The sequence below is a fragment of the Mesoplodon densirostris genome, chromosome 8, assembly GCF_025265405.1.
Source record: "Mesoplodon densirostris isolate mMesDen1 chromosome 8, mMesDen1 primary haplotype, whole genome shotgun sequence".
Taxonomy (NCBI): domain Eukaryota; kingdom Metazoa; phylum Chordata; class Mammalia; order Artiodactyla; family Ziphiidae; genus Mesoplodon; species Mesoplodon densirostris.
This window is the reverse complement of record NC_082668.1, coordinates 109,139,747-109,690,798: the sequence shown is the minus strand read 5'-3', so window position 1 is coordinate 109,690,798 and position 551,052 is coordinate 109,139,747. Positions and strand designations below refer to the sequence as shown.

General features: G+C 46.9%; 5 protein-coding genes, 2 non-coding genes and 1 pseudogene across 12 annotated transcripts; 5 read left to right on the top strand and 3 right to left on the bottom strand.

Moving 5' to 3' along the window:
• The first annotated feature begins 75,504 nt into the window (after positions 1-75,504).
• Positions 75,505-76,297, top strand: LOC132495306 (ubiquitin-conjugating enzyme E2 N-like; annotated as a pseudogene).
• A 35,774-nt stretch (positions 76,298-112,071) lies between these two features.
• Positions 112,072-169,989, bottom strand: TFCP2L1 (transcription factor CP2 like 1). The gene is made up of 15 exons (XM_060106641.1): positions 169,928-169,989; positions 166,253-166,404; positions 135,400-135,476; positions 134,815-134,920; positions 134,020-134,126; positions 132,745-132,897; positions 129,085-129,195; positions 126,117-126,208; positions 124,254-124,302; positions 124,079-124,172; positions 121,798-121,888; positions 120,884-120,987; positions 117,916-118,058; positions 113,375-113,426; positions 112,072-112,118 (listed from the first exon to the last, which is right to left on the bottom strand). The coding sequence occupies exons 1-15, from the start codon at positions 169,987-169,989 to the stop codon at positions 112,072-112,074; spliced, it is 1,440 nt and encodes a 479-aa protein (XP_059962624.1).
• A 7,142-nt stretch (positions 169,990-177,131) lies between these two features.
• Positions 177,132-177,204, top strand: TRNAE-UUC (transfer RNA glutamic acid (anticodon UUC)). Its single transcript has one exon. It is a non-coding gene; the product is annotated as a tRNA-Glu (tRNA).
• A 29,873-nt stretch (positions 177,205-207,077) lies between these two features.
• On the bottom strand, positions 207,078-476,645 carry CLASP1 (cytoplasmic linker associated protein 1). Of its 5 annotated transcripts, XM_060106468.1 has the most exons (39): positions 476,030-476,340; positions 469,161-469,262; positions 450,710-450,748; positions 440,021-440,500; positions 386,406-386,484; positions 384,874-384,977; positions 384,031-384,122; positions 381,751-381,826; positions 374,077-374,174; positions 358,474-358,541; positions 323,159-323,311; positions 319,542-319,615; positions 317,888-317,980; positions 316,515-316,660; positions 315,496-315,631; positions 314,384-314,454; positions 310,258-310,317; positions 308,502-308,579; positions 306,815-306,982; positions 306,178-306,227; positions 305,413-305,583; positions 295,693-295,800; positions 291,481-291,648; positions 277,654-277,757; positions 275,647-275,670; positions 274,193-274,437; positions 272,336-272,399; positions 269,563-269,726; positions 265,006-265,084; positions 263,875-264,018; positions 253,107-253,250; positions 252,696-252,802; positions 243,969-244,119; positions 238,486-238,732; positions 235,994-236,184; positions 233,842-233,970; positions 223,454-223,660; positions 222,041-222,157; positions 207,078-209,910 (listed from the first exon to the last, which is right to left on the bottom strand). In XM_060106468.1, exons 4-39 carry the CDS (start codon positions 440,213-440,215, stop codon positions 209,824-209,826), a joined length of 4,392 nt encoding a protein of 1,463 aa, XP_059962451.1. In that variant the 5' UTR covers positions 440,216-440,500; positions 450,710-450,748; positions 469,161-469,262; positions 476,030-476,340; the 3' UTR covers positions 207,078-209,823. The 5 variants fall into 5 exon arrangements, with proteins under 5 accessions (XP_059962451.1, XP_059962449.1, XP_059962452.1 ...); XM_060106466.1 differs by lacking the exon at positions 469,161-469,262; XM_060106469.1 differs by lacking the exons at positions 450,710-450,748; positions 469,161-469,262; positions 476,030-476,340 and adding an exon at positions 476,592-476,645.
• Positions 387,038-387,163, top strand: LOC132495542 (U4atac minor spliceosomal RNA). Its single transcript, XR_009533274.1, has one exon. It is a non-coding gene; the product is annotated as a U4atac minor spliceosomal RNA (small nuclear RNA).
• Positions 391,940-392,708, top strand: LOC132495204 (intraflagellar transport protein 20 homolog). The gene is given in 2 exon segments (XM_060106910.1): positions 391,940-392,312; positions 392,314-392,708. Coding segments are annotated over 2 exon segments (414 nt in total). The 5' UTR covers positions 391,940-392,084; the 3' UTR covers positions 392,500-392,708.
• Positions 476,646-508,346: 31,701 nt separating the features above from the next.
• NIFK (nucleolar protein interacting with the FHA domain of MKI67) lies at positions 508,347-520,707 on the bottom strand. The gene is made up of 7 exons (XM_060107099.1): positions 520,548-520,707; positions 518,808-518,945; positions 515,187-515,295; positions 513,157-513,368; positions 509,864-509,926; positions 509,674-509,745; positions 508,347-509,294 (listed from the first exon to the last, which is right to left on the bottom strand). Exons 1-7 carry the CDS (start codon positions 520,650-520,652, stop codon positions 509,106-509,108), a joined length of 888 nt encoding a protein of 295 aa, XP_059963082.1. The 5' UTR covers positions 520,653-520,707; the 3' UTR covers positions 508,347-509,105.
• A 7,878-nt stretch (positions 520,708-528,585) lies between these two features.
• On the top strand, positions 528,586-536,757 carry TSN (translin). 2 transcript variants are annotated; one of them, XM_060106875.1, is made up of 6 exons: positions 528,587-528,809; positions 529,982-530,075; positions 531,221-531,317; positions 532,971-533,086; positions 534,064-534,143; positions 534,785-536,757. In XM_060106875.1, exons 1-6 carry the CDS (start codon positions 528,744-528,746, stop codon positions 535,016-535,018), a joined length of 687 nt encoding a protein of 228 aa, XP_059962858.1. In that variant the 5' UTR covers positions 528,587-528,743; the 3' UTR covers positions 535,019-536,757. The 2 variants fall into 2 exon arrangements, with proteins under 2 accessions (XP_059962859.1, XP_059962858.1); XM_060106876.1 differs by lacking the exon at positions 534,064-534,143 and having other exon boundaries at positions 528,586-528,809.
• Positions 536,758-551,052: the final 14,295 nt, after the last annotated feature.

Here is a 551,052-nt window from a genome sequence, read left to right as displayed (position 1 = left end):
AGACAGATAACCCAATGGAAAAATGAATAAAAGACTTGAACCTCTCAAGGAGGCTATCCAAGTAGCCAAAAAACACATGAAAATGCTCAGCCTCACTAGTCATCAGGGAAATGTAAAACCATGATGTGAGGCAAGTACACAGCCATCAGAATGGCAAAAATGAGAAAGAAAAAAAAATGTCAAGAGTTGGCAAGGATGTAGAGCATCCAGAACTCTCATACACTGCTGATGTCTCATCAGCACAAATATTTCAGCTCAAATATGTTTTTTTACAGCTGTGTGGCAATACCGACTAAAGCTAAACATGCATATACCCTATGTCCCAGTAATTCAATTCCTGGGTATACGCACAAGTGAAATGCATACACGTGTTCACAAAAAGACTTGTACAAAAATGTTCATAACAACACTAGTCACAATAGCCAAAACCTGGAAACAACCCAAATGCCCATCAACAGAATAGATAAATAATGTTCACACAGGGGCATAATAAATGGACAAACTACAGCCTCATGCAACAATATGGACAAATCTCATAATATTACAGTGAGAGAAAAAAAGACAAAAGGTAGCATAGATATTAAAACGCTTAACAAAATATTAGCAAATCAAATCCAGTGATATATAAAAAAGGATAAAGTGAGATTTATTTCAGCAATACAAGTTCGACCTAACATTCAGAAACTAATTGCTTTAATTCATACCAAAAGATGAAAGAAACAAAATATGATTACTTCAAAAGATGGAGGAAAAGCACTTGACAAACGTCATCTCCCCATTCATGATAAAAACTCTCAACAAACTAAGATCACAAGGAACCTTTTTCAACTTGATGAAGCATATAAACAATACAACTACAGCTAACATCATACCTAATGGTGAAAGACTGAATGCTTTCCCTCTAAGATTAGGGACAAGGTACAAATGACCACTCTCACTTCTATTCAACTGTGTACTGGAGGGTCTAACAAGGTACTGTGGTAAGAAAACGAAATATCTAGGTTGGAAAGAAAGAAGTAAAACTATCTTTATTCAGAGATAATATGATTACATCGAAAGAAAAACTCAAGGAATCTACCAAAAAGCTACAACTAATAACAGAGTTTAGCAATATCATAGGATGCAAGAGCTACTCTTTTACTAACTTTCCATTTATCAGATAAGTGTTTTGAAAATATTTTCCGCCAGTTTGTGGCTTGTCTTTTCATTCTCTTCACAGTGTCTCTCACAAAGCAGAAGTTTTAAATTTTCTTTCGTGGATCATGCTTTTGGTATTTTATCTAAAAAGTCATCACCAAATCTAAGATCTCCTAGATTTTGTCTTATGTTATCTTCTAGGAGTTTTATAATTTTATATTTTACATTTAAGTCTATGACCCATTTTGAGTTAATTTTTGTGAAACATGTAAGGTTAATGTCTAGAATAATTTTTTATTACAAGTGGATATGCAGTAGTTCCAACACCATTTGTTGAAAAGATTACCCTTTGCTCCTTTGTCAAAGATCAATTGACTGTTTTCTGTTCCATTATTCTCCTTGTCTATTCTAGTACCTAATACCACACTGTCTTGATGACTGTAGCTTTATTAGTCAATTGATTTTTGACAATGGTCCCAAAATGATTCAGTGGGGAATGGGATAGACTTTTTGACAAATGGAGCTAAAACAACTGTAATCCATACGGAAAAAAACTAAAGCTGTCCCTTTTTTCATACCATATATAAAAAATTAACTCAAAATGGATCATAGATCTAAATATAAAAGGTAAAACTATAAAACTACTAGAGGAAAACATAAGAAAATATTTGAAACCTTGGAGTAAGCAAAGATTTCTTAGATAGGACACAAAAAACACAAAGCACAAACCATAAAGAAAAAAATTGATAAATTGCATTTCATCATAATTAAAACCTTTACTCTTCAAAGATGTAATTAAGAAAATGAAAATGAAAGGGCAAGGCTAAACTGGGGGAAAGATATTAACAATACATTTACCTGACAAAGAAATTATATCTAGAATATATAAAGAGTTCTTACAACTCAATAATAAAAAGAAGATAAAGAATCCAATTTCTAAAAGTTGGCAAGAGATTCTGAGTCACTTCACAAAAGAAGATATACAAAGGGTAGTAAGCCCAAGTGAAGATACTTAGCATCATTAGTCATCAGGGAGATGCAAGTTAAAACCACAGTGAGGTACCATTACATATACACTAAAATGTCTCAGATTAAAAAGACTGACACTGCTAAGTGTTGAAGAAGATGTGGAGCAACTATATATTGCTAATGGGAATGTAAAATGGTGTGACCACTTCCAAGTTTGGCAGTTTCTTATAAAGTTAAACAGACTTTTACCCTATGACGTATCAATTCCCCTCTTTAGTGTTGACTAAAGACAAATGAAAACATATGTCCACTCAAAACCTAATACCCAAATGTTCATAGCAACTTTCATAGCAACATAGCCAAGAAACAATTCCAATATCCATACAGGAGAATGGAAAAGAAAATTGTTGTGTACTCATACAACGGAATTACTACTCAGCAGTAACATGGAACTACTGAGACACGAATGGATATCCAAAACATTAGCCTGAGTGAAAGAAGTCAGACACAAGAGTACATATTTTATATTTCACTTACATGAAATTCTAGAAAAGACAAATCTAATCTACAGTGTCAGAAACCAGATCAGTGATTGCCTGGGGCCAAAATGGAAGTGCAGAATTGTTTGAGAAGGAATACAAGGGAATTCTTTTGAGTGATATAAATGTCTTCTATCTTGATTGTGGTGGTCTACATGAATATATAAATGTATCAAAACTCATCAAAATGTATATTTAAAATGAGTGCATTTTATTGTATTAAATTATACCTCAATAAAATTAATGTTTTTTAAAGTAACAAAAACAAAAAAGCACTATTAGAGACACAAATTCATTTGTATTTTAATTACACCTTACATTTTAAGTCAATAAAATTTGGATACACTTCCAGTCTTGCCAAAGAAAGAAAGGCTTTTCACATATGTGAAAACTATACTAGAAAAAAGTACTACAGAAGAGAGATGTCTCGGGAAAACAATGATAATTAAGTGAGTGTTCTAGCAATGAAAATAATAGGTAATTCAAAGGCAGAGGTCCTGGCGTGCCAGGAAGTTATCCTGGAGAAGGCAGAATTTGAGGCAGACATCACAGGCAGTAGAATTTGTGTGAGAGGCAGAAGGCATTGCAGGTGGAGAAACCCCAAGTCTAAAGCTGTGCCGGTAACAGTGGCCATGAAATATCTGTGTAGGAGAAGACTGGGCTGTCACATGTAGACCTGACAGCCCAGGGCCCTGGGAGGAGGCTGGGGAACCTACCCACTATTGTGCAGGAAGACAGAACAGGGCTGGAGACAGTCCAGAGAGAGCTAGCTATGGTTCTCAGACGGACATGCAGAGACGGCATAATTGCTCCCTGGATGGAGTGGGCCCAGGTCTAGAAGAAGGAAGGCCTGAGGGCCTGATAAGCAGAGTGTGAAGCCCCCAGGGAGTCAGCCCTAGGACAGGGTGCTTAAAGTATGGGACTCACTTCAGTGCCAGCAGGCCTGGATTCAAATCCTGACTCTGCCCCTTATTGCTAACTTCTCTGAGACGCCATGTACTCATCTGGAAGGGGTGTTGCTATGAGGACTGAATGAAATCAAATGTATTCAGATGCATAAAGTGCCTGGCACCCAGCATCTACTCAGTAAGTACAGCAATTTTTATCGTGAGGAGGGAACAAAGACTTAGTGTACAAATTCCAGAAGATGAGGTCAAGGAGTCCCAACCTATTATATACGTATAGCCAACCCCTTCACTGAGTTCCTACGATATGCTACAAGTATGTCTCTTGGCAGGCTGATCCCATGCACGGAATTTAAATGATCTGCTAATGTGTCTGTGGTCCTCACCGCCTACTAGACCATGGAATTGGAGCTGTACTGGATACACAGTAGACATTCAGGGCCTACTGAGACACTGAACCTTTGTAGGAAGCACGAGCTCTCCCTCTGGAAGCCAAGGGAAGAACTCTGACGGTGCCAACCGACCCTGTAGGGGTCCCAACAGGTCCTGTTGCCTAGCTCACTGTACAGCCTCTTCTTGTGGCGGCTGGAAAGAGCACTGTCAGAGCAGACTTCTGCTGAATCCTGAGCTTTTTATGCAGAGCTCACTCCTGGACCCCACTGCCTGCCTCTTGCCATCTGCCTGGTGGGACCTGAGGGGTGTCTGCTTCTCTGGCTTACCTCCTGGTACTTCTCCCCTCCCCCCAACAACTACAGATCCAGTTGACCTCAGGCTGTGGCACCTTTGTACGTTCTTGAAAGAAGCTGCTCCCTCCTTTCCCCCAACTGGTAACTCCTTCCTCTATCCCACCCAGGCCCATGGATACAATTCTACCCTGGGACTCTGGGTGCTGTATTACAATTATTTGTTAACACAGCTACCTGCTACCTCCTGGTGAGCTCCTTGAAGACAGGGAATGTGTCTTCTCCGTCTCTATATCCTCAGAGCTTAGCCACATAAATCCTCAATAAATATTTGTTACATGGTTGGATGGCTGGATGTCAAAATTCCATCTACTTCTTGCCGTACTCTACCTTACTCCCTTCAAAGATATTTCACAATAAATTATATTAATAAATCTTCATTGCAATCCACGATCACCATAATTACAATAATGTTTTTTGCTATAACAGCTACGCCAAAAATCGCAGAGACTCTTACAATAGAATTTAATTGTTCACGCATGGGAAGCCCGAAATCGATTTCCCACTCAGGGTTTGGCTCTTTCCAGGGCCCTGGCTCTGCCTTCCCCTACAGCCTTGGAGGTCTCTGTATTCAGCCTGCAGACTGGGAAAGAAAGTGGAGGTTTTTACCGGCCAGGTCTGGAACTGACATGTATCACTTGTGCTGATAGTCCACTGGCTAGGATTCAGTCATACGGCACCCAGACTGTAAGGGAACCAGAAAATGTTGTCCGGCTGTGTGTGCCCGAGAGAAGAGGAAATGGATTTGCTTGGTAGCCGGCCAGTCTCTGTCACACATGAATGGATGGGAATTCATTATCTTACCAATTGAAAAATGAGGGAGTTTAGATTCAGCTCTGCCCTTTACGTGGGTAGACTATTTTAATATCAGAAGGGCTTTTATGATTAGAGAGGAAAAATTCTTACAACCTGTACGGAAATGAATGCAGCCTTTATTAAACACAACACAATTTTAATAAACTACATTTAGAGAACAGTTTTTCATAAACATTTGAACACTGATTACAGACTTAATTCAATAAATTTCCTCAACAATTTAAACTAAAATTAGAGTCTTATCATGGCTGATTACTTGAAGCTTCACATACTCTCGTTCAAGAGTCAGCAAATTATCGTTCACCGTCTGCTTTTGTAAATAAAGTTTTATCAGCCCCCAGCCGTGCCCTTCATTCAGAGGTTGTCTATGGCTGCTTTTGCACTACAACAGCAGAGCTGAGTAGCTGCAGAAGTGTCCACATGGCCTGCAAAGCCTAAAATATTAAGTATCTGGCCCTTTAAGAAAAAGATCTAGGGCTTCCCTGGTGGCGCAGTGGTTGAGAGCCCGCCTGCCGATGCAGGGGACATGGGTTCGTGCCCCGGTCCGGGAAGATCCCACATGCCGCGGAGCGGCTGGGCCCGTGAGCCATGGCCACTGAGCCTGCGTGTCCGGAGCCTGTGTTCCGCAACGGGAGAGGCCACAACAGTGAGAGGCCCGCGTACCGCCAAAAAAAAAAAAAAAAAGAAAAGAAAAAAAGAAAAAGATCTAGACTGAAAGAAAATATCCACAAATACACCATGGGATACATCTTATAATCATCACCCTTTTAGTTGTTTACCTTTGTGGGATTACGGTGGGGTTTATTCTGATAACTTCTAGGAATACAGTAAAAAGACCTGAAAAGGAAGGAGAAAGGAAGGAAGGGGAGGGAGAGGAGGAAGCACATGCTTGCTTTATGGGGACTCATTTTTAATTAACTAGGACAACTAGAGGTTTTATCTCCCAGAACTCAGGAAATGCCGTCTAGGCAGTTCTCTTCTTCTAGAGTCTTGCCTAATCCGTCATCTTGCAGCGCACTCTCGGGCTCTTTCTACTTTGTGACTTTGTGTGGCCATCAATGCTGCTAGGTCCTTGCTACTCTGTCCCTGCTCATCTCTCCCTTGTTCACATCGCCTGTACTCACTTGTTTCCACTTGCAAACATAGAGAATATGTTGGACGGATGCAGTTTTATAACCAGAGCCTCAAGAAATAAGAGATCCATACATTATCAACACTGTCCGTATTACTGAAGCTTATTTAAAATATTATCTTTTTGTACACATGACATAAAGTTTTCCCTTTCTAGGTAGCATTATAGTCTCATGTCTTTTTACACTAAAATTGCTCTTAACAACTACAACTATCCTGCTGTTTGAGGCCAACAGCAGGATACTCCAGGCCCCTCCTCACCTTTTGCTACTCCCTGGACATGGAATCAGTTACCTTCTAGCGGAGTCCTGACTCCCTTTAATGTAGAATTATATTAGAATACAAAACCTGGGTACTTAGAATTAGGCAAAATAATAGTAATCTTCTGCTGCCATTTTTGAAGTTATAGACCTGGAAAAGAAATGTCTTTTGAACGTGTCATTGCTCACCTTTCAAAATGATTCTTTTTTTAATCCTAGGAAGACAGCAATCTTGAAAACTTGACTTCACAGAGACAGAAAAGTTTTTGTGATTTCCAAAAGCTTCCCACTACTTATCAAAAGCAAAGCTTGTGGGGCTGAGAACAGACTGTTGATTAACTACAATATAAAGAGGATGCAGAATTTCACCTGAGGGGTGTTTTCACTCCAGGAGAGGGAGAGAAGGACAGGAGGTGACCCTGGAGGGTCTCCTCTTACCCCTCCCTCCTCTAGCTGAATAGGGAGGGAGGGGACCAAGTCCCATAAGAGTAAACTACCCCGGTGACTGAGGGTGGAAGAAGATCAGACAGGCAGCCCCCTCTCCTTCCTGGCAGGCAGCTGCATCTTGGGAAGGATTAGAGGCTTCTGGCAAGGAGAACAGTGCACCAGTGCTGAGGGCCACACCTGGGGCAGCACCAGGACCCAGAGGAGCCCAAGTTCCAGGAAGATGCCCGAGATGCGGACTCCTTTGGCAAGGTACAGAGGGGCTCTGAGGGACAGGGACGCAGGCAGGCCAGAGCCTTAAAGTGAGCTGTAACCATGCCTCAAGGACGGCAGGGCCAGCGAGCACGAGGTGAAGGCAAGCAAGCATGGGCATGGGGACCGCTGAGCTTCCGGAGGCATACGCAGGTCCTGAGTTCCTGAAGCCACCAGGAACTTTGAAGCACATCACGAAGCACATGAAGCACATCCATCACGGATCCAGTGGTGACCCAGACACAGCCCCAGGCCATAGACCGCTCCCTTGCCTCTGACCTCTTGGGAAGGAGGGGTACAGAGGAGACTCTTTCTGAGAGGAGGCCTGATGGGGAAGTCTTAAATCTGAAGTATTTGCAAAAGTCTCTTTTAAACCAGAAGAGACCTTTAATTGGCAAGTTACTACCCCCTATTACTCAGTTCCTACCCTCAGCGGACCGGAGGCAGAACAAGAAGAGGCACACGCACATCTGGAGAAACCACTGCCCCGCCCGCCCAGTGCTTTTTCTTGTAGCCTCCCTGCTGAACTGGCCCTTTGCGAGGCTGGCGGCTCCGCTAGGGGCGGGGCAGGGGGAGGGCGTGGGGCGAGCTCGCGCTGTACCTTGGATCCTTGGCCTCTAGAGGGCGCGCTGAAGCCTCGACTAGCCAGCCTCACTGAAACCCGTGAACCGCGTCCCCGCCTCAGAAGCATATTCCTCCTCCTTAAAAGCTCATGTCAGTTTCACCAAAGTTTTGTGTCAGGCCTTACTTTTGTAGGCTGTGCTGCAATGAGGTAGGGTTTTTCCCCTCTTCTAAAAGTGAGTTATTATAATTTGAATGTGGTTTCTAAATACGTTCCATTCCACCCTGGAGATTTTCATATCCCTACACACAAAGACGTGTGAGCGCCCCTGCCTTTGAAAGTGACTCTGGAAGGTCTGTCCCCCGACGTGGCCATATTTTGGGACATCCTGGGACAGCACCATTCATTTCAAAAGCGAAATCTGCTCAGAGCCTCTCACCTGTGAGCTTCTCCCCCGAGGATGGGAGCAGAACCTGCCTTTGCAGACACCCCCTCCTGTCTCTATTTTCTGGATTTACCCCCTTCCTTTCAGCCCCTCTCCAGAAATACTTAGGTTTAATGTTATCTAGGAATATTTGCCTTTCGAAAGGAGAAATGGGGAACAAGGCAGTGCTCACTCCCAAAAGATGACTCCCTCCTGCATCCTCAGGCATCAGAAAGCCAGGGAAGCTGTGTCTGGGCGATGCCATCTTCCCAGGGGCCCTCCTGTCTCCCCACCCACTGCCATCTGCACTGCCTGAGGGGCCTCAGCACTCACCTGGGTGTCCAGGCAGATGGAATAGCTGGTCGTGAGAAGAACCACTAACATTGAGAAGCATTTAAGAGCTGTGTACCAGGAAGGCTATTCTAAGCCCTTACATGGAGTAGGTACTATTATCCCCACTTGATAGATTAAGAAATAGAGGGCTTCCCTGGTGGTGCAGTGTTTGAGAGTCTGCCTGCCGATGCAGGGGACACAGGTTCGTGCCCCGGTCCGGGAAGATCCCACATGCTGCGGAGCGGCTGGGCCCGTGAGCCATGGCCGCTGAGCCTGCGCGTCCAGAGCCTGTGCTCCGCAACGGGAGAGGCCACAGCAGTGAGAGGCCCGCGTTCCACAAAAAAAAAAAAAAAAAAAAAATAGAGACTCAGAAAGGTTGAGTAAGTTGCAGGTGCATGGTAAGGGAGAGAGCTGGCATCCGGCCCCAGAGCTTTCACTTTAACTCTCCACCTCACCTCCTCTCGGGCTTTTTACCAAGAGAAAAACAGGGACTCCACACTGCCTCCTGCCCCCTCCCCTGCCCATCCCAGGGATGGAGCACCAGATTGACTGGGAGCGAGGATTCCAGTCGCCCTCACCAGATGATGGGTGCCGGGGCCTAAAGCAAAGGGAGGCTAGGTTCTTACCTTGTGAGAGGCAGCTGCTGAGACCCCTCTTCTCTGGTCACAAAGGATTATACAGGCTCCACCACACGTAAATAAAACATGTCCCTGAGAATCATGCAAATGGAACTACTCCTCCCCCGCTGGACCTTCTTGCAAATAATCTGACCTCAATCTGATCAAGACTCCGGATCTAACTATCAACCACAGGAAATACTGGAGACAGATTAGGAACATGTTACACTGCCCCACAGGGTTTCAACCAGCAAACTCCAGATGGTACACACACTACAAAGCAAAAATCAAGCTTTGTGCCCTGAAAGTGCATCGTAGGGAGGGATAAAGAGGGAGGGAGACACCCTGAGAGACAAGTCAGCCAAGTACAATGTATGGACTGTGTTTGGGTCCTGATTTGAACAAAATAACTCAAAAAAAAAAGTGATGAGATAATTAGAAAATTTGAATATGGATGGGACATTTGATGATTAAGGAATTACTGTTTTGTGATAATGATATTGGATTAGGTTTTTTAAAAAGAATTCTTATATCTACATCTTAGAGATACATACAGAAGTATTTACGGGTGAAATATTTGCTTAAAAAACATCCAGGCAGAAGTCAGGGTGGCAGGGGAGTAGGTAGTGGCATATAGATAAAAAAAGGTTAGTCCTCAGTTGAGAACTGTTGAAGGTTAAGTGGGCGTTTATCTCTGCTTTTGTAAAGAATATTTAGTAATGAACGTGTAAAATAGAATTCTAAGGGCAGAGGCATGTAAGTAACCCATGACTCTTTTTGCAGCCCAGTCCTCAAGCTTGAGTCTCCATATATGAATCCAGCCTCTCCCACCATCAGGAGCTGTACAGGAGCTAAATTCCTATAGCTCCTGGGGAAGCCAGGGAGTTTCTACATTACCTAACACCTGGGCTGGCTCCCTGACACGCTGAGAAGCTGGAATCCTAAAAGTAACTGTGTCATTCCTTAACTACACAAAACAGTGATGATGCTTGAGCATCGTGGAGGCCAAACGCACACTCTGCCCACCAGTTACTAGCAGTGAGTGCTGGCTGAGCGTCCCCCATCCACCTGGCTCTGTGTTCATTTAATGCTCATGGTGATTCAGCAGATGAGTACCTCAAGGCTTGGAGGACATAGGTAGCCTGCGTAGGGTGACCCATTCGTCTAACTTGCTCAGGACTGTCCTGATGTTAGCGCCAAAAGCCCTGCATCCTAGAAAACCACTCCACCTCCAGCAAACCTGGAGGGTTGCTCACCCTGAGATTACACCCAAGGGGTCCATGTTCCCTGCACCATGAAACATGATTTTTCCAAACTGATGAATAGAATATTCTCAATTTTAAGTGCTTTTCCTATAAATTTTCCTTAGTAGCAACAGATTTTTTAATGGAAAATTTAATATAAATAGAAAATAAAGACGATTATTAGTTCGATGGCCTATTTTTCTATGTGGGATTCACAGGCTGTGGCTCCCCCATATGTCCATCTATATATTTATCTCATGGAGCCAGATTTTCTACTCTAAGTTCTTCCTCCCTATTTCACATAAGACAATTCAGTGTATCAGTGTTTCATGATGCTTCACAGAGAACATCATGGTTTTGGGGGGCATTCCTTCCTGGACCAGTTTTTCAATCCCTGGAGCCAACCAAGCACTCCTTCCTGTTTTCTGCGCACCCTCTACCTGTCATGGTAATTGGCTTCCCTTTACATAGAAGTGAAACTGTGTGGCTCAGCTTACGTCTGATTGTTAGCAGTAGAAGGGCCTGTGATCTCCACACCCAAGGAGAGCAAACAGGCTTCAACCTAAGTGCTGAGTCAGTCGATTGGTAGTAGCTGCCTGAAGTATTGTGTTGAAAAAGATTCTGAAGCCATATCCAGGACCTGGCAAGAAAGCTCCAATTAATTTGTGATGCCTGCCCTGGGAGAATTTATAGAGGTTTGCACATGATAGATACCTACTACCCCAAGCTTCCTATCCCATCCTTATTCTACAGGTAATAATTGCTAATATTTATTGAGCACTTACTATGTGCCAGCCCTTGTGCCAATTGCTTTATACATATTTCCACACTTGACTCTCACAATGACTCTAAGTTAGGGATTTATTATCATTATTTCACAGATGAGAAAACTGAGGCAGAAAGAGGATAGGTGGTGGGGGTGGAACTTCCAGCTGCAAGAGTAATAAGGTAGTGCTTTCCTGAGCTCCAAAGGCTGTGACATGCCTGAGGTCCAGAGAGCACCCACAGTGCAGGGCAGTGGTTTCTGTTTTCTGTTCCCTCCAGCTACACTCCACTCTGTACAGGGGCCTTAAGGGAACTTCTGCTCAGCATTGGAAATACAGACACAAACAGAAACACAGTCTAAAGTCACTTTAGGTGGTTTTTCCCTCCTTCCAAGCATTGTTCCGTACTCCATTTATACATCGATTCACTCATCAAGCATTTGCTGACAGAGCTGTGTGTCTCCCACTGAGCCCCGAGAGTTCAGCTGCTTTGACTACAAGTTGGTAAATAAAAGCTTCCTCCGTTCCCCCAGTGGCACCCTGACCACAGAGGGTTAAGGCCAGCTTGGTAAGGAGCCTCCAGGGCCCTGCTCCATGATGTCTGTTCAGTGCAGTTGTCCCGGTTGTTGGATGTGAGGTGTCAGTGGGAAGAATGAACGAGCAAATAGCCGTCACAGTGCAGGGCATGGCCAGCCCAGAACTTGAGAGCCCAGGGTTCTAGATGCTGTGGCTTGTCCCCAGAAGGAAGAACAAGCAAGGTGGACCAACACTTATAAAATGGTTTATAATGTGTCACTGGTCCCTTCCATGCCCCAAGGAGTCCTCACATCAGCCATGAATGATAATCCTTTTCCCCATGAAGACACAGGACGGCTGAAGGTCTTGTTCAAGATCCCTCAGCTGGGAGTGAGATTCCAGCCCATCTGATGCCATCACCGGGATGCCCCATCATTCTGGGCTTTCTCTGCAGGGAGTGTACACTGGGTCTTTGCCTCCATGATATCCTGAGGAGCTTCTTCAGCATGAGGAACCTGGGGTGGAAAGGAAGAGCCTTGCTTTGCCCCTCATCAAACTCCATTTCCTCATCCATAAAATGAGGAAGTAAGAAAGACCAGGTCGGGCTTCCCTGGTGGCGCAGTGGTTGAGAGTCCACCTGCCGATGCAGGGGACACAGGTTCATGCCCCGGTCCGCGAAGATCCCACATACCACGGAGCGGCTGGGCCCGTGAGCCATGGCCGCTGAGCCTGCGCGTCCGGAGCCTGTGCTCCGCAGCGGGAGAGGCCACAGCAGTGAGACGCCCGCGTACAAAAAAAAAAAAAAGAAAGAAAGACCATGTCCCCATCCTCCCCAGCTCCACACTCCCGGCTCTGGTCATGCTCTGCCATCATATCTGTACCTCCTGCACAAGCAGGACCAGCTGTACTGTGGAGCCCAGAGCAAAATGAAAACACAGATCCCCTTGTTCAAAACTACTATGAATTTCAAGATGGTGACTGCAGAGCATTGTTCCAAGCGCCCTCCTGAGCCTGGAGCCATTTGTGACTCTGTGGGTCGCATGCCCACGAAGCTGGCCCTGCTTCCGTGGAATCTGACAGAAGTTGGCTGCCCTGGTGAAGAGTCAGGTGTCACCCACTGAGTGTCCTCAGTGTGGGGCTCCTGTACCTCATGCTCTAAGGGGTGCCTAGGAGACAGGAAGCTCTGCGCATAAGGCCTGTGGCTGATGTAGTGAGGCTAAGTCAAGACCATTCCTTGTTCTATGCTTGCTGGTGGGTGCCCAGGCCCAGGCAAAGATTCACAATTGGCCTAAGATAATCATGGGACTCCCATCTCTGCCCCCCTGAGCTAGAGGACGTACTGTGCTCTACTGGGCTTTATGGGAGAGATTTCACCTTCCCTGAGCCTTATAACCCCTCTTTATACTGCTGTGGGCTTCTTTGGTGCCTTTTGCTTTGCCCCATGTGTGGACCTGAGGTAGCCCTTCCCTTCTCCAAACCGACACGGGGCTTGAGCGGGCAACAGACTACCATCTGAAGGCATTTATCGTGGAGGAAAAGGCAAATTTAAAAGTGATGTTAGAGGGTTTCCCTGGTGGCGCAGTGGTTGAGAGTCTGCCTGCCGATGCAGGGGACACGGGTTCGTGCCCCGGTCCGGGAAGATCCCACATGCCGCGGAGCGGCTGGGCCCGTGAGCCATGGCCACTGAGCCTGCGCGTCCGGAGCCTGTGCACCGCAATGGGAGGTGCACCGCAATGGGAGAGGCCACAACAGTGAGAGGCCCGCGTACTGCAAAAAAAAAAAAAAAAAAAAGTTATTATTTTTTCTTAATTCTTGAATGGTTATTCAGAATCACCAGATTTGGGGCTCTAATCATGATGACCTGGAGATCACTAGCGTTGTGTGAGCGATGAGTGATCACCAAAGTCTTTCTTTTCTTTATGACACTGAGAATGTTTAATGTAGTGAGAATCCTCACATGTCCTACAAGCGTCTTTGTGTGCTTAATAGACTTCCAGTGTATAGGTGATTGAATTGCTTCTCCATTAGAAGTTGTTTGGTGTAAGCTAAGAGTTTTCTCCTCCAAGTAATCTGTTCTCCCCACTTTCCTGCTTTAAGTATTATGTCTATTTATAGTCTTCTTTGACACACTGGGGCTGGTGCTTGGCTGAAGGCTCATCCAGAGGGATTACAGACCTGTGGTTTCTTGACAAGGAGAATGTGTTCTTGTTGAAGGGTTACACTGACGCCTTTCCATGGTGATTGCAAACAGTTTCTCCTCTGTGCCCTCTTAGGTTTAAATAAAGGTTAGCTTTCTGGCTACTGGTTTTCTTACATCTGTTACATTCATATGGTTTCTCTACAGAGGGCTGCATTTGGGTATTTCCCTTCCTTCAGGTCAGTTATGTGTAAAAAAACCCAGTTGTTGAGTGTTTAGTAAAATAGTTTCTCTTGAGGGCAGGCCTCAGGAAGAAGAACAGAATGTTCTGGCCTGTTTCAGAATTGGTACTCCACCCCTACCACCCGGCTTCTGCTGAAAGTGGAGCACATTTTCTCTAATTTTCAGTGTGAAAACCTGGTAGGGATGAATTCTGTAGATTAGACGCACAAAAGTCGGGGACCCCTCCTATGAGTGAGTACCCGCTCCAAGTTTTTAACTCTCAGACTTGCCCACAATGAACCTCTAGCAACTTGCAGATTGCAGTTTCAATTTTCCTACCCTGGTTCCTGTGGAGGTTTCTCCTTGTGAGTTTCTGCTCTGTAAATGAGATTCTTTGTATCCACCTGTCTGTCTCTCCCATTTTGAGGGCAGCAGTTTGCCCTGTGACCTCAGTTCTCTTATGGATCTAAGAAGAGTTATTTTCAGCTTGTTCCGTTTTTTATTGTTATATGGAGTGACAGCTTCTATACTTTTCACATGCTGAACCAGAAATCAAAAGTCTGCATGTGTTCTTTTTTATTTCTTTATTTCCCTGTAAAATTTTGCTTTTTCCGATTAATATTGATACAATAATCTTTCTTCATTTTGTTAATTCCTCATTATTTCTTTAAACTTTTATTAATATCTACTTTATTTGAAGTGATTTGAACCTTCTAATTCACTTCGGTTTATGTTTCACTCCTTTTAGCTTAGAAAGTTGAACATTTAATTCATTTATTTTTACACAATTTTGTTTTCTACTAAGTTTTTAAAACCTACTACTTTGGTCTCATATAATTTTATCACTTACATTTTTCTTGATGATAATGACAATAATTATTAATGCCATTTTGTTTTCGCTTTACCCTAGTTGTTACATATTTATATATAGCTTTTGCTTTAATCACATTCTAAATGATTAAACTCTTTCTTATACTTTAGTATTATTATTACTATCTGACTACTTTTATTTTGATTCTTTTGTGATAGGAAACTGCGGTCTCTTCGATAAATAAATTTTACAACTACCTGAGATTTTTCCATGGCCAACTACAGATATTTGAAAGATGTTTCATAGGTGTGTTGAAGTGGAATAATAAGTCTTTGCTTTAAGAAGTTCCCGTGACAGATGTAATGAAGTTCCACATGTGTTACGGTGTCTGAGACCAAAAAACAAAAATTCAGGAGGCTTAATACATAAAAGGCTTATTATTATCTCTCAGTTGCTCTGGGTGGTTGACCCTCTAGGTGTGTTGACTACCACGGGTTACTCAGGAATGCAGTTACTCCCATCCCACAACTGGGACTCTCTGATCATGATTGCAAAGGAAGAGAGAGAAAGCAGGTCACACATTGGCTCTAACATGATTGGCCCAGAAGTGAGGCATCAATTCTACTCTTACCCTATTAGGCAGAATTTTTCACGTGTACTTGCCTTGATGAAAGGGGCCTGGGAGATGAGGGGAAAACACATGATTATATAAGGTACAGCTAAAAAACATCAGAGAAGACTGTTATTCTAATATGGAGTGATCTCCACTTTATGTGGAAAATATGATATAGCCTGTTTCTGGTGTAAAAATGGGAAATAAAATCAAAAAGAATACAAGGGCTTCCCTGGTGGCGCAGTGGTTGAGAGTCTGCCTGCTAATGCAGGGGACACGGGTTCGAGCCCTGGTCCGGGAAGATCCCACATGCCGCGGAGCAACTGGGCCCCTGAGCCACAACTACTGAGCCTGTGCGTCTGGAGCCTGTGCTCCACAACAAGAGAGGCCACGATAGTGAGAGGCCCGCACACCACAATGAAGGGTGGCCCCAGCTTGCCACAACTAGAGAAAGCCCTCACACAGAAACGAAGACCCAACACAGCCAAAATAAATAAATTAATTAATAAACTCCTACCCCCAACATCTTAAAAAAAAAAAAATACAAGTGTCTACTTACCGGCTGCAGGGAAGAGATAAGGCAGAATTGTAGAAACTCTGAATGTATATTTTAATATAATTTTGACTGCTGAGATTCACAAATATTTTATATGTGCATAATTAAATAAAATGAGAACACTGAAAAACTGAACCAATCACCTTATTTGTTGAATATATAATATGAAATAAAGATAGAATTATTTCAAGTGGTTTACAGCAAAACATGACATTAGATATAATAATTTTAAAATATATAATCAGTTCAACATATCTAGTATCAATATAGAGAAGCTTTTGAAGTCCATTTGCTTTTTTGGAAAAGTTTAATTGAGGTGTCTTATGTCCTAAAGTCATTGAGCCATTATAGTGATAGTTACATTATAATCTGTTATTAAAATACCATTGGATATTTCACAACTACAATCCTTTTCATAAAACTGCCTCTTAACTGTAGGATGGTGTTGACTGAAGAATGCCTCAATAGTGATTTCCTCTTCTTCCTTACTTGGAATAGAATCTGAATAGTATCTATAGTAAAGCTTTGAAAATGTTTTAGTTTGCGTAATTTGGTTAGAGTTCTAAAGTAATACATATGTAAATTAGGAAACATTAAAATTGTGTAAATGGTGATTTTATTTCTTTACATGGGGTACCTAGTAGACTGGACGTGGGATGCTTGGAATATTAGATACTCAGGATAAAGAACAAAGTCTTTATAAAATCCTTGATATAATCTGTCTCTTCCCATGAATATCCTGGATTACCAAGCATAAAAGCAACTGAGTTTCTCTATTGCCATCCTAATCCTGAGTCATTCCTGTGTTTATTAAACTTTTCATGAGGTAGTTTCCTGTAGCGTCATACTGCAATCTATGCCTCTACATTTTATTAGGACCTCTAAAGCTTTACTCATAATCATTATTGGCCTACAAGATAACTGTTTACACATAAATGGAGAATTGCCACAACTCAAAACTTATAATACCTCAATATAAAATAAAATGACTAGGTATAAAAATAAATCTAATTATAGATGTGGATTATTTGAAGCACACAGGTAACTAGATGTGTTAGTACAGCATAGTAGTTAACTGCACTGCCTTTATTACCAGCCCAGCCCACCAGAACAGTTGGGTTCAAGTCCCCACAGTTCTCCTAACCAGAGGGTGAAATTTAGACAAGCCTAAATTTTCTTTGTGTTTACTATGCAATAAATAGCAGTGCCTGAGTCACAGATTTGTGAAGAACAAGGAAATTAACACCCGTGATTGCCGTCATAGCACTGATTATACATTGTATGGCTCTTTACAGATTATGCATTCAAACTGAGACAGGCCTGGGACCTGGGACCCTTTGCTGCCCTGCTGCAAAGCTTGCACCTGGACACACCTCTCCTGGAGGTACAAGATACAAAGAAACTATATGGGACTAAAAATAACTGTGTGCATGCCCAGTGGGGGCAAATTCTGGACCCAAAAGATACAAAAGGCAAAAAAAAAGGGCTTCCCTGGTGGCGCAGTGGTTGAGAGTCCGCCTGCCGATGCAGGGGACACGGGTTCGTGCCCCGGTCCGGGAGGATCCCACATGCCGCGGAGCAGCTGGGCCCGTGAGCTATGGCCGCTGAGCCTGCGCGTCCGGAGCCTGTGCTCCGCAACGGGAGAGGCCGCGGCAGTGAGAGGCCCGCGTACCGCAAAAAGGAAGGAAAAAGAAAAAAAAAAAAAAAGGCAAAAAAAAAAAACAAACCCAACTGCCATTTCTGCAGAGCCTGGAGCAAAAACTTGGTGTTGGGAGCAATAGCCCCATACTGCGCATGCCCCCCAGCATCCTCACTCAACACCACAAAGGGGTGGGCAAACTACCTAAGCCACCTCCAGCCCAACCCCTGACACACCCCTACCCTCACCTCCTATAAGGAACCAGCTCGTGGGACCCCCCCACCCAGAGCGAGTGAGCAAGGGAACCTGTCACTTGTTCTCGCTCCCTCCTGCAGCCACTTCAGGGGCCCCAGTGAAGTCTTGCCTGAAATTCTTGTCTGGCCTCTAGTCAGTTTCTATTGGCTGGGGAAAGCCAAGAACCCTGGTCGGTATCAAAACTCTTCAAAGATTCTTAGAAAAAAACTTAAAATATTTCAACATGTCACACAATGGTAATTGGGGAATTTTCTATCAGTTCACATGATAAATGTAGCTCAAGCATGTCTCCATGAAGGATCATCTGACTTGGAACTTGAATACCAATCTCTGGGAATGACAAAATGCCCTTCAGAAACTAAAAACAGGAATGTCTTATCACAGAGCACAGTTGGAATCCTGGAGAATTTCACTGTTCTTTACTATTGTATACTCTTTTATTTTACTGGGTGCACACTGAGGCCCACAGATTCGATTCTCAGGCATTTGACTTTAGACAACTCCTTGTTCCTCCTCCCTAAAGGAATCCTCTAGTAAGGCACAAATGTGGGGTTAAAACATTTTTTCCCTGATTTCTGGATGCAAACTTGATTTCTGTGACCACAGAGTAGGCAGAGGTTGTATCTATTTGTACATCCTGCCTCTTAAGTATTTCCAGGCTCTCTCAATCAGCTCCAGGATCTCCAAGTGGACAGAGCTTAAGGCAAAAGATTTCTTAACATTATTTTCCTATGTCTGTGCCTGGAAAATGAAGCAACAAAAACATCAGACAGAAAAAGGATTTGGGGTCTCACATAGAGGTTTGTAAGGGTAGCTGGATCTCTTGTAAAAACCCATGTCAGTGTCATCCTCTGACAGAGTCCAAACCCACCTAAAATGGAACGACCTTCACCCACAGTAGAGACCGGGGAACTCTGGAGAGTCAGACAGTCCTTGGCCTAATCTTAGAGAAAAAATGGCCTGAGGCATGGACTGTACACTTGCAGGGGGAGTCACATCAAGGAGCAGCTCTGGACCCAGAGAGCCCAGAGATGAGCATTTCTGGGACTACAGGACTCCTTGCTACTGGAGCAAAGGCAGTGATGAGTGTCCCAACCTGAAGCCAACAACCTACCTCTGAGGAACAGAAATGTCTGATCGTAGACAAGAGGGTCACAGGAAGATACAGCCACCCCAAGAAAAGTGTGAAATTCAAGGATCCTCGTGTGTAGCAGGCACCCCCTTCCATCCCCTGCAGGACTTCCGTCAGCCCAGCCGTATCCTGGTGCCGAGGACCCTGGTGCTCCGTCTTTCTTCAGCCCTGTTCTGGTTTTGTCTTTGGGTGTGTGGGGTGTGTGCCTCTTGACATGAGTCAGAAAGGTTTTCTACTTTTTCTCGGAGAAAAATTTCTCACAAGGAAAAGTTTCTGTGTAGGCAGTAATAAAAGAAATTTTTTCATATTACGATATAAGGAAGTCATTCTGGCTTATACATGAGTTTACTTGACTTTTACGCTAACTAAAAGAGCCTCTTTGTGGCCTATCAAACATACATTGTAAAATATGCTTTAATTATTAAAGAAAAGGGCACATTGACCAGAAATAATGTCCATGTTAAAAATAAAGATTAAATGCCTCTCTTTCTGGGAAGCCAATGCTGGTACTTCTTTAACAATAAGACTCCCTTCCCAGGTGCCAAGGCCATATTGATTCACTGTGTACATGCTGGTCTGTTTTTTTTTTTTTTTACTTTGAAGAAATGTATCCCTGACTTGTTAAGGTTCTTTGTTCTGACAAGATCTAAAACTGTGCTGGAAACCATGCTTCTCTGGAGCAACTTCTCAGAGCAATCTGGAAGCTGGCTTCTGGGCTAGTCCTCAGTTTAGCTCAAATAAAACTCTTTTCTATTCTTATCATTGATTGTTTATTGATTATTTTCCTCAACAGCAGTTTTTATGCTATAGCATACGCTCTGAAGAAGGTGGTCTATTTCTCATAATCAAGGTTGCTTCTTATATCTATATGTTTTTGTTCTTTTAAAGAGTTGGTGTCTTCTGCTTGTGCTGTTTTGTGTGTGCCTCCTGACATTATCCATAAAGTTATGTATTTTAATTTATATTAAATTTCCGTATACATTTACTTTTCTTTTGAATTTTGTATTCCATTAGTCTCTCACTCTATCCATGAATCAACACAAAACTATTTTAATTTCCGGTTCTTTTTTTAAAAATAAATTTATCTATCTATTTATTTATTTTTGGCTGTGTTGGGCACGTGGGCTTTCTTTTAGTTGTAGCGAGTGGGGGCTACTCTTCATTGCGGTGCACGGGTTTCTCGTTGCAGTGGCTTCTCTTATTGGGAGCACGGGCTTCAGTAGTTGTGGCACACAGGCTCAGTAGCTGTGGCGCACGGGCTTAGTTGCTCCGCGGCATGTGGGATCCTCCTGGACCAGGGCTCAAAACCGTGTCCCCTGCATTGGCAGGCGGATTCTTAATCACTGCGCCACCAGGGAAGCCCCATCCAGTTCTTTATAATATATGTTAGGGGACATCACTCTCTTTTTTCCTTCAGATTTTTCACAAATATTATTTGTTTATTCTTCTTGTCAATAAAATTTCTACCTGCACAACACAATCAAATGGTATCAATATAGAAGTCAAACTCAATTTATAAATTGATTAAAGGCTCGTTGGTTTCTTGATATTCTTAAATCTTCCTACCTAAACTAGCAATGTTATTTTTGATTTGTACAGATCTTTTTTGATAGTTTTCAGAAATATCTCACCCCAACTCCATTTGATTGGATTTTTAAAGTATAATTTTCTCTAGAATTCTGTCAATCTCTTTTTTACATCTCTGAACATAATCACATGGCATTTTCATTATTTCTATTTATGTGATTAATTGTATTAATTAATGGATCTCTCCTGGTAGTTAATACCCATGTAATTAATTTTATTGATACTGAAACACACTTTCCCACTCACTGCCTAAGGCGCTTGATCACGATATAATGTTTTAACATATTGATGTAATTATTTCTAATATTTAATATTTTTACTTTCATATTCACATATCTTATTTGTCTGCAGTATTTTCTATGACTCAATCTAGGCAAAATTCTGGTATCACACATATTTACCATCCTAAAAATTATTCAGAAGATTGACTATAACTCTTGAATAGTTTAGGTAACATTGGTTTATCAATTAGTTCTTCACTGGTAGAATTTCTCTCGACTATAAAAAATTGGTGCCTTTATGTGTGTGAGGGAACTCTTCACAAATGTCTGTTTCTTTTATAGATATTGTTTAGAATCCCTATCTTCATGAGGATAAATAGTGATAAAATATGCATTCCTGGGCCTCCCTGGTGGCGCAAGTGGTTGAGAGTCCGCCTGCCGATGCAGGGGATACGGGTTCGTGCTCCGGTCTGGGAGGATCCCATATGCCGCGGAGCGGCTGGGCCCGTGAGCCATGGCCGCTGAGCCTGCGTGTCCGGAGCCTGCGCGTCCGGAGCCTGTGCTCCGCAACGGGGGAGGCCACAACAGTGAGAGGCTCACATACCGCAAAAAAAAAAAAAAAAAAAAAAAAATACATTCCTAGGATATATATCATGTGCATTTGTACATTAATTTGCATTGAGTTGTATACATTTCTCTTTATATTCTAATATCAATATTTGACTTCCAGTTCTTCCTGTGCTCTAACCAAGTTTTTTGTGTGATTCCATTTCTCTATTCATAATTAAATGATAGCTCAGTTCAGGAATCTGTCGATTAACAGGAAATTAGATTTCAGCAGAACATCATGTCAGGGAAGCACGGAATCCAGTAAGGTGCCCGTGCTTTGCTGTCAGTCCTCATGTCTTAGACCTCAGCATTCTCTGCTGTGTCCCTTTGAGCCCTTTTTTGCTTCCAGGAACTATGGAAAAGAAAAGCCTTTTCCAAATACTCTAATCAGTGTCTCTGGAGATGCTCACTAGAAAATTGTTGTTGTTTGTGCTAACTGGTAGCTGAGACAAAGTTTTTGAAAGATGTTCTCAACTTCCCAAATCTCTACTGTCATTGACACTACAGGGGAACAGATAATGGCAGTTTTGTGGGGACATGAGAACCCTCATGGGCTGTCATAACCATCACATTGAGCCCATGCCAGAAGGAAGGTGTTTGGTCTTATGTCCATTTTGGTTAAGATGAAAAGAGTCTCCTCTTTTAATTCCAGCTTGGAAACACTCGTGAATTCAATAAATTTCATTTAGTCTTATATGGTTATTCTTTTAGGATTGTACTAATATCAGGGTATCCATATTCTACCTGGATCTCTGAATAATTATAGGTGATATTTTCCTGTAGAATAAATAATTAGATCTAAATTTAAAATTCCTATAATCACAATTTTTCAAAAATGTACAACCATCTATAAAAAAATGACAAGATACACATAAATCCTAGGACTATATGCAGGTCTTTAGACAAACATAACTGTGCCCAAAGTTGAGAAGGCATAGTGGTGAATTAAGCACATTGTCAACTCCTGACTCTGCCCCGTACAGAGAGATGTCATTTAGGCTTCCTGGGCCTCAGATCCCATCACCTCTAAAGTGGGAATAACAAAATGCTTCATAGAATTCTGAAAGTTATATGTAAAAAAACTAATAATAAAAACTCTCACACTAGGGATATACAGGTTATTTCTTTTCATAGCAAAAAATCTAGAAAATAAAAAATGAGTTTTAAAAGGAATGTGTGTGTGTCAGAAACAATGGTAAGTAGAAACTAGTGGATTTCAGTTACCACAATAAAACAGGCCTTATGTTTCCTCCAGAATCTTCTATCTCTGAATGGGAATATCAGTCAGTGATAAATGATACAGGGCCTCCACAAATTTGCGGATAGGAATCATCTTCGTATCTCAGGCCGTAGTTGCATTTCCAGTGAATTTCTTTCTTTATCATTATAGCTTCCTTTATTTTGCCAGATGCACATCAAGGTCAGATTAGATACTCCAGCATCTGACTGTAGCCAACTCCTTGGTCATCCAGACATTCCTTCTAGGAGGGACCTGTTTACTGCGCCTCCAGAAAGTTTTGATGTCTCTGTCACACAGACCCCCCAACTTCCCATTGGGATGACCAGCGCTCACCTGCCAAGTCTGTATAGAGCAAGACACTAGATGATAGCATTTCAGACTGCATGCACAGAGAGAAGACGCTTAGGTCAACTCTGGGCTGGGTCCATGGTACCCGGTCTCCAGGATAGCATGGAAATCATTTCCAGGTACCCGTGTTGTGAAAGCCGAATCAATGCCCATGCTCTCGGTCCTGTGTACCTGTGTGGAGGAAAGAATGCAAAGTAGCTCAAAAGAAACTCTAGCCTTCCAAACCAGTGGAACAAAACACTACCTGCTTCTGCCACGCACAGTTTATCACTTTGCCCTGCAGAAAGAAAATCCTTAGAAAACGCTTGTGCTTGTTACTCAGTCAAGACTTGTTCTGTTCAGTACGGGAAACTTTCCCTTGTAGGCGGGTTCCAAAGACCTTTGCTTACGTTCACACTTACGCGAGGGTTTTTTGAGCAAAGTTACCAACTAGTTTTTAGCAACGTGTAGCATCAGGCTCAGCCACCTGGGTTCAGGTCCCTGGCCCTGAAAGAACACAGTGCATCAAAGTTTCCTCCGCCAGCTAGCGGGAAACAACACAGTCTTCCTCTAGGGGAAGCAAGCCTTTCCACAGCATGGGACTGCCCTGCGCTCTTGGTTGCTTTAGAGCACAGAGTTTGTGCAGCCTCCATGTACCTCTTGAAAGCAATACGCTACGGCTCTATTAATGAAACAACTTGCAGCACGTATCACCCTTCGGTTGTATCTGCCACTCAGCAGGAGAAAATAGGGGGTGCAGTCTATCACTTTTATGGCAAGAGACAAAGCGGCGCATTCCTTATATGAGAGACGTGGTAATTGTAGCCGCCTGAAAGCCCTCTGCCTCCAATTGCAATGAACCCACTCACTCTAGCTCAGTAACACAGAGGAACTAGGCCAGTTAGATCAAAAGTTCACGGGACAAATTACTAACTGTGTTCCACTGCATTTATAACTTACTTTACACAAGGACAGCTGTTAAGAAACAATTCTGCTTCTAGGTAGTTCACTTTAAGACAGACCAACAGACAAAACTGTGTGTTTCTACCTCAAGCAGAAACTTGACTTCAGATCCAGCCTGAAAAAAAAGTTCAGTTTTAACATTGCTAGGGTTTTGGAAGATCCAACTTCACCTACGCCTAGTTAGCACATTAAACCAGTTAGGAAATTCTCCACATGAAGAACTCCCTGTATACAAAAGTGTATTCATGGGAGGGCCAGGTATGTCTCATGCGTCCCTTTTCACTTGTCAGAAACTGCAGATACATGTGCTGTGATTCAACTTTGAAACTGGGAACTGATGGGAAAAGCTGTTTTTTCCCATCTTGAAAGCTGGATACTTGCAGCCTTGAAGGTGTTTCAGAAACACTGAAGTTGCTCGGCTTCTATTCACTGCAGGCACGCCTCTGGGAGGAAAAGGGGATTTTCGCCAAAGAAACAGCGTGCTTGCAATTCTTGGGTAGGAGCTCATCTCTCAGGCCTCGGTAGTTCTGGGAAACTGCAAGGTGACCACTAGCCTCAGTGTAAGGTCCAATTTTTCCATCAGGGAGGCTGGCGTGCAGCATTGTGCATGAGGCCTTCGTCGTTGTTCTGCTTTAATGGAACGCGAGTATGCCTTTCAGGACTCCAAGGTCTCTGGCGTCTGCACCGTTTTCCATGCAACTACACTGAGTACCCCAAGTCTCCTCTCTCCTTGCTGAGCAAAAAGCAGCCTTGTACGTCCTTCTTTGCATGCAGAGTCCAGGGCAACACACTGCTCTCCTCCTTGGATATCCAGGTTGACACAGCTTGCAAACAGCTCGGGAACACAGTCCTAGCTGGTCTAATATGCTGGGCAACTTTGACTCAGTGCAGAAAAGTGACCTGTACTTTTCAGGTGTACAGCAAAGTGATTCAGTTATACATGTACATATATCTATTCTTTTTCAGATTCTTTTCCCTTATAGGTTATTACAAAATATTGAGTATAGTCCCCTGTGCTATACAGTAGGTCCTTATTGGTTATCTATTTTATATACAATAGTGTGTCATATACTTTTGCTCATACTAGCTGAGTTGTATGCTTGTCAATATTTAGTTGTGTCAGGTTCCAAACATGTCTGTGCCAGTTATATTTATTGTTGTAAGTATATAATTTAATTGAATAGTCTATACATCTGTGAAATAAGAGTGTGAAAAGAAAGTGTTATTTCTATAAAACTTAGATTAAATGCCTTGGAAGGACCCAATAAATGCAAGTCACTAAAAACAACCGCTATTAAATTGAATACGGGCAAGGGAGGTGTATAGCGTCAGATTGGGGTCATTGTACAAATGTAGAGTAGTTTTGCATTCCGAGAGCTTGGTAAACAACTTTAAGGATCACACTAAGGAAACTGAAACTGGAAATGATACGCAATGTCCTATAGTTGTGGTTTATGTATGAAGGATGACCCACATTGAAGGAGGGGTCTTAGCCCTACATGAAAATATTGGAAAATAAAGGTGTGTCTGTGTTTTGAAAGCAAAACAACAGGTTTAAGGAATACACACATGCCCGTAGTTTTTCTTTTTTTCTTTCTTTTTTTTTTTTTTCTTTTTAGCTGCCCGGCGTGGCTTGCGGGATCTTAGTTCCCCGACCAGGGATTAATCCTGGGCCCCTGGCAGTGGAAGTGCAGAGTCCTAACCACTGGACCACCAGGGAATTCCCTGCCCATGGTTTTTCAAACATGTTTTATGAGTTTCTACTTGAACCAATCTTTTCAAAATGATCCAATTACTAATCCCAATTGTGTCAGATGTGAGGGCTTGTTCTATAATAGAAAGCCCATCCTCAAATCGCTTTTTAAGAAGGAGGCTTCCCTTCATATCATTCTGGTCTTCTGTCTGCCCTTTTCTTCCCATCCCAGCAAGGAGACGTCTGCACCCGAGGAAGCAGAGCGGGGAGGGAGGGGTGCCTTGGGACATTGGCATTGGTGGCCCCCAGGCTCCAGGGCTCGGTACAGAGGTGGCAGGTCGTGGAGGTGGCTGGAGTGGCCAGAAGATTAGTTACACTGAGAAAACAGTTAATTTTTTTTTTTTTTTCGGTACGCGGGCCTCTCACTGTTGTGGCCTCTCCCGTTGCGGAGCACAGGCTCCGGACACGCAGGCTCAGCGGCCATGGCTCACGGGCCCAGCTGCTCCGCGGCATGTGGGATCTTCCCAGACTGGGGCACGAACTCGTGTCCCCTGCATGGGCAGGCAGACTCTCAACCACTGCACCACCAGGGAAGCCCAGAAAACAGTTAATTGATTGAGCAAATAAGTAAACACCATGAGGTTAAAGGGGACCCGTTTTCTCACTATAAGAAGAGGGAATTAGAAACATGGGAATAGGGAAGGCCGTGAAAAGACATGGAGGAACGTTAAATACACATGACTAAGTGAAAGAAGCCCACCTGAAATGGCTGCAGACTGCATGGCTCCAACTATACGACATTCTGGAAAAGGCACAACTGTGTCAACAGCAAAAAGGACAGTGATTGCCAGGGGTTAGGCGGAAGGGAGGGCTGAGTGCATAGAGCACAGAGAGCACAGAAAATATGCCGTGTGAGACTATAGTGGTGGATACGGGTCCTTCTATGCTTGTCCAAACCCATAGAATGCACAACATCAAGAGTGAACCCTCATGTAAATGGTGGACTCTGGGGGATAATGATGTGTCCTTGCGGCTTTATCCTTGGTAACGAGTGTACCATTGGTGACTGACATTGATAATAGGGGAAGCTGTGCATATGGGGGTGAGGGTATAAACAGGGTATCTGTACTTTCCCCTCAGTTTTGCTGTGGCTTAAAACTGTTCTAAAAAACAAACTCTAGGGACTTCCCTGGTGGTCCAGTGGTTAGGAATCCACCTTCCAATGCAGGCGACACGGGTTCGATCCCTGGTCAGGGAACTAAGATCCCACACGCCGAGGGGCAATTAAGCCTGCATGCCACACCTAGAGTGAAGCCTGCGCGCTGCAACTAAGACCCGACGCAGCCAAGTAAATAAATAACTAATTTAAAAAACCCCAAACTTGGGCTTCCCTGGTGGCGCAGTGGTTGAGAGTCTGCCTGCTAATGCAGGGGACACAGGTTCAAGCCCTGGGCTGGGAGGATCCCACATGCTGCGGAGCAACTAGGCCCGTGAGCCACAACTACTGAGCCTGCGCGTCTGGAGCCTGTGCTCCACAACAGGAGAGGCCACGATAGTGAGAAGCCCGCGCACTGCGATGAAGAGTGGACCCCGCTTGCCACGACTAGAGAGAGCCCTTGCACAGAGACGGAGACCCAACACGGCAAAAATAAATTAATTAATTAAATCTCCTAGTCTTTAAAATGGGATATTAATTTTTAAAAAAACCCAAACTCTATTAATATAGATATAAAACCAAAAAACAATTGAAAAGATAATCAAAGATCTATACTTCAAAAGATAGCAGGCCCAGGCAGTCTTGCAGAAAAGTTGTGCCAGACTTTCAAGGAAGATGCAATCCCTGTGGAAGCCAGACTGTTCCATAGCTTAACCAAGGTAAGGATCTTCCGCCTCTTTTTATAATCCTGACATGCATAGTTCTTTTTGTAAAATTTATTTCACTGAAGTATAGTTGATTTACAATGTTGTGTTAGTTTCTGCTGTACAGCAAAGTGATTCAGTTATATGTATATATATATGAATATATATTGATATATATACATTCTATTTCATATTCTTTTCCATTACAGTTTAGCCCAGGAGATTGGATATAGTTCCCTGTGCTCTATAGTAGGACCTTGTTGTTTATCCATCCTATATATAATAGTTTGCATCTGCTAATCCCAAACTCCCAGTCCTTCCCTCCCCCACCCTCCTCCCCCTTGGCAACCACAAGTCTGTTCTCTATGTCTGTGAGTCTGTTTCTGTTTCATTGATAATTTCATTTGTGTCATATTTTAGATTCTACACATAAGTGATATCATATGGTATTTGTCTTTCTCTTTCTGACTTACTTCACTTAGTAGGATAATCTCTAGGTCCAGCCACGTTGCTGCAATTGGCATTAGTTCATCCTTTTTATGGCTGAGTAGTATTCCATTGTATATATGTACCACATCTTCTTGATTTATTCATTTGTCAACGGACATTTAGGTTGTTTCCACTGACATGTGTATGTCTTAAATATTAGCATAGTGAATTCACTACTGAATTAAAAGAAAAAAATGCATCTTGACCAATAGAGTGTTTCTCAGAAATACAAGAAATGTGCAAGATTGATATAAAGAAAACTCTAAAACTAGATTGAAGAATGTAAAAGACCTGAATAAGTGGAGAAATTCTAATGTTCTGGGGCAGGAAGACGTCCTTAGGTAAAGATGTTCTTTCCTCCCAAATCAATCTCTAAGTCTATAAATTTTAACTCCAGTTAAAGCACCAACAGGATTTTTAGTGAGACTTGACTAGGTGGCTCTTTTAAGGTTCATCTGAATTAGAAACGCATGAGGATAACAAAGTCAATCTTGAAAAAGCATAATAATCAGGAGGTATAAGGAATTACTATTTATCAAAACATACTTTAAAGTTAAGTAACTAAAAGACTGAAGTTTTGGTACAAGAATAGTCAAATCATTTGACAAAACAGAATAAAGTACAGAAATAAACCAGATAATTAAAATATTCTTTCAACCAACAAATATTTCTTGAATACCTCTTATATGTCAGCACTGTTCTCTGTGCAGGTGGTGAGAATAAATGAAACCGGTAATATCCTCACCCACTTGGAAAGTATATTCTAGTGGGGGAGACAGACGATGAATGAATGAATGAATGAATGAATGAGTCCTTTCATAATACGGCAGACAGTGACAGATGCCTCTCGGACCAGGGTGGCGGCAGTGAAGGTGGTGAGGAGTGGTCAGATTCTGCATATACTTTGAAGGTAGAGCCATTAGGATTTGCTCATTGATGTTGATGGATGACACGCAGAGACAAGGATCAAGAATGAGGCCAAGGTCATCGGCTGAGATGGGGCAGATACGGGGTGGGGGACCTCATGAGTTTGCCTCTGGTGCCTCGGGTAGAGATGCTCACCAGACATCCAAGACGGGGCGGGGGGGGGCGGTGTCCATTAGGCAGTTGGGTGTATGGGTGTGGAATCTGGTGAAAGTATTGGGGTAGAGATATTCATTTGGATGTCAGTCAGCATATAAATGGATTGAAGCCTGGAAACCAGATGAGATCACCCAGAGGGTGTGGACATACCTGAGAAGGACAGAGCCCGGGGCCTCCAGAAGCAGCAGTTGGGAAGATGAGGGTTAACGAGTGAAGGAGCCTGGGAAGGAGCAGGGGGTGAAGTGGGAGGAAAGCCGGACGGGGGTGAGGTGTCCCGGGAACCAGGGAAGGATGTCAGGAGGAGGGTGCAGCCCACTCTGCCGGGCACAAGACCGTGGGATTCAGTGTTCGTGGTCTGAACTCAAGCCGGCTCTGAGCGGCCCATGGCAACTGCAGGATAGTGGGAGAGAGAGGAGAACCGCAGGAGGGGGTTAGCTTTACGCATCACATTCCATTTGTTTCATTAACTAAAAAAGAGGTGAAAGCAAGTACAGTTAAAATTGTATTTACGGGCTTCCCTGGTGGCGCAGTGGTTGAGAGTCCGCCTGCCGATGCAGGGGACACGGGTTCGTGCCCCGGTCCAGGAGGATCCCACATGCCGCGGAGCGGCTGGGCCCGTGAGCCATGGCCGCTGGGCCTGCGCGTCCAGAGCCTGTGCTCCGCAGCGGGAGAGGCCACAACAATGAGAGGCCACCGTACCGCAAAAAAAAAAACCAAAAAAAAAAAAAAATTGTATTTACTTACCATTTACTCTTGGGTATTGGAGTCGTGAGTGTTTATTATTTCCTTTATTTTCCTATATTTAAAACATTGCATAAAAAAGAAGAAAAACCATTTACAAGTAAATATTTAAAACGTATCTGCCTGCTGTACACCTGAAACTAACAGAACATTGTACATCAACTATAGTCCAATATAAAATAAAAAAAAATTTTTAAGTCCTCTTAAAGGGGAGAAAAAAATCATGAACTTTCTCTCCATGTTATTTAAGGATATAATAAAATAAATATTTTCAAATAAAAAAATATATCTGCATAAAATATTTTTAGAATGATGCCCAGGAAACTGGTAAATGGCTATCACCAGTAGGCAGACCTCCCTTAAATGATTCTGCCTCCCTTAAAAATTATTTTAAATTATGCTTTATCATTGCCTTGGTATAAAGACAGGTATGATCCAGGCTCGACTCATTATTAGATGTTTATTTTTTTTTCTTCTGATTGTAAAAGAAATTACAATGAAAACATTTCCGGGTTTCGAACCCTCAAAAAGCCTGGAGGCCATATATGCCCTGCCCCTGGGCCCCATGGAGATGCAGCCCTGGACTCTGGGCAGGGGTCTGAGCATCAGGGTGGGAGGGAGACTTCCTTTTCCTGCTATATCTTTTGTTTTATTTGAATCTTTAAAATCAGGTACATGTATCCCTTTTTGAAAAGGAAGCAAAACCTGCACATGAATAGGTAAAAGATAACTAACCTAATAGGAGATTGCAGAAGGATGGTAAGAGAGAACTCACAGCTGAGTCAATGCGAGCGGCCAGTAGCCAGGAAAAGATGCTCAGCTGAACAGTCATCAGGGAAATGCAACTCACACAATAAAAAGTTTCTAACTGATGAAAATGAAAAGTCCTGATGCTATGGAGTGTGGCCATGGGCTGGGGAAATGAGCGTTCTCACAATGAGACGAGGGTGGTAATCGGTTTAGTCTTTCAGGAGAGCAATTTATTGGTGTTTACCCACATATAACATGCAAATACCCTTTGGCATGTTTATTCCAAGATATGGAACATACAGAAAAACTCACGTACCAAAAAAGAAGGCATGCGTGGGTATATGCATTGCAGCACTGTTTTAGTGGAAAGTTGGAAATAACCTAAATGTCCACTAATAGGGGAATTGATAAAATACATACTACAACAAAAATGTTAATAGTCATTAAAATAATGACAGATTGACATGCAGCAACCCAGAATGTCTATTGTATCATTATATGAAAGAAGCCAGTTACAGAATGAGCCTATCTATCTGCAGCTGTGTGTGTGTGTGTGTGTGTGTGTGTGTGTGTGTGTGTGTGTGTGTGTAAACAGGAGCCATCTGGAGGATCCACGCTCAACTTTGGACAATGCTTGTCTCTGGAGGTGAGGAAGAAGAGGGGGATTTTTACTCTATATTTTGTATACTTCCAGAGCGTTCCATTTGATTATAAACAGAACATGTTTATATAATACTTATGCAATTTTTAAAACATTTGAAAAATGTCAGCTAGCTAATTCAAATTTACAAATAAATTAGTTAAAATGTAAGGTAGAATGTGGCCTGTCAGGACCCAGCTCCTGGCACAGAAGCCAGGGGGGGGCGCCCCAGGCAGGTCACCCTCCCAGCAGCATCCTTGTCCCTGCATCAGGTGGCAGGTGGAGAGGAGCCCACGCAGGTGTGGGTATGAACAGAGACCCTTAAGCGTGACTCTGGTGGGTCCTCCTGTTTGGTACAGGTTTACACCAGGGAGCAAGGACCTCGGGGACCCTCCTCTGAGGCTCCTAATCTTGCCTGTCAGAGAACAGGGCCAAGGTCACCCAGGAAGGTGAAATCGCAAGCCCACAGGTCTTTCCTGCAGGGACTCCAGCCTCTGGCGACCTCAGCTGGTCTATTTTCTGGCCTCTGTTAAACTCTAATCTTGAGCTGACTTAATGGCCGAGCCGAGGCCCTGGGGCAGAGTCTAGGGTTCCCTCTCTCTCTCTCTCTCTCTCTCTCTCTCTCTCTCTCTCTCCAAGAGAAATTGAGAGAAGCTGCTTGGGAAATGATTGTAGGTCTCCACACAAAACGAGAAGCACAAATACTTTTAACTAACTGGGAAGATTCCCGCCAAATACATAGAGCCCCAAACTGGCAAACCATGGATGGTGCTCTGGTTGTTCGCATGTCTGGATGAACTGCTGCGTGTTTTTCCCCCAGAGGCCTCCCCCAGGCCTGCCCTACATCTGGGGGTGGTCACAGGGTGGTTGTCCCCTTGTCCAACTGTCCCTGGCGTGACAAGTGCATGGCGCTCCTACCACCGACTTGGATCTGACCCCCACGTTCCCGCTCTCTCTGCTGCCTGCCCTGCTGTTTCCTTCCTCCAGGCAATCCCCACCCACGTCTTCTCGGGGCTCTAATACCCCCTTTCACAGGGGAGGAAAAGGGGCTCAGAGAGTGTAGTGGGTTGAATAATGTCCCCGCCCAAAATATGTCCAAGTCCTACCCCCCAGTACCTGCGAGTGTGACTTTCTTTGAAAATCGGCCTTTGCGGGTGTAATTAACACAAAGATCTTGAGCTGAGGGGTCATCCTGAATTTAGGGTAGGTCTTATGTTTATGAGAAAGGAGGGGAGACTTGAGCCACAGACACAGAGGAGCGACACAGACGGAAGAAGGCCACGCAAGACAGAGGCACGGGTCGGAGTTATACAGCCCCAAGCTGAGGGTCGAGGGGTTGCCGGCTGCCCCCAGAAGCTGGGAGAGAGGGCTGGATTCTCCCTCTGAGCCTCCAGAAGGAAGCAACACCTTGATTCTGGACTCTGGCTTCCAGATCTATGAGAATCAAAGTCTGTCGTTTGAAGCCACCTGCTTCGTGGTCCTTTGTAGAGCAGCCTTAGGAAGCTGATGTGGAGAGTTAGCCACATGGTGGCCCAGGGTCACTCAGCTCAAAGGGTCAGGACGTGGATGGAGGGCTGTCCAAGGCTGCTGGTGAGAGACAGGCCCTGGAAAGCTAGTCTTCGCTTGGCGGCATTCTAGAAGGATGTTTTGAGTATGTGTCACGGGGATGTGTGTGTGTGTGTGTGTGTGTAGGAAGAAGCCTGGCCTTTTCTGTCCAGGGCTATGACAGCCAAGAAGGGAAGGGTCACCGCTGGGTGGGCTGAGCTATCTCGGCATCTTCCTCCCTCTGGGGGTCTGCCGGGCCTGGCCAGAGACCCATAACCCTCCCCCCTCAGCCTGGACCGCAGTGTGGAGCCCAGCAGAGGAGGCCCTGGCCGCCGTGGGTGGTAATCCTCTCTAAGCCAGCGGGGGTCTCTGGAGGGGCTCGGCAGGGTCCCCATGGTGGGCCAGGGTCTCTCCCCAAGAGCCAGTTTTCACCAGCTCATCAAGAACCACCCCAAGCTGGATGGGGGTGATCAAGGTCAAGGCTGGTTGCAAATACCTGTTTGGGTTCCATGAGGTCAGGGATAGCCTGAAGATCATCCTTCCCTCAGCGCCAGGCCCAGAGGTGGGGAGGCCCTTTAAGCCTCTGGGGAATCCCTCCCTCCTGCTGTGAGCCCTGGAGTCTTCTATGAGCTTCCAGAAGGCGGGGCTGGGGAGCGCTCACTCCGTTTGCCTCCCTGGTGCCCAGAGTAGGGTTTGCAGGCGGGACCCACGACAGTGGCGCCGGGCCAGCTGGGAAGTGTGAGGTCCCCCAACTTCCCCTAGAAAGTGGGACTGACTGCCGCCCATCTTCCCACATGGACACGGGGAGACACACCCCTCAGCCTCCTCAAGGCCCGCTCCGCCAGCCCGTGTAACTGAACCCAGGGCCGCGTCCCACAGCCTTCACACAGCCCGGGGTGAGACGCCCACCCGGGCTGCTCTGCGAGGCCAGGTGGAAGCCACGCATCAGTTCTGAGCTCGGGTCCGCGGTCCTTCAGCCTCCACCACAAATCCTTGTCACGTGTGTGTGTTCCTCCCCGTCGTCAACCCTCCAGGCTGGGGACTTGCGGAGAACGAGGGCTGTGGGCTTGCATCTCTCCCCGTCGCTGCAGGCAAGCGTGGTACCCAGGACACGGTGGGTGCTCGGCACATGCCGTCCAGTGACCCCAGGGCGCTGGCGATGGAGGGCCCACCTCGGGCTCGCCTCCTGTAAGGTGGAAATGCCGTCACTTCTCAGGATGGAGGCCGTGAGGGCATGGACGGTCCCAGGGTGTGCAGGACAGGAGCGTGGCCGAGACGGAGGGGGAGGGCCCGAGCTCACCTCCTCCCAGGGTGAGCTGCTTACAGAGCAACCACTGACGAGAAAGGCCTGCAGACGAGCAGAAAAGATCTTCTACAACTAAAAGTATAAAGAAGAAACCACAAGACGTGTAGGAGGGGCACGGGGCCAGTACAGTCAAGACCCACCAGCCCGGGTGGGTGTCCCACAGACGGGAGGATGATTACACTGGCAAAGCAAGGGGTCTGAGCCTCACAGTGGGCTCCCCACCCCAGGGGTCCTGCGTCAGAAAGACAAGCCCCAAAGATTTGGCTCTGAGAGCCAGTGGGGCTTCCTTGCAGGAGTCTCAGAGGACAGGCAGAAATAGAGACTCCACTCTCTTTTTCCTTTTAAATTGAAGTCTAGTTGATTTACAGTGTAGTGCCAGTCTCTGCTGTACAGCAAAGTGACTCAGTTATACACATCTAGACATTCTTAGTTATTTGTATGTTTGTTTTGGCTGTGCCGGGTCTTAGTTGTGGCACACGGGATCTTCGCTGCGGCGTGCGGCCTCCTTAGTTGTGGCAGGCGGCATCTAGTTCCCTGACCAGGGATCGAACACTGGGAGCGTGGCATCTTAACCTCTGGACCGCCAGGGAAGTTCCCATTCTTTTCTTTTTTTTTTTAATACAGTAGGACCTTGCTGTTTATCCATTCTAAAAGTAATAGTTTGCGTCTACCGACCCCAAACTCCCAATCCATCCCTCTCCCTCCCCGCTCCCCCTTGGCAACCACAAGTCTGTTCTCTATGTCTGTGTAGACTCCACTCCTAAAAGGCACACACGGATCTTACACACTCTGGGACCCTGGACAGAAGCAGTCATTTGAAAGGAGCCCGGGTTGATGCCACCTGCTGATCTTGGAGAAGCTCCAGAGGAACTGGAGGTAACGGGGTCTCACCCTGGGGACATGGATGTCAGCAGCAGCCCTTCTGGGGAGCTTGTTCTACCACAAGGACGCTGGCGCTGGCCAGCGCATCATGGAAGCCTCCCTCCAGCTCATAGTGCCGGGACGTGGACCCTCCGAACAGCCTGTTGGCACCAGCACTTGGATGTCTCAGACCAAGCAGCTTCCCAGTCAAGGACACAGCCCCCCACCAGCAGGCTGGTTGCCTTGAGACCCCTGAGCTCACAGCTGCCCTGGGACCCGGTCCCCCACGCCAGTGCACTGGCCATAGCCTTGGCACCCCCAGAGCCCTGCAACCAGCCGCCCCGCCCACCAGCAGGCCTACACCAACTCTGGGACCCCCGGGGTCTGCAGTCAGAGACCCCAGGACCTGGCTCCGCTCGCCAGTGGGCGCCTTCCTGGGCTGGTTTCCTCCACTTGCCCCCAGGCAGGCTCTGTCCCCGGCTCTTTGCTCTGGGAAGCGGAACAGGCTGACCGCTGGGGGCTGCAGCCACTGTCCCCGTGCCCTTGGCTCCTAGGCGGACTTGCCAATGGGGGTGCCCACAGGACTGTGGAGGACGAGGAGAGAGAGATGGGTGTCGACTTCCCTGGCTCCTCCAGCCAGCCCTGGGGCTAGACAGAGGCTGGGGTCCTACATGGCCACGTGGTCCTGGCAACTCCTGCCCTTGCTGGCATCTTAACCCTGCCCTCAGTCCCACCAGAGACTCTCTGCAGTCAACCCTTGGAAGGTCCTCTGTTTCAGCCAGCCCCTAGCAGACCCACCTCCATGCCTCTGGATAATATCCGGGTACACTTGGTCTGATTTAAGGCCCCTCCTTGTCCCCAGTCTGGCCGCATCTCCCATGACCAAACCTAGTACTTAAAATGTAGAGACACCAAAAGGTAGCTGTTTAAAAGGCTGATGCTCCCTGGACCTGTTACCAATTAGTGCAGCAGAAAAAGTCAAACAGATCTGAATTTGAATACTGTGTGACTTTGGGCAAGTCACTTAACCTCTCTGAGTATCTGTTTTCTCCTTTGTAAAATGAGGATACTAATACGACCTTCTTGAATTGTTGTGAAGATTTAATGGATTAGCAACGTGCCTGGTACATGGCAGAACTCTGGGGAGTTTTGCATCCCACTGACCCCTCATGACCCCCACTCTGGGGGAAGGCAGACACCATCGTCCCCATTTTACAGAGAAAACGGGTCTAGAGCATGTTCCTGCAGCAGTGAAGAACCAAATTAAGGACTCGAACTCAGGTATCCCAACACCCAGGCCAGGAACCCCTTGGATACAGCACAAGCCTTCTTTGTGCTGAGCCTTTACAATGCTTTTTTGATTTGTATGGGTGAAAAGACAGGCTATCTGGGGTTGACTTTAAAATAGTCCAACAAAAACCAAAAAAGCTGGGGGGAAGCAGAATAGATAAAATAAGCAGACTGTTCGTAAATGTCGTAGCTGATGGCAGATACATGGGCTCCTTACGTGATTTTCTCCACCTTTAGGTACATTTGAAGTTTTCCATAATAAAGCATTGACATACTTTTGAACCGTCTTTAATAACTGATGAAAATCCTCACAATAAAATAATCAGCAAGAAAGCAAGATACAGAATTGTATAAGCATTGCAGTCCCAACTGTGTGTGCATGTGTGTGTGTGTGTGTGTGTGTCTACCCACACAGGTGTGAAAAGGTCAGGAATGGATGACACTGTTCATTTAACATGTTTGTCTCTGTGTGATGAACTCATTATTTTTCCTGTCTATATTTTCTAAGGTTTCTAAAATGAGCATGTATTACTTGCATAATCAGAAAAACAATCGATATGAAATGCTTAAAACATAATTTTGCTTATATAAAACCAAGCAGTTGGGGCAGGAGATGCTGGGGCCATTGAGCTGGTTGGGGACAGAGAGGCTGGGGGTCCCCGCGGCTGCTTGGCCCCCGCCCTCGGAGAGGAGGGGTGCAGGACAGGCACCTCCGGTCTTGGTTCCTCTCCCACGAGTGGGTGCCAGTCCCAGGAGGCCCAGCCCGCTGCAGGCTGGTTGGCACGACCCTGCCTCAAGGACCAGGTACCAGGGGAGGCGAGCCAGATGTCAGAGTCACAGCCTGCGTCTGGGAGGGCGGTGGAGAGGCACATCGCCCAGCCCTCTGGGCCGGGATCTGGTTTCATCACCTGACCCCAGCACAGAGGGCTCCAGGGCCGGAGGGTGTGGCACCGTGCCTTCGTCCTGGTTGGACAAGGCAGACACAGTGGCTGCATCCGTACTGAGGACCTACCATGTGCTGGGTTCAGCCCGCAACCTGGAGAAGCAGCAATTGCTGTGTCCACTGTACAGATGAGGGAGTCGAGGCCAAGAACTCCACCCACTTGGATAAAATCCTCCCGTGCTTCCCCATTGCCCTCAGAGTGGACCAGAGCCCCTGCCCCTGGGTCCTGCTGCTACCCACCCCACACGTGTGTTTGCCATGGAAATACTCACAGCCTCTCTACCCACTGGGCACACACATCTCCAACCCTATGCTTATGATTTCCGCTCACTGTGTCAGCTTTCCTCTTATTTCCACGTCATCTTGTCTTGTGGCAATGCCACCTCCTCCAAGAAGCCTCCCCTGATAGGCTCGGACTACTGGGGCAACTCCCTTGAAGGCAGTGTTCCTCTTTGCAGAGCCCTGGTTGTGCTGGGTTTCAAGCATACTTGCACATCATCAGCCCCTACTGCCCCTGACCATGGACTTCCTGAGGTCAGGGAAGGGACCAGGGCCACCGCACAGAATCTTTCCCCCAGGAGGAAGCAGCCCCATGCTACCACGGGGTGAGGCTTGGTGTCCTGGGGCAGGACGCAACCTGCACAACTGTACACAGCGTCCCTGGCCTGGGTCTTGCTCGTCTGTGGGCCTGGCACAGAGGCTTGGGTGAATGAACGAGCCAATGAATGCATGAATGAGTGGGTGGGTGGGTGAATGAGAAAGTTGTCCAGGGTCTTCCAGCGGTAATGGCACAGCCAGGGTTCGATCCCTGGCTCAAGGGACTCCAGATCTCATGCTTGGCACGCCCGCTGGGGATGTGGGAAGCTTGGGGGCACATCCAGATGCTGAGCCAAAGCTGCTCCAGAGGCCTGAGCCCTGCCCAGGCCCGACTGCGGTGGCCTCGGGGCCTCCCAGAGGATGAGGTGCTGCTGGACAAGGGGTCAGGGCTGGCTAAGGCTGATGACCGCATGGCAGGGAGCACCAGGCCAGGCCAGGCTCCAGGCAGCCCAGGTCCCGGCCCCTGAGGGCGCATGGAAGCTGAACACTTGAGATCAACTGTGTCCTTGGGGCACCTTGGGAATCCTCAATGCGGAGGTGGCTTGGACCTCAGCATGGGGTCTCCCAGAAAGGCTGCCTCATGGAAGAGACAAAACAGAGAAAGGAGTCCAACACAAAACTATTGAAGACCATTCCGTGTGGGGTACAGTGCGGTGTGCCCTCTGCCTTCCCTTGGGCTGCACACAGCCTATAGGGGATGTGCGGGGTGGTTTCTCCCCTTCCCCGGGATGGGGGTGGCTCTAGATTTTAGGGAGCAAGGTCCCGATTCTCCCACAGAAGATGTAGAGACAGAAAGGGCAGAGCAGGAAGTGGGGGTGCAGGGGGTGGACCCAGACCAGCGGCTAGCACTTACTCTGCAGAAACCGGGCTTGCTCCAAGGCGCTTCTTACAGGCAGGGATGTAACAGAAAGAAAGAGTGAGTGGCTTTGGGGGTCACACAGAGCTGGGCTCATATCCTGGCTCCACCACTACAGGGCTGTGTGACATTTGCAGTTTACCCGGCTCGTGAGGGTCTATGAAATGGGAGTGAAGTTAAGACCCACTGGGGCAAGTTACAGCAGGCCTGCATCTCCCATATGCCCCTTGAAGAAGCCAGGCCCCGGAGAGCATAGACTATGTGATGATTCCATTCATATTCAGGTCTCGAAAATGCAAACCAACCTACAGGGAGAGAAAGCTGATCCATGGGGCTGGGGCTTGGGAGGGAAGGGATTACAAAAGGCCTTCACAAGCAAACTTTGGAAGATGACAGACATGTTCATGACCTTGAATGTGATAATGGTCTCAAGAGTGTGTACATAGGTGAAAATTTGTTGTACACTTTAAATCTGTGCAGTTTGTTGTATGTCAATTATGCCTCAATAAAGCTGTTAAAAAAAAAAAAAAAAGAAATCCCCCAACCTCAAAATTTTTTAAAAGTCTCAGTGACTTCTTCCTGGGGAGCAAGTTACAGGGTGTAAGTGACTTTCGCAGATGCCTTGTTTCTGTCTGGGTTAGTTCCCTCCCCATCTTTACTTCATCAAGACAATTATTCCCTGACTCATTTGTTGAATGCACATCTATTGAGTTCCAACAAGGCTCCAGGCCAACAGGATGAGACAGAACTCCAAAGGAGGCCAAACTGGTGGGGTTCCTGTCTGGAGGGGAGCCCAGGGCAGCCCCTAACTTGGCCTGGGGGCCCAGAAACCAAGGTGGGGATGCCCAGTTGGCTCAGTTTGGAGCCCTTGTCTGGCGGTCCCCCTGGCTAGCAGGAGGAAGGGCGTGTTTCAGAGCTCACTGCTCCAGACTCTGCGTATGTTGATGAGTTCGGTGCACCTTGGGCTTTTTAACCTCTCGTGCACCTGTGAGCAAGCATCCTTGTCAGTTTTAATTTTTTTCAATGTAAATTTTGTATTGAAGGACTTCCCTGGTGGCTCAATGGTCAAGAATCTGCCTGCCAATACTGGGCACCCAGGTTCGATCCCCGGGAAGATCCCACATGCCGCGGAGCAAATAAGCCCGTGCGCCACAACTACTGAGCCTGCATGCCATAACTACTGAAGCCCACGCGCCTAGAGCCCGTGCTCCTCAACAAGATAAGTCACGGCAACGAAGAGTAGCCCCCACTCGCTGCAACTAGAGAAAGCCCACGCGCAGCAATGAAGATCCAACGCAGCCAAAATTAATTAATTAATTAATTAAAATTTTGTGTTGACGTTGATTTACAATGTTGTGTTAGTTTCAGGTGTACAGCACAGTGATTCAGTTATACTTGTGTGTATGTGTATATATATACATATATATATATAGATATAGTTTTTCAGGTTCTTTTCCCTTTTAGCTTATTAAAAAATATTGAATATAGTTCCCTGTGCTACACAGTAGGTCCTTGTTGGTTGCCTATTCCTTGTCAGATTTAGATGACTATTTTTCTTTTTCATTCTGGTTCATTTTTAGTCGATTATTCCTATTCTGACCTGTCATTGTAAAAAGTTCAAACAAAAATGTTCAGCAATATGGATTTTGTTGAAGGAATTAGACTGAGTTTAGATCATCGTAGGATATTTGCGGGGAGGGGTGGGGTGACGTGTGTGCGCATTCACGGGCCACAAGCTGTGAACAATTATTTCTCGGGGCAACTGCAGCTTTGGCTGTCCTTCAGAACCTTCTTGCTAGTTGATATTTTCTGTTCTTAGAAATGATCATGTACCACTCCAGTATTAAGAGAAAAATCATGAAAGAAACCAGCACTGAAGGAAGCGTATAGAACCACGTCTGTCCAGCCATCCTCTCTGCCCTGACCTGAGACTGTCCCCCACATCCACATGGGCTCCAGGCTGGCTCCCTCCTCTCTGTTCTGCACCCTGAGTGACCTTTACAAGATGCAAATCTGATTATGTCTTTCTTCTGCTTGCAGAACAAAGTCTGATCCCCGCTGAGTGAAAGACAAAGCCTTTTACTGACCATTCCTTCCCACCTTGCAAGCTCAAGGCTCTGGAGGGAACATTCCAGACTCTTTCTGCCCCCGGGCCCTTTGTACCTGGGGCTCCATGTGCAGGAGCCGCTGTCTTGCCCTGGCACTCACACTCTGTCTGCCCCCCAGCAATCAGCTCCTGACCCAGCAGGTCTCGGCCAAGGCCTTCCTCTGTGTAGCCGCCCTGGCCCTAGGTGCTCCGCAGCTGTTACAGCCCATCCATCCGGGCGTGTGCACCCCGACCCCTGCCCCTGTTTCTTGTCTGGCCAGGGAGGGCTCCGCCCATCCGCCCTCATGTGGCCATTCCCCACGCCCAGCTCGAGACTTAACAGTGGAGAAGATGCTCATCAAAGTATTAGTGAATGAATAACGAATCCCGAGGATGCGTTAGCCTGAACCCTGCCCACATCAAGTCCGTCCACCTTTACAGAGGTTTTCCCAGCTCCATTGGCCCCTGGTGATCTCACCCTATTCTGAACTTTCATGAAATCCACTGAAAAATTTGGTGATTTGACCCTTGTCCTACATTACCTGGAACTCTTTGTTTATTCTTCAATATTTGTTTGTATTCATATATATATAATTAATATCCAGAACAGGTGAAGAACTCCTACAAATCAACAACAATAATAGAAGACCAAGAACCCAATAAAAATTGAAAAAGGATTTGAACCACACTTAGCAAAATAGAAAATCCACATGGACCATAAACATTTGACAAGAGACTTGTCCTCACTAACAATCAGGGAAATGTAAGCAAACACCGCAACGCAATACTATTTCTCTTGCATGAGTTGGGCAGAAGTTAGAAAGTTCAAGGACCTCAGGAATGAAGAGGATATGGAAATGGACGTTCTCATGCCCTGATGTGGGGCGTGTAAATAGATGTAACCACGTTGGAAGGCAATTTGGCTATGTGAATTTCAAACTTCAAATCTCGTATACAGTGACCTGACTATTCCATTTCTTGGTATGTACCCATAAGAAACACTTGTACACACATGCAAAGAGGCATATACAGACTTGTTGACCGCAGCCTTCTCTAAAAGAGCAAAAACAAGAGATACGACCTAAACGTCACAGATGGGGACAGGCCTAAGAAACTGTGATATGACCATACAATGAAATAACAATAACATGCTGCGTTACAAATAATGAGGTTGTTCCTCTGACTTGACCAGGACAGGGCTCCAAGTCATGCTGTTGTTAGAATAAAAAAGAAAGTCACAGAGTGATACCACCAGTACCACGCCACGTGTGGAATCATGCATACAACAATGCAACGTGCTTTCTCAGACACAGGTATGTGTCAATGCAGGGCTTGCCCCCAGGTAGGAGAGTGGGATTAGCCTGTGATCAAAGAGGACCAAAGAGGTGATTTTTCTCGTACTGATCCAATTTTTTTCAAGTAGCATATATTTGTATATTTTAAAATATGACAACATTGTAAATCAACTATACTTCAATTAAAAATAAATTTTTTTAAAAAGGCGTAAAAATTTAGTCCCAGAAAAGTTAAGATTTAATTCTGTTCTGGAAAAAGTTCAGGAAACCCAAATTATTGTTACAGATTTTTTTATAGACATCTGGGTGAATACAGTGACCTCAAACTAGGAAAAAATAAAATATGAATTAGACACAGGGAACTGTATTCAATATTCTATGATAAACCATAATGGAAAAGAATATACATGGACTTCCCTGGTGGCACAGTGGTTAAGAATCTGCCTGCCAATGCAAGGGACATGGGTCTGAGCCCTGGTCGGGGAAGATCCCACATGCCGTGGAGCAACTAAGCCCGTGCGCCACAACTACTGAGCCTGTGCTCTAGAGCCCGCGAGCCACAACTACTGGAGCCCACGAGCCACAACTCCTGAGGCCCGCGTGCCTAGAGCCCGTGCTCCGCAACAAGAGAAGCCACTGCAGTGAGAAGCTCACGCACCGCAATGAAGACCCAACGCAGCCAAAAATAAATAAATTTATTTAAAAAAGAGAATATACATATCTATACATTTATATGTGACTCACTTTGCTGTACAGCAGAAATTAATACAACATTGTAAATCAACTGTACTTCAATAAAATAAATTTAAAACATGTGAGCTAGAAAAAGAAATCAAAACCAGGAAAATATAAATAAGGGTAGGAAATCAGGGCTATAGGAGGAAGAAATGGAAACATCAAAATCCAGGTGCCGATGATCTAAGAGCTGGTCGTAGTTGACGTTCATACTTAGTTCTGAGCTTCCTGGCAGCCCAGGGGAAAGTGCAGATGTGACATAATCGATCCCTGATTGTCATAAAGGGGAAACCTGCCTGGCATCGTTAGACATTTTCTCATAGGGTAGATTTTAGCTTTCTAACCATGACCAAGGACCACAAGTTCAACCTCTTGGTACCTGCAGGGCCATGGAGGGGCTGAGCAACCACTGGTGTGCCCTGCATACTTGTCAAGGATTACGACCACCCTGGTAAGTGTGGGATCCTTACAAGGGGGGAGCAAAGCTACAAAAGGCCCTGTGGGATGAAGCAAAACTCCAAAAATTCTGTGACCTGCTATTGGCTAAAGTTTGGTTACACCACTAGAGTCATAACTCTGACCCTGTGGTCCAACCCATACCCCAAGGTCAAGCCTGGGTAAGCCAGCCTGTAGTTTGTGTCTCCTTCCAGCCCTCCCATACCATCAGTGGTTTATAGAAATCTGATGGAAGCTGTTTAAATGGGGTTTGGGATCATGTCTGCACCCCCATACCAGTGATACGAAGGTCAGAGAGGTGAAGCTACTTCCCCCATATCACACAGTTGGCTGGCACCAGAGTGAAGAGTATAAACCCAGTGTCCTGACTCTTTCGACTGCCCAACCCACCCTGCATGCCAGATTCAACTGTAAACTAAGCGTGTGACGTGTCAGCAAAATCCTAAGAAATCCTACACCCAAGCATGTGTTTTCCTTCCCACTCATCACCTGGCAGGCAAAACACTTGTTCCAGGTTGAGATTTTCAGGTTGAGAGTAGAACTGATTTTGGAAATGACCAAAAGCATCCAAAGCCTGGTCTGGGAGATGACGTGGACCATCAGTCATAGCTTGCTATTTATTTTTACCCTGCTCTCTCTGAAATGGATTTGAGTTGATTTTTAAAGGGTGTGTGAACAAGAAAATCTAAAGTAAATAAATGATGAAAGGGGAAAATGAACATTTAAGTCGAAACAGAGCAAAGTCGGTATGTAAAAGGCATGAACCATAGTGCTAGAAGTGGGCTACAAATGTGATCCCAAGCTTCCTAGTGGCCAAATCAAAGAGGGAAAATGGTCAACTTCAAGGTGCTCATATTCTACAATTTATAAACAAGTTGACTGTCAGATGCACAGGCTTTCCTGAACGTGAGCTCTGAAGCCAATGTCTTTTGTGGTTCCCAATAAAATTGGTCTCATGGGATGAGGGGACAATGTCCTGACCACACCCCTACAACAGTGAGTAGGGAGTCTGGAGAACCTTTTTAAAACAGCATCTTCGAAACACTCAGCTGGCATGGCGCGGGAATGTAATTCAGTAAAGTCACCCGTCTGGGGCGGGGTGGGGGTCAGTCTGGGCAATACTGGTTTGTCACGAACAAGTTATGGACAAAGGAACAGGCTCATAGATGCATGCGGAAATTAATTCCCAAAGCAGACCCAGGCAGCAGCTGGCAGTGACTGGGACAGACATCACTGGAGGCACGGTCGTCCTGCTCCTGTGGGAGAGGCCTAGGGAGGAGGGGCAGGGTGCCCTTGCATAAGAAGGTTCTATTGTGTTTCTTTAAAAACAGAAAGGTGGGGGGGGGGCTTCCCTGGTGGCTCAGTGATTAAGAATCCGCCTGCCAATGCAGGGGACACGGGTTCAAGCCCTGGTCCGGGAAGATCCCACATGCCATGGAGCAACTAAGCCCGTGTGCCACAACTACTGAGCCTGCGCTCTAGAGCCCGTGAGCCACAACTACTGAAGCCCGCGCACCTAGAAACTGTGCTCCGCAACAAGAGAAGCCACTGCAATGAGAAGAACGTGCACCGCAACGGAGAGTAGCCCCCGCTCGCCGCAACTAGAGAAAGCCCGTGTGCAGCAACGAAGACCCAATGCAGCCAAAAATAAAATAAATTAATAAAAAGAAAAAAAAGTTCTTAGTTTATGAGACTGCGTCTTGTGTCTGGAAAATACCCATCACGGTCCCTAGCCTTGTTGGCTTCAGGCTGTGTTGACCAGACAGCGGAAGTGCTGAAAACCTCCTGTGTGAAGGGTTGTGAACCCCAGCACCTGTGGCTTGGGCAAGTTACTTTGTCGCTTTGAATGTGAGTCTCTTCCTCAGCCATGCAGGTCGGCTGGGAGGCCTGGAGAGAGAGCAGGGGACATGCTGGTCCCTTGCAGGCGCTGGACAGATGCTACGTCTTTCTGTCATGAAAGAACGGAGGGTGTCAACGTGGATCTGGTGGAGGACCCTGGCCCGTTCCCCGGCCTGGATGCAGGATGCTCCCCCGAACCAGGATCTTCAGCTCAAGCCCCAGGATCCATCAGGTCCTCCGGGGCCCCACGCAGGAACTGGCTCTTTTAGACCCACAGGCTTCTGAGCAGGTCAGGAGCCTGCCTGCCCGGACGGACAAGCCTTGGAAGGAATTTTAATGGAAGTTCATTAACATTTTTCTCCCACTTCTGGAGGATTTGCTTTGAGAGTTGGGAGGAATATTATCTCTGATAAGATGGAAGTAGGGCCCCCCCGGATGAATCAAGCCCCCTTGCTCCGAGGGATCCTGTTCGATGCTAAGTTTGCACACACATACCTGGCAAGCCCCTGCACCCCTCTTCCAGGCCCAAGACATTGGGGCCACTGGCTTAGTTTCCCCAAGAGCTGTCCCCTTGGTGCCTTGGTGAGCTGGAGAGGTGAGAAATCCCAGCGCCTGTGTCCATCTGCAGGGCCCATGGCCAGGTAGCCACACGTCCGTTCAACTTTGATACACCTGTTCCCAGGGGCTGGCCTGGGCGCTCACAGTGACTGCTATGGGGGCTCCTGGGGGATGCACTTACGTGGCCAAGGGTGGGTCACAGCCATTGAACAGAGGAGCTGCCACTCAAGCCCCACTCTGCATCATCCCAGAACTCAGGCCCCCTGCCCCTCCCTGCTGGACCATCCAATGTGGAAGCCGCGACCTTACATGGCTATTTATATTTAAACTTAATTCAATCAAATAAAAATCCAGTTCCTTAGTGGCACCAGCTTCATTTCCAGTGCTTGGCTACCCTATTGGACAGAGCAGGTGGAGAACATTTCCATCACCGTAGGAAGTTATGATGGATAGTGTGGCCAGGGCGTTAGGCCTTTCCACTTGCTGGGGAAGGCTGGTGTGCTCCGAGACCGAGATACTGGGGGTGGCTGGTGACATGCACCTCCAGATGCATCCGTGGGTGTTGAACCCTGGGTGCATCTGGGCCTCCCTAGGCTGCCTCTGTCCTGAGCCAGGCTCACCCCCTAAGCCCTGTGCTTGCTCCCCTGCCCTCAGAGAGGTCACAGTGGAGAAACTGGTCCCAGCAACCCAAGGTCAGCAGTTTCCAGCCAAGCAGGTCTGGGCTGGGCCTCGTGTTTGCAGAGCTCAGCGACTCCTGGGGCCCCGTGGCCGCCTGGGCCTCCACCCTCTAGAGGCAGCCAGATACCCCAGGCCACTGCCTTGACTCCATCTGCCCATCTGGGACCCTCCTCCTGCCACCCAGCCGGAGACGGGCAGCTGAGAACAAGGCAGTAGCCCTCCCTACCCCACCCTGAGAGCACCCACGTCTGCCCGCGTGAGAGCCTGGCAGAGCCTCCGCTTCTGTAAAGGCCTTTGCCTCCCCATGTGTGCCTGTATGTATGTGCAGATGTGGACCTATGTGCACGTGTGTGTGTGCGTGTGTCATGCGGGGCTGAGGCTTTGGGGACCGAGGGCATCCTTCCCTTCCTCCACAACGTATGCTGATGGCAGGAGGAACAGTTGCATCCCAGTCTTGCCCAGCAAGGCAAGGGCTGGTCCTGGGGTTTGACAGAGTTCATGGAATAATCTCCAGCATGTGAAAGATGCTAATCCTGGGCTTGAGTCCAGCTTAGCTCAGTTTTCTCTTCTGTAAAATGGGGACAGGAAAGACAGCTACCGTATAGCACCGGGGTGGAGATGAAGTGTGAAAGCTCTCAGCACGGTGCCTGGCATGTGGCATGTGTTCAGTAACTCTTAGCTGCTGCTGCCTTTTAAGATAATAAATACAGGGACTTCCCTGCTGGTCCAGTGGCTGAGTCTCCACGCTCCGAATGCAGGGGGCCTGGGTTCGATCCCTGGACAGGGAACTAGATCCCGCATGCAACTAAGACCCTGTGCAGCCAAATAAATAAGTAAAAAAAATTTTTAAGATAATAAATACAGAGGAACCCCTTCCTTTATTAAACTCCTATTACAAATTGGAGCTCTACTGAGCAATTTTTTATCTTATTTTCTTTTATTTGTTGTAGTATAGTTGATTTACAATATCGTGTTAGTTTCAGGTGTACAGCACAGCAATTCAGTTACATGTACATACACTTCTTCAAATTCTTTTCCCATTTAGGTTATTACAAAATATTGAGTAGAGTTCCCTGTGCTCTACAGTTGGTCCTTGTTGTTTATCTATTTTATATATGGTAGTGTGTACATGTTAATCCCAAACTCCTAATTTATCCCTCCCCCCACCCCCCTCTCCTTTGTTAACCATACATTTGTTTTCTGTGTCTGTGGGTCTCTTTCTATATACAATGGAATATTACTCAGCCATTAAAAAGAAAGAAATAATGCCATTTTCAGCAACATGGCTGGACCTAGAGATTGTCATACTAGGTGAAGTAAACCAGACAGAGAAAGATAAATATCATATGATATCGCTTATACGTGGACTCAAAAAAAAAAGATGCACTTGATGACATTATCTCCTTGAACGCTCCCCACGCCTGTAAGACATGCTAATGGAGAGCAGGGGGTCAGAGACGTTAAATGAACGGCCCGTGGCCACGGGCTGTGGGATTCCCCGTCCTCAGCATGGCCTCTCCTGCTGCCCTAGAAGCATCAGAGCCCACGTGGGAAGGGAGAGGCCTACGAGCAAAGAAACAACCTAAGTGATTGCCACGGGTGCAGACTGCAGGAGAGGGTGCTCAGGTGTCCCCTGCTCAGTTCTGTGACCCCCATGGAGCGTCCCCTGGGTACCAGGCTCCCTGGGCTACCTGCAGGGCTGGAAGAAGGAGGAAGATGCCTGGAGAAGCCCCAGAGAGGTCACTGCTGAGTAGAGAAAGCAGCGGTAGTCGAGCAGGCCAGCCCTGCGGTCAAGGGCTTCTCTGCGCAGGCCACGGAGGCCTAGAGTAAGGCTGCCTGCCCGGTCTGCCATGGAAGAGGCGCGAGAGGACCAGGGCCCGGCAGAGGGCGTGCACTTACGTGACATGAGGCCTCCACACACCCTTCCTCTGTAACAGAATTCCCCTTGCAGCTGCTACCCAAATGCCACTGCTTAAGAAGCATCCACACCTTAAGACTGGGAAAGTCTGTGCCTCTAAAAGGCAAACTGTCTTACAGGGTTGGAACCACACACAACCAGCAGTGTCTTGGGGAGAGCTGTCCCATACTCTTAGCAGAGGAATGGACCCAAGTGAGACCCTGGGTGGAGAAGTTTCGATGAGACGCAGGAGGGAAAATCGTGGCAGTGCCAGAGTGGGAGGGTGCTGATCTGGGGGTGGGACCCCAGCCAGATGGGCCACAAGGCCCGGCCAGACAGCTGCCTCACCAGACACCCTCAGGACTCATCAGGCACGTTGACAGGGCTACACCTGAGCACACTGACTTCATTTTCAGCTTATTATTATTTAAACATGGAAACAAAAACGAGGAAAGACAAAAGAAGTTTGTTTTGGCAACTCGACTTGCAGCCTCAGGAAAGTCGAGGCCTAGGGTGTTTTCCCCCAGCATTTGTTCCCCTGGGTCTCGGGTGCAGGGAGAGGGGGGCAGGAACAGGTGGGACTGGGTGCAAAGGCAAGGGTGACATCCAGGGCCACTTGTTTTGCCTACAAGACCACATGACTGGGGTGGCTGATTCTTTTTTTTTTTTTTTTGGCAGTACGCGGACCTCTCACTGTTGTGGCCTCTCCCGTTGCGGAGCACAGGCTCCAGACACGCAGGCTCAGCAGCCATGGCTCACGGGCCCAGCGGCTCCACGGCATGTGGGATCTTCCCGGACCGGGGCACGAACCCATGTCCCCTGGATCGGCAGGTGGACTCTCAACCACTTCACCACCAGGGAAGCCCATGATTCTTTCTTTTTTTAACTGCAGGACCTGGTAGACTAAAATACTGCTTTGGGTTTTTTTTCTCTGTTTTGGTTTCTGTTTAGTGTGTTGTGATTCCTGGCTAAGCATACTGTTTCTGGCCCTGACTCTGCCAGTGCGGTGCCCTGTGGCCTCACACAAGGAGATGCCCCCTCTGGGCCTCATCTCATAGCACACATACGGTGAGGACTGTCACTGCAGGAGCCTGGGATCTTTGTGTGGTGCCTGCCCAGGCTCCACCCACCTCCACACCTTTGATTCAGATAAACCCATTTCCAAGGCTTCACCCCAGCGCCCCGTCCTCCGAGAGTCGGCCTGGACCCTCTGGCCGTTCACCATGCCTGTATCTCTTGTGCTTGGCTTCACATTTTGCAAACAGCAGAGGAGAGGGTTGGAACCCTGGCTCTTCCCTGTTGTCGGCACCCGGGCAAGTCACTTGCTCTCCTGGCACCTGTTTCTTCATCTCAGGACTGGGGAGCTGTCATCACCATGAAATGGATGTGAGGACATTGCACGCTGGTCTTGTCCAGCCCCGGCACGCCATCAACCTGTCAATTTCAGGGCCGTGAGCATTGTCTCCCATTTGCCTCTCACGGCCTGGATGGGCCTGTTCTGTCTGACGCTCAGGTGGAAACTTCCAGGGCAGCGACCGTGTCCCCTCACGGCCCTGGATCAGTGAGAACCCTGGATGAGGTCCAGTGTCTTCTCCCAAGGCTGTAGGAGCATCTGGGTCCAGGGTGTGGGGCAAACCAGGGGCCTGGGGACAACGCTGAGGGAGGCGCCCACTCCCAGGTGGTAAATGCAGTGTCGGCCTCTCTTGACGGCCAGAACGAGAAGATGCCGCCATCAGCCATGGAGGAATACGGGCTTCCCCTGGGAAATGGGGGTGCCAGGGCCGCCATTCTCCCTCTGCTCGTTTACCTGTCACCTGGACTGGTGGCCCTTTGAGAGCAGGGGCTGTGTAGTCTTGCTCTGCACTGCACGGGTGGTGCCTAGAGCACAGGCTGCATGCAGTAGGTGCTCAGTAGACAGAGGCTGAACACATGCATTGCAGAACACACACTCAACTGGTCGGTCTTGTGTAAATCTGTCCGTCCGTCCGTCCATCCACACAGAAAACACGGCTTTAAAGCCTTATTGTGTGCCGAGCACCGTGCTGAGAGCTGGAACCCACAGCATCTCTCACAGTGAATGTGAGTGAGTGTGTGTGTGTGTGTGTGTGTGTGTGTGTCTCTGTGTGTATCTTGGCTCCCCTCCCTGACTGCCCTGCAGAAAGGTGACCTGACAGCCAGGGGCCCTGCCACTGGCGTATTCAGCAGGTGCCTGCAGGGAACGAGGCAAGGTCACACCCCAGATGGTGGAATTTCTCCATAAATCAGGAGTACCCGCTGGCAGTGGGGCCTGAACAGAGCCGGTTCTTTATCTGTCCCAAGCATCTGTGAGGAAGGCCTTTATGAGAATTGACAGTCTTCAGCCTCCCAGAACTAAAGGTCTGGGGTGGGGAGTCACAGCTGGTCCCCATGGGTCAGGCAGAGCTGTGATGGACTTGATCCTGGCCTGGCCTCCAGCCAGGCTTCACCATCGTGAGCTCAGTCTCAGCAAAGTCACACAGAGGCTCACTGTAGGGTGGAGGCCTGCCTCAGCCTGAACTGGGCTGCACATCCACCCTTGGAATCCCCTGCAGTGATGAAGCAGATGATTGGCATGGCCAGCACGGAGTTTTGTAATAATAATAACAATTTATAGCACCAGCTCCTATGTGGTAGGCACTGTCTGAGTTCTGCCTGTATCTTACCTCATTTAATCCAATAATAACAATAAAGCAGCTAGTATTCTCACCTCCATTTTATAGATGAAGAGACTGAGGTTCAGAGTAGTCCTCACCTTCTCCAAGTCTCAGTTTCCTCACCTGGGAAGAGAGGATACAATACCTTGGAGGAGGAGCTAATGCAACAGCTGGGGAGGATCGCCGGGCACTTTAAAATGCATTTAGCCCAGCAGAACTGCCACAGAGCCAGAGGAAGTCAGGGGATCACCATGTAGCCAGTGCCCCTTTCACTATGACACTATGAATTAGGTCCTGCTATGACCCCAAGTTCCAGAGGAGGAACTGAGGCTCAGATGCACCGAAAAACTTCACCAGGTCACAGGACTAGCAAGTGAACAGCCAGGATTCAGACCCACAGTCAGTTCTGCAACCCTGAGTACTATTCACGGTTCGAGTGACAGTGTGGGGTGCAGCGTGCAGCATTTGGAATCAGGTGGCTCTCGAGTTCAAGCCCCAACTCTAGCACTTACTACCTGTAGGATTTCCAGGCGGGGGAAACCTCTCCAAGCCTCAGTTTCCTCATCTGTCAAACGGGGCTCAGATGCGACCCTTGCAGGAGGGTTGTGAGGACTGAGTGACGTAACGCAGCAGGGTGCCCAGCCCAGGACCTGGAACATTCGGATGGCACACGGAGTCTGTTAGCACTGAGTCCCGCTGGGTACAGCAAGAACCCAACTGGGGGCTTAACTGAGTGGGCTTTGCTTTTCCTCGAGTATCAAGAAATCCAGGGATGGGCAATCAGGGCCAGCACAGTGATCCCACGCACCAGGGCGAGGTACACTCGGGCTTTTCCTCTACCATCCTTAGCACGTGGCCTCCTCCCTCCTGCCCCTAAGACGGCTGTTCCTCCTCCGGTGTGGCATCCGGCTCCATACGAGGTAAGTACCCCTACATGTCACCGGTCAGACCTAGGTCACATAGTCACTGCTCTCTGCCAGGGAGTCTGGGAAGGGGAGACTGCCCCCAACTAAGCCTGGGTTCTCAGGGCAAGGTTCTGATGGGTGTGGGGACTTCCGGCAGTCCTGACCACCTGATGCCCAGGGGGTGTGGTCCCTCTCCCTCCCCTGTTGGCTGCTTTTCTCCTGCTTTCACCTGCTCCCCACACCGTCCCACCAATTTCTCCTCCAGCAGGACCCTGGTTACTCTCAATAGCCAGACCTGGCCACCTGGGTTGGTCTTGATTTCCATTCAGAAAATGCCTCCCTTCCCAAAACCCAAACATGTGGGAAGCCCAAATGGACAGGACACATTTCCTATCACGAGGATATTCTGGAAAGTTGACTTTCCAGAACTGTCGAGGACACGCCCCCAGGAGCAGGAAGCCCGGATGTGCCTTCATCTCCTGACATTAGGTCCACAGTGAAGCCTTTTGGACCCAAGGACTCGCAAAAGCCTGAGGAGCCTTCTGAAGAACCCAGAAAGCCGCGATCAAGATTATCATAATGTCAGATGGATGCTCTAACCGGGCTCCTTGGCTCCGCACAGAGCCCTTTCCTGGTCCCAGTCTGGAGCCCTGGGGGTCTGAGTGGTGCAGGAACAGGGCTCTGGCTTCAGATGCACCAGGCTGGACTCGGGGCACTTCATCCCTTCCCAAGAGTGTTGTTTTGAAGAAACTGAGGGTCAGAGAGGCAGACACACTTTGCCACAACTATTTTGTTGGAGAATATTGGAGCCAGGATTCACACCCAGTTCGGACAACATAACGCCTCTCTTCCCTCTGCCCAAAAAAGGCCCTGAGTGTCTGAATCCACCCTCCCATTGGACATATGGAGAAACAGAGGCCCGAGGTGGGGAGGTGTGTGTTGCAGGGGCGGGGAATTGGCCAGACACAATGTCTGCTTGACAGAAGTTTCTGGGCAGAGGAATCTGATAGGGGTCTCTTGACTAGAATAATCTCAGTTGATTTTTTAGAAGAAAGGAGAAGAAGAAGGAAGGGGTGAGAAGATAAGTCTGGATCCTGTGTAATGTTGTTCCATGGAAAGAAACCACTGCTTTTCTTCTGTCTGGACTGTCCTTCTCCCAAACCTCCACACATTCATCTCTTCACATCCTCGGTCGCTGTTCAAATGCCACCTCCTAGCATTTGCCGCCTGAAACGGCTGCCCACTCAAGTCATTTTCTATTTATTTTCTTCCCAGCACCTGTAACTAAAATGTTTATGCTAAATATTTATGTGCTTATATGCTTATTGCTTTCTTTCATACTAGGATGTGAGCTCCACAAGGGAAGAGATGCGTCTCATTTTCTGCTGTATTCCCAGTGCCAAGAACAGTGCTGGGAGCCGACCCTCAACAGATATTTGTCAAGTGAAAGAATGGAATTTTGTCCACCCATTGAAAATCCTATGCCTTTAACTGGAATAAAATCCTGGTGACCATCACAGAGGTGTCTGCAGTTCAATTAATTTTCCTGTACTGGCCATTGTCTCTAAAGTTGTGAGAAATTGCATCAAATATCTCCAAACTTGCAAAATTGACTTCCAAGTTACTTCGCTGAAAATATATGGATGCAATTCAACTGTTTTGATACAATTTTTCATTTTTATCTTTTTTTTTTTTTTTTGTCCACTCCGCACAGCTTGCGGGATCTTAGTTCCCCAACTAGGGGTTGAACCCGCGCCTTCGGCAGTGAAAACGCAGATTCTTAACCACTGGACGGCCAGGGAATTCCCTCTATCATTTTAAATTAAATTTCTGCACTTTGAACATTCTTCTGAGAATTGAGAGGATGAACAATGTAAACTCTTCTCTCTACATCAAGGGTGACTTGACAAAGTCTGGAGACAGTTTGGTTGTCACAACTGGGGAGGGGTACTCCTGGTATCTAGCTGGTAGAGAACAGGGATGTTTCTAAACCTCCTCCAATGCACAGGGCAGTTCCCACAACAAAGAAGGATCTGGTCCTAAATGTCAATAATACAGCAATTAAGAAACCCTCTTGGGGGGTGGGGAGAAATAAATTAGGAGTTTGGGATTAACATATACTCACTACTATATATAAAATAGATAAACAACAAGGATCTACTGTATAGCACAGGGAACTATATTCAGTATCTTGCAATAACCTATAAGGGAAAAGGATTTGAAAAAGAATATATATATGTGTATATACATAACTGAACATACATATACACTGTATGTACATACATACATAACTGAATCACTGTGCTGTACACTTAAAACTAACACAACATTGTAAATTAACTATACTTCAATAAAAAAAAGAAACCCTGTTCTATATCAACTTAACGACAGTCTTACTGAATCTTTGGTGATAACAGACTGACTCAGACATATTCATGAATGAAAGTGTGGAAGTTTGACCCTGACTCTGTGCCAGGAATTGTGCCCGGTATTGAGGAAGGTATGCAAAAAAAAAAAAAAAAAGAAAGCACACGAGCCTTATGCTTGAGAAGTTCATCAACTCCCTCTCTGGCCAGAAATCTGAAGTCAAATCTTCCTGCTTCTGCCTTAGCTTTCTGTCTGGGTGGGAAAGTGGTATTTTGCTTTTTGGATGAAGAAGCTCCAATATTTTTCATTAAAAAGCTTTGCACAGGGCTTCCCTGGTGGCGCAGTGGTTGAGAGTCCGCCTGCCAATGCAGGGGACACGGGTTCGTGCCCCGGTCCGGGAAGATCCCACATACCGCAGAGCGGCTGGGCCCGTGAGCCACGGCCGCTGAGCTTGTGCGTCCGGAGCCTGTGCTCCGCAACAGGAGAGGCCACAACAATGAGAGGCCCGCGTACTGAGCAAAAAAAAAAAAAAAAAAAAAAAAAAAAAAAAAAAAAAGCTTTGCACATACATTATTCATGAGCTCTATCCCATATTCAACATCATGTCACCGCCATCTTGGAAAATGGCAGAGACGATGGTAATTCCCCAGGGTAGCTGTAGTGTATGGTAACACTGTTCTCAATTTTTTCACATCCTCCTGATTGGCATGTGGTTCCCATTACAGAAAGGATATATTTCCCCACCCCACTGTTGTTGGATTTGGCCAAGTGCTTTGGCCAATGGCACGTGAGCATATGGGGGAGGCTTTAGTGCATGTTAGCGTGCAAGCAGAGGCTTTCAAGGTGTTTGTGAAATTGGGTCACTGCTGGTCCAAGCATGATGGGACACATGAGGAAAAGACCTAAATTCAACCCTCAGCTTAGAGCCAAGTCCAGCCAGCCTACAGCTCGGGGTACAGCTACAGCCAAGCTCAGCTAAGTCAGCCGAGCCTCAGCTGATTGCAGAACCGTGGCCAGGAGAATCAGTGCTTATTGTTGTAAGCCACTAAACTTTGTGTTTCTGTTGTTGGCTCGGACGAAACAGAAGTTTATTTTTCTCAGAAAAAAAATCTAGGGCTGGGCAGTCCAGGGTTAATAGGATGGTTTCATGATGCCATCAGGGCACCAGGCACCTCTGTTTTGTCCTCAGCCCTTGGTTTATAATTCTCAGATCACTTGGTGGTCCTAAAAGGCTGCTAGAGGTACAACCGACAAGCCTGCATCCCAGACAGAAGGAGGAAGAGAAAAAGTTATGCTTCATTCCTGTTTAGGAAGACTTTACAGAAGTCCCACGTGACGCTTGAGCTTACATCTTCATTGGCCACAACTTACTCATGTCTATATCTGCCGGCTAGGGAGATGGGGAAATGTGGTCTTTTAACTGGGCCTCAATGTCTTCATCTATAAAATGGGCATGAGGACACCCACTTTGATGCTTGTTGGGGTACTAGAGATCAGGAATGTTATATTCTAGTGATGACTGTGGCTTCATATTGAGAAAGCTAAGCCACTGTCCTATATTGTAACACTTAAGTCCTTTGAGAACCCCATTTGAATTCCATTTTTTTTCTATAAGAAAGCTGAAAAATTAGACAGTTAGTAAATAATCAAGTTAGGATTCAAACCCAGCTGGTTTGATTCCAGTGCCCTGTTTCCCACCCACATTTCAATACTGCCTGCAAAAACTGGGAACTGATGATTGGCAGATAAAAAACAACTTGACGGTACACACCTATTAGAATGGCTAAAGTTAAAAAGCAAAAACGGGACAAAACCAGGTGCTGGCAAAGACGCCGAGAAACTGGGACTCTTCAACGTTACTGGTGGGAATGCAAAGTGGTACAGCCACCATGGAAATCAGTTGGTCGGTTTCTTAAGTCAGATATACATTTGCCATATGACCCAGTAGTCAGAATCCTGGGCATTTTACTCTAGAGAAATGAAAACTATATTCACCCCAAAACCTGTACAAGAATGTTTACGGCAGCTCTATTTATAGTCACCAAATTCTGGAAACAACCAACGTCCTTCAATAGGTGGATGACAAACTGTGACATAGCCACACGACAGAATACTACTCAACAATGAAAAAGATGCAGAAACCAGAATGAATCTTCAATGCATTTTGCTAGAAAGATGAAAGAAACCAGACTCAGAAGGCTACCTATTGGATGACATACCTATTTATATGACATTCTGGAAAAAGCAAAATGACAGGGTCGGAAATCAGATGGGTTGTTTGGGTCTGGGGTGGGGGAAAGGTTTGACTACTGAGGGGCACAAGGAAACTTTTTGGGGGTGATGAAAATACTCTATATCTCGACTGAGGTGGTGATGGTTACATAAAGCTTATGAAACTGCACACAAAATAGAGCAAATTTTACTATATGTGAATTATGTCTCAATTTAAAAAATTAAAACATATAGTCTCATTCAAATACCCCAGGGAATGGAGGCTAACACAACATTGTAAAGCAACCACACTCCAATAAAAATTAATTAAAAAAACAAAAAAACGAAGACCCCAGGGACCTTGTGAGTCAGATACTGTATTGTTTCAATTCAACAGGTAAGGGAACAGAAGGTCAGAGGCATATGAGGATCACTCGCTGGCTGTGGGTTCTGGCTGTGCCCCTCACTGGGCCTCAGTAAGCGGCAGCAGCCATTGCCGAGGCCAGCAGAAGATGCCCAGGTCTGCAGAGCAGGCCCCAGCCTCAGGGAGAGCTCCCACCAGACCCTACCCGTACCCCCAGGCTGCATCTGACCTGCCCACTCAGACCTGGTCCAGGAGATGGGCCGACCACCTCACTAGAGCCCCAGATGAGGAACCTGGGACCTCCTGGTCACCCAGCCATCCTCTGTGATTGGTGAGAAGGGAGTGCCCATCCGTGTGTCTGTCCTTGGCTGTCTGGACACTAGGACAGGCTTGTTCTGTGCGCTAAAAGCAGCATTCCTAAGCCCGAGGGAGGGGGCAGCTCCTTTAAATATGTTGTTTAGTGGCAACAGGGGACCAACACAAGCAAAGCAAATTCTTCATTCCTCCGCCCCAGAGAGGAGGGCCCCCGATGTCAGGCCCGGGCAGCAGAACGAAGGAACGAAAACAGAGGGAGCTCCAGGTCTGAAACTAAATACAGCAGTCATCTGAAACGTCACCAGCAAAAACAGTTTGGAGTTGCTATACCAGTAAGCAAATGCTTTAAAGAGCAGGTGACAACAGAGCGAGCCCCAGGTGTGTCGGGGGGGAGGGTGGCGGCATAGGTTTGGGGACCTCAGGAGTGATGGCTTCCCAGCACATCCCTCAGAGCCGGTCTGTGTGCGTGGCTCAGAGTGGGCCACGGGCACACGTGAGGTGTTCGGCCAAGATTCACCTATTGGGCTTCCCTGGTGGGACAGTGGTTAGGAGTCTGCCTGCCAATGCAGGGGACACTGGTTCGGGCCCTGGTCTGGGAAGATCCCACATGCCGTGGAGCAGCTGAGCCTGTGCGCCACAGCTGCTGAGCCTGTGCTCTAGAGCCCGTGAGCCACAACTACTGAAGCCCGCGTGCCTGGAGCCCGTGCTCCGCAACAAGAGAAGCCACCGTCAATTAAGACCCAATGCAGCCAAAAAATAAAAATTAATTAATTTAAAAAATAATAATAAAAATAAAATAAAAAAATAAAAAAAAAAGATTCACCTATTAACAGGTATTTATTGAGAGCCCACTATGTCCCAGGTACTCATCTAGGGGTGTGGATACATTAGTGAACAAAACACACAGGGGTTACGTTGTAACGGGGAGAATGAGTCCATGAAAAATCAATCAAATAAATGTCAGATGGAGACAGATGCCCGGAGGGTAAGGGGAGGAAGGGCTGGGAAGTGGTGTCTTAGACAGGTGGTCCGGGAAGGCTTTCCCTAGAGGATGACAGTAAAGCAGGGCCGTGGATGCAGCGGCGAAGCCTAGCACATGACCCTCTGGGCAAGCACAGAGTTTGGGGTGTGCTTGGTGTGTTTGGGGGCCAGCAGACCGGACAGTGAAGCTGGAGCAGAGAAGTGGGAGAGGTGAGGTCAGAGGTGTCAGTGGGCCTTATAGGTCATTTGTAGGTCATGGCTTTGATGCCAAGAGAGCTGGGAAGACACTGAAGGGTTTTGAGCATAGGAGTGACCCTCTGGCAGCTGCACTAGACACTAACCGGGGTGTCTCAACCTCTACACTGTGACATCTCAGGTAAGGGGAATTCCCTGGCGGTCCAGTGGTTAGGACTTGGCGCTTTCACTGTGGTGGCCTGGGTTTCATCCTGGAGAACTAAGATCCCACAGGCTGCATGGCATGGCCAAAACAAAAACCTCTAAATGACATCTCGGGCTTGATGAGTCTTTGTGCTGGGGTTCTAAATGGCGGGGGTGTGGTGCAGTGCGTTGTACAATATTTCAAAGCATCCCAGGCATCTACCCACTAGATGCTAGTAGCACCCCTTCCACCCGACCAAAAACGTCTTCAGACCTTACCCCGTGTCCCCTGCTGGGCAAAGCGCCTGGCTGAGAAGCACTGCCACAGAGGGCCACAGGGGAAGCAGGATTAGATGTGATGCTCCCAGCAGGAGATGGTCAGCTTGCACTAGGATGGGAGGGGGCTGGCGAGGGTGCAGGGGGAGGTCGGTTGGAGGTAAGAAGTGGTAGACGTCTAGGGGTTTGATGCCAGACAGGAGGACCCAGTTCATCACTTTAACCATTCTCAGTTGTATCTAAACACAGTTTGAGGCGCGAGAATTGGGGGTATTCTGCAATTCTGCAAAACGGGAGTTGTGTGCTTATACGTGCATAAAAAATTTAAAAGGAAACACAAGAAATTGTTAACAAAGTTTGCACCTGGAGGAAGGACCTGAGGCCTGGGATGAGAAGGGAACTGAGTATGGCCTTCAGTTCTATTTAAATGTTTTACTTTATATATATATATAACACATATATATTTATGTTAGGTAAAAAAAATCAAGAGGTATGTACTAGGACTCCCCTGGCAGTCCAGCAGTTAAGACTTCACGCTTCCACTGCAGGGAGTGCAGGTTCGATCCCTGGTTAGGGAGCTAAGATCCTGTATGCTGTGGGGTACAGCCAAAAAAAAAAAAAAAGTTATGTACTGTATGATTCTGTTTATATAAAATTTTCCAAATGGCAAGATTACGGTGAAGGAGAGCAGATTAGTCGTTGCCAGAGTTGCAGAGGGCTAGGAGGGGACACAGCTAGTGTGTGACTCTGGAGTGATGGACTGGTTCTGGAGCTTGATGGTTACATGAACCTATATTTGTGATTAAAATGTATAGATACACACAGTCACACGTGCGCATGCACACATGATACGTAAAAATGATGCAAACTGAAGAGATCGGTAAAGTGGTACCCATGTCGATTTCCTGGTTTTGAGAACATGTTACGTAAGGCGATGCCATTGGGGGAAGCTGGGTGAAGGGTACACAGATGTCTCTGCACTATTTTTGCAGCTTCCTGTGAGTCTATGATTATTTCAAAATGAAAAGTAGTTTTAAAGGGCAGTGGGAAGTGTCTCTGAAGACAGAGGTCTTGTCTCATCGACCTGAGTGTGAGCTCCGGAGGACACAACCTCACAGTAAGGTCCGACTCCCCAAACCTCGCCTCGCCCCGGCTACCCCGCAGAAACTGCTGAGTCCTTAGGAAGAGGGTGGCTGAGTCCAGGGCAGAGCAACACGCAGATGCCCTCAGCAAACGTAGGAATGGGACACAATGGTGGGGAGAGAGAGATAGGTGAGATGAAAAATATGGGTCCAAATACCTCTGAAACATGCGTATAATGCTGCGCGTGTTTCTGCTCCAACAGCCAAGGGCGTTTTTTGGCGATAGGCCCTCAGTTCTGGCCTGAAAAGCGCTGGTGAGTGAATGGGGTTGGGATACAAAGCAGTGATAAAAGAAGACAATGGCCAGCACGTCCTACAGGGGCTAAGGGTCGTGCAGCTGTGAAGGTCATGGGAGCAGCTGAAACTGCCTGACAGTGAGCCAGAGGGGCTAGTGGAAGGCGGGGCCCCCTGTGTGTGGTCATCCGTTGCTGGGCCCAGGACACGCCCTCCACGCTTCCCCAAGCTCAGGAAGGAAAGTGCAGTAGGCTTGTGATGAGTCAGAGAGAGGAGGGGGCTGGGAGTCGGGGTGACCTTGGCTGACCCCTCAGGGCTGGGCTAAGCGTACCCTCTCCCAAGGTGGCCAGCAAGGCAGGAGCGGAGGCACACTACACTGAGGGGAGGAGAGTGGAGTTGTAGGACCCCGCCACACTTTGGGATGCAGAGGGGCCCCCAGCTCCTTTGCGTGGGAAACAGCAGAGGGTATGGTCAGCCGTGCAGTCGGGAAGAGCCTGAATGGGCAGTCGTCTACCCCAGACCACGGCCAAGACCTTAAGACGCCTCCTGACCCCAAAGGGAGGCTGGATTTTCAGTGAGCTCGAGGCAAGGAGGGAAGTGTGCTGGGCTGTGCAGAGAGGGCTGCGGTAACCACTGCCCCTGACAGCCTCACCCAAGGCTGCTCCCCTCCTGAGCCCATTACCCCCGAGACCAGCTCCATCTGGGCTCGGCCATCCTCCCTGTGTGCACCTCAGGGTCTCCATGCAAGGTGGCCTCTGGGGAGCAGGGGCCCAGTGGCTCTGTGAGCTCCGTCTCCTCCCTGGCCTGTGGAAATACTGCTAGTACCCACGGCGTTTATTGCACATGGACCCTGTGCCAGGCTGCATCCGAGTCAGGGCACCAGGCTGTCACTGATTCTCATGCCGTCCTTGTGAAGCAGGCACCGTTGTTTGCCCGAGGTACCCACAAGGATGCTACATGATCTTCCTGCGGCCCTAGGACATGGCCAGGATTCCAGCCAGGCCTGTCTGATTCCAGCATCTAGGCTTTAACTAGCCCTACCTCCTGCCCCCCGAGATTGCTCTGAGGGGGACTGTGATAAGACCAGCATTCCAAAAAATCAGAAGCTCACGCCTGCACCTCCAAACCACGGTCACATGGCACCTGTGCTGGGAATGGTTCCCGGGCTTTCACACTCAAGCAGAAGGAAGGCTTTTCCATCTTTCCAGGTCAGGTTCAATCTCACCTCCTCCAGGAAGCCTTCCCTGACTCTTCTAGTTCAGGGGATCTCACCCTTCTCTCAATGCCTCCAGAACGTCTCCTGGTCTGATCCCTTCACCTAATGCTTTATCCTCCCCACACCCCCATCACCAAGGCAGGACAGAGTGGGGGTAAGGGCTATCCCCAGAGCCAGCCTACCTGCCTTCAAATAGGATAATGGCTGAGATGGCTAAGTACAGTGCCTGGCAGAGGGAGGGCTCAATAAACACCAGGCATTAGGCATCATAAGATAGATAGATAGATGGATAGAAAGATGAGAGATAGATGATAGATAGAAGACAGATAGATGATAGATAGATAGATAGATAGATGAGAGATAGATAGAAGATGATAGATAGATAGATAACAGACAGATGATAGATAGATATTAGACAGATGAAAGATAGATAATAGATGATAGATAGATTGATAGATAATAGATATATGATAGACAGATGATAGATAGATGATAGATAGATAGATAGATAGATAGATACAGATAGATAGATAGATGATAGATAGGTAGATATATGATAGATAGATAATAGACAGCTGATAGATAATAGATAGATAGATGATTGATAGCTAGATAGCTAGATAGCTAGATAGATGAGAGATAGATGATAGAAGATAGATGATAGATAGATAGATGAAAGACTGATAGATGATAGATATAGATAGATGATAGATAGATAATATGATAGATAGATAATAGATAGATGATATATAGATAGATATTAGACAGATGAAAGATAGATAATAGATAGATGAAAGACTGATGATAGATAGATGATAGATATAGATAGATGAGAGATAGATGATCGAAGATGATAGATAGATAGATAATAGATAGATGATAGATAATAGATAGATGATATATAGATAGATATTAGATAGACAGATGAAAGATAGATAATAGATGATAGATTGATAGATAATAGATAGATAAATGATAGACAGATAGATGATAGATAGATAGATACAGATAGATAGATAGATGATAGGTAGATATTTGATAGATAGATAAGAGACAGATAGATAATAGATAGATGATTGATAGCTAGCTAGCTAGCTAGATAGATAGATGAGAGATAGAAGATAGATAAAAGATAGATAGATGATAGATAGATGAAAGACTGATGATAGATAGATGATAGATATAGATAGATAGATAATAGATGATAGATAATAGACAGATGAAAGATGATAATAGATAGATAATAGATAGATAGATGATAGTTAAATAGATATAGATATTTATACTGTATATTAACAAGAAAGTAGGCATTACCTTAGAAAATAACTTTATGCGGGGTTATGTGTAATTTCTTCAAACTTCTCTGTATTTTCTAGGTTATTAAACCAAAAAATGTTACTTTGATGTCTTGGGGGGGGAAAATGAAGTAAAGAAGCGTTAAAAAATTAAAGCAATGTAATCTTTGAAGCAAACAAGTGCTTCCATAAGAAATGCAGGTGATTTCACTGAGCACCTGCCATGTGCCCCTGGGAGGTGCCGGGGACCCAGAAATGAATAGGACTCAGCCTTGACCCAGGGAGCCTGGATGTGGGGCAGTGCCTTGCCTGACGGATCTCAGAGTAACTAGTCCCAGAGGTACCAGCAAGGTGTTCTCACAGCCCCGGTGGGTGTAAATGTTCGTACAATGCAGCCCTTGCCCTGAACAAACACGCAATTGAATCGCATCTTAAAACTGCTATGCCAGTCCTCAGACTAGCTCAGAAGCCCCACCGGGAAACAGACACGCATCAGCCACTCTGTCTTCAGCTCCCCGGCTCACAGCAGCCCTTGCCTCTCACTACTTAAACCTTTATTAGGCACCTACATTAGCCAAATATGCTGTTAAGCCATTTATGTCCTCGCCTCCGACCTTCTAAAACAGCATTTTCTCCCTTTTACAGATGGCAACAGAGGTAGAGACGGCAGAGCTGGGACTGCATGGCATGGGGCTGTCGCCTGGACAGTCCAGCAGTCCCTTCAGCCAAAAAGATGTAGGCCGAGCCCCCTGACCAGGTGACCCCACCCCCGGCCCTCCTGCTCCCCTAATAAAAGCCAAGTGGAACAGAGAGGCAGCCCCATCCTTTGCCCTCTCTCCTCTCCATAAACATGTTTTCTTTCCCTCTGGGAATGGAGTGAAGCTACCCGCTCGCTTTACCGTTTCTTAAGCTTTTTTTACAAGGATTCTCAAGTTAATTAACAGCCCCAACTTGGCTATGCCAGGAAAGTAGAAGGATTTTTTTTAAAAGACCAAAGAGACAAGGAACAAAGTGTAAGTGGTTTTAGAGTCCAAGGCAAGGTTCTAGAAAGCCCCTCTGGAACAAGGAAACCTGGACCACTTCTGTTCTCTTGGTCCACGAAAACAGGAAGCGGAGGGAGAGACCCAGGAGAAAACGTTGACGTTGCCACAGCCTGTCCTATTGCTCAGGAACCAGCCGTGGCTCCCAGTTACCTGGTTATGAAAGATAAGTCAGCCTGGCATTTGTTTCTTCTACCCACTGCCCCCCGTTCTACTGTCCATCTCCCTGAGAGAGTCCCTTGGCAGGTGCAGAGACACACCAGGTGGCCTGTGTGTTATCACCACATGCCAGAAATCCCCAACAAGGTCAGTGACACAGCAGTCCTCCCTGCTTGGACAGACCAACCCACCGCCCTGCCCCCTTGCTATTGGCCATTGCCTGAAGCCGTCCCTTTATTTAAACACACGCCCCTGAAAAGCACTGCCTTGGGTCCTTCCCCGACCACTCAGAATTCTTTAGAGCTGTTTCCCAAACTGTGGTCCGTGGACCATCTGCATCAGAATCCACTGGGGAGGGATCAAATGCAAATTCCTGGGCCCTAGCCTAGACCTGCTAAGTCAGGCTTTCTGAGGGCAATCTAATGAATTAATGGATCCAGGCAATGATCACCAACCGTTGCCAACATGACAAAAAGAAAGCTACCCAGGTATCATGTACCTCCGAATAACCAGGAAGGAGGTTTGGCCAAAATCCGAACCAAGCCTATTCTAATCAAGCCGCTAGTTTTCACTCCCAGTTTAAAGCAAGTAAAGGAGACAGAGGAAGATGTTAAACAATACCACAGGGATGAAATGGAAGGAACGGGTTGTAGGAAATTATAGTACAAACTCTGCTGTTTCTTCAAAAAAATATTACAAGACAATAAAAGACGAAGGAAAACACTTGTAAATCAAGAGACAATCCCTCTGTCATGGGGTTCAGTAGGTTGTCTTGGGGAGAGAGACATACCCTGTGAACCCAGCTTCATTACAGCCATATCCATAGAGCTGCTTTTTTTTTTTTTTTAAGCATCCTTTGCTTAATTCCTCAAGGTTCACAGCATGGACTCTCAGCTAGGAAAGTCTCAGGCAGAAGTCAATTATATGGTGAAATTCAAGTGTGAAAAAGAAAACCCTTCTCCACAGTGTCCCCAGCCAGACCGCTCTACAGAGCCCCATAAGGGGATTCTAGGGTCCCCGCTTTCAGATGGGGAAAGTGGGGCTCAGAGAGGGGCAGCGGCTTGTCAGGGCGACACACCAGGGAAAGAGCCACAGGCATGGTCCTGAGCCCACTTCTCCCGGATGTCAGATGCTTGAGCTTCATCACTGCTGACCAGCTGAGAAACCACAGGCAGGGCTCCACACCCCGCCATGTCGCCCTCCCGTGGCAAATGACAAGGTGGCATCGGCCCTTTCCCCACATCCCTCAACTCCTAAAGCAAAACCAATCAGCACACACAGCCATCCTGGTGCAGAGGACACGTCTGCGCAGGGGTCTGATGGGTGCTGTGCTGCCATGTAGGGCTGAGTGACCTCTCTGAGCCTGTTTCCTCAACCACTAAAAGGGGCAATGAGACCAATTTTGTAGGACTGTCCTGGTGATTGGACACAATATTATACGTGAAATAGCTAGCACAGCGCCTGACAGACAGTAAATTGTGACCTTAAGATTAACCATTATTATTATTCATGTATTTATTCTTACTATTGCAGGAGGCGTATGGGCAAGGTCAAAGACAGGAACTGAAAACTCTTATGAACATTTTTCCTCCAAATCCACTTTTAGCACTGCCCCCTCCCCAGGGTCCCTCCCCAGCTGGCTGGGTCCCCCCATCATTTTTTCCAAAGATAGGGTTTGAGGGCTAATTCTGAGACTCATTTGAGAATAAAGTAGCTGGTTTTCCCAAAGAAATATTGCCCTTTGTTGTTCAAATAAAGCTGGTTTGGTGATGGACAGAAGGGAGGGGCGGGGAGCAGAGAACGAAAATGCGAGAAGGAGAGGAAGCGACAAAGAACAGGCTGCAGAGAGACAGAAAAGGTCTTTTCGCTCCAGAAAAAGACCTCCCAGAGGGAGGGGTGGGAGCAGCCAGCGGGCGGGTCCGCCTGGCCGGGGCCAGTTTGGTCCAGCCAGGCCCCGCGGCATCGGAGCCGTCAATCTATGGCCAGGTGAGCTGAGGGCAAATGAGCCTTGAACACACTATTCTGGGTAGGAAGAAACACCCTTTCCAGGCAGCCTGTTCTCTGAGGGCGGCACGGGGAGGGGCGGGGCTCCAGGGGGGCTCTGCCGACCCGGAATGGTCCCTGCGAGGAGGGCTGCGTCCCCAGCCAGGTCTAGAGCGCAGGGGTGACCCTGTCATCAAAGCTGCAGAGGCTCAGGCCCAGGGTGAGGCCAGAAATGTGGCCTGGGCAATGGTTCAGGACCAGGCGGAGGGCGAGGCCACAACATTCCCAGTCCCAGTGCCCGACGGTGCGCCTCGGGGCCTTTAGCCCATTGCACTGACCCCAGAATGGGACCTTTTGCCTTCTTTCGCTTGAACGGTTGGGCCAGGGTCGTGTCTGTACAGAATCACCAAAACAAGCAAACAAGCAAACAAAAAACCCTCACATTTTAGTCGAAAAGAAACATGGGCGCTTCTCTCCTGAGCAGCAACTGAAGACACTTTGACTAATAGCCTCATAACCCCCTTTCTCTGTTCTATGGCTTTCAAGGAGTCCCCCAAGGTTTCTGCGAATTTCTTGAAGGATTACCCCGAGTTCAGGCTCAGCCCACCACAAACCAGATGGGAGACAGCTCCCTCCCTCCCTCCTTCTCTCTCTCTCTCTCTCTCTCTCTCTCTCTCTCTCTTTCCCTCCCTTTCGGCTACTTGTACTAAAGATTCTGTAAGTACAGAGGAGGGGTGAACACACAGAGCATCAGGCTTCGTCCTGTTCTTAAGAGCCTCCCAGGGCTTCTCTGGTGGCGCAGTGGTTAAGAGTCCGCCTGCCAATGCCGGGGACACGGGTTCGAGCCCTGGTCCAGGAAGATCCCACATGCTGCAGAGCAACTAAGCCTGAGCGCCACAACTACTGAGCCTGTGCTCTAGAGCCCATGAGCCACAACTACTGAGCCCACGTGCCACAACTACTGAAGCCTGTGTGCCTAGAGCCCATGCTCTGCAGCAAGAGAGGCCACTGCAATGAGAAACCTGTGCACAGCAAGGAAGAGAAGCCCCCGCTCACCTCAGCTAGGGAAAGCCTGCGTGCAGCAAGGAACACCCAACACAGCCATAAATAAATAAATAAATAAATAAATAAATTTATTAAAAAACAAACCAAAAAAAAGAGCCTCCCAGCCCCTTCTCCACATGGAGTATTCCCCTGCCCTTTCATCCCAGGCCACCCGGCCCCTCTCATCCCAGCCTCTTTCCTCCGAGACTCTCCCATCTCCCGGAAATCCTAGTTTTTCTTTGTGTCTCAGGAGGGGTGTCTGCTCCCCTGAGTGTCTCTCTCAGCCCCCTTCCAGCCCCTGCTGTGGTCTCAGCCCAGCAACAGACTTTCCTTTAACCCCACCCATCCCTCTTGGAAAGAAGCTGGGGTTTAAAATAGCAAAAAACCTCCTTCCACACAGAATCCCGAATAGGGCTGGGTCTGCAGACCTGACTCCAAATTAGGGCCAGTTATACCTCCCTAAGAACCTGCTAAGGCCCCAGCATGCCCCCCACGTGGATCCCTCACCCGTTCTCCTGCCTGGTCCCCCCAGAATCTCCCCCCTTCATCCCAAATGTCTCAGGTGGCAACGTGCAGTGACCCCAAGCCTGGACCTGAAAGTCCTAGAGGGACTCACAGAATCTTACAGGGTTATTATTTCATTTCTAAAAATCAAGAAGTTGGAACCACGTATAGCACAGGGAACTCCACTCAATATTCTGTAAGAACCTATATGGGAAAAGAATCTGAAAAAGAATGGATATATGTATATGTATAACTGAACCACTCTGCTGTACACCTGAAACTAACACAACACTGTAAATCAACTATAATATAAAATAAAAATCAAATTAAAAAAAAGTTGGAACCACACGTTTTACATAATTCTTTTCTCCAGAATTTTATTTTCTCTGTATTTTCTTTTATGTTTTGGGAGTCTGCACGGGGTTGGAAGTGCAGATCTTGCAGGTTTTGTACGTCTGAAAAAATCCTCTATTTCACCTTAATTTAAAAAGACTTTTTCCAGGGTATAGACTTCTAAATTATTGTTGTTGTTGCTACTGTTTCTTCACAAAATTTTAAATATTTCGCTCTACCCTTTGCCTTTTTTTCTGAAGAGAAATTTATTGCAAAGTCTGATTCCTTTTCATATGTAGCATATCTTCTTTCCCTGGCTGCTTTTTACATTTTCTCTTTATTAGTGGTTGTGATCAATTTGATTATAATCTGCTGTGGTGTGGTTTTATTTGTGTTTCTTGTGCTGGGGTTCATTGATATTCTTGGTTTTGTGAGTTTATAGTCATAGTCCAACTTGAAAAATCTCTGGCCATTGTTTCTTCAAATATACCTTTCATTCTCTTTCTCTCCTTTGAAAATTGCAATTACACTAATGTTAGACTCCAGCTGGTCCCCAACTGACCATGGTTCAACTTACGGTCTTTTGACTTGAGGATAGGACAAAAGTGATACGCATTCAGTAGAAACCGTACTTGGAATTTTGAGGGTTTTTTTTTTTTTTTGTAGACATATTTTATTAAAAAATTTTTTTAATTGAAGTACAGTTGATTTACAATGTTGTTAGTTTCCGGTGTACAGCAAAGTGATTCAGTTATATATATATATATATATTCTTGTTCAGATTCTTTTCAGGTTATTACAAGATATTGACTATAGCTCCCTGTGCTATGCAGTAGGCCCTTCTTGTTAATGAACATACATTTTCATTTCTCTTGCCTAAATACCTTTGGAATTGCTGGGTTATATGCTAAGTGTATACTTAACTTTATTGGAATTTTGAGTTTTGATCTTCTCCCAGGCTGGCAGTATGCAGTACGGTACTCTCTCATAATGCTGGGCAGTGGCAGTGAGCTGTCCAATGGGAGCTTCTCCAAGACCAGCAGGTGGGTCTGACCCAGGCTCCTTTCAAATTACTTGCTTCTGCCCAGGGTCCTAGAGTGTGAGATTTTGTGCGTGCCCTTTAGGAGTGGAGACTGTGTTTCCCATAGCCCTCTGAGTGCTGGCTTTCAGAGCCAAACATTCTCGGGTCTCTTCCTCCCAGTAGAGGACCCCAAAGCTGGGGAACCTAGTGTGGAACTCAGACCCCTGCTCCTTGGGGAGAGCCTCTGGAATTGGAATTACTCTCCCGGTCGCCCACCCCGGGGATATGGGTCTTGACTATGCTGTGTTTCGGCCCCTCCTAACCATCTCATCATGGTTTCTTCTTTATATATTTTAGTTGTAGAAGATCTTTTCTGCTAGTCTTCAGGACTTTCTCATCAATATTGCTCTGTAAATAGTTGTAATGTTGGTGTGCCCATGGAAGGAGGTGATCTCAGGATCTTTCTGCTCCGCCATCTTGGCCACACCCCTCTTGTTGATGGTCTTAATGGGGGTTTCCCCTACGTAACAAGATTGGAATCTCCAAGGCTCCAGACCTGAGGGGGGTTGTGCCCTGGGGTTTGCAGCCCAGTGTTCTTTAGTCATGTCTGCAATGGGAGTGCTGGGAACTGAAACGGGGATTAGCCACTCCTAGCTTTACCCTCCATGGTGGGGTCAGAAGTAAGAGGTGGGTGAGAAAGAGGGAGAGCTGCCATCTCTCCCCTGAGGGTCAGGAAGACTCTGCCCAGCTGCTGCCTAAACCCCCACCACCCCTGGATTGTTCAGCTGCTCCCCTAGCCCTGCCCGTTCATGCATCGGGAAAACCACACACTTGGTTTGGGTGCCTTGGCTAAGGGCCTATTCTCCCCTTGCTTGGTTCGACCAGACTGTCACTGAACACCTGGGGAGCTGTCAGCGTGCATCACACTTGATACTTGGACACTTCCTGTGGAAATTCCCGACCCCTGGTCCAGGAGGTCAAGGGCCAAGGATGGACTGAACCCAGGCCCTGAAAACCATTCACAGAATGAAAATTCATAGATTGAAAACCATTCATAGAGCCCTTCCCAGACCTGGAGCCTCTGGGGCAATGGGACACACAGCAAGGCCACAGGGCGTGGCGGTGGGGAGAGGGGTTTGGGGTCTGACACCATCCTCACTGTGTTGAGATGGATGGATCCCTTAACCGCTCTGAATCCCAATTCCCTTACCTGTAAAATGGATAAAATAAGATACCTACTTTAGAACACTAAGGAGTTTCCTTAAAAAACTAAAAACAGAGCTACCATCTGATCCTGCAATCCCACTCCTGAGCATACATCTGGAGAAAAACATGATTCGAAAAGATACATGCACCCCAGTGTTCATAACAGCAGTAGTCACAATAGCCAGGACACTGAAGCAACCTAAATGTCCATTGACAGAAGAATGGATAAAGAAGATGTGGTACATAGATACAACGGAATATTACTCAGCCATAAAAAAGAATGAAATCATGCCATTTGCAGCAACATGGATGGACCTAGAGATGATCCTACTAAGTGAAGTAAGTCAGAAAGAGAAAGACAAATACCATATGATATCACGTATGTGTAGAATCTAAAATATGATACAAATGAACTTATTTACAAAACAGAAATAGAGTCACAGATATAGAAAACAGATTTATGGTTAACAAAGGGGAAAGGGGGAGGGATAGATGAGGAGTTTGGGAGTAACATGTACACACCACTATATAAAAAATAGATAAACAACAAGGACCTACTGCCTAGCACAGGGAACTCTACTCAACACTCTCTAAAGACCTATATGGGAATAGAATCTGAAAAAGGGTGGATATAGGTATGTGTATAACTGATTCACTTTGCTGGACACCTGAAACTAACACAACATTGTAAATCAACTCCACTCCAATAAAAATGTTTTTAAAAAAGAAAAAAATAAAATAAAAATGCAAAAGTTCCTGGGAAGGCTTACAGATGGAGCCGCTCAGCTTGAGTGTGAAAGCCTTCGTCATTATTTGTTTCGTCACCGTAAGTGCAGTGAAAGTGGAGAGGAACGAGAGGGGCCTCAGGGTGGGGTCAGGGAGGGAAAGACCCGGAGTGAGAGGGGGTGGGGTGCAGAAGCCCAGCTGGGCCCACCTCGCAGGTGGTGCGCAGGTGTGGGTTGAGGACCTGGGGTAGTGTCTCCCTGGGGGTGGTCTGGAAGGGATTCACGGGGGAGGAGACGCCACCTCAGAGTCTGGAAGCAGATGGCGTGAAGCTCCGTGTAAACCGTGAGCTGCTCTCTCAGTTCCCTGAAGTCCTGTGATGGGGCAGCCGCAGGGTGGCCGCAGAGCACACACCTGCTCCCAGGAGGACAGAGACGGCTGGAGAGATGCGGATTAGATGGGCCCCAGTGAACTCCCTCAGAGGACGGCTGGGCCCATGCCCTCCACACCAGCTTCCATGGGCCCTTCGGACCAGGGCACCTGTTCCCCACTCAGAGCCTTCACACGGGCTCTTGTGTCCTGCTCACTAGATCCTTCTAGATCTTTCCTGGACTTCTCAGCTCAAATGTCACCCCCTCAGGGAGAACTTTCTGGCTCCTCCACATCTGAAACAAGCTGTCTCTCCACTCAAAGTGCCCTCTCCTCTCCTTCATGGCTCTGATATAATTTGCAGTTAGAGATTCATTTGCTTGTGGGGACGATTGTACTTATGGGATATTCATCAAGGCCCAGTGAAGGGGAGGTCTCAGGGAGAGGGCCAGATGCCCTGCTTTGGGGCCAGAACTTGAAAAAGCACAAGGCCAAGGAAGGGGCTCTGAGCGAGCCCCAGGACAGCAGCTGGACCTGCCGGACAGTGGGCTCCACTCAGGGACCCTGCAGTATAAGTTGTTCATGGAGCTACACAAGCCTTTTCTGCACCCAGAGGCAACCCTAGAAAAAGAAAGGGAACCCCAAACTAACGATGATCCATCAAGGATGTACTCTCCCAATGAAATGAAGTTTCAAAATAGAAATGAATAGGAATTAAAGAAAACTAACGTTACGTTTCTTGCACACCAGAATTGAGAGAATGAAATTCACGCCTGTCTCCTCTCCTGATTTGGCTATGGTCTGGTTCCTGCACTCGGCCACAAGTCCCATCACGGCGGATGACGGAACCTTCGTAACCACTGTATTTTCAGAGCAAGCCCTGCACCTGCCGCATGGTCTGCCCCCAGTATATATTTTGCGGGGTGCCTGCGTGGGATGGGTGCGTGGCCCAGGGCACCTCCTCCCCCACGAGCCCACCACCCCAGAGTAAGTCTCCTTGCTCTTGGGACCAATGTCCTGTCCCTCAGAACATGGGCCAGCATGTGTGAAGCCCCCTGCAGACCTGTTTTTTGGGGATCTGCCTCAGGGGCTTGGCCCAGCCATGGTGCCTGAGGCTTCTGAGAGGCAGGTGACAGACCAGGCTGAGCTGGGAAGGAAGGGACCAAGTTACCACTGAGAAGTTGGGCCTGCCAGGACAGGGGCTCAGGCCAAGTCAGGGAATGTGTCACCAGAGATCGGGGGCGTGGTGGGGAGCACAGAGCGCGCTCCAGGGCTCCTAGGACCCAAGCTCCAAGGCCGCATGTCAGGCTGTGCTTCCCATGGAGGCCAGAGCTCTGGCCAAGGGCAGAGAAGTGCCAGAAGGAGGCTAGGTTGGCCCCTGGGCCGTAGGAAATGAACAAAGTGGGCATAATGTAGCCAGTGGTGCAGAAGGTTGGGTAGTAGAGTGGAGTGGGAGGGGTTCACCAGCCCTGAGCCCTGAAGCACTTTTCTGAGCCTCCGTTTCCTGCCACTCTTCTCTCCCGTGCCTTGTGATGCTGAGGCTGGGATGCTGAAACCACATTTCTGCGTCGCCAGCTGGCACCACTTTAGGCTCAGCCCCTAAGGGGCACTGGAGAGAGGAGCGCAGGGCCGGCGGAGGAGGACAAGGACTTGCTCCCCCGCCCACCACGTCTGCTTTCCATCACTCCAGCCACACTGCTTCACCCCATGGCAGGAGTTCCTTCCCATAGCAGCAGCGGGATCCAGTCTGCAGTTTCCCAGGCTCTGTAGAACCTAGCCCCTTAGTGCTGCATCTCAGAGACTTAGCCCCAAACTAGCGGCATCTCCTACACTCCAGAGATCTGAGCATCAGCACCACAGGCCCTCTCCTCCAATTACAATTTAATTAATTACGTAAAATTATTAAGTTTTTTTGTTTGTTTTGTTTTGTTTTTTGCGGTACGCGGGCCTCTCACTGTTGTGGCCTCTCCCGTTGCGGAGCACAGGCTCCGGACGCGCAGGCTCAGCGGCCATGGCTCACGGGCCCAGCCGCTCCACGGCATGTGGGATCTTCCCGGACCGGGGCACGAACCCGTGTCCCCTGCATCGGCAGGCGGACTCTCAACCACTGCGCCACCAGGGAAGTCCCAAAATTATTAAGTTTTAATAATTCTAATGTCTTCCATCCCTTTGCCAGCCCCAGGGTACTAGATGCTTCCAGCAGTTACTACCTTGGCAATAACTTAGTTTCCTTCTTACTTTTTCAATTACCTAATTAACAACATTATACCTGGTTAACCCTTTTTTTTTTTTTTTTTTGGTTCCATTGCACCACCAAGGAAGTCCCCCTGGTTAACACTTTTTGAATGAATTTCTCGTTGTATAAATATGATTTCTATCTCCTGGCAGGGTCCTGACTGATCCTTTAGGGTACTGAAACATGCTTCTTACTGTTTGTTTGGTTGTTTGTTTGTGTTTTTGTTTTTGTTTTTTTCTTTTTACGGTATGCGGGCCTCTCACTGTTGTGGCCTCTCCCGTTGCGGAGCACAGGCTCCGGATGCGCAGGCCCAGCGGCCATGGCTCACGGGCCCAGCCGCTCCGTGGCATGTGGGATCCTCCCGGACCGGGGCACGAACCCGTATCCCCTGCATCGGCAGGCGGACTCTTAACCACTGCGCCACCAGGGAGGCCCCTTGTTTGTGTTTTTGACAATGAAGTTAGACAGCTTTTACACAGTGACCGGCATGTAAAAAGCCATCAATTCACGTTCGTTCTGGCCTTCCTTTTGGAACATTCTCAGAGTCATATGGTGCCAAATTGTTTTCAAAAATCTTAATTTTTTCCTTACTGAAATGTCTAAAAGTACAGGTTTGGAAACAAATAGATTTGTGCTTTGCTGCTTACTCTTTTACTTTGGACAACTTTCTTCATGTCTTGAAGCCTCATCTATCAAGTGGAAATGACAAGAATAGCACTTATGGAGTGGCCGTAAAGATTCTATCAGTAATGTTTGTTGACTGTGCCTGGCATAGAGCAGCAGTCGGAAAATTATACCAGTTATGGTTGTTCCCTCAACAATTACTTTTGTAGCCTACTTTCAAACTGCATCTCCTTCCTAAACACACTTTCCAGATGAGTGTCTGTTAAAACTCTGGTGCACAGAGCAGCATGCAATGCTGCACCCAAGGGGCTGACCAGAGTGGCGGGGGGGGGGGCAGGTCATCACTTCTTATGGCCGAAATGTTCTGCTCTCTTTAATGGGAACTGAAATCACAGCCTGTGACCACTTTACTTGGAAGCCATGTTCCCACTTCTTGTGCATCTCCCGTATGGTAATACTTTTGTATCAGTCTTGGTTCTTATTTGGGATCAACAGAAAACATTAAGAGCAGAACTATGCAAACGAAAAAAAATAGTCAACACCCACCAGAATTCTTAGAAGACGGTGGTGGTATTTTTAAATCTTCCCAAATTGTCCCACAGAGCAAGGAAGATAGCAAAACTAAAGACCCACGGACAACATCTGCAACAAAACTAGGTGGTAAGATCTCCCCAGTATTCTCCTGATACGAGGGGGTGGGAACAACCCACTGGTAGCTAAGCTACAAGGACTGCATGGTGCATAGGACGACAACTGGGCTCCTAAGGCTCCTAAGACAGAAGAAGCCCCAAGTCACTAGGATGAACTAACTGGAAAGTGCTGTGGGCCAGTCTGAGAACTAGAAAGGTTTTGAAGGATCCAACCAGGAGGCAAGTGCAATGGGTCCATATGACAGAGCTGATAGTACTGGAGCAGTCTGGGCCCTTGGACTCATGAAATGTAACAAATCAGGGACTTCCCTGGCAGTCCAGTGGTTAAGACTTCGCCTTCCAAGGCAGGGGACGTGGGTTCAATCCCTGGTCGGGGAGCTAAGATCCCACATGCTTAGGGGCCAAAAAACCAAAAAACATAAAACAGAAGCAATGTTGTAACAAATTCAATAAAGACTTTAAAAATGGTCCACATCAAAAAAAAATCTTTAAAACAAACAAACAAATCAAAGCTCTTTTCCAAAGCAGAGATCCAGACTGAGAAGAAACAGATAGAAGCAGAATCCAAATTGAGCAGGATAAGGAGAGTAGAAGCAAAGGAAAGAAAGGTCCAGATAAAAGCAGAGGGGGGTTTTCCCTGGTGGCACAGTGGTTAAGAATCTGCCTGCCAATGCAAGGGACAGGGGTTCGAGACCTGGTCCAGGAAGATCCCACATGCCGCAGAGCAGCTAAGCCCGTGCGCCACAACTACTGAGCCCGTGTGTCACAACTATTGAAGCCTGCACACCTAGAGCCCGTGCTCCGCAACAAGAGAAGCCACCACAATGAGAAGCTTGCACACCACAACCAAGAGTAGCCCCCGCTCACCACAACTAGAGAAAGCCTGCACACAGCAACTAAGACCCAACAGAGCCAAAAATAAATAAATAAAACTTTTTATTTAAAAAAAAATTTTTTTAATGCAGAAGAGGGGAAGAGAGTAGTCAGATCTCTAAGAGTGTGAGGCCATGCTTTTAATCATTTTGTGAGAACAACATAAGAGGGAGCTATAGGGAGAAGAGACCAGAGGCCCATCTTGGGATCTGACAAGATGGCTAGGCTGCCCCATGGGATTATCAAGGAAACCCAGCATTTGCTGGTTGGACCAGTTCCCAGCATCAAAGCAGAACCAGATGAGAGCAACACCCATTATTTTCATGTGGTCCTTGCTGGCCCCCAGGGTTCCCCCTTTGAGGTGGGGACTTTTTTAAAATTAATTTATTTATTTATGGCTGTATTGGGTCTTCGTTTCTGTGCGAGGGCTTTCTCCAGTTGCGGCGAGCGGGGGCCACTCTTCATTGCGGTGTGCAGGCCTCTCACTATCACGGCCTCTCTTGTTGCGGAGCACAGGCTCCAGACACACAAGCTCAGTAGTTGTGGCTCACGGGCCCAGTTGCTCTGCGGCATGTGGGATCCTCCCAGACCAGGGCTCAAACCCGTGTCCCCTGCATTGGCAGGCAGACTCTCAACCACTGCACCACCAGGGAAGCCTGAGGTGGGGACTTTTAAACTTGAACTCTTCCTTCCAGGTGAATGCCCAGTGGCAGCCCCTAAAGTATGTTTCATGACCAGAATTTGTCATCCTAATGTAGACAAGTTGGGAAGAATATGTTTAGATATTTTGAGTGGTCCCCAGCACTGCAGATCCACACAGTTCTGCTATCAATCAAGCCTTTGTTAAGTGCTCCCAATCCAGATGATCCATTAGCAAATGATGTGTCGGAGCAGTGGAAGACCAACAAAGCCCAAGCCATAGAAACAGCTAGAGCATGGACTAGGCTATATGCCACGAATAATATTTAAATCGATCTGATCATCAGGTGTGCATCACTTCTCCTGTTCTGCCAAGACTTCTTCCTTTTTTGTTTCTATTTAATGTACATAGTCTTAGAAACACTGCAGAATAAAAGCCATTAGCATTTATTACATTAGCAAATCTAGGTGTCGTCCTGATTCACTGCTGTAAAACACGAGCAGAGGCTAGAAGTATCATCTGGATTGCTGCGAAACATTTAGAAACAGTGGCCCCTCTCTGCTTTTATTCGTTTCCCCCATCAAGGGTTAAGTATAAAGCACTGTGAATGAAGAGAGTTGTCAGGGTTAGCTGCAGGGATGTGGGTGTTTTTCTTTATTATTTTTTGGGGGGGAGGTAATTTTATGTTTATTTTATGGGCTCCTTTCCCTCTTTTTATGTTGATCTAATTGCACTGGTTAAAAGCAGCTAACCAGTTCTTTAGAATATGCTCTCTATTTATTCAGATGCTGTAGATGGACAAGCTTCATTGTTTGAACCAACACGGGAGCATTAAACAAACATCACAGCCCTCACTAATAACATTGTGACTTTGCTGTCAGGTGTAGAATCCTCCCTTCAAGTAAAAGCTTATGACCATTTTGTATGGCTTGTCTGGAAACTTCTGTAAATCTTATGTTTCAGTAAAATATTTTTTGTTATTCTAAAAAAAAAAACCAGGGAACTCTACAGGGATCAAGCCAAAAAAGCTATTCTAACACACATTTACATGCTAAAAGCAAGAAAAATGCATTGCAGATAGAAAGTTAGCAACAGAAAAAAAAACAATAAAATCCCATAAGAAGATAATTCTGAGGAAACAGGAGAATGGGGAGTATTATATGTATATATAATAATATAGAAGAACCAGAGAATAAATATCCCCCCCAGACAATAAAACACACCAGAAAGACATGTATACAAGAGAGAGAAGTTATAATCCAATATTAAAAAGCAAGCTAAAATGTATTATGAAAATGATAAAAATTATTAAAGAAAAGTATAAATTAAAATTAGAAAATCTTATACATGAGGTGAGTAGAGAATAGGAAGCTTTGAAAAGAGAAGTGACAGAACTTGGGACATTACTAGAAAAAAGAAAAAATATTTTTAAAATGAAGACTAAAATAGAAGGAACACAAGAAAGAACAAACACAATAATGCCTTAAGATAAAGGCAAGATGGAAAGGAAGACTTTTTTTTTTTTTTTTTTTCGGTACGCGGGCCTCTCACTGCTGTGGCCTCTCCCATTGTGGAGCACAGGCTCTGGACGCGCAGGCTCAGCGGCCATGGCTCACGGGCCCAGCCGCTCTGCGGCATATGGGATCCTCCCGGACCGGGGCACGAACCCGTGTCCCCTGCATTGGCAGGCGGACTCTCAACCACTGCGCCACCAGGGAAGCCCAGGAAGACATATTTTTAAAACTATCTTAAAAGAGATAAAAAGGACTGAAAGAAAAATGATGGATATAAAAGATAAGGCAGGGCTTCCCTGGTGGCGCAGTGGTTGAGAGTCCGCCTGCCGATGCAGGGGACATGGGTTCGTGCCCCGGTCCAGGAAGATCCCGCATGCCGCGGAGCGGCTGGGCCCGTGAGCCATGGCCGCTGAGCCTGTGCGTCTGGAACCTGTGCTCTGCAGCAGGAGAGGCCACAACAGTGAGAGGCCTGCGTACCGCAAAAAAAAAAAAAAAAGATAAGGCAAAGAAGAAACAACATATGTATAATAATGGACTTTTCAAGAAGGTCCATGAAAGCAAAGGAAAAGAACAAAGACTAAAATATATAATTCAAGAGAACATTCGTGAAATAAAAGAATTTGTGACTACGTAGTGCAAGAGCGTACCACAATTCTAGAGAAAGTAACCTATATGGCCAATTTTAAGATATAGTCCGATAAAATTATTGGACTTTATGAAAAATTATTTTAGGCATCCTGGCAAAAAGACCAAGTTACTTAAAAGGGAAATATAACCACATCATCATCAGACTTTTTGATAGCAATTCTTCATGCCAGAAGACAATGGAATAACATATCCAACACATTCAAACGATATGTCACAGATTTTACATCAACCTAATAAACCTCTATGTAAAAAGACCATAGAAAAATGTTATGAACATGATAACTCAGAGAATACTGTCCTACAAGCCTTTCCTGAGGGGCCATCTAAGAAATAAGCTTTCCCAAAACACTGGAAGGGCATGATAGGGACCAAATTTACCCTTCCACTTTGAACACCCAAAATACAAAACAAAATGTGTGAAACTGGTTTTCAGACATTTAAACCATCAACCAGCCCTGTGACCAGGGACAAGTACTAACCTCTCTAAGTTCTCAGTTTCCTCTTCTATGAAAGGAAAGACTTGGCTGTCCTAACTTCATATGGCTGTTGTGAGACAAAAATCAGATTATACATGTTGTGTGCTTACCATAAGCCCTGGCAGGGTTCTGGGTACCTAGTAGATATTAGTTTTAGCCTTACTCTGCAGGCTGAGGAGATAGGAGGGTCACAGTTACTAAGTAACTCGCCAAGGACATACAGCTAGAAAGTGGCAACACCCATGCTCCTGACATGGTCTCTCTCTGTCTGGTCCACAAGGAGACTGCGCACAATTTTACCACATGCCCTAGTGAGGTTCAGATATGCTTTGTTTTTTGCATTTCCTTGCTCACCGATATTTAAAGCCTGGCCAGAGAAAGACAAGCTGGCACAGGAAATTAAGAAAAGTGTCAGAGAATTTCCCGTCTTCACTATTCGTCTTTTCATCTAGGCTGCCCTGGACCTCAGAGCAGGAGAATGACCAGAACCAAGTAGGGTCATAAATAAGGAGCAAATTAGTAGAACAAATAAACTGATAAATGAATGAAGGGACAATTAGCCCAGACACTGCAACATTATCCAGGGTCCAGATCCAAAGTGATGTTGGCTATGGCCCGGCATAGTGACAACTTCCATTGCCATGGCGATCCTGGGGAATTTTTCTTCTCTGCTCTTCGAGGAAGTTTGACCGCTCCATGATATGTGGGGACATTTCCAATGTCAGAAATTATAACCAACTGTAAAACACGTATTAAATCCAGGCAACAACCATCTCTGTTGTATAAACATGTCAGGAAGGAAAGCGACTGCCCAGAGATGCTGGCTGTAAAATCCAAGGCCAAACCCAGCTCTACCCTGTTCTGCCGCCTGTCCCAGCTCCGGGGAGGTGGCCCTGGCTTTTTCATGCACTAAGACTTTATGGGAATGACTCAGGTTCCCGTCCCTTCCCTAGAACCATCAGTACAGAAAGACTCACATAGTCACCCTTGAACCCAACTGCGCCAAACTGATAATAATTATTTACCTACGTGTTGCTGGGGAAATTAAAAAACAGCAAGTTCCTTCATCTGCCACGTGCAGATGTTTTCTTTTTGCCCCAAACCAAGGGCTGGAAATCCAAAGAGAGGGGAAAATCATCTTCTGTCTTAAGTAACTCAGCTCCAGAGGGGTGTCCAGCCCTCCAGGCACACCCCTCCCCACTTTGGCTTTCTTATCATTCATGAGTTCACAGGAGCAGCACTTTCACTTTCCTTCAAGAATTTTTCCTTTGTATCCGCAACGTGGTTAACTGTGGCACAAGGCCCCTGGCTTCCGGCCTGTCTCGGCTTTCGACATGCCTTCCTCACTAAGCTTCCTTTCTAGTGTTTTATTTGACTCCCACTTCCACTTCGAGACAACTGTAAGGTTATTAATTAGCCTAATTTCAGTATTATTGTGCGTCAGGGAACAGGTAGGACCAAGAAGATGGAGAGACATTGGGGAACAGCCAGTGGGTGGGGCGGGCAGAACACACACATTTATAGATTATGTTTGCCATCTTATATGGGCATGGTTCACGGTGCCCCATCCAATTACAATAGGAACATCAAAGACCACTGATCATAGATCACTATAACAAATATAATAATGATGAAAAAGTTTGAAATATTGCAAAGATTACCAAAATGTGACACGGAGGCATGAAGTGAGCAAATACTGTTGGAGAGATGGCACCACCAATAGTCTTGTTTGACACGGGGGCTGCCACAAACATTCAATTTCTTTTTTTAAAAGCACACGAGGGCTTCCCTGGTGGTTGCATTGGTTGAGAGTCCGCCTGCTGATGCAGGGGACAAGGGTTCGTGCCCCGGTCCGGGAAGATCCCACATGCCGCGGAGCGGCTGGGCCCGTGAGCCATGGCCGCTGGGCCTGCGCGTCCGGAGCCTGTGCTCCGCAACAGGAGAGGCCACAACAGTGAGAGGCCCGCGTACCGCAAAAAAAAAAAAAAAAAAAAAAAAAAAAGCACATGAAAACAGAGTGCAGTAAAACAAGGTACGCCTGTACTATGCACTGGATGCTGTGAGGGATAAAAAGATGAAAAATACAAAGTCTTATTCCTCAAAGAACTCGTGCTTTTTTCTGGGAGAGGAAATATAAACCTTTGGAAACTTCAACCAAGAAACAAGATTTAAAAAAAATTTTTTTTCTTCCAGGTTAATTGAGATATCATTGACATACAGCATTGTATACGTTTAAGGTGTACAGCGTAATGATTTGACTTACATATGTCACGAAATGATTATCAAGGTCAGTTCAGTGAACATCCACCATCTCATACACATCTAAAATTAAAGAAATAGAGAAAAGTATTTTTTCTTGTGATGAGAACTCTTAGGATTTACGCTCTTAACAACTTTCATACATAACACACAGCAGTGTTCATTAAATTAACCACGGTGTACATGCCCAAGAGGAGGCATTCGGTGGGCGATACATCAGGGTGCAACACAGCGTTTCTGCCCCCGGGGGGGTGTAATCCCTTTGAGGGAAACAGTATTTGCTTGCCTGGAACAGTTGGTATCACGCAAAGGCAAATATGTGTGTTGAGTGAACCACAGAGACCCGACCCAACTCTGGCTGCCAGGGAGCTCAGAATTGGCAGGAAGGTGGGAGAAAAAAGCTCAGGAAGTGAGCAGGGGCCAAAGGAGGCCAGGAGCGAAAAGCAGAGCCAAGTCACAGCCCCAGGTGCTCTGGGCAAGGTCCACCCCACCACGGCTGGCCTCCAGGACTACTGCTCACAGACGCAGCCATGGGGAACAGAGTCCGACTCTCCCTTTGAATGATGTCACCACTTAAGATTCTGAGCCCTGGATGGGAGTGTCCTTTTGGCCAAGCCTGGTCAATATGCCCAGGAACTAGGTGAGGGTACTCCTGCCCCCTTTCACAGTGGGTGGCATATTTCCTGCCAATATCACATTAAAGGGGTTTTCCTCTCAAATAGGGCGAGGGGCAAGTCTGCTGGACAGTCCACTCCCCACCCCGATAACAGTATCCCCTGCAGTGTTTAAGATCTAAAAAGAATGGCCTAGAGGCCATGGGATCTAGTTGTCTAGAGGAGGGGCCCAGGCCAGCACTGGAAGAACTCAAGAGGGCTTCGTGGAAGAGGTGTGTCTTGACGTTGGCCTCCCAGAGAGGATGTGGCCCTGTTCTGTCCATGATGCTTGGCCTGACCTAGAGAGTCACCTTGCAGGGTCTCTGTGTCATGGTGACAACTCCCCCAGCCCCCGGCACTGGGCTGAGAGCCAGGCCTGCCCAGCCTCCAGCTTCTCCCAACCATCGTGCCAGCCAGCTTCAGTGGCTCCATTTCACAGATGAGGAAACTGAAGCTTAGAAAGTCACGAGCGTTGGATAGAGGAGGCTGACGTGGGAACCCAGGCCTGTGCGACCAGGGCACCCCCACCCTTTGCCCGAAGCCTGACGCCTCCCAGCATGCTGAGAAGTAGCAGGGACACGGCAGTTCACTCCGGCTCCATGTTTTTCTCAGGAGTTCCTGCATCCTTCACGCCAACCCTGTGAGACCGCGAGGGCCACGTGATTACCCCATGGAGTAGCTGGGGAACCCGAGGCCAAGGTCAGCCAGCTTTCAGGGCCTGGTGAAGGCTCTCCACCCTGATCCAGCCCGAGAGCTGCCTGCCTCCCCATGACCCTGTCGCTGGAGGCTGTGGGGAGAGCGGCTTGGGGAACAGATCCCACGAAGCTGTGCCTGTCCACGTGGTGTGAGCCACACCCAGCCCGTCCCCAGAACCCGTGGTTGAAAGTGCAGAGGGGACCTGTCTAGGGGAACAATGCGTATTGATGATTCTGGCAGCGGCAGCTGGCAGGCGCCCGAGGCAGTTTGGTCTGGGGTTTGGGGTAGGTTTTACTTGGATGCCGAAGCCCAGTTACTCATCATTCTCGCTCTAGGCCCCTGGGCTACCCGAGATCCAGTGGGAACAACTCGACAGCCCAGGACGTGGGCTGTCCGCTCCCCACCCCCAGTCCCCTTTCCTCCCAGGAGAGACTCATGTCACGGCACTGGCTGGGCCTGGGCTGGCCTGACACCCCTCCAAAGGCTGGGATGGGGGCCTGGACATTGGGCTCGGACCTCCTACAGCCCTGGAGCGGGGTTGGGGGGCATCCTTCTTTATATGGGGTGCACACACCTGAGAACTTTCCAGAGAGGGCTGTCTTCATGCTCCATTCCTGGCCACCTATCTGTCGCTAACACACACACACACACACACACACACACACACACACACTCTACATTTACACCCAGAGCCAGGCAACCTTTTTTCTGCCTGCCACCTGCCGAGGACTGTGGTCACCTCAGTGGTCTGAGTGTCCAGTGATCTCACACCAGTCCTCAGCCACCAAGGCATGGCCTTTCACGTCCCCTCTCAGTGTCCCCAGCTGTATGATGAGGAGACCGGACACATCGGCCACTTTTTCTGCACAGCTCTCTGGACCTCACCTGCCTCTTGATCCAGCCACCTGGGTACCTCTGTGGGGACCAGCTCTGAGTTCTTGTCCACTGAGCACACCTTGCCTGGCAGACACACACTGACAACAGGAAAGGGTGGGTTGCAGGGGCCTGAGGATAAATCCCCCTACTCCCTCCCCCAGGCAGAGTGTGTGCGGTCTCAGAGCCAGGACCCAGCGGTCTGCCAGCAATCCCATGCGAGCATCCATCCTCCGTCCCAGCCCGTTCACTCTCCTGTCCATCACTCCATCTCCCAGGGGGTCCCACTCCCCCAAAAAGGTCTCACACAGAGGCCAGGAGCCTCAGTCTCTGCTCGGGTGAACCCAGGTCAAGATAGTGGGTTTGAGAACCGCTCGGGCCTCTATTCTGTCACATAGGAAAGGTGTTCTTTAAAAAAAAAAAAAATGTCAAGGCCTGGGTTTTACTCATGCTGCACCTGCTGTGCGTCCTTGCCTCCTTGATTCCCTGGGTAACTGGTTCTCGCTGCGCAGTGAGGCTGAACCCTTGCAGAACTGCTCCCAGGATGAAATGAAACAATGCATCCAATGCACTGTAAGCAATGCCCGGTGTCCAGTAGGTGCTCAAGAGGGACCTTTCCAGCTGTCCCTCGGGAGGTGCTGCCTTGCTGGCTGCCCTGATGGCAGAGGGACCCACGTCCACCCAGGTCCCACGCGCCTCCCTCCTCCGCCAGCCCCCAGATCTGGCGTCCGCAGGCTGGATGGTGCGTGCCCAGAACCGGGGCCAAGACTCCGGCAGGCGCTCAAGATCAACAAGCATCAGGTTTCCTGGTTGAGGACGCGCACGTACACCATGTTCCCTCTCTCCAGAGGGAGGTGGGAGCCCCAGAGCCAGCCTTGTGCTCCTCTGTCACCCTGACCCTCTCCCACGCCCCTGCCCTCGGTTTCCCCCCAGCTGCCTGGGCCCGTTCACCTGAGCAAACCCAGAGCAGCTCTAAGGTGTTTCTCAGTGCAGCAGCCCCATCTCAGCGGGACGAGCGCCAGAGATAACTGTCTGCTCGCCCTGAGCCAGCCTCTAATCCTGGGCTCACAAGGCTCCGGGGACTCCGCTCTGCTGGGACCTCTGACAGCATCGCCATTCATCTCTGGAGGTCAAGGCCAGGTGGGGAGGGCGGGAGGCTGGCAGTGAAGGAACACCAGGATGGCGGGAGGCGAGTGCACCTGGCCAGGTTGTCAGATACGAGCACTGCTCCCCCAGCCATCTGGCCAAAGCTGCAGGTTGCCCAGTAAGCGGAAGGCCAGGGCCCTGGGAAGGCCTTGGCCTTGGGAAGTTGGTGTCATCACCAAACAGCCTGGGAGAAAACTCACAAAAGCCCGTCAGCCCTTTACTGGCAGGTGCAGTGGAAGCCGAGGCGGGGAAGCGGTGGGTCACAGGTGTCCCGGAGGGTCAAGTCCTATAAACTCTGACTCCAATTTCCACATCCTACGAGATGGGCAAATGCGTGAACTAAAACTGACCCTCTGGCCTGGCTCTAAGATTAATCTGGATCTAAACCTTACCCTTATCCAGGAGGCCAAGTCTGGTCCTGACCCAAACCTGGACTTGAACCCTAATGGGATCCAGTCTGCAGCCAGATCTCAATCTTTACCCACATGGAGGACTCAAGAAACCCTTGTGTGATGAGTAACCAAATCGAACTCAGGAACCCTCTAGAGAAAGACTCTGGAAAAAGTAAAGCAGATTCAAAGAGCGGCTCCTCTGTAGGAAACCCACCTGCAGCCCCAGACCACAGCCCAAGACAGTGGCAGGGACTCAGGTGTCTGGGAGAGACACGTCCCTTCAGTGCTTCCGGAAATGTGCTGAGGGTCCCCAGGGCACCTGGGGTCAGTTAGGGTGTCGGAAGCAGTGGACAGGAGCAACTGGGCTTCTGTCCTCTGGGCGGTTCCTCCTCTCCCTGGAGGTCTCACTGCCCACCCTGACCAGCCACTGATCCTCCACACCCACTTGGGAACCCCTGCAAGGGCTGGGACCCATTCTGGGCACTCGGGGACGAAACACGTGCAGATCTTGCCGTCAGGAACCCAGCTGCAGTGGGGGAGGGAAAATGTATTCCCTTGTTCACTCAACAGGCATTGCACATCTTTTGTAGTTCTCAAGCTCACGGGTAAGAGTCCCACAGTGCGAGGCTTTGGAAATCTGATTTAGGGGACACCCTGCTCACAGCTCCATCTCTCAGGATGGGCTCATATGTGTAAACCTTCAGGCCTATGCATTTGTCTGTAATGAGCAGTCCTGGGACATGATGGAAACCACTCTTGGCCTGTGACAGTGCCTTCTCCCCCAGAGCAGACCTTCGTCAGAAAACCAACAACCATTCGTGAGTTGGAGCATGAATGTGGCACAGAGAGAGCTGGATAAGCCGATGGGTCCAGAATTCTGAAAGGGCATTGACGAAAAAGCCTCCCTCTCATGGGCATTGTTGGGGTGGGCACTGCCAGTGTTTGCTTCTGTGACACTCCCCTTCTGAAAGGCTGTGACAGTAACATTCCTTCTTTAGATGTTGTACAAGATAAGAATACATCTGGCTTCAAATTCTCTGAGAGGCTTTTCCTTTATGCTTATTGCCTCATGGTGACAAAATGGCTGCTGCCCCTCCAAGCCTCACAGCAACATTCCAGCATCCCCTCCACAGACACTGACAGAGGGAAGCAGGAAGGCTAGAGGGAAAGGCACCAGCTTTGGAGCTGGCCAGCCCTGAAGCCAAGTCCCAACCCTCTGCTCTGGCAGCTTCACCCCTCTTGGAGCCTCCATTTCCTCAAACCCGCAGGCTCTGGGGGAGGTTAGCACGTCACGGGGTTAAGTGGAAGGCTTCCTGGAGGAGGGGATGACTGAGCTGAGTGGTGAGGGAAGTGGGGGGTAGGAGTCAGCCTGCATGGGTGGGAGGAGGAGCTCAGGGAAGCACAGCGGCTCCTGGGGCTGCCGTGGAAGGAAGGGAGAGGTCAAATGTGAGGGTGCATGGTGGGCGGGGCTGGATCACAGAGGGCTGGAGGGTCAGGCGAGGGAAGGCTGGCCTCCTCCCGCCCCGAGGAAGGATCTGCGCTGTCCCTGCATTCTCGAGGTGATGGCTTACGTTTGCACAGCACCCACGAGTTGGGGCTGCTCGCAACTGTTTCCTTGCATTAATTCATTTACCTGGCACAGCCCTGCTCTGAGGTGAGGACTCTTCTCACCTCTATCTTACCGATGAGAGAATTGAGCAGGGAAGGCAAGGCAGTTGTCCAAGGTCACACAGCGAGTCAGTGGCACCCAGGCTGTCTGGTTCCAGAGCACAGGCTCCTAGCCTCTACCCCGCTCAGCACAGAAACACCTTTGGGTGGCTGGGGACTGGGATGGGAGCAGCCCGGAGCTGCGACCTCTGATCACCTTGATTCTGCTTGACCCTCAAAGAGACACCTCTCCGCTGCCAGCCAGGATACCACTGACCCAGCCCTTCAAACCAAAGCCGTAAAAAGCAGCTTGTCTCCCAGGGGCAATGCAGCTGGCGCCAAGCCCCGGAGGGTGGGCTATGGGCCAGGGACTTGGTATGGCTCCAGAACATCATAGAGCGATTTGCAACACCTTCAAATCTCCCGGAGCAGCCAAGAGAGGCAGGTGAGGTGCAGGCCTGTGGGAGGAGGGCCAGGTGTTGGTTTACCTGGGGATGGGGTGAGGGGGAAGGGCCCTGGCAGCCCACCCCTCCCATCAGTACGCCCACATTCTACCCCATGGCCGGGTACCAGCCTCTGCAGTCCTGCCTACGAGCTCCGTCAGCACCCCAACTTGGTCCCCTGGCTGGAGCTCCCCCCTTTCCCCTCCTCAGTAATTCCATGTGCAGGGGTCTCTGTGGGATGGGAGCACACACGCAGGCAGGGGAATGTGGCCGTGACCTGCCCGCCAGGAGCGCCCATTATCTTCAGCACAGTGGGCGCAGACTGGGTTACCTGCCTCGGAGCAGATGCAGGGGGTTGTGACTGTGGATGGTTTAAAGGCCTCAGATAAGACAACTGATACTTCCCCAGGGTCTGCTACAGGCCAGGCGCTGTCTTATGGGTTTACCTACCTCAGACACCTACTGAGTACCTACTAAGTGCCAGGCACCCTGGCAGGAGCGTTCAGGTGAGCCAGACCCAGGCACCGACCATCCCAGCTAATTCCCACCACGAACTACAAGGGATAGACTGCCATTCAGGCTTTAGAGAAGTGAAACTGCTGAGGCTTAGAGATGTCAAACAGCTTGCTCAAGCTCACACAGCAGCCACGGTAGGATTTGAACCCCATTCTGAACAACTCCAAGTTCTCGTGCTCAGCCCCAGGGAACAGGGCAGGAGGACACTGCCAGGCGGCTGGAGCAGGAAGGCTGTGTGTAGATATGGTAGGAGCGGGCCCTCTGAGCAGAACGGTGACTCACCCACTGGGAGACGTCAACGCAGGTTACAAAACAGGCCTGGCCTGTGCCAGACCCTTATTCTCACTCACTTTTTTCTGTTCCTTCCCTGCCCTTCCACTCCCTGTTCCTTGGGCTCCTTGAACATTCTGTTCTTGCGGAACTGAGCAGGGTGGCCAGGTTAGCCCCGAGGACCGAGGGCCCTCAACCACCGGGATGATCGCCGTGGCCTCCCGAAGGACCCGGGAGACAGGGGCTAAGGTGAGCACCAGAGCCCAAGCTGCCCAGGCCGCAAGTCTGCACGGCTCCCCCTGCTTTTCAGGTGAACTTCAACACTCAGCTTAGCTCCAGGCCTGTTCGATCCCTGGGGCTGCCTGCTCTGCGGTCTGGCCTCCCCCTCCCCTCCCGGGCCCTCAGCACAGAAATGCTGCTCAGACACACTACCCATCTCCGCATCCCTGGGCCGCCCACCCTGCTGCCTGCAATTTCCTAATGTGGATCATTGTACTGTGGTTACGTCAAAGAATGTCCTTGCATTTAGGAAACACTCACTGAACTATTTAGAGGTAAAACATCATCATAGGGCTTCCCTGGTGGCGCAGTGGTTGAGAGTCCGCCTGCCGATGCAGGGGACAAGGGTTCGTGCCCCGGTCCGGGAGGATCCCACATGCCGCGGAGCGGCTGGCCGCGGCTGGGCCCGTGAGCCATGGCTGCTGAGCCTGCGCGTCGGGAGCCTGTGCTCCGCAGCGGGAGAGGCCACAGCAGTGAGAGGCCCGCGTACCGCAAAAAAAAAAAAGGTCATCATATCTGCAACTTACTTTGAGACGCTTTAGCAAAAATAAATTTCGAGAGATATAGATAAATGATGCAGAAGATGGTGGATAGACAGGTGAGAGAGGGTGGCGGGGACACTTGGAAAGGCCCAGCCTTGCCATCCTTTCCTCGGGACTTGCTCTTCACTGGGCACCTACCTGTCTGCACTCTGCTCCAGGTACGGGTGACCCAGCAATGCATGAGGCAAAGCCCGCCTCCCAGGGACCGGCTGTCCTGATGCAGGATACTGGCAGCCCCGCACAGCGCGCCCTAGTGGTGGAGAGAAAATGAATCTGATTAGCGGACTGGGGAGAAGTGGAAGGCGCTGGTCCAGCCCCGAGAGGCTGAGCAGATGGCAGAATCAAGGCCTCCAGCTGGGACGCTGGGCCAGACCCTATTCTCAAGTTGCCACCAGGGAGGTGGTGCTGGGGGACCCTCCCCTGCTTCCTTTGAAAGGTACGCACGCCCTTGTCTGGAGGTGCTAGGGAACCACTGACTGAAACTGCCCGCCTTGGCCACGCACGGTGATGGCCATTTGCATGAGTTGTCTCACAACAAGAGGTCCCCATAAGGAACATGGCTTTGCTGCCAAAAACTAACTGGAAGAATTCGGGAGGGGCCCAAAGGAGGGAGGAGACGCCAGCCCATAATATGTCCTGCCAGCCTCCCAGACTGGCAGGAGCCCATCTTGCCTGAGCGATGCACGCGCCACCAGGAAGGATCCTGAGTCAGACCAAACACGGGCCAAGCAAGGTGATTGGCCAGAGACAACCCGGAAACTAACCCCATCACCGTAAACCCAGAGCCTGAGAGCCACGTGGCGGCGCAGCTCTCCTGGGTCCCCTTGCCCTGCTGCTCTCTGCCCGGGTGGGCGCCACTTCCCAATCAAGTCTCTTCCTTCGTCAGCACGTGTGTCTCTTCGGACAATTCATTTCTGAGTGTTAGACAAGAGGCCACTCTCGGGCCCGGGAAGGGGTTCTCCTTCCTGCAACAGAGGGAAGTCACAGGGGCCTTCCACCCCCCTGTCCGAACGGCCTTGGGTAAAGGCAAAGGGGATCTCAGCTGCGGCCCCCCTTACCACCCCCTGCCCTGCCAGCACTGTCTTCCTCCACACACAGCACAAGACCTCTGGTCTTCCCCAAGGTCATAGCCAAGGTCAGCCACAGGTGAGGTGCTTTCCTCCATGGATTTGAGGACTCCCACCCTGCCAGCCTTGGAATAGTCACTTCAGAGCATCATCATGTGGGGATTAGGGTCCAAAGCAGGGAAGAAAATTGAGTCGGGGAGACTTGTGCTGAGCCTCCATGACTGGTGGCCTTGAGGGAGCCTCAGAACTCAGCCACCTTTTCGTCAAGTGTCCAGTGTCTGTTGAGTGGATGCCCTTACAGGCCTGTGTGTCCACCACCTCAGGTATGTAAGTTGACACTTGCACGGGTCAGCTTCCATGAGAGCTGACCTCTGCCCATTTGACCCTGATTCTGTCGGGGAACCAGACTGTAATGCAGCCTTTCCTTGGCCGGGGGTCTGGCCTTGCCCTGCCCTGGACCCCATGCCGGGTCTTGGACCCTGGTGGTCGGCCTCATAGGGCCTCACCCCAGGCTTCGCCTCTAGTTTCACCAGCAGTGCACTTGAGGGCTGGCTGCTGCCTGGCGCAGTGAGGGTTGAGGATGCCCACTGTCTAGGACAAGCTGCAGGTCTACACAGGCAAGGTGGCACACGGGATGGAGAGGATGCAGGTGCTCAGCAGGGGGCCCGGCAGCAGGAGGTCGGGGAGTGAAGCTCTGACACACTCCTGACCACTGACCTTTCTCCTCTGTTTTCTCAACTGGAATATTGACATGGATGCCAGGCTTCCCTGGTGATGGCTGTGTCCCTGCTCCCTGGCCTAACCCCTAACTCCCGAGTCTGTCCTGGCCACGATACCCCTTTGAAGCTAAAGTGTCAAGAATCCTGGCCAGATGGAGATCAATTTTAAAATACAGAAGAGAGTAGCGAAAATAAAGAAGTGAATGAATGAAATTGAACACCCTCATTCACCCGTGGATGTTCTGTAATCTGTTTGCATTTTCACCCATGGATGCAGATGTCCCACTGAGTTAGAGAAGTGGAATTACACTCAGGTCCCCAGATGTCACTCTGGTCCCTCTTGGTCCTTGGTCCCTGCTGGACCCCAAAGGGAACAGGATGGAGAGGTTGGGCTTGGGTCACTTTCCTTACACTGGACCCCTCCCCAAGAGGCAGTATCTTCTGCCGAGATTGCTCACTGGTCACCCCGCTGGCATCAGGCCACTGGCCTTGAGCGTAGGTGGTGTCCTCCATGGGAAAGATGAAGGAAAGAGTTGGAAGGGAGCTCTGTGCAGCCAGAAGCCCCGTTCAGGGTGCCGGCCCACAATTTCTGGCCAAGCCTTTACCACATGCAAGTCAGCGTTTTTAAGCCTGAGGTTTTTCCTCGGAAAACAAGAGCAGTAGTCCTGACTCACAGGGAACTCTACCCAGTCTCTTGGGATAAACCATAATGGAAAAGAATATAAAAGAAGAAAGTATATCCAAAATATAGCAGAGGGAGGAACACTCTCAAACTCATTCTACGACGTTACCATCACCCTGATACCAAAACCAGACAAAGATGTCACAAAGAAAGAAAACTACAGGCCAATATCACTGATGAACATAGATGCAAAAATCCTCAACAAAATACTAGCAAACAGAATCCAACAGCACATTAAAAGGATCATACACCATGATCAAGTGGGGTTTATTCCAGGAATGCAAGGATTCTTCAATATACACAAATCAATCAACGTGATACACCATACTAACAAATTGAAGGAGAAAAACCATATGATCATCTCAATAGATGCAGAGAAAGCTTTCGACAAAATTCAACACCCATTTATGATAAAAACCCTGTAGAAAGTAGGCATAGAGGGAACTTTCCTCAACATAATAAAGGCCATATATGACAAACCCACAGCCAGCATCGTCCTCAATGGTGAAAAACTGAAAGCATTTCCACTAAAATCAGGAACAAGACAAGGTTGCCCACTCTCACCACTATTATTCAACATAGTTTTGGAAGTTTTAGCCACAGCAATCAGAGAAGAAAAAGAAATAAAATGAATCCAAATTTGAAAAGAAGAAGTAAAGCTGTCACTGTTTGCAGATGATATGATACTATACATAGAGAATCCTAAAGATGCTACCAGAAAACTACTAGAGCTAATCAATGAATTTGGTAAAGTAGCAGATACAAAATTAATGCACAGAAATCTCTGGCATTCCTATACACTAATGATGAAAAATCTGTGAAATTAAGAAAACACTCCCATTTACCATTGCAACAAAAAGAATAAAATATCTAAGAATAAACCTACCTAAGGAGACAAAAGACCTGTATGCAGAAAATTATAAGACACTGATGAAAGAAATTAAAGATGATACAAATAGATGGAAAGATATACCATGTTCTTGGATTGGAAGAATCAACATCGTGAAAATGACTCTACTACCCAAAGCAATCTACAGATTCAATGCAATCCCTATCAAACTACCACTGGCATTTTTCACAGAACTAGAACAAAAAATTTCACAATTTATATGGAAACACAAGACACCCCGAATAGCCAAAGCAATCTTGAGAACGAAAAATGGAGCTGGAGGAATCAGGCTCCCTGATTTCAGACTATACTACAAAGCTACAGTAATCAAGACAGTATGGTACTGGCACAAAAACAGAAATATAGATCAATGGAACAGGATAGAAAACCCAGAGATAAACCCATGCACATATGGTCACCTTATCTTTGATAAAGGAGGCAAGAATATACAGTGGAGAAAGGACAGCCTCTTCAATAAGTGGTGCTGGGAAAACTGGACAGGGACATGTAAAAGTATGAGATTAGAACACTTCCTAACACCATACACAAAAATAAGCTCAAAATGGATTAAAGACCTAAATGTAAGGCCAGACACTATCTAACTCTTAGAGGAAAACATAGGCAGAACACTCTATGACATAAATCACAGCAAGATCCTTTTTGACCCACCTCCTAGAGAAATGGAAATAAAAACAAAGATAAACAAATGGGACCTAATGAAACTTAGAAGCTTTTGCACAGCAAAGGAAACCATAAACAAGACCAAAAGACAACCCTCAGAATGGGAGAAAATACTTGCAAATGAAGCAACTGACAAAGGATTAATCTCCAAAATTTACCAGCAGCTCATGCAGCTCAATAACAAAAAAACAAACAACCCAATCCAAAAATGGGCAGAAGACCTAAATAGACATTTCTCCACAGAAGATATACAGATTGCCAACAAACACGTGAAAGAATGCTCAACATCATTAATCATTAGAGAAATGCAAATCAAAACTACAATGAGATATCATCTCACACTGGTCAGAATGGCCATCATGAAAAAATCTAGAAACAATAAATGCTGGAGAGGGTGTGGAGAAAAGGGAACACTCTTGTACTGCTGGTGGGAATGTGAATTGGTACAGCCACTATGGAGAACGGTATGGAGGTTCCTTAAAAAACTACAAATAGAACTACCATATGACCCAGCAATCCCACTGCTAGGCATATACCCTGAGAAAACCATAATTCAAAAACAGTCATGTACCAAAATGTTCATTGCAGCTCTATTTACAATAGCCAGGACATGGAAGCAACCTAAGTGTCCATCAACAGATGAATGGATAAAGAAGATGTGGCACATATATACAATGGAATATTACTCATAAAAAGTACTCATACTTTTTATTACTCATAAAAAGAAACGAAATTGAGTTACTTGTAGTGAGGTGGATGGACCTAGAGTCTGTCATACAGAGTGAAGTAAGTCAGAAAGAGAAAAACAAATACTGTATGCCTACACATATATATGGAATCTAAGAAAAAAAAAAAAGGTCATGAAGAACGTAGGAGTAAGATGGGAAGAAAGACACAGACCTACTAGAGAATGGACTTGAGGATATGGGGAGGGGGAAGGGTAAGCTGTGACAAAGTGAGAGAGTGGCATGGACATATATACACTACCAAACATAAAATAGATAGCTAGTGGGAAGCAGCCGCATAGCACAGGGAGATCAGCTCGGTGCTTTGTGACCACCTAGAGGGGTGGGATAGGGAGGGTGGGAGGGAGGGAGGGAGACGCAAGAGGGAAGAGATATGGGAACAGATGTATATGTATAACTGATTCACTTTGTTATAAAGCAGAAACTAACACACCATTGTAAAGCAATTATACTCCAATAAAGATGTTAAAAAAAAAAAAAAGATTTTGCGCTTCCTTGGTGGCGCAGTGGTTGAGAGTCCACCTGCCGATGCAGGGGACACGGGTTTGTGCCCCAGTCCGGGAAGATCCCACAGGCCACGGAGCAGCTAGGCCTGTGAGCCATGGCCACTGAGCCTGCACGTCCGGAGCCTGTGCTCCGCAACGGGAGAGGCCACAACCGTGAGAGGCCCGCGTACTGCAAAAAAAAAAAAAAAAAAAAGATTTTGAGGAGAGCATTAATAAAAATTTAAAGTGCCTCAAACTCACTGTTCATAGGATTTAGGATTTTGAGGAGGTCTTGGAGATGTAAATATGTTGACTCTTGTTTCTGTGGACTTCCACTAACAGTGGCTTATCATCTCATGTATTTATTGCTTAGGTCATTGCTGAGCTAGTGCCCAACGTGCTCTACACTGCTTCAGAATCTTTCTAAAACACTTATCTCTTCATGTCATTCCACTGCCTAACTTTCTTCAAGTATTCCTGTTGCCTGTAGGATGATTTCTTGGTGTGGCACACAAAATCTTTCATGATCTGACCCCAGATGATTCATTTAGATTTACTCTCTATCACTTCCACTTGTAGTGTATTCAACAGTCATTGAACCCTAAGTCCAACCCGCTTTCTTATACTTTTGTTCCTTGGCACAAAGTGTTCTTTTTGTCTGAAAGCCTTCCCTACCACCTGTCTATCTGGGGAACTCCTCACAATACTTCAGAGAAATGCTCCATACCTCCTCTTACAAAATTCCACAATTTACTACACAGATTTCAGCCACTCATCCAAAATCTCATTGAAATTTTAATATCCTTTTATTATAGCAATTAACATAGTATATTGCATTTATGTGTCTGTACATTTATTTCTCCATTAGATTATAAGCAACTTGAGCTCAGGGCTTGGCATAGGTGGTTATTTAGAAAGTGTTTGCTGGGATTTCCCTGGTGGCCCAGTGGGTAAGACCCCATGCTCCCAGTGCAGGGGGCCCAGGTTTGATTCCCGGTCGGGAAACTAGATCCCACGTGCATGCTGCAACTAAGAGTCCGCATGCTGCAACTAAGACCTGGCACAGCCTAAATAAATTAATTAATAAATATTTTTTTAAAATAGTGTTTGTTGGGCTTCCCTGGTGGCGCAGTGGTTGAGAGTCCGCCTGCCGATGCAGGGAACACGGGTTCGTGCCCCGGTCCGGAAAGATCCCACATGCTGTGGAGCAGCTGGGCTCATGAGCCATGGCCGCTGAGCCTGCGCGTCCGGAGCCTGTGCTCCGCAACGGGAGAGGCCACAATAGTGAGAGGCCCACGTACTGCAAAAAAAAAAAAAAAAAAAATAGTGATTGTTGAACGAATGAATGAACGGTGCTTTAACCCCTCAGTCTTTGAGCTCTGGGATTATATTTTTCCAGCTTTATTGAAGTATAATTGACAAATAAAAATTGTATATATTTTTTAAAAAAAGAAGAAAGTATATATGTGTTTAACTGAGTCACTTTGCTGTACAGTGGAAATTAACACAACATTGTAAATCAACTATACTTCAATAAAAAAAAAATGTGGCCATTTAACTGGGACTACTGTGCACTTGGCCTGAACCGTGGTGTATGCATCCCGTAAATGGTGGTGACGGGCGTCTGGAACAAAGACCCTCCCAACCCCAATACTCCTGTGACCCCTCCCTCGGAGGCAGGGACTCAGCTGCCCCTGGCCGAGGCCCCTCCAAGCCAGACAGACAGCCTCCTCTGGTCTCGGGTGCTACCCTCTGGGCTGGTGCCTCGGCCACCAGGGCCTCCCCTTGATGTTCAGCTGCCCGCATCCACCATCCTCACCCGCTCCAGCTTCTCCCTTCATCCCTGCCTCCTGAAGGCTTCTCCGTGATCTCTGGGTCCAGCACAGCCCAGCACCCTCAGTGGCCACGCTGTCCCAGGAGCCACCCACTCCTGGGCACGTTCCTGACATCTCTGATGTGGGAAGGGCCTGAGTTGGAGGACAGAGCCCGAGGACCTGGGCACCTGGGTTCCTTCTCAGTATGGATGGGCCCCCCAGATGCCAGGGGACCTGGGCATGTTGTTTTCTTTCTGGGGGCCTCAGTTTCCCCCGAAGCAGCAACAGAAGAGTTTATGTAACCAAGGGTGGGGTCCAGCTGCTCGCCGCTCAAAAGCCAATAAAGAGGCCAGGCTGGTGGAAAGGAAAGTTTGCTTTATTCTGGATGCCGGCAACTGGGGCTAGGCAGGTGGGTGGACGCCTGTCCAAAGGCCGACTCCCCCCCACACCCTGACAATCAGGGGGCAAGAGCTTGGAGGGGGCTACGTTCAGAAACAGCACAGTCAGCTCTGACTGTCACCTTGAAATTGGTCATCGGTGGTCTGACCACCATCATCTTGATTGTTTTCAGAATAGTTAGTCTTCAGTTCCAGGGTCGGTTTGTTCCCATTTCTTTGAGGCCAGTTCTTGGAATTGTGGCAGCTTAGGTCATGGCAACAGGCTGGTCATCATGTAGTTAACTTCTTCTACCTGTTGGCAGTTCCAGTGTCTACAAGACAGCTCCCAAGATATGGCTTAGAATATTATCTACAGCCCTTGAGAAGGAACTAAAGGTCCTTGACTCTGCTTAATGACTAAACGATTATTATTTGGTCTCCTCTGACTGTTTTCCTTTGTTTCTGCATTTTCTCGCTTCTCTGATTAAACTTATTCTTTGGCTAAAGTTTTTCCACTGACAAAGGTGGGCGGAGGACATGGGGGACAAGGACCATAGGGCCCTGCTCCGTTTCATTTAGACAAGTTCAGAGTTGTTTGCAGCCTGTTCCTCCCCACGCTGGGCATCCTCAGAGCCCCTCTCATAAATCCATGCCCTCTCCCCATCCCAGTCTGGCCCCTCAGAGCAGAGTTTGGGGTGCACAGACACGCTGCAGAAGGAAGGTTTGGGGGGACGGCTTTGAAGACCCCTGGACTGGGCGATGTCGAGGGTTCCCGGCCGCGCTGACCGTCCAGGGCCGGGTGACACGGGTCCGGCTGGCATTGCTGCAGCCGGGTCACGCGGAAGCAGTATCTTCCCTTCCACGCCTCCTCTGTCACCTCTGTGCCAGAGACGGTCAGGACCAGCCCAGAAGCCTTCGCCCGCCTCACAGTGGGCCCTGTGTGTCCCTGCCCAGCCCTGCACCCCCAGGCCCGGCCTCTGTTTTGTACACAAACACCCAGGACAGGGCGTTGGAAACCTGCGGGCTGGTTTTGTCTTTCCAAAAACAATGCCCTTTTTTTTCTTAAAGGCACCTTTGCACACTCAGGTTGGGAAGGTAAGTAGAGGCCCTCAGAGAGGGCTGGAGGAGATGGGAGACCACAGCCCTGCATCCCACCCAATACCTGCATGGGCCGGAGGGTCCCCCCTGCATCACCCTGTCCAGCATGGTGCCTGCCTGCCACACAGCACAGCGGGCTGAGTGACTGTTGGCTAAGAAAAAAATAATGAATGAATCTTGACACAGAGCCCCTAAACATCACCCTAGCTTTGACTTTTTTTTTTTTTTTTTTTTTTTTTTACTTTTTTGAGATTGTGTCCCTATCAGGGCAGAGTCAAGGAGTGATTCAGGGCACAGGCTTGAGCCAAAACACTGGAGTTCAGATTCTCTCTTGGACAAGGTAATGAGCCTCTCCCGTTCCAGTTCCCTCCTTCCTGAAACGGGGCTCTGGATGGAGTCTGAGCAGGGCCATTGGGAGCGTTGGTGTCTAGACCCTAAACAGAGCTGGGCACAGGGGTGACACCAGATGTGTCAGCAAGTCCCTTCTTCATCATGGGTTTATTTATTTATTATTAAACGCCATGGAGGCAGTGAATGCTGGACTTACAGCTGGCGTGCTTTTCTCAGCCACCCAAGAATGGGCCCTGTGGGGTCGTGCAACCATGTTCTGCCCACGGTCATATGAGGGGAAGTTGCTGGGGGCTGCTTTCAGGCTGGCCTCTAAAGCCTCTCCTCCCAGCCTGCAAGGTCTCAGCCCGTCCTCTCTCTGGAGCAAAGGGTCAAACGGAGGGCTCTGGGGCCCTAGAAAACAGCGGGACCCCCAGAGGGAGGGAACCTTGGTCCCTGAATGACCCCATGGAACACAGCCCAGCAGCCCAGATCAGCCTGGGACACAGAGAAGAAATAACTCTTTATTGTGTTGGCTGAGGTCTAGGGAGTGTTTTATGGTGTCTAGCATTATTTACCTAGTACGGCCATAATGTGAGACTACAGTAATCAATTCTTCTCAGGGCATCGCCAACTTAATCTTTTTTTTCTAATAAATGTTATCTTGGTGGGATTGTGTTATATTCTTGGTAGTCTTCTTTTCAACGCTATCTTTTGGCTACTTCACAGACAGTTGAGTTGGTCTACCACCCATTCTTCTCTTAAGTCACTAACAACCTAAAAATAAATGGCACCCAAAGCACTAAGTAGCACTAAGTAGAACACGTGGTTCCATCCACCCCTTTACGTGGCCCAAGGGCAGAGTTGGGACATGGCTGAGATGGGGACCATGGTACATGACCTCACCAAGGGTGTGAAGAGTTGAGAGGTACCCGGAGAAAACTCTAATTTGAAAGGACACATGCGCCCCTATGTTCATAGCAGCACTATTCACAATAGCCAAGACGTGGAAGCAACCTAAATGTCCATGGACAGAGGGGTGGATAAAGAAGATGTGGTACATATATATACAGTGGAATATTACTCAGCCATGAAAAAGAATTATTTCATGCCATTGCAGCAACATGGATGGACCTAGAGATGATCACACTAAGTGAAGTAAGTCAGAAAGAGAAAGACAAATACCATTTGATATCACTTATATGTGGCATCTAAAAAGTGATACCAATAAACTTATTTACAAAATAGAAATAGATTCACAGACACAGAAAACAAACTTATGGTTACCATAGGGGAAAGGGGGAGAGGGATAAATTGGGAGCTTGGGATTAGCAGATACACACTACTGTATATAAAACAGATAACCAACAAGGACCTACTGTACAGCACAGGGAACTATACTCAAGATCCTGTCGTAAACCATAATGGAAAAGAATCTGAAAAAGAGATATATGTATCACTGAATCACTTTGCTGTACGGCAACAATTAACACAACATTGTAAATCAACTAGACTTTAACTTAAAAAAAGAAAAAGAATTGTGAGGAAGGGCATCCCACAACCTACCTAGACGTCCTGGATCCTCCTTCCCGGCTCAGAGCAGCCCCTCACCCAGCATGCGCTTCCTCCCTACCTCTGGCTCCATCACCCCCTCCCCAGAGCCACCTGGCACAGCCCTGGAGTCCCTGGCAGTCCTTGGAGCCGACAGACGCAGGTCAGAAGCCTAGCTCTGCTCGGGACCAGCTGTGTGTCCTTGAGTAGACGACCCAGCCTCTCTGAGCCTCAGCCTCCTTGTGGGCAAGACGGAGACGTTAAAAGACAAATACCGTATGCTAACACCTATATATGGAATTTAAGAAAAAAAATGTCATGAAGAACCTAGGGGTAAAACAGGAATAAAGACACAGACCTACTTGAGAATGGACTTAAGGATATGGGGAGGGGGAAGGGTAAGCTGGGACAAAGCGAGAGAGAGGCATGGATATATATATACACTACCAAACGTAAGGTAGATAGCTAGTGGGAAGCAGCCGCATAGCACAGGGAGATCAGCTCGGTGCTTTGTGACTGCCTGGGAGGGTGGGAGGGAGGGAGACGCAAGAGGGAAGGGAAATGGGAACAGATGTATATGTATAACTGATTCACTTTGTTATAAAGCAGAAACTAACACACCATTGTAAAGCAATTATACTCCAATAAAGTTGTAAAAAAAAAAAAAAAGATGCGGTGAGCACTGAGGGAGCTCACAAAATGCCAGGGAGGGAAAATCTCTCCCTCTACCGTCTGATGTTCAGTGATTGGGGGCCAGAGAATTAAATGAACAGAAGGCAGATTAGCAAGAGAAAAGACAGAACTTTAACCTCTTGTGTACACAGCAGTTCACAGAAAAATGTGACTCAAGGAGACAGAATTTGGGACTTTTATACCATCTTCATAGGGGAAGGGGTGGGAGAGAAGGGTACTAAGGGGAAAACAAGTCATTTGCTTTGCAGAATGACAAGTGGGCCCTTAGGAGAACAGAGGGAGGGATGATCATTTTGTGACAATGTTTGTTAGGTGGTGTCTTATCCAAGTGAAGACGTCTTGACTTTTTCTCTCTGGTGATAGGAGTCAATCTTCCCTGGTTATAAAACCCCCGGGGAGGAGATTTGACAGCTGAATTCTTTTGGAAAGCTCTGCTTTTAGGCAGATAAGGAGAGTTTTTAAGAAAAACAAAAAACAAACAAAAAAAAAACGATCCCTGGTGGTGTATCCTGGCTCATTCGAAAGTCTGTAAGACCCTCGGCCCATGGTGGGTACCTGACTCAGGGCTCTTCCCATGCCGACCCACCCAGTGTTCCTTTGCCCCGTGCTTGGTCCTTTTCCCAGTTTCCTACTCTCCCATCCAAACTGTCCCGTTCCCCATCCCCTACTACCATAGCCCCATTCCCTGTGCTGTGAGCGAATACACTCACGTGAAGTCCTGCCAAGGCGCACGCCAGCTGGTCCCCGGCCTCGTCCAGGCACTCGTTCCCTGGGGCCTCCGGCTTCCACCTTGTCACTCGCCCGCCACCGTATTGTTCTCATCTAGTCATTCAAAAAACGTGCCTGGAGAGGCTTCTCCCTGCCAGTCCCTGGGCTGGACCCCAGAGTGGCAGGGATCAGGCAGACCACCCTCTGTCCTCTAGGCGCTCTTCCCAGTGAGGGAGGCAGACAGACACACGGACAGTACAGCCTATGCCCAGGAGCCCACGGGAGCTCAGAGGAAGAGCGGGGCTGGCATGCTCAGTATCTTGTTGGTACCAGGAGATCTGGGTCCACGGAGGGATGGGAAGGAGGGAGGGAGGGAAGGAGGGAGGAAGGATGTCCCTCCATCCACCTTTCTCCCCTCTGGACGTGTTCGGGGTCCAGCCCCTCCCCCCTCCCCGCTCCCCCAACCCCCGTTCCATGTCAGCCTCTCAGATGATCAGATATTCCAATAGCCACTCCTGCCCGAAAAACTCTCGCCAGATAACCCCTTTCCCTTGTAATTGAGTTTAAATATTGATCCGCCCAATCAAGGCAGGTTAATATGCAACCCAGCTGAGCTCCCAGCCGCCAGGCTCCCTTCCCCAGAGAGCCCTGGGCAGCCCTGGGGCATGGCCTTCTCTGGAAAGCGTGTTCATGTGGGGGCTTGGGCTGGGGGCTGTCCAGGCCTGGCTCTGCCCCTGAGGGGCTGGTTCCCCGTGACGGAGCCAAGAACCCTCTCCAAGCTAAACCTTGGTGCCTCTGCCTACAGCACAGAAACCCCAGTACCTGCCCTTCCCAGCTCACGGACTAGGTGAGGGCGGAACACATGGACGGTTTGGGCCCTGTCCACTGCTCTGGCCAGGGCAGGATGCAGAGGGAGAAGCACTTCTGCTGGTTCCTGCACTCAGCTGGGAGAACAGCTCTCCTTTAGGGGCTCTGCTTTGCTGGCGTGGAGTGGATACTCTCAGGCTCCTGGGGGTTTGGTCCCTGTGAGTCAGCCCCTGAGGGCCCATCCTCTCCGACACCCTCCTGGTGGACTCTCCAGCCCACAGGGCAGAGGCCCAGAGAGTGTGCCCCCGTCCCCGACTGGTGACTTTCTCTGATCTTCCATGGGGACAACCATAGTCAGTGACATGGGAGCTGCTGCAGCCCAGGACTCAGGAGAAGGGCTCAGTGTGGCTGCCACGCCTGGTCCAGAGCAAACAGGGGAGTGGAGAGCCGGCAGCCTCCACACCTGCAGCCAGAAGGCCTCCTGCCTCGCCGGGGATGGGGGGTTGGGGGCAGAAACAGGTTTCACAACCCAAATCAGCTTCCCCCAGACTGAGGATGGATGATCCCAGAGCTGTGACTGCACTCCTCAGGTTCTGGTGACCTTTGTGTCTGCTGACCTAACATTCTCCAGTCACGCCCACCCCTCTGCCACCACCCCCCTCGTAGCTCCCACCCAGGTCTGCACCCTGGATGACTTGGATGCTTCTTCAAGAGGGCACAGTCCTCCAGGGAAGTGGTTTTCAAAGGGTGGTCCCCCCACCAGCAAACAGCACCCACTGGGAACCAGGGAGAAATGCAAATCCTCAGTCGTTCCCCATCACCTCTGCCTCGCTGAATGGGAGACAGCGAGTGGGACCCAGCCCTGTGCCTTACGAGCCCTCCCCCTTCCCGGGGAATCTCAAGCTTAGGACACTGGTTCTCAGCAGGGGCTGCAAAGTTACCACTCCCCACCAGGGCCATTCCCAACTCTTTACCTAAATTAAACCCATTTAATCTCTAGAACAATCCTAGGAAACAGGCATCATTAGTCCCCTTTTATGGATGAGGAAAGCAAGGCACAGAAAAGTTGTCACTTTGCCCAGGTGACGAAGCTAAAAGCTGACTTGGAACCAAGGCAGTTACCCACTGCTTCAGGGTTTCTCAAAGTGTGGCCCCCGGAGCAGCAGCATTGCCTGGGAACTTTCTATTTATTTATTTATTGGCCTCACTGCACAGCATGCGGGATCTTAGTTCCCTGACCAGGGCTCGAACACACACTTCCTGCAGTGGAAGCACGGAGTCTTAACCACTGGATGGCCAGGGAAGTTCCACCTGGGAAATTTTTAGAAATACAAAATCTTAGGCTCTAGCTCAGATCTACAGAGTCAGAAACCCTGGGTGTGAGGAGTCTGTTGAACAAGATCTCCAGGTGACTCTGATGCAATTTGAGGACCATAGTATCCTATCCAATTTGAGGATCACGGCACCCCATCCTGCTGCCTGAAAATGGGGCATCACAGGCAAGTCATCCCCAAAGCCTCATGCCCACATCGTGGCTAAGGGAACGTTTGCTGGAAATGGAGCATTTGTGGTGTGGCCCCGCTCCTGCCCAGCTAGGATGTGCCTGGTGGGGCTCGCCTGCCTGGACCTGGCTGGCTCTCTTGCAGATTGACGGGCAGGGGAAGCTACTGCTGAGCCCGGGCGGCTCTAGGTTCCAGCCGCTGGAATGCCTGCCCAGGGCAAGCCAAGAGCACTGCTGGGGACACACCACCGGGCTTGTTATGCCCTGCTGCTCATGTCTGAGTTCCCTGCTGGGGCAGAGGCCTCACAGTCATCTGGACAGCCAGCAGCCAAAGCCAGAAAGAAAGATAGGGTGATGCGGGGTAACCCCCAGGCTCCAGCCCCGAATGGCTCTGAGGCCTTGACGAGCTCCTGAGTTCTTCGTGGCGGTGCATGGGCTTCTCATTGCGGTGGCTTCTCTTGTTGCAGAGCACGGGCTCTAGGCGCTCAGGCTTCGGTAGTTGTGACACACAGGCTCAGTAGTTGTGGCTCGTGGGCTTCAGTAGTTGTGGCTCACGGGCTCTAGAGTGCAGGCTCAGTAGTTGTAGCGCACGGGCTTAGTTGCTCCACGGCATGTGGGATCTTCCCAGACCAGGGCTCGAACCTGTGTCCCCTGCGTTGGCAGGTAGACTCCTAACCATTGCACCACCAGGAAAGTCCCCAACTCTGAGTTTTTGAACCCAATCCCACCCACCTCTTCTTAGTTTAAGGACCTCCACGGTTGTGTCCCACTATGCTTAGAAAACAAACCAGGGCTTCCCTGGTGGCGCAGTGGTTGAGAGTCTGCCTGCTGATGCAGGGGACACGGGTTCGTGCCCCGGTCCAGGAAGATCCCACATGCCGCGGAGCGGCTGGGCCCGTGAGCCATGGCCGCTGAGCCTGCGCGTCCGGAGCCTGTGCTCCGCAACGGGAGAGGCCACAACAGTGAGTCCCGCCCGCTGAGACCGTGTGTGAGCCTTGTCAAAATGCAGGGCACAGCCCACCCGTGGGCTGGGAAGTCAACTTGGCAGGTCAGGACCCACATTTCTGAAGAAAAGGTGAAATGCAATCGTTCGAGTATTGTTTTGTGAGACTCTTGTTCATAGGTAGGTGAGCGTGTACTGGGTAAGATCGTAAACCCAGAGAATCACAGCTTTATCTGACCTGATCCCCGATCTCCACCTGTTTACTCCAAGCCCCCCATGGCGTCACTCTCCTTTGGATCTTGGAAAACATCAAGCTGTCCCCCGCCCCGGGACCCTCATCCCAGCTGCTCCCTCCTGTCCCTGGGAGCCTGGTCCTGCCCAGCCTTGTGCTAGGCTGTGCAAGGTCACATGGTGGCCTTGGGTTAGGCGGTGACAAGCATCTAGGGTGGTGGCCACTGCAGATGTGCCCCCAGCAGGGCTCAAAACAGCTCACCCACTGATCAAGCTTCAAAGACCTCAGGCCTCCTATGAGGATGGTACTATCCAAAAAAGAAAAGAAAGAAAGAAATAAAAAGAGAGAGAGAAAATGAGTGTTGGTAAGGATGTGGAGAAATTCGAGCCCTTGTGCACCACCGGTGGCAATGGACCATAAGATCCAGCAACTCCACCTCGGGGTGGGTGTGTATCCAGAAGTGAAGACAGAGACCCCAACAGATATTTGCACACCCATGGTCACGGCTGCATTATGCACAATAGCCCAGAGGTGGAAGCAACCCAAGTGTCCACGGACAGATGGATGCATACACAGCATGTAGTGTGTACAGACAGTGGAATATTATGCAGCCTTAAAAAAGGAAATTCTTGGGAATTCCCTGGCGGTCCAGGAGTTAGGACTTGGCGCTTTCACTGCTGAGGGCACGGGTTCAATCCCTGGTTGGGGATCCCACAAGCCTCGTGGCACGGCGGGGAAAAAAAGTAAGGAAATTCTGACACAGGGTACAACGTGGATGATCCTTGAGGACATGATGCTGATTGAAATCAGCCAGTCACAAGAGGACAAAGACTGAAAGATTCCACTTACATGAGGTCCCCAGAGGAGCCACCTTCATAGAGACAGAAAGCAGAAGGGTGGGTGCCAGGGCTGTGGGGAGCGGGGTGGGGGGCAGGAGCTGCTGTTTAATGGGACAGGGTTTCAGCTGGGGAAGACGCAAAGTTTCTGAAGATGGACGGTAGTGATGATTGCACAACAGTGTGAATGTACTTGATGTCGCTGGATCCTACACTTGAAAATGTTGAAGATGGTAAATTTCCTGTTATATGCATTTTATCAATACAAATGAAAAAAAAATTAAAAGGCCAGAGGTCTGAGTCACAGAGGTTTCTTACAAATGAGTTTTATTTGCTTTCTGACCCAAGCACAGAACCCCAAACAGATCTCTCGTCTGCACAGTGGTACAGTTAACAAGTGCAAAATATGCTTTATTTCGGGTACAAAACGTGGCAGTGTGACAACTTCTGCTTCAATGCCCACTCCCCCCACCCACGCCATGACCCATCCCGCTGCCGTCACACCCACCTGACCCATCCCAGGGCCACACCACCCCAATCAAGACACCCACCACCTTTAGAGAAGAGTCACCCAATCTGGAGAAAGGTGAGGAAGTGGCATTTTAAGAAAGAAATCACTTTCAATACAGGAACATTGGCGAACACAGTAAGCAAGATTTTACCCAGCAAGGGGAGGGCTGGTGGGAGGCCCACAAAACAATGCCCTTCTCTGCTGTCCCCACCCAGGGCGTGGAGCCCAGGGATGATGTCAGCACAAGAGTGAGTGCTAAGGACGAAAGGGCTCCACCTGCGCGTCTGGGGCGAGAGCGTGCATGTCTGGATGTGGGATCCAGACCCCGGCTCAGCCCACCAGTAGTCGTAGGACCCTGGGCCCCTGTCTGATTTCTCAGTCTTGATCTCCTCACCTGGAAACCAGGCTTCGGGGGCCTCAGAGCCGTGGGGAGGCTCAAATGAGACAACGGCAAAGCACAGAGCACAATGTGTGACCCAGGCGAGGCCAGCCAGCATCAGCAGCTGGTATTAACAGAGGACCGGCCGCAGGCTCCGGCCATCTGCACAGCGAGCGAAGGAGCCAGGGGGCCCAGAAAGGATGGCCAAGCCACAGGGAGGTGGCCCCATCCCGGCTGGACCTCCGCACGAGGAATTCACCCCGTGAGGCTGCCTGGGGGCTGGCTTCTCCGGGGGCAGAGCTGGGAATCGGGCCCAGGGAACCCTCTGCACCAGCAGGCTGAGGCCGCCACAAGCGGGGCCCTCATCAGAGGAAGAGCAGCAGATACGTGCGGAGGAAACTGCGGGACCCCAAGGAGCTGCGAGGTCCTCAGGGCACCATGGAGGTGAAGGTCAGGCTGCACCTCCCAGGACAGGGAAGTCCCAGTGACGTAAGTCAGCGGGCCGCCACCCACCGTGGCTCCGGGCCGGTCGAGGTCCCTCCCCACACCTGGCCCTCGGGACACCAACCCCCAGCACCCTGCCCTGGGGATCCAAGGGTCCAGCAGGGCTCCAGGGACTGGACAGCAAGAGGGAAAGGGCAGGAGCAAAGGGCTCTGGTTCCTGAGCGGCTGGGGCGGAACCGGTGGGGGGAGGGGCCGCGTGCCCAGCAGGCAGCAGGGGCTCAAAGACGGCTCAGCGGAATGACTCTCCTGCTTCAAAGCTCCGAACAAAATCCTTTTTTTTTACTATTTTTAAAAGTCCTTATTTTCTAGGATTTTCTTCAACATAATCCAGGGGGAAGAGTAACAGAGGTCTAACTCAGCAGTGGGCAGCTTTTCTGCAAAGGGCTGGATGGGACCTATTTTGGGCTTTGAAGGCTAAGAGGAGGTAAATCGATATAATGTCAGTATAAGAGAAAACAAGTTTCCGTAACGTTTTTGATGATGAAACTCAAAATATAACCGTTGAGTACATTTTTTGGTAACACAGGGATACTAATGGGAATGGAACAGGGCAGGGGTACAGGATGCCTTTCACTTCATTGGGTTCAGTGTTCACTGTCTTCAAAGCGACCACGAAAGCCAGCGGGCAGCTGCATTCAGCTCCAGATGAGTGGGTGTAGGGCGACCATTGCAGAGGCTGGGTGACGGGCACCAGGGCTAACTATATTCTTCTGCCTTTGAGAAAGGACTGCGGACCTTCCATGATAAAAGGCTTCCCTGGTCCCTGCTAGCTCCCTGTAGGCCACCCTCAGGGCTCCCCAGGATGAAGCGCACAGGACAGGCTGACACACTCCTTCTCCGGAGGGGGCTGGTCTGGCGGCCTGGAGGGCAGGGCGGCTCAGCCCCAGACTAAGCAGTGCCCGCCTCTCCCCACCTCACCCCACCAGCTGCCCTGCACAGAACAGCAAAGCCACCCCTCAGAGCTACTTCTTGGGGACACTGCCGCTAGAAGCGCCCCTACATGACAAGGGGGGGCCGCCCCTCAGAACTCAGCCGTTCCCCGAGGGCGCAGGAGGACGGAGAAAGCCCAGAAGCCTTTGCAGGGAGCTCTGGAGAGCTGGGCGGAGGCTGCAAGCGGCTGTCAGGATGCCGCTGGGAAGCCGGCCGGGGGATGGGGGGCGCGGCTGCCCAGCACCTCACGGCCCTGTCCCCACAGGACAGAGGGGAGAGGGCTGGGAGGTGACCAGACAGGGTGTACAAACATCTCCTATTGGCCAGCCTGACTGATGATGTCACACACAGGATACACAGCCCGAGGGGGCACAGAGTACCTGAGGCAGCTTCAAGGAAGACCAACTCCACGGGCCTTGCTTTTGGGGTCCTGGTCGGATGACAGCTGCCAGCACTGTTCCCCGCCCCAGATGAGCGGGACTTAGGGTGGGCATTTCCCCTCGATTAGGGCAACTGTGCCTTAACCAGCTTCGTCAACAGAGTCTGAACCAGGAGCATCTCATAAGATCTAAAGAGAGCAGTTGTAATCACCGCATCTAGGTAAGCTGAGGATGCTCAGGGCTGCGCTCGTGGCAGATACAGGGGTAGGGAAAGGATCCAGGTGCATCCATAAACACACACATGCACACATGCACGCACGCACGCACACATGCATCTATAATGTAGACACATAGCCAGCCAATGGAATCCAGCCTCAGGCTGCAGGGAACAGCTGGCGGCCACTCTTAAGAGCGCTGATGGAGTCAAGTCAACCCGGTTGTGAGCTAGGCTGGATTCTTAAAGACACGGCTAAGATGCCATGCCTCACGCTGAAACATGTGCAAACCTTGCGGTGCGTGCACCAGCCCAAGTGGGAGCATCTGAGGTGCCAAGTACCACCAGGAAATACACACATGCACGCCACCTGCCCACAGTAAGACTCTGATGGTGGGAAAGACGGAAAGCCTTGCTGCCCCTCAGACTCACGGAGGACTGAGTCAGCCACGACCCCAGAGGCCTCCCGGAGAGGAGGCGAGACCAGAGAGGCAGAAGCCAAGTGAGGGTCTGGGGACCCAGGACCCCTGGCTCTTGGTCACCTGCCTTTCCATCTTCTCTGAGAGCCTGGGGGCTGCCTTCTTTTGCCCCGCTGACAGCAGCAACAGAGGCTTTTCCATTCTCCTCGTCAACTCGTTAATGATTTTCAGACCTTAACTTACTCAGCCCGCTCCTGACGCCACTCTGGACCTGGAAACTGGTGACACACTGTTCAGGCAGCTCCACTGTGCTCCCAGGAAAGGCCCCTCTAGGCTCACAGCTCTTTCCAAGAGGCCCCCGGGCAGAAGGTCACCAGGGCAACATGTGACCTTCGCTTAGCACCCCAAACCAAGATGTCGACCTCCCTCCCCCATCCTGCTCTTTCCAAAGGCCCATCAGCCCTTCCCCCATTCCAAAGCCCGTGTCTTTATTATAAAGGTGCAACTCGGTAACCAGGAGAAGGCTCATCACAGCCTTGCAAACAGACACCTGCCCAGCAAAGAAATGTGATGGCCTGAGAATAAAGCACTCAGCTTCAGGTGACCCGAGACAGCGGCCCTCTGCGGATCCCTTTTAAAATGTGTTGCTGCCGAGAAGCCACCGCCTAGAATACGTGGGGGCAGCGGGGACAGTTCTGGGAGGGGCTGCCTGTCCAGCAGGCCCAGACTCTGGACTCGGAGCTCACAAGAAAGACAGTGGACAGGAGTGGGAAGCGCTACAGCTTTTCTGTACTTTAATAAAATGAACAAAACAGAAACAAAACTCAAAAACCTACAGCTAGCTCAGCTGACCCCTGTGGAAGGGACGAGCTGCTGATTTGGGCAGCGAAAACATTTTGGTACCAAATGGCTATGTGTATTCTTTTTTTGTATTTATTATTTTCTACTTCTCTGGAAGCTACAAGACTGAACTCTAACCACTAGAAGATAAGCAGGGCAGATGCAGTGTGCATTCCAGAGAACAGAAGGCTCTACCTACAGCAAACTTAAGGTACCAGATCTTGATTAGACCCTCATCTGGAATGAAGAAATGAAAATAGTAGCCTACCACATTTTTAGAATTAAGATTTCAGCCTGCCATCACTTGGGTCTGGGTAGTGGCATCTCTTGGGTCTAGTGAATAGCAGACACCTTGAAAGGCCGGCAGTCACAAGATCGACCGTCTAGTCCTTGATCTGGGAGACCTTGAGCAAGTTATTCCACTTCTGTGTGACTCTGTCGCCTTAAAAAAGGAAATGACTGGTCTTGATCCCCCTAGAACTGACGTGTGGAGCTACACACCCAGAAAGGTTGCAGAACATCAGAGAGTGACGCGACCCAGTACTGTTGAGACAGGGAAAGGGGGAGACAGCAAGAAGAGAATAGAAAGCCAGGTGTAAAAATGGGGGAGCCAAACGTGGGCTGAGTTTAAAAAAAAAAAAAAAAAAAAAAAAAAGGTGAGCTTCCTAATGACAGCCCCATGTTGCAGAAAAAAAGATCCAGTAAGAATCAGGGGCCGTTAGCAATGGTATGAAGGCAATTCTATGGGGATTCCAATAGTCTTTTCAACAACTGGTGCTGGGACAGCTGGATATCTACATGCAAAAGAATGAAGTTGGACCCCTACCTCACACCATATATAAAAATTAACTCAAAATTAATCAAAGACTATTGGAGAGCTAAAACTATCCAAATTCTTAGAAGAAAACATAAGCATAAATCTTCTTGACCCTGGATTAGGCGATAGTTTCTTACATAGGACACCGAAAGTATCAGCAACAAGAGAAAAAACAGGTGTCTTAGACATCAATAAAATTAAAAACTTTTGCCCTTCAAAGGTGGTCCTAAGAAAGTGAAGGCAACCCACAGAAGTGGAGAACATTCCGACACCTCATACATCTGATAAAGGACCTGCATCTAGAATATATACAAAGAACTCATACAACTCAATAATAAAAAGACAAATAAGCCAACTGAAAATAGGCAAAGGAGGTGAACAGACATTTCTCCAGAGAAGATGTACGAATGGCCGGTAAGCACATGAAGAAATGCTCAACATCATTAGCCATCAGGGAAATGCAAATCAAAACCACAATGAGACACCACGTCACACCCACTGGGATGCTATAATCAAAATGACAGATAGTAGCAAGTGTTGATCAGTATGTAGAGAAACTGGAAGCCTCATACGCTGCTGATGGGAATGTAAAATGACGCAGCTGCTTTGGAAAACAGTCTGGCAGTTCCTCAAAAAGTTATTAAACATAGAGTTACTATATGACCCAGGGATTCTACTCCTATGTATATTCCTAAAAGAAAACATAGATGTATACCAAACCGTGTACAAATATGTTCATAGCAGCATTATTCATAATTAGCCCCAAGGCAGAAACAACTCAAATATCCATCAAATGATGGATGGATAAACAAATGTGGTAGAGCCATAGCCATAGAATGAAACATTGTTAAACTATAAAAAGGACGGCAGTACTGATATATGTTCAATATGGATGACCCTAGAAAACACTGTGTTGAGTGAAAAAAACAGCTAGTCACAAAAGACCACATATTGTATGATTCCACATACGTGAAATGTCCAGAATAGGTCAACCCATAGAGAAAGAAGATTTGTGGTTGCCTAGGATTAGAGGAATTGTGAGGAAAATAGGAGAGTACTTGCCAAGGGTGCAGGGTTTCTTTTAGGGATGATAAAAATGTTCCAAGATCGATGTGGTGGTTCTGTGAATTGACTAAAAAATCATAGAACTGTACACTATAAACGGGTAAATTGTACAGTATGTGAATCATATCTCAATAAAGCTGTTATGTGCCCCTCTCCCCCAACCCCCAAAAAGCAGAGGGAACCAGAAGCCTGTCCTTACACCGTAGGACACCACACCCGTTGTCCCAACACAGTTATTGCTAGAGCCCCTTTCACTCTCAGAAGTGTCCTGGTTTAGATGACAAATTTATGTCATTACCCTATCACTAATGTGGTATCAGGCAGGTGGCTTTGCCCCTCTGGGCTTTGGCTTCTCCATCTGTAAAACAAGGTCTACCCATTCTGATCATCTCTATATTCCCCCAAAGCTCCACTTTAAAAGCTGTCAAGCCCTACTCAATTGGTCACAGCCCTCACCATGCTTTGTAAGTTGAATTTACATGAGCAAAGAGTTGAAGCCTGGGGCCAGTACAGATCAGTGGGTCCCAGGAAACAGAGACAAAGACTAATTCCTGAGTCTGATATTCAAATTTCCCCAAAGTTAGGCCACTAAGAAAGGTGATCCAACCATTCCAGTGCAGGTGAAATGCCCCAAACACACCCTCTACAAATGAAAAAAGAGAAATATTTAAAGGGGAGCCCTCCCAGAAGATACAATGTCTCTAGGAAGCTTGGCAAGTTTGGAGGTCTTCTCTAAATGGGATTTGGTGAGTCCATCCACGAGGGCCTGGTGTCGGGATAGTCAAGGTCATGTGATCCTACAATGGAATGCTCATTTCCTGGTCCTCCTTTACCCACGATTGCTTAGGAAATAAAATTATATCGAAGGAGCTCAAGAGGAATCATTTGGTTCTCTTCCCTTTTATATTCATGAGAATGTGCCTAAAATTAGTCTTTCTAGCCTCCCCCTGTCCCTCCCAAGGGCCTTAGAACTAGGTCTGTGTGGCGTGTCTAGCCCGGCAGTGAAGAGATGCGAGCCCACCTCTGGGCTCCGAGCAGCAGCAGACCCTTAGAATCAAGGTAAACGTGAAAGAAGCAGAAGGCACAGGATAAACCCAACTCCCATCAATCCACCCAGTAACAGGAAAGACGGATGCTCACCAGGGTCACTGAGACGGGAAACCGACACGAAGACAGGAGAACAGTCGCAAACCCCCATTTCGTCAGCAGCCCCATCACCGAGCCAGTTACCAGAAAAGAGGGCGAAGGCAGGGACCAGTACAGGTGGCACCCAGGTACCCGGTGAGCTAGCCTCCGACTAGGGGAGCATCAGAGGAGATGCCCCACTGTCGGCCTCTTCAGAACGGCAGGGCTGGGAAGAAGAACAAGGAACCGCTCCGAAGCTGAGGCTAGGAGGAGGGGGAGGCTTTCTGCCCGCCAGAGACATGGACTCCGAGGGTCTCGGCTAGGGGTTGGTCTGTGGCTTTCACGGGCTGGGCCAGGCCCCTCCTCGCCGCAGCTTCCGAGGGTGCGATTTCTACATCCAAGGGGGTCCGTGGGGCTGAGGGTAGGAGGTGGCTGCCTGCTCGTCTCTGTTCAGAGGCCACATTTCAGGATGACGTGGTAGCCGTCATTGCTCTCGGCTGCAAGAGACAAACGTAGCGTTTTACAGGAAGAAAGGCAGGGCGCTGTGGCATCCGGGGGCCGTGGGGTTAGGGTACCAGCAGACACCCTGTCATGGACACTGGCAGAGGCCACCCAAATGAGACTCTGCAGAAAAAAGCAAGCTGACAAAAGCGGAGATCTCAACGCACACCTTCACGGCTGCCTTGTTGAGTTTCTTTTTGACAGCAGGCTTTTCCACCACAGCCTGAGGCCCAAGGACTGAAGGGCCTATGTCCAAGGAGGCTTTGGGCGTGGCGGCCCCCAGGCCTCTGAAGGCAGTCAGTGGCTAGATCCAGAGAACAGGGGGGAGCATCCAGGGCCACGGTCCAGGGTCTATGGCCTGGTCAGGGGACTTTCATTCCCGCCTATCCCCACACACTCACCTGCCCCAGCCCTACAGGGGGTCACAGCTGGTCTCCCACTTTTCCTGGCATGTGAGTTCCTTCTCAGACCCCTTCCTCAGGTGGGCCCTCCGTGTCCCCCTGGTCCCACCCAGCCCCGGGTCCCCGATCCACACGGCCTGCAGACTCAGCTGCTGTATTCCATGCCCGCTCTTCCCAGAGACCCACACTTTAGAAACATTCAAATGCGTCTTACTGTAAGTCCCCTACACACGAACGAGTCCCATTCCGAGAGCACGTTCGTAAGTCCAATTTGTTCGTACGTCCAACCAAGTTAGCCTAGGTACCCAACTAACACAATCAGCTATATAGCACTGTTTCTACGCTTGCTTCCGGACATCCTGGGCTCAAAATAAAGATACTGTCCTACTGTACTCTCTACGGTAGTGTAAAGTATACAAAAGCACAACCACTTGTAGAGGATGCACGCGCGTGACAATGTACATCAGACACGTGAACCAACTTACGTGACCGGACACGTGAACACACGCTCGCATCTCTAAAAGTTCGCAACTTGAAGGTTCGCATGTAGAGGACTTACAGTACTTCTCGTTGGCACTGGGTTCGTGAAGCACATACTGTCTGGCCGGGATTTCCCTTTCGAAGTGACCTTGGCGCCCGCCATACCCCTTCTCACGTTTCCGAGGCTAGGCTTCCCGGGAAGTGTGCCTTTCTTTTTCGCAGACGATGTTCCCAGGTAACACCCTCTCGAGGGCCCACCCCATGCAGGCCCCACTCACCAGCCTGCTCTCCCCGACACTCCGTTAACCCGGGGGGAGGGCAGTCAACATCCTTTAATTAAACAAGAAAAGGCGGGGAGGAGGGGGCTTTACCTTTTAAGGTACTGAGCATGAAACAGGATTCATCTTGGAAATTCTGCACCATCTGAAAGGCAAGAGGGAGACCACGTCCCTTCAACCACGAGTTCAGAGCCTGAAAAGCCTCAGCGACACGGAGCCCAGCTGCTCGCAGCATCAGAAGTGACAGGCGCCGCGTGTACGCAAGTGCAGGAAGACGCTTACGCTTCGTTCTCGTGGAGAGAACGTGATACAGAGCAGATGGACAGAGCAATTGCAGTGTCGAGCAACAAAAAACCGAAGGCAAAGGATGGAAGGAAGCCTGGAAGGGAATGAAGATGTGAACGTTTCATACAAGACTAAATCGTTCCTGATTTGCTTTCGTTTTGCTTTTTCCTAGTGACTGGGTTTTCCAATCCCTGTAAGGACATATTACAGGAGTGGGTGTGTGTAAAACAGCACCAGATAAAAAAACTAAAGTGCTTTACACGGGGAACTGTATTCAATATCTTGTAACAACCTATGAGGGAAACGAATCTAACAAAAGAATACATATATGTATATACACATATACTGAATCACTTTGCTGTACACCTGAAACACGACATTGTAAATAAACCATCTTTCAATTAAGAAAAAAATGCTTTAACAAGACCCTCGTGATGAGCAGGCTCTGCATATGAGTCCTTTGAGGACCAACTATAAACAGAAGTCCACTCCCTGCATCTACAAATGCGGGGCAGGAAGCTTATGATTACTCACCAGCCCCCTCTCTGGAGTTCTCGTTTTGATTAACAGCCCGGTGACCTTAGATAAGGCAACTTCCTGTCTCCAGGCGCTGTCTGTAAAATGAGGCTGTTTCGATGATAAAAATATATATATAACCAGGATGCAGAGCAATGGGAATGGGCATCCTCTTCTGGGGGGGGCGTTCATCCAAATGACTGCTTTCTACAACTGTTCACAGGACGCAGCACAGATGACCACACACCTCTCCTGCAGGCAGGTGCCCTAGGTAAGCTCCTGCACGTACACACAAAAAACAAACCTAAGGATGCTGAGAGCAGCGCTGCCTCTATGAGTGAAAACTAGAAACAGCCCTCACGTCATCCAACAGTAGAAGCAGCAGGAACAAACTAGGACCTGATCACACCCGGCTGCTCGACAGGGCCGGTGACCTCCAGTGCCGCTCAACATGCATGAATCACAAACCGTTAAGTCCCTGAAGAAGGCACTCCTATCCCACTTCTATGAAGTTTAAAAATAGGCAAAATTAAAGAATGTATTGAAGAAGAACCAGGGAATGATCAATATAAAATTCAAACCAGCACTGGAGGGGGGACACGGAATTAGCCCACAAAGGGGGTTCTAACAAACACCGCACTAACCTGAGTGCAGGTATCGAGTGCTTTAGTTATTCTTTAAACTCTACAAATGAGCTTCCTCTATTCTAAATATGTATGCGGTATTTCACAATACACCTTTAAACAATATGACAAATGTACACATCTACCTAAACATACCCACAACACACATACTAGCCAATGGGACAGCAAAACCCCGTTCCAAATGAAAAGGACAACCCACATTTTACCGCCCCCCTCTGGATGACTGCCCCAGATCCTGCAAATCCATCCACCTGTCGACCCCTGCCCCTCCCCCAGGCCCTAATGATGCATGAAGTACATTTACGCTATGCTGCCGGCCTGCTCCCTCGGGGACTCTTGGCAACCCCACTGCTGGGGCATGCCAAACCTGAAGCAGGACCCACATGGGCTTAATCAGTAACTGCCTTGTTTAATGAAGTGCCCTTGCACCCCAGGGGCCGGCTGCACGGCTGGCCAGGCCACCTCCAGTGCTCCGGGCAATTAAGAACCAAAGGTTTCCAACTGATTCGGGGTTAAGAGGCAAGGAGACTTCAGGGGAATAAGAATCACCTACTTAGCCGAGGTGGCGTTTGAGTTCTGTTCTCTGCTTCACTGGCTTAACTGCCTGCTCTGGGGGGAGCACAGGGCAAGCTGGGGGAAGGAACCCCTTCAGGGACCTGTGAAATTGCAAGGGTTCTGAGCATTCTTGGCTTTTGTCTTCGCAGCAGAAATGCGTTTGTGAGATGGAAACTGATGAGTTTTCCATGTCGTCACTACTGCATTTGACACTTCCTGGCTGTCCTACAGGACTTGCTCGGGCCAGCAACTCTGGGCTTCATGTGCTTTATCTGTGAAATGGGGGCCAAAACACAGCCACCTTAGACTCGATTGTAATGATGTGGAAGGAATTCTGAACTAGTGACAACAAAGCAAGTTGCAGATCAATGGCCCTTTGTTCAAAGGGATCCTGGTTGTGTGTTTTTAAAAACCCACACCTACACACACTCAGGCATGCAATGGACACACGCACACAAAATTATCTGGCAGAATTACATCAAACCTAATCTAAGTCCGCTAGGAAAAGAGAGTGGGGAAGATAAGGGCCTTTCACACTCGCCTTCTGCTTATACTGCCTGATTTATACGAATTGTGAATTACTTTTTAATTAAAAAGGACAGAAGGGACTTCCCTGGTGGTCCAGTGGTAAGGAATCCACCTTCCAACGCAGGGGACACAGGTTCGATCCCTGGTCAGGGAACTAAGATCCCACACACCGCAAGGCAACTAACCCCGCACGCCACAGCTGGAGAGAGAAAGCCCGCATGCCACAACTAGAGAAGCCCGCGCACTGCAAGGAAAGATCCCACACGCCTCAGCGATCCCGAGTGCCACAACTAACACACGGCGTGGCCAAAAAATAAAATAAAATAAATAAATACATAAATATTTTTTTAAGAAGGAAGGAAAACACCACCTTGCCCACCCCCAGGATGAAACTCCCATGAAACGGAGGACTCCCACGTAGGGAGCTTGGGCAATTATGATGACAAGTGACAACAGGATTTCTCCTGATGATGACGATTTATGAAATATACAGACCATTAAAAGCCTTACATGTTATACGCTGTCAAATTTAAGGATCTCTCCATCACTTGTTTCCCAAAACAAGTGCCTGGCTAATTTAGAATCTGCCGGTACCTGACACTGTTTTCTATTTTATCCTTACTACAGCCTGCTTGATGGATAGAGTTATCCCCATTTTGCAGACATGTCAACTGAGGCTCAAAGTCATTAAGTAGATTTGCCCAAGGTCACCCGGCTACCAGGAGCCAGTCCAGGTGGGGACATGGGTCCAATTCCGAAGCCCACAGCTTCCCTGCTTTCCCAGCCCCCCTTCCTGTACCGTTCCCTCCATCATCCTCTGCTGAGGCTTGCAGAGTTCTCAGGGTGGGTGGAGGGTCTGCTGGGGGCTGGGCTGGGGGCTCAGGGTTCCACCTCTGCTCCCATCAGCACAGTTCTGTGTAAATGCCTCATTTCAGGGGTGGTTGGCTCAACGCTCAGGCTCTGCTACTGGGCCACCAGCCTTCCCGCCACAGCCCAACCCTCTTACGAGCTGTGCACCCTGGGGCCATTATGCAGCCTCTCTGTGCCTGTTTCCTATCTGTGAAATGGGTTCATGACAGCGCCTGCCTCACAGGGAGGCTGCCAGGATTAAATGAGTCACTTAGAACAGCCGCTGGGACACGGTAAGCGCTGATGGAATGCTGGCGCTCATTATTAATTACTATTATTAAGAGAAGGGGTCCAGGATAAGACAAGCTTAAAAGCTTTTGTTGGGCTTCCCTGGTGGCACAGTGGTTGAGAGTCCACCTGCCAATGCAGGGGACACGGGTTCGTGCCCCGGTCCGGGAAGATCCCACATGCCGCGGAGCGGCTGGGCCCGTGAGCCATGGCCGCTGAGCCTGTGCGTCCGGAGCCTGTGCTCCGCAACGGGAGAGGCCGCAACAGTGAGAGGCCCGCGTACCGCAAAAAAAAAAAAAAAAAAAAAAAAAGCTTTTGTTCTACAACAGGCAGGAACGCCTGAAACACGTCATCAAGCCCATTTGATAACTCCCTCCGGAGCCAGCAGTGGGATCTGATCACTCGAGGGCACGGTCGCCAGGGGGGCCGTGTTCTGTACCTGTGTCCTCTGTCAGGGGCCGCTCATGCCCTGCAGAGGCCTGTGTGGCCAGAGAGACCCTGGAAGGCTGTGGCACCTTCACCATTCAGCAGAGGACGCCTCTGTTCCCTGAGAGCCCCGGCCTCTCCATCATCAACCATCATCAACCCAGCCCGTGTCACCTCTCCCGGGTCTGCCCCCTCCCACCCCCCGCCCCTGCCCTGGGTGAGCACCTGCGTCTGAGTCCTCACAGCCCTGACTGTAAGCGCCCCAAGGCAGGGGTACGAGCAGGGCACCTGGCCGAGGGCGGGGTTCCAGATGGAGAGGTGACAGCTATTCAGAGCCCGTGGTCGTGGCCTCAGACCCCTCTCTCCTGGCTCCCTGGGCAGCCCCTGCAGCTGAGAGTGGGCCGTAGGCACATGAACCTGCTTTGCCATCTTCAGCCTGAAGTCACCCCCAAGCCCCGCAGGGCACATTTTGGGTGTGGGTCTGCGGCTCCCGCCCGTAGCCCTGGGCCCAGCTCCTCGGGCCGGCGGGGCTGCAGCGCTCACCTCGTTGCTGACCACCACGTGGATGCCGGTGGGGCCCTGCCGGTACACCCGATGGATGTGCTGCGGGGAGATGCTGTACAGGTTGGCGATCTTCTCGATCAGCTCCAAGGTGGTCAGCTCCTCCAGGAAGATGGCGTGGTACACTGCAGGGCGGGGGACAGGGCCTTCTATAGGACAAGTGGCTGCCTTCAAAGGAGCCTGCCTACCCTCTCCCCCGATCCCCCAAACCAGTAACATGCTTGTAAGAATGTCCACACCCAGATGGACTCGTGGGTTCTGGCTGTACTGGGGACGCATCTGGAAGCCACAAGGCTCCCTCTCGGCCCAGTTGACAAGATGCCAGGCTCCGTACTGTATTCCTGTTTCATTCTCTCTTGGGGGACTTGTGTAAAATGGAGAATCCCTGCATCCACCCTGGACCAAGGACGCCCATCTAGGGGTGGAGGCTGGAGGGGGAACAGCTGGCCGAAATCTGCATTTAAAAAAAATGACAGACCTAGAGTCTGTCATACAGAGTGAAGTAAGTCAGAAAGAGAAAGACAAATACTGTATGCTGACACATATATATGGAATCTAAGAAAAAAAAATGTCATGAAGAACCTAGGGGTAAGACAGGAATAAAGACACAGACCTACTAGAGAATGGACTTGAGGATATGGGGAGGGGGAAGGGTAAGCTGTGACAAAGCGAGAGAGAGGCATGGACATATATACACTACCAAACATAAGGTAGATAGCTAGTGGGAAGCAGCCACAGAGCACAGGGAGATCAGCTCGGTGCTTTGTGACCACCTAGGGTGTGGGATAGGGAGGGTGGGAGGGAGACGCAAAAGGGAGGGGATATGGGAACATATGTATATGTATAACTGATTAAATTTGTTATAAAGCAGAAAAATATATATATATACAACTTGTTAATCAACTATACTTCAATAAAAAATAAATTTCAAAAAAAATTTTTTTGGGGGGGGTCGCGCCCCACAGCTTGCGGGATCTTAGTTCCCTGATCAGGGATTGAACCCGCGGCCATGGCAGTGAAAGCCCCTGAGTGTCCTAACCCCTGGACTGCCGGGGAATTGCCGAAATCTGCATTTCTTAGAAGCTTCCGGTGATTCTGAGGTGTGGCCTGCTATGGAGGAGAACATCCTGTGTCTGCATTCCTTCCCTTCCACTGGTTAAAGGGGTTACTGGACGGCTCCCTGTGGCCAAGAGTGAGACGTAAGAGAATTGCTACCTGACGGCAGAAACAATAGTCAGCTGGAGCACTGCGACCCCAAAGGGCGGGGTGGGGGGTCACCAGGAGTATCACCAGACAGTGGAGACAATAGGGACCCTGAGGCTGGAAGCAAAAACCCAAACCAGTCGGGGAAGAGCAAACCCCGTGGGTGACCTGCGGGGGATGAAGCGATGCCCAGGAACTTCAAGTCCCTTAAAAAGTAAAACACCGCTGGATGAAACAAGAGGTGCTGAAACTCCTTGCTCAACTAAGGAAGGAACCCTTGGTTCAACAAATCTGATCGGCGGCCTGGTATGCTAAAAGCACGTGCGCACGCACGCACACAAGGTGGCTCCCTTTGAAGGGGTGTCAGAGGCCATGGGGCTCCAGCCACACAAGAGACTCGCCTTCCCAGGATTTCAGATAGGATGACCCGCACCCAGACCCTGTTCAGAGAATGCGGTCGCTGTGTAACCTTCCTTCCCAAACTAACGCCGGGGAGGAATCCCAGGCCTCTGTTGTAAGATTCCTTTTTGTAACAGAATTCTCATTGAACTTTCCCCCCCAACTTTTCAGAGCCAGTTCCACTTTTTCTTATTTTACTCTTGGAGTGCTGACAGCAAAGAGCCAGAAGGATTGCAGTGCGGCCCTCGGGCTGTAACCTTTTGTCTCTGGCCTTTCCTGTCCCTGGAGGAACGTGGCGGGGGGACCAGCACTGCTCAGAGCCAGCAGACGGTCAGTCACCCACTGCTCAGAACTCCTCTCATCGGGGGCCGCATGGGGAAATGAGAGGCCCTCGAGCGGGCCAGCCTAGGTTCAAATCCCAACGCTGCCACCTCTAGAAGCCAGACCTCGGCGCTCTCCACACCTCTGAGGCTGGGGGTGTGGGCTAGCGCCTGCCCTCGCCACGTGTGCAGGAAACCAGGAGACGCGAGCTCTGTCCTTCACAGACCAACCGCGGCGGGAGGACCTGGACATTCGCAGAAATGTCCTGAGGCCTGGACGCCAGCTGCCAGGGCCCGGAGATTTGGATCCTGGCTCTGCCACTCACAGCACTGGCATCTCGGGGCAGCTGCTGTGCCTCAGTTTCCCCCACAGCGGACCATGAGCAGTTCCTGCTACGGGAAGAAAATGGAACGCCCTTAGCCCAAGGTCTTGGGCATCCTTGCTGATCTGGACGGGCCCGCAGAGAGGTACAGGGGGCTCTCTCTGCCGATGATGCAGAGTCCAGACCCCGCGGGTGGGGCCGGGCAGCTCATCAGACTCGGCACTCACAATGCTCAGAAGCAAGACGCTGAAAACCGCCAACCGCAAAGAGCCATGTACCCCAGAGGCGCTCCGAGACCCCCCTGTGCAGTGACCGAACCAAATGGGAAAGTCTCATCCAGCCGGGGGAACACACAGGAGGACACGCTCCTGCGAATACAGCTGTCACTCGTCACCAGCCGGGGAGCCAGAAAGCCCAACTTCCAGTTCTACCGTGAGTAGCTGAGTGGCATTAGGGGACACATCTCCTCTCCAGCCCTGTTTCCCCAGGTGGAACATCGGTAACCTGGACCGGCCATTCTGGGAGATGATGCCCACGCTAAACATGTCACCCCCAGGATGAAGTACAACAAGCACTCCTGCATGAAAGGCGGATCAGGGGAGGCGTCCTCAGCCGTGGACTTGTGCCGCCTCTCCTTCTGTGTCCCTTCCCGTTACTCTGCCGCCCTCTATCTGGCCCGGGGTGCGGGGCGCACCCACGACCCACCACACAGACTGGGGTCCCCACCGCCGTCCCGCTTCTGCTGCAGGGGCACGCGGTTCTGCTCCAGCTCCTGGCAGACGTAAATGGTCACCTTCGGCCTCACGTTCCTGGCAGGAGGAAAGGAAATCAACAGCAGGTATGAGGGACCAAGCTCTGTTGTTCCAGAAAGTTCCAGAACACAGGGTGGAAAGAGCAGTAGGAGGGACTTAGGGGGAAAGAAAGAAGGCTATGGGGGTACAGAGTGCCTTTCATCGAGGAGCTGTCGGGGACAGAACCCCGTCTGGAAGGACCTTAACAGCTTCGCACAGGCTTGCTGCGGATGGGGGATGGATGATTCCACCCCCCAACCCCCACCCTGGTCCTGCAACCTGCTCAGAGGGGGCTCCGCCCGGGGCACCAGTCTCAACATAGGAGGTTTTCCAGGGTGACACAGCAAGCGCTCTCTCCGGCTCATTCTGAGCTCATTTCATCCTCACACACCTATGACGGAGCCAGGACCACCCTCCCCTTCTACAGATGAGGAAACTGAGGCTCACGGGGGTTAAGGGTTCGGCCCAGTTGCCAAGTCCCTAAGAGGCAGATGTGGGATTCAAACCCGGAGTGAAAACTGCGCTGTCCACGTTCTGCCTATTTAGATCACACCATCCACGCCTGCCCCCCAACCCCAGCAGGAGCAACAGGAAGCAGCTTGAAGCCCAGGACCGTGTAAGCATCTCAGAACCAGAGGAAGCGGCCAAGGGGCTGAGACTCAGAGGCCAAGGCCCCCGTCAAACAGAGAAGAGGGAGGGAGGGGAGGAGGGGGCTTCCGGGCAGGGTGGGCTGCGAGCCACGGCATCTCACTTCCCCGCGGGGGCCGCCACCCCACTCCTGACGCCTCCCAGCCACACCCTGTGCCCCCAGCGGGCACCAACACCCACCTGCCTTTGATGGCGTTAAAGAGTCGGATCCCATCTGCAGGGCCGCAGATCTGGACCAGGTCATCGCGGGACATCTTCAGCAGGTCAGCACCTGGGCAGGTACATGGGGCCGCCTGTGACCCGGGGTGCGGGGGAAGGGCTGCACCTGCAGACCCCGGGGGAGGGTCGAGCCAGCCTCACCCTCAGGGGGTACAGGCGTCCCACAGGGAGAAACAGCAGGAGCTAAACAACGTCAGGAGATCACCGCCCCAGAGATGTCAGAAGCTCAACAACTGGCTTCACAAAGTCAGAGGAACCGACGGGCATTTGCAGAAGTTCAGAAGCCCTCACTGCCTGTGGCTGCCTGGCCCTCCCTCTGGACCTTTTATTGGCATCACTGTCAGTGATATATCTTATCAGTGTGATCACGTGTGCACTTGTCCGGAGACGAAAGCTCCCAGCTCCCCGGACGCTGCCGTTCTGAATGCGCCCGGGAACCCGTGCACCCAGCGCCCAGGTCAAGAGGCAGGACATTCCCACCATCCCACCGGCCACCACGTCCCCCACCCTCACCTCTGGGGAACTGCTCTCCCCACTCCTCACATGCAGAGGAGTTTCGCCTGGCTTTTAGCACCTGTGTGAATGGAACTGAACAGTAAGCACTTTTCTAGGTCTGGCTCTCCCTCCGAGTTCCGTTTAAGGGCCCATTCGCGCTGCATATAGCTGTGGATCATTCATGCCCACTTTTAGGTAGTATTCACTGCACGAATAAAGCACAATTCCTGTACGCCCTCTCTGCTGATGGGCTTTGGGGGTGCTCCCAGTTTGAGGAGGTCATGAGTAACTGTCTATGAGCATCCTGGTACGTGGATGAAGAAGAGTCCCTTCCTCGAAGCCCGAGGAGTCCCCTAGAGCCTTGTGCCCGGGTGGACTCCGCAAGGCACAGGATGCCTTCAGCCTTCTGCGGAAAACTTCACGACAGCCACGTGGTCTAGAGCCACAGCATTCGCCCCTGTTTCCTGCCACAGTTAAGATACGGTTTTAGGTACAATACTGCAGGTACACTGGCTCCCCTTTCATGGAGAATAAAAGCCAAACTCCTTGCACTCTCCAAGAGGGCCCCTGTGCGCCTCTCTGACCTCACCTGCCGCCCAGCCCACTCGGCCCCATCACCGGGGCCCTCCGCTCCGTAGCCACACCAGGCAGGCCCCACCTTGCACCTGCCCCCCCGCTTGGAAAGTTCATCCTCCCACACCCACCTGGCTCGTGCCCTCGCCTTTCCAGGCTTTGCTCAAGGACGCCTCCTCGGCATGGCCTACACCACCCCCTGCTTAAGGGGGAGGCTCCCGTCCACCCTCCTCCCGCCCAGGCTGGCCCAGGGCCCTCCACCAAGCCTGCCCATCCCAGAAGGGGCACAGCATGTTGAGATGGGCGGTTTACACCTCCGCGCTGACTCACAGCTGCCCGAGGACAGGGTCCCTGCCTGACTGCCCTCGTACTGTCTACCCGCAGCACAAAGAACATGCTCAGAAAAGCTGAGCTCAGGGACTTCCCTGGCAGTCCAGGGTTAGGACTCGGCGCTCTCATTGCGGGGGCCCCGGGTTCAATCCCTGGTTGGGGAACTAAGATCCCGCAAGGTGCGCGGCGCAGCCAAAAAAAAAAAAAGAAAAGAAAAGCTGAGCTCAAAGACCACGGATGGGGTGCTGGTTCCCTTCCGCTGCCACAGATGTCCTTGAGGGCCAGTCTTCTGGTTTCGGCCAACACTTGACTCTCTGTCACTCTGGGCCGACTCCCGGGGAGCAAGGTTCATGGCTGTTACACTGTCCCCCAGTGCCCCCGACTCAGGGCGGCTGTCTGATGGGACCACTAGCAAGGGCTTGAAAAACCTTTAGAGAAGGAAGAGCTGCTTTCCCTTCTCGCCTGTGGCTGTACCACCATCTCCCGGGTCACGGCTCTAGAGACAGCACGACGGGCAGCGTTTGCGAGGAAAAGGCCGGGAGGCTTGCTGAGTGTGCACTGGCCTGTTGGCTAAGGGGCTCTTCTGGGCAAAGCAGAGCCCACACCGCAGCTGAGGGGCATCTTGAAAAGGCTCCCAGACGGTCCTCCCGCAAAGCCACGCTCGGCTGCACACCTCAGGGGCAGGACCGCCCACGAGCCCTCGGCCGAGGGCCAATACACACAAGTGACCACAAGTGACCACTCTGGGTCCCCAGGACAGGCCGCGGCCCCTGGGGAGCCAAGGGCACACGCTGAGCGTTCCAAGATCCTCGCGGGTTTCTGAGCACCATTCAGAGACGCTCACCCGAGAAGCTGGCGAAGAGCCGGCAAAACTGGGAGAATCTGTTGCGGTGGAGCCACTGCTGGGCGTCCTGCATGGAGGCCGAGGGAAGCAGGTGCTGCGGGCAGAGAGGACAGGCCTTGAGGGGGTGCTCGGTCTGCACGGGACAGGCAGCCAGCGCCCAGCCGCAGACACTTACGTCACTGCCCACGGGCAGGGCCTCCACCGGGTGGGTTGGGGAGCTGTTGCTGAAAGGAAAAAGAGAGGTGGTGAGCGGCGAGGACGCTCCTTCCCGGGATGGTGGGCGGAGAGGATGCTCCTTCCTGGCTGAGGATGCTCCCCGCCGGCCTGCCCCTCACTTCCCTCTGCTCTGGGGCTCCTTTGAAATGAAATGGGTCCTCGAGAAAAATACAGACCTGCTCCATCCCTGGAAAGCCCTAACAAAGCCTCTGGTGTGGATGGGGGTTCACTACACACCCTCATCCCTCAGCTAAGGCTCCGGGGCTTGTTTCGGCCAGATGCTGTGGTCCCCACGCCGAGCCCCAGCATGAGGGAGGGTAGGTTGACCAAGCAGACCGGGACACACCCCTCACAGGGACTCAGTGCTGGGACAGTGAAGGGCCAGCCACACCCAGGAGAGGGCAGAGGAGTCCCTCGGGGGCTTATTCTGCAGCGAACAAGCACCCACAGTTTGGCATCCGCCACGAGAAAACCATTGTCACGTTTTTCCCCAAAGGGAGGCAGAGACCTGAACACCTGGGTTTTTAAGTCAAGAGAAAGATACACTGAGAGACGACCCTTCCAGATGGACAGTGGTGATGGTACAACGTGAACGGACTTAATATTACTGACCTAGCGTCACTTAAAAATGTTAAAATGGTAAATTTTACGTTTTGTGTATTTTACCACAATAAGAACAAAACAGACCCCTGAGGGGATGACCCCTAGACCCGTCATCGGTGACTACAGATGCATGTCATCAGGGTCTAGGGGGTGCCGGGGACTTTATACATGTTCCCCTGACCCTGCGTGGAATTCATGCTCCCCCGGTAGTGAGGAAACCGGAGCTGCAGGAGGTTAAGGAACTTGCCCCCAGAAAGGTGCCGATTTAAGACTAGGTCTACCTGAATCTAAATATGACAGCCCTTCCTCTCAAGGAGGACTGTCCTCACCCTGTAAATCCAGCTCAGGCCACGCTTGCCCATCAGTAGTTATCTCTCCAGCACGCGTGGCTCCGCTCTGCATGCTCTACCCTCACCTGTTAGAGCCGCCTGGCACCCTCCCTGCCTCACCCTGCCCCCACGAACAGGATGGGCAGAGCCATCACAGCGATGCCGCGGCCCTGGGACAGGTGGGACCGCTGCCCGCTGGTCCCTGCAGCCCCGTCACCTCGGAGTCAGCACCGCCTGTGCCTTGGCAGGCCTGGGTGACCAGCAGTGAGGCCGCTTCTGTGCTGCCGGCCCTGACCCCGGGGACAGGGAGGGTCTTGAGCTGAGTCCCACTGCCTAGTGACCATGCACGAGGGTGCAGAAAGATCTAAGAAGCCCTCCAGGGACCTCCCTGGTGATCCAGGGCTTAGGACTTGGCGCTTCCCCTGGTGGGGGGGGGCGCGGGTTTGATCCCTGGTCGGGAACTAAAATCCTGCAGGCCGCTTGGCGTGGCCAAAAATATGAAGCCCCTCCAGCCGCTGCAGGGTCCAGAGGTCTGCCTCCTGAGGCCCCTGATGTCCAGGAGGTAGGCTTTCCCCTGGGAGGCACCAGGCAGGCTACCTCACGGGGGCTGGCCCAGGACCCCCGCAGCCCAGCTCACTTTAACCGGGGGAGGGAGTGGGTGCTTGGTGCTCGGCTGCCCTGGCAGACAGCCTTTCTAGAGGTGTGTTCAAGCACAAAAACCTGGACACGTGATGCTAAAAATGGTTGTGAATGTAACACCAGTCAGCCGTCCTGAAACCCAAATCAGTGCCAGGCTACAAAACGAGCAGAGACCCAGGGAGGAAAGTGAGGGAAGCGGCCCACACCCGTGGTCACTCCAGGGACCGCAAAGGGAGAGAGGGTGCACGTACCCTTCGCCAAGGCCGAAGCTGTTCGGAGAGCCGTTGTAGCTTGGGGACGAGGCGCTGTTCACCTGGTAGACCACGTCGGGCCACGGGGAGCACTGCAGGGAGAGAGCGCAGGGCAGAGGTGGTCCCGGCCGGGCCACTCGGTGCGGAACCACGGTCCTTCCACACCCAGCCCGCACTGACCCGGCGCTTGGGGACGGGCACGCTGCTCGGGCCACACCGAAGAGACCAGGTAGGGCAGAGAAGAGACAGTCCCCAGAGCAAGCAAAGCATGACACGTGTCTGTCTGAGCTTCCGAGGAGTCAAAGCAAAGAGGGAAACCTCATCGGTCCCTTGATTCCTGGGTCCACAAGAAAAGAGACTAAAAAGCAAGACAGACCAGTTGCCCACAGGCAGGTGTTCCCGGTGCAGGCAAATGGGAGCAAATGCACGAAACAGGGAGCACGGGGCCACAGACCACTGCCAACGGAAAAGCACCCGAGAAGCTCAGTATCAGAATCTCCCGACGGGCCTCAGCCGAGGGGACTGACGAGGCGGCTCCACACTGACCGGGAACAGCCCCCTTCCAACCCCCAGTCTTCGCGCATTTACTACACATTTCAGGAGCTCCCCCGCTTGCAGACCAGGGAGACGCAGCCACACGAAAGCTGTGACCCCTGAACTCCAGGAACTTCTTGTGCGGAAGCTCAAATGAACACGCGAGAATCCCCCAAGGACATCAGAGACGTAGGGCACTGCCTGGTTGGGGGCGGCAAGGGGTAGCCCGCGCACCACGCATTCCCTGCTTCCCTCCCCTGTGACGACACCGCTTTGGACACGGCCAGTCGGAAGCATTCCTGAGATTTACTATCACCCACCCGACCACAGGGTGGGTCAATATTTAACCCTGTTACGAGTGAGGCCTGGAATGTGTTGGTGCCGAATCCTGCAGCCCTGGGGTGGGGGGTGGGGGGTGCGGGAGGGGAGCAGAAAGGCTGATGAGCAAACAAGAGGGGATCCGGCGGCTCCCGAGGTCACAGGCCAGGTGCGGATTTCAACACCTGGCCTGGGACAGGGGCTGGGACGTTGCCTGGAGCACGCCAGGGGACCTGTCCTCCGGCAGGGAAGTCGGGGGAGAGGCAGAGGCGGGGAGGAGAAGGGTCACCGGGGTGCATCACCAGCACACACCAGGCCTGGGAAGGGCTAAGGGTCCGAGCACGGCCCCACACACTGCAGAGCTGGCTCTGCCCTGCTGCGAGGGGGCAGGACTCCCCGGGCCAGGGCTCTGCAGCCACCGTCAGCCTCGACCCTATGAAAAGCCAGCACGCATCTGTCTGCGCCACAGAATTAGCATCCCTGCTGCCCTGCTGCACTCACTCTTCTGTGTATGGCTTGTCACACGCACACACGCAAACACACCCTCACACACAGACACACACACACACAGGCCTCTTAGCCACCCTGTGCCTGGGCCTCACCCTTAACCCAGACTTAACCCCACCATGGTCAGCACTGGACCTGAGGCACCCACGGAGGGCCTCCTGAGTCAGTCAGATCATTCAGCGGACAAACCCAACACCTATTAACTGGCCCGATGGCAGGACACAGCGGGGAAGAGTCGTTCACATCAAACCCAGAGCCCAGTACAAGAGGCAGCCGCCGTGACCCATGACGGGAGGAAAAGGGACCTGCGGCACGAAGCGTCTCAGAGGTAGCCTGGACGGAAGGACGGCTGGAGCAGGCTGGCAGCGGCGGCGGGGCTGAGAGGAAACACACCCCAGCGTCCACCCAAACTGCACAGAACGAGAGCTATTTACAGCCTCTGACCCAGCCATCCCCCTCCGAGAACAGACCCAGCCATCCCCCTCCGAGAACAGACCCAGCCATCCCCGTCGAGAACAGACCCAGCCATCCCCCTCGAGAACAGACCCAGCCATCCCCCTCCGAGAACAGACCCAGCCATCCCCCTCGAGAACAGACCCAGCCATCCCCCTCCGAGAACAGACCCAGCCATCCCCCTCGAGAACAGACCCAGCCATCCCCCTCCGAGAACAGACCCAGCCATCCCCCTCGAGAACAGACCCAGCCATCCCCCTCGAGAACAGACCCAGCCATCCCCCTCCGAGAACAGACCCAGCCATCCCCCTCGAGAACAGACCCAGCCATCCCCCTCCGAGAACAGACCCAGCCATCCCCCTCGAGAACAGACCCAGCCATCCCCCTCCGAGAACAGACCCAGCCATCCCCCTCGAGAACAGACCCAGCAATCCCCCTCCGAGAACAGACTCAACCATCCCCCTCCGAGAACAGGCGCTGCAGACATTCTCTCCACGTGCAGAACTACACTCGCACAAGGTGCTCACGGTGCCCTGTGTGGAATGGCCAGAGCCTGGAAATAACCCAGCGTCCACCAAAGGGCCATGCAGACAACGAAAGCCGCACAGCTGGATAAAGAACTAGAAAGCTCTTTATGAACAGACAGGAAACAGACTCCAAGAGAGGCCATGGACTAAAGACAGCCAACCACAGAACAGTGTGTGTGTGTGTACTGTCGGGGGAAAAAAGCGCGCATGGGGCAAACGTGTATGAACCGGCTTCATCTGCAGAGAACGTTGGGCCAGATACACAAGGAGCCGGGGTCGCCTGCTATCCCGGGGAGAGAAACCGAGGCCAGACAGTGCTGAGAAGGATATGTTCTGATGGAGATGCTCTTATACCTTTTGAATTTGGACCACATGAATATATTATCTATTCCAAAAACCTAAAATAAAAATAACCTAATTTTGAAATGCGCAAATGGCAGCAGAGAGCTAGAAGGTACTTGTGAAACACCTCCCTGGACACCGGGCCTTAAGTGAAAGCAGCTCCAGACAAAGGAACACACCACGATTTAACGGGCGGTCTCAGTAGAAGCATTCACCCCAAACGGGCACTTTTCCAAGGGTCTAAACCAACCCTCGCCGCCCCTGGCAGAAGGCTCTGGCCGGCTCACCTCGGAGAGGATGGTGGTTTCGTAGGACGGCTGGTACTTCTCCTTCTCTTGGGCCGTTCTTTTCTCCATCTTCTCTCGGTCAGTCTTCTGCTTCCGGTCAGCTCCCTTTGGCTGTAAGTGCAGAGCACAGGGGTCCAATGAGTTCAACGCAGGCAGAGGCAGCTGTCGGGGGGAGATCCAGGGCTGAGCAGCGGCCCCCCCACAAGGCCAGCACACTCCCCATCTCACCCAGAAGCCCAAGCAGGATCTCACAGACAAGAAAGCATCTCTCTCACCTCCCAGGCATCCGCAACACATGGTCCTCCCGCCCGGAGCCCCTCCCCACCCCGAGGGAGCTCAGAGCCTGCTACAGGGTCCTACGGGGACTCTACAGGGTCCGCTCAGCTGCTCATGCAGAAATGCTTGGAGCGGAGCTTTACTAGTGGCCACTTGCTCATGGAGAGGACCCCTCGAGAGCCTTCTGTGGGTTCCCCGTGGACAGTGACAGGAAGTGGATGAGCTATGAGCTGCTGGCCAGGGCTCGGTCTACAATCGCAGGCCATCTTGGGGGGTTCCTTGCCCCCAAGTCCTAGGACTACGGCCACGCTCCCAGCTTCCACCCCAGCAGGCCCAGCTGATGGGGACCATCCTGACCACTGGGACTATCCCCTCCTGAGTTCAGGGCCTGGTGGTCGGGGCCAGATATCAAGACTCCGCAGGGCCCAGAACGGAGCGCTTTACTCTGTAGGCAGTGGGCAGTCAGGGAGGAAAATGCATCCTCAAGCTCGACGGCGCCTTTGGGATCATCCTGACGGGCACCTTCCTCAGGCTGCAGCTTTTGACTCCCAGCTCAGGAGATTTGAGGAAATAGCCCTCAGGGGGATGCCCAGGCTGGGAGGAGGGAGGTTTGCTGGGGGTCCTATGGGGACGTGAGTGACAGACCCGGTGTCCAGTGGGAGAGCCGGGCGTGCGGCAGCCGGGCCCCCGTCATCTGTTTCCCTGCTCCACCTCCGTCCTCCTGTTCTCCTGTCCCAGAAAGGAGGCCCTTCTTCCGGGCCCAGAAGCATTACTGGCAAAGTGTGGCCAAGCCTGCCTGTAGAGGGCAGCCTGCGGGGAGCCGGCGGGGCAGGGAGCGGCCCAGACACCCCCATGGAGCCCCAGGGCCGGGCTCCGAGAAGCCAGGGCTTCCTAGTAACCAGGGTGACCTGAGACGGGAGAGGGATGGGCGGTTCGGCTGGGCTGTGCCTGGCGCCAGTGCACACCCGTCTGAACTGCTGCTGGTGCGGGTTGGGGGGCTGGCCAGGCCACCTCTGGCATTCTGGGGAGCCCGTTTCGGGTATCAGAGGCTCCTAGCCCCCTGCAGGAGATGGTAAGGCAGCTTCTGGCCCCACTCCCCCAATAACGCCTGGTGTGCGGCTGAGGGGTTGAGCAGAGCCCTCACTCCTGAGCTTCCACCTCGAGCTGTAGGAGGGGACGCTCACGGGAGCCATGGGGAGGGCTGGGCATCCCTGGCGCAGACTGGCCCTCCCTCCTACCTCCCAGCGCCGGTGCCCATTCCCAGGGCACTCGCTCGGAGAGCAGTGGAATCACACTGGACGCACCCACCACCTGAGGGCAGAAGACAGCAGGTGGAACCCTGAACCTGGTCTGTGCGTGACAGAGAGGGGGTGGGACTGCAGGACAGGCAGAGACCACCCGCTGCGCAGCCTCGGCGCTGTCCAGGGTGAGCCAGAATCACCCTGGACCCTGGAGCAGACCCAAGACCAGAGGCACCGGTGGACGGAGTCAGCAGACTAATGATCCCCAAAGATGGCCACGTCCTAATACCCAGAGCCTGGGAGGATGTTACCTTACAGGGCAGGAGGGGGCGAGGCTGCAGATGGAATTAAGATGGCCAACAACGTGAGATTAAAATAGGGGGATGAGCCTGGATCATCCCGGTGGGCCCAGTGTAATCACAGGGGCTTGAAAGTGGAGGAGGGCTGAGCAGGGGAGTCAGGGTGATGCGTGTGAGAGGGGCTCCACCTGCTCCAGCTTTGAGGATGGAGGAGGGGCCACAGGCCAAGGAATGCGGAGGCCTCCAGAAGCCAGAAAGGGCAAGGGACGAGAGATTCTCCCCTGGGGCCTCCAGAAAGGAATTCAGCCCTCCTGACGCCCGACTCTAGCCCAGTGAGACCCGGTTCAGACTTCTGACCTCCAGCATTAAAAGACAGTATGTAGTACTGAGCCACTCAACTTTTGGTCATTCTTTTACAGCAGGAAGAGGAAACAAATATGGGGCAGAAATGTAACCTCCTTCGGAGGCCGGTTTCAAGGCTTCATAATGATGCAGCAGGTTTCCGGAGGGAGCTACCGCTCTGGCAGAGGAGACAAACTCACGCTCCCCCCACCATCCCTCCCTCCCCACCCAGGGTGGCAGCGCTAACGGACCAAGGTGTCCCAGTGCACGGAGCCCGGCCAGGGCCTCAGAACCCTTTGCCCACAGCCCTCGGGCGGCCAGACGCTATCAGTGGGGATGAAGCCAGCCGGCCGGCTGTGTGGCCTGAGTACAGACACGGGCAGCTTCAGGGCCTTCCAGTCCAGTTGGGAAACAGGCCAGATCACCACTCCGCCGCCAGGCTGATGGTTCTACCTGTGGGCACTTATTTCCACATCCATCCCAAGCTCAGGAAGATCAACCCTGACCCAGCTTCCTCTGGAACGAGGCCCTATTTCTACGGCCGCTCACTCTGGCATCTCCAGCCCCAGCAGACAGAACTTTGTCGGCAAGTCCCCAGGTCCCCTGATTGTGAAAGACGAGAAGGACGGGGAAGGCACTGGGGCCGGTCCGCACCCCGTCCCTGGGGCACCTGCTGGGATCTCCTGGCCGGCGGGCAGGTCCAGCCTGCTGGCGACGGGGCCTGTGGTCCTGCTCGGCACCGGTCTGCCCACCCTGAGGATGATGCGGGGTCCGCGGCCACCCTCCCTCCCCGCGGGGCCACCTGAGCTGCACCACTGTGGACCGTCTTTAGGAAATACTCTGTCCAGACAGGTGAGGTGAGAAGCAACGGCAGGAGACTGCAGGGGGTGAGACGAGAAAGGAAAAGAGGGGAGGTACCAGGAGCCCACTGCACAGGGACAAGGAGAGGACATCTGCTGGGATTAACACGTACACGCTACCATATGTAAAGCAGACAACCAACAAGGAGCTGCTGTGTAGCACAGGGAAATACTCTGTAATAACCTAAATGGGAAAAGTATTTGAAAAAGAATAGATACATGTATATGTATAACTGAATCACTGTGCCGTACACCTGAAACTCACACGACATTGCAAATCAACCATACTTCAATAAAAATAAATAAATAAATAACAACCATGGTCAGGACCCACACGGGAGGTCTCCTAACTTGATTTCCAAGGAGAATCCAATGGGCAACTACAGAATCTGTGGCCAAAGTGCTTGGGAGGAAAACAAAAATCTAAAACTGTGCCAATCCCACCACCCTGGTCAAGTAGAGCCAAGCCCGGCCGTCTGTGGGGAAGAAAGCAGGCAGGCTGGCTCATCAGAGCCCAGGCAGGAGCCCCGGGCTACTATGGGGACGCCGCACTCCCTGCTGGGCCTCCGCGTTTTGGCATCACCGTCCCAGGCAGGGCGGGGGGCTGGGGGACGGCGGATGGAGCTGGCGGGGCTGTCCTACCTTGAACACCTTGATCTGGCAGCTGGCCGAGTGCAAGTGTTCCGTGTACTCCCCATTCTCACTCTGCTTGAAGGTATCGATCTGCACCCGAAAGGGCACGCCCTTCTCGCCCCCGTGCTTCCTCGGGGTGAACTCTGTGCTGATGCAGTGCACCTGCAGGGGACACGGCGGGGCAGGTAGCCAGAAGCAGGCGAGGATGGGCTCTGGACCGCCCCCCACCCACGGGCTCCTCTCCAAATGGAGGTTTCCATCCCGCACGGTCAGACCCACCTCCACCTCTCCGCTCTCCCCCAGTTCTGTCCACTCTGTCGGGCCGCACCACAGGGGGCCTGCCCTCTCACCTTTGTCCCTCGACCTTGGCGGCCCTGCCTGACCACCTAAGTCCTTGCCGTTGCTCCAGGCCCACTGACCCCAGCAGACCCCCTCACTCCTGCCCCTGAGACCTCTCCCTTGCCAAATCCCACAGACCACAGAGCAGGGACCACAGCTTAGTCCCTAAGGGCCTGGTGGCCAGGTTACTCAGGCCAGGCCAGAAGCTGGGACCACATCTTTATTTCTCGTTAGTGCCTGTTACACAGAAGGCACTTGACGTATATTTCTTGCTATAACACTGTGATCATGTCATAATTCAATACATCTTATTGTAATAGTAAACGATGACATTATTATAATTCTTTTAAAATGCAATTCAAGTATTGTAATTATGCAAGGCAAAAAGACTGCTCACTTTTACTGAGTGATTACTATGAACCAGGCCTTGTGGTCATGGCTCTATTTTCACTCACTAATTTATAAGACAGGTGGGAAAACCAAGAGGCTCAAAAAGGGACTCACAGTAAGAGAGCCAGGGGCAAGCCCTGAAGCACAGGGCCCCAGATGGGCCCTTGGCCACCTCTATCTGCCATGGTGTTTAACACAAGGCCAGGTTCACAACCAGGTGCTTGAGAATTAAATAAATAATTTAATAATAGAAACAATTACGAAAAAAATTTCATTTCAAATTATTTATGCTAGGCCATACTTATTGTGTAAAAAGCTTACATATTGATAAGCAAAACCCACACAGGATGCTACAACATCCCAAGCCCTTCTCCCAGCCCCAGGGACCAACTAGCCCTGTGACTCTGAGCCACACCCATCCACCCTTTCAGCCTCCTTTCCTGCAGCAGAGGGCAGGAGCCCATCAGGGACCCCCCGACAGATGGTTTCAAGAAACGACCCAATGGACCCCAGAGCTCCGGCTTCCCCACTGAGGGCAAGCTCCCTCCCGCTCACCTGAATGAAAGCAGATGCTCTCTTCGAAGGGTCCCACAAAAACTCAACTGCATTCAGCTGGGTCGGGCTGGCCCTGGGGTCCAAGATACCAACAGACAGTGGAATATCTGTGCACATACACACACAAAAGTGCAATCGTCAGCCACTCCCAAATATTTCGGGAAGGATTCTCATCACAGGTCCACATTCCTTACACAATTCGAAATGCCAGAAGTTCTGAAAACTCGGTTTTGCGTAACCCACTTGGCAGAATCCTGACTTGACGCCTTTACCCCATTGTGTAGAGTCATTCTGTTTTGCTGAAGGAACATTGCTCTGCTTGATTGCCTGTTGGCGGTGGGACCCGAAGCTATGGGTCTACACACCTTACTGTCATTCCAACTTCTGAGTTCCAAAACCCATCTGGCCCCAAGGGTTGTGGATAAAAGACCGCGGGCCACCGCCTGAGCCCCCGGTTCCATATGCACTGCCCCTCTCTGTGAGGCCCACCCGGCCTTTCATCACTCATCAGGCTCCTTTAAGGCAGGATCTTTCTGCACAGCCTTCCCTCCTTCTCGCCCGCTGACGGCAGGTCCTTAAATCCCACGTGCCACCCCATCCCAGGCCCCCGCAAAAGGTGAACCCCCGAGGGCAGGCCTGGTGGCACGGTCACCTCCACCAGCTCCTGCGGGGTTTTACACAAGGCAAAAGTGCGCCAAGATGCCCTGGACAGGCCTGGGTCCGGATGGCACCCAGGAAGAACCCCCGTGTGCCTGGAGCTCCGTCGGCCTCTCCGTCCCGGCCCGGGAGACTCACCGATGTCCAGGATGCGGTCCCCGGGCCGGCTCCACCGCCAGCCCTCCAGCTGCTGGTGCTCCGTGTACTGTAGCCGCCGGTCGTGGAACACCACGCGGATGATGCTCTGGGCGGGGGGAGGGGCAGGGGTGGCGGCAAGGGACGGCTGAGTGTGGGTCCTCAAGCTGCCTGGAGGCTTCCTCCCCGCACCCCTCCCAGAACCCCAACAATACGAGTGACGAGCACGAACACGAGCGCTGCCCTGCTTTCCAGGGCTGCTAAGCGCTCTGCACACGTGGGTCACCTACAAACCCTGCTGCACAGATGAGTAAACTGAAACTCGGAAAAGGCTGGGAAGAGGCAAAGCCAGGCTGGAAGCCGAGTCTGTCCAACCCGGCGCCCGGTCCATCAGCCCACGTCCCTCTGGCTCCCAGTGCTGCCGGCCCGCCCGAGGCCCCTTAGACAACACACTCCAGGGACCAGGAGCCCACCTCTGTCCCTGGAGCTTTCCCCAAAGCTCCCAGGCACTCCCGCCGCAAGCCCAGGTGCTGGGACCCCGACAGGGCGCCCTCAGGAGCCCAGGAAGGGTACAGCTGGCAGCCTCACCTTCACATATTTTGTGTTCAGATCCTGAAAATCTCCCAGCTTCCGATTCTCCAGCAGTCGGATTTCATAAGACTGACCTGGTGGGGGGGGGGGATAATCGTACATTTTCCATTTCTGTCTTCAAATTTGGGACTCCCCCAGCTAGAGGTCTTCTCAACGCCCTCAGGGCCCACCCCAGGCCTCACGGCCCCGGGGACCAAAGCTGAGAACAAAGGCCACGGACAGCTCAGATCACGCTCTGGACTGGACACCCCAGTTTGTCCATGTGGCCTGGAGGGGCGCCTGGGGCTCCCAAGGTAAGGCGCATGACCCCTGGAGAGAGATAGCACCTCTATGATGTTCAAAGACATAGAATCCGAAACAATACACTTAGCATTAAATTTACAGAACACAACCTGGTATTTCTTTTTTCTTTTTTCTTTTGGCCTCACCACGGCTTGCAGAACTTCCCTGACCAGGGATCGAACCCGTGCCCTCTGCAGTGGAAGCGCGGAGTCTTAACCCCTGGACCACCAGGGAAGTCCACGACTTCATATTTCTACAACACCCCCTATACACTCGGATGGAGAACACAGATACTTACATCTACATTAAATAACTGACCGGACCCTTCCTGAGAGCAGGTTTAAAGGAACGGATAAAAGCCTGTTAAACATTGTCTCTAATTGCAGCATGAAATGCATTTTCTCAAGTTAAAAGAATTTCATGTATTTGAAAGGGTGTGGGGATTCTATTTGGGGACATGTAACCAGCACGAGCCGGTGAAAGAATGTAAATGGAGAAAAGATCCATCCATAAGAACAACCCCAAACTTTCAGGTATCTGCAAATAACCTGAAGAAAACTACACATATTTTTTTGGAAAATAAAATATAGCTTGAAAAAATAGATATGCCACATTCCTAGAGGGGAAGACCACCTAGCAAATGATGCCAACTTTTTCCAAATTAAGTAAATTCAACCACAACTCTAAAACAGCTTAGCATGCATCAGAGCTTCATAAAGGATGCCTTACAAATAAGAGAGAACAAATGATCTCATAATTGCTCTTGGTAAATCTAATCAAAATTTGCTTTAAAAAAATTGTAAATAATGATACACTCACAAGAAGTTACAAAAATAGTACAGAAAGGTCCTGAGGATCAACCCCAGCTTCCCCCAGTGGTGGCATCTGAGGTCACTACAGTACATTATCGAAACTGACCATGGCACAGTACAATTAACTAAACTCCAGACCTCACGCAGATTTCCCCGGGTTTTGCAGGTTTAATCCAAGTTACCACTGGATTAAAAAACTAATGTCCTAAGGTTTTGTTTTAACGTGAATGACGACTCAATAGGGAAGGACTTTTTCTGAACCTAAAATCAATGAGGGAAAGAGAAATCTGATAAAGATACAGATACAGATGTAGATATATATACATCTATATCTTAAATGCAAACAGCAAACTACAAGCAGCACAAACCCAGGGGTTAACAGCTTTAATATATCTAGAAAAGCAATGATTAGAAAAACATTAAAACAAAACAAACAACAAGAAAAACAAAACAAAAAAAAGAAAACTATTAAGACTCCTTGGAGTGGGTTAAATTGTAGTCCCCCAAAAGATATGTCCATACCCTAATCTCCAGAACCTGTGAATGTTACCTTCTACTTGGAAAGAGTCTTTGCAGATGAAATTTAAGTTAAGGATCTTGAGACGAGGAATGATCCTGGTTTGTCCCGGAGGTCCCTACATCCAATGACAAGTGTCCTTATAAGAGGACACACAGGGAAAAGAGGAGGCAAGGTGACCACGGGAGCAGAGATGGGATTGATGGGGCCACAAGCCAAGGAATGCCTGGAGCCACCCAAAGCCGGAAGACGCAAAGAACGGATTCTCTGCTAAAGTCCCCAAGGGGACCACAGCCCTGGAGGATTTCTGACTTCTGGTCTCCAGAACTGTGAGAGAATAAACTTCTGCTTTGTGTTAAGCCAACGTGTTTGCAGTCTGTTTGTTGAAGCAGCCCCATGAAACTAACATACTCAGTCCCCCAGTGAATAACAGAGCAGGCAGAGACTACGAAATTCAGTCATGCATTCCAAGCATTTGCTGAGCGCACAACCACACGCCAAACGCCGTGCAATCCTGGGGACACGGTGCCGTGGACGTGGACATGATGCTGGCTGGCTCAGAGGTGCCCACTCGGTGAAGCCCCCTGCTCAGGAAGGTGGGACCCGTCCATCCGGCTTTCGCCAGCCCGGCTGCCAGGACGAGTGAAAACCAGAAAGACACACCAGGCCCCAGCACCACTCACGTCGCACTGCTGGGCACGTTCCATCAGAAAGAAAAGGCATGGACCCCAAACTCTTGGCCTGCTCACGTGCCAGTTCCTAAGGGTCTCGCTGACCTGAATCGACACTTGTACCTTTCTGAAAAACCCAGATTTTTCACACACGTTTCCAGGCTCCGGAACCAGCACTCCCTTGATAGCGACAGGCAATGGAGCCTCACACACCCTAAACTGGTTTTTCCAGTGTCCTCCACCTTCCCCCAGGAAGAATGCAGCCAGCTCTGGCATGAGGCCCAAGGCCCAGATGGTCATTACTGTGGGTTTACGGGCGCCCCAGGGCCCCATGAACACTGACCCCAGGGTCTGCGGGGCAAGCTCAGCTCAGGCCCAGCAGGCGACACCTCCCCGTTCGCGCAGAGCGGTCCCCGGACGTGAGCATCACAGGTGGCCACTCAGGGATCAGAGCTACTAATGGGGCTATAGGCCCAGGGTCCCGGCCTCCTCCACCAGCAACACAGACCTGCCCCCCTGCTTCCCCACCGCATCTCCCTTCCTCACGGAATCCCCCCAGCCACTCTGCACCCACCCCTGCTCAGGCCTCAGACAGACGCCCAGACTCCCTCCCCATCCGGGCTGCCAAGGCGCCAACACACCTCCCCAGCCCTCTCCCACCCAGCGCAGCAGCAGCATCCCCAGTGACACACGGGCTGATGAGCAAGGTCAGGACGGCTGAATTGACCGGGGGGGACATGGACATCTCTCTCCTTGGCCGGCATCACCTCAGGGCATGGGTGGGAGCCGAGGAAAGTGGGCTCTGTCAAGGCACAGGGCTGTGTCTGTTTTGCTCACCACTGTACTTTTGACGCAGGAAGGACCCGATGTTCTGTGCTAGAACTACAGGGCTGGCAAAAGCAAGACAGCCTCCCGCCCTCAAAGGGTCGGCAATCTTCTGGGGTATCTCAAACAGAACTGGCATAAGGCGAACCCTAGAGATGATCACACTGAGGGAAGTAAGTCAGACAGAGAAAGACAAATACCATAGGATATCACTCATATGTGGAATCTATAAAAAGGGTACAAATGAACTTATTTACAAGACAGTAATGGACCCACAGACATAGAAAACAAACTTATGGTTACCAAAGGGGAAAGGTGAGGAGGGATAAATTAGGAGCCTGGGATTCACATATACACGCTCTACATAAAACAGATAACCAATGAGGACCTACTGTATAGCACAGAGAACTCTACTCAATATTCTGTGATAACCTATAAGGGAAAAGAATCTGAAAAAGAACGGATATACGTATGTATAACTGAATCACTTTGCTGTACACCTGAAACTAACACATTGTAAATCAACTGTACGCCAATATAAAAGAAAAATTTAATTTAAAATTTTTTAGAAAAGAAAACAAATAAGAAACAACAGAGATCCAAAGGGGGAGGTGGGGAGGAAGGGTCTGAATAAGAAAATATCACTTGGCGGTAAACTTTGAAGAGTAGGCAGGATTTCTACAGTTGAGGGAAGAATGAATGAGAAGGCAACCCCAGGCAAAACTGTAGTCGGAAGGTGGCCCTGAGAGACGTGCCTTTACGGAGCACCTAACAGCTTCCATTCACTGGGTGCTAACCCAGCAGCAAAGTCTGCCCAGGTATTAACTCACCTGAATCAACAGTGCAGTTTAGATTATGAGCCCCACCTGAGAGAAGGAAGCAGAGGCTCAGAGAGGTTACCTGACGTGAGCAAGCGCACACAGCTAGTCAGTGATAGAGCCAGGAGCAGAAACTTGGCCCCAGCCAACCTGGTGGGTGTTGTCTGCTCTGCAGAAGGCTCTCTCTCAACTTCACCTTTCTGGAAGGCATCTGGTTCCATTCTGTTTGCTGGTTAAAGTTTGCCCCCAGCATCTGGGGGCATATAAAGCGCCCCATGAGCCCCATCCCCAGTCAAGATGGTATTTTTTTCTCCTTCCTTCTCCCCGTTAGGACTAGAAATAAAGGGGATTCTTAGGATGACCAACTCGACTTGTTCCCTGATCCTGGATAAAGCACGTTGACTCGATTTCCTTGTCTGTAAAATCCTCTGTTTCCTACACCCTAAACAATAATCCAGAAGGATAGCAAGAGGGAGGAGATATGGGGATATATGTCTATGTATAGCTGATTCACTTTGTTATACAGCAGAAACTAACACATCAGTGTAAAGCAATTGTACTCCAATGAAGACGTTAAAAAAACAAACAAACATGACTTTAAAAATCTGAAATAAAATGAAAAGATTTTGAACTTCTGGAAAAAAAAATAATCCAGAAGGATAAATAAATCACTACAGAAAATGACAGTAAAGCCTGTTCTAATTTCAGAATTGTGAAATGTGGAACAAGGAAAAACTGTTGGTCTTAGAATCAAGGGAATAGGATAATAAATAAGTAAACAGTCACTTAGTTGTCATCTAGCTCTGTGTCGGGACACTGCTAAGCCCTCGTGAGCATTATTTCATTCAGCCCTCTCAACAGTCTTATGAGGAAAACACATTATTGCTCCTGTCTTATTGATGAGGAAATTCAGATCCAGAGAGGTTAAGTATCTTGTGGAAGATCAAACCCAGCTCTGCTGGACTCTAAAGACTGGTCACTTAGCCAAGCTACTCTGCACGGTGTCTGGTGGCTTCAAAAGTTCCCTTCTGGGCTTCCCTGGTGGCGCAGTGGTTGAGAGTCCGCCTGCCGATGCAGGGGACACGGGTTCGTGCCCCGGTCTGGGAGGATCCCACATGCCGGGGAGTGGCTGGGCCCGTGAGCCATGGCCGCTGCACCTGCACATCCGGAGCCTGTGCTCCGCAACGGGAGAGGCCACAACAGTGAGAGGCCCGCGTACCGCAAAACAAAACAAAACAAAAAACAAAACAAAACAAACAAACAAAAAAAGACAGACTTTTCAAGAGTGTGAGATAACCGGTTATCCATATGGAAAAATAAATCCATACCTCACATCACACATAATAAATTAATTCTAGGTGGATGAAAACCATAAAATAAAAGCAAAACTTTAACATTTCTAAAGAAAATATGAGACTACTTTATGACCATGGGGTAGGAAAGGATTTCTTAAACAAGAAACAAATACACAAAAGAAAAATTATGTCCTTTATAAAACATAAGAAAATCTGTGTTAAAGTTTATATTGAGAAACTTCTGAAAATACCAGGGGTGCTGTTAATATCTACACAGTCCCTATCAGTGGGAAATGACCTAGCAAACTGGGGCATATGGTCACCCTATGGAAACAGAATTAGGTCAACAAACACATGGAAAGATGTGCCGGACGGTACAAGAAAACAGGATACTGTAAAGTAACATAAGATACTATCTAACATCTGTCTGAGGGACAAAAATTTCAGCTTGACAGTAGCAAGTGTGGATGAGCCTGTGGAGGATGGGCTCTACGGCACTGCTGATGGAAGTGTTCCGCTGATATAACCACTGGGACCATAGTTTGCCTCCCCCCACCAAAAAAAGAGTTAGGCTAAAGATACACAAGCCCCCTGTCAAGCACATCAATTCTAGAGGTACATCCTAAGGAAGTACTTGATATGCACTGGGAGACTTAGATAAAAATTGCCCACTGTGGCATTGCTTATTGCAGTGAGAAATTGTCACCAACCTATATCCAGCCACAGGAGAAAGACACATTATTTCTATTATGGGACTTAGAATGGAATAGCACACAGCACTTAAAATGAGCCCTCCAGAGGCATGGATCAACATGGAGAAATCTCAGAAACATACTATTAAACAAAAAAAGGGGCACAGTGATGTCTATGAGACCACTTATATGACGTTTGGAGACAGGGAAAATACTGGTCGCTTTTATGGTGAAGTATGCATAAAGGAGTAAAATTTTAAACGTGCGCAGAGGGACCACCAACTTCACAACGATGGTTTTGCTTCTGGGAGGAAAGGCAACAGGATTAGAAACAGGTAAAATCAGAAGCAAATTTGGCAAGGTTGCAAACACCGCATTGGGCACATGAATATTTGTTCTCTTATTCTCTAGAGCATTCAGTCGATCTGAAATTAAAATACAGTTGACCCGGGCTTCCCTGGTGGTGCAGTGGTTAAGAATCCGCCTGCCAATGCAGGGAACACGGGTTCGAGCCCTGGTCCGGGAAGATCCCACATGCCGCAGAGCAACTAAGCCTATGCACAACTACTGAGCCTGTGCTCTACAGCCCGCAAGCTACAACTACTGAGCCCGAGCGCCACAACTACTGAAGCCCGTGCGCCTAGAGCCCGTGCTCCACTACAAGAGAAGCCACCGCAATGAGAAGCCCCTGCACCACAGTGAAGATCCAACACAGCCAAAAATAAATAAATAAGTAAATAAATAAATACAGTTGACCCTAGAACAACGTGGGGGTCAGGGGCGCGGACCCTCAGGGCAGATCTGCCGTTCCTCTGCGTCCCTGGGCTCCGCCAACCTCGGACTGTGTAGTACTGTAGTATTTGCTACTGAAAAGAATTCAATCTTGTGTATAAGTGGACCCGCGCAGTCCAAATCCATGTTGTTCAAGGGTCAACTAGTATTTCTCTCGCATGAAAAATAATTCAATGGAGGAAGAACTCTTGGAGCTGGCTGTCATTCTGCACTGCATTCTGGTTGTGTGTTTCCAACTCCCCAGCCCTGCCTTAGAGGGAGGATCTCTTGGGCTCCATTGCTGAGCAATCACTGCACACCAGCCCCCTCCCACCCCCTCTGTGCCAGTGACACGCTGGGTGCAGGACAGCCCGAGACACTAGAAGGGGTTGCATTCGCCATACGCATTCACACGCTGTCCCCACCATTTTGCCACTGAAATTAAAAACCACCCGCAGTGTTAAAAGCCTATTTTTTTAATTGTATTGAAATAAATGTTGTGTCAGTTTTTACTGTACAGCAAAGTGATTCAGTTATACATATATATATATATATATTCTTTTCATATTCTTTTCCATTATGCTTTATCACGGGATATTGAATAGAGTTCCCTGTGCTCTACAGTAGGACCTTGTTGTTTACCCATCCTATATGTAAGTTTGCATCTGCTAATCCCAAACTCTCAATCCATCCCTCCCTCACCCCCCTCTCCCTTAGCAACCACAAGTCTGTTCTCTACATCTGTGAGTCTGTTTCACAGATAAGTTCAAGTTGTGTCGTATTTTAGATTCCACACATAAGTGATACCATAGGATATTTGTCTGTCTCTGACTTACTTCACTTTGTATGATCATCTCTAGGTCCAACTATGTTGCTGCAAATATGAGCCTATTTTATTTAATCAACTCACTTCAACTTAATTTTTTCAAGTGCGGGTCACGTCTGCATATTGAAAATCATAATCATATACCATAACTAAATAAAGTCATGGTAAACGTTATACAGCTATGCAGCTGCCAGCGTTCTACAGACCCGTACGATTACCTTGGGGATCTCGTTAGCACCCAGGTTTGGAGCCCAGACTCCCCTCTGGGCCCACGACTTTGTAATGGGTAAATGGCTCCAAAAATGTGGACAGTATTGGTGGTTAACGCAGCGGGCTGATGTAAGTTTGAAGACACACCCAGCACACAGTGGCGCACAGGAGGTCCCCGGCTCAGAGGCTCCCCTGCGATGAGGCCATCAACAGCACAGCAGGGGAGCCCTACTGCTGGTGTGGCCTTCCGGCAGCCTTGACAGAGCCCCTAAGGCTCTGGATTTCCTCCAGTGATCCTGCCCGGCACCCCACTGGCCCTGGAGCTGCAGAGGCCAGCAGAGCTCGGTGACCCCCTCCCACTTTAGGGCTCCAGCTCTAGCCTGCGGGGAGGGGTGTGGGCCCCTCAGCTGGGCTGAGGCTCGGTGGGGAGCCCGGGTCACCACCGGGAAGAGTGGCTTAGACTTTGTCCAACGGGCCCTGACGCCACTCAAAGGGGGACGGAAGCTTCCCTCTTGCACAACCTCCCCCCCCCACCTCGTTGACCTTCCTGCTTCCACCCCACGCAGGGAGAGGCAGGATGGGGGAAGAGGGCAAGGAGCACATGGGAAAAGAAGAGAAGACTCTTTCAGGGAGGTTTTAAATAAAATACACAAGTGCAGCTCCCTACGTGGTACCCGGCACAGGCAGGGGCTCAGCAAACCGAGCTTCCCCCCGCTTCCCTCGTGTAACCCACAATAACCAATGTCTTCCAGCCCAGGCATCGGCAAACTTTCTCCAAGAAGGGCCGGGCAGTAACTGTTTGCAGCCACGTGGGCCATAAGACCTGTCACAACTCCCCAGCTTAGTCCCTGTAACGAGGAAGCAGCCACAGACAGCACATGAATGAATGGGTACGGCTGCGTTCCAGTCAAACTTTTTATGGACACTGAAAGTTGAATTTTCACATAATTTTCACTCTGCCTGTTCACCTCTTCCTCCCAACTTCTCTCAGCGCTTTGCAACTTTGCCCCTCAGCTTTCTTGCCTGATGGCTAAGTCAGAGCTCTCAGAAGCCAGCCACCAGTTTACCTGAACTAGATTTGCACACACACACACACACACACACACACACACACCCATAGCCCCTTGGACAGTACTGACATGTTTTAGGTTTTTAACTGATGGCTGCAGAATCTGACATTGAATTCCCTAAAGCAAATAACAGCTGGAACTAGTCAGCCAAACCAAGAAGAACATGCAAAGATGTTTAACCTCTTTAGTGGTCAAAGACAGGCCAAATGAAAATAACGCGGACTTCCCTGGTGGCGCAGTGGCTAAGAATCTGCCTGCCAATGCAGGGGACCCAGGTTCGAGCCCCGGTCCAGGAAGATCCCACACGCTGCGGAGCAACTAAGCCCGTGTGCCACAACTACTGAGCCCACGTGCCACAACTACTGAGCCTGCGCTCTAGAGTCTGTGCTCTGCAACAAGAGAAGCCACCGCAATGAGAAGCCCACACACCGCAACGAAGAGTAGCTCCCGCTCGCCGCAACTAGAGAAAGCCCGTGAGCAGCAACAAAGACCCAATGCAGCCAAAAATAAATAAATAAAATAAATAAATTTATTTTTTTTTAAAAAGAAAAGAATGCAATGGCAGTTTCATTTATCAGACTGGCCAACGTTTAACAGATTGCTAACATCCCTCAAGGACAAAATGTGGGGAAATGGGCTTTCGCACGTCAGAGGTGGGAGAGGGGATGTCACAGCCTTTAGACAATATCCATCAATACTACAAACACATACAGCCTCTGACCCAACCATGCCATCTCCTGCACTCTAGTCCACAGAAGAGGGTGTGGAGAAAAGGGACCTTCCTACACTGTTGGTGGGAATGTAAATTGGTACAGCCACTATGGAGAACAGTATGGAGGTTCCTTAGAAAGCTAAAAACGGAACTACCATATGACCCAGCAATCCCACTACTGGGCATGTATCCAGAGAAAACCATAATTCAAAAAGACACATGCACCCCAATGTTCATAGCAGCACTATTTACAACAGCCAGGACATGGAAGCAACCTAAACGTCCATCAACAGAGGGGTGGATACAGAAGATGAGGCACATATATACAGTGGAATATTAGTCAGCCATAAAAAGGAACGAGGGCTTCCCTGGTGGCGCAGTGGTTGAGAGTCTGCCTGCCGATGCAGGGGACACGGGTTCGTGCCCCAGTCCGGGAGGATTCCACATGCCACGGAGCGGCTGGGCCCGTGAGCCATGGCAGCTGGGCCTGCGCGTCCGGAGCCTGTGCTCCGCAACGGGAGAGGCCACAACAGTGAGAGGCCCGCATACCACAAAAAAAAAAAAAGGAACGAAATTGTGCCATGTGCAGAGACGTGGATGGACCTAGATAGAGACTGTCATACAGAGTGAAGTCAGAAAGAGAAAAACAAATATCATATAGTATCGCTTATATGTGGAATTTAGAAAAATGATACAGGTGAACTTGCAAAGCAAAAATAGAGACACAGACGTAAAGAACAAACGTATGAATACTTACCAACGGAGGAAGAGGGGAGGGTGGGATGAACTGGGAAACTGGGATTGACATATATACACTACTATGTATCAAATAGATAACTAATGAGAACATACTGTAGAGCACAGGGAACTCTACTCAATGTTCTGTGGTGACCTAAATGGGAAGGAAATCTAAAAAGGAGGGGATATATGTATATGTATACATATATGTATATATATACAGCAGAAACTAACACAACATTGTAAAGCAACTAATTATTAATTTAAAAAATATTTCTCTGAGGCTATTCAATGCAGCAGTACTGTTACGGCTAAAAACAAAATGAACTAAATGGTCAAAAAAAAAGAACAAAACAAAAAAAAACTACACAAACAAAAAAATGAACTATATGGTCAACACCTATGTTAAGACCAAGCTGTAGAAGAGCACGCAGCTGTTACAGAGATTGAGGCCTGTCCCTTAACCAGATGACACAGCATCGTGTGCGCCCGGAGATGCTGTAGCCAGGACACAAGGGCACGAGCTATCCCTGCCTGAAGTACAGAGCCTGAATCTAGTCATGAGGAAACATCAGGCAAACCCACATCTGGCCTGGATACTCTTCAAAATGTCAACGTCATGAAAGACAAGGATGAGGACCCTCCAGACGAAAGGACAACTAAGCACAGTGCATCCTTCTGGACTGGACCTGGAATCGGGGCAAAAAACTGCGGAAAAGGATGGTGTCAGAACCATTGGCCCAATTTAATAGGGCTGTGTGGTAGGTGAAGGTATTGTATTAAATTTCCTGAATTTGATCATGGAAATATGGTTACAGAAGAGAATGGCCTTGTTTCGAGGAAATACCTGCTAAAGTAGTTAGGATAAAGGAGTATGCTGTCTACAACTAACTCTCAAATGATTCAGGGAGGAAACATATATATAAAATACAGAGATAAAGGAAATGTGACAAAACATTAAATAATGATGAATCTAGTGAAGGGTGCAGAGAAGTTCATTATACTAACCTTTCAATTCTTCCACAGTTTGAAATTTAAAATCACTTTGAGGGGCTTCCCTGGGGGCACAGTGGCTAAGAATCTGCCTGCCAATGCAGGGGACCCAGGTTCGAGCCCTGGTCCAGGAAGATCCCACATGCCGCGGAGCAACTAAGCCCGTGCGCCACAACTACTGAGCCTGCGCCCTAGAGCCTGTGCTCTGCAACAAGAGAAGCCACCACAATGAGAAGCCTGTGCACCGCAACGATGAGTAGCCCCTGCTCACTGCAACTAGAGAAAGCACGTGCACAGCAATGAAGACCCAACGCAGCCAAAAATAAATAAAATAAATTAAAAAAGAAATCACTTTGAAAAAGTTAAGAGTTAAAATTAAGATTATATATGTAAAAAAGAAAAAAAGATTATATATGTAAAGAACCTACTGTAGAGCACAGGGAACGATGCTATTTTGTAATAATCTATAAGGGAAAAGAATCTGAAGAAGAATATATATATATATATATATATATATATATACACACACACACACACACAAGAATGTATATATATGTATTACTGAATCTCTGTGCTGTACACCTGAAACTAACATGATATTGTAAATCAACTATACTTCAATAAAAAAGATTATATATGTATAAAGTAAGCTACAAGGATATATTGTACACCGCAGGGAATATAGCCAATATTTTGTAATAACTGTAGATGGAGTATAGCCTTTAAAAACGGTGAATCACTATACTGTACACCTGTAACTTATATAATATTGTACATCAACTATAGTTTAAAAAAAAGACAGTGGAAACCAAAAAAAAAAAAATTAAGCAGATCTAGGTCCACAATAGACAGAAAAAATCCAACACACACACAGACACACACACACACACACACACACACACGAGTGGGAAAAAAACAAGTCACTGAATAATATGTACACAATGATTATACTTTTACTTTAAAATGTTACAGTACGTATATCTCTATATTTGTGAGCCAAATATATGGAACGAATAATGCATAGAGAAGGACCCTTCCCTCTTAAACTATATACATCTCCAGCATTAACTAGGAATATATTCCACGTGACTTTGAAAAAACGACACAAAGAAAAGAGGGAGTACTGCCTCATGCAGTCCCAAGGACATCATAGGTGACCACGGTGATGACGGTTGGCATTTTTTTCTTCTAGCAGCAGCTGGTACCCAAAAGCCAATCAGACAGGGGGGCATTTGGGGAAAGCAGTTCTTTGTCCCATAAACAGACCACCAGACACAGGCAGACGAGGTCAGACCCGCAGGTCTCTCTGGGCGGCCACCGGAGAACCTGCCGTCCAGGATCCCTGTGTCCATTTTGGGGGGTAAGGACACCCAGGCCCAGGAAGCTGCTGATGTGCCCAAGGTGACCCCGCCAAGTTAGTGGCGAAGACTCGGCGGCCTGCGGCCTGGCCCAGGACGGGCGGGGGGAGGAGAGCGGGGTCAGGGCAGACACACTGGGGTAGAGTCAGACCCTCCCAAGTCCTGGGCAAGTTCTCGAACCTCTTTGTACATCACTCTCTACATGGGCAAAATGTTCTTGCGGTTTGTGGGGAGGAAACGAGATCGTGCACCTGCAGCCTGGCAGGGAGGAAGGGCTCAGCAAGTGCCCATCGTGACTACCACCTCCAACCAACAAGCGTAGAGCCTCCCCCGGGGCCCAGCCACTGTCCTGGCTGCCGCGTGCCCTCCCCACTGCTCCAGCACTGAGCAGCCTGGCCGCCCAAGGCCATTCAAGGTCACCCAGCCCCAGGAAGCCCAGCTGGAACAAGCCCCCAGGCTACCTGACTCTCTTCCGGACTGTCTGGGGGAGGGGGTGCCCAGGGCAGACACACCCCCACCCTGCCAGCCACCTGCCCCGGGGCCGTGCCCACCGGGGGCTCCTGCAGCGTAGCTCTGGCCAGCCAGTGGAACCAGCGCAGGGCCTCCTGCCCGGATCACCGCGTTCCCAAGAACAGGAGGCAACTGCCCAGGCCGGCCAAGATTTACAGGTTGTTTACTTTCCAACAGTTACTGCTTTGGGTAATTAATGTCACATAAAACATAATGGAAGCCAACGTTACCTCTCAGGGAACGGACGGCTGGACGCCAGCAGTCCCAGAATAATAGCAGACGGGGAAAACGCAAGACCACGGCGTCTTCAGCAAGGGTAGTCTGTCTTGTCACTTGCGTACGTGGGGTCTCGGGCAAGTGTGTAACACAGAGCGCTCACACACAAGGCTTTGGGGTGCAAAGCCACACACCCAAGTCCTGATTCTGACGGCCCGTCACCTGTGTGACCTTGAGCCTTAACCCCCTCCCAGCCACTTACAAAGGCCAGGGACTAGGCTCTGTGCCTGGCATACAGCGTGTCCCCCATAAACACTTGGAAGACAGTAAATATGTGTGTGCCTGTACCACAGCAGAAGAGGACATCGTATCCTGGAGACCCCTTCGAGAAGGGATTGCTTCCGGGGCGGGGGCCCGGAGAACATAAGATGCTCAGCTTGTGGTAAGTATCTTGCAGTGCCGTAAGTGGGGAAACGCTCAAGAAAAGGATGGAGGTGTGTCACAGCATCATAAGAGCCAATCTGAAGGAGATCCCAACAGCCACAACGGGAACAATTTCAGAAACAAAATAGGTAACAACAGTGTTGAATTTCAACACAGAGAATAAAATAAATATCCACTAGTCTATACTGATATAATAAATAAGTGAATAAATAAATTAGTGGTAGAGAAGAGAAAGCTCTTTCTTACGGTAGCGTTTCAATTACTAGATGTAGAAAGAATTATCTCCTCTTCCCCAAAATATTTATTAGTTACAAAGGGGAACATTGGAACTTTGCCGCAGAGAAGCCTGGCAGACACCACTCAATCATTAGGGTTAATGCCATCAGCAGTAAGACATATCGGTGTCATGATCCCCCAGTATGATGCCCTGGCAAGGGCGTCATGTCACTTCAACCCCAAAAGGCAATAATCTCAATATAATCATCTAAAATCATCAGACAAACCCAGATTGAGGGGCATGCTACAAAATAACCGGTGACCACTTTTTAAGCCTGAAGGTCATGGAAGAAAAAGAAAGACTGGGAAATTATCACAGATTGGAGGAGATATAACAACAAAATGCCATGTGGGATCCTGGATTGGAACCCAGAACAGAAACAGGACAATCGTGGAGGAACAGATAAAATTCAAATAAAGACACAGAAGAGGTAAGAGCATCATGCCCATGCAATTGCCTGGTTTCAATCACCATACCGTGTTTATACAAGATGTTCACGTTATGAAAAGCTGGGTAAAAGGTAAGCAGGAACTAGCAGTAGTACTAGTTCTAATTTAGACTAAGTCTCAGTTAGTCTCTCCTTGCTCCCCAAAAGGCTCCGATTCTCCAGCCCCACCCAGAACTGGGGAATGGTAGACCTGACCGGGACCCACACTCATACGCACTGCTGGCTGATTCCGAATCCGGGGTGTCTGGACCCCTAGACACTTGATTAGCATCTTCTAAAATTGTTTGATCTGCTCTCAGTACTAGGAATGGTTATCTCTTTTCCCTGTTTCATTTCACGCTTGGTTGTTGCTGGTTCACAAGAAATTCACTACTTTCTACACGTTGAACTTTTATCTAGCCACCCTGCTAAACTGAATCCTTAATCTATGAAAATGAGTAACGTGAAACTGCAGATCGGCAACCCGTTATGACTTACAAAATGGTAACTGCCTTCGGTTCAACCTAATACCGTGGTCCTTGCAGCTCGATACGCAAAAGGGCAGGAGAAAAATGGGCGATGGACATAAAGCGCCGGTTTTTTAAAAAGTAAAAGAAATGCAAAGGGCTTGGCTCCGTTTCACTCATTTTTTCACGATGGAAAAGAAGGAAATGCAAATCAAAATCAGGAGCTTATTTTCTGTGTGCCTCTTAGAAAAGATTCAAAAGGCTGATAATATAGAGTCCAGGTAAGGATGTGGAGAAACAGGTACCCTCCTACACAGGTGGGAGGGGTGTAAACAGGTAGGTTAGTAGCACAAAGGACAGCACAGGGTAGAAAACCGAAGCTCTAAGATAAGGTCAGAACTGTGACTCACTCGGGCATCTCCCTCCATGCTCAGCCCAGCAGGAACCATGTGCCGTGGCTAGGGCTGTTCACAGGCTCACAGGCCCTTGATCGTGAACGTGGGAGCCAGACCCTCCCGGTCGATCATATTCCAACTACCGCCATCTGGCCCCGGGCAGCCCCGTTTTCGGTCTCGGCCTCTGGTACGTGGAGGACACCCTGTGGCAGTCACTGTGGGGCAGACCGGGTTTGTCAGGGCAGCCCAAGGCAGCCGAAGCCTCCCCCCAGGCCACCCAGGAGAGTGGGCACCTAGGGACCATCTCAGGGAAGTGCTCCATCGTCAGGTTCTGTTTAGAGCGGAGAAAGGGCAAGGGCGGTGGGGTGGGGGGGCAGCCACAGTGATGCAGCTCTCGGGTGAGCATCTGATCTACCCTCCTGGAACCAGGGAATAGGCGCAGCAGCCTCTCTGGGGGGTGGGCTGAGGACCTGTGATCCAGGGGCGTCTGGTGGCTTCACCGTCTGCCCTCTAGCCATGGACACAGGGAAGCTGGTGAGCACAGACAGCATAAGGCAGACAGACCCTCAGAGCATCCTCAGCGCTGGAGCCTCTCTGGCTTCAGTTTGCTCCGGAGACCCAGCAGCAATCCTGCCTTGAGGTCACCTGCTCTGTTGAGGCCGGCAAATGGCTGAAGGGGCCTCCAACACCCCACCCTTTATTCCATCAAAGCGATGGACAATAAAAAGCACTAGATGTGGAGAAACCGGAACCCTCCTCTACTGCTGGTACCATGTCAACTCGTGCAGCTGCCTTGGAAAATAGCCTGGCAGGCCCTCATAAAGCTAAACGCACAGTAGCCATAGGACCCAGAAATGCCTCTCCTAAGTGCATACACGTGAGAAATGAAAACACAGGTCCACACAAAAACTTGCACCTGAAGATTCATAGCAGTACATTCATAATAGCCAAAAAGTGGAAACCACCCAAATGTCCATCAACTAAAGAGTAATAAATAAAACGAGGTACGTTCACACAATGGAATATTTTTCAGCAGCAGAAAGGAAGTTCTGATACATGCTACACTGTGGATAGCCCTTGAAATCATTATCCTAAGTAAAAGAAGTCAGTCCCACAAGACCACCCTTTGCATGAGACCGATTAAATTAAATGCCAGAATAGGCAAATTTATAGATGGAAAGCAGATTAGCGGTTGCCTAGGGCTTGGAGAGTGGGCGGACAGCAGGTGGAGAGGAAGAAAATGAAGACTGACTGCTACTAGGTGCAGAGCTTCTTTTAGGGAGACAAAAATGCTCTAAAATTAGTTGTGGTGATGGTTTAACATATTTAACTGACTAAACTAAAAAACAATGAATTGTACACTTAAACAGGTATGTGAATGTATATGGTATGTGCACTGCATTCTAAGGCAACTTTAAAAAGAGAGAGACCAGGGCTTCCCTGGTGGTGCAGTGGTTGACAGTCTGCCTGCCGATGCAGGGGACACGGGTTCGTGCCCCAGTCCGGGAAGATCCCACATGCCGCGGAGCGGCTGGGCCCGTGAGCCATGGCCGCTGAGCCTGTGCGTCCGGAGCCTGTGCTCTGCAACAGGAGAGGCCACAACAGTGAGAGGCCCACGTACCGCAAAAAAAAAAAAAAAGAGACAGAGACCAGATGGAAATCCCACTCTGTCACCTGAGGCAAGTCACACAGCCTCTCCGGGCCTCCATTTACCACCTATACGATACAGTGGGGTGGGATGAGGGGTGGACAGGCTAGATCAGAGCTACTCAAAATGTTCATAAATCACCTGGTCACTTGCAGGAAAATGCAGGATCTGATTCAGGTGTCCTGCAGCAGACCCCAGATTCTAACTTTCAGCTTTCAGGTGACACGGGTCCACGGACATTTTCAGTAGCAGGACATCAGAGATGGCATCTCAGGCCCCCTCCAGCCCTAATACTTAGGAATCTCCTCCGGTCCACCTCTGTGAATTCCCAGAGCATGTACGGTCTGTCCTTCCCACTCAAGACAAACAGGGTCCCCTAACCATCCAATGGAAGGGAATGGGACCTGGTCACTGGATGGAGACCATGTGTTCTCCGCATGAGGAAGGTCAAGAACCTCCCAAGTCTGCCTGAGCACAGAGCACCTGGCTGGGCACAAGGGAGTCCCCGACCTGCAGAGCACAGAGCCATGAGTGGGGCAGGGCCCACCCTGTCCTCGCAAGGTCCGGGTCTCTCTTTCTGGAAGAGGTGGAGAACAGCAGTATCCTCAAGGCAGTGGCTCTCAAACCCAAGCATCCCTAAGTATCAATCACAGGGGTGCTTGGCGAAAACGGATTCCTGCCCCTCCCAGGTCTAACACGGAAGGAAGCACACACTCCAGGAGACTCTGATGCTGGTGGTCTGAGGCCCAAACACTGCCCCAGAGCCACCCTGGAGAAAAGATGGGGCTGCTCTCTAAGAGACTGTCAGGAACGCACTCCACACGCTGATAAGTCAGGTCCACCCTCCAGACCTCTCTTTCCCTATCAGGAAAGGGGCAAAGTAGAAGTGGGGAAGGGAGGCCAGCTATCCACCTCTGGTCTCCAAACAAGTCAACACCAATCCACCCAAATGATAGGTTTCCTTGCTGGAGGGCCTTGCAAGGAAGAGTGTCCCACAGGTGACGGGAACTGTGAGAGGGACACAGAGTCTGGAGAAGAATGAGGTAGGGACACGAGCTCTTAACTGACACCAAGAAGCATTTCCCCCTCTCCCTGTGGTCTCAACAGACTCCTGATCTGTCCAGCCCGGGGCCCACGCCTGCCCCGGGAACATTCCACCTTTCCTCTGGGCTTCCTCCTTCTCTGGGGAAAGGAAGGGGCTGGACAGATCAGGGTACCTACTCGCGTACAGCAGCTCCTTTAAAACAAGACACAAAACCGCTTCCTCATTCAGAGCAGAGAATCTGTACACGTTTTTTTAAATTGAAGTATAGTTGATTTACAATGTTGTGTGAGTTTCTGCTGTACAGCAAAGTGATTCAGTTATACATATCTATTCTTTTTTTTGTTGTTTTTTTGCAGTACGCGGGCCTCTCACTGCTGTGGCCTCTCCCGTTGCGGAGCACAGGCTCCGGACGCGCAGGCTCAGCGGCCACGGCTCAGGGGCCCAGCCGCTCCGTGGCATGTGGGATCCTCCCGGACCGGGGCACGAACCCGTGTCCCCTGCATCGGCAGGCGGACTCTCAACCACTGCGCCCCCAGGGAAGCCCTTATATATCTATTCTTTTTCAGATTCTTTTCCATTATGGTTTATTACAAAATACTGAATACAGTTCCCTGTGCCAGACAGTAGGTCCCTGGTGTTTATGTATTTTATATATGGTAGTTTGTATCTGCTAATCTCAAACTGCTAATTTATCCCTCTCCTCCCCTCCTGTCCCCTTTGGTAACCATAGGTTTGTTTTCTAGACACATTCTTCTAAGTAGTGATTCTAACCATAGTTCAGTGGTCCCTGAAACCTAACTCAGGAGCCGATTTACACAGAGCAAAGTGGGTCCATCTACTCCTGACATTCCTTCCTGCCCCCATCCCTCCAATCAGCCAAATTTAGGGGCAGAAGGGAAATAACATTTTTTTTGAGACCCACTTATAGACCTGGCACTTAAATTATCTTCCCAATGGATAAACAACAAGGTCCTACTGTGTAACACAGAGAACTATATTCAGTAGCCTATGATAAACCATAATGGAAAAGAATATTTTAAAAAAGAATGTATATATTAATATAACTGAAGCCCTTTGTTGTACAGCAGTAATTAACACAACGTTGTAAATCAATTACATTTCAATAAAAATAAATTTAAAACTTATCTTCCCACAATGCCATACAAAGCAAAACCCTTCCTACCTGTGCAGTGACCAGAGTGAAGTCAATTAAACCTGATACCACCTCCCCCAAACTGACGGTCTGTCCTGGTGGCCAGGCCCATGTTTGGTTTACGAGTACGACACTCAAGGCTCCAGGCAGGCAGTTGTAGCCCCCAAGCCACTGACCAGGGGCAGAGCTGCTCTGATCAGAAGTGTTCCTATGAAGTTGTCCAAATTATGGGCACCAAGCGCAAGTCCATTTGATTTTCCCCTGGAAATTTTGGCATGCGCTGTTTTGACTATTTTTACAGTAAAAAGCCAAGGTGCCTTGGGGGTGGGGGGAGGGTAACGGGAATCAAACTAGCCAAAAGCGCTTTTGAAGAGTGTGTCGGTTAGCAGATTACACTCATTCCAGGAGCCCTCAAGTCCACTGCAGCAGGGGAAAGTCCTTGGATGTTACAAACTCTGTTTCTGAATGCTTGGAAGCACTTCATAAAGATGCGACTAGGTCCACCTTTGCACCTTGACTGAGAATAGAAAGCAGCTCCCCCAAAATTTCATTCCATGGAGTGATGATGGCTCGTCTGGGAGGCCAGACACAGTCACTGGCAGAGGCATCCAAATCCTTCCAGTCCCGGGACTTCCCTTAACGGTGGTTAAGACTCCAGGCTCCCAATGCAGGGGGCCCGGTTTCGATCGCTGGTCAGGGAACTAGATCTCACATGCATGCCACAACTAAGAGTTCGCATGCCGCAACTAAGGAGCATGCCTGCTGCAACTAAGACCCGGTGCAACCAAATAAATAAATAAATAAATATTAAAAGAAAAGTCCTTCCAGTTCCAAGTGACTGGGGCCCAAAACGTCACAAAGATGTCTCGGAAGAATGTAGAACGTATTCTAAAGGGACAGAAAGGATGGGAGAGAGGAAAAAACACAGAAAGAGCTGGAAAACTTCACACAAAGGGAACGGGAGGGCAATGATACAGCAAGTCAGCTGAAACCTCTGAAGATGACAACCTCACCTGCTCTCTTGAGAGATGACATGAATGATGGCAACTTGGCATCAGCCAGAAGAGTGAGTCAGAAAACGCAGACCAGGGCTTCCCTGGTGGCGCAGTGGTTGAGAATCCGCCTGCCAATGCAGGAGACACAGGTTCGATCCCTGGTCCGGGAAGATCCCACATGCCGCGGAGCAACTAAGCCCATGTGCCACAACTACTGAGCCTGCGTGCAGCAACTACTGAAGCCTGTGCGCCTCGAGCCCATGCTCCACAACAAGAGAAGCCACCACAATGAGAAGCCTGCGCACCGCAACGAAGAGTAGCCCCCACTCACTGCAACCAGAGAGAAAGCCCGTGAACAGCAACGAAGACCCAACGAAGTCAAAAATTAATTAATTAATTAATTAATTTTAAAAGGAATATATGTATATATATGTACAGCTGAATCACTTTGCTGTATAGTAAAAATTAACACAACATTGTAAATCAACTAAACTTCAATTAGGAAAAAAAAAGGAAAGAGAGTTTGTTGATGGTTGTATAGCCTGAGAGAAAGCTCAATCTGAAGGGGGGAAAACACTCACAAGTAAAAATGGCTGACTTAGAATGAGAAATCCAGGGAAGCCCCTGGCGGTCCAGGGTTAGGACTCTGCGCTCTCACTGCCAAGGGCATGGGTTCAACCCCTGGTCGGGGAACTAAGATCCCACAAGCTGCGCGACAAGGCCAAAAGAAGTTTAAAAAAAAGAATAGGAAATCCAGCTTTTCCCAAGTGGCCCCTTTGTGCCTGTAACTCAACCTGCAGCCCAAGGCAGTGCCCAAGAAGGTCAGGTAATTTTAAATGAACCATGGGTTTCTGATGCTTTGACATCTGGAGCCCTGTGAACCCTGGGTAGGCTGCCCCTCCCAGGGCTGGCCAATTCTTAGGGACAGTAAATGACTAGCCTAGAGTATGCTTTTCATATGCAAACTAACCTAGAGTCCATCCCCTGCTCTATCAGGTTTTCACAGAACGTCACACTCCAGGCCACCAGTCCCCTGTCCTAATTACTCCAGAGCTGGGTGGGTACCAGACACCTAGGGACAGCCTTTCTGCCCCAGAGCCAATCCTAAACCTGCTTTCTCTGCCTCACCCATTCCTTCCCTAGAGACCACCAGAAAGGGTCTCACCCAGATTCTCCCCTCATTCCCTCTGCCTCCTGACTGACCCTGGTGCTTCTCCCTAAGGCCCTCCGCTCTGGAACCATGAGTAACAAACTGTCTTTTTCATGGTAATGTCTCCTTATCTTTTGGCCTCACAATGCCTGAAAAATAATGAAACCTCCATTGAAAACAGATCGGGACATCCCTGCATCATCAGGTCCCCAGGGGAGGAAAAGGAAAAGCACAATGATTCAGGGTAATGTGGAGGGCGGATTCAGATTTACAGCAGCCAACCTCTGAACACATACCAGCACGGCAGGACAGCTGATGTGTCTTCTCTTTAAATTAAGCCTGATGGAGGCCAACTCCATTTAATGTGTTGCTTCATTGATGCTGCATTTGTTCTCATATTATAATTTCTAATATAGTGTTTCTGGAGGTCAATGAAGAAATGTTGCCTGCCATCAGTAAACAAAGGATGTTGCAGCCTCAGCCGCTGTAGTCACCCCCCAGTGATGCACCCCAAGGAGACTCAGGATGAGAAAGTATAGGATACTGACCCTAGGTAGCTAAGGTGCATATCAAAGGAATGATTTCAATCAGCCCAGACTCTTGCATCTTCCCATACATAGAAAAGCATTAAATTCCTTACCTTGAGCTGTATGGTTTTCTTTAATTTTTAACATAATTCTTTTTTTTTTTTTTTTTCTGCACCACAGTTTGCGGGATCTCCGTTCCCTGACCAGGGACGGAAACTGGGGCCCTGTCAGTGAGAGCGCCGAGTCCTAACCACTGGACCACCAGGGAATTCCCTTACATAATTCTTAAGAATATGTTATTCCTAGTTCATTGGACCCCGTGGAATTTGACTGTCTAAGTATTCTATCTTAATTTATTAAATGGTCCGCCATTGCTTAAAGCATAACTGACATGTGACACGACCAGGAGACCTTTGAAAGATTAAAAATCATTTCTCTATGCTGAGCTGTGATAAGAAATCTGTACAAGGAAGCTTCTATTTATTTCAATAAATGTTGGTCTTAAAAACAAAGAAATAGGGACTTCCCTGGTGGTACAGTGGTTAAGAATCCGCCTGCTAATGCAGGGGACACGGGTTTGAGCCTTGGTCCAGGAAGATCCCACATGCCGTGGAGCAACTAAGCCCGTGTGCCACAACTACTGAGCCTGCGCTCTAGAGCCCATGAGCCACAACTACTGAGCCCTCATGCCACAACTACTGAAGCCCACGCGCCTAGAGCCTGTGCTTCACAACAAGAGAAGCCACCACAATGAGAAGCCCACGCACTGCAATGAAGAGTAACCCCCGCTCACCGCAACTGGCGAAAGCCTGTGCGTAGCAACGAAGACCCAACGTGGCCAAAAATAAAATTAATTAATTAATTAAAAACATATATATATATATATATATATATATATGTTAAAAAAAGAAAAACATTATTAAAAGAAAAAAAACCAAAGAAATAAAAAAACCAAATCAACGACCAAAACCCCAGTTCACTTCTTAGTATTTTTATTAGCTGATTAATTCATAAATGAATTATGAGGAGTTGACATTTGGGAAAACATTTGTTCCTTAATTTCCAGGTTTTTTACTTAAGCTTTGTTGTGTGGTTTATAAAATTCTTTGCTGAGGAAACATTTCCAAATTTTATGGAGCCAAAATAAAGTATCCTGGCACAGCAAAAACAAACAACAATAACCAATACCTCAGTTAATTCTCAAGACAACACCTGAAGTTGTTCTGTATTTTACAGAAAACACAGTTGACAGGTTCGGTAACTTGGGAAAGAACAGAGAGCCAGGAATTGAAACATGGGTGTATCCAGCTCCAAAATTCCTGGCTTTCAATCTGCCACCAAGTTTCTAAGAACGGATAATTAACAGCATTATCCAAATTGGTGTTACCAACAAAGAGAAAGTTTGTTTTGTTTTGTTATTTTAATAGCACATGCTGGATATCCTTCATGGATATACATAAGGATCTACTTCATGCTTTTTATGGCTGCATAGTATACCAAATGAAAGTTCCCTGTTCAATAAGTTATTTGGGGGCAATATGATGGTTATTTGGAAAGTAACAGAGTTGGATTCCCACCTCATTCCTTCCATACCAAAATAAGTGCCAAAATACGAAAGACCCAGGTTTGGGGGTGGGTGGGGGAGGACAACATTTCTAAAAAACAAGTGAATAAAAAAAATTTTTTTTTAATTTTTTAAAAAAAGGAATTCCCTGGAGGTCCAGTAGTTAGGACTCAGCGCTCTCACTGCTGGGACTGGGGTTCGATCCCTGGTCAGGGAACTAAGATCCTGCAAGCCACACAGTGTGGCCAAAAATTTTTTTTAAATTAAAAAAAAAAAACAGGTGAATACTATTAAGATCTTAAAGTGGAGAAGGCCTTTCCCAAATGGGATGTGAAACATTAAAATCCAATAAGCCTGATCACATAAAAATTCATTAAAACTTTTATTATGTAAAATAAAGAACAAGCAAACAAATGAAGGAAAATGAATAAAATATATGAAAGCGTGGGAAAGTATTTCTAACACATTATCCCACATATGCAAAGAGCCCTTACAAATAAATAAAAAAGGATGAAAAATCTCACTTGAAAAATGGGTAAATCAGATGAAAGGCAAAAAAAGCATAGAAACAATCAAATCAAATATGAAAAAATATTCAGCATCATTGAGGAAGTGAGGAAGGTATTGAGGAATACCTTATTATTTTCCCCACTAATTACCAAAGGTTAAAAAGTGTTAGCAAAAGGATAGAAAAATAGACATTCTCCATTCATTCAAAGAAGTTCTGTGAGCCAGGCACTGTATTAGGACTAGCAGTGAACAAGATACCCAGGTCTCTGCCCTCTGGGAGTTTATGTTCCAGGTGTGTAGGGATGGAGGAGCAATGGTGAATGAGGAGGAAATAAACAACTGTTCAGATAGTTATCATTTGTAAAACTACAAATTGGTGCAACTCCATTGACTTCACTGCATGGCAATATGGCAGATGCTATCAAAATGTTATGCCAGCCATTCTATTTCTAGATATTTATTCTACAGATATTCTCACTCCTGTTTAAGCACAAAGATATGTGTACATGGATGATCACCAGAGTGCTGGGTGTAATTATGAAAAAAAGGGAAACAAGCCTAATGTTCCTCAAGAGAACAAATTACACAACATCCATACAATGGATCAAAATGTAACCAGTAAAGATCAGCTTTTTTGTTTGTTTGTTTTTAATGTACCCACATGGAAAGACTTTGAGGATACACTGTTTGGTGGGGAGGGAACCAAGTTGCTAAAACAGTACACATAATATTATCTCATTTCTCTTACAGAGACACACATCCCTATAAGTGCGTATGTGTGTGCGCCTATATAATTAGACATACATGGGTTAATGTATGACTAAGAAAAATCTGGGAAATGGGATTATGGGAAGCTTTTTAGAGTACAAATTTCTGTACTGTTTGGCTGTTCTGTTTAACAAGAAGTATGTGCTACTTTTACACTCAAACAATAAGGGAGAAAGCATTAAAAAAAAAAAAAGTAATGTATGTAAGGGTCATTTGGTTTCCTCAGTTTATATTCCCAAACTTCAGGCTAAAAATTAATCTGGAAAGAAAACTTCAGCTAAGGAGGAAGGATAACAAACAAAGTAACTAATCCTTTGCCTCATTCCTTAAATTCAAAGTCACTGATATAACTGGGGAGAGGGGAAACTATGTGGCATACCATTTGCCAGACATTTGTTCTTCACTTCATTTTCAAGGCAACGCACAAAATGCGACCCGGCTCAATTCCACAGGTGAGGAACCCGAGGATTTTAGAGGTTAAGTGATCCCCCTAGAGCAGAAGCTGCCTCAGTTCTAGGATCTGGGAAAACAAGACTTCCCACTGGGAGTTCTTATCTCCTGACCATTCCCTCAGGTCACAGTGGGCGGAGGCATGGGGAGCGGGGGGTGGAGTAGGAGAAACTGACCGTGGGGGTTTGGGTGTTGTTCAAGGAAGCATTTTCTCCCGGCTCTGGCTCCATTTCGGCTCCTTCCTGCCTTCTTCCCCGCAAGGCTCCCACGCGCCCCCTCAGAGCTGCACCAGGCGTTCCAGGGGGCAGGCGTGGCCCCTGGAAGTGCCAGCCTAGAATCCTGCCTGTAGGGAGCTCTAGGAAAAGCGGGTGCCTGCCCCTCCCAGAATTCCCTTTACGGTCGCATCAATGCTCAACCACTCCCCCAAAGTGTGCCAGATTTCACCCCTCTTGGCCTATAAAATGGGAATAATACATTTTAGGGGAATTACTCAAAAGAGAATACCAGGGACTTCCCTGGTGGTCCAGTGGTTAAGACTCTGTGCTCCCAATGCATGGGGGCCGGGTTCGATCCCTGGTCAGGGAGCTAGATCCCGCATGCCGCAACTAAAGATCCCTCACACTGCAACTAAGACCCTGTGCAGCCAAAATAAACAAATAAATATTAAAAAAAAAAAAAAAAAGAATACCAGAAAGTGCTTTGGGAATTCTAAAGGCTAGGGTCCTCACCTTGCAATTAGAGTAATCCCTAACACAACAACTCACATCTTGTAGGGGTCCAGCACTTTCTGTGATCACAATTTTAAAGAGAGTATTTTAACATCCTGCATAGGAAATGTCTCCTGCAGGTTATGTCTATGATCTGGTTGTACAGTGAATGAAGAACTAACAGAAAAGGTCAGCAGGGCTTCCGGCCTTTAACCTATTCCAAAGCTACCACCTTTCAGTTCTAAGAGGTACAATTCTTTGTTCTAGAACCAACCCTGTGTTAATCTTCCAATTAGGAAAAGAAAGGATTAAAGTAGCAAAATATAAAATAAAATAAAATACATCAAGGTCCCAATTTGATGACCATGTTACCTTCCTAATAGAACCAGGGGAAACATGTATCCACTTTACTATTAATAATAGCTAATATGTGAGTTCATATAAAGTGCCAGACACTGTTCTCAGTGCTCTTCCTGCATCAGTTCGTTTTAGCTACATAGTAGCACGTACTTGGTAGGGATTCTATTTCCTTCCTTTTACACATGAGGAGTTGGAAGCACTGGGAGGTTGTTTAAAGGACGTACCGGGGGTGGGGGGGGTGGGGCGCTGCCCAATAGCTAAGCCTCAGCAAGGCAGCGGGAGATCTTGGCTATCTGGTCTACCTCTCCAGCCATATATCATTCATACTCCTCCTCATGTTCCAAACCCTAGTCATACTGAATTGCTTAGGATTCTTCATAAACAGTGTGCTTTAACTGCACCCACACCCTGCCCGTTCTTGCCTCTGTACGTGGTTTTTCTCTCTCTCACTGAACCATCCTCTCTTTCCATTGGACAGGAAGTTTTATTCCATGAATGAATGAACATAAGACTGTTGGAAAAATCCATCACTATATTTAAGATCGAAGAGTCTCTTTGGTAGGAAATTCCGAAGTTTTCTCCATAACAAGCCATTCTTGCAAAGCTGTTCTTATCTCAAAGCCAGAATTGCCTACACAGATTGCCTGGGGCCCTCTTTCTTCTGATCTCCCTGACTCTCCCACCACCTTACCTACTTCATCCCTTGCCTCCGGCTCCAGCCTTCAGGAGAGATGTCTCCACAGTGACCTTCGGCCACTGACAAAGAGATTGGCCTGGGAGTTCGCAGACCTCCATTCAACAGCTGTCTACCTCTTCTCCTTAGGACTCCATTTCAGGGGAAGAGCACGTACTTTGGTTCTCAAACCATTTTCACTGTATCCGAAACTAGCCGTTGGGCTTGGTGATAAGACACCCACAAGGAACACACCTTATCCAAGCCATGATGTGAGGGCACTGGTCTGACACTGCACTGAAAAATGAGCATCCAATGGTTTAAATGACTTTTTCATTTACAGATCCAGCATCCCTTCCATGTCTTCAGAGAACCTTAAACACATCATTACAAGAAAGAAGACATGGGATGGTCTCAGAGAAATAGTGCCCTAAACATCATAGAGCCAATGCAATAAACATTAAACACTTAATAGCAAACTTTTTAATTAAACAGAAAGGTTTTGACTGTTGACTGATATGTCAAAGCTCCTTTTTTTTTAAACTGACGCTTATTTGTCATATGACATAGGCATAGAAGCTACTTTAAATAAGGTACATTGAAAAAGATATCCAGTACAGCATTACTGATAATAGCAACAAAAAACAAAAAGAGGGGAAGAGAGAGAAAAGAGAAAAGTGAAATGGAAATAAAATAAATCATGCTTATTTTTAAATTTTCTGAATATTTACAGAGCATCTACTATCAAGGCACCAAGCTTAACGCTGGGGATACAATGTTAAAAACATAGACATGGCTCTGCCCTCACAGAGCTTTCATTCTATTATGGGAGACAGACACTCAAGTAATTACACTGTATATTTCATCCCAGCAGTTAAGACAATAATCAGTCCTAAATAATAAGAGAAAATAGTGAAATATTATGCAGACATTTTAAATGATGTCTAAGAGGTTTTATAATAGAAAATATTACAAGAATAGTATTTAATAAAAGTAAGAAACAACTTTATAAAGTATATGATCTCATAAATGTTTTTTTAAAAAGTATAGAAGGAAGATTCAATGGTTGTAAAATCCATCTGTAAGAACAGGTGACTGAGAATGGCTAAGAAGAATGATAAAAGGAACTTCTACTGCCAAAAAAGGAAACATACTTCCAAGCTACAATTAGTTCAACTAGAAATGAGGCAACAATCAGGTGTACAGGACAAACATCTACACAAGTGTCTGTTTCTGGACCAATAGTTTAGAATACGGCTTTTTAAATGTTTCGAAAGTGGCATTTAAACCAGTGAGAATAAGAGGTAAACTAGGCATTAACTAGTAGGTCAACTATTTAGAAAAATAAGTAAACTTAGACTTTTCCATCACATCACAAACTCCAAATGTAACGTTATGAAAGTATAAATCCCACTGGTAAAGCTGGGAGAAAAAAAGAAATACATATATTTTATATAGTAGTAATCCAAAATCATCATTAAATGACTAATTATCGTTTCCAAAAGAATTCCAAGCACATTGCAATGTTAAAATTTAGAAACCATTACATGAACTTTAGGAAACCACTAAGCTGATCTTGGGGCGGGCAGGCATTCTAAACATAAAAGAAAAATCATTTTAGAAAACTGAAAGACTTGACAATAGATGTTGAAAGTCAATTTCTATCCATGACATACATCTCACACCATAAATATAGTTATCACAAAATAAATATGGTTAAATGGCCAGGGAAAAAATTGTTTCCAATATATGGCAGCTAAAAGGTTAATAGTCTTCATTTAGGGTATGCTCCTACAATCCATGAGATGGAACCATCCCAATAAGAAATGTGCAAAGAACATGAATTTAACTGATGGAGAAATTTAAAAGACCAATAAATATATTTTAAATATTCAACCACATTAGCAATGAGGTTACATTTAACTGCTAGTTTAAGATTAAGCCCTGTGGGGACTTCTCTGGTGGCACAGTGGTTAAGAATCCGCCTGCCAATGCAGGGGACACGGGTTCGATCCCTGGTCTGGGAAGATCCCACATGCTGCAGAGCAACTAAGCCCGTGCGCCACAACTACTGAGCCTGTGCTCTAGAGCCTGCGAGCCACAACTACTGAGCCCACACACCTAGAGCCCGTGCTCCGCAACAAGAGAAGCCACCACAGTGAGAAGCCTGTGCACCCCAACGAAGAGCAGCCCCCGCTCTCTGCAGCTAGAGAAAGCCCGCGCGCAGCAATGAAGACCCACCGTAGCCAAAAATAAAAAGAAATAAAATAAATTTATTTTAGGAACATATAACTTAAAACAAGACCTAAAGCAAATACACTAAATTAACACAGGGGCAACTCTTTTTGCCTCTTTTATCTTCTCTATATTAGCAAAGGATAACTCTTTTAAAAAGACCTAGTGTGCTGACTGCCAAATGTTGTTGAAAGTTGACTGAAAGAAAAGAGGGTGGGGGGAAGGTAGGTGGGGCAGTCAAAGGCCTTAGAGATGGGGGAGGGGGGAGGCGGGCGCGCTGGGCCAGCAGCTGGGCCAGCAGGGCCTCTGACCCCAGGATGGGCCAGGAATAAGAACCACCCCTGACCTCAGCTCTCTGTAAACCTCACCCAGTTTCTTCATGCGGCACTTAGGCAAGACAGCAGAGGCCCAGAGGGGAAAACCACTGCTCCAAGATATACAGGTTGGTAGCGTTTGACCTTCCGTGAAAGAGAAAGGAAAATGGCCAAAGCCATTCCGCAAACAAGCACAGACACACAGAGGCATTCTTCCACACGGCCAGCTCACCTGCCGTCAGCGGTCACCAGCCTCAGCAGATGGAACACAGATCTCAGGGCCTGAGCCAGGCACCCGAGAGCCGACTGAGCTTGGCTCGGTGACCAGCTGAGGCCCCAGAACCACCCACAGGGATAAGCATGCCCTTGCCCTGGCCACGTCCATAGGCCGACGCCGAGCCACCTGCTGATTCTGAGCTGGTCCCTGGCCCAGAAGCTGGCCAGTTGAGCTGTCAGACGTAAGCCTGATGGTCAGGCTGGACTTCCGCCCCCAGCCGGCTCCCCAGATCGGGAAGCCAGAGTTCTGCAGAAAGGAGGCTGCCCGTGGAAGATAAACTGCAACCACACTGCCATCCCCTGCCCTTCCAGAAAGTACTGCATCCCCCTGCCCCTCGGCTCTGCTCACTTTAAACACAGGGGCAACTAATCCGCTGGATGCCAGGGCGTCTGAGGTGACCCAGAGGGGAAGGGCAAGAAACACAGGCACACAGCATATAGAAACCACAAAAACACCATTGGTTAGGCCACTGGTCCACGGGTCCTGATAAAGGACATCAGAAATGGAACCGGCACTTCACACGCCTTCATTCCCTCAAACCTCACAAAATGACACTTCTCACTTCACACGTGAACACACTGAGGCTCAGAGGAAAAGTCAAAGAGCTGGGAAGCACTGGGGCTGGACAGCAAAGTCAAACGCCCGTGCCATTTCTCCCAGGACACGCTTGTCCCCACAGCCACAAAGGGCTCCTGCCTGGCACGTGTGGAATCGGGCCCCTGGGCTGCGTTAGGATGGGCCTTCCCATCACTGCCGGGTGCAGCTCCAGAAAGGGCATCTGACCTTGTATACCAAAGGTGCTCAATCTACGTCTGGGAAAGGACACCAGGTGTGGCCCCAGCAAGTAGTAATTATAAGTGTGGTTGCCAATCACTGAGCATCATCTGCTCCCTGGAGGGCCCATACGAGGAATGTGAACCTTCACTCATTTGGCCTGAGTGAAACATAGCTGATGTGTCCATTTCTCAGATGAAAACGCTGAGGCTCAGGAAGTCTCACAGCTAGGACACCAGAGCTCCTTTCCCGAACCCCAACTCTCCCACCCTGACAAGGTAACAGGCCCAAATGGGTCATTCAGGTCAACTCCCCACTCCTGGGGGGTCTCCCCAGCCCCCAGGCTCCACCCTGGCCCAGTGCTCCAGCACTACCTTGGTTGAGGTAGGTCAAAGTCTCTTCGTGCAGCTTCACAGCTGGGGACGTGGCGGCACACAGCACATACTGCAGGGGTGGCAGGCGGGCCTCGTTCTCGGGGGACAGCTGGGGGTCCTCCTGCTTGAAGATGGGCAGGGCGAGGACGTCGCTGCAACACAGGAGGGAGGGGTCAGGAGCAGGGTCCCCGGAGCCCATTCGCAAAGACAGGGCCAAGTGGCCAACCTTGGTGTCAAGGGCAACGCAGCCCAGCATGGTGCAGCAAGCGGGTTCAGCCTACCACACCACGTGTCACAGATACTCTAAGATGCTTTCCAACGAGGGAGACCAATCCTGGATGATTCTACTTTCACGCAAAGACCTTCGAGAGATTTATTCAGATGCCGCCTGGTTGCCATCCACAAGAGTCTGGCTTTTAGAATGAGAACCCAAACAAAATTTTTAATCTTTTTAAATAAACTGTTCCAGTTATTGGCCACTCCTCAGACCAAGACAACTTCCTGTCCTCCGGACTCTGTAAACCATGCAAATGGAGAAACTGCTTCACCCACCCAAACTGAGACAACCCTCCACCCTTCTAGAAAAAAGGACAGCTGGTCCATAAGCCCTATTTTAAGGGTCATACTAATATCTCCTAAACGCAAAACAAGAAGGACCTTGGTTTCTGTTCAGTTTTCTTATCCAAATGGAAAATACTGAGATGCTCAAAGATTCTTTTCCTCCACCTCTAAACAAAAATCCCCATCAGATCCAAAAAATCAGCCTCACATCAGCCTAGGACTGGAGAACGTGTTTCTGGATGTATTTCTTAAGTGCCTTCCCAAGGAAAAAAGAAATCCTTGAGAACATGAATGACCTGCAAGCAGGAGAGACTTGGTTAAGCTCTCTGGATTATGAACAGATTATGGTACGGACACCGATGCCAAAAAAGTGCCCGTGCCCTTATCTTAATAACCCTCTACCCTCTGAGCATCCTGCGTTCTGAATCAGATTCACTGACCCCACTTCACTATATAAGCAGCAGAGTCACGGATATAATCCTCTCCTCATACAGCACCACAAACGAGTAGCTCTAAAACACAGACCCGGCACACACCCCAACACGCCGCAACAACTCTCAGAAGGAAAAGTCTGGCTTGGGGCTCACGTGGAAAACCTCCCCTGTGGCGGGCCAGCCCTGCCACCATCCATGGCCCTGGCTCTCCCACCCCACACCTTCCTTTGCACGGACGGGGGCACACGCCCAGCCCAAGAGGTTATCTAGGAACAGGGAGAAGCAGGCAGGCCTGCTCCCCGGGCGATTGCATAATTTTGTGTTTGCCCAGACCACGTTAAGTTAATAATCCATGGGCTGGTGCCTTTAAATTTAAAAAAAGGGAGGGATGCAGGGGAGGAGGGTGGGTAAGAGCCATCACTCAACAGTAACTTGTTTCAGGCCTGGCATCCTTATTTGCTGAGGAATAAAGTCACCAGGACAGGAAACAGAAGGAGGGAAGAAGGGAGTACAGGCCACTACCTGGGAAGGCGAGACAACTTGCAGAGCTGCTGCTCGGTGAGGAGAGGACCAAAAAGAAAATGCACAAACTAAACAGAAGAACAAGACCTTCGCTCTAGAGCCAGGGGGACCAGAGGCGTATTCACTGACCCTCCCCTTGGCGTTCACCGAGGTCAACCTCTCCAAGGGTGAATGCCCCAGCTTCCAAGAAGTGAAATTAAAATAGAGTGTGGGGACTTCCCTGGCGGTCCAGTGGTTAGGACTCCGCGCCTTCCACTGCAGGGGGCGCGGGTTCAATCCCAGGTCGGGGAACTAAGATCCCACATGCTGCTAGGCGCGGCCAAAAAAAAAAAAAAAAAAAAAGAGAGAGTGTGGACCAACATGCTTTTTCTATCCATGCTCCCCAAATGACCCCAGAAGCCCATATGGCTTTATGGCACCTTTCACCCCAACGCGCACCCCACCTCACCCCGCTGAATGCAATGCCAAACTCCTAAAAGGTACTCCCCAAAATCCCATCTCCGGAGCAGGGGCACCTCCCGCCCAAGAGGAGAATTATTCCCTAAAAGGATGACATTTTCGGTATCCAGGAAGTTTTAAATACACTCACTTCTCTGCTCAGGGTCACCTCCAAACTTATTTCTAAGCTATGGCAACATACCGAATGGCCACAAACTATAAAATTCAGGCAAAATCACACCTAAAACTGCATGGTGCCGTACAATAAATGTATCCCATTGTAGCATTTCAAGTAAGCGAATAGACACAGCCTTCTGCCAGGGATTAACATCTGCCCAGTAGGGGACTGGCCTGGCGGTCCAGTGGTTAGGACTCCATGCTTCCACTGCAGGGGGCACAGGGAAGTAAGATCCCCGCAAGCCGCAAGGCATGGCCAAAAAAAAAAAATCTTCCCGGTGGGCTTACCATCCCCCAGAGCAGTCTCCCTCTGGTGACATCACCACAGTCTGCAGAGAAGCCATCAGTCCTTAATTAAGACCCTAGACTTTTGCCATCCCCTACCACTCTGGCCCATGATAAAACACAGCAGACACAACACGTAACCCAATCACTCCTTTGCCTTCTGAAATGGGGATGCCTTCGGGGACGACTACTGGACAAACATCTATCAAAAGCCAGGATTTCCAAATCATCTGTACTGCTAAATCTGCCTTGGAACTTCTAGGGACCAAAAATAAAAATAAAATAAAGCATGCAGGACGGACTCTCACTGTGGGGCGGTCTGTACCAGCGACTTCCCACCTAGGTCCCACAATTCACTGTCTCTGAGCTCACAGCAAATGCCCTTTGGGTTAAATTAGGCACATTTCATAAACTGTGACTAGGATGGAAATAAAGACAGGCTACAGCTGGTTTAGGCGAGTTCAGAAAGTGAAATGACCGCCCATTAGTACCCGGCCAGCTGCACAACAGGGAAAAACAATCCTCCAGGAACTGAAGCTAACGGAGGTGCCACTTCCTTCAAGGGGACAGGGGAGAAAACTTTGCAAGACAGGCAGGACTTACTTTTCCCTTTGAAGAGCACTAGTCAAATCCCTGCAGAAGAAGAAAGATTTCCATCAAGGGCAATCAACGTGCGGGCCTCGGGCCTACACACGCAAGACCACCTGGTGGGAGGGGGCACCCTGCCCCTCCCAAGCCCCCGCCCGCCCCCGCCGGCCCGCGAGGCCCAGCGCAGGGCCGCGCTCGCCGCTCACTCGCCCCTCGGCCGGAGCAAGGACACTGGAGAGGACGCGAGGCTCGGAGAGGGACCGGGTAGAGAGGGGCAAAGAGCAGGGAACTAGACTCCCCGGGACAGGCTCCAGACCGACGGCAGGAAGTTTCCTCTTCTCCGACGCGAGCGGGGAGAGGAGAGACAGGGAGGCGGACGGCCCCGGAGAGGCTGCGGCCAGAGATGCGCGCTCTGCGCCCGACGGGGTCGTCGGGGAAGCAGCCCCCGCGGGCACCAGGCTCCGCAAACCCGCCTCCCGGGGTGGGTCCCCAACTCTGAGCGTCGGGTCCCGCTGGGGTCGGTCCGTCGGTCCCAGGCGGGACTCTGGGAGGGTCTCCCTCAGTCCCCCAAGGGCAGACAGCGGGGAGGCGGGGACGCAGCGGGGGCGCTCGGGACCCCCGGCCCGGCCTCCCCGCTCCCGGCCCGCAGACCCCGGCCCAAGCCCCTTACCGCAGGTAGCTGCCGGAGTTGTGCTGGTTGTAGTGCTCGGGCTGCGTGTGCCAGAACAGCATGGCTGGGGCTCCGAGCCCGGCCCGACCCAGGCGCGCGGCGGACGGGACGCGGGGCGCGCCGACCTCTCCCGGTCACCTGCCAGCAGCGATCCCGACCGCTGGATCCGCCCGCCCCCGCGCATTTATCGACTGCCCGGGGGGCGGGGCCTCGGCCAGACCCGCCCCCAGGCCGCGCGGCCGAGAGATGGCTCCAGCGGCCGCCTCACCTGGTGACCCGCACGGGCGCGTCCTGCCCGGGAGCGAGCGCGCCTCCAGGGCGGCGACCGCGAGCGGGCGGCGCGGCCGCGGGCGCGGGCTCAGGCCCGGGCTCCATCCCGGCCCCCGAGGGCGGGGCCCAGGTAACCATCACCGCAGCCCCGGTGCCACCGACGCGCCTTCTCCGCGCGCCCGCTCGCGCGGCCCCAGGGCGGGTGCCCAGGGCGGGTCCCCAGAGCGGTATCGCGGTTGGGGAGAGGCCGCTGTGAGCTTGGATGGCAGGGACCCCGACCTTACTGTGCCTGCCCCCTTACCTTGCTCGTGCTTTTTCATAGCACTATGACACTCTCAGAAATCGTATTTTGTTTTGTTTTTTAATGTATGCTTGTGTATGGATTGTCTGTCTCCAAGAGGGCAAGGCTTTGGACTCTCTAATTCACTGTTTTATCCCCACCGCCTAGAAAAGTGCTTGGGACATAGTGAGTGCTCAATAAATATTCGCTGAATAAATATTTTTTAAAAGAAATGCATCAAGTGAGTAATCAGAGAAGGCTTCCTAGAGGACGTGACCTTGAGCTGAGGCCTTATAGATTCAGAGGAAATGCCTCTGTGAAGATCCGGAGGGAAAGTGGTTCCAGGCAGGGCAATAGTAACCGGCAAGGCCCTGCGGCTGACCTACTTTGGCATGGCCTGGGGCTGGGTGACCCAGGCGAGAGCTTAGGAGGTGAGGTGGGCATGGTGAGCGGTGCAGATCAAAGGGGGCCTGGCAGGCCCTGTCAAAGAAGCAGCTGGGGTTTTATTCTAAGTGTGTTTTCAGCCGAGGAGTTGCATCTATGATCTGCCTTTTGGAAGGATCAGTCTGGAAGGCTTGTGGGCAGTGGGTCATGGGGGTGGGGCAGTTAGGAGGGAGTGGAGGTCAAAGAGCCATGACCCGCACCCGAGTGACATTCGCACCCCACCCCGTCCCCACGTTGGTCCAGCGCCTGGCGCAGAACAGCTGCGCGTTCTATCCCAGACGGGTATTCAGAGCAAAGGCTGTCCCCCGGAGACCGGAACTCCCAGAACTCCCAGCTCCCCCAAGCATTTTTTTTTTTTATGGGCATAGAATAAAATCATGTTCATTTATTTTTCTGCATCTTAGAATTTTAGAAAGCATAAAATGAAATACGTTGAATGTAATAAATTCGTCCATACAAGTGCAAGTCTCCAGCTATAATGCATTTTATGGCAGATATATCATTTTAAAAATGTACCAGTAAATCAAAAAAGAGGGAGTGTGTCCATTTAACTTTTATTGAAGTGTATGTAGGAGGTCTTCAGAAATCAAGTATGAGCATGAAGATATGGCCAAACATAAAATCTATCAAATGCAGTGAAAAGTTGCTGACTTTAAATAGTAGTTGTAAGAATGACCAATATATATTCTTTGTTAACAACCCTTCACTCTACAGTAAAAAAAAAAAAAAAAAAAAATTCAGTAAACATTCTTTCCTAAGGTAGTTTCCCTTATATAATCAGTGATTTATCCATTTCTTTGTATACAGAAATTTGTTGAACATACCAATCAGTGGTTCTCACAAGTGAAAAATAAAAGCACAAAAAAAGTTTACGCTCTTGTACGGGTAAATCCTCCCTCACTCTGCTCTCTAGGTCCCCCCCACCACCACTGCAGCCACTGGTCACAACTGGCAACCCACTTCCTCTGGGCAGCTCTGAGGGCTCACCACCTCTCCACTGCTCTCCTGCCACTCAGATCCCCCTTCACGGATGGATTTGTTGCACCAGCCAGAGGCAGGACCACAAGCAGACAGCCCGCAGCCTTCCGCCCCAGGGGCTCTGTTGCAGAGAGCCTCCTTGCCCAAGGTAACCCCCTGTTGGGGTGACCCCAATGACTACCCACACAAAATATCAAAGTCTGGCCATCTCTGCTGATGGGCTATTGTAGGCTTAGGTTCCCCCGTGGGGCCAGTCAGAGATGTCACGGGACCTTCTTCATCCACTCCTGTTTCCTTCCCATCCCTTGCGTGGGTGTTAATTTCAAGGGAACCTCCAAATAAACATCCTGGACACTAAGCTCCGTCTGAGGGTCCATGACAAGTCCGGTATTCATGTGGGAGGCGCTCTGAGGCGGTGTAGAAACAGCGTGCCCTTTTCTGGATTCCCTCACTGGGCAGATAGCCCCAGAGCACCTGCCATGTGCCAGGCGTGGCCCTGGGTACGAGGTGCAAGCTTGCCTTCTGACTGGAGAGGCCGGTGGGTGAGCAGCAATGACAGTGCAGTGTGCCCAAGGATGGAGAGGCTGCCCTGTGAGTGCAAGGGAGGATTTTGGAGCTCAGAAAGTCTCCCAGGTAGTGTGATGTCTCCTGATGGATGGGCGGAAGGTTGGCCAATCTGTGAAGTCAAGGCTGGACGAGGGTCTCCAGCTGAGCACGCAACCTGTGCAAAAGCCTGGAGAAAGGGCATGGGAAGCATGGGAAGGAGATGACCCTGATTCAAATCCAGCTTTCCCACCTGGCTTTGTCAGGATGTGTGGGCCTGGATTGGGGTAAATGGACCGCATGCGGCCTCTCACATGAGCATGGTCCTGGGACTTGCTTTGACTGTAGAACACAGGTGTTCCAGTTCCAGTCAGCCCTAGGAAGCCAGGCAGCTTCTGCCTGCACTCTCCTGGAGCTCTGGACCACCGAGGGGAGCGTCTAACCACCCCGCTGGAGAGCGAGGCCCACCAGGCCCCACCCATTGGGGCCACCAGCAAGGGTCATCTTGGCTGGGCCAGTGAATCTGCTCCAGCAGACACCACATGGAGCAGAAATGAGCCACCCACCAAGCCCTGCCCAGAATACAGCCCTGGGAGCAAACACACAGACACGGCTTTAAGCCAAGAACAGGTGACATGGTTTGTCTCATACCACCGGGGAAATGATTACTGGACACTTGGAACCTCAGTCTTGCCTTTGGTAAATGGGAGTGATCAGGCTTAGTTTCAAGGTGGTGATGAAACTTAGGGTCAGTGAGCATAGCCTCTCAGGAATGACCAGCCCTCTCTGTCCCTTTAGGTGACTGCATACCTTCACTGCATTCCTAGATTTTGACTCCTTTGTTTCTGGTGATGCTGCACGGCTTGAGGGATCTTAGTTCCCCGGCCAGGGATTGAACCCAGGCCCTCGGCAGTGAAAGGGCCGAGTCCTAACCACTGGACCACCAGGGAATTCCCAGATTTTGACTCTCCTGAGGGTAGGATTGACAATGCCCTTGGAGACTGCCTCTGAGTCATGCTGTGTGAACAAGGATGTGTACCCCTGCCTGTGACTTGTCATTGTTGCACAATTAGGACCAGCCTGGGCCCCAGGGACTCCCAGTCCTGTCAGGAGAAGACAGACGTGCAGGCGATGGCCTATCAGTCGCTCTTTTCATTTTGTAAATGTCCACAGTTCACTTATGGTGGACTTTTTTTTTTTTTTTTTTTTTTTTTTTGGCTACGTTTGGTCTTCATTGCTGCGTGCGGGCTTTCTCTAGTTGCGGCGAGCAGGGGCTACTCTTCCTTGCGGTGCACGGGCTTTTCATTGCGGTGGCTTCTCTTGTTGTGGAGCACGGGCTCTAGGCGCACGGGCTTCAGTAGTTGTGGCATGCAGGCTCAGTAGTTGTGGCTCACGGGCTTAGTTGCTCCTTGGCATGCGGGAGCTTCCTGGACCTGGAATCGAACCCGTGTCCCCTGCATTGGCAGTCAGGTTCTTAACCACGGAACCACCAGGGAGGGCTATTGACTTTTACTCTGTGCCAGGCCTGGCGCCATCCCCTGGAGTTTGCCAATGTTGAGAAGTAGGCCCATCTCACAGATGAGGAAACTGAGGCTCAGGAATCTGAATGCCACAGCTAGGTTTCGAGGCCAGAGCTGAGAGTTCAGGGCCTGTGCTCTTTGGTTACCATCAGTTCCTGTCCTGAGGCCTTGCGTTTCTTCCTTCACACGAGGCTGGGCAAACGTGCTGGGATCAGAGGTGTGTCTGCTCCTAAGGAGCGGCCTGGGGCCCCACAGAGCTCGTGGGCAGGGGTGTTCTCCTGGGGCAAGCCTGTCCCATGGGCCCTATTATGCCCACAGGCTTGGGGACAGTGGGTTGCACATACAGAGCGGGCAGCATCCTCCAGCTGGAGGCCGGGCCCGCCCCAGCTGCTGTACACTCCGCCCAGGCAGGGGAGTGGGATGGGCCCGGTGCTGGCAGGCGGGAGCCCTCCTGCACTTGGTGTCTGGCCTGCGGGGCCCTCTTGACTGTACCTCGGGCCCTGACTCCCGCTGAGGGGCAAAGCCCCAGGCAGGGAACATGTCAGCAGCTCCCATCTGCTGAGCCCTGGCTCTGCACAGGCATTAATTTCACGAAGGCACTCTCTCCTCTACAGCCCTGCAAGGTTCGCCGCGATTACACCGGGAGGCTCCAAACACTGGAACGACCTGCCCAAGGCGAGGGGACTGAGATCCCAGACTCGAACCCAAGCCTCCTGACGTTGGGCCTCTGGACGCGGCGCCCTGCGCCACTGCTGCTTCTCGGCCCCCAGCCTAGGCCAGGGCGTGGGTGGGGCAGCTGTGCCCAGGGTTTTGGCCCACCTCACCCCACGTGCACCCAACAGCTGGGGGAGGCGGGGGTCTCCACGGCCCTCAGGAGCTGACAGCCCTCCTGGGGAAGCCGCAACCTTCTGTGAGTCTGTGCCCCCAGCAGGCTCTGGAATCTCCTAGGCAGGGCCCACGTCCTCCTCGGAAATGCGTCCCCTGCACGTGGCGTGGGGTCATCACACAGAGGCTACTTAGGAGCTGCTCTTCTAATGTGAATGACTTGAACTGACATGAAACACTGCGGGAGGGAATTCCCTGGCGGCCCAGTGGTTGGGACTCAGCGCTCGCATGGTTGGGGCCCTGGTTCCACCCCTGGTCTGGGAACTAAGATCCCGCAATGGGAGACGCTTCCGATAGGAAAATCACTAGTACCGTCGATTATGCAATTAATGTTCTAGGAATAACATAGAATTACGCACAACATTCAAAAGGTTCAGCACACCCGAATTCCGCCCCATCCCGCTCATCAGTGTGCCTCCTGGGGACTCTTCCCGAGCTGTGTGTCGCCCATGAGCACACACGTGTCCGAAGGAGGCTTCAGGAGCCACACTAGGGCTGCCAGGGCTGCCCAGAGATCGTAGAGCTGGATAATCCTGGCAGGCTTCCTTGGGGAAGGAGAGGCCGGTAATCTGAGCTGGCTTCCAAGGGAGGTAAGATTTCTGTAGATGAAAGAAAACAGCAGGAGTTTCTCCAGGCGTGAGGAACAGCATGTGCAAAGGTGCCGAGGAAGGAGAAAGTGTGGTTCTCTAGGGGGACAACAAAGTGGGAGCCACAGGAAGTAAGAAGGGGCCAGGTGACTTCTGACTTCTGGGGAGTGGACTGGCTGTGTTGCGTTGGGCAAGTCACTTAACCTCTCTGTTGCAGAGTTGCAATGGACATTTACTGAGGAGTGCTCTTGGGATCAGCAGCTGTGGGCAATGGGGGTGAAGGAGGGAAGACGTGGGCAGACGGGCGAGTTAAGCTAAGAGAACTCCATGGATCCTAAAGGGACCCGGGGACTGGAATGGCCCTCCAAGTTGTCTAGAACTGGGACAAGGAAGTCAGGTCTTTGGACACTCACACTGACCAGTAGCATCAGGCACACGTTGCCCCTGGGGAGGGGAGGGACCTTGGCAAAGTGACTCAGCTGGTGGCCAGTCCTGGAGAGGGACCCAGCCAGTGCCATGCTCTGAGTGCCTCGGCCTGGGAGGGCACACCTGGGCTGGACGTGACCATGCTCTCCGACCGAGCTCTCCGAGCCGAGCCTTCGTTTACGGAATGAAGACGCCACCTGCGTCTTGGAGCCGTTGGGAGGACTAAGCAAGAGAGCGTTCGGGATGCTCCCAGCTTCCCTAAACACTGTCAGCTTTTCTGCTGCACACCACCAATCTGAGTGTTCCCTCCTTCTCGAATGTTCCAGGGTGTGCAGTGGGTAAAAAACCCCAAGTCCAAGTTAGGATTACATTCTGATGCAAGTAACAGCAACCTCGACATGAAGACAGCTCAGATGAGATAGAGGTTTATTTCTCCCTCAAGTTCTAAAAGTCTAGAGTGTTGACACTGTCCAGTACGGTGCCAATGAACCACATGCAGCCAGTGAGCAACTGAAACATGGCTAGTCTTACCAATGAACCTGTCTACAAGACAGAAACAGAATCACGGACATTGAGAACAGACTGGTGGCTGCCAAGGTGGAGGGCACTGGGGGAGGCGTGGAGTGGGAGTTTGGGGTTCGCAGATGCACACTATTATATAGAGAATAGATAGACAACAAGGTCCTACTGCACAGCACAGGGAACTATATTCAATATCCTGGGATAAACCACAATGGAAAAGCATATTTAAAAAAAAAAAGAATGTATATATATATATATATATATATATGCATAACTGAATCACTTTGCTGTATAGCAGAAATTAACACAACATTGTAAATCAACTAGACTTCAATATAAAAATTGATAAACAACAAACAAGAAGTATGGCTAGTCTTGAAATCGAGATATATTAGAAGTGCAAAGGGGCTTCCCTGGTGGCACAGTGGTTAAGCATCCGTCTGCCAGTGCAGGGGACATGGGTTTGATCCCATGTCCGGGAAGATCCCACATATCTTGGAGCAACTAAGCCTGTGCGCCACAACTACTGAGCCCATATGCCACAACTACCGAAGCCTGCACGCCTAGAGCCTGTGCTCCACAAGAAGAGAAGCCACCGCAATGAGAAACCCGCGCACTGCAAAGAAGAGTAGCCCCCACTCGCTGCAACTAGAGAAAGCCCGTGCGCAGCAACGAAGACTCAACACAGCCAAAAATAAATAAATAAATAAATAAATTTATTTTAAAAAAGAAGTACAAAGTACAGAAATTCCCTGATGGTCCAGTGGTTAGGACTCCGCACTTTCACTGCCAAGGGCCCAGGTTCAATCCCTGGTCAGGGAACTAAGATCCCACAAGCCACAAGGTGCAGCCACAGATAAATAAATAAATAAACAAAAGTGCAAAGTACAGAGCAGTTTCAAAGATTTTATATGAGACAAAGAATGTAATGTAGCCCATCAATAATTTTTAGACTGATCACATGATAAATGATAATATTTTGAATATACAGCTGGCCCTCGATATCCGCAGATGTGGAACCCTGGGATAGGGGGGCAGGGGCAGCCATAAAGGCTTGAGCCTCCTTGGATTTTGGTATCTGCGGAGCTCCTGGAACCAAGCCCCTGCAGATAGCAAGGGACAACTGTGCTGAGTTAAATACACAATATTATTAAAATTAACTTCACTTATTTATTTTTACTTTTTTAAAATGTGACTACTACTAGAAATTTTAAATTTAACTCTGTAGCTTGCATTATATTCCTATTGGACAGACTGGTCCAGAGCAGTGGCTCTCAAGCCAAGATGGCTTTGCCCCCCAGAGGACACATGGCAATCTCTAGAGACGTTTCTGGTTGTCCCAACTCAGGGTGTGGGGTGCATCTTGTGGGTAGAGGCCAGGGATGCTGCTAAACATACTACAGTGCACAGGAGAGGCCCCACAGCAAAGAATTCTCTGGTACAAAATGTCAATAGGGCTCAGGTTGTGAAACTGTCCTAGAGGTAATGAGTGACTGGAATTCTGCAGTGTCAGGAACCCAGCCTTCTGATACCTTGTTTCTTTGCCATGTGTACCTTCCACTTGCAAGGTCACAGCATAGTCTAAAATGGCTACAGTAATCAAGACAGTATGGTACTGGCACAAAAACAGAAATATAGATCAATGGAACAGGATAGGAAGCCCAGAGATAAACCCATGAACATATGGGCACCTAATTTACGACAAAGGAGGCAAGAACATACAATGAAGAAAAGACAGCCTCTTTAATAAGTGGTGCTGGGAAAACTGGACAATTACATGTAAAAGAATGAAACTAGAACACTCCCTAACACCATACACAAAAATAAACTCCAAATGGATTAAAGACCTAAATGTAGGCCAGACACTATAAAACTCTTAGAGGAAAACATAGGCAGAACACTATATGACATAAATCACAACAAGATCCTTTTTGACCCACCTCCTAGAGAAATGGAAATAAAAACAAAAATAAACAAATGGGACCTAATGCAACTTAAAAGCTTTTGCACAGCAAAGGAAACTATCAAAAAGACAACCCTCAGAATGGGAGAAAATATTCACAAATGTAGCAATGGACAAAGGATTGATCTCCAAAACATACAGGCAACTCATGCAGCTCAATATCAAAAAAAAAAAACCCAATCCAAAAATGGGCAGAAGACCTAAATAGACATTTCTCCAAAGAAGATATACAGATTGCCAACAAACACATGAAAGAATGCTCAACATCATTAATCATTAGAGAAATGCAAATCAAAACTACAATGAGATAACATCTCACACCAGTCAGAATGGCCCTCATCAAGAAATCTGGAAACAATAAATGCTGGAGAGGGTGTGGAGAAAAGGGAAAACCCTCTTGCACTGTTGGTAGGAATGTAAACTGATACAGCCACTATGAGGAATAGTATGGAGGTTCCTTAAAAAACTAAAAATAGAACTACCATATGACCCAGCAATCCCACTACTGGGCCTATACTCTGAGAAAACCATAATTCAAAAGGGTCATGTACCACAATGCTCATTGCAGAACTATTTACAATAGCCAGGACATGGAAGTGACCTAAATGTCCATCGACAGATGAATGGGTAAAGAAGATGTGGCACGTATATACAATGGAATATTACTCAGCCATAAAAAGGAATGAAATTGAGTTATCTGTAGTGAGGTGGATGGACCTAGAGTCTGTCCTACAGAGTGAAGTAAGTCAGAAAGAGAAAAACAAATACTGTATGCTGACACATATATATGGAATCTAAAAAAAAAAAAAAAGGTTCTGAGGAACCTAGGGGCAGGATAGGAATAAAGAGGTAGACACAGAGAATGGACTTGAGGACATGGGATGGGGGAAGGGTAAGCTGGGGCAAAGTGAGAGTAGCGTCGACATACAGACACTACCAGATGTAAAATAGTTGGCTGGTGGGAAGCAGCAGCAGAGCACAGGGAGATCAGCTCGGTGCTTTGCGATGAGCTAAAGGGGTGGGATAGGGAGGGTGGGAGGGAGGCTCAAGATGGGGGGGATATGGGGACATGTGTGTGTATATGGTTGATTCGCTTTGTTGTGCAACATCAACAACACAGTATTGTGAAGCAATTATACTCCAATAAAGATCTATTAAAAAAATAAAAATAAAAAAATAAAAATAAAATGGCTGCTGGAGGTCCAGCCATTCTGACAGCACTCCCATCAGCCACAAAGAAGCACAGAATAAGGGCACATCTTCTCTCTCTCTCTCTCTCTCTCTTTTTTTTAGCTGCACCTCGCAACATGTGGGATCTTAGTTCCCCAACCAAGGATTGAACCCGTGCCCCCTGCAGTGGAAGTGCAGAGTCTTAACCACTGGACCACCACGGAAGTCCCACATCTTCTCTCTTCACGGAAGACGTACACACCATTTCTTCTTACTTACAATGATTGGAACCTAGTCACCTGGCCTCACCTTGCTGTATGGGAAACTGCGAAATATAGTTCTTAAGGTATGGCACATGCCCAGCTAAAATCAGGGGTTTCTTACCAAGGAAGATGGGAGAATGGATCTGAGGGTGAGACTAGTATCTGCCAGGGGCACGAGGCAAGACATAGTATTCCCATTTTACAGAGGAATAAACGGAGGCACGTGGGTGAGGGGACTTGCCAAGACAGAGTAAAGGGCATTCTCCAGCATGAGCTGAGGTCTCCTGACTTCCCGTGCCTCTTCCTCACACCTGCTACCCTGCAAACTTGCCTAAATCACATTTTTGTCCTTAGAATCCCACCTGCCAATTGCCCAGATGGTCATCTCCATCACCATGGTGCCAGTTCCTCTGGTGAGAACTTCACTCGCTCTCAAAAATGCTCCTTCACGTTCAGGTAAAGTCTGGAGTTTACTAGCAGCACATCTACCTTCCTGAAACCAGCCACAATGGAAGTGCAGCCTTCTTTTTTTAAGTGCACACACACACCCCTTCCAGAGTAACTTTTTCTCCTGTCTTGAGATGACAACACCTGTGGGTGTAGGGGATGCCGCAGTGTGCTGTCCAGGCATCCCCTTTAGGTCCAAACACCTGTCCCACCCTTGCCCAGCCCTGGGAATGCTGGCTGCTGACACTTTACAGCTGGGCACCTCTCTGGAACTTTCCCTCCTCTGTCATGTCCCCTTCACTGGGGCCGCCTACACCCAAGGGCTGGTCAACATGACATATAAAGGTCTGGCTCCCATGCCCCAGCTTGGGACAACGCTGCGAGGCCATCCCAGCATCAGAGCTGCCGTGGGATTGGCGGAAGCCTTCCTTGCATCTGCCTGGCAGTTCAGCTCTCCCCTCTGTGCACTTCATTTGCACACACCCCGACATCCATGCCAACAGCACTCCCCCAGAAACTTCCTGCACCCGATCTCCATCTCAGAGTCTGCTCTCGGGGGTCTCTCCTAGGATGGCAGGTGGGAGATGCACAGGGATGAGGGGAGGGGCAAAGCCCTTGGATCTACCATTCGCCAGACCTGGGGGTCCTCTGAGTCTCACTGTCCTAGTCCCGTCCCTGTCATCTGTTAGCTTATTCATTCATTCATTTAACGAGTATTTTTTGAGCTCTATTACTGGTCGGGCAACCACACAGATGGTGCCCATCCTCACAGAGCTGAGGCTTTGATACAGGGAGACAAATGTGCAAGCAAACACACGGTCCCACGGTGGGGTGTGGAATTGTGAGGAAGCAAAGGCACAATGGGTGTGGAAGGGCTCCACAGCCCGCCAAGCCCTAGGAAAGAGCAGAATTCTGCACCCAGGGGTCGATACCTAGCCCTCTCCCACCTGCAGAACCCGATTCTGCAGGAGCCTGGGGTTGCCAGGGAGCCACGCTTCCCTCCTGGGCCTTGGGTACATTCAGGAGGCAGTTCTGCCCACTGGGCAGCTCCCTGCTCTGCCCAGGGTGGCCTGAGGAGTCCTGAGAGCTGTCCCCTTGGAACCAGGCACACTACCCATACGTCCAGGACCCCACGTTCACCAGCAATTCCCCCGCTCCTACCCGGCCACCTCCGGTGGTCAGGAGCCAGGAAACAGCTCCTCATTGTCCCGTCCACCAGTGCAGACTTTGCCCTGGAATCTTTTGACCCCTTCGCCATGCTTGACCGACTATTTCACTGAATCTAAGATGCCACCAATTGTAAGATGTCCCATTATTTTACGGACCGATAAGAGAAAACACTGGGAATTAAACTCTGACACAATGTTTTCTTACCACTTAGAATCTGCACTTTGTTCTTCTTGAAAGGTCTCGTTTTCTTTACTGAGGCATCAATCTCTCTTGTGAACACATAAAGAAGGAAAACATAAGCAAAGGAGATCATTTAACTTATTTCTAGAAGTTCTCTGTATTTTCAGGTACAACTCTTCTGGGTCCCCTTTTAACTCATAGTTGTCTTTTGTAGGTTTTGCATTTGGAGATGGAGCATTGATGGTGCAGCATTTATGAGCACTGTTTGTTCCAGAATTTTCTTCCAAGCTACAGATACCTCATCTGCACCCTCTTTTATTTTTTTATTTTTATTTTTTTTGGCCGCACTGTGTGGCATGTGGAAATTCCCCCACCAGGAATCAAATCCACACCCCCTGCAGTGGAAGCGTGGACTCTTAACCAGTGGACCACCAGGAAAATCCTGCACCCTTTTGAAAAATTTTTATTTTGTTGAAGTATAGTTGATTTACAATGTTGTGTTAGTTTCTGGTGTACAGCAAAGTGACTCAGTTATACATATATACATTCTTTTTCATATTCTTTTCCATTATGGTTTATCACAGGATATTGAATATAGTTCCCTGTGCTATACAGTAAGACCTTGTTTGTTTGTTTGTTTGTTTTTTGCGGTACGCGGGCCTCTCACTGTTGTGGCCTCTCCCGCTGCGGAGCACAGGCTCAGCCGCCATGGCTCATGGGCCTAGCCACTCCGCGGCATGTGGGATCTTCCCGGACCGGGGCACGAACCCGTGTCCCCGGCATCGGCAGGCAGACTCTCAACCACTACGCCACCAGGGAAACCCCTGCACCCTTTTTTTTTTTTTTTTTCTTGCGGTACGCGGGCCTCTCACTGTTGTGGCCTCTCCCGTTGCGGAGCACAGGCTCCGGACGTGCAGGCTCAGCGGCCATGGCTCACGGGACCAGCCGCTCCATGGCATGTGGGATCTTCCCAGACCAGGGCACGAACCCGTGTTCCCTGCATCGGCAGGCGGACCCTGCACCCTTTTGATGGAGGTGTTTCACAACCTTATAAAGAAGTTTCCTGTATGTATGGGCAATGCCAACTCCATCACAAATCTGCCAAATTGGGCTTCCCTGGTGGCGCAGTGGTTGAGAGTCCGCCTGCCGATGCAGGGGACACGGGTTCGTGCCCTGGTCCGGGAAGATCCCACATGCCACGGAGCAGCTTGGCCTGTGAGCCATGGCCGCTGAGTCTGCGCATCCAGAGCCTGTACTCTGCAACGGAAGATGCCACAGCAGTGAGAGGTCCACGTACCACAGAATAAATGAATGAATGAATGAATGAATGAATAAATAAATAAATAAATAAATAAAAACTGCCAAATGGCCAAGAGCCATCACCAATGGTCAGAAGCATCCTGATTTGAGAGACATGAACATGTGGAGGAAAAAAATAAATAAATAAAAAATTAAAAAATCATGTCTTAGAATCAGTGAAATATGCTGGTTTATCACAATTGTGAATCCCACCTTCTTAAGGTCAAAATTTTGAACTACATTTCCCAGCCTCCCTTGCAGATCTGTGACCTAGTTTCTACCAATAAGATGCACTCATCAAAGGCTCTGATTTGGAAGTGACATGAAGAAGCAGGCTGCGCAGAGGTCATCCGTTTTGCTGGCATGGGTGGCAGCAGAAGAAGTGTTTCTGAGGCTAATCAGACCAATTAAGCAGGACCGTTTCTGGGAGCATTGCTTAGACTTGCTTCCTCAGCCCTTCTAACAATTCTGCAGGAATGAAATTCCTTTCTGCCCCCAGCCAGGTAGAATTGCCCATCTAAGATCTCTTCTTTCCTTCTTCTTTGTTAAAACGAACAAACAAACAAGCAACAAAACCTCTGATCTTGCTGGGGCTTAGCAATTTGTGGCCAGCTGAAAACCTACATTTCCCAGGCTCCCTTGGAGAGCTAACCACATGACTAAATTCTGACCAATGAGATGTGAGTAGATGTTGGTGGGTGGACCTTTGGGGGAAGTTCCTTAAAGGTGAGCTGACTTCAGTGTATCCCACAAAGTAATGATCCTCAGATGGGGTGGTGTGGGTCAGCTCCCCAAAACTAAAATTTCATCTTATTATTGTTCATTGTAACCATAGGTCACATATTCAAGGGAAGTATCTTCAAAAACAAAATCACACCCTGAAATGCATATTTGCAATTATGATAAAACAAGAAAGATATAAAACCTTAGTTCTCTCCACTGTCTGTTGATAACCCCCTGCCCATGGAGAATGCTCTGGCTCTGCACACACGTTTATACTTAGTGTCTGGACCCCAGTCCGCTACAGAAGAAATTGCTGGGTACAAATTGGCAAAGTGCTTCTGTACATAATGTTAATGTAGGAAATATTTGACAGGCTAGACTCTGAGCTTATTGCCTTGCCTTTTTTGCAGGTAAATTTTGAATTCCCTGACCACTGATTTGGGTTTTATTTTGTGTTTATAAGATGTGTCATTGAATAGAAATGAATGTCCCTAACTAGGGGAGGTGATGGATGTGTTAATTAGCTTGATCTTGGTAATCATTCCACAGTGTATATGCATACCAAATCATCACATTGTACATGTTAAATATATTCAATAATATGTGACAGTTATTCCTCAATAATTTCAAAGTTAGGGGAACAAAATTAATGTCTGCCTTATGGAAAACCTATATTTATAACTCAGTAAATACTGTTTTTCCATCTAGTTTGCCCTACATCCCTTTTCATATTCTCAGAAGTTGATTTTGTTTCCTGGTGGTCCTATCTCTTACTGTTTTAAATGGGGATAAGTCCTGCTGATGAAGCTTTAAATTATTATTATAAGTTTCTTTGCAGATTAAGTGTTCCTTGTTTAACATTTGTTTCAATGTGCCATTACCTACTCCACACAGTAGCATTCTTCAACATTATATTCTGTTGAACCTAGTAGAGAAATCTGAGTATCATCTTTCCCACCAAAATAAGTACCTAAATGCTTATGTAAATATAGTTTATGGCAAAGAAAACTGGAAGGGAGAGCTGAATCAGTTGATCAATAATATCCTTTTGCCCTTGCCTTTTCATGCTCCCTGCTGCCTTGAAGGCTGCTGTGAAGGCTGGAGCTCAGGCAGCCATCTTGTGAAGGCTAAATGCCCGTTCTAACATTGTCTAAGCAGAAAGACAAAAGCAATTCGAACCCCTGAAGACATCATAAAGACACTATTTCAGCCCTGAATTGCCCATCAGGTTTTTTTTATTTTAATATTTATTTTTTATGTATTTGTTTGTTTATTTATTTATTTTTATTTGGTTGCACCGGGTCTTAGTTGCGGCATGCATGTGGCATCTAGTTCTCTGACCAGAGATAGAACCCGGGCCCCCTGCATTGGAAGCACAGAGTCTTAACCACTGCACCACCAGGGAAGTTCTGCCCTTTAGATCTTAAATGATATTAATTGATCCTAATTTGGTACTGGGGGCTGCAAGTTACAGAATCTAAAGTTTTAAAATTGGGTGAATGGAGAGGGTTAGGTTTGAGGCTATAATGGTAAAGATGTGACAGGCTGGGGTTCCCTGGTGGCGCAGTGGTTGGGAGTCCGCCTGCCGATGCAGGGGACACGGGTTCGTGCCCTGGTCCGGGAGGATCCCACATGCCGCGGAGCGGTTGGGCCCGTGAGCCATGGCCGCTGAGCCTGCGCGTCTGGAGCCTGTGCTCCACAACGGGAGAGGCCACAATAGGGAGAGGCCCGCGTACCGCAAAAAAAAAAAAAAAAAAAAAAAAAAAGATGTGACAGGCTGGAAAGTTGTTACCTTTAGTCATATAGTAGTGAAAATTTTGGTCACATTGTTGCCTGTGGTCCTTTGGAAGCTGGATTCTGTGCCACCCAAGTCTGTAGGTTAACGCAGATGGTGGAAAGGAGGCAGAACATTGGCATGTGTTGACTCAGCTCATTCTGGCTGCTCTGAGCCAAGTTCTACAAGAAAAAGAAAACCGAGATGAGAGCCACCTGGTTGGAGAAGGAAGGAAATACCACTCTGCCTACAGCCTGAACTCTAAATTGGTTGAGGGTCCTGGTTTGGAGCCTTGCAGAGTTGAATTCCGCTGCTCCACACCACCACCCTCACCACCACCACCACCCCCCGCCACCCTCACCACCACCCTCCACCCCATATCCCCCATGCTGTGCAACGAATGTGAAGAAACAGTCTTAGCTGGGGACATAAAAATGGTCTCGCATCATTTTCAGTCTGACTCTAGTGAGAGTTTTCTGCCAGATGAAGGGGGCAAACCCACCAGGAAGATTGGATAAAGGGTGTGATGAAGGGTGTTGTCTTCCCACCTGAACCTATTGTTTCAAATGACCTCAAGGCAGGGGCAAAGAGGGTGGGCCAAGGGAAAAGAGGATAGAGATCTACAGTTACAGAGCTCAATATTTTCAGACTAAAAAACGTCATTGCAGTATATATAATTGTCATGGGATTAGTGTCCAGGATACATTAAGAAGTCCCATAAATTAGTGAGAACAAGACAACACATTCAGTTGAATAAGGGGCAAAATAATTGAAGAGGAATTGCCCAGAAGAGAAAACACAAATGGCCCATAAGCATATAAAACACTGTTCAACCTAATTAGTAGTCAGGAAAACACAAATTTAGGCCATGAGATAAAATTTCACAGCCTGGCAAAAATTTTAAGGTCTGAAATACCAAGTGTCAGACACTTGTGCAACAGTGCTGAGGATGGTGTAAATTGGCAAACCACTGTAGAAAATGTTAAATGTGCACATTCCAAGCCCTAGCAATTCTACCCCTAAGTATATTCCCTGGAGAAATTCTTGAACTTGTGCACCAGGGGTCAGAGCAGAAGTGTTCATAAAAAATAGGAGCAGGAGACATCTTCACTGTAGAATAGATTAACAATTTTGGTATGAAAAAATTCAACACAGAAATACATACAGCAGTGAAAATGAAATAAAAACAGTCACATGCATCAACATGGTTAAATATCAGAGACATAATCTTGAAAGGAAAAACTCAAGTTGCAAAAGAATTTTTTCTATTTATAAAAAGTGTAAAAACAGGCAAACTAAACAATACATTGTAAAGGGATACATAACTATGTAGAAAAATATGGATTTTAAGTGCCAATGGGGGGAAATGGGGAGTTGTTTTAGTTTTTAAACACCCATATATGTATATGCACTCTTTTATGTATGATACACATATAAAAACAAAACAAAAAATTCACAATAAAAACAAAACAAAAAGCTGTGGGGAGACAAGTTATTGGGCTATGATTACTCACACATAGATCTGACCAGGATACATAGCTCTAACATAACAGTCAGAAACTCCAAAGTCCCACTTTCAATAATGAATAGAGCAACCAGACAGCAGATAAATAAGGAAATAAAGGACTTGAATATCACTTTAGGCTAATTGTACCTAATAGTCTTATACAGAACATACACCCAACAACAGCACAGTACACAGTTTTCTCAAGTGCACACAGAATATTCTCCAGGATGGACAATATTTAGGTCACAAAACAAGTCTTAATAAATTTTAAAAGTTGCAATCATACAAAGCATTGTTTCTGATCACAACGGAATGAAACTAGAAAGCAGCAGCAGAAGGAAAATCAGAAAATTCACAAATGTGTGAAATTAAACAATACACTCTTTAACAACCAATAGGTGAAGAAAAAAATCAAAATGAAAATTAGAAAATATCTTGAGACAAATAAAAATGAAAACACAACATACCAAAACTTATAGGATGCAACAAAGCAGTGCTAAGAGAGAATCTATGGCTGTACGTGCTTACATTTAAAAAAAGAAAGATCTCAAATCAACAACCTAACTTTATACCTTAAGGAACCAGAAAAGGAAGAACCTAAAGCTGGCAGAAGAAGGGAAATACTAAAGATTAGAGGTAAAATAGAGAATAGGAAAACAATAGAGAAAATTAATGAAACCAAGAGTTTCATTCTTCAAAAAGATCAACAAAATTGACAAACCTTTAGCTAGACTGACAAGAAAAAAAGAGAAAAGGGTCAAATAACTAAAATCAGAAATGAAAGAGGAGACATTCTACCAATTTTACAGAAATAAAAACGTTTACAAGAGAGTACTATGAACAATCGTATACCCCGCAATTGAATGACCTAGATAAAATGGACAAATTCCTAGAAATACACAACCTACCAAGACTGAATCATGAAGAAAATAGAAAGTGTGAACAGACCTAGAACTTGTAAGGAGATTGAATCAATAATAAAACACTTCCCAACAAAGAAAAGCCTAGGACCAGATGACTTCACTGGTGAATACCACCCAATCACTTAGAAAAGAACTAACATCAATCCTTCTCTCTCTCTTTTTTTTTTTTTTTTTGCGGTACGCGGGCCTCTCACTGTCTCACTGTTGGGGTCTCTCCCGTTGTGGAGCACAGGCTCCAGACGTGCAGGCTCAGCGGCCATGGCTCATGGGCCCAGCCGCTCCGCGGTATGTGGGATCCTCCCGGACCGGGGCACAAACCCACATCCCCTGCAACAGCAGGCGGACTCTCAACCACTGCGCCACCAGGGAAGCCCAATCCTTCTCATACTCTTCCAAAAAACTAAAGAGGAAGGAACAATTCCTAACACATTCTATGAGGCCGGCATTACCATGATACCAAAGCCAGGCAAAGACATACGAAAAAACAGACCAATATCCCTTATGAATGCTGATGCAAAAATCCTCAACAAAATACTGGCAAACCAAACTCAACAGCTTATTAAAGGGATTATTCACCATGACCAAGTGAGATTTATTCCTTGAATGCAAGGATAGTTCAACATATGAAAATCGTTCACTATTATACACCCCATTAACAGAATGAAGGACAAAAACTGCACACATTTATCTCAACGGACACAGAATTTCATTTGACAAAATTCAACACCCTTTCATGATCAAAACACTCAACAAACTAGAAATAGAAGGAAGCTACCTCAACATATGGAAAACTCACAGCTAACTTCATACTCAATGCTGAAAGATCGAAAACGTTTTCCCTAAGATCTGGAACAAGTGAGGGATGACTGCTTTCATCACTTCTGCTCCACAGAGTACTGGAAGTCCTAGCCACAGCAGTTAGGCAACAAAAAGAAGTAAAAGGCATCTAAATTGGAGGTGAATAAGTAAAAGTACCTCTGTTCACAGATGACATGACCTAATATGTAGAAAATCCTAAAGATTCTACAAAAGAACAGCTAGAACTAACAAGCAAATTCAGCAAAGATATAGAAGCAACATGCAAAAATCAGTTTGCTTCGCAAGTAACTTTGTTCTGAGGATTTTGTAGGCTAGGAACTTTTTTTGGAGATTTAAAATAACTTAAGGATGTAGTAAAACACTGCAAGAAAAAATATATTTTTAAAATTAAAGATGAGTTGGTAGAAAATCCATGCAAGAAAGGAAATATAAAGTATACTAATTCACTCTGCAGAAAGTATATTTATATAAACATTTAATACATAGCCAAGAAATATATGAGTTTAAAATGAAAATAAAACCAATAAACCGTTTCCTATCTCACCTACCAACATTTTCTAGACGTTTCCTGAAGTGATTCAAAATGGCATGACTTTTAACAATAAACCTGTTTTGTTACTGTTATTTTTTTATTGTTCTAATGCAGACTTGGAAAACTGACTGGCAATCATGTACATGAGTAGGATTTGACTGGCAAATGTTGCTGTAGGTAACACTGTAAAGAGCTAACTATTGTGCTGTCTTTCCCCCAAAATACCAAAAGAAAGGAGAGCTAGAGTCTGGGACAACGACACTCTATACATTTCTCCTGGTAATTCATTCATTTTGGGGGGAGAAAAATCTCAGTTGTGCATTTTGGTTTTGTTTGTTTAATTGGTTTGGAGAAGTGTCAAGTTATATGTGATTTTAAAAATAGGTGTGTGTGTGTGTGTGTGTACTGTTTTTATTGTGTTGGTGTATGTGTATTTCCTGAACTTAAGAAACTTACTGTTTTTCTGCACACAGAGATGAAGAAAGTTGAAGATGGGAAAACTTTCTCTGTAGACCAGTTTTCAAGTATTACTCTCATCTTCATCCAATTTCTCATTGCTACCATTACCAGAAATTCATACCATTACTTCCAAAACCTCTCTTGGGGATGTTTTAGGTAAATCAGTTCCAAAGAGTCTTGCAGTTTCTATGAAGGGCATATTCTGAGCAAGATTTCTTATACTTCCTTTCTTTCATGAACACCATCCTGTCTTATTTCTTCCTTCCTAGAATTTCTTGGTACCTTTCATCTACTGCTAACCACTTTCCTTTCCTACTTTTCTCAACTGTACTTCACTATTACGTGCCTCCTTGCAATGTGGTACTTTTTAATACCAGGAAGAAGAAAACCTTCTCCTTTATTTTAACTTTTAATCACATTTTTATTTCCATTTTTTGACAGAGATTATCTTGAATAAATAATTTTTAAAGGTAACTTGAAGAAACCCATTTAAAATTTTTAGAAAATCAGTTCATTTCCATACACTAACAATGAACAATCCAAAAAGGAAATTAAAAAAAAAGTTCCATATACGATAGCATCAGAAAGAATAAAATACTTAGGAATTAACTTAACCAAGGAGACAAATGAGTTGTATACTGAAAGCTACAAAACATTGCTGAAATTAGAGAAGACACAAATAAGTGGAAAGACATCTCATGTTAATGGATTGTAAGACTTAATGTTAAGTTGTCAATACTACCCAAGTGATCCCTAGATTCAATGCAATCCTTAACAAATCCCAATGTTTTCTTGCAGAAATAGAAAAAAATCCTCCCTAAAATTCACATAGACTCTCAAGGGACTCTGAATAGCCAAAACAATCTTAAAAAAGAACAAAGTTGGAAGAGTCACTCTTCCTAATTACAAAACTTACTTAACAAAACTAATACTGGCATAAAGATAGACATACGGAACCATGGAATTGAATAGACAGACCACAGATAAATCCTTGTGTATATAATTAAATAATTTTTGGCAAGGATACCAAGACCATTCAATAAGACAAAAACCATTTTTTCAACCAACAGTGTTGGGAGAAGCGGATATCCACATGCAAAAGAAGAAACTCGAATTCTTACCTTACATCACATACAAAAATTAACTCAAAATTTATCAAAGACCTAAATGTAAGAATTAAAGCTATAAAACTCTTCTAAGAAAACACAGGAGAAAAGCATCACGCATAGGATTTGGCAATGATTTCTTGAATATGACACGAAAACACAGGCCACAGAAGCAAATATCAACAAATGGGACTACATCAAACTTTAAAACTTCAGCAAAGAAATAAAAACTATAAAAAAAAGAACCGGGCTTCCCTGGTGGCGCAGTGGTTGAGAGTCTGCCTGCCAATGCAGAGGACACGGGTTCGGGCCCTGGTCTGGGAGGATCCCACATGCCACGGAGCGGCTGGGCCTGTGAGCCACAATTACTGAGCCTGCGCGTGCGATAAAGAGTGGCCCCCGCTTGCCACAACTAGAGAAAGCTCTCGTGCAGAAATGAAGACCCAAAACAGCCATAAATAAATAAATTAATTAAATTAAATTAAAAAAATAAAAAGAACCCAATTGAAAATTCTAAACTAAGAAATGTAACATCTAAAATTTAAAATTTACTGGATTTATTTAACAGTAGTTTGTAAATGTCAGAAGCATCAGTGAACTTGAAGAGAGATTAGCAGAACGGATCCAATCCGAAGAACAGAGAGGAGAAACTGGAAATAAAATGAACACAGTCTAGGGGAACTGTAAACAATATTCAAACCCCTTACACACTTGTATTTAGGGTCCTAGAAAGAAAAGAGGAATAATCAACAAGGACCTACTGTATAGCACAGTGAACTATACTCAACATTTTCTAATAACCTATAAGGAAAAGAATCTGAAAAAGAATATATATATAAAACTGAATCACTGTGCTGTACACCTGAAACTAACACATTGTAAATCAACTACACTTCAACTTAAAAAAAAAGAAAAGAGAGGGCCTCCCTGGTGGCGCAAGTGGTTGAGAGTCCGCCTGCCGATGCAGGGGATACGGGTTCGTGCCCCGGTCTGGGAGGATCCCATATGCCGCGGAGCGGCTGGGCCCGTGAGCCATGGCCGCTGAGCCTGCGCGTCCGGAGCCTGTGCTCCGCAACGGGGGAGGCCACAACAGTGAGAGGCCCGCATACCGCAAAAAAAAAAAAAAAAAAAGAAAAGAAAAGAGAAATAACATGGGGTAGTAAAAATATTTGAAGAAATAATGGCCAACATTTTCTCAAAGTTGGTGAAGGACACACATTCACAGATTCCAGAAGGTAAGCAAACCCCACAAAGAATAAATACCAAAATATGGCAACTAGGCATGTAATTGTCAAATGGGTGAAAACCAAAGATAAAGCAAAAACTTTTTAAAAAGCCAGAGAAAAATAATGCATTATATTCAGAAAATCAATGATAAAAACTGTGGCTACCCTCCCATCAGGAAAAATGGGAGCCAAAGACTGTGGAATGACATCTTTAAAATGCTGAAAAAAATCCAGAATGCTTTATTCATTGAAAATATTATTAAACAATGATGGAAAAACAAAGAGATTTTCATATAAATGAAAACTAAGACAATTGCTAGCAGATGTGCACTATGAGGTAGCAAAGACCATCTTCAGGCTGATCACATAGAATATTCAGGAAGGAATGAAGAGCAAGAGAAATAAAAAAATATGTGAGGACTTCCCTGGCGGTCCACTGGTTAAGACTCCATGCTTCCATTGCAGGAGGCGCATATTCAATCCCTAGTTGGGGAACTAAGATCCCACAGGCTACACAGTGCAGCCAAAAAAAAAAAAAAAAAAAAAGGAAAGAAATATGTGGATAAATATAATAGAATATTGTCCCTCTTAATGTATTTTTATTTAATTTATTTTTAATAAATTTATTTATTTATTTTTGGCTGCATTGGGTCTTCAATGCCGGCATGGGCTTTCTCTAGTTGCGGCGAGTGGGGGCTACTCTTCGTTACGGTCCACAGGCTTCTCATTGTGGTGGCTTCTCTTATTGCAGAGCATGGGCTCTAGGCATGTGGGCTTCAGTAGTTGTGGCATGTGGGCTCAGTAGTTGTGGCTCACTGGCTCTAGAGTACAGGCTCAGTAGTTGTGGTGCACGGGCTTAGATGATCTGCGGCATGTGGGATCTTCCTGGACCAGGGATCAAACCTATGTCCCCTGCATTGGCAGGCAGATTCTCAACCACTGCACCACCAGGGAAGTCCCAATACAGTTTATTTTTACTGGGTTATATCCAGCAACAGTGCTGAACTCATTATTTATTGGAATAATCTATCTGTAAATTCTCTGAATTTCCTATTTACTTCATAATTTCTCCCAAGAATTATGAGTTTTGTTTCTTCTTTCCCAATCCTTATGAATTTAATGGCTATTTTTCTTGCCCTTCTACACTGGCCAGGGCCTGTAGCACAACATTCAGTAGAGGTAGCAATGATATGCATCCTTGCCTTGCTGCAGCTCTCAGAGGGAAAGCTTTCAATACCTCATCATTAAGTATGGTATTTTCCCCTAGCTTTTTAAAATAGGCAATCTTTATCAGATTAAGACATTTTTCTTCTATTCTGAGTTTTCTAAAACTATGTTTAAAATCATGAATAAATGTTGAATTTCATCAAATGCTGTTTCTAGATTTATTAAGATGATCATGTTTTTTCCTCTATACTCTGTTCATGTGTTGAATTTCTTGACTTTCTAATGTTAAACCAACCTTGGAGTAAACAGTACTTGACCTTATATGTTACAAGATTCCGTTTCCTAATATTTTGTTTAGGACTTTTGCATCTGTAATGAGTGAGATTGGCTTGTACTTTTCCTTTCTCATAAGGTCTTATCAGGTTTGGTATCAAGGTTATGCTGACCTGATCATGTAGTGTTCCTTCTTATTCTATTTTCTGGAGGAGTTTTTGTGGGACTGATTTTTTTTTTCTGCCATAAATGTTTGGTAAAATGCAGAAGTGCAGCCATCTGAGTTTGGAGTTTTGTGCAAAGGTTTAAATTTATGTATTCAGATGGCCAAGAGACACATGAAAAATGCTCGACATCACTAATTATTTTTTTCCATAAATTTATTTATTTATTTTTGGCTGTGTTGGGTCTTCGTTGCTGTGAGCGGGCTTTCTCTAGTTGCAGCGAGCGGGGGCTACTCTTCGTTGTGGTGCACGGGCTTCTCATTGCAGTGGCTTCTCTTGTTGTGGAGCACAGGTTCTAGGTGCATGGGTTTCAGTAGTTGTGGCATGTGGGCTCAGTAGTTGTGGCTCACTGGCTCTAGAGCACAGGCTCAGTAGTTGTGACACATGGGCTTAGTTGCTCTGCGCCATGGTGGATCTTCCTGGACCAGGGATTAAACCCGTGTCCCCTGTATTGGCAGGCGGTTCTTAACCACTGACCCACCAGGGAAGGCCCAACATCACTAATTATTAGAGAAATGCAAATCAAAACCACAATGAGGTATCACCTCACACCGGTCAAAATGACCATCATCAAAAAATCTACAAACAATAAATGCTGGAGAGGTTGTGGAGAAAAGGGAACCCTCTTGCACTGTTGGTGGGAATGTAAATTGTTAGAGCCACTATGGAGGTTCCTTAAAAAACTAAAAATAGAATTACCATATGACCCAGCAATCCTACTACTGGGCATATACCCTGAGAAAACCATAATTCAAAAAGATGCAAGACGGAGGAGATATGGGGATATATGTATATGTATAGCTGATTCACTTTGTTATAAAGCAGAAACTAACACACCATTGTAAAGCAATTGTACTCCAATAAAGATGTTAACCACAACAACAAAAAAAGACACACACACCCCAATGTTCACTGTAGCACTATTTACAATATGCAGGTCATGGAAGCAACCTAAATGCCCATCAACAGACAAATGGGTAAAGAAGATGTGGTACAGAACATTAATACCAGTAAAAAAAAAAAAAGAAGAAGATGTGGTACATATAAATGATGGAATGTTAGCCATAAAGAGGAATGAAACTGGGTCATTTGTAGAGACATAAATGTCATACAGAATGAAGTAAGTCAGAAAGAAAAAAATCGTATATTAATGCATGTATGTGGAATCTAGAAAAACAGTACAGATGAACCTGTTTGCAAGGCAGAAATAGAGACACAGATGTAGAGAACAAACGTATGGACACCAAGTGGGGAAAGGTGAGGGTGGGGTGAACTGGGAGATTGGGATTGATATATATACACTAATATGTATAAAATAGATAGCTAATGAGAACCTACTGTATAACACAGGGATCTCTACTCAGTGCTCCGTGGTGACCTAAATGGGAAGGAAATCCAAAAAAGAGGGGATATATGTATATGTATAGCTGATTCACTTTGCTGTACAGAAGAAACTAACTGAACATTGTAAAAGAACTATACCCCAATTAAAAAAATAAGAGGTCAAAATAAATAAATAAATAAATAATCTATTCAATTTCATTAACAGCTCTAAGACTATTAATTTCTTTTTCTCTTGTATCAGTTTTGGATTGTTCGATTTTTTTCTATGATTTGTCAATTTCATCTACGTTTTACCATAATATTGTTATCATTATATTGTATATACTCAGCCTTTTTGTTTATTTTTATTTGTTTATTATTTATCTACTCGTCAGCTGATGGACATTAGTGTTTCCACTTTGGAGCTATTACGAATAGTGTTGCTATAAACATTATTTCATAAGTTTCTGTGTGGACATGTATTTTCAATTCTCTTGGGTAAATATCCAGGTTTGAAATTACTGTGCCATTTGGTAACTATGTTTATATTTTTGAAGCACTGCCAGACTTTTCCAAAGTGGCTGCACCATCTTGCATTCCTACCAACAATGTATAAGTGTTCCAATTTCTCCACATCTTCCCCAAAACTGCTCTTGTCTGCTTTTTGATGCTAGCCATTCTAGTGGGTATGAAGTGATATCTCGTTGTGGTTTTGGTTTGCATTTCTTTAATGACTAAAAGTGTTGATCATTTTTATGTACTAGCTGGCCATATTTTTTTTTTCTGAGAAACGTCTATTCAGATTCTTTGCCCATTTTTAAATTGAGTTATTTGTCTTTTATTGTTGACTGTAAGAGTTCTTTATATATTCTGGATATAAGTCTTTTATTAGATACATAATTTACAAATATCCTCTCCCATTCTCTGGGTGTTTTTTTTTTTGTTGCTGTTTTGTTGTTGTTTTCTTTTCTTTCTTTTTTCTTTTTTTCTTTTTTTTTTTGCGGTATGCGGGCCTCTCACTGTTGTGGCCTCTCCCGTTGCAGAGCACAGGCTCCGGACACACAGGCTCAGCGGCCATGGCTCACGGGCCCAGCTGCTCCACGGCATGTGGGATCTTCCCAGACCGGGGCATGAACCCGTGTCCCCTGCATCGGCAGGCGGACTCTCAACCACTGCGCTACCAGGGAAGCCCTTTTCTTTTACTTTTTCTTTTTCTTTTTTTTTAACTTTCTTGATGTTTTCTGAAACACAAAACACTTTTTTTTTTAAGTTTTTAACTTTGGTGAAGTTCAAGTTATCTATTTTTTTCTTTTGTTGCTTGTGTGTTTGCTGTCATATTGCCTAATAAAAGCTCATGAAGATTTAACGTATGTTTTCTTCTAAAAGTTTTATAGTTTTAACTCTTACATTTGGACCTTTGATCCATTTTGAGTTAATTTTTGTATATGGTGGGAAGTAGAGATTCAGATTTATTCTCTTGCATGTGTTTTCCAGTTGTCTCTGATTATCTTTTTAACACCTATAAGATCTTTGGTGATGTTCCTTTTTTCATTCCTGATATTGATAATTTGTGCCTTTTCTTTTTTATCTCAATTAATCTTGCCAAAGTTTTATCGATTTTGAGGTGTTGTTAATTGTATTAGTCTTTCCAAATAGTCAGCTTTTGGCTTTATTGATCCTCCCTATTACATATTGTTTTTTATTTAATTTATTTCAGCATTATTTTTTCTTCTACTTCGTGTTTATTTTGCTATTCTTTTTCTAACATCTTGAGACAAATGGTTAAGTTATAAATTTTCAGCTTTTCCTTTTTTCTAACATATACATCCAAGGCTAAAATTTTCCTCTGAGCTTGGCTTTAGCTGCATTTCCAAAACATCAAAATATTTGAGATTTTCATTATCATTTAATTCATATTTTTTTCTAATTTTTGCAATAATTTCTCTTCAACCATTGGGTTATTTAGAAGTGTATTTTAAATATTGTGCTTGCATGGTATATCTTTTTCCTACCTGATTTTCAACTTACCTATATACTTATGTTTAGATGTGCCTCTTGGAAACAACATATACTTGTGGTTTTTAAAATCCAGTCTAAAATTTTTGTCATTTCATCATCATATTCTGTCCATTTGTATTTAATGTAATTAGTAGGATGTTGGCTTAAATCTAACATCTTACTATGTGCTTTCTATTTGTCCCTTCTGCTCTATTCTTTTTCCATTAGTTTTTGCCTTTTTTTTTCAATGCATTGTTTTTATTATACAATTTCCCCCTTTTAGTAGTTTGAAAGGTACACATTGTTGTAACTTTATTTTAAAGTTTTTCTTAGAGTTTCAAATATATGCTTGACTTTTCAAAACCAAATGTTAATCAGTACTTCTATTTTCTTCTGTACAACACTTTAACCTCATTTGGATCCCTATTTATTTATGCACCATTGTTGTTATGAATTTTAATTCCGTATACATTTTAAACCCCATGGGACTTTTTTTTGAGGGGGCATGCCACGTGGCTTGTGCGATCTTAGTTTCCCAACCAGGGATTGAACCTGTGCCCCCAGCAGTGGAAACATGGAGTCCCAAGCACTGGACTGCCAGGGAAGTGCCTGTGGGACGTTATTATGGTTTTTTTTCTACACAGAATCTTTTGGATTTGCCTTCGAAATTACCATTTCAATCAATCTGTATTCCTTTCTGTAACAACAACCTAATATTTGAGATAATTTCTTTCTGCCTGGAGAAATCCCTTTAACACTTTTTTAAAATGCAGGTCTGCTCACAAAGAATTTTATTGTTTTCTGTTTGTCTGAATTTTTATTTATTTCATTTACCATCTGACAGGATGTTTTTGTTAGGTACAGAATTCCATTATCTTGTTTTCTATTGTTTCTGCTGAAAAGTCAGCTGACAGTCTCATCATTGCTTCTTTGAAAATAATCTTTGTTTTTCTGTAGCTGCTTTCAAGATTTTCTCTTTGCCTTGCTTTTATGAAGTTTTATTATGATGTACCTACATTTGCTTATTTTATTTGCCCGAAATGGTAGGATCAGGGCTAGAGCGAGGCAATGAGATGCTTAGGGCACAAAATTTAAGGATGTACTCAATATCAGGGTTATGCAAGTGTACCTTCAACCCAGCCTTGCTTACTGGACTTCATTGGACTTTGTAATTTGCAGTTTGATGTCTTTAGTCATTGAAAACTTCTCAGCCATTATTTTTCAACATATTCCTTCTGCTCAAATCTCTTTCTACTCCCCTCTAAGATTCTCATTACATGGATTTTTACATCTTTTATGGCTTCTTTGCTTCTTACTATTGCCTCTGTATCTTCCATTTTTTTATATTCCTGTGATTCATTCTTGATATTGTCTTCTGGTCTGCCTTCCAGTTCATTAATCATCTTTTAAGCTATGTCTAATCTTGTGTTATATTTACCTCTAGAGTCCTTAATTGCAGTTAATGTGTTTTTCAATTCAAGAATTTTTAAAAATTCTACTATATCCTTTTTTAAAATATGATATTGATTTTTTTAGGTTTCCAGTTCTCTGCAGAAATCCTCAATCTTGTCTTTTATCTCTCTGAACATATTAAATAAGGTTATTTTATAGTCTATGTTTGATAACTCAACTGTTGGAGCCCCTGTGGGTATTTATCCATTGTCTGTTGTTTCTGTTGGTCTTTGCCCATTCATGTGGCAGGTTACTATTTATTGTGTGCTGAACAGTTATATTTGAAAAGTTGTATAAATATTTTTGTGGCCTAGATGATGATATTTTCCTCCAGAGAAGTCTTATGTTTGTTTCTGCCAGGAACTTGGGGCATCAGCAGTTTGGATCATGTTACTTCTTTCTTTTTTTTTTAAATTTTTATTTATTTTTTGGCTGTGTTGGGTCTTCATTGCTGTGCACAGCTTTTTTTCTCTAGTTGTGGCAAGCGGGGGCTACTCTTCATTGCGGTGCACGAGGTTCTCATTGTGGTGACTTCTCTTGTTGGGGAGCATGGGCTCTAGGTGTGCAGGCTTCAGTAGTTGTGGCACACAGGCTTAGTTGCTCCACGGCATGTGGGATCTTCCCGGACCAGGCCTCGAACCCGTGTCCCCTGCACTGGCAGACGGACTCCTAACCACTGCACCACAGGGAAGCCCCGGATCATAGTACTTCTGTCCACATCTCAGTTGCCTCGGCTTTCCCTTCTGAATTGAGAAACACTTCCAGGACACAAGGAGCCCTAAACACAAGGTTCGTCTCTCCAGATTTCCATCACTTCCTGCTAATTCCAGGTAATTTTTCAATACTTTATTAAATCTCTGATGTCTTTTTTTTTTTTTTCGCGGTACACGGGCCTCTCACTGTTGTGGCCTCTCCCGTTGCAGAGCACAGGCTCCGGACGCGCAGGCTCAACGGCCATGGCTCACGGGCCCAGCCGCTCCGCGGCATGTGGGATCTTCCCGGACCGGGGCACGAACCCATGTCCCCTGCATCGGCAGGCGGACTCTCAACCACTGCGCCACCAGGGAAGCCCTCTGATGTCTTTAATCAAATTCTCAAACTATTTTGTCCAGATTTTTTTTAGTTACCTTCTGCAGAAGGTAATACCAATTTGTCTGTTATACCATTAACAGATAAGGGAATCCTTCCTATCTTTTCCTTTTCCACTTAACTTTGTGAGCATTACTCCATGTCTTTAAGCATTTTTTTGGACATACACTTTTTTTTTTACCCTTTTTTTTTTTTTTTTTTTTTTTGCGGTATGCGGCCCTCTCACTGTTGTGGCCTCTCCCGTTGAGGAGCACAGGCTCCGGATGCGCAGGCTCAGCGGCCATGGCTCATGGGCCCAGCCGCTCTGCGCCATGTGGGATCTTCCCGGACCGGGACACGAACCCGTGTCCCCTGCATCGGCAGGCGGACTCTCAACCACTGCGCCACCAGGGAAGCCCTTGGACATACACTTTTACATGACTGGATAGTATTTCGTCAAAAGGCTGAACCGTAATTCACTTAGTTGCTGTTTTGGCTTCAGCTGGACATTTGTCTGTCTCGCTATTGCTCAGGGTTCTCTATTACAAGTGATGGAGTCCCCTCCAGTTAGTTTAAGCAGAAGGAGATTTCTTACAGAGAGCTACGATGTAGTGGACGTTATCTTTGGGAGAGCCAGGGGACCAGGTTGGGTGCCACTCAGCCAGGAACAATAGCAGACAGGGAGAATTCCTTCCCAGATAAAGGGATAAACCTTGGGGTCCAGCTGGCAGTTGGTGGCCATGACACTGGGGAGAATCTAGAACGTGTACCTGGTTCGCCCCCCTCCCCCCACCGGTGTGTCCATCCTCAGTGAAAGCCGGTTCCCTTCTTGGCAAGGTACAGCTCCTTGGCAGAGCCCAGGGATGCGTGGAACCCAGCACCGAGGGAGTTTGGTCCAGCAGTAGAGGAAGACATGCTAGAAGGGAAAGGCGTGAAGCACGCCAGTCCTTCTCAGACTCAGCACCTCTCCTCTCTGGGTGTGTCCCTCTTGGAGCATATCTCACAGAGTAGAAGGCGCCTCAGATTTGACTGAAAAAGCAGGACCCTCTGTCATGCATAACAACTTGGACATCAGAACCATGTCTCCTTTTGGCTTTTATTAGGAGGTATAACTGGGCGGGAGAGGAGTGAGCTGAGGAGGGGGCCCAAGGGGCTGTGAGAAACTGGTGCTAAGAAGGAGATCTTCCATGCTCACCCCTCCCCCATTACCCTGTGCAGAGAGGATATTCTTTCGGGTGAGGATGTCCGTATGCAGAGCCTCTATTCAGACACAGGCCTGTTAGGACCATGGATGGTCCCATGTAGTATAGCATTCCTTGAATGGTGGTCTCTAGATGTATTCTCAAGGGCCTGCAAATTCTCTACAAGAATTTTAAATTGGGCGGTTTCCATCTGTATGCTAATCCAAAGGATTAACAGACTCAACATCAATCACCTTTTTTTTTTTTTTTTTGCGGTACCTGGGCCTCTCACTGTTGTGGCCTCTCCCGTTGTGGAGCACAGCCTCCGGACGCGCAGGCCCAGCGGCCATGGCTCACGGGCCCAGCCGCTCCGCGGCATGTGGGATCTTCCTGGACCGGGGTACGAACCCACGTCCCCTGCATCGGCAGGTGGACTCTCAACCACTGCGCCACCAGGGAAGACCAATCACCTTATTTTTTAAAATAATTAATTAATTAATCAATTAATTTATGTATTTGGTTGCGCCGGGTCTTACTTGTGGCACGTGGGGTCCTTCCTTGCAGCATGGCGGATCTACTTCTCTGACCAGGGATCGAGCCCGGGCCCCCTGCATTGGGAGCACGGAGTCTTAACCACTGCGCCACCAGGGAAGTCCCCTCAGTCACCTTATAACTTAATATGTTCACACATTTTTTGTTTTTAAATTATGCAATGTTTGATCCTATGGAAGAAAACATATATAATATATAGATTACGGACAAGCTATAAAAATAAAACACCCGTGAACCCACCACCCAATTTGTGATCTAAAACATCATCACCACGAGCTTCCCTGTGCTATGGAAATTGCCCTGAGCAGACAGAGCAATGGAAGCCCCGTAAATCTAACTTGTTTCATAAACGTAAGTGAAACAACTTAGCTGGTTTCCTATAAATGCCTCTGACAGTCATAAAAGAAATTTGTCCTCTTCCTAAAATGGTATAAGATAATCACTTTTAACCAGTTCCCTGCTGTCTGGAAACCCCTATTGTAATCGCCAATCACTGTAAAGGTTAAATGATTTCCCCATTTTCACTTTAGAAACCATCCTGTAACACGAGCATATCAGTCTGGGGTTTGAAAGCTCCCAGTCTGCAAACTGTTCTTTCCTGCACGATAAACCCTGACTAAATACGATTTTACTGGTCTGGTTTCCACTGTCGCTGTTCTAGATTTTTGACGCCTCCCAAGTCACACAATGGTCTCATAAGCTTGTTTCATATCCACTTACTTTGTGGAATTTTATCACTGCCTACGTGTCTCTAAAAGATGCATGGTTATTTCGTTTTGGTTATTTTCACCTTAAAAAACTAAGACACTACAAATTCTTCTGCGACTTTCTGTTTTCCCTCAAAATGGTTTTCCTAAGAGTGGTCTTCACTCATTTTCACTTCCATATCAGATCCCATTATGTGAATGGCCCACTAATTCTTTACCGACCCCCTCCTGGGCCCCCTTGGGCTGTGCCTTTTTTGGGCTTTAGGAAGCCTGCCTGCCGGAGTCTTTGCTGGGCTCGCCCAGGGCCTGCCCCACGAGGGGGGCTGCTGGGTTGTAAGGTATGTAAACCTTCAGTCTTATCGGAGAAAGTCAAACTGCTTTCCACCTTGGCCATGTTGCCTAGTAACCTCAGGGCTGATAGAAGCCAAGAGGGGTCACAGTCGGCCCTCTGTCTCTGCAGGTTTCACATCCCTGGACACGGAGGGCCGACTACACAGAAATGGGGACGACAACGTGGGAACCCAGGCCCAGCTCTAAGGCCAAGTTCTCTCTCCCACTTAATTGGTCTAACTGACCACTGAATACAAAGTAATGGCTGATATACAAGGTCCCACTGTAGAGCACAGGGAACTATATTCAATATCCTGTCATAAACCACAATGGAAAAGAATATGAAAAAGAATATATATATGTATAACGGAATCACTTTGCTGTACAGCAGAAATTAACACAACATTGTAAATTAACTATACTTCAATTTAAAAAAAAAACCCAAAGTAATGGCTTCGCAATGCCAGGCAGTGTCCAGGGCTCCTTTCTTTTTAAGTGATTTACAAATATCCTATGAGGAAGGCACAGCTGCCGATTGGCATTCTGTCCGTTCAGAGGGAGAAACCGAGGCAGGAAGAGGTTAGAGCCCAAGGTCAAATGAGAGCTGGGATTTGAACCCAGGTGGTATAGCGGTGGCGGCTGCATTCTTAGGTACCATGGTAGGGCTCATCTAGATCATGAGGCATGCCATTGAGATCACATCCTACTTGGGGGCCTGCAAACCAGCCATTCACTCATTTATTCATTCATTCATTTGGCACCAACCACGGGCCAGGCACATGAGCCGAATGTCATGAATACAGAGGGAAATGTGACAGGCCTGGTGCTTGCCCGCAGATCTAGGTCAATCAGCCAAATAATCTCACAGATGGATATAAAGGATGTGATGAGCGTTAGGAAGGAAAAGTAAAGGAATGGATTTAGATATTTCTCCAAAGAAGTTAATGACCTGGCATTTAAGCTGAGACCTTAAACATCCACAGAAGTTAGCCAAGGGAAGTCCACGTATAGGTGTGTGTGTGTGCATGTGTGTGTGTGTGTGTGTGCAGAGGAGGGGAGGGGTGGGGTCAGACAGAGGGAGCAGAGATACAAAGGCCCCGAGGCAGGGAAGGTTACTGGGGCGCAGCGACACAGAATGGGGTGAAAGAGGAGGCGGGGCCGGGCGGGAGGGGGCGGCCTTGTGCGCCATGATCAAGAGTTTGGAACTGTGTCCTCGTGTGTCTGCGTGAGTGTGTGAAGCCACTGCAGGTTTGAAAGCAAAGGGATGATAGACCAGATGGGCAGATTTTTACAAAGCAGCCGTGAACTTTGAGGAGGGAGAATAGAAGCGGGAGGGTGAGGGGCCGGAGAGGGTCCAATCAGGCCCTCGTGGGCGGCAGTGCAGGTGCGAGCGGTGGGGAGGGCTGGGCCGGGGGGGGCAGCCGGGGGTCGGGGAGCGGGGAGGGCGCAGGGGGGTCGGACCTGAGACTCCCGCGTGGAGCAGTCGAGCAGGCCGGGGAGGGGGGTGGGGTGTGTGTGTGTGAATCTGGAGCCCAGAGGAGATAAATAAAGGTGAACAGTGCACAGCGTGTGGAGGATGCCCGGGGAGCAGCTGGAGGCCCGGGACGGTGGCGTTGGCGGGGTGGGGGGCGGTCAATAAGCAGGACAGGGGACTTCCCTCGTGGTCCAGTGGTTCTGACTCTGTGTTTCCACTCCTGGGGCACAGGTTCCAGCCCTGGTCGGGGAACTGGATCCTGCATGCTGAGCAGCGTGGCCTAAAAATAAAATCAGCAGGACGTTGGGACAGCCCCCTTCTCTCCCGCCTCTTGCAGCCTGCTCATCTCTCATGCACGGAAGAGCACCCGTGAGCTCTCAGGGCGTGTGCTGATCTTTCCCACCGGGAAGGACCGGGGTCTTCAGAGGAGAGACACTCATCCTCCCCATCGTTTGTCCAAACATTTACTCAGCGTCGCCTGTGTCAGAAATTGGGGTAGTCGTCATAATAGTAATAATATAAGAATTCCAAGAGCTGATATTCGTTGAGGGTCGAAGAACTGTACGCTAATCCTTATGTGCTCCCACAACCCCTCCCAGGTCCCCACCCCTGGGCTTCTAGAGGAAGAAGCCAAGGTCATCCTAAACTGGAGTCATTCGGCTAAAGTCATAGACCCTGAAACAGAGCGGGATTCAGGACCCAGACATCCTGCACCCAACTGAGCCCTTCCCCCCTTGCCAGGCCTGGGGAGCAGGACCCCAGGGGGGTCCCAGAAATGTTACCATGAGTGTAATGTCAAACAGCTCAGCAGGCCTGTGACCAGGGACCACCCGAACTTGCTAACGTGAGTCGGGTGGATGGGAAACAAAACAGAAGCTCAGAGAAGGGAGAGAGACACAAGGCGAAACTCTGGTTCAGGCTAGAGCTGGACTTCCTGGGTGTGAATCTCCCCTGTGACTCTTGTTAGCTCTGTGGCCCTAGGCAAGTTGCTCAGCCTCTCTGTGCCTCTACTTCCCATCTGCCAAAGGGGAATAATCATAGCACCTACCTCTCAGGGTGGTTACGAGGCTTCAGTGAGATAACTCCGCAAAGCCTTCCAAGCTCTCCCAGGCAGAGGGGCCTGGGGGCCGCGGAGGCAAGAGCCTGAACCGTTGCTGGGGAAGGTGGGATCCCGGAGCTGCGGGGAATCTGCCTGGAACGCTGCCCCCGGAGAGGGGCCCGGAGCCCCACCGAATCGTCCGCGGAGAGCACTGGTGTGGAAGTATTGTAATGTTTTAACAATACATAATCTGGGATTAGATGCCGATTCACATGACCTTTGTCCGTTTTCGCCTGGAGCCACTGAAGCAGGAGTGAATAAATACCGGAGATGGAGAGGCCCGGCCCTGAGCAGGGAGCTTTATGCTCCGAGGGGCCGTATGTCCCCTTTGCCCGAGACGCTCGGCTTTCCCTCTGCTCATGGCACGCCGTTTCCCTTTCAGAAGTCCTAGTCAGGATGCTAAACTGGAAACGGCAGGGATGGTCTGGCTGAGGTTCCCGAAGCCCAGCGCTGTTTACTGTAACAGCTTGCCTGAAGGAGCATCCCGAAGCTGAGGACCAAACCGCCTGTCGTACTTTATGTGGAATGTTTTACAATGGTTCTCCAACGGCGCCCGCAGCCTGTCAGCATCAGCAGCACCCGGGAGCTGGTTAGAAATGCCCATCCCCAGGCCCCACCCCAGCCCTACAGAATCAGCAACACCAGGACGAGACTCCGCCTTCTGCTTCACCAGCTCCCCAGGGGATTCTGAGGTGCCCCCTGGAAAGTCAGGAAGGATGTATGAAGCGTGGGGAGGAACCTGGGGTCTGGCCCCGGGTCCCTTCATCCCCATCTAGCTGGTGCTCTGGCCGGCTCTCAACTTCCCCACCTGGAAAGGGGACACGAGGGCAAGTTCCTCACCTGCATCTCAGGATTGGTATGAAAATCAGAAATGTGCCACGGGGCTTCCCTGGTGGCGCAGTGGTTAAGAATCCGCCTGCCAATGCAGGGGACATGGGTTCGAGCCCTAGTCTGGGAAGATCCCACATACCATGGAGCAACGAAGCCCATGCGCCACCACTGAGCCTGCGCTCTAGAGCCCGTGCTGCGCAGCAAGAGAAGCCACCGCAACGAGAGGCCCGCACACCGCAAGGAAGTGTCCCCCGCTCGCCGCAACTAGAGAAAGTCCGTGTGCAGCAACGAAGACCCAATGCACTCAAAGATAAAAATTAAAAAAAAAAAAAAAAACTGCCACGGATGAGAGTACTTCAGAAGTCTAAGTGCGTCGCCCATGACGTTACTTAAGGCTGCCTGTCAGCCGCTGCCCCTGCTCCCCACCCCCTCCACTCATGACCCAAGAACGTCAAGAGCATTGGTCTGTAGGCAGTTTTAACCTTGGAACCCCTGGACTCCCTGCAGGGAGTCCTGCAACCTTTACAACTGAGTGCAAAACTGTGAGTGGAAAGGGGCACCTTCCGGAGAGAAGACCGTTCAGATCCCCCCGAGTCAAGCCCCGCTGCTTGGGGTGGGCATCTCCCCCTCCCCCCAACACACACACAGCCATCAGCAGGGGCTTCCTGGCCGCCCTGGGATAAGGAGGACGGTGGCGGCAGGGGTTAGAGACCCCAATACAGAGAGTGCACCGCCAGCCCCGCCTGAGCGCAGCACATCCATGGGGGCTTCTGCGGCTGCTCCGGAGTAACGGGCGGACGGTGCGCCAGGCCCGGAGGTGGGGTGGGGTGGTGACAGCCTCGCACGCGTGTCTCCCTCACTCACAGCAGGAGGCAGGGCCGCGGCTTCACCTACATCACCCGCGGCCCCTCCCAGCACCTCCACGAGGCCCGTCTCACTCCGGTTTATCCGTGAGAACACTGGCCCGAGGGGGTGAGGGGGGCAGCGGGGATTTGAACCCAGCCTCTGTGATCACGTCGAGCTCACGTGTCAAACGGGCAGGAGGCGGTGGGCCACGGGGGAAAGGGGTTCAAGGTCACCAGGCAGGGATACTGAGATGCCTCACGAAACGCAACGGAAGAGTCAAAATCGTTCCGAAAGCAAAAGGCTCCAAAGAGACGGACCAGCGCCCCTGGGGGCCGTGCACGGGCTCCTTGCAGACCAGCTCCACGGCTCCGCTGGCCAGGCCCTTCCCCCTCCCCCAGGCTCCATCCTGACACCCGCCTGATCTCGGCCCTGGGCCCTGGGCCCCCTGCAGTCCGACCTGCTGACCTCACGAGCTCCTCCATGTAGCCCCTTGATCCTTCAGAAATGTGGCCTCGTTCTGACGTCAGAGAGACGGGATACAAGGCACCGTGACCAAAACAAAACAAAACAAAAAAACACTCAGGCGTCGGAAACTGAATTAAGTCTCATTTATTCTAGAGCAAACTCAAAAGGATTTTTTTTGTTTTCTTTTTTAGCAAATCCTAGCACATTATTAACAACAAAAAATCTGTACATTTGCCATGATACACTTGAAAGTGAAACAAATAAGATATAAATACAGATATGGATGTAACATGAAAAAGCCCAAAAAAACCAAAAACCAAAACCAAAAACCCAACCTGGGGGTGTGGGGACCATGCGTGTGAACAGTGCCGACAAAACTATTTTGGTGGCTGATATTTTTCAGAGCATTTTTTTCATCTCCAAATATCATGGTTAGCAAAGTCCTGGTGGGATTCTACAAAGTTCTTATTTGCTGTTCTTTAACGTGTAATATTATGCTTGATAAATTAAGGGCGGTAGGGCAAGAAAAAGATTCAGGAGACAGATCAGGTGCAGCTGCGTGACTGAGAAGCTAGTGGGGCCGTGGCGGGCGGCCCGTGGCTGCAGTGTCCAGAGGAAGGCCGCGCACCTCCCCCTGGGCCTCAGCAGCGGGAGAGGAAGCGGGAGCCCAGCGATCTGGCCCCGGCGGTGGCGTCGGGGCTTTTCGGGGCCCTGGACAGTCAGGCCAACGGGGGAGGCGGACCGAGTCTCGGGTGCTCTTTTCGCCTGTGTTCTGCCGTTTCATCCAAACAGGACGCCTGCAGGGAGGCGGCAAGGCAAGGCAGCTGCAGCTGTCCGTCGGGAGTGGGCGGGCCCCGCTGGGTCGGGACATCAAGGCTGGGCAAGTGACGTTCAAGGCTAGCCCTTTGCGAGCGCCAGGAGGACGCGCGCGGCCACGTTCAAGGTCCTTCCCGAGTGCGGGCGGGGCCGCGGCCACCTGGGCGTCCACGAGCTGAAGGAGAGAGGCCTTTCCACACGCGCTCGCCAGGAAGGGCTCGGAAATAACCCGGCGGAACCCAGGTGCTTCCCCAGAGGAGTCATCAGACGCTGACGATGGTAGAGGACAAGAAAGCCACCCTGCGAGTGACGTAAGAACAAACAGCAATGGACGTAAGGCCTGCGCCTGCTAGGCTCTCAGCCAATAAGAAGCCAATAACGTTTGACCACGTAAAGCGCGCCCCTGACGTTCCCTCAACGGCAGCAGCGCGGGCCCTGCCGCACGTGCAGGATACCCGCTACGCGCACGCACGCACAAAGCGCATGCACGTAGCACGCACGCAGTACGCACGCGCACGCAGTGAAGGCGCCCCGGCCTCTGCTCCCGGACCTCCGTCTTCAGTGCCCATTTCCGCGTAAAGTGTCTGAAGTCGATTCTGAATGAAAACAAGCTACGTTCGGGACTGTGCAGCTCAGGGGTGAGAGCCACACAGCCTGGCAGCTGCAGGGACTGGGCGCCAGAGCAGCAAACACCTCATTAACAAAATGGAAAAGTCAGTTCCGTTTACGGAGGCTACGGTGGAATCTAAGAGACGACAGACGCCTTCCTGACCGCATTAAGAGCTTCCATTTGGGTTGAAGCCTTTTACTCCAAACTTTGTTAACCAGGGTCCTGATCCGGAGTTGCTTTCACTGAAGCAGTGAAACCCTCAAGAATAAATTTTAAAGGGGTAAGTTTCTCACTGAAGAATTTGACTCTAAAACTGTTTCCAATCCTGTTTTTCTGCGATCCACCACACACAATTTTTTCCTTAAAACCATGATTCTCTCAACAGAGGATCAAGGAAGTATTTAAGTCCATAAAAAAAAAAAAAAAAAAAAAATCCTGATACCTGGTCTCCAGATTTTTCTTTGATCTCAATCCCACATTAAACAGAATTCAAAACTGATAGCAGGGCTGCCATGTACCAGACTAACCGAGAACATCTTAGAATCGAGCCGCTTAGGCGCGGGTTGGGGAAGGGAAGCGAGAGGGCCCTAAATCTGCACCACCAGGGGCCGGGGTCACGGGGGAAGGGCTGTTAAATAGTGTTTCCCAGGATCTCGGCAGTAAAACGAGCAGCTTCTCCGGTATCTTCGACGCTGCACGAAGGGCCGTGTCAAGCACACGCTAACCAAGACTGTCGATTTCCCTTGATTTTTGTGTTTGGATTTCATCTCTAAGAAGCCTCTCAAGTGGCAGCTCTGGGGCAGGGGCGGCATCGGTGGGGTTGCTCAGAGGGGCAGGAGCCCGTCCTGGAAGGAGACCGCGCAGGGCGTCCGCCTCCGGTCCAGAGACGGTGAGCACGATACCACGGGTTCGTTAAAAGGCCATCTTCAGACTTCTCTCCCACTTCTTGCCAAGACTTGATTCATATTCCTAGTAGGTCTCAAAACACAACTTACAACGTACAAACCCTTTCATGGTGTCAGTTGTGGAAGGCATCCAGAACCAAGGAGGCCGAGATGAAAGAGAAACACAACTTAACCCCACCTCCTCCAACCTTATTAACTGAAGAGAAAATGCTACTTTCTATCAGGTATCGGCTAGAGAGCTCTGATTTTTAAAAACTGCACCCCACACAGACGGTTTTACGACCTCAGCAGGCTGGACAAGACGGTTTAAGTATGGCTCTTCTTTTCTTACTCCTTTTGTTTTGTTTTGTTTTGTAGGAAGATGCAATGCAGGCCTTGCTTCCTTTACATTCAATACCAGTATGATTCTACACAAAAGCTGGAAGGGATCAAAATACTGATTTTAATAAATATTTGCGGGCCTCCTGGTACTGACTGGGCAGCCGATGGGGGGGAGGGGGAGTTCTCTGAGAGGCACCACCGATTGCTTCCAGGGCTACACGGGGACTCTGGCGCCGCATTAGCTATGCGTGGAGACGTCGGATGAGGAGCTGCTGTTGCTGTTCGTGGTCTGCGCCCTCTTTATGTATAAGTTGAGCAGCTTCATCTGCAAGGAGAAGATACAAACGGGTGAGCAGGAGGAAAAAATCAGAGAGCAGGAAAGAAACCCAGGTGACAACAAAACAGCACGTCCGGTCTTCCCTGGTGGCGCAGTGGTTGGGGATCCGCCTGCCGATGCGGGGGACACGGGTTCGTGCCCCGGTCCGGGAGGATCCCACATGCCGCGGAGTGGCTGGGCCCGTGAGCCATGGCCGCTGGGCCTGCGCATCCGGAGCCTGTGCTCCGCAACGGGAGAGGCCACGGCAGTGAGAGGCCCGCGTACGGCAAAACAAAAACAAAAACAAAAACAAAAAAACAGCACGTCCCTTAGTGGAGAAATTCACTGCACACATTTACTGAGTGCCCACCACTGTTCCAAGCAATCTGCCTGGGGCCAGGGCCACCACGATTGGGAGGTCAGACTAGAGGAGGGGGCGCAAGGGGTTATCACGAAAAGAGGGAAACGTGTTACCACGAGGTGGGCCTCGGGGCTGCAGATCCACACACGTCAGGGGCGAGGCAGCCACTGGCTCCACCCAAGCCAGCAGTAAGAGAGGGTGCAAGCCACACTCCATCCGCATGAAGAAGCAAGCCAAGGCCAGAGGTCAAGTTTTCTAACCCTCACATGTGTGCAGAAGCTGCTCCTTCTCCGTCGCACACCTCCCGAAGCGCGTGGAAACCCAGGCCACCCCCATCTGCCCCCCTGGCCTTCCCACACCCTGGGCCCCTGCCCCACCCACTGTGGCTCGGCACAGGCCACCTCCTGCTGTAGGGAGCAGTGGGCTGGATCTTTCCAGCAAGACTCAACTTCCCTGAGGCCAGACGCTGCGTCACTAAACAACGTGCCCTCAGTGAGGCACAGTGCTTCATGGCGAAAGGGCTTCAAAGCCTGACATCTCATGTGGTTCTAACTCAAGCCCCTTGGACCCTCGAAATACCTAAAGCACCACGTAACACGGTAGGTTCTTATATATTTGCTGAATGCCGCTAACTTCATATGTTGATAGTGTGCCTGATCATATTTAAGAATTAAAAGAAACAGGTATTTGTAGAAGCAGAGTGCCCATAAAAATCTACGCAACACACAACTGGTAAGATTAAGGGAATATTTACTATGCACAGCTCTTTAGCTGCCGTCTCTGAACAGGCTGTGAGGCCAAGTATAAGCCTGCCTAGGGAGGAGCGGCTGGTCCCCGGGGAACCCACGAAGAGACGCTCCGAGTGGAGCGTGTGGCACAGGAGAAAGCGGGGCCCTCGGATGATGGGTGGGAACAGGACCAGCAACCAGCGAGCCCCCGCCAGGCAGTGTCTCCCTGACCCCCAGCAAGGCGTGCTCAGTCACATGGCCGTGGAGCCCGGGACGTGCAGCTGGTGGGAGGGCTCTGCCCGAGCGTGTCTTCGTGCAGCAGCCCACTGGGGGTCCCCCCGCAGATCAGGACCTGTAACGCCTCTTACTCTTTTCAGCTGCAGGGAGTGTGTCGGGAATTTATGCTATGTATCCCAGTCTGTTTTCATCCCATACCCTTCAAAATCTAAACCTTTCGATAGAACAGTCAGTGTGGGGATCAAAGTGCCATCATTGGGCCTCCCTGGTGGCGCAGGGGTTAAGAATCCACCTGCCAATGCAGGGGCACGGGTTCAGTCCCTGGCCCGGGAAGATCCCACATGCCGCAGAGCAGCTGAGCCCTTGCGCCACAACTACTGAGCCCACGCGCCACAACTACTGAAGCCCACGTGCCTAGAGCCCACGCTCTGCAACGAGAAGCCACCACAATGAGAAGCCTACGTGCAACAACGAAGACCCAACGCAGCCAAAATTAAATTTATTAAAAAGAAAAACAAAACCCAAAGTGCCATCATTTTACACAAGGTTCCTAATGCTCTAAGGCTCAGGAGGATACGACCAGGGCCAACCAGGTGCAAGGGAAGCCGTGGTACATTCAACAAAGCACTGGCCTGAGGCTCAACAGGTCCAGCAGAATTCTAGGACCAACTCCAACACTAACTAGTTCTGCGACCTCAGGCAAACATTTCTTGAGCCTCGACTTTCCCACCTGCAAAATGCAGAGCAGTGACACTTGCAAGGTGCTTCCTGCAGCTCCCTGCTCGGAGAACGTGTCCCCTGAGCACCCCACTCCTACTCCTACCTGAGCTGTTCACACTGTTCCTCCCTGCAGTCCACTCCTTCCCTCCCTGTGCAGCTCCCCAATCCTGCCAAGCCCAGCCCAATCTAGTGCCACTTCCTCCAGGCCCCTGACCCAGCAATCAGAGCTCGTCCCACCGTGTCCACTGGTCACTCCTGGGGAGCTGTACAAGCTTCCTCATGTGTCAGTCCTGTCAGGGCAGGATGAGTTCTTGCTCTTCCCATGTGCCTTAGCGTAGTGTGCTGAAGACAGCAGGTTCCTAACATGTACTTGTTGAATCAAAGAGTTTTTTTTTTAAATACATCTTATTGGAGTATAATTGCTTTACAGTGCTTTGTTAGTTTCTGCTGTACACCAAAGTGAATCAGCCATATGCGTACGTATGTCCCCATATCCCCTCCCTCTTAAGCCTCCCTCCCACCCTCCCCAATCCCACCCCTCTAGGTCATTGCAAAGCACCGAGCTGATCTCCCTGTACTACGCTGCTGCTTCCCACTAGAGTTTTTAAAGAAGAAAAAAGTGATCTAGAAAACAGAATAGTTATATTTCTATGAAAGCCTGGTTAAAAATGAGCTGCTAAACATTGCTAATAGTTATTTACAACTCAGAACCCCTATTGTATCTACCTAGTCAAGTCTAGAACATAATTGCAAGTACAAGGAAAAGATGATGGTAATAGAGTGAACGATGTGTATATGTTCAATGGTTTACAAGCTTTACACTGATTATCACATTTGGGCCTCAAAACAATCCTTTGAGGTAGGCAGAACAGGTTCTCCTATTTTACAAATGAAAAGACCAGGGTTCAGAAAGCTTGCTCAATGAGCTGGTATAAATTCAAATGAGAGGATTATAACTTTAGGATGTCAAATGTAATCCACAAAGAAAACAAGTATAGAATATACACAAAAGGAAATGAGAAGGGAATTAAAACGTTTCAGTACAAAAAGCAAACAAACACAAAACAGTAGTGTAGAAAATGAGGGACAAAAAAGCTATAAGGCACATAGAAAACAAATACCACGATGACAGAAATCTCTTATCAGTAATTGCTTTAAATGTGAATGAGTTAAATTCTCCAATCAAAAGACAGAGATTGGCAAAATAGATAAAAAGAAAACCATGATTCAACTATATGTTGTCTACTAGAGACTCACTTTAGATCCAAAGACACAAATAGGTTGAAAGTGAAAGAATGGAAAAGGATATTCCATGCAAACAGTAACCAAGAGTACGGGGTAGCTACACTAATATCAGACAAAATACAGTTTAAATCAAAAAAGGTTACAAGAAACAGATGGACATTACATATTAATAAAAGAGCAATACAGCAAGAAAATTTAATATTTATAATTACACATCTAAGAACATGCCATCAAAATATATGAAGCAAAAACTGACAGCATGGAAGGGAGAAACAGTTTTATAGTAATAGTTGGGAGACTTCAATATTCCACTCTAGAGGACTTGAACAACACAATAAATCAACTAGATCTAAAAGACATATGCATAACACTCTACACAAGAATACACATTCTTCTCAAGTGCACATGAGACCTTCCCAAGATAGACCATATGTTAGGCCACAGATTAAGCCTCGATACATTTTAAAAGATAAATATGATACAAAGTACCTTTTCTGACCACAGTAGATGAACTCAGAAATCAGTAACAGAAAGAAAACTGAATAATTCACAAATTTGTGGAAATTGAACAGCACACTCTTCTTAGACAACCAATGGGTTAAAGAAGAAATCACAAAGGAAATAGGAAAATACCCTGAGACAGATGAAAATGAAAACAACATACCAAAACTTATGGGATGCAGCAAAAGCAGTGCAAAGAGAGAAATTCATAGCTATATAAAAAAAGAAGGAAGATTTGTATCAACAACCTAACTTTATATATCTTAAAGAACTAGAAAAAGAATAATAAATTAAACCCCAAGCTAGCAGAAAGAAGATAATAAAGATTAGAGCCGAGATAAATGAAACAAACAAAAAATAGAGGTAACAAAACCAAAACTTGGTTCTTTGAAAAAAAAAATCAACAAAATTGACAAACCTTTAGCTAAGTTAACTAACAAAAAAAGAGAGAAGGCTCAAATTGTTAAAGTCAGAAACAAACATGGGGACATTATGACTGATTCTACAGAAATCAAAGATCATGAGAATACTATGAGTAACTGTACACCAACAAATTAGGTAACTTAGATGAAATGGACAAACTCATAGAAACACAAAACCTACCAAGAAAAGAACACAAAACACAAAACCTACCAAGAAAAGAAAAGAGAAACCTGAACAGACCCATAACTAGTAAAGAGGTTGAATCAGTAATCAAAAATCTGACAAAGAAAAGCCCCTGACCAGGTGGCTTCATTGGTGAATTCTACCAACATTTAGAGAACTAACACAATCCTTCTCAATTTCTTCTAGAAAACTGAAGAGGAACACTTCTGAATTCATGCTCTGAGGTCAGCATTCTCCTGATATCAAAGCCAGATGAAGACATAACAAGAAAACTACAGATCAATAGCCCTTATGAACACTGATGCAAAAATCCTCAAGAAAAGACTGGCAAACCAGATTCAACAGCACATTAAGAGGCTTTAATGTCATGACCAAGTGGGATTTATTCCTGAAATGCAAGGATGGTTCAACATACAAAAATTGATAAATATAATATACCACATTAACAGAATGAAGGAAAAAACAAACAAACAAAACCCCAGGGACTTCCCTGGTGGCACAGTGGTTAAGAACCCACCTGCCAATGCAGGGGACATGGGTTCGAGCCCTGGTCCGGGAAGATCCCACATGCCTCGGAGCAACTAAGCCCATGCGCCACAACTACTGAGCCTGTGCTCTAGAGCCCGTGAGCCACAACTACTGGGCCTGTGTGCCATGACTGCTGAAGCCTGCGTGCCTAGAGCCCGTGCTCTGCAACAAGAGAAGCCACCGCAATAAGAAGCCCGCGCACCGCAATGAAGAGTAGCCCGCACTCGCTGCAACTAGAGAAAAGCCTGCGCGCAGCAACGAAGACCCAACGTAGCCAAAAATAAATAAATAAAAATTAAAAAACAAACAAACAAAAACCAAAGGATCATCTCAATTGATACAGAAAAAGTCTTTGGCAAAATTCAGTATCTTTTCATGATAAAAATACCGAACAAACTAGGAATAGAAGAAAAGTATAGGCATACTTTGTTTTATTGTGCTTCACTTTAATATACTTCACAGATACCGTGCTTTTTCCCCAAATTGAAGGTTTGTGAACACCCTGCATCAAGCAAGTCCATCGGTGCCATTTTCCAACAGCATGGCTCCCTTCATGTCACTGTCCCATTTCGGTAATTCTCACAATTATTTCAGACTTTTTCATTACTGTTATACTTCTTATGGTGATTTGTGGTCAGTGTTCTTTGATGTTATGACTATAGTTGTTTGGGGTGCCACGAACCACGCCCATATGTAAAGACAGCAAATGCCATCCACAGATGTGTGTGTTCTGACTGCGCGAGAGACCCACCATTCCCGGGTCTCTCTCCCTGTACTTGCACCTCCCTAGTCCCTGAGACACAACAATATTGAAATTAGGCCAATTAGTAACCCAACAGTGGCCTGAAGTGTTCAAGTAAAAGAGCTGCACTTCTCTCACTTTAAATCAAAAGCTAGAAATGATTAAGCGTAGTGAGGAAGGCATACTGAAAGCTGAGACAGGCCAAGAGCTAGGCCTCTTGGGCCACAGTTAGCCAAGCTGTGAATGCAAGGGAAAAGTTCTTGAAAGAAACTGGAAGTGCTGCTCCAGTGAATACACGAATGATAAGAAAGCAAAATAGCCTTACTGCTGATATGGAGAAAGTTTTAGTGGTCTGTACAGAAGATCGCAAACCAGCCACAACATTTCCTTAAGCCCAAACCTATTACAGACCAAGGGCCTAACTCTCTTCCATTCTAGGAAGGCTGAGAGAGATGAGGAAGCTGCAGGAAAAAGTCTGATGCTGGCAGATGTTGGTTCATGAGGTTTAAGGAAAGAAGCTGCCTGCATAACATAGAAGAGCCAGGTGAAGCAGCAAGTGCTGATGTAGAAGCTGCAGCAAGTTATCCAGAGGATCTAGCTAAGATAGTTAACGAAGGTGGCTACATTTAACAACAGATTTTCAATGTAGGCAAAACAGCCTTATAATGGAAGAAGACGCTATCTAGGACTTTCAGAGCCAGAAAGGAGAAGCCAATGCCTGGCTTCAAAGGACAGACTGACCCTCATGAGGAGCTAATGCAGCTGGTGACTTTAAGTTCACGTGCCATTCTGAAAACCCCAGGGCTCTTAAGAATTACGGTCAACCTACCCTGCCTGTGCTCTCTAAATGCAACAACAAAGCCTGGATGACACAGCACAGGTTTACAACATGACTGAGTATTTTAAGCCCACTGTTGAGACCTACAGCTCAGAAAGAAAGATTCCTTTCAAAATATTACTGTTTATTGACAGGGTATCTGGTCACCCAAGAGCTCTGATGAAGATGTACAACAAGATTAATGCTGTTTTCATGCCTGCTAACACAACACCCATTCTGCAGCCCACGGATCAAGGATAATTCTGACTTTCAAGTCTTACTATTTAAGAAATACATTTCGTAAGGCGATTGCTGCCATAGTGCTTCCTCTGATGGATCTGGGCAAAGTCAACTGTAAACCTTCTGGAAAGGATTCAGCATCCTAGGTGCCATGAAGAACATTTCTGATTCATCACAGGAACAGGCCAAAATACCAACATCAACAGGAGTTTGGAAGAAGTTGATTCCAACCCTCCTGGACGCCTTTGAGGGGTTCAAGACTTCAGGGGAGGAAGGAACTGCAGATGGGGTGGAAACAGCAGGAGAACTAGAATTAGAAGTGGAGCCTGAAGATGGGACTGAATTGATGAAATCTCATGATAAAACATTAGTGCATGTGGAGTTGCTTCTTACAGGTGAGCAAAGAAAGTGGTTTCTTTTTTTTCTTTTTTCTTTCAAAGCAAAATTAATTTTAATGAGTTTTTAAAAAAAGAAATACAAAACATGAAATACGTCTCTAAAGAAAGGAATGGGGAGGGTGTCATGAAATCCAAGAAACAGGGAATTGTATCTTCAGAATCCTTGGGAAATTCTGGTTGCCTGATGACTCTGGGGAAGTTGCCTGACTCTGGAAGAGGCAAAGGTTTTGTCTGTTTGTTTGTTTTTGGTAGAGGAGTTGGTGAAATACTTTAAACTGTTCTGCACTCATCCCCAAAGTCTGCATTTTACATCTTGTCTGGAAATCAGTCTTAGTTTGTAATGGCATATATGTGTAAAGGTGCTTTTAACAACAGGAATGTTTAGTGTGGTGTAGAAGGTCTTTGAGCCAAATCCTGCCTTCAGTGTGCGCTTAAGATTCCATTAAAGGAGAGTGGCAACTGAGCTTGTAGAGCTGAGGGTAAAATTTGAATTCTGCTGTAGGAGATCAGAGTATTAGGAGCTGGGATACTGAATTTCACTTTTCCCCAGGCTGACATTGACTTTCCTCTGGAGCATCACCAACTAGTGAGATCTAGTTCAGTTGCATGATTTCTTAATTTTTTCTCCACTAACCCAAATCCAGAGATACAAATCCAGAGCTTAGGGGGATTCATGTGAAAGTGGTTTCTTGAGACGGAATCTACTCCAGATGAAGATGCTGTGAAGACTGGAGAAATGACAACCAAGGACTTAGAATATTACACAGACTTACTTGATAAAGCAGTGGCAGGTTCGAGAGGATTGACTCCAATTTTGAAAGAAATTCTACTGTGGGTAAAATGCTATCAAACAGCATTGCTGCAACAGAGAAATTGTGAAGAGTCGATCGATTCGGCAAACTTCACTGTTGTCTTATTTTAGGAAACTGCTGCGGCCACCTTCACCTTCAGCAGCCACTGCCCTGATCAGTCAGCAGAATCAACACTGAGGCCAGACCCTCCACCAGCAAAAAGATTATGACTTGCTGAAGGCTCAGATGATGGCTAGCGTTATTTAGCAATAACTTTTTTTTTTTTTTTTTTTTTTGCGGTACGCGGGCCTCTCACTCTTGTGGCCTCTCCCGCTGCGGAGCACAGGCTCCGGACGCGCAGGCTCAGCGGCCACGGCTCACGGGCCCAGCCGGTCCGCGGCATGTGGGATCTTCCCGGACCGGGGCACGAACCTGTGTCCCCTGCATTGGCAGGCAGACTCTCAACCACTGCGCCACCAGGGAAGCCCAGCAATAACTTTTTTAAAATTAAGGTACCTATATTGACTTTTTTTAGACATAATGCTATTGCACATTTAATAGGCTACAGTATAGTAAAGACATAACTTTTACACGTACTGGGAAACCAAAAAATTTGTGTGACTTGTTTCATTGCAATATTTGCTTTACTGCAGTGATCTGGACCCGAATCCGCACTCTCTCCGAGGCTGCCTGTATCTCAACATATCAAAAGCTAGATATGAAAAGCACACTGTGAACATTACGCTCGACGGTAAAAGACTGAAAACTTTTCCTTTAAGATGAGGAACAAGGATGCCTACTTTCACCATTTCTATTAATATAGTACTGTAAGTTCCAGCCAGAGCAATTGGGCAGGAAAAGAAAAAAAAAAGGCATTCACATTGGAAAGGAAGAAGCAAGATTATCTTTGTTCATAGATGAAATACAGTTTATCCTTGAGCAACACAGGTTTGAACTGCGCAGGTCCACTTATACAGGGATGTTTTTCAACACACACAGCACTACACCATCTGCGGTCAGTTGGCTACACAGAAGTGGAACCACAGGTATGGAACTTGAGCATCTGCAGAGTTTGTTATCTATGGCAATCCCAGTGGATACCAAGGGACGACTGTGATCTCACAGGTATAAAATCCTAAAGATTCTACAAAAAAACATTAAGACTAATAAAAGAATTCAGCAAAGTAGCAGAATACAAAATCAGTGAGCAAAATTCAACTGCATTTCTATATACTAAAAATGAAAAATCCGGGCTTCCCTGGTGGCGCAGTGGTTAAGAATCCGCCTGCCAATGCAGGGGACATGGGTTCGATCCCTGGTCCAGGAAGATCCCACATGCCGTGGAGCAACTAAGCTGGTGTGCCACAACTACTGAGCCAGCGCTCTAGAGCCCGTGCTCCGCAACAAGTGAAGGCACTGCAATGAGAAGCCCACGCACCCGCAACGAAGAGTAACCCCCGCTCGCTGCAACTAGAGAAAGCCCGCGTGCAGCAACGAAGACCCAACACAGCCAATAAATAAATAAATATATATTTTTTAAAAATGAAAAATCCGAAAAGGAAGTTAAGAAAACAACTACGTTTACAATAGCATCAAAAAGAATAAAATGGGTTTCCCTGGTGGCGCGGTGGTTGAGAGTCCGCCTGCCAATGCAGGGGACACGGGTTCAAGCCCTGGTCCGGGAAGATCCCACATGCCGCGGAGCAACTAAGCTCGTGCTCCACAACTACTGAGCCTGCGCTCTAGAGCCCGCAAGCCACAACTACTGAGCCCGTGTGCCACAACTACTGAAGCCCGTGTGCCTGGAGCCTGTGCTCCACAACAAGAGAAGCCACTGCAATGAGAAGCCCACGCACCACAACCAAGAGTAGGCCCCACTCGCTGCAACTAGAGAAAGCCCATGTGCAGCAATGAAGACCCAATGCAGCCAAAAATAAATAAATAAATAGGAAATTCGGACACCTGCTACAACATGGGTGAACCCAGAGAACATTATGCTCAGTGAAATAAGCCAGTCACGAATAGACAGATACTATATGATTCCACTTATGAGTATTTTACACTCACAGAGACAGAAAGTAGAACGGTGGTTGCCAGGGCCCGGGGGGAGGGGAGGGGGAATATTACGGATTTCAGTTTTCCAAGGTGCAAAGAAGTCAGGAGGTGGATGGTGGTGATGAATATGCATAGTATGAATGTACTTAGTGTCTGTGAACTGTACACTTACAAATGGTTAAGATAGTACATTTTATGTTACCTGTATTCTACAGAGAGAAAGAGAGAGAGAGAGAGAGAGAGGGAGCAGAAAGGAAAGGTTGCTCAAAGTCACACAGCTAGTCAGCAGGGGACAGGTTTTCTGATCCTAAAGCCAGTACTGCTGCCATGGCAACGGGACACTTCTCAGATGCACCTCACAGGCTCCTTCCCTGGCCTTGCACCAGCCTTTCTCTACAGAACCTGATGTCATTTATTAACTTCATTTAAGTAGTGGAAGGAGAGTCTGATAGGCTTGGTAACACACAGAAACTGGTAACTTAGCACCATGTGCTGTCAGCTATCCATTTTGGGGGGCTGGGTGGGAGGGTGTTTGTTTTAGGACATGTGCCGTGTGCTGGAGTCCACCAGGTTCACGTTAACACACCGGAGTTCTCACCTATAAAAACTGTAACGGCCGGGAGCTCTGCGCTGCCCCAGTGGACAGGTGTGCAGCCAGCCTCCCCAAGCCCTCCAAGCCGACCGACATCATCAGTGGGGAGATGGGAATACTGGCTCCCATCAGGACTGGGCTCCAGACCCGAGACCGCCGCTGCAAGGGGCAGCAAGTCAACTGCAGGACAGGGATGAGAAGACACCTGCGTTTTCTCAGCCCCTTGCTGGAGGAGGCACATGAGATGGCAGGGCAGCTCCCTTACTCACGAGAGTAGAAAGTACCAGAAAACCGAGGTCTGGATAATATGACTTTTGGGTGAATTTCCCATTTTACGAATCTAATTCCTTTTGTGAAGACTGTCTGGTGCCGTCCCCACCGCTGCCAGGAACCATCCACGGCCCCCGACGGCGGCCACAGAGGGAGGGGGGCTCCCGGCCCAGCGCACTGCTCGGCACTCTCAGCTCAGGGTCCTGCAAGCCGTGGCCAGGAGGGCTGGACAGGGACCTCGGGAAGTGGAATCAGGGGAAGCGGCCTCCACACCTGCCAGCCCCGCTGCTGGTTTCTGTCTGCGGGAAGAGTCAAGTGTCTCCTTCTGGACCAGTGTTTCTCTACCAGGGCTGATTCTGCCCCGAGGGGACACCTGGCCAGGTGTGGGGACATCAACTGAGGGCGGGGTGCGCTCCGGGGACCTCCACCAGAAGTGGCCCGAGGTGTCGGCAGTGCCGAGGGTGTGAGCCCTGCTCGGGCGAAGGCAGCAGAGCCAGCTTTGCGAGAACACTGTGAGCGGTGATGCTCGGCAACTGTGTCCAAGGAACAGCCCTGCTGAAAAGCCACGAGCTTCACCTCTGTTCCCTTCTTTTCTAAGGAGGAAGGCCAGGCGCTGCAGGCTTTGCGCTTGTGTATCTGCACCCCTGCCCAGGGCCTCTGTAACTTCACGGTGACATGTCTGCCCTGCGGTCCAGGCCCTGGCCTCTCCAGCCAGAGCTCGAGGGTGGCCACCTGCTGTCGCCTGGCGGTTCATCATATGTGAGTTTATTTTTCAACCAACAAGCACTCCAGCCCCCGTCCCCTTCCATGAGCCCATTGTCCTTTTGTCCCATTTTCTGGCCCTGAGTCTAGAAGGAAGGTGAGAGGCAGCCCAGGGAATAAAAAGCCCGGCTTCCAGAGTGAGATCGCCGTGGGCCCCCGGGCGGGTCACGTGCACGGTCACCGTCCTCACCCCACAGGGACCTGGAGCCCCTCAGCCTTGTGTGATGCCAGCAGGTAAACGTCGTTAGTGTTTCGGGGGGAGAAAACAAGCTGGTTTCTAAAGAAAGTCATCTTCCTTTTTGGGATAAACTAGAAGTTCAAAGCTATCGTTTCAAAAACTGGAGCGACAACAGACCGCATTGTACCTTAGTGACTTCACTAAACGGCCGGTCACTTCGTCTTTAGAGGAACGCCTCTGGAGACTAAGGCCCAGCTAGAACGCACGGGCTGAGGAAGCCCGTGCGGAGCCCAGAGCTGCAGGGCAGCAAGTCTGCGACGCGCCAGCAGGCCCAGGTGTACGACCCACCCGTGTAACACTATACACACCTTGCTGCCCGTGAGCTGTGCCAGGTGAGGTTTCAACTCTTCTCCAATTACGGAATAAATCGCCACTAAGCAAAACACGCTGGCCTTACGCACGCTGCTCTCGGTGTTGTCGTAACCCTGCAGTCAGAGAGGGACACAGACAGGAAACGAGATCAAAGCCTTGCCTGACTGTCAATATTTCATCGACGTTCCCACAGATGCCCTCTCGGTTCAACCTCAACCTTGTCAGGAGTGGCCTCGATACACCTGAGCTCTGCCCGTGAACCCCGAGAGCTCTCGCCCTGGAGAGGCCACGTGTAAGAGTGCCAAGAGTGAGCTGCTTCCGGGATGGGAGGCTGGAGGCTGGCGAGCTGGTCTCCTCCACACAGATAGATGCTGTATCACGAGCTGCCAGGCAGCACCAGCCAAGAGACGTCACGAGAGAACAGAATGAGAAAAGGAAATTAAGGGGAAGAATACCTGGCTTCTTTCCTATTTCTCGCCGTGGTAAAGCAAACCTCACATGTGCAAACCCCTTTCAAGAAATGAGAACCACGTCGCTCACTCCTGTGGGCAAAACTCCACTGTCCACGGACTGCAGGGAACATCCGCCCGCAGCCAGAGCTCCGCATCCCTCTCCAGCTGGACCACAACCTGCCTGTCGGCCTCCCCCCACCCCACACCCAGGTGGGACTGTCTGCTCTCCTCCGAGCAGCCCTCTGGACCTTTCCGCCTTTGTGTCTTTCCCTCTGCCTGGAATAAGCCAGTGCTCGGCTGTATGTGTTTAAATTTCTGAGCCCAGCACTCAGCAAACAGCAGCATTTATTAAGTGTAAAGTGATGTCTCTCTACCCTTCCCCACTGAAATCTCTCCCTAGGGCCCAACTCTAAACTATTACTTCTCTGAGCCCGTCTCTCTCTGACACCCCAACCCAGAGGTCAGCCCCACTCCGATCTCAGAAGCCTCTACCTGCACCCCCGTGGCAGCAACTCAGCACACGGCACCCGCCCTCACCCACGGCCGTCTGTACGGCTGTACCAGGTCCTGGAGCGGGCTGGAGACTCCTTGAGGTAGGGTCTCAACAGTGGAAAACACCAAGTCTTCCAGAGTCTACTTAATTCAACGCTTCATGCTCACGAGGGTTTTCAATTAATATTAGCTGGATGGATGAGAGCCAGGACCACTGTCTGATGCTGGGCTCCACGGCCCACCCTGCCCAGGGCTGGGCCCACTGCCATGCAGTAAGGAAGGAACAACGAAGAAAGATCAAAACATGTTCACAGTAAACAGAAAGTTCCTTCTGTGAGCCACAGGCCCGGGCTGCCAGGAAGATCTTCCTGTGCGTTCCGCAGAGGGTGGGCCAGCGGAGACAGAGAAGGGCCGGGTCCGAGGCAGGGGCTGCACCGCCCGCCCGCCCGCCCCTCGGGGGCCCACCTGCAGCAGGCCCGGGATGATGTCTGCGAGGAGCTGTAGCAGGGACTCCTTGGCGATCCTCTCGACGACTTTGGTCTGCATCTTGATGGCGGCCAGGTTGATGGGATAGTCGGCCGTCTGGATGATGGGGCACAGCACTTTGATGCACTGCTCCGGGTGGATGGAGCTGGCCAGCGTGGAGGCCGCCTCCTCGGCAGCCCTCACCACCTGAAACACAGCCCGCGGGTGGGTGAGCTCCAGCCACACCGACCGCACTGCCGCCCGAGTTCACGGGCCCGGGGACAGGCTCGCGTCGCTCCGCGCTGGGCGGGCCCCGGCCCCGGCCCGGCTGCGCTTTCGCACTCCAGAAGAGCCGTGTCCTACTCTCCGGCTCCTAAGGGCCTCAGAAACCTGACAGCCTGGGCCGTCTTCCCCTACTGCCCTCCCCGCGCTCTGCCTGTGCCGTGTGTGCGCGCGCACTCCTGTGTGGCAACAGCTGAGCTGAGCTCAGGGCGTGTCAGGGCAGGCTGGTCCACGCGGGGCGGGCACAGGAGGCGGCAAAGGCTCGGGAGGTGGCTGGCGAGGGACAGGAAGCAGGAGGCTTCTCTGGTGGCCCGCGGGGCTCCTACGGCTCCAGCCCTGCCGGCAAGCGGTCACTAGTCACCAGTCATGCTCAGGGCCTCTCACTCCACACAGACACACACACACACAGACACACACACACATAGACACACACAGATATACAGACACACACACATATACACAGACACACATATACACACACACATATATACACACACACATACACACACACATATACAAACATATACATACACACACATATATACACACTCACATACACACATATATACAGACACATATACATACATACATACACACACATATAGACACACATATACACACATATATACACACACACACATACACACCACACATATACACACATACACATATATACACACACACATATACACACACATATATACACACATATACACACATACACACACACACATATATATACACACATACACACCACACACATATACACACATACACACACATATACACACACACATATATATACACACAGACACGCAGATATACAGACACATATACACACACACATATACAGACACAGATATACACACACACATATACACATATACACACATACACACACAAATATATAGACACATACGCACACACATGCACACATATATACACACACATACACACATATACAAAGACACACACATATACACATATATACACACACATATACAGACACACACACACACACATGGAAATGAGACTATTTAAAGGAAGCCCATCGTGATGTTTCTCCTGCCAACTCCGTCGCCTACGAACTGCGGTTTGTCCCACTCAAGTCCCCTGACAGCAGAGTCCGCTGTGCCTGCATGACCTTTAACCTCTCACCCCAAGAAGGGCAGAGTCGGACAGGCACACGCTCAGCCTCGAGAGCAGCGCAGCAGACGCACCTCAGTTCATTCCTCTACCGAAAGGAGCCTCAATTTTTAAAAATTCCACAGTGGGGATTAACAAAACACCTGCTTTTACAGCTATCTGGATTAAGAACGATGACACAGAAACGACTGTAGCTGCAGAGCCCGTGTGGCTCCGAGCTCGGCCTTGGTGGAGGAACAGCAGAGAAGTGGGGCTGGGCCGCTGAGGTGCCCCATGAGGCTCCAGGGCTCGGTCCAGAGGCCCAGGGCCTACGCCCAGGGCTCTGCCCGGTCCAATACTCACTCCAAAGGGCCACCCCGATGACCAGGCATGAAAGGAAACGAGGCCTGTGTGGGAACACTGGGCAAGGATGCGCCCCGCCAGCCGCTGTGGGGCCCCGCCAGCTCCCTTCACTCTTCCTGAAAGTTGCTCACTTGCGCCAGTGACCTGGCTGGGCAGGTCCCCCTCACCCCCACGAACCCCCGGGGTACCCTGATTACTGCACTTCATCGCTCTGCTGACACCGTCTCCCCACTAGACTAAGGGCCCCTTGAAGACAAGCTCCCATGTTGGCCACCGTTCTGTGCCCATGCCCAGCAGCGTCCATCATCATGCACTAGGTGCTCAGTAAGTGTCCAGCTCATTTCCCCACAGTGTGTGTGTGTGTGCGCGTGTGTATTTAAATGCTCATGACTGGCAAAGTCAGCTCCAGGGCACGCCTCACTGATCTGCATTTCCATGTTCCAACCAAGGAGCCGGTCCAGAAAAGGAGGAGGAAGGCACGATATCTACAAAGGACCAACTTGGGCTTTGGGGAAAATCAGCTGTACAAGGCCCAGAGTGTCCATTCTGGGTGACACGATAGACGGCCAACAGATCTGTTCTTTGGAAAAGAGCCTTGAGTTCAGTTAGTTTTTTCCAGTGCTCGGTTTGTTTGGAGAGGGACAGCATATTGCTTAGAAGGGCTCCATCACGCAACCATTACTAGATGAAGTGCTGTTCTTCCTCCTCAGCTCAGGCGTGTCCCTGAGAGTGTGGTCAGTCCATGGCGGGCCTGGCAGAGCTAGGCGTTTAGTGTGTTACACACGGCCAGGCAGACAGTGGAAGAGGGGGCCCGTCCCTTGTCCAGTCGGGTCCCGTAGTGGGACACCAATGCCCTTCTACTGTAAGAAACCACTGTTGACAGCTGTCACAACATACTGGTCAGAAAGCTGAGTGATACTAACTGATGAAACCTGAGGTCTTAGTTTTTAAACATGGGGAAGAAAATGAAATGAAATACTGGATGATTTCATAGACAATATTCAAGTTGGAAAACACTGATGTAGGGGAATTCAGGAGACCACCAGGAAGTGGGCACAGCTCAGCGGGCGGGAAGACACTGGCCTGGGAGACAGACTGGGGTTCAAGTCCCAGCAGCGCCACTTAAGTCTTGACAGGAGCAAACTAGAAACCTCTCGGCGCCCCTCAGGGAAATAACTGGCCAGGTTCACAGCGAGACTCTATCACAAGGGGTCCCTCCTCCCCCCCAATCTCCCCACGCTCTGCTTATCATCCGGGTCACAGGAGTTACCCTGCAGGGAGCTGCTGGGAAACAGACCTTCTCAGGTCTGCTGAGCTGAAACCCAAACCCAAAGGGAACTTTGTCATATAAAACTCCATGAATTCTTGAGGTCGCTTGCAGGAAGCATTTAATCAAATGTAGGTTTTCTGGAAATGCCTGAAAAGAAAATGCCAGAAGCTGAGCTTTAAGAAGGCCCGTCTGAGGCCCCCTCTTTCACTGAGGTTAGAACAAGTTTCCCAAGACAGATGCTGTTTTTGGCAAGGCAGGTCGGTGTTCTCAACTTCCCTCTACATGCCAAGCTCCCAGCGGCTGGCCCGCTGCCTGATTCAGGGTGAACTTTAGGTTTTGCCCCTGTGTTCTGTGTAACATAAGAAGCAAAGATTGTAAGTGTAAGCAAACAGAGAGCAAAAGTAAACACGGGCAGCAGAGAGGAAGGAGGACAGTACTGTCTAGCAGACAAGGTGGCCAGAGGCGGCAAAGATGTTTTCCAAGGGGGCAGGGATGCTGGCGAGAGCACGGGGGATGAGGCAGCCTTCTGGGCTGTCATCCACCCCAAGTGACCAAGACTGTTCCAGTTCTGCTGACTCTGCTGCAGTCTGGTAAGGAACACAGGAATTCTGCTTTTTCAAAGACACTGAAATAACAGTGTCTAGCTAGGAAAAGCATAATTTCCTTATCTAACTTTCAAAAAAAATGAGATCATTACTCAGAATATTGATGAATGTTTACTTAAAGATAAGGTTTCTGGGCTTCCCTGGTGGCGCAGGGAAGTGGTTGGGAGTCCGCCTGCCGATGCAGGGGACGCGGGTTCATGCCCCGGTCCAGGAAGATCCCACGTGCCACAGAGCGGCTGGGCCCGTGAGCCATGGGCGCTGAGCCTGTGCGTCCGGAGCCTGTGCTCCGCAACGGGAGAGGCCACAGCAGTGAGAGGCCCAAGTAACGCCAAAAAAAAAAAAAAGATAAGGTTTCTTTGAGAGCACAGAACCTGTCAAAATTTGGATTGCGTGTTTTAAGTTCACAGGGTTTGACTGGGCTCTGTCACAGATGCGGCAGCCTAACTGGCTGACTAAAAGCCAGCCAGCCCGCGGGTGTTCAGGAACCATGGCTCCCGAAGGGGGAGGCTGGCGCCACCTTCTGGGAAAGGCCGGGGAGGCCTCACCGAACAGGCCAGGTGCCCGGCGTGTGCCCACCAGCGTGGTGCGCCCACCGTGGAGGGGAGGCTGAGTCTCTGGTGGGGCGGGGCAGGGGTGTGGCTGCTGCCAGCTCAGGCGGGCGCCACCGGGGACCTGAACCCAGCACGCGAGTCCCCCGTCTGCCAGGCCCGGCACCACGGGACGGGGGAGGAAAGGAACAAGCTTCAGGGTCCAAGTTCGGGGAACCGGCTCTGCCATCAACTACTGAGGTGAACGTGGGAGGAGTTTCTTCTACTGCCTGGGCCTCAGTTTCCCTCATCAGTAAAATGAGGGGGGATGGGAATCTAGAATGCTTATATCAGTTTGGAGCGTGAAACCTTATCTCCCAGACCTCGCTGACGGGGACCTTCTCCTGGAAAACGCACACGTACAACGTCAGATGGTAAGGCCTGCACGGATGGTCTCTGACCACACGGCCATCACAGCCCCCGCCCTGGAGAAGCGCATTCAGAGAAACAGCGTCTCGAACGCGGAAAGGCTCCGAGGTGGGAGACTTATTCTATCCCACCCCAAGGGGTAGAATCAGGGCCGACGGGGGACAATGCCGCGGAGTCACAGGGTGGGCGCCCAGGAGGGGGCGTGTCCCCGCCCTGGAGGACGCCTCGGACGCCGGGATGGCTGGCCGCTCGGAGGAGCCTGGGAGGCGGAAGGTGGGCCGCACACAGAGCTCCTCTTCCGCACCTCCCAAATCCATCAGCTCCCGGTGTTCCCGGCCTCAAGTGTGGGAGTGTGACGGCCCCTCCAGTGGAGACGCCGAGAGATTCAACCGACGCGGGAGCCCAGAGACACAGCCCAACGTTTATTCACCCGAATTTCGATAGCCTTCTGAGATATAGTTCGAGAAATGCGGGTATGTCTGCTTTACGTAAAACTGAAAAACCTCAGCCACAATTCTACTCAGAACTGGTCTATTTCTTCACTGGAAGAGGATAAAAGACAGTGTCTTCAGTGTTCACAGTGTCAGCCTCCTTGCCGCCCTGACTCTGAGGCCAGCCCTGCAGGGCGGGCCTCACAGGGCGTCCCAGGTCACCCCGGGTGCCAGCACTTCCGGCGTCCAGAGCTGCATCCCGTCCCCAGCCACGTGACTGGCCAAAGTAGGATGAGGACCCAAGTCTCCAGACTCCAGGGTTCTGCAGATGAGTTTCCTCTCTTAGTAAAACGCTCTGAGGCTATGGGAGCTAAAGGGCAGGCGTCACGTCTGGTCCTAGGAGGCTGGGCCCACCAGAAAGGAGGGGTCGTGTCCCGTCACCCTGAGTAACCGTGGGGCAGCGGCCGCCACCACTCCGGACTGGACACCGTGCCTGGCACGTGCCAACCACCCAGCAGGGTGGGCGATGGGACCTCCACTTGTGGCGGGGTGGGTCCAGCCGTGTCCTCCCGGCCCGCGGCCCTGCCCTGGGCCTCGCTGCCTGGCTCACCGCCGGCGTCCTCCAGAACTGCCCCGGACTCCCAGCGCACTTCTCTCTGGACCCCCACGTGGATTCCTCTGCTCTCACGTCACCTAAGCCGTAAGTCCCTTTAGGTCCGAGCACCGCCCTGCGAGCCGCCCAATAATGGGACATTTACCAATTTGTGTCAGACTGTCTGGCTCAGCAACTTTGACCTTTTAAATGACTATACAGGTCTCTGGTTTTGTCTTTTTGTTAAAAGGCTGAAGGTTACAAAGGAAATAGGGCCTCTGGCCATATCCCAAGACTGGGCCCAAAGAAGACCGGAGACTTAGAATCTAGAAAGGTTGAGGTTTGTTACTCAGCAGCCTCCTCCATTATCCTGAGGCCGGATGACACACAGATAAGCATGCAGTCCACTCCCTGGGCTAACAGATTAGAAACCCAAGGTCCAGAGAGGTGAAATAATCTTTCCATGCTCACACAATGCACTGTTCTTCAGAACCCATTGACACACGGCCGCTGCCCCGAGAGGCTTCTCAGGGCCACTCCAGATGCAGGGGGCCTGGTTGAGCCATGGTCAGAGAGTGATTTTAATTGGTATTTGAAGCACATCAGCTCGCTGAAGTGCTTTCTCTCTGACACACCGCTGCTTTGCTCAGGCTGTGATATTTGCCAAGAGGTCCCCCAAAAGTTCTATTTTAAAAATAAATTTAGGGCTTCCCTGGTGGCGCAGTGGTTGAGAGTCCGCCTGCCGATGCAGGGGACACGGGTTCGTGCCCCGGTCCGGGAAGATCCCACATGCCATGGAGCGGCTGGGCCCGTGAACCATGGCCGCTGGGCCTGCGCGTCCGGAGCCTGTGCTCCACAACTGGAGAGGCCACAACAGTGAGAGGCCCGCGTACCGCAAAAAAATAAATAAATAAAATTAATTAATTAAAAAAATAATAAATTTAGTCTGGCTTTGCTTTTTTAATTCCTTGCAATCATAAAACTAATTAGAAATGATTTCAAAATAAAACCCCGGGAGACATAACAGTGGTTGCTTCATATTTACCTGAGACTCAAACTTCCCCAAACAAGCCAAACCACCTGAGGCTGGATTCTGATGCCTTAAACACCAAGACTGCTGTGGGGCAAGAAATGTCTGGTGACCCCCTGGAGTGACATAAAACGAAGCTGATATTTTCCTCTTTTTAACAGGAAAATGTAATGGAATATTCATTAACGTGGCCGAGGTCAGCAAAAAGTCTCAAGTATAGAACATCTTCAAAGAAACAGAGTTGGTGCTTCTCTCAAGTTTAAACAGAACGTCGAGTAAGGACCCCAGCACTCTGGGTACCACGTGTAAGCCGCAGTGCCTGGGAGCAGCAGCTACTGAAACGAGTGCCTCTGAGACGGTACGGATGTCCGAAGACGGCTTTACGTAGCAATACTGGTACAGTGCCTGACGGTGTTAGAAGCATGCTTCCATGGAGGTCGGATGCTGGACCGAAAACCAGGCTTTCCCCCTCTAGATTTGCCCTCCCACTGACCCCAGAATCGCATGCGAAGTATCAGTGCTCTTCTTAGCCCTAAATCTTCTCGTAATCATTGAAGGAGAGATTCTGTACCAGCCCCAGCAAACGGATTTCAAGTTCTCAGATAAGAAGTGCTAACGTTAATAAAGTTGTTTCTTGAAAAACAGAAAGGGGGCGTAAGATTTTAAAAGGTCACCATCAAGGTCTTCGCCCCCTCCGATGTTTGCTAAAAGCTAACACTATGGTATACCATAGTAACTTCATTAACGAGCTACTGAAACTCAATAGCAAATTTTATTTACTAAAAAGATAAAAATAAGGAGCTAGACAATGAAAGAGATTTACTTATTCAAATAGGAAGTATGAAGACTGTCTAACCTGACAAACACCAACTTTTAATTATTTATTTATTTACTTTTTGGGCCACGCTGCGAGGTTTGTGGGATCTTAGTTCCCCGACCAGGGATCGAACCCAGGCCCTCGGCAGTGAAAGCGCTGAGTCCGAACCACTGGACCACCAGGGAATTCCCAATACCAACTTTTTAAATAAAAACTCTAAAGCGGTGCCCGAATCCTCTATCTTGCTCACTGTAAAACATTTCCGTTAGCTTATGATGAACGATGCCTGAGACAGATTTAGTGCCTGGCACGTTTCAGCGTGTGACAACAGTGTTTTGCACTCACAGCTCCTGTTAAAGACCCTGGGAACACAGTCCCTGGCTTATTGGGTGACAAACAAGCCATCTTATCCTCAGCCCTGCTTTATGCATCTCCCCTAAGGGCCTTAGGACACCTTTCAACTTATAGAAACTGCATTTCAAGACATGCTTCATGGCTACAGCCCCGCGGCCAGAATTACAGTGCGCACACTGGCGGGGCCCCAGCCACAGCGGCCAAGGAAGGACATCCCTGGTGACAAGGGCTGTCACAGCCGCTCTGTGTCCACCTGCCGGTCCACCTCCTTCATCTGCCGAAGCCTGGGTTTTGCCTGTGGACACCAAACCAACTAGCTGTAACGAGGAGGAGAGTTCCCAGAGCTGTCGCCGGGAGGGGCACACTTTGGGAGTGCCAATTAGATGGGAAGAGAGACTGGCCCCTGTCTGACTAGTAACCAGGTCTAGAAACACTTCGGCTCCTTTCCAGTCAATAAATGTGGGGATGATGTGTGAATGTGCCGACGAGAAAACGTAGCAACCAGAGACATACTGTGTGGGATGTGCCAGCAGGATGGCTACCAGACAGACCCTGTGTGTCTAACTATCCGGCCTAAAACCAAAAGCGGATTGGCAAAGCCAGAGAAAGACCCCATAGAAGAATTTTAAAGGAAAAGAAAAACAAAAACGATACCTAACACCAAAACATACAGGTGCCCAAGTTAGAAGCTTCCGGCAAAGTGACAGTGTGACGTTTCATAAGGAAAACGACAAGGGCACCAAGTCAAGGTGAGTCCGAAAGCGTGCAAAGCAGGGGAGGCCTGCCAGTGACCGCACTCATTTCAGAACACAGTGTTTCCGCCACCTGCCTATCAGGAAATCAGTGAGCGCAGCGTGGAGACCCTTGGGTTACAAGAATTCCACAGCAACCGAGTGCTGCTACGCTTGCTTTAAGCAGCAGGTATTTTCTGCTTGTGCCCCTTACGCAACCTAAAGGCCTTCAAAGCTACGCACGTTCTCTCCTCAGTCTCTCGCTTTGCAGGGGAAAACCACAAGATCCCTCACGTAAACAGTAAAGAGCAGCTTCTGGTCACGTATGCTTCTCCAGGTCCACCGTCCAAGTCCTGGAGGTTACGATCAGCACGGCCACTGTAAAGACAGACATCTGCCAAGGGGACGGCTAGTGGCCGCCACACCATGCAGGTAGCTCTGTTTCACCTCCGTGTCACAGTCTTAATATGTCCTCCCCTCTGAAAACAACTGACATCGTACGAATGCAACAGAACACCCGTGTCATGTCGTTTTTTTCATCGTGTATTCTCATTAAGGAGAAGCTATCGTGGTTAAAAAAAAAAAAAGAGCACAGACCAGACCAGTTGCCCCTTAAAAGACACACGACCTGGTTCACATCTTGGTTCTGCCAGGAACTGCCACGTGTGCATCACCTGACAAAGGATGGGACCTCCTGGGCCCTCTTCCTCACCTGGGAATAATGACGGTGACTACTGTTAGCTTACCTGGTGCTCACATTTTTCAAATGAGTTATGTGAAGTGGAGAGCGTTTTGCTCGAACACGAGTGGGTGCTGTCGCCATCAGGCAACCGAGCTGGATCCCGGAAGTGTGAGTGAGTGGTTTGCACACACACCCATCACTCGTGCACCTGTGTGGCACTAGGGCTGCTGGGTGGAGAGATGCCCGGCCAGAGGGACGCCCTCAGCCTCGCTAAGCCTGCAGCTGTGGTGGGAACCTGAGGGGGCCAGACCGGTCTCTGTTCAGTAGCCACGTAACTGCTGAACAGAGGAAAAAGCCATGATTCGGGGTCCGATTCTCGCTGTGAAGAGAAGGACAGCTCTAATCACAGTTCCTTTAATGCACGGCTGTGCTCGCGGGAGTCACACGGGAGCCTAAAGACTGAACTGACACGCGCTTAGGTCTCAACTTCGGGGTCGAACCCACCGTTTCGCCAAGTTAAGTTTTCCAAACCTGGAACTAGACGGTTGTTTGCCACAGTGCCTTCCACTGGCAGGTGTCCCTGAAACCATCTCCCTTTAGGACGCTCCACCCACCCCGCCCCCCAGCTCTCGATACGCAGAGGACTGCGGATGTCAGATCCCGGACAGCCCAGCAAGCGACTGGACGAGGATGCACGGACTGTCCTCTACGTGCACACGCGTCGGGCCCAGAACCGCGCCCTCCCTACCCCGTGACGGGAGCCCGAGGAAAGTGCGGATGCCTCATGCGTCCGGATGCCTCATGCGTCGGATGCTAATGCGTCCGGAGCCCGCAGAGCGGGCGGGCCGCGTCCAGTCCTGCGAGCCCGCGGGGGTAGCCCGCCTGCACGCGCCGGCCTCACCTAGCTCTCCCGTGGGTGGCGTGGGGTGACAGCCCCCCGAGGAGAGCGGGGCCCTGTGGGTGAGGGAGCCTGGCCGAGGGCCCAAGGCGAGGCTCGCGTGTCTCTATCCCCACCCTGACCGCAGGGGAAAGGGCAGACCCGCCCGGACGAGGCTCGCAGAGCCCTGCCGCCGGGGCCCTGCGGGGCGCCGGGCCCGCAGCGCCGCTCAGACCCCGCGGTGGCAGGGCTGTGCGCTGGAGGCTGGCTCACCTCCTTGTGGGAGTCTTTGTGGGCTTCCAGCGTCTTCATGATCGTCAGCTCCGCGTAGTGTTTAAACCTCGCTGGCTGGCTTCTCAAGGTCTCCCGCAGCACCCTGAGTGCCAGCGCGCGGATGGAGTGCTGGGGCAGAGGAGAGACGGACATCAGCAAACGCCACGCGGCGCCTCTCTGCACACACGGCCAGCGGGGCCCCGAGACCGGCTCCCAGGCCTGGATCCCTGGCGCCCTGCAGGCACCGCGACACGGACGCCAGGCTTCCTGGACGGAGGCTCCCAGATGGCCGGCTCCACAAGGGTGGGCACTGTGCCTGTGGGGACATCCCGGGACCCGGCACCTGAGAGGGACCCCAGGAAGGCTTCCTGAACGAGACCAAATGAGGATGGCTGGTAAGTTCACTATGAGTCTCCCGGGGGCGGCTCCAGATTTCCTGAGGCTCAGGTGTGTATCTGTAAACTATGTAAAAGGACAGGTAAAGGGCACCTACACGTTTCATCGACACGACCTGCCAGACAGTGGACTCGCTCAGGACAGTGGGAGACCTGCCGATATTCCTGACCTTCTACGTGAGCAGGTCATGGGGGAGGGGAACGTGTACAGAACTCCAGCTGCTTGAGGCCCGAATCATGCGTCTGCAGGAAAGCCATTCCAAAGAGACTCCTAATCTCAACAACAGAGAACGGGGTTTACACCAAACAGAACGTCCTGGTTCTCTGCCACTCACCTGCACCAGCCACAGGCTCACACACCATCCCCTGCCCTCTCCATGACATCGTTTCTCCTCCTGACAAAGCCAACCACTAGAAGCGCTTCAGGCGCCGACAGGTACTTTGTCTTAAGAAAAGCGAATACAGATCTTTCATCGCTGTTCTTCTACCTTGATTCACCCCACACCAAACCATGCGTCCCTAAGCACCAGACAGCAACTGGAGTCACCATGACATCTGCCAGCCTCTGCTCACCTGTCTTCCATTAAGATCACCATCAACGTGACCTGGGCATGACCTCTGCCCTGGGCCGTGCCCAACCTCCTTGAAATCCGTCTGGTCCTACCCCTTGAGCTGTTCACCACACTTACTGTACTTGTGCTTCTGCTGACCTACACGAAGCCCGGAGCACAGAGATGGCGTTTTACTTCTAGACTTTAATCCAGGGACGTCCTAACATTTATACCTGCTGCCACACACACAAGGGAGTGGCCGCACAGCGGGTGGCGGGGAGGTGGGCCTCTGATCAGGGTGCTCACCCCTTGAAGAGTCACATTCAAGTGTCACCGCGTGGAGACGGCTTTCTACTTTAAAAATAATAATGGCCGATAACAGAAAACAGTAATGATCTCTACTTCTGGGATCTGTTGCTGGAACTGTTAACAATGCAGGGGTAAACCAACACAGAGCCCCAGGGAAGGCGCATTTACTAGGGTTTAGTATGGTCTTCCAAAAATGAGCCTCTGATTTCTCAACTGCACGTGAAGCATAAATAAAACTCCTAAGGAAGAAAACCCCATTGTAAAAAAACAAGCCACATTCTACACTAGCAAGTCTTAAGGAATTTTGTGAAAGGGACCAAAGAGGGAGCACATCTCCCTCAACGACTACAAACCCAATTACAGAAAAACCTGTGTGGAGGCCAGGGTGGGGCCTGTCTCCGCTAACTGACTGGGTCCAGAAAACCTGAAAGCCGTCTTGGTGCCAACAGGAAGCACAGCACAGGAGTGGAGGGGAGCCTTGGGCCCAGGCCTGGCCACCCAGGAGGGGAGGGGGAGGGGAGGGGGAGAGGGGAGGGAAGGGGAGGGAGGGGGAGAGGGGAGGGAAGGGGAGGGAGGGGAGGGAAGGGGAGGGAGAGGGGAAGAGGGGAGGGAGGGGGAAAGGGGAGGGAAAGGGAGGGAGAGAGAGGGGAGGGAGGGGGAGGGGAGGGGGAGAGGGGAGGGGAGGGGGAGGGGAGAGAGGGGAGGCGGAGGGGAGAGAGGGGAGGGGGAGAGGGGAGGGGAGGGGGAGGGGAGAGAGGGGAGGAGGAGGGAGGGGAGGGGGAGGGGGAGGGAGGGGAGGGGAAGAGGGGAGGGAGGGGGAAAGGGGAGGGAAAGGGAGGGAGAGAGAGGGGAGGGAGGGAGAGGGCGAGGGCGAGGGGAGGGAGGGGGGCCGCTCACATCCTTGTCCCCCAGCGTCTCCAGCAGCAGTAGCAGGACAGTCTTGAAGTGCTCCTCCCAGACACCCAGGCTGTCCTCGCGCGCGATCTTGAGCAGCTCCAGCAGGGCGCCCTTGCGCTCCTCCACCCGCTCGTTGTGGTTGGACAGCTCTTTCAGGAGGTCCGCCACCAGGTCCGAGTGGTCAATGGGCACTTGGGGGACACAAGACAGATGCTCAGCACCCCCGCCCTCCTGACTCCAGGAGGTCCCCACTGGCCCGCGGCCCGTGCTGGGCGCCGGCCTCACGTCACATCCCCAGCAGGTCACCTCGCCAGGCTAACTGTGAAAACGGTGAGAACAGGTGTCTAGTGCTCCGGGACCAACACGCAGCGCCCTTCCCGACCTGACCGGCCTCCTTCCCTCCTATTTCAGACAAAGCGGAGGAACCCCCCGCAAAGCCCCTCCTGCATCGTCTTCTTCCCAACTCTGCTTCCTGCAACCATCCTCAGCCAGGCCCTGCCAGGAACACCCTCACTACTCTTGGACCCACTGGGCACAGTTTCCTCCAGGCCCTCCACCACCGTGTCTGACCCACTCATCCCCATTCCCTTCTTGAGCGTCCAGAGTGTAAACAAACACGGATCGCGGTGTCTAGGCTACCCACGGACTGTCCATTCATAGACCGCCAGGCCTGCCAACATCACGTAGCGTAACTGCTCGTGGGGACTTGGGTGTGGTTTATATGGCAGAGGGGGCATATCCTTTCTCTTTCCATGTTCTTTTAAGACAGCGGTCCCCAACCTTTTCGCACCGGGGACCGGTTTCGTGGAAGACAATTTTCCCCGGACCGGGGCTGGGGGTGGGGGGTGGTCCAGGCGGTGACGTGAGCGCTGGGGAGCAGATGCAGCTTCGCTCGCCCGCCCGCCGCTCACCTCCTGCTGTGCAGCCCGGTTCCTAACAGGCCACGGACTGGTACCGGTCCACGGCCCGGGGGGTGGGGACCCCTGTTTTAAGAGACCTCAACTCTGAATATTCACTTTAAGTAGAAAGGATGAAAAAACAAAGACAAATCATTAGGACCCTAAATTTGTCCTCACGTATTTCTTTAGCTTCTAAGAATCAGAAAGTTGACGTCTTCAAGAACCCTCTCATCTCCGCCCCTGCCATCCCACCTTTTCCTTTAAGCCTTTTAGCATATGGTTGGTGGATAAATTACAGCCAACATCCCAATCTCCAGTCTGTCTTAAACAAGACCAACAACTGGGTAAGTTAAACGCTGTGCCAGCTCTATGAGCAAAGAAAGGCAATGGTCCACAACTCCTGGGCAGCTCAAGTCCAAGTCAACCCTCCACCACCAGCCTCCTGCCCAGCAGACGGATGGCTGGGTACAGACCGACCTGCTCCCCACTGGCAAGTAGCAATCAACAGCCAAGGGGTCACACTCTCAAGCCCCTGAAGCTACTTGCGCTTTCAGACCGTGGAAGGCCTTCCCTTCTGTCTTAGGGTCCCATCACTGCCTGATCCACCGAGAGCGCAGTTTTCTTCCTTTCGTGTCCCCTGGATCCAGCAGCCACTGCTAACATGGCCTTCGCCCCTACGCCTGCCACCACGACGAGCCTGTTTCCCCTGATGGGCCTTGCACTCTGGGGCCGGGGGCTGTGTCTCGTTTCCCTGCACAGCCAGCCCTGGCAAGCCACAACCTTCGTGACACACAGGAGGCCTTCACTGAGTGTTAACTGCTTAGAATTCTGAGTTAAGGTTCTAATCTAATTCTTCATTCAAAATTGAAAACAACATAAAAGAGCAGGCTTGGAAACAAAGTATACATACATAAGATTTTTAAAATTAATTATTAAGTTGAAATAAACCAAAACACATGAACACGCCAGTGAGGTGAAAAGAGAAAAAAATAACCTCCAGATAAAACTACTTCATAGCAATATGTACTCACTCACTTGTTACTCAGTAATGGACGCTGGTCTTAACACAAGAGTCAGAAAAAAACCCAGACCAGTTCTGCTCCATATCAAGTGTGCTATTATACTTGGGGCAGTAACTTCACCTTTCTGGACCTCAGCTTCCTAACCCGTAGGATGGGAATGATCCCTGTGTCTCAGCAGCCAGCACACGCCACACAGGTGCCCAGGGCAGGTTAGATCCCCTCCCCACCTACACGACCGAAGGTGACATAAGCAGCTCGGGAGACGTGGCCCAAATGCTGCTGAGAGAGTAGCGGGAAGTCACCCAACAGGGCTCTGGGCCTCCCGGCCACAGCGCGGGACGGAAAAGCACACACCAGAGGCTGCACCTGGGCGTCTCACTGCCCACGCCCCGCGCTCACCCCTGCCCGGGTCGTGGTTCCACGCAAGGCCTTCCCCGTGGGTCCTCTGTGTGCCCCTGCGCCCAGGCGCACGGACGACTGAGCAGAGCAGGCCCCGCGTCCACCCTCGCGTGCCCGGAGCTGCCCTGGGTGGGGGTGGGGGTGGGGGGGAGGGGCACCGGGAGAGACAGACCGTCTCGTAGCTGCTCCATGTCGTCGTCGAACACGGCCTCCTTCAGGGCCGTCTTGTCGTAGGTGCTGATGGTGTCCGAGTAGGGGTAGGGGCTGTAGTCCCGCGCCCGTGGCCCCGGGAAGGCGCGCGGGGGCTGGGTGTTGAGGAGGGAGGTCTTGTTGTCCAGAGCCGTCCGGCCGCCTTCCACTGCGTCGCTGCCGCCCCGGCCCTCGGTGGCGGGGGAGGTGATGCCACCGTCGCGGGACACCTGGGGCACAGCACACTGTCAGTTCCTTTTCAGGGCTTGTCTCAAACGTTTCCTTTAAATCTTCAGAATTATTAGGAGACCCAGAGATTTCTCACTTGAAGTCTGGCCACTGACCAAAGGACGGTTGTTAGTGTCTGCATCTGTAAACACCTAGCTCATAAGCTACCTCAGAGGAGACAGAACACGCTGATGTTCTCACCTATTCATTCATTAGTTTACAAGGAATGTCTGTTTTACTTTGCTGACTAATTTGACTCATTTTTGACAGATTAGTGACAGGAAATTCTGAGGAGCCCCTGAGAAGGCAGCCTGCACACCTGGCACCCCCAGTTCCCCAGGAACCTCAGGTGCCCACACCCCAGCCAACTGCCTTCACCACCGACAGGACGGGTTTTCTCACTGACACCCTGACACAACGCCATGGACAAATGCTCCCCCGATGACCCTCTCGAGACCTACAGTGGTCCCACCACCCAGAGTCCCCTGCTATATTCCCCTCAAGTGGTGAAACGTCTCACTATGGAGAACTTGACATCCCCCAGGCAGATGGCTTTTCCTTTGGGGATTTCTGACTCTCAGAGCTGGTCTTTACACTGGTCAAAGAACAGGTCTTTAATATTGTCTGAAAATGTCTTTCCTGATATGCACTGAGTTTTGTCTTCAACTAGTTAAACCTCTGGGCCCCTGGCCCTCGTGTCATGTTTCTGACCTCCTTCTCTCCCCGAGGTCCTTTCTTCTGCGCACACTGGCCTATCTGGCTCCCTTTACAGGGAACGGAGCAAAACGGTCACTTTCCTCATCTCAGACGCGTGACTACAGGACAGTGGGGGAACCATTTCCAGGCAGCCAGACCACCCTGGTGAGCCGTGTGGCACTTTTTACTTGTGCTGCTGACAAGGTGCTCCACTGTCACCCTCGCTTATGCCTCTGTGCGGTTTTTATTATAGTTTTATATATGTATGTTAAAATTCAATCATGTAATTCATACACGTATAATCCAGTGACATTAAATCTGTTCACAATGTGGTGTAACCATTACCACTACGTTATGTTTTGGGCAGAACCTTTTCATCTTCCCCAACTGAAACTCTGTACCTATTAAATAATAACTCCCTGCCCCTTCCAGCTCTGGTAACCTCTGTTCTACTTTCTGTCTCTATGAATTTGACTGCTCTAGGGACCTCATATAAGTGGAATCACACAGTGTTTGTCTTTCTGCGTCTGGCTTATTTCACTTAGCATAATGTTTTCAAGGTCCACTCATGTTGTAACATGTGTCAGTATTACATTCCTTTTTATGGCTGAATAATATTCTATTGCCTGTGCGTATTACGTTTTGTTTATCCATTTATTTGTTGATGGACACTTGGGCTGCTTCCACTTCTGGGCTACTGTGCCTAACACCGCTCTGAACACTGGTGCACAAATATATGTTCAAGTCCCTTCTTTCAATTCCTTTGGATATACACCTAGTGGAACTGCTGGGATGCGTTTGGTTCTTACACATCCCACCCAGAAGATTTTGTCCTAATATAACTGTTAGGATATAAAAGAATATATAATATGTGTACAGACATGAACCAAATGAGACTTAACAGGGGTTTTCTCTCAGTATAAGATGATTCATGGATTATTTTAATTTTTTTCTCTTTGTAACTCTCTTCTAAAAGTAAAACATAAATGATTAATATAATGAAAAGATTATTTATAAAAGGAGAAAGGGTTTAATAACTTCAGACATTCAAAAAAGAAAGCTAGGGCTTCCCTGGTGGCACAGTGGTTAAGAATTCGCCTGCCAGTGCAGGAGACGTGGGTCCGAGCCCTGGTCCAGGAAGACCCCAGATGCCACGGAGCAACTAAGCCCGTGTGCCACAAATACTGAGCCTGCGCTCTAGAGCCCACAAGCCACAGCTACCGAGCTCACGTGCCACGACTACTGAGCCTGCGCTCTAGGGCCCGTGAGCCACAATTACTGAAGCCCTTGTTCCTAGAGCCCGTGCTCCGCAACAAGAGAAGCCACCACAGTGAGAAGAAGCCTGTGCACCGCAACCAGGAGGAGCCCCCGCTCGCCGCAACTAGAGAAAGCCCCATGCAGCAGCGAAAACCCAATGCAGCCAAAAATAAATAAAATAAAATAATTTATTTAAAAAAAGAAAACTAAACTCCTAATACTCATCACTTTTAACAACAAAATTGTACTTTCTTAACTTGGTATATTCTATTATCCCAGTCTTTGTCTGCATGCAGATTTTATAGAGTGGGAATCACAGTGCGCAGAACAGCATATATTTTGCTTTCCTCAAAGGATCAGCATGTCCCACGTAAATAAAAATTTTGCAGCCATAATGTTTAATCACACCACTATCTCTTGTGTTTTAATAAGATTTACTGCATGCTTCCCCTTCTGTGTTTTCCTTAATGTTTTTGTTTCTTGCTATTATAAATAATGCTGAAATAAGCTATTTTGTGTAAATAATGTCTTTCTTTCCTTTGGTCAAGCTTGCTATTCGGCGCAGATTGCCAAAAGTTAGATTTTTGGATAAAGGATATGAAGCTTAAAATCGCTTTTGCTGAATACGACTTTTCACGAAGCTCCAAAAGAGCCGCATCAATTTTCCAGGCCATCAGTACGACACTCGTTCCTGATGTCCCTTCTGGCATCAAGTGCTCTAATTTCTACTTGAAACAAAGAAACGGAACCTCAGAATCTGCCTGTGGGATTTCTGTAACTGCCCGGAAGGCTGGACGTGCACGCGTTTGTGTCCGTCTCTGCCTGTGTGACCCACCTTCCCCTTGGATGTAACCTGCGCCCTGACGGACTCTGTCTGACCAGACTGGGCCCGCTGGTCAAGGCTGAGCAGAGAGATGCTGGTGCCTGACTCTTCCACACTTAGTGCAGTTTTATAGCGGCTTCTTAGCTAACATTTGGTGACGAGTGGTGAAGATGCCGACTTTGGACTTCCTCAACTCTTCCTTTTCCTCTCCCCGCCCCTCTGAGCCGAGACCCATCAGCGCCCCATTTACCACCCCCTGCAAGTCCCGCAGCTCCTCCCGGCCCCCCGCTTCCCCATCCTGGTGCGGGCCTGCTCTCTCCACCTTCCCCCCACTCCTTTCAACATCTGGCACGGTGTTTTTTCATACTTTGAGAAGTTGGAAACAACTTAAACGTCCCCAAATAGGACATGACGATGGCACATATCCTTACGCTGAACTATCATCCAGCCACAAGAAGGCACAGGAAAGACTACACCAAACAGGAGGCACCCTATGAAGTCACCTTTACCTTAAAGAACACGCTCCATACACCCCTACACACACAGACATGTACAGGTACACCTAGGGGAATAGAAAGCTGCACACCAACGTGTTAATGGCGGCTCTCTCTAAAGATGTCTTCTCTTCCTTCTTTTCTTTACATGCTGGCTATATACCTCCGTCATCCAGCTTCTCCTGGGGCCTCTGCTGTTCCTGGCAGGACTTCTGTTTCCCTGATCAGAACCACACCCAACCCCAAGTTCCTCGCATGCACTTCAGCAGCCTTTCCCGTCTCCTCAGCACAACGCTGCCCGTGGACAGCAGAGCTGCCAGCGTGGACACCCTCCAATTCCTGCTCCCACAGGCCTGCTCCCCTCCTTCCTGGCTAAGGCCAACCTGCTCCCCCAGGGCCCCCGTCTCACCACCTCCCCACGTCCTTAAGGACCCGTGTCCATGAATCGCCCACTGCCCCCACTGCAGAGCCAACACCTTTCTGTCCACACGGGCCGGGTCTCTCCCACTGCACACCCGCCGTCGGCCCCTCCTCGCTCCAGGCCTGTGCTCAAGTCGGCCCTCGGCCCACCGTGACCTCGTGTCCACTCCCAGCTCTGCTCACAACACCCAATGGGCTCCTGGAGAAACTAACCCTGGAAACCGCAGACTGTGATTAGGTCTAAAAGCTATTTAAGAAAAAGAAGACGGAAGTCCAGACGGGGGCCCAATCCCAAAGAAAAGGCCTTGGTCCTACAGCCAAACACCAGTGAGTAACTGTGTGGTTTAAATATTCTAGATTAAAATAGACTATTTAATGCAGACAGTCAAAAAAAGACCCAGTGGAGCCCTTTCAGCCCACATCTGACTCGAGACCCCTTTGGCTGGAACGTCCTTCCCGAAAGCCCCCTCAGGTTCCAGGACGCCGCACTCTCCTCTGATCTCTAGTACTTCTTGACTCCGCTGACCCCGCTTCTGCTGCCTGTTTTCCCTTCGCGGTGATGCTCCTGAGGATTTGGCCCTTACCTCCACTTGGCTGATTTCACTTACTTTTCTTTAGTTACCATCAAGCATCTAGTCAGTGTCTCTCAAACCTCCACCTGCAGCCCAAGTCGCCAGCCTCAACTCCAGGCTGGCGTACCCGAAGGCCCGTGGCCGTGTCTGCTTGGATGTCTCACTGTGCTCCACAGGGGTCCCCGTCGCCTCTTGTCCCCCTGACATCGCCTCACTGAGGTGCAGCGGCACTTCCTCAACAGTCCCTGCCGGACACCCCGGCTCTCCTGCTTCTGCTGGCGCGCTACCCGACCCAGCTCCCTCCGGGGTCACCCCCGTCGCAGAGTGACAGCGACCCTCCTCAGACGTGCGTGGGACCATGCCACTTCCCTGGTTAAAAATCCTTCAGATTCTTCAGGGACCCCCGAGTAGTCTGCACGGTGGCTGTGCACCCCCTGGTGTGAGCGCCCCTCTCTTCCCAGGGCCTCCCCGACACCAGGGCACGCCCACCCTCTGCCTTCTCACAGGCCCCTCTCAGACGACAACCTCCTCCTTGACCCGACAAGTGCCTGGTGACCTCGTGGCCTCCGTGCTCAGAGGGTGGCGTCGTCTCCTCTGCACGTCTGCCCTGCGCCCCTCTGCCCCTCTGCAGGAGGCTGTAGCTCCCGGAGAGCCACGCTGGCGTCGGGCGCAGGCTCACTGTTTTTATCATAGCAGAGGAACAAAAACGTGTCCAGGATAAATGAAAGCCAGCTGAGAAAGAGGGCATTTAACATTCTTCACCAAGAGAGCTGAGGGCTGCTGCAATTTCGCAGAGTTGCCTTGGGCCTCTTAAAATCATACCATTCTAACTACGAGATAAAAATAATGTTGGAGTTCAGTAACCCCCGCGGTCAGCGTTCAGGACTGTCCCTTAAGGGACACACAGCTCTCTACCAGCCTGGGTGGGGACCGCCCCCTCACTGATGAATGGCCCTGTTAGCCTGCGGGTACTCACGACATCACAGTCCTTCCGGCCGTCTCTTTTAATGGGCTCGTTCAGATCCTCCTGGCTTCGAAAACTAAACTTTTCGATGGCTTCTGTCACTCCACGCAAAGAACTATAGATTTCTTCAGAGTTCAGGTTCTCGGTATCATAGTCCAGCATGCTAAAGAGCAAAAACATTTTATTTCTTAAATTAAGGCACATGCATCACATTGAGGTATGGGTAAAAATGACTTCTAATAATTTACGGAGTAAGACATAATTATAGTTTCTTTAGGTGATTTGGAATGATGAGGAAGACATCTTTTGTTAAGAGTACCACCACTGGACAATTGAATTTATACAGCTTCCTTGTCAGATCTGGTCCCAAACACATGACACCAGCACTCAATAAGAGCCAGTGGGAAACAACAAGAACCACGAGAATGCGGGAACTCAAACAGTGACAACTGGTGACGATGCACAAGGTAATGGACGTGGAAAAATAACTGTCGTATCTTGAAGATGGAAAAAAGCAGTTTGGTTGTTACTGGTCTCAAATGTACAAATAAATGAAAAGAAAGCTAGTTATTACACACAAATTTTAAAGGAGCAAAGTGCATGACCTCAGAAAGCTGGGTTATGCTCACCAGTATCAGAAACCTATGAAATAAAACCCCAGAGTAGAAAATGCCTCGAAGTCAAATCCACCAACGGACTCCTGAGAGCCTCTCACACCATCTAATCCAGGAATTTGCTTGAATAACCAACTTCTTCTAGATGCGGATAGTGGGAGTTTTACAGTGAAAGCAGATCTTATAAAGATGAGCCACACTTCCAGATGAATATCTAAAAGCACTCTAAAGAGCAAGAAATATTTGTCCCTTACAGAAAAGTGACGTCAACTGTTGTCCTTTCAGACATTTAGCATAGCAAAACACAGAGTAAAGCAAAAATCCTCAACGGCCTCCTGGTGTAACGCAGTGTATCAACAAGTGACCTTTAGATGTTTGAAACGTACACTGAAACAGACAGAAGATCCTAAGAACAAAACCCATTACCTTCCCTCAGAAAGAATAAATGTCACTTGCTCCAAGAAAGTATTCAAGAAAAATTCGGATGAGTTGGTCTAATTTAATCTGCAGGCAGTCCTGAGCTATACTGAGAATTGCCAAGGACATTAAAAGAATCCTTGGCTGTATGTAAGTAAGCATTCAACAACATTCATTATTAAGGACTAAAGAAGACCGATCTTTCTGTTCTTCCAAAGAGAAATAACTGAAACCAGTCACGCACTGGTGGGAAACCCCCCCAACCCCCCCAACTTAAAAACTTAAAAAAAAAATAATGTTTACCAACCTCCCCCTCAACACACACACTTTTTTTTTTTTTTTTTTTTAAGGTTTGGGCAGATGAACAAGATAAGATTTGAACAGTGCTCTCTTGGAGTAGCCAGACCTCTACTGGCTGGAGGCTGATGCCCCGAGTGTTTTCTAAGGCCGGATGGGTCCTGCGAGAGTACAAGATCTGAATTCATTCACCCTGCGAGATGAATTCACTCTCCTGCAACCTCCAGGTTGCAAATCTGGCCCAGGTAGAACCCATTCTTCTCTTCTGATGAATGAAAGAACACAGACACCCCAACTGCACTTGGACAGCTCACAAAAACACACGCCAACTCAAAGACTGGCTCTGGCCATCAAACAAAAAGAAATGTGAGCCTCAACACGTTTACAGCTAAGACTCCGTGTAGACACTGGCAGGAAGCAGAATCAAAAACCTGAACAGAATTCAAGATTTCAACCCCTTCTAAGTTCATAACGTTATCTAAGAGGCAATACCCCTTTAGCGTGAAGAAAGCGTGACCGGGGAGCACTGGGGCCCCCTGACCGCTCCCCCCTCCCCGGCCCCTTCTAGAACAGCACAGCACCAGCTTATGTGTGAGCAAAGGCATTTATACATCTGGCCAGTACACCGTTTTTCATAAATAAAGGCTGAATGTGACTTAAACAAAAAATATGTATACGAGATGTAAAAAGATGCCTGAAAATACTTTTAATCACAACAACCGAAAAGAGGAACACAGCCCATGCAAAAGGGAAACAAAACAAAACAGGAAGGATGGAGGGATGGACAGGAGGAAGTCTGGGGGACGTTCAGCTTTTAAGGGATGTCACAATATTATTCTCCATGTCGCTTCAGAAGATGTTAGGTTTCATGTAGTTCATCCCATTATTCCTACCCTGAACTTTCTTAAAATACCTCATTTCGGTTCACATAACTTTAGCATGAGAACAGCCTCTTTTTAAAATAGGAAGATAAAGGATTCTGCCAGTTACTGTTCCTCCTTCTCTCTTTCAATTAATAAACCAACTCAGACTTCCAATTTAGGAGAACATGTGCACGGCCAGGCACAATCTATTGGGGACACTTCTTTTAGACTCACTAGCTTGTGCTTTGAAGCATCTCCTTGGTATGAAGTGGAAACTGTGAGCTCCAGGTGAGAGAGAGCATTCTTTTCCTCTAAAGGGAAGCAGACAGTGTTGCTTTCCTCGCCATTTCACGTTCTGGCGTTTGCGTTTTTTTCCAATCAATACCCGTGAGCCCTCACTTCATAGGGAAAAAGGACACTCCCGGGGAGGCCGTCATCAGGGAATCACAGGTGATGTGGTCCCGACAAGCAATACACACAAGGGAACAGCAAGGGGGACGCAGCAGCTCTGCTTAGAAGAGACCTGGTTGGGTGAACCCCAACCTGCCACCAGCCCTCACGTTCTGTCTCGTTTTAGCTCGGAGGTATAATCCCTTAGGTTAAAGGCCAGGTCCTAGGAGTCTGTAAACACTGTGATTAGACTCCAGAAAGGTTTCCATAGGGTTCTTTAGATTAGGAAGAGTTGCTCAATCGGTCAATACTCACTGACCAGAGGTCAGGCCAGGGCACCCAATACCGAGGCAGAAGGCGGCTCTGGCCTCACCCTGCGGAAAGGCTGCACAGCGCAGGCGGGGAGATGCGTGAGGTCAGGTCGCCAAGGAAAGAAAAGCTGGAGACAGGAAGTGTGCCTTCTGAGAGCTTCTTCTTTGCCATTTTGTAGGGAAAAGATACTAGGTATGGAATGAGGATAATTGTTCCTTCTCATGAAATCAATAGGGTTTTGGCCAAGAGCAAAGAGAAAGATACAGATTTCCTCTTAGTTTTATGTAACCAATACGTCCTCTGAGTGTAAAGGTCTCTGGTCCACTCTCTCTCCCTCCGACAGTTAATAGAAGTTATAGTTGTTTGTGAAGCGTTAGCTGTAGCATTGTACACACGTGTAAAAGGTGATTCTGGGAACAGATGTCCTCTGGAGGGTGGTCTCAGTGGCCGGATGGGAAGACTGGCTGTGGGTGAAGCTTGGTGCCCAGTAAGGCACACAGGTCAGTGTACTGGGAGACGGTCAATCACCCGGTCTGATACGCTGAGGCATGACTAACCTTTAAGACAAATGCAGTGGCATGTTTTATTAACATTGAGGACACAGCCGTCTCACTGTCGACGTGCCCGTGCCCCAACCTGCGCATCTGGACAGTCACCACAGGAGTCTCTGCACACTTTAGAAGCTACTTTCAGAACTGGGAGAGTTTCCAAAGGAAGATGCTGTTAAAACACTTAGCTTGGGCCTCCCTGGTGGCGCAGTGGTTGAGGGTCCGCCTGCCGATGCAGGGGATACGGGTTCGTGCCCCGGTCTGGGGGGATCCCATATGCCGCTGAGCGGCTGGGCCCATGAGCCATGGCCGCTGGGCCTGCGCGTCCGGAGCCTGTGCTCCGCAACGGGAGAGGCCACAACAGTGAGAGGCCCACATAACGCAAAAAGGAAAAAAAAAAAAAAAAAAAAAACCACTTAGCTGACTTGTTTACTACATACAGTCTCGCTGTGTTGAGGACATAAAGTAAGAATGTGAATCTTCTGTGCAAAGGCTATCTCTGAGGCATTCAAAAGTAACAGATTTCTTTTTTTTGTTTTGTCTTTACTCTTGTCCTATCACAGAGGGTGCAAACTCATCTCACACAGCACGGAGGCAGCTGGACTGCTCCGTCCTCTGCTCGTGTAAAAGTAGGGCTCCAGGGAAGGCGTCCTCTGATCTTTGGACCTTTATAAAAAGCACCTAAGAGACCCTCAAACACGAATCCGTAGGAGCCCACGGAGCCTCCTCTGTAAAGCACTATCGCATTCGGCCAGAAGCCTGCGGGGACCCCACGGCTCTCCCGCCTGGTGCTGGGCCCCCTTTATGGGATGTCACAGGGAGGGCACCTCTCGGGGCTGCCTTTCTGGATCTGAGTCCTCAGACTATCAGCACATGCGGGACGTCAGGACGGGGCATCAGGAAGGACACTGGCCCACACCACTGACAGCGGGACTGAGGACATCAGGTTTGGGAGGGAGCAGCCCTGTGTGGTCGAGCAGAAGGCCGGGGACACCACGCCCGGTCGCGGCCCTGACGGCACACACCGCCCGAGCCCCTTCCAGGGGCCGAGCGCTGCAACCGCAGAGGTCGGTGGATGTGGCCAGTTGATGTAATGGTGCCCTCTCCTGGGGGCACCGTAGGAGCGTCCTCGAGAGGTCTGGCCGAGGCCACGCCCCTGCTCACACTTCTCACCAAGGCTCTAGCCCTGCTGGTCTCGGCCAGAGGCGGCGGAGAGGCTTCCCCAGAGACCTGAGGCGACCTTGGAAGTGCAATAATATTGTGACACCTCAGAGAAGTGGAACAGGTAGCTCGTTACCTGGGAGAGTAAGGGCGCCTGAGAGTCTTGTGGGAGGGAGCGGTGGGGATGGAGCTAGGCTGAGGAAAGGGAGCTGGCTGCTTCGACCACCCGTCGGCACTGCAACCCCACAACCGACTGCGGTGATCAGAAGACGAGAGTCAGAGAGAGAGACAAGACAGGCAAGGGCGGCAGTATCCTCTGTGTCCTAGAGCCCCTCTCCCGGACAAAGCTCGACCCAGAGTCATGCTGCACCATTCGGGGGCAAGAACCAACGCTGAGTCCCGAGTTGATGTTTTTCAATCACAACCACAGGACTGCGTGTGTGTACAGGAAATTACAAGCACTTACGTGCAAAAAACACAGATGGACTTGCAGATAATGCAATCGGTTATTTCAGAAAGAACCAAAGAAGGATTCATGGGCCTTAATTCAAATGGGACCAAAGGGACGAGAGCAGGAAGCCTCAGGGAAGGTGCCACCCAGCCAGATCACTCAGGCAGGGGACAATGCGTTCCCCCACCGGGACGAGCCTCAGATGGGTATTTCCTTCTGCAAAAACAACAGCACCATTGGGGGTGGGGTGGGATGGGCCATGGTCCACAGGCCGGCTCCGAGAGGGGGCAATGCTCACGTGACCTGATGTAAGGACTAAAGTGCGCCTGAGAACACAGGCTCTCCTCACCTGGCAGGTGTCCCTAAGTGACCTGGGTGTGCAAAGGCCCCGCCAGAGTTCTAACAGCTGCTGCAGTTCAACAGACCCAGAGACACGGGACGGGCGTGAACTGAGCTGACCGCAAATGGGACACCAGGCCACGGGGTGGGGGCCACAGGACCAGGGTCCCGACAGAGCAGCGCGCCTGTCCCGGCACTCATGGCGGTTCTGAGAGCAGTGGTCCAGAGGTGGTCTCCACCTGAGGACAGCGATGGCCCCATTTTATAAGGAAAACAAGGCGTGGAGGGGAGCAGTCACTGTGGCACAGAAGGGCCAAAAGGCCTCCTCTAGGCCACTCACTGAGTCAGCGGCACAAGAGGACACGGGCGACCCCCTCAACTGGGGCCCTGCCAGTAGGGGGAGGACCAAGAGGATGCGCCAGCACCTCCCTGTGGGAGGGGGTCTCCAGCTTGATCCCCACTTTGCGTCCGTGCACACTCTTGATCGTCTGGCGGGATGAGCGTAAAATCCACCTAAAATTGCCTTTTACTGTTGGGTTAACAGAGGTTATCTGCTGAGCGCTCCACGGCCTGTTTGTCAAGAATGCACAGCAGACCAGAGTGAGGACGGCCACGTGCTTTTTCTACCTTAAAGGGAACGGACTGCACATAACTGCTGAAGCCCCTTGCAACTCTGTTTTTCAATTAGCATCGATCACACTCGGTAAAATGAGCTGAGATGTAAATGTGTGTTTAATGATGGAACACTCCAGGCCATTCGTCTTCTCCCCGAAGACTTGGAGCATCTGTTTGCTCGCTGGGAAGAAGCAGGACTCCTCTCTCCCACAGAAATGATGACTGATGGATGGAACTTCCACAAAAGTCTAACTTGTTTGCTACGGCTTCTCTAATGTTACTGGGTGGATGAAAATGAATGCCTCACTAGCGATTTTTTTTTTTAAACCATCAAATTAAATGTGTTCAACATGTTAGAGTATTTTCTTATTCCCAGCATAATCTGAATGTAGAATTTTTGGACTAAAAAAAAATAACTAGTTTATTTTGATACTCAAAGTTAGATTAAAAACAAATAACTCAGTAACTCTTCCCCTTAAGGACAAAAAGCTAACATCCAATGGTAAAGATAAAATAGCAGGTCATAGAAAATAAATGTTTCAAGAGCATCACTCAGAAAAATAGCTGAGATCGTATCCTGTAGAATGGGTCTGTCCCTACTTAGAATGTGGTGATCCAGTACATTCTCCTATTTAGTGCAAGAGTTCATTCCTTTTATAAATTTCCTGGTAGAAAGTAGGTAGCCCATCTGAATATTTCCCGTGATATGATGACATGGGGGCAGCTTTTCCCACTTCTGGACAGTTCTAGTTGTGAGAAAAATTATTTCTCCTGTTGAGTTCAAGTTGGCTAAGGCCATTCTGGCTACTTATGCACTGGCTGAGGGCATACTGTGTTTAAAAAGAAAGAAAGAAATTACACAACTAAATAATTCCTTAAAGAAGAATTTGTTGGTAAGAAAATATTTAGGTCACACTTGAACTTTTTAAGATTGAAAATAAATCTCCCCATTTCTTCCACTCACCTGTAACCCTAACAGTAAAAATTTAGGCCAGGCTAGTTAAGAATGAATATGGTGACCTGGAAAACTAAACTAGAACTTTTAAATAATTTGGACATCCATGAAGCTTAATACCTAGCCAAGCCTTAGCTCTGCTGGATTATGCTAGCAGCCTCCACCAATCTTTTACTTAGACCATAAGCACATATAACAAAATACTTCATTTGAATTTTACCTTTTGTGTATTACCTAAAGAATGTGCCACCCTATTAATGAAATAACTAAAAAATAAGAAGTATGAACTGTGTATTATGGAAGAAAAGATTTCTCAATGTTGCAGAAGTACCATTTCTAAACAAAGGCAACAATTTACAGAGAAGACAACTTCTCCATAAAATTCTCTCCTACCCAGGAGGAGAACTCCATGATTTTACTGCCAACACTGGGGTCATTTAAGACAAACCGTTTGTTTTGATACAGATGTTAACATTTAAAAAACAAGTGCGCTGAGCCAGAGACACACTTGGGGAAAGTCAGACATGTTTCCATTAGTTTCTGGTCTCAAGCGTCTAATTATACTAGCCTGCTGAAACCATGACCACACAGACCAAATCTGGAAACATAACGCTACGCTTCATTCTACCTACATACAGTACCAGGAGACCTTAGGAGGATGAAACATAAAGCAATATAGACACTAGGATACTCTAAGTATACAAAATATTTTGTTTCTCCAGGAGAAAAATACAAATTTGACATTTTCCAAAATATTTATATGATAACTCGAGAAACTGAAGACAACTTCAGTGGTAAGGATGGAGGAGTTTGGAAGAGTCTTGAGCATTACAAAAATCTAAATTTGAAGGCACTTACATTTTGCTATCTTCCAACTAAAGAGGTAACTCTTAAAAGGGTATGGCATGCTTGTGATATTTTCCTCTAATTTTAAGATAGTGGTGTCAGCAACCCTTAAGACACAGCCCCCCGATTCTTGTTAGTGATCCCAAAGCCCTGCATTTCTTGAAGCCAAACACACATGCATGACCCCTGCCGGTCCAGCCTCTGGCTCCTTCCTAAAAGCTGTGGCCTATAGGGTCACCACTCTGAATGAGGCCATGAGAAACTCCAACACCTGCCAGGGGGTCATGAAAGCCACCGTGCAGGGACTTCTAAGGGCTCTGGCCAGATAGGAAATGTTATCCAAAGATCTTAAGGCAAACTCTCTTCTCTTTCTAAGTCACTGCCCCAGACCCTGTTAGGCCAATGTTTACATGGTCCCAACAGGAGTCTGAAAATGCTGATCCAGTTTTAGTTCTCAGGTTCTCAATCCCTTCTCAGAGCAGCATTCGGCTTCAAACGTGAGCCCAGAATGGTCACTTGGGTGGAAACTACCCCAGACTATGTGTGGACTGATTATAAAGGGTTTAGTTAGACGATCAAATACCTGTAGGTGCTCCTATCGCTTACAGAGTAGGTGATGAGTTTCTAAATGCTTTCTATGTGAAACAGGGCTCTAAACGTAACTTTCAGTTTTAAAATCTTTAAGGTACTAGAAGAAAGTGTTTAGAGCTAGAACAATCTTAGAGACCATTCAGCAGAAACCGCTCATTTCACCACAGAAGCCAGCCACTTTGCCCCAAGTGACACAGTTAAGATTTGGGTGAGGGCTAGGAGCCGTGGGCTCCTGCAACCCATACACTTTTTGGTATTCAGCTTGGTCTAAAAACCTAGAAGTAGCCTAGACAGTCATCGGGGTGCTTTAGTGTCTTCACTCCTGTTGAAATGGCATTACCTTGGAGACAGGCCCCCATGGGAGCAGTTGGTGGGGGAGGTCAGGGGGCTGGTCCGGCTGCTGGGATGTCGAGAGGGGGTCCGGCCAATGGTGTTGCTCGGAGAGCCCTGGGGGAAGGCAGAAGAGCTCCATCACACATCCAATACAGAACACAGTTCCGCTTTGCCCCTCGGCCTTCGAATCCCCGTGCAAATAAATGGGCAGATTCTGCGTAATCAGGGTGATTTTTTCCAGAATCGTAAGGTCAATTTTAAGCGCATCCAAACCAAAAATGGATAACTGTCCTGCAGGCATTCCCGAAGCTGAGTGACTGCTCTCAGCTGGAGCAGACAGAGTAGCAGACACAGCTGAGCATCTGCTCTCCACGGGGACGGGTGAGTGGAGGCCACCCACCGTGACCCAAGCACTCACCACACTGGTGTTACTAGAGTTCTTGAGGTGGTTATGCAGGAGCTTGGTGGCACCATCCTGGAATGTTTTCGGCAAGGCACCAAGTAACATGGTAAATTCAGGAGTGTTCAATTCAAACAGAGAGATGAGCACGACCTGTGCTGCCTAGAAACGGAAGAGATGGTTAATTTATGTCACGTACAGCTGCCTATCTTGGTCAAAATGCTCAATGAAGTTGCTTTACTTTATTTTATTTATTTATTTATTTATTTTGGCCGCACCACGCGACTTGCGGGATCTTAGCTCCCTGACCAGGGATTGAACCCAGGCCCCCAGCAGTGAAAGCACAGAGTCGTAACCACTGGACCACCAGGGAACTCCCAAAATTGTTTTTAAAAGAAATCTCTTTTGTATGAGTAGAATAAATAATAAGAGGACATCTGTGCCATAAAAAAAAAAAAAAACAGCACCTAGAGAAAATACCATCATCAACTATAAACAGCCAAACGTCAATATGGAAAATAAGCCCTGGTTTCACTGAACACCCTGGCCTTGGATTTTACAACAGCACATTAACAATAAATTCCTGAAACTTTTTTCCTCTGCTGTCCAACACTAGGGACAGAGTTGGTGAGTACATAAATGAAACAATCAAAAAATTTGAAAAGGCTTAAGATTGTCCATTCTAGTAAGTCAGAACCAGACAAGGCTCCTAGCATACCCTGGAAAGCACAAGTTTCTAAACAAGCTACCACCGCGTTATCTTGAAAAACCACTTTTCCTAGTGACTAAGAAACACTAGAAATAGAGTTCAAATATATCTGAAAAACTCCTACTTTTACATCTATGAATGGAAGACAGAGACAGTCTTTGGGAAGCAAACTAGATTTACATGGTACAAGTTAAAAAGTTATCACTCTTCTGCCTTTTGGGAAATGTTCTACTTTCCTTTATGAGAGACAACATATGCTCGTAGTGGCTGTAGCAGCAACGTGGGGAAGAGTAAGCAGCTAGAACACCAGCAGTGACACCCAGGCTTCCCCGGCAAGCTACACGTCTGCTATGGTGCTCGAGCTTAGAAAACGGTGCCCTCGTAGTTAGTTACAAGGGTTTTGATTTAGAAGAACTATTCCAAAAGAAAATTTTAGTTAGTACTAACAGGCATTTCTTACAAATTTCTAAGAGTCAAAAGAAAGGAAAACATTATGAAAATCTTTCGACTAGAAGCAAACATTAATTTTTCCAAAGACTGTAATATTTAGGATTGCAGTAATTATCCTAAATATTTTTTCCACTATATAGACTATTACATAGAAACATGTTTGCTGAGAAAATTTTTGGAAATAAACACCCACAAAAAAACCCACTTCAATGTTTTTATAATGTTACAATTAATTCTAGGTCCAGTTAATAATATAAAATTACTATTTTGTACCTGGAGAAGGAAAAAAAATATCCAAAGACCCAAATGTATTTAACCAAAATTAAAACTTAATTACAAAATTTGAAATATCAGTAGAATAACATATTTTACACAATAAAAAATTATCTTTCATAATGTCATAAGCATTTATTAAGCACAGCATTGGGCAAAAGGATCTTACATTTTCCCTTGATTTCCAAATATGGTCATTAATATCCTCTCCAACCAAATTAAATCATAAGGGCCAGTGTGCTTTCAGAAGACAGGCAAAAACCATTATTATTGATTGTACTAAAACACACATTTCTACATGTCATTATTGGAACAGTTTTAACAAATCATTATCTGAAGAAATCTATTTCACCATCAATTTAACACACGGTTAATATGATTTGTATAAAAGCAAATTCCCCAAATCATGCAAAGTAACCTGTGCATTAAAAAAATTTTTTATTAGATGTTAGAAAAAAATGCATGCAGAAAACAATGCACCTCAAAGAGAAGCAAAGAAGCAGACTTGAGTTTGGGCCAAGGGAAGAAAAATCAGCATCACCAATTTAATAAGAAAGTTGAAAATGCTGAAAATGGCATTAGAAAACTATTAAATGCATTATCACATTTTTGAATAGTATGTTTTTATGTGAAATGTGCCACTGTCTTTAGACCTAATTTCTTCCCAGAATGACAAGATACCTGATACTAAAAATTTACTTGGGGTTTTCCATGAAGCAAATTATAAAACTGGTAGGATCTTTTAGGAACAAGAGGGCTGCAAGGTGACAGGCCTAGAGACTGTGCTAATTCGTGGCTACTTAACATTAGTGACTTTTCGTCATATGGGAAAAGAAAGCACAGCAGACTTCAACTTCTACCCACTGAAGAACCTTCTCTCAATAACCCTAAAGTTGAATTTTGATAAGAAATCAAATAGAAAGACAGGGAATTCTGAAAATAACTCGTTGGACAGATGGTATGTGACTTACGCATATAAATGAATATAATTTGTTTTTTGCATTTTCCAAAATATAAAATGTAAATGATTTTATTAGTTTTCAAAAGTAACCCTTTGGCCTAAAGCTGTTTTCAAAGTAAAATCTTTTTCTGAAACCCAAGCGCCAGAAATGGATGGAAAGTATCATTTAAGTATATTATTTTAAAAAGATTTCACATCAAAGTTTTAAAAGGAATGAGACTGTTATGATCCTGAAACATTTTATCTACAACTCTCTGTATCAGTGAGGAGTCTGAATACCAGAACGTCCAGGCAAGGATGACAACTGGCTTATATTTATCGTTACCATCAATATGCTCTCACTGCAGGAATAATTCCAAATATGGGGATGGGCTGGAGAGATTCATTTTTAAAAGCCTGGGGCAGAGCTCGTGTTCAATAATGAGCCCCAAACCAGAGGGTGTCGCTGTCCCAACTTGGAGCTCTTGCCCCACGTGAGGAAGGGCCATTGAAAAGCCAGACCAAACCAAAACCTCTGCTGCTGACGTTTTCTAACGGGCAACTCTGGGGCGACGTACTTTAACGATCAAATGGCGACCTGAAAGGAAATGACTCCCACTTGTGCCCCTACAGTAGAACTTGAGGGGTGAGGGTAAAAGGGCCTTCAAATCTCACTGCTAGTGTCTGAAAAGAACCTGCAGGCTATCGATGGCCTTGAATGCCGTGTGCCTCACAGCAGGAAAGGATTCTTCCAGACAGGAGATCAATAAAACTTTGACGAATGTTTCAGTGTCAGTATTAATTATGGAAAACTTAAAATTTGAGAAGAGAGGGCTTTTTAAATTTATTAAACAAATATTACTGCTCCCTTCAGATTGTGATTAAAATTGCTTTAGAAAAACCACCAAAGAGAAGGTAATTTCAAAACCTTCGGACATTTTAAATTTAGTATCTCTCCATTGCTATTTCATTAAAATATGGTGGAAGCCTGTCTGCAACGTGGCTATTTCTTTGGGAAGGCAGTTCATCATAAAACATACCAAAACACAACATTTACACACGTGCATGCACGCACGCTCTGGCTCAGGTAGTATTATGTTAATTTTAGGGTTCTTCAAAATCTTCTCAGTGTCTTCACAAGGGTAATCAGGATTAACAATCTCAATGCAAACAGTGAAGTGTCTTTTTGCAAGTTAGTACACAGTTTTAAATCTACCTGTTTACAAGTTTCTTCCAAGTTTCCTTCTCCAGGCCCAGAGCAGGTGGAGGCTGACCTAGTGGGGAAATCCTCACCTATTCGACTACGCTGAAGCGGGGACGGACAAACAGGAAAGGGGTAGGGTTTAGTCAGAGACAAGAAGCACGCGCTCAAAACCATGGTTATTGGTAAGCTGTACAGGTATTTGGCTTCTTTTCTAAAGTCATATAGAGAGAGAGATTATACAATCTAAAAGTCTATGAATAATAACGGAACAGTAACAGTATCCTTAAGAATAAAAACAGGAACTGCCAGTGTTAAAGCTCCATCATTTGCTAAGTCCTTCATCATCACCACAACCCCTCCTGGAAGTAACAGTGTTCTTGCAAACAGATCAGAATGAGACTTGAGCGAGGCAGTCACATTCAGCTGAGGTTCAAATCTTATTTGATGGTAAAACTCTGAGCTTTTAGATTAGGACATGCTGCCTATGTATAATCAGAGATTTAAATTTTTTTTCAATTAGAAATGTCGACTTGTGAAGGCTATTTATATACTTTTCCTGCTCCAGGCAACAGCATCTTTATCATCTCTAATTTTCTTTGCCATGCCTTTACTTCCTGCCTTTCTCAAAACAACATTTGGAGGCTAATAAATCTGTTAGTTCACTTGACAAAGCAGGTGCTCAGTGTTAGAGAATCACGTATGATATGGAAACATACAGGGATTCTGAACCCTAAAATATAAACATACCATTAAAATTTCTATTGTCATTACCGCATTCCCTTTGCCTGATGGGAAAAAAATGTTCCTAACGCTGGAAAAAATTTGGACCAGCAGCAAAACCAAAGCAACCCTCAAGCAGTAATAGCTGAAGCTACAACAACAAACAGAGCAGTATCTACCTAGGTTTTTATATGCTTTATTGCAGTTGGTCCCCCCAACAGTGCCTAAAGCAAATATCACGATTCCCATTTCATGGATAATAAACAAGGATTCAGAGGTTAAACTACTTGTTCACACCGCTAAAACGTAGCAGAGGCAGAAGTCAACAGAGGTCAACTCTAGAATACACTGTATTATCCTAATACAGACACAGTGCATTAAGAAAGGTCTAGTGATTTCTCCAAAGAAGATATACAGGCTGCCAACAAACACATGAAAGGATGCTCAACATCACTAATCATTAGAGAAATGCAAATCAATACTACAATGAGATATCATCTCACACCGGTGAGAATGGCCATCATCAAAAAATCTACAAACAATAAATGCTGGAGAGGGCGTGGAGAAAAGGGAACCCTCTTGCACTGTTGGTGGGATTGTAAATTGATACAGCCACTGTGGAGAACAGTATGGAGGTTCCTTAAAGAACTAAAAATAGAACTACCATAGGACCCAGCAATACCACTACTGGGCATATACCTGAGAAAACCATAATTCAAGAAGAGTCAAGTACCACTACGTTCACTGTAGCTCTGTTTTCAATACCCAGGACATGGAAGCAACCTAAGTGTCCATCGACAGATGAATGGGTAAAGAAGATGTGGCACATATATACAATGGAATATTACTCAGCCATAAAAAGAAACGAAACTGAGTTATTTGTAGTGAGGTGGATGGACCTAGACTCTGTCATACAGAGTGAAGTAAGTCAGAAAGAGAAAAACAAATACTGTATGCTAACACACATATATGGAATCTAAAAAAAAAAAAAAGATTCTGAAGAACCTAAGGGCAGGACAGGAATAAAGACGCAGATGTAGAGAATGGACTTGAGGACAAAGGGAGGGGCAACGGTAAGCCGGGATGAAGTGAGAGAGCAGGACAGACATATATACACTACCAAACGTAAGGTAGATAGCTAGTGGGAAGCAGCCACATAGCACAGGGAGATCAGCTCGGTGCTCTGTGACGGCCTAGAGGGGTGGGATAGGGAGGGTGGGAGGGAGACGCAAGAGGGAGGGGATATGGGGATATATGTGTATGTATAGCTGATTTACTTTGTTATACAGCAAAAACTAACACACCATTGTAAAGTAATTATACTCCAATAAAGATGTTAAAAAAAGAAAAAAGAAAGGTCTGGTGTATGTCTGTGTAGTTTGGTCAACACAAGTCTCAGGAATCCCATACTTAAAAAATGGAAAAGGTTACTTTGGGAATAAAGCAGGCCAGTTAAAGCCGGGTGGGGCTTTTCCATCCATCCAAGTCATTCCCAGCCAGGCAAGCGTGCCTCCAGATGACTGACTCGTGTTTTGGTTTAGGTTGTGTTTCCTCCCTCCTCAACATCTTAAATATTCAAACACCCGACTCCCTCTGAGAGGAAACACCCCAGAACACTGACATAAAAAAAGAAACAAAATATCAAAAACACTGAAGGCAGTAAATCAGAGTTTTGTCAGCTTAAAAGGTGTCTAAAGTGGTTTCCCAAACAGGAGATATATAGAGGAGGTGCTGCACTGCCTGCAAACTTCCCGAGTACTGTTTGTATAAAATTAATATTCTCCAAGGAGAGGGCCAATATGAGAGTTTACTGCATAGATTTCAGACTGTAGGGCTCTTCTAGTATTTAGAGTGTAACCTTGCCCTACTCTTAGGACATTAAGTCAAGACACCAACAGGAGAACTTGAAAATCACCAAGATTTCCCTAGCACCTGATACACCCTTTTAATAACTTTGCAAATTACAGGTGAGGCAAAACGTATGTCTACATAGAAGAGATAAGCAAGCAAATGTTTAGTGCACTAAATTATCCAGATGAAAATGCTGCCTGTTTTCTTTCCTTGCAGCTTTAAAATAATAGTAATGGGGCTTCCCTGGTGGCGCAATGGTTGGGAGTCCACCTGCCGATGCAGGGGACGCGGGTTCGTGCCCCGGTCCGGGAGGATCCCACGTGCCGCGGAGCGGCTGGGCCTGTGAGCCATGGCCGCTGGGCCTGTGCGTCCGGAGCCTGTGCTCCGCAACGGGGGAGGCCGCAGCGGTGAGAGGCCCGCGTACCGCAAAAAAAAATAAATAAATAAATAAAAAATAAAAAAAATAAAATAATAGTAATGACATTTAAAATCTTAGAACGGAGTGATATATACCATATCACAATTTCTAAGTGTTTTAATTTACTTAGGCACTACATTCATTTAGACAATCTTTAGAACACATCTCAAATTTGTGGGTAAGGCGGGTGCATCACTTACAACAGCGTGCACATTTATATAAATATCCGGTGGATGGAACCACAAAACAGAGCATTTAAATAAAAGCGGCTCTATCTCCAGGAAGGATTCGCCTGTATGGGGCAAAAGAACACGTATTTGAATACTGTGTTTTAACAAGCCTATCCTAGCGAGTGCTCGATGGATACAACTGAAAGCCAAGCAATCAAATCCACGAATATCTTCGAGGATGAAAAAAAAATTTCACCGGGTGCTCAGAATGCAGAGATGCACCTGCTAAAATGAACCTCATTACAATTTGCATAGTTAGGTAAAAAAGCTCCCTTTTCAAGTAAGAGCTAAGGAACTACCAGATAACTAACTATGGAAGACTCATGCCAGGCCGCCGAAAAAGAGACCAAAGCCTTGGTAGGCAGAGCGCTAAGGTGGGCCCCAGGGTCCCCGCCTTCTGGTGAGTAAGCCTTACAGCCCTCCCCCAGGGTGAGCGGGACTTGCGCGTGTGATAGACTTCACTCCCATAATTACGTTACATGGCAGAAGGGGTTCTGCAGGTATAATTAAAATCCCTCCCTAATTGGCTGACTTAGTTAAAGGGCAGATTATCCTGTGTGGTGATAATCAGGTGAGCCCTTTTTAAAGAGGCAGAGAGATTAAAATGAGAGTCTCCTGCTGGCTTCATTTTAATTTATCTTTCATTTTTGACGAATAGTTTTGCTGAATAGAGAATTCTTGGTTGACTTTTTTTCCTTCCAGCTGCCTCTGTCCCCCATGGTTTCTTTTTTTAAAAAATAAATTTATTTATTTATTTTCATTTTTGGCTGCATTGGGTCTTCGTTGCTGTGCACGGGCTTTCTCTAGTTGCGGCGAGCGGGGGCTACTCTTTGTTGCTGTGCGCGGGCTTCTCACTGCAGTGGCTTCTCTGAGCACGGGCTCTAGGTGTGCAGGCTTCAGTAGCTGTGGCGCACGGGCTTCAGTAGTTGTGGCTCGTGGGCTCTAGAGCGCAGGCTCAGTAGTTGTGGCGCACGGGCTTAGTTGCTCCGCGGCATGTGGGATCTTCCCGGACCAGGGCTGGAACCCATGTGCTCTGCATTGGCAGGCGGATTCTTAACCACTGCACCAACAGGGAAGCCCCTCCCCCCGTGGCTGCTGATGAGCACGCAGCTGTTTGTCTTCTGAGGACCCTGGCTATGCTGAGCTGTTTCCCTCTGCTGTCTTCAGCTTTCAGCAGCTTGATTGTGACGTGTCTAGGTATGGGTCTTTTTTTTAAAATCCTACTTGGAGTTTGCTGAGCTTCTTAGATGTGTAAAGTTTTTCATAAAATTTGGGAAGTTTTAGGACATTATTTCTTCAAAAATTCTCCTGCAGGGCTTCCCTGGTGGCACAGTGGTTGAGAGTCCGCCTGCCAATGCAGGGGACACGGGTTCATGCCCCGGTCCGGGAATACCCGACATGCCGTGGAGCGGCTGGGCCCGTGAGCCTTGGCCACTGAGCCTGTGTGTCCGGAGCCTGTGCTCCGCAATGGGAGAGGCCACAACAGTGAGAGGCCTGCGTACCGTACAAAAAAAAAAAAAAATTCTCCTGCAGGCTCTGGAGAAGCAAAGTGCCAGGCTGTAGAGAGGACCATGTGATGGGGGTGGAAAGCAGCCTCCACCGGCCGAGAACGCCTCCTGCTGACAGTTGGTAGGAAAACAGGCACCTAGTCCTCACCTGCAAGGAGCTGAATTTGGCCAAGCACCAGGGAGATGGCAGAGAAGCCCAGGTCTCAAGTGAGATCCAAGACCCAGGCCACACCTTGACTTCAGTATGGGAAGGCTCTGAGCAGAGAATCCAACTATGAGATCATAAATTTGTGCCGTTTCAAGCTGCTAAGTTTGTGGTGATTTGTTATGCAATAGAAAACGAATATAGAAGCCACAAGAGGAGAACTTCCAAGGCTCTGGTTTTGAACATGATGGCTTCAAAATGTTACTTGAAATTAGGTCATTTCTCTTTGGGTATTTATCATTCATTAATTCACTGAAAATACTTACTAAATGCCTACTTTGTTTTTACAGGTTTTGTGCTAGGTGCTGAGCATGCAGGGGGAACAAAAGCAGAGAGGTGGAGGAGGCCCGGGGAACAGCAGGGCCAGGCCTGGCCCTGAAGACACCCAGGGCCCAGCCTGGGTCCCAAGAGAATTAGCGGCAACCAGGTCAAGACTACGTCAGCAGCTTGCGTGCCTGAGGTTCAGTCCCAGGGGAACGGTCTTAACTGATGGGCCTCAACACTGCATTAAAGATCAGCCAAGAGTGGAAGGAGCCCCGACCAGACACAGAGCAACGTCCACGCTCCACTCTGTACCAGTGAAGTCAAGTGACTTCGGGGAGAGCACAGCAATCTGGGTTAGTTTTCACTGCAGCCAGGACTGAGAACCACTGACGTAAAGCTTTTCAGCTTCCTCTGAGGGGCCGGGATTACTGTCCTGGAGGCCAGGTTTGACCTCAGCCTGAAGGTGGGGCGTTTGGCAGTCCTCACGATGGGGAAGGGCAGACACTGGAGGCAGTGTTTAGATTCCCCAGGCTAGATAACTCAAGGAAAAACATCCCTCTAGAGTCCTGATTAGAAAAGTTAGGACAATAAATCCGAGTTCAAATGTTTAATGTGCATGTCCAGAGAGAGTAGCTATCACGACCAAAGCTGGCTGTTCCCATACAGGCCCTAATCATGATAACATGCTTGTCTAAAACATCTTCCAGCCCCATGGGAGGGAACACTTCAGTAACCTTCAATTACAAAAACACAGACTCATACAGACACTCGTACGCAACGTGTTATGACTAAAGATAGGAAGCTGCACTTGGGCTCTTGTATTTCTTGGTTGATCTGTGACTTTGAAAACTGTAACACAAATATCTGACGTTCCAATCAACCAAATCATGCCACCACCTCCCAGTGTGCCTCCCAAGTCCCAAAGAGGCTTAATGGTTAAATTAAAGGTTGCCAGTGAAATGCTCTTTCAATAAATATTGAAACATTTTACAAACAGATCATAAATCAAAAATATTATTTACTATTAGAACAGTAATTTTGAATGAGTGCTTTAATAAAATTCATCCTTGTTTCTTTGACCTTGGACAACTTGTACAATGGCTGGAGAATTACATTGGCTGTGACCCTCCCAAAGAAACCCTGCAGGTGGTTCTTTGGTTCCCTTCCTTGGATTCCATTAGAGCAGGAGCTAGGTGTTCAGGGGCATTTGGAACCACAACAACCTTGCTAACTACCTCTTGGAATCATCCTTAACCCTGCCTCGACCCAAGTGGTCCACGTTACCAACTCTACCCCAAGGCCAAAGGACTATTTTGGCACGGACGGCGGTGGAAGGAGTATACTACGGGGGAAAAAGAAAAGAAAAAAAAATGCAAGGTTCGTGATTACACACAAATAACCCAAATCAAGTACTTTGAGTCTGAAACCAGAACGAAGAAATCTGGTTTTGAACAGTAACTTGGAAAGGCTGGCTTGTTTATATATAAAGTAAAAGAACAGTGGCCATGTATGAAACTCAAGTGTAGAAGGACAGGACACTGACAGGAAGAGAATAACAGAAACAACAGAGAGAGTGATAACTCCCACTTCCTGTGTGCTTATAACCTGTCAGGAATGGATCATGCTTTTAACATATATGAATTCATCTTCACAGGAGTCCTAAGGCAGAATACTACCTAAGAATAGAAATAACAGGGCCCCGTGCTCCCTCCACTGTATTATATATGCCTTTCAACGTGCCATTTCAGAAGAAAATAGCAAATATTTCTCTTCAGGTGACTGAAAGAAAAAAAAAAAAGCAACGACACAACATCTTGGTATCAGGGTGTCTCCCATGATACAAGATTTCAGATTTTCATTTTGATCTTCAAAGGCTGCAACCAGACAGAGCTGGAGGGACAGAAGCAGAGCCTTGGCTTCCTAGAGAAGGAGCGATAGTGGTTTGCGTGTAGGCTGCTGGGTGGCCTACAAGGTCCCGTCAATGACTCTTCGTGACGTGTGCCTAAGGACATACCTTTCTCACATCTGAACTCTTTGGCTCTGTCGTCCAGGTTATAATTCTAGACACAGCAAGCCTCGTCTCACTGGAGTTTATGAAATCTGTTGGGTCCATCTGCCTAGCGAGAGACTCGATGTACTTCAGGATGGCAACTTTGACCTGAAAGATCCAGCAATTATGAACAGTAGGTACACTTTACGAATCTTTGAACAGAACTCTTAACTGGTGCTCAGAGAAAAGTACACACTACTGAGGGGACACCGCCTTTCTCCTGGATTTATGTTCCTACACGCAGGGGCCTCCAGCAGGGAAAAAGCATGAGATGACTGACAGGGAAGCCTGGGAACAGAAGGGAGGCCTGCAGCCTAATCCTCCTCACAGACGCCGCAAGACACGTGCTGGGCAGGAGCCCCCGCTGGGGTGAGGGGTGGAGGCACCAGGGGGCTGCCACCGACCGCAGGGCAAGTACAGCTCTGTGTGAGTTTCATTTTTCAGCCACTCGAGGCCAGGTCTTGCAAGGCAGCACTGAAGGTAATTCAAGCTGATAATTCTGCTCTAACTTCCCCACCGAGGTCTCACTTGGTTTGGACCTCAGGAGAAAAGGGTTATTATTTACTGGGCCTCTCCTAAAAACCTCAGCAAAATTAGTGATCAAAGAACAGACAATGGACCTGATGCCATTCAAAGGAGCACATCTTCCTTCAAATACCATTAGTTCGTTCTTATAGGTATGATGTTTATAAAACATGTTACAATTCATTTTTCATGTGTTACGATGTTAATATTAAAAACATTCTAATAAGATACCTATTTTAACACATCAAAATTCTCTACACTAAATATTAATGTGAAACACTGTAATAATGCCCAAATGTTGGTAAGGATGTGGAACAACTGGAGTTCTCAGACACCGCTGGTAGGAATATAATCTGATATAACCATTTCGGCAGTTTAAAATAAAGTTAAGCATGTCCCTACCCAATAAACCAGCAACTTCTCTACTATGTACTGAACCAAGAGAAATGGAAACATGTTGCTCACAGCAGATTTACTCACAATAGTGAAATACGAGTCGTGTATAAACAAGTATATTTTAAGCAAATTTGACTTCTAGAGGTTGAACTATAGTGATAAATAGTTACCGACCTTGAGGTTAGGAGTTTGGGTTTGATCCACAATAAATCTCATCAAAATGTTAAACTGCTGATCAAATGGAAAGGAGTCCCTAGGTTTAAAAAAAAAAGTATTTTAAAAGAAAGACTTATTACAAAAAACAATGTAAAATCATATAAGAAACAAAAATACACTATTACGGATTCCTCTAACATATGTAAAAAGCAAGCATGTTTATATATTTTAAATATTACTTTTCATTTTATGTAAATGCTAAAGTAATACACATTACATAGAAAACTTATTTATTTTGTTTTGTTTTGGTTTTTGGTTTTTGTTTGGCTGCAACACATGGCGCATGGGATCTTAGTTCCCGGACCAGAGATGGAATCCGGGCCCGGCACTTGAGAGCGCCGAGTCCTAACCACCAGACCGCCAGGGAGTTCCCTAGAAAATTTAGAAGAAGTCCCGAAACACATAAACTGAGCAATGAATGCCTGCTTGCCTTCTTGCCAGGTACCTTTCGGAATACTGCTCACATGAGAAACACTTCCATCGCCCAAACCTAACTTTTACATCCCAAAGAGGCTGCTTGCAGCTGCCCTTGCTGAAGCCGCCTGCACAGTTCCTGGGGTCCTCGCCCATGAGCTGGCTTTGTGTGGTCACCACAGAAGAGCGCCCGTGGGACACTCACCCAGAAACACCCCTCTCCAGCTACAGACACACACAGGAGCCTGGGACCCTTGGAGCCCCACTCCGGCTCCACTTCTCGCCTGCGACTCATCTCTTTTCTCCGGGTCCTCTCACATTTTTGATCCAACTGAGTAACCCTGAGGGCTCCTGGCAAGTGAAAGTCAGTGCCCTCTCCCTTAAAAAGCCACAATTACTAGTACGAGTTTAAAATTGCCTGAAGGAGCCCCTGTGCCTGATGCAGATGTCCCTTCCATGCTAACAGGAAAGATAATGCAACGCGAAGATCTATTCCAATTGAGGCTGAGCGACTGCATCGCTTTCTTTTAGACTCCCTTAGAGACCATTCTCAGTGTACGGAAGGATAGTAGAAAGAAAAGGGACGCAGGTTCGAATCTTTCAGCTTACAGGACTGATCTGAAACTTAAATGAAATAATACGAGAAAAACATAAAGTGTGTGGCACGTCCTAGTTACTAGTCGTACCACCATCATAATTACTAATAAAAAGTCCACTTGACCAACAGCACATCCTTCTCTCCCACATCTATTTGTATCCAGGAAGCTCTGAGGACCACCTCTGGAAGCAAAGCGCATCTTAGTATATATGATTTAAGTGACTCATACTGGCCACACATCAAAGAAACAAACAAACCACACGCAGAACACCTCTCCTTTCTTCTACAGCAAAGGGAGGATGGAGAATACATCTGAGTAATGGGTGTATTTAAGCTGGAGCTGCGCCCTGCTGTCGAGTGCAGCCAAAGGAAAGGAAACTGAGGCAGATTCACAATCAGGTCTATCACCTGAGGAACAGCTCTCAGCCACCACTGAGACACCCTCGGTACTCACAATCCTAGATAAGCTGAAAGAGCTAAACATCTCAGCTGCCGAGAAAAAGGGACACAAGCTTTAGGGACCTAGGCCAGGGAATTCCCCAGAAGAGGGTTCTTAAAGGAATGAGGCATCCAGGAAAACTAACAGCAGGGCACAATTATTTCCCTTAATCACCAAAGATCAGAAATATAATCGTAATAGTTCCATCATCCCTAAAAATCTGAAATGGATCTTCTGTCATTCGTAAATTCACCTAAATTAAGGAAGCAATCTACAGGCTAAAGTCTGGCTTATAAATGTTTTCCTTGGCTTTCACAGTGTCATTTAAAAAATATGTATCTTGAAATATGTTGCCTTAATCCACATTTCTGACCTTTCTTGAAAAGCCTGGACCACTGGGCCCACATCCCCTGTGACCACAACTCACCACAGCTCCCCAGCCTCTCGCGTAACCGCCCTGCTGTTTACATCACTCGTGTATCATCAGCTGCATCAGCTCAGCCCCTCCAGTCAACCTCTGGCCAAACTGTGAGGAATCCACTGGTGTAAAGGACTGTCCCCCAACTGCACTACACTTAGTCACCCACAGGAGGGGTGGTGCCTGAAAGCCTTACTGCAAATACAGTATGTTACACTGAGTTCACTGAAAATCTAAAGGGAAATCTACTTGGATAATAAAATTCTATAGCAGCACAAATTACACAGATCTTCGGGGTCAGGGACCAAAAAAAAGCTGGCATCACAGTGTAGAGGAACAAATGTAGTCTCGGCAGCCAGAGACATCTAACAGATGCAAGCGCGGGGGACAATGCCGGGGCAGTGTGATGCCCTCCACACTCTCCCGCAGGCCAGCCGGCGACCACAGGACACACAACAGAGTGACAACCGGCTCTCCTGGATGCTGGCTCCCAGGCTGCCACGAGCAGGAAGTGGGGCTCCGGGTGTGTCAAGTTACTCTCTGTTTCCTAATTTTACAATGAAATGAGAAAGGTCCTTCCATTCTGACAGTTCTATGATACCTACTCACATCCCAGTTTGCAGTAACGTGTCATATAAAAGTTACTATGCTGATGATTTTCTGAGTGACCTGGAGACATCTGTTTATTCTTTTAAAAATTCAGCAATCTGGTCTTCCCTGGTGGCGCAGTGGTTGGGACTCAGCCTGCCGATGCAGGGGACACGGGTTCGTGCCCCGGTCTGGGAAGATCCCACGTGCCGCGGAGCGGCTGGGCCCGTGAGCCATGGCCGCTGAGCCTGCGCGTCCGGAGCCTGTGCTCCGCAACGGGAGAGGCCACAGCAGTGAGAGGCCCGCGTACCGCAAAAAAAAAAAAAAAAAAAAAAAAAAATCAGCAATCTGACACATTCCCCCCCGTCATCCACCAAATCACAACCAAGACATTACTGCGAACCGTCTTCTGAGATCATTCAATTTCTATCGCTCGTGGGTCGAGGATTTACTACTGCACAGGCAAAGATCAGAAGTTTGTTTCCAAACAATAACGGCACAGACTCAGTTTTTTTTACACTTTTTCTGAGTCTCAGTAGCTTTTCTTTTCTCATAAAGGCCAGATGGGCTAAAAATATTGTAAGTGTGTTATCATCTCTAGACAATGAACTGTTAAGAGAAACTATTCCTGGATGAACGGGAACCCTACACCACACATGAACAGAAAAATTTCTAGCGTGCCTTACAAGAGGTTGAAGTCGTAAAAATACTGGGGTCTTCAGAAGGATGCTCATAAATATTCTAAAGTGTTTTTTAAAGAGAAGAGAATCAATTCTCAATGTTTTTTTTTCTTTTTTTTACATTTGTCTTAGGCATTCACAAAAATAATGTCAACTCAAAGGAAGATATGGGCATTTCATCTCATGGACTGTTGGGATATTTCAACATATATGTTAATAAGAGAATGTGGGAATTAAGTAAGAAAGTAGATATTCAAGTGGGTGACAAAAGCCACAGGTAACAAAATGACAAGAAACCACCTACAAAGACTCTCGTAGTATCAAAATGGTCTAGTGCCCCCGCCCCACCAGTAGACATTTTCCCAAAGAGGACATACAAATGGCCAACAAGTACATGAAAAGGTGCTCAACATCACTAATTATTAGAAAAATGCAAATAAAAACTACAATGAGGTATCACCTCACACCTGTTTGAATGGCCATCATCAAAAAGACAAGAGATAACAAATGCTGGTGGGAATGTAAATTGGTGCAGCTGCTATGGAAAACGGTATGGAGGTTCCACAAAAAAATTAGAACTAGCAAATTCCCTGGTGGCCTATCGGTTAGGATGTGGCACTTTCACTGCTGTGGCCCACGTTCAACCCCTGGTCAGGGAACTGAGATCCTGCAAGCCACGTGGCACAGCCAAAAAAAAAAAAAAAAATTAGAATTACCATATGAGCCAGCAACCCCACTGCTAGGTAGATATCCAAAGGAAATAAAATCAGTATCTCAAAGAGATATCTGACCCCATGTTCACTGCAGCACTATTCACAACAGCCAAGACATGGAAACAACCTAAGTGTGTTGATGGATGAACGGATAAAGAAAATGTGGTGTACGTATAAATGGAATATTACTCAGTCATAAAAGAGAAGGAAATCATGCCATTTGTGACAACATGGATGAAACTTGAGGGCATCGTGCTAAGTGAAATAAGCCAGACAGAGAAAGACAAATACTGCATAACACTTATATGTGGAATCTAAAAAAAAAAAAAAAAAAAAGTCAAACCCATAGAAACAAACAGTAGAATGGTGGTTGCCAGAGCCTAGTGGGGTGAGGGAAATGGCGAGATGTTGGTCAAAGGGTACAAACTTCCCGTTACAGTTATAACACTTGCTAAGAGAACATATCTTGACTGCTTTTTACCACATAAGCAACAAAAAATGGTAATTATGTGAGGTGAAGGATGTATTAACTGACACTGCAGTAATCATTTAGCAATATATACATGTATCAAATCCTCACATTATACACTTAAAACTCACACAATGTTGTATGTCAGTTTTATCTCAAAAGCTGGGAAAAAATGATCTTGCCCCCAAGCACTTGCCTTGTGACATCGAGAGCCTTCTGAACTTTCGCTTGCACAGATCCAAGCAAATCCGCTCCCATTTTCTTAAGCAATTGTGTGAGAAGAACAAAAAGCCAGTCTTGCAGGTCATCCTTATGAATTATTATAAAATCCACAAGAGTCTCCAAAAACATACTGAAAACCTAGACACAAATGGAAACCAAGTATTTCACATATTTAGTTCATGATTTCCTCCCCAGTCTCCAAAATGATAAAAATGCCCATCTTGGCTTTGGTCAGAATCGTAACTGGGGTTGACACTGTCCACAACTGGACGTGGTATAGGTGGCAAACACAGTAACAAGAACAGATAAAGGAAAAGGGGTCGGAACTTACTCTCTGGTGTGAATTCCACCGCAAACCAGGCCATGCAACGAAACAGATTCCACGTTAGTCCACAGTGAAGTCATACAAGTTTCATGCAGTTTCTTAAAAGGCCTGAAAAGGCTACAAACTGACGAAATAACTCTCCCCTCCCTCTACATGCCTTTAAAATTCAGTACAGAGAGAAATTTAGCTTTGCTGAAAATATGAGTCTAATCTTGGAGGTCTTTCTTTTCTTTCCTTTCCTTTCCTTTCTTTCCTTCCTTCCTTCCTCCCTCCCTCTCCCCCTCTCTCTTTCTTTCCTTTCTCTCTCCGTCTTTTTCTTTAAAATACCTTTTAACCATCATAATTCTATACTATTATTGCTCATTACCTAGCATTCAATAAAAACTATTACAGGATGAAGGGGAAAAAAAACTTGTATATGTATTGCTTTTCATTTCAGTCATCTATTTTGATGTATGCCCGTTCAGGTATTATAAAGTATTCTCTTTATGAAAAGATATTATAAAAGCCATAGCAATCTTTATAAAAGATTATGGCTTGGGATGGAAGACACCGACGGTTGCATTAATCCTCACGCCACTGTGTGATCATCAGTGCTCCCTACGGTGAGACAGAACTCATGGCGGATCACCCCTGAACCAGTCTCAGAGAGGTTAGCGGTGGCACTGTGCACCCTACTTGTAAATGAGTCCTGCTCTCCTGGGACAAGCCGGCTATCACAGACCTACTGAGTTCTAGCTCAGCAACTATTAACCACCAGGGGTCTCCCGTGAGACAGCTCAGAAAGAAGTCAATGAGCCCCAGCTGTGGGATTCCTGGCTTAGCACAAAGGCAGCTAGCAAATATTTACTAAACTGAGACCTGCAAACTCACTGTACAAGAGCTTTCTGATGGAAACAAATTTCCTTCTTTATCCTCACATTCTGGTTCTGAATCAGCAATCTAGAGGTGACAGGTAATAGAAATGTCATCAATGTCCAAATCCGTCTAATATCCCTTACGCTATACATCTTATGAACCTTATGCTTCAAACCTTACTGCTTTGAATACTACCTTAGAGAAAACCTTGATAATTATATCTTTGGATATCTACCTGGCCCTTAAACTCAACGTTTCTTGGGTTTTATTAATACTGTGAATGTCAACCTTGCTGTGAGTGAGGGTCATAACAGGAATTTTAAAACATGCTTTAAGACCAATACTGAGGAGAACTGTTGCCCCCGCCCCAAAAAGGAGCACCCCTGCGTTCATTCTCCTAGGCTCCCGTGAGCATTTCAAAAGGCAGGGAGGGGTCCTGTGTGGTTTTCTGTATCCCTAGCCCAGAGTGGGTGCTCAGTAAATGCTGAATGACTGCACGGGTGGATGGATGATTGACACAGTTCACGGACAATTCCCGTGAGGACGACAGTGTAGGAAAAGAAGGGGAATCACAGTAACTGGCTAGACTTTCTGGCCACCACAGGTTTCTTTCTCCCAGGAGGATTCACAAGAGACCATTTTTACTAGGAAAATGATAGTGTAAGACACTTAAGTCTTGCACATCAAGCATTTAAGATTTGCTGGTGCTGATTTCTGGTTCCCTCAATTTCTACTTTAGTTTCTGTCCTTCACCCTTTAACTTTCCCGATACCTTCATTCCTGTTTTTTCTTTCTCTAAAACCACTGAACAGCAACAGCCTGCCAAGGCTTCCTCCCAAACAATGGTATTTATTGACAATCTAGACTCCAAGTGAACTTTTGTCAAGGGTCCCGCTCTCAGCTCCACTCCTAGAGAGGGCCTGTCCCTCACTCCTGGGTGCTCTCCCCTCAGCAGGGAGTCCTTGTCAAAAGGCAGTCCTCCTCTGGTCCCCAGGAGGTGTAGGCACCAGCTAAGTGACCACCATCCAGCAAATTCTTAGAGGCGGCAATTCTATTGGTGTCTGGAGAAATACTTAATGTGGTTCTTCAGTAAATCCATTTTATAAATGCTTCCATTTGTCTATCTTGTCCCATACAGACAAATTCTACATGGGTACCCAAAAAAAAAAAAAAAAAATTTACATAACTTGATTATTTTCTTCACTACTGTAACTTTTTTCAGGAAGGCATTATATGATAATACACTGTTACATGCTAGCACCCAGCCAACCATTTGGCTAAGTATGCGAAAATATTTGCTGAATAAGTAAAAGACTACATCTCATTCTCTCCACGGTAACCCTTACTTGAAACACACTTTATTTAACTTGATGTTGTATGGACATTGGAAGTTTCTAAGAATTCCGTTTTCAGAAGCCATAACAAACTAGTGCTGAAATTGGGGTTCAGTCTGTAAGGTCTACACTGTGCTGCAGGGCTGGTATCCCACTCTGAAGTCGTGTATTATGCAGCCCACACAGACATGCAGAGAGGAACACAAGTGGGCAGGTTCCCCAGACCTTACCTTGCTGTGAGGGTCAGCAAACATTCGGGTGAAAATCTCACACAATCTTTTCAACTCCACCCGACTAGAGGGAACAAAATAGAAATAAATAAATTTAATATTTAATAAGCCAATACTGAAATTAGTTACAGCTTCTCGAAATCCTTTTATTTCATTCCACTACATAAGCTTTAAATAATTTTTATATAACAAAGTCCTTTCTTCACAAATCAATTATCTAAACTTTAATTTATGATGGAACTGCATAGGAATAAAAAAATCACGATCGTTTCGCTCTCATGCTAAAATGAAACTGAATCTCAGAGCGTGATCACCTGAGTTCACACATGTGGGCATGGCAAAGCCATGAGCCACATCCTGCTCACCTCGTTGCAGGTGTGTTTCCACCACCACAGATGAAAGGCAATGGGATCAACTAGGAAAAGCATGTGCTTCGGGGTCAGACAGACCTGGATTTTAATCTCAGTCCTGCTAGAGCCAAAGTACTCTGATACCTTTGTATCCATTTCAGTGAACCAAGCGGCTGCTAAAAGGATTAAAGAACACACCCTACCTGCAACTGTGCCTGAGACAAGCAAACACGTGCATTTCACGTGCCCCTGTGACTTTTCTTACCCTGAACTGTATTACTGAATCCCATTTCTACTTCGAGGTTTCATGAGAAAGATTCACCTTCTTCCCCAAATCATCCCTCTCAGGTTGGGTGATCTTTTAACATTGCTAACAATGAAATCTAGATCAGACCAACGCTAATCAACAGATTTCTAGAGATTATTCAATGGATACTTGGTGAACACTAAGAATCCAGAAACTGGGGCCGTGAGAACTGAGCAGATTCTTGACGGATAATGACAGCAAATCCTTTTTTCTGTTTTTTCACAGGTCACTAGAGCACCAGAGAGGACCTGCACTTCAGAGCGCATGTGGCGAAACTTCTCCTGCCGCATGCACAGAAGAGAACAAGGGGGGGCGGGGGGTGGGGAGGGAAGACGGCAGGAAGGAATAAAGCAGGGGCCAGACTGGCTGGACAGCCGCGCCTGAAGCGCAGTGATTCGTCAGTCAATGCTCCCACGGCTTTGCGGAGCCATCCATGACCATAGACACTTATCCAGTCTCACCATACAGCTTTAAAAAAAGTTACCCGAAGAATATGATAGAGTGTAGTTCAAACATCTCTGTAATTTTGAGATTCATCTTATAAGCAATGACTTATTAGTATTGTCATGGTTTAATAAGCAGCATTTCTTCTCAGATATAAAATAATGGTGTGTCAGTGGTACCTTAGATTTGAGGAAATATGGTATAAACACATATTTTTGGTATATGTAATACATGCTCATTTTAGAAAATTTATGAAAGACAGAAACAAAGAAAAAGCAAAAATAATCAATTCTAACGCTAAAGAGTACTTTAGAGTACCCTATTTGAGTATCTCTTTACTCTGCATATTTATAAAGTATACCTACGCCGATGTGTATCAAAACATTTTAGACTGAGGCTGGTATCATTTTATCCATGACTCTAAAGTGTAATAAACCGTACCAACCTGCAGACTTGTTTTACTTTTGACCTAAATTGCAAGCTGTACTGAGATTTCTCAAATAACACCTAATAGACAGGTGTAAGCCATAGCGAACCAAATGCTTTCTAAACCTCATCAGTTACAAAGTGTTTGCCAGATATTTCAAATTCTCCGGAAGGCAAGGACCACGACTTAGCCCTCCCAGCACCTTTAGTGCCTGCCCCAGCGGCTGGAATTCCGTTAAGAACTCCCGAGAGGACGGGAGCCCGGGGAGGGCCCCGGGGGTGCAACACGGGACTCAGCCTGAGCTCACGAGCCTGGCCTCCCGCCCTCACCTCAGTGTTCTCTGGCTCTTCAGCAGGTTCTGCAGGCCCAGGAGCCCCTCCTTCCGCTCGGACCAGTTGGAGCTGGCGCAGTGGTTGAGCACCTCGGCCACGTCCTCGGTCTGGCGCAGGTAGTGGGGGATGCCCCCGTTCCGGGAGCTGTACGAGCGCTCGGAGCACACGCTGGACGCGTCGCTGTTGGCGTCGTCGTCAGAATACATCCCGTACGGCTCGTACCTCCTCCTCACGGGCTTCTTCTGCCAGATCCAAGGACGGGTCGGGGGAGACAGGGACAGGTGACGTGAATCTCACCAAACAAAACCAACGACAAAGCGCTAAACGTAGACACACACACAGGCGCATGCACCGCCCTTTCCCTGCGCTTACAGATGAGGGGAGTAAAAACAGAAAAGCAGACGTAGGAAAGAGCGTGATCTCTAGCGCGGTGCGTGGCCGTCTCAGTAAGACAGACTGGCTGTGTGACTTCAGACAGCCTCCTCATCTGTCTGCTTCAGTTTCCCCATCTTTGAGATGACAATGATTATCCTTCTCACGGGCTTGTTGTCAGGACTAAGTGGAATTACGTGTTAAACAGCCCGGCTCGGCACCTGACGCGCTGTAAGTATGAGAGCCCACCAGCCCCTTCCCAACCAAAAGCAATCTATCTGGAGCATGGTCTGTGAGTACATTTGTTTGAATGTTCATGCTTCCTTAAGAACGTCTGACACTGCAGTGTCAGTGGCAGAGTGTCCTACATAAAAGAATTCCTAAATGATCTAAACCATTTTTATTAAGGACTTAAAGTTTTACAACACTAACAGGCCTTCTGTAGACTAGAACACCCATGTCATTCATTTCTCTTACCTCTGAATATAAAACTAAGTTAAATCCCTAGATAATTTAGCAACAGCTACATAAAATAGATCAAACTTATAAAATACGGTTTCTCCAAGAGAAAAACAAATAGCTACCGGCTTAAAGTGCACCGGTGTAATTTTCTAGGAATGTGACTTGTACGCCGGGACAGCTCTGCCTTCCACCTACTGTCCCAGCATAATTATTAACAGCACCCTCTCTCACTCTCAAAAGTATCCTTGGTAGGATGATAATTATACGGTCATCTCACTTACCCATCAACTAGATTCCTAAGATAAGAAAAATGTTGAATGTGTCCATTCATGAAACAATAACGACATAAGAGGAGACACAAACGAAGTTAATAACTAAAATGAAACCCTAGTAGGAAAAGGGGCAGAACCTGATATTCGAAAACACTGAGGCAAACGTGAGAGATGACCAGTTCCATCACTAGCAACAGCATCACTAGTTTCCACAAAATCACAATTCAGAACAGAATTTCTATACTATGCTACTTTTTTTTGTTGCTTTTACCAGCTCCTAAAGGAAATATACTCAACAGAAAAAAAAAGAAAAAAAAAAAAAAAGAAAAGTTAAAGCACTGGTACCTTGCTCCTGGAGTCTCCTAACAGCTGTAGGCAGGAAAATATTGAAGGATGGGGAAAAAGCATAGAGAATTATGTCAGAAGCATATGTGGGGATCGTTCTTGCAACAAAAGTGTACAGCAGAACATATCTTAGCAAACCAAAAATACAGGTTAGCAAGCAATTCGTGTCAAGCGAATAACAAAGAACGCTTTCACAATGGCATTTCCTAACCCTCCTGCGCCTCTCACGAGACCTTCCAGTATCTGCTGGAATCCTTTGCTGAAACTCTCCCCATAGCACCGAGGTATATCCCTAATGTCGCCATTAACGCTGTCGCCTGCTCCTACGACAGACGCTGCCCCAGGACTTCTTTTCTGCGACCAAGGACTGTGTACCATCCCGGCACTGTCTCTTCTGAAGCAGGTCGCTTGGAGAGACCAAGCAGTTTGGACAAAACGTAGTAGTGAGGGCAGCGGGGGTGTAAGGGGAGCCGGAGCTCAGAGAAAAGCCCAAGTCGGGTGAAGGCAAAGCCCAGACTCTCCAGTCCTGCTCTGGCCCCTGGCGCTCTGGGCACTGTACCCGCCCCCTCCCCACCGAAGTGCTCTCACCGAGGGAGGGCTTTGCGCATCCATCACTTCTCACCCCTCTGGCCCCCACTTCTTCAAGTCCCGGAATAAGAAACAGATTCCAAATGCTGCAACTCGGAAGGAAGAACCGCTTCACAGAATTGTGCGCCACCTCGTGACTCTTAAGTTACAGTCCTGCTTAAAGCAATTATCCTGGACTCCAGTATCTGCCAGAAGAAGCCCTCCTGCACACAAGAATGATGAACAGAGCTGGCCGGGCAGCCCTCACCGTGAAACCACGAGGAGAGCAGACAACTGCTTGCTCACAGATGCTTTGCCAGAGAAATCTGGCTGCGCAGGAGTAAATGAGGGAGGGCCGGCAGGGATGAGAGTTGGAATCACTGTGGCCTCACGCTATAAAGTTTTGACTGGATGAAACACGGCTGGATTTAAAACCTCAGGGTCTGATCCTATAGCCACACACTAGAAAGTTTTGATCGGATGAGACACGGCTGGATTTAAAACCTCAGGGGTCTGATCACTGTGGCCACACGCTATAAAGTTTTGATCAGATGAAACAGGGCGTGATTTAAAACCTCGGGGTCTGAAAGCAGGGTTATTACCTTTGTTCATTAGAAGAGAACAAGTCTTAAAACAGTACAAGCAAGACCAGAGATCGGGCGGTTCTAAAGAATGTCTATTTTAAATGCTGAGCACATAAACCAGAAAGTACAAGAGGCTGTGTTACTACCAGCTGCAGTGCATCTTTAAAAGGCAATTTGACTACAAGCTGATTCTACTTAGGAATTCTTTGCTATAACCACAAGTTTAATTAAGGACTTCTAATCACTTTATGTTGCTTTTTTTAGATATTACATTATAACAGCACAAAAACACACTCCACTAGTGCTTCACATACTCAGAGAGTTGACCTTAAACTCTGGGAAAGTTTCCGTAAATAATGACTTAAGGACTCATTTAAACAAACAAACATAAAATCATATGGAACAACTAGTGAGGGAAATGGAATAAAGGCAAGATTTTCAAACCGCAAACGCTATGACCTACTGTTATACAATGATATGCTTAGGCTATGCCATCAAAGCCTGTAAAGCAACAGAAGCAATAGAAGGGAATAAAGGAAATGCTGAAAAAAAACACAAAAGATAAAAAAGGAAAAGAAGAAGCCCAATGACATCAGAGAAGCCTGATGTCATCACAACTTCACTGAGACTGTGGAGCACAGAAGACATACTTGATGCTAAGGTTTCTTGTAAGGCCAGTTTTCACTTACATACAGAGTTCACAGTTTAAGAAGAAAAGAATAATAATATAAATTTACACAGTTTAAAGAGTGTCAAACGTGATTTAGTGACCTGGTTTGGAGACTACTTCCTGTTAAGACAGAGGAAAACGCAGGTGAGTAATTCAAAGAGACTCCACGCACGTCGTGCCTCTTACCAAAGCATCAGCAACAGCAGCTTCCAGATCTGCACTGGTGCTCAGAACCCGCATGGCATTCACAGAGCCAGGTATTCTTCCTGCCTGGCCGAGCCCAAACCGGTCTAGTTAAAAAAACAAAAGCAAAAGATGAGTCACTTTAATGCACGTGTTTTCATTTCTTTGCGACGGCTCCTGCCTCGTCCCACTTACTGGACAGAGGACGGAAGCATCTCTAGCCAATTTTCACTGCACCTGACTTGTAGTTTCAACTACACCTGACCTGCTTATTATCAGTGGCAGAGGTTACACTGTTCACATTTCATACGATCGTGCCAAAAAGCATCCTGACAACTGAAATGGTTCTTTAATGACAGTCTATTTTTGAAAAGTGTTGAGACATGGGGGGGACCTTATTATTGAAGGTGCTTGGGCCATGAGGGTAGTCTTTTCATGTATACAGCATTCTCTCTAAAGGCTAGTGGCCCTGACATTTGGTCAAACTAATTAGAAAGCTTCATGGTTTGATCAATGAGTTCTAACGCAATGTGTAATAAAAAGTTAAAATTTGAAACAAATGTAGTAAATTGATCTCTGTGCACATTTTCATTAGGGTCTCTACTGTTTAACTGTTATTAAGCTCAATTAATGTTAGGTATTTGTTCATCAAGATGCCTGTGCCACCAAAGGCTATTTAAAAATCAGTTTATTAAAATTCTTTAATCTTCACCACAAAAAGCTAGTATCTTTGCTGCAAAACATTAATCATTCAGATAATATAAATTTCTCCTGAGTCCCTCAAAGGATTTTTAAATGATAATCTTTATACGTGTCAACCAAACGGACAGAATGCAAAAAAATGTCCAACTTCAGCAGTTCAAACAACTATTCTAAACCTGTTAACAAGCATGGACAATGAAGACTAACGTTTTAATTTTTTTCTGGCCGCACAGCTTGCGGGATCTTAGTTCCCCAACCAGGGATTGAACCCTGGCCCGTGGCAGTGAAAGCGCCGAATCCAAAAAGACTAACTTTTAAAAGTCCCATTACGTGAGCTGACCAGCCTTCCTTAAGAAGTGCTGAGATTACTTGGGACTCACTGCCCTTGTGAGGCCTTGCTGCTCACAGCTGTGGCAGCTCAAGACAAAGCAGTCCGGTAAAAGGTACTTATTTAAAATACTAATGTATAATAAACTTTTGGAAGAAAAATGTTAAGATTAAAAATGCTTTCTCTTTGTTAACAAATAAGACACAGTTTGGACAAGGAAAATCTCTGCATGTGCCATATTCTAGTAATGAAGCATTTAGAGAAAAAAAATAAAAGAAAGAAAGCTAATGTCTGTTTTACATAATTGATGTTTCCTATAAAATGATATATTTAAAATTTTGGGTAGGTAACAAGACATCATCTACAAACTGGTGAGCTCTAAAAGTGAACTGCTATTTAGCTTTTTTAAATTGTCAGCTTCGAAACGTTATACCTTCCACTGCCACAGAAAGGGGGAAAAGATTTAAACACTGCTAATCAAAAGCTATGTAGTTATGAATTTTTAGAGGGAAACAAAAATTGTATGTTATACTACCCCCTTTTTTAATGCACTTGTTGCTCGTACTGAATTTCACCATTACGTGTATGTTTAAAAGGTGATTTAATGTGCCATATAAACTAAAAAGAGACCACAAAACAATTCTCTCTCTCTCTAGAATATAAATCATCACCTGAAATAACATTATAAATTTGAGATTTATTATGCACATAGTTTTATAAATGATCTTTGTTCAAGTCTCTTTTTTTCCATTAAAAAAGGGTAGATAGTAAGGGATTTATGAGTAACAGAATGAAAGTAATTCAGTTATTAGCCATTTAAAAATTACCCAGCATAAACATAAATAAAACAGAATCTTAAAAAAAAAAAAAAAGAAAAGTAGGTCTCATGCCAGCAATTCTTGCTCCAGGGATAATACTGATTTTTCAGACACAAAATTAAAACTGTAAGAACAAAGCAATTATTCTGTGCTTCCCAGATGCATACAGCTTTGCCATACACAGTGACTGCAGATCATTTGATATACATCGTAGATAACTGAATTTCAAATCTTAAGGGGAAATGTTTGTCTGGACCTAAGAAAACTTATTAGCCTTTTGTTTTCGCCAGACCAAAATCTGCTCTACGTTCTCTCTGGTACTGTCCAGTTTCCACGAGATGGATATATATGACTGTGCCCTCAGTCTGGCCCATAATCTTCAGGGGAATATCCTAATCAGAGAATACATAATAAAATGCATAGGTGGCTTCATTTAGAGGAAAAACAGAGACATTAACTCAGTAAATTGGTCACAGTTGTCACCATCAACAGTCGGATTTAATAGATTATGCCTTGTACTCAGCTGATAAAACTAGTCATTAGGGATTATTAGTGTATCAAAATGATGCCAGTTAAATCCGGCAAACTGACGCATTATTGTATGCTCACTTTCTGCCCCAGAGGCCAATAACCAGGGCATTTGGGGTATTGTTACAACGAGGCTGAGATGGAGCGTTTCGGGGCTGCAGGCTGCAAAGGCTACCTTTGGCCTGACTTCATTATCCTAATCATGATTTGTTTTTTCCAGAAATGCTTTAGGACAATCCATTTCCTTCAATACATGTGAAATGAGGTTTGCTATAATCTGGAACATCTGGTCACTAAACAGTACCTCCAAGTAATTAGAACCGGACGGTAGTAACCAGCATCAACAGACACCACTTTATTGGGAGCTAAGACTGAGAGACGAAAGCCTCTGCTGGATGAGGTCCATACCCCACTTCCTCCGAGGGACCCTTCAGGACACCTATCTGGGGCTGCTGTTTTCCTGGGGGAGGGAGTGAAAGGAGGGGCACAAGTGCTTCCCCATCCTCTTGTTTTGTTTTAACATAAATACGAACACTGGAGAAATGATGTCGTCAAACAGGCTACAAAGCATCTACGGCCTATTAACAGGACCATAAACATTCAACAACTTAAAAAAAAATAGAAGCACATCGTGGGGGGAAAGAAAATATGAGGTGCATACATGCCAAGTGCTAGCGGACACTGATGGGTACAGATGCGACAATGAGCGTGGACAGGCATGGCATGCATGAGCGCGTGTTCACCTGACTGCCCAACAGAGTCAGCCGTGGCAAGAGCACTAGTGGACCTGGAATGACGTCGAGAGGCTGCAGGTAAAAGGAATGGCAACACCCACAGGGTTAGCACACGAGAACCCGAGACAGCGGCGGCCACAGGCCGGAGGGAACGCGGCGCCGCTCCCAACGCGGCCGTGATTCCTCACGGAAAGACATGGTGTTGGGTGTGAATGGACAGCGAGTGCCAATCCCCGGGCTGCACGCGGGGCGCTGGCGCAGGGGGAGCGCTGCCTGTGCACCCAGCGGCCCCCGGCCCGGGTGTGCGCTGCCGCCGGGAGGCGCCGTCGCCACCACGGACTGGGCAGGGAAGGACCCGGGGGCGCGCCGAGGGGGCGGAGCAGCAGGATGGGTCACGCCTCCCGTCAGGATGCGATGCACACGCGACCATGCACCAGAAACAGAAGCGGAGAAGTTCACACAACGTTCTCTCAACAGACACAGAATGAAGTCACAAAAGGGGGACTTTCATATACAGGATGGATACACAACAAGGTCCCACTGTGGAGCACAGGGAACTCCATTCAATATACTGTGACAAACCATCATGGAAAAGAACATGAAAAAGAACGTGTGTATGTATAACTGAATCACTTTGCTGTACAGCAGAAATTAACACAACGTTGTACATCAACTATACTTCAATAAAAAAGAAATAAAATACTTCATGCTTCACAGGTAAAATATAAATCAATTAAAAAAAAAAAGAAGGGGCCTCAATAACTGAATTCCATTTTCCCTAGTCAACATGTGTGCTGTTCTGTTGCAGAAATATCCCAATGATTAATGAACTCACTGTTTTAACTGTTGGAAAGTTGGCTGTAATAAGTTTAACAGCCTTCCTTGGAGAGGCATTTGCAGGCCTCTGGTTATGAGTACCAGCTCCGTGACACATGGGGGGCAAGTCCTGGTCAGATCACAACTAGCTGTGTGGGCCTTGAGCAAAGTACTAAACCCCTCTGTGTCTCAGTTCCTCATCTGTGCAATGGGGCCAACAAGGGTACCCTCCTCTTGGGAGTTAAGAGAATTAGGAGACACTATACATCAAACACTTGAAACGCTGCCAGGCACAGAATAAACCGTGGCGGTTAACAGCAGCAGTGCTGGTTAATAAATATTATTTTTCTAGCAAGTACTCATAATATTATATCGCATCAATTCATCAGTCTGAGGAAACATACACCAAACTCCATCCTCGTGTGGAGAGAATAACTTAGAAACAATTATGAAATACAGGCTTGGGTCCAAACCTGAATTTATTGACCCGAGTGCCACGTAATATGTGGCTTTTTCTTTACCTCCAAAAAAGAAAAAAGAAAAAAAAAGATAACATGCTTCTATCATTACTTGGAAAGAACACAGTGACTGTAGCACAGAGAGTTCATAGGTTTCACAGAGTGACACTAAGCAGTGCCAGAGTCCAGAATCCTCCCACATTTACATGCTTAGTCATGAAATGGCAAAACCCCAAACTCTTCAATAAAATTTTATTTACTTAAGCTCATGTCACCTTGTGAAGTGTGCATATCTGCAGGACAAGGGGTACTGAACAGCAAAGGTTACCTGGTCAGTAAGGATAAATTTTTACCAGCATGCAAAAGAAAAAGAAAATCCCTAATTCCTCGAGATACACAAAAATAAGTCGGCAAGCTCTAAAACAGGTATTACAAAACAATCACTTTCCTTAAATGAAGAAACCGGCAGGACATTTTGTAAGACTGAAGCAAACTATTCATTTCTTGTACAAGCACAATGGTACCGTATCCTGACCGTTTAAACTGGAAACCATGTTTAAGCAACACCTGATCTGAAGGTTCCTTATAAAGTCGTCCTTTGGTTCTGTTTCAACAGAATATTCTACAGCAAATCTGTCACGTAACAAGTCCTCTGTCACGTTCTCAAGTGAACGTCCCACAATGGAATCCAAGGTGGACCCACTTACATCAGAGCCTCATTGACAGCAGAATCCTACAGCCTTAATCTCACCTAAAAGCTGTCACCGTCACTGTGTATTCATACCATTAAAATGGTCCAAAATAACTTTTTAAGAAAAATGCAAGCTCAAGCCCAATATATAGTCACTGAAACAGAATTACTTCTGTCCTTTTCGTTTAAAAAGTGAAGGTTGGCTATGTACGTTGATTCAAAGGGGCACTAATACAAAATCTCACTGACTTATAAAGGGGGTAGGAAATGAACATTAAAGGGAATGAGAATAAGAAGGAAACATCACACTCTCCGAAGGGCGGAGGAGGCTCCCCAGGGGCCAGCAACCTTTGGGACTTGTCCATGAATTCCCAGGTGCCATCGCCACACCTGGAAATCCTGACTCAGAAACGTGGCCAAGCACCTTCCCTGTACCTGAGCCTGGAGAGGCCTCAGAAAGCAGTTAGTACATTTCGGAGGAACCAATGAAAGACACCTCAGGTGAGGCAGGGGAACAGCCACGCTTTGAAGTCAGACCCGTGTGGCCTTGGGGGAGTGGCCTCCTCTCCCCAGGTCTTGGTTTTGTCATTCAGACAAGAGGGACGACGATACCTGTCCCAGAGGCTGAACAGGATCCGCAAGGGTTATATGCCCACTGACCGCTCAGCCCGGTGCCAGGGACACGTGGGCACTGGTGCTGTTCTTGCTGGACAGGAGCTTTATGAACAGATTTAATCCAACAAGAAAGAAAAAAAGTCATGGTCTAAAAACTGAGCTGAAATGATGTGAACTCCTGCCCCGACCACACAGAAGACCACGCTGGTGCCAGAGCTTGTGAGAAGGGGAGATGTCTGCAGCCACAGCTCCAGCTGTGGTAGCAGCAATGACATACGTCCACAACCCGGGCTGTCACCAAGACACTTCAGTGGAAATCAGACTGGATCCCTCAGCTCCTCAGGGTCCAATCAGGACCTCAAGAATCCAGCACACCTTGCCTGGTCCACAGACCACAGGCTGGGTCACAAAGGCTGCTTCCATGGACAGGAACAAAAACAGCAGTGTACATGCGAAATAAAAACACTGAACTCTAAGAGACAAAATAACCAAGAACAGACTGAACTGTTCACCTATAGAACAGGTTATTTCAAAGGTCAAATCGTGAACAAGGATGCACAGATGCACAGCCTTAACTTAAAAGGAAAAACCAGCAGTTCACTCAGAAAAAAAATCATCCTTTCTGCCCTGGAGTTTTGAGGATTCTGATCTAATGCTGTGGACTGCTGTGGACGAGCTGGCAGGGCCCAGGTGAGCTGCCCCACTCAGGCCCTCATGCCCATCAGGTAGGACACCTCACACAGGTTATCTCCTCACCGAGTCAGGTGATCGTCTAGAGGGCCCTGCATCCGTCCACCTGCTCTTTCTGAGAACTCCACGAGGGACAGTGGTCATGAAGAAATAGGTCTAGATTCTGAGTACTGATACTAATAGGGGGAAAAAAGATACTGGGAAGGAGTGTATGACTTAGAAGGAGATAGTGGCAAATATTAAAACCTTATGCTTTTGCTGTAACATCCATCTTCCAAAGTGACATTTTTATATTTGAAAGACCCGTTTCATAATTAGAGTCAAAATAACAGACTGCTGCAGTCCACAGTTCCAGAGAATAACTTCAGGCCTAGGCCCTATCGGTATAAAGTGATTTCTACCTGTCATGCTTATCATGAGGAAAATACACAGCCGTACAGCACTTAATACGCCCAAGAACTAAAACACAATTACTGAAGAATACAAAACATTCCTTTTCTCTTTTGTGTGTGTGTGTGTGTGAAAGTATGTGTTGATAGACGTCTTCCGGGATTAATAATTTGCACTAGGTAAAAAGGTATATGTCCATTTTAGAGAAAGGCAAGACTATTAAAATGAAATAGAAAATGTAAATTCAATATTCTATACAGGATAAATGTTTCTCTTTTGGTCTTGTTTTTCTTGAATACTAGAAATTGTTAAAGTACAAATTCTAGCTGTAAGGAAAACTGAAACGGGGGGCGTGTGTCAGACAAGCAGCCCCAACTGACACTGAACTGGTGATCACAGATACAACATTACCATGTACCATGGCCACCAAATGTTGTAAATTTTTTGTCCTGGGGTGGCACCGGATCACAGACATTAAACAGCCTGTTGAGCCCAGGAAGAATGAAAAGTATCTTAATAATTAACAGTGAACATCAACGTTTTGCATTGTGCTGTACACTTAGGCCGTTTATCCAAAAGCAATTTGCAGACTGCTTTAAAGAAAGCTTTGAAGTGACTCGTTTAACAGAAGGAGAGCTAATATTCATGCTGCTTTTTTGATTAACGTGCTCACCCCCAAACCGAGCACACGCTTAGTTTCCTAAACATTATCATGATGATATATATATATATTTCCTTCTCTGAAGTGAATCACGCATGGGCTGATCCCTGGTAAAATTCAAAACAGGTTGCAGAGATTCAGTGAGCACGGAGACACTTTGGACGCGCTCAGCTTTTAAGCAGCAATGGTCTCTGGCTGAGCTGCGCCACACGCTGGCAACGACCTCGCAGACGGCCTTGCCCGGGGCAAGTGGTCCTAAGCGACAACAGTAGAGAGCGAATGGGTGCTTTCTTCCCCTGATATGTGAAAACTGGGAACTGCCAGAATCCGAGCATGCAGAGGGGACAGGAAGGGAGGCTCGGGAAGAGGACGGGAGCGGAGAGGCCCACGGGACAGCGGCGGGGGACAGAGGCAGGTGGCTGGGCCCGGCGGGGCGGGAGGAGCCCCAGGAGCCAGGCCGGCGGGTACTCACCGAGCGGAGGGAAGCCCCGAGCGGGGCTCGTATCGCGGCTGCTCTCACGGCTGGCATCGCGGCTGCACCCCTGACTCATGCTGGGTCGAGGGATACGGCTGCTCCGTGCTAGCGTGCAGCATGAGGGGTTTCAGAGAAGGGGAACAAGTTTAATGAAGACAGAGAAACTCACACATGGTCAGTCACATTCCGTTCACGTAATCGCGACACGGCCCGCGCCTGCCCCTGCTCGGGCCTCACTGACTGGCGGGCCAACAACAGGAGGGGGTGGGCCAAGCTGGACTTGCCCACGGCCTCACAAAGCTGGGCATTTCAGTAGGAAGGTGAAATAACACCTAAAGGTAAGAAGTGGGAAAGAAAGCTCTCCAAAGAGCAAACTGGCTCAGAGTACACAAGATCCAAAGTCTTCTGGAAATGATCAGTTTCTATGGTTTCAGCACACTCCTCCCCCAGAGGATGATAAAAGGCCACAGTCATTTTCATATGCACTGGGTCCTTAGAAAGATACTTTAATTTGGATTAAAAACAGCATAAAGGCTCTGGTCACTGAACTCCATGAACTTACCTAATTAAAAGGAAGACTGTTCCCTTCCCCCAGCCTGGCCTTCTTTACCAAGAGAGGTCGTGAGGACTGACCCTGCTAGAGAGCCTGCCTGCTGCAAACCAGCGTGCGGATGTGAAGAATCGGCACTGCTGACCCCTCATTCACCGGTCTCGACATTAACTCCTGTGTTTTCTATGGAATCCAAAGAGATCCACCTGTCAGCCCTACCCAAGCACCTCCACTCACCCAGCCTCACACCTGAGTCCACCCCAGGTGGCCTGATAATCCCAGCAGTCATGGTTAAAGATCACCCACCAGCCTGAGAACAGCCAATTACTCTCTCATATCATAGGACACGGAGACGACAGAACCCCATAAGCAGCCTAACGGCTAATATACCTCGGCCATAAATCTCATGAACGACCATGATTTTCTTATTTTTCAATTGACTTTGAGAAATGCAGTACTGGCAAAATACTCAAAAACAACTTCGCAAACTGAAAGCATATAGCCACCGACATGACGGCTGATGGGAACAACAAATCCTTCCATCTTGAGAGGATCTACTAATTCCGGATTAGACAGAAATGCCTTTCTCAGAAGTTTTGGAAAATATAAACTTGATTCACTGATGTAAAAACCTCCATGTTTACTACCTTGCAATGAGCAAAGCCTGTAATTTCAGAGCAAAGGTAGATTTATTATATGGCCAAACCGTAACAAGAATGTCTTACAAACCAGAATCATAGAACTCCCTGAATTAGAAGAACATGGAAGTGAAAAACCAAACCAACTTCCTATTGTGGTCTCTGCTCAGTGCCAGAGGTGAATTAGACCCTAAAGGTACCTAAGTGATATCCAAAGGTTTATCAGGTCTGTGCTGGCGAGCAAGGCAAGGTCAAGCCCAGGAACGCAATCTCAGCTATCAGTCCAAATGGGGCTTCATTTGGAATTCTCTAGGAATTCCTAAACCCTCCTTCATTTTGCTATAGTAACGTGGAAGCACTGAGTTTTCACTCAGAGTAGTAGTGACAATTGAATCAGCAATTCTTGATAACATTCTAAACACCTCCTGCTCCTACAATGAAGGCCAAAGCAACAGGTGCTAAATTAAACTTAAAAAACTAGGGAGTATCTACTGACCCCGTCAATAAATGAAAAGTTGCATAAAACCTACAAAGGAGTCCTCAGGGGGACCACTACCACATCTAATGTAGAAATGCCCTCTCCAGCTCCATGTTAGCTCACTGGTCCAGCCACTCAGCCGCTCTAGATCTCGGCCTCCACTTAGGAAGGTGAGAGAGAGAGAGAGAGAGAGAGAGAGAGAGAGAGAGAGAGAGAGAGAGAGAGAGAGAGAGAGAGAGAGAGAGAGAGAGTCCCCACTATTTAAATGAAAAGCATACCGTGAAATAAGGAACGTACGTAGGTACGTCTGTGGTCCCTGCTGAAAGGCATACGCGAAAACCTTGTCTTATTCCACTGGCCACTCCAAAACAATCATCAAAAAGCAGTAAGGACAGTCCTGATAGGTCTTCACACATGGGCATGCTTAGCTGACCATTTTCTTATAGCTCTTGCCCGATTACGTCTGAATTTTCACATAGTTCTCACTCCCTTCTTTAAGTTAGCAGATACGTTACAGCAATGGGGAATCCTTGCTCTCTCCCCAGGCTGAGCTTGCTTTGTGAGGACAATGAAGAGAGTGAGAAGGAACAGGTAGATGCGATGTGAAATGACAACAATCATAATTCTTAACGAGGTCTCCCGTCCTCGTGTTTGGCCCAGAGAACGTTCATTCACCCATCTGTCCTGACCGCCTTCTTTAACATATGGCCGGTAGGAACACGGAGAAAAAGAATTCTGTTTACAATTCTGTGCACGGTTTGGCCCCAAACTTCATTAAAGTACACTTAGCGGTGAAATCAACAGTTCAAATGTTGGATAGTTTAAAACACAAGAGGAAGAAGTTCCCCCTTACTTGCAACACCACTTCCAAAGACTAACCTACAAGGAGGATTTAAAGTAAGTATACACATCAATGATTTTTACAAAGACTAATTGATTAGGCGTCAAAGCTACACCACCACACACCGAATCACCCTGTCTGTGTACTGAGTGCCGAGAGTGAGCGTTCTGTGTGGCAACAGGTTTTGGAGGAGGGGTGGCAGAGGAGGGAGAGACGGTAAAACACACCTGCCGCGTGAGCTTCCTAAAAGCAGGCAGGCTTCTCAGGGAGTTCTGGAGTCCTGCACGGAATGCTGGGAAGCCTGGAAAACCCTCTGACTGGTTTTCATTCCTTGAGCGACACTCTACCTTTATAGCGTTTTAAGGGAACTCCTGACTTTTGTCTTTCAAGGAAGGATCCTACCAGAATTCCTATCAAAAGCAGAAGTACAAGAAGAACAGTGAAAACTCCCGGAAGTTAAAGACATGAAACGTCTCTCTAGCCTAGACATTCTCATGTCTTGGTCTTGCACACAGTAGTCTAATCTAACAAAGAGCTAAAAGGAATTACTAATTTTAATTTTTTTCAAAACACATTTAACCAGAAAATCATCTGAGAACACTTTAAATGCATATCCACAGACTGTTAGAGGCAGAAAGTCCAATGTGTTCATAGCCTTTTCAGTAGACAGTTGGGAGAACAAGGGAACCAAAGGCAACTTCCAAAACGTGACTGCTGTAGATGTCAGCTATCCGTGTGACTTCACCCTAAGTCACACGCAGAAGGAAGCAATTTACACACACACTCCTCCATTTGCTCAGTTTATGAAGGAATACGTTTCAGAAAGAAGGGCGTGGCAGGGTTTGGTTTCTTAGTTATCCAACAGGAATTACATCCCGTTTTGCTTAAGAAACCTTAAATGCTAAAGAAAAAGAGCTCTGACATCATCTTTATCACAGGTGAGACAGGAAAATTTAGTTAAGCAATATTATTTCAAACAAAAAAAGGCGTAGTTGAACCAAATACAATTTGCAGATAACTAGAATTATTTCTCGGCAAATTCCAAGCTATGAGGAAAACTATTAACTGGTTTGTGGATTATAGAAAATATTCTTAAAAGATGCTCCTACTTTTTTTGAAAATATTTATATTTAAAGTTGCTATACAATGAACCAAATGTTTAGCCACATAGACATATACCCAGTATATACTAAATGATCCAAGAAATATACACTCTATTACAGAAAAATGCTAATATATCTGACACCCCATAAAGTGGAATCTCTAAGCAGTACTAGAAGGAAAAAAGTGGAAAGATATATTTTACTCATATATATTTTATGTCTGTGTATGTATATTCTCACAATGTGCAAAAATGTATATAAAGTATCTTCTTTAATCAGAATTGTATGTATGACCTCAAAGCTCCATCCACAACTAATCCCCTTAACGAGCATCAAGGAAACAATTTTCTTCAAAATGATGTTTCAAATAAGAACGCTTTGGAAGGCTGACAGGCTCCTATTTAGTTCTTGCTGACGGATATGTTCCACAGGACTTCTTTCAAAGGCTTATTAAACGCTGTCTTTCCAGCTACCCACAATGCAAACTTCATACTTAAGACCATAGACTGCCAGGTCCTAGAGTCATGTTAGATAATCGAGGTTGGATTATTTCCCAATTTCAAGAAGAAGGTAAGAAAGGCATGTTTAATAAATTTAAAAAGTAAAATCCCAAAAAAGAAAAGAATTTTTAGCAGTATGAAATGAGTCAGGATCCCCAAGAAACATCCTATAAACTTAACTAATTGTGGGAAAAGGACAGCTGAAACCTCAAGCCTAGGTTTGAAATCAAATGTATTTTCCAAACAAAACCAGATCCAAATGCACGTATGTGACAACAACAAATCTGAAATTTATCAGTAGATATTGCAGTCATGATATGTTCTCTGGTTGTATCCACATTACTTGCTATTACTGGATGCAAATAACTTGTCAGCTCAGGGCCCATGTTCCATAATGTCCACAGAAGGTCAGCATCACGCAGCATTTTAACAAAACCACGGCTTGATTACATTTCTCACTTGCGTCGGAAATGCTGGTCAAACCAAATCCTTTCGATTCTACTTCTTAAATATCTGCCCCCCACCGCCTTCTCGAAGTTCTGGGAGCCTTCAAGGACACTCGTGAGCTGGGCCCTACCAGTCCCTCTGCTCCCACCTCCCACCCACCCTGACAAACATCCTCGGCTATCGTCAGATAAACCGCTAGTGGTCCCAGGGCGCACAACGCTCCCTCTCGTCTGACCGCTTCTGCACAGGCTCCTCTCTGCCTCATCTCCCCACCCTGCCTAATGTCACCTATACACCTCATCAAAACAGGGCCGATTCTGGGAAGGCTCCCCCGGCAGGAAACCTAGGAGGACTGGGGCAGACATTCCTGTTCTACGGTCCCAGAGCACCTGCCAGGGTATCCGTCATACTGTCTTACATTTTCACCTCTGAGACCACAAGCTCTTTGAAGTCAGAAGCTAAATCTACTGCATTTATCTTCTAATCATAAGATTTAACAACATGTGCCTAGCACATCACAGTAAACATTCCAGTATTCAATAAAAGTTATTGAGGAGATAAATGAATAAATGAGAAAGGTAAGCCAAAAGGACAAAAGAATACAGTATTCTGATTTCACATTAGGTTTTTACCCTTAGAAAGCAGGTGAGACTGTAAGAGTATGAACACAGATTTTTCACAATAGATCACAAGACTTCTAACCGTTTTACTAAAAAGGTAGCATACAAATTAGATTTTAATAGAGTAAAAGACTGTTAAGCTGCTGAGAGTCATTCATATAAAATCCTACCACAAAGAAACTAAACACTACAACACAAAAATAAACACTATATATACCTAGTTTTTCCTCTTCTTGGTTTTTATGTTTGAACATTATGTCAAAAGTAACAACTACACATATTCTGTGATGATAATTTTCACCAATTGGGTTAGAGAAGAGCAAAATCAAAATAAATGTGGACCCTACAAATTGCTTCTGAAAATTTATATAGGTGAATGGCTACTTATTGCTAATCAGTGAAAGACAAGTGAAAAAGCAACAGTGCTCCTGTGCAGGAAATTGTGCGGGAAAGAAGCCTGCCCATTCCCCCAGGTTAATGTTTTGCAAAGTGACTCTAACCCACAGAAGCCCACAATGGTGTAATTCTTTCCCATCCGTGTGAACCCCACATATTTGTTAGTCCTGACTGAAAATGGAACCTGCTATCATCTGTAAAAAGCACAAACTGAAATGTCTTTTTAACACAGGCAAAGTGACATCCTCGGTTCAAAAACAGCTCTTTCCCACAGGAGACAAAGTCATTAGATTATAATCAAAATTATGACCAGGTTGGGAATGGTGTTTCAAGATCTTTGGGAATTCTCACCTAATCCTATGCGGTTTGGACTTGTTTCTCGGCTACATCCCTGACTCCTGGGAATCTTGCTTCGTTTTTCTGAAGAGGGTGTCGCAGGTGGGCCTCTCGAGGAACCCCCAGCAAGGCCACTATAACCACTTCCCAACAATTTCCCTGGGGAACTTGATCGGCTGCCAGCTGAAAATGAAGCGAAACAAAATTGAATAATGGATGTAAATCAAGAAATAAATCACAGTAATTTCAGAAGTCAGTTTACACATTAGTTTGGATCAAATACCAAGAGAATTTTACATAAAAATAGCTTTCTAGCTGGTAACATCACTAATTTTTCAAAAACTAAGGAGCATAAAGGAACATCAAATTATCATAAAAGAGTATTTATACACAGGAGAACTAAAGATGGAGTTCTACAGAAATGACTGCAAAATTTCTGATTCAAAAGAGCAGGCTCAGGTTGAGTACAAAAAGCCTCTCAGTTGCACAGCAAATTTCTACAAATAACCACAAAGGCTTTTATTTATTAACTGGTTTGTTTTCTGTAGGAGTTGGTATGTTAAAAAATGGCTGAAAGAGTAGAAATATAACAGAAATTTCTTAAACACTAATGGAAGACTCCATTAATTTAACAAATGGAAAAGGAGGCAGAAATATGGTAAACAGAAATCACAAGATAAAATGATAAGAATAAGCTCAAACATATCGGTAATCATAATAAATGTGGCTGGATTAAATTCAACTATTAAAAGACAGATTCCTGGATTGGTTTAAAAAAACTGAAATGAAATTCAACTGTATGTTGTTTATAAGAGACAAACAACATACATAAAACAAAACAACAAAACAGAATAAAAAACAGCATTAAAAGAGAAAAAAGAACGTTTCATATTGATTAAAGAATAATTATCCTTAAAGATATAAAAATCATGAAACTTTATGCTCCACGTAGCATAGCTTTGAGATAGAAAACACAAAAACGATAAAAATACAGAGAGAGATTGAAAAGGCCATAATTATTAATATACCTCTCAGAAAGACTAAAACTAATGAAAGATTAATACAGTACTCAGCAACTGGCAGAGCATGCAGTCAAAACTATACAGATATGTATAAACACACCTCCCACATATACACACAATGTATAGTCCAACAAACAGAATACACATTCTTTTCACATTTCCACACAGGAATAGTACAAAAACTGACTATGTACTAAGCCTCAAAGGAAATCTCAAAAACCTTTTACAAAGGTAGAAATTATATAGAAAACATTCCCTGATGTGAATGCAATAAAATTAGAAATTAAAATCATAATATGGTAATTTTTATAAATGGCTAAGTGACTACATACCTATATAACCATTTCTTGTAAAACAAAATTCTTTCTTAAAGAAAGCAGTAAAATTTTAAGGATCGTACCAATACACCCAAATGGCAGTCATTAACTTAGATCATCTCCTTAAGCAGAGAAGGCAATAAAATTCGCAAATATCAAGTGTTCGTTATCATGTAGCAGAACAGGATGATCCAGAGGGAAAAACCTTCAAAATAACACTTACCTGGAAATTAAACACACACACACACACACACACACACACACAACCTTCATCATTCAAATAAATCACTAAGATGACTACTTACGAAAATTAGTACTTTATAATGATTTAACTACAGTTTAAGTGAAATTCATTATAAAATTATCAGTACACGTTCCCATGAAGAACATGTCTCAGTATCTATAAATTTTGCCCATAAAATTTGAGCACACAAATAAACTATTAAGCTGTATAAAAGGAGAAAAGAAATCCATTTCAAACTCTAGAATTTGAACATACAGAAAAAACGCAGAAAGATTAACTAAGCTCATAATAAAGAGAGAAATTAATATTGTGCAAGGAACATGGGGTGAGGGAGAATGCAAAAAACAAAAAAAAAGCAAGAAGAGAAATGGCTTACCACCAGCAGGATTAGCAGATCTGGATCCTTGATTATGAGAGCAGACCAAAGGACAGGCAAAAAGTGGATTAAAAGACAATAACACAATACAGAAGGTCAGCATGCAACACAGCACAAATGTCTTTGTTCACAAACATATTAGCAAAAGGACTGTTTTTCTAGGTCTTGTTCCTCCTGGCCTATTTTCCTACTTATTTTTACTTTATACACATCATACTGTATTAGCATTTATTTCAGATCTGCTCATGAAACACTTATGAACCTACCACGCGCCAGGCACAGTGCCAGGCGGACGAGATGCAGAGAAGATGCCGGGCCCTTTGGGGGCGCCTGCCCTCTGGTTCTGAGCAGTCTGGCAGAAGTGACTGCATCTTACCGTCTGTGTATCTCTACCCCTGCACTCGGTGCTCACCACACAGGAGGTGCTCCAGAGACATCAACCAAGTGGAAGACACTGCTACTAGGTAGTTTCATCTGAATGTCTTATGCCGAATTCTCCAATATTTAAACATTAATCCTCACATATTTAAGTCCTCAACTATTCAAAAGATGCCAACTGTTAACTGTCCTAAATTTAATATTAACGAAATCTACTTACTCTTAAACCAGAACTATGAATGCTAGTATAGCTACATTCGTAAACTATCTAGATGTGCTCCTATCTACCTATTAAAAACAATTTTTAAAAGAACATTTGATTTATATATGTAAGTTTAAGGTCCAGGCTTGATCGTTTGCTGGTTTTGTCTCTTTCCCTTGAGTGGAATTTGGTGAGTAAAATAAAACGGATGAGCTTTTCAAGTGGATCCCCAAGGCAAGGTGCAGTATTTTTATAAGACTGAAAAATTAAAGCTCTATCATCCCCCACTACGGAAGGAACTTTATTTCCACCACGGCTTAAGCAGAGGACCCAGCTAGGGGCAGGGACCCTTGCAGAGGCCAATGCCAATAAACAGCAGACATAAGGAAATGGAAAATACTATTCAGCCCTCACTCTCCAAGAAAGGAAACAACCCTATACAGCTAAAGGGTTAAAACATTTTTTTTATTCAACTCCATTTCAACGTATTGACCTATATTCTGAGTCTCAAACATTTTTGGCCAAGAAAAATTTTTTTTGCGATAAGACCCGACTCATATTTATGAGGTCATGACCAGAGTACTGTATCTATCTGTGACTCCAGGTATCACTAGGGTTCACCAGAATAACCAGGGCCTGGACACTACTCCCCAGGCAGAAGCTTCTGGACTATACCTGCACAACCTATGCTGGGTGGTATGGTGTAATACACTAGAAGCACGGGCTTCTGCGTCAGACAAACAAGCCTGGACGCTGTCGTCTCACAGCAGTATGTCTGACCTGGCACTTTCTTTTCAGAAAGGACATAAGCTTCTTTTCACATGAGGACTCCAGTTATCAAAGCGACACGGGGAAAGCATCTAAATTCAGGAGGAGCTGAGGAAGGCATTCTAAACGCCTACGAGAGAGGCTAACTAAGGTTTGGCCTCAGACTAGCCGCTCTCTACACAAGCCAGACAGCTCTGGGGCCACGAAGGAGGCCGACCCCGTCAGCTGACGAGCACCTCCGCCATGGCCGCCTGCCCAGGAGGGCCCTGACCCCCCCGCCCCGCTCCACGTGCACAGACCGGGAAGCCGGGAGGTGAGACGCCAGGCCTGAATCCTGAGAGATCAGAACACGCTCATCCCGTCCACGGCTGCTTTCATGACTGACGTTAACAAATCAGGTGACTCAACACATACAGAGAAGCAGCAATGGAAGCGAGAGGGCAGCCGAGCGAAGCGAGAGCCCACACTGGCAGGAGGGGAGGAACAGAGTGGTGTGTTAGCGCAGCGGGGGATGGGGGGGCAGCTTCGAATGGATTTACTTATTGCCGCTGGGAAGAGACCTCAGCATGAAGTCATCTCCGCCCGGAGCTGCTCTTTGAATGACATCAGGATCCCTCATCAACAGCAAAATGGGTCCCAGCCCGGGTACGATTCACTTTGGGAGGCTTGAGGGGAGGGAAACTGCATGTCAGTGTTTCCTGCCTAAGGATACAAGGTGTACATCGCCTGGAAAGGGGACACAGGTACACTGGAATACCCTGTCTTGCAAGCATCCAACAAACATCAAGATTAGTCACAGTGTCTTAGAGCCACAGAAATGTGTTTCTCCCTTAAGTCGATGAAAATACTATAAATTTTCAGCTGCAGAACGGCTGCTGGATAAAACTAAGAGAGCAGAGAGCATAAAATATACTTCTTACGCTGGGACTGTGAGACCACTTTGGCGCGGCTGCGGCCCCGACTGTCGGAAGGCGTGGAGGTGACGTTGGTGGCGCTCCCAGAGCTCTGCCGTCGCGTGCGGATCCGACCTGGAGGACACGGCAAAAACAGTGCTTCCGTAATGTTTCCAATACGCGCGACCGACCACTCCTCGGGCAAGGGGCACGGGCTGAGCCACCTCCAGGGGAGCTGGTCTCCCACGTGTGGTCCTGACACGCGTCCCTGTGTGCACACACACGTCAGAAACTCCTCAGAGGGACTCAGGAACCCATCAGGTGCTTTGCTTTCAATTATTTTAGGATATTCTATTTTCAGATGGGGAGGTGATAGTCACTTGAGGGTTTTTTCCACAATTTTTTTTTTCAGATTAAATTCTCTCTCCTGTTCATTGCCGACATATCTGTCAAATTTCCAAAAGCAGGAAAGAATATTAGCTGTCATCTTCAGAAAACTACTACAGAAAAAAAAAAAAAGAGTAAATGCAAAATAAAACAAAAAAACCCTTCTTAACTCAGCAATCAACAAAAGCTATAGCACCCTGGAGAATAAATGTGTCTTGCTATGTAGCATTAAACTTCTATTTTAAAGCATGGATGCCAGCAAGTTTCTAGGCTGCAAAAAGATGAGGTTTATAGAAAGAATCAATATTAGGAATACCTAGAGAAGTGACCTAAAAATAATGCAATGTCATAGGCATTTATGAAGAATATTTGCCATTGTTAAGTAAAGCAATGTGTTAACTCCAATTATTAAAGCATGAAACCATAAAAATAAAAATGGATTCATAAATACAAAATCACTGATGGTAAGACTAGAATGATAAGGAATTAAACTTTTTAAAATACAGGGCTTCTTTGTTTTCAAAGGGGCACAAATGCCCCGACTTCCATAATTCAATCGGAAGAGCAATCTGATAGGGAAAACACAAAACAATTTGAACTCCCACTGGCTTCTTACACTGTTCAAAAGCACATCTACCTCATCAACTGAGAAAGCTTGCAGAAAGGCAATACGGAAAAACAAATCCTAAGGCTTGAAAAGGTTCAAGAAAGGAAGGTAAAGAGCAATAAAAGAAAGCACTGCACTTAATTTAAAAAAAAAAAAAAGGAAGAAAGAAAACTAGAAAGAATCAATGACTTTTATTAGCAGTTGAATGAAAGACCTACAAGTTCTAGAATCCAGACTAAAATTAGGAGCTATATCATACAGGATACTATGAGCTATGTATGTGTGCACTCAAAATCCTCACACCAACATATAAGTAATTATTCCCATTGTACACATGAGGAAACAGAGAAGCAAGGGGGTTACTTAATTTGTCCAAGGTCCCACCACGGGTTCAGATGCCTGTGCCTGGCTGCCTGGCGGGCCGACGCGTGAGCTAGGGCATTTTACTCTGTTAAGGAAGTCACCAAGAAAACTGAATGTGAAAAAACAACTGAGTCTAATTTCTTAGGATTTTTTTTTTTTTTTTTTTTTTTTTTGCAGTACGCTGGCCTCTCACGGTTGTGGCCTCTCCTGTTGCGGAGCACAGGCTCCGGACACGCAGGCTCAGTGGCCATGGCTCACGGGCCCAGCCGCTCCGCGGCATGTGGGATCCTCCTGGACCAGGGCACGAACCCATGTCCCCTACATCGGCAGGCAGACTCTCAACCGCTGCGCCACCAGGGAAGCCCTCTTAAACTTTTTATTCTGAGATAATTGTAGACTCAGATTTGACTGTAAGATATAATACACAGAGATCCCGTGTGCTCTTTACCCAGTTTCACTCAATGGTAACTTCTTACAAAACTATTGTAGAAAGTCAGAAACAGGACATGGACATTGATATGCTCCATCGATCTGATTCCAGGGTCCCCAGTTGTATTTAAACTCTGGCTTTCCTTTGTGGGTAGTCTCTTCTTCCCTCTGGTTATTTCTAATATATATATATTTTTTTAATCTTTGGTGTTCTGCAGTTTCGCTATGATGTGTTTCACTGTGGATTTTTCTTTTTGTCTTGGTTGGGATGTACTGGGTTTTTTGCATCTGCGGTTCAGCGTCCTTCAACAATCGTGAAGATTCCCAACCACTACCTCTTCAAATACTGTCTCCGCCCCAGTCTCTCTTCTTAAACTCAATTAGATAGGTTGAATTTCTTCACTACTTTCCGTGGGACGTAATACCCCATCCTGTTTTCTAACTCCATCCCTTCTGCACATAACTCTGGACGATGTTTTCTTACCTTGAATTCGTGAGTTCACTCTTCAGTTTCATTGGTTCTGCAGCTCAATTTAGCTACTGAGTTTTAAATTTTAATAACTTATGATATTTCCATTTCTAGAAGACCCATTTGTTCTTTTTCAAAGCCTGCTTGGTCATTCTTTATAGTTCCTTACTCCCCTGCTTGTCTTTCTGAATTCTTCTTTTTATTTCTTTAAACATTAAGACAACAAAATGGTTTCTTTTCTTGGAACTTCATGGGAATTCTTTAAGGCCTAGGTTGAAGGTGATTTCTTCCAATGAGGACCTATGTTTGCTTCTGCTAGCGTCCTGTGGATACAAGCAATCCACAGCCACTTTTAACAGGATTTATCTGCTTGGGTTTCTCAGACCACAAAGGTAGCATGAATTCTGACCAGAAAGCTGCACGAAGGCCCAATTTATGGCCGCAACTTCTCAGGGAAGATTACTTTCCCTGCTCCACCCAGTACGTAAGATTAAAATGGGCAGACTCCCTCTCGTCCTCTTCTCTTCAGTAGAGTCAACCTCTTGTTCACCAGTGAGGATGCAGTGACTTCCTGTCACTCCACGTCCTGAGCAAATGCCCCAGGTCTCCAGGATTCAGTCAAAAGCCTCAGGATGCAAACCAGCTCTGGTCCTCACCTCCTAGGGTTTCTGCTTTTGCTTAAGTGTGCAGATGAGTGGCTTTACTACGTTTATTCCAGATGGGTGATCTGTTCTTAACTGGGAGGATCACTCAGACTACTAAATTCTACATGCTGCTAAAAATACAAGTTTCTTATTTCTTTTAAATATTTAAATATAGCAATTTCATATTACATAAAAGACCCTCAAGTCCTGAAGGATTAATTATGTTTTTATTCTTTTTCTCGGCTGTTTCTCACTCACCATGGATGTAATTTTGGACTATGAGCTCATATTTGCCATAGTTTAATCTGTGGGGACCTTGAGAAACCAGATTTGACAGTGGCTTCCTCTGTAGAAGTTCAATGTTTGTTCCCGTGGAGGCTGGAAACGCAGACCACTTATTCATCAGTTTGGGGTTTCCCAGATACCACAGATAACAAAAACTGAAAGCCCAACTTGTGTGAGAAGAGAGTTTAGTTACAAATTAGGGGAGGCTGGTTTTCCTTTGCCTGGGACAAAGTCAAGAGAGAGATCATGTCAATCTGATATCTTCAAGGGTTTTCCTCCCCAAGCCCACCTTTTCATGGATATACAGCACTTTTACAATGCTGGCTGAGTGCCAACTCTTAACTCTCACCTAGGGACTTAACTTGAGTAACCTCAGAGCACCCTTAAAATCCGTTTCTGGAAGTTTAAAGGGCCTCTGTTGTACTGTACTCAGATGTATATTTCCTTTATTGGAAGAGGTTTGGTTTGTTTTAGTCATCCTATTAATTTGGCAATATTACTACAAGTGCCTGTATATGTTTTAACAACATGATATAAAATACTCTGTGGTCTTTAGGAAAAAGAAAGCCTGATCAGTAAATGCAACAAACAGTAAAAATATACTTCAGTTCTACCCTATGACCTGTTAATGAAATATTCATTCATACCGTGTTTTGACAGGGACAGAAAGAAGATGTGAAAAAAGAAAAAAAGCCAGCGTAAGTAAAAGACATGGAAATGGGGTATTAGGGAATGCTACAGCAGAAAAAAAATTCTGGAGGAAGAGACAAGAGGCGCATGAACAAACACACACACCCAGAGAAAAGCAGGCCCAGAGGACAACAAAGACCTGTAAGAGCAGTGCAGCCCTTGACTTTTGTGGAATAAAGACAGAGCATCCGTATCTCGTGACCTGTTAATAATAGCCAGTCACACTGCCATTCTTCTAGAAAAGCCCTCAGGACGGGAAACTAAACCTGTGAACTGGTTTAACCTGGAAGCATGGTTTTCCCGTGTCCAGTTTAGCCTAAGACAGTTATACATCATTCGACAGCCTCTCCCCACTCGGGTCTTTGTCTCCATTTTGAGGCGTGAGAATGAAAAGGTCTCCAGGTAAATCTCACTCTCCAGTTGGGACGTTTGGGTCCAGGAACCTGCTTTTACACCCACTGTCTGGGGCACAAAAAGCCCAACCTCTCTAGTCGCACATGGCATTTTTGAAAGAAACAAAATTTGGAAAGTTGATCACCTGTAAATTTCGCTACCTACAAGTACCGCCTGCCGCTCCATAACTTTACTCATATTTTTTAAAGATAAAAGTAAAAGAAGTTTAAAACTTTTATTTCTTTATACATACATATTTTTTCATTGTGTAAAAAGGCCAACTTCTTAAAATTCAGAGTTCTTCGACAGACATACAGCAATACCAAATGTTTTATTTCCCAGTAAAAGAGAACTAAATCTAAGTTCCTTTTCCAGAAGAGCAGACAAGGCTACATAGTTTTTATTGTGTAACCTTAATTAAAATCACCAGTAGTTAAGCATGGCCTTTGACTACACTCAGTAACATGTGATTACCTATGCTCTGAACCCATCACTAAGTTGTTGGTACCAACAGGTCACTGAAGTATTTTAACTCTTCATTTAAAATTATTTATTTTTGGGGAAAAAAACACAAATAATAAACCCAGCAGCTAAATTTAAAAGAAAAAAAAAAAAAAAAAAAAAGCATGAGATGAGAAGATGCGAGTCATTCGTTTCCACACAACTGGAGTATCTGCAGCCACCCCTGGTACCCGCAGAGACTGGTTCCAGGGCCAGCCGGGGATGCTCGAGTCCACAGATGCTCGAGTCCCACAGCTGCCCTGCACAGACTGTGCAGTTCTGTAAGTTTACTGAAAAGAATCCGCCTGTAGTGGGCCCACACGCTTCAAACCTGTGTTGCTCAAGGGTCCAGGGTAATCATAATAAACTCTCTCACGAGCAGCATACCAGACACTATCAATGCTTCCTTTTCCAAATCCCCCAAATCACTGGACATAATAACACACTGAAAGATAACCTGGAAATAAACTTTCATCCAGAAGTTGAGCTTCGGGTTCTTCACAAAAAATATTTTTCTGATTAGTCATAAACATTAAAGTGGCTACTTGGTGTGTGACATAGGTAACTCCCAAAGACTATTTATTTTTCTCAATTATGATAACAAGGGAGTTGCCAGGTTTCAAATGTACTGCCTGAATTCTGAATTTAGAGCATCCAACCACTGATTCAAAGTCATATCTTTGCCTCTTGATGCAAGTGCCTAGTGCTTGCCTCAGGAGCTAGATAGGAAAATATTCAATAGACTTTATTAACAAATCTTCAAAAGGCCCATAACGATCCCTAAAATTCAGACAGGAAACTCATGACAAGATGCTAAGTGATACTCGCTGCATGTGTAGTTTTCCTAAGCAGCCCTGCTAAGTTTCAGAGCTGAAACAAACAGAAGTGACGGCCTAGAGGGGCTCCAGTTCACAGGCCTCCCGGGGCCTCTGGATTCTGTCTCGTCATCACACAAGGCTGGAGGCTCTGAGCAGCCAGTTCTGTGATGGCCTGGACGGCCCTGGGACTGAGGCCAAGGCGCACGGGGCTGCCCCGATAAGGTTCTCTTCTGGCTGATTCTGAACTCTATATGGTTAAGGGCCCACAGATCAACCTCCACTTTCCTACAAGAAGGAGAACCAGAAAGAGACTTCTCATCCTCAGCCTCTTGCATGATAACTAAGTAAGCAAACTTCTGGTCTCGCTCTGGACAGGTAAAAGAAAACTCACAGAAAGAAGAAAAAAAAAAAGTTCAAAATCCCCACTGCTGCATGGAATAACAGGCTGATTTTGATTCTGTTATATAGGTATACGAAATCAAGCAGGGCATCCTGCAAAAAATGTATAACTTCCCACATCACTTCTTCACTTTTCATCTGATGAGACGAAATACATTATTGTATTCCACCCTCCACTCCCCATCCATCTAGGCTGAGGAAATACTTAGGATGGTTTCTTGGGGAAGGAGAAATATAAAATGACTCATATATCAACGAAAAAAAATGAAGAAAATCACACCCAGCCTCAGTCTCCTATCACAAATGATGCCCTCGTCATGACAGAGGCCTTTTGTCCATTTTTCATTTTGGAAACTTTTCATTTCAAACACGTATCTGACCCCAAGAACCACCGGCGGGGCTTGGTGAAAGTTCAGAGTCCCTGCTCCTTGCACAGCATTTTCAGGGGGCAGGGCCTAGGACTCTGCCCTTCAGCAAGCACCCAGCTGATTTTTACGATGAGATGAGTTTGAAGAATGCTGATCTTTTTTTTTTTTTTTTTTTTAACACAGAAAAGAACACTGATCTTGAGACTGTGCTCGTCTTTTTTAAAAGTTCCGTTCCGATTTTTCCTTCACGAGTCCCTCAGGAAGCAGTGCACATCTCGAGATAAAACCCAGTCTACTCTGCCGGCTGGCCTTTTAGAGTGGCTAAATAATACAGGAAAGTTATCTAGAAGTTCCTAATTGTGAAATCATCCTGAGGGTTCGTGGGTCTAAGCCATTCCCTTAAGCAGACGAGGTTAACTCTAAATTTCAATTATCTGAAACATCGTGCTTACTATCTAGAGACTTTGCAAGGTCGATCTTGTCTAGCATGTTCTAATCAAAGACCTGTACCAATGAGAACAGCTCCATCTAAAATTCAAAAGAATGAAACATCAGAAAGAGCCTCTTGAGAATGAGACGAAAAAAAAACACGGTGGACATGGGTTCGTGTATTTCTTCCACCAGCTATATCCCTGTGTGTCACAGAGGACAAGGCTGCTGAGTGGATGAACCAAGGTGTATCAATGAGCGGGGTATGTGTCAGTGAGACAAACAGAAATGGTATCACACAATTCAGCAGTTTTAGGGGAGAGGAAAAAATTTTTTTAATGTCTACAAATTACCTGCTGGAAAACCTTCACCAGCCTTGAACCTGAATTGACGATTGACACTTAAAATTTATGTTTAAAAGAGGAAAGGCAAATCCTGAGAGGCCCACAAAAGCACAAAGTGAGGAGGATGAAACGGAAGCTGAGGTGGTGCTTCAGGGGTGACAGAAGCTGGGACCCACGAGGTCACGAGACCCCCCCCTCCCAGTGTGGGCTCAGAGCGACGCCACGCACAGCATACTCAGGGCCCAAATCCACAAGCACAACGACCACACAAGAAGGAGAGGAGAGCTCAGGTTGGGGGAGGGCAAAACCCAGTGGAAACAGGATGAAGAAGAGTGGAGGGATGCGCGTGCAACGTGTCATGCAGGGACCCCGGGGAGGGCGAGGGGGGCGGACAGAGGACCAGTGAGAGGGACACACAGCTCGGCCACAGAGACAAACTGCTTACCCTCCGCTTTGGTGGCAGTGCCATCTTTAAGCAAATTAAAAAACAAGGGAAGGGACAACAGGGAACAGTTAGTCACATCAAAAAAATCAAAAAGCAGAATGTTATTACTGGCTACTAAAGAAGCAAAAGTACAGTTTAAAATAAAATTAAAAGGGAAACAAGTTCAACAGCAAAGCAGAGTCGGAAGCAAGTAAGTGGTGCACCTTCTACCGAAATCAGCTTAGGACAATGTGCTTCTGCCCGCAGAAGACAAAACACGAAAGGGCAGCCCAGGGTCGCTCCTCAGCTGACAGACTGACTGTGTTTCTGATGTGGCCCAACCTCATCCTCTGAAGAGTCCCCTGTTTTTTGGAACAAAGCACCAGCAGATAAGGGGGGGCGGGGAACTAAAGGACACCCAAAGGACAGAGGCAGTCAGTGAGCAGCGCCGAGAAGCCGGCTGCAGCAAGGCCTGTCCCAGCCACACGGCAAGCAGCAAGGCCGTCCAGCTCGGTACCTGAGTCAGGGCCGAGGGGCTCCGTGTCTCCCCTCACGCGTCTGGACTCTAGAAATTTGCAAAAGGATCATGAGCTTTAACGCTACATCACAGACGTAACGTGTCAACCTCGGTAGTACCTGTAACTGCTCCTCTGAGGGGTTATGTTATATCTGGGGGGCTGATTTTTTTGGTTCCTGCTGACTTGGACATCAGGAAAGCAGAGGGCGAGCTCTCAGGAAATGCTGGGAGAATGGGGAATACTCCAGTCTTGTCATTCGAAGAGGTAACACTGGGCTGAAAATTTATCATCAGCGCTTCTAAAGGGTCAGTTCTGTGTCACGAGACCAGAAGACCCGAGTGCCTTGACTACAGCCAAGCAGAGTCCACGGGGTCCATATTAAAATAGCTCAACTATGCACCGAAAAACAAGGACCGCTGTAACTTTACTCAGGTTTTCAAGCAATGAAACAAACACTAACTACAGATTCTCAAGGTGGATCAAACAGAACTAAAATGAACAGAAAGCCTTCCCACCTGACTTCTCTCTTGGTAAGCACGTACCAACATGGGATCCTAAAGACGCCTACGTGATCTTGTAAGGGTTAAATAAACAAGAGAAAAGGAGAGCCCTTGCCGGGCATCTTCCCAGTCTCAACGAGGCATTTCTGTAGAGAAGACAAGACCGACTTAACAATGTCCCACAACATACACCTCACCTTTTAAGCTAAGAACGTTCCCATCACAACCCCAGTTTCCTTCGCCGTATAGGACAATGGTTGACACGGGACTTTTATATAATGTCATCTGTCCCTACCCCGTGTCTGAATTAGGTGGCTATGATGCCAACTCATTTATGGGTAGAGGAAACACGGCCTGGTCAAGGTCACTGAGCGACTCAAGGTCGGGCCTGGTAACCTCCTCTCGGTGTTCTCTCACTCTGCTTCCACGCTTTCTGAATATCAGCTGTAGGACTGACTTTGGAATTAGTCTGTAAACCACACAAGTAGTAAGTCTCGATGTTTCATGAAGTTTGGATTGTATTCGTTTCCTTAAGATCCAACATAAAATGGATCCAGTGAGGTCTCCAGGCTTTGGCTTTGAACAACTCTACTTTCACAAAAACAAACTCAAACTATCAGCCTTACCCCCAGTAGATGTGCTGCGTCTGCTGAAAAACGGACCTAGCATTCTGTCAGATATTCTTTTGGAAATAATCTTTGTACTCTTCCGAGCTTTCATCCGAGTAGGTACCCGCTCCTCCCAAGGTGACACAGGGAAGGACGACACCCTTCTGTACAACAGGCGACGCTGGTTGCTGAGCCCCTCCCGCTCCTCCGGAGCGCCCCCCGCCGCCCCCCGCCTTTAGGATCTCCACCTAGGTGAGGAGGGGAGGAAACCCAGCCCTGGCCACACAGGAGGAGGCTGGGCAGCCGGGAAGGGGCACGCAGTGCTGAGGGATGCGTCCCCGACCGGGGTGACGCCCCAGAAGCTGGGACACCCACCAAAGGGTGGCTGCAAACCAGCGGCCAGCACAGAGGTCAGCGCGCAGGTCAGCGCCCAGACGCACGTACTCTGAAAGGTCAGCCCTGCAACCGGCTCAACTCCGGTTCCTGGTAATTTGCTACACGGATGGACTGGAGCAGAGGTTAAAGGTCATCTCGAACGGCAGACTCGGGGGCGGGTCACGGGGCTGGTTACCTAAGGAGGCGTACGAGCCCGGAGGCAAGGCCGCTGCGGAGCTGAAGGGCGCTGCACCGGGAGCTGAGGGGACCTTGGATTTGGCGCTGGCGGCTGCGTTCACGTCTATGTCGCTTCGAGAGCGCTGCAGGGACCCCGTGGTGGACGCGGATTTGCTGCTGACTGTGGAAGCTGCAGGGGGAGGAGGGAACCTTAGCAATGACGGTAAGGGCCACGCGAGAATGTTAGACGTGCATCGCTGACACGCGCCCTGCTTCTCCTGAGAACAGGCGTCAAGCTCTGACAAAGGCTGGAGCACACAGCGCCGGCCGACAGTGTCCCCCGCTGACTGGACACAGCTCAGCCGATGCCACAGGAAGTGACAAGTGGCCGCAGCTCCGCACGTCCCCGTCATCAGAGACCATAAACCCCACAGAAATGGACCACGTTTCCGGTTCGCGTGAGCAGCGAAGTAATGAAAATTCAATCATGTCTGGCCAGGGTGGCAGGAAGGCGTACCCCGAGCTGGACTCTCCCCTTCTCGGGAACGGCCCCTCCTGTCCTCCCACAGCCGCCCGCTGCCTGCTGCTCGGAGCATCCCAAGTGGCCCCCGCACCCCCGGCAAGTGCGCAGAGCACAGGGGTGACTCCCTGCGGCAGCTCTGTGGGCGAGGACAGGTCTGCGGGCCCGGTGGGAGCGCAGGGCATGGCGGGCCCTCCGCAGACCCTCCCAGCCGCTGCCCAGCCCGCCCCAGGCTCCGGGCCTCCTCCGCGGCGCCCGCCTTACCTCTGGAGGTGGCACTGCCAGTAGGGCTTCTCTTGGCGGAGAGCGGCCGACTGGAAATAAAGGGACACGTCTGTCTATTATCAAAGGTGCCCTGTGTCTGCATTGATACAAGTACAATCTACAGCGGGAGAATATGATAATACAGAACTGCTTCAGGCGTCCCAGAATTCTACAGGTACCCTGGACCACAGCCTTATAAACCCCCAATTTCGGAAAAGCTTTAGCATTATATTTTGCACTACCTTTCAAACATGCAGAGGGAGTCTTAAACAGCAACAGGGACCCGAGGTACCGAGAGAAGACGGCAGCATGTCAGTCCCAGGGTTTGAAAGCGCTCCCTTTCCAGAGTTGTCTCCAAGTTAACGCTTCTATCGTCTTAGAAGACACCCTGAACAACTCGCTTGTGTTACTCCAAAACTGTGCTCCAGGACTGCCATGTGAATTTAAGAACAAACTACCTGCTGCAGGGACCAGGGGCCAAGGACCAGGCCACTCGTTTCTCACCATCCCCACAGCATCCTCCCCAGCACCAGCCTCCACCTGAATTAAGGGGGAATGGTAACGGCACGCAGACGGACGAAAGCACAGGGAGAGTCTGCGTGCTCATGCAGCCGATTCTTCGCAGCCGGGCCCTTACTTGAGACTCTCCTGCGAGCTGGAGGACGAGCGGTCCGACTGGGGCAGCGACACCACGCTGTCCGAGCTCTTCAGGTGGCTTTGCAGAGCCCTCTGGTAGGAGGGCTCCAGGTTGTGGTACAGGTGCTCCGCTTCCCTGCTGAAGTGACTGTGGAAACCCCAGTAACACCTGGAAAACACGCAGCCTCCCGTCACGGGTATGCACCCGGGACGCTGTCAGGGAGGGACCCCCCCGCCTCCGCCCCCGCCCCCGCCGCCAGCTCCTGCGACCGGCGGCAGCCGCGGCCTGAGGAAGCGTGAGAACCGCCGAGGTCTGGTGGACCCTCACCTCCCAGCTCCCGGCCTTGGTGACTCCGGCCCAGCTGTCTGACTCTCAGTCGCATTAATGAAATGGATAAAATGGAAATTAAAGAGGCTGACTTGCAAGACTGGGAGCCTCAGGGAAGATGGAGCCGAACCAACGAGAACGACACCCAGAACGTGAGGCGGACTCGGTCGTGGACGCTGTTATAAATGCAAGGTGACGCTCCCTGGTTCCAAGTACTTAAAGCGGCTTTAGGTAAGGAGAATAAAAGAAAACCAGGACGAGGCTCACAGGCACCTGAAACCTGTACTGTGCTACGATCAAAGGACAAGGAACAACTGGGCGGAGGCACCAAACACAAGATGAGGGTGAAGAACAGCGTACGCAGGCCGTTAACAAATCCGCTCCTACTAGTTTTTACTCTTTAGCCACCGCGCGTCATGTCCCTTCTCTCGGTAGGAACTTCCCAGCACGAGACGGCAGTGACCACTTGAGGGTCAGGAGTGAGCCCTCCACACACTCCGACACCAGGGGACTACGGCCTAACCGAGAGAGCAGTCAAGAGCAGTGAGTGCGAGGTCAGGGGGTGCTCGTGCAGCTGAGCCCGGCCGCGGTGCTCCAGGATGTAAGGACTGGCTTTAACCCGTGTCAATTAGAGGAGCCGGTCAACTACGAAAGCGCGGAAAAACAGCCACAGGGCAAAACGGGAAGTTTTCTTTCTCTCTGAGCTGCCCGAGAGGGAGGACATCCTGGTGTCAAGCTTCTGCTACTTACGGTCACGATGGCAGCTTCACCCGCAGGATGGCGCTGGACGTGGAGACCCAGCCTCACCACCGCAGCAAAACCAGTCCTGACGGCCAGACGGCCCCAAACGCGCGCTGGGACAGCGAGCTGTGGTCTGCGATCAGCCCCCCTCCCTCCTGGAGGGGCTCACTGCCCCGGCACGCTGCCCACCCCCCCGATGCCTGCAGAGCTGTGATCCCAGGGAAAGGATCTCCGTGAGCGGGATTCTTCACGTCAAGTCAACAAGCCACTGGGACCCACATAGCTTAGTGAGTGAGAGAAAACACGGGGCACACAGACAAGTGCTTTGCCGGCTCACGCAGCAATTTCTCATAAATTTAAAAAGTGAGCTTTCTGTGTCTACCTCAGTCCACTTTATGTTCAAACAGTACCAGTCTTTCAGGCCTGGACACTCAACTCAACAACCCTCGAAACAGAAAACTAGAGAGATATCTTGAAATGGCCTTTTGGGTCATATTTAAAGCTCATGATTAACAAAACATGTCCATGTGACTTAATGAGCTTTCGTAAGGTGATCTGGACAGCGCAGCTGAAATAAAAAAGTAGTGAATCGAGAAAGTGGTGCTCAGCCAACACTTACTTTCTGGCTTCTATCCGTGCTTCCGAATCAGCATCGTGTATTCCCTTCTTTATCGTTTCCGCTAATACTGAAATGTGTCTGGATATTTAGAAGACAAAGCGGGAACAATCATTAATATATGGTATTATGCGGATACAAACAGGTGTTGAGAAATAACTCCCAAACGGCAACGTGGAAGGTATAGGCCCTTTTTGCCCAGAGTCAACAAACACGCAGCCTAGAAAATCAGCACACTCCGCAGATCTGCTAACTCATTCCTGATTCTGCCCCAGTAGCTATTCCCACCCCTTCCCCACTGAAGCTCCTGATAACCCTACTCTCCTGGGGCTTTCTTTTTTTTTTTTTTTTTAAGTAACGACTGATGTATTTCGGGCCATGCTTACTTAGTTCAATCTTTTATGAACTCAAACAACAAAACCCTTCCTTCTCCATGGTCAGAACAAGTTTCCATGGAAATTATAATGGGCTAGTGATAATCCTAATACTGCAGACTCTCTGCCTCAGGTTTCTGTACTTAAAGAATGTTTTTTCAAGTTCCACTACATAACATGAACAATTTTATGAAATGATGTCTCTGTTTTATACACAGGCACTCTTACTTACGTTCTACCCTAGCTGGGAAGAAATCGTTAAATTGTCTCACTGAATATTGAACGGTTCTAAGAGAAGGGCAGTGACTGGAGTGAAGAGTTTCACAGGACACAGGCGAGGCACCGGTCTTACCAGTGCCCCACCTCAGCCCTCAGTCCTTCACCCACCCAGCAGGCATCTGGTGAGAACCTGCCAAGCGGCAAGGCTGAGCAGAAGTGAATAAACACAGGAGGCCACATCTGAGTCAGTCACGTTTTCCTGCCCTGCTCACCTGGCCCTGGTGCTCAATCCCTCATTCCACCTTCCCACTCTAAATTCCAAAACTATCACCAAGAGATTAAAGAACAAGAAAATATTGTTTAAATGGGTGACCATCCTCTCCTCTCGATCCAAAGTAGTTTCAGATGAACTTTCACCTCTGCGAGGCCTGGCTTTTTCGTCTCTGAGCACTGCAGGACTGAACTGGACTCCAGGCGTGCTCATGTGTTAAACTCCCACTGCTCGTAACCTGTTTAGTATGTTGTAAAGTTCTTCACACACTACACAACACACCGTGAAAAACCGGGTGGCACGGTATCATCATCTATCAGCTCCAAGTTTAACTCAGAAAGAATAACAGGCACCTAAAATTGACAAGCACTAAAAATGGCAAAGAAGGAACCTCAAAATAGAGACAAGCTTCTGTAAGAATTCTGTAGCATGAGGATGTGACATTTACCACACAGCAGCCTGAATAAAGAGAAAACTGCTGACTTTCTGATACACAGGGATCAAAAGAAGACCTTCAAATGAGTGAAATTCCTTTAAGGGTTTTCAAAGTTACCCCTCGCCTACTGAGAGCAGCTTTAAACCTTTTTTTAACTCGTTGGGACTGACAGGATGCCAGGCAGCAGATCAGAGCCGCTGCAGAGAGGGTCCTGGCCGTGCAGTGTCCCGGGGCACCCCGGGGCACACCTCAAGGCTAACGTGACAGTCAGTGGAGCTCACTAAGAGCCTCTGCCAGTGGTAGGTGCCTCACGTCGGCATCAGGAGAAATGACACCAGTCATCACGCAAATGAACACCTGGATTCCTTCACTTCTTCTAAAACGTGGGTCGGACCACTCGCTGAGATATTAAATCTCAAGATTCAGTTCAGAGGGAAAACCAGCAAGTCAGATGCTCACCGTTCCAGTGAATGTGTCTGCCATTCTTGTAAAAGTAAATCTAAAAATTCAAAACAGCGCCTGAAAATTGTGAAGAGAAAAATATGTAACTTAGTCATTTGTATGTTAATGAAAATAAAAGCTTTTTTTCTTAAGTGACCCAACACTACTTTTTATAATTGATAAATTTCTTCTATTTTTAAAAAATTTTTTTTTGATGTGGACCATTTTTAAAGCCTTTATTGAATTTGTTACAGTGTTGCTTCTGTTTTATGGGGGTTTTTTTTGTTTTGTTTTTTGGCCACGAGGCATGTGGGATCTTAGCTCCCGGACCAGGGATCAAACCTGTATCCCCTGCATTGGAAGTGCAGAGTCTTAACCACTGGACCACCAGGGAGGTCCCATCTTCTATTTTTTTATGACTCAAAAAATGAAACATAAAGATGGAATCAGAATTGACTGAAAACCAAAGCAGATCCAAATAATTAAGCACCTATGGTGGTCCAGAAGAAAAATCACAAAGTTATAGGGACAGGATACAGGAGAGTTCCCTTCAAATCAGAAACTTGGGCTTCATGGCAACGTTACTGAAAGGGTGTATCACTGTTGTTTGTTTTTATTCTACCTCAAATGATACATTAATACAGGAGCTACAGGTGCACAAAAGATCCGAGTACATTACAGAATCAGGGAATTGTCTTTGCATTAATTCCAAAGAATGCCTTGTACAAAAAAAGTAAAACATACCCTGGAAAACAAAGTGTTTACCCAATTTTCCTGCCAAGTATTTAAAACAGATTTTTCTCTAGCTGCTTGGCCATTTTCCTCTCTGCAACCTTTCAACATCCTTTCTTTTCACTTCTGTGATCTTTCTTGGTCTGATCTGTACACAAAAACAATGCTGGTCTCATCTCCTTTGGATTATATCACCACTTCGGGTCCTACACCTCCTCATCATTTCCTTTTTCTAAATTCCAGGATAACTATCTTTGTAGGAATAAATATTATCAGACTTAAGGAACCCACTCAAGGAAATAAATCAGAAGGCAATCTTTCTCTAACGATCAGACTTTCTTTCCCATGATCTTCCCAATTCAAAACCTCATGATCCACACAATTAATTACTCAGTAAATCTTGAATAAACCCTTCCCCTATGCTAGATGCTAGACATACAATGGTAACCGAGACACAATCCAGAGAGCAAGACAGACAAGGAACAGTTACCGCGTGATATGCCGGGAGCACAGGGGCTTCAGAGGGCTCGGGGGAGTTGTGCAGCTCAGTCCCAGGGCTGCTGCTAGTAGTGGGGGCCAGGGGAGCAGTCGGCGAAACAAATCTTCTCCAAGGAGAGACGCTGACCTCTGCCCACACCCTTTCTTACCACCGCTGTCCCCCCCACCGCCGGCCCCAGCCCAGGCCACGGTCACTCTACCTCTGCCCTTTGTCCATGTCATTTCCTGGTGTGGACTTTCCTTGTCTCTTTATGTGTGTATGCATATGTCTACGTTTACTTATTTCTTAGTGAATCCAGCCATCTTTAGTGCTAATTCTTGTCTTCAATGTGTTTCAGAACAATCTATTTCATCGAAAATATCCCATGTAAATTAGGTTTTGTTTTCAACTTTTTAGAAGGCTAAAATCATACACAGAAGTACATCGATGTTAGCATTATTTAAACACTGCATTACTTAAGCACATGTGGTTAGAACTTCTGTCTTTTCTTCACCGAGTGCTACTCCTCATTCAAGGGGCAGCTCAGTTTTTTTTTTAACTTGTCTACGAGGCTTCTAGGGAATATATCAGCTAGTTTTAATCACTGCCCTCTGAATTCCTAAATCCACAATACATACGCTGCAACTCACTCTTCCATTGCTTTGCATTATTGTTTTTAATCTCCCCAACTAAATTATCAACTTCTTAAAGGCAGGGAGATTAGGCAATCCATTTCTTACAAGTTCTATGAAGTGAAGCTAGCGACAGGTGGAATACAGGACAGAAAGCGCACTGCCTTGGTTACACTGCCCCCTCTGGCTCTCTTTTCCTTCCTGAAGGCACAGGGACTGGGCCCAGATGGTCTCTAGTACTCCTTTCAGCGTTAAGACACATGGCTCTGACTAAACACAGGAACGCCCGTCTGGGTGTGCGGCTCGGAAACCGGTGAAGGGGGTGGCATGTCTGCTGTCACAGTGACTGCACGTCGCTACTCAAATTCAGCACCACAGGCTAGAACTGTTAAACGCTAGGGACCAAAGTGTCACTGCCTGAGCTTCTTATGTGGACGCCCTAACCCCCAGTATGACGGTATTTGGAGACGGGGCTCTGGGGAAGCAGTGAGGTTCACGGGGGGTCCTGAGAGTGATGCTCCCCTGACGGGACTAGCGGCCCTCTAAGAAGAAACACTAGAGGGTGCTCCCCGGCCCCCACCGCTGTGAAGACACAGCAAGCAAGCGGCACCTGCAAGCTGCTTCCATTAGAACCCAGCCCTGTCAGACCCTGATCTCAGAATTACAGCCTCCAGAGCGGTGAGAAAATACCCGCCTGTCGTTGAAGCCGCCCTGCGCACGGTATTTCTATTACAGCAGCCCAGGTAAACTGATACGCTAAATATCCTGTAACGTTCCCCGCAGAGATGTGTCGCTTCACCAGAGGAACTGCCTTGCCCAAAGCAAACACGCTTTCCAAACTGCTCCTGGAAACCCAAATCAACAGTGACGATATAACTGCAGCAGCAAATTCTCAGGATGGCTGCGTTCACTGAGCTTCCACCGAGCGTCAAGCCCCCTCTACCGAAGTGACTGAGAACCCACAGAACAACTCCCTCCCCAGCACGTGGGAAGTCCACCACCAGCCCACACCTTGATGGCCAGGCGCTGGCCTTGGGGGGTTCGGGGGTGCCCGGAGCTGCTCTGGCCCCGAGGGCGGCTGGACCGTGGGTCAGCGACACTCCACCGAGCCATGCTGCTGGAACAGTCAGCCTTTTCGGTGGAAGGAGAACGCGTCTTTCTCCCTGGCTTTACGTAGCTGGTTCATTCCCCTCTTTTCTCCCTTGCCTTCCATATGGCTGGGAACACGACGGCGATGGGGGCCACCTCATGCTTGGAAGGATCCCCCCGCCTGTGAAACCCTGGTGGGTCCAACGTGACAGCCCAGGAAAGGAGAGGAACAGCGGGCGGCCAGGGGCGGCTGGGCTCGACGCCTTGGAGTCGAGGGCCCTCTCCTGGGCTGGATCAAGACACAGAACCGCAGGAACCGGGCCGACAGGCTGCCTGCTGTCCAGGCCGGCCGTTCATTTACCCCACAAAGCTCCTGACCTAGTCTACTGAAGGCTTAAGTCCATGAATCCTCTGAAAACCTACACAAAACTTCTGTGTATCTACACTTTCCTGGGAAGAGGGTCCACAGGTTTTAGGACTCAAAAGCCTCTGAGTCCCCAGTCCAGACCCACAGATCCGAGCTGGAAGCACAGAGCCCTGATCCCACACGTGGGTGGGGGCAGCTCGGCAGGACCCAAGACAAAGCCCCCGCGGGCCACCCAGGCTGTACCTTCAGGGTCTACCTCCCCTCAACGTAAGAAGCTCAGGGGGTAACACTTGCGCCCCTAGCGTTTAACAGTTCTGGCCTGTGGTGACGAATCTGAGCAGTGACGTGCAGTCACTGTAACAGCAGCACAGGCATGACTGGTCAGGATTCAGTGCCAGGAATCACGTCAGAAGCTGCAAACAACACACACCTCCTGCCATCTATGTGAGTATAAATAAAGGCCGTTGATCTTCACAATGCTTCTCCCAGGCGGGCAGCCACGGCCTTCACTCAGGGACTGGGGCAGACCAGTGACAGAGGCCGAGGGACCGTCGCAGGAAGAAAATGCGCAGGGGGTACCCTCCCCCTCCCCCCGCCCCTCCCACATAACCCCCCCCCACACACACTCGCTCACACTACACACACAGGCAGAAGTAACAGGCCTTCCAAGTTAGCTTTCCAGACCACTGAGATCATGAGCCTTCAGTCCAAAGGCATCTATCACAGCCATCGTAAATCATATTAACCAGTTCAAACATAAAGTTTTTTGCATGGGGGTAAATTTGACATTTGTTTCGGGTTTTCAACAATTCAAAACTAATGAGAAAAATTCTTTTAAAAATTTACCTTCTAACGGCGACAGACTTGGAGGTACAGTTGCTTGTTATGATGGGTATTAGCCTAGGGATGTGTGTGTGCTGCGGAAAAGAACAAAAAACAGAGGCGAACACTTGAAAATGCAAAGCTAAGACAGCCACTTCCTTACTAACCTACCTAAAGCACCTGTATATGCAGATTAGAATTTCACAGAGTTTAAAAAGGAGAAGGACTTTCATTGGATATTGCCAAAGGGCATGACAGAATTTACAGACCCAAAACAGGCAACATGATGACAAGTCAGTCAGTCTAAAAGCAAAGCAAATCACTGGTATGAAGTCTAAGTTACCTGAGCAGTAGAGACCTGAATGAGTAAAAAGCAGTCAGCAGGCCAATACAGTTTAATACTATTTCAACAGAAATGTCTGATAACGGCTTTTGGTTAAATACCTGAAGTAGGCAGTGCAAACAGTAAGAACTACAAATAATATGAAGTAAGCAACCCACAGTAATCACGAATATGCTGGATAAACTTCAGTTAACATCAAGACCCAGTTTCAAGGGTTGCCTCTGGGGAAAAGGGACTTGACAGTGGGGAGAAGGTGATGCAAAGAACTTATTAAAGCCTTTGTGAACTATTAGGTTTTACTGAAAATCTGCACGTAAATTACTTGGCTAATTACTTGGATTTAAGTAAATGAGTGTTTTGAAAACTTAACTGAAGATAACATTTTGTTTCTGGGCTTATGTACAATTATTTAAATAAAATGTCAGGCAAATAACAAAAGCACAAATACCTAAAATGGAACGGCTGGGGATTAAGGAGGGAAGAATGGAAGTGAGACCTGGACACATAAAGAACAGAGTATAAACTCAGAAGCAGACACCCATGTTCAAATGTTTAAAACCAATGACGGTGGAGGAGCAACACCTCAGCAACTATACATCACACCCACAGTGCACACTAGGGAACGTAAAAGGCTCATGTGCGATAGTTACGTGGGGTAAAAAGGCCAATGTTGTACGTACGGTATTATTCCACGTACATAATCACTCAAATGAAAAATGTCTCTGATAACTGCTTATCAACCAGCAATATTTACCACTTGCTTACGCTATGTACGGCCCCAAAACATACTCACCCGAATGATTAACCTAACAGCTACAACGCCAGAGGTGGCCATAATTTTGGCACTGTTTGGAATTAAATTAAAGATCGTTGGCATGATGGCTTCGGCTCCATGGTCAAACTTGTTCCCCAGCACTGATGACAGATGCCTATAACCAGAAATGGACACGGAACTGAAGTCACAGTTCTTGCTAACAGTGTAGCACATAACCCTCTTAACATTTTAGAGTCTTCATGCAGAAAGTTATCTAAAGACAAAGGACAAAGGTCTAAGCAAAATACTCTACAAATACTTCCAATGTGCATATAGAGGACTTTGCAAATAGCCACTAGCCCAAGAGTTTGCTCTTTTTTTTAAATAAATAAATCACTTCCAACTAATTACTCTTAAAATAGCAAAAAAACAAGTTAGTCATATACTAATAAAACACAAATATGAAAAAGCCCTTTCACCCCCTTTTTTTCTTTTGCTGTTTATTTTTAACATACAACATTCACACTTCAGTGTCTGAGGTCAAAACTTTAAACGGCTGCAAAGCCACCTTACTATTGCTACTGCACTGATATTCTAACATTATTTTCTAAGACAGAAGTTTTAGATACTGATACAGGTTTAGTGAGGATTAAAAAAAAATTTCCCCGCAGTACATGCCTTCAACCTTATAGCTACAGCACTCTTCTAGAAACAAACATTCTCATAATCACGCTATCACCTGCCAGCAAAATCAGTGAAAAAGCTGAGGACAAAAGTTTACAGAATTTCATTTTTCCATATTATTAATAACTGCTTCAAGTTTAAAACAGAGGCTTCAGAGCTAAGTCACTGAATAAAATTTAAAATCTGTCAGACTTAACATTAACTGGTCAGGAACTATTGTAAAAGTGTTAACAGAAGCGTAACTGGAATGGGTCTTGGAGACCAGTTGAAAGTTCCGTGAAAGAGACCCAGTGGGCGTATTCAGTGAACCATCTCTGAAGCACCGTCATGAGGCTATTTTATGATGTGAGAAGCGGGAGCATCGCAATCCTTACCCCAAGGTGATACAAGCCTCCCGCACTACCTGAGACCGCAGATCCTTAGCCGATAGTTTAAAGGCTCCGTCCAAAAGACGCAAATGTTGGAAGAAGTTATCATACTCAGCAGCACCAGCCAAAAGTAAAGATCTAATCTTTTTTAGCTAAGGGGATGGAGAAAACAAAGAGACAGACAAAACAATTCTTAGAACAGAATATACAAAACAATAGAAGCCATCAAATATTAGAGATCAATATCAAAGTGAAATGATAAGAGAGTTTTCCAAAAAGAATTCAGCCAACTAAATAGTTGCTGATATATCTAGGTATCATAAAGAAGAACTAATAATTTTTAAAATCAGTGTCTGTGATAAATGGATTACAATTCTTCTGTAAAGCACACTTTTTAATGGGAAACAGTTTAGTGACTTACAGATGCTGTGATGCTAAGGAGAGAGTAACTAAACCTCACTGTCGCCTGTAAAAGCTCCTTCCCTGAGCTCACCTTCCCCACCCCCCCACTCCAACCGCCATTCACTCAGTGAATCACAGGAAGAAGTGACGCTACGGCCTTTGCACAGTACGCGCCGCTGTGTCTTTACTAAAGGGCTAGGGTGCATCCAAAACAGACACACAGCAGCGTTCCCAGCCCTCTTCCTGCCAGACAACCAACACACGATCGCTCTCCTCAGAAAAGACACGCCTTCACGTAATGCCCCTGCACTTTCATGTTCGGCCCACTTCTTTGCATTAATCCACTTTTAAAAACAGAGGGAGCGGGCCTCCCTGGTGGCGCAAGTGGTTGAGAGTCCGCCTGCCGATGCAGGGGATACGGGTTCGTGCCCCGGTCTGGGAGGATCCCATATGCCGCGGAGCGGCTGGGCCCGTGGGCCATGGCCGCTGAGCCTGCGCGTCCGGAGCCTGCGCGTCCGGAGCCTGTGCTCCGCGACGGGGGAGGCCACAACAGTGAGAGGCCCGCATACCGCAAAAAAAAAATAAAAATAAAAAAAAAATAAATAAATAAAAACAGAGGGAGCAGCAGTGCTGTGAAGAAAGCAAGGGATAGAGAGACACACACTGAAAACGTCAATGAAAAGCCCCTTTCCTGGCCAACCGTCACAGAACTACATCTTTACTGAGGTCGTAGGAGCGGCGGTCGTACCACAGGTAGGTCTCTGCTAAAAGTACAGGATACACAAAAAGATAGACGCTGGCGTGTTTGAGGAACAGAAGCGAAGTAATCTACTACAAAGGCAACGTGTAAATATGGAAGCTTGTATTTAAAATATTTACTACTTAAAATTCATCACAGCTGCACCCCAATTTCGTGACAAAGCATTCAGACCATGTAAATCTCGGATGCAAATGCAGTCACACAGTCAGAGGCTTACAGCGTTTACTCTTTGTTCCCAGTCATGTTTGTCATCAGACAATATTTCCCTAATCTTGTTTATGGACTCCTCAAGGTCTCGGCTGGAGTAAATCTGTAAGCAAAGTTAATTTACAATCAATAGGAGAAAGTTTACAGAATAAACAAAGATTATTCCTTAATTACCTGAAGTCAAGGACGCTTAGTAAGCCCCATAAAAGAAATTATTTCATTTTTCAGAAGGGCCTTCAAGATAACATCTAGTCAAGTTTGTCTTAGATTGAGCTTCTTTCCTGCTGTGAATGTATACCGACTAGATCCGATGCCCACGTATGGATAACCTTGCCTCAAATACGGCTTTACTGTAAGTTAACAGATAATTTCACGTACAAAAGAGAAAAAAGCCCACTGGGGAACCGGCAGTGATGCACAAGTCACTGATGACTCTTAGCGTTTTTTGTAACACCACATTATACAGGCAGACCTCGGAGACACTGCCGGGTCGCTCCAGACCCCTGTCATAAAGTGAATATTGCAATGAAGCAGGTCACCCGAATTCTTTTGGTCTCCTAGACTGTAGTCTATTAACCGTGCAATAGCATTATGTCTAAAAAAAAAAAAAAGTGTGTATACCCTAATTTAAAAATACTTTCTTGCTAAAAAATGCTAACCATCCTCTGAGTCTTCAGTGAACTGTAATCTTTTTGCTGATGGAGGGTTTGAAATATTGTGAGAATTACCAAAATGTGACACAGAGACACGAGGTGAGCAAATGCCGTTGGAAAAAGGGCACCAACAGACGTGCTCGACGCAGGGTGGCCACAGACCTTCAGTCTGTAAAACTGCAGTATCCGTGAAGCACAACAAAGCGAAGCGCAATACAGCAAGTACGCCTGTACCTGCAACTTTAAATACTTTCAGGTCTGCTCTCTCATTTATCCTCACATATTACTCATAAGACAGTGAGGGGGAAAAAAACCCAAAAACAACCAAGAGTGAGGCATGCTGGGAAGGTCAAGGACGTAAGGATGGTCCTGAGCCTAAAACACTTGTTACCTGCTTTATATACACACACGGCGACCAAGCAGCAGGTGACAAGGGATTCACACAGACATTAAGCGCTGTAGGAATCCAGAGCACGGACACCTGATGTAGCACAAGCCCCGATCAACGAGAGACAGTGCTGAGCCACAAAGCAGTCGGAAAAGTGTGGCTGTACCCCAGCGTCTGTCAATCAACTCCGCCGCATCTGTTAGGTGGTACTTAAGGGGAGCATCAAGATGGAATAAACTAAGATTTTATGAAACCATTTCTTGTAGTTTTCAGACACCCAAATCCTTCAACTTTACAAACTTTTCTTGCTGAGGAAAATCCCTACACAAGCATGCTTCTTTGTTCTCTCTTCTAACCTAATCCCGCATTTCCCCCTCTTTTGTGTGACCTGACCCACACGCTCACTGCAGGAGCAAGCTACTTCTCTCAGTTCTTACTGAAAGGTCATCTTGGGCCGTGACTTTTGCTCTTCTTTTCCTGGTCTGCAACCTGAGATCTCCTGTGGGCTTGACAGTCAGAATGACCCTACCTAGTAAGAAACTCCGCATGTTGCACACTTGAAAAGTGAAACTTGAAGAATAAGCCCATCCTTGTTTTTAATCAGACGAAACATCCTCACCCACCTGGACTGCAGGCACATCATCAAATGCTTTAATAAAGTCTTCTTCATCCACAGCACCAGCTCCCTCTTTTGTAGCTATAAAAAAGATCAATTTTTAAAATGTAAACAATGTGCACTGGAGGAGTCTGAACATACAAAACCAAAATTATATTTTGGAAGATTTGTAACTATTTTTTAAGTCTTCTTAAGTTTAGAGTTTTGTGGCATTGACAAGCATTACAGACTTTCAATATTAAGATAAAGTATAGTAATTTTACAGTAATTTTATATGTTAGCTTAAAACCATTTAAAGACACTACTTGCTTAAGGAGGGCCAGTCTAGCCTTTAAAGGATTTAGATGGTTTATACTGTATTAATGTATAAGTCTTTTCAAAGATTCCAAATAAACACATAATAGAAATTTTAATTCTTCAGGGAATAAATGAAATTATGTCATTGTTAGGAATCTAGCAATTCTGTGAAACATTCAAATAAGTTCTAAAGAATTTAACAGTTTCATCTCAACTTCATATTGGTCTTCAAACATTATTTCAAAAGAAAAAAGGAGGGCCTCCCTGGTGGCGCAGTGGTTGAGAGTCCGCCTGCCGGTGCAGGGGACGCGGGTTCGTGCCCCGATCCTGGAGGATCCCACATGCCGCGGAGCGGCTGGGCCCGCGAGCCATGGCCGCGGGGCCTGTGTGTCCGGGGCCTGTGCTCCGCAACGGGAGAGGCCACAGCAGTGAGAGGCCCGCGTACAGCAAAAAAAAAAAAAAAAAAAAAAAAGAAAAAAGGAAAAAAATTTTCATTTCCTTAAACTCATGATAACTATCAATTTTTCATGTACATGTCAGTTGCACGTTGACCCCATGAAGTTGCTGTAAGATACTCTGTTACTTAGAAGTTGTTATAATAGCTATCATTTGGGAGAAAGCTTTTTCTGTTTGCTAATATGAGCGTCACTTCACATATGAAAATCATGTGACATTTTATCAGATGTTTCTTCTTCATAATAAAGGTTTCCAAATGGTTATCTACAGTCATCCCCGTAACCCTCGTTAATGATTTATACTGATTAGTCCAAGTGCTTTTCTAGAGCTTCTTACCAGACAAGTTATCTGGAGTTTGAGGTCCTCGTGGACCACCTAGACAGAAAGGGCTTTAAAGACAACTCGTTACAGTGGTAAATACGTGTCATCTCTCTTGATGACTATTACTCTGCAGTCACAAGCAAACTACAAACAGACAACAGTAACACACTGTGAGTGGTGCTCTGTGTCTGCTTTAGGTTAGGCCTGCGTCCCGCTGAGCAGATGGGTGCTGAGCTGAGCGCTCCTCTGTGTGAGGCCTGGCACCACATACCGAAGAGGACTCGCGGGCCAAGCACAGTCCCTGGGCCCGAGGCATCTGACGGGGAGCCAACAGGGAAACTCATGACTATGGCGTTAGACGAAACCGAAAAGGACAGGATCAGGTCTGAGGGGAAGACAGGGTTGGTACCTCTGCACAATCTACACAGGTCGGGTTTGTGCAAGGGGAACAGTGAGGGAAGGGAAGGAAAAGAAGTGGTCTGATGACACAGAAAATTTCTAAGCCTCGTCTGTGGAATGGATGCTACCCAAAAACGGATCAAGAAAACGCATTAGGAAGATTGTTCAGGGTTTCCCTGGTGGCACAGCGGTTAAGAATCCGCCTGCCAATGCAGGAGACACAGGCTCGAGCCCTGGTCCGGGAAGATCCCACATGCCATGGAGCAACAAAGCCCATGCGTCACAACTACTGACCCTGAGCTCTAGAGCCCACGAGCCACAACTACTGAGCCCTCACGCCACAACTACTGAAGCCCGTGTGCCTACAGCCCATGCTGCGCATCAAGAGAAGCCACTGCAATCAGAAGCCCGCACGCCGCAATGAAGAGTAACCCCTGCTCGTCGCAACTAGAGAAAGCCCGTGCGCAGCAACGAAGACCCAACACAGCCCAAAATTAATTAATTAATTAATTAATTCTTTTTAAAAGTACTGATACATGCTCCAACAGAGATGAACCTCAAAAACATTATGCCAAGGGAAAGGAGCCAGACACAGGAGACTGCATATTGGATGCCTCCATTTCTATGAAATTTCTAGATAGCTAAATGCCTAAAGACAAAACATGGGCTGGGGGAGGAAGGATGGGGAGGAACTGTTTAAAGGGGACAGGGGCTTCCTTTGAGGGATGAAACTGTGTTGCAACCAGGCGGAGGTGGTGGTTGCTCAACACTGTGAAGATAATAAATGCCACTGAACTGTTACCTTTAAAATGGTTGATTTCATGTTGTATGAATTTAAGCTCTTTAACAACAATAAAAAATTCTTTTAAGGAACCAAAAAAGTAAAAGATTAGAAAGAACTAAGAAGAGCAACACAAACGTAAGACATGAGCCCAGCTCTTCTCTCTGCTGCCAGCACAGCTCCCGCTGTGCAGAGAGATGCTGTGCAGAGGCTGCGAGGGTGCTGAGCTGCTGAGTCGGGACACGACGCCCGGGGCTGCTGAGGAGAGCAAGAAAGGCCAGTGGGAGGAGGTGGCATCCTAACGCGGGTCCTCACTTAGGCTTTACCTTAGCTCAGCCGGCCGAGCCAAAAGTCCACTGCTGACAGTAAGCACGGTTCTAAGAGCAGCAGCTATGTGATTTTTTTAGAGGTAAAAAATTTACACAACATTGTAAATCAACTATACTTCAATAACATTTTTTTTTAAAAAGTAGGTAATTTGCATGTAAATTTAAAACATGACAGCCAAATGAAACCTGTCTATAACAAGGACTCAAAAGTACCTAAATTGGGGGATGGGATAGGAGGGGGATTAGGGAAGAAATCCTTATAAATCAATGTTCAAAGCCTCAGGGAGCTAACCCTTACCATTCACTAATTCGGTATCCCTACAGGGCCAAAATACATTTTAAAGACATAAGGTACAATCTGACTTTTGGACAGTCTCAGTCTTTTCTTTTCATTTTTTTAATTTTATTTGTTTATTTTTGGCTGTGTTGCGTCTTTTGCTGCTGCACGCTGGCTTTCTCTAGTTGCGGCAAGCGGGGGCTACTGTTTGTTGCGGTGCGCGGGCCTCTCACGGCAGTGGCTTCTCTTGTTGCGGAGCACAGGCTCTAGGCCTTCAGTAGTTGTGGCTCACGGACTCTAGAGCGCAGGCTCAGCAGTTGTGGCGCATGGGCTTAGCTGCTCCGTGGCATGTGGGATCTTCCTGGACCAGGGCTTGAACCCGTGTCCACTGCATTGGCAGGCGGAGTCTTAACCACTGCGCCACCAGGGAAGCCCGGACAGTCTCATCTTGATACACAGCAACTGCTGAAAGGCCCCCTGGTAGTTTCAGGCATGGCTGGAGCCCGAGGCCATCAGGGTACCACGCGCTCTGCTCTGTGTGGGCTTCACGCGCCCAGAGGCTCTGCGTCACCAAACGTGGCAACACAGCAGCTCAGACTTACAGCCTACCAGCTTATCAGCATCCACAGCAGAAGAGCCAGTGGAAATGTATTGCCAACAGAATTACTTCACCTCTTAAGGACGCACAAGGCAAGCATCATGCACGTCTGGTTTTAAACGTCAGCAGAGCTGACCCTGCAGTACCACACTGGGCTCGGTCCTACCTGAAGACTTGGATCCAAGAGTGGATGAGCCGAGCCTGCGGGTAGTCCCCATTCCAACGTTTCTGCGGGAGCTTGCTGGAGCTTTGGATGACGTAGAGCTGGCGGAAGAAGGCCTATTACCATCCACAGAATCCTCATCATCAAAATTTTTATCTGAAGAATAAGCACAGAAATCGTTTTTTGTTTTTTGTTTTCATTTTTAAGTACTTTTTCACCTGAACTGAAAACAGCAACTAGTCTTAGAGATGAATGGTTTGCCAACTCTTTTGGAATCTGAGGTGCCCATCCAGGTCTAGAAAAAAGCCTTAGGTGAGTCAAGAATGCAGCTACAAACATCCTGTTTGCTTTCACACATCTGGAATGCTCTCCACCCCAATTCTGGAAAATCATAAAGAAGAAAATAACCTCTCATAAAACTACCACCTAGGAGCAGTTACTTTAACAATTTGACAGATTTCTGACCATTCTCTCAGGCATTTTTTAATAGTTAACATGAGACTATATTGCATTTTTGGATACTGTGTATTTCAAATATGTCCATTTTACCACATGATGAAACATTCTTCATAAACACCATTTTCACAGTTCCATGGTACTTTGCAATTGGAAAATGGCACAAATGAAAAATACTTTCATTGTTAGACATTTAGGATGAGTCTAATAACTTACCATTAGAAATAATATTGCAACAGATACCTTTCTACCTGCATCTTTGTTTGAACTTCTAATAATTTTAAGAAAAAAAAATTCCTGGAAGAAGGATTACTGGGTCAAAGAGTATGATAAAGTTTTTTTCTTTTTTTTTGGGGGGGGGGGCCTCTCACTGTTGTGGCCTCTCCCGTTGCGGAGCACAGGCTCCGGACGCGCAGGCTCAGCGGCCATGGCTCACGGGCCCAGCCACTCTGCGGCATGTGGGATCTTCCCGGACCGGGGCACGAACCCGTGTCCCCTGCATCAGCAGGCGGACTCTCAACCACTGCGCCACCAGGGAAGCCCTATGATAAAGTTTTTGATGGGTACAGCCAAACTTATTTTCAGAAAGCTCATATAAATACATACTTTTCCTGGAAATTCAAAGAAGGGCCTATCTTGCCACACGCTTGCCAATGCTGAATATAAAAAAAAAAAAGCAAGCCTCTTCTTTACTGTTGCATTCCTTATAGTGAAGTTGAGCATTTTTTCATAAGTTCATTAACTTCTAAATTTTCTAAACAGCAGGAAATCCAACCAATATTCCTCAAGTTGCATTTAAAATTAAAAAAAAGAAAACCATCTTTGGGCTTATAAAAATGAACATACTTATGTACAGCATTTTGATAGCACAAAAATTAAAGCTCTCACGATGCACTATACAGAGCACGTGTGGGTCATTCAGGGGGCTAAACAAAGAACTTAGGAGTCATTAAAAACAAAAAAAGAAAACTGACGTCCGTAGCCGGCAATATTCATGATTTCTGAAAAAGGGCGTTAGATTTTTACCAGAAAGTCTGAAGTAAATAATTGCTGACCAAAAAACAGATACAAATAACCTGTTTTTCTTGCTCTAGCTGCTTCTCAGCTGAACTATCAACAGCCAAGTCTTGTGTCTACTCAGGACCCTAAGGTTCCTTACACCTCACCAACAGTCCCCTTCAAATCACAGGGCTTCTTTTATTCAACAGTCAGGGAGGAACCACATCCTCACAAATGCTGATCCCTGTGCAAACAGCTTCCCTCAACACGCCTTTACATTCCCCATCGCCTGGGCAAGCTGTGCTGTAATCCACACAGCAAGCTCTTGCTGATTCAGGCGTTCAGTGGTCTATGAGCACAGACTTCCCACGTGGATTCAGAAGTGATTCTTACACTGCAGAGCACACTGACAAGGCCCCTGCAAGAGTAAAACTTGGTCTGAAGTACAGGACGAGGTCACCCACTGAGCACTGACAGGAGCCCCAAGAGCACGTGGACCGCTGTCGTGACGCGGCCACGCTGCAGGACTGTGTCATTACTCCGCTCAGAACAGTGACAGCCCCGGGCTGTGGGGAAGGTAAATAGCGAGTGGGGGACACGACCACGACTAAGCTTCACTCAAAAACGCATGTACATTGTGTTCAGCTTTGTTTTTCTAACACCGGCAGGCATGCCATGTAGAAATGCGTTCACTTATTGAGAATTATTTTCAGTGGGCCGATTTCACTGGAATTCCTGGGATTTCCACTTGCAGCAATGATGCATTAGCAAGGACCTAACCTCTTAAGAGAAGCCAGACAGAATATGTAAAACAACTACTTCCAGACAGGACAACAGGCAGTGCAGAGCTGAGATGCCTCAGAGAAGGGAAACAAACAAGGTGAGCTCTACAATCACCCCAAGTTCCTGCCTGGAGACAATTCCCAGGCCACCCAGGCCAGGGAGCCTTGACAGCCTTGCTAAGCGGAGAAAATGAAGACCAGACTCCAGGGGGGCCAGGTAGCTGGGAGAGGCAGGGCCGAGTGCTGGAGAAGAGAGAGCCACACAGAAAGAGAGCTCTAGGCATGCCTTAAGTTCTGGGCCCCACCGTGTGAGTGAGATGCCCTAAGGGAGGGCAAAAAACGGCCAGGAGACTGTAAACTGAACAACCCCCAAAGTCCACACAAAGCAGGAAGTTGCTCGAGCACCAGAGCTGGGGTGCCCTCGGTGACTCACTGGAGGCATTCGGTAGAGACCCCAGAGAGAGCAAGCCTAGTAGTGGGGCCAGGTCTCAAGGACAGTAGACAGGTCAGCAAGTAACTCAACTGCTTTGCCAAACAAAGCGTGACATTCTTTAAAGGACTAGAACAAAACGCAGATGCTTAACAACATAACAGTCACAGCACACAACATCTAATCAAAATTTCATAAACAGATGAGAAGCAGGGAAATGTGGCTCATAATCAGGAGAGAAAAACGTCAAGAGCTAGGGACCCACTGGGAAATGACGGAGATGATGGAACCTGCAGACAGGAACGTTACAACTGCCACACCTGTGTTCAAGGATTAAAGGGACTCACAGACATAATGAGAGAAAAGGAAGGCGTTTTAAAAGGACCAAATGGAACTTCTAGAAATTAAGAAAGCACAGTAGCTGAAATGAAAATATCGTTGAAATGGGATTCAAAGCAGATTAGACACTGCAAAAGAAGGGGAAAATGAGAGAATTTAAACACACAGCAATAAAATTTAACCCAAATTAAGCATAGAGACAAAAAAAAAAGGCTGAAAAAGAAAAGAAACAAGAGGAACAGTCTCAGAGATCTGTAGGATGATATCCAGCAGTCCGAAGCACGTGAAATTGCACTGCCAGCAGAAGCCAGCGGGGGAAAGACACATTTTATACTGAGGAACAAAATGACAACAGCTTTCATCAGAAACCACGTGTGGGGCTTCCCTGGTGGCGCAGTGGTTGCGAGTCCGCCTGCCGATGCAGGGGACACGGGTTCGTGCCCCGGTCCGGGAAGATCCCACATGCCACGGAGCGGCTGGGCCCGTGAGCCATGGCCGCTGAGCCTGTGCGTCTGGAGCCTGTGCTCCGCAACGGGAGAGGCCACAGCAGTGAGAGGTCTGCGTACCGCAAAAAAAAAAAAAAAGAAACCATGTGTGCCAGAAGACAACAGAATGACATCTTGAAAATGGTGAAAGGAAAGTATTAACCTAGAATTCTACATCCAGCAGGAATATCTTCTAAGAACAGAGGCTGAATTAAAACTCATTCAGACAAACAAAAACAGAATTTACCACCAGCAGACCAGCACTCCAGGGAATGCTGAAGATCTTCAGGCAAAAGGAAAATGATAACAAATGGAAACTTGGAATTACATTAAGAAATGAAGATCACTGGTGATAGTAAATATGTGGATAAATATAAGACTTTCTTCTTGTATTTTAACTACTGTAAAAGAGAACTGACTATTTAAGGCAGAAATAAAATACTCAGCATTTGGTCTCCATTCTTTTTATATTCTCATGTTACAGGAGGATAACCTCACGGCCAGAGAAAGCATCTATGTCGGCATGTGGAGATCCAGGCGGTTAGGATATACGTTGCCGTAAGGGATGCCACACAGAAAACTGGGTAAGTATGAGGAGCATGGAAGCGGTTCAGACTCGTCCTCAAAGAGTTTGTAGTTGTAAAAGTTAATCACAGCTTGTCCGCGTTCACTGCAGATGTCGCATTACGTCCGCGCACGACGCAGCTGCTTCACCACCAGTGTCCGCGTGGAAACGGCCCCCAGGGAAGGGAAGGGGGAAAGGCAGCCAGCGGGAGGTTTTTTAAAACTGAGCTCCGACGGTCCCGACTCAGCCTCTTTACTTCCCCTTTGGAAACAAATCTAACGGGCTTACTTACTGAATTTTCTAAACAGATGAGAAGCAACTAAATACAGAAATAGCGAGAAAGGGGGGTGGAACACAGGAGTTAAGCACAGTGATGTGAATGAAAAGTGACAGTTGAAAGCCCGACAGCTAGACAGAAACTATAAAAAGCAAACATGCACATAGAAAACACCCCGAATTCACAAGGCTTAGAACCCAGTGCAGGGGTCAAAGCACGTTGTCCCAACCTAAAAGCGCAGTACTGCGTGCCCGTCACCACGACGCTGCACCAGCAAGATTACATGATTGTTCATGGGATCCATGTGCTAACAGAGAAAGTAATTCACGTTTTCTATCTGAGTTAGAAATTCAGGGGAACAGGAACAAGGGTGTAGTCACTTACCAGGTTAAATGTGCCCAGAGAGGTGTTTGGAGGATAAAAGTCAACTGAGCCTATTATTTGAAAACTAACACACCGTCTAAAAATAAGTTTGCCCTCTGGTTCCCAGCCTTTGGGACACCCAGAAATTAAAATCAAATTCAAAAGGGGTTAGGCCCTCAGAAAGGTACCCAGTTTCAGTTGACTGGGGTTAAATTTCTCTTACGTAGAAGGTGCCGTTCCTGACCTGGACAAATGAGCTCTGTCTGCCACCACACTCGGTCACAGAGGAGACACACTCGGGATCCAGTCCAGGGTGAGGGGTCTCGTGGTCTCTGGGTCTAATATGTTTCAGTATCTTTCAACTAAATCAATCCATACTGAACTCTACGAGTCCCTTACATTCACATTTTCTTCAGGCTTTTCAGCTAAGCAGACATCTGTTAGAATATAGCCTCTTTTTCTAGAGCTTTAACTAAGGCAAACACATGTGTGAGAATGAGTATTTTTAGCTATGCAAGCTTTTGCTATTACATCAACTTAAAACTTTTCACACATTAAGACAACATCTGTTACACAGAAAACGTTCTTAGACAAGGATCGGTTCTCCCTGAGCCCAAAGAAATAATTAATTCTATCTCCTGGCACCACTGCGAAGACTGTCATTCTGAGGGTCACTTCTCTCGCGTGACAGCCTGGGGTAGAAACCTGGCATAAGCTCACTGGCGCCTTTGGTTCCTTTAATCTCTTAAAAATCACCCCAGTTCCATTCCTCCTTTTACAGCATTGGGACAAGACATTTAAAAATAACGCGTGAAACTTCTACAGTGTGACTCTAATTTTCATCCAACTCTCAATCACCCCACTCCTGGTAACCCAATTAGCAGGCAGGCATCGTGAAGTGAAAAACAGCAGTAAAACAGCGTGCCCCAAAGAACTGTTGATACAATAGAGATGTTAAAACACAGAAGAGAACCTTTTGAAAAAATTAAAAGTCCAGAGAGCGCACACAGTCATTCGTGGACTTAGCAGCAAACCAGCCTAGTTCTCAAGGCTGAGTAAGTCTGTGAACTTGTGCTGAAGTCCTGAACTGTGGTCCAGATGCTGGACAGAGGCTGGAGAGCGGCCAGGGCCGGCACAGGCGGGGCAGAAGCAGTCCCTCCATCAGCCTGAACTGACCCACATTCTGAACCCCCTAAGGAAGGGCCGGCGGAGCCCCGGCGGCCTCAGGACTGAGCTGTAACCAGGCTGGATCGGGGATGATACAAAGCAACAAGCCACACACAGACTCTAGGTCAAAAGTCATCACACAGACCATCGCACAGCACTGTGACTAGAGGTTCAGGTCCAGGAGTGGCAGAAAAACGTATCAGTCTAAAGACTGACTTCAAGTTTGGTGTTTAGAACTTGGAATTACAAGTTTTGAGTCATATTGTCCATTTAGAAAATGTATTCACTCATCTATGAGGACGAACAAAATGTCACAGACACTAAGAGGAGGTGTCTGTCCCGTTGTCCATCTGCCAGGGAGGCCAAAACCTAAACCGCCAAGCTTTTCCTCTTTTTTCCCCTGAGGCAGGCTGTGACCCACGCAGGTCCAACGGGGAGAAAGTTCCTCGTTCGTTCTCTTTATAAAGACAACTAACTCCCTGTGTCAGGGTCACTTTGTGGAAGCTGATACCCCAACAGGCTTTCAGCTTCACCCACTCCCTGTTACTGAAATTCTCCTCCAAGGGAATGAGAAATGTGGCAGCCTAGTAACTGGAGCATAATTAGCACTCCCAAGAGAAGGCTGCACGGAGACACGGTAATAAGCCCAAAGGCAGGCTGCTTTCCGTAAATATCCCTGAATATCTTGTCTTGATCTGTCACAGCTCTAAGCCATGGCTGACGGCCCCATACACCAAACACACTCCTGTGTCATCCTGAACATGCCATCCTCTGCGAGTCTCCCCGGCTCTGTTCTGCTCTGGGCTGCACAGCCATACGTCTGCCTTTTACTCCGACTCCCCCTGTGATGAGCTGTGTGCAGATCTGTTCTGTCTCTCTGTCCCTGGAGGAGACACATTCTTCTGGAATCCCTAACACCCACAACAGAGCCTGGGCCAACACACAGTAGGGCAATCAGATATTTAACTCTGGCAGTCCGCAGGAAAGAAGTCAAAACTTGTGAATGGATGCAAACCATTCTTCATGTATCTTTTTCAGAAGCTTTTACTACTTTTAAAAATGTATAAGGCTTCATTAGATAATATAGTCAAACAAAGTTTGAAAATATCTGAGGGAAAATGAAGAAAGTAAGGTAAAATACAACCCTAAATGTTTTTTTAACCTTCCTGATGTCCTACCAGTCAGAAATCTTTATTCCTTTTTTCTGATAAAACATATACCTATTTAAAAATTAAAAGTCAAAGTCCTCTTATATCAATCATAACCCCCCAAAATTAAACTGTTCACAACGATATATATGCATTTCCAGACTTCAATGCATGCATAAACCTACCATTATACACACATATGCAACAAAAACTGTTTTGCCCACTACCAATATTTAGTAGGTATTTTTTCTGTATCGGTCTAATCCATTTTGAAGACTACTATTACACAGCTCACATATATAACATTTGATCAATTGCTTATAGATAGCTTGATTATTTCAAATCTTTCACCCTCATAACACCACCGCAGTCATGTGTTTAACAGCAACAGTGAATGCACACCTAGGTCTGCAAATAATTGCATGCCAGGCCGTGTCTGGGGCTTTGCCTATTCTCATCAAATGCTCCTGACCACCCTAAGAGGGAAGCACTATCATGACTCCACGTTAAGGGTGGAAAATCTTAATGCAGCCAGATACAAGTGCCTAGAGTCACACAGTTAATAACTAAGAGGGGGTGAAGCCAGGGTTCAAGTCTATGTGTGTCTGACTCAAGATCCTAGGATCTGAGTTGTGATAACAAACAACCACCACACAAAAAGAGCAATTCATGTAAACTGGCCACCGTGTGCTGAGCGCTGTGCTCAGTACTTTCTGTGCATTATTTTATTTAATTCTTACAACACGCCTTTGCTTACTTAAGATAATTTCTTAAACACGGAATCATCAGTAACTCTTATGGCTACAGACATAGAAATCCTCAACAAAGTATCAGCAAACCAAAGCTAGCAACATAAAAAAAACTATCACCATGGCCAAGCAGGATTTTTCCCAAGAATGGAATGTTGGTTTAATATATAAAACTTAATTTAATATATCATATTAATAAACTAGAAGACAAAAATACATGCTCAGTAGATGCAATAAAAGTATTTGACAATACTGGGGGGGAAAGAAGCCTTTCATGCTAAAAACACCACAAACAGGGACTAGAAGGGAACTCCCTCAACCTGATGAAGACTAGCTACAAAATACAAAAAGCACACTGTTAACATCTTATTTAACGGTGACAGACTAGATGTTTTCCCCCTAAGATGAGGAACAAGACAAGAAGCCTGCTCTCCCCACTTCTATTCAACCCTGTACTAGAGGTTCTAGCCAGGATGATTAGCAAATAGGAAGAACTAAAATTATCTCTATTCACAGATGACACAACCTTGTATATAGAAAGTTCTAAGGAATTCACTAAAAAAAACTATTAGCACTAATAAATGAGTTCAGAGAGGTTGCAGAATATTAAACCAAAATAGAAAAATCCGTTGTATTTTTATACATCAGCAATGAACAATCAAAAATGAAATTAAGAAAGCAATTAACAATAACATCAAGGAAAAAAAATACTTAGGAGTAACTTTAACAAAAGTTACGTTACAGCACGTTTGCTGAAAACTGTGTAACATTACTGAGAGAAATTAAAGACGTAATAAATGGAAAGACAGCTCATGTTCATGGATCAGAAGACTTATGAAAAGTTACTTTGCTCATTATCCAAACTGTATTTCTCGCCCATTTGTCCTCACCAGCTTTGACTTTTAACCAAAGTTGGACGGTGCCTAGAGAGGCATGAAGGTGCACCCCACACTGTCTGCAGCTGGTGGCTGGGTAAAAGGCTCTTTCTCTACAAAGTTCCTATACTCCTCTCTGTCAAAATATGGGGAGTGGGGTAAGTGTACACCCCCCAAATCCAGTCAGTATGGACCAGCAGTGAAACCAAGAAGGACCCTGAGGGGCTTCTGGGCATGAAAGCCTTTTTGTTGCCCGTTTCTTGTAGGCAAAACTCCAGCCTCCATGATCTTCCCTGAGTTCCAAAGGGCGGATTTGAACGGCAACCCCACCCTTGAACTATTGCTATGCAACTCTTCATCAAATCCTCCCAGCTTGGGACACACGGTTTTGAGGGCAGGAGCCCACGGTGTCCCCCTCTGCCTGGCAAAGCAATAAAGCTATTCATTTCTGCTTCACCCAGAACTCTGTCTCTGGGATTGGATTCGGCTCCGGCGCGCAGAGGCTGAGCTTTCGGCATCAGCGCTAACTCGGACCAGTCCTGCTTAACAGGGCTCGGTGACGAACACCCTTCCATATCCACATTCTGAAACAAAACTTCCTCTGCCCTGCGTACAAAATTAAGAAATGCTTTTTAAGCATTTCAGAGCACAAGGAGTAGAAAAACTTTAACCTGGCGGGAAACACTGGCACATTGCGCAGAACAAAACCGGACACGGCGCGACGGGAGCGATGAGGGTGCTGAGAGCGTGTTCCGGCTGCAGTCACCCACTGTCCATCCCGGAAACGCAGAGCTGAAGCACAGGCAAGCTCAACGCCGAGGATGAGTTTCCACCCCCTCGGCCGTGCGCATGTCCACCCGACGCCCGCAGAGCAGGTGAGCCAGCAGGGAGGGTGGGGGCCGAGATGGGAGGACAAGGAGGAAGTTCAGTGCGGGCTTACTCATCCCCTAAGAAGGGAGCGAAAGGGGAAGCAACTGGGGCAGACACGATCAGAAGCTGGAGAGGGAAAGAGGGGAGAGGACCCAGAGCAAAGCTGCGCCGACACCGGCACCGCCAGGGACGACTGATGAGCCCTCCCCGCGCAGGTCAGGGCGCGCTTCTTTGGCGTCGGATGGAGAACGTGCCGGCCGCTGCTCTACAGCGAGCCGCTCAGGAGAGACGCGGCAGAGCCCGCGGCCGGCCTCGTGGGGGAGGAACGCACGGCGGGCGCTGGGCGGAGAGCCTGTCCCCACACAGGGCCACGGGCCACCGGCCACAGGCCCGCACCTCCATCAAGACCAACCTCGAGGCTGAAAAAGGGGTTTAAAAACGGAGTCCGCCTTCTGCCTACGCAATGTGTGTCTCTCTAAATAAACCTGCTTCCACTTTATTTAATCAATTAAAGTAAAATAAAAAGAGGTTTAATAGAATGGACATTGGCTCCTGTTTCCCTGTCTGTGAAGAAAGGGTGATACTGCCCACCAACAGGGATCATCCGCAGGCTGCCCTCCTCCACCGCCAGCTCCGACAGACCTGGGGGACGCCCCCCTGTGACCACAGCCCTGACTCGGGGCTGGGTGGGACCCAGAGGCTCGGCCCACCTGCCACCTAAGTCCCGGCAGAGCCTGTCTTTCTGCAGGATTGGGGCCAGGTGGAGGGCAGCCGAGCACTGCTGCAGCCCGAAGAAGGGAGGCCCCAGCCTAAGAGGGAAGCGGGAAGCGAGCAGAAGACGGCAACGCAGAGGTCGGGGTAGCGCGGAGGCCAACGCCGCGTCTGTGTGCCTGGGGACCAAACGAGACCCCTCGGTCACCCGAGCCAATTAATCCCCCTTTCTACTCATATACCTGGAGTGGAGGTGTACCACGTATAATCAAGGGGCTCTCTGTACCACTTGAAGGGGGTGTCACACAGAATAGACAGAATATACGCAAAGGTAGGAAAACTCCAACTGCTCAACAAACAGCAGCTGTTACGCTGTGTCACTGTGTGATGCCCTGAGTACAAAAAAGCAACCTTTCAAAAATATGTGGATGGAGCTGAAGAATTAGGTATAGAATTCTTTTTTCTTTAATTGAAGAACAGTTGATCTACAATGTTGAGTTAATTTCTCTTGTACAGCAAAGTGATTCAGTTATACATATATATACATTCTTTTTTAAAATATTCTACCCCATTGTGGTTTTATCACAGGATACTGAATACAGTTCCAGTAGGACCTTGTTGGTTTTTTGTTTGTCTTTTTATAAATTTATTTATTTATTTATTTATTTTTGGCTGCGTTGGGTCTTGGTTGTGGTGCAGGGGCTTCTCATTGTGGTGGCTTCTCTTGTTACAGAGCACAGGCTCTAGGCACAGGGGCTTCAGTAGTTGTCACACATGGGCTCAGTAGTCGTGGCTCATGGGCTCTAAAGTGCAGCCTCAGTAGTTGTGGCACGTGGGCTGAGTAGTTGTGGCTCATGGGCTCTAGAGCGCAGGCTCAGTAGTCGTGGTGCACGGGCTTAGTTGCTCCGCGGCATGTGAGATCTTCCCGGACCGGGGCTCGAATCCATGTCCCCTGCATTGCCAGGAGGATTCTTAACCACTGCACCACCAGGGAAGTCCAGACCTTGTTGTTTATCCACTCTATATATAACAGTTTGCGTCTGCTAATCCCAAACTCCCAACCCATCCCTCCCCCACCTCCTTCTCCCTTGGCAACCACCAGTCTGTTCTCTATGTCTGGGAGTCTCTTCCTGTTCCGTAGAAAAGTTCATTTGTGTCATATTTTAGAGGAACAGAATTCTTTTAATGCTCTTATAAAAGGCATAGAACTAATTCAGGTTATACAGTAAAAGAAATGTAGGGACATTTTTGAGAAACAGAAGAATGCCTCAAACTCCCTTCTGTAGAGCTGGTTCCAAAATGGAAGGAAGGATCCACGTGCCCCCTTGTCCAGAAGCCTTGGGACAGTCTCAACGACAATTTTCTCAGGGTCACAGGAAAGAAATGTGTCATTTATAAGGTAAAGGAAGAAAACTAAATTAGCAATCTGCTTCCACCAAGTGGCACCAACTTTTCAATTCTCTCTAAACCCTCCACAGCCTGCCTGTGAGTTGGAAGTTCAAGTCCAAGGCACAGGGTCACCTGAGAGGTGATGTGGTCTCAGAATACTCACTTTGCTGCTTCTGTAACAAAACTGGATGGATGCCCAGAGGCAGTGGACCCCTCCCCTTGGGGGGCGGGAGCAGGGTTTACTGGAGAGGACACCCCCTCAGAATACTCAGAGCACACCACGTGCTGCTTCCTTCCTTCGTCTCTTCTGCATTCATTTACCAAGGACACCTCTGTGCCCGGTACTCTGCTGGGAGGTGGGATGCAGACAGGATGGAGTGGCTCTCATCCTGGAGTTCACGGTCCAGAGTGGGAAACAGACACACACAACCCGCAGCAGTTATGACTCAGTGTGACGCTTTGCTAAAGGCACGCACATGATATGCCAAGTGGGCACAGAAGAGGGGCCCATAGAACAGGGCCGAATCAGCCAGAAAGGGTTCCCTGTGGACCACCACCCCCGCCGCGACCCTCTGACGTGACTCACTCCATCACTTGTGTCCGATACCGGAGGACTTCACGTGAACTGGGACCGTGAAATGCTTTAAATGGGTGCACAGCCTACACACTGCAGGAACACGGTAGACCATCACGCTGAGCGAACACACGGTGAAACAGCACCCATTCCCAAGACGCCTCCCGGACAGACGGAGGAGGGGCAAGGGACAGGGAACAAACTAGCCAGCGGCCCTCTGCACACAGACGGGTCCAGGAGCCCCAGCGTTCTGGGACTATCCCCATCTTGGGCGCCAGGGAGCAGAGAACACAGTCGCCAAGTCGTGCCCAGCGGTTTGAGTTACTGAAGTTGGCGTCTCCTGACCAGTGTGAAGGCCCAACTAAAACGAACCCTGTTAGTACGATGCCTTCCCCAAAGAAAAGAACCCACAGCGACACAGCAATCATCAGGTACAGAAGATCAACCCTGAAGAAGAGTATCTCCCAACACACCTCAGGAAGACTATAAACTCATCCTTGGAACCGACCGAAAGGGAGCGACGCAAAGAGATGGCTACTTTATTATCCTGAGTATCTCAGGGGGCGAAGGAGGGAAGACGGGGATGGACCAGCCTTCCTGCCGGAAGAGCTGGCCACGGAGCTCGGGGAAGACTTGAACTGTCCCCGTATTAACATGGTCTGGTGAGCAACCACGAGCTCCCGGCAGCCAGACGGAAAACGTGGCTTTCCATTCTGCCAAGAACCGTCGTTCCCAGACATAGGTGTGTTACTGCCTTAAGATGTGGACAGATCCAGCGCGAGAGAAACGCAGGAGGAGCCTTCCCCAGGGGTGCCTCTCCCTCTCACGCTCCTGCTGCCCGCGAGGGTCACAGAGCGGGGACCTGGGACCGTCCTCCACGAGCCACCCAACCCCAGGTCACTCGGCCAGAGGAGGAGAGGGCACAGGAGGCTTAAATCAGCAGTCGTTGGTGTGATTCTCTCTCTTGCAGATGCCACAGGTGCTCTGGGGCAGAAGACAGTTCCTCACACAGGCTGGAATCCCTCCTGCTTCAGCCCTGCACAGAGCCCCGTAGAAAGTTTAACTCATTTCACTACTGACTCTTGTATTTTCCGGCCATGACTGTTTAGCTACCTTCAGGCTTCTCTCCTAGGGAGCAAGATTATCAAAGGGATTACCAAGGGATTACACTAAATCCCATGAAACACAGATCAGTCAAGCTCAGGACAGCTCAAAAAGAGATTCTAAGAAAGAATTAACCCTTGTAATGAACAAAAATTCACAGTCTTGTGAATTTTAAGAATCTGCCGATACTTCCAAGTAAACATCCCTGAGTCACTGCAGCAAGAGTTTGGGTCTGTTTCATCTTCTCCAACGATTACTGGGCCATGTTTCTCTAGTGCAATTTTCATTCAAATGTGAACAATCCAGTCTTACCATCTGAAAAGTTAAACGTCACATTACAGTTGATGGTTTTCTATGGTGTTAATAAGAATAGGGTCTTTGGATAACTGTAACACACACAGGCTAAAAACCAATTTACTACCCCTAAGGCCTTAGTATCTTTTACTGAACTAACTCTCTTAGCTACTTGGAGTTCACAATGCCATGATTATTTACATAATTACAAAGCAAACAGTTATAAACCAAGAATAACTTGTTTGAAAATTTCAAAGTAGTTCGCTTTCTAAAATTCTTTTAATCTCATCTGGGCCCATTAACTGCTAAATGGCACTCAGATTTGTTGCTGTTATTTGTCTAGAGAATCATCCAGACTGAGTCACTGCCAGCTAAGGGCTTCTAAGACAGACATTCTGATGCCTGGCCAGGTGTAGAGGCCACCCAGCTGCAGGCTAAAAACAGGAAGCAAGCAAAGGAAAGCTCAGGGCAATATCAACACCCCGGGAGGCTGTGAGCCTGTGTATTTTAAGGGGAGAAAGTACAAGTAAGTACAGTTACACTACATAAGGTGCAGGATATCCTCAGAGAGGCTTCTGGTAAATTGTAAGCCTACTGCTGAAATCACTTGTCTGATAACTGTCCTTCACGCTGATCACGTGCTTATTTTCTGGCCCTAAGAATAGGGCACGTGAGCGCACAGACCACGTGGCCGCGACCGGGGCCAGCTCACTGTTACCCTGAGCCCCGCAGCCCTCCCCAGCTCCCAAGCCAATTCCCACGTAACAGCGTCCCAGTTACGCCAAAGGAGACCGCCATGTGAGGGTGCTTATGAGCGCGGACACCCTCGCTCCCCTCTGGCCGCCGGTCAAAAGTCAGCCTCGCAGGCACCTCTGGGCACACGGGGGGACCCCATCACAGCCCCTCAGCCCGGCTCAAAAATGTGCTCTGACAGCAGACTGCCTTCCAGTAGCTAATGGGCTCCTCCCAGCAGTGGGAGGGGAGAAAGCAAAGAGACGAAAAAGGAACCTGGTGGGGAAGAGGGAAGAAAAACGGAGGAGAGGAAAGGAATGAGGAGAGAATGGCAGGAGAGAACAGACCCTCTTTCTGAAGTTCTAATGCACGACCAAAGCGTTGCTCTCCTTGGGACTGCGGGCTGGCGGCTGCCTGACTCTGACAACCACCTCCCTCCTTTGTCCCTCCGTCCTGTCCGGTGACCGCGGGAGGGTCTAGTCCCTTCCGGACACTCTGCCAGGCCCTGGGAAGACAGGAAGAACAAAAGCGCAGGCTCCCCTCCCGCCCCGCAGGTAACCTGCGCTATAAAGAGAGAGAACACATTCGCAAACCCAAGTATGACAGATAACCCGTGATGAGGGTGATGCAGCGGAAGACCAGAGCGTAGTGCAGCAGACGAGGGAAAAGGCAGAGGGGTGGTGACAGACATTTTGGACGGGGTGGCTTCCACCAAAGATCCAAAGCTCACCATCATCACAGGGGCAAGGACCACTCAGGCATCTCTGTCATGAGCAGAGAATTCAGGAGCAGGACGGGGAGAAACGGTAGCAGCAAAGTTCCAATGTACCGTGGACAGCGAAGCAAAAAAGGGTAGAGAGCGCGCTCTCGCAGGAAAGGGCCCTAGGGCGGGGCTGTCCTTCCTCTCTGGAAAGGGCATCACGAGGACTCACGACCCTGTGGCTCCAGCCTCGTGGCCACCAGCACGTGCAGGCAGCTGTTAGGACGGCCGTGACAGCCGCCCTAGCTGTGGGTGCCTGAACGCAGAGAGCCACACTCAAACCTGATTCTCGTTTCTGTCCAAAGAAACTCAAGTAAACTAGACACCAAAAATGAACTCTAAGGTAGAAAAGAGGGCTTTTCAATTGTTTTCTTTTCCAATTTCCAATTTTTATAAAAATCAAATGTACACACTTACTCAGCCCTGAACCTGGCTATAAGAAGAACCCACGAAGCCCATCCTAACTATTCTACTATTTTTCCTGCCTTGCTCAATCAGTTCTCCCAATTCCAAAGGTCAGTGATAGATCTGTTTTCAATGTCTGGGCATCCGTGCCTGAGGGGACGGGTGCACACAGGTGGTACAGTCACACGTGCAGTCAGGTGATGGGCTGAGCCTAGAAGCAGCCTCTGGGTGCGTGCCCACCAGGGAGGACGGGCCGAGGAAAGCATCCCAACCTCAGCGCTACACACTTTCGTGCTGGATAAAGATTCTGGCATTTCTAGCACGGGGGTAAACCAGTTAGTATGCAGTTCCACTGAGAAAAGATAACACTAACTGGAGTTCAGTCTTCCCCGTCACTGTAACCTCGGGAGGTGGCATGGCGTGCGTGTGGTGACAAGTACACAGGTTTCACAGAGCTCTTCTCCAGACTTTGACATCCCTGGCGCTGTTTTAGTTTAGACAAGTTACTGGACTCCTCTGAGCCTGTCCCTCATCTGCAGAATGAGCATCATTCACATACCCGTTATCTGTGTACTCAGAAGGACTTCAGGTGCCCACTCTGTGCCAGGCCCTTAACTGGATGCCAATAGTTCAGAGAACAAAGTGCTTCCCACTCTCAGAGCTGACGGCCAGCAGCACGGGGAGGCTTCAGAGAGGAAATTCCTAGAGGTTACAGAGGCCCAGGGAAGGGACCCCGAGGCCTCCACACCATGATGGTGGTCCCCGGAAGCTGAGCAGATGCTGAACTGGGTGACGGGGAGCGTGGACTCCAGTGGGGTCCATGTGTACCAAGTCCCTGGGCTGAAAAAACCCAGGCAGCGATCAGGACTGACCCCAGGGCAGTACAGGCACACAGACTGCTGAACAGGCTGGTAATTATTAATAATAATAAGCCCAATCATCTGCATGGTAATAAGTTAGAGTAGGGCACTTAAACTGGTACTTAAACTTCTCACAAAAGTACTCCAGGGCTTCCCTGGTGGCGCAGTGGTTAAGAGTCCACCTGCCAACGCAGGGGACACGGGTTCGAGACCTGGTCCGGGAAGATCCCACATGCCACGGAGCAACTAAGCCTGTGCGCCACAACTACGGAAGCCTGCGCGCCTAGAGCCTGTGCTCCCCAACAAGAGAAGCCACCGCAATGAGAAGCCCACGCACCGCAACAAAGAGCAGCCCCCGCTCGCCACAACTAGAGAAAGCCCGCACGCAGCAACGAAGACCCAACACAGCCAAAAATAAATAAATAAAATTTTTTTAAGTGCTCCAAAATTACACGAAGATATTTATTTTACGTGAACATATTTGGACTTACATTTTTACTATTTCACGGAAAGGGGGGAGTTTTAAGCAACTTTAACTGCTGTGGACAAAATCTGCATAGTGATGACTGAAAACTAATCTTCTAGGAATCAGCAACTAATCTTTCAACACCTTGGGTAACCTCTGAATGGCACAGTAACAAAAATCACAATGGATCCTTTCCCTGATTTAATCTTCTTTTCTCCTTTTGACCACAGGACTTATTTTACCTTTGAACTTGGCCAAAAGGGTACTGTGTTTAATTAATGTCAGAAACCAAATCCCACAAATATCAGATCTACACTTTGCATTCGTCTGGAAATGTCATTTTAATTATCACTGTACCAACCCTGACCCAATTCTTCCTGACAACCACTACACAGGAGCAAAAGCAAGTCAGCTGGAAAAATCCAGAGCCAACTTTGGGAGAGGGTCCCTACCAGAATGTCTTCTCATAGTAAAGCAACTGCACCAAGAGCTAGCTGCCTCTTGTGCAATAATCCTTCAAATCCTCCATCCCTGCTTTAATGACTTCATTCTCAAGAACCCAAGGGAGGCAAATAATCACACCTCTACGTAAGAAGAAAGAGAGAAATAAGATGACAATATAACTGACAATAAACAGCTACATTCTGATAAATCTTAGTCCTCTAATGCCAGCCCCATCTCTACTCCAAGACACAAACCCACGTGAATCAAAGCCACATACAAATAAGATTCTAAGTTCAAGTGTCCAGAACTACAATCATCTCCCCACACTCAAACCTGCTCACTCTCCAAGTGCCCCGCTTCAGCGGGTCCCAGCACCACTCAGCCGGCAGCCATCTCCCACCACGTCCCCCCCACCCCCCTCCTCTCATATCATCCTGAAGTGCAGCTGGTATGGCTCTCACCTCCAACCCCTCCCCTTGTTTATACACTTATTCGACCACTGATGTGCATCAGTACAGACTCATCAACACTTACACTCTGGGTCATAATCCGGTGCTATCTTATTGACCAAACTCTTCTCGCTCTAGTCTGTGAGAATCTTTCAGCTGCCCCCTGTGACAGCTGATATACCCCCGTCACAGTTTGATTTGGTTTGGTTTGGTTTGGTTGGGTTGGGTTGGGGCATGTCCCTACTGTCCGGCGCTGCAAGACGCCCAGGCTCACTGTTATACATTCCCTGCTCCAGGCCTCAAATCTGCCATCCCCACGGACCCTGGCGGTGGTAGAAACCAAGATCGGAGCACTAGTGGCAGCTTCTTTTCAAGAGGCCTTATTCTGCATCTGATTTTGTACCTTGTTTCTCTTAAGGGAGCTTCCATATCTAAACAAAAAGCTCAACCACATCATTTCCAAGCTAAATCCAACCTTCACCTCCCATTAGACTGTGTCTCCACATCACACAGGTGCTACGTGCATCATCTCATTCACTCTCACAGAAGCTTGCCAACCTGAACACGAGGAACCGGGGCTGACAGACCAGCCGCCCGCCCAGGCCACCCACTGTCCATGCAGACACAGATGCACACTCCGACGGAGGGGATCCGTAGTCCACACGCTTACGATCCAGTCAGCTAGACCCAAACACCACGTACAGCAACGATGACACTTTTTGGATGATTTAACCCGTCTGCACCAAACTGAGAACTTCAAGGAAAAACCTGTACATTTCTCATAGAGCTAAATTTCTTTCATTTAAAAGACCAGCATTTATTCTAAATTACGTCATTTCATTTTCTTTCTTTCTCTCTCTCTCTTTTTTTTTTTGTACTAGTGTTAATGTCCCTTGTTTCCTGAAATAAGAGATACGGTGGGGTTTTTTTGGTTGTTGCTATGTTATACTTGGTGAAATTAAAGTTGGTCACCCTGGGACTTCCCTGGTGGCGCAGGGGTTAAGAATCTGCCTGTCAATGTGGGGGACACAGGTTTGATCCCTGGTCCGGGAAGATCCCACGTGCCGCAGAGCAACTAAGCCCATGCACCACAACTACTGAGCCTGCGCTCTAGAGCCCGCGAGCCACAACTACGGAGCCTGCATGCCACTACTGAGCCTGCGCTCTAGAGCCCGTGAGCCACATCTACTGAGCCCGCGAGCCACAACTAATGAGCCTGCACTCTTAGAGCCCGCGAGCCACAACTACTGAGCCTGCGCTCTAGAGCCCGCGAGCCACAACTACTGAGCCCGCGAGCCACAACTACTGAGCCCGCGAGCCACAACTGCTGGAACCCACACACCTAGAGCCTGTGCTCCACAACAAGAGAAGCCACTGCAATGAGGAGCCCGCGCACCACAACAAAGAGTAGCCCCTGGGGCCTCCCTGGTGGCGCAGTGGTTGAGAGTCCGCCTGCCGATGCAGGGGATACGGGTTCGTGCCCCGATCTGGGAGGATCCCATATGCCGCGGAGCGGCTGGGCCCGTGAGCCATGGCCGCTGGGCCTGCGCATCCGGAGCCTGTGCTCCGCAACGGGAGAGGCCACAACAGTGAGAGGCCCGCATACTGCAAAAAGAAAAAAAAAAAAAAAAAGAGTAGCCCCTGCTCTCTGTAACTAGAGAAAGCCCACATGTAACAACAAAGACCCAACGCAGCCAATAATAAATAAATAAATATTTTAAAAAATAAAATAAGAAAGTTGGTCACCCTGTATCAGTCTCCCCGCCCAATTTTTAAAGGTTTAACTCTGAGGAGCAAATGGCCTACAGTAAAAAACCTCAGCTTCTCAGCACGGCCTACAAGGCCCCCGCCACCTCCCCTCCACTCTCCCCTCCAGGAACACCACACTGCTCTCAAAAACAAATTCGTCATGTTCCGTGAGGCGATTTCCAATCCCAGAACCGCCCCCCTCGGCCCCCACCCGCCCATCACTGGGCAAACAACTGATTGGGGATGTCACATCTTCCAAGTGTCCGGATCACTACGTGTCTAAACAGGCCAATGCCTGTTTTAATAATAATATCTCTTTGAATGCTTACAGTTTTTAACTATTCCCTAAGGCTTCTATACTGAAAATGGCACAATTTCAGAATCAAAGAAACAAAGCCAGGGTTTTATCACAACAGTGGGGGCGAAGCACTGATCTGGGTGACAGTTTGCTGGAAGAAGGGCGGGTCGAGGATGGCAAAGTCCGGGGCCACCAGCCCATTTAGAGAACTCAAACCTCCTGTCTCCCCACCTACTCCTCCTGAGGCTGCTGTGAGAATCAGAAAACAAAAACAAACAAGAGACATTCAGGAAAGTGCTTTGAAAATACTAAAATACACAGAACCATAGTAGAAAATGGCTGGCATTATATTGTACAGACTGTTATGGGTCCCTTATTAACCACGGTTGACAGAGGAAGATTCAAATATGCTCCTGCTACAAGAAACAGCATTTAAGCCTTGTTTCTCACTATACTTGCAGCTCCCTAGGGTAAAAAGTACCCTTTTAAATGCTTTTAAAGCCTGCATTTCGGGTAACAGTGACTAAGGAGACAGGTTATTGGAAAGGATTTATCAAGTGAGAGAACAGTCTTTATTTTAAAGTCAGAGCCACAAGGCTTTCTCCATGGTCTTTAACATAAAATGGTCAACCCCATAATTATGTCTCCCTGTTGTTTAAAAAAAAAAAACTATAAGATGACAATGTAAGACAAATGCTACTTATAAGTAACACACTTTCAAATCCTCAAATGAAGCGTTCTGAAAAGAGGTCACTTCAGAACATGAATTATTTAGCTCTCCTGCCCAGGTTTTGATTTCCTACAGCAACTTAAGCTGAATGCAGAATACTGTTAAAAGGGGTGAAATAAAAATGACCACTAGCAGTATATGCTTTCAATTCTCAATTTAAAAATATAATTAACAAACATAATCCAGTATCTTCCAGTATGTCCATTTCCGGCAAACTCAACCAAATTAAGAAGACAGATATACACACCTTAACAATCTACGGCAAAAAAACAGAGCCAATGAGCTGGACACATGCCAATTTCCCGGCAGGGAGACAAACGAACACTTGTTACTGTGCACAATTTATTCTGTGTAATACCTGTTTTCAGCTGAAGGGTTTGGAAATATCCTTCAAAGACAACAAGTTAAAAGCCTGCCAGGAAGCCCATCCCACAGGAAACCTAGACAGGGATACAGGTGGTTCACAGCACGTCCAAGGCACTCGTCTTCCAACACAAACCTCCGTCACGTGGAGCTCTTTCATATCCTTTCAGCACTGCCAAAACCTGGCAAAACCTTCGTGGAAAGACTAAAGGCTAATCAATAAGACCTCTGTCAACAATACTTCTTTCATAGTTTTTCAGTTCCATCTGCGCATTTTAAAAATGTAAATCTTTTAAAAGGAAAAAATTTTATACAATGATTCTCAAGACAGAAGCGGCACCCCTGCACTATTCTGCTTCATATGTGTTTTTAATCTGCCCACTGTTGGGAAAACCACAGAAATTTCCAACCAGTAGAGTCCTTTCAAGACAGCCGATACTTATTAACAAATGTCTTGTAATTGCAAAATAATTTAGTTTCATGAGCCATATACTGTGAATGCAAGAGAGCAGGAAAAAAAAAAGTTGAACGCACATAAAATAAACAGAGGCTGATGGAAACACAGCTCACCTCAGCTCACAGTGCCTGTGTGCTCTCTCCTGGTCCTTGAAGGTCAACACTAACGTTAATAGAGCTGCAGGTTTCACAGTTTTTCCCTGCCTAAATGCAAATGCTCGTAACAATTATTTTCCTAAGTTTCATCCATGATCTTCAGTTCTCAGAGCAATGATAAAATACCTTAAATACCTTATTTCCTAGTTAAGCAGCAATAATTACAAACACTTTCCAGAATATATTAGAATAGCCTACCTTTCCCAGTGGTCATGACCGTCAGTGACCACGGTACAAACAAAAACGCTGCTCTGAAAGCTACACCTGCTCACAGGCGCTGATGCCTCAGCAGACTCTCCACCCACAGGGCTTCTTCAGTGCCATCTGAGCACCAAGGACAGCAGCCGCCCTATTCCAAGATGAAAGCCTACACTCTGCAGAACAGTGATTGCTCGAGGGGCGGGGGCACCTTTCCCATCTGACGCAAGTCAGGGAGCCCTCTTTAACACTGGTATCGAAAAAAATGTTAACCAACTACCTGACTCCCCCCTCCCCCGCCCCCCCGGAAAAACAGAAAACGCTCTTCATATAAACTTTAAATGAGAAGAAAGTCACAAAGCTATGGCATTCCCACACAGATGATAAAGAAAGCTGTCAGCTGCAGCCTAAGCTACTTAAGCTGGCGCCAGAGACAGTCCCTTCCAGGCTATTTTAGGGGCGGTCTCCTTGGTGCAGCACAGTGCCCTTGCCAGTCTCGGAGCACACCATCCCCGCGGCCGTGACTACGGAAACACTCGCCTAAGATACTGAGCCAGAATCTCAAACCTCGTAACATGCATAGTCCAGTAAACAAGTGGGGGGAGGGCTGGGAACCCATTATCGGACCTGATCCACTTATTCACAACCACTGTTTTTAAAGACTGCACAATACGGTGGCTTAGCTTCTTAATAAAGAAAAGACAATCAATTTGCCTTTCAATGAATGCTTTGTCCCAGCTATGCTGGGCAACAGCTCAGATCTTACCTAACAATCCATCGTCAGTCTATTCGTTTTCAGACTTGTATTTCTCATTTCCAACAAACTTAGAGATGATATCTAACGTTCTTCAAATTATAAAATTTTTTAGGAAAACAGAGGGCAGGTTGCATTTTGCAGCAAAACAACACCCTAGATACATTACAATTTTCTGATTATCTACTATCTAGCTTACAGTTTTGTTAGCAAATAAGTATTTTTCCTTTAGCTACAGATTTATTATGGAATTTTCAAGATTGAACCAGCATGATACTTTCATTCTTTCCTCATGAACATGTCAGCTTTGCTCAAGAAACTCAAAAGCATGCACATTTTTAACCAAATTAACAACCATGGGCCTCATTTCAATCAAATCCAATTAAAGAACATTAAGTGGCTGCAGATAAAGGACAATGACTAGTCTATAATTACTGGCTCTTTCATGCTGAAAATTCGATTCTCCCATGAGCATAAGCACATCTGCATGATTTTCAAAACGTACACAGAAAATAATTTGCTTTTTAAAACCCATAAAAGGAAAAACTGTAATTTTTGCTTCAAGGGGTTTGCTAATTATACGGAGATGGAAAAAAAAGAAAAAAGAAACATCTATAAAACAACATATTTTTAACTCCCATATTCTTGCCATTCAAAACTGAAAGGCCTTCAGGTAACCTAGCAACAAAAAAGAATCATACAAAGATGAAGTATTCTATTACAATTTCCAGTTGCTGCTCAGATGCTTTTTCACTGCTGTTCAGTCACAAGTCTTACATTTCTAAAACATGAAGTCGGTGGCATTTATATAAATATAATCAATTACACATCTTAGAACAACATAATTTTGAACATGTCAAGAAATACAACCCAAGACAAAACCCATTTCCTCCCTAAGAGTACTGCTATTACATTAATAGTTCCTTTCAACTTAGCTCCAATCCAGAGCTTTTATTTCTTACTCAAAGGAGCATTATTGTGCACAAGTAACAAAAGAAAAAACAGATAAATTAGAATTCATCAATATTAAAAACTTAGATGCCAAGAAAGTGAAAAGACAACCCACAGATGGGAAAAAAATACTTGCAAATCAAATATCTGATAAGAGTCTTGTTATCTAGTATATATAAAGAACTCTTTTAGCTCAACGACAAAAAGACAAATAAACCAATTTAGAAACGGGCAAAGGACTTGAAGAGAGATTTTCCAAATAAGATCTACAGATGGCCAACAAGCACATGAAAATATACTCAGCATCATTAGTCATGAGGGAAATGGAAATCAAAATAATGAGATACCACTTCACACCCACCAGGATGACTGTAATTTTTTAAAAAGAAAGGAAAAAATGGTGTTTTTTGTTTTGTCTTGTTGGAGAGGATGTGGAGAAAACAGAACCCTCACACATTGCTGGTGGAAATATAAAATGTGGAAACCACGGTGGGAAATAGTTTGACAGTTCCTCAAGAGGAGGAATATGCAATTCTTCAAACACAGAATCACCATAGGATCCAGCAATTCCACTTCTAGGTATATACTCAAAAAGGATTGAAAACTTATGTTCAACAAAAATTTGTAAACTATTCACAATACCAAAAAGGTAGCAACCGTCGAAATGTTTATCACTGGATGAAAGGACAAGATAAACAGGTGGTCCAGCCAGGCAGTGGAAAAGAGGTGCTGATGCGCCACAACATGCACGAACCCTGGAAACATCATGTTAAATGAAACAAGCCACACAGACATCAACACGTACTGTGTGGTTCCATTTACATGACATGCCCAGAACAGGCAAGTCTGTAGAGTAGATTCGCAGCTGCTGGGGCAGGGGTGGGGGTTAGGGAATTAGGAAGGTGACGGCCAAGAACACTGGGTTTCTCTTTTGCGGTGACAAAAATGTTTTAAAACTGACTGTGGTGATGATTGCACATATCTGTAAATATACTAGATATGACTGAAGTATATACTTTAAGTGGGTGAATTGTATGGTATGTGAATTACACCTCAAAAACACCATTTTTTAAAAAGTGCATTATCGTTAAAGAAAACGTGCATTAAATTTTAAATGTATACTCCAAAATCACCCAAAACTCTACAAGAAACACAAGTATGAGAGTTATTCTCAAATGATGTTCTATTTATTAAAAAAAAAAAAAAAAAGAGAATATATCCCTGAGTTGGAGCAATGGAGGAGAAACCTACCGTTTTGAGCACCAACCCCGTCCGGGCACGGCTGGGAGCTTTACACCCGACCTCATTTACCCTGCAGAGCACAGGAGTGAGCCCGCTCCCAGGAGGGAAGCGCCGTGCCCCGAGTCACACGGCCCGCGTGCGGGGGCAGAGAAGCCTTTCCTAAGGAGGAACAATGGCCACACTCGTCCACAGCAGCCCCTTTCGGCTTCTCCCTGACACTCTGTCTACCCGTCCCGTGGGGGACTCGGGCACCCACACTCCAAAACGGACACCTGCTGTGGCCACACACAGTCACCACTCGTTAAAGTGTTAGGTCCCTGTTGAGTCACTTGTTAAGTCCTCTGCTGTGAACAGAGGCTGAATTTTCACAAATGGGGTTTGAGAGACAGATCATTCAACAGACGGCCTGTTGGGTCAGCCTAGGTAACACATTTGTGAGCACGCGTACGAATCAAACACGGCGGCCCTCCCTCCACCGGAACCCTGGCCCAAAGGCAGTTCAGGAACCTGGAAATGAGCCCCATGTTTCCATCCTCTCTTTGCCTTTGACTCATTTCTTCCTCAGGTCTAACTCTCATCTGGTACCCAAGAATCCATAGGGAAAAGTAGAAAACAAGAAGGACCGGAGTACCTCAGGTACGAAGTTTCCATGCATGCACTCTGTATTATCAATACTAAGAGATTACAGACGAAAACACTGATGCCCCTCAAATGAGCCAACCCCAGAGGACTCACGGGGACTAAGAACAGAAGGCAGACGGAGGTGTCTGGGGCCTAGAATGCCCTGTAATCAGGGGGCTAAGAGTCCAATGCAGAAGAGGGACATCGGTCAAATAATCACCAAATGTAGCAAAGTAGGGGATGCTTGGAAGTGTCCGACAGGGAGGTCAGGGAAAGCTTTCTAGAGCCAGAGGGAGGGAATACTGAGCTGGAAAGGATGAGGAACAGCGAGATGAGAAAGAGGAGACAGAAGAGACGTGCACCAGGGTCTCAGAGGAAGGGTAAGGAGGACAGGTGGCCCCAGGGGAGGGCCGGGCTGAGAAGGCTGCAGGGCCAGATGGAGCACGGCTGCAGCAGGCCACTAAGGACTGGGGGGTATCGTGACAGCAATGAATTGAAACAGGAAGAAGATTTTTTTTTAATCATGTGAGTAGTGAGGGCAGGAGGCAGAATCCACCTGCAACACAGAGCTGTTCGGAAAGCCTTCGTCTAACCCTATGGGACGGAAGCCCCCCCACAGCCACCATCAGCACTCAGCTAACGTATGATGTTCACACCTTTTCCTCCTCTTGAAACAAACAGGAGTCACCAACTGTAATTTGTCTTCCTCTGTTCTTATAAATGTATGTATTTTCTTTATTTATTTTTGGCTGCGTTGGGTCTTGGTTGCTGCGCGCGGGCTTTCTCTAGCTGCGGCGAGCGGGGGCTACTCTTCTTCGCAGTGTGCGGGCTTCTCATTGCGTTGGCTTCTCTTGTTGCAGAGCACGGGCTCTAGGCACACGGGCTTCAGTAGTTGTGGCTCACGGACTCTAGAGCGCAGGCTCAGTAGTTGTGGCTCACGGGCTTAGTTGCTCTGCGGCACATGGGATCTTCCTGGACCGTGGCTTGAACCTGCGTCTCCTGCACTGGCAGGCGGATTCTTAACCACTGTGCCACCAGGGAAGCCCCCCCTGTTCTTAAAAGTAGATGATAACAACGGTGGGCTTATTTTTGGGAGATTAATGCTTGCAAAATTCCTAAGAAGAATATACCTAATCTGGAACTGATGCTCACTTTCTATATTAATGTTTCTACTAAAAAATACAGAAGGGGCCATGCCCACGTCTTGAACCCGACTTGAATGACATAATGCGTTCCAGCTCTTCTTCACTTACAGCCCATTATTTCTGATGAATGGAGATGAAACAACACCTGGTGAAGCTGGGTGGTGCCCACGTGGGGCTCCATTATTCTCGTCTATGCACTTTAGCATACATTTAACATTTTCCAAATAAAGAAATGAAAAGGGAAGGGGGTCAGAAGACCTGGCTCTGAGGCCGCCCCCAGGTGCGCCCAGAGAGTTTGGCTACAGGCTGTGTCCACCTTCAAGGATCTGAGCAAGGGTCCGACCTGCTCAGACTTCTGGAAAGTGAACATCTCTCAGGCTAACATCAAAGTGACAGTGCAGGTAATACTTATAAATGTTTTTAACACTGTCCTGGCTGAAGGAAAAAGGAGACAGGAGAACACCTCCTGGCCTCAGTCTCTTCCACCACAGAGCAGTCTTCATCCAGAGAGAAAGATCAGTCCTCGTTTTGGTGACGTCGCACAACAGAACAGACCGGGGGGAGAAGGCAGGGGGACCGCGAGCAGGTGGCTTCAACAGTGCGGGCAAAGGGGCTGGAGAAGAGCGCTGGGGCCGCTGAGAAGCGTCCACAGCCACAGGAGCCGGTGGCGAGGCACCAGGCGGGGAGGAAGGTGGGGCCTCCGGGGTGAGAGGCAAGTCCTGATTCACACGCCTGGGTGGACAGTGGAGCGGTCGTCCATGGAAGATGCACAGAGAGAAGCTAGGACGAAGTCATGTTGAGGTGTTCTGGGTTTTGTCTTTGGGACATGAGTCTGGGTACGTGTCTCCAATACAAGAAGAAATGTCAGACAGGCAGCTCCTTCACATACTATTAGCAGCACTGGACGCGTTTATGGAAACATGTTATCTGGCTAGTAAACAGAGTTCCGGCCATGGAAAATTATAACCCAAAGGAGAGCACTGCCTGAGAAAGAAAAAGGCATAGGACTGAGCCAGCCTTAAGAGTTTAGTGGCAAGTAGCAGACAGCAAACCTAGAAAGAACAGCCCAACAGCAGGAAAAAAACATCAAAAGGAGGTCAGGCCCAAGGAGGCAAGGAGGAAGGATGCTTCCAGGAGGAGGAGATGGGGGTCAACAGTGTCCAGCATGGTGAGAGGCCGGGCAGGGTGAAGAGTGGCAACGCCAGCGGGTGGAGTAGCGTGGCCACCACCCCGTAACAGCGCCGGCAGCTGTGTCGGTGACGTGAGCGGACCCCGAGCCTGGAGCGGTCTGAGGAGGTGACTAGGCAAAGAGACTGAGACAGGGAATACAGATGTTTAAAAAAAGCAAACCACAGGCCCAAGACGGAGTCACTTACACTAGGCCGCACCACCAGAGTGGGGCTGAATACCCAACCCAACTGCTGCTTCAACCTCCCTACCAACTGCGGTCGGTCAGGAATCTCCCGGTCGGCACCAGGGAGGTCACCCGTCTCATGGGTGTCCTCCAGCCCCAGTGAAGGTGAGGTCACAGCCACACAGACCCGCCCCGTCCCCTACAGATAGGTTACTTTAGCCTGAAATAACCTTTTCTTATGACTTCCTTGACTTGCCTTTAAAAAACCTTTCCCTTTCTCTTCTCCTTTTGGATCAACCCCCCCAGACACACACACACTCGCTAGATGGGATGCTGCCCAACTCAAGACTCCGTTCAGTAAAGCCAAGTAGATCTTTAAAATTTGCTCGGTTGAATTTTGTTTTTTTTTTTAACACAGACGTCTCAGGAGAAGTTTGCTGTACAGGGGAGGAGAGAAGCACAGCAATGAGAATGGCTGGAGATATACGTATGCGTGTTTTTACTGAACGACACTCGGCAGGCTTAAAAGTCAACAGGTCAGACAAAGCGGGGGCGAGGGGTGAGAACAAGTGCAGGCCAACCTCTCTCATGAAGTTAGGTGCAGAACTCCTCGACAATGTAATCGCAAACCGAACACAACACTGTATAAAAAGAACTGTACACTATGACCAAGTGGGATGTATTCCAGGTATGCAAGGGTGGATTATTACCTGAAAAAAATCCATCAATATAACTCACACTATCATCAGGCTAAAGAAAAACAATCATATCAATTGACATCAAAAAAAGCATTTTAAAAAAAAAAGCAACACCCTAAAAGGAATCCAGATTGGAAAGAGAGAAGTAAAACAATCTCTATTCAGAGATTCAATGACCTAGTACATAGAAAATCCTAAGGAATCCACTGGAGAGGAAAAATCTAGCTAAAAAATGGGTTAAGCAAGGTTGCCAAATACAAGATCAAATATAAAATTCTACTTTATTTCTATATGCTGGCAAAGAACAATCCAAAAATAAAATGAAGAAAAGAATTATATTTACAATACCACCAAAAAGAATAAAATACTTAGGAATAAATTTAACCAAAGTAGTGCAAGACTTATAAATTGAAAGCTACAAAACATTGTTGAAAGAATTCCAAGACCTAAATAAATTGAAGGTATCTTACATTAATGGATTAGAAGGCTTAATGCTGTTAAGATGGCAATATTTCTCAAACTGGTCGACAGGTTCAACACAGTCCCTATCAAAATCCTGTAATTCAGGGGCTTCCCTGGTGGCGCAGTGGTTGAAAGTCTGCCTGCCGATGCAGGGGACACGGGTTTGTGCCCCAGTCCAGGAATATCCCATATGCCATGGAGCAGCTGGGCCCGTGAGCCATGGCTGCTGAGCCGGTGCGTCTGGAGCCTGTGCTCCGCAATGGGAGAGGCCACAGCAGTGAGAGGCCTTCGTACCGGAAAAAAAAAAAAAAAAATCCTGTAATTCATATGGAAATGCAAGGAATCCAGAACTGTCAAAACAATCTTGAAAAGAAGAACAAAGTTGAAAAACACAACTTCAACCCAAATGTCCTTTAACTGTTGAGTGGATCAACAAAACATGGTGTATTTATAGAAAAAATTGTTATTCAGCCATACAAAGGAATGAAGTACTGACATATGCTACCAGGTGGATGAACCTTGAAAATATTAAGTGAAAGAAGCCATACACCATATGATTCCATTTATGTAAAATGTTCAGAACAGGCAAATCCACAAAGACAAAAGACAGGTTGTCAGGGACTGGAAGGACAGGGAAACAGCTAGTGCTAATGGGCACAGGTTTTCTTGGGGTTGATGACAATTTTCTAGAATTAGACAGTGGTGATAACTGTACAATTTTCTGAATATATGAAAAACCACTGAATTATGCACTTTAACAAAGTGAATTTTTTTGGTATGAATTATATCTTAATATTTAAAATACACTGATGATCAGGCTTCCCTGGTGGCGCAGTAGTTAAGAATCCACCTGCCAGTGCAGGGGACACGGGTTCGAGCCCTGGTCCGGGAAGATCCCACATGCCGTGGAGCAACAAAGCCCGTGCGGCCCAACTACTGAGCCTGCGCTCTAGAGCTCGTGAGCCACAACTACTGAGCCCGCGAGCCACAACTACTGAAGTCTGCGTGCCTAGAGCCCGTGCTCCGCAATAAGAGAAGCCACCACAATGAGAAGCCCGCGCACCACAACGAAGAGTAGCCCCCGCGACCCGCAACTAGAGAAAGCCTGCGAGCAGCAATGAAGACCCAACACAGCCAAAAATAAATAAATAAAATATGCTGATGACTTCAGAAAAAAATCCAATACCCATTTGTAATAAAAAGCCAGATAAGTAGGAATAGATGAGAACTACCTCATCTTGCTAATGAACATCTACAAAAAGACCTACAGTTAACGTCAAACTTAGTTATGGAAAACCTAGGACTGGGAACCAGGCAAGGAGGTCCACTCTCACCACCCTTATTTTACATATGGCAGAAGTTCTAGCCAGTGCAATAAGGCAAGAAAAGGAAAGAAGTAGTATATACATCTGAAAGAGACAAAACCGTTCCTGCTTGTGGATGACATGACTGTCTACGCAGAAAATCCCAAGGAACCAACAAAAACTCCTAGAACTAACCAGAAAGTTCAGAAAGGTTGCGATACAAGCTGTATAAAGAGCAAGCAGGAGAAAGCAGAGGGTAGGTGGGTTGAAAAAACTAGAAGACTCAATGGTCTGAAGTCCAGAAGAGTTCAAAGAATGCTTTTACACTGGGAGTCAGTGGGCAAATAAACAAAAAAGAGAAGCTGGGGTGGGGTGGGGTGGGGACTTTTATTCTGCTGCTACTGCAGCTTCGCTATGCTACCTGCTACCTAAATGTTTAATGGCTCCAGCAAAGAAGAAAATGAGGTGGTTTATTTTATTATTATTATTATTATTTTTTGTGGTATGTGGGCCTCTCACTGTCGTGGCCTCTCCCGTTGTGGAGCACAGGCTCCGGACGTGCAGGCTCAGCGGCCATGGTTCACGGGCCATGGTTCACGGGCCCAGCCGCTCCGCGGCATGTGGGATCTTCCCAGACCGGGGCACGAACCCGTGTCCCCTGCATCGGCAGGCGGACTCTTAACCACTGTGCCACCAGGGAAGCCCCGAGGTGGTTTATTTTTTGACAGCAATTAAACATCTTGCTGGTCTCCCAAAGTTACTGATGAGAGACCAAGCTATTTGGGTTAGGAATTCTAAAACCTTTACATATGCGCCTTTCCGTTATTCTATTCTGGCTCTAACAATTAAAATAGTAAGTCTACGCATCAACAGGCATACCTCGTTTCAGTGTGCTTTTTCTTAACTGTGCTTTGCAGGTACTGTGTTTTTTTGGTTTTGTTTTTTTACAAACTGAAGGGTTTGCAGCAAACCCGCCTCAAGCAAATCTATTGAAGCCATTTTCCCAAACAGCACTTGCTCCCTTTGTGTCTGTGTGTCACATTTTGGTAATTCTCACAATATTTTAAACTTTTCCATTATTACTGTATTCGTCATAATGATCTGTGATCAGTGATCTTTGATGTTACTATTGTAAAAAGATTATGACTTGCTGAAGGGTCAGATGATGTTTATCATTTTTTTTTAGCAAATAAAGTATTTTTTAATTAACGTCTTTTAAATAAGGTCTTTTTTTTCAGATATAATGCTATCGCACCCTTAAATGACTACAGTATGGTGTAAACATAACTTTTATACGCACTGGGAAACCAAAAACTTCATGTGACCCGTTTTATTCGCTTTACTGCAGGGGTCTAGAACCGAACCTGCAATGCCTCCTAAGTATGCCTCTACCATAAAAAGCTGAACAGGGCTCTACGAAATTTTGAGTTAAGGCTTTCTTACAATCTGTTATTTTTTAACACAGAGCCTAACAGAATTGTTTTCATCCTCAACCCTACCCCTATAAGTGCACACACACACACACACACGGACACACACACGGACACACATACATACATACGCACATTCCACAAAAATAAGGAAACTGGAGGCAATATTCACACCTGGACAATTAGAATAAAATGTTGCTGGGATGCTCCCAATGCCACAGGGTTTTGGTATTCCTGATGATTAAATCATATTGTCAGTTCATTAAAACTCACAGAATATTCAAGATATATGTGAATCAAGCCATCATGCTGTATCCCTTAAACTTATACAGTGATGTAGGTCAATTATTTCTCAATAAAACCGGGGGAAAAATACTCATGGAGTGCATATATATAATCTTCTAGGCAAGGCCTCCAACATGGTGTGGTCTTTCTCCCCATTGCCAGCACTGTAATGAGATTCTGTCTCATATATAATAAAGGCACGAAGCACAAACTTGCTTTTCTGCCACCAATGTTACCTCCTTGCCCATTACTTTCTATCTTGGTGTCAACAAGTTTTAAACTGGAAAAACCACACGAATACACACACACAAAATTAAAAGCACGTGTCAAGCCGGTCTCTTCAATAAGTGGTGCTGGGAAAACTGGACAGCTACATGTCAAAGAATGAAATTAGAACACTCCCTAACACCACACACAAAAATAAAGTCAAAGTGAATTAAAGACCTAAATGTAAGGCCAGACTCTATAAAACTCTTAGAGGAACGCATAGGCAGAACACTCTATGACATGAATCACAGCAAGATCTTTTTAGACCCACCTCCTACAGTAATGAAAATAAAAACAAAAATAAACAAATGGGACGTAATTAAACTTAAAAGCTTTTGCACAGCAAAGGAAACTATAAACAGAAAGAAAAGACAACCCTCAGAATGGGAGAAAATATTTGCAAATGAAGCAACTGACAAGGGATTAATCTCCAAAATATACAAACAGCTCATGCAGCTCAATACCACAAAAACAAATAACCCAGTGAAAAAAATGGGTGAAAGACCTAAATAGACATCTCTCCCAAGAAGACATACAGATGGCCAACAAACACATGAAAAGATGCTCAACGTCACTAATTATTAGAGAAATGCAAATCAAAAGCACAATGAGGTATCACCTCACAGCGGTCAGAATGGCCATCATCAAAAAATTTACAAATGGACTTCCCTGGTGGCGCAGTGGTTGAGAGTCCGCCTGCCGATGCGGGGGACACGGGTTTGTGCCCCGGTCTGGGAAGATCCCACATGCCACGGAGCGGCTGGGCCCGTGAGCCATGGCCGCTGAGCCTGCGCGTCCGGAGCCTGTGCTCCACAACGGGAGAGGCCACAACAGTGAGAGGCCCATGTACGGCAAAAAAAAAAAAAAAAATTTACAAACAATAAATGCTGGAGAGTGCGTGGAGAAAAGGGAACCCTCCTGCACTGTTGGTGGGAATGTAAATTGGTGCAGCCACTGTGGAGAACAGTATGGAGGTTCCTCAAAAAACTAAAAATAGAGCTATCATACGACCCAGCAATCCCACTTGTGGGCATATATCCAGAGAAAACCATAATTCGAAAAGATACATGCACCCCAGTGTTCACTGCAGCACTATTTACAATAGCTAGGATGTGGAAACAACCTAAATGCCCATCAACAGAGGAATGGATAAAGATGTGGTATAAACATATACAATGGAATATTCTCAGCCATAAAAAGGAATGAAACAGTGCCACTTGCAGGGACGTGGATAGACCTAGAGACTGTCATAACAGAGTGAAGTAAGTCAGAAAGAGAAAAACAAATATCGTATATCGTTTATATGTGGAATCTAGAAAAATGGTACAGATGAACCTATTTGCAAAGGAGAAACAGAGACACAGATGTAGAGAACAAACTTATGGATACCAAGAGGGGAAGGGTGGGGGGATGGGATGAATTGGGAGATTGGGCTTGACATATATACACTACTATGCATAAAACAGATAATTAATGAGAACCTGCTGTACAGCACAGGGATCTCTACTCAATGCCCTGTGGTGACCTAAATGGGAAGGAAATCTAAAAAAACAGTGGATATATGTATACATATAGCTGATTCACTTTGTTGTACAGCAGAAACTAACACAACATTGTAAAGCAACTACACTCCAATAAAAAAAGATAATAAACGTAAAACAAAACAAAATCAAAAACAAAAAACTAAAATACAAAATAAAAGCACGTGTCTAGCAATTGGCTGGACAGCTCTGCCCATGCACACTGTCAACCCCCCCATCACTGGTCTCAGCTCTACCAATGATACAGTTGAAAGCACATAGAAAAGTATATATAAAAGTAGAGGGTAATATGCAGAAATTATGCCATGGTTAAAACTGCATACAAATTATACAGTTATAGGAAAATTAATTAGAAGATAATACAGATAAGTGAAAACTGATTTGCTGGTGATAGCAGAATCATAATTAATCTTTTTTCTTTTAATACTGTAATGATTTTACAAATGTATGAAAAAGAAATTTTAAAAAAGCATTTTATAAGAAACATGCTATTTAAAGACAAATTCCGTACTGGTAACAACGGGTACACAACTAGAGTGTGAGCTGAAAGACCTGGATTCTGTTTCCTGCTCTGCCCTCAAGTACTATGTCCCTTTGTGGGAAATCACTTAAACTTCTTTAACAGCCTCAAGATAGTCAAAATCTGAAGGCTACACTATGATCTCAGATCCCTAGCAATTCTGAAACAGCTATGATACAATGATGTATCCAACGTTAGAAAACTTCTTGTTGGCAATGGACTTTCTGATGACTTCCAAACAGCGTTAAGGATAAAGAAGAGAAAAAAACAAAGTTCTTACCCTCATGAATAAACAAAAAAACAGTTCTGCAGTAATATTCATTAAGAAGGAAAGTCACGCCAGGTGAGGGCAGAGAGCGTTCCCTTACAACACTGGGTGCGCTGTTCTGGACGCCTGTGTAATGAAGCGAGCCCGCAGCCGAGCTCTGGGTGGAATAAGGAGGAGGCCCTAAAGACAGCTGGGAACAAGTGCCTCAAGCAGAAGGAATCATAAGCACAGAGGCCCTGAAGCAGGAGAAACATGCTAAAAATCAGCAAGGAAGCCAACAGGCTGGAGCCAAGAGAACTTTCAGGAAGAACAATGGAAGATGACCGCAGAATAGGGGCTACCGCAGGTCAGGCAGGGCCCAGTGGGGCACCGTGAGTCACTGCGCTGGGAAACCTCTGGAGGATTCTGATGAACAAGGGATTAATGTTACTTGCGCTACATTCTAAAGGGATCAGTCTGGCTGCTGAGTGAAAAACAGACTTTAGGTGTGGGGAGAGAATAAAATCAGGAGTGCAGGCAAAACACCGTGATGGCTTGTACTAGGAGGACAGGGGCAGTTACACGGGGAATCTTTGGGATTCTAGATGTATTTTTAAAAATAAAGGCAACAGGATTAGCTGATGGATTCAGTGTAGGTTATAAAAGAAAGTCAATGACAGCGCCATAGTTTCGAGCTTGGGAAAGTGGGTAAATGGAGGTTAAATCTTGAGACCTAGAAACTCCTATCAAGGTATCAAATTCAGCTATTCAGAAATAGTATATAGTGTAAGTAATACTTATGCTAAAAGTGGAAGTGAAGAAGCAAAAGTAGAATGGTTGCTTTTTCTACTCACCATTTGCAGACTGTATCATGTTTCCAGATTTTTGGACTTCATCAAATTTTGTAAAAATTACATTCAACCTGTATGAAAAAAAATATATATATATATTACACAAACTATTAAGCATATTACAGTTACATTAACATATTTACAATCATAGTATACACTGAAGGTGAGTATCACTCATTGATAACAGACCCATCTAACAACAGTAGCTATGCTAACAGCATTATCAATAGCCAAAAGTGAGTGAGCACCTGCTTATTACAAGCCAAGCACCGACCTAAGCTCTACCTGAAAAATCTCCTTTGATTCTTGTAACAGCTGTATAAGGGGTTATCCGTACCCCCATATTACAGACGAGGAAATCAAAACCCCCTTACTTAACGTAACACACTTGGTCAGGGTGGAGATGCCAGCCCTGAGAGTAAGAACCCAGAGGCCAGGCTCTCAGACATTATACTAAACTGACTGACGTCTCTACACAAAATGTACGCATCATGAAAAGTGTTTATTTCTCCTATTTCTGTCTAAGCACAGACTGCTGATTACTCAGGACAAAGATTTTCAAAATGCATTGATATTACAGTACAAAGGCTTTTCTGTGACTTTTGCTTATTTTAAAAGTGCTGTAAATAATTTCTCTAGAAGCAAATGTTGTGACTGAATAATCTTTAGCTTAAAAATCTGCATGACATGCATTTTCTATTAGTGGATCATTTTCACCATGACATTTTAAAAGAAGCAAAACTCCTTAACCACCAAATATTCCATCCTAGGGACACCAAAAATGAGAGGAAAATTGGCGTTGGGGGTGGGGTTTACCTTGTAGGAAAAGTCAAGAAAAAAGAGGCTTTCCGAGCGAAACACAGATATATTGGAATAAGCCTAAAGGCTGAGATTCCAAAGTCACGCACTTTTGCATTGAAACCTACGCCACCCATTTCCAGGACTAGACTAGAAACGTTAGCACTTTCTTACAAACCAGCCTGTCACACAAGCTCTAATTGTTTCAAACATGTTTGATTTCCTTTCCAACCAGGATGGAAGCCCCTTGGGTGTAGGAATGGAACCTATATTATCTTTGCTATTCTGTGTACACCACACATCACGTCATGCAGGAGGGTGACATCACCGAATGAGAAGGCTGGTGCCTGGTCCCGCCCCCGCGCGCAAGGCGGAAAACTAGGTAGTTCACACACTCTGGTCTCAGCTCATGCACTCGTTCATTGGCTGAGCCAGGACTGAGCTAGCTAGATGCTGAGTGTGGGAAGGCCCCACCCTCTAGAGCGCCCACTTACCTCTGCTTCATTCTATTCTACTTAGACTGTGACGTTCTAAGAAACAAGGGAGCCAAAAATACTCATAAGCAAACACGAGGTAAGTGAAGAGGATGAACCAGCCTTATAACACGGCCCCTCCCGCTTCCCGTCCCACGGTGGATATTGATCTTTTCAACCCATCTTTCCATCTAAGTCCAGATGTAGCCTCAGAATCCTTCCCAAAACCGCTCCAGGCAGCTACGACCAATGAATCAAAGTCGGCACTGAGTTAAAATTCTATTTGTCATCCCAGGACCAGATGAGTAAAACTATTGCTCACTTGCGACTCCTGTGGTTACTAAAAATCTGGAAAGATGCCTTAGAATCAAGTTCTTATGATGTTTCCATCACCTGCCCTTTTGTAAGTAACAAAGATCCCCACTGGCTTAACAAGCTCATAAATAGTATCCCTACACAGGTTGCCGGGGCCTGCCCTTTCCAAGTTACCACTTTATTGCATCATAGCCACACCCTCTGACGTGAGCATGTCTGCGAGGCTGCACATCGGGGACAAAGGGCACCTCCAGCTGGTTGTCCCTGAAATCACTAGGAGGGGCGAGTATTTCCTCCGTTCCTGGGAGAGCATTCACCATTATCGATGGCAACTGTGGAAGCACCTGTAGGTTCTCTGTAGCTCGCAGGTAGGGTCTCCTCACCGCGGCCACAGGACCCACAACCGGTAGGCCCAAACAACGAGGTATGGGAAGGCTAAGATGGTTACTGTTGTTGGCACCTGCCCCGTAATTCAGAATTACTTCAGGCAGGCGTGCTTCCCCGCTGCTTTCCAGCTCCTGCCTCAATAGCTGCCTAGACAATGGCTCCTGTCCAGATGACCACCTCCGGATCGCAGGAGCCTGGCTTTATGACAGTCCAAGAGCAACAAAACCTCCCTTGGGGATGTCTTCTGTCTCCTAGCCCTGAGCACAGCAATACAAAATGCCTCTCCCAGGACCTACCAACTTGCACAAGTCTGAAAGGGTGAGTTTTACAGGTTCAAAGACGTTGAATACATAATTAATGATTAGCCCTCTGAAGCCACCAATTTTTTTGCACAATTTAAATTTTAAATCTTTGGATCTCAGATATAAAATAAATTTCTTCACTAGTTAGATAAATAACCCAATACCATTTTCCTCTGATTTTTCTAAATTTAAATTTTATTGTTAACTCTTCAATGCAACTGGTGTTTTTTTTACTGTAAGATTTAGATCCAATTACGCCTTCCTAGAATATTTTATAACGTAAGTTTAAAATAACTTCCTAAAAGCAAATACTAGTAATCTCATAGTAAACAAGCTCCAGCTCTACACTCAGAGTTTATATTTGGCTTTTCAGTCCACTACTCTTAAATATGAGCAGGTACCAAGGATTATAAACTATATGAGCAAAGCTTGTAATATGAAAAAGAGAGACCAAAAGGAACACACACATACCCCCAAATCCCAATTTAGAGAAGAGACTACGAACAGTTTTTAATATATTATTTATATTTCCAAAGAGATGAGAAAATATTATAATTATAAAAGCACACAGGGGGCCTCCCTGGTGGCACAGTGGTTGAGAGTCTGCCTGCCAGGGCGGGGGACACAGGTTTGAGCCCTGGTCTGGGAGGATCCCACGTGCCGCGGAGCGGCTAGGCCCGTGAGCCACAACTGCTGATCCTGTGCGTCTGGAGCCTGTGCTCCGCAACAAGAGAGGCCGCAATAGTGAGAGGCCCGCGCACCGCGACGAAGAGTGGCCCCCGCTTGCCCCAGCTGGAGAAGGCCCTCGCACAGAAACGAAGCCCAACGCAGCCATAAATACATACATACATACATACATACATACATATTTTTTTAAAGAATGCAACACAATTCTTTAAAAAAAAAAAAAGCACACGGGGAGCAGCCCTTCAAAATGGCACCGTAAGGACCTCTGAAAATTTGTTCCTCCAAAGAAAGAAAACATCAGCAAAATCTGGCAAAATCAAGTTTTCCAAAACTGGAAATTAAACAAAGGCTTGCAACAATCCGAGCATTCTTCAAGCAAAAAGGCTGAATCTTGGTAAGAACAGTAAGTTTTCCATTGCTCTGCAAGTGCCCTATTTCCATCTCAACTCAGGCTGAAAACCAACAGCCTCACAACCACTAGAAAAAGTTGAACAAGTCTGGAGCCCCTAAGAATCCCCATTCCCAGAGAACTGTCATTATCTGACCTGCCTGGCATATCCCTGAGCCCCCATTCACAGAGCTTGTCTTTATCGCACCTCACTCAGAGCATGCTCAGTGTGAGACCCTTTTCCCTGAGGCCACAGTCAAAAAGAATCCACAATGACTATTTAACACAGCAATAACCGCCGGGGCAAAGAAACTGACCAAAAAACTTAGAAGGAAAAACTGGAGGATGAGATGTTCTCAGGAAACTTTGAAAAGCTCTGACACGTTCCTGGGAATCTAGAAGATCACATATATGGACAAGGCTGTGTGCATGCCTGAGAATGACCCAAGGCACTAACATCTCACCTCTGGCTGACTGTGAGATTCTGCACAAGCAGGCGGTAAAGAGACATAAAGGCAGGAATATATAAACTGCCTGCCAGAGACGCAAGAAGGAAGGGATATGGGAACAGATGTATATGTATAACTGATTCACTTTGTTATAAAGCAGAAACTAATTTTAAAAAAATGCAAAAAAATAAAAAAATAAACTGCCTGCCAGAACACTGAAAGCACGTCCCAACATACAGAGCCTTCAGCAAAGGCACTGAAGGAAACCGCTGTTCAATCATCAGCTGAACGCTAACCTAACCAAGCACAGATGACTATAGTAACCACACACAACCAAAAAATACAGACTTGACAGCATTAGTTCAGATAAGTCACTAAACAAGCAATGAGCAACAAAAACAATAAACACCAACAACAGCAAGCCTGGGGAGGGGTGAAGAATGTGATTTCCAAAGTTGCCACAACACATAATTTTAACTAATCAGTTTCAACAAAAAATTATGAGACACATAAAGAAACAAGTAAACATGGCCCATCCACGGGGGAAAAGATCAGTCACAGAAACTATCCTTAAAGGACTAACTAGATGAATACTTGAAATCAACCATTATTAATATGTTTAAAGAAATAAAGGAAATTATGTCTAAAGAACTAAAGAAAATATAACAACCAAGGTCTCACCAAATAGACAATATCAATGAAGAGATAAAAAACATGAGAATCATACAGAAATTCTCGAAATGAAATTAAACATTTATAAACAACTAAAATTAAAAACTCAGGGCTTCCCTGGTGGCGCAGTGATTAAGAATATGCCTGCCAATGCAGGGGACACGGGTTCGAGCCCTGGTCCGGGAAGATCCCACGTGCCACGGAGCAACTAAGCCCATGCACCACAACTACTGAGCCTGCGCTCTACAGCCCACGAGCCACAAGTACTGAAGCCCATGTGCCACAACTACTGAAGCCTGCGCGCCTAGAGCCCGTGCTCTGCAACAAGAGAAGCCACCGCAACGAGAAGCCTGCGCACTGCAACAGAGTAGCCCCTGCTAGTTGCAACTAGAGAAAGCCCACACGCAGCAACGAAGATCCAACACAGCCAAAAAATAAATAAATAAAATTTTTTAAAAAATAAAAATAAAAATTCATTGAAGAGGCTCAACAGTGATTTCAGTGATTTGGGAGAAAAAGCAGCAGCAAACTTGCAGATGAGTCAATTGACACTATCATGTCTGAGAAACAGAAGAAAAATAAACAGGAAAAATAAATAAATAAATTAATTAATCAATTAATTAATTAACAGAGCCTCAGAGATTATCTTCTTACTATACCAACATACACTTAATGGGAATCCCAGAAGGAGAGGGGAAAGGAAAAAGGACAGAAAGAATATGTGAAGAAATAATGACCGAAAACATTCTAAATTCATGAAGCTCAACAAACTCCCAATGGGATAAACTTAGAGATCCTAACCTAGACACATAATAAGCAAAGGATTAAAAGAAAAGACAAAGAGAACACCTTGAAAACAACAATAGACAAGCCATTCATCACGTACAAGGGCTCCCCAATAAGATTAGTAACTGATTTTTCATTAAAAACATGGAGGCAAATGTAAAATAGACAGCTAGTGGGAAGCAGCCGCATAGCACATGGAGATCAGCTCAGTGCTTTGTGATGACCTAGAGGGGTGGGATAGGGAGAGTGGGAGGGCGACACAAGAGGGAGGAGATATGGGGATCTATGTATATGCATAGCTGATTCACTTTGTTATAAAGCAGAAACTAACACACCATTGTAAAGCAATTATACTCCAATAAAGATGTTAAACCCAAAAAACAAAAAACAATGGAGGCCAGGCAGCTGTGGGATAATATATTCAAAGTCCTGAAACTAAAAATCTCAACCAAGAATTCTATATCCAACAAAACCACCCTTCAAAAATGAAGCAGAGAATCCTCTCTGGACCAAAGACACTTCAGTCTTTACATGAAGTCCTACTACCAATATAATAAAGTGCAGACTCGGGGCATGGCGGGTGGGGGGAATGAAGGAGAATTTAGGACATTTCTTGATAAGCAAAAAATAAAATAAGACTCTGAATTGAAATGAAAGAACACAGTACAAGAGTTCAAATCCACATGAAGACATAAAGAACACCAGTAAAAGTTCAGTCAGCCTTCCATATTCGGGGGTTCCACATCTGGAGATTCAACCAGCCGTGGACCAAAAAGATTTTTTTTTTAATTTTAGAAAGCTCCAAAAAAGAAAACTTGAATTTGTCACATGCCAGCAACTATTTACATAGGATTTATATTGTGTTTAGGTATTTTAAGTAACCTAGAGATGATTTAAAGCATACAAGAGGATAAGTTATATGCAAATACTACACCATTTTATATAAGAGACTCAAGCATCCATGGATTTTTGGCATCCACAGGGGGTCCTGGAACCAATCCCCCACACATCACAAGAGGTGATGAAAAACTACAAAGGTAAATGTAAAACACAGGTAAACATAAACGATAGTACAAATGTTATTTTTTTGTTGTTAACTCTTCACTGGTCCTACATGACTTAAAAGGACACTGCATAAAGCAATAATTATAAAACTGTATGTTGGCTACCTTATAATGTACAAAGGTGTAATCTGTCTAACAAGAATAGCAACAGAGAGGAGGGGAGAAAATGGGGCTATGTAGGAGTAAAGATTTTTTTTTGTTTTTTTTTTCTTTTTGCGGTATGCGGGCCTCTCACTGCTGTGGCCTCTCCCGTTGCGGAGCACAGGCTCCGGACGTGCGGGCTCAGCGGCCATGGCTCACGGGCCCAGCCGCCCTGCGGCATGTGGGATCCTCCCGGACTGGGGCATGAACCCGTGTCCCTTACATCGGCAGGCGGGCTCTCTACCACTGCGCCACCAGGGAAGCCCAAAGAGTAAAGTTTTTAATACTAAAATTAAGAATAATAATTCAAACTAGACTGCTAAATTTAAGATGTTAATTGAAATCCCCAGAACAAACACACTAATAATTCCATAAAACAAACAGCAAGAAGATTAAACTGGCATACTAGCAAATATCTATTTATTACAAAATAAGGCAGTAATGAAAGGATAGGGGAACAAAAAAGTCATGACATACAGAACACAAAGAGCAAAATAAAATAGCAGAAATAAAGTCTACCTTATCAGTACTACATTAAATATGAATGGATTAAACACTTCAATTAAATGGCAAAGATTTTCAGGCTGAATAAACAAACAAGACCCAACTACATGCTATCTACGAGAGATTCATTTTAGACACAAAGACACAAAGGTTGAAAGTAAAAGGATGTAAAAAGATAATCCATGCAAACAGGGTTCAAAACAGACCTAGGGTGTCTATAGTAATATCAGACAGTATAGACTTCAAGACAAACATTGCTACCACTGACAAATAAGGACATTTGTACAGTGATAAAAGGATCAAGGTATCAGAAAGACATAATTATAGGCACCTAAGAACAGAGCCCCAAAATACATGAAACAAAAAGTGACAGAACTGAAGAGAGAGCTAGGCAATCCATCCGTATTAACAGAAGACTTCAGTATTGCACATTTCAAGTACAGATTCTTCTCAAGTGCACATGGAACATTCTCCAGGACAGACCACACGTTGGGCCATAAAACAAGCCCCAATAAACTTCAAAGAACCAAAACCACAGAACACAGAAATTATGATCTGTGACCACAATAGGATAAAATTAGAAATGAATAACAAATAGAAATGCGAAAGTTACAAATAATGTAGGTATTTAACAAAACAGCCCTAATAGGTCAAAGATGAAAATAAAAGGGAAAGTAGATACTACTTTGAGCTGAATGAAAATGAAAGTACAACATACCAAGTGAAATAAGTCAGACAGAGAAAGACAAATGCTGTATGATATCACTTATATGTGGAATCTAAAAAAAAAAAAAACTAGTGAATATAACAAACAAACAGACTCACAGATATAGAGAACAAACTAGTGGTTATCAGTGGGAAGAGGAAAAGGCAGAGGGGCAATAAAGGGGCATTAAGAGGTACAAACTATTAGGTATAAAATAAGCTATAAAGATATATCATACAACAAAGGAAATATAGCCAGTATTTTATAATAACTATAAATGGTGTATAACCTTTAAAAATTGTGAATCACTGTTTTGTACACCTGTAACTTATGTAACGTTGTACATCAACTTCACTTCAAAAAAGAAAGCACAGCATACCAAAACTTATGAAATGCAGCCAAACAAATGCCTATATTAAAACAAAGATCTCAAATCAATAACTTAACCTTCACCTTAAAAAACTGAGAGAAAAAAAAAAAGCAAAGCAAATCAAGCAAAAGGAAGGAAATAACAAAGATTAGAGTAGAAATATATGAAACAGGGAAGAGAGAAACAATAGAGAAAATCAACAAACCAAAAGTCAGTTCTTTGATCAACAAATTTGAGAAACGTTTAGCTAGAGAGATCAGAAGAAAGAAGACTCAAATGACTGAAAGAAAAATATGAAAGAATGCACATTACTACTGCCCTTACAAAAATAAAAAGGATCACAAGAGAACACTATGAACAACAGTATGTGAAAAATTAGTTAACTTGGATAAAATGGACACATTCCTGGACAGACACAAACTACCAAAACTGACACAGGAAGAAACAAAATCTGAATAGACCTATAACAAGTGAAGAAATTGAATTCAGGAATCAAAACCGCATCCTTAAAGCAAAGCCCAGGCCCAAATGGCTTCACCTTTGGTGAATTCTAACAAATGTTTAAAAAAGAATTAGCACCAATCCTTCACAAACTCTTTCAAAATAGAGACAAGAATGGGAGAAACTGTGGGCAGGGAGGACAGAATAAGGGAACTCGCTTGTCCTTTCCAGTCAGTTTTTCTATAAAACAAAAACTGCTCTAAAAAATAAGTCTACTAGGGCTTCCCTGGTGGCGCAGTGGTTGAGAGTCCGCCTGCCGATGCAGGGGACACGGGTTCGTGCCCCGGTCTGGGAGGATCCCACATGCCGCGGAGCGGCTGGGCCCGTGAGCCATGGCCGCTGAGCCTGCGCGTCCGGAGCCTGTGCTCCGCAACGGGAGAGGCCACAGCAGTGAGAGGCCCGCGTACCGCAAAAAAAAAAAGTCTACTAATTAAAGAAATATATATATATACCCCTAAAAAATAGAAGAGGAGGGAATGCTTTCTATGAGGCTAATATTACAGTAACAACAAAACCAGAAAAGTCATCACAATAAAAGTACAGACCGATAATACTCCTTATGAATCCAGCAGAAATAAAAAGAGTTGTACACCATAACCAAGTGAGATTCGTCCTAGGAATGCAGAGTTGGTTTAATATCTGAAAATCAATTAATATAATACAACATATCAATAGAATAAAAAACAAAGTTACATAATCATCTCGGTAGATGTGGAAAAAGTATTTGAAAAAATCCAACATCCTTTCATGATAAAAACACTCAAGAAACTAGGAATAAAACTTTATCAACCTCATAAAGTCATACAGAAAAAAACGCAAAGCTAACATTATAAAATATGGTGTGAGATTGAAAGCTTTTCTTCTAAGATCAGGACAGGACAATTCTGTCCCCTCTCAGCACTTCTATTCAACATCTTACTGGAAGTTCCAGCCAGGGCTTTTAGGCAAAAAAAAAGAGGAATAAGAGGCACCTAGACTGGAAAGGAAGAAATAAACTCTCTCTACTGGCAGACGACATATCTTGTATTTAAAAATCCTAAGAAGTCCACGGCAAAACCATTAGAACCAGGGAGTTCAGCAAGGTTGCAGGATTCAAGATCAATACAAAAAAATCAACTGTATTTCCCTACGTTAACAATGAACCATCTGAAATTGAAATTTTAAAATTCTGCTTACAATAGCACCAAAAGAAAATACATAGGAATTAATTTAACAAAGGAAGTTTAAGACTTGTCCACTGGACACTACTAAGCAATTGCTGAAAGTAATTAAAGACTTTTGAAAATGGAAAGACATTCCACGTTCATGGACAGGAAGGCAATGTGTTAAGATGGCAATATTCCCCAAACTCATTACAGATTCAGTTCCTACCAAAATCCCAGCTGTCCTTTTTTTGCGGAAATTGACAAACACATCATAAAATTCACATGGACAGGAAAGGCACCCAGAACAGCCAAAACAATCTTTAAAAGAACAAACGTGGATTTCGAAAGTTACTACAAAGTTAAATTAACCAAGACCGTGTGCTACCAGTAGAAGGACAGGCATACAGACCAATGGAATAGAACTGAGATTACAGAAAGAAATTTTTTTGGCCACCCCGCGTGGCTTATGGGATTTTTGTTCCCTGAGCAGGTATTGAACCTAGGCTCTCTGAAACACTGGACCGCCAGGGAATTCCCAAGAAACCTTTATATTAGTGGTCAGCTGATTTTCAACAAAGGTCCCACAAAGATTCCATGAGGATCAAAAACACAATGAGAAACTCATTAGGATGGCTATTTACCAAAACAAAACAAAGCAAAACAGGAGATAACAATTGTTGGCAGGATGTGTACTGCAGACAGGAATGCAGAATGGTGCAGCAGCTGCAGGACAAAATGGTGGTTCCTCAAAAAGCTTACACCCAGAAGAACTGAAAGCAGGGGATGGGACAGATATTTGTGCACCCATTTTCACAGGAGCATTACTCACAGGGCAAAACTGTGAAGCTATAAATGGGAGAGAAAAATAAGAGAATCAGAAGACCAACTAGTCCAAGCGGTCATTATATTTTTAAAGAAACTTGCCCAGATCTAGACAGCATGGGGTTCCAGCCTGAAAGGCCCTCCAAGTACACAATAAGACATGAAAAGAGTCTCATATAAGACCCATCATCATAAAGCTTCAGACAAACGGTGAGGACAAAGAGAACCGAAGTTACCGACATACAATAATCAGAATGACTTTGGGTTCTCACTAGAAACACTGAAAGCTGGGACACAAGCAGGGGAGCGGGGGGCATGAACTTCAACATTCTGGAGGAAAAAAAGGACTTCCAACCTAGATCTCTAAACCCTGACAAACCATCAGTACCAAGATAGAATAAAAATATTCTCAGACTCAAGAAACGTTCCTCCTCCACATCTTTTCTCAGAAAGCTACTGGAGGATACGCACCACTACGATGAAGGACAAAACCAAGCAGGACGTTGTCTCCAAGAAACAGCAGGTGCGCCTGCAGAGAAAGGTGCAGTGCGGTCCCCGGAGGATGACAACGTAAGCGAGAGGCAGCGGAGGCGGCTGCTGTGGACTGCAAGGGCAGGCTCAAGGAGACGGACCTGACTCGTACGTCAGTGGGTAGACGGCTCTGGTGCAAGAGGAGCATGCAGACAACTATGCAGATGAAGGCGAGACACTAACCCAGGGAAACAGGGTGCACGGGGGGTGGGGAGAGACGGTAAAGTCACCACAGTTCACCAAACATAAACAGGGAGCTGTGAACAGCCTACACAGCCAGAGAATAATAAACTAAATATCGTCCTCATCAAAATGAAAATGGGATTCCATTTGGTGGACGAGGAGACGGTAAGCGCACCTGAGGGAGGGTGTGAGGAACGAGAGCTGAAGTTCACCCTTCGTAATGGGAAGTAAAATTCTTAGATTGACACAAAACTAAGAAACAGCAGCGCATGCACAGTATTTAGAGGCAGAACAACAGATACAACATGGTCAGTACAAACAGCTGACGGTGTCTGCCTCTAAGGAAAAAACGGCAGGAGAGAGAAGGAACTGCCTTGTTTCAATGTATCTTGTAAACCTAGTCAGCTCTCTCTGTATGAATGACAAAAAACAAAATTTAAAAATGAGAGGGGGTATTACAGAGCACATTTCTCATCTGCTTTTGCCCTGGGCCCTCCCTATAACACCAAAGCTTCAGCAAGCAAATTAAAACTAAGAAAGCCTCAATTCTCCCCTTAACAATACAATCATGAGATAATAATGGCTAGTGAACGTTTATACAGTTTTTATGAACAAATATTATGAGAGCTATTCAAAACTGTAGATTCACAGGAAGGAAAAGTTTAACAAATAGTTACAACGCATCCACTGACACGCTTCCGTTCTATCTTCCGTTCTACCTTAAACTATCATCAGATTTCAAGCTGCTGCTGTTTCAGGAGCTTGGTTCCCAGGTGATGGTTCTAGAAGAAAGTTAACACCAGTGATCTTTTTACCAAAGCTTCGCAAACTAAAATACACCATATGGAGTGGAAATATGTTCTGGCACGTACAGTGGGGTGACAGTGAGCGTGCACGCAGGCTGACAGCATCTGTCTGTGAAGCGAAGCCTTGGGTAGCGAGTGACAGGGCACCTACTGACGCTTTCCTCAGGTCCAAGCACACCTCACAAATATCCTACAGCGTATGGCCTCGTATAACAGACAGCTAGAAGTGAATCCTGTAGTACTTGTTTTCTGAACACATCACGTGTGTGAACTGTGAAAACAATACGTGTAAAACAATGGAAAATGGCCAAATACTACGCTGATGAAGTCCGCAGCTCAGCTGTGCGGACACCCCACGGAGGGGAGACACCTCCTAAAATGAAGACTGGCCCGAACGTCTCCGACTCCCTTCTCGGGAGGAATGTGACTTTAGCCAGCAGATGAAATACTCCAATAACTACTGAACATGTGGCCCCAAAGCATGATTCCAGCTCCTCCAAAATGAAGCTGAGAGCGTACGAGTCTCTCTTCCCAACTGTGAAATGGGCAAGGAAAACTACTGCCAAAATCAGATCATTACTCTTATTCCCCAAGTCAGGTAGCTGACATTAGGAAGGCATTCTTTTTCATCACGTATTTCCTAGAGATTCAATTAACCTTCTTCTCAAATATAGCACTCACTTAATGAACAAACTCAGAAGACGATAACGTTTTTATTGCAGGACTAAACGCAACTTTTAGAAAACATTAAGCAAATTCCACGATGCTTTGTTAGTGCTATGGAATCTTGCCAAGCTGAAGACACCCCTATGCTCTCACAAAGTAACAAAAAAACCCTGTAATGACGTAAAAGAACTCTAGAATATTCAAGTATTCCAGTCAGCCACTTGGAGCCACACACAACAGATACTGAATTTCCCAAACAACGGTAGGAGATTCTTTCCATGTCTTGTTCCATCTGGACACAGTCCCCAACCAAATTAAGGTGGGGCCAGAGCCTCTGGCCCTCACAGTGTGAGATCCCACGTGATTGTCTTGTCATACACACAAAGAAACATGAAGTTTCCGATCCTTTCACTACAGTTTTTAAAGAACTAACAGCCTAGTTCTCCAAGCACTGTGTGTCTGCCAGATTTTTACAATAATGGCTGTAAAAGATGTGGGTCCATTTCCCTAGGCTCCCCCTCTCCTTTCGGCCCAGAATTTTCAGGAAGGATTTTAGCTAACATGAGATAATGGAAACTCTCATTCCTGTTCACAGAGGCTCTATCTCTTCTGTAGCTTCTTTTTAATATTTATATAATATTTCCTTTTTAAAAGGGGGTGGGGGGCTGATGGGGGGAAAGAAACCACGTGACTGGGAATCTGGAAGAGAAGGTTCTAACCCTAGCTTCGCGCAGGGCCTTACCTGAACCAATCTCCGTGGAGGGGTCCCCAAGACTACCCCAGGTTTCATGATTCACCAGGAGGACTCACAGGCCTCAGCACAGAGTCACACTCCCATTTGTGATCATTACGGTAAAAGCGCACAAGGAAAATCAGCAAAGAGAAAGGGCGTGCGGGGTGAAGGCCACAGAAACCCGAGCCAGCTTCCCACTAGAGTCACACACTGAATTCCCCAGCCACAAGCTGTGACGCCGCGGGTGGAACGCCGGCCACTGGGAGAGCTCGCTGAGTCTGAGGGCAGGGTTTACGGGCTCTGGTCACCCAGGCACCCCCTGCCTAAGGCTCCGCAATCGCCAGACCCCCGCAGGAAAGCAGGCGGGCAGCCACGCCCAGGCCGGGCTGCAGCAAGAGACCGCCCCCACCCCCAGCCCACTCTGTGGTAATGGTGGAAGACCCCACATCCAAGCTCCCAGGCCGCAGCCCGGGCCGCCCCTGCAAGCAGGCCCGCAGAGTGAGCTGCCTCCTGTGCTCATCTCTCTAGATCTCAGTTTCAGCACGTCACCTCCCCGTCGCCGGCTGCTACAGCGACCGTCGGACACGACCCCCGAATCCCACGGGGAAGACGGGGCCGGTCGTGGCCTGGCTCACCGTGAGCTACTCGGCGCGGTGGTGCCGTGCGGAAGCAGGGGAGGGTCTCGCTGCCCAGCGGCTGCTTCCCCGACAACGCTGGTGACGTCATCACCACCTAGCCACGCCCACAGCCGCCGCTGCTCTCCCGCTCATCTGCACGCTCCAGCTTTCCCTACCAGCCCGGTCAGTACTTTGCAGTGCGGCTCCCTCCTCCGTGTTCTCACCATCTATTCAAAGACCAGAAGGCTGAGGTTCATGAAATACTGGGATTAAAACCCCTGTTCTCACACACTGCCTCGTGTAAAACACACGTGAAGCCGCTGTATTCTCCTTTGCTGCCTCTGTCCTACGGAAAGGCGCTCGGTATAAACGGGGGGTCTCGGCCACACTCCCTGCCGACCCCCCCCACCCAGGGCGCATGGATCACACTGTCTGCTAGCATGGACTATTTCCAGCATCATTATAAAGTCTTGTAGTGCTTAAAAAAAAAAAAAAAAAAGGAAAAATTACAGGGGCCATGGTGAGAGCAACACTGGGGTCAGATGTGACTCTCAACAAAGAAAGGTGCCCCCCCCAGGTGCTCCAGGCACCCCGACTGCCTGGAGCAGTTAAGTGGCCCACTTCCGTCACACCTGGCTGAGGGGCATCACGGCAGACGGCTCCTGTATATTTCAGCATTCCATCCCACATCGAGATGCCCAAGAGTCCGTAAGCTCTTTTGTGGAACGAGGTGGAGACAATGAAGAACAGGACTTCAGTCCGAGCCCTGACTTGCTAGCTGGGTGATCTCTCCAGCCACTTCCTGCCACCGGGACTCTGCTGTCCCCGTGGACACAGTGACAGGCCAGACAAGCTGCTCTGTGAGTCCCATCCAGGCCTAACTTCCCAGGATTTTCACATCACTTTCTCCCACAATGGAACTGAGGGGCAAAAGGCTTAGAATTCATTTGGTGTAAGATTTCTCCGTCGTAGGTAAAATCATAGATGAGTGACTTTTCATTATTTTTTAAATTTTTGACTACGACAGAAACATCTGTGGACTCAAGTTGTCCTGGATGTGATAAGACACTGGTCTCCTTGCACTGGAGACCTGGACATTGACCCTGGCATTCCTGACCAGAAAGCTATCATTTCAAAGATGCTTTCCAGAATTATTACTTATATATTTCTATCCAGACTCAGCCTGGAAAGGCTTCATTCAAACAAATATTTCCCAAGCCCCTACTATACTAGGTGTCGTGCGTATACAAAATGTAGAACCGTATGAACCGAGAGAATGCTGAATCTTCCAACACCAAACACTTTTAAATATGCTTCTAAAATCGGTATGTGGCAGAGGACATGCCTGGACGTCTGGGTGAGAAAGTCTGACTTTTGAGCAAGTGGAATGAAAGGGGGCCCCTGACACGTGATCTGGGTGAGATCTCCATCCACCGATCCTCTCACCATATATTCTTTCAGTCACATTACCACAACAAAATAAGCAGTGCAAACCAAGATGTTCACTGAGAGGGAGTACAGGGGGAAAGAGCAGAAGAAAGGAAAAAAGTCTGAACTCACCGGGACTGTGGCAATCCTTTCTTACTGAGATCTGCCCTCACACGTTCTCCTACATGTCTGTAAATTTCCACTAAGCTGTTTATGGCTGCATCTCGAACCTAGATGTAAAAGAAGAGATCTTACAGCTGCTCTGTGTCATTCCCCAGCACTTCCTGCTGCGGACACAACAGGCTATACCACACCCCAAGTTTATCACCCACTCACCAGCGCGATTCTAAACACAACCCTTAAGAGGCATGGGACTAGACACAGCTGTGTGTGACAGCTTTGACTGTTGTGGGCACCGTTCCAAAGAGGAGGAAAAAATTCAGACCCCACCCCTAGGTACCTGCTGCAGTCCACACCCCTTAGTTCTTTCCGTCCTTTAAGACGATGTCTGGAAACCAGACCACCCTTCCAAAATAGAAAACACTACAAATAAGTGAATTATTCTAAAAATAAAACACCACGTAAAGCATTCTGGATGTAGGTCAAATAAGCAAATACTTAGGGAGCAACAAAAAAGGATGGTAGAGGCTACATGGAGACTGCGTTCAAGAAGCTCACAGCTCTAAAAGGGAGATGGGAAAAAAAGTCCATAAATTCTACATTTAACACAGGGCAGGAAGTAATAAATGTTATACAAAAGAGTACAAAGAGCTCACATGGTTTAGGGAAGGAAGACAGCACACCAGGGGATACCAAGAAACAGTTTATGGAAGAGGAAGGAACCACGTAAAATGTATTTAGAAACACAGCATTTTACCCGGGAAAGACGGAATGAGACAGGCTCCAAACAAGGTCAGCAGCCTGCGCAGAGGCATGAAAGCAGAGAAGCAAGGCATACGCTTCGGGAAGAGCAAGGCAGCGGGCTGGCCAAACACAGACAGGAAAAGAAAGGTTGCGATATGGAAGGCTCGAGAGACAGAATGGACTTAAAAAAAAACAGAACAGGGAACTTTGAATGTGGGCTGTGTGTACACCAAACATTACAGTTGTATCAATGTTAAATTTCTTGGATGTGAAAACATGTGATTACACAAAAATATCCCTGTTGTTAGCAGACACACACTGAAGTACCTAGGAGTAAAAAGATCGTGTGCTAGATACTTCCGAATGGTTCAAGAAAAAAGGTCTATTTCTTTGTGTGTGTGTGTGTGTGTGTGTGTGTGTACACATGTGTGTATACATGTTGAGATATAAGACAAATGTGACAAAAGTTAAGTGGTAAATATGGGTGTTCACTGTACTACCCTTTCCATTTTTCTATAGGTCTAAAATTTTGCCAATACAAAGGTGGGAAGAAAAAAAGTTTTTAAATCCAATGGACTCAAGGCCAGACTGTGGGGTGCCCAGGGGTGCCGAGGAGAGGAGAGCCAGCAAAGACAAGAGAGCAACCACGACTGCAGATTTGGTCTCAAGCAATGAAATCAAAGAAACAGAGAGGAAAGAAGCAGGGGTACAAACAGTTTACAGCTCTGAACACTGCCAAGTTACCCTTTGAGGTAACAGCGTTATACGATAGGTAATTTTCACAATTTTCCCCCTTGTGATAGAAAAAGGCAAATTCTAGGTTCTTATTACTTCTCACCCAAAACCTGATGCTATGCACCAAACTGTGTGTGTGACCCACCAGCCCCGGAAACAATTCATATGTTGATGATGGCAGTTAGAGATAGGCCTGTAGAGAAGGTAGTTAAGGTAAAATGAGGTCCTAAGAGTGGGTCCTGATAATAACAGGAGGGGCGTCTTTATAAGAGAGACGCCAGGCAGCTCCATGTGTCTGCTACCCAGGACGAGAACCCTCAGTGGAGGGCGGCCACGCCCGCCGACACCCTGTTCCGGGACTGCCCGCCTCCAGAACCGCGAGAGACAGACTTCCGTGGTTTAAGCCTCCCAGTCTATGGTATTTTGTTACGGCAGCCTGAGCTGACTAACAGAGATTACCAGTTTATTTTGGAAAGGAAATAATTTCTGATGTTAGGAAACATTTCCATATTGAAACATGCACATCTTACAAAAGCAGTCAATGCCCTGGTCTTGAGGATCAGTGACAAGTGCATCGCCGTTGCTTACTTTCTAGTGATGATGTCTGCGCAGAGTCAGAGCAGATCACACTGGGGACCCCCTTTAAAGAGCAATCGATACCCTGTCTGCTACTTACAAAGTCTGAGCTATGAAGAGTTTAAGGGACTTAGTGGAGAAATGACTAGCCTTCTAAGTGAAATAAGTCAGACAGAGAAAGACAAACACTGTAACATATCGCTTATATGTGGAATCTAAACAACACAACAAACTAGTGAATAAAACAAAAAAGAGCGAGACTCCCATATATAGAGAACAAAGTAGTGGTTGCCAGTGGGGAGAGGGAAGGGGGGAGGGGCAATATTGGGGTAGGAGAAATGGGGTTATTATGAGATTATATGAAATCATGTGCGAAGCTTTTGAAATTGTAAAGCCCTATAGAATTTAAAGAATCTTTCATTCATTCATCCAATCAATTAATAAAATTACTAGCCTTAGAGTCAAAGTAGGCCTGAGGACTTACTTGGCCATTTAGAGGCTGCATAACTTCGGACAAAGCCTTTAAACTCTTTCATCCATTCATTCACTTATACATCCTTACTGGAGTAAAGCTGCTTTACAATGCTGTGTTTTAAACTCTTTTAGTCTCCGTTTTCTCCTTCATAAGTGTAAGGCTGCTTTGAGATTAAAAAAAAATAATGGAAAGAGGGCTTCCCTGGTGGCGCAGTGGTTGCGAGTCCGCCTGCCGATGCAGGGGACACGGGTTCGTGCCCCGGTCCGGGAAGATCCCACGTGCCGCGGAGCGGCTGGGCCCGTGAGCCATGGCCGCTGAGCCTGCGCGTCCGGAGCCTGTGCTCCACAACGGGAGAGGCCACAACAGTGAGAGGCCTGCATACCGCAAAAAAAAATAATAATAATAATGGAAAGAAAAAAAATGGATTCAATTCAACAAATGTTTGACTGCCTATTACGCGCCAAAGTGGGGGCGCTACACGGCCCAGGCAGGTAACATGATGCGTGGAGCAGGGTGGGTGCACGATAAGCAATGGCCACGGCCCGGGACCCGCTGGCGGGGGAAGGGGGATGCCCAGCCTCGGGCAGGCGGCCGCCAATATGTAGCCGTGGGGCACAGGTACGGCTCTGCCCTACCTCCACTCTTCTGCGGAAACTCAGAAACGCACCTCCCAAAGGTCAACTCGCAAACCCAAACTCCACGCGTGAAATGAAGTCATCCTGCAGACGCGTGTATGTGCACAGACACAGGCCAGAGGTTTGTGCCCCGTGTTTATAGGCATAAAGCACTCAACACAGTGGCCTGTGGAACTGGTATTATCTACATCTCTCAGACCAGTAACCTTAGCCTTTACATAGCTATTCCTCGGGCTTAGAAAGCTATAGGGCCAGGGAACATCTGAGGGTGTAAACGACCCTTGAGTCAAGAATCACAGAAGACGGATTGTCTGTGGCACTACAAAGTATCGCAGCCCAACTGAGAAGGGGCGTCCCCTCAAAGCAAGCCGGTTCAGGCTGAAGGGACCATGCAGTGCTCCCCCCCACAGGCCGCCATGGGGGCCCCACGCGCTTCTGCCCACCTGCAGGCTCGCCACGCAAAGGACCCCAAGAGCTCAGGCCACCAGGACAGCAAAAGACCAGGGCCCCGTACAGTAAGCTCCACCTGCCGGGCCCTGGCCGAAGGCTTTAGAGAGCCTGAGGCCTTCAAATCTACGACCTCGCTCACCGGGCCACTGCTGACTGTGACACAGAGGAGGGCGGAGCCTGGCGGGCTGGCCACCTGCCGAGGTCCACGGTCACCTCACTACACCACGCTGCACCCCAATGTGGGCACCAGGAACGGGCTCCCTACACAGTGGAAACTCCACGGGGAAATTCACCCCCAGGGACAGGGAGGGCACCCGGAAACCCACTCGAGGCCAAAGCCACCCTGTCCCCACAGCCACCCGCCCACAGAGAGGATGTCTCAGACCCGCCCACTCCTCAGGTGCCAGTCAAACCCTCTGCGGGGTCTTCCTTCCCCTGCCCCTACCCCCCTAAGCCCAGCCAGCCAGCCAGCGCAGGGCCAGCTGCAGAGAGCTCTGAGATCAGTGCCGGCCCCTCAGACACCCCGAGATGCTTCTAGACTCTGAAGATGTGGATCAAACTCCTCAGCAAAACAGATGGCAGGCAGCGGGGGGAGGCCCTGCGGAGGCGACCGCTGCCTGCCCTAGGCCAGCTGAGCAGCTATGAAGTCAGAGGTCTGCAGGCAGAACTGGAGTTCTCCTTATCTGACAAAGGGGCTCCCCATCGAGCAGGTGTCTCGGATGCCCCGGCCCCGTCCTCCCTGGCCCTGTTCTCGGCTTGGGAGATAAAGTCTCCCGAGTGTAAATCCACCCCATAACCCTGGTCCCTTCCCTGACAACGGGCTAACACCGCAGCACGGGATGCGGCTCTCACAACGAGATACGACAGGGAACCTAAGCAAAGCTTCCGGAAGATGCCCGTCCACTCTGCGAAAGAGGGTAAACGCAGGGACACTCAGGGAAACGTGCACGTGGACTGGGCACTTAATGACGTGAGAGAATCAGGCATTCTTGAGGGACAGGAGGTGATAATGGTGTTAAGTTTATGTGGGGGGCTTGGTGGGGTGGAGAGCCCTTACCCTTTAGAGTATTTAAGAATTAAATGAACCAATGTCTAAGATTTCCTTCAAAATAATCTACATTTTGCTTCCAAACAATGGGGTGGGGGAGGGAAAAAGATGAAAGTAAACTGGCCTCGTCTGGTCCACTGCTGAGGCCAGAGGACGGGCCCGAGGGGATGCTGTATGTCACTTCTACCTACGTTTGAACCTTTCAATCTAGAAAAGCTGAAAACAGGAGAGGCACATAGGAGCACCGGGCTTTCATCTGCCAGGCACGCGGGACACGCGTGCAGCTGGGCTGTACCACGCAGGGCCCGCGAGCAGAGCTGTGGAGGACAAAGCCCAGGGGGTGGGCAGCCCAGCAGCAGTGGAGCGGGACGCGCAGTCCTGGGGACATCGCTGAGCCGATAACAGGCCCTGTGGCCTCCCTACCTCGCGCCCCCCCATACGCGGGATGATACATTTCCCCCACTGCTCTGGTGATTCTGAGTTGGATTCTGAGTTACTTTCAGCGGCCAAAAGCATCCTGAGCCGCACAAAGCCTGGGCATGGGCGCCCGCTCTGAGAAGCTGAGTCACTCTGCACTCAGACCAGTATCAAAGGACTCACAGCCTCTGGGGCAGGAGTGTTTGTTGGGCTCAATACACACACAGACACACACACACGGCCTGAGGCATCCATGGCTAAGAGGGGAACACCGCTCAAGCAGCCATGGGGAGTCTCCTCAGTCCTAAGGCCACTGGAAGGCAGTCCTGGGACAATCGAGAGGAGACAGGGGTAGTCCTGACCCTCAAGGTTCAGAGACCAGCAGGAAAGACTGACGAGAAAATGAAAATAAAGTCAGGAGCGCAAGCACACGCGACATACACACGCACCCTGGAAGGAGGGATAATTAAGTCGGTTATTTAGCATCAGAGGAGCGGGCGTGGAGCCCCCGGGTGTGGGGAGGTGAGGCCTGTGTGTCTGTGTCTGCACACACGCGCACACGTGCGGGTAAACACTCCTAAGGACTCCGCGGATGCTCAGTGTGGGAAACTGGCTACAGGCGCTGCCACCCCGGACGGCTGACAGCCGCCCACTGAGCCCGGCCTCGTGCTCCCTGGCACGCTGCCTCTCTGAGGCCGGCGGGGATGCTCACATCACCTGTCAGGCCAGTGCAGGCACCCGAGTGAGGAAGAAAGAGCCTCGACCAGCCCAGCTGGCTCTCCTGCTCTACCGAAGGGCCACGTGTTAGCAGTGACAGCCTCAAGGAGTGACCCCCATAAGGGACTGTTTTCCACAGAAAACAAAGTGGAGACAAGACGTTAAGGGGCAAAAAGGCAAAATAGTCTATCTGGTAATTCAGAATCTTTTTAAAAAGTAGCTTCAGTTAGGGACTTCCCTGGCGGCCCAGTGGTTAGGACTCCACGCTTCCAATGCAGGGGGTGCAGGTTTGGTCCCCGGTCCAGGAACTAAGAGCCCGCATGCCACAGAGTGGCCAAAAAATTTAAAAATACAAAGTAGCAGGGGCTTCCCTGGTGGCGCAGTAGTTGAGAGTCCGCCTGCCGATGCAGGGGACACAGGTTCGTGCCCCGGTCTGGGAAGATCCCACATGCCGCGGAGTGGCTGGGCCCGTGAGCCATGGCCGCTGAGCCTGCGCGTCCGGAGCCTGTGCTCCGCAATGGGAGAGGCCACAGCAGTGAGAGGCCCGTGTACTGCAAATTTTAAAAATAAATAAATAAATAAAAAATAAAAAAACCAAAGTAGCTTCAGTTATTTTCAAATTGATGCTGAACATAAAGTATGATCCAGGAAATAAAAATATCTAAAACTCAAATTTCCAACGTCAGATACTTTCAGTGAAGGCTGGATAGAGGATGCACGGAAAGAAGCAAGTGGGTGCAGGTGAGGGAGAGCAGGGACACAGGCCGGCGGTGAGCGAGAAGCGGAGGAGCGGCCGGCGACGGGAAGAGGAGCGCAGCAGGGCACCAAAGAGGAAGCGGGAGACACAGCCGGGATCAAGGGCAGAGATGCGGAGGGAGAAAGGATGCGGGCACGGGAGGCTCTGCGACCCGAGGGCCCTCGGGGCTGAGCTGGGGGCGCTGGAGGCAGGGCAGAGTCGTCTGCGGCGGGCACTGTAGCCGCCGCCAGTCAAGACGGACAGGGAGACGCTGCCCACCACGTACCGTCGGCCCCTGGACACTGCGCGGGGAGGCGGGCCGCCAACCCTCCAGGCGTCCACAGATCTGCCGGATCCAGAGCACCGGGGGCCACGCAGCACCGCGGTGTTTCCTACTGAACAGCCACCTACCGGTGCACCTGCGCACTCCGATCCCATGCCGTCCAACGGGAAGGTGTACGTTTCTTTTGTGAGTTACTGTTCCTATTTCCAGCCCCTCATCTAACCAGGTGTGTGAGCCAACGTGACAGACAGGGCTCTGGGTGATAACCAGACCTGACCTGCGAGAGAAGTGGCGCTTCCGGGGCCGGGGCCGCCTGCTCACTGCTCAGCAAAGCCCCACCCACCCACCCTGACACCAGGGAAGGGGTGCTTCGACGTTTTGGGGTTTTGTTTTACTTTACATAAAATAACATGCACAGGTCAGTCTGAAGCGTTTCCACAGTTACATGCACCCATGTGGCCACCGCCCAAAACAAAACGTGGGCCCTCTCTGTCACCTCCGAGAGGCCCCCACAGGCCCTATCCGGCCCACCTCTCCCACCCCAGAAGGGGGCCACTGCTCCGCCATCAGCATCGCTCCCTCCCCACGCCACCCCTCTAGCTGCAGAGATGGTGACCAGAGTGACCTTCTCTTGGAGGCTGGTCTGATGACATCACTTTACAGGCTAGTGAGGGCCCATCCCAACGTGGAGAAGAGGGCAAAGCGGGCCCCCATCCACCAAAGATGCTGATAAATGCTACTGGGCACTAACACCCATCACCTCAACCAACACCCGGAGCTCTAGAGAGAGAAATAAAGTCCCACCCAGAACCAAAATGCACCCTCACTGTCTACAGCCAATGATTTCTCTTTCTCACTAAATACACTCACCTGGCTGTTTGGATCTCCGAGCAGGTTACATATATGTGGCACGATCTTGCTTAGTGTTAAGGTATGTGCTCCAGAGCTGAAAACAAAAGCAGTGCTTTACTGTTGGTGGGAAGAGAGGAAAGCTCGCTGCCTCTCCGCCCTCTCACCCCTTCCTTCCCTCCCTTCCCGGGCGCATCGCCACCTCCCACCAAGGCTCGCCCCGACCCTTCCCCCTCTGCTTCCAAACTAAATGCACACCCCTACGGCCCCTCCGCACAGTTCCGAACTGTGAGTGCCTCCCCCCGGCTCGGGGTCCCTCCACCTGGTCCAGCCCTTCGCTGCCAGGCCGCGGCCGCAGCCTCGCCCACGTGGGGTCCTGTCGTCTTGACACTGCCATGCGTCACGCGGTGGCCCCTACTCTGGCCAACTCAGTGCACTCAGCCACCCGGCAGGCTCCCGGGGTCCTCTCCTAATCGCCCTGCTGTGCGGCTCTCTGCCACACCAGACATTCAGTTAATAACCACTTGAAGACAGACTGCAATAAACGGCTGAGAGAACGCCACCTGAATGCTGCCCTGCTGGAGGACAGCTCAGCTATCTCCAGCTGTTCACTGCCATAAACTAAACGCTGTCACATACACCCTCTGTCAACAGGACTTTCCCTGATTCCTTCCTGAGTACTCTCTTAGGACAAATTCTTAGATGTGGAACTACAGTAAGCAAAGGCTAGAAACATTTTTTAAAAGCTTCAGAGACCAGGGACTTCCCTAGCAGTCCAGTGGTTAATACTCCGTGCTTCCAGTGCAGGCGGCACAGGGTTCGATCCCTGGCTGGGGAACTAAGATCCTGCATGCCACGTGGTGCAGCCAAAAAAAAAAAAAAAAGCTTCAGAGACCGAATTTAATGGTCCCTAAAAGTCTAGCACATTAAGAGAGAAAAACTTATAAGGTAATATAAACGTTACAATCTCCATTTTGTTTTTAAAAATAATAAAACTCTAAAGGCTGGAACAAAATGCTACATGTTAACAGTGATTATCTGAAGATGGCAGAATTATAGACAATAATCATTTTCTTCTTTATGTAAATTTTCTGTGATATACACAGTATTACTTTCGTAATCAGAATAGGTGATTTGTAATTTTTAATTTTAAAAAAGGCTCTCCTACAAATAAGCACTTAAAACAATGTTCAACATCAACAGTCATTAGGGAAACACAAATTAAAACCGCAATGACAGCACTACACGCATGTCAAAATGGTTACAATTAAAGACAGTGGTAACATTCAATGCTAGCGGGGAAATGAAGAAGCTGAATCATTCATACACTGTTGGTGGGAATGCAAAATGATACAGACAACTCTGGAAAATAGTTTGGCAGTTTCTCTTAAAAGTAAAGATGGGGCTTCTCTGGTGGCGCAGTGGTTGAGAGTCCGCCTGCCAATGCAGGGGACACAGGTTCGTGCCCCGGTCCGGGAAGATCCCACATGCTGCGGAGCGGCTGGGCCCGTGAGCCATGGCCGCTGAGCCTGCGCGTCCAGAGCCTGTGCTCCGCAACGGGAGAGGCCACAGCAGTGAGAGGCCCATGTACCACAAAAAAAAAAAAAAAAAAAAGTAGAGATGAATCTACCAAATGACCCAGCAATTGCACTCTTGGGCACTGACCCAAGAGAAATGAAAACTTCTGTTCATGCAGAAACTGGTACATGTGTGTTCACAACAGCATTATTTGAAATAACCAAAAACTGGAAATATTCAAATGTCCTTCAACGGGTGAACTGTTAAACACACTATGATACGTCTATACCAGGGAATTCTACTCATCAATAGAAAGGAACAAACTACTGTTCAGGCAACAACATATATGCAATCTCAAGGGAATAACGCTGAGAGGGGAAAAAAAGGTCAATCTCAAACGGTCACATTCTGTGTGATTCCATTCATAAAATAACGAAATCGCAGAGCTGGAGAGCACATGAGTGGCAGCATGGGGGTGCCTGGGGCGAGGTACGGGTCTGCACCTTGAACATGGCAGTGAGTTACCCAGAGCTGCACCCGTGAGAGCTATGCACACACGACACGCGTGCGTCCTGGAAGAACCTGAACAAGCTCTGTGGATCGTATCTACACCAGCTTCCTGGTCTGGACCCTGCACTACAGACACGCAAGACGACAGGTGGGTGCGCAGCCCCTCCCAGGACGTTTCCCTACAACTTCCTGTAGATTAGTGATGATTTCAGAATTAACAGTTACAGATACAAAAGCTCAGCCGAGGACACCCTGAGGCCCCACCAGACTTACGTGTTGAGTGTGGCGACCAGGCAGAGACACGTGCCTTCCCGGGTACGGAAGTTCTTGTGCTTGAAGCCTCCCAGCATCCGGTCCCACACGTACTGCAGGCGCAGAGGACGGGGGGGTGAGAGGAGAGAGGGCAGCTTCTGCAGCCCCGTCTAACGCGGGGCCCACGTCGCAACAGGTGCCAAAGCCCTCCCCACCTCCACCAGCTCATTTTGCGCCCCCAAGAGCTTGCTGGAAAATGGTAACTTATGCTCGTATATCAAGTTAAAAACGGTCAAAACACATTTTTTTATACAATTGCGTTTAATTCTCCCGACAACCCTGAAAGGGAGGTGAAAGTGTCCCCATTTTATGGATGAGGAAAATGAGGCCCAAGGTCACATACTGACACTGCTCTCTCAGCTTGAACAGCTGTGCCCACCCCATCCACAAGCCAAACACCTGCTCAGCTTTTCAGGCCAATGCAGGCTTTACCTTTCCTGGGAAGGCTTTTCCTGACGCCGCCCCACCCCGCAACAATGGACAGCTGGACCCCTGTCTGTCCATCCCGGCAGCCCCAGCTCACCAGCAGACAGGGACCAGGGCTGCAGCCAGGCCTCTGAGTGCCAGGACACCACAGCTGCATCTTTTCAGAGACTGCGCAGTCAGTTATGCAAATGAGCTCAACTCTAATGGATCAAACCAAGCACTCGTTACCCGTGTTGAGTCCACTAACTTATTCAAAGGTATACCTTCTGCTGTTTATTGTTTAAAGATCCTATGGGGGGAGGAGGGGCCAGGTGAGACGCCATGAAAGTTTTCCTCTGAAACCCCCTGGCGCGCTGCGGGAGGAGCGCCCCGCCTCACCTGGGGGTTAGCAGCCTGATCCATGATCTTCAGCAGCAGGGCCTGGTCTTGCTCCCTCACAGAGTCTTTAGCGTCGCCCAGTCTGTCTATCAAGCTCGGCAGCACTGGAAATTAAAATGCAAACGGATCAAATGAAAACCTAGTCTGGTGGCCTGCGGTCACCAACTGTGGATATTTCAATTAACAAGATATTTCGAAATCCTGGCCTAAATGATGCACATCACTCTAAACCCACCAACCCCTGTAATTCTACCCTTCCTGCTCAAATTCATCCACGGGAGCTACTAGGCGAATCTAAAGAAATCCTTTGCATGGACACACTGTTTGTCTTCTTCCTTACCCCACCTTCCTCTAGGCAGCTTCCAGCATGTTTTTAAGCTGCTGAAATGCTATTAACATGGATGTCGATGGAAGACCTTGGCAGGAAAGAGTCAACACAAAAGGAAATCCAGGTTAGACAGAGGGGCTCCAGCGCGTCTGCTCGGGGGGAGTGGGGAGGAGAGCGGGGGAGGAACAGGCATTATGGCTCAATCTGTTTTTACTTTTACATCACATCCACCCAAGCTCATCAGACAGAATGCAGCTCTCCGCCCTTCCTCCGCCATTCCTCCGCATGGCTGGGGGCGGGCCATCACTGCTGCTCCAAGGGCACCTGGGTATCAGAGGTCAATTTTCTTTGCTTCTTCTAAACGTCTATAAACATTTCTTTTACAAGAGATAGCCCTGAACAATTCAGCTAATTTAGGGGGAAATGGAACGCTACTAAAACATCCAATTCCTCAGAGGGATTTTTTATTTGCAGGTGGGCGGTTTGTACCAGAGTGGGAAGAGCTCATGACTTTATCTAAAGGTGCACACTGACCAGACGGTTAACAGAAGAACAAATACATGTGTACCAATTGAAACCGAGAAACTCTACAAGGAAACGCCTGCACAGAGACGCTTAGTGTTTGTATTGTCATCATCAAAGCCCAGAGGTCGGGAATTAAATCATCTCTTAATGTACGGAACCCGGGGTTATTTTATTTTTCTGACTTACTGCTCTCCCTTCAAAATAAGAGTGATCATTTACCACACACTTGAAATGACATCTACAACCAAAGTGGAAACAGTCATAGCAACAAAAATCTGTTAACAATACAGCTGCATCGGATCTGCAGGACTCTCAAAGAGAGAAAGCGATGCCTCCCAAAGGGAAGGGTCAGGGACAAGGAGGGCTTGGTTGGCACCACAGCCTGATGGCTAACTGGAAGAAACCAAAGTAATAGTTGGTACTAGAACAGGGAGGTGGAAGAAGCCAGCAGAAAGGTATGGGGGTGGGGTGCCAGCAGGGGTGCGGAGGTGGCAGATCCGGCCACGCCCAGGAGGGGGGCGAGGGCAGCAGGGCAGCCGTGACATCTAAAGATGCAGGAGGAGGTGGGGGCGGGCTGGGGGGTGGGGGACTATAGGGTAAGGGTGGAAGGCGGGTACAGCCAAGTGAAGCTTTGGCGAGAGCCAGCGAAGGCCGGGGGCTGGAGGAGGAGAGAGCTCACCTGTGCCGATCTGTGCCTTGAACCGATCCTGCAGCCGGGTGACCAGCGAGGACAGGATGTCCATGCCCAGGAGAACCACCTGCAACGGCAAACAGCGGGCCCCCGTCAGCGGCCGGCGGGGGGCGCGGCGCCCTCGCCCGCCGGCTCCCGGGGCGCCTCCGCATCTCTGGCTCAGACGCGGCCCGGGAGCCGGAGCGTGCGCCGACCCGCAGGGTTAAACCGGGTGTCAGGAGGGGGGCCGCTTGCCGGAAAGGGCTGTTTACAGCGCTAACACGAAATAGTCGGTGGCGAGACACGAGTCAATCCCCACCGCCTCGGCCTGAGTCCCGGGCGCCCGCCCTCGAGAGTAGGAGCGCGCGCTGCGGCCCCGCCCCCTGCAGGCCCCGCCCCGGCGGAGAGCACATATGCATATCAGCTCGCAGCTGGCGCGTGGCCTTCTGGGTAACACTGAGCGGCCCCTCTGCGACCTTCCGAAGCCTCCGAAAACGAGGAGTTGGTGTTGAGCTTCGGGAGCCGAGATCAGCCGAGGTGCGCCGGCTGCCGGGCGGCTGCGGTGGAATGCTCGGGTTAGTCGCCACAAGCCTACCTGGTGTTGGTGCCTGCTTCTCGCGGCGCGGACGGCACTAGCGCTAACCATCCTTTTCTTGGGGTTGCGCTACTGTCCGATGAGCGCGTAGCGAGGGCAGTACTGCTAACGCCTATGCAACACACTCGCACCAGATAGAGCTTTGCTTTACCTTGGTGCAATTTTTGGAAAAAAGAACTTTCTCTTTTCCACGAGATCAAAGTTCAAGAGCAGTTTTTCCGAGCTGCATAAAAGCGGCTGTAAAACTGTTTTTGTTTCAAGGGGGCGCTAACAGCTTCAACAGAGTTCAGAGTTCTTTGTCTTTTCTGCCGGGCGAGCCCTGGGAAACTAACTGCCAGTAGACAACACTTCTACGTTGTGTACGCTCATTTTGAAAACGCTTCTGAACTTACTGAAAAATACCTCAGATAATAAGAATCATGAGTTCCTGTAATTCCCTGCTCCTGCGTTTCGCAACCAATGAAAACGAGAACGTTAAATTTTTGATAGTCAGTTTTAAGTCCACCGCTTCGAAAGGAAGTAATCCAAGTTCGCCCACTGGTCACCACAGTACGTGCACTGTTCTCGCAAGGAATTGGCAACGTGAATATGTTAAGATACAGTTCTTAACATTTCTTAGAGAAACACCTGTCGTTCGACAGGTTTTGTGTCTGTGATGGTACGGTGGAAAACACTTTAAAACAATGACTTATGAGCTATAGACGACTAGGTATCAGATTTTCACTTTTCTTCCGCAGAATACACCGTAGAGGTGGAGGGGGGGATAACTAGCCGTACGATGAGAAAAGCCTCAGCAAACGGTATCTCAACCAAATGAACAAAGTCAACATCAACAGCCACAAAATCACATTGGCAGGACGTATCCTGCACATGTGATTAAAAGGTCTGTAATCGTTCGCTTAGAAACTCACAAGCCCACATCCGATCCCAATAGACATCCTACAAGACACCTAATCAGTACACTTCAAAACACTCGAAGTCGTCAAAAACAAATCAAATCATCACAGCCAAAAGGAGTCTAGCCGACACAATAAAGGGGAGTGTCATATACTGGGTCAGATCCTGGGATGATAAAGGACGTCAGATAAAACTTACATAAGACCTGAACAAACCTGAACAAACTACGGACATTAGCTAATAATAATGTACCAGTATTTCTTTATTCAGTTTAAGAAATATACCACACCAGTGTTAGAGATGAATGGTACATAATGGGATTTTTCTGTCAATCCAAATGTTCTAAAAATTTAAGTTTATTTTATAAAAAGAGCAGCCTCTCAATTATCTGGAACTGGCTTTTTCCTGATGAAATCCTAATCATCTGTCTGGATGCACTCCTGGTTGGAGGGGGGAGTGTTCCTCGTGGCAGAACTATTAATACCTGCCTTAAGTATAATCCCTCAAGACTGAGCTGCATGAGGACTACGGCCTTTACAGATATGCCAGCCCATGTCGGTTTACCTACTCGTAGAATTTGGGAGAAACAGACTTTAAGCTTTTCCAGGATCAAGGTTTGCTAGCAGGTCCAACCACGGCAGCCCTGGCTAAATCCTAGACAGCAACGTTCCCCAACCGTCCCACCCAGAGACACTGGCGAATCCAAAGACTGTCCGGGAAGACGAGGCTGACTGATGCAGCCGAGCTCCAGAGCACTAGGACCGCAGAGGCTGGAGCACAGTCCAGGCACCCTCACAGCAGAATCAACGACCGCACACACTTGTCCAGTTCTCCCTTAGTCACAGCCCCGGTGGGGTAGGAAAGGAAGCGCTACCATGCATGTTTATCTTCACAGCTCAGAACCTTCTATGTTCCTGTTTCCCTAGTGAAAAGAGGGATAAATGAATGAAGGCATTGCCTAGAAGACCACTCTAATTAGGAGCCGTGAAGTCTCTGTGGCTCAGTTTTCTGACCTGTTAAATGGGGGAAACAGTAACAGCTACCTCGTAGGGGAAAGGGCCAGACCACTCACCTGCTGGCTGTTAGCACCGGAGCACTGTCACTGCCCCTGCCAGAGGAAATAGGTACTGATTCAGGTCAGTGGAGGCCACGCCTGTGAGTCCCGGGGACAGGGACTGGGCTGGCTTTCCAGAAGGGGTTTCACTGCACAAGGCTAATAAGCTTTGAAGACCTAGCCTCACATCAAAGGAAGAGAAGACCTCCCCGCAGAGAGAAGAGCACATGGGGTGGGAGGAGGGAAACAGGTGCGGGGGAGGGGCCAGGGAGGAAGCTCGGGAAGGGCTGCAGATATGTCTTGAACACAGTGGGGGAGCCACGGCAGAGCTGGAATGTGAAGGGGGAGTGACAGGGCCCTGTGCCCACCATGGGGAAGATGGCCAGGAGAGAGGGGACAGCGGCAGAGAGAGGGCCCGGCTCCCACCACCCACTCTGCCCGTAGTTTTCACTAAGCCGTCAACTCTGCATGACGCTTGAGCACCTCCTCCAATATTCTATTTAATTTTCTGAGTTTATGCTTGTGTCCCCAGCTAAACTCCTTGAATGTAAGGAATACCATGCCTTGTATTTCCTTGAAATTTCTGTAACATATAGGACAATACCGGGTTCATGGTAAGTGACCAATACAGCCCTACTCTATTGACTAGTGATGAATTAGAACAGATGTGTTCTCAAGGTCCAACACAGTTCCTTTATCCTATAACTTTTAAAAGATGCTTTTAAAAGGAGGTAATAATGGCTAAGTAACTCAGACCACCCCTCATGCTAAAAACAACTACAAACGCTGGATATCATATAAAAGAACATCTTCTTGGAAACATAAGAGAACTAAGAAGGCACAGAAGAACTACCGGCTCACAAAACATAAGAAAAGTAAAATCCGGAGAGATGAGCCTAGAGCAAATGGTCTACTTCTGCCCCAGGGCCATTTATACACTGGGACAGGGCAACCAAGACACTGAGGATTATTTGTGACAACCACTTGGATCTAGAACATGCACTCCAGAGCCCTCAAAGACTAGTGGCCCAGATAAACCCCTATACCTTGGGTTGGAAATCCAAATGGCTATACACTTGGAGAGTGAATTGGAAATAAAACAGCCTCCAGATGTACTGCAGGCCAGCTTCCAAGAATCTGGGTGACCCAGAAAAATGCCAATCCCTCACAGCAGATAGAAATGATCTTATTAGATTGCTGGTGCCCTAAAGCCCCTGGCAGATAAAAACACAAATCATTTCTGGATTGTCTAGTCCTCAATTTACTTCTGTAGACAATTCTCAAATACAGTGTCCAAAACACAACCAAAGACAACCAGGTACACAACTAGCAGAAACAAAGATCCATATGAACTATGCGTATGAGAATAATTAGAAACAGATGTTAAAATAACAATTCTTACTATGTATAAGAAAACAAAACACATGATTAAAATTGGGGAGAGAGAAGTCCAAAATTAAGTACTCGATGGATGGGCTTAAAAACACACTAGATATAGACGAAGGGAGAAGTAAACAGGAAACTGAGTCTGCAGAAAAAAATCCAGAACGAAGCCCAGAGAGACGAAAGGATGGAAAATTCGAAAGAGGAGGCAAGAGAACAAAGATAGAGAAAAATAGAACTAACATAGTTGAAAAGGAGCTCAAAAGGAGAGGTCAGCAACGCTAGGCAAGAAGCAATAGCGGACACCCATCTGGGTCACTACTATCCCCCCAAAAATAGAAACAGAAAACAGAAAACAACTGTGGGTGAAGATGTGGGGAAACTGGGACTCTTGTGTGTTCACTGCTGGTAGGAATACACAGTGGTGCAGTCCCCGTGGGAAAGGGTGTGCAGGTCCCCCAAATTAAACACAGAATCACCGTATGATCCAGCAATTCTACTTCTGGCTATAAACCCAAAAGGAGTGAAAGCAGGGATTCCAACAGATACTTGTACACTCGCTCTGAGCGACATTATTCACAACAGCTAAAAGGTGGAAAGAGCTGCATTTTGATCCAAGTATCAAACCAAGCATCACACTTGATGAAATACTGCAAGTTTTCCCTTTGATATGGGGAACAGGACAAAAACATCCATTCTGCAATTTCTTTTCAACACTGGTCCTAGCTAAAGCTTTATGGCAAGAAAAAAATTAAAGGTATAAAACTCACAGAGAAGAAGCTAAACTGTCATTACTAATGGAAATTGTAAGTAGAAAATCCAGAAGATCTACAGGTATATTATAAAATAAGTGAGTTTAGCAAGACTGATTAATACAAAGTCAATGTACCACCCCCGCAAAAAACAATTACATTTCTATACCAACAACAAGCCAAAAAAGGAAATCTTAAGTTTCCATTTTTTTTTTTTTTTTTTTTTTTTTTTTTTTTTTTTTTTTTTGCGGTATGCGGGCCTCTCACTGTTGTGGCCTCCCCCGTCGCGGAGCACAGGCTCCGGACGCGCAGGCTCCGGACGCGCAGGCTCAGCGGCCATGGCTCACGGGCCCAGCCGCTCCGCGGCATATGGGATCCTCCCAGACCGGGGCACGAACCCGTATCCCCTGCATCGGCAGGCGGACTCTCAACCACTTGCGCCACCAGGGAGGCCCAAGTTTCCATTTTTAATTGCATAAAAATTAACACCTAGGAATAAATCTAGCCAAAATAAATCTCCACCCCAAAAGCTATGGAATGATAAAAAAAAAAAGAAAGAAAAATTAAAGATGACCAAAATAGAGAGCTACAGACTGAAATACTCAGTATTGCAAAATTTCCATTTTCCCCAAATTGATCTACACATAAAATTCCACTCAAAATCCCAACTATAATTTTTCTTTAGGAAGTTCACAAGTTGATTCCAAAATCTATGTGGAGTTTCACAAGCTGGTGAAACTCGCTCCCATGGGCTATCAAGATTCATTATAAAACAGCAAGAATGTGCGATCGGCTCAAGAAAAGACAAATATCTGTTTCCCAGCAGGCTCTGCGGGTGTACGGGCTTACGGTGTTGGGAAGTGATGTTAGGCGTGAACAGGGCCGGTAGCCGTGGCCGCTGCTGAGGCTGGCGGGCAGGGCGCCGGCTGCCACTGACCGGAGAGAGAAGCTGCCTGCCGACGTCAGCCTGGGTCGCAGCCGCTGCCGCCGCTGTGGAGTAAACAGCCATGGCCAAGGACATCCTGGGTGAAGCAGGGCTGCACTTTGATGAGTTGAATAAGCTGCGGGTGTTGGACCCCGAGGTTACCCAGCAGACCATAGAGCTAAAGGAAGAGTGCAAGGACTTTGTGGACAAAATTGGCCAGTTTCAGAAAATAGTTGGTGGTTTAATTGAGCTTGTTGACCAACTTGCAAAAGCAGCAGAAAATGAGAAGATGAAGTATCGTGTTTTTCTAGGCCATTGGTGCTCGGAACTTGCTCAAATCTATAGCAAAACAGAGAGAAGCCCAACAGCAGCAACTCCAGGCACTAACAGCTGAAAAGAAAATGCAGCTTGAAAGATATCGGGTTGAATATGAAGCTCTGTGTAAAGTAGAAGCAGAACAAAATGAATTTATTGACCAATTTATTTTTCAGAAATGAACTGAAAATTTCATTTTCTAGCAGGAGGGCAATAAAGAAAAAAAACCCACAACCCCCAAACCAAAAAAACCTCTGCACCAATCCAGTGACTTGACTAATGACCCAAGTGTGTTGTGTGAGATGGTGTGTGAGGAATGCAGCATCTCTGAAGGCAATAAAACAAATCTGGGGGAGCTTGTTTCAGACGTCAGTGCCTATCTGCAGGCGAACACCCAGTGGCCACTGTGGTCCAGGTTCTCAACTCTTGCATTCTCAGTCTGAACTGAGCAACCTATAAACTTTTTTTGTAAATTCACAAAGCTTTCAAGGAAAAGCAATAAATTATTATTTTCAAATGAAAAAAAAAAGAAAAGACAAATATAGCAACAGAACAGAATAAAGAAACTGACTCATGCATATATGGGCACCTTCTTTATGACAAAGTGTGCACTACAGAGGAGTGAGAACCCTGGGCCCACTGAGTATCTATCTAGAATAAAAAAGAAACTAACTCCTCTCTCACCCCATATGTAAAGATGAACTCCTGGTATAGATATAAGTGTGGAAAACAAAACAATAAAGCTTTTAGCAAATGACATAGGAAAACAGCTGCATGATCCCAGGATAGGGGAAAGTATCAGGATACAGTAAACATAAACCATTAAAAGAAAGAGTGATGCACTGGACCAAATTAAAATTAAGAACTGTGGTATACCGAAACACCCTAAGAAAGTTAAAAGGCAAGCCACACTGGAAAGAGATATTTATAAAACAAATAAGCAACAACAGGCTTGATTCTAGAAAATATACAGATCACCTACAAGCCCGATCAACAAGCAGCCCAGTAGAAAAATGGGCAAAATATTTGAACAGGCCCTTCACAAAAGATATCAATGTTCCTAAGTACATGAAAAGTTGTTCAACCTCCATTACTCATCAGAGGAACATAAACTAAAATACAATGACACACTACTGCATACCCCCTGAATGGCTAAAATTAAAGACCAACAAGACCAACTGTTGACAAGAACGTGTTACCATGGAAGCTTGGGCTGGTAGAATGTAAACTGGTACAACCAACACTTCAGAAAACATCTTGGCACATCTCCCAAATTTGGAGATACAGTTATTCCACTGCTAGGAATACGCCCAACAGAAATGCATGCATGTGTACAACAGGAGAAATGCACAAAAATGCTCAGAGCAGCCCCATTCGTAATAGCTAAAAACTAGAAATCCATATGTCCATCTACTGTAGAAGGTGAAAGTTGTGGTTTTCATGCCAGGGAATACAATAATCAATCAAAATAAATGAATCAAAGCTACACTCAACAGCAGAGATAAATCTATAATAATGAGTGAAAAGGCCTGTATATACACTTTTGTATAAGTCCAACAACAAGCAAACATAAACTAGAATTTTAAGGTGCATATTTAGATGATAAAACTAAAAAAGAAAAGCAAGAGAGTGATACCATACAAGTCAAGAGAGTGGTAACTCCGGGGAGTGCTGGCAATGTTCCAGTTCTTGTCCCGAGTAGCAATTAAAGAGCTGTTAGCTTTACAACTCATTAAACTGTGCATCTGCATTTTATGCACTTTCTAAATACAGCTCACAATTTTTTTAAAGGTTTTAAAAACTAGAAAAGTGGGAGTGACCCTGGACCACTCGACCTATATATAAGTCTGTGACAAGTGGCTTGGACCTCGTCTCTGCCTTACTTACTTTCTAAACTACAAGTGAAAGCACCAGAATGGAACCAACCACAGTTCTCTCTCCAAGGTATAACATCTGCTCAATGATCAAAGAAAGAAATTCTAGGGCTTCCCTGGTGGTGCAGTGGTTGAGAGTCCACCTGCCGATGCAGGGGACACAGGTTCGTGCCCCCGTCCGGGAAGATCCCACGTGCCGCGGAGCGGCTGGGCCCGTGAGCCATGGCCGCTAAGCCTGCGCGTCCAGAGCCTGTGCTCTGCAACGGGAGAGACCACAACAGTGAGAGGCCCGCGTACTGCAAATAAATAAAAAAATAAAAAAATAAACAAAGAAATTCTAAATCCTTTTCCCCAAAAAATGTCCACAAGGGACAAGCTAGGTTGGAGGAACAGGTCACTTCTTGGGCCTCAGAAGACCAGACTGGCTGGAATAAAAATAATATTTTGCATTCATATCGTATTTTATTGTTTTTAAGGCACTTCTGAATGAATCTGAATAATCTCACAATAACCTGAGATGTAGAACATACTACCCTTATTTTGCAAGCGAGGAAAATTCAAAAAAGAGGTAGGGAGACTTAACCAAGGTCATAAAGTTTGGAGAGTGATGGAACTGGAGGGGGGTAGGGGTAGGGGGAGCCTCCTGACTTGGTCAAGGCTATTCTCAGCACAGCAAAATCACAGTATCATGAAACCCCACCTTCTAGCCCTCCTCACCTCTCTCTAGCTAGCTGAAGACCTTGGGCAGGTCACATTTCTTCTCTGCCACTACCAGATAAAGTCGGTCTCGTTCCAAACGTCTCTGATGCTCTGATAATGCCCAAAACAGGAAAAGTCCAAGGGTGCTGTGAGTACAGATCCAGGCTCGAACCCCAGCTCTGCCGCGTCTACTGCCCAGCTGAGCTGCTACGTCTCCAGGATTCACGTGCTTCATCAGTAAAGTCAGAATAACAACACCTTTCCCTCAAAGAGTACACAGGAGGGTTAAGAGTTTTAACAAAATGGCTGGCATACAGTAGGCACTCAGTAAGTGTTTGTTCCCTTCTTTATGAGAGCAGCACTTTCAAAAATTAAAAAACAAATAAGCACGGCCTACTGAGCAAAGAGAGGAGCAGTCCGAGGGGGCACAACCCCCCAAAGATGAAAGTGACGGCGCCTGAAATCTCATCACCCAACCGTCAACATTCTGATGACTGTCCCTCAAGACATCTTGCATGTACACATGTGCACGTGTGTGTGCTGTGAGCTCTACAGAAACGGTTCGTATGCCATGGAAATCGCCCCAGATCTATACATACAGATCTCCACCCCATTTTCAGTGGCTGGATGATACCCCATTTGTGCAGGCACCATAATCACTGAACCGAGCCGCCAAGCCCCTACCCACAGTCATTATCTTAATCAGCGCTGTGATGGGTACACACTTCCGCACATGTACGCTTATCTCCTCAGGACAAGTTCTGAAAAAGAACACACACTGTACACCTGACTGGCATTATTTTTACCATAAAGCGCTAGGTGCCCTATGGGGCCACAGGCTGCTGACTCTATACATTTTTTGGTCATTTTAAGGCTCTACACTGAAACCTTATTAAGTAAGGAGGAAATCAATTAGTACTCTTACAATGCACTCACTTTCAATCCCAAGAATGAAAGCACAACACAGATACCCAAGAAGAGTGTGACAAAGTTGGTGACCCTGTGCGTTCATGCGAGACGGCAGAACTATTCCCCCAAGCATGCTGTCCTTCACAGCTTCACCCAGCGACTCCTGGGACACTCGTGCCAGACAGATGCCTCTGGGCCGATGACTTTTTAAATCCCTCTTCCGGAACGGCCGCCGGAGACACTTTTTGAGCCACAAAAGGCTGTAAAAATATAAGTACTTAGTGTGAGATTAATGGGACTCACGCAGTGATAGGCTTGTTACCTGTTCTTGCCCATACACCAGGGTCTTACATTAGAAAGGACCATCCGTCCTCAAACCACTTCATTTCACACAGGAGCAGCAACAGGCCCGGCGAGCCCAGGAGGCCGGGGTTGAACATGGTGCGAGGCAGTCAGTAACCTTTGTTCAAAGACCTGGACCAGCCCCATACAATGCTCAGCAGTGACAGGAATGTCCCACGTTGGTACTGTCCAAATCAGCAGCCACTAACCACATATGGCTACTGAGCAAGGGAAATGCGGCTCGTGTGAATGGGAAACAGAATCTTAAATTTTGCTTAAGCCATCGAGCTCCTTAATGTAATTTTCCAACAGCCGCATGGGGCTCAAGGCCACCGTGCCATCCTGCGCAGCTCTAGACCCACGGCTGCAACTCAAGCAGAGAGAGATGAGGAGGCACCTAACCACGGAAACCCGGGCTCCTCGGGAAGCCCTGCTCACGTGACACCAGGTGGGAACTGAAGCCAGCGTGGCCAGATGGCCAGATTTTAAACACGGGCAACTTTCTGAATGAATGTAAAGGACTGGGGAGCCCAAAAACACATTTCGTGGGTGGAATCCGGCCAAAGGCCCCTGAATCTGCAACCTTCCTCCTGCAGACACATCTCATAAACGTGAGATCAGGCACCAAAGCATTCATGGTTGCCCACGGGATTACACAAGGACCCAAGTCTTCCACGTGGGCTTTTAAAATTCTCCCAATATGCTTCGAAGCTGACCTCCCCACTCCTCTCCTCCAGCCAGCCAGCCAGGCCTATGGGGTCTCCTAAGAGCCCCCCACCCCGCTCCCCTCCCGGGAGCTCTTCCAGCCTCTGGGCTCCACCCCGGCCCTCTACCTCGCGGGCACTCCACACCTCTCTCCAACAAGACCACAGACCACTCGAAGCGGGGCGGTCCCAACACAGCCCCTCTCATCCTCAAGCACTTCCCCAGGGGCAGCACACGGGTGGGTGCTGGCGGCTGGGGGGCTCATGGGGAAAATTAACCGTTCCCTTGCACACATTCTCCGTATTATCTCATTGAATCCTCACGATACCCTGTACCAAGCACCGCACCTATAAGCATCCCCACCTCCCCGCTAAGCAAACAGGCAACTGGGCAAGGCCACTCAGCTACTATGTGGCTCCAGTAACATGCATTACTCCAGCAGTCTTCCAAAAGGGCAAGGCAAGAACACTAAGTTTGTAAGGACACTCCCCAAACCGGAATCGTTCCCGTGTGCACCTTCCCCAGAGAACCCTCGCCTACTGGATGCCCTTCTGGCCAAAAAGTGGGCATCACTCTTAAGAGCCAAGAAGTGCTAATAATCCAAATACCCATCAACTGATGACTAGAGAAACAAAATGTGGTACATCCACACGATCACATACCATTCAACAGTAAAGAGGAACAAACTAGTTCTGATGCACGCTATAATATTCACGAACCTTGAATACAGGATAAAGAATTCAGATGTAAAAGGTTACCTATTGTATGATCCCATTTATACGAAATGCTCAGAAGAGGCAAATCTACAGAGACAGGAAGTAGAGAAACCGTCGCCTACAACTGCAGGTGGGGGTGGGGAATGCCTGCAGACGGAGGCAAGGGATCTTTCAGAGTGATGGCAAACGCTCTAACAGTGGATTGCGGTGATGGCTGTACAGCTCCGTACATTTACTAAAAAATAACTGAACTGTACGATGAACAGGTAAGTTATACCTCACTAAAGCTGTAAAAAAAAAAAAATCAGTTACTTGTTTTAAAAGAACTCTATTCTGATCTTTCTGGTGACTGGACTATGGAAGAAGAATTCATTACACCTGCCAAAGGTAGGTATTTGTTATCTATCAATCCGGAAATGATCCTGAAATGGTGCCTGTGGCAGAAGGAAGCAAGGCCAACAGCTGGGTCGGGAGCTGAGCTGTGATGGGGAGCAGTGCAGCCTGCGTGGGCCTAGAGGCCCACCGGTGCTGCGGAGAACGCTCTGCAGAGCCCACAGTCCACACACCTCAACTCGCTCTGTGGGCCAGTCATCACCCACAGCTTTCCCGAACGTGCCAGCTCTCACTGACATGGGTCCCTGCCTGGAGCACTGTGCTTTCTCTCTGTGTCACTCTCGTGCCTCTCAAGGCTCACTTCAAGCATCACGCGCTCCGGCGCCTCCCGCCTATACCCACTAGCCCGGGACGGAAGGCGGTACGTCCCGCACACCCACCGCACACTGCTCTTGTAGCGGCTGCGACCTCCGGTTTGTTAAACCATCTGTTTCTCTAGTGCCTAAAGCCTAGCTTGAGCGCTCCCTAAAGGCAGGTTCCGTATCTCCATCATTTCTGAATCGTCAGCATCAATCATGATGCCGGCAAATTTGGAGGAAGTGGTTGGGGGTGCCTGCGTAAGACAGGGATAATGTGCATGGTACGAGCTTCGCGCTCCAGTCAACAACCCCAAACACAGCGGCCAACAGCAAAGCACCGTCACTTTACCCTGTTTGGATCCTTCCTTCCACCCCGGGCTCCCTTCCGTCTATTCTCACCACGCGACCAGAATGTCCGTCTGAAAGTTAAGTCATACCATGTCCTCTGTTGAAAACGCGCCAATGGCCCCATGTTGTGTAAGAACTGGTCTCCCCGAAGGCCGGCCCCTCCCCTCACTGGCCTCCCGGCTGCTCCCTCCCCGTGCCAGACACTCTCCCTGCCTGGAATGCCCTTCCCCAAGGCTGCCACCCAGCCCGTCCCAGTGCCATGTTCTCAGCCAGGCCCGCTCCGAACACCCCGTGGCTGCACGCCCTCGGCCCACACGGCTTTACTTTTCTCCAAAGCACTTCTCACTTCCCAGTAGTCTATAAAAACTCACTCAGTTGACTTGCTTATGGGTTCTTTCCCCCAAGTGGGAAGTAAGCTCCATGAAGAAAGGAATTTGTATCTAGTTACTCATTGCTATAGTCCAGAACCTTATTTGTTGAATAAATGAATGAATCCCATCAATTTATTTATCACTTGGAAAATACTGCAGTGCCAGGGCCCACCCTGTGCCCACTATGAAGCCCACTCGTCTAAAAAGTGAAGGTGGCCTCAACTGTGAGGAATTTTACCTCACCCTGATGGGAAATGAGGGGACAATAGAACAGAAAGGCACCCTCCAGGTCCCACTTTTTAGGAAGCCTCTTACTGCAATCAAGGGAAAAGTGACAGTTAAAACGACATATTCCCAAGTCCCTCAGACTCCAAATTACGAAGTATTTCAGAGCTAGCCAAATTCCATCACACTCTGCTCAGGATGCTTCATAAGAATGATCTTGTGAATCAAAGCTTCCACAAGGCTAGGTATCTTAAGAACATTTTATGGAAAAATCAATTCACTGAACCGCACCAGTCAGCAAAACTACTACCCACAGTAGCCGATGGCCATCCTGTCTGAACTCAAGGAGAAAGCATTCAGGTCACTGTGATGGAGATAGGCAAGGTGTGAACCACAGCCGGTAAGATGTGCAAGCCACACAGTTCAGGACAAGCCCAGCAGAACGCTCGATCATCAGAAACCCAGTATGGGGTGGGGTCGGGGTGGAGATCCAAGCAGCAGACACAGAATAAAATAAGTAGGCTTTGGAGTCAGACAAAACTGGGTTCGAAACATGGCACCACCAGCCATGGGCCCTCAAGAATGTTAACGTCTCAAAGTCCATGTATGCATGTGTAAAATGGGATACCTAATACCCCCTTCTGCAGGTGACTGGGAGAATTGCTGAAGCAATCAATTTCAACGACGTGCCACAGTGAACCACACACAGTAAACGTGGCCCTGTCCTCCCATTCGTTCCTAGGTAAAAATCAAGTTCGAGAGTATTTGCAAACGTTAAGGCAAGTGAAATAAACCAGACACAAAAGGACACATACTGTATGACTCCAGATATAGGACGTGCCAAGAAACGGCAGATTCTTAGAGACAGAAACTAGAACAGTGTATGCTGTACACCTAAAACTAATATTGTAAATCAACAACAATACTTCAACTAAAGAAAAACAGAAAGAAAGTAGTGGCTACCAGCGGCTGGTGGGAGGGGGAAATGGGAAGTTACCGTTTAATGGATGCAGTTTGGGATGATGAAAAAGTTCTGGAGATGGAGAGTGGTGATGGTTGAACAACACTGACTATACTTAAAGCTGCTAAGTTGTACACTTAAAAGCAGTTAAAATGGTAAGTTTTATGTTATGTATATTTTAACACAATTTTTTTTTTAATTTTAAGAGTACGTGCAGGGCAAACCAAGGGACAAATCAACAATAGAAGGCCTGTAGGTATGTGAGCTGTAACATGGTTTACACCACATGCAGTGTTTAATTTCCCCCCTGCAACTGTTTCCTCACTACAGCGCCGGGTCCAAAATAGCATCGTCTCTATCGGTGCCATGGCTGTGCCAACCACCGTCAAAGCAGAAGAAACCATTTTTCCTTTCAACCCTGTTAGAAGTGATATCTCCACCCACACACATTCTAGAGCTGAGAGGTAGAAGATTCCCAATTCATTCTAAAAGCTTGCAAAACTCTACAAAACTGGGCAAGGATCACATGCAAAGTTAAGGAAACTCGTCCAATCCCCCTAATAAGAGAGAAATCCAAAAACTTTATAGAGTCTGGAAGGAAACAAAGTTCAGAGCATCCTAAGAACTTAGAAATTTCATCCTGAGGTGTTGGGGAACCACTGAAAGATTTGAAAGTTTGGAAGAAAAAAGGGGATGGGATGGAAGGAGGGCAGGGATAAGGATAGGGAGTGTGAAATGGTATATTTGCAGTTTTGAAAGCTCAGTTTTGCAAAGATGGGGAGCATGAATTGGAGGCAGGGAGGACCCTGGGTGCAGCAAGGGCAGAGACTGCAGGTTTCTGGGCTGCCCAACAAAGCCGATGGTTGTGTCATACCCCGAGATGAGGCGGGGGGACTGGGGGCAGGTCTGTGTGACAGCAGAAGGAGCTGAACTGTTTCTGACACGCTGAGCTCCGGGCCTGATGGGACATCAACACAGAAATATCCTGCAGGCACGTGTCTGCTATCTGAAGCCCAGGAGGAGAGTGTAGGGTGCAGATATGGGTCTGGGAACACGTACAGGAATGAGAGTCGTCAGTGAGAATGCGCAGGGAAGACTGAGGCTGGCGTCTGGTGAACACCCACGTCTGCAAGGGCTGGAGGAGGTGGTATCCACGGAGTAGATGAAAAAGAGCTGCTGGAAGAACAGCTAACTCAGGTGGCATCAAAAGCCGGTGAAGAAGACAGCGTCACCAGTGGGGCCTGATCAGGTAAGAAGTCACGTAAGATCAGGGTGGAGAGAACTCTGGCTTTGGCAATTCCTTAGTCCATCCGCAAGTTCATGGGAGGAGAGGTCGGACACGTGGAACGACGAGTGACGGGGATGTCGGGTTGAGACCGAATGTGGGAAAGTCCAAGTGCAGGCAGAGCTCAGTATGGGAGCCTGAAGACTCTGCTGGTCAAGTAAAGGGGGTGGTTGTTTCTTCTTCGAATGGTAGACACGTGAGCCTATTTTATAGACTGAAGGAGGAGATTCAGAAGTTAAGGGAATGTGTCTATCATTGACAGGCGTTTCAGGTCACACCACAAAGGACAGCAGAGGAGGAGCTAGAGGATGCTGGGAGAGGTGCTAAAATGTGGTGTCCAAAGCCTGACGATCCAAGGCCTGCCCGAGTGTGACGTGGCAGACAGAAACCCGGGGAATTAACTGCAGTCAGTGTCTTAGACCAGTTTTGACAGTTCTTTTTACTGGGCGGGTGTCAGGTGCAAGGGTATGCTGATGGCCACTTGCAACCAACCCCCAGAAATCTTAACACAACTGGAATACTCTCAGTGTCCATCACAAAATTTAAGAGACTTCCTTATCATAAACACCCCAAATATGTGTAAAATAAATGGATTAGGCTGCCCTGGATTGTTCTGAGGAATGGGAGAAGGGAAATTATGAACAATAATGGTGTAGGTAGGAAAGGGCACCGAGAAGAGGGAGAATCCCAGGAAGAAAAATAAGATAACAAGGCCCAGCAACAGAATAAAAACACCTCGCGGAAACGAAGAAAATTAAAGAAAAGCTTTAACTCTCATTTCTGCTTTTGATTATGATTATGATCTATTAGCAACTAAAGAACTGAAGGAAACATCTTTCAACAAATCAAAAGTATCCAATTAGAAACCAACAGCAGGGACTTCCCTGGTGGCGCAGTGGTTAAGAATCCGCCTGCCGGGCTTCCCTGGTGGCGCAGTGGTTGAGAGTCCACCTGCCGATGCAGGGGACACGGGTTCGTGCCCCGATCCCGGATGATCCCACATGCCGCGGAGCGGCTGGGCCCGCGAGCCATGGCCGCGGAGCCTGTGTGTCCGGAGCCTGTGCTCCGCAACAGGAGAGGCCACAGCAGTGAGAGGCCCGCGTACAGAAAAAAGAAAAAAGAAAAAAAAAAAAAAAAAAAGAATCCGCCTGCCAATGCAGGGGACATGGGTTCGAGCCCTGGTCCGGGAAGATCCCACATGTCGCGGAGCAACTAAGCCCGTGTGTCACAACTACTGAGCCTGCACTCTGGAGCTCACGAGTCACAACTACTGAGCCCGCACTCCTACAGCCCGTGCTCCACAACAAGAGAAGCCACCGCATGAGAAGCCTGCGCACAGCAACAAAGAGTAGCCCCCGCTCGCCGCAACTAGAGAAAGCCCCATGCAGCAACGAAGACCCAACGCAGCCAAAAATAAATAAATAAATAAATTTATTTTTTTTTAAATGGATAAACAACAAGGTCCTACAGCACAGGGAACTATGATAAATATCCTGTGGTAAACCATAATGGGAAAGAATATGAAAAAGAATGTATATATATGTATAACTGAATCACTTTGCTGTACAGCAGAAATTAACACAACATTGTAAATCAACTTAAAAAAAAAAAAAGGAAAACTTTACAGGTGCCTATGTCTTTGATCTTTGAGATCCATCTCTCCCGAGTTAGGAGTGAGACTCGTGACTAAGGCTCTGGGAAGAAGAATCCCTGGCTACACACCCCATCCTAAGGCCCTCCTCCCCCACCCTAAATACTGCAGTGACTTAAAAGGGGATCCTGAGGGGCACTGGTCTCGTACCACCAGCGTCAAAGGAAAACTCAGAGACAAAACAATAAGACAAGCACTTGAAGATGACATAAGGGCAAGTCCAGGCTTCCTAAATAAAGGATAATGCTGGTATCTAAAGGGTTTTCTAAAGCTATAATTAGTATGTTCACTGTTCTCTCTTGTGGAAAATCACCCGTTTCTTCCCATGACTGGCACATCTACCCACGAGGGTCGGGGTAACTACCTGTCTGCTGGCACAGGTATGCTAAAAGCAGAGGGGAAGTGGTTTTCATGAGGGAAGGTTTCATTTCTGTTAGGGCCTCACGTGAGACAAGGCGTTCTTGTGTCCTGGGGTTTCCCTCAGGGTGGAGCATCTGTCCTCTGAATCCTAAGGTGTTCCTATGGGTTGCAATATAAAATAGATATTTTTAAAATAAATTTATTTATTTATTTGGCTGCGTTGGGTCTTTGTTGCTGCACGCAGGCTTTCTCTAGTTGCAGCAAGTAGGGGCTACTCTTCATTGCAGTGCGCGCGCTTCTCGTTGCAGTGGCTTCTCTTGTTGCAGAGCACGGGCTCTACACACGCGGGCTTCAGTAGTTGTGGCTCATGGGCTTAGCTGCTCCGCAGCATGTGGAATCTTCCCGGACCAGGGCTCGAACCCGTGTCCCCCGCATTGGCAGGCGGAGTCTTAACCACTGCGCCACCAGGGAAGCCCCATAAAATAGATTGCTTTTCTACGGACTCTAGTGCAAGAGCCTGACAAGCTGGTGGCCTCCTCTGTCTCCTTAGAGCAAAGTCCAGGACTGGACACAGCCCAGGGACCCGGCCTGACTGTAACCACCTGCCCTCCTGCGCTGATGAACATTTGCGGGAGACGTGCGCCCTTCCCAGGACTGGAGGAGCTGACTCAGAGAACGTACTGATACTTAGCACACGACCCTGAACCAGGCATCAGTACATTTGGTTCTCCCCCACTACACCCCTCCTCCTTCTCCTATATTCTGCCTTTCACTAATTTATCTGGTCACCCAGCAAAGAACAAAAACTCCAAAGCCAGAGTCGGGCTAGAACATGACAGAGTTGCTACAACACTGAGTCCTTTTTTTCCCTCCACGAAAACTCAACTGGGTGGAATACTGAACAGCTCCCCCAAACACTCTCAGATGGATTTGACTGGGAAACGTTTCCGTTTTGGAACTGTCCCAAATTCTTCAATTATTTACTAAGGGATCAAACACGAGTGCAGAAACACAACAGGCAAGCTTCGCTTAAGCTGGGCTTTGTCCTCTGGGGTTTCACTGCTGTTTGGGTTTTGTTTTTAAGCGTTGGCTCTCAGTGACTCGGCTGGGTACGGGGAATCCTTCCTGCCTTTGTTTAATTTTGCGCTTTCAGAATCTGGAAAGGGAGTTACTAGTCCCTCCCGGGTGTCAGGTTCCTTCCTCTGCTGTAAGATGACTGTCTGATGATTTGCTGGAAATGCGTACGTCACCTTGGAAAAAAGAGGCAGGTAAGAGCCAGGTTATGTTATCAGAGGGCAAGTAACAGCGCAGAGAGAGAGCAGGCGGGAAGAACCAGCAGAAGCCGCCCCTGTGGGTCAAGCCCCGCCTCTTCCGCTCGGCAAGTTCATTCATGTTTTCAAACAGAAGGCACGGCGGCCTTGCCGAAAAGTAAAAAAATATACACGCCTGCACACTTAATGAATTCATTTATGAAAAATAAGCCAACTTGTTCTAGTGTAGAAACCTTAAAGGCAGGACAGAGAAATCAAAAAAAAAAAAAAGACTTGCTGCTCTAATTTCTTCTAACTTCCAGCCTATTAGAAAACAAAAGGCCCTGGGAACTGGCGATGAATTCTCAGCTCTGGGGAGGCCAGCTTCTTCTGTACCACCTCCTACTCATATCTAATTGTGATTCCAAATTTCCAAAGTAGGCAGGACCACACCTGGGGGAAGATAAACAAATCAAAAAGGGCGGAGGGATGAAAATGAAAAGCTCACAATGGAATTATTTCAAATGAGGAATTCACTCTCTGCTCAAAGGCAATGATGAAAAACAAAAGAAAGAGAGAAGCCAGCATGTATCCATTCTTCCACAAAGGCTCCTTTAGGATTCCCATTCTGTTCTAAGACGTTGTCAGTTCATCTCTCTAGCCCACCACCAGAGACCATCGCCTATCATGATCCTGAAGTGGTTTGGCTTCTACAATCAGGGAGTCTCCCTAACTCAAAATCACTGCGGAGCAATTATTGAAGGATGCAGGCAGAAGGGGCCTCGGACGCCATCCTGTGCTCAGCTTCCCCATCTCAGGGCAGCCTTACCGCCTGTCCTGACGCTCAGGTCTCGGGGGGCTCCACAGCCCAGCCCCTCCTATGGCACCGTGTCTCCTTCCCAGGAGTGGAGGCAAGTAGCAAACGGGGCCCAGCAGCATGCCGAGCTGAAGGCCGGCCCCCGAGCACGCATGCGTATCCACCTCTCCTCCCGGCAGCCCATCAAAATGACAGCATCGCGGGCTTCCCGGGTGGCGCAGTGGTTGAGAGTCCGCCTGCCGATGCGGGGAACACGGGTTCGTGCCCCGGTCCAGGAGGATCCCACATGCCGCGGAGCGCCTGGGCCCGTGAGCCATGGCCACTGAGCCTGCGCGTCCGGAGCCTGTGCTCCGCAACGGGAGAGGCCACAGCAGTGAGAGGCCCGCGTACCACAAAAAAAAAAAAAAAAAAAGACAGCATCGAAGCACAGAAGGCTCTTTGCAAAACACCCTAGAGAACTGGGGGACTAGGGGGCACTCAAGTGGCTATCGGTAAATGAAACTTCTCCCCAAAGACAATTCCAGGAGAAGAAACGAGGGGAGGCCGCACCCCCCAGTCTGCTCCGAAGGGGCTCCAGTGGGGATGGGCGCTCGTCCTCCTGGACGCTGAGCAAGTTCTGGGCCCTGTGTGGGCAGCTATGAGGCAGGGAGGGTTCGGGACTGCGGGAGAGGAACAGAAAGCAGGTAGATGAGGGGGGCGCCAGGGGCGGGCAGGGGAGGGGGTCTACCGACCGGCCAGACTAGGCCCCTTTGCACGTCAGGCTCATTGTGAGATGAGCAGTAACGAGATAAATGTTTACATATTAGCCTCTCGCCACCAGACTGTGAGTAAGGCAAGCAAATAATTTCTCCTCCACGCTGGGGCACTGTGGGTGTCAATGGGGTGCTGTTATCAGTGATACCAGGACAACAGGCATAAACGGGGATGGGCTCATCACACGCAAAGGACAGATGGCCTCCTGAGGCAGGCGGCCCTCAAGGCCGGGGCGATGCCCTGTTGTGCTCCCGATGCCCCACGCGGCTCTCAGCGACTGCTAGCAACTGGTGTGACCGCCTTCTCCAGTCGTCTGCAGGTGCCGATAGCGCTCTGTGTTTAGCTGCTACCAGGGCCACCTTGTGGCAGCCTCCAGGGGCACCGGCACAGCCGGAGGCGCAGGTGCGCGCCTGCAGAAAGAGGCGCACTTTTTTTTTTTTTTTTTTTTTTTTTTGCTGTACGCGGGCCTCTCACCGCTGTGGCCTCTCCCGTTGCGGAGCACAGGCTCCGGACACACAGGCTCCGCGGCCATGGCTCGCGGGCCCAGCCGCTCCGCGGCATGTGGGATCTTCCGGGATCGGGGCACGAACCCATGTCCCCTGCATCGGCAGGCGGACTCCCAACCACTGCGCCACCAGGGAAGCCCAAGAGGCGCACTTTTTAAAATCAAATTTAAAAAACCTCTAAATGATCTCTGAAATGAGCTTCTCCGCGTCCACAGCCAACTGACGCCCTGCCCTCAAGCCGCCTGCCCCCCACCCCCGAGCTCCCCTTGACCTTCCACGTCCCCCCTGTCCTGGCTGGGCCGGGCTGGCCGAGGGCCCCAGAGCCGTCTCCCTGCAGGGCCACCCACCGCGGCCGGCCCCCCCCGCTGAGTGACGCCCCACACAGCTCATGGGTCGTGGCCGGGAGGCCTGCCCGGTCTGGATATTTACAGCAGTGCTGAGAGTCCCGATACACAGAGAGAAGGGGGGAGATTCTAAAACTTGTTCTACGTCCTTGCTTTCCCTTTTGGGAAAGCCTGCCGCAAGTCACCCACAGGGAAGGCACTAAAACAAGAGCCCTGGGGTCCGTTTCTTACTTTTCTTTTTTTTTTAAGTTGAAGTATAGTTGATTTACAATGTTGTGTTAGTTTCCGCTGTACAGCAAAGTGACTCAGTTATACATATATATTATTGTTCATGTTGTTTTCCATTATGGTTTATTACAGGATATTGAATATAGTTACAGTTTCCTGTGCTCTACAGTAGGACCTTGTTGTTCATCCATTCTCTACAGAATAGTTTGCGTCTGCTAACCCCAAACTCTCCCACCCTGGTCCCTTTCTTATCTGAGGAGAAAACTCCCAGAAAGCACAAGAGAAGATGGCCTGCAGGGGTGTTTCTGGGAAGGGAAGCTTGCGGGAAGAGTTATTAGCACCGGCTCCCCGACCTTGGCTTCTCTGAGATTGACAGCTGTGCGTCCTATTAATGGATCTCCAGCACCCTTCTCAGATTTCACTGGTTTAATCCAAGCTACCAAACAATTCTGATGAAACCGGCCCACCAACGACTCAGGTGCCTGGGAAGCAATTGTTTCAAGGTCCTCCCACAGTGAAGGCGGCGGAGGGACGGGGACAAGAAGAGAAATGGGGAGGAAATGAGGGTTGTCTTTGGCCCAACCTCAGAGGGCCACGCAGTTCTTGGGCCCTATTATCAGATCACATGCTAGCTAGGGGTATAATCTGAATTCTCATTCTCATAAATCCCGGAAGTACTTTATGAGCAACAGTCACAGTGTGTTGTAACGTGTTCTTTACTGCACTACACTCTGGGTTACAGGTACTAGTCTATCAAATATAAACACTAAATGGAAATGACCCGGGCCTCTCTCTTTCTCTGAAAGGCTCTGATTTCAAGGGGAGCTATGGGAGAGAACTAAAAAGATGTCGTTCACAGGCATAATGCCTCAGATGTCTGCACACAGGACATCCTTAGCTCAGGGAGAGTCAAAGTTCCAAACCAGTAGGCACTGTAGAGAAAATGAAATCAATTTATTATCTTAAGGACCTGTTGTGTGCAAAGCACAAGCTCAAGTTTAAATCACTCTCAGATGCCACTATGAAGTTTGGTGATAATATCTACATTCCAAGGCCAAGGACTCAAATTATTACCCAACTTCCCCCAGCAGGCCAGTAATCCATCCACTCCCAGCCTCATGACTGCTCACCTCTCTGAGCTAGTCGTTCCCAGGTCAGCTCAGACACCACCATAATGTTTTAACGTCCCAAGGTGCAGCTCAGAACACCCCAGAAGCCTGCTCTAAACCCTTCACTGCTTCCTCACAGGCTGCTGGAAACCCAGCTTAAGCGCCTGGGTGTGGCTTTCTCGCCCTCGGGTCTAGCCCCAGCCTGTCCTTCTAGGAAGCACTGTTCCGGTGAAGAGTGTGGGTTCTGAGCCCAGCAGTCGGGTTTCCGAGGCCGGCTGTGCCACGTTCCTTCACCCACTGAAGGGGAATTACAACAGTAACTAACAAGGTGGCCATGTGATGGAGGGAAATGACTTGCCTACAAGAGCTCAGCACAAGCCTGGCACGGAGCACTGGCCAGTGAGCGTCAGCTTCGGCCATCACCACCCGTCTCCTTCACGCTAACTAACAAATACTCGAGTGCGGCCGTGGGCCAGGCCCTGTGTGAGTGCCCAGCTCTCCGGGTGAGCCCAGCGAGGCCTCTCGGAGCTCCACGTGACTGCGCGGGCAGCACCCATGGCCTCACAGACCAGCCCCGTCCAGGCGGAATCTCCCCAGCCTGCTCCAGCCACACCTGCCCAAATCCTGCCCATCTGTTGAGAACCAGCTCCCAGGCCACCACGGCAGGGGGCTTTCGCAGCCTCCTCCCACAGAAGGGAAGCTTGGGGCTGTCTGTGGGCACCTCTCCTAACTGGTCAGCTGTCCCGTCAAACACAAGGTCTGCAGATGCAACCACATCAGCGCTGCTATAATCGCCTGTTCAGAAGCCAGAGTATAATTTTCTCTCCTCAACAACCGGCACATCTGCTGTTCTCAAAACAAATTTGTGAAATGGGCAAATAAATCTGTAACCCAATTATCCTCTCATCATGCTATGATTAAGCCAAGGAACCCAAAGAGAAATCTAGATTATAAAGAGGTATGAAGAAAGAAAAGAAATACCTACAGAGCCCACATAATACCAAGGGTTCAATGATCTATCTTGGCTAAGACACTACAATGTCTCTTTCTTTATGTCCCTACCTTAGTCGTCCTTAGATGGGATTGGTAGACTGGAAGAGTTTCGATGGACTAATGAACTTCTAAGAGTTGCACGCTTTTACATCAGTGAAACAAAAAAGAGAGGAAGATTAAGGCCTTCCTTTTCTTACTATGAAATGTTTCACTGAAAGCCAAGAGGGGGAAAGGGCCAGTACAGAACAGAAAGGTCTGCACACTTGCCCAGAGAAACTTCACGATGTGGAACAGGCTCTCAGGTTCATGGACGAACGGGTACAGGAGAGTGGGCTCGTGAAGCCCAGCCGGAAGGGTTAAGCAGCTGTCTCAGCCCAGCAGGGTCAGGAAGCCCCGGGCTCCCTCCCTTGTGGACCCCTGGGGGGCAGTCGTGACCAAGGCACACAGACTTAAGAGCCTCGTGGCCCTCACACTGGGCCAGTCTAATCAGATTTTGTTAATGACCCTCAGAAAACTCAAAGTGCCTTTGATGTCAGGTAAGGAACAAGCTGCATTCTAGACAGGTGGAAGGACAAATCCAAGAAACATTTCTTTAACAAGCATAGCAGCTTTGGCAAAGACGCCCCAGCACTAAGCAAGTCACAGGCCCACAGCTGAAAGAACGGGTTAGTCTACCCGGAGAGAGGTTTCTCTAAGATAACTGAGGACTGTTCCCAAATGTCTGGACTTCCTATTCAGTTCATGGAAATCTCCTAAAATGTAGTGGACATGTCTACTACAGAGAATGTTCTTGGAACTGAGCCTTTCTTGATGTCTCAGGGTCACCATTACAGACACAGTCACTGTGCTGAGCTGCACTCCAGAGTTCCTTTCCAGGACCAGACAAGGCCCAGCATCGCATCACAGGAAGCCTTCTGTAACTGCCTTCACTTGCTGCTAACGCACTGGGGGACATAAACTCTCTCCGCAAGCTTTAGTTTGGGACGTGGCAGAGTTTGGAGGGACAGAGGTGATAAGTAGCAGCCTTTTAGTGTACTGAGTTGGTATCATATATCCTCTAAGACAGGATCCTAAGAGGCTGGTTCCGGGGTTGGGGGTGGGGGGAGGATGGGCTGGGTGTGCGGGGTGAGCTGGTGCACACTGTTATATACAGGATGGGTTCACAACAAGGTCCCACTGTGGAGCACAGGCAACTCCATTCAATATCCTGGGATAAACCATCATGGAAAGAATATGAAAAAGAATGTATTTATGTGTATAACGGAATCACTTTGCTGGCCAGCAGAAACGAAAACAACACTGCAAATCAACAGTAGAGTTGATAAATATAAAATAAAATGAATTTAAAAAATTAAAAAAGTTTGGTTCGTTCCAGGAAAGAAAGAAAAAGAAAGGTTGGTTCCAGGAACCATGGCCAATCTTGTTTTTAAACTGATATCACAGTATTGCACAGGGGTTAAGAATGCAGACTTTGGATCTAGACTGTTCTACTCACTGGCTATGTAACTCTGGGCAAATTACTTCCTCTGTATGCCTCAGTTTCCTCCTCTGTAAAATGGAGATAAACGTGAATATCTCAAAGTTGCTGTTTTAGTTTCAGTTTGCACAGCAAAAGGAAAAAAAAAAAAACGGTATCCAAGTATCTAAATATCACTAACAATGCAAGGGCTAGTCCCCAAGAAGCCTCTAGCGCATGAGTCCGTCCTTGCCTTCTCTGTCTCTCAAGACAGGAAATGGACAGTTGACACCATCTCGTTAACAGAGTAAAGCGTCCCCCCTTTTCACTGCTGGCAGCTACAACCATGGCAGCAGGCAGATGAAGGCGGTTTACTGTTTCTTAAAGCTGAGGGCAATCTCCTCCTCTTGGCTGGGAGAGGTTTTCCTTCTCTAAATGAAAAATACTCTGTGGCCACACTTATTCACGCTGAGCGTCTGAGCGACGTGGTAGAGGCCCACATGCCGGACTGCTCGTTTTCTAACAGCTACAGACAGAATCTAATGATCCTAACGACCCACGGGCTCCCTGCCTGCAGGGCCTCCTCCAGCACAGAGCGGACGCAGTGCGGAGGACAGTCAGGAAGCCTGTCTTCCCCTGCAAAAGGGGGTGGGGTGTGAAGGCATCAATATTTCTTTCACAGCGTCAAAACTACACTTCACGTTTCTCCATTTCCTTCCGTGTGATCTTCTGGAACACTCATGATTTTTCTAGTTGGACTTTTCTGGCAATGAATTACAATAGAAAATGAAGTTCTTAAATTACTAACAAAGGTTAGGATGGATGCCAAGGAATTCATCCAACCCAAACTCATCTTCCAGATTTATAGACTGGAAGGAAACAAGGGCTATTCCTGGCTGGTTCCCAGGTGTCCCCTCCCACTGGCTGCTCCCACTTTACTTCACCCTTGTGAGAAACAAATGCCACCCATGGGATCTGGAGGCGCATTAGAATCCTCCTGCCTTGCAGGGACCATTTCTACAAATCTGTCCCACAGCTAGTCCTTCTCATAAAACTATACTGTATTAGGATACGACCACAAGAGAGGACGCTGTCTGAGTGATTTTTTTTAAATGACGAAGCAGATTAAACAAAAATACAGAGAAAAAGAAAAAGCCATCTGGAATACAGGCAAGCAGTTGAATATAATTAAATTTAATAAGCGATTACTATGTGCAGGGTCCTCCTGGGCAAGCGAGGGGTTCAGAGACACAAAGATAAATGAAATGTGGCCCTCGGCTGCAAAACATTGATAATATAGCTGAAACAAGCATGCAGATGGCCACAGTTCCAGGCAAAGCCTGGTCTGGCAAAAATAAATTGGGGTCTACGCACCGTGGGCACCAACCATTGAACAAAGTCACCTCAACTGGGAGAAATCAGCACCGGCTCTACAGACACCACAGCATTTAAGCTGAGCCTTCAACCATGTAAAGGAGTTTGACAAGGCCAGGAAGAGGCCATCCAGACAGAGGAAAGAGGAGGGGCGGGGAAGGATACCACTGTGGGTCAGGGTGGGGACACTGCAGTGTCGCTGAGGCGTACAGGCAACATGGTGGGAGAAAAATGTTAGAGGGCTTTGAAAACCACGGTCAGCTGTCCAGGCTTTCTTCTGCAAGCAGCAGAGAAGCCAAGAACTCCCAGCAGGGGTGGACGCAACAGCCTGAGTTTTAGCAAGCTTACTTGGCCTGGAGCAGGAGACCCGTCAGAGAGCTACTGCGACAGGCCTGGGAAGAAAAAAGCGGTGTCTGGGTCCTAGGTCAGAGGGAGGCTGGAATGAAAGGAAAGCCAAAAGTTTGGAAGATACTTCAGATGAAGGAACTGGTGCCATTTTCCTTGTGCTTTCCCACTCTTTTTAAATAGGTGCATATTCTTTTTCTTTTTCTTTATTATTTTTTAATAAATTTATTTACTTATTCATTTTTGGCTGCATTGGGTCTCTGCTGCGGTGCGCGGGCTTCTCATTGCGGTGGCTTCTCCTGTTGCAGAGCACAGGCTCCAGGTGCGCGGGCTTCAGCAGTTGGGGCGCACAGGCCTAGCTGCTCCGCGGCACGAGGGATCCTCCCAGACCAGGAATCGAACCCATGTCCATGCATTGGCAGGCAGACTCTCAACCACTGCGCCACCAGGGAAGTCTCTATTTTTATTTTTTATTGACGTATAGTTGATTTAAATGTTGTGTGAGTTTCACATATACAGCAAAGTAATTCAGTTATACATATATATGCATGTATTCTTTTTCAGATTCTTTTCAATTATGGGTTATTACAAAATATTGAGTATAGTTCCCTGTGCCACACTGCAGGTCCTTGTTGATTATCTATTTTATATACAGCAGTGTGAGTATTAATCCCAAACTCCTGATTCATCCCTCCCCCCCCCCCCGTTCCCCTTTGGTAACCATAAGTTTGCCTTCTATGTCCCTATTTTTGTTTTGCAAATAAGTTCATTGGTATCATTTTTCATATTCTTAAATATGGGGGAAATACAAAAAGAATTATTTCAGAAAAAAAAAGCTACTAAAACGTATGGACAGTTGGATTATGCATGTTGGGGGAGTGTGGTATGTGAGACATGACGAGTTAAAAATTAACCCCTATGACAGTGTTGGCCATGCCTCAAACCCAACCAGGAACAAGGGAGGAAAGCAAGCCACCTTCTGAGGCTCATCCACCTATTTCTTCTGATCAATTAAAAAAGGAAAAGGGAAAACCAAAGATATTAGATCTAATTCAGGTTCCACTAACCCAGAGTTGGACTGAATTACCCTTCAGTGCTCGAGAAACCACGGTTTTCTAAGCAAAAGACCAATGTAAACAAAGTGGCAGTGGGATATGGTTATCAAACCGTTTCCAAGGATATGTTAAGTCATTTGTAAAGTGTCCTTGACAGGTCAAGAATGCATACGCAATAAATTCGTTCTCAATTCTTTAAAACATCTGTGAGGTAATGTTACTGCACTATTTGCCCCCAAATTATCATAGTCTGTACTACTACTTTCACTAGAATTAAAAGGAAAGATACAGGGCTTCCCTGGTGGCGCAGTGGTTGAGAATCCGCCTGCCAATGCAGGGGACACAGGTTCGAGCCCCGGTCCGGGAAGATCCCACATACCACGGAGCAACGAAGCCCACAAGCCACAGCTACTGAGACTGCGCTCTAGATCCCGTGCTCCGCAACAAGAGAAGCCACCGCAATGAGAAGCCCATGCATCGCATTGAAGAGCAGCCCCCGCTTGCCACAACTAGAAAAGCCTGCGCGCAGCAACGAAGACCCAACACAGCCAAAAGTAAATAAATAAAATAAATAAGTTTATTAAAAAAAAAAGGAAAGAGGGCTTCCTTGGTGGCGCAGTGGTTGAGAGTCCGCCTGCCGATGCAGGGGACGCAGGTTCGTGCCCTGGTCCAGGAAGATCCCACATGCCGCGGAGAGGCTGGGCCCGTGAGCCATGGCCACTGAGCCTGCGTGTCCGGAGCCTGTGCTCCGCAACGGGAGAGGCCACAGCAGTGAGAGGCCCGCGTACCGAAAAAAAAAAAAAAAAAAAAAGGAAAGATACCGTATTTCTTCTTAATATGTAAGTTAATTCCTTCATATTATGTGTGATATTATCCCTAATGACCCTACTTGATCACCGTAAATTTGAAATGTCAGATTAGGAAACTTTTCGGTTCCAAAGCAATGGACACACATAAATGAATACAAATAAAATTAGATAAACCTGCGTAGGACTGTTGGGGTGCTATTAATGCCAAGCCCAATTATGGTATTGTACCACTCTTTGGCAAAAGGTAACTATTTGTGAGAAATTAGGCACTGTAAAAGGAATCCTGTTGTATTATTTCAGTTGCATGAATCTTTAATATCTCAGTTTTTTAAATGAGGGAATCCTTTGTAATTAAAACAAAACAAAACAAAACACACACACACACACACACACACACAATAGTGGACAGCTCTGTCCTGTGAAACCCTATGTACTTTGGCCACATCATAGACTAACAACAAAAAGGGAAGCTTTGGAGCTAAATACTTACAGGTAAAAGCACAGAAATGTTTCAGATTCTAAACCTCGGTGACCACAAAGTAAAAGGGAGAAAGTAAGAGAAAACCAGTGAACGATTCCTTGGTCTCCAGCTTTACACACAGTCTCGTGGGGAGGGAAGGTCCGCATCACTGTCAGGTAGCAGTCTCACAGACTGAAGGAGGCTCAGAGTCAGGCAACCTGTCAGTCCACAACCATGTGTTGACAACTCGGTGTAAACATTCATTCCTCCCACTAGAGGAGGTGGGGGGATGTGCAAGGTCAAAGGCTCCCAAGCTGATATCATTCAAGCAATAGCATTTCAGGGGCATCGAGATAATAAACCAAGGGTCACGACCTACGGGGCAGCTTCATGTTATGAACTACAGGAGACAGACACATCAAAATCCCGCCCAACACCAGAAGGTGCAAACTCCTGCCTCCAGTGCAAGATGAGTGATGCTACTGAGAGCGGGACACAGGCCAAGGCCAGCCCCAAAGCCCTGACAGCCCGGTCTCTGCAACGCAAGGCATTACACAACCGGGCTTTCCCTTATATTCTTCTCATTCGACGCTCAAAAATTCTCATCGAATACCACAGGCAGAAAAGGTTAGGGGATGGTTCGTTTATGAGACAAATTTTACTGACCCATTATATTCCAAGGTGTTACAGGTAAAATTACTTAAAAAAAGAAAAGACACAGTCAAGGAAATTATGACATTAATCATTATGACACGAATCAAATCATCACAAGATAAATTAAGCTATGATAAATGCTACAAGGGAAAGCTTTGAAGTCATATAAAATGGTCTCTTCTAGTCTGAAGGTTGAGAAGTAAGTTCAAAGAGATGAGAGATCAAAATTTATGGACTATAACATATGTAATAAGAAATTCAGCTCTGAAAGGGAAAAAAAATAGAGCTGTAAAATACAGAGAATTAGCTCTAACACACAAATAAAACTTTGACTACCCGATGCAAGAGGGAAAAAGAGGTGACAGAAAAGAGCAGTGCAGCAGTCCTAGTCCCACACTACACCCACTATTCTTAGCCAACTGCACGGCCCAGGGTCTAATTGGAGCCTACGGTCCGCCTGATCCATAAAACCTATGGTCCAGGCCGGGTCAAATGCCCACCACGACTTGTACTTGCCCTCGCTAAAGGACACAGGAGAGAAAGCCACAGGAAGACGGGACTCCAAGTCGCCAGAATCAACTCTCGGGAGGTCACTAAGAGCTCCTGGAAGACTGCTGGGGAAACCACCGCGGTTGAGAAAATGGCACCTTCTTCAAGTCCCAAGAGCACTTCTCAGCTGAGTTTTGTTTTGTTTCATGTTGGGGAGGGGCGGTGGGATGCAGAGCTTCCAGCAGGGACAGCTCTGGGTTATGAGACTCCAAAAGAAAATACAGTCCCTGCTGCCCAGAAGCTCGTCTCTGGTGGGGAGCCACAAACAAACAGGGATCTTCCATAGAGTGTGAAACCTGATAAAAGCACCTCCTTGCTTTTTTTTTTTTTTTTTTTTTTCTTTTTGCGGTATGCGGGCCTCTCACTGTTGTGGCCTCTCCCGTTGCGGAGCACAGGCTCCGGATGCGCAGGCCCAGCGGCCATGGCTCACGGGCCCAGCCGCTCCGCGGCATATGGGATCCTCCCAGACCGGGGCACGAACCCGTATCCCCTGCATCGGCAGGCGGACTCTCAACCACTGCGCCACCAGGGAGGCCCACCTCCTTGCTTTTTAAGTCTGACGAGGTGTCCTAGGCTCATCTTGGACAATTCCTGCCTAGACCTGGCATCAGCCATCTCTCTAAGGCACCCCAATTCCTTTTACTGGAAAACAGCCCTTTCAAATTGGCTTTGTGCCCTCCTATGGCCAGATATGGGACACCAAGAAGACGCTCAAATGCAATGGATTGAACACAACAAATATGTTTAAATTCATCAGTTATATTAATACTAAAAAGACCCTCTTTAGACGTCTTTGGAGGCTGGTAGGCACCAGCTCGTGTTCTGAAAATTGATAACCTGAAGGAAAGAATAAGGCAAACTGCCTTTCCTGTACTGACTGTATTTCAGAGTAACCAACTAGTTGATGAGGCAAAGTTCTTTATAGAAGAATCACAGTGAATAAATAATAGAATTAAAGGAAAGGATAGAATTAGAAAACTGTCCTATTGCCATCTAATGAAATAATCTAGGCAGCAATCATCAACTGCTCCTAAAAACCATTACAAGTGAGAGATGATATAACAGAGGGATCCATGAGGACACCCGAACCCCCTGATCAATCTTGGCAACCCCAGAAGTAAGAATACCAGCCGGTATGCACCGGTGAATGTGATGCAGATGGATGAACACGCCAGCACCGAGGAAGCATTCGTTACTAAGAGAAACACTGAAGCTAATCGAGCCTCCAGAATCAGGTCTAGCTATCAGCTTTCCAGACACAGCAGAACATGCCACATGACACCACGATATAAAATGCAATCAGTCAAATCCAGAATAAGGGAGCTTCTACAGAACAAATACTACAGTTCCTTTAACAAATAAATTATATGAATAAAAAGTGGGAAGCAGCTGCATAGCACAGGGAGATCAGCTGGGTGTTTTGTGACGACCTAGAGGGGTGGGATTGGGAGGGTGGGAGGGATGCTCAGAGCGAGGGGATATGGGGATATATGTACATGTATAGCTGATTCACTTTGTTGTACAACAGAAACTAACACAACATTGTAAAGCAATTATACTCCAATAAAGATGTTAAAAAAAAAAAGGTGGGGGGTGGGGAGAGAAACATCAATTTTAACAAAAATTTAAATGTAACACAGGACATCATTTGGATATGATTCCAAAGAAATCAACTGTAAAAAGACAATTTTGAAACAGATGATATTAAGGAATTTTGAGTAATTTTGTTGGGTGTGATAATGTTACTGTAGGTACTTTTCTTTTTTTTTGGTACTTTTTTAAAGTATGTATTGAAATATGTATATTTCATATACATAATACATAAATATATGTATTGAAATATTTACAGTTAAAATGATAATACTCGTGGAATGTGCTTTAAAACACTCCAGGGGGAGAAAAGTGGAGGAAGGACAGATGAAACAGGAATGGTAGAGTGCTAACAGCTGTTGAAGCTGGATGATGGGATGCGGGATTCACTGTTTTCTTCTCTTTACTTTTATACATATTGGAGGGAAACCCATGACAAAAGGCTGGGGGGAAAATACAGCCCTTACCCATGAATACTCATCACAATGTTGTTTAAATGGTGAAAATGTGCAAACAACCTAAATCTCTATCAATAGGAGACTGACTGATTAGGTAAATCATTACACACACACAAAAAGGAATTATCACGAGGCCATAGAAACAACCATATTTTATCCCCCCAAAAATTCTACTAACTTTTTACACTGAGTAAAACAAAGCAACAAACACACAACAGGCCGTAGAAGAGCATGTATAGCATAATCCTTTTTTTTGTTTGGCCACGACGCACGGCTTGCGGGATCTTATTTCCCTGACCAGGGATCGAACCCAGAGCCCCCGCAGTCAAAGTGAGGAGTCCTAACCACTAAACCGCCAGGGAATTCCCTATATAATATAATTCTAATGTGATACATGCACAAGAAAATGCCCAGATGTTTACCAAGATGTGGGCATCTCTGGAGGGTGATACACTGGGTGTCACTGCTCTTTGGGAACTTCTGAAGGCATTCATTCACTCATACACTGTAATTTTTTAAGGGGGAGGGGGCAGTGAATGTTTATTTTATTTTATTTTTTATTTTTTGTTTTATTTTGATGTGGACCATTTTTTAAGTCTTTACTGAATTTGTTACAGTGTTGCTTCTGTTTTATGTTTTGGTTTTTTGGCCGCAAGGCATGTGGCTCTTAGGTCCCCGACCAGGGATCGAACCTGCACCCCCTGCATTGGAAGGTGAAGTCTTAACCACTGAACCGCCAGGGAAGTCCCCCTTTGTTTTATTTTTAGTTTCCCAAATTTAAAATAGCGTTGAAAATATGGTTCTTATGGTGCTTAAATGGCATAAAATATGAAAAGCAATTATCACAAGATCTGGCACATAACTAGACATTCAAAATTGTTACAGCTCTTCTTTTTTTTCCCCCATTTGAAAACCACAATAAAGCAACTGCTTCTTAAAACAAACAAACAAAAAAACCCTCATTTTTTCAAGTCCAAAACCCACCTACTTCCCTTGTCTTCCTTCATTCAGTTATTTATTGCCACTTAATACATGTTTGTTCCATTTTAAAGTTTAAAACAGAGGCAGTCTTCACTAATACATCCCCATAATGGTCCTCCTGAAACAGATCTTTTAAGTATGGTATTATCCATGTCCATAGATTTTGTCTTCTCATAGCAGCACTTTAGATGGGACTGATCATTTAATCACACGGATTTTTTAAAACTTTCATGTCAAATGGCCTGTGAAAATTCAGCCTTAACCCAGCCTTCTCTGGGAGAACTAGGCTACTCTGTAATTTACTACTAAGAGGACTAAAGGGGTTGGTGGGACACAGATGGGACTCCTTCACGTACGGAATCCCTTCTTTTTTAAAAATGGAGACATCAACTCAATGGTGAAAAACTGAAACCACTTCCACTAAGATCAGGAAAAGACAAGGTTGCCCACTCTCACCACTATTATTCAACATAGTTTTGGAAGTTTTAGCCACAGCAATCAGAGAAGAAAAAGAAATAAAAGGAATCCAAATCGGAAAAGAAGAAATAAAGCTGTCACTGCTTGCAGATGACATGATACTATACATAGAGAATCCTAAAGACGCTACCAGAAAACTACTAGAGGTAATCAATGAATTTGGTAAAGTACCAGGATACAAAATTAATGCACAGAAATCTCTTGCATTCCTATACATTAATGATGAAAAATCTGAAAGTGAAATTAAGAAAACACTCCCATTTACCACTGCAACAAAAGGAATAAAATATCTAAGAATAAACCTACCTAAGGAGATAAAAGACCTGTATGCAGAACATTATGAGACACTGATGAAAGAAATTAAAGATGATATAAATAGATGGAGAGATATACCATATTCCCTGGATTGGAAGAATCAACATTGTAAAAGTGACTCTACTACCCAAAGCAATCTACAGATTCAATGCAATCCCTATCAAACTACCACTGGCATTTTTCACAGAACTAGAACAAAAAATTTCACAAGTTGTATGTATGGAAAGACAAAAGACCCCGAATAGCCAAAGCAATCTTGAGGAAGAAAAAGAGAGCTGGAGGAATCAGGCTCCCTGACTTCAGACTATACTACAAAGCTACAGTAATCAAGACAGTATGGTACTGGCACAAAAACAGAAATATAGACCAATGGAACAGGATAGAAAGCCCAGAGATAAGCCCACACACATATGGTCACCTTATCTTTGATAAAGGAAGCAAGAATATACAGTGGAGAAAATACAGCCTCTTCAATAAGTGGTGCTGGGAAAACTGGACAGCTACATGTAAAAGAATGAAATTAGAACACTCCCTAACACCATACACAAAAATAAACCCAAAATGCATTAGAGACCTACATGTAAGACTGGACACCATAAAACTCTTAGAGGAAGAACACTCGACATAAATCACAGCAAGATCTTTTTTCATCCACCTCCTAGAGTAATGGAAATAAAAACAAAAATAAACAAACGGGACCTAGTAAAACTTAAAAGCTTTTGCACAGCAAAGGAAACTATCAAAAAGACAACCATCAAAATGGGAGAAAATATTCACAAATGTAGCAATGGACAAAGGTTTGATCTCCAAAACATACAGGCAACTCATGCAGCTCAATATCAAAAAAAAAACCCAATCCAAAAATGGGCAGAAGACCTAAATAGACATTTCTCCAAAGAAGATATACAGATTGCCAACAAACACATGAAAGAATGCTCAACATCATTAATCATTAGAGAAATGCAAATCAAAACTACAATGAGATATCATCTCACACCAGTCAGAATGGCCATCATCAAGAAATCTACAAACAATAAATGCTGGAGAGGGTGTGGAGAAAAGGGAAAAGCCTCTTGCACTGTTGGTGGGAATGTAAACTGATACAGCCACTATGAGGAATAGTATGGAGGTTCCTTAAAAAACTAAAAATAGAACTACCATATGACCCAGCAATCCCACTACTGGGCATATACCCTGAGAAAACCATAATTTAAAAAGAGTCACGTACCAAAATGTTCATTGCAGCTCTATTTACAATAGCCAGGACATGGAAGCAACTTAGTGTCCATCAACAGATGAATGGATAAAGAAGATGTGGCACATATATACAATGGAATATTACTCAGCCATAAAAAGGAACGAAGCTGAGTTATTTGTAGTGAGGTGGATGGACCTAGAGACTGTCATACAGAGTGAAGTAAGTCAGAAAGAGAAAAACAAATACCGTATGCCAACACATATATATGGAATCTTAAAAAAAAAAAAATGGTTAGAAGAACCTAGAGACAAGACGGGAATAAAGACGCAGACCTACTAGAGAATGGACTTGAGGATATGGGGAGGGGGAAGGGTAAGTTGGGACAAAGTGAGAGAGTGGCATGGACATATATACACTACCAAACGTAAAATAGATAGCTAGTGGGAAGCAGCCGCATAGCACAGGGAGATCAGCTTGGTGCTTTGTGACCACCTAGAGGGGTGGGATAGGGAGGGTGGGAGGGAGGGAGACGCAAGAGGGAGGAGATATGGGAACATATGTATATGTATAACTGATTCGCTCTGTTATAAAGCAGAAACTAACACACCATTGTAAAGCAATTATACTCCAACAAAGATGTTAAAAAAAAATAATGGAGACTGTTCGCATACTATAGAATTCATCCTTTTAAAATGTACAATTCAGTGATTTTCAGTGTCTGCACTAGGCCGCACAGCCATCACCGCTATCTAAGTCCAGAACACTCTCATCACTCAGAAGAACCCCGTCACCCATCAGCACTCACTCCCCATTACCCCCACCCCACCTCCTCCCTCAGACCCTGGCAATCTCTAAAGCGATTATAATTGTCACCAAGGCTGTTTTGTTAGGGAAGGGGACAGGAAGAGGCAATACATTCCTTCATGGCAAAAGATCCCCACTCTAACGGCTTGAAATATATAAAGAACAAGCTTCAACTCCACGCGTATGCATTGGTGAAGATAAATCAGCATTTTCCTCTTGAATTAATCCTCCTTTTACTATAAAGCAGGAATCAAATCACACAGCCAGCACTGGCTTCCTCTGACTGCCCTGCTGATCAACTCTGAACATGTGGCCATGGCATATTTCACAATCTTCTGTCTCAAAATTCTGAGGTGAAAACGAAATAAAATCCAGCAATCACTACAAAAAGATAAATGTAAAAAAAAGGGGGGGGGAAACTAAATCATCAAGATAAGCTAAATTCATACCAATGTTTGCTCACTTAGCCAGCAAAACTTATCAGAACAGTTCCTGTGTTGAATGCGTAACAGATTTCCTCAGATTTTTTTCATCTTTTTCAAGCAATTAGATGAAATTGATGAGAAAAAAGTAGGGCTGACATAGTTGAATATGCTTGAGGGGATTCGTGACCCTAACTGCAATACTGTTTGCGTATCAGTCATATTTTAAAAGTTACTTTACTGTAACCATAATTCCAAGAGAGTAATTAAGGAACCGTTTTAAGCTACCAGGGACCCTCCTTAATTTCGGACGTGCAACTGTGCACCTACCAAAGGCATTGCCTTTTCGCAACAAGTCTGACTTCTGCAGCAGACAGCATATGTGGTATGTCATCCCTATCACTTCCTGACCAATATCATCTCAAAAGCAGCTGAAGAAGAAAATTCTTTAATTTCTGTTTATAAAAATAACAAATGCCTACTGTGAAACATTTAGAAACTACAGGAACATAGAAAGAAAACCTATCGTCTACAATTTCCCGATATAGATTAATACCATTCAGATTTTCACACAGCTCCTTCTAGATCATTTTTTCTACACACTTGTGCACAGTTGAGACCTAGCTCTATGTAAATTTTGCTCCTGCCTTTTTCACTTTACATCATCCCATCAGCATTTCCCCACTGAGAAGTCTTTACAGACTATCCTTGGGCGGAGTACACCATCTTCCTGATAAAACAGGTGGAAATACACACACATATCTCATATTCTCCTAATGTTGGGTATTTGAGATTTGCCCAACTTGAAAGCCACTATTTCTAGTTTCAAATGACTTTTTATTCACCATGCACACATTTCTTTCATGTGCACGCACATCCCGTGCACAGAGGTCACACATTTTCATTTCGGTTCCAAAGGACTGGATTATTTTCAAGTTATTGTGATGCAGAGTCACTGGCAAAACCCACATTCCTGTCTGAGAAAAAATATCACCCATATCCTTAGGACTCTGGAATGAACAAACAATGGGCCATAAATTCTTTAAACCACTTAGAAATGAAAGGCCATGCCCTCAATCAGTCAAAAAGCGTTCTCTTCTACCCTAAGCTTGCATCAGAGCCGTCCCCTGACCTCTAGCACCAAGAATGTGGGGAGGGAAGATTCATTTTCTCTGACTGTGTCACTTGGGCAACGGCTATCTTACAGAGCTGACCTTGAATTTCACCCTTAGACGAGCTCCTCAGGCAGACCAGTGTCTCACAAAGGTTACTGCAGAGTCAAGGGGCCACTTCAGGAAGCAGGCTGCTGCACCCCAAGCCGAGCCTGCAGGCAGCCAAGCCCTCAGGACAGCAGGACAGCAGGTCAGCACGTAAAGGAGAAGCAAGACACCAGGGCCCGCTTTCAACTACTGACCCAGCCAAATAAATGCAAGCAGAAACTTCCAGTTCTTTATCGCAGTTCAAGCGCACATTACTTTTTAAAATTAACTGGACTTCCCTGGTGGTGCAGTGGTTAAGAATCTATCTGCCTGCCAGTGCAGGGGACACGGGTTCGAGCCCTGGCCTGGGAAGATCCCACGTGCCGCGGAGCAACTAAGCCCGTGCGCCACAACTACTGAGCCCGCGAGCCACAACTACTGAAGCCTGTGCGCCTAGAACCCGTGCTCTAGGCACTACCTGTGGACGCCAAGCCATTTCCCAGCCACTGTGACGAGACCCTGTGATGCTCCCCTCCCTCCTGTCTCACAAGCATCTGCTGAACTTACCCCCTGAACAAGGTGGATTCAGCCTCAAAGCTTTTCGAGGCTGAATGAGGGATGTAAAGGCCTTGCCACCCTACAAACCTCCAGTAAATTCCAGTCCTGTGCTCTGTGCCCTAGAGGACATGGCCTAAACTTGAAGAGTCTCTGGGCTAACCAAGCTCTGGGAACTGGGGTAAGAAGGACGCTGAGGAAAACCTACTATTATCTGCGACACGCGGCAGGAGGTCGAATACCTGGGTGACTCTTCATGACATTCAGACAGTTCCTCCTCCACAACCTCCCTCACCAGTTATTCATTTCGGCAAAATACGCACAGCAAACACCTCCAGCGCACTTTTAACTCCACTCAAGCGAAACCATCTTCCTCTTCTAGAGCCCCAGCCAAGTGCCCATCAGGGTACTGTCTCCCCACCCAAGCCCTGTCCCTCTCCTGCTCACAGGTGCTCTCTTTTGTTCTTGACTGTGATCAGTTCTGTGCTCATCTAAGGAGGGAAAGAGGGAGGGACGAAGGAAAGAGCCCACAACCCACCTTAGTACACACGTGAATGCATGGAGAGCCGGAGCCAGCAAACCTGCACCCAGTGCCCTGCAGAGACACACGGCAAAGCTGCCTCAACTACAGTCTCCTGAAATGAGGCTGCTTTGCAACCAGACTGCTTCTTCCCCTGTGGCTTCTCTTTCTGCCGCTGTTTGGTTGTTCTGTGGCCATTTAATCCCCTAACGGGTACCCAAAGGTAAGTGGTGACAGTGCTGGGCCACCCACAGAGAAATGAAGAAAGATTATCAAAGCGGGTGCTGTAAAATCATTATAAAGCCAGCAAGCCTGCAACACTGTGCACCAGTCAACCACTGCCTGCGTACGAACTCTTTCGCCCTCACAACAACCCTGAGACGGATACTGTCCCCATTTTACAGATGAAAAACTGAGACCCAGAGAGGTTAAGTAGCCTACCCAGGATCACACAGCCAGTGAGAGGGGGAGTAAAGGAAGGAGCATGCCCTCTAACCCTAGCAGTCTGGCCCCAGATTCCAGGCTCTGAACCTTTCATTAGGAATTATGTATTTTACCAAACTGGAGCCGTCTTTGAAGAAAAAGGGGGGGGAAAGTACCAACCAGGAACTGTTGAGTGGAAGCCGCAACATCACAAAGGGCTTCCTAAACATCTCTGCAGCCTGGAAGCATTTGCCGGCAAGTGACAAAAACAAGAGCCAGAGCAGAGGCAGGCCATGGTTCCAGAGGATGTGAAAGCAATCGCCAAAGCAGGGTTCTAGATCACGGCTCCACAGAGACTGAGCGCGGGAGCTCGCCTGTGTCGGCGTTCCATTCCTAGAGGTGCACTGCCGCCCTAAACCAGGACGACCTCGTCTGGGGGCTGGCAAAAGAAACAGACCAATTTTTTCTATAGAAAGGGACCAAGATCTCAGTCTGTAAAAATAAATCCTTCTAGCAGATGCAAACTATTATACAGAGAATGGATGAACAAGGTCCTACTGTAGAGCACAGGGGACTCTAGTCAATACCCTGTGATAGACCATAATGGAAAAGAATGTATATAACTGAGTCATTTTGCTGTACAGCAGAAACTAATACAACACTGTAAATCAACTATACTTGAATAAAATGAATTTTTTAAAATAAAATAAAATTTTTAACGATGGGCCTCAAAAAACAAATCCTTCTCCCAAGGCACTCGAGGTTTCTCTTCAGAGCGCCTTCTAGATGGCTTCCTGTCCCGCCACCTTCAACCTGTTGGCTCCACTTGCTCCGTTGTTAATGAGAACACCGGCAGAAATGCACCTCTAATACGAATAAAGCTGACCTGTGTAGAGAACTAACAGTGCTGAGGGCCCGAAGCCTCCTTAAAAAAGAAAAGTTTTTTTTTTTTTTTGTGGTATACGCGGGCCTCTCACCTCTGTGGCCTCTCCCGTTGCGGAGCACAGGCTCCGGACACGCAGGCTCAGTGGCCATGGCTCACGGGCCCAGCCACTCCGCGGCATGTGGGATCCTCCCGGACTGGGGCACGAACCCGTGTCCCCTGCATCGGCAGGCGGACTCTCAACCGCTGCGCCATCAGGGAAGCCCAGGAAAAGTTGTTTTTAATGCCAGATGTTACAAAAGAAATTTCCAACGCTGAAATACTTAATGCAGTGGTAATGTGAACATTCTCTTTTCCCTTAAATGCTCCCCTCCCGCTTAAAAACACTCCATTAATAGTGGGACACATGCCATACCAGATTTTTCCTTGGAATTCTAACACCAAATGCCAGTGTTTTTACGGTATTTTATGGTAGTCTTTCTGTATTTGAAAAACGTGAAGTCTGAATCATTTATGTCTGATGTACATGGAGAGTTAAAGCACAGATGTTAAAGCAAAATATAAGCCCCTATGTACATCAATGATGCGTGTACATCAATGATGCATATACATCAGGTTTTCTTGAACTCAGGTATGTTCAATAAGCATTTAAAAAAAAAAAAGTCCCCGTATATCAGCTATCCTCGGTGTGTGGGCATGTCCCCACTGTGCCCACATCCCCCTGTGCTTTGGGGCCCTGGGAGTCTAAACCTCCTCATTCATTTTATATGTGGGCTGTGGCCCACACACAGCCAGCCAGGAGCAGCCCCCCGGGGCTGGGTTGGGAACACGTCTGCCACTGGCCCCCAAGCAACACTCACTGGGAAGCGCACTGGCTTTTGCCTACCTGCTCTGAACACACTTCTCCCAAAGTAGCGTGATTAGGCAGGAAGGCTGACTCTGACTAAAGTTAAGTCGTCCTAGGGAAGAGAAGGTCTGGACGAGAGAACAGACCTGGAGCTGCAGGGAAGGAGAGCAAGAGTCTAGCCCCTGACACAGGGAAGCGGCCCAGACCCGGGAGGCTGGAAAGCAGGCCTGGAGCCGTCCCCTTCCTGGTCCCTGACATGATCCCCGACGGCATCCAAATCAATGTCCTGAACATCACATCACCCCTCCCCTCCCAGTTGTAAAGCTACTCCATTTGGGAGCTCCGACAGAAGTGAAAGGCCCAAACTGGCTCTCAGAAAAATGTAAGTGATCAATAGACGTAAGAGGCTCAGTTTCACGCGTGTTAACTGCCGTTTCCTTAGTTACAACAAGACACCCAGGAATGGTTTTAACCGGACAGGCAAACGGTAAGCAAATGCACACCTGAAACGTTAAAAACCAGCCTGTGACTCTATGTCCATCGATACGTAAGTGATCCAGACTTCAGATGTTTAAACTACGGAAAGAGTGGCATTATACCCCTAAAAACACCGGCATCTTGGTACTAGAATTACAAACACTAGTACAATAACCACCACCAATAAATAAGTTCTCAGCTTACAGGGGCTGGGAAAGGTGGAAAAGCTCTCACCTGATGACACAGCCAACAGCCCACATCATGCAGGGTCATCAGAGGAGAGAAGCGAGGCACGGGTACAGGTGCCAGGCCAGCCCTGGAGCGCGGGGCACCTCTGGGCGCCGACTCCTGAGCCCGCGGAGCGCAGGCCAACGGCGCCCCAAATCCACGCCAGCGAGTACGACAGCTGCACTGCCAGCCTGGGCCTTCCACGGGGGCCTTGCAGCCTCTCAAGCAAACTGAGCTATGAGGTCCTCACTGCCCACAGTGCCCCCAGCCAAGCCCCCCTTCTCCTAGGGGAACCGTCCCACCTCCTCCAGCCCCCGACGTGCAGGGCTCTGAGAGAGGCCACCACTTCCTTGCGGCGCCGCACCTGCCTGGCCACAGCGCGTGGGCCAAAGGCTTGGCGGCATGTCTCACTCCCAGCTGGGAGAAGAGAGACTCTTGCCCCGGTGATGGGGCCGCAAGATGGGAGGTGGGACCATGGTGGCCGCGAGGGCAGTGCTGAAGGGAGAGTCCAGAAGCCAACGGCCAGACAGAGCAGACGCCCCCCAAAGCCTCGCGCGCTCTCCACGGTAAACCACGGCCCCGGCCAGGGGTCTGCCCCAGCGATGCCCTCTCTATCTTGAACTGGTTTGAGCTGAGTTAACTGTTCAATACAAAGTCCATCCGAATTCCTCACCACGAGCAGAAAGGTTAGTATCAATTCTTTTCCTCACAAAGCTGTTTTTTAAAAAACAGTCCTTAGGTTAGGCTACAATTACATGAAGAATCATGTAAGATCAGACACATACCCTCAACTGTCCAACAAAAACAAAGTGACTTTATTCAGTATCTCCCATCTTAGCCCAGTTAAGATGCGCTGATATTTAGGTTCTACTAGATGGGAAAGCACTTGGACAAAGGAAAGGAACAGTCCAAAGAAATGGATTATGGTGGGTGTTTTCCTCACAACTCTCTTATTCATTCTGTGGGGGGTTTTTTTAACAGAAGCTAATGGGAATAAATAAAAACAAACAGAGAGACCCCATTTCTTTAATCCACTTCAGGGTAGACTGTCAAGTTATCAGGCCTCCCTCCCCCGACTACTGGCATCCCCTACTCTGCTCATGTTTAAGATGGCCCAGACAGAACCTATCTGCATCAATCATTTAAGGGGGAAATGAGATTAAGAAAAATTAAATTATTTCCTTTATATCCTCTTAAGATTTGCTTTTATCTGAAAGGTCAGAAGCAGAAGAAACGTTCTCCAACACTGCGCCTAGCAACGCAGAGACATCTTTTGCCCAGCAAAAAGGAAAAACATTCGGAGAAATGGTAACCCCCAGGACCCAGGAACGTACGAAGGCACTCACACGGCACTGGTGGGTGGGCAATACGGCCTGCTCAGACCCAACACTTCAACCCTTCAGAACTTCCAGCGCAGAGACACACAAGAAGGCAATACACGCGTATGTTCAAGGATGCTCAGTGCAAAGAACTAGAAACAGCCTAGATGTTGGCAACCAGGTATGGATAAAGAAATGACAGCTAAAAACTCACAGAAGAAAATAGTGCATTAAAGCTACATTAAATCACCCTAGTCCATACCACCCACATCAGCACCCAGAGCTGCTGGCCTCCGGTCGGTTCCCAGGTCCTACTAAGGTGCCAGAGGGCAGTCACTCCCTACGGCCCCCTCCAGGCTCCTCTACCTGGGACTCTAGCTCCGCCCCACTCACGAAGGACCCGCCTCACTCGTGTAGGACAGGCCGCTTATGTCAAAACATCACCTCTGGGCTTCCCTGGTGGCGCAGTGGTTGGGAGTCCGCCTGCCGATGCAGGGGACATGGGTTCGTGCCCCGGTCTGGGAGAATCCCACATGCCGCGGAGCGGCTGGCCCCGTGAGCTATGGCCACTGAGCCTGCACGTCCGGAGCCTGTGCTCCGCAACGGGAGAGGCCACAATAGTGAGAGGCCCGCGTACAGCAAAAAAAAAAACATCACCTCTATTAATGAGGCCTGTCACACGCTCCTCTGTGTAGTCACGGAGGCATCTCCCTTCTCTCACCCAGAAAGGCCCAAAGGCCATCTCTTCCACAAAGCTTTTAATGAGGATGATTAAACACAGAAATCCCCACCCGCCATCAGGCCTGGCACCAAGCACTGCCTCTTCCTCCAGAACCCCATCCACACTGCCCACGATGGACAGCCCTCTTTGCCCCGACCCCAAATACCCTGTGAAAATCAGCTACAGCCAAGATAATTCCTCTAGGCCAACCTCCCTTACTCTATTTCAAGCCACTTTCATCCAGTTTCTCTGGGTTCTTTGCCATGATCCTTGTCACAGACTCTCCCTCTACTTATTCTGTTAAAAAGATAACTCAGGGGGCTTCCCTGGTGGCGCAGTGGTTGAGAGTCCGCCTGCTGATGCAGGGGACACGGGTTTGTGCCCCAGTCTGGGAAGATCCCACATGCCGTGGAGCAGCTGGGCCCGTGAGCCATGGCCGCTGAGCCTGCGTGTCCGGAGCCTGTGCTCCGCGACGGGAGAGGCCACAACAGTGAGAGGCCCGCGTACCGCAAAAAAATAAAAATAAAAAGATAACTCAGGGACTTCCCTGGTAATCCAGTGGGTAAGACTCTAACGCTTGCAAGACGGGGGCCTGGGTTCGATCCCTGGTTGGGGAACTAGGTCCTGCATGCATGCCGCAACTAAAGATCCCGCATGCCACAACAAAGATCCTGTACGTGGCAACGAAGATCCCACGTGCCACAACTAAGACCCAGCACAGCCAAATAAATAAATAAATAAATAAATAATAATTATTATTATTATTTTTTTTAAAGATAACTCAGTGGGGTCGGCTAGCTCTTGGTTATCTTTTCACCCTGGATGCCATCGGACAATTTCCCCTTAGCCCAAAACTCTAGCTGGTGAATTCTGTCTACAGGAACAGCTGAATAACCTGTGTCTCACTCAGTACCAAAACAGGATGGAAGGAGCAGGACACGACCTTTGAAAGAATGGCATAGCCCGAGGGCATGACATAAACTGACTAGAACCAAATGGGTCCAACATGGCGGACAAGTTGACTTCCACTAGACCTTGAGCCTCAGTATATACTCACTGTAACACATCAGCCAGCTAAATGACACACCCACAGGCATCATGACAGTTTCAAGGCCGACCAGAAGGGTCAAAAAGTGGGCAGTGGCCCAACTCCTAGAAATCCCCACCCCTTCCTGAAATAGCTGGAATACTCCTCCCACCCATTAGCCTATGAAATTACCCAGCCCTATAAAAACTGACAACCCCATACCCTGGTGCCTTTCTCACCTTCTGAGATGGCGCACACTCTGTCTGTGGAGTGTGTTTCTCTCTAAATAAATCCACTTGTTACTTATCACTTTGTCTCTCACTGAATTCTTTCTGCGATGAGACATCAAGAACCTGAGCTTCATCAAGTCCTGAAACCAGGTGTGTGATCTCAGTTGGAAGACTGTGGGTTTTGGCCGGGTTTGAGTCCGGCCTCGTGGGTTCAAGTCCCAGCCACGTGGATTCAAGTGGGTTTAGGCTGGGTTAGAATCCCAGCACATGGGTTCAAGTCCCAATCTGAGGTGCATGGTTTCAATACTGTCTTCTGTTTCATCTGTTTCCCATGCTCTCCTTTCTTCCCCCTCATGCAAAGTGTCCTTTAATACCCTGCTAAATCCAGGAAGGCGTTTTGCTGTTATTTGTCTTTCTATATTCCTTTCACAGTTGTTAAAAAAGGGTATAGGTAACCATCTCTCCATTTCTATTTTGGCTGCTAGGAAGCCCAGAGCTCAAACCAAACTTCACCATATTATGTTCACAAATTATTAGGTTGCCTTAAATTCTTTACAAATATAAATGTACCTAAATAAGACTAAATTTAAACATTTTTTTCTTTCATCACAGTAGTTCCTTTTGGGAATAACTATCAAAATATACACTTAATTCCTGCTATACAAATAGACAGAGGTTATACATTTCAAAAATATATGGAGCCGGGGCTTCCGTGGTGGCGCAGTGGTTGAGAGTCCACCTGCCGATGCAGGGGACACGGGTTCGTGCCCCGGTCCGGGAGGATCCCACATGCCGCGGAGCAACTAGGTCCGTGAGCCATGGCCGCTGAGCCTGTGCGTCCGGAGCCTGTGCTCCGCAACGGGAGAGGCCACAACAGTGAGAGGCCCGCGTACCGCAAAAAAAAAAAAAAAAAAAAAAGAAAGCCAAGGACAGACTGGTGATGAGCTGCTCCAGATCAAAGGAGACTGTACAGGTGAGAACAAAATGTAGCCTGTGAGCTTGGACTGCATGTGCACCAGAACATTTTTTTTCTTTTGCTATAAAGGACATTTGTAGGACAACAGGTAAAATATGAATAAGGTTCACAGACTGGATATTAGTACTCTATCAATCCTAATCCTGTTCTAGATACCTGTGTAAGGCTACGTAAGTGAACGCCCATGTTTTTAGGAAACATGAATATTTAGGAGAGACGGAGCACGTGCCTTACAACACACAAACGAAAATAAAATGCACATAGAAGATAAAACAAGTGGTGAAGTATTGCCACTGGGGTCTGAATGAAACACATGGAAATTTTTTGCACTGGTATGTTGGCTTTGGGTTTATTTATTTGTTTTGTGAGGTATCATGACATTAGTTTCAGGTGTACAACATAATGATTCGGTATTTGTACATGCTGCAAAATGACCATCACAGTAAGTCTAGTTACCATCCATCACCACACGTAGTTACAGGAAGTTTCTTTTGTGATGGGAACTTGTAAGATTTGCTCTCTCACCAACTTTCGACTGCATGTTACCCCCAGTACTTAATTTGGAGCTGGAAGTCTGTGCCTTTTGAGCCTCCACCCATCTCGCCCAACGCCCAACCCTTCCCTGTGGCAACCAACCACCTGTGAGCTTCGTTTGTGTTCTGTTTTGTTTAGATTCCACATATAAGATCATACAGAGTGTGTCTTTTCCTGTCTAACTTAGTTCACTTAGCATCATGTCTTCAAGGTCCAACCATGTCACAAATGGCATTATTTCATTCTTTTCATGGTGGAATAATATTCCATTGTGTGTGTGTGTGTGTAGACACACCACATCTTCTTTGTCCATTCATCATCGACTGATGGACACTCAGGCTGCTTCCATATCTTGGCTATAGTAAACAATGCTTCTTTGCACTGTCTTGTGAAACTTCCCTGTAGGTCTGAGTATTTTCCAAAATAAAAACTTTTAAAAGTATATACTGTCATGATTCTATTAGGACCAGCCAAAGAGCTGTTTTAAATACACTGGTCTTAAATAATTTTGAGTTTTTATTAAAGTACAAAATGAGTTGCTTATCTCTCACTCAGGACCCGGCCTCCTAAAGTCATCACTGGCAGCTGTGGGGTATGTCCTTACACTCTTTTGCTCTGATAAATATGCTATAAATACTGTCGCAACGTTATAAAGGAAGCCGTACTGCATGGATGCGGATGTGGGCTCGAAGGTCAGACTATCCAGATTAAAATAACTTTCTAGTTATATAACCCTGGGCAAGCTGCTTCACTGCTCTTTTCCCAGCTGCAGAACGGGCCCAATCCCAGGGCTTATCACGGGGTACCTGCCTCACAACTACAGGAGGCAACGACCGCCAAGCGCTTCAGGGGTCCCGCACACGAGTGCCTCATAAATGTGAGCCATTCGTAGACATCAGCCTCATTGTCAGCTCCACGTTCTCACCCCAGCTGTTTCTTTTCCTCTTTGCTTTGACATCCAATTTATGACTTCTTTTATCATATGTATCCTTATTTCAATTTTAGCTTTCTGAAACCAGGCAAAGTATTAAAAAGAACAAGTGAAACCCTCCGGAAACAGGGGTCCTCGATCAGTGGACTGCCTTTGCCAGTAGGTTTTAAACTCACCCTCAGAATTTCCGGCCAGCGGCTGCTCTGCTCAGAGCCTCTGTTATCAGCAGTGCAGGGTTCAAGGATTCTTACTGTATTACAAAAGATCCAGGCCTTTGCTCCAGGGCACAGGCTGACAAGGGCTACAGGAAGGCACGCTAACTCAGTCCCACATAAAAGTTCACTTTCTACAGATCTTGTTATCATTGGGCCCAATAACTACGCATCTTCATCTGCTTCTTTTACTGACCAAGTGCTGCTACCAAGCAGTCCTGGAACCTTCGTACACCGGCTCACTGGACCCTTATAACAATGCTATGTACCAGGTGTCATCAGACCCCTTTCACAGATGAGTACAGTGACCTGCTCCAAGGTCTGAGTGGCAGAGCCAGGACGGGAGTCCAGACTGCTCACGCTCCAACCTGAATTCTTCCCAAATACACCCTGCTGCCCTTGCATATACAGAAACACACATTCAGGAAGAAATGCCATTAATCACGTACATGAAGGACACCATTTTTATTTGACAAGCTGCATTCATTTTCTTGAAACAATTTTTCCTGGATTTTTTTGTTTTTGTTTTTGCTTTTGCTTTTGCTTAGTACTGCTCACTGTAGCTTTCCTACTTACGAGAGGCACCTGTCTTTTTAAACCACACCCAGAAAAATTCACCTCTTGCAACCCACAGGACAACGCTGCAGGGGAAACCTGGGAAGAATGAACAGCCTCTGGAAGGCCTCATCGCTATGGCAGCACCAAGCTGACAGCCAAGAAAAGAAACGGAAGTCACTTAATCTGAATCCAATCATCTTTTGTGGCTCTCCTCTCAAGGACAAAGGGGGAAAATAAAAGCCTCAGTGGAAGCCAAGGTTCTAGAGATAGGCAAGGGAACCAGAGGGGCCTCCAGGTATCTGTCAGCACCTGCTCCTCCAGCCATGAAGGGCACTTGATCTGGGGCAGGGGTCACCCTGCGCCCCGTAAAGCAGCTAAGGAGAGACTAAACCTTCTGCAGTCTGCTTCTGGGCACTACGGCATTTACAGACGCTCCTACGATGCAATTTAACAGTTGATTATTCCCTACCCTACACTGTGCCCTGTCCTCTCACCTGCCTTACCTATCCCCCCTTTACACCATGAAGACCATTAGGGCGGGGAGGAAGGAAGCCCTCAGTTAAGAGGGAACCTACAAATTTCAAATACAAGTCAGCACGGCCTGGGCCTTGAGACAACAGTGAACAGGGCTGGCGTCCACATATATTAGATTTAGACAGAGCGAGACTGCCCAGCACTGGCCGGACACTGTGAGGGAAGGGACCGGGCCTGTCTTTTCCCCACGGTATACCCACCCCCAGGGCAGTACCCGCACAGGATAAGCGCTTTATGTACTTCAGCCATTGCAGGAACACCTGGGTTCAAGTCCCAGAAACCTTAATTACTAGCTCTGTCGCCTTAAACAAGTTACCTGATTTATGTGCACATCAATGTCCTCACCTGTAAAATGAGGATAACAAGATCTACTTCGTATGGTAATAATAAGTTAAAATGAACACATCTTTAGCACAATTTCTGGTACATAGGAAGTGTCCCATAGCCGTGGGTCATTATTATTATTCTACAATATTAAATACAAGTCCACAGTCACTTATCCAGAACTCTGGAGGCCAAATGTGTTCTGGAACACGGAATTTTCACGTTTTAGAAGGGTAAAATGCTGCACACAGTTTTAGACAGATAGATAGACAGGCAGGGATAGATGGATGGATAGACGGATAGATAGATAGGTATCCCCTTGAACAGAACCTGGGCCAGCACCCACCATCAAACGTGAATATTTCTGCAGCACAACATGCCCTAAGCAGGTAAATAAGGACCATCAGTAGTCTCATATCGGTTCACTTCAGATCAAATGAAAAATGAAGAACACTAGGTTCTCAGAGATTTGGGGAATTTGTAACTGCAGAGAAGGGACTGCGGGACTATATCCACAAAAGTACCTGGTGCCCACTGGGATGCTCTGTTCCGATCAGCCTGCTAGACGCGCACGTTCCTGCCCTGTGAGAACCCGCCAGGCTGCACGCACGGAGCTGTTTGGCTCAGTACAAGTTGCTCAGATGACCTGGGAAAGCTGGGAAAGGCTCCCTCAATTCCCTCCAACTGCCATGGCCCAGGTGGCCTCCCCAGGTGAGCTCACTCTTACCTTCATCCCTTCTCACCTAAAGGGGCAGGGGGAGACAAGAAAAGTGGCTGGAGGTACATCAGGAAGCTACTCCACCATCTTCCTCTTTCTTTGAGTTTTATTCAGGAAAAACAGGAAGAGGAGACCACATCAATGAGGGCAGCCATATTCAAATTTTTTGTTGTTATTTTTATTTTTAATGTCAGACTAATCTAGAAAAGAAGCCCCATAATCAAGAAGTCTCCCATCTCCTCCGTGTCTCCCACGGTCACTGTGACATCGAAGACTTACGAAGCTCTTCCAGCAATGGGGTGGGGTGGGGTGGGGTGGTGAAAGGTGCCCCACAGTGTAGCCCCAGGGTGTGCCGCCTGTGTGAGGACATTACTTAAAGAACCAATTACTCACTCCTCAAGGTGACCCAAGAAAGTCCAAAGCTGAAACTGAGCAGGACCTGTAGGGGCTCCTGGGTACGGGGAGCCCTTCCGTTCAGCCTCCATGACCTTCCCTGAGTTCTGAGGGGCAGATTCCAACGGTTGCTAATCCAGGAAGGGAGGGGATGGAGAGACATGGGAGGAGCAGCCAAGAAACAACAGTGCAGCCTTGGGGCAGGGTCCTGGTTCCCCCTCAAGGGACACTTAGTTTTCGAGGGCAGGAGCCTGCCGTGTCCCCCTCTGCCTGGCAAAGCAATAAAGTTACTCTTTTCTACTTCACCCAACACTCTGTCTCTGAGATTCAATTCAGCACCCCGTGTAGAGAGGCACCCGTGATCACAGCCAGCTCACAGTAGATAACCAGCGATAGGCTAGCAGAACGCATACTGACCCTAAAATGAGTCTGCGCAAGAGAGCTAAAATGCTCCAAAAGCAAACTGCGTCCTATTTAACCTAAATGAATGCTCCCTTATTCCCAACTTATGTGCAAATTATAAGGCTCACTCTTCCCCCAGTTGAATCACGAATGGTTCCCACCAGTGAAGGAGAAGCATTTACACGTAGTAGGTGCTCAATGCTCTAGCTAGTGCCAGGGTTGGCAAACTACAGTCCAGGGGACCAAATGACCTTCCACCTGTTCCCGTACGTTAAGTCTTGCTGGAACACAGCCACACCTATTCATGAACACACTCTCTGGGGCTGCTTTTGCATCATAATGGTCCAAACTAGTTAAATATTTACAAGAAGACCACAGGGCCCACCAAGCCTAATATGTTTACCTCTATTGTTCAAGTTTGCTGAAAGGAACACTGGCTAGGAAATCAGACAGACTTACTTTTTTTTTTTTTTTTTTTTTTTGCGGACCTCTCACTGTTGTGGCCTCTCCCGTTGCGGAGCACAGGCTCCGGACGCACAGGCTCAGCGGCCATGGCTCACGGGCCCAGCCGCTCCGCGGCATGTGAGATCTTCCCGGACCGGGGCATGAACCCGTGTCCCCTGCATCGGCAGGCGGACTCTCAACCACTGTGCCACCAGGGAAGCCTGACCTACATTTTTTTTATTACTTATTTATTTACTTGGCCACGCTGCGCGGTGTATGGGATCTCAGTTCCCCAGCCAGGGATCAAACCCACGCCCCCTGCAGTGCAAGCATGGAGTCTTAACCACTGGACCACCAGGGAGGTCCCCAGGGAGACCTACATTTAAATCCCAGTTCCATAATCACAAGTAGAAATTACCTCGCAATTCTCGGTAATTTCGGTGACCTCATGTATAAAATTAGGATACCACCATCTACCTTGCAGGGGTGTTATGAAGATTAAATGAGATACTAAATGCATACGGTAAATAAGCAAGAAATGACAGCTATTAAACTTTAATTGAAACCAGGTACAAATTTGTCTACCATGTTAAGAAATACTCAAAGGTAAAGTGATTCAAGCTTCAGCCAACTACTTTTTTAAACAAGACCTTGTGCTTTCATTCATCTACATTCCCTGCTAGGAAAAGGAATAACAATACCCAAGCACTACTGTTTTGGAAGGCCAAAAGTACTTCCCTTTTCCTCTCTTATCTTTTCAGTCCTGAATTTGAAAAGAAAAAATTTCAGGAAGCCAAGCTTCAGAGAATTATTTAATACAAAGTGAATCCCTTTGAATAAAACTTAAAGTGTACTTCAGGCTCTGAAGGAGAAATCTTGCTCTATAATAAAGGAGAAAAACAGGTATGGGTCCCTAAAAGATATGTTTCCAGATTTCAGTAAAGCAACCAGGAACACTTGCCGAGAGTATGCCTAAGTTCCTGAGTTCACACAGGTAACCAGGATTCGTTGAGCACCTGCTATGTTCCACGCTGTAGGCTCCAGGTGTGAACAAGGCCCATATGACCATACTTAGAGACCTGAGAGACCAGGGGGGTGCTCAGCACTGGGTCAGATCGGAACCACAAGACATGGCCTTGACTCCAAAGCCATCGGTATGAAGTCACACAAGACATCAGAGCTTGAGGGCCCTGAGGGAAGATGTAGTCAAACACCTGCCCTGCACAGACAGGTAAAGTGACTTGTCCACGACGGCACGCGAGTCAGCAGCAAACCCCATCCTCCTGCTTTCCTCCCCACGAGCTGTCTTTCTTAGAAACTACTTCACAAAGGGTCAAGTCTGAATCTTTCACTCCTTTGTGACTCTGCAATTCCTATTACGAAAAAAAGACCCAGTCTTCAAACCTCGGGGTTCCTCTAGACAACGTTACCACTTTCTTCCTCTGTCTTCCCACCAAATTCTGTGCATCTCTATTACTGCACACTCGACACTGACTGGAACCATTCCCTTATTTATTCATGCCCACTCCCCACCGCCCCGGCCCCCAGACTACGAGCTCCTTGAAGACAGGAACCAAGTCTTAATACTGACTGATACTCCTATCCCTCACCTCCTCCTTCCTATCAGGAGTCCGATACCGCCCAAGTACCCCGGCCTCTTCCACACGGCCACACGCTTTGCTCAGGGGAGGCTGAACCCCTTTGTAGGACCCGGAGGTGGAGCGTGATGGCTGAAGGCCACCGTGGACACCTGTCCATTTCCAGCGAGACTACGGTGGGCGCGCAAAGCCATTCTGGCCAATGCGATGTAAAAAAGTCTGCTGGGGAGCTTCAGAGAAGGTTTCCTCCCAAGTAAAAGACACAAGCAGACATTCTTCTTCCCTGGCCATTGCATTAACTACGCAGACTTAACGGAAATTACTCAATCTCCTTATGATAGGTAACTTTAAGTCAACTAAGCCAGCGTTCAGTTACTCTGAGCCAGAAGCATCCTGATTTGGACACAGAAAGGTTCGTGGAGCCGTGATTCAAACACAGACAAGGAGACTTCCCAGACCTCAAAAACGTAAGGGACTAGAGAGTCTCTACGACCCTCCCCTTTGTAACGCTCCCACCACCCAGCAGCCAGCACTTGTTAATTTCAGCCAGATGAATAAACAGATGAATGAAACATCTGTTTAAGCTCCGCTTTCAAAGACTATTAGGGTAAATTTTATGTCGAGTTGTAAGTGAACTATTAGGGCCCGAGGTAACAAGTCTAAAGCCTGCTGACTCTTAGATAAGATCAAGGTTTAATGTAATTGGAAAACAGTCTATACTAGAGCAAACAAAGAAACCCTGGAAGCACCCTTTCCAAGTCCGAATCCATGTCAGAAGACTGGTTCAATGAAAAAATCGCAGAAGGTTCTGTCTCTGGAAGCCCGACTGTCTATACTGTCTAGAGCACCTCTTAGCACATGTCCCACGCTGTCTTCCACCTCAACCGGATCCAAAGGGGCCACCTTCTTAACAAACTAAAGGTGGGGAGCACGAGGGGGGGAAACGACACCTCTTCAGCACTTTGAGGCCAGTTTTCATTCATGAAAACTTAGTCCTCGAATGGCAAAACGATCAACCTTCACAACTCAGTCGGGTCACGGGACCCCGCCTGGCCCCTCCCACCCGCCAAGGGCACCTGAAGAGCCTTGAACTTTGGAACCTAAAGGATATCCTCCAGGCCTTTACACACAAGTCACCACACACAAGTCACCGGAGGGCCCTTGCCTGGGTACCTGGGCCGACTTCAAAACAGCTAAAACGCAGGTAAAATGCCCACATCCTACTGCCAATTCCACCCCCAGAGAAAATCGGTGAAGCCACTTGCTATCCACGAAGGGCCACTCACTGCTAGACACGATAGTCACTTTAACTTCAAGGCTGCAAAGGCTTGCAACCTCTCCCACATAAAAGCCTCTCTTTACCCGGTCACTTGGCCTTCTCTTAGTGTGCGCTAAAGGACAAGGGGTTTTCTGAGCTCCAACAAAAATCAAAGAAAACTCTACTTGCCCTTTACTGGAAAGCAAGGGATCATGCTGACGGCTCACAAAGGATTCTTCTAGGACCCATTCTGATCCCCCATGGCCGCCGGGCCACCTAGAAGAGCGTCTTCCAGCGCATGGCTTACCTTGTAATTGCTGGAGTTCACCCAAAAGGTAGCGAGTCCGTCCACGAGTTTGTCTAATGTGGTCTGGTCATGCTCAAGGTCGGCAGACTTCTGTTTGTCTGAGAAATAGTCTATCAGTTCTTGGCCAACCTGCAGTCGCTTCCCCACATCCTTCTGCAGCACCTGTGCCAGGCAGGCCTCCATGCGAGGCTCCATGGTGGAATTCCAATCCAGAGCCAGCCGAAGCTAGAGGGCAGTCGGGGTGACACCCTCCCAGCAAGCGTCCCCGGGAGGCGGCCTCTTTGTTTGCTGAAGGTTACTAAGAGCCTGTGTTTCAGAGATGCAATCTGGGGAATGGCAACAATGCACCATGTGTGTCTGAAGAGCAGCTGGTAGGATATTAAAAGTCCAATTTAAATAACTAGTAGGGGAGAAGGGAGTGAGCGGCAGAGTGCTGTTCTCCTCCTGGGTCTGGAATACTTCATAATTCAGCAGTCCATTCTGAAAAGTTAGAGAAGAGAACGACAAATCAGCACAGGGCACAGAACTCTCCAGTGCTCGGAAGCGTTCAGTCAAAGACAAAGCAGTTCACGCTGCAGCATCGGTTATAAGCACCAGTGGAGTGAGAAGCATGAACGCTTGGCAACCACATCCGAATAACATAATTATTATTTTTATCAGGAAGAACACTGAAGCCCAAAGCAAAGAGCCAGTGAGCTTCACAGTGGGTGGGTTGAGGTTTTTCACAATTTTCCAGTTTGTAAATGCACCAGTCAGGAGAGCAATCATCGGCTTCAGCTGGAAGATGTATTTGTGGCTTACATTTTGCTTCCCACCAAAAACCTAACACCACTTCTGTGTCTGAATCCTGTAGGTACTGTAGCTTATTGTCTCACTCTCAGTCTTCTAAAAATCCAAGTGCTGGAAGTGAGGCAGAAACACCACTGACCAAACTGGCCAGCCAGGCAACACTAACCAAAGCCAAAGGCCGCACCTACACCAAACTTCTTGCTCAGCGGCTTCACAACAGGGTGAGTAGGTAGTGGTCCCCGCCTCTTCCTCCAAACAGAGTGATGGAGGGAGAAAAGGAAATAGGCTCACATGCTGATCACATTCTATTGACGCAGTGTTCTCTGCCGACAATAGCACCGACTGGGCTGGGTGTTTTGTCACAAAATCAGGAGACCTCAAAATCACACTTGGGGTAGCGCAAAATACAGGATATGGGGAAAGTACCAAAATCATTTTCACTAGACAAATTAAACAGGCCGACCCTCTAATCTACAGCTGCTGGAACAACTGTACACATTTATTTGTTACCATTTCTTCTCTCAATTCCTTCCATTCTAACCCAAGAAGACGCACAGAAAACCTGTCTTCGAGATGCAGCATCCCCCGGACACTGAAGCAAATAGAAACGCTCTTCACGCCGACAGTAGACGCCGCCTCTCAGGGGTTCAGCAGGTAGAGCTGACCTTATAAATCAAGTAAGGTTAAGATTCGGCGCAGGGTGACTCTTCCAGTCTGAGCACAGGGAATCTCTCCCTTCCTGTCATCACCCCCACCCCATTCCTACCCACAGCAAAAAAGCACAGTGCTCTCTCTGAGTTCTAGGGTGAGAAACAAGCCAAGTCATTCCATGAGGAAAGCCCTCCCGCAAAGTCCCTGGCACTTGATTACCCATCTTCTGCTTTACTTCCAATCAAGAAGACTCGCTGCCTCACGTGGCAATCCTTCCTTAAATGGAGGAAATACCCGCTTTCCAGGCGTTTCCACGCCCTGAAACGAGTCCCTCCTTCCCAAGAAAGATCTTCAAATACAGAAAAGGGGCTACTACCCTTCACTCCAACTTTCAGTCCAAACAAAATATCCCCAGTTCCCTAATGAGCTCCTATGTCGGACTAAGGAAGGGTTCAGTGATACAGGAAAAGTGGAGAAACCAACAGAACCTTTTCTTTCTGGGCCCCATTTTAGCCCAAGAAGGATATCTAATAAGGTCAAGCTTGTGGGAGATTAAAAAGGGCCACAGATGCTTTGCTACTCCCTCTTCCACCGAGGCGGGGTCTCATCCCCCCACAGTGACCCTGGGATTGGTCTGAGCCTTGCTTTGGCCAGTGGGAAATCAGAGACTGCAGGAGCGAGCAGAGGTCTGACACTGGAGCTTGCGTGACTGCTGTCAGAAAGCTGGTCTAGACTCCTGAACACGAGAGGCCATTAGAGGAGAACCAACATGCTTCAAAAACAGCCGGCAGCACCTGCCAGACACGTGAGTGAGTCCACGGGGGGACCATTCGGCCTCTCCAGTCATCCTCTGACTGCGGCTACACAAATACATCTAAGGAGACAAAAACCACCAGGTTAAACCACAAAAGGGTAAGAAACAGTTCACTGTTGTTTTAAGCCACGAGATTTGTGGTGCTTGTTACACACCAGTAGATAACTGATACACTCCTTCTTCCCCTAAACATCTATCTTTCATTCTCAACGAAAAGTATCTCATATCCTTTATTCCTTCAAGGGGCCTAAAACTTTCTAAGGTTGAATGGCCATAAGTTTCCCTTCCCCGCCTTCAAACCCTTGTTACTACAAGTCTGGCCTAGTTTTGTTCTGATTCAGGGAAAGAAGGTCAGACTTCATGCTTAGCTGGGAAGCAACAGACAAGAGAGTAAAGTCTCCACTCCCGGGGGAGGAAGGAGCCCTGCATTCAAGTCTCTCGCCTGTGATTTTTAAATACATATTATATAAAAACTTCCTCTTCAATTGGTATTCTATAAGATTTCTAACAAATAAGTATATGCTTCTTGACGGTAATTATGCAGTAAAGGCTTAGCACACTCAAAAGTAGGTCACAAACTCCTTATGGAGGAAACCCACAGAATGAGATACGCATTAAGCAGACTGGTCCTCTCTGTTCTCTCTTTTCCTCCTTAATTTAAAAAAAGAAGTAACGGATGATCCCCTCCTGCACAAAAGTACAAGACCTCCCTCCCACTCCTGTCCCCCAGCCACTGCGCTTCCCCACCTAAAAGTGAAGACGGTCGCTAGCTTCTTGTACCTCCTTGCAGAGATATTTTTAGCTACCCAAGCAAGTAAGTGTATGTGTTCTCCCCTGTGTACCCCCCAGGGAGAGTTTCCTAAGCATTTACAATTACATCACAAGAAGCAGCCCAACTCTGCTGCAGGCCAACAGGAAAAAGTTAAAAAATACCAGGTTCAGCAAGAAGGAAGAAGCACCCAGCAGGACAGCCTGACGTAATGTACACACATGAGACGGCCTCCAGTCCTGACCCTGCCACGTCCTCAGTGGCAACGGGAAGAATACTGGCTCCACACTCATTAAGTGAGATTAAGGGTGGGAAGGGCTTGCACAGGGCGTTTTTCAAAAATAGCTCCAGGACTTCCCTGGAGGTCCAGTGGTTAAGACTCTGCGCTTCCCAGGCAGGGGGCCTGGGTTCGATCCCTGGTCGGGGAAATAAGATGCCACATGCCACGTGGTGTGGCCAAAATAAATAAATAAATTAAAAGTACTTTACATTAAAATAAATAAATAATAAAAAACAGATCCTCTCTCGATCCCTTACTTACGGTCCCTACTCTGTGGCACTTGGGCCACAACCATAGACAAGTGCCGAGGACAGGGGCAGAGAACCAGCTGTGAGCTCTGATCTTCTGCGTCTACTACAGGCTTCTCCATAAGAGAAGTCCAAGGTAGGACCCTTTTCACTCGTGACCGAAAACAGCAATGAGTCAATATTTCTCCTAAGTGTATAGAGTGGCTGGGCTCAGCGGGCAGGTCCTCCTGCTAATCTTGCCTGGGATCACTCAGGCAGCTGCTGTCATCTGCCAGCCTGACTGCAGCTGAAGAGTCTACAGCGGCATCACCCACATGTCTGAGGCGCTGATGCTGGCTGTTGGCTGGACCTCTTGCCACACGTGACCTCACCACTCAGTCATAGAGTCTGCAGTTCATTATACGTGGTTGGAACATTCCAAGACGGCGAAGGGAAGTGGCCAGGCCTCTCAAGGCCCAGGACACAGAACGTGCAAATCACTTCTGCAGCATTCTATGGGTCAAAGCAAGTCACAAGGTCAGCCCAGAACAAAAGTGTGAGGAAATGGATTCTACCAGTTAACAGGAGCCACAAAATATTACACACGTGCTTCAACCTAACATATATGTAGCCATATGTGTAGTGGGTATCTGTAGAATGACTACATGGATGGGGTAAATACATTTGTCTTCTCTGTTTGCCCATTATCTTGATTACTTTTATTTAACCATCAATTTATCATATATCACATCTCATTACAGAAGATACAAAACAAATAACTATAATCTATGACTTGACTTGAAAACACTTCCACCTTACTTGGAGAGAACAAGAGATACATACTCACAAAAAGCTTGTCAATGTGAGAATTCAGCACAAACACAGGGGCTTCCCTTGTGGTCCAGTGGGTAAGACTCCATGCTCCCAATGCAGGGTGCCCAGGTTCCATCCCTGGTCGGGAAACTAGATCCTGCATGCCACAACTAAAAGGTCCCGTGTGCCGCAACGAAGATCTTGCATGCCACAACTAAGATCCAGTGCAGCCAAATATACAAATAAATAGTTAAAAAAAAAAAAAACCCACAAACACAGGATGCACAGTTAGCAGACTTCACAGATAGAATGCCACACCTGCCAAATAAGGGCTATGAATAAGTACTGTGGTTGTTTAGAGAAGGGATGGATCAAGAAGGCCTGGAATGACCAAGTCAAAACCAGTCAGACAAGGCTCACTTTAAGCTTTGTCTCGAAACATGGACAGGACATCCTACATCAGTTATGGCACTTAACGGGGGAATAAGCCTAAGCAAGTGAGGGATGTGGAAACTTGTGAATGGTTGAGGGAAGAAGTGTGGCAACAGAGACGGTGAGATACCTCTGAGATGGGCAAGCGTTGTTACTCCCACTTTTTTTTTTATTGGTCGTGCAGCTCGTGGGATCTTAGTTCCCCGACCAGGGATTGAACCCAGGCCACGGCAGTGAATGTGCCGAGTCCTAACCATTGCACCGCCAGGGCATTCCCATTATTCCCACTTTGAAGATAAAGAAATGAAGCTTAGAAAGGTTAGGCTAAAAAAAATTTTTTTTAAAAACAGGGGCTTCCCTGGTGGCGCAGTGGTTGAGAGTCCGCCTGCCGATGCAGGGGACACGGGTTCGTGCCCCGGTCCGGAAAGATCCACATGCCACGGAGGGGCTGGGCCCGTGAGCCATGGCCGCTGAGCCTGTGCGTCTGGAGCCTGTGCTCCGCAACAGGAGAGGCCACAACAGTGAGAGGCCCGCGTACCTCAAAAAAAAAAAAAAACAACAACCCTGCCCAAGATTTTAAAGCTAATAACTGTCGGGCGGTAACTGCAAATCAGATCTGCCTGGCCCCAAAGTTAGTATTATTTTTGTTATACTACAATACTACTGACTCACTGAAAGTTCAAAGCATGGGTACTTAATAACTCAAAGATGAAAATGTTAAAGTTATATGGGGCACGAGAAGTAGAGGATTGAGAAACAAGAAATCAAATTACAAAGCACTCAGGAAGCTTTAATAAAATAATATTCCACATCACAGCATCAAGTGGTACACTTTAAATGACCAGCACCAGTGAATCAAGAGCACATCAAACATTTCCCTGGAAAATATGTAGAAAGCAGGCATCATAATGACAAGCCAACCCCGAAAGCTAGAAACGCGCAGAACCAATCCACACTAGGCAAAAGCAGTTGTTTCTATCAATAAGACATTTTTTCTGCCTTATGATCATTTGTATAATTACGATATGGTGTGAACCTTTAAAGACGCCCGGCCGTGCCCCGCCAGCAGTGAGTCTCTCGCTTCCTTGGGCATCCCACAGCCCACTCACTGGCAGCCACACGGTCACTCAGTGAACAGACCCTGGGCCAGCGGTGTGACAAGTGTCCCAGGCTAACTCCTGGAAAGCACAAAAGGTAAGACTTGGTCAAGGCCCTCAAGGAGGTCACTGCCTGGAAGAAGGATGAGACAGAAAAGGAGACAGAAAAGCAGGCGGTGGTGGTGGTACAGGGACAGGCCCTAGGCCGGGGGCCTGTAGATGGTACTACGGTGGCAGACAAAGGAGAAGCGGCTGCCTGAGGGACTTCAGCGGGGCACTTCAGGACGGGCCCCTGCCACGCACACCAGGCAGATGCAGCACCCGCCGCCCCTCCGGCTTTCACGCGTCACTCCCCCCGTCACTCCCCACCCACTGCGGATGCGGGCTCCGGCCTGCCTGCCTCCTTCCCCAGCTCCTCTCATCTCCTGTAGCGGCTTCTCCACCCCTCGGCTGACAACACCCGCTCCTTCCAGCCTTCCCTTCTCGGCCCCAGCAGGCCCTCCTGGCCTGGTCCTCGGTGCCCTGCCATGCCACCCTCCTTTCCCGCCACAACTGCCCATCCCCCAGCTCTCTTGTTCAAGTGCATTGCCTCAACCTCGTTGATTCCATAAACTCCCTCCCAGTCTCACCTTCCTTTGAGTCTGCGTTAAATCCCACGGGGGAGTGAACAGCATGGAGCTACCCTCCACTGTCTCTCTCTCGGGAGTCACTGCCTAGTAATCCCGAACCCTGGGTGGAGCAGACACGCTGAAGCGGCTGCCTTCTCGGGCCTGCGGGGTGACCGTGCGGAAGAGAAGACACACATACCCAACCAGGCTGGTTTCAAACTGATCTCAAACTTCAGAAAGCCCTTCGCCAGCAGCCTTCCAGCTCGCGTTCTCTGGCAACTCTGCTTGCCTTTCTCTCCCAAAGAGCTTTCCCAGCTTCTCCGCAGGCGCCCGTCTACCCGACCCTGCAGTTCCCTCCTGACCGGCTCACCTGCTGCTCGCTCAGTAAAGCAGGCAGGATGAGACACCTGGGACGGTCACCGGCGACCCGGGGCGGCCCCCTCCACCTGTTCAGCTGCCTGCTCTCCAGCATCTACCTGCAAGCTCCCCTCTGTGGGCTCACTCCCGGCAGCTGAGACACTTCCTCAAGGCCCCTGGAGCTCACAGGCCTTCCATCAGCGACACCAGGGACGGCGGAGCCCCTGTAAGCAGCTGTCTACACGCGCGAGCTGCACGGAGGCACTGTCTGTTCACCCTGCGGCCCTCCCCTCGGGCCCCCTGCCACCCGTCCACTGCAGCCGCCCTGGTCAGGAGCACCAGTGATGGCCCTGCTGGCGGACCTACTTCACTCACCCCGCCTCTCGGAGGCGTCCCACAACTGACCCCTCCTTCCTTCCGAAAAATTTCCCACCAACGAGCATGCCTTCCTGCTACTTCTCGGGCTGCACCTCCTCAAGTTTCTTTAACCATCTCTGCTCCTCTCCCAAAGCTCACCCCAAAATAATAAGCATCCATTTCCATGAATTTTTTAAATGCCTATAAAACTGATGACTCCCAAATGTGAATGTCCAAGCCAAATACCTCTGAACACCAGTCACAGGCACGGGCCTCTTCGGTGCCAAACTCTTTGCCACTTTGGGGCCTTATCTCTTGCTGTTCCTAATGCCTGAAACATTCTCCTTATGCCTGCGCTGGCCTGGCTGTCATTTCAGCTTCAATGTCACCTCCTCAGCAAGCCCTTTAAAGACCACTCTAGGGGGTCGGTCCCTTGTCACTGCATCCTGTTCTCTTCAAAGCATTTATGACAAGTTGTAATTTATCGCATGTTTGTTTACCTATTTGCTGTCTGACTTTCCCACAGGACTGTCACTCTTATGAAAGAGGGGACCTTGCTTATCTTGTTCACCTAATGCCTACAACCATGCCTTGTACAAACATGGCACTCGAGAAATAGTTTTTGAATGAATGAAGTTTGCTTGAGTTGAAAATCAGAAGAAAACAGTCATTGGCAGTCATTAGTAGAGTTCAATTTCTTCTTGGGGTGGGGGAGGAATGGGGGGATAGGAAAAATGCACAAAACATTTCAGATAAAAGGAATGTGTAAATACATATGGACAAAACACAAAAAAGAACAGACGATGGCCTGCTCAAGGGAAAACAAGCCATTTGGCAAGGCCAGAGCACTGGTTCCCAACCTGAAAACACTACTGACCCCCACCCCTGAGGTGAGAGGGTGGAGTGATTAAAGGCTGTCTGAGAGTGGCGCAGTGGTTAAGAATCTGCCTGCCAGTGCAGGGGACATGGGTTCGAGCCCTGGTCCAGGAAGATCCTGCATGCCGTGGAGCAACTAAGCCCGTGAACCACAACTACTGAGCCTGTGCTCTAGAGCCTGCGAGCCACAACTACTGAGCTTGCGAGCTACAACGACTGAGCCCACGTGCCACAACTGCTGAAGCCCAGGCGCCTAGAGCCTGTGCTCCCCAACAACAGAAGCCACCGCAATGAGAAGCCCGCACACCGCAACGAAGAGTAGCCCCCACTTGCTGCAACTAGAGAAAGACCGCGTGCAGCAACAAACACCCAACACAGCCAAAAATTAATTAATTAAATAATTAATTATTTAAAGTCTGTCTGAGAATTAGTGCAGACAAAAGCCATGCATTATCCATGACCTAAGTATTCCTAGCCGTATTTTCAAACTTATGCAATGCAGTTATGAATCTTTAAATGCAAAAATAATGTAAAAAGTATTTCTAAATTCTTATTTTGAAAAATTTTCTCAATTAACAGATACCAGAAATTCCACTTACATAGAGCCCTGTGATGCTGAACACTAAAAAGAGTTCTTGGGACTTCCCTGGTGGTCCAGTGGTTAAGAATCCACCTTCCAATGCAGGGGATGCAGGTTCGATCCCTGGTCAGGGAACTAAGATCCCACATGCCACGGGGCAACTAACCCTGTGCACTCTACAGCCCATGCGCCACAACCAGAGACCCTGTGGGCCATAACCACTGAGCCCGTACATTCTAGAGCCTGCATGCCACAGCTAGAAAGAAACCTGTGCACCGCAACGAAAGATCCTGCATGCCACAGTGAAGATCCCTCGTGCCACAACTAAGACCTAACACAGCCAAATAAATAAATAAATAAATATTTTTTTTAAAAAGAGTTCTTATTCTCAGAAAGTCTGACTCAGACCAGAAAGACTGAGCACAGACAAGGCCCAGCAGTCAACTTCCAGCACCAAAGGCCAACAGTGCTGTGGTCTCCAGGGAGTTCTGTACATGTCATCTTTGAAATGCAGAATCACGAGACTTCGGGTGGGCATACAATTATTTACCTTGGAGAGAGCATTAAAATCTGCAGTTCCTCAAGTTATCAAAAGAATATTGTGCAACGGGGGAAAAAAATCAGTTGAACTCCCTCTTCTCTCTATCACTCACCCCAGTGTGAATAATAATTAACTACAGTGAAGTCATGACAAAAAAAACAACCAGGGGCTTCCCTGGTGGCGCAGTGGTTGAGAGTCCGCCTGCCGATGCAGGGGACACGGGTTCGTGCCCCGGTCCGGGAGGATCCCACATGCCGCGGAGCGGCTGGGCCCGTGAGCCATGGCCGCTGGGCCTGCACGTCCGGAGCCTGTGCTCCGCAACGGGAGAGGCCACAACAGTGAGAGGCCCGTGTACCGCAAAAAAAAAAAAAAAAAAAAAAAAACCAACCATAATGTAAGATGTAAATGCCCAAAAGTGAGTAACAGAAGAAAGTTCACTATATTAAAAGCGCAGGTCATATGAACAGAAATAAATCATTAACGTTGGTTAATTTCTGGTACTAAGATTACAGATTTTTCTTTGTACTTTTCTGTATTTTCTAAATTTTTTCTATGATGAATATAGAAAATATGTTACTTGTATAATTACAAAGAGAAAAGTATTATTCAAAAACCAGGCATTACCATTTCATGATGGAGGAAAATCTCCCTTTCAGTATTATGGAATAAAATGTGTAACTATCAGTGAAGTGTAAAATACGAAGAAAGACTTAAATTCCCAAAAAGATGGAATTGGTGGATTAGTTACTTCCACAAATTACGTGGTAGAAAACTACACAATGGAAAACACAAATAAGTACCAAAAAAAAAAAAAAAAGCAGCTCCATATTACTGTATACATACTATAAAAAAATAATAGGAGAAAATAAATACACTGCACAAGTGCCAGATAAGTTATTCATTCATAATGGTTACTACTTGCCTTCACTAGTATTTTAATGAAGTAATTTCTTTAAAATCTTTCAGATATTTTAAATATTTTTTTCTTTGTGAACTATAAAAGTAGAACATAGTTTTAATTTTATTTTTGCTTCTCCTATGGCAGGTTTATAATAAGAAGAATTGCTTCTATTTTTATTCTACTCCTCAAAGATGAAACAACACGGACATACACTGAAAACTGCTGACGCATGTTGATAGGTACATGAGAATTTGTTACACCATTCTCTTCACTTCTCTATGTGTTTAAAATTGTCTGGAACTTTTAAAAATCCAAAACAAGTTTTAACTTCTTCAAAAGAATTGTAAAGCTTAAGTCTATGTGGGAAAAAAAATACATAAAATGCCTGCAATAAAATTAGTAATTAACTAAACAAATAAGGATGTGAAACTGCATTAAATTGCATATACATAGTTACACATATAGCATATACAATGTATGACATTTATATACATATAGTATGATACAGCCCACATGTGAAAAAAATTACAGAAAAGAACAAACAGAGTATGTAAAAGATTAATAGGTAGCTTCTGAGTAATAGGTTTGAGAGCTTACCTCCTACTTCTTAATAATTTCCTCTACTCTTCATATTTTCTAAGAAGAAAAGAGACATTTTTAAAAGTCTTAAAAGAGAAAAGCAGTTATTTAATAACATTCATCTTATTCATTCAAGAACTGTGAAACCAGGGCTTCCCTGGTGGCGCAGTGGTTGAGAATCTGCCTGCTAACGCAGGGGACACGGGTTCGAGCCCTGATCTGGGAGGACCCCACATGCCGCGGAGCAACTGGCCCCGTGAGCCACAACTACTGAGCCTGCGCGTCTGGAACCTGTGCTCCCCAACAAGAGAGGCCGCGACAGTGAGAGGCCCACGCACCACGATGAAGAGTGGTCCCCTCTTGCCACAACTAGGAGAAAGCCCTTGCACAGAAACGAAGACGCAACACAGCCAAAAATAAATAAATAAAATTTAAATATATATATATATATATATATATATGTATTTTAAAAAAAAGAACTGTGAAACCCAAACTAACTGACAACAAAGACACCTCCCTATTGACTGCTGACTTTTCTTCTCCCAATGATATACACAAGACGGATGTCAACATCAGCATACCAAGCTGTTACATTACCAAGGCAGTTACCCCAGACAGGAAAGAATAGTAATAATATAGATTACAGATTCCCAAGGAAGGGTCTTACGTAAAAACAGGAGACCTCAGCAGGGAGCCAGCTTATTGGAGAAACAAGGCTCATCCCAGACACTAACCAATACGCTGGCTCCTCTAGAAAGAGGGGACCTAAATTTCCACTCAGGCTAGCAACATTTACTTCTGTGGTATTTTTCAGAGAGCTTCGTTTACAGTTTCATAGCTGTGACCAGCTTTTTTTCCCCGTTTGTTTACTATACCAATGGAAAACAGATCCTTAAACTTGAATGACTCCTCAGTGATTCTTAGTAACAGCTTTATTGAAATATATATCACATATCATTAAATTCTCCCTTTTAAAGTGTACGTACTGCCCCTAGGTTCAGACGCAGACGTAGAGAGGCTTGAGGACACGGGGAGGGGGAAGGGTAATCTGGGACAAAGTGAGAGAGTGGCATGGACATATATACACTACCAAATGTAAAATAGCTAGTGGGAAGCAGCTGCATAGCACAGGGAGATCAGCTCGGTGCTTTGTGACCACCTAGAGGGGTGGGATAGGGACGGTGGGAGGGAGACGCAAGAGCGAGGGGCTATGGGAACACATGTATATGTATAACTGATTCACTTTGTTATAAAGCAGAAACTAACACACCATTGTAAAGCAATTATACTCCAATAAAGATGTTAAAAAATAATAAAGTGTATGTAATTCAGCGATTTTAAATATGTTCACAAAGTTGTGTGCCCATCAGCACTACTTAATTCCAGAAAATTTTTATCACCCCAAAATGAAATCCCTATCATCCTTTAGCAGTCACTCTCCAACCCCCTCTCCCAAACCCATGAAAACCAATAATCCACTTTCTGATGGAATGGATCTGCCTACTCTGGACGCTTCATATAAATGGAGTCATAAAATATGTCTTTCATATCTGGCTTCTTTCACTTAGCATACTATCTTCAAGGTTTATCCACCTCATAGCATGGATCAATATTTCATTCCTTTTTATGGCTGAATAATATTCTATTGAATAGCTGTACCACAGTTTGTTCATACAATTATCCGCTGATGGATATTTGGAATGTTTCTACTTTTTGGCTAGTATGAATAATGATATAAACATTCCTGAACAAGTTTTGTGTGGACAGGTTTCCAATTTTCTTTGATATACAAATAAGAGTGTTAACTAGAATATAGGATATAACTCTATGTTTAGGGTTTTGAAGAACTGCCAAACTGTTTTGCAAAGTGGCTACACCATTTTATATTCCCACAGCAGTATGTGAGGGTTCCAATTTCTTTACATCTTCAGCAATACTTATGGTCCATCTTTTTTATCATAGCCATCCTAGAGGGTATGCAGTGGCATCTCACTGTGGCTTTGATGGGCATTTCCCTAACGACTCTGGGTGTTGGGCTTCTTTTCATGGACTTGTTGGCCAATTTGGACATCTTCTTTGGAGAAATGTCTAATCAAATTCTTTGAGGGACTTTCCTGGAAGACCAGTGGTTAAGACTCTGCACTTCCAATGCAGGGGGTGCAGGTTCAATCCCTGTTCGGGGAACTAAGATCCCACATACCATGTGGCACGGCCAAAAAACAAAACACACACAAAAAAATTCTTTGCTTATGTTTTTAATTGGGTTGTCTTTATTGTTGACTGTATGCGTTTTTATATACTCTGGATAAAAGTTCTTTACCAGATAAATGATTTGCAAATATTTTCTCTCATTCTGTGGGGTGTGCTTTCATTTTCTTGATGGTGTCATTTGAAACATAAAGTTCTAAATTTTAATAAAGTCCAATTTGCCTATTTTTTTGTTGTTGTTGCTTGTGTTTTAGATGTCATACCTAAGGAACCACTGCCTATTTTACCACAATAAAAAAAAAAAGAGGTGCAGACTCTGCGGCCGTGGCGCACGGGCCCGGCCGCTCCGCGGCGTGTGGGGTCTTCCCGGACCGGGGCATGGGCCCGTGTCCCCTGCATCGGCGGGCGGACTCTCGGCCACTGCGCCACCGGGGAAGCCCACCTCTACTCTTTAAAGAAGAGAAAACTGAGGCTACAGAAGTTAAAGAAAATAGCAGCTCAAACAGCCAGCCAACGACAAAGCCAGAACTCAAAACGAGGACTATCTCCAAACCACTCTCCAGTATTGCCTTGTAATCTATTCCTGTTACTACCTGTGATCTCACACACTTCATGAATTCAGAACACAAATGCATACTGGGAAGGAGAAATGAAAACTGTAATAGTGTATCCTAATAAATACTTAAATAAAATAACCAGCAAAGCCATTTGCTGAATTCAAGCAAAATGATATAACTTACAGCTGACTGAAACCAAGAAAAAGCCACAAATCAATTGTAACTGTTTTGTTTAGTGCTAAAAACTCAAACTGCAGTGATTATAAAACACATTAGTGCTCCTCAATTAGCAGCCAAACATAAAAATAAAAAAAATTTAAAAAATAAAAAAAATAAAAAGAAAAGAAACTACTGCCTAATCTAAGGTCATGAAGATTTGCATCTATGTTTTCTTCTAAGAGTTTTACTGTTTCAGATCTTACATTCTGGTCTATGATTGAGTTCATTTACATATATGAGTGAGGAAAGGGTCCAAATTCATTCTTTTGCATGTGGATATCAACTTGTCCCAGCACCATTTGTTGAAAAGACTATTCCTCACTGAATTGTCTTTGCACTCTTGTTGAAAATCAATTGACTATAAATGTAAGGATTTATTTCTGGACTTACATTCTATTCCACTGATCTGTATGTCTACTCTACCCTTTATGCCAGTACCAGACTGTCTTGATTACTGTAGCTTTGTAGTAAGTTATTAAAGTCCTCCAACTTTGTTCTTCCTTTTCAAGAGTGTTTTGACTATTCAGGGTCCCTTGTATTTCCATATGAATATGAAGATCAGCTTGTCAACTTCTGCAGAACAGACAGCTGGGATTTTAATAGGGAGTATGTTGAATCAATTTGGGGAATAGTGCCATCTTAACAATACTAGGTCATTCGATCCAAGTACATAGGATGTCTTTCTATTTATTTAGATCTTTAATTTCTTTCAGTGATGTTGTATAGTTTCAGAATGTAAGTTTTACATTTCTTCATTAACTTTATTCTAAGTTTTCTATTCTTATTGATGCTTTTATGAATGGAATTGTTTTCTTAGTTTCATTTTTGGATTATTGATTGCCAGTGTATAGGAATACAACTGATTTTTTTATATTGATCTTGTATCCTAAAACCTAGTTGAACTTATTAGCTCTAATTGTTTTGGTCGGTCGGTCATTCATTCATTCATTCATTCATTCATTTATGGGTGTGTTGGGTCTTTGTTTCTGTGCGAGGGCTTTCTCTAGTTGCGGCGAGCAGGGGCCACCCTTCATCGTGGTGCGCAGGCCTCTCACTGTCGCGGCCTCTCTTGTTGCGGAGCGCAGGCTTAGTAGTTGTGGCTCACGGGCCTAGCTGCTCCGCAGCATGTGGGATCTTCCCAGACCAGGGCTCAAACCCATGTCCCCTGCATTGGCAGGCAGATTCTCAACCACTGTGCCACCCGGGAAGCCCAGCTCTAATTGTTTTACAGTGGATTCCTGAGGGTGTTCTATATACAAAATCACATCATCTGCAAATAGATTGTTTTACTTCTTTTCCAACCTAGATGCCTTTTATTTCATTTTCTTGCCTAATTGCCCCGGCTAGAAGCTCCAGTACAATGCTGAATAGAAGTGACATAAAAGGACATCTTTGTCCTGTTCCTGATCTTGAGAAAAAATCAATTTTTTATCACTAAGTATGGCAGCTGCTGTGGGTTTTCATCAATGGCCTTTATCACATTGAGAAGTTCCCTTCTATTCCTAGTTTGTTGAGTGTTTTTACCATCTAAAATGCTTTTCCCGCAGCTATTGAGATAATGTGGTTTTTGTCCTTTACTATTATTATGGTTACACTGATTTCCAGCTGTTAAACCAACCTTGCATTCCTGGGTTAAATCCTAGTTGGTCATAGTGTATAATCCCTCTGATCTGGTGCTGGACTCAGTTTGCCAGTATTTTGTTGAGGATTTTTTTGTGCATCTATATTCATAAAGGATACTGGTCTGTAATTTTCTTTTCCTATGATGTCTTTGTATGGTTTGGTTAACAGAGTAATAACATCCTCAAACGATGAACCAGGAAGCACCCCAGCCTCCTCTTTATTTTGAAAGAGTTTGCAAAGAATTTGCATTTGGTATATTTGGTAGAATCACCAAATGTGAAGTCATCTGAGTTGGAGCTCTTTGTGAGATGTTTCTTGATTGTTAATTAAATCTCTTTACTTGCTATTGGACTATTCAGATGTTTTATTTTTTCTTGAGTCAATCTCAGTAATGCTGTTCTAGGAATGCATACACTTTATCTAGGTTGTCTAATTTGTTGGCATATAATTGTTCCTAGTATTCTCTCATATTCCTTTTTATTTCTGTAAGGTCAGTAGTAATGTCTTCTCTTTCATACCTGATTTTATTAATTTGAGTCTTGTCATTGTTTTTCTTGGTCAGACTAGCTTGACTAGCTTAAGGTTTGTCAATTTTGTTGATCTTTTCAATTTTTAATCTGTTGATTTTTGCTTTTTTCTGTATTTCATTTATTTCTAATTTAGTATTTATTTTTTCTTCCTTCTGCTTGCTTTTGGATTAGTTTGCTCTCTTACCAGTTTCTTAAGATGGAAGTTTAGATTACTGATTTAAGATCTTTCTTTTTTCATATAAGAATTTATAGCTATAAATTTCCCTCTGAGCACTGCTTTTACTGCATCCCCAAGGTTATGGTATGTTGTTTAATTTTGTGCATGGAGCATAGCAGGTGTTAAATATTTATTGTTGAACAATGAATGAATGGCAAGGTTCTTCTTTTCATTGTGGAAAAACATACATAAAATTTACTATTTTAACCACTTTTAAGTGTACAGCTCAGTGGCATTAAGTACATTCACATTACTGTGCAACCATTACCACCATGTTATGTTTTGTTTCTGTTTTCTGTCATCTCAGACTATTTTCTAATTTTCCTTGTGATTTCCTCTTTTACCAATTAGTGACTTAGGAGTGTGTTGGTTAATTTCCACATATTTGTGAATTTCCCAATTTCCCTCTGTTACTGATATCTAATTTCATTCCATTGTGGTCAGAGCACACTCTGAATCATTTCTATCCTTTTAAGTTTATTGAGTCTTGTTTTATGGCATAACATACAATCTATCCTGGAGAATGTTTCACATGCTCTTGAGAACAGCGTGTATTCACTGTTCTTGGCTGTGCTGTTCTATAGATATCTGTCCCTTAATGATTTAAAACAGTCTATCTGCAACTAGATCACATTTAAGAAAAAAATTGCCAGTTATGGACATCTTAAATTTTTCATATTATACCCCACTTTTATACTGACTACTTATTCCATATATATATTTATACATGTATATAAATAAAAATCAGGTCTCCCCTTTAAAAATAAAAATCTGTTTCTAGCACCATATTAAGGGCTGGTTTCTAAGAGTGAAACCTACTAAAAAGGTAAGCAGAAAAGAGCATATATACCCACACGAGAGATTTTCTAACAGGTTTCTGACACATAAAATCTCCAGACTTAGGTAAATAAGAAGAGAACAGAGCATTTGATATGTCATTTGATAGCGTGACAGCTGACATGGCTATCCCAAATTTCCCAAGGGAGCTGGGTTACACCCAGTGGAAAAAAAGAAAACCTTATTAAGTACGGGTTATTCAATGTGAAGACAGAAGGTGTAAGAAGCTTGGGATATAAAAGCAGAGTTTTTCTCTTTTACTGAATAAAGAAGTCAAGCTAAGAAGTACTGCAGCAGTGGTTTAAATTTTGGGTTTCATTTCAGCAATTTAAAATAAGCATAGGTACTTCACATTTGAAATAGCGCTTTCTAATGCACTAAGTGATTATAAAAATGCCACCTTCTTTATTCCCCAACAAAACCTCTGTAAGATCGTTACTGTCATGCCTATTTCACAGATTCAGAAGCAAAGTAACTTCCAGGGTCACACAAGTATGAAACAGAATCAATATTTGAACCTGGGCTTCTAATTCCAAATCCAGGGCTATTTCCACCAAGTCACAGCTGCTGCTTCTCACCAAGAATACACACAAGTCTCAGTACTTTAGACCTGAGTATATATAACTTAGGAAAAAGACCTACACAGGAAGGATATATCCACCACACTTAATGATCCCAAAATTAGAGCACAAGAGCCTGAACAGAGAGAAGCAACCTGTCCCGGCACAGCACACATACTAAGCAAGGGTTCCAGAAACAAGGAATAAAGGAAGAGGAAGAACCGTATGCACCCCCAGAAGTAAACCTAGGAGAGCAATCGGCAATCGTTAGCTCAGAGAGCTCAGTATTTCCCACAGATGCCAAAGGGCTGAACAAAAATAGGCAAGAGAGAGAAGAAAAAGGGTAACATACAACCATTGGAGGAAACTAGGTGAATGGTGAAGAAAAACCCTCTGTACCATTTTTGCCTCTTCTTGTGAATCTATAACTATGCCAAAATGAAAAGAGGAAAAAAGTGAAAAGATGTACATGATGTGGACAGGCTCTTGGTCCTAGTTTCCTAAAGTTCCTTAAATACCTAATGTGCCAGCCAAGCCGTCAACGAATTCCAGGTCCACTGGGGAGGGAAAGACAAGTGAAGGATATATTCCAACAGGACATCCAGGTGCTTTCCTGGAAGATTAGCTACTTTTCTGATGACTCCTTAGTAGAGAAAAAGGAAAGACTACAACGATGAAATAAACATAAGGTCACTCCTGTGTAAAGCTCTGTCTTAGGCGTGCACTGCCATGAAAACACATGCTCTGCTACTGTGTCTCACGCCCAAATCGTTTCCCTTGCTTCTATTCCTTGCTCCAGAAAGATTCAGACTGAAGACGCAGAATCTGATGGACTGGAAACACTGAAAACACAGCTTCACATACGGCTTCCTACCCACCCACCATTCAACCAGATTTCAAGCATATAGACTTTAAATCTGTACTCTACTAAGCTTACACGTAACAGCTAGGGAAATTTTGCTATATTTCTCAGATCAATTATAACAGAACACTGCTATTACTACAATAGCCTTTTTACATTCATATTTTATGGATTCAGGAAAAAAAATCCAAAAGAAAAGCACAAAAAGAGATCTGTTCCTTGTCTATATTAGTATGTACTGAACTGTACATAAGGATGCTCGATTTCCAAACTGAGTTGTGATTACCTCAATATTTTTCCAACACTGACTTATTCCTACTCATCACTAACATGGTTTTCTTTAAAATGCCTAAAAACCTAACTCTAGTCCTACATTTAAACCAAAAAAAATCACTTAAGAACATAATTGAGGACTTCCTGGTGGTGCAGTGGTTAAGAATCCACCTGCCAATGCAGGGGACACAGGTTCGAGCCCTGGTCTAGGAAGATCCCACATGCCACGGAGCAACGAAGCCCGCGAGCCACAACTACTGAGCCCACGTGCCACAACTACTGAAGCCCACGCACCTAGAGCCTGTGCTCCGCAACAAGAGAAGTCACCGCAATGAGAAACCCATGCACTGCAACGAAGAGCAGCCCCCGCTCGCCGCAACTAGAGAAAGCCCGCGTGCAGCAACAAAGACACAACGCAGTCAAAAATTAATTAATTAATTAATATTTTTAAAAAAGAATGTAATTGAATATAATCAAATACACATTTTAATACACTGCTGATGAGAATAAAATTCATAACTAGGGCAATTTGGAAACCTCTATCAATAACCTTTAACTATGTCTTGATCCAACAGGTCCAAATCTAAGAATTCATCTAAGGAAATAATTTGTTAAGTATTCTAAAATGTATATATCAAGTTGTTCACTGCAGCTGTTCGTGAAAAAGACTTTTTAATGAAAATAAGTGTTCAAGAACAGGAAATTCGGAAAGAAATTACAGTACATCCAAACAATAGCATACCACTCAATCATTGAAAACCAAAGTAAAACTGTGTTCTTATTGCCCTGGAAAAATATCTACAATCAGTTTAGTGAAAAAAGCAAACTAGAAAACTCCATGTTTCTGATGTCCTTTTTGTTTGTAAAATAAAAAGTAGTCACTTATATTCTTGGTACATAGAAAAAGTATGGAAAGAAACATACCAAAGCATTAACACTCTTATTTTCTACAATGAAAATGTACTATTTATATAATTTTAAAAAATACATGTTAAACCCAGAAATAAACCCACACACCTATAGTTAATTAATCTTCGACAAAAGAGGTAAGAATATACAATGGAGAAAAGACAGTCTCTTCAGCAAATGGTGCTGGGAAAGCTGGACAGCCGCATGTAAATCAATGAAGTTAGAACACTCCCTCACACCATACATACAAACTAAAAACGGATTAGAGACTTAAATATAAGACATGACATCATAAAACTCCTAGAAGAGAACATGGCAAAATGTTTTCTGACATAAATCGTACCAATGTTTTCTTAGGTCAGGCTTCCAAGACAACAGAAATAAAAACAAAAATAAACAAATGGGACCTAATCAAACTTACAAGCTTTTGCACAGCAAAGGAAACCATAAACAAAATGAAAAGACAACCTACAGAATGCAAGGAAATATCTGCAAACAATACGACCGAAAAGGGGTTAATATCCAAAACATACAAACAGCTCTTACAACTCAATAATAAAAAAACAAACAACCCAATCAAAAAACAGCCAGGGGCTTCCCTGGTGGCGCGGTGGTTGAGAGTCCGCCTGCCAATGCAGGGGACGCGGGTTCGTGCCCAGTCCGGGAAGATCCCACATGCCGTGGAGCGGCTGGGCCCGTGAGCCATGGCCACTGGGCCTGTGCGTCCGGAGCCTGTGCTCCGCAATGGGAGAGGCCACAACAGTGAGAGGCCTGCGTACCGCAGAAAAAAAAAAAAAAAAAAAAAAAAAAACAGCCAGAAGACCTAAAGAGACATTTCTCCAAAGAAGACATAAAGATGGCCAATAGGCACGTGAAAAGATGCTCAATATCGCTAATTATTAGAGAAATGCAAATCAAAACTACAACGAGATATCACCTCACACCGGTCAGAATGACCATCATCAAAAAGTCTACAAATAATAAATGCTGGAGAGGGTGTGGAGAAAAGAGAACCCTCCTACACTATTGGTGGGAATATAAATTGGTGCAGCCACTATGGAAAACAGTATGGAGGTTCCTCAAAAAACTAAAAATAGAGTTAACCATATGATCCAGCAATCCCACACTCCTGGGCATATATTCGGAAAAGACAAAAACTCTAATTTGAAAAGATACATGCACCCCAATTTTCACAGCAGCACTGTTTACAATAGCCAAGGCGTGGAAGCAACCTAAATGTCCATCAACAGATGAATGGATAAAGAAGATGTGGTACATATATACAATGAAATACTACTCAGCCGAAAAAAGAATGAAATAATGCCATTTGCAGCAACATGGATGTACCTAGACATTCTCATACTAATTGAAGTAAGGCAGACAAAGAAAGACAAATATCATGATATCACTTCTATGTGGAATCTAAAATATGACACAAATGAACTTATTTACAAAACAGAAACAGACTCACAGACATAGAGAACAGACTTATGGTTACCAAAGGGGAAAGGGGGTGGGGAGGGATGAATTAGGAGTTTGGGATTAACAGATACACACTACTATATATAAAATAAACAATAAGGACCTACTGTATAGCACAGGGAACTATATTAAATAGCCTGTAATAAACCATAATGAAAAGAATATGAAAAATATATGTGTAACTGTATCACTTTGCTGTACACCAGAAACTAACACGGCACTGTAAATCAACTATATGTCAATAAAAAATTAAAAAAGAAAAAAAAATGTTAAAAATAACAGTGTATAACTGATTCACCTTGTTATAAAGCAGAAACACACCATTGTAAAGCAATTATACTCCAATAAAGATGTTAAAAAAAAATAAAAAATAACAGTGGTCCTAACAGAGCAATGCTGCCAGCCTGCACACGCACAGATTATCTGGAAGACCAGTCAAGAAGCTAGAAGCGGCGGCTGCCTCTGGGAATGGGATGTGGAAGAATGATAAAAAGGGTGGAGGAAGGCTTACATTTCACTCTCTATCCTTGGGCACCTTTTAAACTTTTTTAACCATGTACATACAGTATCCAGTCAAAGGAAATATACATTTCAAAACATTAAGATGTTCATATTCTTTCTACTATAAGCATATTGCGCCCAATAAATCCCAGAAAGTTATTTGTAAAGTCAAAAAGAACCATAATCCTGAAGCCACAGCCATCATCAGTTACTACAAAGAACCGGAAAACATTTAAAAAGCTAGTTATTCAGCAAATTGTCCATCTCGAGTATACTCATCTCTAGCAGGCACTGGTAACACCTATGGGGAAGCAAAGTGTATTTCTGAAGCTCTTCCAGCCATGAAATTCCTGCAAAATCAAAGGCAGGCAAAAAACAAAAACACACAAGTAATGAGAAGAAAAGTGCTCAATTAGTTTTTGATCACTGAACTACAGCCGTGTTTTAATTCAAAAATAACACAAGACAGAGTCATACACGTCTACAAAATTACTTTTAGGTCCTACGTTTCTATAAAATACATTTTTAAGCGTACTAACTACAGGATTCTCTTATCGCCAGCCAGGTTTTGTTAAAACCTCTAAGATGGGTAATTCGGCAATATCTCTCAAAATTTTAATGACACATAACATTCAACACAAAATGTCAACTTACAGGAATTCATTCATATACATGCAAAATAAATTATTATAGGATTATTCTTTATAGCATAGTTTTATAAATGCAAAAGACTGGAAAAAACTAAATGTTCCTTAGTAGAGGGCTGGGTAAATTATGGTATGCCATACAGTGGCACACTATTCAGCCATACTCTTCATTTTCAAAAAACTATGAAGAAGCCTTTAATGTATTGATACTGACATAGACTGATTTCCAAGATATATTAAGTTAAAAAAAAAAAAAAAAAAAAGCAAACAGCTGGGCTTCCCTGGTGGCGCAGTGGTTGAGAATCTGCCTGCTAATGCAGGGCACACGGGTTCGAGTCCTGGTCTGGGAGGATCCCACACGCCGCGGAGCAACTAGGCCCGTGAGCCATGACTACTGAGCCTGCGCGTCTGGAGCCTGTGCTCCACAATAAGAGAGGCCGCAATAGTGAGAGGCCCGCGCACCGCGATGAAGAGTGGCCCCCGCTTGCCACAACTAGAGAAAGCCCTCGCACAGAAACGAAGACCCAACACAGCAAAAAAAAAAAAAAAGCAAAAAGCAAAATTCAGTAGTCTACCATCTGTGCAAGAAAAGAGAGTGGGGGAAGGCATAGATATATATGCACTTTGTCATACATATAATTAATAACATTAGTGTCTCCAGGGAAGGGTAGATGGCAGACAGCAGAGGAGGGAACCTAATCTTTAAATCATGTGTATGTATTAACTGTTCAAAAAATAAATTTTTTTTTTTTTTTTCTTTTTGCGGTATGCGGGCCTCTCACTGTTGTGGCCTCTCCCGTTGCGGAGCACAGGCTCCGGATGCACAGGCCCAGCGGCCATGGCCCACGGGCCCAGCTGCTCCGCGGCATATGGGATCCTCCCAGACCGGGGCACGAACCCGTATCCCCTGCATCGGCAGGCGGACTCTTAACCACTGCGCCATCAGGGAGGCCCAAAATAAATATTTTATAATTTAAAATTTTTAATGCATTTAACTAGCAGTTCTATCTCTCCTTTCTAGGTAACTTAAACAAGATGAAAGGAACCTTCAGGCCCACGAGAATACCCCTGAGGTATGCTTTAAAAAAAATTTTACAGCCAATAATGCATGTAATAAGCTTGTGACTACAATAAAAATTACATAAGTTTAATAATTTCATAACTATCCATATGCAATCTCAATAGCAACCAATTTCCCAAAAGCATACTGTCTAACTCCACCCCCAAAATTCCAAAACAGAATGACTGATCAGTTGATGATTCCAGTAAAATAGAAGAGTCCGGATTTTATTAAGACCCAGGGTTCTCTGTGAGAGGCTAGTTTCAGCCTTCTCTCAGCTAGGGTGCTTTCTTGGCCACTTCACAACATTAGACCGTGGGGTTAACATGGCCAAGAGTCAGGCTCCTTGTCCCCTGTCACAAGCTCCGTCTCCAGCCAACATAGCTCTCTCATAAATGGAAGGCAACAGCCAGGCCCCAGAGTGTACAGCCAGGGGGCTGTGGACCTGTTCAGGGCTTCACATCCTTCCGATGAAAACAGGAAGGGACACATCCTTCCCCACTGCCACACGAGAAGCCCTTCCCGCTTCAGCCTTCCACACTGAACTCAGCACACTCACCAGGGGACTCCTTGCTTGTCCCGCTGCCTTGGGGGCAGAGCTCTCTGGGAACAGGGATGACAGCCCTGCTCTCTGTCCTCAGGCACACAGTGAAGTCTGTTGAAGATTCTCATCAGAGTTCATAGTGCATTCTCTACTAATTACCCAGATACACCCCAGAAAAACTCTCTCATTTTAACAGCAGTGGTTTTCCTTAAGGGCTTTCAGTGTTTTGGGTCCATTCCTCATGAACACCTATGTACACACCTTCTGTGTCCCCTCCGGTCACCCATGCCACCCAAAACAGATCTAGCGAGCAAATGACTACAAGGTGCGCCTCATCTTCCAGGGCTTAGTCACGCTTTCATGATTCCACAAAACCATTACTACACAATTTGGCTAAATACTGTTACACTGTCTAAACAAATGCTTCTGTGGCAATTTCCGAAATCTACTCCAAATTCTGAAGTGAATGAGAGTAAGAAAAGCTTTTCCCATCGTGTTCCCTTCATAAACGCAGTCACAGGCCACAGGCAATGGCTACCAACAGGCGAGTTCAAACAGCAACAGGCTGAAGTAGCACCCCGTCAGCCCGCATCACGAGCTTGGCAGGAGAGCATTTCTTTTGAAAGGGCCACCCTCCTCAGAATGGGATCCTATGTCTGGAGGGTGATCTATTAAGTGATAAAAATACTTCGTAAGTCAAACTTTTTAGACAAAGATATAGCCTTAGGTTTAGATACATACCAGGCCCAAATTCTCCAAAAATAAGGCCAGAGGTAGCAAAAGAAAATAGCATCTCTCCTTCCTACCTGCCCCCCCAACGATGAATAACCAGTATCTCATGATAAGTGTTTATAACAAGAAGCTAAGGAATATCTACTTAGGAGTCAAAACCTACTGGAAAACAAAACACCAAAGGCCAACCTTTAAAATGAGCCTTCCCCTCCCTGATATCTGGATGGCAGATTACAAAATGGACTCCCAAGGGAGGTCTGATCACTTAGGACAAGTAACATTAGACCCTACTGAACACTAAAGAGTGTGATGGAGGGAAATCTGATAATATGGACCCAGAGAGAAAGATCAGATACTTGTCCACTAGTTAACTTTTCAGATTTCTAGGCAAAAGAAGATTTTCTAATGATACTTAATTCTCTCGTTAGAAAAGTAATATACACTCATTGTGTACAAATTCAAAATAATTTTTGAAATTAAAAGCATTTGTTGGGACTTCCCTGGTGGCACAGGGGTTAAGAATCCGCCTGCCAATGCCAGGGACATGGGTTCGAGCCCTGGTCCGGGAAGACCCCACATGCCGCGGAGCAACTAAGCCCACGCACGACAACTACTGAGCCTGAGCTCTAGAACCCGTGAGCCACAACTACTGAGCCCGCGTGCCACAACTACTGTAGCCCCCGCGCTCTAGAGCCTGTGCTCTGCAACAATGAGAAGCCACCACAATGAGAAGCCTGCGCACTGCAACGAAGAGTAGCCCCCGCTTGCCGCAACTAGAGAAAGCCCGCGCGCAGCAACGAAGACCCAACGCAGCCAAAAATAAATAAATGAATTTATTTTTTTTAAAAAGAGCATCTGTCGAAAATGAAAAGGCAGGGTCCAGATATACAAAATCACACCTAAAATGAGTAAAATTCCCAATTTAAAACTCATCATAATCTTAAATAACAAGTTAAAAATGTTTTAATCATCCATGAAATGAACACCATATTATGCAGCCGGACATTTATCCATATAGCTAACGTCACATACAAAAAAATTCCTAAGGCATTTAAAAGGCACAATACTATGATTAATCCCCACATTTGGAAAATGACTTAAAAGGACCTGAACTTAAACTCTTAAAGAACTTTATAATATACTGATCATTATTCTTTTAAGAATAATTTTCTGGGAATTCCCTGGCGGTCCAGTAGTTAAGACTTGGCCCTTTCACTGTCGTGGGCCCTGGCTCAGTCCTTGGTTGGGGAACTAAGATCCCACAAGCTGCGTAGTACAGCCCCACCTGCCCAAAAAAAAAAAAAAAAAAAGAATAATTTTCTGCGATTACCCAAATGTATTCACAAAGATCTATGTTTAGCTTCACAATTCAGTCAATAAAAGTTAAGCACATCACTTAACACAGTACTGGACTGGGCACTAGAGTGAATGGGGGACAAAAGAAGGTTGGAAATTGAAAAACAGAGATATATAATCTACTCTGAAGGTCCTTATAATCTATATCTGAACACAGGAGACTTAAAAGTAACTATACAAAATCTAAAGAAAGGGAACTCACATTCACTAAGTGTATCTTACACGTCAAGTAGCAAAGCTGCAATACACACGCAACATCCCTGAATCCTGTCTCAAGGGAAGAAAACAAGGCAGGGTGGGAGGGTGTTGAGGTTGAGAAGGGCAAGCGGTGAAAGTCAAAAACCCAAAGAAAAACAGAAACGCCAACTGAGTGATACAGAAGGTAAGTACAGTCGTCATTAGTCGTCCACAAATGGTGCTGGGACAACTGGACATCCACATGCAAAACAACGAAGTTAGAGCCCTATCTCACACTATTTATACAAACTAACTCAAAATGGGCCAACAACCTCAATGGAAGAGCTAGATCTATAAAACTCTAAGAAGAAAACACGAGAGTAAATCGCCAAGACCTTAGATTTGGCAATAGATCTTTAGATATAACACTAAAAGCATAAGGAGCAAAAGAAAAAATACATTAATTGGACTTCATCAAAATTAAAATCTTTTGTGCAGCAAAGAACATATGTTATCAAGAAAGTGAAAAGACAACCTATAGAATGAATGGGAGAAAAGATCTGCAAATCATATATCTGTTAAGAGTTTAATATTCAGAATACGTAAGAACTCCTAAAACTCAAAAACAAAAAGACACACAATCCAATTTAAAAATGGGCAAAAGGGCTTCCCTGGTGGCGCAGTGGTTGAGAGTCCGCCTGCCGATGCAGGGGACACGGGTTCGTGCCCCGGTCTGGGAGGATCCCGCATGCTGTGGAGCGGCTGGGCCCGTGAGCCATGGCCGCTGAGCCTGCGCGTCCGGAGCCTGTGCTCCGCAGCGGGAGAGGCCACAGCAGTGAGAGGCCCGCGTACCGCAAAAAAAATAAATAAATAAAAATAAAAATGGGCAAAGGACAACAAAGTCCTACTGTATTGCATAGGGAACTATACTCAATATCTTGTAATAAGCGATAATGGAAAAGAATATGAAAATATATATATGTATAATTGAATCACTTTGCTGTATACCAGAAACTAACACAACATTGTAAATTAACTATACTTCAATCTAAAAAAATTAAATGGGCAAAGGACTTGCACAGATACATGGATATTTCTCCAAAGAAGATATACAAATAGCCAACGAGCACAAGAAAAGATGCTCAACATCTCAGTCATTAGGGAAATGCAAATCAAAACCACAGTGAGATACTACTTCACATCTACTAGGATGGTTATAATTTTAAAAAACAAAAACAAAGAGAAGATAACAAGTGTTGACAAGGATATGGAGAAACTGAAACCCTTGTACGATGCTGTCGGGAATGTAAAAATGTACAGCCACTGTGGAAAAAGTCTGGCAGTTCCTCAAAAAGCTAAACATGGAATTACCACATGATCCAGTAATTCTACTCCTAGGTATATACCTAGAATTGAAAAAAAGACTCAAACAGAAATTTGTAAACCAACATACATTACAGCATTAGTCACAACAGTCAGAAAGTGGAAACAACCCAAGTTCCATCAGCAGATAAAGGATAAATAAAATGTACAATATCCATACAACAGAATAGTATTCAGCAATTACAAAGGAATAACATTCTGACACAGGCTACAACATAAATGAACCTTGAAAACATTACATTAAGGGAAATAAACCAGTCATAAAAGGACATATATTACTCCATTTATATGAAATATCTAGAGTAGACAAATTCCTAGAACTAGAATATTAGAAGTTACCAGGGGCTGAGGAAGAGGGACCAACAGGGATTTACTGCCTAATAGTTACAGAATTTCTGTTTGGGGTGATGGAAAAGAGTTGGAAGCAGCTTGTGGTGACTGTTACCCAATGTGAATGTCATTAATGCCACTGAATTATATACTTTAAAATGGTTACAATGGCATATTTTATATTGTATATATTTTACTACAATAAAAAGAAAAATAAAAAGTTTCTATAAAGTCTTTAGGAGTCTGGATTGCCCAAGGGTAGATTTCAAATCAGGGACTCAAATCCAAAATGGACTGTAGGTCCCCAGATCTGACTAACCCTCATGGAAACCTTAGTGGGAAACCTGCATCTCTACGTCCTTCCTGACCAGTGAAGAGGTCTCTCCAGATGCTGCTGGATGCTGCAAGCAGACTTTCCCCCAAGGCAGCCCAGTGACCTTCCATGCAGGAAGAATAACCTGTGCTGGAAAAAAACAGAGATAAGTGGAAAGGAAGGTGAAGAATCCAAGAGCCAAACTCTGCTACTCTGCAGCTGTGTGACCATGGACACGTTACTCAAGTGCTCTAACGAAGCTTCAGCTTCCTCTCGTTAGGAAATGAAAACAGCATCTACCTTTAAACGTTGACATAAGACCTGACAAAAGTACTCCTACAGCACCCAGCCTAGTGCCTGGCAGGTGGTGGGTGTTCAGTGTATGATGGCTGTTGCTATTGGGACGAGAGGTCTGTTTGCTACCCCAGAGGCATCCAAAGGCTGAGCAGGACATGGCTTGGATCTGGAGAATTCTATGACTTACCAGAACTTAAATAAAACGCAGACTTCAGAGAAGGAGCTGTTTCTATGCAGTTCAAACTCTTAGAAAGACTGGCTTATTGTTCACAGAATGAACCCAGTTACTCCACGTTAGGAAGGGCGCGGCTACACAATTCACTCTCTCTGTACAACAGGCCTCTGTTCACAACAGAGCCCTGCCTTTACCAGCAGGAGAGACACGCTCTGTGGAGAAGCGCAGCAGGAAATCAGCTAGGAGGTGGACCTGAGGCAGCTCTCCAACGCTGGTGGCCTCAGAATCACTTGGGAAATCTGCTAGACACAGATGCCTCACCCCCACCGCCAGACACTCTGATTGCTAAATATTTCAGGCAGGGCCCTTGAGCACAACTGTGTAAAGAAACAGTTGAAAAGGGAAGGCACAGAGATGTTACAAGACTACCTTCTGATGTTGGCAAACAGACCGGTCCGTCCCACAAAGTAAGACCTGCGTTTTCCTCCACACCTGTCGAAAACGCACTAGCTTTGGCAATGCAGAGAGATCACCTGCAGGTGATATTCAATTCAACCTGCATGTTCTGCACCTCTCACAGGAACAAAAAGAACAAAAAAAAAAATGACTTAAATCATATTACCAGAAGTTGGTAAAATTTTTGTCAAACACCCTTAAATTGGTTAGGAAATTATTACCTTGTTCAACTTTTTGGTCAGCAATCAGGCAGTATATCAAAAGTCACCCAATATTCTCACTTCTTAAAATTGATCTGAAGGAAACAACACAAAAGCAGCAAACTACATGCAAAAAAAAAAAAAAAGCCACCGTTGTAGTATATATAATATCAAAAAAAAAAAAAGATAACGTGCCTGTCAAGGATCCCAGTTTACCAAAATGTGCCATATCAACTCAAATACGACAAAGCTATTAAAAATTTAAATGATGTGTACTATGTCATTACACGGAAACTATTCAAAAACACGCAAGACCTAAAATTACTTACTAAAAAGCATGGACATATGGACAGCTTTAAAGGGTGACGCATTAAGCAAAAACCTTGTGGTGGGGGGGGACGGGTGAAGGCCATCAAAAGGTGCAAACTTCCAGGGTTTCCCTGGTGGCGCAGTGGTTGAGAGTCCGCCTGCTGATGCAGGGGATACGGGTTCGTGCCCCGGTCTGGGAAGATCCCACATGCCGCGGAGAGGCTGGGCCCGTGAGCCATGGCCGCTGGGCCTGTGCGTCCGGAGCCTGTGCTCCGCAATGGGGGAGGCCACAACAGTGAGAGGCCCGCGTACAGCAAAAAAAAAAAAAAAAAAAAAAAAAAAAAAAGGTGCAAACTTCCAGTTGTAAATAAATAAGTCCTGGGGTTATAATGCACAGTATGATGACCATAGTTAATAGTACTGTGCTGCATATTTGAAAGGTGCTAAGAGAGTAGATCTTAGAAGTTCTCATCACAAAGAAAAAATTCTATAACTCTGTAGGGTGATGGATCTTGACTTACTGCGGTGATGACTTCACAATATACAAAAATATTGAATCATTACGTTGCAAACCTGGGAACTAATATACTATTGTATGTCAATTCTACTTCAATAAATACAAAAAAAGGGACTTCCCTGGTGGAGCTGTGGTTAAGAATTCACCTGCCAATGCAGGGGACATGGGTTCGAGCCCTGGTCCAGGAGGATCCCACATGCTGCAGAGCAACTAAGCCCATGCACCACAACTACTGAGCCCGCGCTCTAGAGCCCACGAGCCACAACTACTGAGCCCGTGCGCCACAACTACTGAAGCCCACGCGCCTAGAGCCCGTGCTCCGCAACAAGAGAAGCCACCGCAGTGAGAAGCCCATACACCACAACGAAGAGTAGTCCCCGCTCACTGCAACTAGAGAAAAGCCCGCGCACAGCAACGAAGACCCAATGCAACCAAAAAGTATAAAATAAAAAAAAATTTTAATTTTTAAAAAAGCGAGTCACATGAATGTTTAAAAATAAATGAAAAGACAAGACCTTGTGTTAGGACAGCTTGACATGGGTTTTCCCCCTCTGGCCTCTCAACTTTTTGTATTATTGCCGTATCACTGTAATAGGATTCTAAGTAAATTTAACTGATTCTACTTGGAAAGTTAACTGGACAACCATTCTAGAGAGCTGGAAAGTGGATTCACTGACCTCAGCCATCCTGAACGAAGATAAACACACCCAAATGTGCCATGGTAACAAGATGGCCACGAGGCCAGTTCTAGGCTTTTTTTCAGAAAAAGATAAATCTTAACAGATATGGTGACTATTTTTTTAATTTGAACTTTATTTTATTTTTTTTATACAGCAGATTCTTATTAGTTACCTATTTTATACATATTAGTGTATACATGTCAATCCCAATCCCCCAATTCATCCCACCACCACCCCCACCCCCAGATATGGTAACTATTAAACTTAAATTTACATTTTTTAAAAAGCAAATATAGGGCCTCCCTGGTGGCGCAAGTGGTTAAGAGTCCGCCTGCCGATGCAGGGGATACGGGTTCGTGCCCCGGTCTGGGAGGATCCCATATGCCGCGGAGCGGCTGGGCCCGTGAGCCATGGCCGCTGGGCCTGCGCATCCGGAGCCTGTGCTCCGCAACGGGAGAGGCCACAACAGTGAGAGGCCCACATACCGCAAAAAGAAAAAAAAAAAAAAAAAAAAAGCAAATATAAACACACTAAAAGAAAGGAGGAAATCTGGTTTGGCAGCTATTCACGTGGCAAAGATCAGAGGACTTCAGAACCACAACTTCAATATAAGGTAACAAACTCATGCAGCTAGGAGACAATTTACATGAAAACAACATTAGGTGAGAAACAGAAGGCCCAGTTCGCATCCTAGTTCTATCATGTACTGGGATTTAACTTGCAGGTCTTGGGTTCTCATCTGTCAATTGATAGGATAATGATGGTATCTTCTCTGCCTACCTCACAGGATTTTGAAGGAAACAAAGATTATGAATGTACAAGTGCTTTGAAAATCCAGGGTTTGTTCCCTTGAATCTGGCTATTAGTATTATAAAGACGTTCATATACATGCAGCTACAAACAAGGGTAACCAACCGTGTTTAGGAGGTACACTCCAAACCAATAATAAGCGGACATGCCTCCCAAGGGGCCCAGGGTCTGGGGCCAGGCCTGTCCCTTTATCCGGATGTTCAAATCTTTCAGGAGAATCTATTCGTCTACTTCTTGGTCATTTTTTTTAATTCGTAAAAGCAAATGTAATCACTGACAAAATTAATAGAGAATGCAGGATTCTCAAACTGGGTTTTTAAGAATTACCTGGGGATTGTTAAAACTATGGCTGCCCACAGGCTTCCCTGGTGGCACACTGGTTAAGAATCCACCTGCCAATGCAGGGGACATGGGTTCGAGCCCTGGTCCGGGAAGATCCCACATGCCACGGAGCAACTAAGCCCGTGCGCCACAACTACTGAGCCCGCATGCCTAGAGCCCGCGAGCCACAACTACTGAGCCCGTGTGCCACAACTACTGAAGCCTGTAGGCCTAGAGCCCGTGCTCCACAACAAGAGAAGCCACCTCAATGAGAAGCCTGCGCACCGCAACGAAGAGTAGCCCCCGCTCGCAGCAACTAGAGAAAGCCTGCATGTAGCAACGAAGACCCAACGCAGCCAAAAATAAATAAACAAACAAACAAATACATAAAAACTATGGCTGCCCAGACCCCACACAGACTGAACTAACCAAAATCTCTGGGTAGCTGTGGATAAATAAGACCCGGCCACCTGTATTTTAAGAAGCTCTCCAAGTGATTCTGGTGACCTGATTACTGCTATTATTATTACGCTGTTATTAATGTTAACTGCCACCATGAATACATGACAGGAATTCCATATACCCACTCAGTACACACCAGTCACTGTTCTCAGCATCTTACATACATTATCTCACTTAATCCTCACACAGTCCTGTAAGTAGATACTACTGTTAACCTTGCCCTCCCTCCACCCTCCTTTTATAGAGGTAATCACTGAAATACAAAGAGATGATTTCACTGGCCCATGGCCCAAAGGCACAGGGCTAGCAAGTGGCAGAGCCAGAAAGCACAACAAAGTTTGAAAATCCTTGATACAGTTTCCTAACCTACAACAGTAACTGGATACTCTGGTCAGTATAAATAAATTCTGCTTTATTTCAAACATCGCATTTAAAGGACCCTAACAAAACCAAGTTTTCTCAAGAGAGCGTGGTGACATCAGGTTGAACCATGAGGGGACAAAGGGTCTAGGGCTGTTTACCTACTTCAGCGTCACCAACACCAATTCGTAACCGTTTTGTCTGTCTTCCCTATTAGATGGTGAGTGAGCCCTTGAAGTGCGGGGACCGGGTATGTCTTTTCAACTGTACCCTCGTGGTACAGTTATACCCTGGTATCTAACTAAAGAAAGGGTTTAATAAATTAATCAATAAATCTAGAGAAGGCCTGATGACTGTCCTGGGAAATTGAAAGGCTCTTTCATAGAAAAGAAACCGACATGATTCATGTTGCTTCGAGGGTTACAACTAAGACCAACAGGTAAAAGGGGAGGGGCAGTTTTGGAGACAGTCTAAAATACCTTTCTAGCAACCAAGACCTGTCCAGAGACAGGAAAGCGTGCCTGCAGTTTGTGGCTAAAGACAAAATATCATAGATAAAAGGCAGGATGTGGGACTATGGGGCCTCTAAGAGCTCTTCCAAGGCTCAAATTCTGTTACTCTAGTTACGACACATTCCTTTATTCCTTCACACATTCTACAGTGACTAGTTACACCAGTGCAGTCGGCTAAGCACAGAGGCTAGCACAAAGTGTTCTACAAACTCCCAGAACCCTCAAGGATCTAGAGAAAAGTAAATCACCAGAGTGAATCTTCCAAGGAGGAAGATAATGGATACAACAGGGACCAGCAAGGAGGCGGGAGAATTCCAAGCAAGAAACAAGAGAAAAGTCAGCAAAGGTGTTATGGAAGCAATGCTGCCATTTGAACACATCTGAGCTACGTCTTTCGGGATCCTTGTGGGGAAGTGGACTGCGGCTGCCGTAAGAATCTGGGGAGGAAATGCATTCAGCATGGCAGTAATGGTCTGAGCATAAGGGAGGCGGGAAAGCCCTGGGGTGACGAAGACCCGGCTAGAAACACTCAGGAAATGCTGGTGCTAAAAAGAAAAGGCTTTCAGAGGTCAGTCAGCCAAACACACATACTCTTTATGGATGCCGACCTGGTTGCACTGGGTAAAGAAAGCTTAGTTTACTTTCTTAAATTACATTTCACAAACCAAAGACTGAATCATCAGTGATTCTGTCTTTAAACATTTGTTAGTTTCTGCTACTGTCTATTCTTTCCACTATCTGACAACCAGACTTGCAGTTATCAAAACTCTTATCAAAACTCAGCTCTGAGCCCAACATTTATGATCCCTTAAATGATTATAACATTTACCAACAGTACTATGAAATAAAAAGTATTATCTACCAATCTAAAAAGCTACAACTTTATAAGTAGAAGACAAGAATAAATAGAGTCTGAAAAGATTAATTTATGTCTCAGGTCCAAAAAACTCTCTCACCCAATTTATAAACTGTGAGATTAAGCCACCTAAAAAAAAGAGAATTAACAAAGGACTGAAGGAAAAAAATCTAAATCCCAGACCAATGACCAAATATAACACATCTGAATGATAAACTTAATGGTCTTCTGGCCATTCATTTCTCAACATCACTGTCAAACTATTTTAAGGATCTGAAATCTTGCTCTATAAAAAGCAAGTTCCCATCATCTGAACTACACTTAAGAGATTCTATCGCAGTAGTTACTGAAGCATAAAAAACCAAGCTTCAGATTTTTGCTTCCTGTTAGTACAAAAAAATGCCCACCTCTTTTACGTAAAGTTGAGTCTGTGGCCAAAATCCTGGCACACTAGGAGATCAAGGTTTTCAGTTCTAACACTGATTTAAGGTGCGAAGGCCTTTTCCCTACTTACTACCGCTTAAATTGTGACATGGAGATAAAATATATGACACCTCCACCACCCGTCTCTTCAAAGGATTTCTGACTCCGCTTAACCTTAGCTGGGAGAATATAAAACTACGGCTGAAAACTCCTCAACAAAAATTAAAACTTTAGAAATCTGAAACTGCTACACGTTAGCTGATAAACTATGAATTATAGAAACTGAGATCTGAGTAACAATTGCCAAAAAAGGTGCAATTACACAACCTTACAAAAATGGATAAGCAAACAGCTCACCAAAATTTAAATCTTTCTTAGCAAATGGAGAAGATAAATAATGTTCAGTAACTCTGGAACACTGTGGTGTAGTTTTTCTTATCTATATGGTCTCTGCAGCAATGTTACTATTCTCCACTGCTCCCTTTGCTTTGGATGAGTCCAGGATTCCTCATATCAAGAGCACGGCAAATGTCACAATAGTAGTAATAAAAGCAACAATTTCTAAAGCCATCATTTATACCGGACTCTGGCCCCCGAATAGGGTGCAAGGCACATGGCAGCAGGCAACTATTTCTCGCTTCTGATTCTTCTGCATCACTGCCTCCCAAAGGACTAGAGAATCTAAAGCTCTGGACGCCACATCTACAAATCAAAGTACCATGTTTAAAGAGCTCACGGGTTCTACGGATGGTCAGCAGTTAATGAACGAACACCAAGACAGAGAAACTCACCCAGATGCAACAAAACACGCTTCAAGGCTCCTTCTAATTTTTGTTTTTAATTTTTGGAGTAAAAAGAAGTATTTTTTAAAAAATTATGTAATAAGTGAGACTCTGGAAAACCCCAGACTCATCCGAGCGGCTCGGAAAACGGGAAAGCAAAATGCGATTAGCTCCATTGTAGCCAACCAGGCTAACGTGCAAGAGCACACACTCCTCTCCGTCAGAGCGTCCCTGCCAATACCGAAGAACAACAAAGGCAAGTTGAGGAGGCTGCACAAGGCTTAACTCAGCACTTGTCCACTTTGCCAGCCTCCGAAGAAGCTCGCTGCGGGCCCAGGGACCGCGGGCTCCCTGCGCATCCGGCCCGGCCAGCGCTCGGCTTTGTCTGGCCCGCCTGGACCCGTTCCCCCCGGATCTTCCTCCACACCCATCACTCGCCCGTGACTATAGTTGTGGTGGGTTTCTCCCCCTCGACCCCTCCCCTCGCGAGCCCCGCTCTTTTCAAACGCGGCTTCGCCCACCCGTCCTGGGAGACTCGGGTCGGGAAGGGGGCCCGGGGTGGGGTCCGGGAGAGGAGAAGAGAGGGGGACACACAAAGCCGGACTCACCCCACAGCCGCCCCCCTCCCTCTGCAAAGCAGCCTGGGATGAGCGACCTGCGGTCTGGATAAACAGCCCTCACCTCCCGCTCTCCGCCCGGCTCCCACCTAAGGGCCGCCCCCTCCCCCCAAAGTGCACCCAAGAGCGGATGACAGCGCTGGACCTCGCCCCCACCCACCCTCGGCGCCCACCACCGCGAGGGGGGCTGGGGCCTGGAAGGGCTGGGGTCTACACATCCTCGCCCTAACCGGGGACTTACAGCCGTATTAGTTGCTCCTGTTGCCCCTGCAGACCAGACGGCCGCCGCCTTCTCCTCCACCCCAATGAGGTTAAGCGCTTGGTGCGGGGATTAAAAAAAAAAAAAAAAAAAAAATTTAGAAGCCCAGAGCGCCTGCGCAGTGCGGTCTCTCTTTTTTCCCCTTACCGCCACGACCCGGCTAGACCATAGAGAGTGTAAACCGAGACCAGAGAGGCGCCTGCTTCTCTATGGTAACGCCCCCGCGCAGGCGCTGCCCTGGCTGCGCCGGGCTTCGGGACCTGCAAGTCCCGGGAGCTTTTACCTCCTTGGAGAACGTCAATTGGCCCTGATGGGGACCCGTAGGGAAAAGTTCTTTAACGAAAGGGGGGCCAGAATGGAGTTCGCCCCCGCCTCCAAGGAGTTGCGGCAAAACTCAGGCAAGGCGGGGAGGGTCGGATCTAAGCGGCCATGGCAGTAGGGCACCAGAAAGCAGGGAGCGTAGAGCTCAGGAGGGACCAAGAAAGCCTGTGTAAAAGTCGTCCGGCCGGAACTTCCTCCGGTGGGGGCGGGGGGTGTCTAATACCTGAAGGAACCGGCCTTTCACTTCTGGGTTACGCGCGTCGCGCCCCGGCCGGGCGTCCGGGGCGAAGGAAGTTGTGCCTTACGACTTCCCGTACCTCGGCTCCCGCTTCCCCGCTCGAGGAGGCGCGGGCGCTGGAGCCGGAAGCACACCTTTTTAACGGTTCTTTTCCCTTTTTGAAGCCGAGCCAGCTCCGTGGAGGCTTCGGAGACTCTTTTGAGACTTTCTTCCTGGAGCAGCTGCACAGATGAGGCTGCTTGTGTCTCCCCGTCGCGTTGCTCTTGGAAGACGTGTGGGAGAGTGTCTCGGAGGGTTAAAAGTTGTGCAAGTTACAGGGCTCCCTTTGAGGACCCCGGAGGCCCCACCGTCGTTCCGCCTCGGGCCCCTGCGCTCGCGAGTAATTTGACGTTGAAAGCTTTCGTGAGATTACACACTGCTCCGTGGAAACCACTGTTAAAGTGTGAATTGGCTTCCCTCCGTCTCGATTCTTGTATCTGAGCTTCTGCTAGTGGGGGGTGTCGTGTGTTGGGGAACCTGTGAGATCCTACCCCTGATAGTCGGGGGCTTAGATGTTGTGGTTGGAGACACCCAGCTAAAACAAAGCCCCGTGTAGACTCCTCTGTGTAGTGCAGGGAAGGCAGCGGACTGTAGTCTGATGGAGTAGCGATGACAAAGTGGATGTGACTCCCGGTTGAATCTAGAAAAGGGGACATCTTTGGGGCGAAAGCACAAGCGGCCTTTTGAAAATGGATGGGTGATGATGAAAGAGCATTCCAGAGAAGATTGCATGGAGCAAGGGCTCAAGAGGAAGTGGGTATCATACTGGGAGTACAATGAAGAGAGCAGTCTAACTGAAATGGGGAAAGAAAGGGGAAAAAAAGGACAAGTGAAAAGTAAGGTTCAATAAATAGGATTGGGAATTAATTTTTTTATTATTATTATTATTTTTGTGGTACGCGGGCTTCTCACTGTTGTGGCCTCTCCCGTTGCGGAGCACAGGCTCCGGACGCGCAGGCTCAGCGGCCATGGCCCACGGGCCCAGCCGCTCCGCGGCACGTGGGATCCTCCCGGACCGGGGCACGAACCCGTGTCCTCTGCATCGGCAGGCGGACTCTCAACCACTGCCCCACCAGGGAAGCCCAGGAATTTAAAATTTTTGATTGTGGTAAAATGCATATAACCATTTTTAAGTGTACACTTAAGTACGTTCACATAGCTGTGCAACCATCTTCAGAACTCTTTTCACCGTAGGAAACTGGAATTCTTTACCCATTAAACATTCCGCCTCCTCCCAGCCCCTGGCAACCACCCTTCTACTTTCGGTCTCTATAAATTTGACTATTCAGGTTCCTAGTGTAAGTGGAATCCTGGTCCTTTTGTGACTGGCTTATTTCACTGAGCATAATGTCCTCAAGGTTCTTGCAGGTTGAAGCAAGTGTCAGGCTTTCCGTCCTTTTTAAGGCTAAATAATATTCCACTGTGTGTATGTATATGTATGAGGTATACATATGTATGTATCCCACAATGGACCCTTGGGTTACTTATACCTTTTGGCTACTGTGAATAATGCTGCTATGAACCTAAGTGTACAAATATGTCTTTGAGACCCTGCTTTCAGTAGGATGGGGAATATTTTGAAAACAGAGAAATCCACACTGTTTCAGGTCATCAACTAGGAGTAGTAACATGGTGAAAGAACTGTTTTAGAAAGTGACCCTGGCAGGGGCCGCTCAATGCATTCTCCATTTATAGGAAGCATTTTGGAGGCTCTAAGGGAACACTCTTGCACTGCTGGTGGGAATGTGAATTGGTACAGCCACTATGGAGAACGGTATGGAGGTTCCTTAAAAAACTACAAATAGAACTACCATATGACCCAGCAATCCCACTACTGGGCATATACCCTGAGAAAACCATAATTCAAAAAGAGTCATGTACCAAAATGTTCATAGCAGCCCTATTTACAATAGCCCGGAGCTGGAAACAACCTAAGTGTCCATCGACAGATGAATGGGTAAAGAAGATGTGGCACATATATACAATGGAATATTACTCAGCCATAAAAAGAAACGAAACTGAGTTATTTGTAGTGAGGTGGATGGACGTAGAGTCTGTCATACAGAGTGAAGTAAGTCAGAAAGAGAGAGACAAATATCATATGCTAACACATATATATGGAATTTAAGAAAAAAAAATGTCATGAAGAACCTAGGGGTAAGACGGGAATAAAGACACAGACCTACTAGAGCATGGACTTGAGGATATGGGGAGGGGGAAGGGTAAGCTGAAAAAAAAAAAAAAAAGATATGCCAGGCTTTGTACTACTGCTTTATGTAAATTATTGCTATGTCACTGAATCCATCAAAATAAACAGCAAGTGATTACTAACCACATTTTACAAGTGAGGAAACCAAGGTTCTGGGTTACAGATGGGCCGAGGGGAAGCTCACCAACCACACATAAACACAAGTGATCAGCAAACAAACTTCCATGGGAGCTGGGCACCCATGGGCACTGACTAGTCACTGGTTTGGACAAGGGTGCTGAAAATCAACAATTTACATGTAAGAGGGAGGATTCACAGGAGGAAAAACAGGCTGACACCAAGAGCTTTCACTCTCAAATTACTGATGTCTGAGGGCTTAACACAGCAAACCTGAATCTTCCAAGGTCCCTAAAAGAACACTGGAGTTTGATTCCAGTTCTCCTCATTGCTCTTAAAAAGTATAAAATGCCAGGCAAGTATATCTTTGTCTATAATAGAGAAATTAATAAGACACACCATTTCCTACTCAACACTTCATCTTTAACTTTGCTTTCTCTAAAATCCTGTGAGGCCATTTAAAGCAATAATCTCCTTTTGGCAGATGAATAAATAGAGGACCCGAAAGGAAAAATGATTTCCCAACGTCACATGGCTGATTGGGCCCAAGGCTGCAGCTGAGACCTGAACCTCCAGAATTCCCGTCTGTGCTTTCGGCTCCCTTACAACAGTCTTGAGTGAGTGGACAGTCTTGTCTATTCACTTAGCTTCACCTTCCTCAGTGATACATACCCAAACACCTATGAAGCTAGTGCCACTTAAACACTGAGGCAGGACTTCCCTGGTGGCACAGGGGTTAAGAATCCACCTGCCAATGCAGGGGACACGGGTTTGAGCCCTGGTCTGGGAAGATCCCACATGCTGCGGAGCAACTAAGCCTGTGCACCACAACTACTGAGCCTGTGCTCTAGAGCCTGCAAGCCACAGCTACTGAGCCCACGCACCACAACTACTGAAGCCCGTGTGCCTAGAGCCCATGCTCCCAACAAGAGAAGCCACAGCAATGAGAAGCCCACACACAGCAATGAAGAGTAGCCCCCACTCACCACAACTAGAGAAAAAGTCCACGCGCAGCAACGGAGACCCAACGCAGCCAAAAATTAATTAATTAATTAATTTTTAAAAAAACATTGAGGCAGAGAATATAAGTGCATCATAAACAGCATTCACACATCAAAAATACTGTGTACTGACTATGTGCCAGCCGCTGAGCAAAGCAAGAAAAAATCCTTGTTCTTAGGAAGAGGAGTCAGAAAACAGTAATAAATAAAATATATACTGTACCAGGTAGAATAAATATGGGAAAAAATGAAGCAGTGGGGGAATTAATTATGGACTGCTGAGGATAGGGAAAGGGATTTCTGTTTCAGTAGGACAAGGGAGGGGAGGGGCCCTGAGAAGTAAACTGAGCAAAGATGTGAAGGAGGTGAGAGAGCAAGAAGTGTCCTTTCCCTGGGAGAAGGGCACCCCAGGTAGAGACCAGGGCAGAAGTCATCCTGAGACAGGAGACGCCTATCACATTCTAAGAAGTGACAGGAGAGTCGGAGGGGAAGTAGGAAATGAGATCAGAGGTAAGAGGATGCCAAATTGTGGCCTTCAGGGGCTTAAGTCCGAACTGTGGATTTTAGGGGCAATGTAAGAATTTTGGCTTTTACTGAGCTGGGGAGCTATTGGTAGGTTTTAAGCAGAGAAGAAACATGACTTGACTTCTATTTCTTTTTATTGATAATTTATTGAAGTATAGCTTATTCACGATGTTGTGTTAGTTTCTGCTGTACAGCAGAGTGATTCAGTTATACACATATATATACATTCTTTTTCATATTCTTTTCCACTGTGGTTTATCCCAGGATACTGAATATAGTTCCCTGTGCTCTACAGTAGGACCCTGTTGTTGATCGACTTCTGTGTTTAAAGGCTCACTTTAGCTTCTGTTTTGAGAATAGATCGTAGGGGAGCAAGAGGGGGACAACTTAGGAGGCTAGTAAAATACTACAGGTGAGACGATGGTGACTTGGGAAGAGTGACAGCAGTGGCAGGGGGAGGTGTCTGCACGGCACAGGGATTTGTTGAGTCAGCTGGTGGAGGGAGGGAGAGGAAGGGGAGCCAAGAGTGACTCCCAGGATCTGGGGCCTGAGAGACTGGGAGGGGCAGGCCGGGCGTCGGGGGAGGTAAGAAATGCAGCTTTGGAGATGCTACGTTCGGGATGCCTATTAACACATGGAAATATCAAGAAGAAAGTTAGATACATGAATCTGGAATTTAGAAGAGAGGTGCAGGTTGGGCATGGAAACTTAGGAGACATCCGCATTTAGAGAATATTTAAAGCCATGAGATCATCTAGATGATAAGTGTAGAAAGAAATTTGAAAAAATTAAGAACTGACCCCTAGCATTTAGGGCAATTAAGAAGTGGGGCAGGGCTTCCCTGGTGGCGCAGTGGTTGAGAGTCCGCCTGCCGATGCAGGGGACACGGGTTCGTGCCCCAGTCCGGGAAGATCCCACATGCCGCAGAGCGGCTGGGCCCGTGAGCCATGGCCGCTGAGCCTGCGCGTCCGGAGCCTGTGCTCCGCAACGGGAGAGGCCACAACAGTGAGAGCCCCGTGTACCGCAAAAAAAAAAACAAAAAAAGAAGTGGGGCACTCTAGCATTTAGGGATCGAGATGGTAATGAAACTAGGAAAGGAAATAGAAAGCAGCACCTGAAATAAGAGCCACCAAGTCAATTACAGTGACCCCCCCCCCCAGAGGGGATTGGTGCCAGGACCCACTCGGATACCAAATTCAAGGATGCTCAAATCTCATATAAAATGGCATAGTATTTGCACATAACCTAGGCACATTCTCCCGTATACTTTAAATCATCTCTAGATCACTTATATCACCTAATACAATGTAAATGCTATGGAAATGGTTGCCAGAACACGGCAAATTGAAGTTTTGCTCTTTGGAACTTCCTGTAATTTTTTTTTTTAATATTTCTAATCCCTGGTTGGTTGAATCTGTGGATGCAAGACCCGAGAATACAGGCCAACTGTACTCATGGACTGTTGGCTGTAACTCGAGTGGTGACGGTGAAAGCCTGATTGGAACTGGTTCAAAAGACAATGGTAGGGGCCCTTCCCTGGTGGCACAGGGGTTAAGAATCTGCCTGCCAATGCTAGGGGACACGGGTTCAAGCCCTGATCCAGGAAGATCCCACATGCCGTGGAGCAACTAAGCCTGTAAGCCACAACTACTGAGCCTGCGATCTAGTGCCCGAGAGCCACAACTACTGAAGCCCACGTGCCTAGAGCCCGTGCTCCACAACAAGAGAAGCCCCTGCTCACCACAACTAGAGAAAAGCCCGTGCGCAGCAACGAAGACCCAACGCAGCCAAAAATAATTAATTAATTAATTAATTAATTAATTTTTTGAAAAAGCAGGGCACTTAGCAGGTATGGGTGGGTCAAAGCAAGATGAGGAGGAATAAGGGAAATGTTCTTGAGCCTGAACCAAATAAACACAACCTTGAAACTCACCATTATGACATCATCAGATTCTCAGAAGTAGAATGATGATTTAGACTAGTTCCCATTTGGACAGGGTTTATTTATTCTCATAATTTTAAGCAACTCTAAATATTACCATTTTAACAAGTCATTTAGAGTTTTACAGATAATATTTCCAAAGATGGGCACATTTTGCTAGGTGGATCATCACGTACACACACACGTGCACACTTCACAGCCAGACAGCAAAGTGAGAAAAGAATACATTAGCTTGATCAGAATGTATAAATGAAACTGCCCTACTATGTCTGCTTTAGTAAAAATAACAGACCCCATCTTACTTGTTTACTTATAATAAGGATAAAATAATTCCAACTATCTATTGTACATTTCAGGTTGGCATTCATGGGAAACTTTGACTTGAATGACACGATTATGTTCCTTCTATTTTTCTTTTTGCCACATTAATTATACCATGTAGTACTTGAAAGAGAGGTGGAGTCTGTCTGCCAGCTTGCAATTTAAAAAGTTAAACGATGCCTTAAGAAATCAGCAAATTTTTAGGGAATTCCCTGGCAGTCCAGTGGTTATGACTCTGCACTTCCACTGCAGGGGGCACGTGTTCAATCCCTGGTCAAGGAACTATGATCCCACAAGCCACAAGGCACGACCAAAAAAAATCAGCAAATTTTAAAATTATTTGGAAGGTTTGTATTCATATTTCCTACCTAGTCTTATTTATTTAGAGTTTCCCATTCCTGGATGAAATTTTCTTGCTTTCAGGGGCCTGCAGTAATTCAGGTCCCTTCTCTTCTTTTCAGATAATTACTCATATTCAGGCCATGTTTTCTAGTTTTCCTTATTGCTTCATCTAATTTTTAAGTAAATGATAGCATACACAATATTAGTCTGTTCACTGTCACTAAACTAATATCCTCAAATGTATTTTGATTTTACGAATCCCCCAAACTTGCCTTTGCTCATGCATGATTTAGCTACCTACCCTCCCTAGCACCATCTTGTCTCATGAACTTGGCTGCAATGCCTTTCCCTACATCACTTACCACACTGCACTGTCATTTTGAGTCAGCTGGGATTAGGCATCCTCCCTGCTTTTCACTGTGTGATAGGTCAACTCCACCTGCCCATCTCCTTTCTTCTGAATTCAAACACCGCGTGAATTCAACTGACCTTAGTTGGTTTCAACCTGTAATTCCTGATGGCAGCAGTTGGTGGCCAACTCTTGAAACTCACAGGTCTGACTAGAAGCTGACAGTCCGTACGCCCCATGAACTTAAGAGTTTACATTTATAAAAAGTCAAAGGATGGGACTACCCTGGCGGCTCAGTGGTTAAGACTCTGTGCTTCCAATGCAAGGGGCGCAGGTTCAGTCCCTGGTCAAGGAACTAAGATCCCACATGCCGCACATCGCAGCCAAAAAAACAAAAAGTCAAAGACACGATACCTTTCTTAACAATGGTTCCTCATGGTCCGTTGAGAACACAATGTCTCAGTTTAAACAAAAAGTATGTGTAGGGCTTCCCTGGTGGCACAGTGGTTGTGAGTCCACCTGCCGATGCAGGGGACACGGGTTCGTGCCCCGGTCCGGGAAGATCCCACATGCCGTGGAGCGGCTGGGCCCGTGAGCCATGGTCGCTGAGCCTGCGTGTCGGGAGCCTGTGCTCCGCAACGGGAGAGGCCACAACAGTGAGGGGCCCGCGTACCGCAAAAAAAAAAAAAAAAAAAAAAAAGTATGTGTACCATGCCTCAGAAAATAAATTAGATTCCTCTTAGCACCAAGCAGGGGGAAAGTAGGAAATGTCTACTGCAAAGAGACCACCAACCACTTCAGGGGACTTACCAGACAACTGCTGGTATAAGTTACAAAGACAATGCTAGTCCATACCTAGGTGAGCACTCAAGACATTTGCCCCATGGCAGGTGGGGTAACTTTTTGCCTCTTTGCGCTTTCAACTTGGACATATGAAAAATATAGCATCCCTGAAGGTTGTCCAGAGATTTGAGAGCTCACCAGTATTTATCCAACCAGCTTGATGGAAATGACAGAAGAGAGAAATTTCAGAGCCAAGGAATTGTTTGAAAGCACCTCACATTCTGTCTTAGACTCATGGAATGTTAGATCAAGAAGGTACCTTAGGGATCATTGAATCTACCACCCATATTTGACTGTGAGAAAACGGAAGCCGAAGCAGTGAAGAGATCACCTTAGGTCTTGCACTGCTAGTTAAGACAGAGATTCAGAACTGGGACCGAAGGATCCTGACTCCATTTCAGTCACGTTAAAGCTGGCTGATGAGCACATTTGACAACCCACACTTTGAACCCACGTTCCAAAAGCTATCCTATACGCAGCTCATGAATGCCCGTTTCTCTGAGAATTAAAAAAACAGGTTGGAATATTTTGGAAGGAAAACACTGGCTGTAAAGTGGGGAGAAATTCCTGTATAGACTTGCTCACTGGAAGCAAGTCCTTGGCTTCCCCAAGTCAACGAACAGTCTTAGTCATGAGGTTAAAGTTACAAACGGATTGTGTCACCTGACTGAGGGCAGACAACCTTTCTGGGAAGCCGTGGGCTGAAACGAGAACTGAATAAAGGAGTTGATGGAAAATTGAATTGGAGCTCTCTCCCAACACCGGGAGTTACTATGTTTCGGTTTGCTTGCTTTGATTGAAGTATTTCAGGCAAACAAAAGGAATAGAAACTATGATGAACTCTTTGTAGAGCCCCACCTGATCCCATTTCCTTCTACTGAATTGTTGCTTGTATTTCCATACCCATTCTTGTGTTTTTCCTATTTATAAAGTGTCCATAAGTGATAGTATTTTTTTTTTTTTTTCTTTTTGCGGTATGCGGGCCTCTCACTGTTGTGGCCTCTCCCGTTGCGGAGCACAGGCTCCGGATGCGCAGGCCCAGCGGCCATGGCTCACGGGCCCAGCCGCTCCGCGGCATATGGGATCCTCCCAGACCGGGGCACGAACCCGTATCCCCTGCATCGGCAGGCGGACTCTTAACCACTGCGCCACCAGGGAGGCCCCCATAAGTGATAGTATTTTTTAATTTGTTCATATTTTAGCTTTTATATGAATGCTATCATACTGTATGTATCTTTCTGCAACTTGTTCTTTCTCTTAATACTATGGTTTTGAGATTTTTTTCTACAGATGAAGAGGATAGCTCCAGGTCATTTATTTTAACTACTCTATGGTATTCCATTGTATGAATGTTTTCACATGTATCTAATCTCCCCTTAAATAGACATCTAGTGAGGTTTTTTGTGTTTGTCTTTGTTTTGTTTGTTTTTTGGCCTCGACTTGTGGGATCTTAGCTCCCCGAACAGGGGTCAAACCCAGGACCGCAGCAGTGGAAGTGAGGGGTCCTAAGCACTGGACCACTGGGGAATTTCCATCTAATGAGTTTTGAGGGGTTTGGTTTTGTTTGTTGTTGAACCTTGCTACTATAAACATTTTTATAAAACTCTCTTCTGATGCTTGAGTGCAAGTTTCCTAGTGATGTTTATGAAGCCTTAGTGTAGGCACATCCTCAACTCGACAAAAAGATCTCAAAAATAACCAGTAGAGGACTTCCCTGGCAGTCCAGTGGCTGGGACTCCATGCTGCTTCCAGTGCAAGGGGCGTGGACTAATCCCCCATGCTGCTTGGAGGGGCCAAAAATAAATAAATAAAATAAAATGAAGAAAAAATACTTAAAAAAATGACCAGCAGAATATGAGAGTGTTCAACACTAGGACTGTATATTTTCACTAATCGCTAATTTTTCACAAACTTTTTTAAGATTTTCCCTTTTTTAAAAATAAACCTGTAGATTACAGTTTTGTTTTTAATTTTATTTATTTATTTTTGGCTCTGTTGGGTCTTCAATGCAGTGGCTTCTGTTGTTGCGGAGCTCGGGCTCTAGGCATGCGAGCTTCAGTGGTTGTGGCACGCAGGCTCAGTAGTTGCGGTGCACAGGCTTAGTTGCCCCGCGGCATGTGGGATCTTCCCGGACCAGGGCTCTGCATTGGCAGGTGGATTCTTAACCCCTGTGCCACGAGGGAAGTCCCACTAATATTTTTTACTAATGTGAAGAATGTAAAATGGCATTTCTTCGTGGTGTTAATTTGCATTTCCCTGGTTCCTCATGGGGCTGAGTGCCTTTCCATGTGTTCACTGGCGATCTGGATCTCCTTCTCTGCCTGGGCTCCTTTTTCAGATGGGCTGCTTGTCTGTTTATTATTGATTTTTAGAAAAATTTCTATAGTCAGGATATCAGTCCTTCATTAGTTGTATACAGCCAATACCTTCTCCTAGTCTGGATCTTGATTTTTCACTTTTATAACGGTGTGTTTTCCTGATCAGATTAATCAGTCTTTTCTTTTTTGATTTATGCTTCTGGTTTCTTCTTTAAAGAAAAAACAAAGTCCTTTCCCCACTTCAAGATCATAAAGATATTCTCCTATATTTCCCTCTAGCTTTTTAAGGTTTTGTATTTTACAAACTTTGTGCCTTTTACACACCTAGAATTTACTTTTTTGCATGGTGTGAGGTAGGAAACTAATTTTATTTTTTCCAAATTGACAGTCATTTGTTCTGAAACCTTTTCTTGAAAGTGCCATCCTTTTCCCAAAGTGGGTAATGCCACTTTTGACATACATTCTAAATTCTCTACTGATTCTATCAGGTTATTCTTCCTTTCCTGTGCCTTAGTGCATGATCTTAATTATTATATCTTTACAGTAAGTTGTAAGAGCTGGAAAGTCAGCCTCTACCTGTCAGGTGAACAGAGTGGGAGCTACTGCATTTGGGCTATTGCTCTTGAATTCTACCCAAGATACACACTGCAGGGAGGAAAACCCAGGAAGTGGCTATGGGGGATGCCGTTAGGGCCAGAGCTGAGTGGTGAGGTTGGAATCCTGAAACTGGAGATCAGTATCCTGCAGCAGGGAAGTGTGCTCTGTGGAGACCTGCAGCTTCTTCAGAGAGCTCACACGTGTCCCACGAGAGATCCAGGCCTTGGACGCCTGCCTACACAAGGCCTCTGTCATCACTCAGCGCCACTAAGTAAAACAGCAGCAACCCAGAGAGGATTCCAACGGATCCCAGTGAAGCAAAAAGACATTTGCTCTGAAAAGGAAGAAAACAATTCCACTTCTAATAGCATCAAGAAGAATAAAATACTTAGGAATAGATCTAACAAAAGAAGTAGAAAATTTGTACAATGAACGGTGTTGAAAGAAATTAAGAAAGACCTAAATAAATGGAAGGACATCACGTGTTCATGGACCAAAATACTTTTAAGAGACTTTCCGAATTGATCCACAGATTTAATGCCTTGTGGGTGAGGGCCAAGGCCAGGGCTCTCCTGAAGAATGCCCCACTGGCAGCCCGGCAGGACAGCTCCCAGAAGGCAGAGTCAGGGTTGGAGAAACCAGTGAGAACTGGAAAATATCAGGCAGCAACCAGGGACGGGCAGTGGGACGGTCACTGCTGGGGGAGGATCAGAGAGCTGGTGCTGAGGGGATGGCCCTGCCCTCGAGCTGGGAGGAGACATGCTCTCACTGCACAGTCCTCTATATAGTATGGGTTCTAAAACTCTGTGTGTTGGGGACTTCCCTCGGGGTCCAGTGGTTAAGATTCCATGCTCCCAAAGCAGGGGGCCCGGGTTCGATCCCTGGTTGGGGAATTAAGGTCCTGCATGCCAAGGGGTGTGGCCAATAAATATAAATAAATTAATTAATTAATTAATTAAATGGGTGATTTTTTAAAAAGCACTTTGGAAAACTTAAAAAAACAAAAAACAAAACACTCTGTGTGTTAATTTCCTTTCCAAAAACCCTTTAAAAAAAAAGACCAAGGAAGGGATTCCCTGGCAGTCCAGTGGTTAGGACTTGGCACTTTCACTGCAGGGGACCGGGTTCAGTCCCTGGTCAGGGAACTAAGAATCCACAAGCCGTGCTGTGTGGCCAAAAGAGAAAAAAAAAAAAAAAAAAGACCAATGATTGGATTTTTCTCAATGTGGTGTATCCATACTTTGAAATATTATTCAGCCTGAAAATGGGAGGGAAACCCTGACACAGGCTACAACCTGGATGAACTCTGAGGACATTATGCTCAGTGGAATAAACCAGTCACAAAATGGCAAGTACTGTGTGATTCCACCTGTATGAGGCACCTAGAATAGTCACATTCATAGAGACAGAATGTATAAGGGTGGGTGCTGTGGCTGGGAGGAGGGGGACGGCGAGTTGGTGTTTAATGGGGACAGAGTTTCAGCTGGAGAAGACAGGAAGTTCTGGAGATGGACCATCACAGCCCCACAAAGTGAATGTACTCAATGCCACTGAACTGTACATTCAACAGTGGTTAAAATGGGGCTTCCCTGGTGGCGCAGTGGTTGAGAGTCCGCCTGCTGATGCATGCAGGGGACGCGGGTTCGTGCCCCAGTCCGGGAAGATCCCATATGCCGCAGAGCGGCTGGGCCCGTGAGCCATGGCTGCTGAGTCTGCGCGTCTGGAGCCTGTGCTCCGCAACGGGAGAGGCCACAACAGTGAGAGGCCTGTGTACAGCAAAAAAAAAAAAAAATAGTGGTTAAAATGGTAAATTTCATGTTACATATATTTTGCCACAAAAGGAAAACATGGGCTAATGAAAGATGGACAAGACAACTGTTTTGTCATTCAGTCTGAGTGACTAAGAGAGCAGTGATGCTGTTGACTGAGACAGGAAATGGGGGGGGGAGCAGGTTTGTGGGGAAGATGCGGTCAGCTCTGAGCACCCCTTAGGATGTGCCCACTGTGTGCGCGTGTGGGCAGGGCTTTGCGCCCACTGTCACCCACCCTCACAAGGTGGGTGTGTTCGTGTTAGTTTCTTCACAGGGAGCCAACAGGCCTGGGGCCAGGAGGTGACCCCAGGCCCACCCCTCCCCCATGCTGTGCTGGGGTTAGGGTACCAGCCAGCCACCTCTGGGGAGGTGGCAAACAGACAGGGGGGTGGTGTGGGGCTTGGAGGATGCAAGTCAGAGGATCCAAATTTCCTGAGCTGAGAGCCTGGGAAAGCCACGGGCATGGCTAGGCCCCCAGGAGGGGTGGGAAGAAGACGAGGAGGACAGAGGCAGCTCTGGAGGAAGACCTGTGTTACGACACTCCCCCTGCACGGGAGCTGCTGGCGTGGCATCCCCCATGTCCCCAGGTTGAGATCTGGGCCTCACTTAGCACCTACCCAAGCTGCCTTGGGGCCTCCGCCAGCTGCAGGAGAGGAGCCGGCTCAAAGTGACCTTATTCTAAATCAGGCCGGCTCCACTGCTGGCAGTTGGATCCCTGTCAACACTTGGGCCTGCACTTGGCCGTGAAGAGCCAGCCAGGAGGAGAGGTACAGGCTGCACCGCTCTGCAGAGAGCTGGCCACCTCGGCGGAAGCAAAGACGCCAGCAGGCTGAGCCAGCTCGGGAAGACGGACAAGAGGGTGAGGCCTCCTGGTGGACTGGGTTTGTTGGGCTGGGGGCTGGGAGGGCGCTATGCAATTCCCAAGTCACGTAAAAAACTATACGCGTTTCAAGGAGGAGGCCACTTCCCAGCTCTAAATAATAGAAGCATCCAGAAGGGAGGAATCAGAGGCTTCTGCCAATTGATCTGGAGACTGGGAAAAGGTCCCACAGTTATTAATAACCCCTGGGTTCTGGGAACTGATTTCATGCACCAGACAAAGGGATTAAAAAATTGCTCTTGGGCTTCCCTGGTGGCGCAGTGGTTGAGAGTCCGCCTGCCAATGCAGGGGACACGGTTTTGTGCCCCGGTCCGGGAAGATCCCACATGCCGCGGAGCGGCTGGGCCCGTGAGCCATGGCCGCTGAGCCTGCGCGTCCGGAGACTGTGCTCTGCAACGGGAGAGGCCACAACAGTGAGAGGCCCGCGTACCGCAAAAAAAAAAAAAAAAAAAAATTTGCTCTTGAAGGCAAAGTGGTTTCAGCCAAAGCTCCACTTGCTGTTCTCCCAAGAAATGAGCATTTTTCTTCCCAGGAACGCTGAGAGCTGACTGGCCTCTTGATAAATCTGGTGAGCCGTGAGCTGTGCCATTGATTGGCATTGGTATACGTCTATAACCTCTGTCTTCCTAGTGTCTCTCTGGGGGCGACTTCCATCTCAGCCTGCTGTGGGTGGGATTGGGGCGAAACAGGTCCTTGGGTGGCTTCTGGGAACCAGAGCTGAGCGTGTACCCACTCAGGGCTGGAACCCTAGAAGATAGAAACTACGTTAATTCATCCTTGCAAAGTTAGCGCCGTGAACTTCACCTTGTCCGACGGGGATGGTGCAGGGATGTTCACTCCAGGGCTGTCCTTGGGCATGTCTGGGCCCACTCAGCAAGGGGTTACAAATGAATAGATGAGAGACCTGAGGAAACACTGTCAGAAATGATGGTCAGCTCCCTTCACTCACTCACTAACCTGTGAGCAACTTGGGTTTTTTTTGGCCACACCACACAGCTTGTGGGATCTTAGCTCCCCAACCAGGGGCCCCGGCAGTGGACCGCCAGGTAATTCCCCTAACCGTGAGCAACTTGACGGGAGGTCTGTGCTCCCAGACAAGACACAGTGCCCATGAAGTTCAGCCACTTTGGAAATGAATATTGAATGAATCGAGTGCTGTTGGAATGATTTCTAAAGACAACTAACCACTACTTATAACTCCCTTCCTGTGAGGATTTACTTCATCATCTCAGGCAAGGACACAAGAACTACGTCTTTACCTTGCCCCTGCCCTTCTACCGCCGGGGTCCCCAGTCGTCTCCAAAGCAGGGTCAGGAGCAGGTATCCGCAGGAGAGTCACTTCCTTCTGGCCCTGCCACTCCCCGTTCAGCGCTGGTCAGGTCCATGTTTCCTCTGTGAAATCAGTGTGCCCCGTACATTCAAAGGTAAACTCTTCTTTACGATTCCTTTCCCGCAGCCCCTCTGTCTGCTGATTCGAAAGTAGACCGTAGGTTTTCTAATTCTCTCAGAGCCTCCCACCTAGGCTCCTGCAAAAGCCACCCAGTGGGTCTTTTGTCCCTTCCAACTCATTTTCCTTCCTGCAGGAAGAGCGATTTTATTAAAACACAATCTGAAATGGGTAAAATTAAAAAGACTGATGTCAGAGAAAGACAAATATCATATGGTATCACTTATATGTGGAATCTAAAATATGATACAAATGAACTTATCCACAAAACAGAAACAGACTCACAGACATAGAGAACAAACTTACGGTTACCCAAGGGGATAGCGAGGGTGGGGGAGATAAATTAGGAGTCTGGGATTAACATACACACACGACTATATATAAAATAGATATCCAACAAGGACCTACTGTAGAGCACAGGGAACTATATTCAACATCTTGTAATAACTTATAATGGAAAAGAACCTGAAGAAGAATATACATTCAGTATAACTGAATCACTTTTCTGTGCACTTGAAACTAACAAAACATTATAAATCAACTCTACGCCAATAAAAATTAAAAAAATTTTTCATAACAGACCAAGAGTTGACCTGGATGTGGAGGAACTGGAACGCTCACACATTTTAGGTGGGGCACAAAATGACCACTTTGGAAAGGAGTTGGGCCGTTTCTTACAAAGTTAAACATACACTTACTGTGTGACCTGGCGATCCCTCTCCTGGGTATTTACTGGAGACAAATGAAAACACATTCATTCAAAAACCCACATTATTTTGTTTAATAGACTATCTATCCATAATAGGCAAACACTGGAAACAACCCACACGTCCATCCACTGGTGAACAACCGTGGTCATCCACACAATGGAATACGAATTAGCAACTAAAAGGAATGAACTACTGATCTGTACATCAAAATGATGAATCTCAAAAGTATTAGACAAATGAAAGAACTTAGACATGGAACACCACATACTGTATGATTTCATTTCTATGAAATTATAGAAAAGGCAAAACTGTTCTTTCAGAAAACTGATTAGTGGTTGCCCAAGGCTGGGAATGGGGACTGGGATTGACTGCAAAGGGCACAAAATAACTTTTTCGGGTGATGGTGGTTTTACAACTGTATATATTTGTCAAAATTCATTGGATTTCTTACTTAAAACTGGTAAAATTTGTTGTCTATAAATTGCACCTGAACAAAGCTGATTTTTAAAATAAAGGCATAAAACTACTATATATAAAACAGATAACAAGGTCCTACTGAATAGCATGGGGAACTATAGTCAATATCCTGTGATAAATCATAATGGAAAAGAAAATGAAAAAGAATATATACATATATATATACACATATATATATGTATAACTGAATCACTTTGCTGTACACCTGAAACTAACACAACATTGTAAGTCAACTATACATCAATTTAAAAAATAATAATAAAAAATGAAGGCATATAATAATGAAAAACAAAAACCCCACAGTCTGCAAAAAAATTGAAGAAGTGATAGAGGATTGCACAATGTGGAGACTTGACACAAGGTCTGTTAGGAGGCAAGCAAGTTCCACCCGGTGAGGGGTGGTGTTTGGCCTGGTGTGGGAAATGGAGCCTCGTGTAGTACTCTTCTAAGGCCGTGGTTCTCAGGGCGTCAGGATAGCTTGGAGAACTTGGCAAAAACACAAAGTCCCAGGCCCTCCCCTACTGTAATGATCTTGGGCCCCTGTGCTGTTTATGAGGCTCTAGCCTTATCGGACTTCACTTGTTTCATCAAGGTCACCCTGCTTGCCCCCTCAGAGCTTGGCTCACGTTCTCTCCCCTCCTGGAATGCTTGAGCAACTTTCTGATTCCTGAGATTGGGTTAAGTCCATCTGCTATGCCCATGGCTTACTGTACTTGCCTTTCATCAAGTATACCACTTATTAAAAATTTTATTTTATTGAGGTATAGTTGATTTACAATGTTGTGTTAGTTTCTGCTGTACAGAAGTCATTTGGTTATACGTAAATATACATTATTTTTCATATTCTTTTCCATTACAGTTTATCATGGGATATATATATTTTTTCCTATAGTAATCTTTTATTTATTTATTTTTATATTTATTTTCGGCTGTGTTGGGTCTTCGTTGCGGTGAGCGGGGGCCACTCTTCGTTGCGGTGGGCAGGCTTCTCATTGCGGTGGCTTCTCTTTTGTGGAGCACAGGCTGTAGGTGCGTGGGCTTCAGTAGTTGTGGCACGTGGGCTCAGTAATTGTGGCTCACGGGCTCTAGAGCGCAGGCTCAGTAGTTGTGGTGCACGGGCTTAGTTGCTCCGCGGCATGTGAGATCTTCCCGGACCAGGGCTCGAACCCATGTCCCATGCATTGGCAAGTGGATTCTTAACCACTGCGCCACCAGGGAAGTCCTATCACAGGATATTGAATATAGTTCCCTGTGCTATACAGTAGGACCTTGTTGTTTATCCATTCTCTATATAATAGTTTGCATCTGCTAATCCCAAATTCCCAATCAAACCGTCCCCCGCCCCCCTCCCCCTTGGCAACCACAAGTCTACATATACCATTTTTATAATTGCCTGTTTGGTATCTGTCTTCTCCACTGGACAGTAAGCTCTGTGAGGGCCGGAACCGCGTCACTGATGCCGAGAACCATGCCTGACATACTGGAAATACATCTGCTCTCTGATCAGGGTCCTGAAGGGATGTCCAGGGGCCCCAGTAGGTGGAGCTGAGTCAGCCCTCTCCTTTCAAAACCAGAGCAGTTGCACATCTAGACTAGTCTTCTCAGCAACAACACAGGTGGATAATGGGTTTTCTTAGTAAACTAAGTTTTGAAACAAATCCAGGTGTGGGGCTTGTCCTCCAAAGCATAGGCTTCTCTCCATGTTTTTTTTAAAAATTTAAGTAGAGTTGATTTACAATGTTGTGCTAATCCCAAACTCCCATGTACGCTTAAATTTTTTTAAATAAAATTTTATTTTATGTAAGTTATAGCTCAATAGAGCTGAGTTTTAAAAATGATGGAAAGACAGGAAGTGCTTTTTAAAAACAAAAAAATTATTTATTTATTTAGGCTGCTCCGGGTCTTAGTTGCAGCACATGGGATCTTCCTTGCGGCATGCGGACTTCTTAGTTGCGGTCTGCATGCGGGATCTAGTTCCTTGACCAGGGATCAAACCCAGGGATCGAACCCGGGCCCCCTGCATTGGGAGCATGGAGTCTTATCCACTGGACCACCAGAGAAGTCCCAGGAAGTGCTTTTGGAATACCAAGAAAGGGAAAATCAATTTACAGTTTTGATCCTTACTTAAATTAAAAAATTTTTTAATTAATTATTTATTTGTTTGTTTATTTATTTTTGGCTGTGTTGGGTCTTTGTTTCTGTGTGTGGGCTTTCTCTAGTTGTGGCGAGCAGGGGCCGCTCTTCATCGTGGTGCGTGGGCCTCTCACTGTCGCGGCCTCTCTTGCTGCGGAGCACAAGCTCCAGACGCGCAGGCTCAGTAGTTGTGGCTCACGGGCCTAGTTGCTCCACAACATGTGGGATCTTCCCAGACCAGGGCTCGAACCCATGTCCGGGTATATATTTTTTATAGTAATCTTTCATTTATTTATTTTTATATTTATTTTTGGCTGTGGCAGGCAGATTCTCAATCACTGCGCCACCAGGGAAGCCCTAAATTTAAAATTTTGCCATTTTTTAATTTATAGATCAGAAGTGGCAAAAATGCACAGAATGTAGGATTTCGGGTCCAACAGACTCGGAGAATGTGCTCCCACCTGCAAAAAAGCTCTGTGGCCTGAGCCATTTGCTTAGTCTGTCTGGGTCTAAGTTGGCTTGCCTGTGTGATTTTGTTTTTCTTTTTAGTCTTTTTTTTCCTATTCTTTTTTTTCTGTGTGATATTTTTGCATCAAAAAAATAAATGAAACTCATATGCACATGTATATGCTTTATGGATCCTACATGAGTATGTTCAAAGCTTCTCCCACGACCTGGTATGTATTCTAAGTAACATCAACCTCCCCAGCAATAAGTGCCATAAATAAAGTGACATGAAAGTCTGTCTGTATGTATTTATTTATTTATTTATATTAAATGTTATTGGTGTAGAGTTGATTTACAATGTGGTGTTAGTTTCAGGCATACAGCAAAGTGAATCAGGTATACATATACATGTGTCCACTCTTGTTTAGATTCTGTCCCCACGTAGGCCATTACAGAGTCCTGAACAGATCCCCTGTGCTGTACAGCAGGTCCTTGTTAGTTGGCTATTTTATTCATAGTGGTGTGTATGTGTCCGTCCCCGTCTGCCCGTTTGTCCCCCAACCCCTTCAGTAATGACAGGTTTCTGTCTTGTTTCTGAGGAACACGCGGGAAGCTACACAATGTACTGAAAAGCAGAACGTATTTTCAATTTTTTCTGAACACACGGCTTTTGGAAGGAAAAACAAAGACCTTAGCCCCAGGCCCGCGTTGCGCTGAATGCATGCGAGGTCCTTACAGCGGCAGAGAAAGCCCTGGCTCCCTGACCCCCGGAGCTCCTGGAGGGACAATGAACCGTCCCCCCGCCCTCTGCACAGGTGACCTTTACAGCCTCCACGAAGGGTCAGCGTCCCTGCTGGTGAGCGCGCGGGAAAGTCTTCACTGACACATACCTGCTCAGTGATTTGTTGGCCATTTTTTCCATGCAGCAGGCAGCTGTGGGTAATGTTTAACCAGAAAAAGAGGGGTGAAATTATTCAAGACATGTTTACAATGCAAACGGGGGCGGGGGAGACTCCCCCATTGGCCACACTGGGGGGTGGCAAGAGTCTGTGTGGGCTTGCTCGCATTTTCCTAGCAAAAGCAGGTGTCAGGCACACACACACCCCCGGCCCCCTGCAGGCTTCACAGAGCTCTTGCCCTCAGTTTGTTGAGACTTTTGGAAGCCCCGTTTAAACGCAGCAACACCTGCTCACAGGAGGCCCGCAGGAGCAGCAGAGGGAGGTTTCTATCTCCCGAGCTCCCTGGGGTGGGAGGGATGTTCTGCAGCCCCTGCCTGGCCATGTCAGCCCAGCAGGACCAGGTGGCTCCGGAAACCCACTTCTTTCCCAGGCTCCTCTCTGACAGCATAATTTCCAATGCTCTTTGTTCTGATAAGACTTGACTCTTAAGCCTGTAGTCTCAAATCTGCCAGTTTTTAAAACTCTGTCGCCTGTATCTGTCAGCCCATCTTTGGTTATCTGTCACAGAAGCCTAATTCAAACTGGTTTAAGAGGGGGAGAAAAGGAGATATTGGCACAACTTACGGAAGAATTCAGGCGGCCAAGCACAGGTCAAGGATGCATGGTTAAGAGCAGGCCAAGGACTCACATGGGAGGAATTTCTGTTACACAAGTTCGGATGCTACGAATCACAGGGGAAGTTTGACCGAGGCTCCCTAATCATCAACAACAATATAATGGTCTTCTCAAATTCGTAATAATAGTTAGAGGCTTCCCTGGTGGCTCAGTGGTTAAGAATCCACCTGCCAATGCAGGAGACATGGGTTTAAGCCCTGGTCTGGGAAGATCCCACATGCCACGGAGCAACTAAGCCTGTGCGCCACAACTACTGAGCCTCTGTTCTAGAGACCGTGAGCCACAACTACTGAGCCCATGCGCCACAACTACCGAAGCCTGTGAGCCTAGAGCCCGTGCTCCGCAACAAGAGAAGCCACTTTAATGAGAAGCCCGCACGCCACAACGAAGAGTAGCCCCCGCTCACTGCAACTAGAGAAAGCCTGCGCGCAGCAACGAAGACCCAACGCGGTCAAAATTTAAAAACACAACCAAAAAAACAAAGAACGGAGATTCAACACTCTTCTTTTGATGGTTGATAGAACAACTGGACAAAATTAGTAACACCAACACTATCAACTAACTCGACCTGGTTGGCACTTAGGGAAAAGTTCTCTTAACAACCTCAGAATGCATATCTTTGTCAAATGTACATGGACTATTTACCCATATAAATCATATTATGAGCCATGAAACAGGTCTAAATAAATTTAGACAGGATTCAAATCAAAGTATGTTATCTTTATACAATGAAATTAATTTAAAAAATCAATAATGAAAAAAATCTGAAAAATTCTCAAATATTTGGAAACTTAATAACATACTTCTAAATAATCCAGGTCAAAGAATAAGGCAGAGGGAAATTAAAAAATCTTTTGAACTGAATGAAAATGAAAAAACAACATATAAAATCCTACAATGCTATTAAAGCACTGCTTATATGAAAAAAAAAATTATGGTCTTCTATGAACCTGGGTCTTGTTGCCTCGCACCCTCTAGTGGGGTCCTCTGTCTTAACCTTGTCCCTGAATATCTCAAATATATAATTCTTTTTTTAAAATTAATTAATTTATTTTTGACTGCGTTGGGTCTTCGTTGCTGTGCACAGGCTTTCTCTAGTTGCAGCAAGCGGGGGCTCCTCTTTGTTGCAGCGCATGGGCTTCTCATTGCAGTGGCTTCTCTTGCTGCAGAGCACGGGCTCTAGGTGCGCGGGCTTCAGTAGTGGTGGCTCGCTGGCTCTAGAGCGCAGGCTCAGAAGTTGTGGTGCGCGGGCTTAGTTGCTCCACAGCATGTGGGATCTTCCTGGACCAGGGCTCGAACCCGTGTCCCCTGCATTGGCAGGCGGATTCTTAACCACTGCGCCACCAGCGAAGTCCCCGGCATTCTGATTAAAGGCAACTTTCCTTCCTACCAACATTTGTCTCTCTCTAGAGCATTGATTTTGAGCGGCGAGTAGCCGGACCTGAGTTCAGGGACATCTCCAGGCGGATGTCTGATAGGCACCTCTGACTTCTGCCTGACATGTAGCTCCTGGTCTCAGCCCTTCCTTGAAGCATCTTCTTCCCACAGGCTTCCTCATCTCAGTGCAGCTCTGTTCTTCCAGATGCTCTGCTCAAAATCCTTGGTGTTGTACTTGACCCCTCCTTCTCACTCACACCTGTGTCATCAGCACATCTCACTGCCACCTTCACAACATCTTCGAAAGGTGAGCGCTCGATGCCTCCTCCGTTGTATCACCCTGGTCCAGCCCACCATGGACGCCCACCGGACGATGGCTAGGGCGTCAGCTTCCTCCTTGGTGGCTTTTCAGTCTATTCTCAGTATAGCAGGGATCCTTTAAAAATGTAAACCCACCGGGAATTCCCTGGCAGTGCAGTGGTTAGGACTTGGTGCTTTCACAGCCTAGGCCAGGGTTCAATCCCTGGTCGGGGAACTTAAGATCCTGCAAGCCGCAAAGTGCAGCCAAAAAAAAAAAAAAAGGAAATCCACCAATGCTCATCATGTCACGCAGGATCAAGGCCAAGAGTTAACAATGTCCTCCAAGGACCGGCCCCGTCTGGCATCTCTCTCCTCTCCCTCTTCACTGAAGCCCTCATCTCCTCACACCACCCTCCTTGCCAACCCTGCTCCAGCTGCACTGGTCTCCTTGCTGCTGCTGGAATAACCAGGGCTGCTCCCACCTCTGGGCCTTTGCACTTACTGTTCCCTCCACGTGGAAAGCTTTTCGGGCAAGATCTCTGCATGGCTCCCTGCCTTCCCACGTTAAGGGGTCTCTGCTCAAATGTCAACTTCAAAGTGAGGCCTTCCTGACCACCCCCTTAAAAGGGCAGCCCCACTTCCACCGCTAGAAGTCCCTGTACCCTTGTCTTATTTTTCTCCACAGCAGTGACCACTTTCTGCACACTATATATTTCTCTTACTTCTTTGATAACTGCTTGTCTCACAGTACTAGCATGTAAGCTGCACGAGGACAGGAGTTTGGGCTGTTTTTTTTTTTTAATAGTAGTTGCTTTACAATGTTGTGTTAGTTTCTACTGTACAGCAAAGTGAATCAGCTATACGTATACATATATCCACTTTTTCGTGTTTCCTTCCCATTTAGGTCACCACAGGGCACTGAGTAGAGTCATAGCATGTCAATCCCCATCTCCCAAGTCATCCCACCCCACTCCTTCCCCCTTGGTATCCATACGTTTTTTCTCTACGTCTGTGTCTCTATTTCTGCTTTTTTTTTTTTTTTTTTTCTTTTTGCGGTATGCGGGCCTCTCACTGTTGTGGCCTCTCCCGTTGCGGAGCACAGGCTCCGGATGCGCAGGCCCAGCGGCCATGGCTCACGGGCCCAGCCGCTCCGCGGCATATGGGATCCTCCCAGATCGGGGCACGAACCCGTATCCCCTGCATCGGCAGGCGGACTCTCAACCACTGCGCCACCAGGGAGGCCCTCTATTTCTGCTTTGAAAATAAGATCATCTATTAGATTCCACATATATGCATTAGTACACAATATTTATTCTTCTCTTTCTGGCTTACTTCACTCTGTATGACAGTCTTTGAGGTCCATCCATATCTCTACAAATGACCCAATTTCATTCCTTTTTATGGCTGAGTAATATTCCACTGAAGATATGTACCACGTCGTCCTTATCCATTCCTCTGTCGATGGGCATTTAGGTTGTTTCCATGTCCTGGCTATTGTAAACAGTTTTTGCTGGTTTTTGTTCACTTTGAATCCCTAGTGCCTGACACATGGCCGGGACTCAGATATGTTTTGAGTGGGTTAGTTCATGCACCGGCATTGTGTCAATCACTGGGAATGCAACCAGAGTAAGACAGAGCTCCCGCCCTTAGTAATGTGGGTACCTGGGGTGGGCTGGGGACATACACAATTAGAATAACAGTAAACGGACGATGAAGGGGAAGGAAACAGGGCCTCTTTCTTCAAGGGACTGGGGAGCTTCCTGGGGAGGCTGGTGGGCTGGAGCACAGTGAGCAGATTAACAGGACGGGACAGACTGACTTTTCCCTTGGTACCTTTTGCATGTATTACCTACACAAGCAACGACTTAAATTGAAAAAAAAGGAAAAAGTCACCAGAAAATCACAAACAGTGAGCTGTCTGACTAACCTATGTCTTTATACGACTGGTTCTACATTAACATCAGTCAGGTAACGGGCTACGTTACATATTTGCAAGGTGGGAAACACTTATTCAATTTGCATTTACTAAACGACTTGTTTGCATTTTTAATTTTATTTATTTATTTATTTTTGGCCACATCGCGTGGTATTTGGGATCTTAATTCCCAGACCAGGAGTCACATCTGTGCCCCCTGAAGTGGAAGTGGGCAGTCTTAACCACTGGACCATAAGGTAAGTCCCTGCAATTTTTATTATACCAGGTAAATGCATCGGCAGTGATTTTTTTAAGCCAATTAGAAGAAAGCCACAATATTTATCATCTAGCTAAGTGTTAAAGCAGAAATAGAAGAAAAAAATGACACTACCCTCCTTCAGAAGAAAAAAAAATCATCAGTGACGATCCTGTATCCCTGCCAAAAACCATGTGGATAGTTTCTCTTGGATGGGAAATTAGGATTGTTTCCTTAGTTCCTCTTGCAAAAGTTGTGCTCCTCCCCCCATGCCAAGGCTACAGCTCTTCCTTTTGGAGCTCAAATCACAGGAGAACCTGTGAATGGAGCTGCCAGAGACCAGCAGCATTGCTCAGGGCACATTTGCTACGGAAACTATGTTTGGAAAGTATCAAATGTCTGAGCTTCTTTTCCTGGGCACCGTAGGGTTGACAGCACTTATTTATAACAGGGGAGATTCTAAACTTGGCCACTTATCAGCACAGAAATGTAACTTCCATATCATGGCTACAGATTCATCTCCTTCTTTCTGTTAGCACACAGAAGCAGATCAGGCCGCCCAGTTACTTGGTGAGCAATTTAATTCTAAACAGATTGGTTCCTGGGACAGGAGAAATTTGTAGATAAGCATGTGAAATATTCCCTGATTGGATCAATGGGACAGTAGCTCTCCACCCAAGTGAAAACCTAACTTCCCAAACAACTATGTTTTGTTTGTTTTTGTTCCGAGAGGAAAATGGCCAGAAATATAACACTTAGCTATAACTTGAAACTAATTCCAAATGTTGAGATTTACTAATTGAATTAGAAAAATGCACCAAATCCTAAGTCCAGTGTTTACTTCGTGCTTATAATTCAGGCCTCATGAATAAAAAAATGAAACTAAATGAGCACAGAGAGTGCAGAATAGGAAATACTCTGAACACCATGGGCTAAAGATGTTTACAGTGATGATGACAGTAAAGCCAAGTTCTTGTATGAAATCTTCTTTAAAATACAGCCACCAGGGCTTCCCTGGTGGCCCAGTGGTTGGGAATCTGCCTGCCAATGCAGAGGACACAGGTTAGAGCCCTGGTCCGGGAGGATCCCACATGTTGTGGAGTAGCTGGTCCCGTGCGCCACAACTACTGAGCCTGTGCTCTAGAGCCCGTGAGCCACAACTACTGAGCCGCGAGCCACAGCTACTGAAGCCCATGCGCCTAGACCCCACGTTCTGCAATAAGAGAAACCGCCGCAATGAGAAGCCTGCGCACCACAACAAAGAGTAGCCCCCGCTCACCACAACTACAGAAAGCCTGCGCACAGCAACGAAGACCCAACGCAGCCAAAAATAAATAAATTAAATAAATAAAATTTAAAAATCCTTAGAAAAAAATACAGCCACCAAATTCTAATACAGACTGGGGAACACCAAATTATAAAACCATTTACCCATAATTATTGCCCAATGACCCTAAGCTGTGCTTGTTCATAACTACATGCAAATTTATAAGCTAAAAACTTTCATGGTTCATGTCATCAGTATGTTGCATTACTGGTGATCTGAAATCCTTTGGCAAATTCATTTTTAACAACAACCAGTTACCCAAAGGATGTTATTTAGCATCCAGTTACTTAAGAGTCATTTCATAGTGGCAGTTTCTGTCTCTAGTTGTCTAGAAATTAGTGCTGTGTGTGTGTGTGTGTGTGTGTGTGTGTGTAAAATGATGCTTCCCAGGGAGGTTTCTTCTTTTAATATTTCTTTTATTTATTTATTTGGTTGTGCCGCCTCCTTAGTTGTGGCATGTGGACTCTTAGTTGCGGCATGCATGAGGGATCTAGTTCCCGGACCAGGGATGGAACCTGGGTCCCCTGCATTGGGAGCATGGAGTTTTAAACACTGCGCCACCAGGGAAGTCCTGAGATTTTTTTAAAAAATTGAAGTATAGTTGATTTACAACGTTGTGTTAATTTCTGCTGTACAGCCAAGTCAGTTATACATATATTCTTTTTTTTTATATTCTTTCCCATTATGTTTTATTACAGGATATTGGATATAGTTCCCTGTGCTACACAGTAGGACCTTGTTTTCTTTTTTTAAATTTTTATTGGAGTATTGTTGATCTACAATATTGTGCTAGTTTCTGCTGTACAGCAAAGTGAATCAGTTATACGTATACGTATATCCACTCTTTTTTAGATTCCTTCCCCATGTAGGCCATTACAGAGTATTGTGTAGCGTTCCCTGTGCTATTCAGTAGGTCCAGACCTTCTTGTTAACCCATTCTGTATATAACAGTTTACACAGGGAGGTCTTTGTTTAAAAAAAAGTTACCATTAGGGTTAATCCCTTTAATAATTTTGCATTTTGCCAGGCTCCTTTTTTTTTTTAAATTAATTTATTTTTGGCTGCGTTGGGTCTTCGTTGCTACGCGTGGGCTTTCTCTAGTTGCGGCGAGCGGGGGCTACTCGTGGTTGCTGCACGTGGGCTTCTCATTGTGGTGGCTTCTCTTGTTGCGGAGCACGAGCTCTAGGCCCGCGGGCTTCAGTAGTTGTGGCGCTCAGGCTCAGTAGTTGTGGCTCGTGGGCTCTAGAGTGCAGGTTCAGTAGTTGTGGCACACGGGCTTAGTTGCTCCGCGGCATGTGGGATCTTCCCGGACCAGGGCTCGAACCGTGTTCCCTGAATTGGCAGGCGGATTCTTGTCTTAAGCGCTGCGCGACCAGGGAAGCCCCCAGGCTCCTCAAGTGAATGGCGTGGATTGTAGATTTGAAGTGCCTGGGATCTACTGCCACCTAGCGTTCTGTTGCTGTCAGTTATTTCGAAGCCAAGCTCCTAAGAATGCATGCATCCCATTGGCCTCCTGCCCCCACGCCTGCCCCAGTGCCCCAATTCTGCCTCCATTTCAATAAGTCACCAGGTCTTGCCAGCGCAAGGCTTTTGCGTCACCTCTTTTTCCGAGTGTCACTAACAATCTAGCTTTCATGCCCGTCCCTTTGGAGGGCATGAGTAATGGCTTGAGTAAGCTGAACTGGCTCACCATCTTTAAGCTCCTTGGGCTCCAGTCTCCTCAGGATTCAGATGCATCTATTTCACAGGTTGTCCTGATTAAATTAGCTAATATGCTGAAAATGCTTACAGCAGTATTTGACACATGCGAGTACTTAATAAATGTTCCTTATTTATCTCATATATCATGCCTGAGTCCTTAATGAGAATACAAGTATTGAAAATAGTCTGGGGGCCTGGTGGTCCAGTGGGTATGACTCCGTGCTCCCAATGCAGGGGGCCCAGGTTCGATCCCTGGTTGGTGAAGTAGATCCTGCATGCCGCAACTAAGAAGTCTGCATGCCGCAAGGAAGATCCCGTGTGCCGAAACTAAGACCCAGCACAGCCAAAATAAATAATAAAAATTTTTTTAATATTAAAAAAAAGAAGAAGAAAATAGTCTGGGGAATTCCCTGGTGGTCCAGTGGTTAGGACTCGGCTCTTCCACTGCAGTGGCCCAGGTTCAGTTCCTGGTGGGGGAACTAAGGTCCTGAAAGCCGCATGGTAAGGCAAAAAAAAAAAAAAAAGAAAACAGTCTGTATTACTTTCCATTTTAAGGTCAGAAGGCAGAAATTGGGTTCCATAAGACAATTTGGGCTGCTTGTCTTGTTTCTATTCTGGGAAAAAGTCCTTCGCAAATATTTTCCCCCAGGCCATAGCTTATCTTTTTTTTAAATTGGAGTATAGTTGATTTACAATGTTTTGTTAGTTTCAGGTGTACAGCAAAGTGATTCCGTTTTCTAGTTTATGTTTTACACTTGGGTCTTTGATACATTTAAAAAAAAAATTAAAAGCCCGCGGGCTTTTCACTGCAGTGGCTTCTCTTGTTGCAGAGCACGGGCTCTAGGCGCGCGGGCTCAGTAGTTGTGGTGCACGGGCTTAGCTGCTCCGTGGCATGTGGGATCTTCCCGGACCAGGGCTCGAACCCACGTCCCCTGCATTGGCAGGCGGATTCTTAACCGCTGAGCCACCAGGGAAGTCTTTTGATACATTTTGAATGAGTTTTCACAGAAGGTGTCAAGTTACTGTTTCCTATGATCAAAGTCATTTGCAATGTTCGTTTTTTAATGTTGATCTGTAATCATATTTTATGTATTTCATCTTCTGAAATGATTTTTCACACAGATAGGTACTGCCAAGTACTGAGATCAATCCCCAAACATTTGAGTATATTCCTCACTTTGAAGGCATTTGTACAATTCTCTCCGCTTCGTGTTGACATGTGCCCTTTAGCACGTCATTCATTACATTGCAGGTAATCACCTTCAGCTGAAAGGTAGCTGGAGGCCATCCATCCCACAGAATTTAATCCAGTTAGGATTTTGGAATAGATTTCCTTTGCACTTGTATTGAGGTCTGAAAAACACTGCTGGAACTGTAATTTGAGGTTGGAAACTATATCTGCTGCAAATTTGTGTGTGTGGGTATGGAGATCTCACTTCATTTTAACTTTTGACAGCACAGCAAGTATATAAAGCAGCAGGACATTTCTTGTGTTTGTTAGTTGTGATCAAAGTGACTTTAGCACCAATAAGTTTTGAATATACATGATGCTTTGACTTTGAATTCTTAGTTGAACTCACTGACTTAAATTCATTAAGAAACATCAAGTCTTCAGCAAAAGTTAATTTCCAAAGCCATTCAGCGTTCCATGACGGTAGAGACTGGTTCTTCTCATTCAGGAATTTACAATCTTGGTGGTGAAGTCAGAGAGTCTCAGTAAAACTACCACAGCTAAGCCATCAAACTGCTGTGTGAGGTCAAGTCAGGACTTTAGCCTCTATTTCTATCAAAAAACTCACGGAACCAAGTGATGATGGCTAAGGCCACAATAAATGAAGTACACCAGTGACACTATTGGTTCAGCAACAGGATAGATTCACATATATTTTTAATTTTAGAAATTTAGTTTAAAAAATTAACATACAGTAAAATTAGCATCTTATGTTCACATACATATTTTCTAAGTACTTGCTGGTGAATAAGACAATAATGCAACAGTAAACACTTTGCTTTCACAAACTGTATGTTTGTCTAAGCCTTTTTCTGTTTCACACATATTTTTATACCACCATTGGTTGTGGCACATGGTGGAAGATTCCACTCCAGGTTGTACTGAATTTTTTCTCAACTGTGAAAGTATTTTTGCTTATAGTTAGTTGTTCCACACAGACTACCCAGAGAGGCTAATGCTTCAGTCATTTCTAGGGTGGTAAACTCTCCATGTGAGCCCTGGACCGAGGGGGTTCCCACAACGTGGGACGTCCAGAGTTACACCCAGAAAGATTCTGGGCAACCAGGCTGAGCTGGTCATGCTTGCCCGTCAAACTTGGCGAGGACTTTTTGAATAATATTCAGTTGAGCAGTATTGGGAACACCTTTTAACTCATCAAGACCCAAGGAGAAACATTTGAAATTATTTGCCTTGCTTTTAAACGGACTCCTGTTGCTTCCTTTATTCAAGCAACTGTTCTTGCTAAAAGGCCGAGTCTTTAAACATTTATTTTATCTGGACCCATTTCTTCAGCTGCTGCAATCTGACACAATTACCTTGTCATTGGTAAAAGGCTTTCCTTGCTTGCCTGTCAAATAAGCCACTTGGAAACTTTAATTACAGTCTCATTCTCACTTTTGGGGGGGATCGAGAAATCATGTGCTGAGATACTCCATTTAAAAATTCTATTTCTTCTAGCTGTTGCTTTCCTGAGTTGGGAATACTGTGATGGGTACTTGGCTGGGTAGTGTCAACATATATTGTATTTTTTAAGCACAGCTGGAGGGTCACTGCAAAACAGACACGATGCTTTGCCAATCTAATTTAATAAAATAACCCACACTCCACCGCAAGCTTAAGTATGATACTCGAAGTCCACCTTCTCTGCTTGTTTTGACATGATGGGTATGCACTCGTTAAAAATACACAAAATTCATGGTACCACGATACACGTGGCAAAGTGTGTCAAGCTAAAACCACGGCACTGCAACTTGTAGTGCAGCCAGCAGGAGTACTAAGCACTGAGGGACCACTCACGGCCTCTATCACAACAAAACTATTCTAGCAAAAACGCAGCCATACACAGGCAGCAGGTACATAAACGTGGCTGTGACCCAATCAATCTTTATCCATGAACACTGAAATTCACATTTCATAAAATTCTCACGTGCCATGAAATTTACTTTTTTACTGGGGGCTTGCGGGTTCTCGGTTCCCCGACCAAAGATTGAACCTGGGGTCACAGCAGTGAAAGCCCGGAATCCTAACCACTAGGTCACCAGGGAACTCCGTGAAATTTACTTCTAGATTTTTTTCAACCATTTAAAAATGTAAAACAAAACTGCAGCAGGTTGGGCTTCGACCCAGTATAGTCAATCGCCTTGTGGTCCACAGGATGACCTACGGCATAGTTAGGTTTAAGCCACATGATTATTTCCGCCTACAGGAAGTGCAAAATTATGTCGATACATGTATCACACTTGTGGGCTAAGGGGAGCAGCCATCGGCATCACAGCCACTGCATGGGGACAGCTGCCCTATCTCGCCTACCTTGTGTCAGTCTTTGAGCCACAGCCTTTGCTGTACCGCACTGAGACTGGGGTTCATACTAGCATACGGTTAGCCAGGGCGACAATTTCCAGTCACAGCAATCAGTTGCCTTGGATATGGCCACACTGTATTCCAAATAATGCTAGCAAAAGGAGAAAACCTCTTTTCACACCATGTCAAGCATTTATTCACTTGCTGCCCCGTCTCAGGGCAAATATGATGCAGCATGTGAAATGTCTGGCTCCAACTGAATCTTGTCTGTGGAATAATGCCTTTTTCCTCTACAGCTTTTTGTAATGATTATATATAAAAGCAACAGATGCTTGTTCCCCTCCCCAATTAGAATTTTGATGTTTAACTTCCTAAAGAAGAATGCCATTTTACATACTTGTGCTCATTCTGAATGTACAGTTTTGAATTGTATCCTCTTCACCTTATTTACCCCACATACTGCAAAGTTTCGTATTTTATTGGTCCATGGGGTTTCCGCTTGATTCATGATTTTCTCCCCACAAAATTTGAAAATCAAACCCACGCTACTTCTTCTGAAGATCCTAACCTAGTCCCCAGGAAAACATTCTTTTTTTTTTTTTTTTTTTTTTTTCTTTTTGCGGTATGCGGGCCTCTCACTGTTGTGGCCTCTCCCGTTGCGGAGCACAGGCTCCGGATGCGCAGGCCCAGCGGCCATGGCTCACGGGCCCAGCCGCTCCGCGGCATATGGGATCCTCCCAGACCGGGGCACGAACCCGTATCCCCTGCATCGGCAGGCGGACTCCTAACCACTGCGCCACCAGGGAGGCCCAGGAAAACATTCTTTAACTTCAACTCTGTTTCTTGTGGGAAATATCCACTGCCGCGATATATGCTCAAGATGGAATCACTCTCTCCCAGCTCCAGGGCATAGCACGCGTCAAGTGATGATAGGCCGCACTGGGGTGGCCGGGTTGTAGGTCGGGAACCGGGAACTATTCAAAACCCGACAGGCTGCACTGATGAGCTTACCTGCTGCTTTCCCAGAATGGGACACCAGATGGACTTCCAGATCGACAAGTTCAGACACTGTTCAAAGAGGGAGGCAATTCTGATACTCACGCAGCTCAGTGAACACAGGGCGAGCATACTCTTTGCGTCAGGGACTATCCCAGAGGTAGAACACGCTCTTTGTATATACTTAAACCCAACTCGCCCAGCCCAGTATCTTGTAAGAGTAAGTATTTAACAAGTATTAGATGAAAAAAAAGTTTGGTGGCAATGAATGTTTTTAATGAAACTGAATTAGCTGATACAAAAGCATATTTCAAGAGCATCAGAAACTTAAAAGGTAGTTGAAAAGGCAAAAACCAGCAATTTTACTTCAAGACACCCAAGTCCCCCTTGCATACAAAAAAAAAAAATAGAAAAAGTTTACCTGGCGGTCACTGCTTGAATCTTGAAGTCTAATTCCAGATTGATGATACTGATACAGGATGTAGTTACTAATTAATCCATGCTAGCCCGCCCCAAACTAATTTAACGTTGGTAAAAATGATCACATATACATAAACGAATCCTGATTACCAGTGACGCTGCCTTCTCACCCTTCATACAATTTAAGGTCCAGTTTCAGCCATATGATGGGTCTAACAGAGAACCACTTACATGGTCACTTAATAAAGATTTTATTTTCTTTATCTGATGGTAACAACAAAGGCTACAGTCTACTACTTAAGCTACCCAGGCAGAGCCACTAAAGGCAGCTATGAAAGCTGAAGAGAGCCGCAGAGGCAGGACAGAGGCAGCGTGAGCCGGGCTGCTGAGCTGGTGCTCACCCCTGCATTTCTGCGAGGGCGGGGAAGCCAAAATCACTGACTGCTCTCCCTGCTGACTTGAATTGACAGCTTTTTTTCTCCAACCATCTTGTTACTGATTGCATTCCACCGTATCTAGTTAAATACAAACAATCAGCCTCCATAATAAAATCACCTTTTTCAGAACCACCACCATACACAATACATTCAGAATTATTGGGTGCTTTTTTTTCGTCTTTTTTTCCTTGAACTTGTAGGCGTCTGAGTGTCTTTTGTTTCTTCTTTTACACCAGATATGGGCTGTTTGAAAACTATCTCATTATCTTTATCATCATCATTCATTTTAGCCACTTCAGATTTTCGTTTCTCCAAAAACGTTGGTGTACAAACCGGCGTGGGGCCCTGGGTTCAACAAGTTAAAGATTATGATACATGAATGTGGGAAGATGTTAGGAATGACCCCCCCATCACCTCCCCTCTCTTATTAAAAGTTACGCATATTATTTTAGGCCTGTTTCCATCTTCTGGTGATACAGCTGCACATAATCAAGAGCTTAGGTGCTTATCACACTTACTATGAAAATTCACAATTAATGGATATGATATGTTCCATGACAGAGTATTAGATAGAAGACTCTACTATGCCTGCTAAATCATCAGTAAGGATTTACCAAAAAGTCCCAAGATTAAATGAAATTTTAGCACAGTGACAGTCGCAGCAACTGCTTTTCCTCTCTTAAATGGTAGTTTCTGATTCCCCAAATTCTGAAGACGATCTTACCTGGCTATCCACAGTCTTCTCAGGAGTGTTAGGAGTGACCAAAGCTGCTTTTTTCTTCTTCTTACGTAAAGCCTTAAATAAATTTAAGAGACTTCATCAATCTGCGTTATTTGTCAGCTATAGTAGTCTTGAATGTATTTCCCCATTTACCTTTCTCTAATATCTGATAGGTAATATGATAAAGTTTTACCTGGTGCTTTCTGGAGTTTCGAGGACCAGTGTTTGAAGCAGTTTCCTCATTTTTATGTAAGACCTTAACGTAAGTAAACATAAAGAAGCTGTAAACCAGTGTCACATATGTACACGTTAAAACTTACCACTAGGTCCTTATACATATTATGAATAAATTCTATATGACAGAGCATTTCAATTTATTTGTTTGTTTGCTTGTTTATATGGGGGGTACCAATGTATATGGGGATCAGGGAAGACTTTATTTTTTTTATTTAAAAAAACATTTTATTTATTTATTTATTTATTTATTTAATTTTTGGTTGCATTGGGTCTTAGCTGCGGCACGCAGGATCTTCATCGCGGCATGCGGGATCTTTCACTGCGGCGTGCAGGCTTCTCTCTAGTTGCGGCATGCAGGCTCCAGAGTGCGTGGGCTCTCTAACTGAGGCATGCAGGATTAGCTGCCCTGCAGCATGTGGGATCTTAGCTCCTCGACCAGGGATCAAACCGGAGTCCTCTGCATTGAAAGCAGATTCTTTCCCACTGGACCATCATGGAAGTCCCCGGAGCATTTCAATTTAAAAAGCAAAATCCACAAATACAGTGAATGATCTTAAGTAAAGGGCAACACTACAAAAGGGGCCTAGCTGAGGACCAGGCAGAAGTTGCAGAGGCTGAAGTGAAGGCCCAGAAGCCGGAGCTGGCCAGAGAATCCTGTGTCAGGAAGCGGGGAGCCAGGACGAACGTGAAAAGGCAGGCCCTGGAGGAGGTCTGTCCTGCTTAAGTCCAGGACTGAATGCAGCAGCCTGCTTCCTACAAGGTAACAGACGGGGCACAGGAAAAGCAGTTCTCCAGCTCCTGAATGGATCACAAGAGTACCAGGGCGCAAACTGTGATATAATGTTGTTTTAACATGTATCATTACAGGCTGTGTTTGGGATTTGGGCAAAGAATTAAGCACCAGGCACAGTGAGGTATCTATCACCTCACACCGGTCAGAATGGCCATCATAAAAAAGACCACAAACAGGGACTTCCCTGGCTGTCCAGTGGTTAAGACTCTGCGCTCCCAATGCAGGGGTCATGGGTCCAATCCCTGGTCGGGGAACTCAGATTCCATATGCCACACAGCATGAACAGGGTTAAAAAAAAAAAAAAAAAAAAAAGACCACAAATAACAAATGCTGGAGAGGGTGTGGAGAAAGGGGAATCCTTGTACACTGTCGGTGGGAATGTAAATTAGTGCAGCCACTATGGAGAACAGTATGGAGGTTCCTTAAAAAACTAAAAATAGAACTACCGTATGATCCAAAAACCCTACTCTTGGGCATACATTCAAAGAAGATGAAAACACTAATTCGAAAAGATACATGCACCCCAATGTTCACTGCAGCACTATTTATTACAGCCAAAATATGGAAGCAACCTAAGTGTCAATCGACAGATGAATGGATAAAGAAGATGTGGTACATATATACAATGGAATACTACTCAGCCATAAAAAAGAACAAAATTTTGCCATTTGATGGAATGGAGGGCATTGTGTTAAGTGAAACAAGACAGAGAAAGACAAATACTGTATGTTTTCACTTATATGCTGAATCTAAAAAATAAAACATAAATAGATATAACAAAACAGAAACAGACGGATATAGAGAACAAACTAGTGGTTACCAGTGGGGAGAGGGAAGGTGGGAGGGGCAAGATAGGGGTAGGGGATTAAGAGATACAAACTACTATGTATAAAATGGGACTTCCCTGGTGGCGCAGTGGTTAAGAATCCACCTGCCAATGCAGGGGAAACAGATTTGAGCCCTGGTCCGGGAAGATCCCACATGCCGGGGAGCAACTAATCCCATGCACCATAACTACTGAGCCTGCACTCTAGAGCCATGAGCAACAACTACTGAAGCCTGTGCACCTGGAGCCCGTGCTCCGCAACAAGAGAAGCCACCGCAATGAGTAGCCCGCTCACCACAACTAGACAAAGCCTGCATGCAGCCACAAAGACCCAACGCAGCCAAAAATAGAAACAAATACATAAATTTATTAATAAAATAAAACAAAACTAAAAAAAAGCCACAAGGATATATTACAGCACAGGAAAATACAGTCAACGTTTTATACTTTAAATGGAATATAACCGATAAAGATATTAAATCGCTGTTTTACACCTGAAACTAATATAATATTGTAAATCAACTATACTTCAATGAAAAAGAAAAGAAAAAAAGGAAAAAAAAAAGCAACAACAACAGAAAGGGAAAATAAACCAACCAGGAACTGGGCCCAAGGATAGCAACTTGGTCTTCCAGTTTCTGGATAAGGTTAAAAGACCTAATAAACTTGGTAATAGATACCATCTCTTACCAACTAATTAACTTTTTGGAAATAAGCCGACAGGGTCTATGGAAGACCCAAAACAATCTCAAGATATAGTCAAGAAAAAAAATAAGACCTTTACCTATGCTATCCACACCCTAATGACCTGCATTCTTGTTTTTTAATTATAGATGTAGAGTTCTCCTTACTATCAAAGAGGGAGGAAAGATTCAGCAAGGTCTCCTTGTTCAGCAAGCAATGAAGTAAGAACTGGATGAAAATCTGTTAACCCATGCATGTAAGGAGCCTTCCTGTGTTTCAACTCCCACTTATTTAATCCACAGAATTCATGCTTACTGGTTAATTCTGACATACACTTTGGGAGTATTTCCAACTTAGAAGACCATGAAACAAAAAATTTAACTAGAGGGCTTCCCTGGTGGCACAGTGCTTGAGAGTCCACCTGCCAATGCAGGGGACACGGGTTCATGCCCCGGTCTGGGAAGATCCCACATGCCGTGGAGCGGCTAGGCCCGTGAGCCATGGCCGCTGAGCCTGTGCGTCCGGAGCCTGTGCTCCGCAATGGGAGAGGCCACAACAGTGAGAGGCCCGCGTACTGCAAAGAAAAAAAAAAAAAAATAGAATGGCATAAACAGGATGGTCAATTTACAGTCTTGATATTTACTGATAACATATAATAAACCAAACATTTAATTCTGGCAATGACACCTTTACTAGTAATCTACAAGCATTATGGTGTTGGGTCAAATGGGGCTTAACTTCAATAATCTAAAATTACTAAATCAGGTAAATGTTGCAGATCAGCTAATCCCTTTCAGGAGTTTCCTTTTCTGTATAATGGAGATAGTACGATTGCTATGACAAACTTACAGAAACAAACCTTTAATGAAAGGTTTCAAAAATTTAGTCAAAACCTAGCATGGGATCAAAGTACTGGGTTAGATACTTTATACAAAGCAGTACCTACCAGTGAAGGGAAGTTATAATCAATTCCCTTCATAGCCAATCTCTTCCTGAGTGATTTTTCCTTCTTTTTAAATCGCTCTTCCATCCGTAGCTTTTGAAGAAGTGTCCGATGCTGATTATACCGTTTCACTGCTGGATATGATGGCCTTTTAAATGGCATATGCCACTCTCTAAAAAGTTTTTCATGTACTTTTTCAGGTGGTATAAAATGACCTATAATAATAATAAAAAAGGTTTTCAACCACATGAGAGGAAAAGAGTTTTCACATTAACTGTAGAATTTCCCGTGTCATTCCTCACTGCACAATCAAAATGACACGTCCCCCATTTAGTGGAGAAGCCTGAAAGAATAAAGCAGGCGCCCAAGGGAAAGTCATACAGCCCACAACTATTTATCAAACACTCACTGTGTGTGTGCTAAGAGCAATTCCAGGACTAGAGGTTCGTGAGTGAACAAAGACAAGTAGCACAGAGCAGAGTGTGGATGGTATCAAGTCTCAGGGTTCCTGAAGCTAAAAGGATCCCTACTTTTAGACTGTGTGACCCACGGTAGCAGAAGCGCTGATCCTCTGGGCACCTGCCCAGGACTAAGGCAGCTCACTGCTTATCTGCATCTCTCTGCTCACGGACGCACACTGGGCCTACATGCAAGGCAAGCCAAAACCCCTGGAATCCACCCTCCACCAGTGATGGATGGGGAGTTGGTACACCAATACCCCAGTTCCCTTGCTTGTCAGGTGGGATAATTCTGTCTCCCAGTGTTACCAGCAGGACGGAGCCCAGCTGCCTAAGTGGTAACCTGCTTGCTAACACACCCTTTTTACTGACTTATTATCGACTTCCTCCCCCTGCCCCATGTCGCCACTCCTTACAGGTATTTTCCTGGGATAACCTCCAAGATAAACTGCTTCCATTAAAAGTAAAAAAAAAAAAAAAGGGGGGGGGGTGTTTGGGAATTCCCTGGCAGTCCAGCAGTTAAGACTCCACGCTTCCACTGCACAGGGTGCAGGTTCGATCCCTGGTCGGGGAACTAAGATCCACATGCTAAGCAGTGCAGCCAAAACATTAGAAAAGAAACAAACAACCGGTGATGACGTGGCTCATCTCACTCGTATCCGGGTTCAGAGCCCTTTGTGCCATCTTTCAAAAGTCAGATACAGCACAGCACTGATCTGATACACGTGGTTACCCACTCAGCCCATTTCGTCCCGGCAAGAGCCGCGTTTTTAATGTGTGAACGAACGCAGGACCTCAGGAGTTACTGGGACTCTCTTACCAACAGGAACCGAGGTAGAGGGGTGCTACTTGGGCACTGGGATGGACGCCCTCCAGCCCGAGCACAGGGCGGCCGGAAGCTCGGCCCCGCCTCTGGAAGGTGCTGCTCTGGGAGGCTAGTCGCTGGCGGCCCTACCCCTGCAGGGTGAACTTCTAATCCGCGGCCGTCCTGCCACTCCCGATGGCTTCTCTCGTGGAGGTGCTGCAGCCACTGCCATGCAGGCTGACTGAAACGTGACTCCTCACGCTGAAGGCCGTCCGGTCTAGAACCCATCAGTGGGTCCCGCTGTCCTCGGGGTCCACTCCGGACTCCCCCCTCCCTTCCTCTAATTCTCCTCCCGCACCTCTTGTGATTCTCCTTGCGGGCGAATACGGTCGGTCAGTCTGGTTCTGCATCTGCCGTCCCCTCAGCAAATCCTCACTCCCACCCCTTCACCTGGCTCACTGTTACGTAATGCTCGGGTTTCAACTTCAGTGACTCCTTCTCAGGGAGCCCTTCCACATCCCGCTAGGAAGCTCTTCCTATTTACTCAAGGAACCTAACCAACCCCATCTCAGCCTAAAGCAGCTCTCACTCTGGAAGATTTAGAAGTTCCCATTAGACCCCGTCTGGAAAATGCACTTAAACCCTTGCACCACTGCTTAAGAGAATCACCCCAGGGGTGGGGGTGGGGATCCAAGCAGCTAAGCAACCCGTCCTTCCCTCCCGTCAGCGGGAGGCGTCCCCGCAGCCCCACAGGTAAGACGGGTACTCACACTTCAAGAGTCTTTCACCAAAAAGGTAGTTGTTCATCGTTTCAGCAGCTATTTTGGCAACATCTTCAGATTCAAACTCCACAAAGCCATAGCCTTTGCTATTTCCAGTCTGCAATGGAAAACCCACCACAGAAAGCAGAACAATTAAATTCTGATGTGCCATCAAACTCCTAAAACGTCATTAGTTTAAATAATGTACATTAGCCCCCTCACTGAATAACATTAGGGCACCTTTGATTCCAACTTCAAATCACATAGTCTGGGGACTGTTATGGGGAAAGAAAAGTTCAGAATAGTCTGAACTTGCCACTGATTTTGAGGCATTCCTGGGACTTTGATTACGTATGATGAATACGTTACTGTGGTTGGAATTCATCCAATAGCAACAGCCCACCATAAAGGAAACGTGGGAGGCCACCCAGCCCTTTACTTGGTATTGATCTCACGGGTGGTCACGTCATCCATGTATTTAATACTACCCAGGAGATGGTATAATACTTCACAAAGAATGCAGGTGATATAATTCCCATTTTATATGGAAAAACTGAAAAGAAATGAACTCAGTGTCTCTAAAGTTAATCAATAAAATACTGATTCACTGTCATGTTTACTAGTGACTGGGCTTCTCCACGGCTGGGGCGAAGGATCCTCTGACATGGACATCCGGAGTTCTTGGCTTCCGCACTGCAACATACAGTGGATTTTTCTCACCGAGCTCGGTAACAAGAGTTCTAGAGTCCAAATGCCCAGGTTTGGACCCTGGCTCTGACACTTAATCGGGTAAGGAATGTTCAAGCCTCAGTTTTTCCTTCTATAACCACCCTCACAGCGTTGCTAGGAAAATACGAAATAATCCGTAAGCGCTCCACAAGATGTCTGTCGAGTACTCAAAACATGTTACTGCAGGGTGGTAGGGTATGCCTGCCCAACATCCGCTCCTTTGGCATAGGATTATTTTGAGACGAAGGAATTGAGAAATAGATACAAGAAAAACTCTGTCCTCCCCTTATTTACCTAAAAACAGGACATGAATTTACAAAGGTGTCTTCCTCCCTCTACCAGAAAGACAGAAGTTAGATAACTCTGCACAATAAACTTTACGAAGTAGACCTTATCCATCATTAGTCTCCCATATATTTGCCTTCCCACAATGTGCAGCTCTAAAAACTCAAAGCACTTTTCCTTCATCTTGTCGCTCCTCCAAAAATGTTTTGCTCCTTTGCCAAGATGCTGTATAGGCCCAAGTTCTAACCAACCCTTTGAGTTATTCCTCTCTGAGCAGTGCCACGTGTAAGCATACATTTTAGTTGTTTGTTTTGGTCTTGTTAATCCCTTTTTGCAGTCCAATTTATAGGGTGCCAGCCAGGGACCTTAGGAGGGCAGTAGAAAAAGAACTTTTCCCCACTACAGATCCAGTTCTTAGCGACAGCGACTAGAAATACTTTACAATCTTGCATTAAACAACATATTCTCAGATACGGCTCAAAACTGGTCATGTGATCCTGGAAATGAGAAACCATTTAAAGGGTGTGTGGCTCAACAGAGCTGGAGGCCAGGAGGCTCACTCCTAGCACCAGTTGCGCCACCGACTAACAACTCGGACACGGCCACAACCCAGAGTCTCAGTTCAGTTATCTGCAACAGGACAATTCTGGTAAAACTTTAAAAATCTGACAGTCCTTTTACAATCCCAACTCAGGTGGGGAAGGATGGTGGAGTGTAAAACACTGTGAAATCTAGCTCAAGGTACCACACTGTGAACTAATAACTCTTTTGAAACCTGATGTGGAAATACATGTCAGGTATCCAAAAAACCAAAAACTTAAAAGCCAACACCTCGACCTAGTAATCCCATAATGCTGGCAATACCAAGCAAATAGTCAAAACGGGGGTGCGTGGGGAGGCGGTAGCTTTACTACTATGCAACAAAGCTGGAAATGATGCATTTCAGTGCATCTCAGCAAGGAGCAGGCTTTCCAAGACAACTGGCCTAAACTCTCCAAAAAAGCCTATGTCAAGAAAAATCAAAGCAAAACAGGAGTAAAGAGACGGTTCGAGATAGGATGAAGAGCTAAACAAGCACGTGCAATGCACGAACCCTAACTGGATCCCAGGGTGGGCAGGGACCACGGGGGTATGTGACGATGGACAGTAAATGAGATTTTCACACTGGGATTACATAGCAGAATGTCCTCATTCTTAAACTGATGATTATGCCTTTAGTATTAAAGCATTACAACTGCCACTTGCTTCAAAAGGTTCAACAAAACGAAGAGGTGTGTACGTTTTTATAGATACGGGAAGAGATGAAGCTTATGTGTCAGGATATTAATAACAGGTGAATCCAGGGGAGGGATGTTCATTACACCATTCTTTCTACTTCCCTGTAGACCCGAACATTTTCAGAATACAAAGCTGGGGAACAACTATACTCAATATGGAGAAACTCATTCTGCACTCAGTCATCCTGAGGATAGGCTGTAAAGCTCTATTTTTCAAACTCAGAGTCTGACCTTTTAGAGGGCAACAAAATGAACTTAGTAGGTCAGAAAAATATTGTTACAAAACTGAATAGAAAGGTTAAGTATCATCTCCTGGGACTTATATTTCATTTATGTTTATGTACACGTACATGTGTGTTGCCTTGTGGATTTCTTATTGTGGACTGAAGGTCTGAAAAATACTGTTCTAGAGAAAGTTGCCTACACCTGCACCAAGAATGTCCCTAGCAGCTTCACCTACAAGACTGGAAAAAACCTAGGTTTCAACAGGCAGGTGGATAAATAAACTGTAGTTTATTCAAGCAACGGAACAGAGCAGTGACAACAGATAGTTAACTCTGATTTGCTGGAACTCAAGCGGGAAAATGTGGAAAAACCGTACTGAGAAAAAAAAGAAATTCCAATAACAAGAACTCTGCGGTTACAACCAATAAAGTGTATGTGTGGGAAGAAAATAAAGTGGGCCACTCCTCTATTAATGAAATATTTTATTAGGACGTAGGTATGCGACAACAATAACGTTTATACGGTACTTTGTGTGTCAAGTGTTCTAAGAATCTTACACTTATTACCACATTTATCTTCGATCAGATACTCCTAGGAGGTCGTATCTTACAAATATGAAAATCAGAAGACAGAAGCATGGAGAGGTTACAGAATTTGTCCCTAGTCACACAACCAATAACATGTAGAGACAGGCCTCATACCTACTAGCTAGTCTGGCTCCAGTGTCCTTATCCAACTACCCACCATACAAACCTTTGCTGTCACAGGGATGCTACCTATCAGAGGCTGATACAAGGAGATGTATGAACCTGCCCCTCAAACTGAAGTTCACGTACCCCTGGCTTAGCAGTCACAAGACAAACAGGACTCATTTATCGGGACTGCCGATTTAGTTTGAGGACTTGAAGCAATTACCTTTTTTTCTGAAAAAGCAAAGCAAACATTTCCAGGAATACTGATTTTGCTCTCATGGCTGCTTCAGGTTCTAGACCTTATCCAACCCCTTTCTGGAATGAAGAGTGATAAGTGATAACATGCGAACATGCTCCATGAACTGTCAAGGACGATACACTTTTGGAAAATAAAACAATCTAATTCAATACAAAAATCCTACCTTGGTACTCCTGGACAGTCTGAATCTTGTAACAGTGCCAAACTGGGAGAAATATGCTCGGATCTGGGTTTCATAAAGCGATGGAGGTAAGTGGCCCACATAGATCACTCCAGGAGTAAGTTTTTGTTTCTCCTGTTGCTGAAGACACAAAGACCAGGCAAATATTTTCTTTGTGATAAGAAGTCACAATGCAACAAAACTTGTGAAACTCCTTGCTCTCAGTCTAAGACAAGAGGTCAAGAACCTACTCTGTATTTCCACTTACCATAACACACTAAAGAATTAGCTGTTTAGACATAGAGAACAGGCTAATGGTTGCCAAGGGTGGGGAGGGATGGAATGGGAGGGTGGGGTTAGCAGATGCAAACTATTATATAGAGAATGGATAAACAACAAGGTCCTCCTGTATAGCACAGGGAACTGCATTCAATATCTTGTGATAAACCATAGTGGAAAAAACATGGAAAAGAATATATATATGTATATACACACATACACATATAAATATAACTGCATCACTTCGCTGTACAGCAGAAATTAACACAACACTGTAAATCAACTGTACCTCAATAAAAATAAAGGTTAAAAAAAAATTGGCTGTGTAATGTCTATCTCCCCAAGAGGACAACCATCAAGCAGTAGGCGGTCTTCTCAGCCTCCCACTCCCAGCCCGAAGTAAGTGCTCAGTAACTACACGCTGGATCAACAGATAAAGTAAATCTTTGAACACGTTATTTTAAAATCTTCTGGTCTAAGAACTCCACCTAAACGTACCCTTCAATTCTGTTTGCAGACCATCGTTAAGTGTCCCACGTAAAGGAACACTTTTTTTTTTTTTTTTTTTTTTTTGCGGTATGTGGGCCTCTCACTGTTGTGGCCTCTCCCGTTGCGGAGCACAGGCTCCGGATGCGCAGGCCCAGCGGCCATGGCTCACGGGCCCAGCCGCTCCGCGGCATATGGGATCCTCCCAGACCGGGGCACGAACCCGTATCCCCTGCATCGGCAGGCGGACTCTTAACCACTGCGCCACCAGGGAGGCCCAGGAACACTTTTAAGATGTCAGTTAAGGGGAAAGTGGCGGGGGTGGAAGTGGGATGAACTGGGAGACGGGAATTGACATAAATACACTAATGCGTATAAAACAGGTAACCAATAAGAACCTGCTGGATATAAAAAAAAAAAAAGTCAGTTAACCTTCACGATGCCCAGTAACCTTTCAGTATCTCAGCCACCGTATCCCTGCCTTCCATAATAAGGACTTTTAAGTTTTCCACACGTGCCTTTTATGCTAAAGCCCTGGGCAAACAGAACTTGATGTCAGGGCCCCTAGGCAGCAAATGGAGCTTGGCAAATACTGTCTTTTAAGAATTCCAAAACCACTAACCGGGCAAACGAACCTCCCCAGTTCGGGGGCAAAGCGGAAGCAGGACGGCTCCGGGGTGAGGCTGATCCGCGCACGGGACAAGGGCCGACCCAGCAGCTGGCTCTCCTCTCCTCTCCTCGTGCACCCCCCCCCCATACCCACCCCTTACCCCCCGGAGGACCCTAAAGCCCACGGCCCAACCGCGTCTTTTCTCGGTCCTCCCGGGGAAACCTCGGCCTCCTACCTTGTGAGGTCGGGGCCCGCCCGGGGTGACCCCGGACGAAGCACAGGCGCGGGGAGGCCGAGGCGCGCCGGGTAGGACCCCCAGACCCCGTCCCCCGCCTCCCCTCGCGGCCCGGGCCGCGCCGGCCTCTCACCTTGCTTGCGCGCCGGCGAACCTGCGCCACCTCCTTCTTAAACCTGGTATCCTCCTGCGGGTTCAGGGACAGGAGCGGCTTGGCCGGTCCAGTAAAGGCCGCCATGTCGCCAGCTCGCAGGCGAAAGAGGCCCACGCAGCGCTCCCGGAAGTGACGAGCCTCTGCTTCCCCAAAGCGGAAGTGACGGCAAGGGGCCTGGGGCGGGGCTTGGGGCGCGGCGCGGGGGCGGGGCTTGGGGCTTGGTGCGGGTCGGGGCTTGGGTGCGGCGTGGGGGCGGGGCTTGGACGCGGCGCGGGGGCGGGGCCTAGGGCGCCGCGCACCGCAGCGCGGCCGGAGGATGGAAGGGGCTATTTGTTTGGCAGGTGCCGCAGGGCATGTGCAGGGTTGCCACTCTTGGAGGGGTTCCCTCGGCCTGCTGCTCCTCCGTATTTTGGCAGCCTGCCTGCCCGTGGTTCCACCCGTCCGCTGAGGTCAGCTCTGTGGCCAGGTGCTCGCCTTGGAAGGGCCTTTGTACGCTGATCTCATCCTTTAGTAAGGACCTCATCTTCTCTTGTCTCTGTTGTAGGAGATGCTTTTTCCTCTTTGCATTGTTGCAGGGCAGGCATCTTGGCTGTTCTCAAAGTTAGATATTTGATGTATGAGTCAGATACTGACCTCTGTGTCCCCCAGAGGGGGACTGACCAAGAGGATACGGACCAGGTTCTATGGTTCCCTGAAGGCCCCTCCCTTGGGTGTGTGTGTGAACAACCCTCTCTTTCCCAGGCTTGAATCCCTGACTTATCTTAGTTCTTATGGGGAGCGGAGGGCAGGAGCAGAGACGGGAAGAAGGCAAACTGGCAATTCTTTTCTGGATGATTCCCCTCTCGAATCTTCTCAGTCCCCTCCAGGAATTCCTGGCCCCCAAAGAATCAGGTGGTGACCCAAGGCTTCTCAAAATTGAAAGAGCATAGGGACTGCCGATTCTGATTCCTAGGTCGGGGGCAGGGCCCTAGGTTTTGTGTCTCTCACAAGCTCCCAGGTGAGGCTGATGCTCCGAGGATTACACTTTGAGTATCAGGAGTAGAGATATGGGGAACTGATCTCTGAACCGGGTTGAAATGCGTCCCCCCAAAAGATATGTTCAAGTCTTTACCCCAGTACCTGTGATGCGAGCAGGGTCTTTGCAGATGTAATCAAGTTCAGATGAGGTCGTGCTGGAGAAAGTTGGGCCCTAATCCAATGACTAATGTCCTTATAGTAAGAAGGACGTTGGGGGACAGACACACACACAGGGAGAATGCCACGTGAGGACAGAGGCAGAGGTTGGAGTGATGCTGTTGGAAGCCAAGGAACGCCAAGGATTGCTGGCAACCACAGGAATCTGGGAAGAGGTAAAGGAGGATTCTTCCCTAGAGCCTTCAAGAGCATGGCCCTACACCAACATCTGGAACTTGGATTTCTAGCCTCCAGAACTGTGAGAGAAGACATTAGTGGTTTTTTTTTGTTTTTTTTTGTTTTTTTTGCGGTACGTGGGCCTCACTGTCACGGCCTCTCCCGTTGTGGAGCACAGGCTCCGGACGTGCAGGCTCAGCGGCCATGGCTCATGGGCCCAGCTGCTCTGCGGCATGTGGGATCTTCCCGGACCGGGGCACGAACCCATGTCCCCTGCATCGGCAGGCGGACCCTCAACCACTGCGCCACTAGGGAAGCCCGACATTACTGTTTTAAGCCGTTCAGTTTGTGATCATTTGTAATGGCAGCCCTAGGAAACGAATACAGTTACCATATTTGGTGCAGCCTGAAATGGTTTTCTGAGGAAAATACTTTGATTGGTCCTGGGCCTGTCTTGGCCTGTTAGGGCCAGGTGCTGCAGGAGCTCCTGGATGTTCACAGAAGGCTACCAGGCCACCCTCTCCATGGCCTTCACCAGACCACAGAAGTCAGCCCTTAACTGGGGACAGGGTCTCAGCCCCTGGGTCGCACCGCAGCCCAGAGAGGACCTGTTTCATTTCCCCGCTTCTGAGTCTGGGTCATTCACAGCACCTTCCAGTGACATACGCTTTGGCCCTGCTGGGGACCATCTTATTCTGCTGTTCCTCGGCTGCCCAGGGCCCAAGGGTCACTCTGGGACCTGGGCAGGTGGTCACGGGAGCTGATGTGGCATCCTGGTCAGAGAGTCCAGAAACCCCTGCCATGTGCCTGGGGAGATCCTCCTCTCAGGTGGGGCCTCAGTCTTCTCAGCCGTGAAGAAGACTTCGGGTGAGATGATCGTTAAGTCTCCTGGGGTAGGGGTGGGGGAGTCCGCACTCTTTAGTAGCAGCTGCAACACTACTAACGATCAGACTGGCCGCTGGCCTTCTGCGTGCCCCAGGTGACAGGCTGGGGTCGCCTGTGTTTGTCCTTCCACCCTCCCTCTCTCCCTCCGTTCCTTTCTTCCTTGTTTCTGATTTTGTATGTAGGCGGGGAGGCTGCTTGAGTGGGGCAGCTCTCACTGAGCTGGACTGTCCCGTACACACTGCCTTTGCATCCTGTCCCCAGCACGCATTGCCAGGGCCACCCCAGCCCTCCCCGCCTGGGCACTTAACAACCCACATGCCTCCAGGCACGTCCGCAGACCCCTGATTGGGCGGTTGAGTGTGCTCACTGCAGGCCTCTCCCTTCCTTTCCCCCAACTGCCCTCCCATATCTGCTGGGACGGAATAGTGGCACGTCTTTCCCATGGTGCCACCATCATCACCTATGGGCTGGGGGCCCAGCATGGCGAGGGCTGCTGGCTGGGATTTGAGGTGGGGCTGGCGGCAGAGTGGGACCAGCTGCAGGGCGAGGAGGGATGTGCTGAGTGTCCAGGCAGCTGGGCCTTGGAAGGAGAGGGCTCTGCGGGGTGGTCCTGAGAGGGGAGCCGGGGGGCACCAGCAGGGGCCGAGGTGCCTGCCCAGCCCTGCCCACCTTCCTCCTCCCCTGCTCTCCCCCCTTTCCATCGCTCTTCCTGGTCCCTGCAGGGCCGTCCAACATGCCACCCCTGGGACGTGGGCCCAGCTACCAGAGCCAGCCCGCTTGGCCCTGCCCCTCTGCTGCTTGCTCGGGCACAGGGCTTCTGGGCATGGAACCGAAAGGGACAATTTTAGGGGAAGAAGTGGGGAGCAGTTCTCATCTGTGTCACCCGGCTCAACAGTGGAGCCTCAATGCGTGTCACCTGACAAACTAAAAATTCAGTCTGCAGACCGTTTAGGGCCACATGACCTGAGGCTGGGAGGGACGTTTTTTTCCTCTGTCCTGTAGATGAGTGTCACCTGGGCCACATCCTGCCCTGTGCTGGGTTTAACGTCATGCACAGCCCCAAATCCTGACCCCGAGTGTGGCAGTGACCCTGGCAAAGCTGGGTGGACCGCCGGGGGGATGGGGGTGGGGAGAGTGGAGAGTGAGGCCTGCCTAGAGGGTCCAGGTTCCCTCTGAGAACGCATGGACTGACTCACTAATGCCCTCCTTCATCCCAGGATCCTTTCCTGCCTTCAGTGGGGCTGTGGGTCATGGTGTCCTGGGTCCTGCAGTCTGAATCCTGGTGCCCTCTTCCCAGCCTGTGTTAATCATGTTTGTATTTCCTGATGTTTTGACACCTTAAAAAGCTTGCTGGCGGTTTGGGGTTAGCAGGTGCAAACTATTATATCTAGAATGGATAAACAAGGTCCTACTGTAGAGCACAGGGAACTCTATTCAATATCCTGCAATAAACCATAATGGAAAAGAATATATAGATTTATATATGTAACTGAATCACTTTGCTATACATCAAAAACTAACACAACAGGGCCTCCCTGGTGGCGCAGTGGTTGAGAGTCCGCCTGCCGATGCAGGGGATACGGGTTCGTGCCCCGGTCTGGGGGGATCCCATATGCCGTGGAGCGGCTGGGCCCGTGAGCCATGGCCGCTGGGCCTGCGCATCCGGAGCCTGTGCTCCGCAGCGGGAGAGGCCACAACAGTGAGAGGCCCGCATACCGCAAAAAAAAAAAAAAAAAAAAACTAACACAACATTGTAAATCAACTACACTTCAGTAAAGAAAAAAAAATCTTGCTGGCTGCAGAGAGACTGTCCCTCCCAGTGCTAGCCAATTGTTAGAGACAGCAAAGGGCTCAGCCTGGAGCATCTCCTTACCTGACTCTCACACCCCAAGCCAATATGTCCCCTCCCCTAAATCATGCCAAGGCGAGGTACCAGGCAACTTGAGACCACCCCTATAGCCTGAAGTCCACCAGAAGTATTCACATTGGCCAGTCCTGAGCTCATCGCCCTGCCCCGCCCTGCCCATGGCCACAGGGACACAGGGACACAGGCTCTAGCTTGGCTTTCCCTCACTCCTGCTCCTCCTTCCTGACCAAACCTGGTGCTTCCCCGTGTGGCCCTGCCTGGCACAGTGCGCCCTGTCCTCTCAGGAGACGCAAGGAATAAATTCTTCTGTCGATGGCACTGGCCTCTCTAGTTGTCATTATGTCAGCTCTATAAATTAAAATCTCCTGCTTACACAGCCCAAGGCCCATCTCTTTTTTCTCTCTCTGCACTGACTCCCTAACCCCTTCTCCTGTTCTCAGACTGCAGACCACAGCTCCCACCCAGACTTCCGTTTCTCCCCTCTTGCCCTTCAAGGAACCTTGCAGACGTGCACCACCAGTGACCTTGTCTGCAGTACTATTAAATAAGGTATAATTTCACCCTTAAGTTAGCCCAGAATGTGTACAGTGTTAATATTCACACTGGGGAGAGGGCAGCCAAGCTGGCTCCTTCAGGCCCCGGTGGGCAGGGGAATGCAAATGAAATCAAGCTCTTTGCAGAGGGATTTGGCAAAATATGTCAAGACCTTTAAAAACAGGACTTACCAAGAGAATGATCGTATTATCATTTTTAAATGTCTAACTTTAATTTTTTAATTGAAGTATAGTTGACTTACAACACTGTATTAATTTCAGGTGTACAATTTGGTATTTTGACATTTTAATAGGTTATACTCCGTAGAGTTATTATAAAATATTGGCGTTTTCGCTGTGCTGTACATTACATCCCTGGTAACTTATCTATTTATTTAGTTTTAACTTACCTATTTCATATCTTGTAGTTTGTACCTCTTAATCCCCTTATCTATTTTGCCTCTCCCCTCACCTCTCTCTTCCCTGGCAACCACCAGTTGGTTCTCTGTATCTGTGAGTCTGTTTGTCTGTTTCTGCCTTGCTATGTTTGATTATTTTATTTTTTAGATTACACATATAAGTGATATCATATAGTATTTGTCTTTCTTTGCCTGACTTAGTTCACTAAGTATAATACCCTCCAGGTCAACCAATGTTGTCACATTTGGTAAAATTTATTCTTTTTTTATGTTTGAGTAGTATGCCATTGCATCTATATACCACATCTTCTTTATCCATTCATCTGTTGATGGACACTTAGGTTGCTTCCATATTTTGGCTATTGTAACTAGTGCTGCTATGAACATTGGGGAGCATGTATCTTTTCAAATTTGTGTTTTTGTTTTCTTTGGATAAATACCCAGGACTGGAATTGCTGGATTGTATGCTAGTTCTATTTTTAATTTTTTTTTTAAATTTATTTATTTTTATTTTTGACTGCGTTGGGTCTTTGTTGCTGCGCGCGGGCTTTCTCTAGTTGCCACGAGTGGGGGCTACTCTTCATTGCCGTGCGTGGACTTCTCATTGCGGTGGCTTCTCTTGTTGCGGAGCACGGGCTCCAGGCGCACAGACTTCAGTAGTTGCGGCATGCAGGCTCAGTAGTTGTGGCTCGCGGACTATAGAGCGCAGGCTCAGTAGTTGTGGCGCACAGACTTAGTTGCTCTGCGGCATGTGGGATCTTCCTGGACCAGGGCTCAAACCCGTGTCCCTACATTGGCAGGTGGATTCTTAACCACTGCGCCACCAGGGAAGTCCCCTATTTTTAATTTTTGACAAATCTCCATAGTGTTCTCCATAGTGACTCCACCAATTTACATTCCCACCACCAGCGTAGGAGTTTCACTTTTCTCCACAGCCTCACCAACACCTGTTATCTCGTCTTTTTTAAAAAAATAAATTTATTTATTTATTTATTTATTTATGACTGCGTTGGGTCTTTGTCGCTGTGTGGGCTTTCTCTAGTTGCGGTGAGCGGGGGCTACTCCTCGCTGCGGTGTGCCGCCTTCTTATTGTGGTGGCTTCTCTTGTTGCAGAGCAAGGGCTCTAGGCACGTGGGCTCAGTAGTTGTGGCTGGTGGGCTCAGAAGTTGTGGCTGGTGGGCTCTAGAGCACAGGCTCAGTAGTTGTGGCGCACGGGCTTAGTTGCTCCGTGGCATGTGGGATCTTCCCGGACCAGGGATTGACCCTGTGTCCCCTGCATTGGCAGGTGGATTCTTAACCACTGCGCACCCAGGGAAGTCCCTTTTGTCTTTTTCGTATAGCCATTCTGACAGGTGTGAGGTGATATCTTATTGTGGTTTTGATTTGCATTTCCCTGATGATATCTTTTCATGTGGCTGTTGCCCATCTGTATATCAAAAGGAATGATCTTACATACTGATAAGGGCTTACAAAGACTTTCATCACAATGCTATTTATAATAGAAAGAACCGAAATAGCCCATAAGGGACTGACTGTGTTAATAAACAGGACATGTCCATTCCACCAAAAAAAAAAATTCACATTAACAATGTCTGCATTTCAAAAATTATTTTTAAAAATGGTAAAAAAATGAGAAAATGTTAATTTTTAAGTGATAAGGATTACTAGAATTGAATGAGAAAGATGAAAACTTTATAGTAAGATGTGCAAAAAGCATAGCGAATTCCCCAAAGAAATTTCAATATATACATGATGATAATAGCATGGTGATGAAGACAACTCATTTAGATTATAGCTTCATCTTGTAATAGCTGCATATGACCTTAGGCAAGTCAATTAATCTGTTAACATAGTAACATCATTTATAAGATAAAAATAGTATCAAATTCGCAGAAGTATAATGGAGATAAAATATGATCTTTCATGTAAAGTTTTAGAATAACGTCTGGCGCAAAGCAAACAATAAACTATCATTTAGTTGATATAAATAATCATTTAAATTCATATGGAGTGTATCCTACACACACATACACATTTGTATTTGTAGGGTAGATGTATGGAATAACTGCAAGGTTAAACAAGAAATCATTACAGCCCTTGCCTCAAGGAAGGGGAATGAGGGAAGGTGGTAGTTGAGAAGGAGAGAAACTTCCCACCCGGCACGCTTAAAAATTCATGTAATCTTAAAAAAAAGCAACACAATCCTACAGAGAAGTTAAAATTTAAAAAAAGTACACAGAGAAAAATTTCACTTTCAATCCATCCCCTTATTTACAGTCCCGCATACACTTTTATTTTTCCCGAGGATTTTTTTGCAGAGACGAATGTACTGTTTCCCTTTTTACGAAGATTGCAGTCTACATTCTTTTTATGCGTACCCTTCAGTATCGAAGCATCTTCCCGCCAACTGCTGTTGGATAAAACACCATGTACAGTAGTCAGCCCTCCGTACCTGCGGTTCCGCACCGCAAATTCGACCAACCCCAGGTAGAAATATTCAAAAGAAATTCCAAAGCTCCGAAAAGCAAAGCTTGAATTTCCGTGCACCAGCAACTATGTACATATTATTCGCAGTGTATTTACAACTATTTACTTAATGCATTTTATTAGATATAACAACTAATACCTAATTACAAGTAAGTAAAGTATTACAGGAGGATGTGCGTAGGTTATGCTCAAATGCTACGCCATTTCATATAATGGACTTGAGGATCCTCAGATTTTGGCATCGTGCAGAGCTCCTGGCACCAAACACCCAACAGAACACCTGGGTGGACTTCACGAGCTAATAGCGGGCTGCCCCACACCTGTAAACCCAAGCCCCAGTCCTCAGGCCCACGTGGTCCGAGGACCCCTTCCCGGGCTGTCTCCGGTGATGCCTGTCGGAAGAGCCCCGCCCACCTTGCTATGCCTTCCGGGCAGCGCCTCAGGCAGGACGGCGGACAGCCCAGCCTCCTGCGCGCCGTGGGCCTGGGAGGACCCCAGCGACAGCCCCAGAGCAGGGCCCGGTGGACGCGGCCGCGGCGGTGGCGGGCGTTGTGATTGACTGCGGCGGTTGTTTCCCGAACGCACTCGGCTGGCTACCCTCGCCGCCCTGGCTGACCCTCGTGCGGCCGGCGCCATGTCTGTGAGCGAGATCTTCGTGGAGCTGCAGGGCTTTTTGGCTGCCGAGCAGGACATCCGAGAGGCGAGCCCCCTCTCTCCCCATCCCCTTTCCCTCTCCTTGCCTAGCTGGGCCGCGACGCCCGGCCCTCCTCCGTCGCTCAGATTCGAGCGGTGGGGAAGTCTCCGGGGGTGGGTTGCTCCCCGTCTTGTTTCGGCTCAGGGCACTTCCCTCCCCCGGCCCCCGATTCTACTGCCAGGTCCTGGTTCCCTGTGTTCGGGGCTCGGTTCCTTAGCATCACCTACCTCATTTGGGTGTTAGTTTTCCTCCTTTTTAGCGTATGTTTATGTCGAAGCCTCAGTTAGCGCTTGGGACTCAGACGACACGTGTTTGTTGTGTTTATTGGTGTCTTAAAAGCACGTGTGCTCTCCTCTTTAAAACTCTCCTATGGCTTCACATTCCACGTAGGATAAAAATCCAGACTACTGTGGCCCACAAATCTCTCTCTCTCCAGTCTCACTTTACGCCTTCTTCCGTTGTGTGTTATGCTCAGTTTACCTTCCTTTTATTCCTCTAGTTCCCCAAATAGCTTCCTACCTCAGGACTTTTGCATGTACTGCTTGCTTTTCCCGGAATGCGCTACTTTCCCACTCTTTTCCTGGTTATCTCGTGTTCACCTCCTTGCTGTCAAAATGTAAATAACTTTTTACCCTGTTATGTTTATTTCTAGTAGTGTATCACCATTAAAAAATTGTGTGATGGTTATTTTTTAAACGCCTCCCCCGTTATACTCTAAAGGAAGGAAGGGACTGTCCGCTTGGTTCCTCAGTAGTTACACAGTGCCTAAAAATGTGCTCAGTGAATATTTGCAAAATGAATGAATGAAAAATACCCGATCCTTGTATTGCGTTTCATTCTTCTCTTGTTGGTTTACGTGTGGGTGCCTCATCTCCTTTAGTGTTGGAGTGGGATATTTTGGGTGAGTGGGTGGCAATTAGCCTTTGAAGTCTATATGAGGAATGTAAGGCTTTTTAGTGACTTCCTGAAAGTCTCACAGTGGAAGTAAGTGGAAAAGTCAGAATTCAAATGTGGATATTTTGTGCACCATTCATGTCCTTGTAAAGGTTGCTAGTGTTTTGAATCTATATGAAGGTGTCATAGATCAAATATGCTATTTAGTATATTTGGTTTGAGGCTATGATAATATAGTGATTATGTTGGATTTATTTGATATTTTCATCTTTAATTCTTTCTAGGAAATCCGAAAAGTTGTACAGAGTTTAGAACAAACAGCTCGAGAGATTTTAACTCTACTGCAAGGGGTCCATCAGGGTGCTGGGTTTCAGGACAGTAAGTTCTTTGTTTTGACTTTGAAGGTTTTTATCCAATTTATTGATCTCTCATTTAAAGAGTTAATTTACATCCAGAAGACATACCAAATCTGTATTATTTACTCTGCAAAATGTCTCTCATGCTTTATGGTGAGTAAAAATTGGTGAAGTGGGTGAGTTGATCATTTTACAGGTTTCCAGAATTCTGTGTATTTTGATTTTCTACTTTCACGTAGGTGGAAATAGGAATGTTTTCTCCTGTGATAGAGTTATACTGATGATAATTGTGGTAGTTTCATAACTGTCTTGTGTATCTAGCAACTTTTATTTGGCTCTTTTTCTTAAACCCAGTCTTGCAGTCATTGAAAGTAATTTAATATGCATTTGTAGATAATGAAATGACCAGTGTAAAATGTTGTCAATGTGTTTATAGTCAGCTCTTGTTTGGGTATGAAGTATGAGAAGTTTAGACACGGAACCTCCATTGTAAGATGTCATCAGCACAACTGAGAGAGCTGAAATATAGGTTCAGATAGATAATGATATAGTGATGTAATTAACAGGTGTCAGGGGCAGATAGATAATGATATAGTGATGTAATTAACAGGTGTAATTACCCAGGTGTCAGGGTATGAGAAGTTTAGACACGGAACCTCCATTGTAAGATGTCATCAGCACAACTGAGAGAGCTGAAATATAGGTTCAGATAGATAATGATATAGTGATGTAATTAACAGGTGTCAGGGGCAATGATATAGTGATGTAATTAACATTTTTCTAGGTGATACAGAGTTGGTCAGCCGATTGAGAATAATTATAAAGCTGCCTTTTGACCAAATATGGGAGCTAGAAGCAGTCCAATTTTAGGCATCCTTTGGGGACTGACTAGGAAAGGCAGCTTAAAGATGAGGTTATTTATGACAGTTTACCAGTATGTTACCCAACATATTCCCTTTTAGCAATTTTTTGTTTGTTTATTTTTTAGTAGGGAAGCTAGATATGAAATTTTGAGAGCCAGATTGAAAGCAGAGATGCATACCCTACATTTGGTCATGAGATTTTAAAAAAATTTCCAGGTAGACTACATAGATTGTTAAGCAAGAACTGTATTTGAAATTTGCTCAGTCTGTCATTATTATGTTCGATTATCTTTTTTGTGATCAGTTCCAAAGAGGTGTTTGAAAGCTCGAGAACATTTTGGTACAGTAAAAACACATCTGACGTCTTTGAAGACCAAGTTTCCTGCTGAACAGTATTACAGGTTTGTAAGACAACTAGCATCTTTTATAACGTTAAGTAAAAAAAGGCAAGAGAAAAATTATATGTACTAAATGATTGCTTCGGTAAAAATCCCTCTACTTAGAAGAAGCAACAGAAAGGAAAAGGAATTGTTAATGGTGGTATTTTAATGGTGACAAAGTTGTTGATTTTACTTTTTTCTCCCTTTTACTTTCAAAATTTTCTTAACGTGTATAATTTTTGCAATGAAAAGATAATTAAAAAGAAAATATGTATTGTGTGAAGGTCAAAATAGAGAATATCTTTTTAGTATATTCAAGTTACTTGTGAAGTTGGATGAACCCTATCTTTGCTGTTAACGTTATGGGATTAAGTGGCAGTGTATGTGTGTGTGTGTATAAATATACTGAATATCGAATTTCACTGCCAAGTGACATATGTGGGTAATATCTTATGCCATATCTCGTTGAATGTACAACACTATTAATTTTATGATACAATGTTATTTTTCATACCACTAGGGAAAAAATTTGTTAATCATAATTGTGAAACGTAGATTGTACAATACATCCTGATTTCACAGATGTTAAACTGGGAAAAACTGAGTGTTGATGAAATATAGTAAATAGGAACCTAAACTTTCTACTTACGCTTGCTTTCTCACTAGAGAAGATGTTCTTTTAAGACACGTTATAGGCAAGAAATAGTTAGGACATGTATACGGGGAGTGGATAGTATAAGCTCACAAGATTCTTTAAAGGTAGGGGCTGGCAAACTCCTGGGGCCTTTTATATTTTATATAAATATATTTATATTTTAAAGAGTTGTTAAGAAAAAAGAACCAAATAAGAGTATGTGACAGAGACTGAAAGTGACCCACAAAGCCTCAGTCACAGAAAAGGTTTGCTGACCCCTGCTGTAAGGTAATAACTGAAGCTTAGAGAAGTAGGACAGTAGAACTGGCAGGGTCTTTAGAGACCATGGTGTTTGGAGTTCACACACAGGCTGCCCTCTGGCTGATCTGGACCTCAGAATGTTTTGTTTGGCCTGGGTTTTGTTGAAAGATGGTTTTGAATTTGTTGCCACATTTGAAAATCAGGAGGCATAGCATAAATATCTAGGGGTTGTAAAATTTTTATTTCCTTTTCAGGCTCCTAGCTCGGTTTAACTGCAGTATCCCAAGGTTTTAACTTCACCTGTTTAGTGACTGCAAATGGTAGTTATTTCCTATGTGTGTGAATCAGGAGTTTCTTGATACCCTGCACTCAGTTCAGAGAATAACACAGTCAGGTTCTGAGGCTGATGTACACTTGGCGGTTCTCATCAGTCTTCATTCGCCCACATTTATTTTTCTCAGAGCAGTGTTATTGTATTTACTGATTACACTTCTAAAGCACAGTTGCTCTTGTCCATAGCCTTTGGTTGTAAAGTGTTGCATTCATCAAAACTGGATCATGCTTCTCATTCATTAAAATTATAGTAAGTAATTGTTATAAATTTGGACTGGCAACTCCAGTCCAAGGTGCTTACGCTGAATCCATCTCATATACTTAAATGTCACATTGCTCTTACACATTTTCTAAGTTTTATTTGAAAACGGGCCCCACTCCTCACGTGCTGGCCACGGTTGCCCCCGTCCTGTCTTTCTGACGTTGGTACCTCACGCTTGCCGCAGGTTTCACGAGCACTGGAGGTTTGTGCTACAGCGCCTGGTCTTCTTGGCAGCCTTCGTCGTGTACTTGGAGTCGGAGACCCTGGTGACTCGAGAGGCAGTCACGGAGATCCTTGGCAGTGAGTGTCCACAGGCGTGTCTACCTGCAGGGCCAGCTGAGGTTTTGGCGGGGGGGGGCTTTCTATTTATGGAAACAAATGAGAGCTAAATGGAAAACTGGTTACTTGGAAACAGAAAAACTAAAAATCTGTCGTGGCTTGCTCTTTGTACTTGGGCGTTCCTTTGAGTTTTTAAAAACGTCAAGCCTACAGAAAAGTTGAAAGAACAGTGCAGTGAACCCCTGTGTACCCCTCACTTAGATCCTCTGCTTGTTCACGTTTTGGCCCATCTGCTTAGTCTCTTACTGTGTGTGCCTTGGGGGCATGTGTGAACCGTTTGAAAGCCAGGTGTAGAGACCATGACTTCTTATTTCAGTGCTTCAGCGTGCACTTCTACAAACAAAGGTATTCTCAGACATAACACATATTCTTGGTGATACTATTATTATTTTTTTAGTTGAAAATTTATGTATTTATTATTTTTGGCTGCATTGGGTCTTCATTGCTGCGTGTGGGCTTTCTCTAGTTGCGGCGAGCGGGGGCTACTCTTCATTGCGGTGCGTGGGCTTCTCATTGCGGTGTCTTCTCTTGTTGCGGAGCACGGGCTCTAGGCGCGGGGGCTCAGTAGTTGTGGCGCACGGGCTTAGTTGCTTCGCAGCATGGGGGATCTTCCTGGACCAGGGCTCGAACCCATGTCCCCTGCATTGGCAGGCAGATTCTTAGCCGCTGTGACACCAGGGAAGCCCTTTGGTGGTATTATATTTTGAAAGAAGAATGGAAGGAAAAATTGGATTCTGCTTGAGAGCATGAAAAATCCACAGTGCCAAGGATATGTCCACATTCAAAAGATAGTTTTGAAGCACTTGTTCCTTTTTCACTTTGAGAGAAATTACATGTGTGTGTATGTGTGTGTGTGTGTGTGTCTGTATTTTTAAAAATTTTTAGGTGTAAGTTGTACTTCCATCACGACCTTGTCTTTACTTTGTTATATTTTTTAGTTGAGCCAGATCGGGAGAAGGGATTTCACCTGGATGTAGAAGATTATCTCTCAGGAGTTCTCATTCTTGCTAGTGAACTGGTAAGAAGCTTAGTGATTTGTCATTGCTCTTTTGATTTTTCCACTTCATTGTCAGTTTTTTTAAATGGGTACAAAAATTCAGAAGCCTCGTTCTTTTCTCAGCCGCCTGTCAGTCACAGGGTAGTCATTGACTGTGTACTGCGTGTGTTAGGTTTTGCTGGGATAGCGGTTCAGATGATGAGGTGGCTGTGCACACTTAACTATTGTTTGCATTTTTAGAAGATGAGAATACCTCCTGCTTTCAAAGTAGTGGTAAGGCATATATTCCTGGTGACTGCATTAATTCATATAATTGTCTGGGGGAACAATTTAACTATATAACTGTATAAATTATTCTTGCCTTTATCTCCTTCATCTCTCTCCTGAGAAATTCTCCTATAAAAGTAATTCAGAAGAAGAGAAAAAGCTGTTATAAAGGTGTTCACTATAACCTATTCATATTTAGGAAAAGTTGGAGGCCACAGAAACTCCAACAAAAGGCCAATGATTTCTTAAGTTATTAAGTAAGTTAGTCAGATCAAGCAGTTGTCAAAACTGGAATTATGAGGGGCAGTATGGAGACGTGTTGCGGCCCGCGGGCCTGGTGGCCGCGACCAGGAGGAGGAGCCCTGCTGTGACGTCCCCGCTTCTCTGTCCCGCAGTCGAGACTGTCGGTCAACAGCGTGACCGCTGGAGACTACTCCCGGCCCCTGCACATCTCCACCTTCATCAACGAGCTGGATTCTGGCTTCCGCCTCCTCAACCTCAAAAACGACTCCCTGCGGAAGCGCTACGACGGCCTGAAGTACGACGTGAAGAAAGTGGAGGAGGTGGTCTACGACCTCTCCATCCGCGGCTTCAACAAGGAGACGGCGGCGGCCTGTGCGGAGAAGTAGGGGCTCTCCGCACGCCCCGCTGACCCCAGCCTGGCGCCTCTCACGGTCGTTAGGATGCCCATCGCTAAACACCGCGCTTCATTTTCTTAACCGGTTGTGTGGTGTATCAGAGTTGAAACACTTTTTTGGGGGGTGAAAGAATAGCCTTTACAAGGACAGAGTTTTCTTTGTCGTTTCAGTGAATTTGCTCTGTAACTCAGTGTATTTCAGTTCTGTCAAAAAGTGTAAATGCCGACCTCTTGGTAAACTTCTTTTCTTGCTTACCCTGATGCTGTCGATGTACTGATGGAGAGCTTTACTGTCTTGTTTGTGATTCTTCCAGGAGTGACCCTTGATGTTTTGTATATCCAAATTAGCCATCCATACCCAGGTATGCCCTGGATACCGTATAAAAATAGTTAACCCAAAAGGATGGTTGCCAAGCGAAGGACAAGTTATTTTATATTTTCCTTCCTCATTTTAAACCTTCTGAGTAAATCAGATGTTGAATTTTTTTGCAAGGGAAGTATAGCCCCAGGGTTCTCTCTCACTGCCATCAAAATATCAAAGATTAAACTGCAAAGTCAAGTTCAGCAGATTATTTGGGGACATTTTTCTATTAAGGATTGAGTAACATCATCTGGCTCTGCTTACCAGGTGGGGAGTAGGGGTGGCGTTTTAAAACACCTCTGTGTTCTGATGTTGCCTTAACATTCTGCTGTTGCAGCAGGTAAACATTGTGTCCACACACATCTTGAACTAACATTTCATATGATGTATTTCTGAGCTATGAAACTTTTTACCTAATAGCCAGGTAGACTGCTAGGTCTGGGAGTGTAAAGCCACTCAGCGGAGTTAATTCTCAACACCCTGACTGGTGATGTTCTGACTGAAGAATGCTGTGCTTTGTCTGGAAGTAAGAGAAAACCTTGAATTAAAAAACAAACAAACAAACAAATTAGCTGATTTGGTCATGTTTTTTCGAGTAAGCAATTCTCTCAGGTTGTTGATTATTCCAACAGTCAGGTTTTACAGTTTTGGGCAAGTCCCATGTATCTCATTGGCACCGCCCCCCTCCCAATTTTCAGGCAGTACTTGCCATGTAATTTTCCTGTTGAAGAGATATTATTAAAATGGTGACTTAATCCACAGCATCTTGGAGCTCACTGAAGGGAAGGTGCCAGTGTGTCCAGAATAATAGGAGGTATTTAGAAGTGTCACCCTCTCATGCCTAGCACGGGTTTGGGCTTCCTGTTTGTACAGTAGGATATTTGGCATGGCCATCAGAGCTGTTATCAGGCTAAGGACTGATCAAATTTTCCATCATGAGGAAAGAAGTAGAAACGAGACATAAGTTGCTATGCATAGTTGCATTTTAGAACAATTTTCTTGACAGCTCTTTCTGCAGAAGAATTTGGAAAGAAAAAAGGTAGAGTCTTACAGTGCCTAGGATGGTCACCTCAAATGTGCAGTAATAGCGCTGCCTGGACTGAGCATAAAAGGCTTTGAATCCCATGATCAGACATATGCAGTAAGTTTGGTCATAGCGTTCTTTGCCTCTTTAAGTATCAATTCTGCTTGAGAACAGTCAAGTTCTTGGCAGAAGTTGTGGATTTCACTTTTCACAAATACGTTTTAAGTGGAGGAGCACATTCTGGTTTTATACTCCGTTTGGGGACGTACAAGTGTCATGTGTATGATTCTGTTGTGTGTGTTGCCGGCTTGTTGTAAAGCAATAAAAACAGTTTCTTTTCTTTTTTTTTTTTTGGTCTTTTTGTCACTTAGTGTGCTGCCGTGAGAACTCTTCTACGTGGGCAGTAAGTTCTGAATGGTTTTTGAGGCTGAAGAAGACTGGGGTGATGAGCCCACACTGCTGTGTGGTAGAGTAGTCAAGACAGCAGCCACTGAGCTGTGTACTGTAAAGTGTAGGTAATGTTGGTGTGCTCTCCCCTGGTTGGGAAATTACTGTTTTTTTTTTTTTTTTTTTTTGCGGTACGCGGGCCTCTCACCACCGTGGCCTCTCCCGTTGTGGAGCACAGGCTCCGGACACGCAGGCTCAGCAGCCATGGCTCACGGGCCCAGCCACTCCGCGGCAGGTGGGATCTTCCCGGACCAGGGCACGAACCCGCGTCCCGTGCATCGGCAGGCAGACTCTCAACCACTGCGCCACCAGGGAAGCCCCTGAAATAGACATTCTTTGTAATGCTGAAGAAGTATCTTCCCAGTCCTGAAATATTTACTGCAGTCTTCTTTGCTGATGGGATTGGGTTTGGGTGAGGGCAAGTGATTAAATAAAATTATTTTTTAGTCTCATATTAACAAACTTTGTAATAAACATGTATTAGCTTTGTAATTAAACAAAACCCCATAAAATGCAAATACGTGCTCAGTGTGGGTTTGATCAGAATTGCTCTCCTGGTGAGGAAGGCAGGTGCCATAGAAGAGTCCCGTGTTTTGGGGGAATCCCCGGGCAGGGGCCCGAGACAGGTCTCCGGATGTAGGTGATGTCACCCGCTTGACTGGCTGCCAGCTAGATGCCGTCAGGGACCTGAGCTTTTGTCTGCGCATTTCAATTGTAGTCAGATTCACCGTCAACAACTTGAGTGAAAATCTTCCAGGCCAGTTGCTGCCATTATTGAAGGAGAAAGTAAAAAATATTCTAATCATTTTTTCTGACATTTAAACAAACTCAGTTTTCATGTAAAATTATCTCCTAACTCTCCAGAAAGCTGTTTATTTTACTCCTAAGGAGGCACAATTTCAATGCTCCTTTTCACATAGATATAATTTCTTGAAAGCCATAAATTATAGCTTTTGATGGTGTTTTTCTTTCCTTGTGATTAAATCCCTCTGATGTTGGGTATTTGAATTTTCTTCCTCCCTCTGCTTCCTACCCTCCCTGGCTTTCTCCTTTTCTTCCTTCTTGATTTCTTTCCTTTCTTCCTGGAAGAGGGGCACCAGGACAGGAGACTTTGTCGTCTGAAATGACTTTTTCAAAATGCCTTTATTAAAGTCACCGAAAGGTGGGATTTAGGAGATCCGCCAAAGAAAAGGATAATAATAACATTATATATAGTGACACTAATAATAACAGTTAATGTCAGTTTTTATTAAGCACTTGCTACATGGGACTATTCTAAGTTCTTTGTGTGTATTTTATTTAAGCCTCACAATTCCTATGAGGAGGAATGATCTGTGTTTTAGGGCTGGGGAAACAGGTTAAGTAATTTGCTCAAAATCACACAGCTGGTAAATGACAGAGCAAAACCCAAATCTGTGTTTCTTCTACTGTCATCTATTCAAACCAGCTAGACTTGTGCAAATTAGAAATAATGAGTGTTTTCAAAGTAAAGAGCCTCCTTTGGGGGAAGGGAAAAAAAAGAAATTTTTGGTGAGAGAGGGAGTAGGGGAAAGAGGAAGGCATTGCAGAAGAATTGAATCAATGAATGATCTAATATCAGAACCTGGGGGGACCTCAGCCCCCTCACCTTACTGTTGAGGAAACTGAGGCCCTGCCAGGGGAGGGGTCCACCCTTGGTTACAGAAGATGTTGGTTCAAAGCACGGATAGGAGTCCAGGCCTGGTGGCTCCAAACCCAGTTCTCCCTTTCTTCTGTTTCACCGGGCTGTCTTCCAAATAGTAGGCTTTTTCTTTTTTTTTTTTAGACTGCCAAAACCATCAGAAATACTAAATGATGGAATGAAATTAATGTGAGCCTATTTGCCCTTTCAAAACATGGGAGAAACTCCCCAACTTGCTATTAAAGCTTGAGGGCATGACTTGTGATTCTGTTTATGTTTACAGCTCAACTTCCCTTGTGCCTGGGGAAACATCTAGACCCTGATAAAAGCTGAGAAGTCCAGTCCCTTCCATAATTCAGAGATCATGTCTGGCATTTTGTGTTATCTTATTGGTTGAGGTGAAACCACTGACTTGTAAATCCAAGGCACTTCCTAATCAAGGAATCCAGACAGACGCTCCTGGGTCTGTTGCAGAATCAGGCAAAACTTTTTCCCCATCTGGGATTTTTCACTCTCCTGTGGGATTTTATGGTTCCTATGACATCTGGGCTTTTGTTTGGCATGGGCTCGAATCTTAGCTACACCATGTCATCTGTGTGTGTGTGTGTGACTTTTATTAACAGCAACTAAAACTTACATAGCATCATGCCAGATGGTGTTCTGTAGCCCTCCCTTTATATTATCTCATGTATGCTTATAATAGCCTTCCTAGGCTGAATAATGCCTCCCCCCAAAGACATTCACATACTAATTTCTGGAACCTGGGAATATGTTCCCTTACCTGGTAAAAGACTTTGCAGATGTGATTAAGGATCTTGAGGTGGGGGGATGATCCTGGATGATCAAAGTAGGCTTGATGTAATCAGGAGGATCCTTTACAACAGGGGTCCCCCACCCCCGGGCCGCGGACCGGGACCGTTAGGAACCAGGCCACAGAGCAGGAGGTGAGTGGCGGGCGAGCGAGTGAGCGAAGCTTCACCTGCCACTTCCCATTGCTCTCATTACCGCCGGAACCCCCCTCCTACCGTGGAAAAATTGTCTTCCACGAAACTGGGCCCTGGTGCCAAAAATGTTGGGGATCCCTGCTTTACAAGAGGGAGGCAGGAGGTCAGGGAAAAGAGAAGATGCTGTAGCGCTGGCTTTGAAGTTGGAGGGAGGGGCAGGAAGCAGCATTTAGTAGGTCAAAGGGGTGAGGCATGGATTCTCCGCTGGAGTCTCCAGCAGGAAACAGCCCTCTAGGTGCCTTGAGCTCAGCTCCATAGGAGTCATTTTGGACTTCTGACCTTCAGAACTGAAAAAGAAAAAAACGTGTGTTGATTTAAGCCAGTAAATTTGTGGCAATTTGTGACAACTGCAATAGGAAACGAATACAGGTAGGTACTTTTAATGTCTCTTTTTTACATATGAAGAGACTGAGGCACAGTGAGATTAAGTACCTCGTCCAAGGTCACACAACCAGAAGTGCCAGAGCTGGGAATCAAACACCTGCTTCTCTGGCTCCAGAGACTGTGCACTTGACTACTATGTTATTTGACCTAAGGCAAGGCACTTCAATGATCCTCAGTTTTCTCATCTTTAAAATGGAGCTAATAATCCCTATACAGCAGGTTGTTAGTGGGATTAAATGTGATCATGCTTAGCATTCTAGGTGGGGAGGTGTTGGTAGTGGTGATGATAATGGTGATGGTGGTGATGGTGATGATGGTGATGGTAGTGGTGGTGAATGATGGTGAAGATGGTTATTTTGATAGTGGTGATGATGGTGATGGTGATGATGGTAATGATGATGATGGTGATGGTGATGATGGTGATTATGGTGATGATGAGGTAATGATGGTGATTATGGTGATGATTGTGATGACAATCGTGATGATGGTGTTGATGGTGTTGGTGGTGATGGTGGTGATGATGATGGTGATGATGGTGATGGTGATGATGATGGTGATGATGGTGATGGTGATGATGGTGGTGATGATGATGGTGATGATGGTAAATGATGGTGATGATGATGGTGATGGTGATGATGGTGATGGTGATGGTGATGGTAATGGTGGTGATGATGGTGATGATTGTGATTATGGTGATGATTATGGTGATGATGATGGTGATGATGAGGTAATGATGGTGATTATGGTGATGATTGTGATGACAATCGTGATGATGGTGTTGATGGTGTTGGTGGTGATGGTGGTGATGATGGTGATGATGGTGGTGGTGATGATGATGGTGATGATGGTAAGTGATAGTGATGATGATGATGGTGATGGTGATGATGGTGATGGTGATGGTGATGGTGATGGTAATGGTGGTGATGATGGTGATGATGATGGTGATGATGATGGTGGTGGTGGTGATGATATTGATGATGATAATGATGACAATAAAAGATGCCCGTTGTGAGGTGCAGGAGGTCAGTGCACCTTTGAGAGGGAGAGTGTGGAGTGAGTGGATAGACTGGGAGGGTTTCCTACAGAATGTTTCTGCTGTTGCTTGCTCTTCTTCTGCCTTTGTTCTTAGTAGTCGAATGTCTTTTGTTCAAGCTACTGCCTGAACAGCCCTCCTCACCATGGCAACCTCTCGTTCCAGATGCCCTCCAGCCCCACGACATGATCACAAGTAGCTTAACATTTTAACGAGCTCCTTTGTACCAATATCAAGGACCAGAGTGGAATCCAAACAGGAGACTGCTGTCAGCCTAGGGAGGCCTTAACTTGCTGTCCCCTGGTTAAGCTATCAAACTGGAGTCAACAGGGAAATTCTCTGTGGGAAATGGGAAAGCGGATTTTGAGGAGACCAAAGTAGATACATATGCATATATGGAATTTTTTTCTGACTATAAAAGGTCTCTATGCTTATCGTACAAAATACAGGAATAGATAAAGAATAAAAGTCTCCTATAATCTTACCACTAGAGAGAATCACTATAATATTTTCAGTGTCTTTTCCACTCATCTTTTTTTCCTCTGTGTTGGTAAATACTGTGGATAGTTTTGTATCTTTTCTTTTTTTAATTTTAATTGGGGGTATAGTTGATTTACAATGTTGTGTTACTGTATCTTTTCTTTTTTCAGTTAATAACCTATTTTGATGACCTCACATCACTAAATCTTGTTCAAAAGATGCTATTTTTATTAGTTTTGTAAGTTATCCTATTTGTGTTCTATTCTCTTTACATCGTATGTATCTGAATGAAGATGAAGGACGAATCTCATCAGCATTTTAAAGATTTCATATAACTTCCTTGCTGATTATTTGGGTCCATTTTTGGATAAAGCAAGCCCAGTAGGGATGGTGGTCTTGTTTCAGGAGATGGGGATAGGGAGGAAGTTGAGAAAGCCTTTCCTTTTTCAGAGGATGTGTGTGAATCTGTGCTTTGTGGAGAGAAGACGGGGCGGTCTTGAGGACCCAGAGGTCCTCCCACATGCCATAGCAGGGCTTCTTTGATTCTGCCTTGACATTCCAGAAGCTCCTCAGTTTTCAGCTAAATAAAGTTTGTTCCGGGATGTGTGGTTTTTTGTTTTTGTTTTTGACCAAGTATCTCTCGAATGCAGTAAATGAGAAGCAAGGTTTGCAATCTTTTTAATTGGTCTCCTCATTTTTCCAGGTTTGAAATTTGCATAATAACTCTCCAACAGGCCTTTTATTCAAAAGCATGAAAGTGTTTCTCTGAGGATTAAGCTCTGGGATAGACATTCAATCAAGGTCAAGATCTGGGCTCCTATGGCACCCTGGACTTGTCCTTATCTTAGCCTATGGGGACCATTCTCCAAAGATGACCCCCCGATGAACCACGCCTGGCAGTGTTCATGACTTTAGTCTTCTCCCCTTGACGCTGGGCTGGCCCGGTGACTCGCTTTTGACCAATGCAGCAGAAGAGAAGCTGCCTGACTCCTGAGGTTACGTCATAAGAAGCCCCATGGCCTCTGGGAGAAGCCATTTACCATCGTGATGGCCATGCTGTGAGGGAGTCAAACTAGCCCCATGGCGGGGCTTCCACGGCCTTGGGCCAGCATTCAACATCCAGACCAGTCGAGCCTTCAGATGACTCCAACTCCATTACCGCAAGTCCAGACTGCAACTCCATGAAAGAGCCCAAATAAAAATCTCCCAGCGGTTCCAGTTAACCCATGAAACATAAGGGAATAGTGATAAATTATCAGGGTTTTTTTCCGGCCACGTTATGCAGGATCTTGGTTCCCCCAACCAGGAATTGAGCCCGGGCCCCGGCAGTGAAAGCTCTGAGTCCTAACCACTGGACCACCAGGGAATTCCCATAAATTATTGTTTTAAGCCACTAAATTTGTGGTAGTTTGTTGCATAGCAATAGATAATCCAAATGTATTAATTGCAAGGTATTATAAGTGTTTCTTCACCTCAAGAAACTGGGAACTCTTTGAAGGCAGAATCTATATCTTAGCAGTTTGGGTGTTGCTAGCTAAATCCTGCAGCATAATTGAAACAAGCCTGGAGTGTTCAAACAGTGCTTTACGGAAAGCCCTGGAATAACAAAAGGAGCAAATACAGAGAATGGCATAAAATTTACAATCTACCTACAAAATGTATCATTCATTTTCTGCTTATGGTCCACCATGGAATGCTTCCCTTCCAGCTCCTGATCAGCCTCCATGTGACAGGGGCCATTTTTTTTTCTTTATATACTTTTGAAAAAGTAAATATACTTATTTAAAATAAATTGTTTTAAAGTAAAAAGGTCTTCCTCTCATACCTGTCTATAACCACTCAGTCCCCCTCCCTAAAGGCTCCAATATTATTGGTTTCTTGTATACTCTTCTAGAAATATTAGATTGCATATTCTATCTATTCATCCATCGATCCGTCCATCCATCCATCCATCCATCCATCCACACATATTCTTGTGTATGCTAGCATACTATGTGCTCTGTTTTCATATAACAATATATCTTGGAGCTCTTTCCATATTATTCTTTTTTTATGGTTACCTAGCTTTCTATTATATTGGAATCCACAATTTATTTTATATTCTCTTGGTGAGAGGAATGTAGATTATTGCCAGTATTTTGCTATTCCAAACAACACCATTAGGAAAACTTTATACAAATACCATTCCATGCTTGTGTATTTCTTTGGAGGATGTTATTCTAGAAGTGGTATTGCTGGGTCCGGCCGTCTGAGTTCGTGATCCCCGTGGGAGGGGGGCGTTTGCAGGAGAAACCCCACCTGGTCACTAAATGGAGAGAGGCAACTAGAGGTGCCTGCAGCCACAGCAGGATTAAACCCCCAAGGAATGCACGGCCTTGGGGAGATGCGATTTTTTCCAACAGCCCAAGGCAGGAAGTGCTGTATGGTGAAGGGCCTTGGAGGGGGCTGGCCTGGAGAGGTGGACCACCGAGCTTTCTTACGGGCAAAACACAGAGAGTTATTTTCACATGTAAAACGGATTGTATGCAGGTATTGACTAAAATGAGGATGAGCTACTTGCTGATCCTTTAAGAAATGTTCCAGAGTTTCCTAGAAGAATGGCTCAGGCCCTGGCTCTGCCTTCCGGCCCAGCAATGGTTCCTATAAGCGTCTGAAAGTTTTAAAACATCAGTTCACTCGGAAATGATCTCAGGCTCAGACTTTGCCAAGTGAGACTGGCTTTTTCCCTGAACTAAAAGTCGAGGAGGCTTTTCAGCATTGCAGGCAAGCGGGCCCTTTAGCTCCGTCTCAGAGTGTAGGTCTCAGAAATGACCAGAAGATGGCACTAGACACAAATGATTCCACCTGCACGAAAGCCCCGGCATTTCCCGAGATGCCTCAAAGCCTAGATCCTGCCTGAGCTTCCGGGCCTTTCCCTAAGCTTCTGATGCACCTAATCCTTAGTAGGACATGATGTTAATGAGGAAGGCAAAGCTGGGAAAAGAAACAGAATGAAAGCAAGCCAGCAAGCAAACACTGAGCAAAGCAACAAAATGAGTGTCAGAGGGCTGGCTGGGTCCCATGGGTACCAAACTGGCACTGGGGAAGCTGGGTTTCCCTGCCTCCAGCCCAGACCAAGAGGCTCTTATCCAGACTTTGCAGAGTCTCAGCCCTGGAGGCGTCTTTGCTGCGTTCTGCCCAGGACCACGGCTTCATCTTCTGCCCCTGTGTCCCCCTTGGCCCTCCTGCTTGCTGCCCTTGATCTTGGGTGGACTTAACCTGCAGCGGCTTTAAGAGGATTTCCATTTCTGGCCAGAGACTGAAGTTGGGCCGAGGCAGTGAGAGTGCTGAATCCTAGCCTCTAGACCATGATGGCCAGCGGCCAGTGACAAGGCCCTGGCCCGTATGGCTTTGCAGAAAATGAATTTCCACAAAGAAACAAAGTAGTGAAACAAGTCAAGTGTTTATCAGCAGGAAAAAGAGTACGTATGGCTGGACATAAGGGTGGGCTCAGAGAGAGAGCTGTGTCCTTGTGGTAGTTTGACTCACTTATATGGAGCATTTCTTCTGGGTTTCCTTTGCCCCGTCATCTTGCTTTGCCTGGTTCTGAGTCCGTATTTGGTTTATCTCGGGGTCCTCCCATGTGTGCATGCGCATCTATTAGCCAAGATGGATTCCAGCAAAGAGGCCTATGGATAGGTTGACATTGCTCCCTTTTTGACCTCCAAGGAGCTTTTCTGCGCATGTAGAGTCGGGAAGGTCTCCTTGGCCTCAAGAATAAGAAATATGAGAAATATGTCTCCTTAGCCTCAAGAATGAGAAATATGTGGCCTCTTATCTGGGCAGGGCTCAGCTTCCCCTCCTCTTCATCTTGGAGTATCTGTCCACAGGGGACAGACTCCAGCTGCACAGCCTGGGGCCCATCAGCCTCCTGCCTCACCCTTACACTCAGGCCCAGGGCTCCCCTCCCATCTTCTGGAGGGCCAGCCAGCTCTGTTCCCGCCTCTGAGGCTGGTGGGGATTGCACGAGCTTCCTGTGGACTTTTTATACTTGCTGCCTGGCCCTTCTCCCTCAGACTCCCTCCCTCTCTCCTGAGTGAGGTCTCCACGGCCTTGCAGAGGCTGGAAAGACCGTGACTGCTAGGCACAGACCAGAGCTGCCTTCTCCTGAGTGCATGTGTTGCATGGGGCTGTGTCTGGACGGGTCTCCTTGTGGCCTGTGTCCTGTGTCCTGAGGGCTGCCTTTACTGAGACAGACTGGTGGGATGGGATGGGTAGGGCCTCCTGGCTAAATAGAAGTGACTGGGGCACAGACAATAGCAGCACCGTCCTCCTCTCTCAGGGGGTGTGTATTTGCCCTGAAGAGAGGGAAACTCCTTCCCCCAAGGAAGGGGATGCTCCTGGAGAGATCTGGGTCTAGACAAAGGTCAGGGGGTGGTGGAGCTAGTTGGCTCCTGGAGTGGCAGCTGCCCCCTCCACCTCGGCAGGCACAGCTGGTCCTGAAACCAAGCAGGACCCTGTGGGGCTCCTGGGCACAAAAGTCTTTCCGTGCTCCCCCATTTCTTGATTACAAGAAATAGGCTTCATTCAGCCTCTATGACCTTCCCTGAGTTCCAAAGGGAATGTTCAAACAGTTGCTAATCAGGGAAGGGAAGGGATGCAGAGACAAAGGAGGAGCAGCCAAGAAACAACAGTGCAGCCTTGGGGCAGGGTCCTGGTTCTGCCTCATGGGATACACACAACAATATCTCTGAGCTGTTTTGCAGATACTGAAACCTCCACCAGTTGGGAGAAGGTAACTGTCTGCTGCCCACAAGACCTGTTGGAACCAGAAGGTTGATGATGCCGACTCCCAATGATCTCACCACCAACCAATCAGAAGAATGTCCACGAGCTGACCACACCCTCTTTGAACCATAACAATAACTCCTCACTACCAGCTCCAGGTCAGGACACATAGTTTTTAATTTAATTTAATTTATTTATTTTTATAAATTTATTTTATTTATTTATCTTGGCTGTGTTGGGTATTAATTGCTGCATGTGGGCTTTCTCTAGTTGTAGCGAGCGAGGGCTACTCTTTGTTGCGGTGTGCAGGCTTCTCATTGTGGTGGCTCCTCTTTGTTGCAGAGCCCGGGCTCTAGTCGTGCGGGTTTCAGTAGTTGTGGCTCGTGGGTTCTAGAGCACAGGCTCAGTAGTTGTGGTGCACGGACTTAATGTGGGATCTTCCCGGACCAGGGCTCGAACCCGAGTTCCCTGCATTGGCAGGTGGATTCTTAACCACTGTGCCACCAAGGAAGTCCCAGGACACATAGTTTTGAGGGCATGAGCCCACTGCGTCCCCCTTTGCCTGGCAAAACAATAGGGCTATTCTTTTCTACTTCATCCAAAACTCTGTCTCTGAGATTCAAATTCAGTGTCAGGGTGCAGAGGCTGGATTCAGCTTCAGTTCTCACCTTGCCTCCCACCGCCTGTGCACTCTCCTGATTACTGCTCAGCTCCTGCTGCTTTTGACTCTGCTCTGAGCTTATCTGAATGATGCCTGATGCAGGGGGAAGGTTTGAGTGACACCCAGGTTTTGATGTTCTGACACCCAAGTGCTCTGTGGAGGAGGTGAAGGGCCAGCAACGCTAATAAGACTCAAGTCTTTAGCTAGACACGAAAAGAGGAGCAGGATATGGAAAACAGAGAAGGAAGAGGCAAAGCAATAAAAAAAATGGAAATCTTGAGCTCTTTGGGGAGCTTGCTCTCCAGAACTGGATGAAACACTAAGGAAATAAATTGGAGAATGGCACAAAACCTGGCTTTCAAAGACCAGAAATTTCCTTGGGGCAAAGGAAGGGGCCAAAAAGGGCAGAGCTGTCCTGTAAAGCAAACCTTTTCTTTTTTTTTCTTTTTGCAGATGCCTGGACTATGAACCAAAGGGATCAGAAAAGAGTCCAGCTTCACACACAGCTTCTCCAGCTACCAGTCCTGGTCCTGCAGCACTGCTGGGTGGTTGGTGCAGGCACTGGGCAGACTGGTCAAAGATGGGGAGACTGATGGAGCTCTTTGTCTCTCTCCTATCAAGTGGATAACGGCCATCACTTATTGACTACTTAGTAAATGCCAGTTTCTGGGCTAAGTTTTGTGAGTACACCTCTTCATTTAGAGCATGCATCAACTCTACATGCTAAGTCCTACTGTCTGCCCCATTTTACAGATGAGGACACTGAGGCATCATCAGTGTGTCACCTGCTGGAGCATACCTCCCACTGGTACGTGGGCCTAATGAGAAGCCCAGCTTCAGCTGCAGAAGCCCCACAGGATAATGCTCTCATCCTGAGTGATGTGGCATCTCGTTGCTCATGTTCCAACCCATGGGCGCAAGGGGCCAGAGCAAAGCACGCTCTCAAGTTTGGGGAAAGCAAGTCAGAAAAGTTGGACCGCCATCACTCCCAGCCCTCACCACATTCCTTCTGGGCCTCTGTTCTTTCTGCTCTGTCATGGAACCCTCTCCCTGGGTCAACTGGCCACCACGGGGGAGAAAGCGTAGACATCTAGGATTGCGCAGAAGCATCACCAAGTTTGAGAGAGGTTTGGGGGAGAGATGGGACGTGGACAGTGGGAATAATCAGACCCCTCCCTGCAGGCTGGGGGGCTTGGCTTTCAGTGGTCAGGGCCGGGCAAGTCATGGACTGGCAGTGTCAGGCAGCTGACATCTTTCTGTTGGTCTCTTTTCTTCTCTCAAAGCCTTCACCCGGGCGGAGTCAAGATGGTGTACTAGGACGTGGAATTCGCGTCTCCTCACAACTGGGGCACCTACCAGGCACTGGTGTGGGACCACGGACATCTAAGGAGACGGGAGGAACCCCCAGCGACTGGGTAGGACATGGGGCATGGTGGGGAGTGAGGAGGAGGAGAAGTGGAGGCCGGACAGGATTGGCGCCCCTGAGGGGCGGCTGGGGGAAGGGAAGGGATCTTACACCCGAAGGGGGAATCGGGGGACCACTGGGAGGGCAGAGGATCAAAAGGGAGCATGGCCAGGGCTCCCCTGACCACTTGGGCCCCCGGGAGCCTGCTGAGATCCCGGGCCTGACCCTCTGCCCGCCGAGGCCACTGAGGCCTCCTCCAGCCACGCGGGTCCTGAGGGAGTGGGAGGGAGGGAAAGTAAAGGCCAGACCTCTGGGACCCGCACCCCTGAGGGGCGGCTAGGGGAGGGGAGGAGTTCCTACACACAGCAGGACCCACACACGGTTAGCAGTCCAGCGGTGCTGGGGAGAACCTGGGGGAGACGGTGGGGGAGGGGTGTGGAGGAACGGAAGGGGACGGGGCCAGCTTAGGCACCGGGACACCTGTTGGGCTCCCGGGCCTGACCCTCTGCCCTCGGAGCCTCCCTCCTGCCGAGCAGAGCCCAAGCCCCGCCCCTGCACCCCCAGCCAGAGCCCCACCTCTACACGTGGAAACCCCTCCAACGCGCTGGGCTTAAGCCCCATCCACACACCCTCACTCAGGGCCCTACCGCCAAACTCCAGAGCTCCACACTCCACAGGCCCTCCTTTATGCGAGCTGCCTCTCCGCTTCCTTGCTGGTCCTAAGCAGAGGCCCCGCCCCAAGTTTGAACGTTGCCCCGCCTAGGCCCCACACCCACGATCAACCATCACCCGCCCACCCGCTTAGGCCACGCCCACCCTACACCTCGGCCCTGCCTAAGTTCCACCCCCACCTAAACTCCACCCCCTGTAGCCAAGCCTTTTTTTTTTTTTTTTCTATTTTCCTCTTTTAGATTGGGTTTCTGTTTTACCTTGTTGATTCATTGATGTTGATTCATTTATATTTTTATTTTTCCTAATAAATCTTTTATTTTTCTAATTTTATTCTATTCTTTATACCTTGTTATTGTTCTCTCCTTTTGCTTCTCCCCCCCACCCCATTTTTTTTCTTTTTTCTGTTTTGGTTTTCTTTTACCTTGCTGCAGTTGCTTCAATTATAGTTTTATTTTTCCTAATACATTTTTTATCTTTCTAATTTTATTTTGTTTTTTATTCTTTGATATTGTACTGCTCTTTTTTTTCTTTTTTTTTTTACCGTGCCACGCAGCTTGCGGGATCTTGGTTCCCAGGCCAGAGCTCCTGTGGTAGGAGCTCTGAGTCCAAACTACTGGACTGACAGAGAACCTCAGACCCCAGGGAATATTAATTGGAGTGAGGCCTACCAGAGGTCCTCACCTCAGCACCAAGACCGGGCTCTATCCAACTGCCTGCAGACTCCAGTGCTGGCTGTCTCAGGCCAAACAACTAGTATGACAAGAATACAGCACCACCCATCAAAAAAAAAAAATGAAACAACAAAAAAATATGTTACAGATGAAGGAGCAAGGTAAAAACCAACAAGACCAAATAAATGAAAATGAAATAGGCAACCTACCTGAAAAAGAATTCAGAGTAATGATAGTAAAGATGATCCAAAAATCTAGGAAACAGAATGGAGAAAATACAAGAAACATTTAACGAGGATCTAGAAGAACTAAAGAGCAAACAAACAGTGATGAACAACACAATTACTGAAATTAAAAATACCCTTGAAGGAATCAATAGCAGATAACTGAGGCAGAAGAATGGATAAATGAGCTGGAAGATAAAATGGTGGAAATAGCTGCCAGGAAGCAGAATAAAGAAAAAGGAATGAAAATAATTGAGGACCATCTCAGAGACCTCTGGGACAACATTAAACACACCAACATTCAAATTATAGGGGTCCCAGAAGAAGAAGAGAAAAAAAAAGGGTCTGAGAAAATATTTGAAGAGATTATAGTAGAAAACTTCCCTAACATGGGAAAGGAAATAGTCAATAAAGTCCAGGAAGCACAGAGAGTACCATACAGGATAAACCCAAAGAGAAACATGTTGAGACACATATTAATCAAACTATCAAAAATTAAATACAAAGAAAAAAATATTAAAAGCAGCAAGGGAAAAGCAACAAATAACATACAAGGGAATCCCCATAAGGTTAACAGCTGATCTTTCAGCAGAAACTCTGCAAGCCAGAAGGGAGTGGCAGGATATATTTAAAGTGATGAAAGGGAAAAACCTACAACCAAGATTACTCTATCCAGCAAGGATCTCATTCAGATTCGATGGAGAAATTAAAATCTTTACAGTCAAGCAAAAGTTAAGAGAATTCAGCACCACCAAACCAGCTTTACAACAAACGCTAAAGGAACTTTTCTAGGCAGGAAACACAAGAGAAGGAAAAGACCTACAATAACAAACCCAAAACAATTAAGAAAACAGTATTAGGAACATACATGTCAATAATTACCTTAAATGTAAATGGATTAAATGCTCCAACCAAAAGACATAGACTGGCTGAATGGATACAAAAACAAGACCTGTATATATGCTGTCTACCAGAGCCCCTCTTCAGACCTAGGGACACATACAGACTGAAAGCGAGGGGATGGAAAAAGTTATTCCATGAAAATGGAAATCAAAAGAAAGTGGGAGTAGCAATTCTCATATAAGGCAAAATAGACTTTAAAGACTGTTACAGGAGGTAAAGAAGGATACTACATAATGATCAAGGGATCAATCCAAGAATAAGATATAACAATTGTAAATATTTATGCACCCAACATAGGAGCACCTCAATACATAAGGCAAATGCTAATGA

Excerpts from the sequence above, each read along its gene's own strand:
- CLASP1 (XM_060106469.1), bottom strand. The coding sequence starts at position 440,215 with ATGGAGCCTCGCATGGAGGCCTGCCTGGCACAGGTGCTGCAGAAGGAT. Across the intron at positions 358,542-374,076 it reads AAAGGATTGCCACAGTCCCG|GTTGAATGTAATTTTTACAA; the intron begins GTGAGTTCAGAC and ends TTTTTCATACAG. Across the intron at positions 315,632-316,514 it reads GAGGCTTGTATCACCTTGGG|GCATCTGTCATCAGTGCTGG; the intron begins GTAAGGATTGCG and ends TTCTGGTTATAG.
- TSN (XM_060106875.1), top strand. The coding sequence starts at position 528,744 with ATGTCTGTGAGCGAGATCTTCGTGGAGCTGCAGGGCTTTTTGGCTGCC. Across the intron at positions 530,076-531,220 it reads GGGTGCTGGGTTTCAGGACA|TTCCAAAGAGGTGTTTGAAA; the intron begins GTAAGTTCTTTG and ends TTTTGTGATCAG. Across the intron at positions 534,144-534,784 it reads TCATTCTTGCTAGTGAACTG|TCGAGACTGTCGGTCAACAG; the intron begins GTAAGAAGCTTA and ends TCTGTCCCGCAG.
- NIFK (XM_060107099.1), bottom strand. The coding sequence starts at position 520,652 with ATGGCGGCCTTTACTGGACCGGCCAAGCCGCTCCTGTCCCTGAACCCG. Across the intron at positions 513,369-515,186 it reads TGGTGAAAGACTCTTGAAGT|GTCATTTTATACCACCTGAA; the intron begins GTGAGTACCCGT and ends TTATTATTATAG. Across the intron at positions 509,295-509,673 it reads AGAAGACTGTGGATAGCCAG|GGCCCCACGCCGGTTTGTAC; the intron begins GTAAGATCGTCT and ends TGTTGAACCCAG.
- TFCP2L1 (XM_060106641.1), bottom strand. The coding sequence starts at position 169,989 with ATGCTGTTCTGGCACACGCAGCCCGAGCACTACAACCAGCACAACTCC. Across the intron at positions 132,898-134,019 it reads GAGCATCTGCTTTCATTCAG|GTGCACTGCATCAGCACAGA; the intron begins GTGAGCGGGAGG and ends TGTCCCCTGCAG. Across the intron at positions 129,196-132,744 it reads GCCAGATCAAGGTGTTCAAG|CCAAAGGGAGCTGACCGGAA; the intron begins GTAGGACAGCCC and ends CTGCACTTACAG.